We start from the raw sequence: 469,334 nt of genomic DNA on the forward strand, positions 1-469,334 counted from the left end.
ATTTATTTATTTATTTTTGGCTGCATTGGGTCTTTGTTGCTGCACACAGGCTTTTCTCTAGTTGTGGCGAGCGGGGGCTACTCTTCGTAGCGGTCCGCGGGCTTCTCATTGTGGTGGCTTCTCTTGTCGTGGAGCACAGGCTCTAGGCGCGTGGGCTTCAGTAGTTGTGGCTCATGGGCTCTGTAGTTGTGGCTCGTGGGCTCAAGAGCACAAGCTCAGCAGTTGTGACGCACGGGCTTAGCTGCTCCGCGGCACATAGGATCTTCCCGGACCAGGCCCGAACCTGTGTCCCCTGCATTGGTAGGCGGATTCTCAACCCCTGCGCCACCAGGGGAGTCTCCCAATAAAGTTTTCTGTTCTTTTTTTTAACATTTTTATTGGAGTATAATTGCTTTATAATGGTGTGTTAGTTTCTGCTCTACAACAAAGTGAATGAGTTATACATATACATATATCCCCATCCCCAATAAAGTTTTATTGGAACACTAAAAATAAAAACAGGGACAACTCAAGTTTGGACCAGAGCAGCACCTTTGATGGAGATGTTCTTTCCCAAGTCCAGAAAGCCTGGGGCAGGAACTGGGGCCATGCTGGGTGCCTTATGTTTGAGATGCCACCTGGAGAGCCCAGAGGAAACAACAGCTGTATGCTCTAGAGTCAAGAGCACAGAGATGACATTTAAAGTCATGGCAACAAGGTGTCTTGGAGTGGAAGCAGGGAGACCGAGGCCCAGCCTGAGCCTGGCATTGCAGCTGTGAAGCCAGGAAAAGGGGAGAAGCCAGGAGAGTCAGGGGTGAAGGTGGGGTCCACATGCCAACACCAGGGCTTGAGTGTGTGTGTGTGGATGGGTGGGTGGGGTGCCCAGACCCTAAGGAAGATGAAGGCCCTGGGCAACCTGACCCCCCGTTGTGGAGCAGAGGGGACAAACGACCCCTGGAGGGCTGCTTCAGTGCCCATCGTGCCCCTGCCGGAGGATCTGGCTCCTCCCACAGGGATTGGTCTTCCCAACTCAGTGGTTGGGGGTGATGACATGTGCAGCCCTCTCCCTGGGGCGGGAGCTGTCCCCAATCCTCTCTCTCCCCCTGGGGGCAGGGAACTGTCCCAGACCCTCTCCCTGGAGTGAAGAGCTGTTCCAGGATCCCCCAAGGCTCCTCCACTGGTCAAGCCTTGCCAGTGGTGCCCAGACTGGGAGGTGGGTTTGGAGGACCTGGGCAGGGCCATCAGTTCTCATCAAGGTCACCCCAACCCCTGCCTTTATCTGTTTTACTTCTCAAGTTGTTCAGAGGAACTTGTTTCTTGGACCCCCAGGGACCCCTCGTACCCTCTTTTCTCTCTCTCTTCCCATCCACACCCTTGCTAGAGCCATTTCCTGCCCCCAGCGCAGGGGTGCTCGGGGTCAGAACCCCTCCCGGGGCATTTATAAAATATGACGCCCGGCCCCACCCCAGACAGCGGGATCACGCGGGGGAGGCGTGTCCCAGACAGCGGGGTCACGGCGTGGGAAGCGTGTCCCAGACAGCGGGATCACGGCGGGGAGGCGTGTCCCAGACAGCGGGGTCACGGCGGGGGAGGCGTGTCCCAGACAGCGGGGTCACGGCGGGGGAGGCGTGTCCCAGACAGCGGGGTCACGGCGGGGGAGGCGTGTCCCAGACAGCGGGGTCACGGCGGGGGAGGCGTGTCCCAGACAGCGGGATCACGGCGGGGGAGGCGTGTCTGGGGCTTGGAAGCTCCTGGCTGGTCCCAATGCACCCACAGCCCCATCTACTTGCTCCCTGCTCACCCGGAACTCGTACCCGTCTTCCGGAGCAGGGCTCTCAAAGCCAGCCCTGGTCTAGAGCCTCACCTGGAACTTGGAAAGGCACACTTGGCAGACGGCCTGACTCAGAAACCCGGGGGTGGACCCTGACAATCTATGCTCCGATACCCCCGCGGGGGAACAATGACGCAAGCACAAGTTTGAGAACCACGGGCCTAGACCAGGGGCCAGCAAACCATGACTCAAGGGCCAAATGTGGCCCAGCTGTCCCCGCAATGAAGCGTTATGGGGACAGTCACGTCCACACACTTATGTGCGGTGTGGGGAGCGACCGGCGGAGAACCGGTGGCCACGTGGTGGCTGGCCTGCCGGTGGCAGATGGGGACCCCCCTCCACTCAGCCCACCCACTGGGGCAGGCTTTCGTCCCTGGTCGTCGCCTCCACCCTCACGGGTCTCGAGCAGCGGTCCGAGGGCCTGGCCTCTGCAGACAGACACGTGGGGACTCCATGGGGGCAGAGCAACCGCGGGTCCTGAAGGTATGGTGGGCACTGGGGAAGCAGCCCCCCACCAGTCCTCTGGGAAAAGCGCACCCCCTCTCTCCTGAGGCCCTGGCAGACACCGGGGGGCCACAGGCTCCCTCAGCTTCTCCCCCTTTAACAAAGCCATCCGAGGGGCCAGTCACTGCGGGACACCCTCACGAACACGATTCCTTCGGCCTGGGACGCACCTGTGTGTCACGTGAGGCCCCTGAGGCTCCGCGAGGCTCCTGTGGCCAGTGAGCAGGGCGGGCCTGTGGACAGCACGTGGGGGCAGCGGCAGGCACCGGCTCAGACGGCTGCAGTGGAGACTGAGGGCCGTCAGGTGGGAATGACGAGGTAAGGTGATTTTTAAGGCAAGAAAAGAAAAAGTTAACATAAAATTTTCTCTGCCGTTGGCCCCCTGCAGCACGCCCTGTGCGTCTGCATCACACACTAACTAGACACCCTCTGCCGCGAGACACGCCCAAAAGGCCGGTTCGCCTGGCGCCAGCAAAGTCACTCCTTAGGAGACAACATTCCTTTCTCAATCCCATAAGGGGTCACGATGACCCACCACTCCCCTTGCTGGACTCTGTAAAGTGTCCACATGTTACCTTGACGTATAACCCTTTGTCTCAGAAACATATACAACGGTGCCTTGACCTCTAACGGGAGGAACAGTCCTCAGAGCTTCTGAAAGACCGTCCCCCGCGTTGGAACCCTCAGGTTTTGGCTCGAATAAAATTTTCCATTTTTTCTCATTGAATACGGATGAATGTTTTTGTCAACAGGAGGCTCGAGAACAGAGCAGGGAGAAGAGCTGCACCTGGGACGCGGCGGGAGGCGCGGGAGGGAGAGGCGCCAAAGAAGCCCTCCCGATGGGGGATGGGAACCGGGAGAAGAGTGGGGAGCCTCCTCGGCTACGCCCAAATGGCCCCCCGAGCTCGGAGCCCCAGCTCGGGCCTTCCTCCCAAAGGCTGTGGCTCCACACGCCCCCCGCTGACACGCTCCTGCCTGAGCCCGGTCACTGGGGGCAGCAGCTGTTCCCACCCCGGGACTCAGCCCCGGGAGGGTGGCAGCAGGCCCCCTGGCATGCCCGCCCAGGCCGCCGGTAACTGCACACCGGACTCAGGCCTTGCCTCTCACCGCCTCGGGACACTCTGAGCTGTCACAGGGTAGCCCACTGCTCTGGGGACAAAGGGCGGTGTGGAGGACGAGGGACGGGCTAGAAGGGACCCAGGGTGACCCGGGCACCAGGCTGAGCCTTTCTGAGCCATGCAGAGGGTGGCGTCGGGCTGCAGGGCAGGCCCCTGCGGGGATGCGAGGTGTGGCTTGCAGAGAGATGCCACTCTTCCTTTCACTTGAACACTTAGGGGCCTTTGTAGGGGGATTAATTGGCCTGATTTCGTGCTGTCATGCCGCAGGGGATGGGGAGGCCTGGGGGGAAGAAGCGGGGGAAGGGGGGGACGCCGGTCAGCAGTCAGAACACAGGCACATCCATCCATTAAGGTTGCCGGCTGACATGGGTGCAGTTCAAGGCGCCCCAAAACAATGACAACGTAACTTCAAAGGTCACAGGTCACCGTAACAAATACGGTAATAATAATAAAGTTTGCGATACTGAGAGAATTACCAAAACGTGACAAAGTGAGCAAATGCTTCCGGGAAAACAGTGCCAACAGACGTGCTGACGCAAGGTAACCACAAAGCTTCAGTTTGTAAAAACACACGGTATCTGCAAAGGGCAACAAAGCAGCGTCGGCCTGCAGTGTCCACCCGCCAGGAGCTGCACTGATGTGAGTGGTCCGTGATGAGGGCGCCCCCTCTGGCCTCCTGACCCCGTTTCAGTGAGGTTTCCCTCCATTAATCTTCACACCCCTTTTGGACTAATCTGGTGTAAGCACCGTGTTTCCCTGAGTTCTGCGAGCCGCTCTAGCAAGTTAATTGAACCTGAGGAGGGGGTCACGGACACCTTGATCTACAGACGCTCAGTCAAAAGCCCAGGTGACAACCGAGCCTTGTGACTGGGGTCTGACGTGTGTGTGAGGCGGGGGGACCATTCTGCAGGGCTGATCCCTGGACGTGAGAGCTGACGGGACGTCCCAGGCACCTGCTGAGGCCCAGGGATTGCTTGCTGGAGGTGAGGGGGAAACCACCCCGCCTGGAAACTGGTACAAGGAGCCGAAAGGGACCACGTGGATGCCTTGCACGCGAAGACCGTGCCACGCGTGTGACCAGGGGCTCTGGGAAGAGTAGGCCGCTGTTGCCCTCCCACTCCCCGGAGGGTCCAGGCGCCCTGCAGGAGCCCCACCCCTGCCCCCGGTCAAGGAGGTGTGAGGCGTGGCCGGGCCCTGGGGTAGGCTGATTGGGGGGTGCTCTTGGGACGCAGCCCTGCAGGGCAGGGAGGTCCAGCCCCAGGGAGACCCCGGCCAGCCCAGGGCCTCGGGGCCAGCCTGCACGGCTGTCTGGAGTCAGAGAGAAGGTGCTTTCAAGCCCTGTATGGGTCAGTCACTGGATGCGCACTTCCTCTGGAGGAAAGTGTGATTTGGGAAGCGGGGGAGGGCAGGGCTTCTTCAGCAAAAAACATCCCCAGGGAGAACTGACAGCCGCGGGGCCCTGCCAGCTGGAGGAGAACGTCTGCCACCTTGAGGGGAAGCCAGTGGAGCACCGCAGCATCCTCTGCAGCATCCAACAGGACGGGGAGGTCTGCTGCAGTAGACCCTCCAAGGGAGAATATCCTCCGCCCCGACCGCACCCCGCACAGGAGTGAACCTGACGGGGGTCACAAGCGCAAATACAAACGCTAAAACCGTAACATTTCTAGAAGAAAACACAGAAGCATTTCTCTGTGACAAAGATTTCTTAGGAAACTCAAAGGAACTAACCATAAAATCAAAATTTTAAATTAAAAAACATCAAAATCCCAAACTACACTTCATCTCAAGGCACTGTTAAAAAATGAATAGACCACATATAATAAATAACTCAAAACGGCTAAAAGACCTAAACGTAAGACCTAAAACTATAAAACTCCTAGAAGAAAACATGGGAGAAAGCTTCATGACACTGGACTTGGCAATAATTTCTTGGATGTGACACCAAAAGCACAGGCAACGAAAGAAAGACAGACAAACGGGACTAGATTAAACTTTAAAACTTTCGTGCATCAAAGGACACAATAAACAAAGTGAAAAGCAACCTACAGAATCAAAGAAAGTATTTGCAGATCAGGTACCTGATAAGGGGTTAATAGAATATATAAAGGATTCCTACAAATCAACAAAAATCAAATAACTCACTTTAAAAATGAACAGAGGGGCTTCCCTGGTAGTGCAGTGGTTGCGAGTCCGCCTGCCGATGCAGGGGACGCGGGTTCGTGCCCCGGTCCGGGAAGATCCCACATGCCGCGGAGCGGCGGGGCCCGTGAGTCATGGCCGCTGAGCCTGCGCGTCCGGAGCCTGTGCTCCGCAACGGGAGAGGCCACAACAGTGAGAGGCCCGCGTACCGCAAAAAAAATTAAAAAATAAAAAAAAATAAAAATGAACAAAGGACTTGGATGGACATTTCTCTAGATTATATACAAATGACCAATAAGCACCTGAAAAGATGCTCAACGTGACTAATCATCAGAGAAATGCAAACAACGCCACAACGAGACGTCACCTTATACCCAATAGTGTGGCTACTATAAAAAACAACACAACAGAAAACAACAAATAGTGGCGAGAAGGCAGAGAAACTGGAAGCTTTGTGCACTGCCGGCAGGATTTTAAAATGGTGCAGGCACTATGGAAAACAGTATGGAGGGTTCTCAAAAAATTAAAACTAGAACTACCATATGGTCCATCAATCCCACTTCTGGGTATTCATCCAAAAGAATTAAAAGCAGTGTCTTGAGGACATCTTTGCACACCCAGGCTCGCAGCAGCACTATTCACAACAGCCAAGAGGTGCGAGCCACCCAAGTGTCCATGGATGGATGAACGGAAAAGCCTAATGTCCGTCCACACAATGGACTCTTACTCAGCCTTAAAAAGGAGGTAAGTTCCGGCACAGGCTGCAACACAGGTGAGTCTTGAGAACGTTACACTAAATGGGATAAGCCAGCCACAAAAAGACAAACACTGCATAAACCTACCTATGTGAGGTAAGACAGAAAGGAGAGTGGTGGGTGTTGGGAGCTGAAGGAGGAGGGGGCGTGCTCTTCAGGGGGCACAGAGTTTCAGATCCACAAGATGGAAAAGTCCTGGAGACGGGTTTCACAGCAATGTAAATACACTTAACATTTTGTAACGGTAATTGTTTCATGTTTTTACTACAATAAAATGAATAGGCAAGGATAGACTAGGATAAAATTTTCGCAAAACATATACCTGACACAGCACTTATATCCTGAATAAAGAACTCCTACAACTCAGTAATAAAAACACCAACCCCCAGGGGCTTCCCTGGTGGCGCGGTGGTTGCAAGTCCGCCTGCCGATGCGGGGGACACGGGTTCGTGTCCCGGTCTGGGAAGATCCCACGTGCCGCAGAGCGGCTGGGCCCGTGAGCCATGGCCGCTGAGCCTGCGCGTCCGGAGCCTGTGCTCCGCAACGGGAGAGGCCACAACAGTGAGAGGCCCGCGTACCGCAAAAAAAAAAAAAAAAACAACCCCCAAAACGAGGCATAAGACTTGAGCAAATACTTCACTAAGGAAGATACAGGTAAAATTTAATACAAAGAACAATTCATGAGAGGGGCTTAACCACTTTAGTTCAGTGGGGCAGACAGAATTCTAAAGACACAGGAAGGGAAGGCTCCGAGCAGCCACCACTTGGGAAAGGTTGGTCAACTCCTTATAAAGCCCAAGCACCATCCGCTCTATGACCCAGTAATCCCACCACTCCTAGGTATTTATCCAGGAGACACGGAAACATGTATCTATAAGGACTTGTTCACAGCAGATTCATTCGTTACAGGCCCAGAGTGAAAACAATCCGCGTGCCCATCAGCAGGAGAGCGGATAAATAAACCGCTGTTTTCGTACAATGGACAATAAAAGAACAAATGACTGGTTTATACAACGACACGAATGAACCTCAAAAATATTATGTTGAGCAAAAAGCAGCCTGACGGAAAGAGTACGTTCCGCTGTCGGATTCCACTTACATGAACTTCTACAACAGTCAAAACTACTGTACAGTGAAGGAAGTCAGAACGGTGCTTGCTGTGCACGTGGAAGCTTCAGTGCTGATGGAGACATTCTGTTCTCTTAGTAGAGGTGTGGCTGCATGAGTTCGTCAGCATTCGCTGAACTATGACTCAGATGCATACACTCCCTGTGTGTAAACTATGCCTCCATTTTTAGAAAAGGCAAAAATAGCCGCTGATTTAGAGCTGTATGAAAAAGGAGAGAACATAAAAAGACCGGGCAGTATCTTTTTGTTTTATGCGTTCCCAAATCGTTATTTTGTAATAAGCCTGAGCAACCAATAATATACAAACAATTAAACTTATATACCGCTCCATATTGTTTATAAAAATGCTTCCACAAAGTTGGAAGAAATTCTGCTTTCTGGTCATAATTTCTCATCAGTACTTCCAATTTTTTTCATTTATGAGGTAGTCCCTACCATTACCAGTTTGCAAGCTAACATTCAGAAAAGCTTCAAAAGCGTTGCCTTTTGCTGAGGCAGAACCTGTAGTTCCAGGAGAGAGGCGCCAGAGGGCAGTGCTGTCATTCTGATGTTTCTCCACTTGCGAGGAAAAACATGTTCCCCACACTGGAATTGGTTTCCTGAAACCCAAGTGTAAGTAGCTCATTATGAAATGTAATTTAAGCAAGAAAATATTATGTAAGAGATAACACGCCTCTCTGTAACTGCAGGTCTTCAAAAGCACAGTCTAATTTAAGATTCCTCTGAAGTCTTTGCCTATCATCTTTCAACAGTATACTACTTCTCTGAGGTTAGAAAGCCATTTTTCTCTTTTACTTGAAAAAAAAATCTTTTCCAGTTAATGTTCTAAAACTATTGTTCCAATTCAAAAGCAAATCCAGGGAATAATCCATAACATGACAGAAAGCAGAGCACTACATTCTGCAGCACTTCCTCACGTGGTATTTAATTGCACTCTCAGCCATTGTGCTCTAGTTTCTAGGGAGGCTTAACTTGCCGTCAGGGACTGGATCAGATCCATCTTTTGCATTCCTTAATGTACAGAGTAACTTCATGGTGGAGAGAGAAGATGCTTTACTCACTTGGATTCTGGCAATTTGGATAATGTCTATGCTTCTAAAAGGAAGCCTGGACTTTTCAGAGTGGGAAGCAGGTGGTCAAGAGTTACTCTGAATTCAGCCAAGTCAGAACGTATAGCCTGGAAGCAAATATCCATGACTGCACTGAATCTAGACGATATCCATTTGCCTTGGTCTCTTCTTGCGATTTTCAATACTCCTCCTGTAACTGAGCACTTTGTTGACTGAACGTGTATTCTTCTACTTTTTAAGTTCTTTTTTTAAAGTATATATTGTATCAAACAGGAACTATGTTGGGCTGCTTGTAACACAGACCAAAAGTAACAGAGTTTAAAAAGTTAATTTCCCTCTCACATAAAAGAAGTCTAGAGGTAGGCAGTCCAGGGCTAGTGGGATGGCTGGTTGACAGGAACCCAGATTCTGCCATTGTATGCGGGTGGTTTCCACTATCAAGGTCATCTCAAGGTTGAAGATGGCTGCTGAAGCACCAGCCATCAGGTCTGTGTTCCAGGAGAGCAGCAGGAAGAAATCTAAAAGGGCCCATCCCATCCTAGATGACAGAGGTCATTATCTAGAATGTATCCTTCCACATTTTTCTCTGTGCTCTTAGTCCCTTCCAGACAAGCATAAGCACAAATACACACACGCGTACATGTAACGTGGTTACTTATTTTTAGAATGAGATAATATGCACATTTCCGCACCTCTCTGTTCCCACTCGCCCTTCCTTGTGGAATCCCTTCAGGGAGCAGCTCTAATTCTCAGCTCACTCTTTAATGGCGGCGGCCAGATCTTTTTGAAAGTGCTGTATCATTTTAAAAGTTGCTGATGTGGAGGTGGAAGGGAAAAATATATATATATTGCTGGTAAAATATGAAGTGTTTTAGCTTCTTTGGAAGTCAATCTGGCAACATCTGTGAAAATTGAAAAGAGGCCTCTCCTTTAACTTTGATATGTCAGGACAGCTGTACAGTGTGAGGCAGAAGAGAAGTGGTGACTACCCGTCAACGTCAGGGAATAGCTGCAGCTGTATGATACAGCACTTTAAAAAGTCTTGCCCACCAGTCTGTGGGTATAAAACTCGCTGGTTTCTATTTCCCTTACTCCTAAGGAATTTGAGCATTTTCGTGTTTCTGGCCATTAAGATTTGCTCTTCTCTAGACCTTCTATTCATATAATCGTTGTTTTTCTGTTTGATTGTTGCTCTTTCCTGATGGGTTTTTTTTTTAAGGTTTTTGCGTAGTATATATTAGCCCTTGATCATCCACATCACAAATATTTTCCATTCTACCCGTTGACTGGTTATGGTGTCTTTTGCCATACGACGTTTTTCAGCGTTAATCAAATATGTTTGTATCTCCTTGTATAGCTTCTGGTTTTCCCATCTAGGTTAATAAGGGGCTGCCCATACCTCAAGCAGGATTCTATCCTTGGGCGTTTACTCATCCGCATACAATTTTAAGATATTTTCATCCAAATCCAAAAAGATACCTCATTGGGATTCTTACTGGAATTGTACTATATTTGCATATCAATGGCATCTTTCATGATGTAAAATCTTCCCAAGTATGCTTTTTCATCTGTTCAGATTTTGTTTGTCTCTCAATACCATCTCAGTTTTCTTCATGAGGGTATAGATGCTCCACCTTTATTCTGAAGCATATTTTTTCAGGATGTACATGGAAGGCCTTCTAGGCTCTCATCGCCACGGAAGCTAATGACTTTTGTATCCCTAGCATGTGTCCAGAAGCCTTACCAAAGGATCTTGTTGTTGCAGAGCTCACACAGCAGGCACGATACTGGACTCCTGGAAAGGCCTCTGCTTGCAGGGCTGGCCTTTGCCTGGCATCTGGGAGCTTAGACTTCAGGAGGGTTCCCGCCGTTCTCTAACTGATAAGGGTGACTCACTGAGCCTAAACCCTTTGCATAAACGCTGAGGTTTATGCCGAACTGGGAGACTGGCATCGCAGCGCATGTGCGGCAGAGGGGGTCTAGGCGACCAGCCTCCAAGACGACCGACCCCTGGGCACTGAGACTCCGAGGAGATTCCTGGCGGACAGCACTTCACACAGGCTGTCACAGCTCATTGCCGGACAAATTAACGGTGTGTGACTTCCCTGGGAGAGGACTCTTGGAAGTTTGCACCTGCTGTTTTCATGGACTTTGCCCATGTGCCTGCTTCCTTTGCTGATTTTACTTCGTATCCTTTTGCTGTCATAACTCTTAGCTGTGAGTCCTGCTGGGGAATCACCAAAACTGCAGGAGGTCTCAGGGACCCCAACACACAGATTATACATCATACCAGCAAAAAAGAGCTGTATCTATGTCTAATGTTGGATCAGTTATTCCATCTTTCTAGGTTTATTGCATTTGCTAGAACCTTCAAGTCATTTTATTTTTAATTTTTAATAAATTTATTTGTTTTTATTTTTGGCTATGTTGGGTCTTTGTTGCTGCACGTGGGCTTTCTCTAGTTGCGGCGAGCAGGGGCTTCTCTTGTTGCAGAGCACGGGCTCTAGGCGCACTGGCTTCAGTAGTTGCGGTGCACGGGCTTAGTTGCTCCGAAGCATGTGGGATCTTCCCGGACCAGGGCACGAACCCATGTCTCCTGCATTGGCAGGCGGATTCTTAACCACTGCGCCATCAGGGAAGCCCCTTCAAGTCGTTTTAAACAATAGGGACAGGAGACATCCCCGTCCAGTTCCTAATTTTAACTGAATGGTCTGAATGCTTTGCCACTGAAGAGAACACTTACTGTGGATTTGGGGCTTTCATTCCTTTTCAGGAGCACCAGCCTCCCAACAACTCGGTTTAGACCCCTGTCCCCGCAGCGTGGTGACCGTGAGCAATTGCGCCCGGGACGAGCCGGGCGCGCGCTGAGCTCCTCCGTCCACACTGCGTTTCTCCCGAAGTCCGTCGGTCCCTGATCACCGAGTGTGTTATTTCACTCACACACAAACTGCAAAGTCTGTAGTGGCGTCGCCTCCTTGCCTCACCAGGGACAAACTCACATGATGTCTTACAAAAACGGACACTTGAAAGAGGAAATCGGCCAATTAAGGTGAAAGTGCAGCAAAGATAGGAAAAGCGCTGATAACACTGGCAGTGAAATCGGAGTGGACCCTAACGCCCCTAGAAGAGAGGCTGCAGGGGACGCAGGCCCTGCGGCTGCTCTGGGGCTGGAGGTGCGCGGCCCGGGACCTGGGGCAACGGGGAGGAGGACGCCGAGGGAGCAGGGCCAGCTTTCTGGCAAGAAGGCGGTGCTGGAGGCTCGTCCCGACCTAGGAAGGACTGTGACGGTTCCGCGCCAAAAGTTACACGGTGAAAAGAGGGAAGCGCTGTTCAAACCACTGTTTTCTCACTTTAATTCTCAGTGTTTCCAATCTTTTAAATTACAGTGTACGATATGCACTAGACTATTCTTTTCATTATTCTCTGTATTTGAAGCGGACAGTGTTCCACTGTTCTGACCAAGCGTCTCACAGGACAGCTTCGCAGACTGTCTGCATTTTCGCCGCCCCGCCTGCTGTGCAAGGACTGCCCGCAACTCTCTGCTGTTTCTACTTTACTTCATTGTTTTCTTTTGACTTAGCAATGGATGCTAAACTTCATGAAGTGCCTTTTCAGCACCCATTGAACAGAACCACACACCTTTCCCCCTGTATTTATGTGGGACTTGACTGATGGTTCTTGACATGAAACTGCTCTTACGTCCCTGGAATAGGCCCTGCTTTGTCAGTTATTATATTTTTTTTAACATCACTGGATTCCGTTTGGTGATAATTTAGTTTTTTCTGTCTGTATTCCTAAGCGGGCTCTGTGTAGTGACATTAAAGTCACGCGCCAGCTTCTTCAGATGAACTGAAGGTGGCTTGAGAGAGATTAGTCAGCATTTGGGTCATCTGTTCTCTGCAGGCTGTGAGCCAAGCTGATGCCAGACCCTTTTTTAGTGGTGGAATTTTACTCCGTTTAGCCTGTTTTGCTCCCGTTCTTATTTTTTCTCTTAGTCAGACTTGTGAAGGGCTTATCTATTTTTATGAAACCAGCTTTTGGACTTATTTATCCCAATTAATTTCTATTTCCTGATTTTATATCTTTACTATATTTCTCTTCCAAGCAATTTTTAAAAAGTTTTTTAAAATATTTATTTTGGCTGCAACGGGTCTTCATTGTGGCATGCAGGATCTTTAGTTGTGGCATGCGAACTCTTAGGTGCGGCATGTGGGATCTAGTTCCCCGATCAGGGATCAAACCTAGGCCCCCTGCACTGGGAGCACAGAGTCTTACCCACTGGACCACCAGGGAAGTCCCAGCAATTGTTTTTCTTTGTCTAATTTCTTAAGAATACTTAGTTCCTTTTTCTTTTAGCCTGAGAATCATACACATTTCAGCACAGAGCATCTTTTCATTGCATTCTTGGCAGTTTGTAATTTTTCTTTTAATTCCTTCTTTTGATCCAAGAGTTATATATGTGCATCTTCTTTTTCTAATTTCCAAGCAGTTAAAATTTGGAAAGGAGGGGGACACCTTTTTATTATTTATGTCCAACTTTAATGGTTTATAACCAAAAAAATGTGGCCTTTAAATTCTCTGATTTAAAAAAAAGTGTTTCTTTGTAGTCACGTACATGATCTATTTTTGTAAACATTTCGCTAACCTAAGGGAAAGGATACTTGAAATGTGAGGGATGCTGGATTCTACATACATATTATATCAGCTTTATTGACTGTATGATTTAATTTCTGTATCCTAATTGGTCAATTAGAATGCTCAGGAGTGAACCCAGGTGTTCCAAGATCACCCATTAGCACTGTATTTGCATGAAATTCTCCCAGCGTTTCCAGAAACTTTCTCTTCAGCTCTCCATCACTACGCTGCTTGGTGCACACGTGTTCCTAACACACCATTAATTGTGCCTTTGACATTACATAACATTCCTCTTAGTTCAACACACTTGACCTTAAACTTCACCTCGTCCATGTTAACTGCACATTCTGCTTTTTGTTCTCATTTATCTGGTATCTTTGCCCTCATCTTTATTTTCAACTTCCACCACTTTAGTGTGTTCTCTTAAAACACTTAAAGCTGTGTTAGCTGTGTAGTGTAGAGCTGGGTTTTGTTTCTTTCTCAGCTCTATTTAGGTACCTGTCCTTTGGTGGGAAAATTCAGTCCACGTACTAACTAACACTTGATTCTGTTCCCTTCACCTTCATGTTTATTACTCATCACGAAGGGACTGCCTCTGACCACTCCCTCCCCAGTTTCCTGGTCTGCCCAGGTTGCAGCCACTGCATCTCTCCCCTTGCTTGTTTGTAAGTCCCCATTCAGGGCTCCCCACCTCCCACGGCCCTTGTGACCATGGCCATCACGTGAAGACTAGTGTCCAAGTACTTCCCACGCCAAGCTGTTTTCTTCCCCCATCTCCCCAACGCACTAACCATGGCCCAGGAGGCCTGTGGAACACTGACTTTTATGATCGGATCCCTACTTCTAAAAGGAAGAATGGGCAGAAGCGGAGGAAAAACAGAAGCCACGGAGAGACTGGGTCAGGAAGTTACTGGATCAGAGATGCTGGTGGCCACCAAGATGGTGACACATGATGGAATTGCAGACGTGTTTTGGAAATTAAATTCTAAGAGAAAAAATAAAATAGTTCAGTGACCACCTGTAAATTGCTCCATCCAAGACCCTTCCCTCCCCCGGATGCCTCTCCTGACCTCCAGACACCTCACGGCTTCTTATACATCTTTGCTCAACTACCCATGGGTGATTCAAGCTCAAATCCATAATCTTCCCCATTCCACCAAAACTGTTATTTTCCTGGAAAAAGTTGTCACCATTGACCCAATTATCTAAATTAAACCCTAAAGGCCACCCCAGAACACTGTTCCTCACTCAGTTATACATCAAGCCTACCTCCTTCAGGGGTCTGGAAATCCATTCTTCTCTCTCTCCCCAGCTCCACTGCCTGCCTCGGTCCTGGAAGGTCCCCTCCTCCTGCCCGAGCAGCTGTTCTCCCAGTCTTTGGTCTCATCATTTTCTGCTCCTATTCATTCCATCTATTCATCACCCCGAAGCCGGAATTATCTATAGTTCAGACGTTATCATGTCACTGCTCTGCTTAGCACCCCTCGCTGGCAGGCACTGCCTTCATTATACAACCCCACACTCACTCCATTGTCTGCTGGCATGCTCTCAGACAAAACCCCAACCTGAACCAGCCTACCTGTCAAGCAGAGTTTATTATTAGACTTCTGGATGGTGTCACGGACCCCAGGGGCAGGACTGAGGCCAGAACAAAGGATTCAAATGTCCTTCCCCTGCCCCTCCCATCCCTGCTTCTCTGGACATGATGGCTTCAGCCATCACTCAGGCAGCAGGCTGGCCTTCTCCCCACAGAAGAGAACTCCAGAGCTTCAGGCCTTCTCGTTTCAGCCACTCGAGAGTGGCCTGACGCCCTGATCTCCAATTTAAAAACCTGACGGGGGGCACAGTGGTCCAGTGAAGGCAGGTGCCCACTTCTGGATCAATATGGGGCCCACCATACAGATGGCCTGGGAGGAGAAGCAATACTCAGAAGGGGGTGTCCAGTGTCCAGAGTTCTCAGGACAGGGTCGGGGAGGTACTGCAGGGCAGACAGAAAAACAGCTGCTCCCCACCCCTTCAGTCTCCCCTCGGGCTAGTTTCCCTGCCTTTGATCCTACACCTGAGCCTTCCGGAACCTTCCAGAACCGCTCAGCCTCCCGACCGTGCAGGCATTCCAGCGTCTTCACACAGCTGCCCCTCTGGGCCCCAACCAGTTTCCTCATCAGACTCTCCACCTGCCCTCAAAGCTCAGCAGATACACCGAGTTCGGGGAGACTTCCCCCACGCCCACCTGCACCAGGCTAAGGCCCGCCCTCGACAAGAGCCCCCTGCGGCTCCGGCTGCCCCGTGACAACACAGACCGCGCTCCTCCTGAACACTGTCTCCTCACTGAACCATGAGCTCTTGCGGGCAGGAAGCCTCCTTCACTTCTACCTCCAGCGCCCTGTGCCTGGCGTCGGCAGGTATTCACCTGTCCAGAAAGCTGCCTCTTCCTAAAACTACTTACGTTGATAATCTCCTTCTGCACTTCTAAGTCAGAACTGCTGGGATTCACTAATCCACTTCACATTTAGCAAGTCGCTCTTACATCTGAGCACAGCACTTTGACATCTCCATGGCAATAAGCCCCGTGACAGGAGGTGGCTTTGCCAGCTGCCTCGAGGCACATGCACTGGCCAGCACCATCGGGTTTCCCTGCCGGAGAAGCCTGGACAGGCAGGAGCACCGTCTGGGTGTATGCCCGTGGCTTTCACCCTGCCCGTGGCCCTCCTGCTCCTCTCAACACAGGGCCACCCCTCAGCCCCTCCCCTCCTGACACTATGCTGATGCCTCCCTCCCTGTGGTGGGTTCTTTTCAAACCGTATTTGAATACCAAGTAGGTGGTGGGTTCTTTTCAAACCGTATTTGAATACCAAGTAGGTGTCAGGTATTTCAGATTCAGAAATGAATACAGATTCTACCCTGTGGTGGGTTCTTTTCAAACCGTATTTGAATACCAAGTAGGTGTCAGGTATTTCAGATTCAGAAATGAATACAGATTCTACCCTGAAGAGACATATAATGTGAAACCCCTCTCTTAGCATTTACTAAGGGGCGGGGTCATTTAACCCTAACCCCTCAAAAGGCAATCCAGAAATGCTTGTGGAATACATGAACCACTTCATTCTGGTAGCATAAGCAGATGCTTGGACCACCCAGGAAACGCGATACTTAATTCTGTCCAGAGACTTACGGACAGCTTTGCAGTACAAGGGGCACCGCTGGGGGTGTACAGAGGCAGAGGAGGAATTCACCAGGGGCAAGCAGGGGCAGAAGTCAGTCCAAGCGGAAGGAACACTGTGTGCATGGACAGAATACCCAAGTACGTGCAATGCTCAGGAAATGATGAGAAATGGCCCCGTGGCACTGGGACCCAGGCTGCAAGGTTGTGTGGTGACACGACAGCCAAAGGCGCGTCCAGGCTGGACTAGAGGCATCTGAGCACTGAGGTGACGTGCATGCCACAGGGCGGAGGACGGGAGAAGGGGCAGCAGCTAGACATCAGGCAGGAAGTTTCAGCTACAAGGCGTTCGCCTGCCATTCTGACACCATTCTGACAAAGTGTCTGTGAATCTAAAACACATTAATTAGCATTATATCAACAATGAAAATTTTCACTGAAGAAAGTATTTTCTGGAATGAATTTCACTAAATCTGTATAATTCCCTGCTCAATTTTCTAAACAGAATGTTTGGGGAGGTGTGTTCTATCTATAGTTGTATTAGTCAGAGCTTCTGTCACTGTGGGATTTCTTTGGAGCCATTTTTTCCCGTGTTAGATCTTAGAAAGATGACAGCTGTGTCCATTTTTTAGCTTTCTGTGACTGCTGTAACACACTGGGGGGCTTGACACGACAGAAGTGGAGTCTCTACAGCTCTGGAGGCCAGGAGTCTGAGAGCAAGGGGCCAGCAGGGCTCCACTCTTCCCACAGCTCTAGGGGAGGTTCCCCCGCCTCTTCCAGCCTCTGGGGGCTCCGGGTGGTCCTTGCCTCACGACCACACTGCTCCAGTCTCTGCCTCCATCTTTACACGGCCTCCTCCCTCTGGGGCCTCTGCCTCCATCTTCACACGGCCTCCTCCCTCTGGGGCCTCTGCCTCCATCTTCACACGGCCTCCTCCCTCTGGGTCCTCTGTGTGTCTGTCATAAGGATGCTGATTATGGGCTTTAGGGCCTACCCGAAATCCAGGATGATCTTCTCATCTCAGCACCCTTAACTTACCTAATCAGATCACATTTACAGAGTCCCAGGGGTTAAGATGTGGACACAGCTTTGAGGGGAGTTCAGCCCACTACACTGGTGTACTGAGAACGTTCTTCCTCTCATTTTTCAAATCCAACCCTCTTCCCTCGTGTCCCTTCCCCTCTGGAACACACCCCAGTCCGGCCACCTGCTCTCAGCACCAGTGTCTCTCCCTGGGCCTTATCTACAGTGGTCTCACCCTGTGCCCCATGCAGCAGCCAGGATGGTCTTTCTCAGAAAATCAGTTGAGGCACGATACTACTGCTCAAACCCCTCTGTGAGCCTGCCACCTCACTCAGAATAAAAGCTGGACTCTGCCCCACGGTCCCAGACCTGGCTTCTGTCTAATGTCCCCTCCTAACCATCCTTGCCCCCAGCCTCCTGGCTGGCTCTCCAAATACACCAAGCATGTGCTCCCTCCTCAGGGTCTGGGCACATTTTCCTCTGCCCAGAACACCTTTTTCCCAGATATCCCCAGATGGGATCTCTACTTGCTGTCCCCCCATCACATAGGCTTTCCCTGACTGCCGTCTACAGGACAGTGTCACTGCCCTGCACCTGCCCCTGCCCTCTACTGCAGGGTCAGCAAACCGACAACCACGGTCTGACACTTGTTTTTATAAATAAAGTTTTTCTGGAATGCAGCCCCACTCCTTTGTTTAAGTATCACCTACGACAACTTCTGAGCTACAACTGCAGAGCTGACGAGCAGCACAGACACCACGTGGCCCACAGAGCCTAGGACATTTACCACTGGGCCCCTTATAGACAGCAGGCACCTTCTGCCCCATCCCTTCAGTCCCTTCAACTGACTTCACAGCTCCTACCACTGCCTGCCTGGTTGCCCGTCCTTTGCCTATACACACTCTGAGGTCAGCTCTGTGAGGGTGTCAGTGTCCGTAAGCACCTGCCCCAGTGCCTGGGGCACAGTATGTGCTTAACAAACACCCGCTGAAGGACTGTGCAAATGAAGAAACCACAGCCGCCTCAGAGGAGAGCTCAGCGCTGGTGGGATGGGAAGACAGACTTTCCCTACCTGCCCTTTAAAACCTTTCATTTCACATCATGGATATGTATTACTTACTAAGTAACTTTTTTTTTTTTTTGCGGTACGCGGGCCTCTCACTGCCATGGCCTCTCCCACTGTGGAGCACAGGCTCCGGACGCGCAGGACCAGCGGCCATGGCTCACGGGCCCAGCTGCTCCGCGGCACGTGGGACCCTCCCGGACCGGGGCATGAACCCGTGCCCCCTGCATCGGCAGGTGGACTCTCAACCACTGCACCACCAGGGAAGCCCCTAAGTAACTTTTTAAATAAAGTTACTTACTTAGCAAGTAATACATAACTTTTTAAGAATAAACAACTGTTTAAAAGTATGTGACTAGAGAATTATGCACATGAAAAGCAAGGCACTTACCCTCTAAATTAAGGTGATGTGGAAGGAGATGCCATCAAATACACTACCTGGTTTTGCAGAAAATAATATTTACAAAGTTAATGTTATAAAGACTGGTGACTGTATGAGGGATGGGGAAAATAAGGTACAGAATGATGGAAAGAGCTCAATCTTCATCTATTATAGCAGCAATTAATGACTAAAGTGGAAATCATGAAAAAGCATAATTTACTTAATAAAGTACTTATCAAGATGGAGGCAATTCCAAAAAAAAAAACAGGTAAGAGTTAGAATGGTTTTCTTTGAGGGTGAGAACCAGAGAAATCAAAAAACTGTATTTCTTTTTTTTTTTAAACAAGCCTTTTGGTACTATTTAATTTTTTAACCATTCACAGAACTTTTATTCAAAAGCTAACAAGCAGAATGGGTGCTCATCGGCTCAGGTCTGTCCTCCTGCACTGCTAACCCCACAATGTGCTCACTCTGCAGACATGGGCTAACTACTTCCACCTGGCAAAGCAAAAAGCAAACACCAGGGTCAAAATATCCTGCTTCTTTTCACAAGGCAGGTGAAATCTTAACCTTAAAGTTGAACAAAGGATGGTGTGTTGCTAGCTTGGTAGCACCACCTCCTGCATTAAAGGTGGGAAGCGCATTCCCCAGAAACCCCCCACTGGAATGCTCCTGCTCTGGGCTGCCTCAGAAGCAGCTGAGCAAGACTGGGGCACAGGTGAAGTGGGGGCCATGTGCTCAGACGGTCGTGTCGGGCGCAGCCGCTGCTGCCGGCACACTCAGCATCCAGCGTGCTTCCTGGCTGCCGGCCCGGCACAGCCCTTGGCCAGGCCCCCAGTTTATAGAAGCTCCCCTAGACGGGGTGGTTTTCGAGTTCTCTACATGAGCTCCTGGTCATGACCCCACGTTGCTGACCAAATATGTGGGCTCTCACAAGCCTCAAGCTGTCCGCCTGTAAAGCAGCCGGCTCAGCTGGACCATTTCTCCGATCCGCCCACTGGCCCTTCCAGACCTTCACTCCAGCTCCTGTCACGCTCGTGTAAGAGCTAACTCAGATCCCATTTACTGCTGCATTTACAGTGGCTCTGCTTTTCTGGTGAAACCCTGTCTGACAAAAGTTGACTTTTAAAAAGAGTCTATATTCCTTTATAAGTTTTAGAAATTTGGATTTTTTTCAGAATGAAATACCTTTTAATCTCCTCTGACTAATAACTGTCAGAAACAAACTCAGTCTAATGCTTTTATTGTTTTAACATAGATATACTAGTGACCAGGTAACCTCTCTAATTTCCAAAATGTGGACTAAGAATTTAACTTAAGTAGAAACCTAAAATATACAAAACTGAAGTAGTTTTACCAAAATTAGGTATTTTCCTTCATGGAAAAAAAATTAGAAAATGCCACACGGTTTTGAAAAAAACACACAGCTTTCCCCTTGTGGTACACTGGGAGCCCTGGTTTCTCCTGTGCCCCAGGTTTAAATCACTGTAACAAAATAGAACACACAAGCATGTTCTAGAACCTTACATGAAAAATTAGCCACTTATATTTACCTTAGTAAATTGAAAGCAAAATACAGCTCTTTTTCCAAATGAAGTCTTCTTTCAGAATAACTTTTCCCAAAATGTTTATTAATACAGTGATCTTCTGTTTCTAGAAAAGACTAGACTTTTCCCAATCTTTCACTTGAACAGAAATACCACTCTCCAGCCACCATCCGAAGAGGAAAGGAACTGGGACTGAGAAGGTCTTTCAGACAGAGTGGACAGAGGGAGGCAGCCTGCGGGTGGAGCCTTTAACAGGCCTCCGTGGCCCCCAGGAGGGCTGGGTACAGCCTGCGTCCCGTCTAGGAACTGAGGACAATCAGTTTGTGCAGCTGGTACAGAAAGGTGTTCTTCCCTCTGCTGCCCTCCCGGTCCGCCTGCTCCATCACCAGCTTCAGATCAACCTATCGGGGCAAAAGGACCAGTCAGGCTCTGCAATGGGACTTTTCTAGACATAAAGTAAAACAAATAAAATTATACACACACATATACATAGACACATAAGATGGCAGAAACTACTCTTTTAATTTTCTAAAAATATTTACAGAACGCTTCTCTATTCTCACAACAATAAATACTATATATCTGCTATTTCATCTTTAAATTCATCCTAATAATATGGCAATCTTTACCCAGAAATCTCCCATACATTCCTTCCTATGTAACTGTGAACAGTAAACGTGAACAGAGGCATTAAAGCATGTAAGTTTTCTAAACCACACCAACCTCAGAATGAAATTCTGCTTTCAAAGTAAGCCCTGCTATTAGCTTCAAACACCCCCGTGGAGGCTGTAGGAGAGGTGGCTGGGGCACAGCTCTGTGCACATGATGGAGCTGGCTCCAGGGACTGGTCCTCAGGGCTCTAACAGGGGAAACCAGTCATGGAGCACATGGAGAGAAGAAGGAACATTCTGCAGCAGAAGTAACTTCCACACTCAGAGTGGGACAACACCATCTCCAGGGGTGGTAGCCTACCTCCACTGCCAAAGGGATGAGGAACTAGTGCCCCAGCCGGTTTATTTATAAAGACATCCTTGGCTCTAGGATTAAAGCTTCAAATTCCTCCCTGAGTTCCTTTCCTGAAATTACATTTTACTCTAAATCTTACAGACAGGAAATGTCAAGGTGCCCCATATGGGCCGTGCCCTACTTCACAACTGCTATGGACTGAATTGTGTCTTCCAAATCCCCAATGTGATGATATTTGGAGATGAGGCCTTTGCGAGGTTATTCAGGTTAGATGAGGTCATGACGGTGGGGCTCCCATGATGGGATTAGGATGGGATTAATGCCCTTATAAGAAGAGACACCAGAGAGACACCACTCTCTCTGCCATGTGAGGGCACAGTGAGAAGGTGGATGTCTCCAAGCCACTCCAACAACAACCAATGTACCCTAAAAGCTAATCCAAACATTCGTACCTGTTTTATCCAAAATTAAAGGATAATTAGCCTGAGGTCTAATTTTTCACCAAGACATTACACAGAGTATACTATCCAGAAACAGCCTGTGTGGCCTGTGACCCTGCCCCGTTAACCAAAGAACCACACACTTTGCCGCCAGGCTCCCTCTGCTCCCCGGGCATCCTCCACCAACCCTGTTGGAGCCCCTGAATCCATCAAGAGTTCTGTTCCCATCAATCCTGGTGGTAGGCTGCTCACGTGGCCACCTATTTCTCACTCACCTGATTCCACTCATATGGCTTTTCATGCCACTTAGGAACAATCTTCTCTCTTGGTTTCAATGGACAGAACAAACTAAAATTTAAAAAAAGAGAGCTTAAGTCACCTTAATTATACATTAGTAATTGAAAACACTACTGTGATTTTTAAAATGAGATTTAAATCCTATGTACTTTCCCGCAGAATTGTAACTCCAATAAGTTTCTTAAAGATCAAAATTTATGTAATTATGATCAGAGAATATTTTAACCCCCTATACATTCAAAAACAAAAAAAATGGAGCAACGTGGGTCTATGAGACTGACCCTTGTTTCCTGTTCCCCTAGTGACCAGTGGAGCTGCTCCGTTACCACACATCGCCTGGGTTACTGCGTCAAGTTCCAGGAAGTGTAAGAGGATCTTTTATACCATTTATTCTTAAGCAGCCATGACAAGTTGGAAATGTCATCAGCTTAAAAAGGCAGAGATAGAGAATTCTAGCAATAAGAATGTAAAGAAGTCTGCAAATCTTCTTGCACCACCCCTCCTAGCAACTATAAAACTAGACAAAATTGTCCAAAAAACATGCCTGAAGACTCTGGATATTAACCAAAAGCAAATTCAGAAGCATTCATTCACGAAAAACTGCTGAACTCCAGGTAACAACAGTGGAGTCTGTGGAATTCATGCCTGGGGCTACTCCCACCCACCACTCACACCCACCCCACCAGCTCAACCTGGCACCCTAGTGTTCCCAGGGTGAAAACAGGCATCTTCACTGCCAGACTGAATTTACTTGATTTGGAGCAGAGGGTAAAAACCCTCATGCCTGGCAGCACTGTCAGTAAAAATGGCAACCTCAGTAGGAAATAAATGGAGAAAGCCCACAGCTCTGGGAGCCTTCTGCCCTGGTCCTGCTTGGGGCCAGCAGCAGACCGGCTGACAATCCAGAAATGCAAGAGGGAGATCCTGGAAACGAGAGCCGCAGAGGCTAGTCGGGCTCACCACACATTCCCTAGCTGACGGAGAAGCTGCACACACACATGCAGCAGAGACCTACGAAGGCCCCTGGCCTGCCACACAGCCCTGGCCGACTAGAAGGTGGCATGCATGCACAGGAAAGCCCTGGCAAGAAATAAAAGCCAGACTTCAAAACTGCCTGAACTTTGGATGTACTACCTGACCCACACAGAGACCCACCGGCAGAGGGCAGAAGCCTTAATGACTTAGGTATTTAAGCACAACTTCTCACTAATCATTGGCTGAGCACTAAGCAATGCAGACACAAGGATGACCCCTAACAAGCCAGGCTGAAAAATAAAAAGAAGAATTAAAAAAACAGGCATTAGTGGCCTTACAACATGGTGGGGAAACTGATTCTGCAGAATTCTGCAGGGAGTAATCAAAACCCTACATTAATACACTACATTATCTAAAATGCCCAATTTTCAGCAAAAATTATGAGATATTTTGTGAAGAAACAGGAATGTGTGACCCATACTCAGGAATAAAAAAAAGAACAGCCAACAGAAGCTGACTGAGTGGACTCAGATGTGGTTTTAGCAGGTAAGACTTTAAAAAAGTCACTGCAAGTACATACAAAGAATTAAAGCAAACTGTGTTTAAAGAAATAAAGGAAAATATGATGGTAATGACTCAAAGGTAATCTCAACAAAAATTTAAAACTATACACAGAACCAAAGAGAAATTTTAGAGTTGAAAGGTACAATAACTAAAATGGAAAATTCCTTATGTAGGAGACCAAAATCTGCAGGTGTGAGATGCACAAATAAAGAATCAGTAAACTTAAGGATGGATCAATAGAAGCTAACTAATCTGAACTTAAGGACAGATCAATAGAAGCTAACTAATCTGAACAACAGAGAAAAAGGACTGAAGAAAAATGACCAGAGCCTCAGAGATCAGTGGGACAACATCAATTGTACACAAACACATGTAAAATGGGAGTCCCAAAGGAGAGGAGAGCAGGAATAGGGCAGAAAAATCATTTATAAAAATTCAAAGATGCAAATAGGTTATAAGTAAAAGGATAGGAAAAGATATGCCATGCAAACAGTAACAAAACCAAGCCAGAGTAGCTATATTAATATCAGACAAAATAGACTTTAAAACAAGAAATATTACTAGAATAAAAAGAGAGATTTCATAATGACAAAAGGGCTAATACATCAGAAAGATACAAAAATTATAAACATAAATGTGTCTAACAGAGCCCCAAAGGACATAAAAGAAAAGCTGACAGACTTGAAAAAAGAAATAACTCAATAATTAGTTCGAAATTTTAATATCCCAGTTTCAACATTACAGAACTAGAGAGAAAACCAGCAAAGACAGTGAGTCCTAGAACACCAACTCAATCCACCCAACATCTACAAAACACCCCACCCAACAACAGACGTGCATTCTTCTCAAGTGAACATGGACCATTTTCCAGGAAAGACTGTATGTCAGGCCATAAAACAAGCCTCAATAAATTTTAAAAGAAATTCTGAAAGACTGAAATCATTCCAAGTATGTATAATACCTACACAGAAATAAATTATATATCAACAACATTATAAGAAGTTGAAAAATACCAAAATATTTGAAAATTAAACAATATACTTCTAAATAACCCATCAAAGAAGAAATCACAAGGGAAACTAGAGAATATTTTACAAAGAATAAAAATCAAAATACAACAAATCAAGAAGTACGGGATGCAGCAAAAACAGTAACGGAGAGAAATGTATAGCTTTAAACGTCTGTAACAGAAAAGAAGGTCTCAAAACAATAATTAAGCTTATAAGTTATGAAGCTAGAAAAAGAGCATGCTAAACCCAAAGCAATCAGAAGTAAGGGAATAATCATTATGAGAGTGAACATCAATGAAACAGAAAAAAGATAAACACTAGGGGGAAAAAAATCAACAAAACCAAAAGTTAGTTCTTTAAAGGGGTCAACAGAATTAATAAATTTTAGCTAAGCTAAACTGACTTAAGAAGAAAGAAAATCTGAACAGACCTAAAACACAAGAAATCAGTAATTTAAAATCTCCCCACAAAGAGAAGTCCAAGCTCAAATGATTTCATTAGTAATTTCTATCAAATATTTAAAGAAATATCAATCTTATATAAACTCTTTCAGAAAATAGCAGGAAACACCTCCTAACTCATTCTATGAAGCCAGTGCTACTCTGATACCAAATTAGACAAAGATATCACAAGAAAACTTGTGATATCTTGTGAAACCAATAACCCTCATGAACACGGATGAAAAATCTTTAGCAAAAACCTATTAAAAACCTTTAACTTGTTTGCTATAAAACAAGTTTATAGGGACTTCCCTCATGGCGCAGTGGTTAAGAATCCGCCTGCCAATGCAGGGGACACGGGTTTGAGCCCTGGTCCGGGAAGATCCCATATGCTGCAGAGCAATTAGGCTCGTGTGCCACAACTACTGAGCCTGCGAGCCACAGCTACTGAGCCTGCACGCCTAGAGCTCCGCAACAAGAGAAGCCACCGCAGTGAGAAACCCGCGCACTGCAACGAAGAGTAGCCCCCGCTTGCTGCAACCAGAGAAAGTCCGCATGCAACAACAAAGACTCAACACAGCCAAAAATAAAAGTAAATTTTAAAAATAAATAAAAATAAAACAAGTTTATAAAAAGAATTACACACTATGTGGAATTCATCCCAGGAATGCAGGCTAGCTTTAACAACCAAAAAGCAATTAATGTAATATACCACACAAATCAAAGAAAAAAAACATGATTATCTCACAGACACAGAAAAGGCATTTGGCAAAATGTGACATTCTTTCCTGATGAAAACTCTCAGCAAACTAGGAATAGAAAGGAACGCCTTCAACCTGATAAAGAGCCTCTACAAAAGCCCTGCAGCTAACCTGCAGCTAACATACTTAGCAGTGAAAAACGATGCTTTCTCCCCAAAACTGGGAACAAGGCAAAGATGTATGGTCTCACCACTTCTATTCAGCTCAATACAGAGGGTTCTAGCCAGTATAATAAAACAGGAAAAAGAAATTAAGAGCGTACAGATTGGAAAGGAAGCAGTAAAACTGTCTTTATTCATAGATATGATCCTGTGTGTAGGAAATCCTAAAGAACCTACAAAAACTACTGGCACTAACAAACAGGTTTAACAAGGTCACTGGATAAAAGATCAATATATAAAAATCGAGCTTCCTTGGTGGCGCAGTGGTTGAGAGTCGCCTGCCGATGCAGGGGACACGGGTTTTTGCCCCGATCCGGGAAGATCCCACATGCCGCGGAGCGGCTGGGCCTGTGAGCCATGGCCGCTGAGCCTGCACGTCCGGAGCCTGTGCTCCGCAATGGGAGAGGCCACAACAGTGAGAGGCCCGTGTACTGCCAAAAAAAAAAAAAAAATCAATTGTTCATTTCTAGCAATGAACAATGCAAAAATAAAGAAAACAATTTAAACTCACAATAGCATCAAAAAGACTAAAATAGAAATAATTTAACAAAATACTGCACACTTGGAAACCATAAAAAGTGTTAAGAGAAATTAAAGGATATCTAACAGACATTCCAGCTCAGTGCATTGTACAATTCAACACCGTTAAGATGGCAGTTCTCCTCAAACTGATCTACTGATTCAATACAATCCCCATCACAACCCTGCAAGGTTTGTTGTAGAAATGGACGAGCCGGTCTTAAATTTTATATGGAAAGTAAAAGGATCTAAAAGAGTAAAAAAAACAACTTTGAAAAAGAAGAACAAAATATGAGGACTAACACTACCCAATTTCTATTAAAGACAGACATAAATCAACAGAACAAAATAGGAAGTTCAAAAATAAACCTTTACATTTATGGCCAATTGATTTTTGACAGGTGCCAAGGCAATTCAGAGGGGGAAAAGACAGTTCTTCAGCAAATGATGTTATAACAACTGGATGTTCATATGTGAAAAAATGAACTTAAGACTCTTACACGTCACACCATATACAAATATCATCTCAAAATGGATCAAAGACCTCAGTACCATAAGTAAATATAAGAATTAGAGGAAAACAGAGGAGAAAGAAAACTCTTCTGTGAAGTTGGGTTTAGCAAGGATTTTTCAGATATAACACCAAAAGCATAAACCATAAATTTTTTTTTTTTTTTTTGCGGTTCGCGGGCCTCTCACTGTCATGGCCTCTCCCGTTGCGGAGCACAGGCTCCGGATGCACAGGCTCAGCGGCCATGGCTCATGGGCCCAGCCACTCCGCGGCATGTGGGATTCTCCCGGACCGGGGCACGAACCCGCATCCCCTGCATCGGCAGGCGGACTCCCAACCACTGCGCCACCAGGGAAGCCTAACCATAAATTTTTTTTTAAAAAAGCTAAAGTGGACACCATCAAAATTAATAACGTGTTCTTTAGGATATGCCATTAAGAAAATGAAAAGACAAGCTATGCGATGGGGAAAATATCTGCAAATTGCATATTCAGAAGAGACTTTACTTCTACAACTCGATAAGACGACAATCAAACCAATTAAAAAACAGGGAAAAGATCTGAAGATACTTCACCAGAAAAGGTGTATGACTGGTTAATAAGGATATATAAAGATCTTTTATATCATTAGTTATTAAGGAAATGCAAATTAAAACCATAATAAGATACTACCATAACTCCATTAGATTAAGTACAACAAAAAATACACTGACAATGCCAGGTGCAGGCAAGGATGTGAAGAGACTGGAACTGTCATATGTTGCTGGTGGGAATGTAATATGCGAGTCACTTTGGAAAACAGTTTGTCCATTTCTGAAAAAATTAACATAAACTTACTATACAACCTACCAATTCTACTCCTAGATATCTACCCGAGAGAGAAGAAAATATATGTTCACTCAAAGACTTTACATGACTTTCCAGAGTAGCATTATTCATAACAGCCAAATACTGGAAACAATCCAAACATTTAATCAACTGGTGAATGGATGGATAAAGAAAATGTGGCATACACAAACAGTGGAGTATTATTCAGTTGTTAAAAAGAACAAGCATGTTACAACACGGATGAACCTCAAACATATTATGCTCAATGAAAGAAGCCAGATTTTTTTTAAAAAAACATTATGCCATTTATATAAAATTTTCAGAGAAGGCAAATCTATGGAGACCAAGAGCAGCTCAGTGGTTGCCCCGAGTGGGGGTAGGAACAGGAGTTGCTGACAAACGTAAGAACTTGTGTTTCTAAAAACAGCTTTATTGAGGTACGTACCATGAACTAATTAATTTAAGTACACAATTTAATAATTTTAGTAAATTTATAGATTTGTGTGACTATCACCACAACTGTTCTAAGGTATTCGTAAGCGAACTTTTGGGGATGACAGAACTGTTGTAAAGCCGAGTTGTGGTGATGGTTAGCACAAGTCCGCAAACTTACTAAAACCACTGAACTGCTACCCTAACCCCCACCTACCCAGAGCACAGCAAGTCAGGACACGGCCACCCTCGTCGGGGGTGGAGAGAGAGGGAATAAGGAGAGGCAAAGGAGCACCAGGTGACTGGTCCTTCCTGGCGAGAAGGCATCCTGTGCTGTTGGGAGCAGAGCTGTGTAAGAACAGGGAGCATCTGCCAACTTGGTGACCTGCCGCTCCTTCCCATATGCATTTTGGGTGATTTCTTTTGGCTTTATGAGCACTTCTTATGTTTTATAACACGGTTTCCCTCAGCTGCTGGTCACGTGGCACATTCACTGCGTGCAAACACACTGAGATGACCTGTGCACTGTATGTATGTTAAACTTCAACACAAAGTTCACGTAAAAATATTTTCAGCCTTTATCACAATGGCTAAGGCAGCTCTGTTTATCTAACACCTTTCTGAAAGGTGTCCACTGCTCCCTGTTCTCGCGCAGGACTGGATGTGCCGGGAGCCTTCTGTTTGCTCCTCCCCCATGTCTGTCCTCCCTTCTCGGCCTCCTCTGAGCTGTCCAGGCTGACCTGGGCTCACGGGCTGCACCAACGAGAGCCCCTGTCCTAGGGATTCGGATTGGGTTTGGCCAACGGAGAGCCCAGCAAGTGTCGGAGGGGGAGGGGGAAGCGCGACAGCGGGGCCCACTCCTGTAAGTTGGTCCTCTCCACACAGCCTCTCAGCCTCCACAGCCCAGGCCCCTTCCCTCCCTTTGCCCCTGAGGTGCCCACTGTGGTTTCCCTCCGACCTGCCTGTGCCATTTGAAAGGGTCTCTTTATCACATTCTCAAGCCGCCCCTACTTGCTGCCTGGCTCCTGGCAGACGATCAGGACACAGGTGGCTGGTGCCTCCGTCTGGCACCTCTAGCTGCCGCCCCGCGTCAGAGGATCAGTCTATCACGTCTCATAAACAATTCAAGGCATTCACAATCTAGACAGCTAAGAAAGAAAACTTGTCATCACACAACTCACCCTAAAAGTTTCTGCCGAGCATTATCCTGCAACTGTGTGATCCTTTCTGGCCCAAGACACATCGATCCATTTGGTCCATCACACACTAGCTTGTTAATAGCGGCTCTGAGAATATTAATCTGTAAATAAATGGCAACGTACTCATATGGTTCTTGTATAATTGAATTCCACTCCACATTTAAATAATTCATAAGCATTCAGATTTCATATTTTCATGATTATCATCAGTATTGTTTCTGGAAGAAATTATCAAAACAACACAAATAACACCAATAACCACTATCAATAATTTAAGAAGCGATAACAGAAAAAAAACAGCAAGGAAGGTTCAGACTTTTCAGTGTAAGCACACTTTTTAAACTTCTACTAAAATTTAATAGTTTAACCCATGGGGTTACACTGTTCAAAATCTACTTGTATCACATACACAGTAAGCCCTCTGTATCTGTGGATTCAACCAACCTTGGATCAAAAACATGCAGGAAAAAAAAATTCCATGAAGTTCCAAAAATCAAAACCTGAATTTGCCATACACTGGCAACTATTTACACAGGGTTTGCATTGTATTAGGTATTGTAAGTAATCCAGAGATCATCTAAAGTGTACGGGTGGTGTGCACAGGTTATATGCAAATACTACACCACTTTATATAAGGGACTTGAGCTTCTGCAGATTTTGGTATCTGAGGGGGGTCTTGGAACCAATCTCCCACAGATACCGAGGCAGGGCCATATGTTCCTCTCACTTTGTGTGTGTCTTTTCTTCCTTAATTTTTTTAGTATTTATTTATTTGGCTGCATCAGGTCTTAGTTGAGGCACGTGGGGTCTTTCGCTGCGGCACGAGCTTCTCTCTAGTTGTGGCACACGGGTTCCAGAGCACGTGGGCTTAGTAGTTGTGGCACGCAGGCTCTAGAGCACATGGGCTTAGCTGCCCCACAGCATGTGGGATCTTAGTTCACCGACCAGGGATTGAACCCACGTCCCCTGCATTGGAAGGAGGATTCTTAACCACTGGACCACCAGGGAAATCCCTTGTGTGTGTTTTTTCAATTGAGGTACAATTGGTACATGACAGTATGTTAGTTGCAGGGGTACAAAAGAATAATTCGGTGCTTGTATACACCGCACAGTAAGTCCAGTTACCACCGGTCACCATGTGCCTGACCCCTTCACCCTTTCCGCCCCTCTCAGCCCCTGCTGTCGCCCTGTGTGCAACGTTCCCACAGAAGCCTGAGGAGTGCCCCCAGAGCAACAACGTGCCATATTTTGTTCCAGCCTGTGCCATAGTGTTTAATGAACCTTCTGCTTTGAGTAATCTGAAACTTAGGAAGAGCAGTGAAGACAGAAGAGACGTTCCGTGCACCCCTCCCGGACGCAAACGCCTTCCACCCGCAGTCCATCTGTCACTACTCAGAGGCTGACCTGGGCACATCACTATTAACTGGAGTCCAGGCTCCATGTGGATTTGACCACCTTTTCCACTCACGTCCTCCTTCTATCCCCGGACCCAATCCAGGGCACCACACTGCACATGTTGTCACGTCTCCCCGGTCTCCTTTGGTCCAGGGCAGTTTCTTAGCCTTTTCCTGCTTTTTGAGACCTTGACAGTTCTGATTTCTGGTCAGGTATTTTGTGAGATGCCCCCTAGTCTGGGCCTATGTGACGCCTTTCTCATGATTAGGTTGGGGTGGTGAGTTCTGGGGAGAACCCCACAGAGGGGGGGGCCCTTCTCATCCCGTCCCGTCAGGACGTGTGCGCCATCGCCAGGACGGATCACTGGTGATGCTGGCCTTGGCCACTTAGCCGAGGCAGTGTCTGCCAGGCTCCGTGGAAGCCAGTCACTAAGTCTAGTCCACTCTCAAAGCGGGGAGGAGGGAACAGGGGAGGTGTAAGCTCCACCTCCTGGGCACTGCTGGGAATTCTCCTGAGTGGAAGATTTGTCTCCTCGTCCCCATTTGTTTATTCAATCACTTGTTTACACCCTTTGGACACTGTGAGTTATAACCCAATACCCCGTGATTTATTCTGTTGCTCTGTCCCTGCCACTGGCCTCCATGTCCCTGTGACAGGCTGCATACTTTTGTTTCTTGAGTGCTTCTTTACTTCCTGGCTCTACAAGCAGCTCCAGGCTCATCCTGTGTTTCCTCTGCCCATTTCTCCAAGGAGCCCTGGTTCCTTTTATTGGAAAATCCTATCAGAAACCGCAATCTGGGCCCTGGGTTTGTTCATGGCTACTGGGGTGTCATCATTTCTTGCGCTCAGAGAGCTAGGTTATTGGTGCGTGCGTACGAAATCACGTATACACACGTAACTTACTTGCATGCAGTAAGTTAAACATGAATTCCTACTGAACCATGTCTCTCAGTCACCCTGTCCCACAGGGTGTGTTCTAGCCTTCCTTTCTAAGTCCATCTCTAAGTTTAGTAATAAGAAACCTGGCTCCTGCGTCCATTTACTCTGTTGCTCAAGCCCAGTAGCACACAGTTTCAGAAATAACTTGCAATCCATGAGAAACAACTTTACCAAGTAGAAGACAGGAGCCTTACCATTTCCAGTCAAAAGTGTTTTCCAAAGCTCCTTTTCCCCTCACCCCCTTCAATGCAATTATCCCCCAAATCCTAGTCGGTGTTGCGGGTGTGTGTGTGTGTGTGTGTGTGTGTATTGCATATTTGGAGTTCCACTCTTTCACGGGGCACGGACTATGTTGGGTTTTTTTTAATATTTATTTTTTTACTTATTTTTTTTGGACCCAATTATTTAATCAGGTTCTTTGTAAGAAGTTTAGAACACTGCTTTGTGAGGAGAAATTCTGTCCATGAGAGCGAACACAGAGCAGACGTAGCCCTGGAGCTGAGGAGCAGCTTTGATTCTTTGCAGAATTTGAGTCCACAGCTTTCTGATCAACCTTCCGCTGCTCTGTAATCTCGTATTTCTCTCTCTCTGTGTCGAAGATCTCACCTTCCTGGTGCCTGGGCTTATGCAGTTTCTTCTTCTTGGAGTAAGCACCAGTGAGATGTTCTGGGATTTTCACACCACTGATATCAATTTTGGTGGAAGTGGCAATGACAAATTTCTGGTGTGTTCTCCGCAGAGGAACTCGATTGAGGGACAGAGGCCCGGTCACAAGTAGCAAGCCACTGCTCAGCTGCTTCAGGAAGATGACCTTCTGGCCTCTGTGGCGCCCAGTGAGGCAGATCAGAATGGTCCCAGGAGTGATGCTGGCGCGGTTTCCTCACGTGCTTACTGAAGGGTTTTTTGCGGCGACGCAAACAGCTTTCGAGGCACGTCTTCAGTAGGATGATACCTAGGCATTTTGTGAAGATTAACCACCCAGGTACCACCATTCTTGTCACCACCAACTGGTTTTGTGACAGTAGCAAGAAGCTTCACCTTCTTTTTCTTTTCAACCTTGGATTTAGCTGCTGAATACTTCCTCTCGTACGAGGCCTTTCTGGAATACACAGCCGATCGGGAATATCTGCCAATTCCTCTGACCAGGACAGGGTTTCGGCTGCAGTGGGGCTTCCCCTGCTTAACCTGCTTCACCTTTTTAACCTTGCCACCAGCATCAGCCTTCTTGGCTTCAGGTTTTTCTCCTTAGTATCTGGCTTCTCAGCCTTTTCACCCGCCATCTTGCAAGATGGGAAAAACTATTTTTTTACTTACTTATTTGGTTGCACCAGGTCTTAGCTGCAGCAGGTGGACTCCTTAGTTGCAGCACATGGGCTCCTTAGTTGTGGCAGGTGAACTCTTAGCATGCACGTGGGATCTAATTCCCTGACCAAGGATCGAACCCGGGCCCCCTGCACTGGGAGCGTGGAGTCTTAACCACTACACCAACAGGGAAGCCCCAGACTATGGGATTTTTTGTTTTTTTGTTGTTTTTTTTAACATCTTCATTGGAGTACAATTGCTTTACAATGTTGTGTTAGTTTCTGCTGTATAACAAAGTGAATCAGCTATATACATACATACAACCCTATATCCCCCGCTCTTGCGTCTCCCTCCCACCCTCCCTATCCCACCCCTCTAGGTGGTCACAAGTCACCGAGCTGATCTCCCTGTGCTGTGCAGCTGCTTCCCACTAGCCATCTATTTTACATTTGGTAGTCAGACTACGGGTTTTGACAAGCACACAGAGCCATGCATCTACCCCCGCAGCACACACACGGCAGCTCCTTCACTCTCCAGTCCCTGTGGTATCCTTTGTGGTCCATCACTCCTCTGCCCCCAGGAACCACGAATCTGTTTTCCGTCCCTATAGTCTGGCCTTTTCCAGAATGTCATATGAATAGAATCATACCATCTGCAGCCCCCGAGTCCTGGCTTCTCTCACTTAATAACATGCATTTAAAATTCGCTCACGTTGTTGCAGGAATCAACTGCTCACTCCCTTTACTGCTGAGGAGTACTCCCCTGTATACGGCTGTGCCACAGCTCGTCCATCCCCTGCTGAAGGACATCTTGAGTGCTTCCAGGTGTTAGCTATTATGAATGCTGCAATCCGTATTCACAAACAGGTCTTATGTGGATGTAAGTTTTCATATCTCTTTGATAAATACTTAAAAGTAGGACTCCTGGGTCTTACAGTCGGTGTATGTTTAACTTTGAAGAACCTTATCCTCCACAAAACACTAGCCCCGCTCTGCACTCCCACCAGCAGTAACAGTGTTCCTGTTGCTCCACATCCTTGCCAGCACTGGGTATTTTCAGTTTTTTGGATTTTAGCCATTCTAATAGGTCTGCAGAGGTACGTCACTGAGATCTTAACTTGCATTTTCCTAATGACATATGATGTGAACACCTTTTCGTTGGTTTATTGCCATCCATATTTAATTTAGTTGCTTATTTTGTTGAGTTTTACGAGTTCATTACACATTATGAACAAAAGTCCTTCCTGAGATACATATTTGCAAATATTTCCTCCCCGTGTGTAGCTTGTCTTTTCGTCCTCTTAACAGGGTCTTCTGCAGAGCAGGTTTTAATTTGATGAAGTCCAAATTATCAATTTTTTCTTTCAGATTATGCTTTATTGCATCTACAAACTCATTGCCAAACCCAAGGTCATATAGATTTTCTCCTGTATTTACTTCTAGAAGTTTTACAGCTCCATAAATCATGACTAGGTCTGTGATCTAAGGAGTACTTTTAAGCCCCAAAGCCCCTTTACATGAAAGAGCAGTCAAGTTCAATCAACAAAGCCACATGGCCCCTGGAGAAAGGACCAGAGCGCAGGCCTCACCCAGCGCCCCTCCCCCACCCCACCCCCCCCTGCACGGCTATGCCAACCTCAGCGACGCCACGGGACTTCTAGCACTCGGGAGGAGTGCTTCCAAACTAGCTGTCCTGAAAGACCAGCTTTGTTTCTCATTTTGTAAAATGCAAGAGAACTGAGTTACTACAACAATGAAATACAAAAACAAAAGCATATAAAACATAAGCCCAAATTTTTCATTATTAAATTCAAAAGCTATAAAATTACTTTGTCACCCAAGTCTCTAAATGGTCAGCCTTAACTTGTGCACTGATCTGGTCCCAGACCAGCATAGGTACTTCCGCTGCAGAGTCGAGTTTGCACCCAAGGGGCAGCCCAGCAAGCCCCCCACCGTGTGTGTGTGGAAAGGACCGAGTGGGGCAGGACTTTCCTCAGTCCCCAACGGGAACTAGCAAGGATGTCCAGCTGGTCCCGACTTGGGGTGAGGCCTGGGTAGACATGCACGGCAGTCTTGCTGCCTGCTGTTCAGTCCTACTGCCCAGGAAGGCTTACTGTGCCGGGAGGTACCTAATGAGAAATTCAGAGAGCACCACCTGTCAGGAATCTACTTTGCACAGAAAAGTAAAACAGGCAGGTCAAGGGAGAGCGAGCACCTCCAGGACCAGAGGTGTGCGCCTGCATTTTAAGCACGGCGTCAGACACAGCTCCTGTTGCTAAACGGCTGTACCAGCAAAACGAGAGCGAGCAGCAGCTCCCACTCTATGATGACCTCAGCAGCCTTACCTCTATGACATCCTCCACGCTGAACTGCACGTCAAATGTGAGCTCCATGTCATGCTCCGGCAGGAGAGGGGCCCCTGTAGTCGGATTCCACCCCAAACCACAGAGGACTCCAGTATAGCATTTGCCATCTCGATCAACTCTAAATGAAAAGTTTTGAGAAAAGTTAATATTTCAAAATTGTTAAGCCATGGGGTTTTTTGTTTTTGTTTTTTTGAATGGGCAGCCAGAGTTTATTTTATATATACAGATAGTATATATATATTTATTTACTTATTGAAGTATAGTTGATTTACAATATTGTGTTAGTTTCAGGTATACAGCACAGCAATTTGGATATATACACGTATGTATGTGTATATATCCCTCTTCAGACTCTTTTCCCTTATAGGTTATTAGAAAATATTGAGGGGCTTCCCTGGTGGCGCAGTGGTTAAGAATCCGGCTGCCAATGCAGGGGACACAGGTTCGAGCCCTGGTCCGGGAAGATCCCACGTGCTGTGGAGCAACTAAGCCCGTGCGTCACAACTACTGAGCTGGCACTCTAGAGCCCGCAAGCCACAACAACTGAGCCCGTGTGTCACAACTACTGAAGCCAGCGCTCTAGAGCCCGTGAGCCACAACTACTGAGCCTACATGCCACAACTACTGAAGCCCACGCGCCTAGAGCCCATGCTCCACAACGAGAAGCCACCGCAATGAGCAGCCCACGCACTGCAACGAAGAGTAGCCCCCGCTCGCCGCAACTAGAGAAAGCCCGTGCGCAGCAATGAAGACCCAATGCAGCCAAAAATAAATTAATTAATTTAAAAAAAAAAGCAAGCCCTGCTCACTGACACACTTCTCTTTACTAAAGCCTCTAGGAGTTCCTGTCTGATCTTGGCACGAGAAAGAGCCACCGCTGCAGTCTACCTCGTGGCACCATCGCCAGTGGGACGGGCATGGTTTCCCACTGACAACCGGTGCCAGGAGACTTGGTGTCACAACCACAGCCCATTGACAACAAGACGGCCATCAGCGCGGTGCTGATGCTGGGCCTCCACTCCACCTCCGCTTTGATCCCTTGCCCCACTTCAAGCCACACTCCCGTGTGAGGCTGCAGGTCCTTGTCAGCTCTCGGAGCTTCTTTCTACACTGAGTCTCAGCGCAGCTCCGCAAATAACCATAATGCCTCCCTCAATCACACAGAAGCTGGGGGAGGTGCGGCTGGCCTCCAGACCTGCCAAGGACACTTTTCCATCAGCGCTTTCTCTCCAAAAGGGGGGAGGGGCCCCGTTTCTCCCACTGGGTTCGCATCTTACCAAAGCCTGGGACAAGACAAGGGAGCACCCCATACCTGAGCTCCATGACTGGTGCAAACAGCATGCTGAGGAGCGCAGGAAGGCCGGGGATGTGCGGCATCAGCGAGGTCTCCCTCAGCAGCATGGTGGACCCTGCGGACAGTCACGGCCAAGGGCAGCGCTGGGCTCATCGTAATGAGTGTGCCATCTTCCCTCCCCACAACTCCTCCTTGTCCTCAGGCCTCCCTCCCTGTGTTGAGTCTGTCCCCAAAGATGTGCCCCAGCAGAGACGTGCTCCCTGGTGTCGGTCCCCACAGCACCCCAAGAGGAACCCCTTATCCTAAGGCTCAAGCTTTGACCCCGTCTGGGGACCCGTCCTGTCTGGTTACTCTCGCCTTTCCTTTCTCCTCCTTAGGCTATCGGGTTTGTCCCTGGGCCAAGCTCTTGGATTTGCTCTCCTTCGTGGCCAAGCACAGTGGAATGAATGGATGATCAAGGAATCAATCCACGCATCCCTGCACAGCGGGAAAGGTGAAGATGCTCCAGTTCTTCAACTCCCACCAGCCAATGTACTCAGGGAACAGTCTAAAACATGGCACACAGGCGTGAGGCTGTTCACTGATTACAAGACCAACTGCTCCGGGAACTGGAGTCAAGGCGAAGAAGAGAAGAGCAACACCGCAGGGACAGCAGGCCTTCACTCACCGGTGGCGTTAACCGAAAGGGAAGCTGCAACCAGCATCCTCTGGTGGAGGTCCTCGGGGCTGTCGCTGATGATGACAGAGTTGATGCTCTCCTTCTCAATCCGAACACGCCTGAAAGGAGAGCTGTCGGGAGACGGCTGCTCCTCCACCCGCGAGGCAGTGAGTGATGCCAAACCCGCGAGGAACACATTTCAAAGACAGTCCAACATGCAAACACAGGCCCAACAAGCGCAATACACCACGGCCCCGTCTGCACTGAGCCTCCTCACGCTGGAGCCCTGGGACTGGTCCTCCACCCCTTCCGCTCTTCCACCCCTCGTGTGATCCCAGCCATCCCTGGACCCACGTGCTGACGCTGCCCGAACCTCTCCCTGCGCCCCAGACCTCTGTGCCGTGGCCACCCGCCCCCTTCCCCCCTCAGCGGAGCCCAGCAGGGCGCCCTCCACTCCCGCTCCTCCCCCATCACCAGCTCTAATCAGGCACCGGCCTGTTGGGTCCACACCGAAAGCCCTCACAAAGCTGCCCGCTTCTGCACCTCCTGCCGTGGACTCGGCACGGTCCACGGTGCTCCTGCTGTGGAGCGCAGTGTGAGCAGCCTCAGAGGTCTGCGCCCACCCGAGCGTCCTTCATGCTGGAGCTCTGCACACTTTAAAGTGCTCACAGAGCACCTGGACACCTTGTGAAAATGCAGGTTCGAAAGGTCTGGGTGGGGCTGAGCCCTGCATCTCTAACAAGCTCTTGGGGACGCGTCTGCTGCTGGTCCTGGAGGAGACTTTGAGAAGCCAGGGTCTACCCTGTAGCCGAAGTGACCATTTAAAGTGCACACAGGGCTTCCCTGGTGGCGCAGTGGTTGAGAGTCTGCCTGCCAATGCAGGCGACATGGGTTCGAGCCCTGGTCTGGGAAGATCCCACATGCCGCAGAGCAACTAAGCCCATGCACCACAACTACTGAGCCTGCGCTCTAGAGCCCGTGAGCCACAACTACTGAGCCTGCGCGTCTGGAGCCTGTGCTCCGCAACAAGAGAGGCCGTGACAGTGAGAGGCCCGCGCACCGCGATGAAGAGAAAGCCCTCGCACAGAAACGAAGACCCAACATGCCCCAAAATAAATAAATAAATAAATTTATAAAAAATTAAAAAATAAAGTACACACAGTGAGGCTTCCCACGTGGCTCGTGAGGCTCTGCAGCCCCCGCACTTTCCCTCCACTTCCTCAGAGGTGACCCAAGGCCCATATGCCTGCTGCTGGGATCCTCCCCACCCAGCCCTCACCCTGCCTGCCCTGACAGCTGGACTTCTCCTGGTCTAACTCCTCTGCAGGCTTCAGGTCTCAGATTTCCCTGGAAAATCTCGACGGCCTTCCGACTGTGGACAGGGGCCCCTCTTAGATGCCTTCGTAATGTTCCATGGCCCCTAACAAGACCCTCATCAACCTATCTTGAAATAAGTGGCTTTCTCTGTCCTACCCTCTGCCCACTGGACCATAATCTGGGGGAGGACACCAACTGTGTTTGTTCACTACTGTTCTCCCCAGCTGCTCCCAGGACACAGGGGGCACTCACAGACCTGCTGAATGTATAACAATTACAGTAAGAACAGAAAAAACGAAGGCTTTGATGAAAGATACTCCAACATGTCTTATACAGAATGGCTTTCACATAAGAGAGAATGGGAACCGCAGATTTGGAGCTAGTGGAGAAGCTGGAAGGAGTCAGAAAAAGTATCACATTCCTACAGGTCAGGTATAAATAAAAGTTAGTTTCTGATGAGCTCTGTAAAAAGAGGACCAGAGAAAAAAACTTCATGGGAAACTTAAGTTAATCATACCTGAACTTGGATATTCTGGTCAGACTATGACACCTCAGTTCATAAGGGTTAAAAGGCCCATGAAGTTTTGCCTGTACACATAAAATATACAAGATGTTACCAGTAAGTAAAATGTCACTTCACATACATTTTAAAAATCCAAAAGCCAGCTCATAGTTTAAAAAAAGAAAAAAGCTACACCTTCGTCAGTCATAACATCTTTGAGATTTAATGGGAGAAAAATGCCTTAAAGGAGGTATTTTTCTGGTATGCAACTGATTCCTTCCATGGTTTCGCTAACCTTCCTCTCTCTCTATATATAAATACATACACATACTTTGGTCAAAAAAAGGAAACACTGCCAAAGACTTCAGTGAAAGTATTCTTTTCATGGCAGCAGACTATTCCAGTTAAATAAGCAGGTCTACGACCCCACAGCCAAAGGCTGGGGCAGTGTAAGAGTGAGTCCCTGTCAGCCCTCCTCCAAACGGGCCAAGTGACTAGAGCACCTCCACGGGACGAAGCTAAGCCTTGACGCTGGTTCTCAAAAGCCCACACACTGTGCTTCCCCTTGCTCTGACAGACAAGCACTGGTCGCTGTGACTGAAAATGTTGCCTGCTGTCCGACTGCCTGGTTTTTGTTGCAAATTCCTACACACCCTGGCTTCTCCTTCGCCTCTTCGGAGCAGGCCCTCAGAACTACCTGAGACGCTGCCTCCCAGGCTTCGAGTCCTCAGAAGGTCTGCCCATAAAATATGATCCTCGACTTCCAGCCTGTGCATTGTTGTCACTCAACATCGCCTTTGGAAAGGTTAGTTTTAAAAAAGAACTAGTCATGGGACTTCCCTGGTGGTCCACTGGCTAAGACTCTGCGCTCCCAGTGCAGGGGGCCCAGGTTCAAGCCTGGTCAGGGAACTAGATCCCACATGCTGCAACTAAGACCTGGAACAGCTAGCTAGCTAATTAATTAATAAATAAATAAAATTTTTTTTTTTTTGGAAGAAAGGAAGAACTAGTCAAAGCATTGCTCTATACTAAACCCTGGGTTTTGGTCTTACTAATATAGGCTCTATTGTGAGAAAAGTAACAGTTAAAAACCAGTAAAGAGGGACTTCCCTGGTGGCACAGTGGTTAAGACTCCACCTGCCAATCAGGGGACACAGGTTCGATCCCTGGTCCGGGAAGACCCCACATGCCGCGGAACAACTAAGCTCGTGCACCTCAACTACTGAGCCTGTGCTCTAGAGCCCATGAGCCACAGCTACTGTAGCCCACGTGCCACAACTACTGAAGCCCACGTGCCTAGAGCCCGTGCTCCACAACAAGAGAAGCCACAGCAATGAGAAGCCCGTGCACCACAACGAAGAGCAGCCCCCGCTCACCACAACTAGAGAAAGCCCACGCGCAGCAACGAAAACCCAACACAGCCAAAAATAAATTAATTAAAAAAAAAAACAGTAAAGAAAAAACCACCATGACTACTAGCTACAATTCAGCTTATAAATGTAGAATGATTTTTTTTTAATTTTAACTGTATTTTAAAATAACTCCTATAAATTACCTTGCAGTTTGGGTTACCCAGTTTATTGGAAGAAAAGCTCTCTAACAAAATCCGGATCAGATACTTTTTGTCGTCTTTCAAGGGGGATGGCACGGACATGTCTGTCACATATTCTGCTGATTTGGAAAAGAGACTCTTGAGAACTTCATGGCTTTGCTGAACAAAATAAGAAAAGTTCATTTTGCTAAAAGGAAAACCAGTACTAAAAGCACTTTATTCCAAGCTAATCAAAGTATTTCATAGGCATGACCTTATTCTTAGGTGATCTTTAGATTATTAAGGTATCAAAAGATAATTTTCTCAAGTACATTTTAAAATTCAAACAAAAGAAATAAAACAGAATGCATTAAAGGCTCAATTCATTAGCCTTTACTACCTTTCAGCCATCAAATAACTGAAAAGAGTGAGAAAAAGAATTTTTTGTATACAAAATGTCAGTTTCGGGCTTCCCCAGTGGCGCAGTGGTTGAGAGTCCACCTGCCGATGCAGGGGACATGGGTTCGTGCCCCGGTCCGGGATGATCCCACATGCCGCGGAGCGGCTGGGCCTGTGACCCATGGCCGCTAAGCCTGCGCGTCCGGAGCATGTGCTCCACAACGGGAGAGGCCACAACAGTGAGAGGCCCGCGTACCGCAAAAAAAAAAAAAAAAGTCAGTTTCATATTGGGAATATTACCAGGATCCCCGGAAGTGTTTTCCCACATGGAAACACAACGCAGCCAGCTCTAGAGTGACATTTTCCTGCTTGTTTGTCCCTTGCCCAACTCAGCACCTCATCCCCAGCAGAAATTACAGAAGGAAAAACAAACCACCTTCAACATGAGCCTCAATGTGGCACCTCAAACCTTCAGATCAAGAAAAATAGCTTCAGAACTGATTTTGAAAGAAACAGCTGAAAGGCATTTCGAAATGTTCAAAATACTTGAAACTAATATTTTATATGATTACTTTCCTTAGGGAGATAAATCTTGGAATCCATTTTTTTAAAAATCCCCAAACAGAGAACATTTTCAATATAATCTTCATTCCAAGAAAAAAAAAACAGCTCCATAATCAGAAACCAACAAGAACAGCACTTGACCACCATAATTTGGTCTCAAAGAAACTTGAAGACATTTACAAGGGCACCACAGACCTCAACACACTGAACACTGTCCAGCTCTTCACCCCCCAATATCCTGAGAGAGGAAAAGGGCCCCCCTTCTCTCTCACTCCCCCACCCTCTGCACACACACACTCAGACACACACACATGCTCCTAAAAGGAGGACGGAAGCGCACACCTTGGACTCATAGGGCTCCTCGGCCAGCTCGGCATAGCCCTCCTTGACGAGGACGTCTCGCACGTTGACGGCGTCCTGCAGCGCCGAGGAGAGGTAGGCGTCCACATGTAGGACGCCGTGCACCACGGAGAAGACCTTCACGAGGAGGGCGCGGCCACTGACCAGCGAGGAGAAGCGCCGGCTGGCCCTGCCGCTCCAGTGCTCGCCGCACACCCGACACCTCGCGGATGGGCGCATCTTGCAAATCTTAAACTCCAAAGCCTACGGGACAGAAGTGCACAGCTGAGCCAGTTTATAAATGTGTGAGACACTCACCCCAAATACCACTGAAAAGTGACCCTGGTGCTGGGATCCTCACCAGTGATCTCCTACAAATCCTACTGAAAACACTTTCAGGGTAAGTGAGGATTTCATAGGTAAAAAAAAACTTGTTTTTCCTTTTCGAAAACAAAAAAAGTTTAGAATAACTTTTAGAAAGTGCATGTGGGAAAGCATTAGAAATTACTGCTGAATTAAAACTACCTTTTTTTGCTAAGTGTGAAACACTCCATATATTTTAACTTGCTCCAAAAGCAGTACTAGCAAAAATATCTACAGCAATATATTTTGGGGAAAAAGCAGAAACCAAATTCGGAGAGCACGACAAAACGAATGCCAGCCCTCTGGGCCTTGGCCCTGTCCATAAGCTGAGGGGCAACCACATGGCCTCCAGAACCCTTCTAGCTTTACGCTCTCAGACCACAGGAGCGTCTCTCGACCTTACCTGAAAGGGAAGTTCAAGAAACTGACAGGGAATCTCCATTAAGACGTCCAGAGCTACGTGCGCTCTGTTTCCATAGTCTACAAAGAACACCTAGAGGATGAGGAAAGTGCCTCAGTTAGTACAGGCCCAGGCAAACACCGTGTGCCACCAACCACGGCCACGCGACCGTCCATCCCAGCTGTCGTCACAGGATTCCTAGGAACTGGGGCTTAAATCCTCACGTCACTGAGGGAAGTAACTTTTCTACTAGACCACTTTTCTAACCGTAATTAGTTTATATTTAATTTCCACTTGAGATTAGAAAAGACTTTCTATCAACTGCTATAAGTCTGTTTCATTTCCCTTTCAGTGATTTGTTACAGAAAAACATACCTCAGCAGAATTTCCAGAAACATAAAGGATTTGTGCTCTGAAGTAGCTTTCTTTATCAAAATCAGCAAAAGGAGCCAGACAAACCAAGTCCGGATGTGGGTGAACGGGCAAGGGCACCAGCTTCAGACAGCTGATTTCAGCAGTAAGCTTTTTCAGAATCTCTGAGCTTTTTTCATCAATCCTGTATCCCCAAAAGTGCCCCACTTCAACCACCTAAAAACGAGGAGGAAGAGCAGAGATGAACTCTAGAGAGGATTTCCGTCAAGAGGCACAGACTCTCAAACTGCAGCCCTGGCATTCCACCCTACTACACGTCACAAGCCAGATTCCCTGGTCCCTAAGTATTCTACGGGGGAGGCGGTGCCCGGGTTGAGTGAGGTGAGGAACGCTGTCTGGAGGCACAAGACTTGCGGGCACACAAGCACTGTAGGCTCTGGGGGGCACGTGAGAGCAGGGCTGTTCCATCCCTGACCAGACCCCAGGGGCCCCAGGCGCCCTCTGGGTGGCGAGGGCTGGGTGCGGGGTGAACGCACAGCCCCCGGGAAGAGCAGTGAGGGGACGGGAGAGTGGATGTCCTCGCCTGCTGCCGCTGCAAGAGGGCCAGGACCGCACTGCTGGAGCTCTCCGGTCTCCTGGCATCAGGTTTCTAGGGGAAGTCTCCCAGTGAAGGGTAACTACGGACTTACCAGGAAGCCCGATGCATTTTAACTGAAATTTTATTTTGAAGGAGTAAAAACTATACCCCAATGAATAATGGTGCCAATGCTAGTTTTGTGGATGTAAATTGAATTACACAAGCAAACAGCACTATGCCAATTAACATTTTTACATGTATCTTGTCGCCAAAACTGATTTTAAAATGTACTAACATTTTAAAAATTAAACTTTGACTCTAGAATGAATATTTGTGTTTACACATTTGTGTTACAGCCACGTTTCAATTCAGCAAGTGAGGGTAATTCAAGCTCACCCGGATTTGCTACAGGTAACCCTTAAACCAGGCAGGTTTGCTCTGCGAGGGTCCGCTCACCCGGATACTTTTCAACAGTAAAGACTACAGGACTGCATGGTCTGTGGCTGGGCGAATCTGAGGATGCGGTGGGACCACGGATACGGAGGGCCGACAGTGAGTTACCCATGGATTAGCCCCACACTGTTCAAGGGTCCAGTGTAGATGACTAAGGTACACAGGCTGTGGGCGAGTGTCTCTATACATCCACTATCTCATGTATACAACATGACAGCTCTAGATTAAGAAGACAGAAAAGCACTGATGATTGGACCACACCACTCTTACCTCTGTAACATCAATTGTTAAGAAGAGATCTGTCATCAGCTGGGATCTGTCTAACGTGTTGAATGAGACTTGCACAGGATCAACTGTCTGCTTCTGGAAGTCCACATTCACCCTATTTAACACATTTTAAAAGGCAATAAAAGTATTACAAAGAAAACATGTTTACATATATGAAGTTACTGCTTGAACTATTCCACTGTTTCTATAAGAAAAGAACATTTTAATAAAATACCTAAAGCCAGAGATGACGAACGAAGTCAATCTTATCTGAAATGTGAGTTTCTGATGGCTTCCTGAGTTGCCCTGGGGGAGGGTGTGTACCCCAGTAGTTACATACTACCCTTCAGGAATATATTCTAAAGGTCAAGACTGTTACGGAATATCTACTTTTTTTTTTTTTCCCCCGGAATATCTACTTTTAAGGATATAAATTCTAAATCTAGGACCCGCAATGTTTCCTAACTTGTGGTTGCAGAGGTGACTGACTCTGACTTTTAGAAAACTACAAGAATCTAAGCCTATTTAATGTTGTTAGGAAACACATACATGATTTTCTAATAACTGAAGAATTATCATTCATCCCTTGAAGCAATAATATAATAGATGCTAAAATTCCAGGAGATGAATATAAATTGATAAAAAGTTTCCTTTCCTAATAATTTTATTCTTAAATGAAGAGGAAGAATTATAAGAGATCTGATCCACCTCTCTTCCCAATTTTCCAACCCACTTATTAAACAAGAGTGACTCAGGCTAAGTTACCCAGCAAGACAGGCCTACTCCACGTTATTACAGACTGAACCCACTCAATTCCCAAACTCGCAGAATCAAACCATCCCACACTGGATGAAACTCGATGGAACATACTTCCCTACCTCAACAATTCCTCAAATCCCTGTCAAATTCCTCATGGGGTTAAAAAGATTACCAACAAGAAAAGATGCGGGAGAATTCCTACATACAGCACTGTGTGAATATGACTAAAAGGCAAAGTAATCTGTCAGAAACACTGAAGGACGATTTAATTTGGTCCAAGAGAAGCCAGCCTGCGAACTGCACAGCAGCTGCCTGGGGGCCAAGCAGACCCGTGCAGGCAGTCCGGCCCCCCCACCCTGCTCAACAGGGACGGGTGGCCTGTGCTGGCAAGCGGCGGGCTGCTCGCAACTGCACCTGCGTCTTGTCCCGCTGCTGGCTCTGCTAAAGGCAAGGGAGACTCTCCTCTGCTTAGGAAGAGAAAGGCAGTAACTGTAAGGAGGAAGAAAGGAAACTAACATTAGGGTCAATCCCTTCGATTTAAACTGAAAATGACACAAATGGTTCTACCCAATCCTCCAAACAGCCTTGTACAACAGGTATCATAGCTATTAAACAGATGAAAACACTGAGGTTCAGAGAGGTCAAGTAATGTGCCCAAGCACACACAGCTAGATGATGAAACCAGGCTACCACGCCAGTGCTTTTAGTGTGAACTTAAGCAAGGTTAAACAGTTGTTTAAAAATAATATTGAGAATGTGAAAGCAGGTGGACAGAGTTGTGCCCGCCTCCCTTCTGGAAATACCTTGTATTCCTGAGCTTGGAAACAGCCCCTCCTTGCACCTTCCCTTCAATCTCCTCTGCAGAATGAACACTGAGTTCAAGGGAAATTTTCAGCTGAGACATCTTAATGGCCATATACACTGCAGGAAGAGTTTTAAACCTCTCTGTTGGATTGCGTGAAAACTCCACAAAGGCTCTGTTCCACAAATGTAAATAAAAAAATAAGTTTATGAGGCATGTTAATTTCTCTCAAGTTTAGACAGAGATTTTCAGTAACACCTCTCTTCAAAATACCAGCAACTCTTCCTTCAATAATTAATCAAGAAGACTTATTTAAGGGAAAATTATTCACTTAAGAGAAATAAAAGTTACAATGACATACCATTAAATTAAAACCAAGTATCATTCTCATGTATTACTCAGTATAATGCAGAATAAAGATTAAGTTCAAAAGGAATTTTCGGCTAAGAAATCTTAATTCTCATCATTAGAACAAAGTGACAGATTCAGGTTTTTGTTTTCTTCTATTTTATTGTAAAATAAAAATCAGACAGAGAAAAGCACACAACTGAGTAGTTCAGTGATCTTTCTGATCTCCCTCCAAAAAACCATCCAGTTTATCACCCAGTAATGTTGAGGCATGCCCCACCTTACGACCCAACCACATCGCAGTGTCCTATTATCACATTCCTCCCTCTGGGGGAGTAAGAATCAAACATGCAGTAAGGGGACTTTCCTGGTGGCTCAGTGGTTAAGAATCTGCCTGCCAATGCAGGGGACATGGGTTCGAGCCCTGGTCCGGGAAGATTCCACATGCCGCAGAGCAACTAAGCCCGTGCACCACAACTACTGAGCCTGCGCTCTAGAGCCCGTGAGCCACAACTACTGAGCCCGTGTGCCACAACTACTGAAACCCGCGCACCTAGAGCCCATGCTCCGCAACAGGAGAGGCCACGGCAATGGGAAGCCCACACACCGCAACGAAGAGTAGCCCGCGCTCACTGCAACTAGAGAAAGTCCGCGCGCAGCAACGAAGACCCAACGCAGCCAAAAAATAAATTAATTAAAAAAAAAAAAAACGTGCAGTAAGGGTGCCTGCCAGACACTTCCTGGTAAAAAGGAAAAAGTCTTCAAGTTTACATTTGTTTGTATATGCATGTCAACACCTCCCGGAGCAAAACATCATACTCAGAAAAATAGACTTATGACTGCTTCAACTATGGTCATGGAAATGTGTGATTTGGGGTGACCTGGAAGGACCCTGAGCTGATGAAGAGCAGCCTGTCGCGTCCCATCCCGTCTCGTCCTCCAGCCTCTCTGCGGCCTCCTGTCTCCACCGCACTGTCCCCCTGCCCTCGGCTCCCTTTCAAGCCTCCTCCACTGACCCTGGGTGAGCTCACAAGTGAGCACGTGCAGTTTCCTCCTGTCCTCAGCTCCCTTTATTCACTTCCATTTCTGCCATCTTTCTCTAGAAGGAGCCCAAGTCTCTCCTTAGAAATAATTTCTTTCAAATACTCTAGAGCACATTTCCAAGACTCCCGTCTTCCCTGAGTATTTTCAACTCAACACGTGGCGAGAGCCAAACCCGCGACATTCCCCACGCCCCCCTCAGCCCCCAGCCCTGCCCTCCTGTCCACTCCCCCCGGCTGAAGTCCTGGCCCTCGTTGGCTCCTATCTCATCTTGGTCCTCCACGGGCCATCAACAGCCGAATCCAAGAGCTCTTCCCTCCCATCCGCTGCCTCCTTGGACGACCTCGGCTTGGACGACTGCCAAGTTTATGCTGGACGGCTTCGTCTCCTCTTCATCACTCCCCAATTAAGTTCTACAAAACACAGTTCTAGTCAGAACACCCAGGGCTCTCTAAATACCCACTACTGGCGTTCATACTCGTCAGCTGGCTACAAATACCATCTGAAAGACAGCGCCTGACGCCCACTCTTCAGACTCAATCTGACACAAAACCAGCTCCCGGCAAGAGGGCTCTGGCTGCGCCTGGCACACACCCTACGCTTTCCCAAACCACAGCTCTGCTCACACTGGGCTCCTGCCCCACCTGCCAGGGCTGCCTCCCCTCCAGGCCCCTCCAACTCCTCCAGAGGAAGGCCCAGGTGAATGTCACTGCTCCTACTCCGAGCCTCCCTCAGATACGATATCTTCTTCCAACCCCCCAGGCCTCTCCCAGGACACTTCACGATGGGCAAACATCTGTGGAACTGATTTTACTCTCCATGCCGACCACTAATTTGAAAATGTCTCACAGGAGGAAACGTGCGCCCACGTACGGCCTGTGCTCCAGTGCCCTTGGTCCTGCACACAGGAGGCCCTGCTGGATCCCAAGGGGGAAGACAGTCTTGACTCAGCAACTATTTTATGTCATTCTCTGCCTTTAATACTTGATGCACAGGACTGGTATCACCAGAAGAACACTGTTACATCCCCAAGTAATTGGTATGACATCGGTATTATGACTGAACACCAGAAATCTATGAGGAATCGAATAAAATATAATTAGAATACCTATATAGATAACCCTGACAGAAAGAAGAAGAAATGAACACCAAATGCAATCCAGCAGTGAGGATTAACGAAAGAGGCTGCTGCAAGCTTAGCGAGAGCCCAGACTGCACCATCCAAATCAGCACGGAGAGCACCCACGCACGCAGAGCTGCAGGCTCAGCAAGGCAGATGGACTTTCCATATTCAAGAAAGATGGTGTAGCTACGAGGATCCAATTTTTAAGTAAGTAATTTTGTATATGTGATTAAGAATTTGACTGCTGATTTATACAAGAATGTTTAAGAAAACCTGAGACACTGTACGTTTAATTAAATCTGTACCAGTTGTTAGGAGCACCTAGAAAGACTTCACTTATTAGGGTTACACACTTGCCACGTGAGGCATTTACATGCGCACAAAGAAAATCAGTATGTTAATCACAGGAATGGAACTTAAAATGTGCGAGGCAATTAATCCAAAATTTAAGCAGAACGAATATGCTCAACTTGAGTTATTGGACATTAATCAAAGAAAACTAAAAGTATTTCTTATTTACTAGATTTACAAAACTCTGTAAATTAATAAAATGTGTAGGACACGAGAAAATTTTTTCCAATTTTTTTTGCGGTTCGCGGGCCTCTCACCGCTGTGGCCTCTCCCGTTGCGGAGCACAGGCTCCGGACGCGTAGGCCCAGCGGCCATGGCTCACGGGCCCAGCCGCTCCGCGGCATGTGGGATCCTCCCGGACCGGGGCACAAACCCGCGTCCCCTGCATCGGCAGGCGGACTCCCAACCACCGCGCCACCAGGCAAGCCCCCAATTTTAAAAATTAAAAATCAATTTAAAAACCCTAATAGCCTTTTCTGTGCATAAGCATTCTCTCTTGGAAATGAAAACTCAAAGTGATACTCCAAAACACACCACTTACTCCTTATCTGCAATTAAAATAGGCCAAATGTAACTGAGTTTTGCAATATTTGTCTTCCAAAAATATTCAGAACATCTAAGTTCTAAATAACTATAAGCAGATAAACTCTCCTGCAGGCATCTCTGGCGGCTGGCAACTTACTGTGAAATCTCAGATGGACACACCCGAGTGCAGGGCACTTCCAGAGCACCAACCCTGAACCTCATCACGCCAGCCCTGAACCTCATCACACCAGCCCTGAACCTCATCACGCCAGCCCTGAACCTCATCACACCAGCCCTGAACCTCATCACGCTACTGAACCTTCTCGGCACCAGACGTCCTTTAGGAGGAACGTGGTTGAAAGAGAAGATAAACTGCTCCTGACAACAAGATAAACCACAGCTGTGCTTTAAGAGCTGTGTCCTCAGCAGCCCGTCTGACGACCCATTTCCACACGCTCCCAAGTTGAAAGAATCAGCCCCTGTAAACATAAAATCTCGTGGTTCTTTCGTAATTGCGGTGGATTACAAAAATACACTACTTACTTTGCACCATCAAACACGATGGATCTGACTTGGCCGCACTGTCTAAAGAGAGACTGCAGCTGTTTATAGTAGAGAAATCCATAGGGAGGAACGTGCTTCAGCTGTAAAACACCACACTGCATTAACAGGAGCAAACACAGAGCTCACAGTCATAGTGTTCACAAAAACAGAGCACGCTGTCTTTAAGCACAAGACGTAGACCCGACAGCAGGGTATTTAAGGACTAATGACTTCTAAATTATAATAAGTTTTAATAATACATGTTAAACAAAGGCTAATTCTTCCCCTGTTAAAAGAGTCCAAAAGTCTGATACAGAAAAGTTAAGACTTATTTTTCATTTTTACCTTAAAATAACCAAGCTGACTAAATACATCTTTTTAAAACATAGTATTTCTATATAGGCAACAGCAGGAACTTAAATGTTAAAGGGAAATGCACCACTTGGTGGAGGAGGGGGTGCGTCCTCGCCCCGCAGGCTGCACTAACAGGAAAGGAGCTGCAGCAACCCCTCCCTGTCCGAGTGCTTTCCCCCTCCCATCAGGGCAATCTGTGTTCCGAGCTCCGGCGCGAAACTGGGAGTCCCCTGCCCGGTGACCTGCTTATCTCAGAGCCCAGCACAGCTCCGTGAGAGGCAGTGGGCGGCTGAAAAGCAGGGGCTGGGGACTCAGGTCAAAGCTCAAGTCCTGGCTTGTCAGGGTTCTGCAGGCAGCAAGTTATGGAGCCACCCTAGGACCCAACAGCCACATCACTAATCAAGGGGGACAATAAGTCCTCGACTCAGAGAGCCAGTGTGAAGCTCAGAGAAGAATGAGTAAAAAGCACTCGACAAAGGCCCTCTCAGATGATAAGCGCTACGTAAACACTAGCCACACTTAGTTTTTATAACGCACACAGCAGGTAACCTTTTGGCCCCCAGAGTGCAAGGTGAACACGCTGCCTGGCTGGCAAGGTGAACAGGCTGAAGGAGGCAAGCACAGTCCACGTCTGAGGAAATGTGCGGTGGGGTCCCTCCCCTGGTGCACAGGTCAGGAGGGAGCACCACCAAGGCGTGAGAGGAAGCCAACCAGAAGGGCTTGGTCCACCATGACGGTCAGTCCAAGCAGAGGCCCAGCCACACCTCCTCGAGAGCAAAAAGGATCTAATGACTGCCCCTTCAGGTAAAACCCGCCCCAGGTACAAATTGCATCTCAGCTGCCTCTCGGCCCCAGTGTGAGCACCAGCTCCTCTCCAGTGCTCTGCAGAGACCCTCTCCCTTGTGAACTCTTACTTCTTCAGTAACAGTGTGATGGAAACAACAAGGGGAGTAAGAGCTGGCAATGCTGGCATGTTTACTTTAGGCCAGGAACTCTGCCACGTGCTCTACACCCCCTTTTTATTAGATATAGGCCGGTAATGGAACCCAGGGTCCGCTAAAAGCCCGACTGCCAAATGCTTTATTCCAGTTGCCTACCCTGAAGTGATCCTGTACTCAGGTTTAAACAAAGGGTCCACAAATGTTGATCTGATAGTCAGTGCCTGGGACTGACCATCAGATTTGCCCAAAGCTCATGTTAAACACCGATTTCCAGGCCACACTTTCTAGTTCAGATTCTGTGCCATGGGGCCTCAAATCTGAATTTCAAAATAAACACTCTCTAGGCGATTCTATTAAGCATGAATGGGGATCAGAGTTTAAATCACAGTACAAAGGTGCCAACCATATAACTCTTTACTTTGTGTAAAATGAAGTTGTCAATTAACTAAATGTTCTTAAATTTATGGAGAAGTATCTTCAATCCTTCAAAACGGGACATGAGCAGTCAAGGTTAGCCATGAATACCTAACTCTGCAAGGCTTCCTTTTTTTTTTTTTTAGGCTTTCTTTTTTAAGGCTAGGTCTGCAAAACAGGAAGCGAGACTGAGAAACTAGTGGATGCATGTGAAAAGGTCAGACAAGCCACGAAATTCACTTTAGGGGAAAAAAATCCACTTAGTACTTATAAAAATATAGAGGCAAGTGGGGAAATAAAATGTTCCGTGTTCACCACACTGGAATGAAGCTCATCTGAAAACTGAGCACCCGGCCTCCACCCCAGAGAAGGCTGCCTATCTCTCCACCTACCACAATGGTTGTCTTTGGGTCTTTGCCCGCCAGCTCCCTCACTGCCATCTCTTCGTCGGGGTGCCCAAAAGTAAAGTAATTTGGATAAAAAGCACCTGCCAATACAACCTGGAAGAGAAACTTATTTTCATGAAGTAACAGCATTATTTTATCACTTTATCTCACCAATATACTAATCTCATCCCAGAATATCATCTACAATATAAAAGATGAGCTTAATGTTAAAAAACAAAAAAACCCACTGGACCGTTAAACCAATCAAGCAGAAAGTCACAATTCTGGTTACTTCCCCATAACCAAAACACTTTCTGCATGGTCTTTCCTCCAAGGAGCCTGAGTACTTTTCAGAATGAGGTTTAGAAAACAGTGGTGAGTTGAACAAGGATACAAATGATTGTACACACAGAGCCCCGGGGGTTAGCCAACTTTTTCTACATTTTCCCTGATATACTTACTTCTATGGGTCAGGCCCTTTCCCAAATGTTTAGATAAAATTACAATTAAGACACTTAGATTTAGAGCAGCAGGCTTGCATCGAATATTCACTTCTAAAAGCATGCTGCGAGGAGTCCCTTCTTCAATAAAAATATACTATATGAAACATACACCCATGGAAGAGTCTCTCCTAAACTTCAAGTAATTTTACATCCAGAGGAACATTCCATTTCCCAGCATCCCCCAGTTTACAGGATCCACCTAGAACCCAATTCTGTATGCGTCAGCCAACACACTGACACGTACAAGAGGTACTCCTCCTCTGAGCCCCTACATCAGAAGCACTGGCCACCTTTCTAGGACACACTTCCCTCTACACAATGCCTAGATGGTTCCATCCAACAAGCTAATTTGATCATGGCCTCCAAAGTTAAAATAATTTTTCAGTGCAAGGGAAGAACCACATAATAATGTTAAGAGCATTTATACTTTCTTAAAAGGCAAAACAAAAGGATCTCTCCAGAAGCAGTAATAACATTTAGCAGTCTTTAGAAACACTACTCCAGAGATTAGAAATGGGTCTGGATCATCAACTCAGTGACATGGAAAACCTAAACTAGGTATAAGACCAGAGTTTTTCTTGGTGCCCAAACACAGTATTAACACTATGGACCTAAAATCTCCTGTGAGGCATGATTTGTATCAGAAAGGGGAACTAGGGCTTCCCTGCTGGTGCAGTGGTTGAGAATCCACCTGCCAATGCAGGGAACACCGGTTCGAGCCCTGGTCCGGGAAGATCACACATGCCGTGGAGCACAACTAAGCCCGTGCGTCACAACTACTGAGGCTGCACTCTAGAGCCCGCAAGCCACAAATACTGAGCCCATGAGCCACAACTACTGAAGCCCGTGTACCTAGAGCCCGTGCTCCGCAACAAGAGGAGCCACTGCAATGAGAAGCCCGCGCACCGCAACGAAGTGTAGCCCCCACTCACCACAACTAGAGAAAGCCAGCGTGCAGCAACGAAGACCCAACGCAGCCAAAAATTAATTCATTAATTAAATAAAATTTTTAAAAAGCCGTCAGATTTCTAATTAATAACTGTAAGCTTTCCAAATCATTAAAAAAAAAGGAGGAGGAAATAAGCACTGTCAAAACCACAAGACCTAATAAGCAGAAAGAACCAGGAAGAGACATCCAGGAAACTCCAGAGTACCTGCAGGATGAATCGCTGCTTGTATGTATACTCTTGGTCCATGACAGGCCGCCGGGAATCAACATACATGTTGAACTGTGAGATTCTAGTCTTCAATTCTTCATATAATTCAGCCACCTGAAAAAAACACATTGGGAGATGATGTCTCCAAGTGATTATATTATTCAGAATAGCGAATGCACTAGAAAAGTAGTACATAATGGGGAAAGCACGAGTATGTCTATGGGATGAAACACTGCAGCTATTAAGAACCATATTATTAGGACTTCCCCGGTGGCACAGTGGTTAAGAATCCACCTGCCAGTGCAGGGGACATGGGTTCGAGCCCTGGTCTGGGAAGATCCCACATGCTGTGGAGCAACTAAGCCCGTGCGCCACAACTACTGAGCCTGCGCTCTAGAGCCCGTGTGCCACAACTACTGAGCCCGCGCACCTAGAGCCCGAGCTCTGCAACAAGAGAAGCCACCTCAAAGAAGAGTAGCCCCCGCTCACCGCAACTAGAGAAAGCCTGCGTGCAATAACAAAGACCCAATGCAGACAAAAATAAATAAATAAAAAATAATTTTATTAAAAAAAATCTTCTGTAAGGCTGTAGTATTGATACATACAACTTCTCTAATTAAAAATCAACTAAAAATTATGCAAGTCACTTTCTCTGATCAAAATGCAATAAAAAAAATATTAACAAAAAACAAGATACCTGAAAATATTTCTTTCTACCTGTAAACTCAAATATTCTTCTAAAAACTCTGAATCGAGGAGGAAACCAACACTAAAATAAGTTACAGACAGGGAAAACAATGAGATCCCTACACGTCACAAATCAATGAGATGTGCCCCAAACTGTGCTCATAAGAAAATTCACAGCTTTAAATACCTTTAATTAGAAAGACTGAAAGTATTAAGAAATTAAATTCTCATCTCAGTAAGACTAAAAACGTAAACCAAGAGACACAGAAAAACTAAATTAATGGAAAAAATTAAAAATCAATCCTTTGAAATCCTCCACCTTTCCCCTTCCCTCAAAACACCTGCACAGTAAAACTGACAAATCAAACCAAGAGTAAGTTCTCTGAAAATAAAAATAAAACAGATTCAAAAACAAACAAACAAACAAAAAAGACAGATTGTCTTGCAAACTGTGCAGTAAAGGATTAAGTCAGCAGGCCCGGTTATCCACACCCTGGACATTCCAAAGAAAGGTTTGGCTCCTGGCCAGTCACCTCCAGGCCCTTGGAATATCCAGCCTTGTAAGAGTGACTTTGTTTACCTGAGGTCTTGGACACAACAAACAGTTCATGGTAGCAATGTGACTTCTGTATGGTGGGGACATACAGTATCAGTAACCTCTGGAGGGGCTAAAAACTAAGGAAGTTAAGGTCAGCCATGTGGGCACCCCACACTTATGTAACCAACCCTCAATAAAACCTTGGACGCCAAGGCTCGGGACAGCCTCCCTGGCTTGCAGTACTTCACGTGGGTTGTCACACATCGTGCTGCCCAGAAGACTCCACCGGGAGAGGACGGCTGCAAGCTGGCACCTGGTCTCTGTCTCTCCTGGCTCCTCCCCACCTGCCTCTTACCTTTGCTGACCTTAATCTGTGTCCTTCAGCTGTAGTCAACTGTAACCGTGAATGGAACACATAAATTCTACCAAAGCTGGAAACGAGGATGTACTTCTTGGAATACTCTCTGCTACCCTGGGTACTGCTGGTACTTGATAAACGTTTGATTAAGTCATCTTTACTTGCATTCAAAGAATTTATAGCTTACCTCTCTAATTCTCTTGATCTGAATGTAATTTAACCGTCCCCAGTCAAGTTCATCCTTTAAATACATAAAAGGGTAATATTCAATATTAACGCAACAAATTAGAGCTAATTTGGCTACTGTAATCCATATATCTCAGCTAAAAGTATACACCAAAAAGGAGATACACCAAGAAAAATAACATGGCTGACTCTGTAAAAGGTGACGTTCTCGAGTAACTCCCGTAGTTATTTTAAGGATACATCCAGGCATGGCAAATTTAAACACACAGACCTACCAACAATCTTTTGAACCTAGTCAGTTTAGAAGAAGAACAACACGCAACCACGCCCACCCCAAAAAATGAAGGCTAACAGGTTGGTTTTTTCAAGCCCATTATCTAAAACTTTGCTGAAAACAGCAGAACGAAATGCTTCGGGTTTCTTAGTTCTGAGCCAACACGCCGAGGCACATCCCACAGGTATTTAGTACTGGCAGCTAAGAGGCTCCTGACACAGGAAGGGTCACTACTGCCCAGGGGTGGGCGACAGGCAGCACGGCTGCCTCTGGGAAGTGACTACAGCTGAAGGTGAGCCCAGGAGCTGCCCTGGACTGCGGGCCCTAAGAACCGTCCACAGTGACCTCCGCTCAGGCTGAACACTGCCGGTTCACACACAGCGCTGAGGCTGAGCTAGAGAAGGCTCGGGAAGCTTCCACGACACAGGCAGCCATCCACAAAGAAACAGCTCACCGACCTTCGGATGCCGCAGCTCTCCTCTTTGTCTGCAAGTCTGCCAAGCCTAAAAACAAATGATCCAGAGTTTCAAAATAAAAAAATTCGGTTAGCGAATAAAGTAAGTCCAATTTCAACACATTCTGACCACAGAAAATTTACAAATTTAATTTTTCCAGTCTACTTCTAGAATTGGACTCCCACCCTCATCTACTTCTCCCAACACAATTTTTTTTTTTTGTCTGTGCCGCAAGGCTTACAGGATCTCAGCTCCCTGACCAGGGATGGCACCTGCGCCCCCTGCATTGGAAGCATGCAGTCCTAACCACTGGACCGCCAGGGAAGTCCCCATCTCCCAACGCACTTTGCTTACTAATGGACATCGGCAACCCTCACAGTGCTTCTGGTAGAGACGGCATGTGCTGACAAGCGGTGGCAGCCGCCTTCACAGCTCACGCTGGGAAAACTTACCCTGAACGCTTCAACAAGCGCAGCACAGTCACTCTTACTGTTGCCACAGAAATCCACTTTGTTCCTATAAACAGACAACGAACAGTGTCACTTGACACCACTAAAACACAGTGACTCTTAAAAATATGAATGTTGGGGCTCCCCTGGTGGCGCAGTGGTTGAGAGTCCGCCTGCCGATGCAGGGGACACGGGTTCGTGCCCTGGTCCAGGAAGATCCCACATGCCGCAGAGCAGCTGGGCCCGTGAGCCATGGCTGCTAGGCCTGCGCGTCCGGAGCCTGTGCTCCGCAATGGGAGAGGCCACAACAGTGAGAGGCCCGCGTACCGCAAAAAAACCCCACAACAACAACAACAACAAAAAAACAAATATGAATGTTAAATACCTATATCCATCAAGATGCTGCCTAAAAGGCATCGCAAAAAAATTCTTCAAAGAAAGAGATGCCGCTAACAAGGGAAAAAACAAAGAGAAGATAAGACTGTTGGAGTAGCCTTACATTACCCCCCATTCCCGCTTCTCGGCTCCCACACTCACCTATAATAAGACACTCGTCTAGACATCCAAACACATGTCCGAGGACTATGAGTTTACCAAGTTGCTGATTAACAGGAAGTTGGGCTAAAACTCTTCCTAAGAAGGTCAATTCACCATCATGGGGGTTTTCATCTCCTCTCGGCCCACTCACCGCAAGTGCTCCAACCTTTATAAAATAAATTAGTGCAATTAGCAAGCACTGATTTATTCACACTCTTTTCTTCCTTAAGGCAGGAGTTTAAAACAGGAAATGACCAAATTTTGGTGAATAAGGTTCTAAAAGATACCTAAGTCAACTTATGAAAGATTGACACTGAAGTTTTTTAATACGTGTTTTGATACTGAGAGCACATTTTATTCCTTTTTGATGCTGGGAGGTGGTGCTCAAGCCACCCCCACACAAGTCTCCTGAAGCCCCAGATTCAACGGCCATGGCACGCACAGCACTAAACCAACCTCCAGCCACCACGCCCCGTGGCCACTCACGGCCAAAACATCCAGACTGTGCACAGAAAACGACATCCTCAACTTGACTAAGTGTATTTTACGGACGCCCAAGCAGGTACCCAAGGTATCAGAGGCAGCCCCAGCTTTGAGGGTCCGAGGCAGAACGTCCACAGCCCCAACAGGCCGGGGCACTGGGCACTGCACGCAGCGAGAGCAGAGCGTGGGTCAGAGGAGAGTCAGAGAACGCACAGGAGCAGAGCAGGGCTTCCAGCAACAGGAAGAGGAGAGGCTAGCATGAGGGTGAAGAGCAGAACTAGAGGGGAAGTGGGGAGAAGGCTCACAGAGCCAGGGCAGGAGAGCAGAGCCCTGTGGCTGCCATCTCCTATCCAGCGCTTCTCAGCCCCACCAACAAACAGCAATCCCCCACGGGGGCGGGGTGAGAGAGTAGGAGCTTCACCTTCAGACAACTAACAAAGCTGGTCTGAACAACATATATAATATCTGGAATCAAAAATTAGTCATGACATGCTTTTCCAAGCAAATGCTGATTATTTACAACTGTCAAAATACCTTAAAGATATCCACAGTATGAAACTTCTAAACTTCACCCAAAAAATCTTAGCTTTTCCTAACACGAACAAGTATCAGATGGTCCCACCTCCTTTAGCAGAAGGATGGTGCGTTCAATGTCACTCAGGCTAGGTGGAGAAAGGGCTGTTGCCAGCAGAGCCCTCGGTTCACCCATATCAAGTAATTTCACTTTCAATATTGTGCTTCCTAATGGACAACGCTGAAAAGAACAAAACTTAAATTCAGAAACAGTAAAAACAAGTAAATCAATTAACCTATTCACATGACTAGTACTTTAGAGAGAGGAGGAGAGAAAAAGAAGAAAGGAAAACAGAGAAAGGGGTGGGAGAAGGAGAGAGAGAAATGGGAGATGAAGAGATGGGGGAAGAGAAGGAGAGAGAGAGATAAAGAAGGGAAGATGGAAAAGGGAAAGGGTGAGAAAGAAAGGAGAGGAAGCGGGGAGAGAGGGAGAGAAAGGAGAGAGAGGCAGGAGAGGAAAGACAGAAGCCAGTTCCACAGCATGAACTATAAAAGCACACAGCAGGGCTTCCCTGGTGGCGCAGTGCTTGAGAGTCCGCCTGCCGATGCAGGGGACGCGGGTTCGTGCCCCGGTCCGGGAAGATCCCACATGCAGCGGAGCGGCTGGGCCCGTGAGCCATGGCCGTTAGCCTGCGCGTCTGGAGCCTGTGCTCCGCAACGGGAGAGGCCACAGCAGTGAGAGGCCCGCGTACCGCAAAATAAATAAATAAATAAATAAACAAACACACAGCAGCAGCGTCTGTGGACAGTCCTCCTACAGGGCCAGAAACGTGACATGGGTGTGAAGTCCCTCACTGATGCTTAGTGACTAGAAGCCAGTTCTGTGATTAAAGACGAGTTTGATCAGAAGTGATTTTTCTGGGATCAAAATCATACGACACTCAAAATTATATTAAACTATTCAGCAAAACTGTCTACAAAAAACAAGCTATGTCATAAAGATGACCAAAGTTTATTACCAACATCTCAGGAATGACATGGTCGGGGATGGAGCTGTCCCAGAAATCCTTGTATATGAGTCTGTAACAGTATCCTTTAGACACTCGTCCAGCACGGCCTGCAAAGGAGAAACATTCAAACTCTGACGTTAATTACTTTAACACTAGCATAAAGATATACTTAAGAATAACCATTAAATATTAAGAAGAACTTCCGTTATCTTCTACCAAACCAGGTCAGTTTGGTAAAAACTTCAGAGTAAGTGTTAGCAGTGATCTTCTATATACAGATTAAGTGCTGACTCCTACTCAGTGATATATAGTGGAAAATCCAATGCATATTTCTAAAGAGAACCACCTTGGCCCCAAAATACAATGGCAATCTAAACATTTTAAATACCACACATCTCCTGCAAATGCATAGTTCATACTGGTAAAAATACAGAGGTCACCAAACAAAAGTAATCAAGCTGGCGAGAGAAGCCCCAGTGAAACAGATGGTTGTTACCCATCCCAACACCTCTGCAAAGGCGTCCTTCAAGACAGTGGCTTCATATGAAATGAGTGATCACACGCAAACAGCTCAAAACCAGGCCTGGACCACGGAGACCATCCTATAAACGACTGTTCTCTTGTGATGGTATTGCTTGTGCAATGGAAACTCCTTTATCCCCAAACACAATAAAATCTGAGAGACAGGAGACAGGTGGGGAGGCGGGATCCTTCACAAATGCTCAGCTTTTAAAAAACAGGGCAGCCCAGGGAGGAGCTTTCCTTCCCTACCTGTGGAGCCTGGAACCCCGTCCCCTTCTGCCCCCACCCACCTGTCCTGCCACAGGAGACTGAGTGCAGAGTCCAGACTGCTGCCTCCGCCACCATCTACCCACCGTATCTTCAAATGACAGGACTGTCTAAATGGAAAATCCCAAGGTAATGACAAAACCAAAATCAACTCCTAGAACTAATCGGTGAAATCAGCAAGTCACAGGGCACAATACCAACACACAAAAATCAATCACATTTCTATACACTAGAAATGAACATGTGAAAACCGGAATTAAAAACGCCATCACAATCACTATAATCCCTCCAAATTAAACTGAATACTTAGGTGTAAATCTAGCAAAACATATACAGGGATCTGTATGCTGAAAATAACAAAATGCTGATTAAACAAATCAAAGACGACCTAAATAAAGGGAGACACACTATGTTCAGGGATACGCAGCTTCATCAGAGCAAATATATCAATTCTCCACAAACTGATGTACAGGTTAACACAATTCCTAGCAAAATCACAGGAGGCTAAAAAAAAAAAAAAAAAAACAAAATCACAGGAGGCTTTTTTGTGTGTGAATATAGACAAGATTATTCTAAAGTCTACATGGAAAGGCAAAGTAGAATAGCTAAAACAATTCTGAAAATGAAGAATAAAGTGGGAGGAATCCATCTGTTTCGTGATAAGTCTTACTATACAGTGATCAAGACAATGTGGTATTGGTAGAGAGAAAAACACACAGATAATAGAACGTAATGAAGAATCAGAAATACACCCAGAAAAGTACACCCAAGCGATGTTTCACAAAGGTACAGAAGCCTTCAATGGGAGGAGAACAGTGGTGCAGGAACAACTGGGCATCCATAAGCAAACCTCACACCATCTACAAAAGTTAATTCAAATGGATCACAGATACAAATGCAAAACATACCTACGAAATGTCTAGAAGAAAACACAGGAGAAAAATCTTTGCAACCTAGGGCTAGGTGAAGAGCTTTACACATGACACCAGAGGCATGATCCACAAAATGAGACACTGATGAATCAGACCACACCGAAATTTAAAACTTCTTCTCTATGAAATACCCTGTTAAGAGGATTAAAAGACAAAATATAGACTGGGTGAAATATTTAGAAACCACCTATCTAATAAAGGACTCTATCTAGCATATATAATATAAAGAACTCCCAACACTCAACAATAAAAATACAAACAATCCAGTTAGAAAATGGGCCAAAGACTTGAACAGACATTTCACTGAAGAGATACAGAAGACAAATAAGCACAAGAAAAGACATTTAAGCTCATTAGCATCAAGGAGACGCAAATTAGAATTGCAATGAGACATTATTATGTACCTTTCAGAATGGCTAAAATAAAAAATAGTGGATACCAAATGCTGCCAAGGCCGTGAAAAAAACAGATCTCACACATTGCTGGTACAACTGTAAAATGGTGCAGCCACCGTGGAGATAGTTTGGGGCAGTTTCTTATAAAAGTAAACATATACTTCCCATACCACCCAGTAATTGCACTCCTGGGCTTTCATCCCAGAGAAATGCAATTTTATGTCCACACAAAAACTTGTACATCAATATTCACAGTAGCTTTATTTGTAATCGCCAAGAACTACAAACAGCTCAAATGTCCCTCAACAGGTGAATGGTACTGTTGACCTTAAAAATAAAATAGTAATTGGGACTTCCCTGGTGGTCCAGTGGTTAAGACTCCACGCTCCCAATGCAGGGGGCCTGGGTTCGATCCCTGGTCAGGGAACTAGATCCCGCGTGCCACAACTAAAAGATCCCAAGTGCCGCAACTAAAAGATGCCGAGTACCGCAACTAAGACCTGGTGCAGCCAAAAAAATAAATATTCAAAATAAATAAATAAAAACAGTAATTTTACCAGCAAAATGGGTTTATTCAGAAATAGCAGAGAATTGCAATTTGGGACAAGCAAGCTAAGGCAAAAACCATAGGCAAGTCCCATATAAAGAAGAGGAACATTATTTTACAGAGAAAAAGGAGGAAGCTGGGAGGGGTTATTTTGAACACAAGTCCACTGGAGAAAAGTGAGAGTTCAGGGTGGGGACGGTTTCTCACTGGCCGAGTTGCTGGGGCAGATGACTTCTTGTGGGAGATGCAAGGCACAGTTTTTCCTGTTGGGGCCTATAACTGATGCTTCTTTCCTGTTGCTGGTTCTTATTGGCATCTGAAGTTGACAATTCTTCCCGTAATTGAGCTCCAGTGGTACTTCAGGTGGTACCGAACAAGAGCGCCCCCTTCTGACCTCCCCCTCCATTTTAGAGAGGTTTCCCTTTACTAATTTTCAAAATACAATGGAATATTATTCAGCAATAAAAAGGAAACTTTTGACACATGCAGCAACTTGGATGGAGCTTAAGGACACTACAGCGAGTGAAGAAAGCCAATCTTAAAAGGTTACATGCGGTATGATTCCACCTAAATAATGTCCTTGAAAGGCCACAGCTATGGCTATGAAGAAGGGGTTCGAGGTCGGCAGAGAGTGGCAGGGGACAGTGTGACTAGAGATGCAGCACCAGGCAGCTCCTTCAAGGCAGCTGGAACAGTTCTGTGTCCTGACCGTGGCGGTGGCTACACATGGGATCAACTGGAGAGAAGTCTGCACAGTGTGAACCTGGGCAACTGACGAGGGTCCAGCCCTGTGCTGGCATCAGCTGCCTGGGCTGACACTGCACCGGGGTAGGAGGTGTCGCCACTGACAAGCTGAGATGCTGGGGCTAGGGTTCAAGGGACTCTATGTACTATTTTTTGCAACTTCCTGTATGGGAAAAGTTTTCTAATCATAGAAATTTTGAACATACAAAAAGACAAAGGATACAATTCCTATAATCTCAAGACTGACCCAAAAATAATCACTTTAAACATTTTTGTATATCTATTGGGTTGGCTTTTTTCCATTACACCTTACGGCAAAAACCAAACGAACTTTTTGGCCAACAATATTTCTAATCACTTCTTCTAAGCATAGTTTTATGTTCTGGGTTTTTTTGGCGGGGGTGGGGGTTGAGATGATTATAACAATACATAAGCTTTTCCCAAGGTGATGAGAAGCTCTCTATGACCATATTTCAGTGACTCCTTAATCATTCTCTTTTTTTAAAATTAATTAATTAATTAATTTTTGGGGCTGTGTTGGGTCTTCATTGCTGCACGTGGGCTTTAGTTGCGGCGAGCGGGGGCTACTCTTCACTGCAGTGCGTGGGTTTCTCATTGCGGTGTCTTCTCTTGTTGCGAAGCACGGGCTCTAGGCGTGCGGGCTTCAGTAGTTGTGGCACGTAGGCTCAGTAGTTGCGGATCACGGGCTCTAGAGCACAGGCTCAGTAGTTGTGGCGCATGAGTTTAGTTGCTCCGCGGCCTGTGGGATCAGGGCTCAAACCCATGTCCCTTGCACTGGCAGGCGGATTCTTAACCACTGCGCCACCAGGGAAGTCCCTTAATCATTCTCTCTTAATCCCTCTCCAGGCAAGCCATTTCAAGAGAGGTAACACGACAACATGGTTAAAGTTGCGGGCTGTAGCCATACGTCTGGGTCCTAGTCTCGGTCCCAGCACTTCCCAGGGTAACCCGAGCAGGCTACTCCTTCTGTGTGTCGGCTGCATCACTGAGAAGTCGGGGTGTTAACAGCGCGCTACCTCACTGGGGAAATGAGGGGTAAATGTGTAAGTACACGGAAAACACTTACACTCGTGCCTGGCCTGTGGCGAGCATTCAGTAAATGGGCCTCTATTCTGTTTTTTGATGTGGTAGCTTTATGACCCAACCCAACAGGTATTCTTGGAGCAGTCCTTCAGCTGTCCTCCCTGAAGGCTCTCTCATAAAGCACAAGCTACATCTCAGTCCATGGCGAGAAGGCTGTGCCCTGGGGCCACTCCCTGCAGGCAACTGCACGGCCACTGTGGCCAAAGCCCCCCCCCCCACCCCCCGACATCCTGGCCCCGACAAACGACTCCACACCCTCGTCTCCCCAGCAATACATCATGTGCACTCGCAGAAAAGGCTGACCCCTCCGTGGAGCCAGCTCAGCTCAGGAAAAAATCATCCCAGAAGGATGAAAACTTGGAGAGAAGTCAGAGGAAGGACTAGCAGCAATTAACAAGTGACCCGCACGGCTTCCGTAACTAGTCACTGTGAAAGATGACAGGACTCTCATCCAGTATGTGCAAAGGCTCTTACCTACTTCAGTGGACACGAGGAGGATCGTGGATTTGAACAGAGAGCCTGACAGTATGAAATGCTGTTGCTTAGAACTTAAAACCAGTTCCAATAAAGGAAATCTCTGAATAAGACTAAAGGTACAAAAAGCAAAAAATTCAAGAAGACACCCGAATGCGCCACCAACTCCTATTATTGTGCGGGAACACAAATGCCTTACCTTTTCTCTGATCACAACTGGTTTTAGAGGCCCAGCTCAATCGCAGGCTCTGGTAATTCGTATCTTCATCACAAACCAGAGTTCTAGTCAAACAGAAATCTATAACTGTCATTTAAAAAAGAGAATGTAAACACCAGGCTAGCAAAAAATAATTGTGTAACAATCACAGTGCATAGCGATAAGACAATTTATGAAACACACAGCCTTTAGAATTAGTGTACACACAGAAGCCTCTGGAAATGCACCGGCCATTCCTGACTGCCCAGGATGGGGAGGCCGGGGTCCCATTCTTTCTTCTTAAGTCCTGGGAGTCTGGGCAGAAAGAACATATGCCCTGTAAGAGCCCACACGTCATAATACGAGCCTACGCGGGCTGCAGCGACAGGCCGGCCTCACAGGGCTGCGCAGAAGCACAGGTGAAGTGGGGGACTGCCAGGTCCCAATCCCGTGTGCGTGCTGGCGGGGGGGGGGGGGGGGGGGGGCAGCCGGTCTCAGCATCTCTGTGCTGCAGTGTCCCGCTCCCAGCCCCTGGGAGGAGAGCAGGCAGCTGGTGGGGCGGTGCTGGCTCCTGTCCCCGCCCGCCCCGGCCTCGGCCTGCTCCTCAGCGCCGCTTCCCTCCTCAGCAACCTCCTGCTCACTGACTGCGCCGCCACCACCAGCCCTCCTTGCTGGCTCGCCAGGGCTCTTGAACACTCCTCCCGCCATAGCGTTTGGGGATCTCCATTCCCATAAAAACGGTGCTGGCAGCGCCGAGGCCCTCGGTTTCGAGACCCCATCTCCCACCTGTCTCAGCATCTCTTTCCCACCGCCCTACCTGACCCCCACTCAATCTCAATCGCAAGCATCTTTCCCTGGCACCAGACCGCTTTCCTCCCCTCCCACCCCCCCCCCACTCCCCGTCCTGTAACCCTACCCTTAATCCCTACAAACAGACCTGCCATCTGTGCACGTCAGGGCTGCTGCTAACTGTCCCCACCCCTCCGCCTAATGACCTTCCTTCCCTCCTGACCAAGCCACGGGCTCCCAGCCCCCACTGTGACCACTCCACACATCTGCCTTGACCCCTGGCCTCCTGTCACCCTGCTCTGCTCAGCTGACTCGACCCCAGGCCTGCTGATCACAGCTCTCCACCTACACCGCGCAGCCCAAGTGGCGCGAGAGGGAAGAAGAGAAAAAGCGGGCTGTAGGCTGACGGCGCCCTTTAAGCTCGCGGTCGCCAGCGGCCCTCGGGACTCAGGCTGCCCCGTCCATCCAACCTCCTCACACCTCCGGCACTTCCTGTCCTGCTCGCTTTCAGCTGAGGCCTGGCCTCTGGCTCACGGGGAACGCAGAGGCCATCAGAGGACCCTGCGCCCCCTCGGCAGCACCCCTCCGCCCACATCGGCCTCCTCCCCAGGATGGGAGCCAAGCCGCCCACCAGGTGCCTCGCCGCGCCCCCACGGCCGGCTCCCACGCGCCCTCTGCGCCTCCGGGCCCCGCGCCGCCTGGCACACACGTTCTCCCGGCCCGCCAGCGCTCCGGCCGCTGCCCCGGCTCTCCGCCCGCCCGTCACAGAAACCACCTCAGGAGCGCCGTCTGGCTTCACGACCCCCAGTGCCTCGGCGCCGACCCTCCGTGACCCCTCCAAGCCGGCCGCGCCTCCACAGGCTCCCCGCCTTGAACCGCCCGCTCGTGCTCCCTGGGCGGCGCGGAGCCCTGGCCCTAAGCTCCTCAAGGCCGCCACCGGGACATCCGCCGGCGTCTCAACAGCCCGGGCCAGTCTCTGCTGACTCCCGGGGGTGGGGCGCACGGCGGGGAGTCACCACGAGCCGTGAAACCGCTGCACCCGACCCCTCAGCAAGTCAAATCCCCGCAGGCTCCGCCCAGGAACGGCCGCCTCCGCCTCTGCCCCCCGGGCTCCCCTCCTAAGGCACCCGACACCCACCGGCCCTCTCCTCGGCCTCATCTCCGTCTCCCCCACCATGTCCCCCACAGGCTGTCGAGCGGACCTGACGTGCCCTCGTTCCTCCCTCACATGTCGCTGACGTCCCCGGCTCCCTCGGGAAAAGCTGGAGTCTCCGATGCCCTGGCGGCCTCCGCGCCTGGTGCCCTGGTGCCCGTGACCCCCCTGACCTCGCCCCGTCCAGCTCGCCCGGCCTCCCGGCTGTCCCGCGCTCCTTCAGGGACTTGGCACCTCCCGTCCCTTCTACAGAAACGCCCTTCCCGCAGATGCCCCCACTGGCCGCTGCCCCCGCGGCTCCGGCTGCCCCTCCCTGACCCCTGCCCCGCTCCTCCACCTCTTCCTCTGGACATGCGGCAGTCTACCTGGCGGCACGTCGCTGTTTGTCTAACTGATCGCCTGCGTGTCAACACCCGCCCCCCACGTGTCAGGAAAACGGAGCCTCGCCTGTTTGTGCACTGTCCCCGCAGCACCTGGACGGCCGCTGGCCCAGACGGAGGGCTGCCGTGGCGCCGGCTGACCTGTCCCAGCCACACTGGCCACCTTGCTGCTCCTCGCAGCTGCTCCCCACGCTGTCCCACCTCTTTCCACTCTCACTCCTCACCCAAGTCACGCCTTCCTCAGCTATCACGTCCTCACAGAGGTGTTCCCACATCGCCCCATCTAAAAGGTCATTTACCCAATTAACTGTAACCCCTTTTTTTGATTTATTTCCCTACATAACATCTACATCGACCTGAAATTGCACCTATTTCTCCCCCTGCTAACTGCCTGGCTCTCCCACCAGAAGACAACACGCCTCACTCGCCCCGTACGCCTGCCCACCACCACCAACAGTGCCCGGCAAGCGTCAGGCTCCCAAACATGAATTAACGCAACCTCACAGCGTCATCAAGGACACACACGTGGGAGACCAGACTATGAGTGGCCTCACCCCGAGGTGACGTGGTGTCTTTCTCAACGACCTGCAGCAACGGGGCAGGCTCGGGCCCCTCCCTCCAGTCACTATGTCCAGCAGGGGCAGCCCCAAAGCTCTCCTACTGCCCACGGTGCCCCGGGGACGCCCCCGATCGCTTCCTGTGTGTGTTAGTAGCTGAGCCGCAGAGGCTGCCCGGCTGAACGGACACGTGAGCTCAGAGGAGGGCGGGGGAGAGAGAAGTATAGGAGGAACTTCGGAACCCACTTTCCTACATTCTCTCCTCCAGAACAGGGGAAGAGACGGGGAAGAACAACTCCTGAGGGACACACAGGCTACAAATACTATGGTTTACTTTGTGAGGAGAACAGCAGGATCTCACCATATTTGACGTCTGGAACCGTGACAGAACTCTCCGCAATGTTGGTAGACAGAATGACCTATCAAACATCAAAAAAAGAATCTGACATGCTCACTATATACAGGAAATCATTAGGCACTGGGCTCAAATTTTGAAATTAGCCATTTTTTCTATTTTATACAGAAGTCACAGTTAGTCAAGGGTCCTGGGGGCGGGGCACGAGGAGGAGTCAGTGCAGTGCGGGCTCAGCAGCCAAACCTGCTCTGAATCCCAGCTCTGCTCTACCCCAGCGTTGGACCCTGGACTACTTAACCTCAGTTTTCTCATCTATAAAATGGAGATAATAATATCTTCCCTATTACTTGAGTTAATAAACGTGAAATGCTTAGAACTGCTCCAGGCGTGAGCCAAGTGCTCATAAATATTAGCTATTACCTGTAGCACCAGCATCCAATCACTGGACACCTACTTCGTGTCAGGCACTGCAGCACTACCATAATTTAAGTACGGACATATATTATTATAATTAACCTTCCTAACAGCTCTGCAAGGTAAATGTTATCGACTCTACTTTCCAACAGTAAAATTAAGTCTGAGAAGCGATGTGCTCAGAGGCACACACCTACAGGGGACAGAGACCCATGTCACCTGTCCAACTCCCCACGCATACTCTTAACCCCTACACCTCAATGTTAAGGTACAGCCTTTTCCTGGTGGAATCATTCCAGGGGTCCAGTGGAAGCCGCTGATGTACAGGAAACCAGGCCCATGCAACACAGAAGGTTCATAAAAGCAGCAGGCAAGAAACAGGGCAAAGACTGCTCTCCCTGACCTCAGATATGATAGCTTCAGGAGGTCTTGGAATTACCCAGGGGCACAGAGCACAACCAGGCTAAAGTTCCCAGGAAGGTCTGCAGTACATAAGAGCCCTGAGTTGCCATGCAAGGTCTAGGCTGCCCCTAGAGATGCAGAACCTTCTCACTGGAATCAAGGGGGCTGGGCTGCATGTCTGGAGTCCCTGATGATCTCAAGCAGCACTAGAAGGGTTGTGATAAGACAATCCCATCATTCACACATAAAAAAGAAAATTAAAGAAATACTCTTAAACCAGGACTAAGAATGTGGGTTCTAACCAAAACCTCCAGCGCAGTGCCAGGGACAAGAGAACAGTCCCACAGTTAGAGAACTGCTGGGGGTAAGAGGCGCTGAAATCCACTAGAAACAAGGTCCTGAGGCAGAGGAAATAAAAAACCTTAGCAAACTGACTTATAAAATACAGACAAAATGAAATAACATACTTGGCTCATCAGGCAAGTGCTTGTTTAGGTGACTAACCACCAGCTACAGAACATATCGGACAAACAGCTGGAATGTCAGCACTTCTCATTGGCAGAGTCTCTAAGGAAAATGTACCTAAGTGCTCAGAACTGCTCTCCCAGCTGTCCTACCTTTCTGTACCCAGGCACTGGACTTAAAAACACGTTATTCTGTTCTTCCAAAGTCACACTTGAATGGAGTGGATAGACCTGTAACCTAAGAAAGAAGTAAATGAAATAAAATATCCATAAAGACAAGATATACACGAAAATGAATAACTACTCATTGAGATCATTAAAATTATTTAAGCTAGAAACAATACAATGCTTTACAAGTAAAAATACAACAGTATCATTTTAAACACACCTTTTATGAACCATGTTTGTGAGAAGTTCATGCATATAGTTTATTTCACCCAGACCTAGGGAAGAAAAAAAGTGGAGGGGGAAAAAAAGATTTGTATTTATTTCTAGAAAACAACCTTTAAATTAAGATGACATCTTTTATAAATACGGCTCTACCAATTCATTTTATCTGACTTCTTTTATCCTCTTCACCTAAATATATCAGAATTACAAGTGAAAAATGCATAATGACACTGACTACCACTAACTCAAAAATATGAGAAAAACCATATTCTTTCTATGTTTTCCTTTCCACAGCAATGACTGCCTGTGAGTGCTGGCCATAGGAGATGAGTAATTTTACATTCCTCTCTTCCCCCCACTGGTTTTCCAAATGTCCTACTTTGATTATGCAAAATTTTACAACCAAAAAATAATATTTAAAAAGTCTTCGTCACAGAGATGTTTTAAATTTTTTTCATAAGGTTCATATTTGTAAATAAAGCATGATTGCAGATATAATTAGTTAAGATGAGGTCACAGTGGAGAAAAATAGGCCTTTATTCCAATAGGACTGGTGTCCTCATAAGAAGACACCCGCACAGAAAACGCCACGTGACGATCAAGGCAGAGATAGAAGTATCGCAGCCACAAGCCAAGGAGGGCCAAAGACTGACGGCCGAGGGAAGCTGGGAAGAGTCAAGGAAGGATTCTACCCAGAGCCTCAGAGGGAGCAGGACCCTGCTGACACCTTGATTTTGAACTTCTAGTCTCCAGCAGAGTGAAAGAATAAACTTCTCTTGTTCTAAGCCTTCTGGTTTATAGCACTTTGTTACAGTAGCCCAAAAAAAACTAACACAGAACCATTCCCCAAAGATCAATTAATGAAATAAATGTACTGTCAAATGAACTCACATAAACACATAAAAGAAAAACAACAAAAACTGTAAAATATCATTTATACATATTTTATTCAGGCAATGTTTAGCAGTTAGAAAGCATTTATTTCACATCAGGTGTTAAGATAGTGCTGCCCTGACTCTGCTTTGGTCCTTTCTTCCTTGATACAATATTATGCACACAGCAATCACTGACAACTATCTATTGGGACAAATGCAACTCCATACCACTGTCAGCTAATGCTTGTTTCCTGGATATAACACTAATCCGTACCAACCTAAGCAAAGCATGACCAAAGTTCTAAACTCCCATGCTGCATTCCAAAGTAAAAGGTTACTTTATTCATGCTTTTTGTTCTCCACCACAATTAGCACAAATACTCATATGTTCTACATATTACCTTCCAACAGCAAAGAATACATGAATTATTGTCATAAGGTTTCGTAAAGCTATACCACTTGATTAAAAAATCAAAATCATCATTTTGAAAAAGTACAATTTAACAAAAATTAATCTTTAAGTATCTTAAGAGATTATTTTGTCAAATACTGAAGAAAAAGGAACTCAAGGGCTACCCTGATGATTTTCATGGTATTACAATAATGATATTGTTATTAAATACGCTTTAAATACAGATCGATGACAATTACTTCGCATTTATAACCATATGTATGAAATAGCAAAATTAACATAGCCAATTTTTTCTGAAGGGGGTCAGACTGCCCTCAAGAAGTTAAACTGTTCATTATGAACGTTTTTAGCAACACAAAGGTTATAGTAAGAAGTCAAACCGAAAATCACATTTATTCACATTCCCAGAGTCTACAAAGAATAAACCCGACTACAAATACCATTTTTCACAATATGTGCGAGGCACAAACTAGTCTCCATCCAGCGCAGATTCTAGATCAGGAAGAATGACACCCACCTGGCAAAAACACCAACACACTGCTCCGCTCTGACACAAATGGGGTGCCCGACCAGGTCTTGGTCCTGTTAAAATGTGAAGTGCACAAGTATTAATCAAGGCTAAGTAGCCACTGTTTTTCCAGAATCCTCATATTATGGCTTCTGAACCTGAAAGGTTCTTACATCTAGGTCATCGAGTATAATTTTCCTTCTTCTACATAAGAACACACAGAGGCCCCAGGACGTGAGACACTGTCCAAAGCCCCAGGATCACCCAAGGGACCCCAAGCCTCTTGACTACTTTCTCCCATAAAAACTCACTATCCGAAAAAGTCTTCTCTGAAATTCAGTTACTGCAATCCAGAACCTCAAAATACAAAACATTTAGAAAAACTACTACAAACAAAACTTCAACTCTAAGGAATCCAAACTAGTATTAGAAAGCATGTTTATAGACCAAGATCTCAAACTGTCCTCTCGCCTCCCTGCTGCTAGCAACATATTTAAGTTGTGCGAAGTCAGAACTTTCATTCCTCCACAAACCCCTGAGCCCCTCCCCTGTGCCAGGCCCCCCTCCATGCAGGCAGGCACAGCAGAAAGACAGACAAGCTCCCCACTCTTTGGAGCTTACATTCTAGCTAGAGAGACAGACAAGAAACAAGGAAATCAGCCCCTTCAGTTCGGCAGTAAGACCGTGACAAGAACAAACGGGTCAGAGAGCCACGGAGCTGCAGTTACTGGTTTACCCCTCTCACCCCCTCCTCTTTCTTTGCGGTTACTGTTCCCAGGCACAGCAGGGATTGTTGTTTCTTTACTGTTCCAAGAAAAAAATAAAGATTAGAGTGGAAATCCATGAAATAGAAAAAGAAAAACAACAGAAAAACAAAAACCTAGCTCTTTGAAAAGATCAACAAATTGACAAATCTACCTAGTTTGACCAAAAGCAAAAAAGTGAGTCCATATACTACAATGAGAAATGAAAGAGAAGACATTACTACTAGTCCTAAAAAGACACAAGCTACTGAAACTGACCCAAGAAAAAACAGACAATCTGAATAGATCTATAACAAACAACAAGATTGAATTAGTAATTTTAAAACTACCCATAAAGAAAGCCCAGACCCCAATGGCTTCACAGCTGAATTCCAAAAAACATTCAAAGAAGTAATACCAATTCTTCACAAACTCTTCCGAAAAAACAGAACATTTCCCAACTCATTTTATGAGGCCAGTATTACCCTGATACCAAAACCAGACAGACATAAGAAAACTACAGACCAATACCTTAAGAGTATGAATGTAAAAATCCTCAACAAAATACTAAGTAAACCAAATCCAGCAACATATAAAAAGTATACACCATGACCAAGGGGGATTTATCCGAGGGATGCAAAGTTGATTTAACATCTAAAAAATCAACAAAGACTAAAATCACATGATTATCTCAATAGACAAAAATCATCTAACAAAATCTAACACGCTTTCATTTAAAAAACACTCAGCAGGACTTCCCTGGTGGCACAGTGGTTAAGAATCCGCCTGCCAATGCAAGGGACATGGGTTTGAGCCCTGGTCCAGGAAGACCCCAGATGCTGCGGAGGAACTAAGCCCGTGTGCCACAACTACTGAGCCTGCACTCTAGAGCCCACGAGCCACAACTACTGAAGCCTGTGCACCCAGAGCCCACGCTCCACAACAAGAAAAGCTACCACAATGAGAAGCCCGCGCACTGCAACGAAGAACAGCCCCCACTCGCTGCAACTAGAGAGAGCCCATGCACAGTAACACAGACCCAACGCAGCCAAAAATAAATAAAGTAATTAATTAATTTTAAAAAAAGAACACTCAACAAACTAGAAATAGAAGTGAACTTTCTCAACCTGATGAAGGTCATCTACAAAAAGCCCTCAGCAAACATGATAACCTAACAGAGAAAGATGGATGTTTTCCCCCTATGATCAGTAACAAGACAAGGGCATCCACACTTGACACTTCTTTTCAACAATGTACTGGAGGTTCTAGCCAGGGCAGTTAGGCAAGAAAAAGAAATACAAGGCATCCAGATTGGAAAAGAAGAAATAAAACTATCTTTATTCAGTAGACATGATCTTATATACAGAAACCCTAAGGAATCCTCCTAGAACTAATAAATGAGTTCAATGAAGTTGCAGAATATAAGATCAATAAACAAAAATCAATTGTTGGGGACCTTCAAGATGGCAGAGGAGTAAGACATGCAGATCACCTTCCTTCCACATCAAAAATACATCTACATGTGGAACACCTCTTACAGAATACCTACTGAACCCTGGCAGAAGACCTCAGACTTCCCAAAACGCAAGAAAATCCCCATGTACCTGGGTAGGGCAAAAGAAAAAAGAAAAAACAGAGACAGAAGAAACAATAGGGACAGGACCTGCACCTCTAGGAGGGAGCTGTGAAGGAGGAAAAGTTTCCACACGCTAGGAAGACGCCTCACTGGCGGAGACGGGGAGTGGCGGGGGGAAGCTTCGGAGCCACGGAGAAGAGCGCAGCAACAGGGTGCAGAGGGCAAAGCGGAGATCTCCCTGCACAGAGGATCCATGCCGACCAGCACTCAGCAGCCCAAGAGGCTTGTCTGCTCACCCGCCCAGGGGCAGATGGGGGCTGGGAGATGAGGCTCGAGCTTCGGAGGTCAGATCCCAGGGAGAGGACTGGGGTTGGCTGCGTGAACACAGCCTGAGAGGGCTAGTGTATCACAGCTAGCCAGGAGGGAGTCTGCGAAAAAGTCTGGACCTGCCTAAGAGGCAAGAGACCACTGTTGCGGGGTGCGCAAGAGAGGGGATTCCTTCCCTGTCTACCCACAGAAGGCAGAGCACCGCCTAAGCAAGCTCCAGAGATGGGCATGAGCCGCGGCTATCAGCTTGGACCCCAGAAACAGGCATGAAACGCTAACGCTGCTGCTGCTGCCACCAAAAAAGCAGTGTGAAAAGCGCAGGTCACTATCCACCCCCCAACCCCCTGCCCCGGGAGCCTGTGCAGCCTGTCACTGCCAGGGTGCCGTGATCCAGGGACAACTTCCCCGGCAGAACACACGGCGCGCCCCAAGCTGTTGCCACATCACAGCAGCCTCTGCCGCTGCAGGCTCGCCCCGCATCACAATTATGACCACCTTACCCCTCCCTCCCCCCGGCCTGAGTGAGCAATAGTCCCCTAATCAGCCGCTGCTTTAACCCCCTCCTGTCTGGGCGGGGACAGATGCCTGAGGGCAACCTACATGCAGAGGAGGGGCCGAAACCAAAGCTGAACCCCAGGAGCTGTTCGAACTAAGAAGAGAAAGGGAAATCTCTCCCAGCAGCCTCAGGAGCAGTGGATTAAATCCCCACAATCAACTTGTTGTACCTGCATCTATGGAATACCTGAATAGACAACGAATCGTCCCAAAAATGAGGCAGTGGATTTGGGAGAAACTGCAGACTTGGGGTTTGCTCTCTGCGACTGATTTGTTTCTGATTTTTGTGTTGATCTTAGTTTAGTTTTCAGCACTTGTTATCACTGGTGGGTTTGTTTACTGGTTTGGTTGCTCTCTTTTTTTCTTTTTTTTTTTATTATTTTAATAATTTTTAAACTTTTTTTTCTTTCCTTTTCTCTCCCTTTTCATCTGAGCCATGTGGCTGACAGGGTCTTGGTACTCTGGCCTGATGTCAGGCCTGAGCCTCTGAGGTGGAAGAGCCGAGTTCAGGACACTGGACCACCAGACACCTCCCAGCCCCAGGTAATATCAATTGGCGAGGGCTCTCCCGGAGATCTCCATCTCAACGCTAAGACCCAGCTCCACCCAACAGCCAGCAAGCTCCAGTGCTGGATGCCCCATGCCAGTCAACTAGCAAGACAGGAACACAACCCCACCCATTAGCAGAGAGGCTGCCTGAAGTCATACTAAGTTCACAGACCCCCCCACAAAACACCACCGGATGCAGCGCTGCCCACGAGGAAGACAAGATCCAGTCTCATCCACCAGAACATAGGCGCTAGTCCCCTCCACCAGGAAGGCTACACAACCTACTGAACCAACCTCACCTACTGGGGGCAGTCACCAAAAACAATGGGAACTACGAACCTGCAGCCTGCAAAAAGAAGACCCCAAGCACAGCAAGTTAAACAAAATGGGAAGACAGAAAAATATTCAGCAGATGAAGGAGCAAGGTAAAAACCCACCTGACCAAACAAATGAAGAGGAAATAGGCAGTCTACCTGAAAAAGAATTCAGAGTAATGACAGTAAAGATGATCCAAAATCTTGAAAACAGGATGGAGAAAATACAAGAAACGTTTAGCAAGGACACAGAAGAACTAAAGAGCAAACAATGATGAACAACAAAATCAGTGAAATTAAAAATTCTCTAGAAAGAATCAATAGCAGAATAACTGAGGCAGAAGAATGGGTAAGTGACTTGGAAGATGAAACAGTGGAAATAACTACCGCAGAGCAGAATAAAGAAAAGAGAAGGAAAAGAACTGAGGACAGTCTGAGACCTCTGGGACAACATTAAACACAACAACATTCGAATTACAGGGGTCCCAGAAGAAGAAGACAAAAAGAAAGGGTCTATGAAAATATCTGAAAAGATTATAGTTGAAAACTTCCCTAACATAGGAAAGGGAAAAGTCAATCAAGTCCAGGAAGCACAGAGTCCCATACAGGATAAATCCAAGGAGAAACACAAGACATATTAATCAAACTATCAAAAATTAAATACAAAGAAAAAATATTAAAAGCAGCAAGGGAAAAGCAACAAATAACATACAAGGGAATCCCCATAAGGTTAACAGCTGATCTTTCAGCAGAAACTCTGCAAGCCAGAAGGGACTGGCAGGACATATTTAAAGTGATGAAAGGGAAAAACCTACAACCAAGATTACTTTACCCAGCAAGGATCTCATTCACATTCGATGGAGAAATTAAAACCTTTACAGACAAGCAAAAGTTAAGAGAATTCAGCACCACCAAACCAGCTTTCCAACAAATGCTAAAGGAACTTCTCTAGGCAGGAAACACAAGAGAAGGAAAAGACCTAAAACAACAAACCCAAAACAAGTAAGAAAATGGTAATAGGAACATACATATCGATAATTACCTTAAATGTAAATGGAGTAAATGCTCCAACCAAAAGACACAGACTGGCTGAATGGATACAAAAACAAGACCTGTACATATGCTGTCTACAAGAGACCCACATCAGACCTAGGGACACATACAGACTGCAAGTGAGGGGATGGAAAAAGATATTCCATGCAAATGGAAATCAAAAGAAAGCTGGAGTAGCAATTCTCATATCAGACAAAATAGACTTTATTTTTATTTTTTTATTTTTGTGGTACGTGGGCCTCTCACTGTTGTGGCCTCTCCCGTTGTGGAGCATAGGCTCCGGACGCGCAGGCTCAGCGGTCATGGCTCATGGACCTAGCCACTCCGCGGCATGTGGGATCCTCCCGGACCGGGGCACGAACCCATGTCCCCTGCATTGGCAGGCAGACTCTCAACCACTGCGCCACCAGGGATGACCCAGACAAAATAGACTTTAAAATAAAGACTATTACAAGAGACAAAGAAGGATACTACATAAGGATCAAGGGATCAATCCAAGAAGAAGATATAACAATTGTAAATATTTATGCACCCAACATAGGAGCATCTCAATACATAAGGCAAATGCTAAGAGCCATAAAAGGGGAAATCAACAATAACACCGTAACAGTATGGGACTTTAACACCCCTCTTTCACCAACGGACAGATCATACAAAATGAAAATGAATAAGGAAACACAAGCTTTAAATGACACATTAGACAAGATGGACTTAATTGATATTTATAGGACATTCCATCCCAAAACAACAGAATACACTTTCTTCTCAAGTGCTCATCGAACATTCTCCAGGATAGATCATATCTTGGGTCACAAATCAAGCCTTGGTAAATTTAAGAAAATGGAAATCATATCAAATATCTTTTCTGACCACAATGCTATGAGACTAGATATCAGTTACAGGAAAAAAAACTATAAAAAATACAAACACATGGAGGCTGAACAATACGTTACTAAATTACCAAGAGATCACTGAAGAAGTCAAAGAGGAAATCAAAAACTACCTAGAAACAAATGACAATGAAACCACAACAACCCAAAACCTATGGTACACAGCAAGAGCAGTTCTAAGAGGGAAGTTTATAGCAATACAATCCAACCTCAAGAAACAAGAAACATCTCAAATAAACAACCTCACCTTACACCTAAAGCAATTAGACAAACAAGAACAAAAAAAAACCCCAAGTCAGCAGAAGGAAAGAAATCATAAAGATCAGATCAGAAATAAATGAAAAAGAAATGAAGGAAACAATAGCAAAGATCAATAAAACTAAAAGCTGGTTCTTTGAGAAGATAAACAAAATTGATAAACCATTAGCCAGACTCATCAAGAAAAAAAAAGAGAAGACTCAAATCAATAGAATTAGAAATGAAAAAGGAGAAGTGACAAGTGACACTGCAGAAATACAAAGGATCATGATGAGAGATTACTACAAGCACCTATATGCCAATAAAATGGACAACCTGGAAGAAATGGACAAATTCTTAGAAAAGCACAAACTTCTGAGACTGAACCAGGAAGAAATAGAAAATATAAACAGACCAATCACAAGCACTGAAATTGAAACTGTGATTAAAAATTTTCCAACAAACAAAAGCCCAGGACCAGATGGCTTCACAGATGAATTCTATCAAACATTTAGAGAAGAGCTAACACCCATCCTTCTCAAACTCTTCCAAAATATAGCAGAGGGAGGAACACTCCCAAACTCATTCTATGAGGCCACCATCACCCTGATACCAAAACCAGACAAGGATGTCACAAAGAAAGAAAACTACAACCCAATATCACTGATGAACATAGATGCAAAAATCCTCAACAAAATACTAGCAAACAGAATCCAACAGCACATTAAAAGGATCATACACCATGATCAAGTGGGGTTTATCCCAGGAATGCAAGGAGTCTTCAATATACGCAAATCAATGAGATAAACCATATTAACAGATTGAAGGAGAAAAACCATATGATCATCTCAATAGATGCAGGAAAAACTTTTGACATAATTCAACATCCATTTATGATAAAAACCCTCCAGAAAGTAGGCATACAGGGAACTTACCTCAACATAATAAAGGCCATACATGACAAACCCACAGCCAACATCATTCTCAGTGGTGAAAAACTGAAACCATTTCCTCTAAGATCAGAACAAGACAGGGTGGCCCACTCTCACCACTATTTTTCAGAACAGTTTTGGAAGTTTTAGCCACGGCAGTCACAGAAGAAAAAAGAAATAAAAGGAATCCAAATCGGAAAAGAAGAGGTAAAACTGTCACTGTTTGCAGAAGACACGATACTATACATAGAGAATCCTAAAGATGCCACCAGAAAACTACTAGAGCTCATCAATGAATTTGTAGGATACAAAATTAAGGCACAGAAATCTCCTGCATTCCTATACACTAATGATGAAAAATCTGAAGGAGAAATTAAGGAAACACTCCCATTTACCACTGCAACAGAAAGAGTAAAATACCTAGGAATAAACCTACCTGAGGAAGGTAGAAAAGACCTGTAGGCAGAAAACTATAAGACACTGATGAAAGAAATGAAAGACAATACAAACAGATGGAGAGATATCCCATGTTCTTGGATTGGAAGAGTCAACACTGTGAAAATGACTCTACTACCCAAAGCAGTCTACAGATTCAGCAATCCCTATCAATCAACCAATGGTGTTTTTCACAGAACTAGAACCAAAAATTTCACAATTTGTATGGAAACACAAAAGACGCCGAAGAGCCAAAGCAATCTTGAGAAAGAAAAATGGAGCTGGAGGAATCAGATTCCCGGACTTCAGACTATACTACAAAGCTAGAGTAATCAAGACAGTATGGAACTGGTATGGAAAACAGAAATACAGATCAATGGAACAGGATAGAAAGTCCAGAGATAAACCCACACACATATGGTCACCTTATCTTTGATAAAGGAGCCAAGAATATACAATGGAGAAAAGACAGCCTCTTCAATAAGTGGTGCTGGGAAAACTGGACAGATACATGTAAAAGAATGAAATCAGAACATTCCCTAACACCAGGGCTTCCCTGGTGGCACAGTGGTTGAGAGTCTGCCTGCCGATGCAGGGGACACAGGTTCGTGCCCCGGTCCGGGAAGATCCCACATGCTGCAGAGCAGCTGGGCCTGTGAGCCATGGCCGCTGAGCCTGCGTATCTGGAGCCTGTGCTCCACAACAGGAGGGGCCACAACAGTGAGAGGCCCGCGTACCGCAAAAAAAAAAAGAATAGGGAAATATATACAAAGACAGAGAGTTGATTAGTGGTTGCTTAGGTGCAGGGGTGACGGGAAAGACGAGGAGCAACAATTAAAGGGTTCAAGGTTTCTTTCTGAGGTGATGAAAATATTCTAAAATTGACTATGGTGATGGCTGCACATATATGTGAATATACCAGAAACTACTGAAATGTACACTTTAAATGTGTGAACTGTACAGTATGTGAATTATATCTCAATAAAGCCATTTTTAAACTGAGGGGAGAAAAAGGAAGGAGAATGGAGGGCTTAGATGGGGACAAGTACAATAAGTTCCTTGTTTGCCACAAAGGTAGCAAGTGGAAGTCGAAGAATATTTTCTTAGGTTAACATATATGATGTCATCTGCAAACAGTACAGTTTTATGACTTCTTTTCCAGTTTGGATGCCTTTTATTGCTTTTTCTTCTCTGACTGACGTGACTAGGACTTCCAAAACTACGTTGAAGGGGCTTCCCTGGTGGCACAGTGGTTAAGAGTCTGCCTGCCGATGCAGGGGACACGGATTCGTGCCCCGGTCTGGGAGGATCCCATGTGCCGCGAAGCGGCTGGGCCCGTGAGCCATGGCCACTGAGCCTGCGCATCCAGAGCCTGTGCTCTGCAACGGGAGAGGCCCCAACAGTGAGAGGCCCGCGTACCGGAAAAAAAAAAAGACAAACTACGTTGAATTAAACTGGTGAGAGTGGGCATCCTTGTCTTGCTCCTGATCTTAGAAGAAATACTTTCAGCTTTTCACCATTGACTATAATGTTAGCTGTGAGTTTGTCACATATGGCCCTTCTTATGTTGAGGTAGGTTCCCTCTATGCCCACTTCCTGGAGAGTTTTTATCATAAATGGATGTTGAATATTATCAAAAGCTTTTTCTGTGTCTATTGAGATGATCATATGATCACAGAACAAAAAATTTTTTAATTTGTATGGAAACATAAATGACCCCGAATGGCCAAAGCAATCTTGACAAAGAAAAATGGAGCTGGAGGAATCAGGCTGCCTGGCTTAAGATTATACTACAAAGCCACAGTAATCAAAACAGTATGGTACTGTCACGAAAACAGACATATACATCAATGGAACAGGATGGAAAGCCCAGAAATAAACCCACACACCTGTGGTCTAGTAATCTGTGACAAAGGAGGTAAGAATACACAATGGAGAAAAGACAGTCTTTTCAATAAGTGGAGCTGGGAAAACTGGACAGCTACATATTAAAAAATGAAATTAGAACATTCTCTAACACCAGGCACAAAAATAAACTCAAAATGGATTAAAGACCTAAATGTAAAACTGGATATTATAAAACTTCTAGAGGAAAACATAGGCAGAACACTCTTTGACATAAACTGAAGCAATATCTTTTTGGATCCATCTCCTAGAGTAATGGAAATAAAAACAAAAATAAACAAATGGGACCTAATTAAACTTAAAAGCTTTTGCACAGCAAAGGAAACCATAAATGAAATGAAAAGACAACCTACAGAGTGGGAGAAAATATTTGCAAACAATGCAACCGACAAGGGATTAATTTCCAAAATGAACAAATAGCTCATATAGCTCAATACCAAAAAAACAACCCAATCACAAAATGGGCAGAAGACCTAAAGAGACATATCTCCAGAAGAAATACAGATGGTCAATAGGCACAGGAAAAAACGCTCAACATTGCTAATTATTAGAGAAATGCAAGTCAAAACTACAATGAGGTATCACCTCATTCCGGTTAGAATGGCCATCATCAAAAAGTCTACAAATAACAAATGCTGGAAAGGGTGTGGAGAAAAGCAAACCTTCCTACACTGCTGGTGGGAATGTTAAAATTGATGAAGCCACTATGGAAAACAGTATGGAGGTGCCTCAGAAAACTAAAAATAGAATTACCACATGATCCAGCAATCCCACTCCTGAGCATGGAGAAAACTATAAGTCGAAAAGATACAATGTACCCCTATGTTCAGAGCAGCACTATTTATAATAGCTGAGACATGGAAGCAACCAACTTGTCCATGGACAGATGAATGGATAAGAAAGATGTGGTGCATGTACATATACAATGGAATACAACTCAGCCATAAAAAGAATGAAATAATGCCATTTGCAGCGGCATGGATGGACCTAGAGATTATCATACTAAGTGAAGTAAGCCAGACAGAGGAAGACAAATACCATATGATACTACTTATATGTGGAATCTTAAAAAAAAAAAAAAGATATAAATGAACTTATTCACAAAACAGAAATAGACCCACAGACATAGAAAATAAATTTATGGTTACCAAAGGGGAAAGGTTGGGGGAGGGATAAATAAGGAGTTTGGGATTAACACATACCCACTACTATGCATAAAACAGATAACCAGATCCACCAGAGGGTAGACAGCAGAAGCAAGAAGAAGTACAATCCTACAGCCTGTGGAACAAAAACCGCATTCACAGAAAGAGAGACAAGATGAAAAGGCAGAGGGCTAGGTACCAGATGAAGGAACAACTTAAAACCCCAGAAAAACGACAAAATGAAGTGGAGATAAGCAACCTTCCAGAAAAAGAATTCAGAATAATGAGAGTGAAGATGATCCAGGACCTCGGAAAAAGAATGGAGGCATTTCTTGAAGATGCAAGAAATATTTAACAAAGACCTAGAAGAATTAAAGAACAAACAAACAGAGATGAACAACACAATAACTGAAATGAAAAATACACTAGAAGGAATCAATAGCAGAATAACTGAGGCAGAAGAATGGATAAGCGACCTGGAAGACAGAATGGTGGAATTCACTGCTGCAGAACAGAGTAAAGAAAAAAGAATGAAAAGAAATGAAGACAGCCTAAGAAACCTCTGGGACAACATTAAATGCAGCAACATTCACATTATAGGGGTCCCAGAAGGAGAAGAGAGAGAGAAAGGATCAGAGAAAATATTTCAAAAGATTACAGTCGAAAACTTCCCTAACACGGGAAAGGAAATAGCCACCCAAGTCCAGGAAGTGCAGAGAGTCCCATGCCAGATAAACCCAAGGAGAAACACACCAGGACACGTAGTAATCAAACTGGCAAAAGTTGAAGACAAAGAAAAATTACTGAAAGCAGCAAGGGAAGAATGACAAATAACATACAGGGGAACTCCCATAAGGTTAACATAAGGTTAACAGCTGATTTCTCAGTAGAAACTCTACAAGCCAGAAGGGAGTGGCATGATATACTTAAAGTGATGAAAGGGAGGAACCTACAACCAAGATTACTCTACCCAGCAAGGATCTCATTCAGATTCGATGGAGAAATCAAAAGTTTACAGACAAGCAAAAGCTAAGAGAATTCAGCACCACCAAACCAGTTCTACAACAAATGCTAAAGGAACTTCTCTAAATGGGAAACACAAGAGAAGAAAAGGACCTAAAAAAACAAACCCAAAACAATTACGAAAATGGTAATAGGAACATACATATCGATAACTACCTTAAACGTGAATGGATTAAATGCTCCAACCAAAAGACACAGGCTTGCTGAATGGATACAAAAACAAGACCCATATATATGCTGTCTACAGAGACCCACTTCAGATATAGGGACACATACAGACTGAAAGTGAGGGGATGGAAAAAGATATTCCATGCAAATGGAAATCAAAAGAAAGCTGGAGTAGCAATACTCATATCAGATGAAATAGACTTTAAAATAAAGAATGTTACAAGGAAGGACACTACATAATGATCAAGGGATCAATCCAAGAAGAAGATACAACAATTATAAATATATATGCACCCAACATAGGAGCACCTCAATACATAAGGCAACTGCTAACACCTATAAAAGAGGAAACTGACAGTAACACAATAATAGTGGGGGACTTTAACACCTCACTTACACCAATGGACAGACCATCCAAACGGAAAATTAATAAGGACACACAAGCTTTAAATGACACAATAGACCAGAGAGATTTAAGTGATATTTATAGGACATTCCATCCAAAAACAGCAGATTACACTTTCTTCTCAAGTGCACACAGAACATTCTCCAGGATAGATCACATCGTGGTCACAAATCAAGCCTCAGTAACTCTAAGAAAATTGAAATCATATCAAGCATCTTTTCTGACCACAACACTATGAGATTAAGAAATCAATTACAGGGGGAAAAAAACATAAAAAACACAAACACATGGAGGCTAAACAATACGTTACTAAATTACCAAGAGATCACTGAAGAAATCAAAGAGGAAATCAAAAAATACCTAGAGACAAATGGTAATTAAAACCTGACGATCCAAAACCTACGGGATGCAGCAAAAGCAGTTCAAAGAGGGAAGTTTATAGCTATACAAGCCTACCTCAAGAAGCAAGAAAAATCTCAAATAAACAACCTAACCTTACACCTAAAGGAACTAGAGAAAGAAGAACAAACAAAACCCAAAGTTAGCAGAAGAAAGAAATCATAAAGATCAGAGCAGAAATAAATGAAATAGAAACAAAGAAAACAATAGCAAAGGTCAATAAAACTAAAAGCTGGTTCTTTGAGAAGATAAACAAAGTTGATAAACCATTAGCCAGACTCATCAAGAAAAAGACAGGGTTTCCCTGGTGGTGCAGTGGTTGAGAATCTGCCTGCCAATGCAGGGGACACGGGTTCGAGCCCTGGTCTGGGAAGATCCCACGTGCCGCGGAGCAACTTGGCCCGTGAGCCACAACTACTGAGCCTGTGCATCTGGAGCCTGTGCTCCGCAAGAAGAGAGGCCACGATAGTGAGAGGCCCGTGCATGGCGATGAAGAGCAGCCCCCACTTGCCACAATTCAAGAAAGCCCTCGCACAGAAATGAAGACTCAACACAGCCAAAAATAAATAATAAATAAATTTTTTAAAAAAAGAAAAAGATGGAGAGGACTCAAATCAATAAAATTAGAAATGAAAAAGGAGAAGTTACAACAGACACTGCAGAAATACAAAGCTTCCTAGGAGACTACTACAAGTAACTCTATGCCAATAAAATGGACAACCTGGAAGAAATGGACAAATTCTTACAAAGGTATAACCTCCAAGACTGAATCAGGAGGAAACAGAAAATATGAACAGACCAATCACAAGTAATGAAATTGAAACCGTGATTAAAAATCTCCCAACAACGGCTTCCCTGGTGGCGCAGTGGTTCAGAGTCCACCTGCCGATGCAGGGGACACAGGTTTGTGCCCCGGTGCGGGAAGATCCCACGTGCCACGGAGCGGCTGGGCCCGTGAGCCATGGCCGCTGAGCCTGCGCGTCCTGAGCCTGTGCTCCACAACGGGAAAGGCCACAACAGTGAGAGGTCCGCGTACCGCAAAAAAAAAAAATCTTCCAACAAACAAAAGCCCAGGACCAGATGGCTTCACAGGTGAATTCTATCAAACATTTAAAGAAGACCTAACACCCATCCTTCTCAAACTCTTCCAAAAAATTGCAGAGGAAGGAACACTCCCAAACTCATTCTATGAGGCCCCTTTCAGCCTGATACCAAAACCAGAGAAAGATACTACAAAAAAAGAAAATTACAGACCAATATCACTGATGAATTTAGATGCAAAAATCCTCAACAAAATACTAGCAAACAGAATCCAACAACAATTAAAAGGATCATACACCATGATCAAGTGGGATTTATCCCAGGGATGCAAGGATTCTTCAATATATGCATATCAATCAATGTGATACACCATATTCACAAATTGAAGGAGAAAAACCATATGATCATCTCAACAGATGCAGAAAAAACTTTTGACAAAATTCAACACCCATTTATGATAAAAACTCTCCAGAAAGTGGGCATAGAGGGAACCTACCTCAACATAATAAAAGCCACATATGTCAAACCCACAGCAAACATCATTCTCAATGGTGAAAAACTGAAAGCATTTCCTCTAAGATCAGGAACAAGACAAGGATGTCCACTCTCACCACTATTATTCAACATAGTTTTGGAAGTCCTAGCCACAGCAATCAGAGAATAAAAAGATATAAAAGGAATACAAATTGGAAAAGAAGTAAAACTGGCACTGTCTGCAGATGACATGACACTGTACACAGAGAGTCCTAACGATGCCACCAGAAAACTACTAGAGCTAATCAATGAATTTGGTAAAGTTGCAGGATACAAAATTAAGGCACAGAAATCTCTTGCATTCCTACACACTAACAATGAAAGATCAGAAAGAGAAATTAAGGAAATACTCTCATTTACCACTGCAACAAAAAGAGTAAAATACCTAGGAATAAACCTACCTAGGGAGACAAAAGACCTGTATGCAGAAAACTATAAGACTCTGTTGAAAGAAATTAAAGATGATACCAACAGATGGAGAGATATACTATGTTCTTGGATTGGAAGAGTCAACATTGTGGAAATGACTACACTACCCAAAGCAATCTACAGATTAAATGCAATCCCTATCAAATTACCATTGGCAATTTTTTACAGAACTAGAACAAAAAAATCTTAAAATTTGTATGGAGACACAAAAGACCCCAAATAGCCAAAGCAGTCTTGAGGGAAAAAAATGGAGCTGGAGGAATCAGAATCCCTGACTTGAGACTATACTACAAAGCTACAGTAATCAAGACAATATGGTACTGGCACAAAAGCAGAAATATAGATCAATGGAACAAGATAGAAAGCACAGAGATAAACCCACGCACCTATGGTCAACTAATCTATGACAAAGAAGGCAAGGATATACAATGGAGAAAAGACAGTCTCTTCAATAAGTGGTGCTGGGAAAACTGGACAGCCACATAAAAAAGAATGAAATTAGAACACTCCCTAATACCATACACAAAAATAAACTCAAAATGGATTAGAGACCTAAATGTAAGACTGGACACTATAAAACTCTTAGAGGAAAACATAGGAAGAACACTCTTTGACATAAATCACAGCAAGATCTTTTTTGATCCACCTCCTAGAGTAATGGAAATAAAAACAAAAATAAACAAATGGGGGCTTCCCTGGTGGTGCAGTGGTTGAGAGTCCGCCTGCCGATGCAGGGGACACGGGTTCGTGCCCCAGTCTGGGAAGATCCCACATGCCGCGAAGCAGCTGAGCCCGTGAGCCATGGCCACTGAGCCTGCGCGTCTGGAGCCTGTGCTCCGCAACGGGAGAGGCCACAGCAGTGAGAGGCCCGCGTACCGCAAAAAAAAAATAATAACAATAAATAAATAAAATAAAATAAACAAATGGGATCTTTCAAAGCTTTTGCAAAGCAAAGGAAACTACAAACAAAACGAAAAGACAACCCTCAGAATGGGGAAAAATATTGCAAACAAATCAAGGGATTAATCTCCAAAATATATAAACAGCTCATGCAGCTCAATATTAAAAAAAACTAACAACCCAATCAAAAAATGGGCAGAAGACCTAAATAGACATTTCTCCAAAGAGGACATACAGATGGCCAAGGAACACATGAAAAGCTGTTTAAAATCACTAATTATTAGAGAAATGCAAATCAAAACTACAATCAGGTACCACCTCACACCAGTTAGAATGGGCATCATCAGAAAATCTACAAACAACAAATGCCGGAGAGGGTGTGGAGAAAAGGGAATTCTCTTGCACTGTTGGTGGGAATGTAAATTGATACAGCCACTACAGAGAACAGTATGGAGGTTCCTTCAAAAACTAAAAACAGAATTACCATATGACCCAGCAATCCCACTACTGGGCATACACCCAGAGAAAACCATAATTCAAAAAGACACATGCACCCCAATGTTCACTGCAGCACTATTTACAATAGTCAGGTCACGGAAGCAACCTAAATGCCCATTGACAGACGAGTGGATAAAGATGTGGTACATATATACAATGGAATATTACTCAGCCATAAAAAGGAATGAAATTGGGTCCTTTGTAGAGACGTCGATGAATCTAGAGACTGTCGTACAGAGTGAAGTAAGTCAGAAAGAGAAAAGCATATATGGCATATTAACACATATATGTGGAACCTAGAAAAATGGTACCAATGAACTGGTCTGCAGGGCAGAAATAGAGACACAGATGTAGAGAACAAACATATGGACACCAAGGGGGGAAAGCAGCGGGGGGGCGGGGCGGGGGCGTGTGCTGAACTTGGAGATTGGGATGGACATGTGTACACTGATGTGTATGAAATGGATGACTAATAAGAACCTGCTATATAAAAAAATAAATAAAATTCAAAAAAAAATAGATAACTAACAAGGACTTACTGTATAGCACAGGGAACTATACTCAATGTTTTGTAATAACCTATAAGGGAAAAGAACCTGAAAAAGTATATATATACATACACACACACACACACACACACATATATAAAACTGAATCAATATGCTGTATACCTAAAACACAATATTGTAAATCAACTATATGTCAGTTTAAAAAAATTGGAAAAAAAAACCAAATATAAGAAGACTATGTAACATATGGGCCTTATATAAAGGTATTAAAGGTAAACACAAAAACAAAAGTATAAACATCCCTAACTACCAAGAAAAAATTCAAAACATAAAAAGAAAAGGAAGGACCATGCAATAAATATGACATATCTGAGGCTGAACACATGAGTCATACATCAGTAAGCCTGGATGGCTGAAGCCAATGAGCAAAAGAAAAAGATTTTCAAGTAGCTCACAAAGCAAAACCAACTCTATGCTATACGCAAAACTCACACTTAGACACTAAGCAATTCAGAAAATGAAAACAAATGGATGGCAAAGATTTTAGAGGTAAAGACAAACAAAAGAAAGCAAGAGTTGCAATCTTGATATATGACAAAGTAGAATTCAGACTCCACAGTATTAAGCAAGGCAAAGAAGGGCACAGTATAATGCAGAAGGCCATAGTTCACGACACTGTGACAGTTATGAGTATCTAGCAGCAAAAGACTGGAGCAGCCCTCTTCACAAAGCAGAAACCACACATGATGAAGGCAGAAACAGAAATACACTAATAAGAGGAGACTTCACACACCAGTCTCATTCCACAACCATTCCAAAGGTCAAAAAATAAATTTAGGGACCTCCCTGGCGGTCCAGTGGTTAAGACTTCGCCTTCCAATGCAGGGGGTGCTGGTTTGATCCCTGGTCGGGGAGCTGAGATCCCACATGCCTTGGGGCCAAAAAACCAAAACATAAAGCAGAAGCGGTATTGTAACAAATTCAATAAAGACTTTAAAACATGGTCCACATCAAAAAAAAATTCTAAAAAAATAAATAAATTTAAAAAGCTAACAACATAATGGATAGTGTGCAACTTATGACCATATGTCAAACTTTTCACTCTGATAATAAAAATTGTCATTTCAAGGGCATGCAGAATATTCATGACAACTGACCATGTGCTGGATCACAGGAAAAAAAACACTTCAGTTCCATGAAGCAAAAATAATACAAATAATATTTTATGATAACAATTCCATCAAACTTGACATTATTAGTAAAAAGTGCTTAAAGGCCCTTTTATCAAAAAAATTTAAATTTCTCTTGGGTCAAAGGGGAAATATAAGCCAAAATTGAGACTGTCTCAAAAATAATAACAAAAACACTATATATCAGAACATATGGGATACAATCACAGAAGTCACCAAATAAAAATTCATGGATTAAATACTTCTATCAATTAAATACTTCTATCAATTAAATACTTCTATCAATCACAGAAGTCACCAAATAAAAATTCATGGATTAAATACTTCTATCAATAAAATAAAAGGATGAAACTAAAATAACAATCAATTTAATAGTTAAAAAACAGTAACAAAGTAAACCAAAAAAGTGGAAGGAAGGAAATTATGGCAAATAATCAATTAAAATAGAGTTCTTTAAAATGTTTTAAATAGGCAACTAATAAACAAATGAACCTAGGTGTAAAATAAACTGATTACCAAACAGAATTATTATTTAAAGTAATATTTGAGAACAGCTCTCTCTGACTGTATATCCAGTGGGATATATTCTAAGAACAAAAGGAACAGCAAAGCAGTTTTATACTTCACTCACAGGTTTAGTTTTAGAAGGACTATCACTATTTACTTGTTAAACTATTTTTTATTATATTATGGGGGAAAACAAATAAGTAAATAATGTTTTAGCAACCAAAAGTTTTGGTGTTTAAGAAAAGCACTAAAAATGTAATCAAGCAGGACCCTATGGGGCCTTCCCAGGACAGAAACCACCCCCCACACACACCATGTCCTCCACCTTCCTCTTATTTGTAGAAAAACTTTAGCCTCCTAGGCCTTCCGAGAGTTCCAAAGAGCAAATTTAATCAGAGAAGTGAAAAAATGCAGAAACAAAGGAAAACAGTCAAGCAAGACAAAATAATAATAGTTTAGCCATTAAACAAAGTCAAGGACCTTTAGTTCCTCCTCAAGGGCAATAGGTACTATTCTGAGCCACATCCTTTGAGCTGTTTTGCAGATACTGAAACCCCCACCAGGTGGAAAAAGTTAACTGCATGGTGACCACAAGCCTGTAGACCCCAGACCAGTTGGAACCAGAAGGCTGAGGATGTTGACTCGCGATTACCTCATCAACAACCAATCAGACGAGCGTCCACGAGCTGATCAGGCACCCCACAACCCTCCCTCACCCTGTCTTTAAAAGCCTTTAAAGGCTTTCAAGGAGTTCGGGCTTTTTGAGCGTGAGCTGCCTGTACTCCGTGCTTGGCACCTGCAATAAACCCTGCACTCTCCTTCACCACAGCCAGCGTCAGCAGGCTGGCTTTACTGCACGTGGGTGAGCAGACCCGAGTTTGGTTCAGCAGCAAACATATAGAAGAAAAGCTAAGAAAAGAACAACATTAAATTTGAGTTTAAATATCATTTCATGTATGACAGTTAAAATAAATTACTAACAACAAAAAACAAAAAATGGGCAGAAATAGACATTTCCAAATAGACATTTTTCCAAAGAAGACATACAGATGGGCAACAGGCACATGAAAAAATGTTCAACATTGCTAATTATTAGAGAAATGCAAGTCAAAACTACAATGAGGTACCACCTCACACCAGTCAGAATGGCCATCATTAAAAAGTCTACAAATAACAAATGCTGGAGAGGGTGTGGAGAAAAGGGAACCCTCTTACACTGTTAATGGGAATGTAAGTTGATGCAGCCACTATGGAGAAGAGTATGGAGGTTCCTTCAATAACTAAAAATAGAATTACCATATGATAGAGCAATCCCACTCCTGGGCATATATCCAGACAAAACTATAACTCAAAAAGATACATGCACCCCTATGTTCACAGCAGACTACTCAAATAGCCAAGACATGGAAACAACCTAAATGTCCACTGACAGATGAACAGATAAAGAAGATGTGGTACATATATATACAATGAAATATTACTCCAGTGGAATATAACCTATAATTGAGAAGAATCTGAAAAAGAATATATATATATATACACGAATCCCTTTGCTGTACACCTGGAACTAACACAACATTGTAAATCAACTATACTTCAATAAAATAAATAAATAATACATTTCCAGCTACAGCCACTGAAAAGACTTAGAAGCAATGACAGACACCCCAGTAGCAATGAGCACATTTAGAATCCAAATCCTGTTTTCTAAAAACATTCCTCACTACAAGAATCAGTTCCTTGGAGAAATGATTCTTGGTCTAGTGCAGGGAAAGAACAAGATGAATGGCTTGGAACACCTTGTGCCAGAAAGCAAATAAATGCCCCAAAACTAAGGAAGTCACGTCAAATAATACAGGAGCCAACTTACCAAAGGCTCCCACTGGCCAAATTTTGGACAACTGACTGTTAAAAAAATAAAACTGATTAACTTTGACACTTTAAATAAATAAAATCCATGAGTCTCAAGAGAATGAGAAGACAAACCACAGACCAAGAGGAAGCATTTGCAAAACACGTATATGATAAAAAGACCTGTTATCCTAAATATATATATAATGCTTTTAGAACTCAGCAATAAGAATATGAACAATCTAAGTAAAAAATGGGCAAAAGCCCTGAAAAGACACATCACCAAATAAGACACACAGATGCCAAATAAACCTATGAAAAGATGCTCCACAACATATGTCATCAGGGAAATGCAAATTAAAACAAGATACCACTGCATACCTATTAGAACTGTCAGAACACTGACAGCACCAAAGGCTGGCGAGGATGTGGAGCAACAGGAACTCTTGTTCATTGCTGGTGGGAATGCAAAACGGTGCAGCCACTTCGGAGCACAATTTCGCAGTTTCTTACAAAACTAAACATACTCTTACCATATGATCTAACAAATGCACTCGTTGGTATTTACTCAAATGAAATGAAAACTTACATCCACACAAAAACCTGCACTTGGATGTTTACAGTGGCTTTATTCACAATTGCCAAAACTTGAAAGCAACCAAGATGTCCTTCAGTAGGTGAACAGGTAAACAGACTGTGGTGCATCCAGATGACGAAATATGATTCAGCACTAAAAAGCCCTGAAAGGACATGGAGGAACTTTAACCGCTTATTTCTAAGTGAAAGAAGCCAATCTGAAAGCTGCAATATGTACGATTCCAACTCTATGACATTCTGGAAAAGGCAAAACCATGGAGACAGTAAAAGGTCAGTGATTGCCAGAGGTTATGGAGGAGGAAGGGATGAACAGGTCAAGCACAGAGGATTTCTAGGAATCTTTAGGGTTAAGAGTGAACCCTAAACTATAGTCTCTGAGTGATAATGATGTGTCAATTGTAACAAATGTGCTACTCTGGTAGGAGACTTGATAGGAGGGGAGGCTGTGCATCTGTAGGAGAGGGGGTACACAGGAACTGTTTGTACTTTCTGCTCAATTTTGCCTTGAACCTAAAACTGCTCTAAAAAATAAAATCTATTTAAAACAAAAAAAAAATCCATAAGTCCACTGTGACATGAAAAGAGAGAAAGATAAGGAGAAAAGAGGCAAGGTAATAAAAGGAAAATTCCTCTTTATAGAACAATCTCAGAGAATAATAAGAACAAGTGATAAAATCAGAACCTCACTATTGTACCAATGACTCAGGAGAGAGCATCAGTGGATACTACTGGATGAAAGGTTGCTGGGCAACACCCAAGCCACCACCATTCAGACTCCCTGAGTCCACTGAGCCTCAAGCAAGATCAATGAAAAGACTGCCACACCTATTCACAGCAGTCAAACCACAGGACAAAGACAAGGAAGGAGGCTGAAAGTTAACCAGGCAAAGGCAGATTTACCGACAAGGAACAGCTGAACCAAAAGGTAACCTCTCACCATAATAAGAGAAGCCAGAATATTATGGGAAAATATCACAAAATATTGAAAGACAATAAAAATGGGTATATTTAATATATGTAAATTATACCTCAATAAAGTTACTTAAGAAATTAGAAAAGGTAAAAAAAGGAAAGTCTAAGATGAAACTGATGAATAAAATGATATATATCTGAGTAAAGCTAAACACACTGATCATATTAAAAAAAACAAAAAAATTGTGGGAGCTTAAAAACAGAGCTGCATGTAACTTGGATTTTCCAACTCATGTGTCAAGCACTACTCAAGGCCCCAGACACATGGAGGTCCTGGCACATCCCTGACCCCGGCACTGGAGAAACGGGGGAGTCAGAATCCGAACACACAAAAGTGAAATGTCTGGCAGGAAATCTATTCTGAAGGCGCAGAATACAGGCACCTCACTGCAAGGTACTGTTCACCAGGAATGTAAGACAATGAATACCTTGAGGAGGAACTAAAGACAGTGGATACCTTGACACTTTCTGTATGTTTACATTACACAACTAACAACTAAAAGAAGAGAAATACCATGTCTGTGTGTGTCTAGGGCCTATAAGAGAACAGCTTTCCCAGCAACCGAGTGCTGGTTACTATGAGGAGGTGGAATCTATATTCTGTTTGTTGTCCCAATATATAAATGGCATTTATGAGCTGTAGCAAAATGAGCACAGTAAAAGGTCTTAATATGGCATAATATTTTGAAAATTAAGACTCTAACTACCACTTGGAATCTAAAATTGTCCTTAAGGGAAAATAAATATGTTCTAGGTTTCAAAGAGCCAGCTAAATGAAAAAACGTCTGGATTACAATGGGAGACTGCTTAGAATCGGGAATATATCTTTACAGTAAATGGAAACAAAGGCAAAGAAAGGCTTTCAACAGTTTCTCCTAATGTGGTCGTTTGAGTTTTACCTTAGGACTGTGAGTGGCTTGACTGACATGACTTCCTTTTTTTTTTTTAAGATTTTTATTAGCTTTTGGTTTTATCTTTCTACTTTTTAATTAATTAATTAGCTTTTGCCTGTGTTGGGTCTTCGTTGCTGCACGTGGGCTTTCTCTAGTTGCAGTGAGCAGGGGCTACTCTTCGTTGCGGTGCACAGGCTTCTCATTGCAATGGCTTCTCTTGCTGCAGAGCATGGGCTCTAGGCACCCGGGCTTCAGTAGTTGTGGCACATGGGCTCAGTAGTTGTGGCTTGCAGGCTTTAGAGCACAGGCTCAGTAGTTGTGGCACACGGGCTTAGTTGCTCCGCGCCATGTGAGATCTTCCTGGACCAGGGCTCGAACCCATGTCCCCTGCACTGGCAGGCAGATTCCCAACCACCGCGCCACCAGGGAAGCCCTGACATGACTTCTGCGTGTCTGGAAAAACTATTCTATCTTCAGGCTGCAGTTTCTAGCTTTAAACACAGTCAGTCCTAAACTGTTCTTAGCATGATTTTAACTACTTTAAAATAGAAGTTTCCAGTAAAAAAATTTGCAAGATACTGACATTATTTTAAAATATACACAGTGACTACTGAAACAGTATCTACAGTTACTATTATAAAAACAGTAAAAAGCTTCAGAAAGAATAAAGATTTCTTAATTCTCAGATACATTCAAGTACACTGCCACGTAGAGCACCTCTTACCCACTCTCCTTCATGTCCAAGTCATCAAACATCTGAATGAGGGAGACAGCGACTTCATAGATGTCCTTGGTTATCACTGGCTCCTCCAAGAGGTGAGGAGAAAGCTAGAAAGAGGAAGAGGAAAAGCCAAAACAGGATCACCAAGGAAACTCGTGTTGGATGGGTGACCCGCGAGTTTACCACCGTAACAAATACCCCGAACCAACATGGCATCGTTTGCAGCCAGTATCTGGTGAATGCTAAGCGTCAAGCCCTTCTCAAGGCCCCGACACTCACAGCACACACGTCGCAGGAGCAACGGAGGAGTCAGGGTCCACACGTACAGAAGTGAGACCTCTGGTGGGAAATCTATTCCGAAAACAAAGAAAAAGTTGCTCCCAATGCCGGTGGAGCCAGGAAGAGCTTCTGGTCAGAGGCAGTGCTCATGCCCTTGACCTCAGAGCGCCTGAGGGCTGCAACAGCATCATGTGGAAAGTAGCCCTAAAAATCACAAGTACTGGGAGAAGGCAACAGCCCGTCTGTATCTGCCAATTTACAGTAATAATATAACCATGTCATATTATAGCTACCAAGCTTTTTGAGGGGGTCCCTAGACTACTTTTAATTGTGTATTAAAACAAAGCCACATGGAGGCCAGTTCCTTTAAACTTGCCCTTCAGGTGCTTCTCTGGAACACTGGGCTTCAACCACATCCACAGACTCCCTGGTGGGGTTAGAATTACCAGTCTGAGCTGAGAGTGTTCATAGGACCAAGGCCATCACTGCATATCTCTCCAGAATATCCAGCATTAGGTTATGTCATTGTTGCCATAAAATCTATTTCATAGCCATACTGAGTTTTTTCACCAAGAATATTTTTGTTTATTTTGTTTATTTAATAATTTTACTTATCAAGTACTGTATGAAAGACACAACATTTGATTTTGTGAAAAACAGATCAGAAGACTTCAGGAGAAACTCCTTTTCCAAGGAGTTTTACTTAGAGTAAATTAAGTCAGCTTACTTAATTTTTTACTTAGAGTAAATTAAGTCAGCTAGTATTCAAATAATCCATGTTTCATTAAAATTACAATTCTACTAATATAAATATGACAAATTGACTCTTATTTAATCAATAATTTTGAATAAGCATTCTTGACGTTCAACCTTTAAATAATTTGCTACTTTACCCAAACAATAACCAGTATTTACCATAACACAACCAGACAAAAAAGAAATAGAAGGAAAGGTATACTTTTCACAAACTCCAACAGTAGATCCAAATCCATCTAGAATTGTTTTCCTACAAACAGGTTGTGGGAAAAGCATGACATCAGTTCACAAGTGATTTCACTGAGTTCTAGAATCCAAGCCTAGAGAATATTTTTTGAACACACTGCTAAGATACCAAACATAGCCCTGCTTTCTCCAAGCCAGCCTTGACACAGGTGACAAAGGACATACACTAGTCACAGCCCACCCATCGACCTGTTGAACCCATCCCCTTCTGTTTGCGGAGAGGAAACCAGGAGGAGGCACGACAGACAAGCCTCCGCATTCCCGGAGAGCACGGTGTGGGCAGGCAGTGGAGTGAAGTGCACTGCAGAGGGCATGCTCAGTCAGGAGCGGGACTGTGGAGGGAAGCGCTGCTATTCACAGAGGCGGGGCCAGGGTGGCTCCAGTCAGCCCACCCACCGGTGCCCAGTGTTCAGCGACCATGGTGTTTCTGTTCCAAGCTGAGGCCCTGGAGCCCTGCCTGTCTGCCTCCATCCCAGTCGGCCTCGCCCAGGCCAACCAGCCTGTCCGGGAAGCAACCCGTCCTACACCATCCTCCCAATTCCCCTTCAAATGGATTACAGCAAAATCAAGCAGAATTACAGAACGGTGATGCTCTAGGGTGGTGGAGTGTGCTCCGAAAAGAACCCACGGGGAGGCCTGGGGAGTGGGCCATGCGCTGCTGCTGGACCAGGCTGCAGATCACGGGGGGCCACAATTTATCCCAGTTCGCGATTACATTTTATGTCCTTTCCTACGGGCAGGTTTTGTGAGGGTTTTTTGGCAATTAAAAAAAAAGTTGAAAATGAAGCATGAAAAGGGCTCTTCAAAGGACACTGAAAGTAACAGCCAGAGTTGGTAACAGAAAGACCAGGAGGGCATCATGGGACCCAGGGGAATGGTGAGTTTCAAGAAAATCAAAGTGGCCAACAGGGTCAAATATTAGCGAGAGCTCAGGGGGTGTAGGGCCGAGTGCTCTGGACCTCACGAGGTGGCTACCTGTGACACTGTGGGGTGCAGTCCTGGCTGAGAGGTGGCAGTGAGTGGGGGGAGGGGGGAGAAGCGGGCACTGGGAGTTCAGAGTCTGGCAAAAGCTATGAGAAACAGTGCACCTAACGTGGGTGTCTCTTAAGATGAAAGAGACTCAGTGCCGTTTAAATGTGGACAAGATGCTAGGAAAGACACAGAGAGGAGGGCAGTGAATCAGACGAGGCCCCTAAGGAGGTGGGAAGGTATGAGACAACCACAGGGTGGAGAGGCCGCTGCTCTGGAGGAGGAGGACCTTCTCCCTCGCAACACGAGACAGCGTGCTGAGTAATCACATGACAGCACGACTAATCACGGTAATAAAACTGATTTTAACAAAGGCCCTCTGACTCCAAAAATTATAATAGAATCTACATAAAGCACCTTTTCTGTAAGGCTTAAAATTAATACAGAGTTAAATCTTGAGTATCGGTTCACTGAAACCCTAAGTGACACCGATCAGGACATACGGTAAACAGCGCTGGGGCCAGATGTCCTCTAGCAGGTGAACACAATGCACCCATCTGTTGCCAGGGCCTACACGGGCTCAGGGCACGTGCCCAGGCCAGACCCCACTCCTCAGCATATCCACAAGGAATCAAACACAAAATACACATCAACAGAAGTCAATCAGACATTGGCCAGGTGAAAAGACTAGTAAAGCATTATTACTCTCATATTCCAAAATGGGTCAGACAAGGCACAATGGTTAAATGTTATAAATACGGGCCCTCTCCCCTCCACCTTGAATACGGGCTGCACTTAGAGAGACTTGTTTCCTACCACGGAGTCCAGTAAGAAAAGGAAAGAATGTGTCTCCTTACTCTGTTCATAACCTTGGGGGGGGTATACATACACACACACACATACATATATATGGAAAAAGAAAAGGAGGGCAGAGTAACGTTACAAGGGAGAAACCTGGTAACCACAACCGGGGCCAGGAGATAAGGCCTGTCACCAGCGATGAGCCGTGCTGCTGGTCATTATGTGATGAAACAACTTCACCCCGGTGCTCTTCCTCCCCCAAATTCACAGCCCCGGTCTAATCATGAGAAAAACACCAGAAAAATTCCAGTAATGGGGCATCCTACAAAATACCTGGCCAGTTCTCCTAAAAATCATCAAGGTCATCAAAAATAAGAGAAGTCTGAGAAACTGTCACAGCCCAGGGGAACCTAAGGAGACATGACAGCTAAACACAATGTGGGATCCTAGAGCAGAAAAAGACAAGAAACACTGGAGATTAGTTAAATAAAGAATAATCTTTACTACATGCACCCCAACGTTCATAGCAGCACTATTCACAATAGCCAAGGCACAGAAGCAACCTAAATGTCCATCGACAGATGAATGGGTAAAGAAGATGCGGTACATATACACAATGGAACACTACTCAGCCATAGAAAAGAATGAAATAATGCCATTTGCAGCAACATGGATGGACCTAGAGATTATCATACTAAGTGAAGTAAGTCAGACAGAGAAAGACAAATACCATATGGTATCTCTTACATGTGGAATCTAAAATATGATACAAATGAACTTATTTGCAAAAAGACTCAGAGACATAGAAAACAAACTTCTGGTTATGAAAGGGGAAAACGGGTGGGGGAGAGATAAATTAGGAGTTTGGGATTAGCAGATACCAACTACTACATATAAAATACATAAACAGTTAAGGTCCTACTGTATAGCACAGGGAACTATATTCAAGACCCTGTAATAAACCATAATGGAAAAGAATATGAAAAAGAATATATATACACACACAATATATATATAACCGAATCACTTTGCACACCAGAAACTAACACAACATTGTAAATCAACCATACTTCAATTTTAAAAAAAGAATAATATTTATATTCACATAAAAGAATGTTATGTAGCTCTAAAAAGGGAGTGAAGAAACTATATGACATGTAAAAAATGTGAAAAGGTAAGTGAAAAAAAAAACAAGATGCACATAGAATGCTATCATTCTGTAAAAAAGAGAAACAATACATCCATATTTGCTTGTAAATATGGAAAGATCCAGAGAAATTAATGACAATAATTTAGTGGGGGAACTGGGCAGACAATGGACAGGAGTAGGAAGGAGATATTTTATACCTACATATACTCTTCGATCTTCAAATCCTATAAATGTATTACCCACGTGAAAACAACTGTAAATCAACTGCAACTTTTCATAAGAATATGTTATCACACACTGTTCCGACAATGCAATCCTCCTTCAGTTTAGAGCAATACAACTTACATTAGAAAATTTAATTTAACAGAAATAAAATTACCTCCTACCCTCAGCTGAATCTGCAATTTTGTAGCTGACCAAAAGCTGACATTTTTTTCTTCAACATCAATAAAGTACAAAAGCAGTTTGAATAAATTTCACCGGGACACACAGAGTGCTTATCATGCTCACGTTTATGACAACAAACCCCGGAGCTTCCTTCCTCTTATTCTTCTCCAGCCCCATCCCACACCATCTCTCTGCTCCAATTTTAAGCTCCAAAAGAGCCTTTCAATTGTAGCTAATAAATGCAGGTGTGATCAAATACAAAAGTACATTCACTGTGAAAGAAACAATGCATTCCAACATACCCTGCTATGATGAACGTGCTCCAAATCATTAAGATAATACTCCTCAACTGCATAGGGCTTTCCTTCTACTTCAAAAATATAAGCAGGGTTCACCTTGTTCTGAACAGGAACAGCAAAGTAATCTGCAAACTCTTTACAGTTGATGGTGGCTGACATCAGGACTACCTACAGAGTAAGAAAAACCATTAAAACAGACAAAATGATGATGATAATAATAACTGAAATGAAATACTTTTACAATTCTAGGCTTGTCTTCTGTTTTAATAATTTTCAAAACTTTAACTGAATACTTCAATTTGATCTCCAGTGTAATTCAAATTATTACAGTTTAAAGAATGCTCAGAGATGCCAACTTTTAAATTTCTCATCAATTGCTTTATCAAGTGAGAAACTACATTTCTCCAATTATGCTAAATTACAACCATTAACGTAAAAGGACACTTTGCATCAGAAAGCTAACTTAAGGGCTTCCCTGATGGTGCAGTGGTTAAGAATCCACCTGCCAATGCAGGGGACACAGGTTCGAGCCCTGGTCCGGAAGATCCCACATGCCGTGGAGCAACTAAACCCGTGCGCCACAACTACTGAGCCTGCGCTCTAGAGCCCGTGAGCCACAGCTACTGAGCCCACATGCCACAACTACTGAAGCCTGCGCACCTAGAGCCCGTGCTCCACAGCAAGAGAAGCCACTGCAATGAGAAGCCCATGCACCGCAACAAAGAGTAGCCCCCGCTCGCCACAACTAGAGAAAGCCCGCGTGCAGCAACGAAGACCCAACGCAGCCGAAAATAAAATAAATAAAATAATTTATTAAAAAAAAAAAAAGCTACAGCTAAAAAAAAAAAAAGAAAGCTAACTTAAGACAGAATAAGCTACTAGATGTTATGCTCCAGAAAAATGAGGGCGTAAAAAGCACCAAAGAGAGGGCTTCCCTGGTGGTGCAGTGATTAAGAATCTGCTTGCCAATGTAGGGGACACGGGTTCGAGCCCTGGTCCGGGAAGATCCCACATGCCGCAGAGCAACGAATCCCATGTGCCACAACAGAGCCTGCGCTCTGGAGCCTGCAAGCCACAACTACTGAGCCCACGAGCCACAACTACTGAGCCCACGTGCCACAACTACTGAAGCCCACATGCCTAGAGCCTGTGCTCCGCAACGAGAAGCCACTGCAATGAGAAGACGGCACACCGCAACAAAGAGTAACCCCTGCTCGCTGGAACTAGAAAAAGCCCACGCGCAGCAACGAAGACCCAACGCAGACAAAAATAAATAAATAAAATAAATTTATTAAAAATATAAAAAAGCTCTTTTAAAAAAAAGGCATGAAAGAGGAAGAAAAGGGGCCCATAAAACCTTGACTCTAAGCCGAGAAACTGGAGAAGCCCCAGGACGGCCGCTGTGCAGCAGCCCAGGGGAACCAGTCCAGACCAAGTGGGACAGCAGAGGCCCAGGGACTCACCACAGGTTTCAGTTTTGCCAAAAAGCAAATATGGGATGACATCCTTAAGAAACTCAGCCATGAATACCAGAGGCAGCATCCACAGCCCATCAGCTGTGCCCTGGAGAAGGTGGCAGCGTTACAAAGGGTCTGTGCCATCCACCAGTCTCCAAAATGCTAAGCAGGAGGTAAACACAGCTATCTGCTGACCACTGACTACCTACTACGTTTCTGAAGTGTAAATCTTAGCAGAAAAGTAAAAACTTTACACAGGTATTATTAATACACTTACTGGGTAAACAAAATGTCTGCATTTTCCCAGCTAATGTTAGATACAAGAGGTCAAAGTCCTGCTGACCAGAACTCACTGAGACAAGATGCTTGTGGTTAGAAGGCAGGCTCTGAGAAACCACTTGGGGTGTAAGAGTGGCCCCCAAGGGGCACACCCATTGCAGCAGATGTTCTCTAAACCACCTACCAAGGAACAGTGAGGCTAAGGAACTGCAAGGCTTTTGTTCTACTGAGGCAGCAGGCGACGAAAGGTCAAATCTGGACTGCTCAAAGCTACGAGGTTCCGTGCTGCCACCAACTTCCCTGTCGTGCGCCCTCCCCCAAGCAGCTCTCAGCCTCTCCTCCAGACAGACCATTCAACAGCCTGCCCAAGACACCTGCTTGTCCAGGGTGGCCTGGGCTGAGTCTGGTCAGCCAGCGGTGACAGCAGGGTCAGCAGGCTGGGGGATGGCACAAAGCCAGGGACCTCTAAAGGTTTGGGTGGGGAGCGGAGGGGGGGACTGGAAGGCCCATCTGCCTGTGCTCCTGCATCTAAGTCTCTGACAGCCACTCTCTTTCTAAAAAGTAAGAAAAAAGGAATTTTGGGGCTTCCCTCGTGGCGCAGTGGTTAAGAATCCGCCTGCCAATGCAGGGGACACAGGTTCGAGCCCTGGTCCGGGAAGATCCCACATGCCGTGAAGCAACTAAACCCATGTGCCACAACTACTGAGCCTGTGCTCTAGAGCCTGCAAGTCACAACTACTGAGCCCGTGAACCACAACTACTGAAGCCCATGCACCTAGAGCCCGTGCTCCACAACAAGAGAAGCCACTGCAATGAGAAGCCCGCGCACCACAACGAAGAATAGCCCCTGCTCACCACAACTAGAGAAAGCCCACGTGCAGCAACAAAGACCCAACGCAGGCAAAAATAAATAAATTTATTAAAAAAAAAAAAAGAAAGGTCCAGATTCTGGGGACTTCCTTGGCAGTCCAGTGGTTAAGACTCCACATTTCCTATGCAGGGGGCATGGGTTCAATCCCTGGTCAGGAAACTGAGATCCCACATGCCCCAAGGCACAGCCAAAAAACAAAAAAAAAGAAAGGTCCAGACTTGTTGAACAAACTTCAATGTCATCTTTAAGATTCAGAAAAAGGAATGAAATAGCCAAATTCTCTCATTCATTTTATAGTCATCTCAAGCAATAAGACAACTTATTGCAAATTTCAGGTTCCATTTAGTCAGCACCCACCAGGTGAGACTGTGAGCCTCCTCAGGGTGATGTCCCCACCTTGGGGCAGGGTGGGAACATCTCCCTGAACGGACAGAGAGACGAAACACTTGAAGACAAAATATGTTACGATTTAGAGGGCATCTGCTTTCCAGTAACAGCAAATCCTTCCACAGTTCCTTTATATAATGAATGACATGCACCCAATCACTGCTGCTTCTGAAAGACTCCTACTTAGCATGGCTGGGTTGACCTATGTCTAAACTGCATAATAATTATAAACCTTTTGCTATTTTGGCCTAGTTCACTTCTTTGTCCTTTTTGCTCAAACAGAATGTAAGCAATGTTTACCATTTTTGCCACGGACTTCCAGTTAGCTCCTAACTCAAGTCTCCTATAATAACAGTGCATATCACTATTCTCAAACTTCAATGTGACTCCGTGCTACTTTTAAAACAGAGATTACAGATATAGTCACATACCTTCAGATTATGGTACCTATTCAACCAAAAGCAGTGCTCTAATACCCAGCATTTCATTAGCGTCAACTATCATCAGATCATTTTCTGCAGCCTGGAGAATATTTCACAATTTAATGCAACATAATAACCAAAGAGTACTCCATAGTCTGATCATACGACAGCTCCCTTTAGCCAGCTTCCTAGCAAGATCTGGAGGACTACACAAGACAATGAACAACTAGTTTCTATTAAAATAAAGAGAAACAAAACTAAACAATAAATCTTAACCCTAAATGTTTCAGTTACTCACGAAATCAACTTTACCTTCACAAAACGTGAATTTGTTCTTAGAAGTTTGCGGACGACCAACAACAGGAAATCCATTTCTTCAGTTCGCTCGTGCACCTGCAAAATAGAAAGGGGGCACCCCCAACGTGGGAAGGCACATGTCACCGCTGAGTGACTGGAGGGCAAGGGTTCAACGGTGCGCCTAGGGGCCTGGGGACTAAGTCTCTGCGCTAAACGCCGTTCCTCAGGAAACTATCACTCCTGGTTAAGAGGAAGCAAAGAACGGTGGCCCACAAACCAGAGAGCACACGAGGGGCGTGTGCGTCACTGTCGCCCCCAGCGCCCGTGCTTCTCTGTAGGGCCCTACTGGCATCTGGACAGAGGAATGTTTACCGCTCTCAGCCCTGCCCACTGCGACAACACAAAGCATCCCACCACCGAGAAGCAGCAGACCAGCCTCCCTCTGCCACTCCCGGCCCACAGCACCCCTCTGCATGGGCATATTTACGCTACTACTTCAGCAAGGGAGTGCAGGGCGGTGGCTATGCCCCGGCAGCAGTGCCCCCTGCCTGGCAGGCTGGAGCTCACAGGGTGGGCTCCGGAAGAGCTGGCTCAGTCAGAACAGGTAGCGCAGGGCTGGGTGAAGAGCTGAGGGCAATCGGAAGCCCCGCAGTAGCACCCGGGGAAATGGGGCTGCGGGGTCCCCCGGGGGCCTGCTGCTCAGGCAGCGCCCTCCAGGCCGGGTCCCCGAGGGCCTGTCCCGAACCAGCCAACACCCAGGGCTAAGTCACGTGTGGCCGTTTCTCTACACTTAGTCGGGCTCCCCAAGGCACAAGGGGACAGCAGATTCTACTCTGGGACATTCCTCTGCCCAAGTGGAGAGATTAGCTGAGTCTGAAAGAGGGCCTCCCTTCTCCTCCAGGCGAAAGGCTCCATTGTTTGTTCTCTAGCCGGCTCCTTCCCGGCTGCACTTCCCACTGAAGCAGGTATGGACAAAAGTAGTACAGAGAAAAGAAAAAAACAGCAGCTGAAAAGTATTTAACCTTCTGGCCTAACGGCTGGAAACCCTAACAGATACCTTATTAATCTAACTCTCATTTCATTCTATCACCAAACCCCAGAGCACTTCCTCAATGCAAACATCCTGCCTCGCGTACTTAACAAAGAAAAATAAAGGCTGTGCTCAGGCCCCAAAGTGACCTCTCCTTAGCGCTGAGACTCCCCTGGCCTCCACACCACCACTACAGCCTCCAGAGCTCTGACTTCACACAACCCGGCTTCTCCCAGTTGCTGGAGGCCGGGCTGCCTCCCCCTCCGGCCCTGAGGACCCCACTCACCCCTATATCCCAGGATGCCCACAGTCCTCTCCCTGCCCCAGGCCCTTCTCCGTTGCCCATAATTACACATATCTCAGTAGATATGTGTCTCCCCAGCAGAGTGGCTAAGAGCGGAAACTACAACTCCGGCATCTTTATAACCTCAGCACCTAATGAGGCAGGTACTCAAAAAATGTTTACTAAACGAATGATTCACCTGAAGCTAGTTTATTCTTTTTCAAGAGCTAAGAACTTAAGGACATGATCATTCCATTTTCAACTGCCTGGCCACCTTCAACTTCGTAGATTTCTTTTGGAATTCAAATCATCCTGCACAATAGGAACAATATTCTTTGTAAAACTGAAACTTCAGGTCTATCCAACCCATTAATTCTTTAAGCAAATAGTTATTGGAACACCTACGAGGCGCTGGGGACACGGTGGTAGAGTAGGAAGCTGCTCGTGTCACCAAGTGGCGAGGCAGTCCCTGTAGGACAAGCTCCTGCACAGCGTAGCTGACCTGTGCTCAGCTACCATCACACAGCTTCAGGAAAGAATGCACCCAGTAACGCAGTGTGCACGGGCATGTCCACGCCACTCACGCGTGTGTGTGCAAAGATACCTCCTAACACAGTCAGAAAGTTGCTGGATCTACAGAAATGAATGGAGGCATGAGAAGTAGAGCTCTGGAGTGAACTACCCCGCAACACCATGCTATCTGGAGGCCTCAGTAAAAGGCTCAACAACAAACGGTAGCTACTGTGGACTGTGTAATACCACCTTTGGGCATACTGCCTAAGTTTGAATTTCATCACTACCTAAAGACACTCAAAACTGCCAAAAGTCATAAAGAAAAATTATGAACCATACTGCACATCACACTGTATTGCAAAGAATAACAACATATTTTCCACCTTTTACTCTCCCAAACAACAGTAATTTAAAACCAAGTAAAGGTACACAAGCTAGTAAATGCACCCATTCAGCTTTACCTGCAGTATCGATGGAAGAAATTTTCACATATTAAGGTATGGGGAAGTCATTCTGGCTTATACATGACATGCTTGGACTTTATGCTAATTAGAACAGCCTTGTTTTGTGGCCTGTCACACAGGCATCGTGCATCTGCTTTAACCATTAACGACGAGAATGCACTGAAACATAAAAATGGAGTAACTATGGTTCAGGCATCCAAAATGGAGCCGGGTGGCCCTTGTGGATGTGGTTTCAGACACGCTCCTCCATCACTTGGAAGCTGAACTTTCTGAACTGCATCAGACTCAAGGACACCTCCAGCCATTCTCAAAACAGTATCCGCCGGCAGCTGCCGACTGCAACCTTATTATGGTCTCAAGGTCTCCGCTTGTAACTATGCAACCATTCCAGACCCCAACGGATCCCTGCTTAACTAGCACCCTTATTTCTCTCCAGCTCCGATCCTAATTCTCAACAAACAACTTATATTTTTCAGTTTTTGCCTTTATAAGCCCCCCATTTTGTAGTCCAGCAGAACCCAATTCAAGTGCTTCTTTAATCTGTGTGTCCCAGGCTATAGTCCTCAGTTTGGCTCAAATAACACTCTTTTGTATTCCTATTATAGATTGTTTACTGATTATTTCCATTGGCAGTATGTTTTGGTATTATACTGATCACACAACATATCAAGAGAATGGAGAGACCTTTCCCTAAAGGGCTGCTCAGGGGGTTTCATTCCAGCCTCCATCAGGTACTCCAGCCCCACCTCACAGTCTCCCACAAATCCTATTTACTTGCTGATGTTTCTAACGCCACAAGAAATAAGTAAAGCTTCTCAAGGCATAATTACTGATGAGGTTTAAAACTCAAGAGTTTGGGGTAGAGGCATTTCCAAAGCTCCTGGGAAAACTGTTTGAACACAGCATCTCCCCACCTCAAAAAACTCTATAAACAAAATTGGGAATTCCCTGGTGGTCCAGCGGTTAGGACTCGGCATTCTCACTGCAGAGGGCGCAGGTTCAATCCCTGGTCAGGGAACTAAGATCCCACAAGCCGCGTGGCGCGGCCTAAACAGAACAGAATAGAATCAAATCAAAATCGATTAAATATTCCATCCTTACTGAGGAAAGTCGAGAAAGCTAAGACTGGCACAAAGACAGTGTTCACAATACTTTATTAGAGATTTTGTTAGAAAAATGAATAGATCAATATCATCTATTTACTTTATTCATTTTCTTAAAAGATATTATTATCCTTGTTTTACTAGATGGAAAGTATCTGTAAGGCACTAAAAATACCTACAGACAATTAAAGTTCTTAATTGTCTGATGTGGCTAACACTCTAAACCAGGGTCAGCAGCCTTTCCCTGTAAAAGGCCAGAGGGCAAATACTTCCAGCTTCACGGAACATACGGTCCTGTTCCAACTATTCATCTCTTCTGTAGAACACCAGCAATCATAAACAAAGAGCAAAACTGTGTGCCAATAAAACTTTACTTACAAAAACAGGGGCCAACTCTGGCCTGAGGGCTGTAGTCTGCCAACCCCTGCTCTAAACAAGGATTCACAGTCCTCAACCTCCCCACCTGCATTTTGGAAGTAAGAGCAAAGGATAAAAACAGAAAATCAACATTCTAAGTAGAATAAGCAGATACAGACCCAAATTACTTTTTGACACTTTACAAGTAACTTGCACTGTGTTCTCTTATCAAATAGGAATATGAACATAAGAGCAGAGCACTTACTTCATCGATGAAGACATGTGTGAATTCCATCAAACTCTTGGCACTAACTATTTTCTGAAGCAGCACTCCGGTTGTCATATAAATTAACTTGGTGTCTTCTGTCGCTATTTTCTCCAACCCTACCTAAAATTGGGGAAGGAAAAAAGAAAGGAGAAATTTTTCAGTTTAAATGGTTCACATTTAATTACCAAAAAATGCTATGCTCATTTCATAATGAAGGTAAGAAAGGGGAAAAAAAGTACTGTATATCACAAAAAATATAGGGTCTAAATTAAAACGGAAATTCTCAAGTTGATTTTTCTTCTTCTTCTTCTTCTTTGGTGATGGGTGGAGAGATTGGCCTATCTAGTCGTACTTCCCGTATCATTTTTATGTTAAAATGATTGTGTATGAAGACATCTTCAACATAAAGATATAATTGAAAGATAAAATTATATAAAAGCCATTCTCAAGTCTGAGCATTCTCACTTCTTTTCTATTCAACTGAGAAAGAAACTAAAGTTATCAATATTTTCAAGAACTTCAGAGATTCACTGTTTCTAAAATTATGCCATAATTCTGCTCTATAAGCAACCGATTTCATTTTCTTTTCCAGCAGAAAATAATCACACCTTATCATCAACTTATATAAAATTAAAAATTAACAAAGAGGGACTTCCCTGGCGGTCCAGTGGTTAAGACTCTGCGCTTGCAACACAGGGGGCATGGGTTCAATCCCTGGTCAAGGAACTAAGATCCCACATGCCATGTGGCATGGCCAAAAAGTAAATTAAAAAATAAAATTAACAGAGAGAGACGGCTCCCTCTCTCAGTCTCACCTGATAGCCCACCAAACCACCCAAAGTCCAGGCGCGCTCTTTACTGATCCACCTGGCGATGCTGCTGGCCCCGATCTTCCGTGGCTGGGTGACCACAATGTTGCAGTAGGTAGAGCGTTGGATGTAATGATCCAAGATATACTGCGGGAGCTGAGTACTTTTACCACTACCGGTGGCACCGTGTATAATTACCACAGAATTACTTTCTATCAAAGAAATGACCTAGAATTAAAACAAAAAACAAACCTTCAAAATTGCCACAAATTTAACAATGATGTAATAAAGTATTACCTATGAACCAAAAGCTTTATCTCAAGAAGACTTTCAGAATTTATTTTCTTTTCATCCTTAAAAGTTAAATTATTACCTAACCACCTAAACATCACAAACGAGAGAAAGAAGGTTACTAATGGCTGCTGAATTTGAAACCAATTTGAACACTGTGAACAATAACTAATGGCCACAGTAATTCAGGCCAAGTTCACTGATCCCTATGTCTCAATTTCTTCGTCTGTAAATATGAAAACACCAAAATGAATTTCTATAGCTCTTGCTAAGTCTAAATTTCTATTATTTTAAAATTTTGTAATGAACTTCCGTGTAATTCTACTGAGAAACATGAAAACACAGCTGTTATTACACTCAAGTGGCTTTAAATTCTCATTTGAAACTCTTCAGACACACTTTAAAACAATGAACTTCTAGTGCGCCACGTACAGACTGCATGGAGCGGCCCGAGAACGCCAGCCCGATCTCTCCCCACCGCTCCCCGCCTCCACCCTAGATATGTGTAAGCTCTTATCACTCTAGCAATTGCCATGGTCAGGGAATACAAATTAATTTGAATACTGGCCTCTTAAAAATTAATAAAAGTATATCTACTCTACAAAAGCTGCATGATTCGATCTAAAGCAAAATAAAAATTAAATTTAGAACATTTACAATTTATTCCTATCTATAACCACTTCTTCCGCTAGTATAGTTAAGGTTTCAATACGCTTACTTTTACCCATGTTTAATAACATGTAACTAATTAAAAGTGTAATCATCCTGCTGCTATATTGCCCAACATTGTTCTTAAAATTACATATCAATGACTGATCAATCACCAGGCAAACAAACGAGGCAGAGTGTAAAGGAAACCCAGTGGAATGCTAGAGAAGACTGTGCTGAGGGCATTATTTGCTTTCTAAAAAGTCTGGGCAGCCGGTATTGCGAGAAGCAGCTCTCCTGGGGCCCAGCAGGTGTTTACTCACACTTATTTCAGAGCAGGGACGGCTAGGTGAATAATTAAATATGAGGAGATGAGCTCAGGGGAAGGCTGAACAAGTGAAGCACCGCCAAAAGGAAGGCCATCCACACGCTTATTACACAAAACCACCTCCCCAGGGTGCCTGCCCAGCACCTCGTCACTTTCAGACCAGAAACCAAGTGCTGGGTCGCTGGCATTTAGTCAAACAACAAAATTACATTATGACAAAAATAATTTTACCTCTTCCTTACATCGATTTATAGGCAAATCAGGATATTTGTAAGTTGTCTCTGGGATGCACATCACACTGCTTGATTTAGCTAAAGGTGGCCTTGGACCTGGATTCAGACAAAACAAATACAATGCTATTTCTTATGTGAAAAAAGACAAGGTAAACAACCTAGTGTTTTATCTATATACACAGCAAGCTGTACACACACACAAATACATATTCTACAGGCTAACACTGTGAGCAGGGTAATTAGGAAATTTCCTTAGCACCCACTGCGAACAACTTATACAAGCTGAGCACCATCTTACCCTCCATCACAGCAATCAGTGTTGTAGGCTCAGCACTACCTTCTAAGATAAAAGATCTGCAGAGCACAGTACTCATCACTTGAAAATGGCACAAAAATGTTTAGCTTAAAGAACAAACTTTTATTTGGAATTTCACACCAATTTGTTAAGTGTTCATTCCTTGCTACTAAATCCATAGTAGACAACCAAACACCATAAGGACACCTTAGGGACAAGCACCCTGGAAGGGACAACGCTACTCTGACAAAGACACACCTTGGGGCGCTTCCCTGGTGGTACAGTGGTTGACAGTCCGCCTGCCAATGCAGGGGACACGGGTTCGATCCCTGGTCCGGGAAGATCCTACATGCCGTGGAGCAACTAAGCCCGTGTGTCACAACTACTGAGCCTGCGCTCTAGAGCCCGTGAGACACGACTACTGAGCCCACGTGCCACAACTACTGAAGCCCGCGTGCCTACAGCCCGTGCTCCACAATGAGAAAAGCCACCACAATGAGAAGCCCGTGCACTGCAATGAAGAGTAGCCCCTGCTCGCTGCAACTAAAGAAGGCCTGTTAAGCAGCAAATAAGACCCAACACAGCCAAAAATAAATAAATTAAATTAAATTAATTTATTATTTAAAAAAAAAGAAAGAAAGACACACCCTGGGGAGCTCTGCCCAGCTCCGCTATTGAACGTCCTCCTGTAAATACACGCACTATACTCCGGGGATGCCACAAATTCTTGATAAATCATCAAGATTCACAGGATACACACTTCTATTGGGAAATAAGTTTTACTTCCAAAGTAAATAAACTTTGAAAGCTTCCCTGTCCCCCCCAAACTCAGCACTGAGCTGGCTCCCTCCCCAGGTCTCCCCTCAACGCCCCCCTCCCTGTTCCTCCCAGCCCTTCGCTTCTCTGGCCCAACCTCTCCCTCTGTTCTGCCGTCACCCTTCCCACTTGACACACGTGTCCATGCTTTGTTTTTGCTCCCCTACATTTTCTCCTACACATACGCTTAGTTTCAAAATCGGTCTAACTATATAATGAAAATAGGGCTATTTTCCTATAGTTGAATCAAGATGTGCAGTACTTGTTCTGAATTTTAAGAACAGAGGAGCCAGTTCTGTTCTCTCGCAAAGCAAAAACAGCTTCTTTGTGGAAACAGAGTTCCTTCTAGGGCATCGCGGCACTGACTTCGGAGGAAAGTTCTCTAAGTCCTGCCCTCAACAGCTTTCTAACTTCTAGTCACCTCACTACTGACCGCCAAACTCCACAAAGTGTGCACTTCTGTCCACTCTCACATCTCACTCTCCTTCCGTTGCTCCGCTTAGCTTTTAAGAAACACAATCACTGACGCTGTCCTGTGTTCCCACTGGTATACTTGCGCTCAATCTCACCCCTTCCAGAAGCACTCTCAGCTAAAAAGCCCTTTAATTTAACCACACTACCTTCAAAACATGTAGCAAAACTCAATGTGTAAACAGTTCCTAACTTACAAATGGTTCCAAGATTTTATTAAATTATGTAGAATTCTAAATGATGGCTGGGTACCCAGGCCAGTCTACAAATGCAAGAACTGAGATGATATATGCATAAATAGGGAAAAAATAGAGACCTTCCCATTTTTGGTGTTGGTAGGCTTATCAATCAATAATAGGCCTTTTTAACACAAAGGGAAGGGATGAGACTCCATGCGGCCCAACGAACGAGGAGAGACAGAGGGAGGAGCTCCTGAGCTGCTACATCGCTGGGAGATGCAGTGACAGGGAGTGGGACACAGGGTGAGAGGGACAAGGCCTGCATGGGGAAGAGAGGTGACACAGACTCTTTAGAAAGACAGAAAGGTAGCAGCTGTATTTTTTGCTCAGAACCTGCAGCCGTGGCTCACGGTGCTGCTGAACGAGCCATCACTTTGACAACACTGATGTGACTTACATTCCTTGATTACATGCATTTTGAAGGTTGCTGCTTAAAGACAGAAATGCTACAAGAAAAAAATTGCATAAGTCCTAACTGTATTGTCTAAACCACAGCCCTCTCTCTATTTAACAAGAAACACAGGCTGACATTTTTAGGTCACTGGCTGCAGCCGACCTGAGCGCAAATCAAGTCCAGCCTCCACATCCACCGCCAGAGGGAAGACCACAAGCAAAAGACATGTTCACGGCTGTGCAGCTCTTTCACCTGTGCAGCAGCAACCAAATCAAAGGAGGGGGCCAGGAAAATATTACAGGTAAGTTCTCAGAGAAGACAGGTAACAACGCAAATCAACAAACCACATACAGCGAAGTGTAATCCAAAAGTGATATCAGAAATACCTCAACCTCAAATTTTATTTTCCTGTTATCTCTTTATCTGAGGTTATTAACATTAAAATATCTCACATGAACTGGAAAAAACTGGAAACCATGAAAATTGCTAGTTTCTCAAATACAAAAAATCTAACCAAAAAAATTCAGCAGTCAGGGTTCCAAACAGTATATAATGGATTTTAACTGGAGAACATAATAACGTTTCTTATCATAAAATCTAGACACTGTACACTACAGAAAATAAGTTTAATTACTACATTGCTGATTTAAGTATAAAATTAAATCTTCAAAATAATTACATATCACTTTTTCCAAGTATGGGTTGGTATTCCAAACACAAAATTAAACTTAATTTGAATATTTCCCTTTTCAGTTATTAAAAACTCCAGACAGGCCATTCTCTTAAACTCAAAAGAAAAGCTATCAAAGGGATGGAAACCACCACCAAAAATATCACCAAATTAAAAGGGAGGTAGCACTGTGGCCTTTAATCACAACTAAGGACACCATGCCAGGACAAATTCAAAACTGCTATATGAAAACAACAGAAACCCCGCAGGAGTCCACAGCCTGGAACCAAGGTCAAGCTGTTCAGAAATGCTATTAAATCTCAATTTTTAAAAAATGATTTACTTTAAACTATATACAATGATTCTAATGTAATTCACAGAAATTCACTGAATGTGCATTCTTGGATTTCTACTCAGAAATGATTTTTTAAAACAGTTATATAGATGAAATAACACCTGTATCACGCCAAAAGCAAAGGTATTTTTTAAATTATTATTATTTTTTAATTTATTATTTATTTATTTATTTTGGCTGTGTTGGGTCTTTGTTGCAGTACATGGGCTTCTCACTGTGGTGGCTTCTCTTGTTGCAGAGCACGGGCTCTAGACACACGGGCTTCAGTAGTTGTGGCATGCAGGCTCAGTAGTTGTGACTTGCGGGCTCCAGAGCGCAGGCTCAGTAGTTCGGCTCACGGGCTTAGTTGCTACATGGCATGTGGGATCTTCCCAGACCAGGGCTCGAATCCATGTCCCCTGCTGGCAGGTTGATTCTTAACCACTGCACCACCAGGGAAGTCCCAGCAAAGGTATTTTGAATCAAAGTATTTTAAACTGGATATAACAAAATTTTCACGTTGAAACCTTGGGGCTGGACTGGAATTAGAGGTACCAGTGCATCCTCACAGTTTTAATGTAAACAGACAGAATAGGGATAGAAATAGCTGTGTACACACACACACACACACACACACACACACACACACACACACACACACACGAGAACCTCATCTCCTTCCCATAGGCACTGCCGCACTTCAAAGCGTGGAGCAGCACCTCCTGCTTCCTGCGGCCCCTCTCCTCCCTCACATCCCCATCCATGCATCACCTGGTCCTGTCCGGCCATCCCACGACCAGCTCCCCACTCCATGCCATCACCCCAGTCATCAGTCACCATCCAGTCTCACCTGGACTTCTCCTCATGTCCATGCTGGTCCCCACCAGTCCAGTCTCTCCAATATGATCAGAGTGGTCTTCTCAAAACACTGATCTCATCCCTTGACGTTCCCCCACCCACACACACTCATGCCAAGGTAAACCTAGAACTTTCAACAGCTTCCCCTTGCTCTGAGTATTAAGACTAAAATTCTTGGGCTTCCCTGGTGGCGCAGTGGTTGAGAGTCCGCCTGCCAATGCGGGAGACACGGGTTCGTGCCCCGGTCCGGGAAGATCCCACATGCCGTGGAGCGGCTGGGCCCGTGAGCCATGGCCGCTGAGCCGCGTCCGGAGCCTGTGCTACGCAGCGGGAGAGGCCACAGCAGTGAGAGGCCCGCGTACCGCAAAAACAAAAAAACAAACAAACAAAAAAGCCTAAAATTCTTAGTCATGGCCCCAGGCCCTATCGCCAGTTGTGCCTCTATCTCACCAGCGTCATCCAACACAACCTCACTCGTCTTCTACTGCTCCTGTGACACGTGATCCCAACCTTAGTAGCTTAAAACGACACACATTTACAGTATTCTCTTGCAGCTCTGAACGTCAGAGGTCCAAAAGCAGTCTGGGCTAAGGTCCAGAGGCCTGCACAGCTGGTTCCTTCTGGAGGCTCTGTGGGGAAGAACCCATTCCCCACCTCTTCAGCTTCAAGAAGCCGCCTGCACTCCCTAGCTCACCGCCCCCTCCTTGTATCACTCCGGCTTCTGTCCTTACATCTACGACTGACTCTGCTTACAGCCCTGCGATTACACCAGACCCACCCCCAGTCCCTCCACCTCAAGCTCCTCAACTTAATCTGTAAAGTTCCTTTTACCATGTGATGTAGCACAGTCACCACATGTTCTGAAGAGGAGGGTGAGGATCTCTGTGGAGGGCTATTATTCAGTCTCCAACTGACCCTGCCCACCCACACCCCAGGCTTTCTCCTATTACAGGCCCTCTGTATACATTTTCCCCTCCCCCGAGCCCCAAACTGTCTAGGTAACTTCTATAACTTATTAATTCTTCAGCTCCAAGCTCAATTGTTACTTTCCTGATACCCCAGCTAAAGGCAGAAACCCTTGTCCTAAGTCCCCAGAGAGTTTATCTTTCAGAGGATTTACCTCCAAAAGCATTTATTTGTGTAACTACACGATTAAATGATAATCTCTGTAAGAGGAGGGACCAGGTCTTTTTAACTTATATTCTCATTGCTTCACACCGTCCCTGGCACACACCTTGATAAACATTGGTCGTTGAGTCAATCCTCCAAGTGCAGTCAAAGCTATATGACAGCCTAGTGAAAAGCTCCAAATATATTGAGATGCCATGGACAGAGAAAGCAAATAGCAGTTTCAAATATGAATCCAAATCAAAAGTTATAAGAGCAGACACTTGCACTTGCAGGCACTCATTTGTCATCTAGCCATCTCCACACAGCGGCAATCCCTATGGCAGGCTCCAGGACCCACAGTGGTGTGCTCGGGGTTTGTATATGTGAGTGCAACAAGAAGGATCACATCACCAAGAGTCTTCTGAAAACTAACACACTTCCCCAAAAGGAAATATTAAATGACAGATGTCTTTCCACAGTAACACACAGCTATTTCAGGCTTCTATCAAAGTCCACACACTCCCCTACACCGATAAAAATCACCAGGCCTCTGTTCACTGACATTTAAGAGACTTCTAAGGCTTCCCATAAATAAGCAACAGTGCAATAAATGTTCTTACATGTACTACGCTGTACTTTTCTTAGAATAAGTAAATATTGAATCAAAGGACACACTATCTCTTTGAACTATCACTTCTGGTAATAATGTACTGGGTTGTTCACACAAATATTCCTCCTGAGGACAACTAAAGATGCTAGACAAAATATACAAACATCATGTTTAAAAAACCGAAAGCTTGGCAAGAGAGAGAGGAAACACCAGGCCAAAGTCTATAATAAGGCAAAGACACAGAGAGGAAGACAAAGAACTCAAAGCTGCTTCTGCCTTAGGTGAAAGATGAACAATGAGAAATTAGTCTGCATATAGTAGAGTGACCAAAAAAATGAAAAATACAAAACTGCATGAGAGAGTGGAGCATAGATAATGGCTCAGAATTTTCCAGAATTGATGAAAGATACCAATATTTTATATTGTCAAGAAACCCAAATAAAGACCAAGAAGAATAAGGATTAGTATACTTTTATGTATGGACTATATTTCATAATTTTCAAAAAGGCTGGAAAATATTACTCTAACCCCAACTTCTGTCCCTAAGTCCGAGCATAAGTACACAGAGTAGAAAGAAAGGAGGCAGAACTTCCTGACTGAATTGGTAGGAAGCTTGTGACGGATAACCTTTTATAAAGCAAAAAAATCAAAAACTTACTTCTGTCATATGAATACGGTCTAATGCTAATAAGACAATCAGCTCACTAAAAGAAAGTGCATACTCACAGAAAGTAACTAGCTTAACCTAAAGTCTGAACAGTTGTATCCTTGTATCTCCTCCTTGGGAGGAGGAGAGGTTAAGAAGGACCTTTACCTTTTATTGTATACATTTATGTACTATTTAAAATTTTGTTTTAATATGATTATTATTTTTAAAACTATAATAATTTTAATAACAATAAAATAATTTTATAATAATATAATATATTATTGTATTGTTATTATTAAAATTATAATAACAATTTTAAGTAATTCTAATTAATAGTAAGGTCAGGGACCGTTATTAGTCTTCCAAAGGACAGACTATTTAGACACTGTACTTAAGAGAGGAAAACATGAGCAGCTCACAACATATCATCACACACTCACAATTTATAATCTGTCATATACTCCTCCCCCCAAAATCCTGAATTAACAAGCAATACGGATTCTTTATTGATCAAAATACACTTCTTAAACACTTTTAAGAAGTTAATGTTTTAGGGTTTCCCTGGTGGCGCAGTGGTTGAGAGTCTGCCTGCTGATGCAGGGGACGCGGGTTCGTGCCCCGGTCCGGGAAGATCCCACATGCCCCGGAGCGGCTGGGCCCGTGAGCCATGGCCGCTGAGCCTGCGCGTCCGGAGCCTGTGCTCCGCAACGGGAGAGGCCACAGCAGTGAGAGGCCCGCGTACCGCAAAAAAAAAAAAGAAGTTAATGTTTTAACATGTGAACAACTCACATACCATATTTTATGATATTTAAAGATACTCGTTTACCTGGCCCACTGGCTGAATGATCACTGCCATACGTATCAAACTCTTGTGCTTCAAGTTTTCTGTATTTGTTAATATACTCCGTCTCTGAGCTCTTCTGGCTCAGTGGCCTGCAAAGAATATCAGAAGTTAGTACACTGTTCACAGAAAGCCAAGGAATTCCCACATGCTAGGAGAATGCTTGAATAGTTACTTTTACATTAAGTCCTATAAAAAAACTGCAAATCGTCAATAAACAAACGAAAATACACTCAAATTCACAGTCAGTCACCAAATAGATGCAAATTAAAACAATGAGAAACCTTTTCCACCCTTTGAATTGGCAAGAAGTACAACTATGCTTAGGTTACGAGGAGAGGGAGGCAGATGGGTACAAGTGGTTACTCTGCAGAGCACTGTGACCTGTCCTATTAACCTCAGAACACATCTCCTGCCAGCTGACACTTCTCTCCTCAGTATCTTCCCCAAGGGCAGTATTCACAGCACCTGTAGACAAGGAAGCACATGCAAAGACATGTATGGGAGCTGTAGGGGTTCAGAATAAGCCTCCCCAAAATGTGTCACTTTTGCATGAGGATTATTTTGAACTAAAGGCAGTCAAGACGCTACAGGTTCAGGAGAGCACAGAAGCAAAACATCCTCTGACATAAATCGTAGCAATGCGTTTTCTTAGGTCAGTCTCCCAAGGCAGTAGAAATAAAAGCAAAAATAAACAAAGGGACCTAATCAAACTTACAACCTTTTGCACAGCAAAGGAAACCATAAAAAAAAAAAAGACAACCTACAGAATGGGAGAAAATATTTGCAAATGATGCGACAGACAAGGGCTTAATTTCCAAACTATACAAATGGGTCACACAGCTCAGTATCAAAAAAAAACAACCCAATCAAAAAATGGGCAGAAGACCTGAGTAGACATTTCTCCACAGAAGATATCCAGGTGGCCAAGAGGCACATGAAAAGATGCTCAACATTGCTAATTATTAGAGAAATGCAAATCAAAAGTGCAATGAGGTATCACCTCACACTAGTCAGAATGGCCATCATCGAAAAATCTACAAATAATAAAATGCTGGAGAGGGTGTGGAGAAGAGAACCTTCCTACACTGTTGGTGGAAACATAAAGTGGCTGTTTTCCAAAACGCAGCCACTATGGAGAACAGTATGGAGGTTCTTTAAAAAACTAAAAATAGAGCTACCATATGGTCCAGCAGGAAAGGGGACTCCAAATACTCAAAACGGGGGCAGTGCACACCTTACATTTTTCTTTTCTCCATTCTCTCACAAGCCAGGTGCGGCCGGAGCATCAAACTCTGAGGGAGGGAAACTCCCTCTATAAGAGGGTGGGGCCAACTCTCACTGCCTTTTTTCTTTCTCTGCCCTCCCACTGCTTGGCCTGGGAGACAGACATCACTGCAGGAAGTGCCTGGCAGAGCAGGGCAACAAAGCCCCTGTCTTCTGGCCAGAGGACCAGAAAAGGGAGGCCCTGGGCTGGGAAAGCACCAGGGAGATTGCAGACACCTGAGAACCTTTAGGAACTGCTGGGTGCACCCCTGGGCTGGCAGGCGTGCCCTGACCCCAAACAGCCCATCACAGACTTTGAGAACTGAGCTACAGGACGGCCACTAGATGGCACAGTGCAAGACAGATCCAGACAGCCCTGCAAAGGCTCTGAAAACCAGAGGGACCACTGCCCAAAGGAAGCTGGCTGGAACTTGCAGCCTGAACACAGCTGGTCAGCTGCAATCCCCACAGGATTTAAGCAAGACCCAGAGTCCCATAATATAACATAATATTCAAAATACCCAGGATACGCCACACGGTTACTGGGCGTACTAGGAATCAGGAAAATCTCCTGGGTGGAACAATGACTACTTACTTTGAATAATGATTATCCAATTTGGGGACCCCTACACCTCAAACCAATCTCAAATCAATTTCAAACCAACTCAACACCCAGGAGTACTTATTTTTTTAAGCCTAAAAAGCTGACCTTCTTCTGTATGTTATAACTTTGAAGTAAAGAAGGGCTTAAACAAGAACACAAAAAAGGAAAAGTCAAAAAAGGAAAATAACAAACTAAACTAAACTATAATGTAAAACTTATGAACAACGTCTATAAAGGTTACAGAGCAAGAACAGTGGTCTCTCTCGAGTGAACATTTGCAGCACAGAACGCAGACGCACACTAAGAATTCTCTTAAGTCAATAAGATGTGGACAACCCAATAGAATAGGATTTTTAACATGAAAAAGTACATCTTAGTGTGTTTCAATCAGAGTATTTTAAAGAGGGAATTAATATTGGGAAAAGGAATTTAACATCACAGTTTCTCAAATATTAACTGCATCTTAATAGCCAAAAAGAACCAACCAATAATTCAGAACTCTGAATTCAGTAGCAAAGGAATTAAAAACAGAAAGATATCAGTCCTCTCACAATGAAAAATCTTCCTTTAATTGCAATCAAATGCTGCTGAGAACTGTATAAGGCCCCCTGACCATAAATATATACAAGTTGTATATAAACAACCTGGCTCCTTAGCCTGCCCTTCGAGATTCCAAAATTTTGTCTTTTTAGACTTAAGTACTTCCTTACACATCTTAAACTTCTACACACACACACACACACACACACACACACACACACACACACAATGAATGATACGATCCTATCTCACTTCAAGTCATAAAACTTTTTGCTGTTCAGCTAAGAAGATGAAGCCTAGAAAACCATGACAAAGACCAAAAAGAAATTAACCTAACTGCGTCATAGTTTAAGCTTTATGTCTTCCACACAAAATAGCCTAATGAGGTTGCAATCCATTAGAAATAATTCATTTATTCAACTTACTAAAATGTGTGACGAATAAAATCCAACATTAATCTGGTTATACTCCCAACAAACAGGAAGGATTAATGCAAAGGTACTTCCTTACCTTGATCTACAAATATTTCTGTTCTCTATCTACATGGTAGTAGGGGAACTACTGTAATCAGAGAATGCCATTTGGGCATAACAATCTCCGGAGACAGGACAGAAAAAATAAAATGTATAATAATGCAAGTAGCACACACTAAGTACTAGGAAAATTGGCTTACCCGAGGAAGATCAAAGGAAAACGCACTGAATGTGAGCCGAGGTGTAAGGAAAGCTCCGTGAAGGCCAGACTCAATCTCAATAGCCAGCTAGGCGCTAACAGGCCAAGCTGAGGAGGGAGCTGGCCGCATGAAGCGCGTTGTGTGGCTTCCTCGCTGGTCTTTAAACCTCTGCTCAAAGGACAGCCCCTACCCAGAAAGGCCTTCCCTGACCTCCACAGTGAACTGAGGAGACCTCGAGTGTATCATGACCACTGCACTAGGTGATTTGGGTCCTCGGGTTCATCTTTCCACTAGAACACGGGCTCCATGAGGACAGAGAATAGGTCTGTCTGGTCCACTGCTGCATCCCCAGTCCCTAACCTGCATCTAGGACATGGCACAGTCAAAACTATCTGCTGAGCTAATGAGAGCTGCAAATAAGTGGAGGACAGACAGAACCTAGTTGTAAAGGACTATTAGTTTAACAGTAAAGAGAAATAAAACCGGAATTCAAAGGAACAGGGCGTGGGGGCCAAGGGAAAAACGTTTTTCCCTCAGACAGAAGAAAAAATTAGTTGGTATCGAAACTGAGCCCTGAAAAAGAGTTACAGTATAGGGACTTCCCTGGGGGAACAGTAGTTTAAAATCTGCCTGCCAGTGCAGGGGACACGGGTTCGATCCTTGGTCCGGAAAGATCTCACATGCGGCGGAGCAACTAAGCCCGTGCGCCACAACTACTGAGCCCGTGTGCCACAACTACTGAGCCTGCGCTCTAGAGCTTGCGAGCCACAACTACTGAGCCCGTGCACCACAACTACTGAGCCTGCGCACCACAACTACTGAGCCCACGCACCACAACTACGGAGCCCGCACGCCACAACTGCTGAAGCCCACGCGCCCTAGAGCCTGCGTGCCGCAACTACTGAAGCCTGCAAGCCTAGAGGCCATGCTCCACAACAAGAGAATCCACCGCAATGAGAAGCCCGCGCACCACAATGAAGAGTAGCCCCCGCTCACCGCGACTAGAGAAATCTCTCGCGCAGCAACGAAGACCCAACACAGGCAAAAATAAATAAGAGAATTACAGTGTAGGTACATGGAAAAGAAAAACGAGCGACTCAGAAGAGAGTCAGTGTGACCAAAGCTGAAATGCCAGAGGGAGCACGGCCTGTGTGGGGCAGTCAGGCTTGGCTGACACGACAGACAGACTCAGGTAGAGCAAGAGAGCAAGCCGGAGAAGAAGGGACAGGCAAGACTAAAGAGGGCCTGGAACAGAAAGTCGGTTTATGCTCCACATCCAATACATTTTTGATATTTTTGTCACCATTTCAGAGGCAAAAAATTTAAAAATTAAAGCAATGACAACGAGTCTATTCAAAGGGAGAAGCAGCCTGACTCATCATAACTATAGTAGAAAATCAGATAGGACAGTTCTGTCATGATAAACTTTACTCCCTTCCCTTTCACAGTACTATACACAATGCAATATGAAAACCTTCTAGTTACAGATAATGAATCCTGACATCTGGGTTTTTCTAACATATAAGTAACAGGAGCTGGAGGATGACCACACACATCACTCTTTATCATGCATGACATGCAGGTCTGATGTAAACGAGGTCTATTCTTCATAGTTCATTTGAAGGAGAAAGCAACAGAAGGAACAAATATTATAAAAGGAAAAGCCACTACACAGTCATTTAACACAGAACTACAGAGTAACGAACCTGTCCATGCTTAAACCAAAGACACAAACCTCTCTGGAATAGAAAACTAGCACAATAAAGACCAATTACACATCAGTACTCGCCCAAACTGTGAGTATAAGTTTCACTTTCAGCTACAAAAGAAAACACGAAAATGATTTTCTATAATGAACTATAAGATTTTGTTGTGAACTTGATATGTTGTCATGTCTCTATTTTTTTCTGACCTTAATCTATTATTGTCTTATCACCATGTTTTTAGAGATTATAAAGTATATTTTAAAGTTATCTACTTATGTGTATATAATGTCCTCGAGCATTACAACTTGTTTAAATATACAAATTTAAATACTATTTAGAAAAACAAAATGTGTACAGAATATAACATTTACTAAATATTTCACACGACTGATATCAGCATTCTTTGCCTACTTTGCTCAATTGTAACGAGGTTTCTCAGAATGTATATTGTGCAAATAGTCAAGTCTGATCTATTTTTCCTGCTTTCATTAGAGGGGACAGTGACCTGGCTTCTAAACCGCCTGAAAGTTAAGCTGAGGAATAAAAGCAACACGGTTATTTTTAGAGCTCTACAGGCATAAAAATACAGCACTGAACTGTGGCCCGCAGCTACGCACAGCAAAGCACCACATCGCGCGACAGTCTTCACTCGAGCTGGCAGCGCATCTGTGGTGCTTCAGACGACCTTTCTCCGTTTCTTTATCAAAGATGTGTCTAAATGCATTTAGGACCAGAATCTGTAGCTGCCGGCATCTCTTTCAAATACACTGAGCTACATTCAAAAGGCAAACCATTATATAATTTGTAAAGATTAAATAGTAAGTTATTTTTGTCATTTCTTCTAGCTTACTTACAAGGTGAATTAATGAGCATTCTCTCCAAATGAAGACATCACAACCTCATTCCTAACACAGAAGGTTAGTTATTTCAAATACAGTTTCGGTGGGTAAAGGAGGAGAATCATTCTTTCAACAGGGGACACATCCAGGAGAAGGAGATATGCCTGAGTGAAGCACACCTTCATCACCAATTCAAGTAAACTCCTCAGCAACATCACCACATCGGATCCATCAACTTCACAGGTAATCTTTAAACCTTTTCTGTACAAAACATAAGTCAAAAGTATGTTTGCAGATAGCACTTTCCTATATGTTCATATTTTAAAGCCTCCTAAGAACTTTTAATAGCAAGTGTTAGTGGTATTTTCAGAAAATTGTTCAGTCTGTAGATTATCTGACTGCATTTCATTTCTCCTTAGCTACATAAAAGTATTTTCAAAGCCTGGTTTTTGGCACTGACCTAGTTAGAAATTAAGACTTTAATCCATTCTAATCTTATTTTGACCTGTATATCTAACCAGTGAAAAATTCATGCACTTTTCTGGCAAAGTTACTGTAAAGAAACAAATATTTGCTCATCAGAACCATAATATTTTATGCAAATAAACAAGTGAGAATATTTCCATAGGCTAAAAATGCCACTTTTTGGCTGGATGAAATGGCCAAAACACAATTCCTACAAATCCACACGCTACCCTGACTCAGAAGTAGTGACAAAGACTCTGCTTCGGGAATTAAAATGGCATCTAAAGGAACGAGAGAGATTAATACAAGAGATCGAAAGTGAGCAAAAAGTGAAAAGAACAGGTGTGGATTACAATTGGCTGAGAAACTATCAGAATCCCCACGCAACCATCCCAGCTACTGAACAAAGACAACTTGAAGTTCTTTGCTCACAGGTTCAACCTTGTCAAACTGGAGCTATTCTCAGCAGGTAAAAATACTACGTTCCCTTCTTGTGATATTTGCTGTCAAGTTTAAGCTCCTCACATCTTTAGATTGGAAATCGTATTATATCATATAAATTTTTTAATCATGTGTATCAACTACCCAGCAACCAAAATCCCTAAGGATGGGCCGGACACACACACACACACACACAAAAAAAACCACTGTTGGTATTTCACTGGCTAGGAAATGTTTTAAAGTCTCTTTTGAAATTTCTTTACTAGAAGTATAATTTTAAAGCAATGTGCAGTTTACTCAAAAGGTGGGTAACTACTATATGGTCACATTATCTAAGCTGAATTTTGGAGACAAAGGGATACGACAAAAGAGATTTTCTGAATTGAATACTGATAACTGCTTTGCCTCTAGATTTCGAGAAGTTCTGGCAGAAAACGATGTACTGCCATGGGAAATTGTCTACATCTTCAAGCAAGTTCTGAAGGACTTCCTAAGTAGTACTGACAAAGGCAGTCAGCAAGAAGGCGTGGAAGAGCCACAGAGCGCAGCCTGTCCTGTTCGCTCCATGATCCCAGGAGAAAGCTCCAAGAGTCCAGACAAGGATGAAATACCCACTATTTCAAGTTACGTAGACAAAAACACAAAGAACAGGTTCCCAACATTCTCACATACGATATGGAACCTACCATATTATTACCCATCAAGTTAAATTACTTGTAAACAGAGGAGTTTTTGACAGTCTTAGTATCGGAACCCTTAATATTAAGAAAAAAGAGAAAGTGATGTGACTTAATGCTACTCTTTGTCGCAAGATCAGAAGTTAAAATTCCTGTCGATGTAGCCTATGTTTTAAATAGTGTTCCTTTTTTAACCACTCTAAAAATGCAATGTTTTCATTGAACAGTATGCTTTTAACTAAAATGTTTCCTAAATATTTTCAAAAAATGTTTGAAGTATTTTCTTATACCTCAAACACATCCCAACAGGAACTAAGGCATTTTATTTTGAAATATGAAATATGAAATTTGTATGAAAGTACCAAGTATGAAATTCGATAAATTAACTTTGACATTAACCTTGCTTTTATTCTAAAAAGAACTATGTATAGAATAAAATAAACGATTGATGTGAATCTTATCTTTACAATATAACAATGAATCAGTCATTCTCTGCGGGGGAGGGGGAAGACGGCAGTGAGGGAAAAAATAATGTGCAGTTTGAAAACAAAGCAGTGCTTCATCCCAACACTGAGATTCGTTTTAATCTCAACCAGCATTAAGGAAAAGTATTTAAAAAAACAGCTCTATATTACATGAGCAAAAAAGAAATGGACTAGTTTAACAACATTAGTAACAGCTACTCAAAGAAAAACAGTCAATGCCAATCTATAATCTAAACCAATATTATGTTCATTTAAAATAGTAAAATATTTAACATAAAATTCAACCTCTCAGAATTTCATTAAAGTAGGGAACGATTCATTAGTCAGATTTATTTCTATGATTAAGTGCTAGAATCTATACCATTCTTAAAAGTAAATCCAAGGAACCTAATGTCCATAACTTCATATTTGGAGATTTATTCGAGTGAGTTTTTTTCCATTAAAAAGAAAATAAAGGGGCTTCCCTGGTGGCGCAGTGGTTGAGAGTCCACCTGCCGATGCAGGGGACACGGGTTCGTGTCCTGGTCCGGGAGGATCCCACATGCCGCGGAGCGGCTGGGCCCGTGAGCCATGGCCGCTGAGCCTGCGCGTCCGGAGCCTGTGCTCCGCTGCAGGAGAGGCCACAACAGTGAGAGGCCTGCATACCGCAAAAAAAAAAAAAAAAAGCTTACAGTGACTGAAGAAGCTATAGACGTTAGGTCATCCCACTAGTCCAGGATGAAGACGAACCCCACACCACTCTAAGTCACCCACGATGCAGTGAGTCAACTGTACAACCAGACTTTTAAAGGGACTGGAAAAATACAAAAGGGACTTTAGTATTCTGAGTTTCTACCTCTCACATTTGTTTTTGGCAATAACCTAATAACCATGTTTCCTATGTCAGTACTGGTGTGTATAACTGAAATCTATGGTTGTTTCTAAAAAATTGACAAATCAGGTAGAAATTATAACACAAATAACTTCCTGAATGTTAATAGATCCACACTTTTATACACTGGGCTACTTATAGTACCTAAAATTGGCAAAAGAATGTGCGTTAAAAATATGAAGTGGGTGCAGATGGGGGAGAGGACTACTAGGAAAGCTTCAGGTGTGCTTTACAAAGAGAAAGTACTGGCACAGGAGCTAGAAGTTTTAAGTAGGGAGTAGCAAGGAATAAATACACTAACCCACGTAAAAGGATTCTGATGACCTGACATATAGTAAGCTCTGAAAAGGAGGCATTATTAACCAGCCGAATCCATTTAATAACATGAAAGTCATTCTGCTACATGCCAGGCACTGTGCTAACCACTGTATGTATGTACATCTCATTTAATCCTAAACTTGAAAGTAGGTGATGTTATTCCCATCTGACAGATGAGCAAACAGCCTCACACCTGCTCAATGCCTTCGCCCAATATCACAAGAGATACTGAATGGCAGGGCTAGGATTCACATCAGCCTGGCAGGCCCCTACACCACCTCCAGCCCCAACTTACGTCTGAGCTCCAAATGCATACAGGCAATTGCCTACTTGACACCTCCTCTGGGAGACCTACAGGCAACTTAAATCAACATGCTCAAAACCAAATCACAGAGGTTTGTTTCCTAAAAGGATAAATAAAATTCAAGAAAGGAACAGAGGAATCAAAACAACACACTTTACACAAACGAAAAGCATAACTCTTCGAACACCTCAACTAGTGTTTTCCAGTCATTTCTCAGGAAATGACAACCCTACCTATCCATCCAATTCTACAAGCCAGAAATCTCAGAATCATTCTGGGCCCCCAACAATGGTGGAGGACCCCAAAACACATCACAAACAGCAAGACTTGGGGCAAGTGATAAGTGCTTTAGAGGAGGAGAAAAAGTTCACAAAGACTAGAGAGACTGCCAAAGAAGGTGGGGGAGGACTTCTGTAGTTATGGAGGTCACAGGAGACTTCTTGAAGGAGCAGAGCCCCGAATGATGAAAGGAGCCTGTCATGGGAAGAAACAGGGCAGGAATGGAAGAGGGCAGGCACTCCAGGCACAAGACAGACAGGTGTGGAAGCCCCAGTGTGGAAAGGAGTGTGGTGTCTTCAAGACATAGAAAAATGCCAATGTGTCCAGAATGCAGTGAAAGACAGCAGGAGGTGAGTCAGGTGCCAGATGGAGGAACACTCGGTAAGCCACGATCAGAGTCTACATCTTGTTCTAATAGCCATCTACCCCACAGAAAGTCGCACATGTGCTCCTCAAACCTTACGTGTGAATGTTTACTCAAGGATTCCTTCATTCAGGGCTCCCTGGTGGCGCAGTGGTTGAGAGTCTGCCTGCCGATGCAGGGGACGCGGGTTCATGCCCCAGTCCGGGAGGATCCCACATGCCGCGGAGCGGCTGGGCCCATGAGCCATGGCCGTTGAGCCTGCGCGTCCGGAGCCTGTGCTCCGCAACGGGAGAGGCTGCAGCAGTGAGAGGCCCGCATACCGCAAAAAAAAAAAAAAAAACAAGGATTCCTTCATTCAAGAAATATCAACTGGGCATCTACCTCACGCCAGGTATTCTTCTAGGTGCTAAAATAAATTATTAGGGGCAAAGACAGGAAGCCAGGAGACCAAAAATAGAAGGCTTTTGTAATAATCCAGGCAAGAGATGATGGTGGTTTATTCAGACCAGGGTGGTGATCGTATACACAGTGAGACACTCTTATTCTAGAAATACTTTACGGTACAGTTGCCAGGATATGCTGATTTTTATTGGACTGATTGTACACATACACACACACACACTCACTCACGCACACCCCTACCTTAGGGAAATCAGCTCTGGTCAGAGGAATAACTCAGATTTCAGGATTCACTCAAGGTAGGAGCAAATGAGGAAGCAACTCTCATTATTTCTAGAATAAGGACCGAGCACATTGTAAGCAATCAATAATTGGGACCTACGAAGGCAGTTCATTCATCCAAACAGACATCTGAGTTCCCACTATATGCCAGGTACTGTGCTAAGAGGTGGAGATTCAGTGAAAATCTGCACCCTCAAGAAGTTCTCATGTGGGGAAAACAACGCATAAAATAATTCCTTGGGACTTCCCTGGTGGCACAGCAGTTAAGAATCCGCCTGCCAGTGCAGGGGACACAGGTTCAAGCCCTGGTCCAGGAAGATCCCACATGCTGCGGAGCAACTAAGCCCGTGTGCCACAACTACTGAGCCCGTGCGCCACAACTACTGAAGCCTTCACACCTAGAGCCTGTGCTCCACAACAAGAAGGCACCGCAATGAGAAGCCCGCACACCACAATGAAGAGCAGCCCCCGCTCGCCGCAACTAGAGGAAGCCCGCGTGCAGCAACGAAGACCCAATGCAGCCAAAAAATAAAAAGTAAAAATAAATAAATTAAATAGATAAATAAATAAATAATTCCTTCGAAGTACTAAGAGATGCACATACAGGGCACTAAGCAAGCAGTTGTTTAAAACAGGCTCGCTCGCTTGGTTTTCCTCGGACCCTGCTAGCGGTTCCTTCTCGGTCTCCTTTGCATTCTTTCTCACCAACCTCTAAACATTCAGGTGCTCCAGGCTTGGGTCCTTAGGCCTCCCCTCTCTCTGCACTCACCCACCAGGCTCCATCACCCAGAGCCTGGGTGGTCTCGTCTCACTGGCCTCAGAGCCTTAAACTCCCAAACATCCAGCTCCATAACCAGACTTCTTTCCTCGATTCATGCACTTACTGTTATCTAACAGGATTTTCAGAGTTAGCATGTTCAAAATCAAACACCTCGTATTCCCCCAAAACCAGCTCTTCCTGCGGTCTGGCCTTTCTCAGTGGATGGCAACACCTTCCAAATGCTCAGCCGGAAACCTTGGTGTCACCCGTGACTGCTTCCCCATTCCTATTCTATACCTGATCCAGCTACAAAGTTCCCGCCTCTTAGTAATATACCCTGAATTCCACCATCGCTTGCCACCTCCACTGCTACTGTCCTGGTCTAAACCATCGTCCTCTCTCTTGCTTGGATGATGTATTAGTAAGGGTTCTCCAGAGAAACAGAACCAACAGGACATCTGTATATACAGAGATTAGTTTTAAGCTATTAGCTCACACAACTGTAGAGGTGCAAGTCCAAAATCTGCTGGAGACCCAGGTCAGCCGCAGTCTGGGTCTAAAGGGAGTTTGCTGGCAGAATTCCTTCTTGCTCAGGGGAATCAGTCTTTGTTCTATTCAGGCCATAAACTAATTGCATGAGGCTCACCCACATTATGGAGGTTAACCTGCTTTACTCAAAATCCGCCTATTTAAATGTTAATTCTATCCAAAAAATATCTTCACTGAAAGACCCAGAGTAATGTTTGACCAAATATCTGGGCACCGTGGTGCAACCAAGTTTACACACAAAGTTGATACCTGACCTCCCTGTTTCTGCCCTCGGCCCCCTTCATTCATTCAACTGGCAGTGACCCTGTTAGAGCGGAGACCACACGCGGCAGCTATGCCCAAAATCTCCAAGCGCCCTCCAGTGGGCTCCCCGATGTCAAAGATGAAGCAGCAGGCTGCTCACTGAGACTGAACAAGGAACTCTTGACCTGGCATCCTGCTGCCTCTCTGACTTCATGTCCTCCCTCCCTCTCAATCCCTCTACTCCAGCTGCACGTGGTAGATACAGAATAGACACTCAAATAGTTTTTCAATTAATGGGAAAATTACCTAATAGACTAAATCTGTTAAACAGACAAAGGTTTTTAAAAAACATGGACTTCTGTGGGTGAACAGAAAACAGAACTCCTTGGAGGGTAACACAAGCAAATACTACCATCTAGGGAAGGCCTAAATACTGAAAGACAAGGCAAAAAGGAAAAAGTCACATGCTTTGGAGTCAAATACACCCATTGTACAACATAACAGATACATGGTCTGGGATAAGTTTCTCAACTTACCTGATCTTTGACTTCCTCAGCTATAAGATGGGACTTGCCTCGTCTGTCAGAAAGAGTGAGATTGCTTGCACTGCCTGTGTCACCTGACACAATGCCCAACGCAGTAGGCATTCAGCTTATAGTAAGACATTTCAAGAAGGAAACGTGAAATTAACAAAAAAGGAAACTGGGTAACAGCATCACCAGATGCTTTTGAAAAGCGATTTGAAAGCTTTATGTAGTGGAGTTTCTCTGTGACAAAGTACATTTTAAGGTACTGGAGAGTCAAAGATGTCAAAGTGAGAATTAAGCAAGACCGTCATGAGCCCAGGAGTTCGCGTGAGTTAGGAAGACAGAGGGAAGTCCACACACAAAGAAAGCAACACTGGGCAGAAGGGCAATGGGAGTGCAGCGAGGCTGCCAGCCACAGTCTGAGGACCATGCCCTGCGTTCCAAAGGAAAGCTGGCACAGACAACCCTGGAGGAAAACACAACGGCCTAACACAGCCACTAAGTTTCTCTTTTTCATATGCCAAGGTGAAGAAACAGGAATGTAAAAATAAAAGCAAGCACACCCCAGGACTTCCCTGGTGGCGCAGTGATTAAGAATCTGCCTTCCAATGCTGGGGACACGGGTTCAATCCCTGGTCGGGAAACTAAGATCCCACATGCCACAGGGCAACGAAACCCGCGCACCACAACTAGAGAGAAGCCTGCAACAAAGACCCAGCACAGCCAAAAGAAAAAGAAAAAAGGGAAAGCATACCCCACAATCAGCACAAAGGAGCGAAAATACAATAACATGTGGAAAACAAGACGGGAGGAAATTCATAGGATCACTGAATATATCATTTGCAAACCATTCAACTACCCCTACTCACTTTACCACCCTTCCCAACTCCTGGTCCTGGCTCACTTCTCACCACAGGAACTCAAGCAGGGTTTTCTTTCAGAAAGAAACTCACACTGTGACTCTGTACTCACCACACAGACACAGGTCCATCTCACAGAGCAATTCTTATTTGAACTACCATGATACAGTCTGGTATCTTCTATTGCTCTTTCTGGTCACAACTCATATGACTCATTAAGCTGATTTAACAGCACCCACAGACTGGACTCCGGGGACTCAACGCAAGCTAATCTTCCCACCTGAGTGACTGTCCCTCTCAAATACCTTTTCACTATGCGATACCCTATACCTATAAAGCCTGCCTTCCCCTACATCGAATGTTTTCTCACCAACATCAAAACTCTCCTTCAGGGCTTCCCTGGTGGCACAGTGGTTAAGAATCCGCCTGCCAATGCAGGGGACACAGGTTTGAGCCCTGGTCTAGGAAGATCCCACATGCTGTAGAGCAACTAAGCCCGTGCACCACAACTACTGAGCCTGTGCTCTAGAACCCGCGAGCCACAACTACTGAGCCCACGTGCCACAACTACTGAAGCCCGCGCACCTAGAGCCCATGCTCCGCAACAAGAAAAGCCACCGCGATGAGAAGCCTGCACACTGCAATGAAGAGTAGCCCCCATTCGCCGCAACTAGAGCAGCCCACATGTAGCAATGAGGACCCAACGCAGCCAAAAATAAATTAATTAAATAAATAAATTTATTTTTTAAAAAAACTCTCCTTCACTGGGAAGACATCACTCAACAAGCCTCTGAGCAGCCGTTGTCTGCCAGGCACTGGAGCTGCCACAGCTTCACGGTCAGCTTATCTAAGTCTGAGTCCCAGCTCTACCACTGTATTAGTCTCCTGCTGCTGCCACAGGTCACCACAAGTTCAGCAGATTAAAACAACACAAGTTCATTATCTCTCAGTTTCTGTAAATCACAAGTCCAGGTGGACCAACTGGGTCCTCTGTCTAGGGTCCCACAAGGCCAAAATCAAGGTGCTGGCAGGGCTGCACTCCCTAAGCTGGAGGCTCATTCAGGTCGTTGGCCAAATTCAGCTCCTTGAAGTTGTAGAACTGAGGTCCCCATTTCCTTGCTGGCTGTCAGCCAGGATCCAGTCTTTGCTCTTAGCTGCCCACATTCCTTCTCAAGCTTTCCATGTGGCCCCTCTAACAATGACCAGTCAAGTCCCTCTCAGGTTTCAAATCCCTGACTCTACCCAGAAAAGGTCTCTGCTTTTAAGAGCTCATTTGATTAGATAATCCAGGTAATCTCCCTATTTTAGGATCTGTAACCTTAATTACATCTGCAAAATCCCTTTTGCCACGTTACATAAAATGCTCACAGGTTCCAGTGGATATCTTTTGGGGGTGGGGGAGGAAGTCATTCTACCTACCTTGACCATTTATTCCTGGAAACCAGGCAAGTCACTTTACCACCCAAGTGTGTTTCCTCATCTATAAAATCAAGGTAATGCCAGCAACCTCAAGGGGTTGTTTTGAGGATTAAATAATATAGCTATATTTAACTGAGTGCCTACTCTTTGCTAGAGACTCTGGCATTAGATGAGCATTAAGGGTCCAGGAAGTTAAAAGGACATTTAAATCCATGCTTGGCGTTTCTGACAAGGTCAATAATAGCTTACTTCAGTACCACAGTGAGTCATTTAAAAGCAATACTGTTCTGCCCATTAAGTCTACGGAGCAAGCAGGGGAGTGGGGGCAGGGGGCGGATCTAAGGGATCATTCCCCAGAGTTAATTAAAGGAAACAAAGTGTGTGAAAACGTAAACAAAACAGCCACTCTAAAGCTGTACCAGAGTCTCTCTGTCCCCTCCCTGCCTCCAAGAAACAGATTTACCAACGATCCCAAGTTGCACTTGACTTTACAAAGGCTCAAAACAACCCATGAGACCTTGACTCAGACTCTTGGGTCCATCCACTAGATCAAATGGGGGCAATGCACAATGGTAACTTAAAAAAAATTAAAATCAAAACCATCTTCTCAACGGTAAAGGCTGTTGAACTCGGGGGGAAGAGGCCAAGCAGTGATGCAGATACCCCAAGCAGGGGATACTTCCACAGTGACCTTCTTTAAAGAGGGAGCAGGTGTTTCTACTCACCAGGTCTAGGTCTCCTACAAATATAGGCATCCTCTTGCCTTATTTCCACTAAAATCATGTGAACAGATTAACTGACAGCACCCAAGTCAAGGAATAATGGGAGGAGAAGCACTCATAAAACTGAACAAAGATCCAGCATTAGTGCTCCTTGGTATTTACCCAAATGCGCCGAAACTTCTGAGCCCACAAAAACCTGCGCAAGAATGTTTACAGCAGCTTTATTTATAACTGCCAAAACTTGGAAGCCACCGAGATATTCTTCAGTGGTGATCGGGCCGTGGTGCATCCAGACAATGGAATATTATTCAGCACTAAAAAGAAATGAGCTACCAAGCCCTAAAAACACATGGAGGAGGGCTTCCCTGGTGGCGCAGTGGTTGAGAGTCCGCCTGCCGATGCGGGGGACATGGGTTCGTGCCCCGGTCCGGGAGGGTCCCACATGCCACGGAGCGGCTGGGCCCGTGAGCCATGGCCGCTGAGCCTGCGCGTCCGGAGCCTGTGCTCTGCGGCGGGAGGGGCCGCAGCAGTGAGAGGCCCGTGTACAGCAAGGAAAAAAAAAGGACGAACCCTCGTCTTATCGACGGATTTAGTTAATAATAATAAACATACCACAGTAAAGCTAGATGCTGACAATGAGAGAAACTGTTTGGGGAGCAGGAGGTACATGGGGCTCTACTTTCTGTTCAATTTCTCCATAAACTTAAATTGCTCTAAAAAGTAAATAAATAAAGCCTACCAATAAAAAGTTTTTAAACTGAACCAAACTCTGGAGCGGCTCCACTTCTGGTAGGGAGAAGTCCACCTGGCCCAGGCCACGGGGTGGGGCTTGCCTGGTGGCCAGCTCACTCTGGGACGGCCAGACATCTCACCAGAGCGGCCGAGGCCAGCGACATGGTCATGCGGGGTCGGGGAGGCCTAGGTCCTCGTTGCCCAGGCCCGCACCTGCGCCCGCCCCCGTCTCTCCCCCCCAGCCTCCTTACCTCCCGGGCGGCACCAGCCTGGCCTGGGCCTGGGCCGGAGCCGGGGCCTCATGGCCCACGTCCCTGCGCTGCACCTCATCCCGGGCCACCTCGGCCGGGAGAGCGGGCGGCGAGCCCAGCAGCTCCACATCGGTCACCATCTTGCCGATGGTGAACCAGTCATTGATCTGGTCGAGGGTGAGCTTGCGCAGCATGCTCACAGGCCGGCGTCCGCGCCTCTTCAACCTCGGGTCAGAGAAGCGGGAACACGTCGCACCACGACGCAGCGCCCGCAAGACGCAGCGCCCGCACGACGCAGCGTCGGCAGGCCCGCGGCCCCGCCCCGCCGCAAGCCCTCCAATCAGAGCGCTCCACACGCGCCACGCGCCCCCACGCGCCACCCTGACCTTGTGCCACCGGCCCCGCCCCGCCCCGCCCCGCTGCGCCGTGTGAAGCCTGTCGGAAGCGCTTGCCCGTCAGCGACGCCGAAGTCCGGTTGCTGGGGGTCGGCCACCAGGTACCGAAGTTGGCAAAACGAGTCCCTCAGGGCCCTTCGGCCGTCTGGGGGCGCGGCCCAGCATCAGCGAACCCGGGATGTGCAAGAACAAGGCCTCCAGTCTCTCTCCAATCTCCCGCTTTGAGGGCTACTCCATCTGAGGCTTGGTGGGCGCTCTGGGCCAACACGGGACAGACGTTTATTGAGCACCAGCTGTGTGCCTGGCCCAGCGCAGGGTCGTGGTAATAGACCTCAGCATGGAGAAGATGGAAGGCAAACCAGAGCCTGCTAACCTGGGACACCTTGCACCTAATTTGGGGAAGGGAGCAAGGAAGTCGGGGAAGGCTTCTTGGAGAAAATGACACCTAAGTGGAAACCTGCAGAAGAACCAGGAACAAGCCCGGCGAAAGAGGACTCGGAGGGGGAGGTAGTCCGCTGATGAAGGCCTGAAGGCAGGTGGCCCTGCTGGCTGAATTGAGGATCTGCAAGAAGTTCAGTGGGGCGAGATCTTGACTAAACTGAGTTCATCTTCCTTCCTTCCTTCCTTCCTTCCTAAATCCGCGTGTCAGGGGCGGTGTCCTCCCCACAGCTAGACAGAACAGGTGGTGAGAGGTTCGCATTTGGAAGTCGTCAGCAAATGGATGGTGGTTAAAACCACCCTGGGAGCAGCTGAAATGGTCCAGGCCAGAGCGAGTGAAAGTAGACAAACTAGGAAGCAGCCTGAAAGAAGGGTCAGAGAGGAAAAATCCAGTAAAGATATACAAAGGAAGAAAGGCAACAGGGAGAATCGGAAGAGTGACGTTACTGCCTGCCCACCTTCACACCGTCAGTGCCCAGTGCAGTGTGGGCTCACAGGAAAGAGCCCTGTGAAGAAATAGGTGGGAGGAATCCAGAGCATGGCACTGGTCAACAGTGTGAGGGCCAATCAGTTAAACAAACACTGGAAAATGCCCAAGAGTGGCAGATAGGAGGTCAGCCTGAGAACAGTGCAGAGAGAAGTCAGACTAGGCCGGGTTGAGCTATTGGTTTCTTACAAAAAACAAACCCAGCATGGTACTGAGCTAGAAGCCCCAGGCCCTATCCTGGCCACACCACTAATGTATTACGAGCTTTGGGCCTCGTATTTTGACTGTTCCAAATAGTACAGGCTTCAAAAGTCCCCCTCACACACACATTTTTTGGCAAGGAAAAAAGAACATATTTTTCAATAAGTAAGAAAATGTGATCATAAAGTCATTTAGACTCTCAGTATGTCATTCAGCATTGGTTGGAAAATACTGCAACTTCATCCATTTTGTGAAGGCTAGCACATGTTCTGAATTTCACAAGATAGGCCAAAACCACTTCAAACAACTCTGCCAATCCCATTTGTGTTTCCTAGTACGTTACTGTTCCCACACTACCTTCCTTTGTTGATGTTACAGTGAGTGTGTTTCTAAGCGGAAGTTGCTCTTTTTCTGAAGAAAGTGCCTTTCACGCAGATGTTTTCTGAAGGGCTTTTTCTGTTCGTTGATCCTTTTGGCTTACTACCTCCTTCGGTCCTCCTGAGGTTTGAGTTTTTAACTGCAGTTGAAGGACACCGTCTTGATGCTTCTTCAGTTTTGAAATGTGTTGTCATTTAACTGCCACTTTCCAGACGAAACACTGGTTAACATTCGGTGTCGTGACAGAGTAAATGGCTTTGAGCCCCTTCATTTCATGAGTAGTTCTTGGTTCTCTTTAGTCATCTAGCCCAGCTCATCTGGCATTCCTGCCCAAAGTCCAGAGTTAAAAAGAGGCAGCTTCATAGTTCCGTATAGGCATGTAGACATCTAGGCCAGAGCAAAGGGGAAGGCCACGGAGCGGGCCTTGGTGGAAGTTTCACATACTTGCAACCCCAGAGCAGTTGGAGCTGCAGGCCCAAAGGGAAAACAGCTGAGAGCAATTCCAAGTGATGGTGATGCTGTGAAGTGGGAGGAGCTTTACCCAAAATACCTTCATATCTTCAGTGACCTTCCCAGCCACAAAATACAGCATTTTGCATTTTGAATTAATCTGCTGGGATGACCCTTTCTTTAAACATTGTTTTCTTTGAACATGTGTTTTTCATGGGCTACGTTAGATTAACAACTGAGGACATTAAAATTCTGTTGCTCTCAAGTCGAGTTTGAAGTTTAAAAGATTTGTCTTGAACTAGCTTTACAATGATGATGCTCTTCCTTAAGTTCTTCCTAAGTGCTTATTGTCCTCTGTGGTTTTCTAGCTCATTATAAGTCTAAAACATTCTTTTTCTAAGACAGTGTTTCTCAAACCTTGTCCTTGTCTCAGGACCCACTTACATGCTTAAAAATTGTTGAAGAGGGCTTCCCTGGTGGCGCAGTGCTTGAGAGTCCACCTGCCGATGCAGGGGACATGGGTTCGTGCCCCGGTCCGGGAAGATCCCACATGCCACGGAGCGGCTGGGCCCGTGAGCCATGGCCGCTGAGCCTGCGCATCCAGAGCCTGTGCTCCGAAACGGGAGAGGCCACAGCAGGGAGAGGCCCGCGTACCGCAAAAAAAAAAAAAAAAAAAATTGTTGAAGACCCTACAGAGCTTTTGTTTACATGGGTTCTATCTGCTTTATTTAGGGATTACAACTGAGAAATGTTTTATTTACTTCTTAAATTCATTTTAAAATGATAATAAGACCAGTTGATGTTAAAGGGAATCATTATGAAAAGTCACTATATTTACCCCCAAATTTTGGTGTTTGAGAAGAGTAAAAGACGCTTACATTTTCACAGACCTCTTAATGTCTGCCGTAATGGAAGATAGCTGGATTCTCCTGTTTTTGTACTCATTCTGTTGTGGCATCACAAGCCACACAGCCTCTGGGAAACTCCACCATACACTTGTGAGAGAACTCTAGTGAAAAAGACGAGTAACATCTTACCATTATTACAAACAATAGTTTCGGCCCTCGGGGGCCTTGGGTACCCCGAGACCACACTTTGAGCATCACTACCCTAAGTTTTCCAAGTTTTGCATGCAGCTTCATTTGATCCTAAGCTTTCACTTCGAAGTAGGACCAAGTCTGTTGCTCTTCCTTTCACCCTCCCCATCCTTCCTTCTGAGCTCACTTTCCTTCTGCGTGAATAATGAACGTTGATTTTTTTTTTTTTAATCTGCAGGCCTACTGGTGATTATTCCCTCAGTTCTTAGTTGGCCCAAAATGTCATTTTGCCTTCTGTTCTGAATGCTAATTTCCTCACGCGTGGAATTCTAGATTGGCAGTTATACTAAGACACCAGTTACACCTATGATAGACTTTCTTGCTGTTGCTTTCTCTTTTGTCTGTGTTCCTGAATGGTTTCTTCTAACCCAGCCTCCAATTCAGTAATTCTTCAACTGTCTAATCTGTTGCTAAATCAATCCAACTTCTATTGGGCTCTTTTTCAAGTCAGCTAAGTGGCTTTCTTTTGTTTAACTTTTTACAGTTTCCAGTTTTCTGCTGAGATTTTCAGTCTTGTTTTTTAATTTCTTGCACATATTAAGCATATTTTTATTTATTTTTTAATATTTATTTATTTTGGCTGCACGGGTCTTAGTTGTGGGATCTTCGTTGTGGCATGTTTAGTTGCGGCATGCAGGATCTTTTAGTTGTGGCAATGCGAACCCTTAGTTGTGGCATGTGGACTCTTAGTTGTGGTATGCACGTGGGATCTAGTTCCAGGACCAGGGATCGAACCTCGGCCCCCTGCATTGGGAGCACAGAGTCTTACCCACTGAACCACCAGGAGGTCCCAAGCATGGTTATTTTTAAAGCCTGCGTCTTTTAGGTCCAGTGTCTTGCACCCCTGTGAAGTCTTTAGATTGTCTGTTGAGTAGAATTACGATGCACAGAATTGATGCATAAAAATATGCAGAGCGAAACATGTTAACACAGAAATGGCAAGAAAATCAGAGACGGGAGAGGCAAGTTTTCTGCGTTTAGCACAAGTAAAGATTCCATTTTTCGGGTAGACCGACTCGTCAGTTTTGTCCAAGACCTTCTCAGTTTCAGCACTGAAAGTCCCACTCCCAGGCAAATACGCAAATACGAATGGTTAAGTCACGTGATTGTCACACACACACACACACACACACACACACACACGCACGCACGCACGCACGCACGCACGCGCGCGCGCGCGCGTCCCCTCCCCCAACCCTCCAGGCGGCCGAACCCGGGCGGCCGCTGGGGGCGCTGGCGTGCGCAGGCGCGGCCGGCGGAGGCGCGCTCGTCTAGGGCGACGCCGCTCCTTCCGCCTTCCCGGCAGGCCCCGCGCGGCGCCTGCGCGCTCAGTGACCTTTCCGAGTCGTCAGCTTTGAGTTAGGGCTGGCTGAGGCGCTAGTCTTTCGCCGAGGTGAGAGCGGGGCTGGGGTCGGCGCTCGGCGCGGGGTAGCCGGTACGGTGAGGGGCCGGATCGCGGGCGGCGAGGACCTGGGGCCCGGAGTGGCCTCCGCAGCGGGTGGGAGCCTCCCCGGTCCCACCGCGGCCACACCTCCATCCCCGCTGACCTTGAGGTCCAACTCTTCTACCTGCCCACGCGCACTTTTTACTTGGGTCCCCCAAACTGTAAAGGGAGGTCGTCCTGGGGTTAGCCGTTATTAGTCGAGGCCGCGCTACGCCTTTTCCTTTGGCCGTGAGAGGTTCAACCACCTAACCGAGCTTACAGGGCAGGTTAGTGATGCAGTCAGGATCCAAGCCGAGAGCTCCTTCCCCACGTTTACTCTCTTCTCTCCTTTACACCTCAAGTTTCCTTGCAAGCACACTGTTCTCGGAGCTACACTGTACGTATGACAGGGCTTTGGGAGAGGGGGAAACGGGGACCAAAACGGGATCGGAGGTTATTGCAATTGTACGGACCTCAGCCTGTGAAGCCCGGTCTGAGGCTCAACGGGTCAGACGTTTCCTGTTTCCAGTGTAAGGTCAGGTGATAGTTTGCTGTTAATGTAACATACCAACCACTTTGCAGACTTAAACGGACACAACCGACACCCACTTGGCCTTTGAATAGGATGGGTCTTTGAAGGAATGGGCACTAATAAAACTCACACAGCTGGGAGACGATGCTAGATAGAGTGAACTCAGGCAGAAGAAGTAGGGGGCCTCATTTTGTAAACATTGGGAACATGTCGCTTGTCCAGCCAGATATGTCAGCCTTGGGCCAAAGGCGGGGTGAGAGGTAAGCATTTGCCGTGTACCTACCCTGAAGCACTCTTGGGTAATTCTAGGTGAGGAGACAATACCAGGGGTCTGGGCCCCGAGCAAAATATGGAGATAACAGAAGTTTCTTTGGCCCCTTCTTACCTCCTTTACACCCTCCTAGTTTGCTTTGCTCTTTTCCTTCTAGATCCTCTTCTGGCCTTGCTCTAAGGCCCCTACCTGACCTGGGCCTTGCCCTCAGCTTCTTAAGGCCTTCCTCGTAGAATCTCAGGAGCTTAGTACTGTTGTAGTCAGCTGGGCATCTGCAGAAATTCTTTCTGCTCTTGCTGCGATCATTTACTGAGTTTTTATTCCACACCAGGCAGTAGGTTGGGGTCCTTTACTTTGAGAGCCCAGTGGGGCAGGTGGAGCTATCCCTGTTTCACAGAAAGGGAAACCTCTGAAATGACAGCTTCAAGACATTGCCAGGATCGAGGGCAAAACAGGCTGAACTGGTGTAGGAACCTAGGATTCGCAGGCTTCCGACCCCATCGGTCTTCCTTCCCAGTCAGTGCTGGGCACAGGGAGGAGAGGAATTTGCTCAGTGCCTCTGAACTCCTCCTGTCCAGGGCTTCCAGAGGCTTCCTCCACATCCTGTTTGGATCTTCTCGTCTGCCTTTTCAGGGCAGGGCTGTGGGTTTCTTGGAACGTTATGCTCTGGCAGAGCATCCCGGTACTGCCTGAAGACAGGAAGTGTGAGGGCAGACACGTCTGCAAGGGGTTCCAGGAGGAGGACACAGCCACGTCTTCCTGGGTCACTCGGGGCTGGCTACCCTTCAGGCCTGGGTCTCAGCCTGGGTATGTTCTCTCTTTGGAAGAGCTGGAAGCCAGTCCTCAGAGCAGATTCTCAGTAATGAGGAGCAGATCCAGCTGGGTGACTTACAGATTCAGCTGTGTGGTCTCAGGCAACTGTGTCCAGCCAGATATGTCCAAGTAGTGCAGGAGATAAGCAAGTAAAGCACTTCGTGAATGCTGTTAAATTTGCATGACATTCTGAGAATAAAAGCTGCGCTCTTTGCTGTGGCCTGCAAGGCCCTGTATGACCTGGCCATCTTCTGTCCACTAGCCCAGCCATGACACTTCATGTAACAAGCACTTGCTGTAGGACAGCAGATACTGCAATTGGCACAGAGCAACTCCTCCATCTTCGTAACAGCCCTCTGAGGCGGGTGCTGTTTTAGAGATGAGGAAACCGAGGCAGTTTAAGTTAGCTGGAAAGTGACAGAGCCAGGATTTGAATCTGAGTGACCACAGTGGCCTTCTCGCTGTTCCTCCCACTCCGAGCATGTTCTGACCTTGGGTCTTGGCCCGTGAGCTGCCTCTACCAAGGACACTGTTCTCCCAGATGCTCTGGCTCTTTAGAGAACTGAAAGTTCTCTCCAAAAAAAGTGAGGTGATGGATGTGTTAATCACCTAGACAGGGCAAGTCCCTACACATCGTGCACATGTATCAAGTCACCACCATGGTGTACACCATAAATGACTTACAGTTTTATATGTCAGTTATGCCTCAATACAGCTGAGATTCAAACAAAACAAAAGAAGGACTGAGATACAGCTGATGAACGTGAGCCCAAGCCTGGGTGTTAGTGTCACAGGGAAATCACCATGCCTTGACCATGTTCTTTCCCAGCTTTGAACGCCAACAGTTCTTAACATGGTGATGCAGGTATGCTAGTTTCTTCAAAAGTGTGTAATTCTTGGCATAATTTGGGGGCATTCGTGGACGATAGCCTTCGGAGAGGGGGACCATTGATGACAGTGCGGGACAGCACGGGCTGGGAGAGCTCTGAGGCTGGAGGAATGTGAAGTGAGGAGTGCCCGGATGGCCAAGGTCAGGGGATGGTGAGAGGTGAGTGGAGCTTGGAAAGCTGTTGAGAGCAGGAGTCCCCATGTAGATGTTGGAATGGCTTCGGGTAGCAGGTCTGGCATAGGGGCTGCTCCCTGTTGAATAGTTTGGGAAATAGGGTCAAACTTAATAAATGGAAACCTCTTACCAGTTAGGTTTAAAACAATAGTCATGGTAATATTTATCACTGTGTTCCTTTTCAGATGCTTCAAAGCCTTATTAAGAATGTTTGGGTCCCCATGAAGCCCTACTATACCCAAGTTTACCAGGAGATTTGGGCAGGAATGGGGCTGATGGCTTTTATCGTTTATAAAATCAGGAGTGCTGGTAAGTTTCTTTGTGTTTGATTCATTGGAGGTCAAGAAGAAAATTACTTTCAAGAGGAATCACAATTCATATTGTAAAGAAACTGTGGTTCTTAACTAGGAGTGAACATCCGAACCCCTGGTGGTCCTTTGTTAAAATGTGGGGAGTGTAAGAGCTATGTCAGCGATAAGAAATTTGAACAAGACCTTGATATCGGAATTGTTAATTTTCTTAGGTGTGGCAATGGTATTTAGAATGCATAGGAGATATCCTGTTTTCAGAGATGCAGGTTAAAATATTTAGGGATGAAGTGTCATGGTATGCAGTGTATTACTGTACCTTTTCCATTGATCTGAATGTTTAAATATTTTCTTAATAAAAATAGGGGCAGAGTAACCATTTGGTTCTCAGTGAAGCAGAGATGAGGCCCAACTGTGTATGAATGAGTGATTGGTTAAAAAGAGGAAAGAAAGGAGAAACTTTAAACTGCAAGACTGGAGGTTAGGATCTGGTAGAGAGTGAAGAGTCCTGCAGATTCTGAAGGGCTATTTAACTGTTGAGAGAACATCTGTGGTAGAATTTTTACCACTTCTTGGCTTTGAGACACTATAGGAATTCCTATTTTCTGAAAGCTTCATTTAATAGCTTTGCCTAAGCTCTGAACTTTTCAGCCAAATGATGATTTCGACAGTGAGTCGACTAAAGGCATTTTTGTAAAGCATTGACATGACCAATTTTTCTTTCCATTTATTTTAGATAAAAGAAGTAAAGCCTTGAAAGGTAAGATTTCTGCTTCTTAAAATGGATGGGGAATGAAAAAACCCCATCGTACCTTTTTGGGACAAGGTATATCCCTGTTGTGAATTGAAGCTGCTGCGTGGTTCACTAAGCACGCAGAGGCAGTAGGAGCACTTCAGAACGTGGAGAGCGCTGGCCTGCTGGAAGCGGACTCTGAAGTTCCGCCCCCTACAGTCTGTGTGTTAAAAACCGTTGCTCACCCCTTGGGCCAAGTACAGCTTCCAGGAGTGAAATGAACTGATCGGAGCTAGCTGGTGTCACCAGTAGGCAGGAGGAGTTAGCTGTGCCAGTGGGCTGCCCTGTAGAGCGTGTTTTGAAAGCAAGAACCACATAAATTTGTGCCCTAGTGCTGGGCGTTCCTTCACTTCGCTTCCAAAGGACAGTGAAACTCTAGGCATCTGATTCCTGTGCAAACTTAGGACTGGCCCTTGACCTTGGGGAGAAGACATTTCCATGCCGCTTGCTCTTTGCGCCTGCACGTGAGCTGCATGCCCCTGTTGATTCCACAGACCCTCCATGTACATCCGTATAGAAATAACCCTCCATGTGCTCCATCATGTTGAAAGTTGTCCTTTGCATCTTCTGGCTTGTCAGTACATACCTATATAATGAACCACAGTCTGCTTGTTCCTTTCCTCCTAAATTGTATCTGTGTCGTGCTTCTCTTTGAAAAGCTTCCAGTCCTGAGCCTGCTCGTGGTCATCATTAACAAGCTCTCCTTGGATGGGACGTCGGTCTGGCTGTGTTGTGGGAACGTGGGACATCGGGTTGACTTGCAGCAGTGCCGCTGCCCTTGGGCATGAATAAACGTACCTGTGAGACCCATGCTGCCTGCGCCCATGTCCCTCCCTTCGACCCGCCCCCGCCACACTCCGAGTAGGTCTGCGTGCGCCAGGTGCAGCCAGAGTCTCGCCGAGCTGCCCTGTCCTTAGGAAATCCAAGGGGCCGATGAGTGAACACCTCGGTTAGCACAGGGGTGGAGGGCAGATCTAGGCTTCACACTCTGAAGGTCAGTAAATGGTAAGCAGATGATTCTGCTACTTAACTCCTATGACCTCCCTGAGCCTCTGTTTTCTCATCTGGAAAATGGAGATAATGTGTAAGTTCTAACTTAGAGTTACTGTGGAGTGCAGTAAGAGAAAGTATGCAAGAGCATTATTTAAACTGTACAATGCCTTTTTAAAAAAAATTTTATTGGAGTATACGTGATTTACAATGTTATGTTAGTTTCAGGTGTACAGCAAAGTTATGTAAAATGCTTTAGAAATAGGCAATATTAGATCACATCGTGGATGGAATTATAAGCTCTAGAAAATTTTATCCAGAAATCACTTCTAAGGCAAGGTACATCAATTTTTGTTTTTAATCAATTGATCCTTCTTGTAGTTTGGCTAATATCAAGTGAATGCTGCATAATGTTTTTCTCCATTTAAGGCGATGACCAAAACCCCTAAAATTGCATTTAAAACATAGATTCTAAAGCAGTAAGCGTAGGGGTGGAATTGAGTCCAGTTTGAAATCTGGTGCTTTGCAGGTGACGGGGGTCTGCCTGTGGAATAGAAATGGTGGCCCAGGTCTTGGTCCTGGTCTCTCGCCATGGTTGGTGCCTGACAAATGGCTGCCACTTTTGGGTGGAGTCTCTGAGCCTTGGTTTCTTCTGTTGTAAAATGGGGATAAAACCCACTTATCAGGCTCACTGCCTCACGGTTGTTGGCTCAACGGGGAACTGGCGTGAAAGCGTCGTACAGCCCCAGTGAGAGCTGGCATTGGAGCTGGGAGCAGGGTTCCATTCTAAAGCAGGGATCACATTTTCTCCGATAAGCTTTTGTTCTCTTCTCCCTCCAGAGGATGAGTCAGCACTGTGGATCAGAAAGTCCTAATCTTAAAAATTACTCACGTGGGCCATCTTTTCTGAGACAGGCATCACCTGGAGGGCGGTCAGCAAGGACTAGCGGGGCCCAGCATTTCTGCTTCCATTGGTGTGGCAAGGGGCCTGAGAACTTGTATCTCTCACAGGTTCCCGGGACGTGCTGACGCCCAGGGACCACACTTTGAGAACCACTGATCTGTACAAAGAACGTCCCGTCCCCTCCCACCCCGAGCCCTTACATCCACTACATCAGCATCCACCCATGTTCCCCCTGGTGCTGTGCCTCTTAGCACACTGAGTCCTAAGAACCGAATGAGGTAGGGCTGCAGTCCCATTTTACATAGGAGGAAACTGAGGCTGAGAGAGGGCAGTGAAGTGCCAGAGGCCAGCTAGCCGATGCTGGGACCGGGACTTGCGCTCCGGGAGGCTGAGCTCTTATCCGGAGAAGGAGAAGGTGAGGCCTGGGCAGCCAGCCCCTGGAGTCAGCAGAGGAGCTGGTGTGCAAACCCTGGGAGTGTGTCCCTCTCTACCGCTTGTGGGTTCCTTGAGTTATCATCAGTAAATAAAAACCCATCATGGACCAGTTGCCCGTGCAGAATGGGGTGAGGGGCTCTTGGGATTTATGTTGTGAGGGGAACTTGGCTGAGGTGGAGTATATCCTATGAAAGGTGGACCCTGTGGCCTGTGAGAGCGGCCGGTTGGAGGATGTTGAGGAGAGACGTGCTCTACCCCCATCCCCACCCCTGGAGATTGTGCCCAGCGTCAACCATGCCTTAAAGAGTGGAACAAAACTGTCTTCCTGCTGCACCAAGTGGTTTCCCGTCCCTAGTTCCTAAGTGGAGACAGCGTGTTTTGTCGCAGAAAGGAGTTTTGTTGCTGCCCAGAACCCACTTGACGTTTGCACACAAGCCGGTCATGTCCCGAGGTGGCCTGCAGGTGGAGCCAGTGCACGCCGCCAGCCTGTCGTCACCAGGCTTCCTGTGGGCGCTGAGTACAGATGTGGGAGCTGTGCTGGGCACGGGGGGCACCCTGTTCAGAGCAGCGCTTGGGCAGTGCCGGCAAAAGAGAGACGTCTGTCTACAGAAGCAGAGAGGGCCTCGAACTCACCCGTGGGCAGGAGCAGCCAGTTTCCAGGTGGAGCTCCACGGAGGCCCTTTATCCTGAGGTCCACACATCGCGCCCATCCGTGCTTCGTCAGTGTTCTTCAGAGTGGCCTGTGGAGGACCCTAAAGGCAGAGGGAGGAGAACATGGTCCCAGCATCTGAAGGGGTAACTTTCAACAATGTGTTTCAGCCACCAGGGAGCCTCTGGAGGGGGCATGTGTTTCTTGCTTGTCATTGTATTAATATATCCCAGGGGTGCGTGTGCCCCAGTCGAGCTGTGTGGCACCTGTAAGATGATTGATTTGGGACTTCCCTGGTGGCGCAGTGGTTGAGAGTCCGCCTGCCAATGCAGGGGACATGGGTTCGAGCCCTGGTCCGGGAAGATACCACATGCCACGGAGCAGCTAAGCCCGTGCGCCACAACTACTGAGCCTGTGCTCTAGAGCCCACAAGCCACAACTACTGAAGCCTGCGCGCCTAGAGCCCATGCTCTGCAACAAGAGAGGCCACCGCAATGAGAGGCCCACGCACCGCAACTAGAGAAGGCCTGTGTGCGGCAACAAAGACCCAACACAGCCAAAAATAAATAATAAATCAAATTAATTTTTTAAAAAAATTTCAGGGCTTCCCTGGTGACACAGTGGTTGAGAGTCTGCCTGCCGATGCAGGGGACACAGGTTCGTGCCCCGGTCCGGGAAGATCCCACATGCCACGGAGCGGCTAGGCCCGTGAGCCATGGCCGCTGAGCCTGCGTGTCCAGAGCCTGTACTCCACAACGGGAGAGGCCACAACAGTGAGAGGCCTGCGTACCACCAAAAAAAAAAAAAAATTCAGAAATAAAAAGCAGAGGACTTTCTAAAAAAGAATAAAATAGCGGATTTATGTAAAGGACACTAATTCATCTCTTTCCACCTGGTATCTCACATAGGACCAGGCATTTGTAGTAGGCACTCAGTGAAAGCAGAAGCTTGTTCTTTGAGAAGATAAATAAGATGGACACTCTAGCTAGACTGATGAAGAAAAAATAAAGGAAGAAGAAAAAAGTAATATCAGGAATGAGGGAGGTGCCGTTACTACAGATTCTACAGATATTAAAAGGATAAGGGAATATCACAAAGAGCTTGAAACCAGAAAATTCTGCAGGGTGTATGAAATGGACAAGTTCCTTGTGAGACACCACTGAAGCTGGCTCAAGAAGAATGGAGAACCCGAATAGCCCTAAATCAAAGAAATTTAATCTGTAGTTGAAAACTTGCTCAGAAAACTCCAGGCTCAGATGGCTTCCCTGATGAGTTACACCAGATATTGAAGAATGAAATAATACCAATTATACACAAATTCTTCCTTAATAGAACAGGGGGAAACACTCCCCAGCTCATTCTGTGAGAGCAGCACCAGCATGATTCAAAAGTAGAACGACATTAAGAGAAAACTACAGACCAATATTCCTCTTGAACGTAGATGCCAAAGTTTTAAACAAAATTTTAGCAAATTGAATCCAATCAAAAGTAAAAAGTCATGACCAAGGAAGGGTTGGGTTAACATTCAAAAATCAATGAGATGTGGATTTTAATCAATGGCAACATTCAATAGAGAGAATAGAGAGAAATTGAGATGTTTAAGAAACCCTGAATAGGATCAGGTTACGCTGGCAGGTTCCCCAAGAGAAAGAATCTGGCAAACAGCAGAGAACCTACTGATTCTTAAGAACAAAGACTAGATAATGACATAATCCTCAGCTGACTGACTGATAATCTATCTACAGCATTGTTTTCTCCAGGGAGCAGGGATTACTGGCGTATTTTTTGATATACAGGATGACCTATATTTGTAAATGCACATATTAATGCTGAAGCTAAAATAGTAGTAGTGGGGGAGGGATGGAGTGGGAGGTTGGGGTTGGCAGATGTAAGCTTTTATATGTAGAATAGATAAACAACAAGGTCCTACTATGTAGCACAGAGAACTATATTCAATATCCTATGGTAAATCACAATGGAAAAAAAATTTTTTAATGTGTATATACATACATATATGTATGTATGTATAATTGAATCACCTTGCTGTACAGCAGTAACTAACACAACATTGAAAATCAGCTGTATTTCAATAAGAAAAAATAGTAGTAGTTGTTTCTTAGGGCAGTGTGCTGTTATGTGTAGCAGAAATAAGGTGTTCTTTGCTTAACTAAAAAAAAAAAAAATCAATGTAGCTTACCATATTACTCCAATAACAAGGAAAAACAATAGCATCTCAATAGATGCCAAAAAAAAAAAAGCATTAGACAAAATTAAACATCCATTTGTGTAAAGTTTCTCAGCAAAGTAGGGATGGAACGGGACGTCCACAATATAAGTGCATCTAGGACTTCCCTGGTGGCGCAGTGGTTAAGAATCCATCTGCCAATGCAGGAGACATGGCTTTGAGCCCTGGTCCAGGAAGATCCCATATGCTGTGGAGCAGCTAAGCCCATGCACCACAACTACTGAGCCTGCGCTCTAGAGCCCGTCAGCCACAACTGCTGAGCCCATCTGCTGCAACTACTGAAGCCCATGCGCCTAGAGCCCATACGCTGCAACAAAGAGGAGCCACCACAATAGGAAGCCCGTGCACCACAACGAAGAGTACCCCCCTCACTACAACTAGTGAAAGCCCACGCGCAGCAGCAAAGACCCAACGCAGCCAAAAATGAATAAATAAATAAATTTATTTAAAATATACATATAGGGCTTCCCTTGTGGCGCAGTGGTTGAGAGTCTGCCTGCCGATGCAGGGGACACAGGTTTGTGTCCCGGTCCAGGAAGATCCCACATGCTGCGGAGCAACTAAGCCCGTGTGCCACAACTGCTGAGCCTGCACTCTAGAGCCCGTGAGCCACAGCTACTGAGTCTGCGCGCCACAACTACTGAAGCCCACGCACCTAGAGCCCGTGCTCTGCCACCTCAATGAGAAGCTTGCGTACCACAATGAAGAGTAGCTTCTGCCTGCCGCAACTAGAGAAAGCCCACACACAGCAAGAAAGACCCAATACAGCCAAAAATAAATAAAATAAATTTTTAAAAAAATTGTTTGTTTACATCTCCTTTCTGATGTTTCATTGTTAGTGTAAAGAAATACAACCAATTTCTGTATGTTAAACTTGTATCCTGCAACCTTGCTGAATTCATTTATCAGTTATGGTAGTGTTTGTATGGAGTCTTCAGGGTTTTCTATATAGTGTTCTGTCATCTGCATATAATGACAATTTTACCTCTTCCCTGCCAATTTGACTACTTTTTTTTTTTGCTTGTCTGATTGCTATGGCTAAGATTTCCAATACTGTGTTGAAGAAAAGTGGTGAAAGTGGGCATCCTTTGTCTTATTCCAGATTTTAGGGGGAAGGATTATCAGTATTTCACCATTGAGTATTATATTGGCTGTGGGTTTGTCATAAATAGCTTTTATTATTTGAGATATATTCCCTCTATTCCACTTTTTAAGGGTTTTTATCATGAATAGATGTTGAATTTTATCAGATTTTTTTCTGCATCTATTGTGATGATCATGTGGTTTTTATCTTTTCTTTTGTTGATGTGGTGTATCACATTGATTGATTTGCGTATGTTGAACCATCCTTGTGCCCCTGGGATGAATCCAACTTGGTCATGGTGTATGATCTTTTTTATGTATTGTTGGATTCAGTTTCCTAATTTTTTTAAATATAAATTTATTTATTTATTTATTTTTGGCTGCATTGGGTCTTCATTGCTGCACATGGGCTTTCTCTAGTTGCGTTGAGCGGGGGCTACCCTTCGTTGTGGTGCACAAGCCTCTCATTGCGGTGGCTTCTCCTGCAGAGCGCAGGCTCTAGGTGCGCAGACTTCAGTAGTTGTGGCACATGGGCTCAGTAGTTGTGGCTCGCGGGCTCTAGAGCGCAGGCTCAGTAGTTGTGTTGCATGGGCTTAGTTGTCCGTGGCATGTGGGATCTTCCCGGACCAGGGCTCAAACCCATGTCCCCTGCATTGGCAGGCAGGTTCCTAACCACTGTGCCACCAGGGAAGTCCAGTTTGCTAATATTTTGTTGAGAATTTTTGCATATATATTATCAAAGATATTGGCCAGTAATTTTCTTTTTTGGTGGTGTCTTTGTCTGGGTTTGCTGTCAGGGTGATGGTAGCTTCATATAATGTCTTTGGGAGTGTTCCCTCTTCAGTCTTTTGGAAGAGTTTGAGAAGAATTGGTATGAATTCATCTTTGTATGTTTGGTAGAATTCGCTTGTGAAGCCATCTGGTCCTGGACTTTTGTTTGTAGGGAGGTGTTTTTTGTTTTGTTTTCATTTATTTTATTTATTTATTTTTGGCTGCATTGGGTCTTCATTGCTGTGCGGGGGCTACTCTTTGTTGCGGTGTGTGGGCTTCTCATTGTGGTGGCTTCTCTTGTGGGGCACGGGCTCTAGAGTGCAGGCTCAGTAGTTGTGGCTCACAGGCTCAGTAGTTGTGGCACACGGGCTCTAGAGTGCAGGCTCAGTAGTTGTGGCGCACGGGCTCTAGAGTGCAGGCTCAGTAGTTGTGGCGCATGAACTTAGTTGCTCTGCGGCATGTGGGATCTTCCCGGACCAGGGCTCAAACCCGTGTCCCCTGCGTTGGCAGGCGGATTCTTAACCACTGAGCCACCAGGGAAGCCCCCTGTAAGGAGTTTTTTTATTACAGGTTTTATTTCACATCTAGTGATCGGTCTTTTCAAGTTGTCTGTTTCTACTGTATTCAGTTTTGGTGGGCTGTATGTTTCTAGAAAGTTGTACATTTCTTCTAGGTTGTCGAATTTGTTGGCACATGATAATTCATAGTGCTCTCTTCCGGTGTTTTGTGCTTCTGCAGTATCAGTTGTGACCTCTCCTCTTGCACTTCTTGTTTTGTTTATTTGGGTTTTCTCTTTTCTTCATGGTGAGCCTTTGCCCAGCATTCTCCAGCTCTCCCTGAGCCAAGGGACAGCGCAGGAAGCCCCAAGATGGAATCCACACCTCCTGCTCTCACCATGTTTTGCATACGCCCTTCTGGTGTTACTAAGCTCTTTTATTTTTTTTAATTGAAGTGTAGTTAATTTATAATGTGTTAGTTTCAAGTGTATAGCACAGTGATTCAGTTATATATGCATATATCTCTCTCTATATATATATTCTTTTTCAGATTCTATTCCATTATGGGTTATAATCACTAAGCTCTTTTAATCATTACGCATCTCCCTTGGTAGATGAATTTCTTAAAAGAATTACAAGGACGTTTTCCTTCCCATCTTGAAGGGTCTATGGAGGACTCAGGTGGGGTGGCTGCTGTCACTGCTGCCGCAGACCCCTGGGATCTGCTCATGGCCCTGAGTGCCCTCCCGGCTTTGCTGGCCTCCCCCATTGCAGCCCCTGCAAAGTTGCTTTTGGGGACTGGCCCAGGGAGGAGCCAGGAGTGCCGCGAGTTCACGTCCCCCGGGGCGGCCCTCCCCTGTGGAACCCCCGGATTGGCTTCTTCCTCTTGCAGAGTGTTACAAAGCCTGCTCCTCTCTGCCCTCGCAGTCTCCCCTGGGGCTACTTCCCCAAGAAGCCACCCGCACCCGCGTCCTCTCCCGGGAGTCAGCTTCTGACCACCCATCCTGAGCCTCCAGACACCTTTCAAATGAACGTGACAGGAATCCCAGGGGTGCCCAGTACACGGCCCTGCATACAGGTACCTCGGCATGGCGGCCATGCCTCTGCGCTCTCCCCTGACCTTCATATCACCTTCCTTCAGGTGACTTGATACCCCAGCCTGTGGCTTGGGAACATCACAGCGGACCTGCCAGTGTCCTGAAGCATCCAGGAGACTGGCGGGGGCCCAGCGCCTCCCCCACCCCACAAAGGGACTCCTGTGGGGAGCACAGGAGCCGCCTGTCCTGGAGGCTGGGGTTCTACCTCCTGCGAACAATGGCCGGACTCAGTGCAGACGCTGCCACTGAAGTGCGGGCATTCTGTCTTTTGAAAAGGGCAGAGAGGAGCCTTGTGTTTGCATCTCCTCTCTGGCCTCAAAACCCAGTGGCTTTTCCAGTGAAAGCAGCACTGTGGCCTCCCATGCCCTCACCCGGGGAGCCGGAGCAGCTCCAAAGTCCATCCCGTGTGCTGAGGCGCCGCTGGCCTCAGAGCCTCTGCCAGCCTTCGAAGTGGGGTCCCTGGGTCCCCATCCCTGCCAAGAAGCCCTTTCCACAGGTGAGCTGCGCCCTGAGCTCCAGGCACTGCCTAGAGGTCTCCGCACCCCACCTTCAGGAAGGAAGCAGGGCTCTGCCCTCACTCCGCAGATCCCGGCCCTCGAGCCCCAGCACCCTGGAGACAGTGGTCCAGGAGAGGTGATTCAAGTGCACTGGACAGGGCCGCAGCCCCCTTCCAAAAGGAAGCAGGTGCAGAATGATTGAAAATAAGGCCTCTCTGAAATGGCTTCAGCCACAGCGGTGGCTCTCAAAGTGGGGTCCCGGGGCCACTGCAGCGGCAGCAGCATCTGGGAACCGGTAGGAAATGCAGGTCCTCAGGCCTCACCCAGACCTGCGGCATCACACACTCGGGGAGGCAGCGGCCTGTGCTTTAAGGAGCCCTCAAGGAGCTTCTGATTACACAAATTCAAGACCCTTGGAAGAGCCTGCCTCTGAAGGAAGCCTGGAGCAGAGGCTCCAGCAAGGTCATCAGCCACCTGCAGTTCTGCCCAGCCAGTGAGTCAGACGTGAGCACAGCAGGTTTTCCTACCACAGGGCCCAGTGCCCAGGTGTCACCGGGGAAGAGCTGCGTATCTGAACACTTGCTTCCCTTCCCTCCCCGCGATCCCTGACCAAGGCTGGGGGCCCCACCGCACCAGTGTCTGGGGGCCACAGTTAGTCTTGTGGCCCTAAGCTCAATTTCTGGTGACCTGGAGGGTGGCCTTGGGCCCAGTGTCATCTCCCCTCCAGCCCCCTGGTGCACCCAGGTAGCAGGCTGAGCTGGCCCGCTGCCTCCCAGCCACTGTTTGAGCACAAGGCTGGGCATCAGAGGTCCTGCCGTCCTGCCTGGCTCTGTCCCCTCGCTCCAGGAGACGGACTGTCTTCCAGTCCCCGGTTTGCAGTCAAATACAGGTATAACACAGATGGAGCTAGTGTCACTACTGGCCAGGACCTCCCCTGGGCCCTTCCCACCCACACTGTCCCTCTGTTCACCAGGCCCCTCCCACAGGTGGGCCACCTGCACCCGACACCTACAGCCAGGTGCTGGCATCCCAGCTTGTGAGCCAATGCGAGCTGACCTACATTTACCTGAAGGCGGCCATTGGACCGTACAGAGCCACCCTCGGGACAGCCCAACTCCACTCTTGCCCCTCCTGTAAACCAAGGCAGACCAGAAGGAGACCAGGCTCCAGTGTCCACAGACGTCCATCCCAAGATGCTCTCACTTGGCTTGTCTTCACGTCGGCCTGGACAGGACAGGATCCCTGGGGAACCCAAGGAAAGCATTGGGGCTCCTGGGCCTCCTGGAAGCAGAACTGGATCTGGGAGAAGGAAGGTCTCGGCATCCCTTAGGCCTCCCCCTGCTAGCATTTCTTCTCCCTGGTGCCTGTTCTGCCCAGTCCTCTCCTCCTCCTGGTCTTGGCCCGAGGATGAGGTCATGATGCTGTGTGGGGCCCATGTGACATTTTGCTGCATTACCCTCCTCTCTGGGGCATCTCCCCTCCTCTCTTCCTGGTCCAGATACCTGAGGGGGACATCTGACTGGCCCAGCCCATCTTTCTGCACCAGGCTACAGGGCATGGCCAGCCTGTGCGTGAGCTGCCTTCAGGTCAGGTGTCCACCTGATCCAATCGGTGTGACAAGCAGAGACTGGCAGCCGGCTTTCCTTCACGACAGCTCTGACCATCACCTCTCACTCCATTGACTGGGCTTTGAAATTCTTGATTGTAAAAGCCCCCAAGTTCGTGAAGTTATATTTAACCTTTAAAGATTGATGTGTCGAGTATGTCAACCCAGTGATCCTGACCTAGAAGTCCAGGTTTGGTGGCAGTGCTGTGGGTGTGTGCTGGGTCCTGGTGCCAGGGGCCTGTCTGGACACCTGCATGCCCCCTTCTCCGGCTAGGAGCCCAAGTCCACTCGTGTTCTCTCCAGGTGGGAACTGAACAGACCAGAGGAAGACACGTGTTTGCAGAGCCTCTGGTTTCTCTGCCCAGACAGCGAGGACTCACTGGTCACCGCCACTCTTCTTCAGGGAAGACTGAGGCTGGCCCTCAGGACCAGGGTTCTCAGGGTGAACCTGGGGTCCGGGTGATGGCCACGACCAGCCTCTCTGACCGCCACGGGGAGTGGTTAACAAACCCCTGGGCTGGCGGAGGGACGCCTTTCTTCCAGGAAATTAGTTCAGGAGAGCTTGGTGGCCTGGATCAGGTCTCCTGTTAAAGAGTAACTTACACCCCATATTACATTTGAGTCCCGGGAGTAAATATCCAGGGGAAGTGTTTATTTTAACGGGTGAACAAAGCATCCTTTGTGGGCCAGCTCTGCCAGCGCCAGGATCTCCTTTGATAGGAACTGGCTGGCACAGCCCCTGGGAACATGCAGCCTTGTGGTTGACCAGTTAACCACTTTCCAGGTGGGTTTATCCACTCTGGTCTTTGCTTTCCCAAGCACGGGATTGCTGGGGCTGTCAGCACCCCCTCCAGACCCTCCACGTCAGAGTGGGATGGGATCTCTCTCCCTCGTCTGGAGTGAAGGCGCCACGTGCCTTCAGAGGGGGCCGTCCAAACCTGAACGTCTAGGTCAGGGTTGCTGGGCTGACACCCCATGCACCACAGCTCTGGGGTCTCGCGGTGTCTCCCAGACCCTCCTGGAAGCAGCTCCACAGATCGGCTGGCTCTAAACCCTCCCCACTGGCTGCACCCCTGTGTCTCCCAGGAAGGAGCTTTGCTAAAATACACTTTTTCTGGGCCCCAGCCTGGATGACTCGATTAAATTGCTGGGGGTGAGAGTCTGGCACTTGTACTTAAAAAAAATAGCTAAAAGATAAAAACCTCCTTTGTCTGATTCAAAACAATGTCGGGAGAAGGGGAACTGGGTAGAGTATAAATAAAACAAGCTGGGCATGAGTTGATGGTTGATACCGGGATATGAAAGTTCAGTATAAATCCTGTCTACTTCTGTAAAAAGTTCGATGTAAAATATTAACAATGTTCCACATAATGAAAGTTTTTAGAAAATGCTCCCCAAGAGATTCTGCTCTGCAGCCAAACTGAGAGCTCCAGAAGTGAACCCCACGGGGTTTACTGGGAGGAAGGCTGCTTGGGCGAGATACAGACTCAGAAAGCAGAGGTGCTACTAACCCCAATGCAGCAGCCTGTGGTCAGCTCGCTCCGTTCCTCCTGAACACCGGGCTCTGTCTGATCCAGGTAACGGCGTGTGGGATGGAATCTGAGGGTCTCCACTGTAAGTCAGGAAGCCTGAAGGGCCAGAGGTAGCTGGTCCAAGTCATACAGCCAGGAGAGCAGCAGGGCCTGGGGTGCACAGAACCTGCAGACCAAGCCCAGGGACGCTCCTCCCTGGGACTCTTGTGGGAAGGCCCCGACTGACAGCCTGCTGGCAGCGATGCCCCTGAGCTGCTGGGCACAAGTGGCCTTGTGAATAAGCCAGTGGCTTCTAAGGGGACAGGCACAACGTGGTCAGGTGGGGCACAGCCCTGGGAAACCAGGCCGAAAATGCTGCGTGGGTGCTGGCACCATGGACACACCCCGGCCGCACCCACCCCACCCCTCGGGATTGCCTTGGCCTCTTTCAGCCAAATGCCTGGGAAGTGGGTCAGCTGAGGCAGGCGCATGTAGGGAGCGTGGGGCAAGGTCCATCTCCCGGCAGGTGCTCCTAAGTCTGGGAAGGTTTGGTGACTTCCCGCCACAGGTGGGCAGGCCAGCAGTGAGTCAGGAGGAAGCAGCGCGTTGAGGAGGCTGGAGGCCACTTCCCTGCGTCCTTCCACCTCTTCAGGAAGCCCGCCCCAATCGGCACCTTGGCCGGCTCGGCCTTTGTGGGAAGCACTGCAGGTCACACCCTGGGCCCGCCCGGGTGGCCTGGTCTTTCCGGCACGTGCCTCACCCTGACATAAGTCCTGGGGAATGAGCACCTGGCAGAGTACATCCAGAGCTGGTGTCCTGGGGATGTGGGGGACAGACGTGGGCAGTACCTGCCCCTGCCCCTGGGCCCGCCTGGCATGGCAGTGGGCCCAGGCCATGTGTCCTGGAGGACAGGGCCCACTCGGTCATCACTCAGCCCTGAGCACCCCGGCCACAGAGTCTCAGGGGAGTCGGGCCCCGGAAGGGAGAGCGAGTGTGTGGCCGGGCGGGGCCTGCAGAATTCTTCGGCTTCCAGCGGAGGGCCAGCTTCCTGCCTGATCCATCCGGAATCGCTGAGACTCCCAGAGGCCCTGATTGATTTCCTCCCTCGGGCATCTGGACTCTGCCCTTGGGGTCCCCTTCACCTGCCACTCCTTTGTGCTCCACACTCAGCAGTCCCACCTGCCCCTCTCCCAGTCCCTGCCAGGCCCAACCCTCAAACAGCTGGAGGTGACGCTGGGCAAGTCACCCAACCTCTCTGAGCCTCAACTTCCTCATCCATAAAATGGGCATGCTGACTCCTGTGGGGGCCATTGCTGTAGCCTTGGGTCCTCCGCAGCAGACGCAGGTCATAAGGAAGATCTGTGCACACTGACAGGATCTCCAAGATTTAGTCTGCTCAAGGGAAAAGCAGTTTACAGCATGATACGTACAGAGCGACACCCTTTGAGTTTAAACACACACACAGGCACAACACTCAAACTACGTGTTTATATAGACACGAGCTTGTGTATCAGTAAGAATCTGGCAAAGTAGGCGCCGAAACAAAACGGGATATACCGGGAGTCGGGGGCACAATAAAGGGGCTTGATCAAGATGGATTTGGATTTTATTGGTAACACTGTGATTTATATGAGACTGTGTTCAAGAATTAGCTGTGTGTGGGACTTCCCTGGTGGCACAGTGGTTAAGAATCCACCTGCCAACGCAGGAGACACGGGTTCGAGCCCTGGTCCGGGAAGGTCCCATATGCTGCAGAGCAACTAAGCCCGTGCACCACAACTACTGAGCCTGCGTGCCACAACTACTGAAGCCCGTGCACCTAGAGCCCGTGCTCTGCAACAAGAGAAGCCCCTGCAATAATAAGCCCGCGCACCGCAACGAAGAGTAGCCTGCGCTCGCTGCAACTAGAGAAAGCCTGTGCGCAGCAACAGAGAACCAACACAGCCAAAAATAAATTAATTAATTAATTACTTTTTTTAAAAAAAGAATGTGTGATTTCAAATAAATAAAAATGTAAATTGCACCCTCCTTGCAAGGGCAAGAAGAATTACACCCTGAGAGCCTAACGCAGCCCTGCCCTCCTGCCTGGCTTCTCTCACCTTCTTGGCACCTCTGTTCCGGGAACCGTCCCCCAGCCAGGTCGGTTATTCACTCAACAAGCAGGTGCTGCTGCCTCTATGCTGGCCTCAGCCTGGACTCTGGGTCAGAGGCGGTTCCAAGGTGGGCCTGACCTGACCTGGAGAGGCTCCCAGCCCCGAGGGACACTGCAGGCAGACTTGATGCCCAGCTCGGCTTCCACATGTGTCTCCTAAATGTTTGGAGGTGCCAGAAAACCCAGCAATAGTATTTTTCAGGTCAAACACACACGAATAAACATTTACTTCCAAAAAGAAAGTTTGTCAGACCAAGATAGATTAGCCAAACAGTAAAACACGCAGCAGAACTAAAGGAGGCTGGATAACCTGCACCCCAACACCAATGAAGTCACAGGAAACAGGTGACTTGGAGGCTTTTTCACGCCCCTGCAACCCCCCTGCAAGGTGTTCTGAACTTGAGACCCTCCTAGCGGACCCCTTAGGCACCAGCGTTGATTGCAGCGCCCACCGGCATTCTGCACTTGGCCCTGCCCCTTCTCAGCACCCGCCCCTTTCTGATATCCTTTCGCATTCACTACTCTCAGCCCAAACCAGGCCCAGGCGTCTCTAAGCCAAGTGTACCCATGAGCTACCTGTCCCCGGGGCACAGTTGGCAAACACAGAAGGCCTGCTCTGGGCGAGATCCTGGGGACGCAGCATCCAGACACAAGCCCAGCTTCCCAGGTCACCCCAGGGGCTCTGGGAGGTTCCCCAGATCTGGCCACCCTCACCCCCGAAGTTTCACACCTAGACCTGGGGAAAATGTGTTTTGGGGTCGGTGGAATGCAGTCCCCAGGAGGGCGCCAAGAAAAACAAGTTCCAAGGTTGGCCTCCCAGGAGGTCACACCTGCTGCCTGGTCACCGCTGGGCTCTGGGAGCCCCTGCTCCCCGAAGATGGGCGGCAGCATCGTGTCTATAGCATCAGGGCCTGGAGAGCCGAGTGTGGGCGGGGAGCTGGGAGACGGGGGAAGGGCTTGGAATGGTTCTAATCAAATTCAGCCACTTAGTACTGTGTGGCTTTGGACGTGTGAACATCGTCCCCCAAGCCTCAGTTTCCGTATCTGTAAAATGGAGTTGTGACGGCCACATCAGCAACTCACGGTGAGACTTCATGAGAATGAATTAGGTGATCTGTGTTCCTCAGGACATGATGCTCTGGTTTGGGCTAAGGGGCTCGTCACTAAAATCAGGGCCACAGAAATGCACAGCACAGAGTTCCTCTGCAGGACCCCTGTCTTCCGTGCTCCCCAGAGGAGCCTCATGCACGCAGCCCAGCCTAGGTCTTCAGGTGCCTGCGCGTGGCTGAAAGGGGTCACCCCGCGCCCGCCAGCTCTCAGTGGCCTCCCCTAAGCCCGGGAAGCACCAGGGTATCAGAGCAGCCCAGCCCCAGATCCGGCAGCAGGAAGCAGCTGGAGAAGCAAGATGGGCAGTCACCCTGTGGGCTGTGGCCACCAGCGGCCGGAGGACTGTGCCAGCATCTGCTCCCAGTCCCCACGCCTGCCCTCACCTCCCAGGACTGTGCAGAAAATACCCTCATTTTTGGTCAGCTTTAGGTTGGGAGGCCGGGGTGCAGACCCTGTCTGTCTGCCAGCAGCCTTACCCAGCTGTGTCCCAAAGGACGGTGACTAAATCTTTTTTGTCATCCTGCTGCTGATACTGATGAATTGCGACAGTCTGCGTCACCTCCCCATCCATGAACCATGAACCAAGCTAATAGCACCACCCACTCAGTGCTCACAGGTCTTTATCGTGAGCTTGGATCGCTTCCGTAATCAAAAAATAACAACAGGGCACTTTAAAAACAATAAGGTAATAATCCCCCAGCCCAGCCAGCCAGGGCAGCATCAGTGAGATCGCGTGGGGAGGGGCTTCCTGAGCTCCCGGCCATTCGGTGTCCAGACATCCCACACCAGCAGCCTGACCACCCACGATGGGCACTGGTGTTATTACCACGATCACGGTCACAGCGGCCGCGCCTCGAGGAAGCCGCAGGATGGTTCAGCTCCCACTGCCCCAGCCTTTCATTAGCGGCTGTGCCAGTGCCCTCTGTCCACGTCCAGAGCGTTTCTGCCCCTTTGTCACCAGCTGAGGCTGTGCAGGTGCTGCCTTCTACCAGGAAGGACAGACAGACCCTGCCCCCAGACCTGCTCTTGGTGGGGGCCCTCGGGCAGCCCTCGCGGTCCGTACCCCACGAAGCCAACTCCTGACTCCCAACCCAGACCCAAGGCCTCAGTGTCCCCCATGTACTTAGAAAAGCTTGCAGGGCTGGGACCAGGGTCAAGCGAGTGAAGTGCCCAGGGCCCATCGCTGAAGGGGAGCTCATTCTAAGGGCCCACGACACTGCCCGACGCTGCCCAGCCCCTCCAGTGCCCCTCCCCTGCCCTGTCCCAGCCCTGGGAGCTTAGACCTTTGAAGTGGCTTTACCAAAGGGCCTCAGAGGCCAGAGCCACTTCCACTGGATGAGGATTTTTAAATAAATAAAATGTTTTGGGTTTTGTTTTTTTTCTTTTTGCGGTACACAGGCTTCTCACGGTTGTGGCCTCTCCCGTTGCGGAGCACAGGGTCCGGAGGCACAGGCTCAGCGGCCATGGCTCACGGGCCCAACCGCTCCATGGCATGTGGGATCTTCCCGGACTGGGGAACGAACCCGTGTCCCCTGCATCGGCAGGCGGACTCTCAACCACTGCGCCACCAGGGAAGCCCTATTTATTTTTTAATTGAAGTATAGTTGATTTACAATGTTGTGTTAGCTTCAGGTGTACAGCAAAGTGATTCAGTTATATACGTATGTAGGTATGTGTATATATATAGATAGATAGATAGATATAGATAGATAGCTATAGATATTCTTTTGAGATTCTTTTCCCTTATAGATTATTACAAAATATTGAGTATAGTCCCTTGGGTAAAATTTTTAAATGCCAAACCCAACTTACAAACACTGATACAGTTTAAAGTTTACATTTCCCAGTGTCACCTCTCACTCACCCTGAACCCCCTGAATTAACCTCATTGGAGCAGGTGCCAAAGGCTCACAGCTGAGGGTGGCTCCAGGCGGGCGCGGCCCCCATCCCCGCTCTGTGCCCGCGCTTCCCAGCAGCCTGGAGGCGGCGCTCAGCCTGTGGTCCTCAGAGCCAGGGCCCAACGCAGCCTGCGGGGACAGAGCAGGTGCGGAGGGGGACAGAGGCCGCTGGAGCTCGGGCGTCACCCGGCAGTGACGTCACTCTTGCTCTGTCGGCCTCTCAGGGAGGCAGTCCCGGTACTAACCCACTTCCTCCTCCGGCTCCATGATTCACCGGCACTCGGGCCATCATCGCACCTGACTCACCTTCAGCATCAACAGAGTGTGGCCGGAAGATGACCGACTCCGCGGGGACCCAGGGGCAGGAGGGGAACGTGGGGTGGAGGCGGGGCGGCTGGCAGGAGCTGCAGGTGCTTCTCTGTTGCGGCCTCAGAGAGAAACCCTGCTTCCTGCAGGGGGCAGCAGCCCTTCGCGTCCGCACGGCACTTTACAGTTTACACAGCTCCGTCTCCCATTCTCTTAGGGAGGCGGAAGCTGAATTACCTTTTGGCTGATGGGGAAACAGAGGTCGCAGGGGACCTTGACTGCCCAGGGAGGGACACAGCAGAATGGCAGGCCGGCCTCGGGGCCACACGCAGTGCCTTCCCGCTGCATCGGGCAGAAGCTGGAATCGGTGGGTCCTGGGGCAGTGCCGGGAGGATGAGCTGGGAGGGGCTGCAGCGCTGGCTGGTCTTTGGAAAGATAGTCATGAGCCCCACCCCTGCCTCTTCGCAGGCCTTCAATCTAACCTGCCTGGGAAAGGTTAGAGGTCAGAGGCAGCTCCAGAGGGGGCAGCCCCTCTGGGTGGGGGTTGGGCAGAGGTGTGGGAGGCGCCACATCTCTAGCACACGCACTGGGTGCTGTGTGTGTGGCTCACCCAGCCCAGCAGCCCCGGAGGGAAGCTGTCGCCAGCGGTGCACAGAAGCCATGCTGGTGGCCGGCCCCGTGAATCACAGCGCCCGCCCAGAGGCCTTGTGGCCCGTACATGTGCCTCCCGGGGCTGGGGGCCCAGGAGGCATCCGGGAAGCCAGAGAGGAGGGAGGCCCGGCAGGCGTTCCTCCCAGGCTGGGCGCGCCGAGCCCAACCTTCAGAAGAAGGAAGACGTGAGGCCGGCCAACTCCAGTCCTGCCCCGACTGGCTGTAGCGTCTATTTTTACATCCCCACTTCCCGCTTCTTTTCCTGTTCTCAGGAAAAGCTGATGGAGCTCCATGGGGCCTAGGGTTTCTCCCTGGAGCCAGAGGCAGCTGGGCAGCACCTCTGACCTGATCCAGATCCCTGAAGGGACTCTCCTCCTGCAGGTGGCCTTGGGGACACCTCTCCTGGCGAGGGCCTCGCAGGGTGGGGGACCCAGGGATGCTGTAGGAACCAGCCTCGTGCCCAGAGGGGGTGGCACCTGAGAGGCTCTGGAGCAGCCATTGCCCACTTGTCTGGTCTGTCCACCCTCGCCATCCTCTCACCCCCAGTCTCATTCTCCCAGCTCCATCCTGCTGTGACCCCGGCCTAAGTGCAAACAGAGGAAGAACCAGGAAGGAAGGAAAGAGTGGGCAGGAGAAACTGGGAAGGAAGCTGCTCACCTTTCCTTACAAAGAACAAGCTGCACATGAATTCTTGGAACCTGGCTCTGGACCCACAGCGGGGCCCCGGGCAAAGCAGCTAACTCTCCAGGCCCCGGTGTCCTCACCTGTGAAACGGGTCCGCGGCTGCAGGGGTGATGAGTGACACTTGGGCTCGCTCCGAGGCACAGCCACGGCAGGAAGGCCACGTTAGTTCTTAGGCCACCAGCACTCAGAATCCAGCTCTGGGCAGCTCAGGCCAAAAGGAGACAGTCAGGAAGGAGGTGAGGCGTCTCCCAGGTCAAGAAGGAGCGCGACCAGCGAGCCTGCAGCGCTGACCTTGGGGGGCCTTCAAGAGGCACAGCAGGCTCAGTGCCCCCCAAATTGTTTTTATTTCTTCTCAAATCGGAAGGAAAAGAAATGAGCTTTTAGGTTGAAGAAAGTATTTCCACATATAATATGCATATACTCGTCTTTATGCCAACATGTTTGGAAAATGTCATTTTTAATATTCTTTTATGGATGAGGAAGGGCCCCTGCCGCCAGGTGTGGCCCTCAGGGCTCCTCTGTGGGCCAATCAGAGCCAGATTTCCAGGAAGGAAATTCTGATTGGTCAGCTTGAGTCAGGGGCCCACGCCGAGACCAGCAACTGAGGCCAGTAGGCAGGGTGACCAGGCCCAGACTTGGCCACTGGGCACCCCATGTAAGGGGCTTTCTTGGAGAAGGGAAGTGGCTGGGAGCCCCACGGTGTGGGTCTACGCTGATCATTGGGTCCCCTCCAGGGGCTGCTGTTAGATTCTCCTGTTTCAGGGCTGGGCACCATCCTTTGTTCGGCCTCCGTGCACTCAGAGACGGACATCCACCAGGGACGCTGACAGCTGCCTCCTGAGTGCAGGGGACTTCGGGCCGCAGGCAGGGCTGGAGGCCTCACCACCAGCTTTGGATCTGCTGCCCTCAGAGCAGCCCAGCAGAGACCACTGTGGCCATGACCACTTTCAAGGTCAGCATTGCCAGTCCTGACCTTGGCCAGGGGAAGCCTCAGGGACACTCCTGAGTGCCTGTAGTTTGCGGGAGGGGCCCCCAGGGTGGGCGTCCACCAGGCTCCCCTGATCGGTGGGGTGGAGAGGGACTCTGGGCCAAAGGAATTTGGGATGCGGTACAGTATGGTCCATCCTTGCTGGCCATGGTGGACTTCTTTGGTCCCCTCCGGTCCCAGTGATAAAAAAGACTTGGATTTAAAGCCGATCTGGCCTTAGACCAACAGTGGGACTCTGAGAGCTCTTTCCTCTCTGAGCCTTGTTTTCCTCTTTTGTAAAGAAACTCAACTGCAGGGAGCAGACCTCATAGCATTGCAGGGGCAGCAGGGACAGGAGAAGGGTCAGGAGAACTCCAGAGACAGGACAGATTCTCAGCTAACATTTTCCACCCCTCACTCTGTGCTCTTGCTGGGTCCTTTAGGGCAACTTGGGAATTTTAAATGGAAATGTTAGCCCAGGCCCCCAGCCAGCTGGTCTGCACTGTCCAGAGGCCCTGACAGGCAGCAGAGGGCAGGGAACGCCCAGGAGGAAAGTTCTGGTAGGCCGCCCCTCTCGGCCTTCGGCCAGGCCCAATCGGGACCAGCCCTTCCCTGCCATCCTTTTGTTCGGCCCCTCCCCCCAGCCTCTGAGCATGCAGTCTTCCTGGGGCTTTGCAGTTTCCAGGCGTCCTATGCCCTCTGCCGGGGTACCCTTGTCCTCGTGGTCAGCCTGGCTCACCCAGAGCAGACACAGGATGAGAAGCCTTCCCTCCCTACCCCAGGGAGCCCCTTGCCCCGCTGCACCTGGGCGTGCACCCAGGCCCCATGCCGTGCCCTGACCACTTGCCAGGTGCCAGGATTATGTCACCTCCATCCTCCGAGCACCCTGAGGCAGTGCCCTGATTCTTGTCCCCGTTTTATAGATGCAGAGACTGAGGCTCTGGTAATCGAGGCTCTTGTATGTCTGTCTGTCTATGTCTGTCGAGGCTCTTGTGTGTCTATGTCTATGTCTATCGAGGCTCTTGTGTGTCTATGTCTGTCTCTGTTGCCTCTACACATGCGTCATCCTTACCACAGCACCTCATAAAGAGCGGCCTCCCCGCTGGTCTCTTAAAGGCTCTGGGGCTGGGACAGGGCTGGTTCACCTCAGCCGTCTGGGAAGTGTCAGGTATGCAGGGGAGGGCTGACAGGGCCTCTGCCAGGCCTCCCCTCACAGGCTGCCCCCCGTGGCACTGAACTGGAGAGGACTGCGTGGGGCGCGTCATTTCCCTGCCCGGTGTGGCGCGCCCAACTCTGGTCCTCACAGGCCTGCATGTGGGTGTCAGCAGGGTCCGAGGGCCCCACCCAGGCCAGCGGCCTCCCTGTGCTCCCTCCTGCCCCAGGGCCCAAGCGCTGCCATTGGCTGCACACCCAAAGCATCCCACCAAGCTGGGCGTGGGCAGTGTGGGGAATGGGAGACGGCTCCCCAGACGTCTGGAAAACCTCGGCTCCCTCTGCCACATGGCACTGGAGATAACAGCCTGTTTGTTTGGGGAGATGCAGGCCCCTGACCCTGCATGGGGCCCAGTGGACAGGGTGGCATCCTTGGCCTTTGTTTTCGCTGGATGCCTGTCCCAGGGAGCAGCCGGCCACGCCCCTCTCCGGGGCAAGGACGCCGCTCCCCTCCTCGGGCGGGTCCACGCGCCCAGACTTTCTTCTAAACGTTTCTGACTTCTTGTTGTTTACATTCAGCGCTTTCATCCCTCCGGGACGTATCTGTGAAGCACACCCTGCCTACACAAGAGTCTGTCCCCCGACCGCACAATCCCTGCAGCCACCTCTTTGTGAGTCAAGTTAAGATTTCAAGTCTGTTCCTAAAGCAACAGGGACCAGTAAACGACTCGAATCCAAGGAGCCGGCCCAAGGGTGGACGGGGCCACAGCAAGGACGAAGCAGGGCGACCGGCCGGGCAGCCACTGCCCTGGTCCAGGGGGCATGGCAGCAGCAGGGGTGCAAAGGAGAGGGCAGACGTGGAGGGGACTTGGAGGGTCTGCTCCCCGCGAGGCCCCAGCTGCCCTCCCCCCTGAGCACCACCCCGCTTCTGGGCAGCAGGGTCTGGCTTCCCCGGCAGAGCCAAGAACAGGGCCGGGAGTCCTGCAGCAAGACAGAGGCGGGGCCACTAGGCCCCTGGGGGTCCTGCCTGAGTCCTTAATTTCCTGGATTCCAGGAAGGCTCCCAGGGGGACAGTGGGCAAGCCCCTAACAGGGTGTGCCCATCCTGCCTTTCCAGGCAGCTCTTCCGGTGCCACGGGAGCCCCGCACCCGGCCAGCCGGAGGCTCTGGGAGTATCTGGCCATCTGGAGCCGGGGCTGGCTGGCAGGAAGGCCCCGAAGCCCCACAGGGTGGTGGGGAGATGACGCCCAGCGACCAGGGTCACAGAGCAGAGCCCCACAGGGAGGCCCGCGGCTACTTGGGCAAAACAGGCAGTAGTGGGGACTGCCCTGGCAGTCCAGTGGTTAAGACCGCCTTCCAGTGCAAGGAATGCGGGTTCCATCCCTGGTCGGGAAACTAAGATCCCACATGCCCCGGGGCAACTGAGCCTCTGCGCCACAACCAGTGAGCCCGTGTGCCTCAACTAGAGAGCCCACACACTGCAACTACTGAGCCCGCATGCTCTGAAGCCCGTGTGCCACAACTAGAGAGAAGCCCACGCGCTGCAACAAAAGATCCCACGTTCTGAAATTAAGACCCGACGCAGCCAAAAATAAATAGATAAATATTTTTAAAAAAACAAAACAAAAACAGGCAGTGGCTGTGGCATAGAAGTGTGCAGGCTCTGGCCTGCCCCTCAGTGTACCTGGCCCCTGTGGCCCTTCTGCGTCTGAGAACTTCTGACACACTGGCCTCCAAGTCCCTTCCAGTTGACAAGCTGGGAGTGTCCGAGGTCGTGCCCATCCGGGTGCTGACCGTGTGGTCACCCCTGAGCAAACCCGTGCTGACTGGCCCCCCCGATACTGGCGCTGCAGCAGGGGACAGGGGACGGGCCAGCTCGAGGGGAATTGCAGCGCAGGGGAAGGTGGGAGATTCTGAGGTTTCAGCCTCAGGTTTCTGGGGAGGAGTGGGGCAGGGCTCAGGCGGCAGAGATGCAGGAGGGCAGGAAGGCAGAGGGTCCCTTGAAGGAGACCGGGTCAGCCACCACCCTCCTCCCAAGCAGGCCTCTCTCAACCGGGCTCCCCCTCCAGCCAGCTGCTCCGGCAACGGCAACGCCCCGAGCAGCAGAAAGGCAGCGCCCACCACCCCCACCCCCGCCTGCAGCTCACGATGGGAGGCCCCGTGCCTCCCAGGGCCGTTCCCAGGAGAGGGCGGGGGAGGCGGGTCTCAGTGGCAGTCAGGGAGGCAGGGTGCAGGGGAAGGAGGATGGGGGAGGACGCGTGGCTTCGGTACCTGGCGGTGACTCCCGAAAGCCGGCTCAGGTCAGGGGGAACCCTGAGTGGGCGCCCCAGCTTGGAGTCCGCCCGGGATGGGGAGTTCACTCCCATGCCAGGCAGCGGCTGCTCCTCCCAGGGGTGACGAGAGGTGGGTGTTGAAGCCTGGGCCCCACCCTGGGCTGGAAGGGTGCGGGGCTGTTGATCTCAGCGGCTTGTCGCTCGGGGAGCCTAGAGCCAATAGGGGCCTGGCTTCTGGGGGGTCTGCCCTGAGCGGTGCTGCTCCGGCCACTCTGCCAGCCTCAGAACTGCACGGGGGGGTGAGGCCACCACGCAGCCGCAGGGCCAGCAGATGTTCTAGAACCTACTTCACAGCCGCCAAAAGGCAGGTCCCACGGTTGCCTTCCATGGAGGCCGAGAGGCCAATGCGGTTAACGGACTCCTCTGTATTCCAGCTTTATCAGCGAATGGCAGCTAAGAGTGATTTTACACGAAATAGTGTGTCAGAGGTAATTGTTCCTGGGCACAGCTCCCAAATTCCAACCTGAAATCAAAGGCCAAACGTGCCCGTTAATGATTAAACCTCTAGAATGGGCATCGAGGCGCTGAGCAACAGGGAGAGGCTCCTGGCGGCGGCCCAGCGGCTGGCCCTGCCACGCCGGGGAGGGGCAACACTTCTCCTCCGAGGGAAAGCTAAACATTGTCTAATCCGGCACCCGGGAAGGCAAACAGGCTTCCCATTGTCTGTCAGGAAGCAGGTCACGGTCACGGCCCAGGTTGCACCCACCTGAGGTCAGGATGAAGCCCAGGGGGGCCGGAGCATCCTGGTACCAGGTGGGCGGCAAGGGGGCGTGGGGGGTGGGAGCCCTTGCCTCTACTGCCTTCCTCTGCACCGAAGGACGTTCTCGAGATAGGTCTTGCATCGCACAAAGGGCTTAAAACACATAGAATGAACGGGTCTACGTGAGCACCAGCGTAAGAAAACCCATACCTGGAGACAGAAAGCAAATGTGGGCTGTTCTCCCAGGTGGCCAAGAGTTTTGGATTTACACTCTGGGCTCTCCTCCCAGCTCTGCCACGTTCTAGCAGTCCTGTGATGTCTCTAAGCCTCAGTTTCCTCCTCTGTAAAATGGGGACACGGTGCCTGACCTCACGTCATCCTGAGGCTTAATGAGATGCATGTAAAACTCTCAGCACCGTCACCTTGGCACAGGGTGAGTATCCAGTGCACAGCACTTATTTTCTTAAACCACACTTATGACCACAACAGGATTCTGGTCCTTTGCAGGATCCTCCCCCAACCTCAGCCTCCCATCTGTCAGTATGTGTTCGCAGGTTGATGCTGGACGGTGTTCAGGTTCACTGTTTGGGGCCGACTGAGGAGGGATGGGGGAATGCCGGGGGGGGCGGGACCAGTGACCTTGCCTCCCCGAGGCTGGGTCAGAAGTGAATGTGAACGAATAGATATATATTTTTCAACTTATTTTATTGAAGTATAGTTGATTTACAATGTCGCGTTAGTTTCTGCTCAAAGCGATTCAGTTATACATCTATATACATTCTTTTTCATATTCTTTTCCATTATGGTTTATCACACCATATTGAATATAGTTCCCTGTGCTGTACAGTAGGACCTTGTTGTTTATCCATTCTGTATATAATAGCTTGCATCTGCTAATCCCAAACTCCCAGTCCGTCCCTCTCCCTTGACAACCACAGGTCTGTTATCTCTGTCTGTGAGTCTGTTTCTGTTTCATAGATAAGTTCATTTGTGTTATATTTTAGATTCCCCATATAAGTGGTATCATAGGGTATTTGTCTTTCTCTGTCTGTCTGACTTCACTTAGCAGGATAATCTCTAGGTCCATCCATGTTGCTGCAAATGGCATTATTTCATTCTTTTTAATGGCTGAGAAATATTCCACTGTATATGTATACTACATCTTCTTTACCCAATGAGTACATATTTTTACATATAACAGCTTTATTGATAGATGTCACCCAGCATAAAACGCGCCCTTTTAAAGTGTGTGATTCTGCGGGAGTTTGTCCATTGGCAAGGTTGTGCAACCACCACTGCTGTCTACTTGCATCACTGTCATCGCCCCACAAAGAAACCCTGTACTCACTGGCAGTCTATTTCTCCTGTTTCTCCCTCCCCACCAGCCCTGAGCATCCACAGCTCTACTGTCTCTCTCTATGCATTTGCCTATTCTGGACATTCCACATAAACGGAATCACACAATATGTGTTTTGTGTGTGTCTGGCTTCTTTCACTCAGCATAGTGCGTTCAGTGGTAAAGCCTGTCTCAGTACTTCATTCCTTTTTTTTTTTTTAATTTTATATATTTATTTTTGGCTGTGTTGGGTCTTCGTTGCTGCACGCGGGCTTTCTCTAGTTGCGGCGAGTGGGGGCTACTCTTCGTTGTGGTGCGCGGGCTTCTCATTGCGGTGGCTTCTCTTGTTGTGGAACACGGGCTCTAGGCAGACAGGCTTCAGTAGGTGTGGCTTGTGGGCTCTAGAGCGCAGGCTCAGTAGTTGTGGCACATGGGCTTAGTTGCTCCGTGGCATGTGAGATCTTCCCAGACCAGGGCTCGAACCCGTGTCCCCTGCATTGGCAGGCAGATTCTTAACCACTGCGCCACCAGGGAAGTCCCCATTCCTTTTTATAATTGAATAATATTCCATTGTGGGAATGGACTGCATATTATTTAACCATTCGTCAGCTGCTGGATGTTTGAGTTGTTTTCCCCTTTTTGACTATCGTGAGTCATGCTGCTATGAACATTTATGTACAGGTTTTTGTATGAACATGTTTTCTTTTTTTTTGGCTGTGCTGCGCGACATGCGGGATTTTAGTTCCCCGACCAGGGATCGAACCCGTGCCCCTGCAGTGGAAGCGACGAGTCCTAACCACTGGACTGCCAGGGAAGTCCCGTGGACACGTTATCATTTCTCTTAGGTATATACCTAGCAGCGGAATTGCTAGGCTATATGGTAGAAAGAATGTTATTTAAAGTTACCAAAAAAACAATAGAAGAATAAAAGTAGCTATGTAAATATGAAAAATAGGAGGGTCATGTGCAGCGGACCCTTGAACAACATGGGTTTGAACTGCATGAGTCCACTTATACGCAGGTTTTTGTTTTTTTTTTCTCACTCAATACATACCGTAGCACTACCCAACCCGAGGTTGGTTGAATCCTCGGATGTGGAACCTCAGATCAGAAGGCCACCTGTAAAGTTATACTGAGACTTTTGACTGCACAGGAGCTCGGCACCCCTAACTCTCGCATTGTTCAAGGGTCAACTGTAATGTTCTTGAATTTCCACCTCTCACACTGAGGAGTCCATAGTGTCTGAAATTTGGCAAGTCAGAGATGAGAGGTAGATGTGGTGTGTACAGCTGCAGGGGCCGCTGTGAGCCTCACTGAGCCCCATGGGATCAAGGAGCAGACTGGGGGAGGGTGGCTGGGCACTGTGTGGCTTCGCATCATACGCACCTCTGTGTATTTCATTTGTGACTGTCAGTGTGTTGCTTGCAACAAAAAGACACTTTGTTAATTGGAACATGTTTGGAGTCACAGACCATTTGGAACTGAAAATGTAAGTTAGCAAGAAAACCGGTTCCGTTTACCATTTGTCAGGAACACAGCAGGAGAGGAGGCAGGCTCCAGCAGTTGGCTTTGCCTCAAGACACCATCTGCCTCCCTCCCACTTCCCGCACTAGTCCTGGGTTCATCCCTAGAGCCATGAGGTTAGGAGGGGGTGTCCTTGCCTCTCCCAGTGGAGAGCCCTCCAAACCCTCAAAGGCGCCTCTTCTGCTCCCCTGAGGCTTGTCTTCTACAGGCTGAGCTTCACCCACCTCCTCAGCTGTTTTATGAACAGGCTCTGTGATCCTTTCCTGGCCTGGAGCCTTGGGGCACTCAGGGTGTGCAGGGAGGTCTGCTGGCCTTTGTTGGGAACATGGTAACTGCCCACCCACCCACCCATCCACCCATCCATCCACCTACCCATCCACCCACCCATCCACCCACTCACATATCCATCCATCCATCCACCCATCCACCCATCCATCCACCCACCCATCCATCTACCCACCCATCCACCCACTCACATATCCATCCACCCACCCATCCATCCACCCACTCACATATCCATCCACCCATCCACCCACCCATCCACCCACCCATCCCTCCACCCACCCATCCATCCACCCACCCATCCACCCACTCACATATCCATCCACCCACCCACCCATCCACCCATCCATCCACCTACCCATCCACCCACCCATCCACCCACTCACATATCCATCCATCCATCCATCCATCCACCCACCCATCCATCCACCCACCCATCCATCCACCCACTCACATATCCACCTACCCATCCACCCACCCATCCACCCACTCACATATCCATCCATCCATCCATCCATTCACCCACCCATCCATCCACCCACCCATCCATCCACCCACTCACATATCCACCCACCCATCCACCCACCCATCCACCCACCCATCCCTCCACCCACCCATCCATCCACCCACCCATCCACCCACTCACATATCCATCCACCCACCCATCCATCCACCCACCTACCCAGCGTGGGCAGACCCCAAGCCAATTGTGAGGAAAGTGTGCCAGCAGATTCTGCCTGGTGGAGACATCCTTCTCACCCAGCTATGGTTCCAGAAACCTCCATTTACCCTTGAAAAACATCAGGACTTCCCAGCTGTAGGGGGCTGGGGGTGAGTGAGACTTGGCTCTTCCTCTTGGAGACCCCACCCTGCTCTGGGAGAAAGGACCCTCGTCAGCTTCCTGGCCCCTCAGGACTGCAAGTCACAAGCCGTAGGAAGACTCCATCCTAGGTCTTGTAGCAAAAGATCCTTGTAGCCGAGTTGGGCCGTGTTGCTGGTGGCCATTGTGGAAGCCACCTAGCCACGGCACATCTGATTGGCCTCTGGAAGCCTGGCCTTAGGGACACTGATGACACCGTTGCTGGGAGGTTGTGGGCTGTGTCTGGGAGGGGGTGACAGAGTATGATTCTCAGAGGTGAGAAGTTAAACTGGGTCCACATCTGGGAGGGGGTACTTTTGAGGAGGGCCTGGAGGATGGGCAGGTTTAGAGAGCTGAGCCAGGGCGGTCAGCAGGGAGTGGGAGGGTCTGGGTAGAGGCTCTGGCCGGGCGGGATGTCTCCAGAGGACCCCCCCCCCCCCGCCAGGGCGGGGACCTGGGAAAGGCGAAAGCCAAAGCTCTTCTTTTTTTTTTTTTAATAAATTTATTTATTTATTTTTTGGCTGTGTTGGGTCTTCGTTGCTGCGCGCGGACTTTCTCTAGTTGCGGCGAGCAGGAGCTACTCTTCGTTGCGGTGCGCGGGTTTCTCATTGCAGTGGCTTCTCTTGTTGCAGAGCACCAGCTCTAGGCACGTGTGCTTCAGTAGTTGTGGCATGCAGGCTTTAGTAGTTGTGGCACGTGGGCTTCAGTAGTTGTGGCTCGCGGGCTCTAGAGCGCAGGCTCAGTAGTTGTCGGGCACGGGCTTAGTTGCTCCGCGGCATGTGGGATCTTCCGGGACCAGGGCTCAAACCCGTATCCCCTGTATGGCAGGCAGATTCTTAACCACTGTGCCACCAGGGAAGTCCCCAAAGCTCTTCTTATCGTCCACGTTGTCATTGTCACCACGTCTAGGACATAGGATCGGAGGGGAGGGCCCAGCGCCAGGGGGAAAGAGCAGCAGGACCACCGAGCAAGACGTAAGCCCCCAACCAGAAGGAAGCGTGGCAGGCAAGAGGGGCCCACAGGTCTCGGAAAGCAGGCCCCGCCCCTCCCGTTGAAGCCTCGCCCACTATCGAGGCCACGCCCCCAGTCCCTGTCGGAGCATCCTAGGACCTCTGCAGACCCCAGGGCGCACCCGCCTCGCTGGCCACCCTCCCCCCGTGCCCTCCGTGGCATTCCGCCCCCATCCTTTGCGTGCTCATCCTCACACGGGTTCCTTACACTGTGGTGTGGGGATGTCAGGGTGTGACGACCAGGACAACAGAAGGTCCAGGGATGAAGAGGGTCATGGGCCTACCCTCCTGCCAGTCCCAGGGCAGGAGGACACAACCTGGGCAGGTGGGCTGCTTGGAGCCCTTCATCTGGACCCCCTCTTTGGAACAGGAAGCACTGTCCCCAGACATGGGACAAGAACACCAACCATAGCCATCAGAGAGGCTACCGTGGCAGACCTGCACACACCTGGGGATTATTGCTCCAGTAACCAGGGGTGCTACTTGTCCAGAAGCCATGCCCAGGGAGGATGGTCCTGGGACCCAGCTAGCAGGCGATCAGAGTCAGCGACAGGTATGGGAAGGTGTACTTGGTCCAGCTGGCAGCAAGACAACACAGAGTGCAGATCACAGGGCAGAGGGTAACCAGGGCATGGGACCCAGAACAAGGCCTGATGGACAGAAGACCCCTCCAGGTTGGGAGGGCTGTAAGAGGGTTCTGCCTCTGAGCTACAGAGCAGGGACTTACCTGGTCAGCCCCCTCCAGCCTCAAAGCTGGCTCGGCCCCTGGGGCTGGGTTAGAGCTAGGGGTGGAGGCAGGGCAAGAAGAGCCAGTCATGTGGCTCCAGCTATCTTGGGGCACGAAGTTAAGCCTGACCTGAGACTCCACCTGCAGGGGTCAGAGGCCCAGTTCTGTGCCCCATCTGCCATTCTGACCAAAGCCACACTGTTTCCGCTGAGGTCGTCTGAGGCCCAGGCCTGGAAGGGGTTGAACGGTGGAGCCTCAGGAGCTCTGGTTGCTAAGAGACAGTTGGAGGGAAAGCTGGTCCCAGGATGCGGCCCCAGCAGCAAAACCTCTTGGGAGGGGCTTCCCTGGTGGCACAGTGGTTAAGAATCTGCCTACCAATGCAAGGGACACGGGTTCGAGGCCTGGTCTGGGAAGACCCCACATGCTGCGGAGCAACTAAGCCCGTGCGCCACAACTACTGAGCCTGAGTTCTAGAGCCCACGAGCCACAACTACTGAGCCCACGTGCCACAACTACTGAAGCCCAAGCTCCTAGAGCCCGTGCTCCGCAGCAAGAGAAGCCACGACAATGAGAAGTCTGAGCACCGCAACGAAGAGTAGCCCCTGCTCGCCACAACTAGAGAAACCCCCATGCAGCAATGAAGACCCAACGCAGCCAAAAAAAGCCACCAAAAAACAAAAACCTCTTGGGAATATCCTACAGTGCCCCAATATTATCGCTGGACACACCATCTCACACCCAGCCACACTCACAGATGCCCTCACGCTTGCACACCCAGGGTTAGGAAAGCCGTGTTCGGCCCAGCAGCTCAGTGCAGTCTGGGTGGCCTGGCCACATATGGACAAGGCTCACAGCCACCACCACCTCCTGCCTGGGGAACACCCCATTCCTCCCTCTTAAGGGCAGTCCAGACACTAGAGGCAGAGATGGAGGCCCTTGAATGCCAGGTACAGGAAGTCGGACTTCATCCTACAGGCAAGCGGGAGTGAGGGTGGCCTGGTCAGATCCGGGTTTCATCAGGCTGCTGTGGACACTCGGGAAGAACGTGGTTGGGGACAGGATGCCCAGCGAGTGGTACTGCTGTGTGTGAAGAGGTGAAGTAGGGGCCTGAGCTGGGTGGGGCCTGGCAGGCTGCAGCAGTGGGGCTGGGGGCTGGGGAAAGTCAAGGCCTCTGGCATTCTCCCTGGGATGCCTGGGGACGGCTCCCACCTCCAGGGGTCTTTGGGGCCCCCGTCGTGGAGACCCAGCAGAGGCAGTGCTACTCAGCTTTCCAGAAGCCCTTCGTAGGTGTGGCTTGCTCCACTCCCATCCCAGCTGCCCAGGCTGCCGTGGACACCCAGACAGACACCTGAGCTCCTGTCAGGGCAGGTGCAGAACGACACAGCAGTGTCCCCAGGATGCTCGTTGGCCTGAAACTGACCTGTAACTGCAGCTCCTGGAGCCTTCCGGAACCCAGATCTCTACCTGAGATCAAACCAAAGACTTAGTTTAAGGTCCCTCGCTTGGCTCGCAGCCTCCCAACACTGACCCACTTCACTGTGTCCTTGGGCCTCCCCCTGACCTCCTTGGGCCTTGGCTTTCCCACCTGCAAAATGAGAGGGGGCTGAGATGTCTCCCTCACCCTCACTCCCACCCCACGCACTTCTGGGTGCCAGGCCCCTGCAGACTGATGGGGCCACGGAGGGGTGCAGACACACTGGAGGGACAGACAGGTACTAGGAAGGTGACACTCATGACGCATGAAATGGAGAAGGGGGGAGGGGGGAGGAGTTCAGGGTGGGGACGTCAAGGTGCTCCTGAAGGCTGGAAGAGGGGAGAGCCCTGCCCCTCCCTCCTCAGCCCAGCGCCCAGCACCGGCTCCTGCCCACAGGCCTGTCGATGAACAGATAAGCTGTCATTAGTAGCAGCTACCAGTAACCACCAATAGGTGTGAAGCCTACTGAGTTACAGAGGCCTGAGTCATCCAGCAGCGCACACCTGGGCCTTAAAGTAACTCTAAGATATCGTCATTCAGAAATGAGGAGACGGACGAGTGGTGCAGTCACTCACTGTCAGTGAGTGGCCATGTAGGGTGGCTGTGAGCCTAGACGGGGGAGGCGTGCAGCCCTGGGGGCCAGAGTCGGCAGGGTGCTGAGGACCCCTCCCTGTAGCCCTGGGCAGCCGGTCCGGAGAGCCTTTGGAGTGAAGCCCAGGTCCACCACCCCGGGATCCAGGAGCCTAGGGCCCAGTCCACACCCTTCCCTCTGGCCTGCCCTGAGTTTTGGAACAGGAAGTGGGAAAAAGGGTCACCCTCCTCCCCGCATCCCACCCCCCCAAGGCTGTGTCTGGGGGCTGTTAGGATTTCAAGAGATAAAGCCTACTAAGTGCTTAGCCCGATGCCTGGCGGAGACAAGGTGAGAAGGGAGTGGACCAGAGGAGGATTCTAACCAGAAAAGATGGAAGCCAGGGCACCCTGGGGTCCAGTGACAGCAGCAGCAAAGGCGGTGGGAAGGGGCAGGTGAGGGAGTGACAAAGGGGATGCCGGAGCGGGGTGGGACCAGCCCCCAGAGGAGCTAGAATGGAGGGCCCAGGGGATCAGGAGCCAGGCCTCCTTCAACACGTGCCCGCCCCCACCCCAGGTCAGCAGCAGATCACTTCTGTGCTGAGCTCTGAAGGGGACACCACGTGCCCACCCCCCCGCCCCCCGCCCCCAGGTCAGCAGCAGATCACTTCTGTGCTGAGCTCTGAAGGGGACACCATGTGCCCGCCCCAACCCCCCGCCCCCAGCACCAGATCAGCAGCAGATCACTTCTGTGCTGAGCTCTGAAGGGGGCACCAAGGAGGGCTGGGGAGCATCACCACCTCCCAGACCACCCACCACTGTTGTTTGCCCACAAGGCCAGACCCCAGAGCAGCACACTGTGCCCGGCTAGGACCCAGCTCAGTCAGTGGCCCCTGGGCAGGAGGGTGCAGGGCTTGGGGGGCCAGGGGTCCCAACTGGCTGGTGAGAGAGATGAAAGTCCCTCTGAGATGAGAAATCTGGGTCCAACATGTAACCCGATGGATTCCTTTTTGGCCTAACAGGCCCAGAGCCAGTACCTGCAGGCCCAGGCGTGACTGCCACCCTCCAGCCCCACCTCCCACGCAGCCCTGCCTGGCACCCCGTTCAGCTGGGCCCTGGGCAGAGGTGCTTTGCTGTTGGAACTGCAGGCACAGGCGCTGCTGCCTGCAGGTGTGGGAGCTCGTGGGCTCCAGGCCCTCTCCTGCGGGTGTGAACTTGAGTGGCAGGTTATCGATCCTCTCTGGCCTCAGTTTACTCATCCGTCAAATGGGGATGTGGTAGCAGCTCTCACTTACCAGGGGCGGGAAGTGGCGAGGATAAAAATGTGTGTAGAAACGCCCTCGGGGAGCTGACGGAAGGCAGACTCATGCAGCCATGAAACCATGTCAGAGTTACCTGACCAGTCCCCTCAACCTCTGGGGAGGTCACGAGGCAGCAGGAGGTGCTGGGAAGCTTCCAGCAGGCAGGGTTCTGGAACACAGGCCATGGGAGCGCTTTACCTCTCCTCCTAGTTCCTAGTTCCCCCTCTTCTACAGGGCAGGGTGGGTCCGGGCCCCTCCTCTGAGCCCTGCGGTGTTAATGTGGGCCTTTGGGACAGAATGGCTGGAGCTGCTCACTGTTAGGCGTGGCCTGTCACTCTCAGCGGAGAAGGGCACCTGCACAGTCCCTATCCTGGGGCCCCTGCTGCCTGGGGGTATGGGGGGGGCGAGTCCCTCTGCAGCCCCTCCCCAGCTTGGAAGCACCGAGAAGCACCCCTGTCCTTTTTGAGGTACTGTCCCCAGGCTGCTTCCTCTCAGGATGAGGGAGATGGGCATTGCCCTGCCCCGCCGCCGAGGCTCTGGAAGCCCCTGGAAAGAGCTGCGAGCCCTGGTGACACTCGGCCTGTAGCCCAGCCTCCCCAGAGCCTAATCCCAGGAACAATACAGGCTCCCAGCAGGAGGCTTTGTCAGGGCTGGCGCTCCCCACCCAACATCTCCAGTCTGGACAAGCACCCAGCCGGGGGCATGTGAACTGTTAGAGCCAGAGGCTCAGGTTCAAGTCCCCACCCAGCAGCTGTGCAGCCTCGGGGAAGTTGCTCGACCTCTCCTGCTCAGCTCACCCACCTACAAAGTGGGAGTCACGTGGTAAGAGCTTTCTCTGAGAATCATAGTTTTACCAAGTTGGCAAGTGCCTGCAAAGGAGCCTGGCCCTTAGGGCTAAAAATCTAAATTTCAGAGGAGGGGCAGGGCTGAGAATGGCCAAGGGGCTGCTCAGACAGGCTGGGTGGGCAGTGGGTCACAGCTGCCGCTTTCCAGAATTCCACAGCACAAGCGCCTGGCAACAAGCCCGCAAGGGCAGCAGCAGGATGTGATGCAGAGCCCAAGGGTCCAGCAGTGGTTCTGAAGGTGGAGAGCAGCGGGAGATGAGCTGGCAGGTCCGAGGAAGCTGCAAAGGGATGCCACAGGAAGGAAGCCCGTCCATCCACTCATTCATTCATTTATTCACTGATTCACTCACTTTTTTGTTCATTCAATGTGTTTATTGAGCACCTCTTATGTGCTGGGCGGTGTTCTAGGTGCTGGGGAGATTTCTTCCCCACCTTCTCCATGTATGAATCATCTGTTCCAGAGGTGAGAGGCAGGCTTTAAACAGTATGTACAAGGCCAGCTGGAGTGCAGGGAAAGGGTGTACCAGGCGTGGGGGGAGGGGTCAGGGGTGGTCTCACTGATGAGACAGAGCAAGGAAAGCATGTCTAGGACCAGCTTTATGGACCAGCACAGGGTCCCAACCCAGGACTTATGCTCTGCCCGCTGTCTTGAGAGTCTTGATAATTTTACCTTTGGATGTGTGTTTCCCTGCCTCTTGACTGCCCACTCCTCTGCTGGCTGGCGCCCCGGACCCCATCAGAGCCACACACACAGACCAGACCAGCAGCTGCTGCCATCTTCTGCCCCCCCTGGGAACCTGGGCACAGGGAGGGTCAGGGGCTGTCACACACGGCCCCCGGCATCTCAGGGTAGGACATGGAGGTGGCTGTCCCTGCCCCATGCTGGCCAGCTACACAGCATGTTCTGTAGGAGATCTGGCAGCCCCTTGGGGGTCACCCATGGTAAGGGGCGATCGCTTTTCTAGTAGGGGTTACTCAGCAGCCTGTGATTTGTGCATGCGCAAGTGTGGGACCCTGCGTACCCGTCAGGGTCTGCAAGTCCATGGCAAGCATCCCTTTGCCCCAGGGACTGCAACATTAAATAACAAATTAAAAAGACCTTGACAGGTCAAGAGAGAGCCTCTCTCTTGGAAGAAATGAAAACCTTTTATATTTTGGTACTTTTAATGATACCTTTTTTTCCACTGCTCTTTGAATGAGGATTCCCACATTTTCATTTCTGCACTGGACCCCACAAATTACAGAGTCAGCTTTGGTCATGTGGAATCTGGGAGGACTTCCCAAGCGGAGGGAAAAGCAGCTACAAAGGCCCTGAGGCAGGAGTGTGGTTAGCACAATCGAGCAAGGCGGCCAGTGTGGCTGGATTAGAGTTAGCGAGGGGACAGTTGCTGGGCATGAGGTGAGAGAGGGCACGGGAGGTGGCAGTGTGTCAACACAGTAGTAGGCTTTTGCTGGGTGAGATGAAGAGCCAGTGAGAGTTCAGAGAGAGGAGTGAAATGATCTTATTCATTTTAAGAGGATCATGCTGGGTGCTAGGTTGAAAATGGGCTCAAAGGTGGGTGGTGGGTGGTAAGCGGGCAGCAAAAGCAGAAACAGGGGGACCACTTTGGAGGCTTTTGTAGTGATCCGAGCAAGGGATGATGCCCCCTTGGCCTGGAGTGGTTGCACGTGGAGGTGGCGAGACCTGGTAAGATTCTGAAGATGTTCTCAACGTAGAGCTGAAAGAATTTCCTGGTAGACTGGATATGGGGTATGGGTCAAAGAGGACTCAAGGACCACTCTGAGGTTATGGCCTGAGCGATTGGAAAGATGGGGGTGCCCTCAACTGACATGAGAAAGTCTGTGGGAGAAGTGCGGTGGGGAACGAATCAGTTTCCGATCACTGCTAGAACACATTACTGCAAAGGGAACCAATCCGTTTCCGATCACTGCTAGAACACATTACTGCAAAGGGAACCAATCAGTTTCCGATCACTGCTAGAACACATTACTGCAAACTTGGGGGTTTAAAGCAGCGCATTTTTTATCTTACAGTTCTGGAGCCCAGACGTTTGAAATCAGTTTCACTGGCCTAAAGGCAAGGTGTCAGCAGGGCCAGTTCCTTCTGAAAAACTGTGTCCTTGTCTTTTCTAGCTTCTGGGGGCCACCTGCTTTATTTGCTTCATGACCCCTTCCTCACATCACTCCAACCACTTGCTTCTGCTGTCACATCTCCTACTTCCTCCTCTGACCATATCCCCTCCCTTTTTTGTGTTTTTTTTGGCCACTCCTGGCGGCATGTGGGATCTTAGTTCCCTGACCAGGGATAGTGTCCCCTGCATTGGAAGTGCAGAGTCTTAACCAATGGACCACCAGGGAAGTCCCTCCCCTCGCTTTTATAAGGACACACGTGATGGCATTTAGGACTCACTCAATACAGGATCATCTCCTCATCTCAAGAGCCTTAACTTAATCATACCTGCAAGTCCTTTTTGCCATATAAGGTAACATCCACAGGTTCCGGGGATTAGGAAGTATTTGTATTTTGGGAGCCATTGTTCAGCCTAGCACAGGGAGTTAGAAACCAGACATTCAGTTTTGGATCTATTAAGCCAAGATGTTTATTAGATACGCAAGGAGAGATGCTGAGAAGCTGGTTAGACAGAGGAATATCGAATTTAGAGGAGAGGGCCAGGCTGGAGTCACGAGTGTGCAAATAGCATTTAAAGCCGTGAAACTGGATAAGATCATCTTGGGATCATCATTTCATCAAGTTGAAGAAATCTCCCAAAAGACAGAGATAGAAATGAGGAGAGAAATTTTAATAAGAAAATTAAAAAACTAAACCAGCGGGTCCAACATCTGAATGTCAGGAATTCCACAAAGAAAAAAAAAAAAACAGAGAAAACAGAAGAAATGAAATTATCAAAGAAAAATGTTAAGAAAAACTCCCAGAATGGAAGGATATAAGTATCCACATGAAAAAAAATCCCACCAAGTTACCAGCGTAATTAATAGATAAAAATTCACATCAGTGCACTTCATCTTGAAATTTCAAACCAATGAGGATAAAGATAAAACTTCCAAAGAGGGGAATTCCCTGGCGGTCCAGTGGTTAGGACTCTGGGCTTCCACTGCAGGGGGCCTGGGCTCGATCCCTGGTTAGGGAAATAAGATCCCACAAGCTGCGTGGCACGACCAAAAAACGGGGGAAAAGAAAGACTTCCAAAGAGAAAAAAGAAGGTCATTTTCAAAGGAGAGGTAGCAGAATCTCTTCCACAAAAATACTGGAAGCAAGATAACAATGGAATTGACACCTTCAAAATTCTGATAGTGATGATTTCCAACCTGAAGTTCTATACCCAGCCAAACTATCAGTTAATTGTGAGAGCAGAATAAAGACACTTTCAGAATGCAAAGTCTTAGAAAATTCACCTCCTATGCACCCTGTCTCAATAAGCTACTGGTAGATGTGCTTTGCCATGAAGAAGATGCAAACTCAAGAAAGAGGATGACAAAGGATACAGGAAACAGATGCCCATGCAGGAGAAAGGTCAAGGGACAACAGCCATGGGCAGACTTGAGAGCAACCCATCCATATAACTCCTAGAAGAACAAAAAATTATAGAGGAAAGGAGATGTAATCATAACTGAAATATTTTTGCTCTAATTATATATAAATGTTCCTTTAAAATCTTGCCTTCTGTAAAGTCATTCACTGAAAAATAACAGGGCTTACAGAGAAAAGAGGGTTAGACACTTAAAACCTGTGGAACATCTTTAAGAAGTTGAGTTTATTGAGGTATAATTTGTACACAGTAAAATTTTTTCTTTTGAAGTGTATCATTTGATGAGGTTTTGAACATGTAAACAGTCATGTAACCATCACCACTATCAAGATATAGAACATCTCCATCATCCCCAAAAGTTGCCTCAGACCCTACTGCAGTCATTTCCCCTTAATCTTTCAGGAACTACTTATCTAATTACTGTCCTTATGATATTTCTGTCCCTATGACTTTCCAGAATGTCATAGAATCATACAGTATGTAATCTTTTGTGTCTGAATCCATTCACTTAGCATAATGCTATTTTAGTTGTGTCTATTTTACTGTGTATATCACTTAGTTTGTCCCTTTTTATTGCTGGAGTCGTATTCCACCGTATAGAGGTACCACATTAACCATTTGAATAGAGGTTGGGTTATTTCCAGTTTGGGGTTACTATGACTAAAGCTGCCTGTATGCAGGTCTTTGTGTGAACTTATATCTTCATTTCTCAAGGGTAAATGACTAGAAGTGGGACTGCTTCTCATTTTATAAATACGCACACACGAAAATACCAAACTGAGAGCCCAGAAATAAACTCACACACCTATGGTCAATTAATCTATGACAAAGGAGCCAAGAAAATACAATGGAGAAAAGACAGTCTCTTCAACAAGTGGTGCTGGGAAAACCGGACAGCTACATGGAAATCAATATTAGAACACTCCCTAACACCAGATACAAAAATAAACTCCAAATGGTTTAAAGACCTAATATAAGACTTGACACCATCAAACTCCTAGAACAGATCATAGGCAAAACATTCTTGGATATAAATTGTAGGAATATTTTGTTAGATCATTTTCCCAAGGCAAAAGAAATAAAAGCAAAAATAAACAAATGGGACTTAATCAAACTTATTATCTTTTGCATGACAAAGGACACCATCAACAAAACAAAAGGCAACCTATGGAACAGGAGAAAATACTGTAAATGATGTGACTGACAAGGGGTTAATATCCAAAATATATAAACAGCTCATAAAACTCAATACCAAGAAAACAAACAACCCAATCAAAACATGGGCAGAAGACCTAAATAAATGTTTCTCCAAAGAAGACATAGAGATGGGCAACAGGCATATGAAAAGATGCTCGATATCACTAATAATTAGAGAAATGCAAATCAAAACCACAATGAGGTATCACCTCACACCGGTCAGAATGGCCATCACCAAAAAGTCTACAAATAATAAATGCTGGAAAAGGAAACTCTCCTACCCTGTTGGTGGGAATGTAAATTGGTGCAGCCACTATGGAGAACAGTATGAAGGTTCCTTAAAAAACTAAAAATAGAGTTACCATACGATCCTGCAATCCCACTCCTGGGCATATACACGGAAAAGATGAAAACTCTAATTCAAAAAGATACATGTACCCCAGTGTTCATAGCAGCACTATTTACAGTAGCTAAGACATGGAAGCAACCCAAGTGCCCATCAACAGATGAATGGATAAAGAAGATGTGGGGACTTCCCAGGTGGCACAGTGGTTGAGAATCTGCCTGCCAATGCAGGGGACACGGGTTCGAGCCCTGGTCTGGGAAGATCCCACATGCCGCGGAGCAACTGGGCCCGTGAGCCACAACTACTGAGCCTGCGTGTCTGGAGCCTGTGCTCCGCAACAAGAGAGGCCACAATAGTGAGAGGCCCACGCATCACGATGAAGAGTGGCCCCCGCTCACCGCAACTAAAGAAAGTCCTCGCACAGAAATGAAGACCCAATACAGCTAAAAAGAAAGAAAGAAAGAAAGAAAGAAGATGTGGTATATATATACAATGGAATATTACTTAACCATGAAAAAGAATGAAATAATGCCATTTGCAGCAACATAAATGGACCTAGAGATTATCATACTAAGTGAAGTAAGTCAGACAAAGACAAATATCATATGATATCACTTACATGTAGAATCTAAAATATAATACAAATGAATCTATATACAAAACAGAAATAGACTCACAGACATAGAAAGAAAAAACTCATGGTTATCAAAAAGGAAAGGGAGAGGGGGAGGGATAAATTAGAAGTATGGGATTAACAGATACAAACTACTCTATATAAAATAGATAAGCAACAAGGATTCACTGTATAGCACAGGGAATTATATTCAATATATTATAATAACCTACACTGGAAAATAACCTGACATATATATATTATACTGAATCACTTTGCTGTACAACCGAAACTCACACAATATTGTAAATCAATTATACTTCAATTTCAAAAAATAAAAGAAAATTTCAGGGCTTCCCTGGTGGCGCAGTGGTTGAGAGTCCACCTGCCGATGCAGGGGACATGGGTTCGTGCCCCGGTCCGGGAAGATCCCACATGCCGTGGAGCGGCTGGGCCTGTGGGCCATGACCGCTGAGCCTGCAAGTCCAGAGTGGGTGCTCCGCAACGGGAGAGGCCACAACAGTGAGAGGCCCGAGTACCTCAAAAAAAAAAAAAAAAGAAAGAAAATGTCAAACTTTTTCAAAGGGGCTGAACTGTTTTGCATTCCTAGCAGCCGTGTATGAGAGTTCTAGGTGCCCCACCTCCTTGTCAACACTAAATATTGTCAGTCTTATTCATTTTATCCTTTATAGCAGGTGTGTGATGGTATCTCATTGATGACGACCAATGATGATCTTTTCATGTGCTTATATGTGATGTATATTTCTGCTGAAGTGTCTCTTCAAAATCTTTTTTTTTTAATAAATAAGTTATTTGTTTATTTATTCTTTGGCTACATTGGGTCATCGTTGCTGCATGCGGGCTTCCTCTAGCGCTGAGCCAGGGCTACTCTTCATTGTGGTGTGCGGGCCTCTCATTGGGGTGGCTTCTTTTGGTGTGGAGCATGGGCTCTAGGTGCACGGGCTTCAGTAGTTGTGGCACACGGGCTCAGTTGTTGTGGCTCACAGTCTCTAGAGCGCAGGCTCAGAAGTTATGGCTCATGGGCTTAGTTGCTCCGCGCCATGTGGGATCTTCCCGGACCAGGGCTCGAACCCGTGTCCCCTGCATTGGCAGGCGGATTCTTAACCATTGCACCATCAGGGAAGTTCCTCTTCAAAATCTTTTGCTCATTTTTTTATTGGGTTGTTTGTCTTATTATTGAGTCATAAGAATTCTTTATATATTCTGGATACACTTCCTTTATTAAGTTTATATTTTTGCATAGCTCTATAACCAGAGCCCTAATAAGACCAACAATGATACTAATAAAGATACTAACACAGTCATTTCTCCACTGGCATTAGCACCTAAAATCACAGCTAGACTCTCCTTTGCAGCCTTAGGCTTTAGGCTTCTGCTTCCTCCTTGGAGATGTTGACCCTTGAAGATGTTCACCTCTAAAAGAGACTGGTTTCATCAACAATAAAAATACAATCTAGAGGTAGCTTTCTCTATCCATCAAAGACAAAATGTTTTAATATGAGAGCACACCTTTGCATCTTCTTCATCTGCACGCTCAGCTTCCCCAGACAGACTGAACACAAAGGGGAGTGAAGTGGTCCTACACTACATTATTCTTGCTCTAAAGGAAGACTTTCTGTGGGATTTTTCAGCTTACCTAATTTTTTAAGGCCTTCATATATTGCTAAGGCCCTCTTTTAATTGTTGTAATCCTTGTCCTTGCTGACTTCAAAAACATTAATACACTGGGAAAAACTGCATAAGAACTACCCAGCTTCCGGGTTGTACTTATGCCTTGCCCCTGCCTACCAATCACCTGTGAGCTAATATGCATAAATAAAACACGTGTCAGGGACTTCCCTGGTGGCGCAGGGGTTAAGAATCCACCTGCCAATGCAGGGGACACAGGTTCAATCCCTGGTCTGGGAGTTTCCCACATGCTGTGGAGCAACTAAGCCCGTGAGCCACAACTACTGAGCCTGCATGCCACAACTACTGAAGCCCGCGCGCCTAGAGCCCGTGCTCCACAGCAAGAGAAGCCACCGCAATGAGAGGCCCGCACACCACAAGGAAGAGTAGCCCACTCGCCACAACTAGAGAAAGGCTGCATGCAGCAACAAAGACCCAACGCAACCAAAAATAAATAAAATTCTTTAAAAAAAAAACCAATAACAAAAAAAAAAAAACAATGCAGGGGAAGTGGGTTCGATCCCTGGTCTGGGAAGATCCCACATGCCGCGGAGCAACTAAGCCCGTGAGCCACAACTACTGAGCCTGTGCTCTAGAGCCCACGAGGCACAACTACTGAGCCCACGTGCCACAACTACTGAAGCCCGTGCTCCTAGAGCCGGTACTCCGCAACAAGAAGCCACCGCAATGAGAAGGCCGCGCAACGCAACGAAGAGTAGCCCCCGCTCGCCACAACTGGAGAAAGCCTGGGCACAGGAAGGAAGACCCAACGCTGCCAAAAATAAATTAAAAATTAAATCTTAAAAAAAAAAAAATCAGGGCTTCCCTGGTGGTGCAGTGGTTGAGAGTCCGCCTGACGATTCAGGGGACATGGGTTTGTGCCCCGGTCCGGGAAGATCCCACATGCCGCGGAGCGGCTGGGCCCGTGAGCCATGGCCACTGAGCCTGCGCATCCGGAGCCTGTGCTCCGCAACGGGAGAGGCCACAACAGTGAGAGGCCCGCGTACCACAAAAAAAAAAACCAAATCCGTGGATTATTTTGATAAGAATATGAATTAATTTTAAACATAAAGTGAGGTATTTTGTCCAAACAGAACTATTTTTGCACATTTGCATTTTTGAATTGGAATTTGAATCAGAACTTTCTGACTCTAATCACTATATTACAAGTAGAGAGCATTAGAAGCCGATTGGGGAGGTGACAAGCAAGTGATAAGCTGTGACCTGTAGCTCTGCGTGTGTGTGTGTGTGTGTGTGTGTGTGTGTCGTGTAAATCCCCCTTCTGGGCCAGCGGGACCCACCTGTCAAGACCAATGTTCTCCAGCAAGGCTCCCACATGGCCTTGACGTGCTCTGCGCACCTCATTCAGCTGAACCGCCCTCCTTGCTCAGCCAGGCAGGCTAAGGGGTTGGCAATTACCCTTCTGGCTCACTAGGAGGCAAGCCCAGTGTCCTCCTCATTCACTTGAAGGAGTTTCCGGAACTTGTCCAGAGTTGTCTCAGGCATCCCGGGACAAATGGCAGCAGTCAGTCACGTTCTCTCCACATACCAAGAGGGCCAACCCTGCTGCCAGATGCCTTCTTTGGGGTTGGCAAAAAGGACAGGTCACCCTGTTCCGGATTGTGCTGTATTGTGTCTGTGCAGAGGAAACTGCGAGGGGGACGAGAGGGGGGGAGTAGACACTGCTCTTTAGCTGGTGGGGGCTTTTTAAGGTCAGGCTGGCATACCCAGGCACCCAAGGCTGCAGATCAGTGGGTGAGCACAGTGGTTCTGAGAGCAGGGACCCTCCTGCTCTGGCAGCAGTATCTCACCCAGTTCAGGGTAACAGCAAATGCCCGTTTGGCATTCACTGTGTGCCACACTTATCATTGTATGTAATCCAGACAAAAATCCTTGAGGAAGGCACTGTTATTATCCCCATTCTGCAGATGAGCAAACTGACGCACAGAAAGTTTGCATAACTTACCCCAAATTACACAGCCAGACCTAAATAGCAGGTGGTCTAGCTCCACAGTCCAAAGGCAGAGCTCCTATGTGAAAGCTAATTTGGTTAACTTCTTGCTACAAAATAACAAAGTAGTTATTGTGAAATGGATTCTAAGCTCATAAAACAACATAAAGTGTGTATAGAGTGCAGGATTTAGCATTAGAACTATGTTTGAATCTCCGCTACTCTCCAGGGGAGGCCCATCTCCAGGGACTGCATCCACAGGTTCCTGGTACTCAGAACCCAGTGGGTTGGCCCAGTGAAGTGCCCTAGTGGGAGGTCAGGGGGCCTTGGACAGGCTGTCACTTGACCGAACGTCACTGCTCTCAAGGACGCAGGCATCCCCTTGGTGACTCTCTTTTTTCATTTGCTGGTGACCTCCCCTCCTGCTTCCCTCCAGCCCTACGGGTGGTAACTGTCCCCCCTGTGCTGGTCCTGGAGGCTTACACTCTCCCTCTGGTTCCCTCACCCCCGCGGCCCTGCCCCTTCGGTAAGCAGTCCCCCTTTGTAAGTAACCCTCCTGGAATTTCCCTAATTTGCGGAAGCCATCTGTTTTCCCACAGGACCCTGATTGATGTGAGAGCGTCATGGATAATGGGGGAAACTGGAAGCACCTGAAGTGTGTGTGGGCGGGGGGAGAGGAGGGAGGGCTGATTAGGGGACCCTGCACAGCGGCTGGGCGGGAGGGGCTGCATCCCGCGGAAATGATGTTCCGGGAGTGGGGAAGGGAATGCTGAGGGTAGGACGGTTGGGTAAGAACAAAAGACTGGGGACTAAATTGCCCAAATTGCATTCTGTCATGACCTCTAACAAGCTGCCTGCGGGCAGGGAGATGCAACCTGGTAGCCTCAAGTCCAGCACGGAGGACACAGTCAAGGTCAGAAATGAATGAAGGAATGACTGTCTGGGCCCAGCACTGGCTTCTCTCCTTCCCACAGGGGCCCTAGGCGGATCCCAGGAGGAGAGCAGAATGCGGTTCAGGCCTCAGACCAGGACGAGGGGTCTGTGATGTGTGTGTGGTGTGTGGTATAGTGGTGTAGTGGGGTGTGTGTGTGTGTGTGTGTGCGTGCGTGTGCGTGTGTGTGTCTGGCTTAGCCAAGGCGCCCCGAAGACCCTCTCCGGGCGAGAAGGCCCCGCCCACCTGGGCGGAGCCTGCGGCGCCGGGAGCCCCGGAGGCTGCGTCCGATTGGAAGAGCGCGCCTGGACCCGCGGCCGCGGGGCGGACTCCGACTCTGTCAGGTTAGAGCCCCAGCCACCGTAGGTCCCCGCCCCGTGACCCTGCACAAGTGGCGAACACCTGCCTCACGAGGTCCCCGCGGGGATGAGCAGAGGCTTCTGTGTACCGAGCACTGGCCGCGTCCTGGGCATGTGGACCCCTCCCCCAGCGCTGAACCGCCGACCCCGGGGCGGTGACCGGGCACCTCTGCACCCGTGGCAGCAGCGGCGGCCTGTGTGGGAGTGAACGCAGCTCCCCAGCTGCCGAGCCCCCGCCCTGAGGTTCGTCTGCCTGGGGGTCTGCTGTGCGTTTCCTGAGGTGGAGGCGGCGGTGGGGTGCGCGTTAGGCGCCACTCGGTGCTGGGCGTGGAGGACCCCGCGGCGGACACACCCCCTCAGGGCCCGCCCAGCAGAGCAAAACACGGGAAGCAGATCGCTGTGTTCCTGTCAAGTTCTCTTCTCACCTTGATCAAAAATATTACTATTTTAATGTCCCTGAGGACCGAACGGAACCACGATTGGTTCGCAGCCAGGGTTTGTGGAATCAGGCTTCCCTTGGAACTGTGGGGGCGGGACACGAGGCTTCGTCCAGACTGTCCCCACCCCCGCACGAAGGGGACACAGGGGTTGTGGGGTGGCGGGCTGCCTTCAGGCGGAGTGGGAGGGGTAGGAGTTCACCTGGGGCTGGTGGAGGTGGGAAATGAGCCTGGGGGGTGAAACCATGCACCTCAGGTTGGGACTCGAACACACGCGCCCAGGACTCCAACGCAGCCAAAACCCGCAGTCTTCCAACTGAGATCACACACCTGGTTTCAGGACTTAATCGAGCTCAGGTGCTTGACATCTCATCGCAGAAAGAATTCAGTGAGAGGCAAGGTGATAGGTAAGAAGTGGATTTATTTAGACAGAAACACACTTCAGAGAGTGTGGGCCATCTCAGAAAGTGAGAAAGGCACCAGAGTACGGGGTCGCCAGTTTTTATAGTGGTGGGTAATTTCATAGGCTAATGAGTGGGAGGAGTATTCCAGCTATTTTAGGAAGGGGCGGGGATTTCCAGGAATTGGACCACCGCCCACTTTTTGATTCTTCTGGTCAGTTCAGTCTTGGAACCGTCATGGCCCCCGTGGGCTTGTCATTTAGCTTGCTGATGTGAGCATATACTGAGGCTCAAGGTCTAGTGGAAAAAGTCGACTTGCCCACCATCTTGGAGCCATTTGGTTCTAATCAGTTTGTGTCGTGTCCTCGGGCTATGTCATTCTTTCAAAGGTTGTGCCCTGCCTCCTTCCCTCCTGTTTCAGGGAGAGAAGGCCCAAACCCGCAGGGGTTTAACAACCCCCTGCCCCCTGAAGGGAGCCACTGAGAGGGTCCCACTGGGGCAGTCGGCAGGTATGATTTCCACATCAGAAACACCCCCCTGGCCGAAAAGAGTTTAATGGAGACGAGAGGTGAGGGTGTCCTGTTGCAGTGGGGCAGGGGGAGAAAAGGGATGGGGTAGGCAGCAGTCAGGGATGGTGGGCAGAGAAGGGGAGAGGCCGGGCCATGCCTGACGCCTGCCTGGAGTGCTGGATGAAAGGCTGGGTGGGGAGCGGGTTCAGCCTGGTCAGAGGCAGGGGAGTCCTGAAATGTGGCCCTTCGGGGACCACGTGGCCAAGCAGGACGTCAGCACTGGACCCACTAGCTCCTGCTTGCTAAGTATGCCGGAGGCTCTGTGGGCACCAGACAGCCTCGCTTGAACCCCAGCCCCCAGCACTGGGCAGAAGGCTGGGGGCCGTCCCAGGTCCTTCCTTCTCAAGCCCCACCCCTTAAAAGCACATTCCACATGGGACCCCTTCCCTGCATCCACCACCTACACCTCAGTCCCCCTAAGGGGCCTCCTTCCCCCACTCTTGCCACACGCCAGCCAGCCTCCCCATGGTGGCCACTGGGCATTGGAAAACACACATCTGGTCTCTCTACCTGCCCAGAATAAAATGCAGGCTCCTGGCCCACAAACCCAAACCTGACGTCACCTCCCTCCATTCTCCCCTGCTGTGCCTGCTGAGCCCCCAGGGCTGCCCCCAGAGCTGCCCTCAGCTCATTCCTTTCTTACCTGTTCTCCCTCCTCCTTCACGTACCCCTCCTCAGGAGCCCCAGAAGGTGCCTCCTCAGTATTCAAGTCCCATCTCAAATGTCACCTTCTCCTGGCAAAAGCAGTTATCTCTGTCACATTGATCTGGTTTACTGCGTTTGTTGTATATGCTTACCAGCATTTGAAGAGTTATTTTATTTGCTTGCGTTCTTGTTTATCATCTTCTCCCTGACCAGACTATAAGCTCCGTGAGAACAGGGACCATGTTTGTCTTACTCAAGGTTGTGTTGCCGGGGCCTGGACCCGTGCTGGGCACACTGGAGAAAGCCAGTGAACACTTATTACCTAAATGAGCCCACTGGCCCCTGGGGGAGATAGGTACGTCTCCAGACCTAAGGTAGCAGGATGTGACGAGAGAGCCAGGTCTAAGCAGTCTGGAGGAAGGTGGTAGAGGTGAGTTCTTCTGGGGGGAATCTGGAAAAACCTTGAAGAAGAGGAAGGATTTGAATTGTGACAGGAGCAGGTAGCACTTCTTGAGGAAATTGCAGAAGCATTTCTGTAGGCATAGGGTCCTGGACGAGGGGAGGGCCCAGCCTCTGGATGGCTGGGGTATAAGATCCAGGTGTGCAGGAATTCCCTGGCAGTCCAGTGGCTAGGACTCGACGCTTTCACTGCCGGGGCCCAAGTCCGATCCCTAGTTGGGGAACTAAGATCCCACAAGCTGAGTGGCCAAAAAAAAAAAAAAAAAAAAAAAATTCCAGACGTGGGGTGCTGGGAGCATAGGAGATTAACCTGAAAAGGTAGAAGGTAGACTGGGCCAGGCTATGAAGTGTCTTGTTAGGGACTGAATTGTGTCCCCCCGAGATTCATATGTTGAGGTCCTAACCCCTAACACACCTCTGAATGTGACTGTATTTGGAGATAGGGCCTTTAAAGAGGTAATCAAGATTCAATGGAGGGCTTCCCTGGTGACGCAGTGGTTAAGAATCCGCCTACCAACAATGCAGGGGACACGGGTTCGATCCCTGGTCCAGAAGATCCCACATGCTGCAAAGCAACTAAGCCCGTGTGCCACAACTACTGAGCCTGTGCTTTAAAGTCCGTGAGCCACAACTACTGAAGTCCGCATGCCTAGAGCCCGTACTCCGCAAGGAGAGTAGCCACCGCAATGAGAAGCCTGCGCACTGCAACGGAGAGTAGCCCCCGCTCGCCGCCGCAAGTAGAGAAGCCTGTGCACAGCAACAAAGACCCAACGCAGCCAAAAAAAAAAAAAAAAAAAGATTCAATGGAGGCCATATGGATAGGCCCTAATCCAGTAGACTGATATCCTTATAAAAACAGGGTGAGACACCAGGGATGCGTGCACAAGAGAAAAGACCATGTGAAGAGCTGGCGAGAGGGCAGCCATCTGCAAGCCAAGGAGACAGGCCTCAGAAGAACCCAACCTTGCCAACACCTTGAGCTACGACTTCCAGCCTCCAGAACTGTGAGAAAATAAATTTCTGTTGTTTAAGCCGCTCATGCTGTGATCTTTTGTTATGGCAGCCCTAGCAAACTAATACAGGTCTTAAGATTGAAATTTTAAAATTTTAAATAGTACTTTATTCACCTGGTTCAAAAATCAAACAGGAAAGGTAATAGTGACCAGGTGATCAGGTCAACCACAACAGTGAAATGGCAGGTTGATAGTATGCACCTTTGATATGATGTGATGAAAATGGCATTTTACCTCTGTGACCTTCCTCCCCAAATCCCATAAACTCAATCTAATCATGAGGAAAATAGCAGCTAAATCTCAAGTGAGAAATATTCTACAAAGTACCTAACCAGTATTCCTCATTAATTGTCAAGGTCATAAAAAATAAGGAAGGTCTGGGGAAGTGTCACAGCCAAGAGGAGCCGAAGGTGACATCACTAAGTGTAATGTGGTGTCCTGGATGGGATCCTGGAACAAAGGACATTGGGTAAAACTAAGGGAATTTACCCAATGAATAAAGTATGGACTTAGTTAATAAAAATGTATCAATATTGGTTCATTAGTTTTAATGAATGTACCACACTAATATAAGATGTTAATAGTAGGGAAAATAGGGTGGAGGCTGGGGGAAGGAAGATGGGAACTCTGTATTATCTTTGCAAGTCTTCTGTAAATCTAAAACTGCTATAAAGTTTACTTTTAAAAAGCAATAGTGGGGCTTCCCTGGTGGCGCAGTGGTTGAGAGTCCGCCTGCCGATGCAGGGGACACAGGTTCACGCCCCGGTCCGGGAAGATCCCACATGCCGCGGAGCGGCTGGGCCCGTGAGCCATGGCCGCTGAGCCTGCGCGTCCGGAGCCTGTGCCCCGCAACGGGAGAGGCCACAACAGTGAGAGGACCACGTACCGCAAAAAAAAAAAAAAAAAAAAAAAGCAATAGTGAAAATTTGGGACTTCCCTGGTGATCCAGTGGGTAAAACTCCGCGCTCCCAATGCAGGGGGCCCGGGGTTCGATCCCTGGTTGGGGAACTAGATTCCACATGCAAGCCACAACCAAGGAGTCCGCATGCCTCAAATAAAAGACCCCGCATGCCACAACTAAGACCAGGCGCAGCCAAAATAAACATAAAATAAATAATAAATAAATAAATATTTTAAAAAAGTAATAGTGAAAATTCTTACTCTGATTTCTGTCCCTAATCCACCCAGTTCCCATTCCCATCTGCAATCATTACTTTATTAGTGTTCCTGATCATTCAAGAATTCCTTTATGCAAATATGAATCTATACTGATTTTCTCCCCAAATGGGTTTTTTATTTGCTTTAAAGAGTAATCATTTTTTTAAATATAAAATAGTTCAAACATACAAAGTAGAGAGAAAAGGACAATGTATCCCATGTACCCATCACACAGATTCAACAATTACCAAGAATTGGCCGAGCACGCATAAGCTATCCCACCTGCCTCGCTCTCCTTTGCTGAACTGTTTTGCTAGTATTCCTCTCTGAACAACCCAAACATCTTCTTAGACCACCCTAAAAACCACATCCCAGCATCAACAGTGACTCCTGAAGGGCCTCTTGTGAACTTTAATCTGGGTGATGTGGAGACACAGAGGGCTTTGCAGGGTCGGGGTGTTTGTGTGTGACCTAATTATGTCCATGTGTGGGATGGTCCAGGCGTGGAGGTCAGAGAAGGGAGGCCAATTATGTACGACCTTGGTCTGGGTACCAGGTGATGGGGCCTGATGCTTGGAGCTTGCAGCAGGATGGAGAGGAGTGGCAGCAGCTGGAGAGCCTCTGTGGCGGGCCGGTGACCAGCCTGTCTTCAGAAGGTGCCTGCCTGGAGGACAGAGAGTACCTTGGTGTGAGAGCAGGGCAGCTGCCACTGTCTGTGCCCACAGGTCCTACAGGCAAGAGTGGGAATCCAATGGCCAAGCCTCCCCTTCTCAGGAGAGTGAGCTCATTTTGACCACCTCATCCCAGGTGGCGCTTCTCTGCCGTGCCCTGGCAAAGCCTGTCCCTTGCCTGGCTTAGTGGGCCGGTACCCACTCCTTCACGACTTGTGACCATAGCATGTCAGGGCTGAAAGACCCTCAGAGATCCGGAATCTAACCCCTTCCTGGTTAGAGATGGGGAAACTGACACCCAGAGAAGAGATGCAAGTTGCTTAGGGCCACACAGGGAGTCAGAAGTAGAGCTGGAATTGGAACCCAGGTCTCTGACTTTCAACCTAGGATCTCCCGTTACCTAGAGCTTCCTCTTCTCTCCAAACCCTGCTCCCAGGAGAGATGTGTCATTAGCCATCGAGGCCCAGTGTGTATAAATTTTAAAATCCCTGCATAATCCCTCTCTCAGGGGATTACCTGGGATCCATGTATATACTAAGCCTGCTTGCTAATGATAGCGTAACTACAGAAAACTACTATTTATGGAGCAGCTCCCATGGGCCACAAACTGCTAAATCTCCCTAAATATGAGGCAGGTGTTATGATTCCTGTAATTTCCCATTACAGAGATGGGCAAATTGAGATACAGAGAGAAGATGTAGCTTGTCTAAGATCATACTGTGAGGGTGTGGCCGAGGCAGTGTCTGTCTAACTGGAAAGTCCTACACTCTCAACCACTAACCCCCTTGGCCAAGAGGAGTATGGTGTTGCTCTCTGGCCTCTTTGTCCCTCAGCCCCACCCAGCAGCCTCAGGCCCCTCAAAGGAGCAGACAGGCTAGGGATGGACTCTGACCACCACCTGCTGTCACCTCTAAGTAGCTGAGCCCTTCCCAAGGTGGGTTTGGGGCCATAAACAGACCCCTATGCTCCGGATGCTCAAGGAAGTTTTAGAGCTGCCTGTGGAGTGCATCAGTTACCATCTCATCTCTCTCAGGGTTCCAGTGAGTGGTACAGTGTGGAGGGCACAGAAAGGATGCCTGCCCATTGGCCGGCCTTCACTGAGAGTCTGCTCAGCCCCTGCCCTGGCCTCTGTTACTCGGGCGCTCAGACCTGAGTGGGTGGCGTCACGGGAGAGAGGGCTGTAAAGAGAGACCCGGACCCTGGAGAGACGGACTGGGCGCTGCCCGGAGACGTCTGAGCATCGAAGGATGCTGGTACAGGTGCGCACAGGCATTCTAGGCCGGGGGTATCGCCTGTGTGAAGGGCCAAGGCTGAAGAGCGGTCACGTGCCCGGGAAGATCGGCTGGCCGTAGGGAAAGGGCAGCGGGAGTCGCAGAACACGCGGGGAGGTAGTGGTGTCGGGGAACAGGTGCCCAGGGACCGAGCGCCACGCCGGTTCGTGGGTTCATCTTGAGCAATGCGGAGCCGGGTCACTTGCATGGTTTGGGGCGCACCTACACCCTTCCAATTCGGCCCCTGACCTGCAGCCCCACCGGGCGCCGGGAGCCGGGGGTCAGGACGCGGTCAAAGGCGGGCGCGCGCGCCGTCGCCACGGGATGCGCCCCGCCCCCTCTGGCCTCCCTGAGTTGGGGTTCGAGTCTCGGCCCTACCGTGACCCGCTGCGGTGCCCCGGCCGGACCCTTCCTTCTTTGGACCTCGGTTTTCCCATGCCCGACGTCTCCGAGGGTCCGGGATCTTGGCCCCGCACGGCCTGGAGGCCACAGGCCGTCACGCCGGGCGGGGCAGCGGTCCAGCTTCCGCAGCACTCCCGCCCCTCCCCCGCCCGCCCGCGGGAGCGCGGACGCGCTCGTACCTGGCCGCGGCCGGGAGCGAGGTTGGGCGGGCGGGGCAGAGATGCCCCACCCCCGGACCCGCCCCCAGCACAGTCGGGCCAATCGGAGGGGGCGGCTGGCCCCGTGTGGGGCGACGCGCTGGGGGCAGGGCCTGCGGGGGCTGAGGGGAGTCCGCGGGCTGGCGGCGGGAGGCGGTCGGGCGGAGGTGGTGGCGACGACGACCGGTCCTGAGACAGCGACGCAGCGAGCCGGCGGCCACGACAGGGCCGGCCAGGCTCCGCAGCCCGCTGCAGCCGCCGCCTCGCCGTGAGGGCCCGAGAGCGCGGCGGCGGGCGCGCGGCCTGTGAAGGCGGCCGGAGCGGCGGGCGCGGCGCGGCGCGACGCCGAGCGTCCTGTCAGGCGGCGGAGGGCGCCGCGGACCCGCGCCGCGATGATGCCGGTGGGTGCGGGCGGCGGCGGTTTCCTCCGCGGGCGGCTGGCCAAGCCTCCTTCCTCCCGCGGCTCCCGGCCCTCGGTGCCCGCGCGAGCCCGGCGGGCCGGGCGGGCGGGGAAGGAAGTGGCCTGGCGGGCGCGCCCGGCCCCGGCGCCCCCCGGGCGGGCAGGTGGGGCGGCGCCGGCTGTCAGCGAGGGCTGAGCCGGCGTCCGGGGGTCCTTGGTTCGGGGGTCGCTTCGGGGTCCGGGTGCGGGGGCCGGCGTGGTCGGGGGTAGGTCCGGGCGGGGGGCCCGGGCCGGCGCCCCCTCCCTTGGCCGCGGTGCGGCCCTTCCTGCCGAGCCTCCCCGGCCGCACTGCCCGGGAGGGGAAGCCGGAGGTGAAATTGGAGCCGGTCGGTTTTCCCCGTGCGTCCCGGCGGGGGGTCGGACGGGGAGGCAGGGGTGTCGTTTGGCGCTCGCCCCGTTTCGGGGTCTCGAGGCGCCTCTGCCCCCCGCCTGAAATGGGCCGGTGTCGTATTTGGTGTCGGCAGTGTGGGCACCCCCGTGTGGTGTTCCCACGCTAGAAACCCACATTTCTCCGTAGCCCTTTCCTGATTCTGGAATCCTGTTGTATTATATTTAGGAATTTACTTTACATTCCTTACTTAGGAATGGATTTAGAGAGCCGTTTTAGGAATTCCCTTTCACCGTGCCTTCGAGATTTGTACATTTTGCGTTAACTGGCCTGTTGTCAGTGTGCTTTGAAGGTTGAACTAGGTTCGTTTGTGGTGGTGCCGCCTTTGTCCTGCCCTCAAGGTTGCGTTGTACTAGGAAGAAGACAGTGCTTATTAAATTTGCCATTCTCCTACCTGACCTTTTCCTTTACCTGTAATCTAAATAGCAGTGGGTGCTGAATTATAATTTTTTCATCTGGCTTTTTGTGAAGTAAATGTCATGTGAAAAAAATGAAGGGCTGGTGGTACCCTGTTGGATGTATTGGTTTTCTGAGTGCCTGTATATTAAGTAAAATTCTCAAACACATTTATAGTAAAGTAACAACAAAATCGTTCTTTTAGCCTACAATTTCTACATTGAAAATCACATTTCAGAAGGAAAGTACCGTTTCTCTGCATTTTCTGCTTGAATACTGTTATTCTGCTATGCCTGCACCCAAGGACATTTAGATCAGAATTTTTTTTCCCTGATCTTTCAAGTCATTTCCTGTCTCTTGATAATCTCTTCTCCCCTTTTTGAACTGATTCCAACACACCGTGTTTGCAGAGTCTTAAGGTTTGACCTAGTTGATCCTTAGATCCTTCTTTGGCATCAGAGCTTGTTGTATTTTTAAACGTTTGGTTTTAAATGAGTGATTGTCTTGTAATGGAAGGAGAACTGGATGAGCCTCAGAAGAACCAGAATCAAGTACTGGTTCTGCTACTTTTTAGCAATGTGACCTTGAACAAGTCAAGGTCTCCAAGCCTGGAATTACCTCTAAAGCAGGGATAAAAACATCCCAATATCTGAGGGCTGTCCTGAGGATCAAAAAGGATGATGTGTCCAATAGTGCTTGTCAAACAGAATGCCCTGCAAATATTTTTTATGGTTAATATGGCTCTGAATTGTCAATTTCTAATTTTAACATCTGCAAGATAAGGCGTTTGGAAACAGTTCCCTCCCTATTTCTCACTGGCTAGATTTGGAAAAGGCACTATGGTGTTTTGGAATTTTGAAACCACTTTTAGTTAAATCCTGTAACAGTTGATGCCATAGTAATATTGAAGGATATCTATAAAATTTTGACTGGTTTCATCATTGTATGATGTTTCATTTTAAATACCCTGTTAAGAAATTTGGCTTACATTTTCCATATGGTACACTCAGACATTTTACTTCTATTCCTCACATAGTTAGAATTTCTAGTCTGAACCTTACCAGGTTCCCTTTTTACGACGTTTGCTTAGCTGGCAATTGGGAAATTTCTTTATGATACTCATAATAATCAAATGTTGTTTTTAAAAAACAGGCCTACTATTTAAAACACACTGCTTTTATTTTTAAATGCCTTCTAGAAACAGATGGTATTTCTCTTAGTCCCTCTTTTGTGGTCTTTACTTTGTATTTCCTTCTTGTTCCCTAAAAGTACGACTTTTAGGATTGAGTCCTTCCTCTATAAATGTAGTTGGCGTTGGTTGTAAATTTAATAGAAGTTTTAAGAACACGCCATTCTTACTTGATACTATCTTAAACTATGTATCCAAGGTATAAATGAGATTTTTTCTTTATTATATATTTGGTGTTCATCATCATCGTCATGAATCATCAAAGGAGGGTTAGATCGCATTTTGCATAGTTTGTATAGAGTAGCACTACCCAATAGGAATGTAATGAGTGACACAAATGGGACTTAAGTTTTTCTAGTAATTGGTATTATTATTATTATTATTTGCGGTACGCGGGCCTCTCACTGCTGAGGCCTCTCCCGTTGCGGAGCACAGGCTCCGGACGCGCAGGCTCAACGGCCATGGCTCACGGGCCCAGCCGCTCCGTGGCATGTGGGATCTTCCCAGACCGGGGCACGAACCCGCGTCCCCTGCATCGGCAGGCGGACTCTCAACCACTGCGCCACCAGGGAAGCCCTTGGTATTATTTTTAATAGTATCTTTTATTAACTCAGTATATCAAAAATATTATCATTTTAACATGTAATCAGTATGAAAAATTTACTAATGGATATTTTACTTTTTTTTGGTACTAAGTCATTGAAAGCCAGTGTGAATCCAGTAAAGTTTTACATATATAGCACACCTCATTTCAGATTAGGACATTTCAAGTGCTCAGTAGCTACATGTAGCTGGTGGCTACTCTATTGAACAACACAGGTTTAGAGTATATTCTACTTATTTGAGAGTCTGTAATAACTTTTAATTGATCAGATGGCTTACTGCAGCACCCAGTCTCTCAGCTGTTGGAAATAAGTATCTGGCTGTGTTCTCATCTGACACAATAATGTCTTTGTAGAAATGTTCAATTTGCCTGTTACACAAAGTTTCATGATTGTCTACTTTTAAACAAAGCTGTATTTTGGAATTTTCCCTTATTAAAATATTATGGCATTTTAGTATTTGTGGTCATTCACCTTTTTTCAGTGGGTGACATTTTAAAACTGTTTTCCCAAGGAAAAAAGAGGGCTATACTTTAAAGATTACTCGTTGGCTGGTCCCTAAAGTCTAGACCTGAAATCATTTAGGCCATACCTAAACAGATTTGATAGAAATAAGAATTTTTTTAAAAACTAAATTTATTTATTTATTTTTGTCTGCGTTGGGTCTTTGTTGCTGCACGCGGGCTTTCTCTAGTTGAGGCGAGCGGGAGCTACTCTTCATTATGGTGTGCAGGCTTCTCATTGCGGTGGCCTTTCACTGCATGCGGAGCATGGGCTCTAGGCGTTCAGGCTTCAGTAGTTGTGGCATGTGGGCTCAGTAGTTGTGGCTCACAGGCTCTAGAACACAGGCTCAGTAGTTGTGGCGCACAGGCTTAGTTGCTCCGCGGCATGTGGGATCTTCCCGGACCAGGGCTCAAACCTGTGTCCCCTGCATTGGCAGGCGGATTCTTAACCACTGTGCCACCAGGGAAGTCCTGCTTAATCATTAAGTCATTTGATAGGCTTGAATTTACAGGCTAACTCAGTAAACAAAACACAGGACTAGAGAAGATTTTTTTTTTAACTGGTTTCTTTAAGACAAAATTACGAACATAATATTACCATTTAAAATAATAAAACTATTTCTAGCCTTTGGAGTGCCCAAAAAATTCACAAAAGGAAAAGCAGAGCTTCGCTCATACAAAGATGTGTATATAAAAGATTTTATTGGGCTTCTCTGGTGGCGCAGTGGTTGAGAGTCCACCTGCCGTTGCAGGGGACACGGGTTTGTGCCCCGGTCCGGGAAGATCCCACAGGCCTTGGAGCGGCTGGGCCCGTGAGCCATGGCCGCTGAGCCTGCACGTCCGGAGCCTGTGCTCCGCAACGGGAGAGGCCACAACAGTGAAAGGCCCACGTACCGCAAAAAAAAAAAAAAAAAAGATTTTATTAGTACAGTTTTATTGAAATAAAGACTAGTCTATAGGGATAACTCTTCTGAAGACTACAGTATTAAGTACAGCAACAAAGTTTTTTTTTTGTTGTTGTTGTTGTTGTTGTTTTTTTAGCGGCACTTGGGCCTCTCACTGTTGGGGCCTCTCCCGTTGCGGAGCACAGGCTCAGCGGCCATGGCTCACGAGCCCAGCCGCTCCGCAGCCTGTGGGATTTTCCCGGACCGGGGCACGAACCCGTGTCCCCTACATCGGCAGGCGGACTCTCAACCACTGCGCCACCAGGGAAGCCCAAGCAACAAAGTTTTGCAGCTATTTAACTTCCTACAATTCAGTTTAGTTATAGTGAGCAGTCAGTGTATGGTGTTTGTCATTATGCGCTAAAGCACTGCATCTTATAGGCTTTGTGGTGGTGTCTCTATTTTTATGGAGAACTGAGGCTCAGGAAGTAAAACTTGGCTAAGGTCCCCCAGATAGTAAGTGGTAAAACAAGGTTTGAAAACAAACTGTCTGACTGAAAAGCCTTTGCTCCTAGCCGTTGTACCAGTCACTTACTTGCTATGTAGTCAAGGCATTTTGCTAGAGGTGCTGGTAAGTTGAATTGGGCTAAATATTTTCCCCTGATGCTTAGCTCAAATGGAGCTTAATATTTAAAAGATTCTCATGGTGAATCTTTTTGATAAAAGGCGATAGTTTTCGCCATCTTGAGTTTGGGGACAACTCTGTTTTTTTGGTTTTTTGTTTGTTTGTTTTTGCGATACGCGGGCCTCTCACTGTTGTGGCCTCTCCCGTTGCGGAACACAGGCTCCGGACACGCAGGCTCAGCAGCCATGGCTCACGGGCCCAGCCGCTCTGCAGCATGTGGAATCTTCCCGGACCGGGGCACAAACCCGCGTCCCCTGCATCGGCAGGCAGACTCCCAACCACTGCGCCACCGGGGAAGCCCGACAAGTCTATTTTAAATGTAAATGTGTTAAATGTCTCTTTTTTCCTCAGCGTCCTACTTTGAAAAGTTTATGCCAGCATATATGCCTAAGAGTTACTTAGAATTTTTAGCATGATAGAAACTTAAAATATCACCAGGTTACTGTATTGAAGTTATATAACTGGTTGTCAACATGCAGTTTTGTGTGTTTGCACAGATGGGCAGTAACTTCCCAGCAAATTTTGGTGGGATTTTGATGCCTTGAAGTGCTGTTGCCATAGTTATTTCACAAACTATGGTTCTAGGGCTGAACAGAGGAATGGTGGTAATCAGGTTCTATTGTGACACTTTCTTGGCTCCATTGCTTTGTTTTATTTCACTGCAAAGATAGCCGTATGACTGTTGTTCACACTAATTGGTAAGCAAAAGCTGCTGTTACTAGATTTTGTAAAATAAAAATCTTTGCATGGTGACATCATACAGAACAATAAAAGACTGGAAAATGAGGTAGTTTTGATTAAAATTAATAAGAGACATTCGAAATGTTAGTGTCTAATTCAGAACAGGGTCTTGCTAGGAGTATTGTTAAGTGTGTCTAGAGAAAATGTTAACTGAAGTTTCGGCAGCATCATGATTTATAACATATGTTGTGATTGCAGTCATAGTAGGTCAAGCAAATGCAAAGGCCCTGTGGTAGGAGTGTGCCCAACATTCTGGAGAAACAAAAGGAGGCCTTTGTGGCTGGAGCAGAGTATGTGGGGGGGCGGGGCGCGAGAGTGGAGAAGATGAAGTCAGGAAGGTAATGGTGGTGAGCGGATGAGTTAGGATCTTAAAGGGCCTTTTAAGGGCCTTATAGAGGACGTGGAGAGAAATTTCTTTTGGAAGAAATGAAACACAGTGGTTTACTTATTGTATCATAAGTAGCTCTGAATAGCAGGCATTGCCCAGGTGACTTCACTGTAGCAGAGTATGGGCCCTGGTGTCAGTTGGCTGAAGTGTGGATTCTGACATCACCGTTTATTGGCTCTCTGACCCTGGGTAAAGTTACTTGATTCCTCAGTTCTTTGTCTTTAAACTGAGGATAATAATAATAGTAACCTTAGGGTTGTTAGGAGGATCAGATGGATTATTACAGCAAAAGGTGCCTGTTGTGTGGTAAATGCAAATGTTAGTTATATGTAATAAGTTTCATTTCCTCTGGAAAGCTTTCCCATCTTTGCCTTGGCCAAATACACCAGTAGAGGCCTTCAACCTGGTGTGCCTTTTTTTTTTTTGAAGATATAATTCACATACCATAAAATTTACCTTTTAAGGTGCACAATTTAGTGGTTTTCAGTGTATTTACAAGATTGTACAACCTTTGCCACTATTTGATTCCAGAACATTTTGCCTGGTCTACCTTTGCAATACTTGTAGTGCAGTCTTAAACATTTGTTTGTGTGACTGGTAAATGTCTTTCTTGTCCTAGACTGTAATTTTCATGGCAGCAGGAGCTGTCTCTTTTTATTTGCTATTTACCACCAGTGCCTGTCCCAGTGACTGGCCACATAGTTGGTGTTTGGTGACGATGTTTTGAATGAAAGAAGGTATGATGTGGAAAGTAGTGTCAGACCCCATTGTGAAGAGGTGTGTGTGTGTTCTAATGGGGTTCGCACTTGATCCCGTGGGTGATCAGAAACCACCAAATGTTTTTAAGAAGTGGAATGATGCAGTCAAATTTGTATGGTAGAGGGAGAATTCTGGAGCCAAGGCCGGGGGATGGACTGTGGAGGAAGGGAAATTAAAAAGAAACAGGAAGAACAGTTAGGAGACCAGCTGGTGCAGGTCAGACTTGACATGAAGGTCAAGGGAAAGAGCCAGTCAATAGGAGGTAAAATAGATCTGATGGAGTGAGAGGGTGTGTGAGAGTGTGCGTACATGTGAGTGTGTGTACTGACGTGTAAGTGTGTGTGATTAACAGGAAGGAAGTACAGTGGCTGGAGTTGAGGATAACAGGTTTATTGCTTCAGCAGCCGGGCTTGTCTTTCCTGTAACCAAGATAGAGAACACGTGAGAAGGAATAGGTTTAGAGGGCTGTAAGGGGATGAATGAGGTTTATTCTGGGTGTGTTGAGCTTGAGATGCCTGCTATATCCTGCCTGAAAAATGTTACTCTTAAATCTTAAGGTAAAATAAACATATTGAGTTAAAAAAATCATTTGCCCTATATTAAGTGATTTTTAATGTTGTGTTTTTGGTGTTCTAGATTACTGCCTGGGCATTTGTGGCATGCCACACACATGTGTCATCCCTTGTACTTGTCATTTTGCCTGATCAGCCCCACCCAGAGCCCCCGCTAGACCCAGCTTCATGGGACAGTGGCTGGCCTGGGCCTCCTCCATCTTTGTGGAGTATATATGCACACTTTTTATAGCAGTGTAATCTGTGTCTCTGTATTGATAGTTTGTATTTTGCTTTTTGCTCTATTGCATGCTTATAGTTCTATCTCATGGCAGTCTTGAAAATAACATCAGTAAATAATTAAACTCAAAAAAAAATTAAACTCAAATGATCAAAATATAGACAGATTTTTGTGTTAGAATAGGAATGAGAAGTGAGATTTTGTCAAAATGTGAAGAACGATGAAGTAAAGTGTGATGATTTCAGGATTAACAGAAAAAAAAAACCCAACAATACGAACAGAGTATTTATGATAGAAATACAGATGTAAAACAGGGGGCATAGTGATTATCAGCTCAAACTCTGAAGCTAAGACTGTCTGGTTTCAAAGTCTAGCTTTGCCACTTACCAGCTCTGTGACCTTGGACAAATTATTTAACCTCTTTGTGTCTTATTTTCCTCTTTAAAAATGGGTTTTAATAGCAGTGTATTTCAAAACGTGGTTGTGAGGATTGTCAACTGCTTAGTGCATTCTGTTGATAACATCTGCTCCTCTTAGTTTTCTCTAGCAACCATAAGGCCTCATGGCAGAGAGGATTCAGTCAGCAAAGGACCATAAGTGAACTTTACGCCACCTAGGTAGAATACCTGTGTTCTCTCTGCCAGGAGAACTAGGTGTTAATTGCAAAATCTATCAAGTTGATAGGACAGAGCCGGATGGTTTGTGTTTCTTAGAAATGAAGGTTTACCTTCTCTTTCCAGTACCCTCTGTTATCCAGACCACAGCTCAAAACCAGCTCAGATTCACTTCACTCAGTGTTTTGTCAGCAGAAAAGCTCACCCCCTGCTCTCTGGTCTCTACCTAATTGGCACGTTCCAGGCCACCCTGTATAAAATGTCCCTCCCTGATTGTACTTCATTTTTCTTTATAGTACTTATGTCCACCTAGCAGATATTTGTGGAGGCTCCATGAAAGTGGGGCTTCATTTTCTTTTCCCACTGCAGGATCCCCAGTGCTTAGGATACTGCCTGCCTCTGGTCGGCATTCAGTAAGTACTTGTTTACTGAATGACCTCAGCAGGCATTTAGGGCACATCCCTTATATGCTGGGTCTGTGCCAGGGCTGGCACAGTCCCTGCTCTCAGTGAGCTCACGGTGGGGAACAATCATGTAAATAAAAAGTGCCATTCTGAAAGATAAAGACTGTGCGCCTGGCAGAGTACAAGCTATGTACGGCAGGGCACAGTGGTGAGAGGAGTCTTCTCAGCCTTGGGATGTCGGGGGAATTTTCACAGAGGAGGTGACATTTGAATGGAGTTGAGAAGGATGAGGAAGAAGGGATTTTAGGTAGAGGCCTTAATGTTTGCAGGGCATTGAGATCTGAATTGGTGTAGTATATTGAGGGAAGTTGCTTGGAGCTTAAGGCCAGATGAAGCAAGGGGGCTAGAAAGGAGGTCAGTAGAGGTCAGATTCTGAGGGCCATGTGTGACCTGCATGAAAGTTTGAACTTGATCCTGAGAAAGATATGAAACTGTTGAAGTTGGTTGTTTTTTTTTAAACTGCGGTAAAATATACATAACAAAATTTACCATTTTAACCATTTTTAAGTGTACAGTTCTGCGGAATTAAGCACATTCACATTGTTCAGTAGCCATCGCCACCATTCATCTTCAGAACTTTTTCATCTCTAACTGAAACTACCGTTGCAGGATTTTAAGGAGAGTTGTAAATGCTCTAATTTATGTTAAAGTTGGCATTAAGTGTCTGGAATCAATGAGAAGAGTCTACCAGGATAGTCAAGGCAGAAAAGGGTCTCCGAGCAGTCAAAGTAGTTGTCAAAGAATCATGCGTTGAAGCTAACTTGGAGGTGATCCTCCTCAGCCCTCACTTATCATTGATTCGTAGGTGTTAGTTCTAATTTACCTGGCTTCTAAATCTTTAGAAGCTGCATCCAAGGTTGCTGGAGGGGTGTAGCTGTGGGCAGACATGCTGCTGGAAACCGTAGAAAGAAACAGCTTTAAGAAAACCTGAGGTTGTGGTCTGAGGGTGGGCACCCTGACCTCAGTCAACACCAAAGATAGCACAATGACAGATTACAGACTACACACAGGGTGGTGGTTAAAGGTCCTCATGATGACTGAGTCATCAAGAAAAGACTAAATAATATCAGTAATGTAGACAGCAGCTGGACACATTTTAGATGAGCTCTGTCCAGTAGGAACATAATGTGAGCCAAAAATGCAATTTTAAATTTTCTGGTAGCCACATAAAAAAGTGAAATTAATTTTAATAATATATTTTATTTAACTCACTATATCCAAAAATTATTTAAACATGCATTTAATATTAAAACATGATGGGTGAGGTGTTTTACATTCATTTTTTTCATACTAAGCCTCTCAAATTCCAGGACACATTGTATACATACAGCACACCTGATTTTGGACTAGCCACATTTCAAGTTCTCAGTAGCCATGTGTGCCTAGTGGCCATATCAAATGGACAGCACAGTTTCAGATTTTGGCTCAGACAAAGGGGTTAGATGCTCAGCTATTCAGAGAATGCTATCATTCATAAGAATTAATTCCTCAAGGATTATACATGGCTGGTGTTTTGTTTTATTTATTTTTTTAATTAATTATTTATTTTTGGCCGCGTTGGGTCTTCATTGCTGTGCGCGGGCTTTCTCTAGTTGCAGCAAGCAGGGGGCTACTCTTCGTTGTGGTGGCTTCTCTTGTGGAGCACGGGCTCTAGGCGTGCGGGCTTCAGTAGTGTGGCACGTGGGCTCAGTAGTTGTGGCTCGTGGGCTCCAGAGCGCAAGCTCAGTAGTTGTGGTTCATGGGCCCAGCCGCTCCGCAGCATGTGGGATCTTCCCAGATCACTGCTCAAACCTGTGTCTCCTGCATTGGCAGGCAGATTCTTAACCACTGTGCCACCAGCGAAGTCCCTGGGTTTTATTATAGTAGTTTTCATTTACTAATTTTTGCTTTTATTTTCGAAAAACTATTGAGGGACAGTGTAATGCAGTAGTTAAAGAGCACGGATTTGGGGGTAGACTGTCTGGGCTTGAATTTCAACTATTTAATTTCCTACCTATGTGATCTCGGGTGAGTTAATCTCTCTGTGTCTTAGTGTCCTCATCTGTAAAATGGAGGTCATAGTAGTACCTACCTCGCTGGTTTTGTAAGTATTAAATGAGTTATATATAAAGAACCTATAACAGTGCCTGGTCTATTATAATAAGCACTATAGATGTGTGCTTTTATCCTCCAAATGTTGAGCATCTCCAAAATGTTAAATGATCTTGATTCAGTACATTTAAAAAACATTTTTGCTTTGGAGACTGCTTAATTTAGATAGGTATTTAACAAGTTTTCACAGGTGAAAAATTGTAATTTTGTGAGGATATATTCTAATTGATGTCTTTGGGTAACTAATTTTATTGTTTGCTGGGACATTAAGGGTGCTTAACAACCACAGAAATAGTGTAATTAATAATTAAAGGATTTAGGATTCTAATTAGGAAAAATTTGAGAGGATGATTTTATCAACATTTAACTACTAGTACTGTTACAGTTAAACTACTCTCTCTCAGAAACACTTCATCAGCCCTAGTATGTCTGGGAAGACTACCTAGTTCAGTTTTCCTTCAGTATATTCTAACACTGAATTATTTTGAGAGTTTCACCTTCTACTGTCATTTGTAAATAGAGTAGAAAAGGATAGCAAAAGTAAACCCAAAATATAAAAAGAACACTGTGGAAGACATTTAAGAGGAGGTCCTTTATCACCTTCTAGAGTGAAGCATGGCTGGAAACATAACCAAATTAGGGTATGGTTATTTAAATGTCAAGTTTTTGGCACAGAAGAAGGCAGTGCCTAATGGGGTTTATTTAATCATGGCTGTTTTCATCTGTCATTGATTGGTGGTCTGTGGAACAGTTAAGCAGACTCTCTGCTTAGAGCATAATCTCCATACACAAAAATAAACTCAAAATGGATTAAAGACCTAAATGTAAGACCAGATACTATAAAACTCTTAGAGGAAAACATAGGCAGAACACCCTCTAACATAAATCGCAGAAAAATCTTTTTTGGTCCACCTCCTGGAGTAATGAAAATAAAAACAGAAATAAACAAATGGGGCTTAATTAAACTTAGAAGCTTTTGCACAGTAAAGGAAACCATCAGCACAACGAAAAGAAAACGCACATAATGGGAGAAAATATTTGCAAACGAAGCGACTGACAAGGGATTAATCTCCAAAATATACAAACAGCTCATGTTTAATATCAAAAAACAACCCAATCAAAAAATAGGCGCCCTGGTGGCGCAGTGGTCCATCTAAATGTCCATCGACAGAGGAATGGATAAAGAAGATGTGGTACATATATACAATGGAGTATTAGCCATAAACAAAGAACGAAATAATGCCATTTGCAGCAACATGGATGGACCTAGAGATTGTAATAGTGAGTGAAGTAAGTCAGACAGAGAAAGACAAATATCATATGATAGCGCTTCCATGTGGAATTTAAAGAAATGGTACAGGGCTTCCCTGGTGGCGCAGTGGTCAAGAAGCTGCCTGCCAATGCAGGGGACATGGGTTCGGGCCCTGGTCCGGGAAGATCCCACATGCCGCGGAGAAACTAAGCCCATGCCCCATGACTACTGAGCCTGTGCTCGAGAGCCTGCGAACCATGACTCCTGAGCCTGTGTGCCACAACTACTGAAGCCCGTGCACCTAGAACTCTGCAACAAGAGAAGCCACCGCAAAGAGAAGCACGCACACCACAACGAAGAGTAAGTATTCCCTGCTCGCCTCAGCTTGAGAAAGCCCACGCACGGCAATGAAGACCCAACACAACCAAAAAATAAGTAAATAAATTTATAATTTAAAGAAAAGAGACACATTAGAAAAAAAAGAAATATGGTACAAATGAACCTGTTTACAAAACAGCAGTTGAGTCACAGATGTAGAAAACAAACTTGTGGTTACCAAGGGGGAAAGGAAGGAGGAGGGATAAATCGGGAGATTCGGAATGACATATACACACTACTATATATAGAACAGATAATTAATAAGAACCTACTGAATAGCATGGGGAACTCTATTCAATACTCTGTAATGACCTATATGGGAATAGAATCTAAAAAAAGTGGATATATGTTTATGTATAACTGACTCACTTTGCTGTACAGCAGAAACTAACACAACATTGTAAATCAACTATACTCCAATTAAAAAATGAATAAAAATTTAAAAAAAAAAACAAAAGAACATAATCTACTTACCCCCTGGCTCCCGCACGCATTCTCCACTCCCCTTCAAGGCTAACTCCTTTAGTCTCAGCCTACGTGTTGCTTCCTTTGGGAAGTCTTCCCTGGTGCTGGCATCTGGATCAGGCTGTCCTTCTGTGGGGTCTCATGGCACTCTGTAGTTTCCCACTGTAGTTTCCTGGTGTCTCTTCTCTGTCTCAGCTCAAGGTTCAGTGACTGGGGCGATGTTGACAGTCTGTGTCCTGAGCCTGGCCCAGGGCCATGTCGGGCTCAGTAAAATTTTCCTAAATGAATGAGTGATCCTGTAAGTGTGTCCAGTTTATGTTATATACATTGTAATACTTTGCTTTACATTATGGGTTTTGGTTTTTTGTGTCTATTATACTGCAGTGTCTTGTCATAAACACGGGAGGATAATTATCTCCTTATATGGTTATTTGCCTCTAGAATCGAACAAATCCTCAAATATCATGGTTAACGGAGAATACCTCATGGTCCAGTTGGTTTCTGGTGGGAGTCCTTTTGGAGAGTTGCTGATAATCAGATACTAAGGCTCATATGGGGTAACTGGGAGGGAAAATGGGATATTTTTATAGTAGCAGTAGCAGCTGCTTATGCTTTTTTTTTTTTTTGATGTGGACCATTTTTAAAGTCTTTACTGAATTTGTTACAATATTGCTTCTGTTTTATGTTTTTTTGTTTGTTTGGTTTTTGGCCCTGAGGCATGTGGGATCTTAGCTCCCCAACCAGAGATCGACCTCACCCCCTGCATCAGAAGGCAAAGTCTTAACCACTGGACCGTCAGGGAAGTCCCCTGCTTATACTTTTTTTTTTTTGCGGTACGAGGGCCTCTCACTGTTGTGGTCTCTCCCTTTGCGGAGCACAGGCTCCCGGACGCGCAGGCTCAGCGGCCATGGCTCACGGGCGCAGCCACTCCGCGGCATGTTGGGATCCTCCCAGACCGGGGCATGAACCCGTGTCCCCTGCATCGGCAGGCAGACTCTCAACCGCTGCGCCACCAGGGAAGCCCCCCTGCTTATACTTTTGATAGTCAAGTCAAAGTAGCTAAGTTCCATGACTAAATTTAATGGAAAATTATCTTTTGTTTTTGTTTTGCCAGTTTTTTTTGTTACGCAAAATTAAGAGATTAAATTAAGAGATTAAAATCTCTTAATCTGAAGCTTTATGGTTAATCATACAATAGAAGAGCCCATTTCTATCAGTTGATGAGGTTTTGGCTAATATTCAGAGAAGTCTGGTGCTAGAGGTTACGAAGGTCAAAATTCTGCACCACCATGGAGTCAGGCAGGACGAGACTATAAACTCAGGGTTAGTAGTCTTTTGGAGGCTCAAGTAGACATTTAAATTGTTGCAGAATTTCACTGCCTTCGTATCTTGCCATCCCCCTCCTCAAGTAGTACCTAGCAAAATCTACTTTAAGTGCCTTGCACTTTGGTTTTGAAATTTTTAGTTTCTTGTGGGTTGAAGACTTATTAGTTTGTCATAAAACCATGGATTACGATCTCTATTACTACAGAGTGAGGAGGGGTACAGGATGAATAACTGCTAAGATTGTTTCTAGTGCTAACTTTTTATGATGTTGTATTAGAGCTGAATAGAGGGATCTCCATGTGAAAGCCCTCTGTTAGGGAAGCTCCTGGGGAAGCAGGTGGGTCTGAGCTGGCATTACAGGTGAATTCTGAGATGGAGAGAGGCCAAGTGACCCAGACCGAGAATGGCGTTAGAGCTATACTTTCAACAGATATGTTTGTGCCTCCATGATATGCCAGGGCACTGTGAAAGATATGAATGGCATAGGAGGGAAGGTAAACGAGGTACAAAAAAAGTGACATTCATCAGATATTTACACAACAAATATTTATTAACTCTTATTATATGCCAACACAATGCTAGGCATTGGAGACTTAAAGACACTGATTCCCTGTCTTCAAGGGGTTTGTAGTCTAGTTGACAGAAACTTTCAAAACAAGTACCTTGTGGGACCGAGTGTCTGAGAACACAGACTTTGGAATCAGGTAGGCCTGGGTCCAGCCTTGGCCCTGCCACTTACTCTGTGACCTTAAACAAGTCACATACCTGTTGGAGTTTATCTCCTCATCTGAAAGTAACAGTGTCTCTCAATAAATAATGGTGTGGCCATAGGGAGAAATAATATATAGCCTAAAAAAAAGGAGTAGAACTGTGTGAATTCTTATGGAAAAATGCCCCAAATGTAGTGTTGGCTGAAAAACCCGTTTTCTACTTAATGTGATCTCACTGTAAAAAAGAAGAAAAGAGTTTTGTGGTGGAGAGAAAGGTCTAAAAGGATATATACCAGCTGTTTAAAAGTGTGAGTCATTAGGGGGACTGTCTGTTTTTTATTACATCTGTTGTTAGACTCTAAAAAAAAATTACGTGGGTGTTAATTTGCCACCTAAAAAATAATAAGGATAATAGAAAAAAAAGAAAAAGCCCCAAAGAAAAACAAAAACCTCTTCCCAGGATTTCTGGCGGGATTGAACAATATTATGCATTGGAGAATGCTCAGCATGAGGTCTAGCACATAGTGTCAATCAGTAAATGGGTGCCATTACTTTTATTGCTGTTCACAGCAGCTGAGGAGGAAGATGGGTGCTGGACTGCAGAACCCTTGAAAGTTGAAGTTAGGTTCTGTGGTTTGAATTTCCAAGGTCAGTTGACTCCTTGGATGTAGGATCTTGGTTGTCCTGTGGGTGTCCTCGGTTATCCCACGGGGCCCAGATCTGGTGACTAGGGTCGTTGTGGTCCATGAGCTTTTTCTGGCCTTGGCTGAAAGAGAGAGACCCACAGCTGGGTGAGGTGTGCCAAACCTACATGCCAAGCCCCTCCCCCCTCCCCTCATTCTCTTTTGAGGATAGAAACACTGTCTGCCTCATCTTGAAGGGAGGGAGAGAGGTGGCCTGCCAAGCTGTGCTGTCTGTCCTAAAAGAGACCTGGGACTCTGATGGGCCTTGTAGCTTTTGGAGTCATCCCCGAGTTTAGATTCGGACCTTGAGTGACGTATCAAGACTCTCTTGGGGGCTTCCCTGGTGGCACAGTGGTTGAGAATCTGCCTGCCAATGCAGGGGACACGGGTCCGAGCCCTGGTCTGGGAAGATCCCACATGCCGCGGAGCAACTAGGCCCGTGAGCCACAACTACTGAGCCTGCGCGTCTGGAGCCTGTGCTCCGCAACAAGAGAGGCCGCAATAGTGAGAGACCCGCGCATCGCGATGAAGAGTGGCCCTCGCTTGCTGCAACTCGAGAAAGTCCTTGCACAGAAACGAAGACCCAACACAGCCAAAAATAAATAATAAAAAAATAATAAGTAAATTAAAAAAAAATTCTCTTGACCCTGCTTCTTCATCTGTAAAATGGGGATGATGCTCCTACCTCTTTCACTTGCATGTCATAAATGGTTCTTTTCCTTGTTTCTGTTGGATTAAGGGTGGAAAAGAATTTTTTTGAGGTATGATTGATGAGTCATTTTATAAGGCTTACTTTTAAAAAATATTTATTGCTGCAGTGGGGTGGCTTCTCTTGTTGCAAAGCACGGGCTCTAGCCGCACAGGCTTTAGCCGCACGGGCTTCAGTAGTTGTGGCACTCGGGCTCAGTAGTTGTGGTGCACGGGCTTACTAGCTCCACGGCATCCCGGACCAGGGCTCAAACCCATGTCCCCTGCATTGGCAGGCGGATTCTTAACCACAGCACCACCAGGGAGGTCAGGGCTTACTTTTCATCTGCCGGTGAAGTAGATAGTTGGAATGAATATTCATGGAAAAAAAAAATCTATTCTGTAGTTTTCATTTTCTCTTTAGTCCTGATTTTTAAAATATTTGTTGCTTTGTGGTACTCATCTCTTGCGAGTGTTTTCTTGCAGATGAAACAATGTAGTTTTCCATAGGTGTGATTTATACTGGGTGCCCATACATCCAGGTGTGCAAGAGAACATCTTGGTTTTTGCCTGTTGTCCTGGCATTCTGTTTTGTTAGCTTTTTTTCTCCACTCAAAGTGACCATGTTTGGTTCTTAATTATATGGTCACCTAGTTATATCCCAATTGAACGCCTTTTTAACAAATAGTGTCACTTAGCTTACATTTTTCAGGATCCCATTGATAGTCATGGAGTCATTTTCAAAATTTATTATAGGTCTGTTTTCTGATCAGCTACCTTTTATAATTTGCACTTGATAATGTGTTCCTCTGTCAATTTTGTTTCATGGTTCTCTTTTGTAATTTAATTTCAATTCATTTCTATAATTTTTAGTTCTGGCGTTTTTCTAACTTTTGCAGTGCCCAGGGTTGTTGCCAGGTATTTAAATAAACAAGAAAGGAAGGAAATTAGATTTGAGAGAATATTGTATGTCAGGCTTCTTGCTGGACATTTCACAGACCTTCTCATTCAATATTAAGTAAACAGTGTAACTAAATAAACTGCTGAAAGGGAGGCAGCCTGCTGGGCTGAGAATTGAGAGACCTGATTTCAGTCTTGGTTTTGTTACTAATAAGATTTATTAACCTTGACAAATTATTTCCTTCTCTGGGCTTCTGCTTGCTCATCTGTAAAATGGGGAAAGAGTGGTGGTTAGGTAAGTCTCCTTTCTGGCTCTAAGATTTGATGACTGATCTTTATGATAGCTTAAATTTGAAACTCTCAGCATATCCCTTTTAATTGCATTGAATGCTTTTATGAATGGATTAAGAAGCAAGTGGTTATTTACTCTAAAATAACTCAAATTACCAAAAAAATTTTTTATCCTTTCTTTTTCCCCAAACAACTTTACTGACTATTGAAAAAAAATTGAGGCACCTGTGTACTGTCCTCTCAAATTTGCAGCTTAAAATGTATGCTTTTTGTAGGACTGGTATGACTGTTACCTCAGGAAACACAACATTTTATTTTTGTGTTAAAACGTGGATCCTTGTGAGATCACTCTGAGTGCTGAGCCAACAATAATACGTTAACTGTTTTTGTGACCTGAGGGGGAAGAAAACTATTTTGTGGCAGTGTAGGGAGATGATAAGACCAAAGGAAAGGTGATCTGTCAACCTGAGCCCCATTTCCTCTCTTCTTCTGGATGGAGACAGTTGGAGCTTTCAACTTGGTACAGAGCTGGGACTTCCATGTGTTTGCGGAACAGAGTTGCTGAGGCCCTTGACCCTGTGGGGTGGAGGGAAAGGGAGGTAGGTCTCCGTAACAGGATGATCCTGCTTCTCACGTCTTGTGAAATGCTGGCCCTGAGGCGGGTTTTCTTGCTGACCTTTTCTCCCTACTTCCCTCCCACTTTTGCTTTTGGTTTTGTTTTGCTTTTATGCTCTCTGTGCCTGTTTGCAGGTAGAGGACTAGTCAAGGCCTGGGAGGCAGTGTGGCACAGGTTTTCGGGAGCCAGGCAGACTTGTGTGTTCACATCTGAACTCAGCTACCCAGGAACTGCTGTGCCTTGGATGAGCGCTGAACCTTTTTTATACCTCAGGTTTCTCATTTGTAAAATGATAGCAACTTTAGTAGTTGAGTTGATTTTGGTTGCAAGTACTTTCTAAAATCTTAGAAAAGGGACTTCCCTGGCGGTCCAGTGGTTAAGACTGCGCTTCCAGTGCAGGGGGTGTGGGTTCGATCCCTGGTCAGGGAACTAAGATCCCACATGCCGTGAGGTGTGGCCAAAAAATTAAAAAAAAAAATCTTAGAAGGGGCTTTATTGGAAGGATGCTGGAGGGAGAGCTGAACAATGGAATCTTCAGGTGGAGCAGGAACTGGGACGACTCTGGGGACCTTGGCATCAGGGGTGGTGGGCCCCCTCTCTACGGCACAGCCTCTTTCTCAGCATCCACTCCATCAGCAGATCAGAGCTACCTTCACAGTCTAGCCAGCTTCTGTTCTGCACTGCCTCCGGGATTCTCTCTCTCCTGGATTCCTGGGTTCGTCTTCTAAGGGCCTTCCTGTTTCTGTGCTTCTTCACCCTCAGTCTGTTCTCAACAAAGCAGCCGAGTGAGTCTGTAAATCATGATGGTAAAACATGCCACTTCTTAGCTGAACTCTAAGGACTTCCAAGCTCCCTCTGAGCAGAAGCCTAATTAGTAGTTTACCTCTCATCACCTACTCTTCTCCCCTTGATTTCTCTGCTCCAGCCAAGCTGACTCCTTGTTGATTCTGAATCGTACCAGGCATTCCTTCTGCCTCAGGGCCTTTGCACTTGTTCCCTCTGCCTGAGTGCTCTTCTGTCAGGCTGTCTGCAGGCTCATTCTCTCACCTCCTTCCCAGAGGCCTTTTCTAACCACCTCACTTAAAATTAAAATTGCCTTGTTCCCAATCTCCTTTGCCTGCTTTGCTTTTCTCCATAGTATACATCACCACCCACCATACGATACATGTTCTACCTACTTATTTTGTCTCTTTCCTCAAACTATAATGAAAACTCCACAAGCAGACACAAGAACACTGTCTGCTTTGTCAGTGCTGAATCTCCAGCGCCTGGCACACAGTAGGCACTCAGTGGATATCTGTGGGACGAAGAACATTTTTCATCACGTATCTTCCTTAGTTTGAGTCAGCAATGGCAAGAGGGATGGGCATGTAAAATAAGCCTGACCCCTGAAAACTTGCCAAGTGTGCGTCCCAGAGAAGAGGGGAGAGAATTGTCATCTGAAAGCCATCCCAGTTGGGGTCTCTGAGGTTGCCGTGAGGACTGAATTGGTGTATGATTGCCTAGTAGGGGCTAAGAAAATGTTCATTCTTTTCTCTTTCTGAAAACATATAACTTCCTGACAATATTAATACTCAGAAATTCAGTCAGATCTCCATAACAGAGCTTTTTGTTTGGAAAGGTAAAAATTTGGATGTGTGATATAATAAGAAAACTTATATGCAGCCTCATGTTGTAATGAGTGATGGAATACATAATTCTCTCTTCAAAAGGAATGGTTTTGAAGTTTTGCAAATTGTACACAGGTTTTTATAAAGGTTCTTCTGGTATCTGAGCAGATCCAAATCTCAGGACCCAGGTCAGGTCAAGAAAGAGGTGAAGACGTGGAGTGGGAAGGCATCAGTTTTTAGTTTAGTCTTTGTTAGTAGGAATTTTTTCCCAGAGGCAGTCTAGGCTGTGGAGTACATTCATCTTTGGATTTTATAATGAGTCTCTACTAATTTACTGTTTTGTATTCATACTTACAGTGTTTTGCTTTTCAAAGGAATGTGTACATTATATATTTGAAGTGAGTTCTTCCATTATAAAAAAAATAGTTTACGTTTCTGATAACTTTTGAATAGAGATTGTTTCTTACTGTTTCATAGGGATGAAGAACTTGAATAGTTGTGTTGTTTTTTGTTTTGTTTTTAAAGGTGTTCACAGCTTTGTTCCTGAGCTATTCAAGTAGAAACTTAAGCTTTGGAGTCAGACACTCTTGGGTCAGACACTCTGGCACTTCTTAGTCACGTGACCTTGGGCAGTCCTTCGGTCTGTATGCAGTGACACGATCATCCTAGCACCTAGCTCCGTAGACCTGTTGGGAGAGTTCAGAGATATAATATGGGTAAACAGAAGGCCTGTCTGTGAACATAGTAAGCACTGAAATAATAGCTATTTTTATTATTAATAAATTGGAAAAGTCCTTTGAAGTTAAGTATCTTGTTATAAACTTCATTCGATTTTAAGCACCTAAGGTATGTCAGAACTAGCATAATTTGAAAAAAACAATTGTAGCTCTGTATGTGTCCTACTTCCAACAAGCAATTTTCCTAAGCATAACATACCAACAAGGCATTTATTATGAAAACTTATTTAAAAACCTTGAGGTTTCTCTTTTTAAAGTTGATGACGAAATTTAGGCAAGTCTTTTTTTTTTTAACAGTGGGTTTTATATGGAGATTAGTAAATTAATGTTTAGTTTTCCTTTTCATAGTGATTTCTAGATCCTGGTTACAGTTGTTATTGAACAGTGCTAACACCAAACTTTTTCTTCCGTGGAACTCACCTAATTAGGTGAAACTTTATCCACCATATCACTCTGCTGTAACAACAGTGGTCTGTCTTGTTTCATTAGGACATCTTATCATGGTTCATGTCATTAGTGCCTGAATTTAGATTCCATGAGGCCTAAGGGACACCTATTGAAGTATTTTTCCTTTGTAAATGGCATAGATAATCTCCAGGCACTGGGACTTTTGTTTTCTACACTTGAGTTTTGCTTATTTTTCTAGAGAAATATTTTGAGAATGGTAACTCAGAGCATTATAGGCAAATTCAAAGTAGCATCATGGTTTTTAAGAGCTGGCTCAAACCTGAAAGACAAAATGGACGGAGTCATTTGTAAAGAGATAGGAGGGCTATTGGACTTACTTTTCCTTCATAAATTTTATTCTGATTTTGTACAGATGATGGTATTTGCTATGGTGTCTATACGCGTGATTATATTAAAATGTTCTTCAGAGACATTACTAATTATCCTTGTTTTGAGCTTTGTTTTCTGCTGGCAAAAGGATTAGTACTCAACTTTTGGTATTAGCAGACATGAAAAAACAGGATTTGTACAATTATAAATCTTTATTACTAGAGAAAAGAAAAATATATACAAGGAAATGATATTTATTTATTTATTTATGGTTGCATTGGGTCTTTGTTGATGCACACGGGCTTTCTCTAGTTGTGGCAAGTGGGGGCCACTCTGTTGTGGTGTGCCAGCTTCTCATTGCGGTGGCTTCTCGTTGTGGAGCACGGGCTCTAGGCATGTGGGCTTCAGTAGTTGTGGCACGTGAGCTCAGTAGTTATGGCTTGTGGGCTCCAGAGCACAAGCCCAGTGGTTGTGGCGCACGGGCTTAGTTGCTCCGCGGCATGTGGGATCTTCCCGGACCAGGGCTCGAACCCGTGTCCCCTGCATTGGCAGACGGATTCTTAACCACTGCGCCACCAGGGAAGTCCCATAATATTTATTTAAAGTTGTTTCCATTGGGAAAAATATTTTACTGATTATGTAGGTTGAATAATTGGTATAGCTAGATATTTTTTAAATACAGCTTTATTGACATGTATTTCACATAACATTCACTCCTTTGAAGTATGCAGTTTAGTGGTTTTAACATATTCACAGACTTGTGTAACTGTTACCACTATCTAATTTTAGAACATTTTCATCACCCCAAGAAGAAACTGTACCCATTAGCAGTCACTTCCTATTCCTCCTTCCCCTTATTCCCTGGCAACCACTAATCTACTTCCTGTCTCTATGGATTTGCCTATTCTGGACATCTCATGTAAATGGAATCACACAACATGTGACCTTTTGTATCTGGCATCTTTCACTTGGCAGTGTTTCTAAGGTTGATCCATGTTTGTAGCATTCACTTCATTCCTTTTTATGATCAAGTAATATTCCATTGTATAGATAGATATACGACATTTGTTTATCCGTTCATCAGTTTGGGCTGTTTCCACTTTTTGGCTGTTATGAGTAATGGTGCTATAAACTTTTTTGTTCAAGTTTTTGTGTAGACATATGTTTTTAATTTTCTTGGGTATATACCTAGGAGTAGATAAATATTTTTAAAAAAATACCTACAGGAATATATTTTCTTGAATTTTACAAAGAAATATGTAGAAAGAGGAAGCCTTATTCTGAAAATTGTTGGTACACCTAATTTAAAATTTTGTAAGGTCAAGAAAATTTAATTAGAACATCTATTAGTGAGATCATCTTTATAGTTGAATAATTAGAAAAAATGCATGATTCTTTGTTCTGGTTCCCTTGTATGATTAACTTTGCATTTTAGATAGCTTCAACTGTAGACACTGGATAAAATTTGGTTAGTTGAGAAGTTATCTAATAATGGGGAGTATACTGTAAGTAGAAGGTATTTATTAAAATTCTGCTGTTTTGCTTTTTTTCTTTTGAAGTGGTTTAGAGTAGTGGTTCAGACCATAGCTTTGGAGTCGGTCAGACCAGGGTTAAATCCAATCCTACTCTGGCATTTATTAGCTCAGTGACCTTGGACAAGTTATTTAACCTCTCCAAGCCTCCTTTCCCTAATCTGTAAAATGAAGGTTGGTATTTATCTCACGAAGTTGGTGTGCGAATTGAGAATGTGTGAAGTGTGTATCACAGTGCCTAGTAATAAGCACTGATAAATGTTGATGGGAGTGCTTTTCCCCCAGTGTAGTGATTTTTTCATTTAATCCTGGGGGGTTTCATGAGGCCCTGAGAGCAGTTTCTTCCAAACTTCTTGGACCATGACCCACACCAAGAAACACCTTTTACAACGTGACCCAGTCTTACACACAATCCTGTATCTCTCTATATGGATATATGTAGTCAGAATTTCAGGAGACAGGACTCAACCTTTACCACATGTAGTGTATTGTTTTATTTTTTATTTTAACTTAATAGACTCTGCTTTTTAGAGCAGTTTTAGGTTTACAGAAAGATTGAACCCCAACAGTTTTCCCTATTATTAACATTTTGCTTTAATGGGGTACCTTTGTTATAATTAATGAACTAATGTTCATACATTATTATTAACTAAAGTCCATAGTTTACATGAGGGTTCACTCTTTCTGTTGTACAGTTCTGTGAGTTTTGACAAATGTGGAGTGTCATTTATCTACCAATATGGTATCATACAGAGTAGTTTCACTGCCCTAAAAAATTCTTTTCCTTCCACTTACTCATCCTTCTTTCCACCCTCAGCTCCTGGCAACCACTGATCATTTTACTGTCTCCACAGTTTTTTCTTTTCCAGAATGTCATATAGTTGGAATCATACAGTATGTAGTCTTTTCAGACTGGTTTCTTTCACTTAGCCATGTGCATTTATGTTTCCTCCATGTCTTTTTGTGACTTGATAGCTCATTTCTTTTTATCACTGCATGATATTCCATTTTCTGGATGCACCACAGTTTATTTATCCATTCACCTACCGAAGGATATCTTGGTGACTTCCAAGTTTTGGCAGTTATGAATAAAAAGCTACTATAAACATTCGTGTGTAGGTTTTTGTGTAGATATAAATTTTCAGTTCATTTGGGTAAATACCAAGAATCTTAATTGCTGGATCTCATGGTGAGAATATGTTTAGTTTCGTAAGAAACTGCCAGACTGTCTTCCAAAGTGGGTGTGCCATTTCACATTTCCACCAGCAGGTTCCTATTGCTCCACGTCTTTGTCAGCATTTGGTATTGTCAATGTTCTGGATTTTGGACATTCTGTTAGGTGTGTAGTGGTTTCTCATTGTTGTTTTAATTTGCAATTCCCTAATGACCTCTGATGAACGTCTCTTCACATGCTGATTTGCCATCTGTGTATCTTCTTTGATGAGGTATATGGATCTTTTGTTCATTTTTTGATTGGGTTCTTTGTTTTCTTATTGAGTTTTAAGAGTTCTGTGTATATTTAGGATACAGATTCTTTATCAGATATGTGTTTTATAAATATTTTCTCCCAGGCTGGTCTTTTCGTTCTTTTTTTAAATTTATTTATTTATTTATGTATGTGTGTATGTATGTATGGCTGCGTGGGCTTTCTCTAGTTGTGTTGAGCTCGGGCTACTCTTCGTTGCAGTGCACGGGCTTCTCATTGCAGTGGCTTCTCTTGTTGCAGAGCACGGGCTCTAGGTATGAGGCCTTCGGTAGTTGTGGCTCGCAGGCTCTACAGCGCCGGCTCAGTAGTGTGGTGCACAGGCTTAGTTGCTCCACGGCATGTGGGATCTTCCCGGACCAGGGATCAAACCTGTGTCCCCTGCATAGGCAGGCAGATTCTTAACCACTGAGCCACCAGGGAAGTCCCTTTTCATTCTCTTAATACTGTTTTTTTTTGATGTGTGTTTTGTTTTAATTTTTATTTTATATTATAGTTGATTTACAGTGTTGTGTTAGAATACTATTTTATATTGTTCTTCTCCATTAAAAAACAAAACTGGCCCTGAGGGCACTAATTGATTATACAGCACATTAGTAGGTCACAACCTGTGGTTTGAAAATCAGTTCTGCTTCCATAATGTTCACATGGACAATGTCAGTAAAGCAACCATCATTCTGAGCAGTGATTCTCAACATTGATGAACAAGGGTGTCAGAGTTGATACTGCCCTGTTCCTATTTTAGAGGATTCTTTAAGTTATAATGAATAGATTATATTTGGTCAGCTGCATCACCTCCACACATGGTATGGAGTAATAGCATATCTAGACATTACAAGAAGCTTCGTGAGTTTTGTATTTCTACAAGGTTTTAGACAGGTTTCCTCAAAATGCATATGCTTTTAAATACTGGAGGGATTAAGTAAGTAAGGTGAAGGGAAGCTGAGATGTATATTTTGTATTCCCAGGAATAGCGTGTGACCAGATTTCACCAATTCAAGCTGGTGAGAGGAAATTTTTATATGATGGAATATATACTTTTAAAATATTAAATTATTAAAGCAAAGGGACTTCCCTGGTGGTGCAGTGGTTAAGAATCCGCCTGCCAGGGCTTCCCTGGTGGCGCAGTGGCTGAGAGTCCGCCTGCCGATTCAGGGGACACGGGTTCGTGCCTTGGTCCGGGAAGATCCCACATGCCACGGAGCGGCTGGGCCCGTGAGCCATGGCTGCTGAGCCTGCGCGACCGGAGCCTGTGCTCCGCAACGGGAGAGGCCACAACAGTGAGAGGCCCAGGTATCGCAAAAAAAAAAAAAGGCAAAAAACAGTGACTTGAACTAATTGATATGGTTATTGAGGATCTAATTTAATGGTCATTTAACTGTATTAGTCTCTTATGAGTAGATGCTACTTAAATATTTAAATGTATCTGTCCTCTCAAGAGTCTTAAATATTTACTTCTTGCTTATTTAGAAAAAAATTCTTCATTGATCTTGAAAGGCTAGTTCTAGTTCTTTGCCAAAATAACACGAATTCCAATTATGAAAATTGAGTGTAATATCTTACCAAACTCTTTGTTCATTTTCTTTGGAGTTAATTCGTTTCCCCAAAATTTGCAGGAGTAAGGATGGGACTCCCCCCCACCCCCCCGACACCCTGCAGTGCCACCTTGTGGAAGGAGGGAAAACTTTAACAAGGGATTTCTGTGATGTCTAGTTTTGAGTAAAATCTGCCAAATATCATATGCGTGTGTATAGGCTTCTGACTTTTACGCTAACATTTAAAAATTTTTTTTAATTCATTTTTTGGCTGCCTTGGGTCTCATTGCTGCATGCAGGCCTTCTCTAGTTGCGGCGAGCGGGAGCTACTCTTCGTTGCGGTGCGTGGGCTTCTCATTGCGGTGGCTTCTCTTGTTGTGGAGCACGGTCTCTAGGCACGCGGGCTTCAGTAGTTGTGACACGCAGGCTCAGTAGCTGTGGCTCGCAGGCTCTAGAGCGCAGGCTCAGTAGTTATGGTGCACGGGCTTAGTTGCCCCGCACCATATGGGATCTTCCCAGACCAGGGCTCGAACCTGTGTCCCCTGCATTGGCAGGCGGATTCTTAACCACTGCGCCACCAGGGAAGTCCCCAACACTAACATTTTTAAAAGATTTTTATCTTTCTCCTCTCTGATGTGGAGTAACTCAGTGATAAGGGGGGTAAAATATTGTTTGTTTGTTTGTTTTCCTATGGAGACCTTGAAGATAAGAAGGCAGACACCTACCCTTTGTGACTCAACCTATTTTAAAAAGAAATTTTTTATATACTTGGGGGAGTTTACTGAGTGCCTACTATGTACCAGGCTTTACTCCAGGCACTAGTGATAGGGCAGTGAACTAACTAAAATCCCTGCTCTCAGGGAGCTTATGTTCTAGTGGGAGGAGACAGAGGATAAACAAGTAAATAAATATACAACATAGATCAGGTGGTGATGAAAACGAAGAAGAAAAAAAGCAGAGTGAGATAGAGGAGTGCTGTTTTAGATAGGTTGGTTAGGTGAGCAAATGTTTTAAAGGCTCTCCTATGTAGATGACTTACATTAGTGGTAGATTCCCAGTGATTTTCTTTATGTAGCTCAAATGTTCTTGAGAGTGAGGAGAAGTTGACCTCTTAATCTGATATGGTTATGCAGTTAGCTGCCTGCTAGGCTGCTTCCATCTTTTATTTACTGAGCACACATATTTTACTCAGGCACTGAGTTAGAGAACACAGGTCCTGCCCTCAGTGGCCTTATGGCCATTCTAGGTTTTTTTAAAACAACTTTAAATAAAAATATGTGCAGCTTGAGACCCACTTAGATGATTTCAAGAGCAGGTGATGGGTCACAGCTCACTCCTGTGAGTCACAAACACTGTTCCAGTAGAGGATGTAATCATGAAAACCATTGATAATTTAGTGTAAGAATGTTATGCCAGAAATAGCCACAGTCTGTTATAGGAGAGCAAAAGAGGAGGCCCTGACTCACATTGGGTCAGGATGGGTGGACAGTTGCGTCAGGAGATACTTCCAAGAGGAGGTGGACGTTTGCGGATGATGGAGAAGGACAGACAGGCGGGCAGGGTCTGATAACGTGACTTGTCTGGGCAGAGGGAACAGTTTGAAGAAAGGCATATAAGGCATTTTATCATCACGTGCCATTCTGGTTACAGCACATAGTATAAATCTTTGTGTGTTTTTCTAACTGTAGTTAACCAAATCTTTTATTTTCAACATATTAATCTTTTAGGAAGAATAAAACATTAACTTCTTTACTTTGTTTTCTTTGTCTTCTTAATCCTTAACCCTATTGGGTTTCATCTCCATACATACTATTAAGAAAGAAAAAAAATAACACTACCCATTAGATTGTGACATGCTATCAGTTGTAAGATATATTGTGATTTCAAAGATATTAAAAAAAGTGCATCTAGGATTAATACTTATGATATTTATGTTGGAGATTCTTCAGTTTCTTTTAATTTAAGAAATACTTGCTAGAATAATGGTAGCAGTCCCATGCCTTTTCAGCTCCAATTTTAGGGGTTGCTCTAGGGAAGTATGTACCATCCAGGTCAATGCCAGCTTAATTTATCTCGAGAGCTTTTAAATCTGTGATGATTATAATGATATTAGCTTTGATTGAGTAGTAGAGATTAGGGGAAATGGATTTTGCTAAGATTAGGAAAGATAGGGTTTACTAAAGACTATAAAATAGAATTAAAAACTGAAGTAATGTGTAGTGACTTTCGGATAAATTATGTGCGAGTTCTTAGCTTTCAAAAAATAAATATTCAAACTCACAACTCTGCCATTCTGCCCCTCCTCCCCTTCCCCCATCATGTTGAACTTATTCACTAGCTGAAAAGTCTTGGTAATTCAAAAGTGTCCCTGAAGAGTGTCACGCCATGGTTCATTCTGACAGCAGGTTCCTAAAGAATTCTGCTTTCCGAGCAGAGAAGCACAAGCCATGCCTTTACGGGTGCCACTGTGTGCCCATGGTGGGTGATGAGCATGCGAGACTGGTTCTGGCCAGAGGCCCGGCTTCCAGAAGCAGATGGTTGTGTAAACCTTCACTAGCTCACAGTATGGAGAACAAATCATGGATCCTGTAGTAGACACAAGCGGTACAGGATGAGGAATGAAAAGGCTGAAACACCGCAGAAAACAGGACCCACTCCTGGTTATTAGTGAAATGTAGTTACAGCACTTAAAGAGAAGATAATTTTTAAAAATATTCTCACTGATTTGAAATTTTGATTTATAAACTGTGGTTTGGGAAAATATATTATTAGATCTTAAAAAGCATAGGCTATGAGGGGACTTCCCGGGTGGTCCAGTGGCTAAGACTCTGCACTCCCAATGCAGGGGGCCCGGATTTGATCCCTGGTCAGGGAACTAGATTCCACATGCCACAATGCAGATCCCGCGTGCTGTAACTAAGACCCGGCGCAGCCAAACAAACAAATAAATAAATAACTAAATTTAAAGCATAGGCTGTGAAATCACATGGGACAATATTTACCATTAGAAGAATAAAATAAATATGAGTAAACAAGAATAAAAATATATTCCAAGGGCTTACCTGGTGGTGCAGTGGTTGAGTATCCGCCTGCCAGTGCAGGGGACATGGGTTCAAGCCCTGGTCCGGAAAGATCCCGCATGCCACAGAGCAGGTAAGCCCGTGGGCCACAACTACTGAGCCTGCGCTCTAGAGCCCACGAGCCACAACAACTGAAGCCCGCGTGTCTAGAGCCCGTGCTCCACAACAAGAGAAGCCACCGCAATGAGAAGCCCGCACACCGCAACAGTAGCCCCTGCTCGCTGCAACTAGAGAAAGCCTGTGCACAGCAACAAAGACCCAATGCAGCCAAAAATAAATAAGTAAATAAATTTATTTAAAAAAAATTCCACTTGTTCTGATGAAACTGGTATAGCATTAAGGCCCTTCAGTTCTGGACTTGTTTGCACTGGATCCAGGAATTACCAATTTTATTCCAAATTCTATAGATTCCAGGCCATTTATGTTAGTATTTAAAAGACCCCAACTTTTTGTTTTTTTTTTTTTTTTTTGCGGTACGCGGGCTTCTCACTGCCGTGGCCTCTCCCGTTGCGGAGTACAGGCTCCGGACGCGCAGGCTCAGCGGCCATGGCTCACGGGCCCAGCCGCTCCGCGGCATGTGGGATCCTCCCGGACCGGGGCACGAACCCATGTCCCCTGCATCGGCAGGCGGACTCTCAACCACTGCGCCCCAAGGAAGCCCAAAAGACCCCAACTTTTAAAGATAAATTCCTCTGTGGGTTAGTGAGCAGAAATAACTGTTTTATTTCTTATAAAAGAGAAATGTGTTTATAACATCCTAGAAGAACTGAAGGAAAAGTGCTTGTTCAACAGACTGGGTGTATCTTACTTAGATCATGAGTAGTGTTTCCTCAGTTCTGTGGTATGGTGGAGGTTTTATATTTTGTCTGCCATTCGTGGAGTCGACCAGATTTCACAGTGCCTCCCATACGTCAGATACTGATGAGGCAACGGGAACAAAAGATTCAAAAGTGAATTGCTTGGAGGCACGTAGAGCCTAGGGTGATGTAATGAAGATGTGTGTGAAGAGCTACTGGATCACAAAGGAAGGAACATGTAGCCTCCTTGGTGAGAGGAGGTGGTGAAGGGAGGTTTTGCAGAGGTGTAGCGTATGAGCTGAGTTTCAGAGGGTGAATAGGAGTTTACAGGCGAACAGTAAGGGCACTGGGGCAGGGGGACAGCGGCCTGGGAGAGCTTGGACTTGAGGGAGCAAGGTTCATTGTGGGAAGGCACTAGGGCTGGAAGGCTAGGAAGGTTGTGAGGAATCTTTTACCCGTGATAGGAGTTTGCAGTTTATCCTGTAGTCTAGGCTTTCTCGGAGGGCATTCTGTGGAAATCCAAGCCCCATAAGAGTCTCTGGGGGAGAAAAGTTAGAGATTCACATGAACATTACAATGTTAGACTCTTGAGTGCTCAGTAAAGAAACCAGTTTCCTGTTTATAAACTCGAATAAATGTTTTGGGAAGGATTGCTATTAGGCAGCGCAGGGCTCCTGAATATTTTAAGCAAGGGAATGACTTCAGCTGATTTACATTTAGGAAATTAACTGGCAACAGTGAAGGGGGGTAGGTTGGAGTAAGGGGAGATTGGTGGCAAGAGAACAGTTCATAACTATTACTAGTTTTGGTAATAAAATCTGGCTGTCAGTATAGAGATGTTTAATCTCAAAATTTAGGAATTTAGGGCACTTCTAAGAAAAAAATATTTTAACAATGAACTAAAATACTTAGTTGACAGCCGAGATTTTGAGAGGAGAATTTTGGGACAAATGCAGATTTTGTTTCTGACTTTGATCAAAGATTAAACAGGGCTTCCCTGGTGGCGCAGTGGCTGAGAGTCCGCCTGCCGATTCAGGGGACACGGGTTCGTGCCCCGGTCCGGGAAGATCCCACATGCCACGGAGCGGTTAGGCCCATGAGCCATGGCTGCTGAGCCTGTGCATCCGGAGCCTGTGCTCCACAATGAGAGAGGCTACAACAGTGAGAGGCCCGTGTACCGCAAAAAAAAAAAAAAAAAAAAAAAAAAAAAAGATTAAAGAAAATCTTTGGTTTAAATTTTACTTTAGGAGTAATGTTTTTTAAAAATCCCTTGTGATACAATCTCTTGAGTTCTTAGATCAAAGTGGTAGGGTTTTTAAAAGTTTTTTTAAAATAATGCTGGACAATTTTTATTTTTTAATTTTTCAAATACATTATAATATACCTTCATTTAAGGACCATTTTCATTTCTTTTACTGTGATATATTATTTCTTCAGTCAATTTTTTAAAATAAATTGGATTTTTGGTCTTTCTGGTACCAGTTTTTAGGAGCCTTTTATATATTGAGAAGATTGGCTTTTTATATGTGATATTAGTTACAAATATTTTTCCCCAGTTAGTCTTTTTTGCTTTGTAAAAGATCCCTGTGTTTTATTACCTGAATATATCTTTTTCTGTGGTGTCTGGTTTTTGAGTCATAGGTAGAAAGGGCTCTGTACTCCAAGGTTATAAAAAGGAATTTATCCAGTTTTAGTCTGGAATCTTTACAATTTTGTGATTTATATTTAAATATTTGATCTATTAGGAACTTATGCTTGTGTATGATATGCAATATGAATCATTTTTTTCCAGATGGGTATTTTAATTGCTCAGGCATCATTCATTATATATAGTCTTTTCCTTCCTCAGTTTTGAGATACCTGCTTCATCATTTACCATTTTCTGTTTCTGGACTTTATAATTTGTCCCGTTGATCTATTTATGTGCTGTTGCCATACTGTTTTGAGGCTTTATAATATCTAGTAGTGCTAGTTTCCTTCTAATACTCCTCTTTTGGCATTTTCCTGACTTGTCTTATATTTCAATTTTTCTACATGAACTTTAGGATCAGCTTAACCTGCCCCGTAAGCATTCTGGCAGGGCGGAGTGGCAGTGGGGGACTGGGGTGGTGGGGGGATCACTTTTAATTTACAGATTAATCTCTTTATTGATGGATGACTCTAAGTTGTAGCTTTAATTTAATCTTTCTCTTACAGATGATATTAACCGTGTTCTTGAGCAACAATGAACAGATTTTAACAGAAGTTCCCATAACACCAGAAACAACATGTCGGGATGTTGTAGAATTTTGCAAGGAACCTGGAGAAGGCAGTTGCCATTTAGCTGAAGTGTGGAGAGGAAATGGTATGTATTAGGCTCTATAAAGATGACTAAGTACATGAAATCCAGTGTTTATTGAATACAGAATGTTGTTTCCGGTTCTTTGTTATCTGAGGTAATAAGGAATTGAGTAAAGTAAAAACTATTTTATCGCATGAGGATAGGATGTTATAAATGCTGTTTGCAAAGAAGTGTGTTCTGTGATTTGACCCTCACCGTAGCCATGTGGAAGAAGCTGGGAAAGCAGATCCGGTTCTTGTGTGAAGGCTTTCTGACATCACTACTGACCAAACGAGAGTTCTCTGTCCACTGAGACCTTACAGTGTTTTGTTTGTTGCATGTCAGGTTGTTCATCTGCTTTTCTTCTCCCTACGATAACTTCACGAAGACAAAAACACTATCGTGTTCCCCTGTGTACAAAGCCTTTTAAATAGTAAGTGCTTCATAAATATTTGTTTATTAAGTTGAGAAGAGTTAATACTGGCTCTTACATTTAAGGATTTGTCAGCTAGCTGGGCAGAGATGATCAGTGTAGGTAATATAATTACCGAATACAGAAAATTCTGCAAAATAATGTGGATTCTCGTGGAGATGTGGAGTTGAACTGGGATAGGATACACCAGGCGAGGGGAGCAGTGTGAGGGAAGGACAAGAGAAGAGCATGGGGAAGGCGTGCTCCTCAGACAGCACTGAGAGGAGGGGCCCAGGAGGGTGGGAACTAGACTGGCAAGGCCACCTGCTCTGGCAGCGTGTGGAAGGAGGTAGCTGTGTGCATGGATGGGTCTGAGTCAGGAAGCAAGAGAGTGGTCAGTTGGAACATGCTGTGTATGAGGTGGGTGTCCAGATGGATGTGTTTAAAGGACACTTAGGGATAATCAGTGAATTCTTACACTTTTTAAAAATAATTTTTTAATTGAGGTATAATTGACATACAACATTTTATTAGTTTGAAATGTACTATATAATTATTTGATATTTGTGTATATTGTGAAATGATCACCACAGTAAGTCTAGTTAGCATCCATTTCTGCACACAGTTACAGAATATTTTTTCTTGTGATGAGAACTTTTAAGGTCTACTCTTTTAGCAACTTCAAATATGCAGTATGTTTTTTTTTTAAATTCATTTTTGGTGGCATTGGGTCTACGTTGCTGTGCACAGGCTTTCTCTAGTTGCAGCGAGTGGGGGCTACTTTTCATTGTGGTGCGTGGGCTTCTCATTGCGGTGGCTTCTCTTGTTGCAGAACATGGGCTGTAGGTGCGTGGGCTTCAGTAGTTGTGGCACACGGGCTCATTAGTTGTGGCTCACAGGTTCTAGAGCACAGGCTCAGTAGTTGTTGCTCCGCAGCATGTAGGATCTTCCCGGACCAGGAATCGAACCCATGTCCCCTGCATTGGCAGGCAGATTCTTAACCACTGCGCCACCAGGGAAGTCCCTGCAGTATGTATTGTTAACTCTGGTCACCGTGATGTACATTACATCCCCAGTAAGAGTTCTTTATATATTGTAGATACAAGTCCCTTATTAGGTGTATGATTTGTAAATATTTTCTTCCAAAGTCTTGTGCTTTTAATGTTATCCTTCAGATTCAGAGTAAAAACTTTAAGGACACATTGAGAGAAACTTGACTTTGATAAATGGTGGACTATTTACTAAAGTAGAAGTAAGAGGCCAGGTCCTCAGTTATCAGTCTGATATCAGCTACAGGAAAAGGGGTGTTAAGTAATTGCAGTTTTTAGAGGACTAATGTTAGAGGCTGGTCATTCCATCATTGTTTGCTCTCCTCTAGCCTCTTAGCACTCTTGCTTTTTGTGGCTTGCTGTCACTTCTTATTCCTTATCTGCCCCTTATATTAGTCTGGGAGAGCCCCAGTGGTCCCTGGCCGCTTGAGTCACTCATTTGTTGCAGTCCTTGGCTCCAGGGCCATCTGAAATCATAACCTGTGGTCTAGCCTCATCAGGAATGAGGCCTACCTCCTCGGAGCACAGAGGGTCACAGCCACTGCTCCCACTGTCTAGAGCAGTCCCTAGCACCCACGCACCTTTGCCTCTAATCCCTTCCTTGAATCTCAGAGTGTGTTAAGGGTCCCTCCCCTTTGCTCCAGTACTGTCATTGTATTTATCAAAACATAATATGGTAGCTTTCATCTCTCTCTGTCTTATTGGACTAAAATTCCTGAAGGCAGGAACTTGTTTGTTCACCATCATACCGCCAGTGCCCAGCCTGTTTCTCATAATAGGCCCTGAGTAAACACTTAAATCATTGAGTAAATTGGAGCAGCAAAGCGAGGTCTTGAAGAGATGGTGGTGGATGAGATTCAAAGGAAGGGGAAAAAGCACAGCCTTTCTCAGTCTTTTTTACCCCAGAGGAACCCTTAAGGTAATATTCAGATTTTGGAGAACGCTTTGCATAAAAATGATTGCATCCATAACACATGGTATACTCATGTCATCAGTATTCAGAAATATGATACTCCAATGTAATTGTCAGTGCTTTTGAGAAGAGAATATTTCTCTGTGGATCTGTGTATTACTTTGCTCAGGCCGCCATAACAAAGTAACACAAACTGGGTGGCTTAAATAAGAGAAATTTATCTTTTCACAATTCTGGAGGCTAGAGGTCTGAGATCAAGGTGTCAGCAAGGTTGGTTTCTCCTGAGGCCTCTCTCCTTGGCTTGTAGACAGCAGTCTTCTCCCTGTGTCCTTACATGGCCTTCCGTCTGTATCTGTGTCCTAATCTCTTCTTAAAGGGACACCAGTCATTTAGATTAGGGTGCACCCTAATGACCTCATTTTAACTTATTACCTCTTTAAAGATCCTGTCTTCAAATAAGGTCACATTCTGAGGTACTAGGGGTTAGGACTTCAGCATATGAATTTGTGTGTGAAGGGACACAACCCAGCCTGTAACAATCTGTTAACTTGGCCAGCTTATTATCCTGATCTTTTTGTGGTTCCCTTCCTCGAGTATGTCAGCTCTAATGCAAATCAGGAGTGTAGGTAGGACCTTCAGTTTTTCTTTTTGTGAAATTTCCTACTTGATTTTTTTTTTGCCTTATCCAAGAATGGCTGAAAGTCTTATCATAGATTTCTCCATTACATAAGATGCTAATGAGGTATAGTATGCTATTAATTCTACATGATACATGTGGGGTAGTTTTGTTTTCGCTTTAAAACAGAAATACGTTTTAGTTAACCCTTCTTATTTAAAAAAGGTAGTGAAGCTTAGCTTGCTTTTCTTGAAGTTAGTCTTTAAAATTTTTTTATTTATAAAGGGAAACATTTTTTTCAATAACTGGCTTTAAGGCAAAATTGGAGTTTTAACTTTATAAAGTTATGCTCAGACTTGGTAGATTTAAGTGGAGATTGTAAACTGATTTTAATTAATGTGAAAAAAATTTGTAAGCCAAAGCAATATGAATAAAAATATGGCCTAAGACAATTTTATGTAAAACCAAGGGACACGATTAGGCTTAAACATGGACCTCACAGCTATAAAACTACAATATACAAGTTCCTAAAAATCTTTTTTATAGGCCTATATCCATAAAAAGTGTTACTTTCAAAACTAAAAATATGGAATGATATTACTTCATTAGTGTTCAGTTTGTGCTTGCTTTTCGTTGTACAAATACTCAGTTCAGAGTTGAACTAAGCACACACAGACTTCATTTTCAACTGAGATGAGATGATTTATGTCCTTGCCCTTGATGTTGGCTGAATAGGCAAAGCTTGCCTGCACATGTAGGAAGATGAAACGGCAGCAGCACAATGTGCGCTGCATTTCTATGAATGGTGGGGTTTTCTTCCTTACGGAAGTCTGGCACTTATCTAGGACTGAACAGTAAATCACACCTTGAATGTATGACAAGGCTGCAGCTTGCACAGCTCTTTCTCTTGACTCAGTGTCGGGTTCTCAGGCTGAGCAGGAGGAGCCTCTCGCCCAGACATACTCCTGTGTTGAAAGGAGCCAAAATATGGTTCGGTTTTGTCCTGCTCCTCTCCCACGCCAGGCCGTTTGCTGTGAGCCTTGGAACTTGCCGATATCCTTTCTCTCTTTCAAGCACAAGCAGCAGTGGGAACATTTCAAGATTTGCTTTTAATTGAGATAAAATTCACATAGCATAAAAATCCCCATTTTAGTGTACAACTTCGTGGTTTTTAGGACATTCTCAGTGTTGTGCAACTATCTCCAAACTCTGTACCTCCCCATTCCTTCCTCCCCCAGGCAACCACTGTATTACTTTCTGGCTCTGTGTTTGACTATTTTAGGCATCTCATATAAATTGTATCATACAATATGTGACTTTTTAAAAAAATTATTTATTTATTTTTAATGTGTGACTTTTTGATCTAGCTTTTTTCTCTTAGCATGTTTTCAGGATTCATCCATGTTGTAGCATGTATCAATACTTAATTTCTTTTTTTGGCTGCAAATATCCATTGTATGATACACAACAGTTTATTTATCCTTTCATCAGTTAATGGACACTTGGGTTGTTTCCACTTTTTGGCTACTATGAATATTGCTGCTGTGAACATTCACGTACAAGTGTTTGTGTGGGCTAGCTGTATTGCCAGCAAGTGCGTTGTCAAGCCTTTATACCTCTGATTGCCACCTGTAACATTTTAATGAATAACAAGATTCAGCCAATTTGTTAATGTGTTTCTTTGAAAGAGTGGGAGGCATACTGCTTCATGATAAATATACTAAAGGACATTTTTTTCACTGTTCCCCATTTAATGTTGCAAAATTGCTTTTATGTTTACTTCTTTGTTTATATGTTACCTAAATTATTTCCCCTTCATGGTCTTGCTTTCACTTCATTAAAGTTAAAATTCAGTGCTTGTAATATCCTTGAATTCTAATATATGTGTACATTTATTTTAAATTATTTTTATTCATTTTTTACTTTTGGTACGAGTCATTTTGTTTCTGAGAAAAGTAAGATTTTTTGTTTGTTTGTTTTTTTCCTAGAGCGTCCCATACCCTTTGATTATATGATGTATGAACATCTTCAGAAGTGGGGGCCACGAAGGGAAGAAGTGAAATTTTTTCTTCGACATGAAGATTCCCCAACCGAGAGCAGTGAACAAGGTAGATAAGTGCTTTTTTCCCCCATTTGCTAATTTTTGCCATAAAAGTTAATTTAAACATTAAATTAATTAAAATTAATTTAAGAATTAACAGGAGTAAATATTAAATTATTCACATGACTTTCCCCCCTTCACTTACAAGTGGTGAGAGGGAGAGTTGGTATCTCACAGGTTTTTTGACCTCTGTTATTGCAGTTTATGATTATTTCACACTTTCAGCCTCCTCCTCAGGATCCTAAGTTAGTCACGTAATGCACTGAAACACGTAAGGGGACCTGCTGTTGAAAGGGATTGCTTTTGATAAATATCACATGGATGAAATCTCTAGATTTTAAGAATAAATGAAACCATGAAAGGATCATAAAAATTCTGGGAAATATATATATATATATTTATATAGTATCTATATATGTGTATATATACACATATATGTATATGGAGAGAGAAAGAAAAACAGAAAAATAAGAACAAGACCTAAGTGGGGAGTTCTCTGGTGGCCTAGTGGTTAGGATTCCAGGCTTTCACTGCCACAGCCTGGGTTCAGTCCCTGGTTGGGGAACTGAGATCCTGCAAGCTGCACGGTGTGGCCAAAAAAAAAAAAAAAAAGGAACAAGGCCTAAGTGTAACTAACTCTAAACCATAATAGAAAAGACAAACCGAATTATTAAAATAAAAAACCAAAAAAAACCCTCTTTGCATGGCAGTAACCACATTAAAGCAAGGTCAAAAGACAAATTATAAACTGGGAAACAGCATGTATAGCTCATATTGCAAAGGGCTAATTTCCTTTACGTAAAATGATAAGAAGAAAAACAGTAAAAAAAAAAAAAACAGACAAAATATACAAACCCGATGTTCACAGAAAAGGAAATATTCATGACCCAGAAATATATGCAAAGAAGTTCAGCCTTACTCCTAATAAAAGAAATGTAGGAAAAACACTGAGATACTGTAGTTCACCTGTCACGTGGCCAAGATTAGAACATTTAATAACACAGTGTTGGCAAGAATGCTGAAAAACAGGCAGTCTTCCACATTGTTGGCAGCTTCTGTAGAGGGCAGTTTGGTGGTATCTGTTAAGCTTACAAAAGCATGAAACCTTTCACCCAGCAATCTCACTTTTGAGAATTTATCCTGAAGCTGTGTCTGCACACATACAAAATGACATATACATAGTGTAAGTCATGGGCACTGCTGGTAGGAGCAGCCTTCAATGCCTCCAGGGGCGTCGGCTGAAGAAACCGGAGTACATCTGCTCTGTGCCCTGTCCCAAACCACTTCCTGCACTTGTCACTTGAATAAGCACAGTGTACACACATGCTGCCTCCTGTGTAACAGAGATGAAAGAGTAATCACGTATTCTGTGTTGGCTTGTGTGTATGAAATACCTTTGGAACGATAAGTAAGAAACTGGCAACATGGCTAGCCTGGGGGGAAGGCTGCTGGGTAGGGGAAGGAGGGAGGGAAAATTGGTCATTTATATCTTTTGGTTCCTTTTGAATTTTTTAAAAAAATTTATTTTATTTATTTTTGGCTGTGTGGGTCTTCGTTGTGGCCCGCGGGCTTCTCATTGAGGTGGCTTCTCTTGTTGCACAGCATGGGCTCTAGGCACGCGGACTTCAGTAGTTGTGGTGTGCAGGCTCAATAGTTGTGGCTCGTGGGCTGTAGAGCGCAGGCTTAGTAGTCGTGGTGCACGGGCCTAGTTGCTCTGCGGCATGTGGGACCTTCCTGGACCAGGGCTCGAACCCATGTCCCCTGCATTGGCAGGCAGATTCTCAACCACTGCACCACCAGAGAAGCCTGTTTCCTTTTGAATTTTGAATGATAGGAATATACTACTTTTTAAAAAAAATTTTATTGGAGTATAGTACATTTACAATGTTGTGTTAGTTTCAGGTATACAGCAAAATGAATCTATTATACATATACATATATCCACTCTTTTTTAGATTCTTTTCTCAAATAGGCCATTACAGAGTACTGAGTAGAGTTCCCTGTGCTGTACAGTAGATCCTTATTAGTTATCTGTTTTATATATAGCAGTGTGTATATGTCAATACCAATTTCCCATAAACTACTTATTTTTTAATTAAAATTTAAAATAAGGGAATCTTTTTTTTGGAAAGCATATACACTGTACAGTTAAGAAAGAAACCTTTGTTATTTAACGGTGATTATGGATTACTTCTGGTATTTAAAAAAAAACAATGAAAGGACATCCTTTTGTAAAAAGAAGATTCCTTTATTACAAGTTATCCCTCTTTATTTATTTTTTGCTGAGCCACATGGCTTATGGGATCTGAGTTCCCCGACCAGGGATTGAACCCACGTCTTCTGCATTGGAAGCACAGAGTCTTAAGCACTGGACCGCCAGGGTAGTCCCTAGCTGTATTTTTTTTTAATACCTATTTATTTTTTTGGCTACTTCAGGTCTTTGTTGCAGCGCATGGGTTCCTCGTTGTAGTGCGCGGGCTTCTCTCTAGTGGTATGCAGGTTTTTCTGTGTCTGGTTGTGGTGCACGGGCTCCAGGGCGCATGGGCTCTGTAGTTTGTGGCATGCGGGCTCTCTCGTTGAGGTGCGCAAGCTCAGTAGTTGTGGCGCGTGGGCTTAGTTGCCCCATGGTGTGTGGGATCTTAGTTCCTTGACCAGGGATCGAACCTGCGTCCCTTGCATTAGAAGGCGGATTCTTTACCCCTGGACCACCAAGGAAGTCCCTGTATTTTTAATTAAAGGATATTTTGCCCCTAGGATGAGCTACTGTCTGCTTTAAAATCATCTTCCCATAGCTGTAAATATCATGCTGTTTTTCACAATGCATCATTACTTCTGTTTTTTTTGTTTGTTTTTTTTTTTTGCGGTACGCGGGCCTCTCACTGTTGTGGCCTCTCCCACCACAGAGCACAGGCTCCGGATGCGCAGGCTCAGCGGCCATGGCTCATGGGCCCAGCTGCTCCATGGCACGTGGGATCCTCCCGGACCGGGGCACGAACCTGCGTCCCCTGCGTCGGCAGGCGGACCCCCAACCACTGCACCACCAGGGAAGCCCTACTTCTCGTTTTTATTCCACTGGGTGCTGGCCATCTGGAGTCAGGAGACCAAGACTCCAGGCCTAGCTCTTCATCCATTTCTACCTTAGAAAAGGGCCCTGCCTCTCTGGACGGACTCCTCCTGAGGAGGATTAGACTAGCTGGCAGTTAAAGTGCTGTTCTAGTGCTAAGAACTTACTTTAACTCTCTACCTGAGTGCTCCAAATATTTATACCCTATAGTTAAATGAGAAGTTTTATATTTTACTTTAATCATTATAATATATGTACATAACCCTTACTGTCCCAGGATGGTGGAATGGGGGGAAGGTCTTATATTGTTCTCACTCTGTAAAGTCTGGAAGCGTTAGGGATACTTGAGAGAACTGTCTAGAGTTACAAGGAATGGGACAGCACTGACCTTCCAGTTGACCTTCATTGTCACACCGGATGCTGCTCAGTCTCGTTGTGCTGACGTGGCAAGTACACCTGAGACAGTGGAAGAGCTGGATGCTGAGCTGTTTGAGGTTAGGGAGACAATGCGTCCCAGGGGGATGGGGCTCGAGACGAGGGCCTTGAAGAGGGAGTCGGACCTGGAGGGGAGAGTAGAGAGCTGCTGCACTGAAGGCAGGAGACCAGGATGAAGGAGGCTCCGAGGGGAGTGGTGCCAGGGAGTACACCTTTCTCGACCCGGGCTGGTATGGAGGATTGGTCAGGATTGGAAGAACCAAATTCATCACACGACTCTCATCACTTTTCACGACTTTCAGCAAAGTCCCTGCTTCCCTATTTAATACTCCTCAGCTTAGCTTTGATGGCATTTGTAATGGGACCCTGCTCATCTCCTCAACCTCACTGTCTCTTCTTTCTCTCTTCCACCATATTCTTAGTTGCATATTCATTCCCTGTCGTGCCCTAACTCAGAATTCCATCTTCCTCCAGCTGTGATGCTCCACCCTCTTCCCTTTTTCCTCTGCCTGTGCTTCTGCATGTTCTGCCTCTCTCTCAGAGCTCAAGAAGAAAGGTGGCAGGTAGAACAGCTCTCATTGGGTGCTGTGTTCCGTTTTATTTCTGTTCACTGAACTTCTCCTCCAGCTTTTTTTTTTTTTTTTTTTTTTTTTTTTTTTTTTTTGCGGTACCCGGGCCTCTCACTGTTGTGGCCTCTCCCATTGCGGAGCACAGGCTCCGGACGTGCAGGCTCAGCGGCCATGGCTCACAGGCCCAGCCGCTCCGCGGCATGTGGGATCTTCCCGGACTGGGGAACGAACCTGTGTCCCCTGCATCGGCAGGCGGACTCTCAACCACTGCGCCACCAGGGAAGCCCTCCAGCTTATATTCTAAGCAGCCAGAGGTGAAGATCCAAGACTCATGTTTCCTCTCTGCTCCCCACAGAGCTGAGGACAAGCCAGTTGTCAGTGATATATATTGTTTAAAAGGAGTTACATTTGAGTATTTATTGCCTGTAGAACTATAAGATATAACAAGAAGTAAAGGACAACCCTGACTTAAAACAGTAGGAATTCTCTATATGGAAGCTAGAGGAGAGTGTGGAGGACATTTCCTTCAATCACCTTGTATACCTGGGGGAACAGAAGCTTAATGTGTAAAGTAACTCGGTGCAGGTCATGTGCAGAGTGTAAGCTAGAATCCGGGGGCTGGTGTGATGGAGTTTGGAGCGAGGCCTCCTGGGTTCAGCACCGGCCCTGCTGCTTACTCAGTTTGGACCTTGGGCACGTGACTTCCATCCCTGTGGCTCCGTTTCCTTACGTGCGGGTGCATTGGCTTGTGGTGGCAGTTAATGAGGCGTCCTGGCGCAGTGCTCACTAAGTGTCAGCTCTTACTATTACTTTCTGACTCCAGAATGCAAGACCATCAAGTTTCTTCTTTACCATCAAAGATTAAGTGGCACTTGATATAATTCCAATGTTGCGTGTTCTATAGTATTCTAATTTGATGGCTTGCTGTTTGCAAGAGGCAGCAATGATAGAATATTAAATTAACCCGAGTACCTTATTTCTTAAAAGTACTAATAACTAAGAATTTAATTTACCCTGTAAACTGATAGATGCTGTAGTCTAGGATGTGTGTATGCCTAATTTCTGCTAATAGGAAATATAATAGCTGTGATGAAATGGCTATTGTATATTCGACTGTGTTCAGTGGCATACTCTGTCATTCCCATTTGTTTAACCTCATTTTTCATTATCACCTCCCTAAAGGCCCTTTACTGGATATAGTATTCTTACTTGCCCCTGTCTTCCCCCTATCAGATGTACTGTATATCTGTTTATGTACCCAGTAGCTTTGCTTTATACATAAGAAGAGTAAGATTTTTTTTTTAATAAATTTATTTATTTATTTTTGGCTGCGTAGGGTCTTCGTTGCTGTGCACAGGCTTTCTCTAGTTGCGGCGAGCAGGGGCTACTCTTCGTTGCAGTGCACAGGCTTCTCATTGCAGTGGCTTCTCTTGTTGCGGAGCACGGGCTCTAGGCACATGGGCTTCAGTAGTTGTGGCACGCGGGCTCAGTAGTTGGGGCTCGCGGACTCTAGAGCGCAGGCCCAGTAGCTGTGGCGCACGGGCTTAGTTGCTCCGCCGCATGTGGGATCTTCCCGGAGCAGGGCTCAAACCCGTGTCCCCTGCATTGGCAGCTGGATTTGTAACCACTGTGCCACCAGGGAAGTCCAAGCTTTAATTTTTAATAACAATTAATTGTGGTAAAACAACAGAGAAGAAACTCTGAAGTCTGGCTGTGAGCAAAGAGGCACCACTGGAAGGTGTGCTTCTTCTTGGACCCTCCCCTGCGGTCAGGGGTGCTGCAGCTCCCACCCAGCCTCCAGTCTGGGGCACAGAGTCACTCTCTGCACGGGGTGCAGCTGGTCGGAGGCTCAGAGCTGACCGGGAGGTAGCCTGTTCCAGCCAGCATTTCATCCAGGACCCAAGAGGGCTCCAGGAACCGGAAGGCGAAGGCCCAGGTCTGAGGACCGTGTCCTCAGGTCACAGAGCAGAGGAGGCCCAGGCAGTGCCAGGAGTCAAGGTGAGGTTGGCAGGGGACAGGCCGCCCAGGAGGGGTGCCCCTGTGAGGCCCGAGAGCACCCCTCAGAAGAAGACCTGCCCATGGTCCCCATCTGTCACCCCTGCCCACACTCCTGTCGGCGGCCCGATCCCAGTCATCAGGCCCCTGGTCCAGATGAGTGAGCTCTGCAAGCCTGAGGCAGACCTTCAGGCCCCAGTCCAGGCCCAGGGCCCAGTGGAGGTGCAGCTGTTCGGGACTGAGGGGGAGGAGGCTGCATCCCCCTCCTCCTCCTCCTCCCTAGTCCGTGCCCGCCCCCCAACCCAGGCCGAGTCCTTGTCCCAGGAGGCACTTGGTGTGCTGATGGCTGACCTGGTGGGGTTCCTGCTCCTCAAGTATCGCGCCAAGGAGCTGACCTCCGAGGCGGAGTTGCTGAGTATGATCCTCCGGGACCATTGGGACCACTTCCCCGTGGTCTTCAGCCATGCCTGCGAGTGCATGCAGCTGTCTGTGGCATGGACGTGAAGGAGGTGGACCCCAGCAAGCACACCTATGTCCTGGTCCCCACCCTGGGCCTCACCTGGGATGCCATGTTGATCGATGCGCAGAGCATGTCCAAGGTTGGCCTCCTGGTGATGCTTCTGGCCGTGATCCTCCTGCAGGGTGAATGTGCCTCTGAGGAGGAGGTCTGGGAAGCACTGAGCGTCATGGGGGTGTATGCAGGAAGCAGCACTGCATCTATGGGGAGCCCAGGGAGCTGCTCACCAAAGTGTGGGTGCAGGAGGGCTACCTGGAGTACCAGCAGGTGCCCCACAGCAACCCGGCCCACTACGAGTTCCTGTGGGGTCCCCGGGGCCAACATGGAGACCAGCAAGTGGCAGGTCCTGGAGTATCTGCTCAGGGTCCATCGATGGGATCCCAGGTCCTTCCCATCCCTGTCTGCAGAGGCTGTGAGCATTGAGGAAGAGGGGCCCTGAGCCAGAGCAGCAGCCAGGCTCCTTCCAGGCCCACGTCCAGCAGCTTTTCTTGCAGGGCAAGAAGGGAGGCTGATCCTCCACTGTGAGTTTGAAGAGGGAGCAGCCAGCCTTCTAAGTAGTGAGGGTCTGGGAGAGTTAGGGGAACACGGTGTATAGCATCTTTGGGTTCCTGTTGTGTATGATGACATGGAATATCATCTCTATTTTCTTTAGGAATTCTTCAAATATTGTTCCTTTTAAAAGAAGGCTTAATAAGCTTTGGTATCTAAGTTTGTGAATGGCATTGATCACACACGTATTTGTGCTAATTCAGTTCAACGACAAGAGTTTCGCTATTTTGTAAAACAGATTGTAAGATTCCCATATTATTTTGTGATCCTGAACAAGATAACATGGCATTGGAATATGAATCTCTTGGAAATGAGAAAGAACTTTAGAATAAAATTGATGAGGTCAAGAAAAAGAGAAATAAAAGTAAAAGTTAATTCTAAAAAATATATACACACACACACACACACACACACACATAAACGTAAAATTTACCATCTTGACCATTTTCTAAGTGTTAGAAACTTTTTGATATAAAGCAATTTCAAAATTCTGAAATAGAATATTAGAAAAAATTTTCATTTAAACAACTTTATGTATACAGGTTGATTATAAGACATTTTTTCAACTGTACTAATTTTTGAGTTGTCCAGCCTGGTATTTTATGCTTGTGTTCAATAAATATTTGAATAAGTGAAGAAATGATAAAATATCGCTTTTCTAGTATGTCTTTTAGTAAGTTTGGCCTTCATTTCTCTAGGTGGCCATCAGACCCAAGAGCAAAGAACTCAGAGAAATGTAATAAATGTACCTGGAGAAAAACGCACTGAAAATGGGGTAAGTAATAGTGAATTAAATTGAAAAATTTTAATTGCTTTTTATAGGTACTAATGAATTGGGGTTATAATTTATTTTTAAAGAATTAATTTTGGGGTAGTGCTAACCGAAAACAATAAAACAGCCAATTATTTTACCAGCAAAACAAGTTTATTTGGGAACAGTGAAGAATTGCAATTCAGGACCCGCAGCTCTGGACAACCACATCCCAGTCCTCTAAAGCAAAAGGAAACTCTTTTTTAGAGGAGAAGGGGAAGTTGGGAGGGGCCGCTGTCAACAAAAAGTCTGTTGGAGGAACCTGGGAGTTTGAAGTATGGTGGCTTTACATTGGCTGAATTGTTGTCAGGCAAAGAGGAGATTGTTCTTCCTGCTGCTGGTGGCAGTAGAATGGTGTTACTTCCTCTGGGGATGCACAGTACATCTCTTCCTGTTGGGATCTGCACCAGTGTCTAGTGGTATGTGTGTGAGCGCTCCCCATTGTGGCTTCCCAACTCCATTTTCCTGAGGTTGCCCTTTATTTTCACAGAAGTTGTCATTTCTGTTGAATATTTCAAACATTTTTATGAAGTTATAAAGTGGCAGTCACTTGAGTGGTAATGGTTTTATCAGCCCATACCATGGCCCATGCACTGGATGGTCTCAAGCAGAGCAGTGCTCTCCATGCCCGTTACATGTTGCCGCCCACAGCATGTCCTGGAGCAGCAGCTGCATGTGTGCCTCTGTGCTCGTGACAATGGCCTGTCTCCAGGAAGCAAATGGTCTAGCCTCTAGACTAAGAGATGGACAGGCAGACTTGCTTTGTATCTTCAGTGTTGATGTCTTGATCCTTCTGTCAGGTCTTAAAAGACAAAGTGGCTGGTGGGTTGAAGTCTTCATAGGTGCCTCCAGGAAAGAGAACTTCCTTTATCATATGGTGTAGAGTTGGAGCATAGGCCTAACATTGATATAGGTGAGGAATTTTGTCTAAGTAGAAGCGTTCTTCTTTTTTCAATATTTATTTATTTTATCTGGTTGCATTGGGTCTTCGTTGCAGCAGGTGGGCTCCTTTGTGACTTGCAGGCTCCTTTGTTGTGGCACATGGGCTCCTTAGCTGTGGCATGCGTGTGGAATCTAGTTTCCTGACCAGGGATTGAACCTGGCCCCCTGCATTGGGAGCACTGAGTCTTATCCACTGCGCCACCAGGGAAGTCCTAAAGGGTTCTTTTTAAGAAATACATGTTAAAAGAATGAGCAGAAATGAATGAATGAGGGTGAATGAATGAGAGAAGGAAGAATGAGAAATTTTCACCATGGTCTTTTCTGGAAGTTTTAGTAATAAGTTTTCCAAATAATTTTCAGGCTGGAGAATTAGTTTCTTTTTCTGGCTCTGCCACTAACTAGGTGTGTAGCCTTGGGCGGGTCACCCCCTGGCATGTGCTTGGCACAGCTATACACTGGAAAAAGCACCGGCCTGGAGTGCGGAGGGCCCACGCTCAGACACGGCTTCAGAACTTTCTAACAAGCTAAGTCTGAGCAAGTTACTTTGCCTCTGTACTTTCCAACTCGCTATTATTGATTTCCGATTTTATTTGTTTTATTGGCTACCATTGTGACTTTAAATGATATACTTAAGTCTCTATTTCTTTGTATGATAAACTTTAAACCATGTCTCTGGACCTCCCTTCTTGTAAGATGAGAGTATTAGCACCCTCTCCCTTTTCTCCGTCTCCCCTTCCCTCCTGTCCTACCTTCCAGCTTTTTCAGCTGTACTTTTCTTTTTTTTTTTTTTTTTTTTTTTTTTTTTTGCGGTACGTGGGCCTCTCACTGCTGTGGCCTCTCCCGTTGCGGAGCACAGGCTCCGGACGCGCAGGCCCAGCGGCCATGGCTCACAGGCCCAGCCGCTCCGCGGCATGTGGGATCCTCCCGGACCCGTGTCCCCTGCATTGGTAGGCAGACTCCCAACCACTGCGCCACCAGGGAGGCCCTTTTTTTTTTTTTTTTAATTTATTTATTTTTGGCTGTGTTGGGTCTTTGTTGCTGTGCGCGGGCTTTCTCTAGTTGCAGCAAGTGGGGGCTACTCTTTGTTGCAGTGCGCGGGCTTCTCATTGTGGTGGCTTCTCTTGTTGCGGAGCATGGGCTCTAGGCGTGCAGGCTTCAGTAGTTGTGGCACGTGGGCTCAGTAGTTGTGGCTCGCGGGCTCTAGAGAGCAGGCTCAGTAGTTGTGGTGCACGGGCTTAGTTGCTCCACGGCATGTGGGATCTTTCCAGGCCAGGCATCGAACCCATGTCCCCTGCATTGGCAGACGGATTCTTAACCACTGCGCCACCAGGGAAGCCCTCAGCTGTACTTTTATGTTGTCAATGTTGATAATATTTGTGTACTTTTATCTAAGTATAGTTAAGACTTTATACTTTGTTTATACATTGGTTATAAAGTTGAAAACTATTTAATGGTGTTTATTATTTTAGATTTTTCAGATATTAGCCACTGCAGAGCTAAATGGTATACTAGATTATATTTTCTTCTTTTTAGTTCCAATGTACTAATCCTTGTGCCACTTAAGGAGAACTATTCCTAATGTCAAGATTAAGGATTCTCCTTCCTTACCCTTCAATTTCTAAAGATCATTCCACAAATCCTCTTCTTATTCCTGCCTTCTGATATACTTGTCCACTCCAAATCTAGAGCCTTTGTGGGGTTCCGTCAGGCATATGTGCTTCAGAAAGTCATAAGAAATAAAGGCCCAGGCCCCACTGGCAGAACTTTTGATTCAGTAAGTTTGGAATGGGCCTGGAAAACTCCCTATATGACTCTGTTGCCCTACCAGGTTTGGGAACCTCCAGGTTACATGTACCCACTGTCGGAAGCATTCAGAACTTACCTGTACAACAGAATTTTGAAGATCCTTTTGAGTTCTAAGATTTCCTGACCTGAGCTTTAGGGAAGGTGAAGTAAATACATTGAGTAGGCTTTGTGTATTGAGGCGGGGTATGTGTGTATATGATAAAGGGAAGGGACTCAGGAGGAAAGGATTCCCTTCCAATAATGTAATAAGGTGAGTTTTGATGTTTTGATGTGATGGGTCTGTGATCTTTTCCAGGATGAAGTTGTTTCTTGTTAACATGGAAATGATGTTTACATTTCAAGAGCAACAAAACTGAAACCTGAAACCAAAATTAAAAATGTGTTTGTAGGGCTTCCCTGGTGGCGCAGTGGTTGAGAGTCCGCCTGCCAATGCAGGGGACATGGGTTCGTGCCCCGGTCCAGGAAGATCCCACATGCCGCGGAGCAGCTGGGCCCGTGAGCCATGGCCGCTGAGCCTGCGCGTCTGGAGCCTGTGCTCCGCAATGGGAGAGGCCACAGCAGTGAGAGGCCTGCGTACCGCCAAAAAAAAAAAAAAAATGTGTTTGTAGCCTTTACATGAGCTTATAATTAGAGGAAGGTAGAGAGCTAGCGAGGAGGTATAACTCTGGCCTAGAAGCATGACATCTAAGATGTTACTGTGTTTTATGGCACACACACCTGCCTTTTCAGCCTAATAATATATTACCTTTGTGAAGTACTTTATTGTCTACAAAGCACTTTTACATGCATTTTTTTTTTTTTTTTTTTTTTTTTTGGGTGGTACGCGGGCCTCTCACTGCTGTGGCCTCTCCCGTTGCGGAGCACAGGCTCCGGACGCGCAGGCCCAGCGGCCACGGCTCACGGGCCCAGCCACTCCGCGGCATGTGGGATCCTCCCGGACCAGGGCACGAACCCATGTCCCCTGCACCGGCAGGCGGACTCTCAACCACTTGCGCCACCAGGGAAGCCCTACGTGCATTTTTAAAGTTAATAAGATGTTAAAAATGTCCTTCTCCAAAAATGTTTTTGTGTATATCCTGGATATAGAATGGTGGCACAGTGAACCTTCTGTCTGTGGGCTACAGCAACCAGGAACAGATCCAGCAGCCTGTGGGTTGGAAGAGAAAGACAGGCTGCTGATTTGGTGTGATTCATGCCCATTAGCAGCTGCTGAGGCAGGAGGCTGCGAAAGTTCTGCTCTCCTAAAATTGCAGGTCATGAAGTCAGGTTGTCTAAGAAATAAAGGCCCACGGGCCTCCCTGGTGGTGCAGTGGTTAAGAGTCCGCCTACCTATGCAGGAGACACGGGTTCGAGCCCTGGTCCATGAAGATTCCACATGCCATGGAGCAACTAGGCCCATGCGCCACAACTACTCAGCCCACGTGCCACAACTGATGAAGCCCGTGCACCTAGAACCCGTGCACCGCAATGAAGAGTAGCCCCCACTCGCCACAACTAGAGAAGCCCGCGCACGGCAGCAAAGATCCAACACAGCCAAAAGTAGATAAATAAATAAATTTATGTATTTAAAAAAAAAAGAAAGGCCCAGATCCCATTGGCGGAACTTTTGATTCAGTAAGTGTGAGGTGGGCCTGGAAGACTCCCCATATGACTGTTGCCCTGCCAGTTTGGGAACCTCCAGGTTATATGCACACACTGTCGTAAGTATTTGGAACTTACTTTTCCAACAGAACTTTGAAGATCTTGTTTAACTTTATGGTATAAAGGCAAATTGATTTATTCTCATTGTGTATGCCTGTATCAGGGGTCCCAAGACCACCCCCGGTGTCGGTGATTTGCTTGGAGGACTCACAGCGCTCAGCATTATGGTTGTGCTCACGGCTGCAACCTCCTCCAGTCAGAGGACACAGAGCAAGAGCAACAGAGGGAAGAGGGGCACGGGGTGACATCTGAGGAAACCAGGCTCCCAAGAGTCCGCTCCCAGTGGAGTCACACAGAATGCACTTAATTCTTCCAACCGCTAATCATGACACGTGTGAAATGTCTGCCGGGGAAGCTCGTCAGAGCCCCGAGCCCTGGGGTTTTATTGGGAGCTGCTCATGTGGGCAGCCTCTGTCTAGCAAGCACCAAAACTCCAGACTCCCAGAAGGAAAGCAAGCATTTTACTTAGGTGTCCTGAAAGTATCTATACTTCTTTGCTGTTTTCTCAGCCAGTCAGGCTAAATCTGAGTCCGTTTGTGCTCTCTTCCTCTACATCCACTAAGTTGCCAAGGCCAGTTGATCCTACCCCCACCCCCCATATTTTCTTCTAAGAGCTTTATAGTTGTAGCTCTTATATTTAGGTCTGTGGTCCATTTTGAGTTAATTTTTGTGTATGGTATGAAGTAGGGGGGCCAAGTTTATTCTTTTGCATGTAAATATCCAATTACCCCAGCACCATTTGGTGCAAAGACTATCCTTTCCCCATTGAATTGTCTTGGCACCTTTGTCAAATCAATCGACTGTATATGTGTTTGTTTGTTTCTGGAAGCATTTATTATTAATATGGTCACTTAGTCTCCTTGTTTTCCATATGGTACCCAGGACTCAGCTGGGACTGTCATCTCCCAGGCCAGATAACGTTTCAATTGTCTAGAGAATAAACTTCTAGACTTCCGCCAGGGTAAGAGAGAGGCAGTCACCTAGATCATAGAGTTGGGGAGGAGATCTAGGGATTTGAGTGCTTCTTAAATATCTTTCACTCAGTTTGCTTTATTTTAGGTGCCTTACATTTCATCCCCCTTTCCAGAGGTACATAGTTTTGCCAATTCCTGAGCCCTTTGAAGGTTCTGTGATATAACTGGTTTCTTCATCCAGTTTCACCTCTTCTCTCTTGAGGTTTGTCTCAGATCTACTAGGTCAGTTACTTCTCATCCATTCTCTCTCCAGCTTCCAAACATTCTTGTTGTCTCCATTCCTGTTTTTGTGGTTTTATATTATTTGATGTCAAAAATCCCTTTACTATCATATAGTGGTTTTGAGATTTAATGAAATTAGGATTAAATAATTCTGTGTTTTGAGCAGAAGAACTAAGTGTACATTTCTGTTAATTTCTCCTGTTGGGATTTGTTGAACTTACTGATTCTGAGGATTGGCATCTATCAACATAGCTGGAAAGTTCTCTACTGTTATCTCTACAGGTATATCTTCTTCCACATTCCTTCTTTTTTCTTCTCTGGAACTTTGATTAGACATGTTATATCTTTCATTTTATCCTTAATTACTCTTTTATATTTTCACTTTCTTTGTCTCTTTGTACTGTGTTCTGGATAATGTCTTAAGATACATTTTTCAGTTAATGAATTCTGTCTTTCACTATGTTTATTTGGATGTTAGTACATATAATATGCTTTTAGTGTTACTTGTTATGAAAAGACAAGGCACAGTGTGGGAGAAAATACTTGCAAATACTATACCTAATAAGGAACTATATTCAAAATATAAAAAGAAATCTCAAATCTCATTAAGAAAATAAAACAGTTTTAGAAGAAGCAGGCAGAATATTTGAATAGATGCTTCACTAAAGAAGGTATGTGAATGTCAAGTAAGCACGTGTAAACATGTTCCACATCATTAGTTTTTAGGAAAATACAAATTAAAACCACAGTGAGATACTACCACGCATCCATCAGAATGTCTAAAACTAAAAAGACTGGTGATAGCAAGTGCTGGCAGAGGTGTGGAGAGCCTGCGAGACACACACGGCTGCTGAGAATCTAAGTGGTGTGGTCTGGAACACAGTTGGACAGTTTCTTTAAAACTTGAACATAAATCTGTTATACGATACAGCAGTTCTAAGTATTTACACGAGAAAGGAAAGCAGATGTCCATATAAACTTGTACATGAATGTTATAGCAGTTTGATTTGTGGTAGCCAAAAATCTAGAAAAACCCTAATGTCTGTTAACAGGTGAATGGACAAAAAAACTGTTATATCCATACAATGAAATATTCCTGAGCAATAAAAAAGAATGAACCGGGCTTCCCTGGTGGCGCAGTGGTTAAGAATCCGCCTGCCAATGCAGCGGACATGGGTTCAAGCCCTGGTCTGGGAAGATCCCACATGCCGTGGAGCAGCTAAGCCCGTGTGCCACAACTACTGAGCCTGTGCTCTAGAGCCTGCAAGCCACAACAACTGAGCCCATGCACCACAACTACTGAACCTGTGCTCTAGAACCTGTGAGCCACAACTACTGAGCCTGCGCTCTAGAGCCTGCAAGCCACAACAACTGAGCCCATGCACCACAACTACTGAACCTGTGCTCTAGAACCTGTGAGCCACAACTACTGAGCCCACGTGCCACGACTACTGAAGCCCGTGTGCCTAGAGCCCGTGCTCCGCAACAAGAGAAGCTACCGCAATGAGAAGCCCGCGCACTGTAACAAAAGAGTAGCCCTCACTCACTGCAACTAGAGAAAGCCTGCGCACAGCAACAAAGACCCAACAACACAGCCAAAAATAAATAAATAAATAAATTTTTTAAAAAAGAAAAGAATGAACCACTGCTGCATGCTGCACCATGGATGGATCTCAAATCATTACGCTGTAAGAAAGAAGCCAGACAAAAGAGTACACACTGTATAGTTCCATTTATATAAAATTCGAGAAAACGTAAACTAATTTCTAGTAAGAGAAAGTAGATCAGCAGTTGCCTGTGCACCTGGGACCTTGGAAGGGGTTGGAGGGAGGTGGGAGGGAGGGATTACAAAGGAGCACAAGGAGGTTTTAAGGGTGATGGGTTTGTCCATTTTCTTCATTGTGGTGATAGTTTCATGGTGTGCATGTTTGTCAGAACGTGTCAAATTGTGCACTTTGGATATGTACAGTTTATTATATGTCAACTACAGTAAAGTGGATTTAAACAGTCATTAAAAATTTTTCAGTTTAGAGGTTTTAATTGGTTCTTTTCCACCTCTTCTTGGTTACTCTTTGGTCATATTTTAAGCTTCTCTTACTTCTTTAAACACACTAAACATAGTCATTTCATATTCTGCAACTAATAATTTCAGTTTCTGCATATGTCGCTTCTACTGGCTTTAAGTCATGGTTTTATGATCTTTGTGTGCTTTGATTTTTGACAATGAGCTTCTCATTTTCCTTGGAACTTGACCTGTGAGGTTTTTGTTTGTTTGTTTGTTTTTGCGGTACGCGGGCCTCTCACTGTTGTGGCCTCTCCCGTTGCGGAGCACAGGCTCCGGACGCGCAGGCTCAGCGGCCATGGCTCATGGGCCCAGCCGCTCCGCGGCATGTGGGATCTTCCCAGACCGGGGCACGAACCCGTGTCCCCTGCATTGGCAGGCAGACTCTCAATCGCTGCGCCACCAGGGAAGCCTGACCTGTGAGTATTTTTAAGGTCTGGATGAAGGTGGGATTTTCCCAGGTGGTTTGCATTTGCTTTGGTCAGTAACTGGGCATGCAGATAGACTCACTCTGTGGTCCCCTTTGTGGGTCTTGAAGCTTGCATGAGGGCTGTCAAGTCTTCATAGATTCTTAGCGGGGTCGTCCCCCTCCACTCAGACTGCGATGGAGAGAGGGCAGATTTCTCCTGCTCCCATCTGTGGGTTTGAGGCTGTTTCTCATTCACTGTCACACTGAATCGGGGTCCTGGATGTATATGGGCATCTCCTATTGGACTCTCCACCCTGGGTTGGTCTCGTCTTTCTCTCTCTTTTTTTTTTTTAAATCTGAAATGTGTTTATTGGGATGGTTTCCTGTTCTTCTTGATTCAGGGTGCTTTTAGTGCTGCTTCTGTCTGGAGGAGCATCCTTCTGTAAGCCTTGCTCTTCCTCTTGTAGGCTGGCAGAGGACAGTAGAGCAGCCGCCACACAAAACTACTGTCTGTGCATGGCTAGAGACGGTGATTTTATAGCATCCTGGGCATTTCACATCCATGAAGTAGGAACTGGGGCTCTGCACCAGGCGCTTCTTCTTGTGTTCCTCTTCTCTCCTGGAAAGGGATGAAGGAGATCCATTCCAAGAGGCGTGTTCTCTTGGGGAGGTCGTCACTACCGGAAAACCATATTTCTCTCTTAGTGCCAGGCTTCAGCAGCTCCAGAGGGCAAGTCTCCAGGTGGGCATAAGGTGGCTTTGATATTTCCTCAATGCCCAGAGCTTCTGCTGTCTCTTTATTTTGGCCCCTGTAGCTTCCTTCCTGCTGTGTCAGCTCAGTGATGCTTTTAAAAATAGGTTTTTATGTTTTTTTATTTTTTTTTTGTGGTATGCGGGCCTCTCACTGTTGTGGCCTCTCCTGTTGCGGAGGACAGGCTCCAGACACGCAGGCTTAGCGGCCATGGCTTACGGGCCCAGCCGCTCTGTGGCATGTGGGATCTTCCCGGACCGGGGCATGAACCCGTGTCCCCTGCATCGGCAGGCAGACTGTCAACCACTGCGCCACCAGGGAAGCCCGGCTTTTATGTTTTATCTTGCCTTTTAATTGTTGCTATCAGGAGAGTAGCTCAGCGTGTTTTGTGGACCACATTCTGAGAGATGGAGCAGTTACCATAATGCTCAGCTTGTAGCACTCATGCGGGGTGTAGTTGGTTTCTCTTATTGGTGTTCATGCTCTTTGATAGCCCTGTTCTCCTGTTGATCTTTCTAGCCCCAACTGCGCCTAGCCACTTGCCTTGGGTATAAATGTGGTTAAACCACACTGAATTGGTATCAGTGAATTTTAATCATATGAGTGATTCACATATAGGATAAAATAGCATATTGTAGTAGTATTGCAGGGGGTGGGAGCCAGTATATGCTTTAGATATCTGATTGACTCTTATTAATTTGTAAGACTTAGTAATTTTTGGAATATGAAATACACCAGTCCCAGAGCACAATGAGATGTTAGGTTCAATTTTACAGAATATTTTATGTGATAAAAATAAACCTACATGCTTATAATGTACCTTGATATCATTATCACCTACTTTTTTGTTTGCTAAATAAGCAAGTAAAAATACTCTCCAAACCTGAAAGTTTATAACCTTGGAGAGAGGTAGGAAAAAAGAGGAATGATTTAATGTTCTAGAATATCTTGTGAGTATAAACAGATTTTATCCTAATTATTTTGTCAGTTTTGTTTTAGGGATGTTTGTCATGTTTGAAGTGGCATTGTTCTTGAGAATCCAGTTATACTTTAAAAAACTAGTTATAATTTTAAACCAATATCTTGTGATGATTAAATCACAAGATGGGATACTGGCTGTTAGGTCTAATTCTTCTTTATTTCTTACTTTTTAAATTGAGAAATAAATGCACAGAAGAATGTGTAAAACATGTATGGTTTAAAGAATTACTTAGCAGACACTCAGGTAACTACCACCCAGGCTTGGAGGTCCTCTTTTATTCTTTTTAAAGCAATTCTATCCAATTTATTTGTTTATTTATTTATTATTACAGTAAGTTGATTTACAATGCTGTGTTAGTTTCAGGTGTTCAGCAAAGTAATTCAGTTATACACACACATATATATTCTTTTTCATATTCTTTTCCATCACAGGTTATTATAAGATATTGAGACTTCCCTGGCGGTCCATTGGTTAAGACTCGGTTCTTTCACTGCCGAGGGCCCAGGTTCAATCCCTGGTCGGGGAACCAAGATCCCACAAGCTGCACGGCACGGCCAAAAAAAAGATGTTGAATGTAGTTCCCTGTATCCAATTTATTTATTTTTTTGTGGTACGCGGGCCTCTCACTGTTGTGGCCTCTCCCGTTGCGGAGACAGGCTCCGGATGCGCAGGCTCAGCGGCCATGGCTCACGGGCCCAGCCGCTCCGCGGCATGTGGGATCTTCCCGGACCGGGGCACGAACCCGTGTCCCCTGCATCGGCAGGCGGACTCTCAACCACTGCGCCACCAGGGGAGCCCTACACATTTATTTTTTACGTTGTTTATCCTTAAACATTTGACATCCCAGTTTACTCAAATAAATTTAATAGAAGCAGTCAACAATTAGGAGGAAAAGTTCTTATGAGAAAGTAAACTTATTTATCTTCTCTTAGCTTCTAGGGAACCTATTTAAAAATCCTGATGTGTGTGCATTTTGACACTAGAGAAAATGATTATGCAGATAAACATACATTCCAGTCTGAGTTTGTTTTGTTCCCTGCAGATTGGAAATCCACGTGTCGAACTTACCCTCTCAGAACTCCAAGATATGGCAGCTAGGCAACAACAGCAAATTGAAAACCAGCAGCAAATGTTGGTTGCCAAGGTAAGTTATTAAAGCAGCGGTGGGGAAATGTTCAACAAGTGTGTCCTTCGGCATTACTTTAGATTACCTGGCTAACCCCTGCAAGTAGGACCATGCCGCCACAGTGTTAAACACAATATCTTAATTATCTCTTCTGTAATCATAAATGCATACTATAGCTTCTTGAAGTTGGGAAAGTATCAGAACAAGAGCATCTGACCCTTGACTTGCACACACAACCCCCCGGGACAGGAAACAGTTGGCCTTACCCAATTGTAGATAAAATTTGGAAAGAAAGGATGCTTTCCATTGTCCCCTCCTTTTCCCTCTGGATGTGTTCTCGGCTGATGTAGTTGGCATTAGTGTTCTAGAGGAGGCCAATGACCTGTGATAAGACACTGGCCGTGGGCCCCCAAGACAGTGGCTTCCCTTTATCCCACCCTACAAGGAATTTGTTTGGTTTATTTTGGTGCACGGCATCATCAGCACTCATTATTTACACTGAGTACTGGATTTGTTGTTGAAACTCTGTCGTAGCATTTGAAACTGTTGCCGACCCGCAGTGAGGCCAAACAGACCAAAACAGAAATGTTGGAGTTTGGAAAAGAGAAAGGTTTATTGCAGGGCCAAGTGAGGAAAACGGGTGGCTCATGCTCAAAAAATTTGAATTCCTTGGTGGTTCTCAGGGAAGCATTTTTATAGGCAAAATTTAGGGGAGGGCTGCAGGGTGTGTGGCTTTCTTCTGATTCGTTGGTGGTGAGGAAACAGGCTGGTGTTCCGGAGTCTGTGCTCAGCGTGGAGTTAGCATCCTCCACCTGGGTGGGGGCCTTAGTTCCTGCAGAAGAGCTCAAGGGTATATCGTTCTGTGTGTCCCTGGAGGAGGAGCCAGGACCCTGTTGTTTCCTGACTGTTCCTCCTTTGTTCCTGCATTCTCTTACTTCCCTGGTTAGTAACTGAATCTGCCTTTTAGGGCTCAGGGAAGGCATAGGAATCTGAAGCCTTTTCCCTACAAACCAGAAATGGGGGCGCAGAAAAGGCTTATGTACCTGGGACGGCCCCACAGGATCCTGCTTGCTTTCAAAACTTTTCTAAATAATGGTTTAGTCTTGGACTAAACAATCAGACCTATCACCCATGCCTGCTGAAAATGATTTCATGTTCTAATGATCGTAAATGTTCTGAAACTGCTGTAGAGAGAACATGTTAACGCCACTACCTAGGTTTTTCATGCTTGCTCTGTAGAGAGATTTTCTTAAGAACCAAATGTCCAGTTCAATTTTTTATCATTTATTGAAAGACCATGTGATTCTGTACACTTTTATGTAAATAATAGTTTAAGTTGGACTTGTTTTTAAAAGTTGTCTTACAAAGTTTATTGGATTTACAAGAATAAAGAACAATTAAAAGTAATTGGAAAGTATTTTCATTCCATTTCTAAGATGAAATGTACGTGGTATTATGTCATTATAAAATTTTTAATTCTACTTTTTATTTTCTTTCCAAATATTGATCCAAGAGTATTGCTATTTTAAAAAAACCTTAGATATTTTCAGCAGTGTAATTCACAAGTTAATGCTGATCTTTCCATATTGAAGCACATATTCCCTTCCCTTAGTGTGCAGTGTGTAACGCCTACACAGTCACACTTAAGCCTCTTCTTAAGTATGTTTTATGCATACAGATGGGACCATGGATAATGCTGACTGTTACCCTTAAGGTGTGCTTTCACATGAGTAGGGAAAAAAACTATTGAAGAGTATCGCATATATTTTTACTGTAGGACTGTCCTGTTCTTGTCTGACTATAAAATGTTTGATTACTTTTGAAGGAACTAATCCTAAAGAAAACAAACCCTTCCTCAAAAGTTCCTGTCACTTAGCAGATTAGAGGTTCATCTCCTTACTGCTCACCTTATCTCTTTTCAATATAAAATTCTCTGCTACTCAGTGCTCATTTCCTTTAGGAGGTTAATATGAGGGACCCTTGAAAGCCGCTTTGTAGCAGCAGGAAACCTGGTACTGGCGGCAGGAAGCTTAGGCTGCTGGGGCTTCACACACAGGATGGAGGTGGAAGCGTGGCTGGCATTTCTGTAGCATTCATTAAGATAGGAGATACTGAGGGATCCACTTAAATTTTTTTAGTGTACAAAAGTTACTGTATGTTTCAGTTTTCAAAGTTAGCTATTTTCCTCTCTCAATAGGAACAGCGTTTACATTTTCTAAAGCAACAGGAGCGCCGTCAGCAGCAGTCTATTTCTGAAAATGAAAAGCTTCAGAAATTGAAAGAAAGAGTTGAAGCCCAGGAAAATAAACTGAAGAAGATCCGTGCCATGAGAGGACAAGTAGACTACAGCAAAATCATGAATGGCAATCTGTGTACGTGCCGCGGCCCACTGGCACCCTGACACTCAGCAGGCGTAGATGACGTGAGACAGAGGCCAGCTTCCAGATGCTCTCAGTCACAAGCTGATGTCAGATCTTGCTGTAGAAAAGCACTAAAGCTTTGCTCTGTCATCTGCATCTAACTGGATGGATTGGTTAGATTAAGAGATTTTAGAAAATCTTCTGCAGCTTTAGCAATGTGGTAGAGAGATCCTTTTGTTACCTTGGTTGTAGCCACCCTTTGGACTGGGGCTAGGGTACTCTTTTTTTTTTTTTTTTTTTTTTTTTTTTGCTGTGTTGGGTGTTCGTTTGTGTGTGAGGGCTTTCTCTAGTTGTGGCAAGGGGGGGGCCACTCTTCATCGCAGTGCACGGGCCTCTCACTATCGCGGTCTCTCTTGATGCGGAGCAGGCTCAGCGCAAGCTCAGTAGTTGTGGCGCACGGGCTTAGTTGCTCCGCGGCATGTGGGATCTTCCCAGACCAGGGCTCGAACCCGTGTCCCCTGCATTAGCAGGCGGATTCTCAACCACTGCGCCACCAGGGAAGCCCGGGGCTAGGGTACTCTTAAGACTCAACTCATCATGAGGGTCTGTTTTAATTGAACAGCATAAATTTTATCTGTGTATTAAGATAAAGCATACAAATGCTCACTTTTTATTTGTGTGCGTGGATTGTTACTTCATCAGTCAGTTCTGTCAGTACCTACTTTATGTTACAGAATAAGCAAGATAGATTTGGATGGTCCTGCCCTCACAGAGCCTTGGTCTCTTTGGTGCCTTGAGATTCCTAAGTGGCTTGACCAAGATAGCTTTTGGACAGATTGCCCTGATTTAAAAATATTCAATAATTAGTGCAAATTAATTGTTTGTCATATGAGCGGTCACATTATGTGTTCCAAAGGCTTGTTGAAGTGTGTTTTGGATTATGGATATTACAACTTTCTCTCCAAGGTCTGGCACTAGATGATGCTAAAGTTGAGTTAAATGGATAGAAATGAAGAAATCACAAAATAAAAATAGCAAAATACTGTGAAAAAAAGAATATCAACTAAATTATGGTTTTTTTTTCCCCTAATTGGTGGGAAATTATAGCTGCCGAAATAGAAAGGTTCAGTGCCATGTTCCAGGAAAAGAAGCAAGAAGTACAGACTGCAATTTTAAGAGTTGATCAGCTCAGTCAGCAATTGGAAGATTTAAAGAAGGGAAAACTGAATGGGTTCCAGTCTTACAATGGCAAGCTGACAGGACCAGCAGCAGTGGAGCTGAAAAGACTGTACCAAGAGCTACAGGTAACTCACCTGGGTCCGAGGAATGATTCTATTAAAACTTCCTTATCTTTTGAGTTTTCTTTCAGTGTGGAAACCTCAGGAACTGGAAACGAATTAATGGATTCTAATTTAATAGTAGGCACAAAATGTATTCAGTACAAAATAATTTTTTAAACAGCTTTGAGACATAATTCACATAGCATACGATTCACCCATTTAAAGCATACAATTAAGTGGTTTTCAGTATCTTCACAGAGTTCTGTATACGCCACCACAGTTGATTTTAGAATATCTTCATCACCCCCAAAAGACACCTTTTAGCCATCACCCCACAGCCCCCTATCCCTCTAGCCCTAAGCAACCATGACTCTGCTTTCCATCGCTATGGATTTGCCTATTCCAGAAATTTCATATGAATGGAATCATGCAGTTGTAGTTCTTTGTGACTTGCTTCTTTCACTTAGCATGTTTTCGGTACAGCAATTTCGGTATGAATTTAATTGGCAATATGATGAACTGGTAAAGAATTAAGCTTTAGATAATACTTAAGGCCTCTGTGTAAACTGTGTTTTGACAAGATAGATGCTTATTTGTTAAATCCTTGTCTTAGTCAGCTTGGGCTGCCTTAAAGCAACAGACATTTATGTCTCACAGTTCTGGAGGCTGGAAGTCCAAGATCAGTTCATGGTGAGGGTCCACTTCCTGGCTGCCTTCTTGTTGTGTCCGCACATGCTCTGATCTCTCTTCCTCCTCCTATAAGGACACTAACCCCATCATGAAGGCCCCACCCTCACGACCTTATCTAAGCCTAATTACCTCCCAAGGGCCCCATCTCCAAATACTATCACATTGGGGATTAGGGCTTCCACATATGAATTTTGGGAGGACACAATCATAACAACCCTCAAGATTCCCATTTCTCAGAAACTGTCATTCAGCAGGTGATTTTTTAAAAATATTTATTTATTTATTTAGGCTGAGCCAGGTCTTAGTTGCGGCACGCAGGATCTTTAGTTGCGGCATGCAGACTCTTGGTTATGGCATGCGGGATTTAGTTCCCTGACCAGGGATTGAACCTGGGCCCCCTGCACTGGGAGTGCAGAGTCGTACCCACTGGACCACCAGGGAAGTCCCCAGCAGGTGATTTTTCAAGCCAGATACAAGTTTTGCAGTTATATTAGTACTTGCTAGAAAAAGTATTATATCATTTTACGAAATGCAGATTTTTAATTACAGAGAGTAAACTCACTTGTTGCCATTAAGTTCTGTAATGTAAATGCATAGAAACAAAGTGTTATAAAAATTTATTACTTTTTATATTTTTAAGCAGTTGTTAAAAGTGCAGGGTTTTTCTTTTTTTTTAACATCTTTATTGGAGTATAATTGCTTTACATTGTTGTGTTTCTGCTATATAACAAAGTGAATTAGCTATACGTATACATATATCCTCATATCCCCTCCCTCATGCAAGTGCAGGGTTTTTTAAGGATTTATTTTTGGTAAAGTGTGAAGACTGTAGTACATTTATTTATATATATTTCCAATTTTTTGACTGCAATCTAGGTTATAGAGTACATGTTACCTCCTGTCTATACACATATGCCAGTATGTATGTGCTAGTACATGTGTGCATCTGAAGGAGTTTAGCAAGACAAGACTTAACCTTCTATGTGCAGTGCACTCTGATGTTTTCTATTCTCTATTTCATTTTTTAAAAGTGCTCCCATTAAAATGATATAAGAACATTCTGTTTGGTGATTTGGCCATCCTTGGGTTTCCTGCTGCCACATTCAACGGACTGTGTGGGGCAGAACAGATACCCCTCCTTATGTCACTGAACCCACCCACCCCCGTTCCCTAGGACCACAGGCATGGTGTCCCACAGTCATTACTGGTACTAGTCATTCCGTACGCTTTGAAGAAGACACATTTGCAGATATTTGCTCTTTTTTTGTTCCGTAAGAAATATGTTCCGGCTTCATCTGTGCTGTACCTGAAAATATTTAGCATACAGGGGACGATGCCTGTATGTAAATACACATAAGAACTCAATGTTGCTTTTTTCTTCTTGTTTTAATCCCCCTAACAATGAGAACTTGACTATTTAGTTAATACAAATCATGAATGTTGTGTTTTCTATTTTGCAGATTCGTAATCAGCTCAACCAGGAGCAGAATTCAAAGCTCCAGCAGCAGAAGGAGCTCTTGAATAAGCGCAACATGGAGGTGGCCGTGATGGACAAGCGGATCAACGAACTGCGTGAACGTCTTTATGGGAAAAAAATTCAGGCATGTGAAAAAGAAAATATTTCTGTGAGATAAACTACTGAAAATGGTTCATCCTCAAAGTGTACATTTCACTGTAATGCCATTCTGCTCCCCCCATTTGCCATAGCTGATAAACATAAATTGGCCATAAACCATAAAAAGTGACAGTAGAAGAAAGTTCATGTTCCCAAAGACACAGTTGTTTCCTGGTGTATGTATGGATCAAAACCGCCCGGTGCGCAGCTCCTCACCATTCATTCTCCCCAGGCAGCTCTGTCTCCTTTGCACTGGGGGGCAGCTTTGGCGCTGGAGTTGCAGCAACCATTTTAAGCTGCGCCATGTGCATAAATTCCTTGACCTTGTGTAGCCTTGTGTCCTTGCTGTGAACTGAGAATTGCTATAAGGATTCTGAGAAATAACCCATGTGGAAAGACTTTGTAAACTCTTGAGAAAAGTGCTATATAAGGAGTTATTGCTTTTTAAAAATCTTTATTTGGTATTTTGAATTTCAAAGGTAGTAAATACTCATTGGAAGAAAGTTAAAACAGTGCAGAAATATTTAAAGGAAAATGTGGAAGTCCCTTCCATCCTTCTCATTCTCCAGGGATGATAGTTATTAACGGTTCCAGTCTTTTGCTTAATATAGAGAGAAAGGTATTCAATTTTTAATTGAAAATGGAATTGTAGGAATTATATCATTCACACTGTTCTGTACCTAGTCTTTTTTTTTTTTTTTTTGGAACTGCAATATGGGTATCTTTCCAGGTCATTATTACCTCATTCCTTTTGTAACTTCTGTGTAAAATTCCATGTTCCAGGGCCTGTGGTCACGTTACCCAGCCCTGTTGTTAGGCAGGGTGCCCCTGAGTCTTGCTGTTGCTGTCAGTGCTTCATGAGCGTATGCATCGCTGGGAGTTCGTGGGAGGATAAGGGACTGCTGTGTGTGGTGTCTCTGGCTGGATGTAGCACTTGACCTTTCGTTCCACCAGTGGTGCTCAGTGTTTGAGGGGAGCAGTGCCTGAGTGGAGAGCTGATTGGCACTTTGCCCTCAGGAGTGGAAATGGAGCAGGCAGCCAGGTAGCTGGGACAGTGCTCCCAGAGTTCCTCTCTCCACACTCCAAAACCAGTGCTTTCACGTTGACAGGTGTCCTCTTGTCAGCTCCTGCTGCTCTGAAGGTAGCTCTCAGGAGGCGAGGTGCAGGCTTCAGCAGCTTCGCCTGGTGGGATGGGTTAGGAGGACACGAGAGGCAGAAGGGTACTGCCACTTCTGTGGGCATCGTGATCAGTGGTCTCAGGTGAAAAGTCTCTTATTTACAAATCCACACTTTTTTTTTTTTTAACCAGAGTGCTTAAAGGTCAATGGTTGATCTGTATGATGCCATGATTTCAGATAATGATTTCCTTGTTCTCTCAATTAACAACACACAGAGCATGGGAGAGGACGTGTGCCCCTGCTCCATGCTTGCTTACATTACAGTCTTAGTGGTGGGTCAGGGGTCTCCGGAGAACAGAATCAGTTCTGTGTGTACCTGTGTGTAGAGACTGATCAGTCGACTGACTGTAAGGAACTGCCTCATGTGGTTGTGGAGGCAGGCACACCCCAAATCTGCAGGGCTGGCTGGCAGCCTGAAACCCAGGGAGTTGTCTGAAACCCAGGGAGTTGTGGATGTTGCAGCGTGAGTCTGAAGGCAGTCTAGAGGTGGAATTTCCTCTTCCTCTGAGGACCTCAGTCTTTCTCTGTAAGCCCTTCAACTGATTGGATGCAGCCCACCCACATTATGGAGGGCAATCTGCTTTACTCAAAGTCTGTTGATTTAAATGTTAAAAATACCGTTACAGCAACATCTAGACATGTTTGACCAAATATCTGGGTATCACAGCCTAGCCAAGTTGATAGGTAAAATTAACCGTCACAGATGGCTACATAAATATTACTTCTTATTCCATCTGATACTTCAAGGGATCTCCCTGAAGAAGTTGGTGCTTCTGCAGAGATGTGTCTCCAACCCAAAGGTTTTAGGCACCTTTGAACAATTGTCAAAATCATCAACGCTTTCTCCAAAATGACACATGCTCATGCATGCAGAATTTTGCAAACAGTTGTAGGATGGGTATGGCTCTCTCAGAGCCTGTCTGGGGAACTCTAAGGGTCAGTGTTTCTCTAGTCAGATCCCTGTTTTGCAGGCTTTTTTTGTTGGGCAGTGTCACGTGACCAGTGTCATTGGCTGTGGCCCGGTGTCCTTGCTGAGAACAGCAGAGCTGCCTTTAGGGAACTGGTCAGAGTCTCACCTGGTTCCAGACCCTATTACTTTGTCCTGCGTGGCTCATTCAGTCCTTACAACAACGCTTATCCCGAATTTTCGGACATGGGCACAGAGGCTCAGAGATGTTCCATCACTTGCCCAAGGCAGCCCAGCGAGTAAGTGGCAGAGCAGGATTTGAAGCCAGGCTCAGAGCCCAGGCTTGACGATGCCTCTGTGCCCACCCAGGGAAGGGAGTGCATCCCCAGGTGACAGGGTTATGTACACAGAGGGGTCCTGAGGGGTTGCTCTGTTACACACTCGGCTCCTGGTTTTATAACTCACAAACAGGTAGGTGTTATCACAGAGCATCACTCATGTGGGACTGTGGGCTCAGGCCCTTTTTTGAAGTCTTGCCCTTTCTAGGTACTGATCTTCTAGGGTCATGGAGCTTCCTACGTATGAACTGTTGAGTGATTGGCTCAAATCTGAGCAGTCGGTCATACTAGGCTTACAGTTAAAAGAACTTAACTGAGGATAATCTTGACTCTGATTTCTTCCCATTTTATAGCTGAGCCGTGTGAATGGCACGTCGTCGCCACAGTCACCCCTGAGCACGCCTGGCAGGGTCGCTGCGGTGGGGCCTTACATCCAGGTTCCCAGCACTGGCAGCTATCCTGCCCCCGGAGACCCCATAAAGCCTCAGTCTCTCACTATCGCCTCAAGTGCTGCCCACGGAAGATCCAAATCCGGTGAGTGGCCTGGGTCCTCTTTCGAGGGGAGAGTGAGCAGGAAGAGGGACTGTGGGGGTGACAGTAGCCTCAGAGAAGACCCCCACGTTGCACCCAGCCTCTGTGATGTGTCCTCCAAGGCACTTTGTCCTCTAGGGCAGCATTTGGGGAGCTGTGTGCCACCACAGTAATGATGATCCTAAAACAAGAACAGGTTCTCTTTTTTGGACTCAGTGTCCTTACTGTGTGGCTTCTCAAAACACAAATTAGTTAAGACCTGAGCCTCTCCTGCCACAGGTTTTGTTTGCCTGTGAGGGTGCTCGCTGGCGGCAGGGGACGCGTCACTGTAGCCTGGGCTGCTGCTCGTCCTCACGCTGCGGCCCAGGCAGAGGGCTGCCTCCACATCAGCAGAGCCTGTAGCTGCTCTGCCTTCCCTACCCAGCATGGTCTCTGTCCACCAGAGCGTCCACAAGCCACCCCTTTGGCTCTTGGCCACCCTGAATCGTGCGGTGTGACTGGACTCGGGCCCCAGCGCCGAGCCGGTGCGTAGCCGTCCCGAGGACATGGAGCCCCTGTGGCGCCCCCAGCTTCCTAGCCGAGTGCAGGCCCAGGTCTCCACGGAGACTCTGCACTGTGTGCTCCGAGGAAGACGGCTGTGCTTTAAACTGATGCATGAGATGCCAGGGCTCCTTGGCAGTGAGACTTTGTATATGACAGGGCTGCCATGCTGGCCCATCACACACGGAATCACAGAGCACAGGTGACATGCCTGACAGCAGTAGTGCTGACTGGGTCAGGGCTACGTTTTGAGGACGTTTTTCCAGGTTTGGTGGTAGATTTGTGCTGGTCTTTCATTTGGTCGCTTTGAGTTCTCTTGCCTGGCACCTGGTCTGAGCAGCAACACCACTGCTGCCCCCGCTGGAGGACCGGGGGCTTGCTCCGACCCAGGTGGGAGGAGGCGTCCCCAGTCCTCGTGGGCCACGTGCCCGGCTCAGATCTCTTCGTGGCTGTGTCTCAGAAGCCACGTGGAGTGCGTGGTCGGCATGAAACTCTAATTGCAGCTTTCTTTGATAAGCTGTTATTTATAGTTTGAACCACCCGATGGTGGGAGTATATATTCAGCTATTGCCGATGGCAGATAATTAGCGCAGCCGGCTCCTTCTCTGCTTAAATATCTCAAACCTGCCCCGAGCTGAGGATGGCTCGAGTTTCCCCTCTTCTCTGTGGGTGTGTGCTAGGCCGCCTCACAGAGGCTGCCGGGAGAAGACCCCTCGCAGGGCCGGGAGACCGTGTCCTCTGGAGGTTCGGCAGTAGCCTCGCTCCTTCTCTGTGCTGTGGGGTGAGTGGGCGCAGGAAACCTGTGTCACCCCCACGGTGGGGGGCAGTATCGGCCCAGATGTAGAGCCGGGGTGAGAAAATCTCCCAGGGGAGACTAACTGTGCTGTCGGCTGTCTTTCTGGTTCCCGTGTCACACAGATGGCCGTGGTAAACCCAGAGTGACCAGCTCGTGGGCAGTGTCAGACCTCGACGTCGGGCCTGACTGTGGCTCGTCACAGCGCCCCACAAGCCCGTTTGCGAACCGTATGTTGGCCGGCAGGTCCGGTGGGAAGCTCTGGTGACAGTGCCGAATCAGCCGTGGCTGTTCTTCCAAACTGACGAAGGCCTGCTCCTCGCATTCAGGCGTGAGGCAGAAGCCATGTACATGTTGATCGGTCCCCACCTTCAACCGGTGTGCGATTTGGGCTGGGTCGGAACACCAGATCCTCCTCAGGAAGGGTCTGACAGGTGCTGGCCCAGCAAGGGTTTTTTGGTTTTGTTTTTACAAAATTAAGATGATTTTCTGAGTTTATTATGAGGGTTTTAGTTTTATCTTCAGTACAGGAATCTCCCATCATACTTAGATGATTTTGTCCCTTTATAATAATAATAAATGGTCTTCCTTCTGTACCTCCTGCCTCATCCTGAAGAAAGAAAATTCCTAGTCCCTGTCCAGTCCCTTTGTGCCTGATCTCTGCGAACTCTGCCATGGCTGTGGGATCTGAGGAGCAGCTGGGGGCCGCATTTTATGTGATCCTGAGAGAGGTCAGGGACTCCAGCCCCCACGGCCAGCCCCATCCTCCCTCCTGAGTCAGCAGCAGGCTCTGTCCATCTTCCCCTCAGCCCGGAGTTTGCACCTTGGTGCATCCTTGGTGAACCTGTGCATCTCTGGCCCACACACCCCCCGGTCTGATACGACCAAGGGGGTGTGAAAGCACACACACTTCTGGCCCGGAAGAGGCTGATGGGCCACACAGAGCAAAGCGATGGTTTGGACTAAGGCCTGGGAATGCCTCACCAGGGCCCTAGCAGCGGCCTGGAGCCTGCAGTGGTTTCCAGCCATGGAGGAACTGAGCCGGAGGAGCAGTGGACACATGGGCTGGCCGTGCTGCTGCCAGAGATAGATTGACTTAGGAGCTGTCGCTGCTCGGGCACTCAAAGGCCCTCTCATCCTCACTGCGCTGGCGCTGCCTTGTATGGCTGTGTGCAGAGTGGATTTGAGAGTTTGCTCTTCCTGTTTTGTGAGTCGCACGTTTGGGCTCAAGCACAATTGCTGTAAGGGAGGGTGATTTCCCTGCTGCTCTGCTGTTGCCCCACCTGCCCGTGCTGGCAGACGGGAGGAGAGGCGAGGGTGTGCTTCTCTTACAGGAGGGCCCAGAACAGTGCCCCTGGCTGCTTTCCCTCCCATACGGCTGATGGCTGGGAGGGTTCCCACTCCGGTCCAGCCCTGTACCGCTGCGGAGAGAAGCAGGGGCCTGAGGCGGGCTGAGATCTAACCCTGTGGGCTCACTGTGAGTGGGCCTGTGTTACCAGGGAATGCTTCTGCACCCTTTCTCAGTTTGGAAGATGCTATGTTAAAAAACATACCTTTTCAGTGGCTGTCCTGAAAATGCTGGGTTGACTGGCTTTCTAATCACTGCAACAGAATAATAGCCTGCTACTCCAATCACTGGGAGCTTGTACTGTCCTCCTGTGATCATGAATTATTTTAAGAGGGTGGAAATTTCTAACAGATTAAAGTCAAATCTTTCTTTTAATACTAGAAGCAGTACAGGTCAAACCTGTTATGAAGTTAAAAGATTTTGTCTTTTTTTATATTGCTGTCTGTATTTGTAAATAGTGTTTGAACACCAAGTGCCGACGCTTATGTTATTCATTGGTGTCGATGTAATGGCTTTGACCTGTATTTCAGTGGGCGCTAAGAATGTTTCTGCAATCCTCTGGCCCCTCTCCCGGGCTGGAGCAGCCCTGTGCTTGGTCATGGAGTCTCTGCACACGTGACCGCACGTGGGCACTGGTGAGGCGGTGCCGGCAGAGGCCGACCTTGGTCGTCCTGCCGCGCAGCAGCCGGTGTGTGTGTGGGGGGCACCTCCTGGTCATGGAGCTCCGTCAGAGCGTGACGTTCCAGAAGGTGATTTTTGCTTCTGGCAGGGGGTTGTTATTATGTTGGTTCAACTAATTTCAAGAAAAATTTTACTTAAATTCTGTGTTCTTTTCAAGCCAATGATGGAAACTGGCCAACATTAAAACAAAATTCTAGCTCTTTGGTGAAACCGACGCAGATCGCCAGTGTGGACTGGAAGGACCCGAACGTGGAGGGGCCGCTCAAGCAGGGGGCCGTCTCGAGCCAGCCTACGCCCTTGTCAGCCTTGGGAGCCCCGGAGAAGCTGGTAGGCCGTTTGTCTTTGTCACAAAACACAAACAAGCTCCTGACTGACTACATCCTTATTTAGCCTTCGTCTTTATCTAAGTGGTAGGAGGTGTCACGAGGCAAATTAATCCTGTTGGTGTCCAAATCATACCCAAGTCTGAAGGAGTTCATGGACCCTGAGCACGAGAGTGGGGTACAGGTGTGAGGCCTTTGGTCAGGGTCGTTCACCCTGCTGTTCACCCCCACGGCGTGCCCCGTGCCTGGTCACAAGCCTGTTTGAAGGATTACAAGTCCTGCTTTGTGCTCTTGTGACCGTGGATGGAAACGTGCTTGACTTTTCAAAGGATGACTTTGTCTTTCTTTTTAACACCTAAATTTAGGGCATCGAGATTGGTAAAGTGCCACCTCCCATCCCTGGTGTCGGCAAGCAGCTGCCCCCAAGCTATGGGACGTACCCAAGCCCTGCGCCCGCGGGCCCAGGCTCGACAAACTCCCTGGAGAGGAGGAAGGAGGGCAGCTTGCCCAGGCCCAGCGCAGGCCTGCCCAGTCGGCAGAAACCTGCACCGCTGCCCCCTGCGGCTGGCCCCCACCAGCCAGGGTCCTCCCAGCAGATTCAGCAGAGGATTTCTGTGCCACCAAGTCCCACGTACCCACCGGCGGGGCTGCCTGCCTTTCCAGCTGGCGACGGCAAACCTGAACTCCCACTGACTGTGGCCATTAGGCCCTTTCTGGCTGATAAAGGGTCAAGGCCACAATCCCCCAGGAAAGGACCACAGACAGTGAATTCAAGTTCCATATACTCCATGTACCTCCAGCAAGCCACGCCACCTAAGAAGTACCAGCCAGCGGCGCACAGCACCTTAAATAAGTCGGTTAAAGCAGGTACGGTGGGTTTGCACTCGCCATCTCTCGGGGTGAGGAAGTCATACTTGAGAACCTTACTTCTGGGCCACGTGCTGTTTAGGATTAAACTTGATGCTTACATAAAGTGCGGCCTTGGGTATCTGTGTGAGGTGGGGGTAAAAGATGACATGCATGGAGCAGTTCTGCAGGTGGACCACCGCTCTCTGACTTCCTGTCTGAGCACCCGCCTGCCCACATTTCTCAGGAAATCCAGGTCTCGGAAGGCTGGCACTTTGGAATTTCCTCTTTTCCTCCTGCTTCGTAGTAACTCGTACAGGACCTATCGTAGTGGGAGCTCTGCCTGGATCTGATCCCCCTGGCCTCCTAGCAGTAGCTGAGCCAGGCCCCTAGGGGGTGATGCGAGGGGGGACGGTTTTGCTGCTTTGGGATCCTTTCCCAGAGCCCACAGGGGAGAAAAGCCCTGGTTTGGGTGCGGGAACATCAGCGCCGGGCCTCCTGGGGAGGCAGGTGTGAGCACAGAGCCCAGTTCCCCACATACGGAGGCTGACAGTGATTCCTCCCTGTGCGGCAGGATCCTGGGCATCTGGGCTGGGCTGGGGCCTCTTCAGACGTTCTTGGGCGTGGCTGCAGAACATTTCTAGAATCTAGTTTGAGAATCCCTAGGCAGGCCAGGCCACCCTGTGCCCAGGGATCTCCCAGGTGGATACACCAGCACTGGCCTGTGGCAGGCCCTGGCCCACGGGGGAAAGGCTTGCCGGGGCCACCGGATGAGCCTTCCTTTCTGGGGTGGCCTGCGTTTTACATCATTTGGTTTGGTCCCAGGTCACGTGGGTTCTTCTTGGCCAGGAAACAGTGAACACCTGTTTAGGGCAGGAAGGCAGGTTTGCAACCTTTTGTTCTTTTTCATTTGAGAAAGACCCAGTTCTGTAAAAACTGATAAACTAGAGACACTCCACCTTCCAGAAGGAGTTGGTGGGGTTCTGTGAGCAGCAGCTTCCTTTGGGATTTAATATGGGGACTTAGCATCCTCAGTGGCAGATTACAGTCTCTGTAGGAGCCCATCTCTGTGTCGTCAAAGGTGCCTGGTGAGCAGGCCCCAGACGCCACAGGCTGCTGAGGTGGGTGTCCTCTGTGTCTCCCCAGTGTACGGTAAACCTGTTCTGCCCTCCGGCTCCACATCCCCGTCGCCGCTACCGTTTCTTCATGGGTCGCTGGCCACAAGCGCCTCGCATCCCCTGCCGCCTTCAGAAAGTGCTGAGAAGGAGCCAGAGCAGGACAGCCCTGCCGCCCCCGGAGACGGGGCCGCCGTGGAGAGCCTGCCGCGGCCGCTCAGCCCCACCAAGCTCACGCCCATTGTGCACTCGCCGTTGCGCTACCAGAGCGATGCTGACCTGGAGGCCCTGCGCAGGAAGCTGGCCAACGCGCCCCGGCCCCTGAAGAAGCGCGGCTCCATCACGGAGCCAGAGGGCCCCGGCGGGCCCAACATCCAGAAGCTGCTGTATCAGCGCTTCAACACCCTGGCTGGGGGCATGGAGGGCACCCCCTTCTACCAGCCCAGCCCCTCGCGGGACTTCCTGGGCTCCTTAGCCGACGTGGACAATGGCAACACTGCTGCCAACGGGAACCTGGGCGAGGCCGGCCCCACCCTGCCCACGGCCCCGCTCCCGGCCGAGCCTGCCCCCACCTCGGATGCCAATGACAACCGGCTCCCTTCCCCCGAACCAGAGGGGCCCATCTGTCCCCTGAACACCCACCAAACGGCTGAGCCTGCCGAGGACGACAACAACAACGTGGCCGCGGCCCCGCCCACTGAGCCGCCGCTCCCCCCATCGCTTCCCCCCGCCGCGCCCCCGCCGGCGGCCCCTACGGTGGGTGCCACCCCGGACCGGGGCCATGGCTCCCTAGTCACCCAGCCAGTGCCTGTGGAGGGCGTGCCTGCGTCGGGGCTGCTGGGAGCAGTGGGGCTCATCCGGGGCACGAGGGGCGGTGGCCTCTTACCAGAGAGCCAGCCTGGGGGCCCGAGGCGGCCCTGAGGAAGGGCAGCCATGTGGGGATCAGAAGGGCAGGCAGCAAGGGGAAGGAGAACCTTCTAGACAGAGCCCTGGAGGGAGGGCAGTGCTGCAGGAGCAGAGGCAGGTGGGAGCCCCTCACGGCTGGCAGGGCGGAAGCAGTTGGGCTCGGCTGTGACCCCCCCCCCCCACTTGCTGCCTCTCTCGGGTGCCCGTGGCGCAGCCCGGCCCCTGAGGCAGAGACACCCTCCGGAGCCAGGCTGGGCTGGCCCGAGAGCGGGCTGGCCCCGGGGTGCCCGGCACCACTCGGGGCTGCGGGAGAAGCTCTGCCTTGGGCTTTCGGCCCTCCCCTCTGCCCCCCGGGCCTGCTTCCATGGGGTCACCCTGAAATCCAAAGCTTCCTCCCGATAGAGCAAACGGACCAACCTGAAGAAGCCCAACTCGGAGAGGACGGGGCACGGGCTGAGGGTCCGCTTCAACCCGCTGGCGCTTCTCCTTGACGCCTCCCTGGAGGGGGAGTTCGACCTGGTGCAGAGGATCATCTACGAGGTGAGTGGGCGGGCGGCCGCAGCCCTGGTGGCCCCGGGCAGGGCTGGGGCTCACGCGCCCTTTGTCCTAGGTGGAGGACCCCAGCAAGCCCAACGACGAGGGCATCACCCCGCTGCACAACGCCGTCTGTGCCGGGCACCACCAGATTGTGAAGTTCCTGCTGGATTTCGGGGTCAACGTGAATGCCGCCGACAGCGACGGCTGGTGAGGGCCCCGGGGCGCTGGGGTGGTGGGGAGAAGGGAAGAGGACGAGGGTGGCAACTTGGTCCCAGGCCTGCGTATCCTCCTGGTCTTCGTTCTCGCGGGCGTTTTGTTAAAGGCTCGGCCATGATCACGCTCTACGCGTGGCTGACCGCTGACTGTAGGCTGAGCCTCTGCTGATCCATACGTTTTTAAGCGGCCAGAAAGCCTGTGTGGAGGGGAGCCTTGCAGGCCGGCCGCTGCGCCGCAGGCCCTGTGCCCCGTGGGTCTCATCGTGAGCTTCAGGCAGCAGTCTGCACTGCTGCGTTTGAACAGCTGTTTTTTGTATATTGTGATACAACACAGCCGTCACTGTCGCAGCCATTGTAAGGGACACATCATTGGTGTGAGGGACATTCGTGCTGTTGCACTGTGAACACCCAGCTTCCAGGCCGGTGTTCAGTCCACTCCCCGCCCGCCCTTTTCAGAAACGTGTGTGTGGCCCAAAACTGTTAGTAGAAGTGAGGCCACTACACAGCCAGCAGCACAGCAGCTCGCGGGGCACTGAGCACACAGCCCTGGGGGCCGCCTGGGACCCGGCCGGGCGTGAGCACCTCCTCTGTCCCTCCAGGACGCCGCTGCACTGCGCTGCTTCCTGCAACAGCGTCCACCTCTGCAAACAGCTGGTGGAGAGCGGCGCCGCCATCTTTGCCTCCACCATCAGCGACGTTGAGACTGCTGCGGACAAGTGCGAAGAGGCGGAGGAAGGCTACCCCCAGTGCTCCCAGTTCTTACACGGTGCGGGGCGGGCGGCCGGGGGTCCCCAAGGGAGAGGCCTATGAGGGCTGAGGTGTCCCACGGTGGGTCTCCCATCCTGTCCTGTGGGGGAGGGAAGCTCCCTTCTCCATTAGGCAGCGCTGGGTTTTCCAAGGGCTAAACAGTCACAGGCCATCCACGCTACACCCGATGGGAGAACCTGTGGGCCCAGCCTACCTTAGACCCTGGGGACAAAGTGACAAATGAAACAGGCAATGCCCTCCAGGCCCAGCTCCCAGGACAGAGGCCTTGTGGCGGGGCGGGGGGGGGGGGGGGGGGGAGGGGGCGGCCGGCCTTCCTGGGGACCCGCAGGCGAGTCCTGGGTGTGCGCTCACTGGGTTGCAGTGGCTCCGTCGCTCTGGTGGTGAGTGCTTCCCACTGTCCAAGAGCAAGTCCCGCGGCTTCTTTAGTCGTCGACTTTTGGGAGTTTGTTCTGCGTGTGGGCTGTAAGTTTCACCTTAAGAAACGCCTTTTAGAACAACCCTGCTTTGCTTCTGGACACAAAGGTTCCGCCACGGTCCTCTTGCTGGGACGTGGAAGGGACTGTTGGCTTTAAGCGGAGGGTGGCAGCTGGCCTGGCTTCTGACCGCTCCACTGCGGCCCCCGCCGGGCTGCCCAAGGACAGCAGCGTGTCCCTTCTGGTCCTGCTGTGGGGCTCTCTCTGCAGCCCGCCCTCCATGGAGACCTGACCGTTTGCTCTCCCGTCCCAGGGGTGCAGGAGAAGTTGGGCGTGATGAACAAAGGCGTGGTGTATGCTCTGTGGGCTTACGAGGCCCAGAACAGTGACGAGCTGTCCTTCCACGAAGGGGATGCCCTCACCATCCTGAGGCGCAAGGACGAAAGCGAGACGGACTGGTGGTGGGCTCGCTTTGGGGACCGGGAGGGCTATGTGCCCAAAACCCTGCTGGGGGTAAGCACTCTGCGCTGCACCGGGGGCCCCGTGCCGGAGCCAGCTGTCCCCTCTACCTGCCCGTGGGCGTAACCTGGGCTCCAATCCTGCGGGCGGGAGACTGCCTTTCTCCAAGCCTCGTGGGAACCGTGGGGGGGGCATCTGCCGGAGCCCCCCGACGGGGGCTGCTCAGAGTGCTCTGCTCGTGGGGTCGGTAATGCGGTGGGGGACAGGCGACTGCAGGCTGCTTCTCTGCGTTGCACTGATGCTTCCTCAGACCCTTGGCAGGGCCGTGCCTTTGCTCTCGTGCTCCGTGCCCGGTGGGGCTGGCAGATGCTTTCGTGACACAGTCACTGGACACCGTGGGCCTGCCAGGCACCTTTAGGGGCCTTACAGACAGTGTCAGTGTCGAGTGCCCTGAGAGGAAGAGGAATGGGGTATCCTGGGAGTTGGAAGTTCTCCGTAGGAGGGTGACAAGCTGAACTTCGGCCTGAAGGAGCTGGTGTGCGGACTTCTGAGGGCAGCCTGGCCTCTGGAAGGGGTTCCTGCCCAGTGGGTCGTCCCCTTGTCCTAACTCCTGTCCCTTGCTTCCCAGTTGTACCCACGGATCAAACCCCGACAGCGAACACTGGCCTGAACTTCCCTTGGGAGCACCGCACGGGCTTTCCAGCGACGAGGAGCCACTGAAGAGATGATTCTGCCATTTCCCTGGGAAGCTGAAGCTAGAAATGGCTTTACTGGTGCTCCCTTTATCAGACAGCGTCCACAATGTGAAAGCCCGGCAGGTTCTAGGTGAGGCCCTTTCTCTGGTCTGCCCGCAGCTGGGAGAGAGACATTCGCCTCCAGGAAGACCGACTTTTGCCAGTTACTGTAAATCCAAATAAATACCCAGCTTTCTAAACAACTGTCCCTGTTGCCAGTAAGAAGCCCTGTCATTAACCCCTGGTCGGTTGCCAAGGAAGATGAATGCTGTCACACACACGGGCCCCAAGGCCATCGTTCCTCATTCCCGGTGTCACCCCAGCCCCAACAATGAAAACTTGCAGCTGCCGTGAGGTGCGTCCCCTCGCTAGAGCCCTGCCCTCCCGTTTACTAGAAATCACAGAAACCCGGGCACCTTTTTCGTCCTCACCACATGCGTTTCTTCATCACCAAACGAGGCCCTGTGTGGAGACTTCTGTCCAGCAGTGGTGCCTGGTGTGTGGGCTCCACTTCCTGTTCCAGGCCTCGGTCTAGGTCACCGACAGGCCGTGGATGCGAGGGACCTTAAAATCAAGTGACACGTGGGCAGGAGTCTCAGCACAGCACTGCCTTCTCTGCAGCCTTGTGCTGCCCCGGTGTGGTCCCCACCCCTCCCAGCGTGGACGTGCAGCCCACGGGCCAGGAGGCGGTGGACGCAGGGACGCCTGCAAAGTCACGGGGGCAGCTATGGGGGTGGGAGGGCAGGGGCCCCAGCTCCCCGGTCCCAGCCATGACACCATAACCTGCCTGGTTCCAGACTTGAAGCAAGTAAGGCGCTTCCCTGAAGCGTCAACTGTACGTACAGGCTTTTATATACCAAAACTATTTTTTGACTAAACCACTCGAAACTGTCAGAACCACGTTGGAAATGTTTTTTTCTCTCATTAAAATCCAGGCCCTGAGCTTATTTTCCATGCGTGAGTCTTGTGTGTAATTTACGTACAGACACGTGTAGGTCCTTGTTGTAGAGTCACCTACCTTTAAGCACTGACTGTGCACAGTGTGCTGATGGGAAGCGAGCACCCTGCATGGCAGTCTCTGCGGATGCCGTGTAAACGTGCACACGGTAAACTGCTGTCTCTCCCCGGAGGCTGTGAGCGAGTCTTGTGTCCTGGAGCCAGAACTGAGCTGAGCATGAAGCTCAGGTTGTCTGGACACAGCGAGGTGAGGCCTGATCCGTATTTTCAAAATAGGTTTTAATCGTAAGCTTTATATACAAATTGTTGTTGTACAATTATTTTAATAAAGGGAAATAGTGAAAAGTACAAAACACAAATCTTGTTCCTTTCCCTGTGAAGTAGCAAAGGTTTGTTCATAGCCCCAGATGAGTGACACGTGAACGGGCAGTCTGTGAGATGCGCTCCAGTACAAATCAGGCCAGGTCACCACTGCCCAGATCACTTCTGTGGAAGAATTAATGGAACGAACATCAAGGGGCCAGAACTATCTAGTAAACTTGGGCACTCATAAAAACATGGTATAGATTATGCTAAAAAGATTTAGCAGTAGTGTAGCTCAGTCTCTCCCACCCCCAGTTAGGCATCGATGAGACAAATTCTAAAGCACGAGGTGTTCTGAGCATTAATCAACTGTGTACATATTGCACTAGGTAAGCTCCGAGTACTTGAGTTGCGTTTCCAGCACTTGTAGGGTTAGTTGCGCCTGTGCGTGCTCGGCGAGCAGGTGCTGCTGCCCCTAGCGGACTGTCCAGCCCACGTGGCGTTACTGGTCCCGAGATTCGTAGAGAAGCTTGGCAGCCTGCAAGGTGACCAGAGATAAATGCGTGTGCCTGGCTGAATCCAGTGGGGGCACCCCGGGTAGGCAGGCGGCGGGCCTCCCTCTGGGAAAGGTGGGCAGTGCTCTGAGCAGAAGGGCCAGGCCCACGGTACCTTGTGCATGGCCACCAGCCATGCTGTCGCCTGCCTTCTGCTGCCGTTTGCGTCCTCCCCGGCCGTCAGCTTCAGCTGCGTCACGCCCTCTGCCCCTGGCGCCCTGTACTGCAGGGTCATGCCTGTGGCCCGCGCGTTGCCTCCTGGAGTGCGGAGACAAGGTAAGGATGCCCGAGGGGATGCTGAGCGCCCAGGGTGCCGCCGGCCCTGATGTGCTGCCGGGGTGCCTCCTCCCCAGCCCTGGTGCTGGTCTCAGACGGAGGCAGCCTGGTGGCGGGGCCTGGGCTAGGGGCTGCCCAGCGTTTGAGCCCAAGCTCACAGGCCCGGCACCACGTGGCCAAGAACCCAGGGAGAGGCACGGTGCCGTTGGGAAGGCTGCCCAGGCTGCACCCTGCCTGTCACGCTGGCCTCACCCCCACCCTACTCTGGAGAGCCAGGGTCAAAGCGGAGGGCACAAGTGCCACCAACACCCCACTCTAGTACATGAGCTCCTGAAGAGATGCCATGTGGGGTCGGCCTGCTGGGACACTGCCCGCCTTTGGGCTGTGACACCATGGACGACGACGGGACCCCAGCACCTGCTCTGAGAACCAACGGCTGGAGGAACAGACGGCCTTTCTGTCACGACTGCAGTCAGAAAAGTGGCAAGGAGACCAAGCCTCACAGTGGAGTTTGCCTACCTACAGCTGTTCTACTTTGTGACTTGGGAGGAAAACTCCATTGTGAGCCGTTACCCAGCTCAGAAGATCCCTTCCATCAGACGCAGGTCTCAGAGTCAAACGCAGGCCGGTGGGGGAGCAGGTGCTGGGGGGGAGAGGCCCGGCCCACCGGGAGGTCGATCCGGCTGGAAGTGCCCCGCCACCCAAGGCCTGGGACGCCCCTCATGACCTTTCATAAGCCACGGTTCGACCCTGGGTGTCAAGCGGCTTGTCCCCGCCTGGGCTCCTTGCAGGAGTGCCCCCCGCCCCCGGGCTCTGGGGCAGGCAGGCTGTGCTCTGCCCACCCCCCGCTCCCATAGGTAGACTTCTACTGGCCCAGGCCACGTTTCCATGGCTCCTACGACCGCTGTCGCATTTTGAGTCTGTGGCCGGCAGAGCTGCATGCAAGTACCTGGGCCTCGACAGAAAGTGCGCAACGCTGCTGTGGCCACCGCCCCCGCCCACTCGGGAACACATTTTTCTGGACATTTAACGGTTCCGGAAGCCTGGTTAGAGCAGGGCTCACTGTCCTCCCAGCACCGCCACAAGGGGCCGCATAGCGCCACCTGCCCCCGGCCCCGCCCACACGTGGGAAGGACACGGAGGGAGGCCCCGGCCTGGGTGGGGGGTGGCCCCCCGCTTCTCCGGACCGTGACTTCCGCACCTTCGACTCACGGCCCAGCACAGGTGCCGCCACGCACAGCCTGTGCTCGGGGACAGGGGGCAAACGCTGAGCCGGCCCGCTCCCCTCGCCACCTGCGGGCCCAGGAGCGCAGGGAGGCTCCTACGAGAGAACACGGGAGCGAGCGCGCTGCGGAGGGACGGGAGCGCGCTGGGGAGGGCCGCCGCCCGCGCCCCCCTCGCGTGGCCCGCTCAGGCCCCAGTGGATGCCCAGGGGAGGATGCCCAGGGGACGTTAGGAAACACTGCGTAGGGCTCCCCTTGGGAGTGCAGAACTGAGCAAATGAGATAGATTGCTTCATTCATGCTTTGTCTGCCCGTCTTAGACCCAACTGTCCTTCAAATCAACCAAAAGAAGGGAATGTGTGTTTCACAGAGAGCCTCGGCGTGGACCCCAGCACACAGCAGGGTCTGAAGGAGGCGCAGCCCGGCGCGGGGGCAGGGAGAGCGGCGGGGAGCGGGGAGCTGACCTTCAGAGACGGGCTGGCTCCCCGGGAGGCTGGTATAAGTGTGCATGTCTTTTTCTACGTCAAGAAGGTAGGCCGGCAGGAGAGAAGAACAAGCAAGAGCCGATCAGAAAACAGAAAGCAAGACGGACTAAGTCACGTGGGTCTCTTCAGCGCACTGCGCCCAACGCGGAACACCAACTCCACTTCCGTGGAAGGACAGCTGCTGAAGTGCGAAAGTTTAGGTGGAAAGATCCAGAATAGGCTAAGCGCTCCGCAAGCTCCAGGAGGAGGGTCGTCCCCGCAGACCCTGGGGGTCGTGGTGCTGGGCGGGCAACGATCCAGGCATCAGGGAATCGGACCGATGCCAGCTGCCGCCGGAGCCTTACCCCTGACCCGAGTCCGACAGGAAGTGAAACGTACAGAAGGGTAGTCCCCGCTTGTTTACACGTTCAGCCCCATTCTCCTGGCGAGCTCCTACAGCCACTCACTGAACACAAGCCCCCACCACGGCTGAGCGCGACGGCCCACAGACCTCGAGGGTCACCCAGGCCGGTGCCACACGGCGCTCACCTCCAGGAGGGAAGCCTTCCGTGAGCATCTGCACGGCGGCAATGCGCGTGACCTCGACCTCGTGGCGACTGTCCCCGTCCAGAAGCAGGTACCTGCAGCAAACGAAGGGTGTCCACACCACGTCACTTCAGGCTCGGAGCGACAGAGCGTCAGTGCCGCGCAGCACCCGCTTTTACCTCTGGTTGCTGGAAAGACGACAGACCATCATGTCCGGCTTCTCCGAGTTTCCAAAAGTTACCAGGAAGGTGGCTCCTGGGGATGAAAACCAGACATGAGGACCCGGCAGCTCCCTTCTCGCCTCCCCTTCCAGGCCAGCCCACCAGGGGACACGCACAGAGGACAAAAGGAAAGCAAGACAGGTGGCAGCTCTGTTCTGTGGGGCCCTCGGCTGAGGCGGAAAGGCCGTGACGGGGTTGGGGTTCAACAGTGGAAATAAAAGGTGCTGCCTGGGGCTCCCAGGGGACTTACCTCCCAAGGGCCTGGCTCACAGGGCGCCGACCCTCCCCCAGTGCTCAGGGGCCACTGGGCAGCACCACCTGCCCTGCTGCCAGGAGGTGGAAGGGGCCTGCAGGCCGGGGGGGCTAGGCTGCCAAGGCCTGGGAGGGGACAGCAGGCACGGGGAAGGGCAGCAGGCACGGGGAGGGGGCAGCAGGCATGGGGAAGGGCAGCAGGCAGGGGGAGGGGGCAGCAGGCACGGGGAAGGGCAGCAGGCAGAGGGAGGGGGCAGCAGGCACAGGGAGGGGACAGCAGGCACTGGGAGGAGGCAGCAGGCAGGGGGAGGGGGCAGCAGGCAGGGGGAAGGGGCAGCAGGCACGGGGAGGGGGCAGCAGGCACGGGGAAGGGCAACAGGCAGAGGGAGGGGGCAGCAGGCACAGGGAGGGGACAGCAGGCACTGGGAGGAGGCAGCAGGCAGGGGGAGGGGGCAGCAGGCACGGGGAGGGGGCAGCAGGCACGGGGAGGGGCAGCAGGCACAGGGAGAGAGCTGCCCTCTCGCCACCACCATGTCCCAGGACGGCGGGGGCCGCACCTGGAGTCCCAACCATTGGTCCCAAGCCTGCAGCAGGCACCCTGCAGAGACAGAGGCCAGGCACGGCGTCACAGCATCGCAGCCACCACACGACAGACACGAGGCCCCAGGTGCTCACCACTCAGGAGCAGCTTGAGCTGCTTGTCGTAGAACTCGGCCTCCCGGTGGGACACCAGGGCGCACTCAGCGCACTGCCGCACGGGGTCCACGAAGCACATGCGCCGCAGCGCCACCTTCTGGCTGCAGCACTTGTCGCAGAAGCACTTCCCACACCGGCGACAGTGGTGCTGCAGACGCGGGGCAGGCAGTGAGAACCCCCGGAGACCCACGCCACCGGCATCCACGACCAGATGCCTCGAGGGTCCCAACGGTTTCCCAGCGGCCGGAACCCTGCCTGCTGACCAGGCTGCCACTGTCCCCGAGGCTCCGCGACAGACAGCACCCACTCCCACCCCCCACGCCCCCTCCCGCCCCACCGCAGCTCACCTTCCTGGTGAGAAAGTCAAACTTGGTGTCGCACTGCATGCACCTCGGGCACTAGGAGAGAAGGTGACGGCGTCAGGACCCGGCTGCCAAGGCCACGTGGTCAGCTCCTCAGGGAGCCCCGTCCTGTCACCGGAACCCAGGATCGGCTGTGAGATGATGCGATGCCACAGCAGAAAGTGATCTACACCGGGTCCCCGCGCGGAGAAGCGCAGTGGGTCTGCTGAGCTGGGGCAGCGTCTAGCTAGCAAGGGTGCTACCAGCCCCAAATGCCCGGGGCTCAGCGGGGAGGCTGGGGACAGTGCTCCAGGGACAGGCCGAGGTCCAGGGCCCGAAACGGCCACATTATCACCAAACCAACCAACCACGCAGAGGACCTCAGACCTCTTATCTGACAAAGCGAGGGTTTCTTCCCATCCTGGCACCAAGTGCGAACAGACTGTCCCCGCACCGCCAAGGCTCAGCCTCCACGGTGGAAAAGCTGCTCCTGGACACATGTGCCACCTCACCCCAATGACACGGTGACAGTAAAATGCCACTGTCAGGGAGCCAGACACCCTGACCACCACGCGACCCGAACCCGGCCAGTCCCCAGTCAGTCCTGGCCAACACGGCCTGACCCCAGTGTCCTGCCCTTCGTCCTCACTGCCTGGCTTCAATCTGGGCAGCCAGAACCCACTTGCCGCCCAGGCTTTGTTCCCCATCCTCCCCGTTCTGCCAACGCAGTGCTTGACCTTGACCCCTGCTCTGCACCCCTCCCGCCCCCAGGCCTGCGCCTGCAGCCGGGTCTGTTGCTCTGAGGAAAGGCACAGCAGGTGCCAGGGCCCACCATGGGGCCGGGACCCTGAGGAAGCTTATGGAAGGAGCCTGGCATCCACACGCAGTGTGCCCTTCTCCGTGGGAGGGCAGGCATCCAGGCCGGCCCCGAGCCCACCCAGCTCTACGTGGCCACGGCCCCACCCTGGGCTGGTGTCTAAGCGTTCTGAGATCCTGTGATTGATGTTTCCTTATTTTCTCTTTGCTCTTACGCTGCTTTCTGGGCTGGGACACAGGGCCTGGCCCACCTTGGCTCTCCAGAACCATCCACAGAGTCCCTGTCGGCTTCAGGCATGAGCTGGCTAATCACAGCGCAGCTGCTTCCACCAGTCCCTGCCATTGCCTCTCGCTGTCAGTTCTGGAATGTTCCGTGTGTTTGGCCCTTGGGCCTCCACCCATGGCAGGGCATCTGTGTGCCACGCTCTCCTGTGACCTCACACATCTGCCAGCCACAGAATCCACTGGATGTGGGGAAAGCCGGCTGGACCACCAGCGTCAGGCCAGGCTCCAGTGCGAGAGCTGCCTCCCGAGTCCATGCGCGTCCTGCACCCACGGCTGGGACACGGAGCCCAGGGCTGCCCCACCCTCGCCGGGAGGCTCGCATCTACACAACTGAGAGACCAATTTCTAAACTAAGACCACAGCAGAATTTAACATTTGCTCCCGGGGCTTCCTTGGTGGTGCAGTGGCTAAGAATCCACCTGCCAATGCAGGGGATGAGGGTTTGAGCCCTGGTCTAGGAAGATCCCACATGCTGCGGAGCAACTAAGCCCGTGTGCCACAAATACTGAGCCTGTGCTCCAGAGCCCGTGAGCCACAACTACTGACTGCACGTGTCACAACTACTGAGCCCGTGCACCACAACTACTGAGCTCACGTGCCACAACTACTGAGCTCACATGCCACAACTACTGAGTCTGAGCTCTAGAGCCCATGAGCCACAACTACTGAGCCCACATGCCACAACTACTGAGCCCACACGCCACAACTACTGAGCCCACACGCCACAACTACTGAGCCTGCATGCCACAACTACTGAAGCCTGCGTGCCTAGAGCCCGTGCTCTGCAACAAGAAGCCACCATAATGAGAAGCCTACGCACTGCAACGAAGAGCAGCCCTTGCTCGCCGCAACTAGAGAAAGACCGCACGCAGCAACGAAGATCCAACGCAGCCAAAAATAAATAAATAAAATAAATTTTTTAAATAAATAAAATTCACTCCCTTAAAAACATTAGTGATCTAGAAGTTTTGTATTAATCTAAATAACCAACGAGGTTATTCAGAAAACTTACAGGCTTTAAATAAAGTAAGTTTCCTGTGGATTATATAAAAGAAGCTTTTAAAGTTATCAAGAGAACAATTTGGTATGAAAACAGAAGTAAATAAGGAAATAAAGCAACTGGTGAAGATATGAGAGTAAAATTACCACCAAAGAACTCACACCTTGTCTGATAAACCAGCTGCATCGAAAGGAAACGAAAAGCCCAGGCCGAGCCCCGTGCACTTGACCTGGACCCAGAGGCTCTGGGGTTCTGGGAAACCACTGTCTGGGGAGACGGAGTCCAGAAACCAGGTGTGAGCAACCCACCTGCACCATGTGTGACAAAAGCTGCCTGGGTTCCAGCCTCCCGGACTATGTCGCACCCAGGCCTGTGTCACCGCGGCATCACTAGGGTGGGCTGGGGCTGGCATCACAGACAGGCACACTTGTAAGGGAGAACCGGGACCCACAGGAGCTCAGTGAAGGCCCTGCGTGTGAGGTGCAGGTTAAGGCACAAACACACACAGCACATGCAGACAGGCACAGAGACACAGACACACATGCAGATGCTGCCTGATCCTCCGCGGGCTGCCCCAGGCCGCTCCCCACCCGCCAGGACGGGCGGTAGGACCAGCAGGGCCGTCCTCGTCCTCGAGTGAAACAGTGTCAACGGTGGGGCCTCCAGCCCACCACCGGGGCCCCTGCGCTCACCCCCAGGACTCCTGCCCCGCAGTTGGGAGGAAGCCGGTGGTAAGGGTGGCCTCCACAGTGTCCCCTGGGCGCCCACGAGAGGACAGGGGAGCCGGGGGGGTGGCACACACAGCCTCTAGTGAAACACCCGACACCGAGGCACTCCCGGCTGCAGCCCCAGGGTCAGAGCCCAGCGGCCTCAACCCCTCGCAGGGCCAGGAAAGCAACAGCTGACTCATGCCCACCCTGCCAACGCAGGAGAGTTCAGACGAGGTTGGAGGTGTGCTTTCTGGTGGGGAAGTGAGGGGATTACGAGCAATCAAAGGAGAAACCAGAAACGGCCACAGGAAGCCGGGCCCAGATGGAAGACTTCAGGGCAGAAGGGGCCTTCGGGGATCGTGGGGTCCACCCCGGCACGCAGCCGAGGGCAGAGGCTGGGCCACAGGGCTGCTTGGAGACCTGCGGTCTCTGCCGACCTGCTGTCCAACTCCAGCACAGGGAGCCCTGGGGGTGCCCAGGGCAGCGCATCAGGACGGCCGACAGGGCATCTTCCCTCAAGGTAGAATAGTCGGAAGAGAGAGTTTGGAGAGTTTAAAGGAGCGTTTAAAAAGAAGTTACTATAAAAAGGACAGGGCTTCCCTGGTGGCGCAGTGGTTGGGAGTCCCCCTGCCGATGCAGGGGACACGGGTTCGTGCCCCGGTCCGGGAGGGTCCTGCATGCCGTGGAGCGGCTGGGCCCGTGGGCCATGGCCGCTGGGCCTGCGCATCTGGGGCCTGTGCTCCGCAACGGGAGAGGCCACAGTGGTGAGAGGCCCGCGTACCGCAAAAAAAAAAAAAGGACAGAGTTTGGGACAGATGCCCACCCTCCCTCTGAGGCTGGAGCGGCAAAGGACAGTCACGCCTCCTCCCACACTGTCCTTGGCGGTGCTAGGAGAGACAACACCTGCCCGGCTGTGCCTGGCTTGCACGCTAGACCGCTTCTCAGGCTACAAGGGGACTTCCCTCGTGGTCCAGTGGGTAAGACCCTGGGCTCCCATCACAGGGGGCCCAGGTTCGATCCCTGGTCGGGGAACTAGATCCCACGTGCATACCGCAACTCAGACCCGGCACAGCCGAAACAAACAAGCGAATAAATAAATAAATATTTTTTTTAAAAAAGCTTCCTCTTCCCAGAGCCCGTGCTCCATAACAAGAGAAGCCACCGCAATGAGAAGCCCGCGCACCACAACGAAGAGTAGCCCCTGCTCGCCGCAACTAGAGAAAGCCCACATGCAGCAACGAACACCCAACACAGCCAAAAATAATTAAATTAAAAAGAAAAAGCTTCCTCAAAAATAAATCATAAAAATAAGTTACAAAATTACATGTATTACTGTATCTTTGTTGAAAGACAACCGTTTTTAAAGAGTAAAAGCATAACTCCTACAAATATAAAGTGAACCCACGTCAAAGATTTAACTCACGGACTTCCCTGGTGACGCAGTGGTTAAGAATCCGCCTGCCAATGCAGGGGACACGGGTTCGAGCCCTGGTCCGGGAAGATCCCACATGCCGCAGAGCAGCTAAGCCCGTGTGCCACAACTACTGAGCCTGCGCTCTAGAGCCCGCAAGCCACAGCTACTGAAGCCCGCGTGCCTAGAGCCCGTGCTCCGCAACAAGAGAAGCCACTGCAATGAGAAGCCCACGCACTGCAACGAAGAGTAGCCCCTGCTCGCTGCAACTAGAGAAAGTCCGTGCACAGCAACGAAGACCCAACGCAGCCAAAAATCAATAAATTAATTAAAATAAATTTTAAAAAAAAGATTTAACTCATTAACTAATGAGGGAACCAATAGGATGTTAGAAACCAGCTCAAGGGACGAAGAGCAGACACACAGCAGCCCCGGGAACGAGACGAATTTGACAACAGATGCTTTCACGGGGGTGGGTGGGGCGCCTGAGGGAAGGAGCGGCAGGGACAGAACACCTCCAAGGACAAAGCCCAGAGCCATCAAACAGGGAGCAGCAGGTGCAGACACCACATCCCAGGAAGGAGAGGCTGCCACTGTCCATGTCCCGCAGGACGGCCAGGAACCCGCCTTCTCCCAACACTGGCAGCAGCGCCCCGCTGGCCCGAGCAGCCGTGGGCAGCTCTCCTGGCTCCTGACCATGGGGACCCGCCTGGGATCCCGGAGGCCACAAGACCAGAGACCGGGGACGCCGCCCACAGTGCTCTGGGAACGCATCCTGCAAAGGGCCCCCTCCCCTCTTGCCCCAGAGAAGACTAACAGACACCCCTGTCCACCCACCACAAGCCACACGCGGACTGCAGATGGGACTGGCTGACACATCCATCGGAACAAAGCGCCCACGAACTGGACTTGGTAAAACCTTCGTTCATCTCTCCTTCCTTCAGGGCCTTGAACTCTGACCCACCCCGTAGCCTGAGACAGGCTGTCCTGGGGTGATGCACCCCCTGATCCTCTGTCAGATCACACCACCTGCCCCTCCCACCCCACTCTCTCCTAGCCTGGGCTGCCCCTCCCATGGAGCAAGCCCCTGCCACCTGCCTTTGGAGAGCTCACAGGGCCCTGGGCCGGACCTCCCCCCACAGTGACCCTGGGGACACAAATCTCTCCTCACCTTGTTTTTGTTTGACACACTTGTGCTCTCTCCTCCCCGGTTCTGCATCTGCAGAGCATCTGACGTCAGTGACAGTGCAGAGCCATCGTCATCACTGGCTAAACCCAGCGCCCAGGACAGGAAGAAAAGGGATGCAAAACTGCATGGATTCTAACGATAAAATTCAGTATTTTGGGCTACTTGTAGCAAGTCCTTATGGCTGTGTGCCCAGAGAGCCCACCCCTAAGGCCACTCTCCTGGTCATCGGACACTCGGACGGCAGCCACACGAGGCCCAAGCTATTCCCAGGCCCTCCCTGTCCCGCCACTGCCTCCCCACCTCACAAGCTCCCAGGGGCACAGAGACACCAGGAAAGCAAGTCTCAGTTACTTCTGGGTCAGGAACCCCTCTGAGAAGCTGAGAGCTACAGATGTACCCACATCCCCACGTTTTCCAACATCTGTAAGGGATGCCCCTGTGGGCCCCAGCTACCAAGCTGGCACAGGGTCAGGCACTGAGTAAAGAGTTGATAGGGCTTCCCTGGTGGTGCAGTGGTTAAGAACCTGCCTGCCAGTGCAGGGGACACGGGTTTGAGCCCTGGTCCAGGAAGATCCCACATGCTGTGGAGCAGCTAAGCCCACAAGCCACAACTACTGAGCCCACACGCCTAGAGTCCGCGCACCACAATGAAGACCCAATGCAACCAAAATTAATTAATTAATTAATTAAAAAAAAAATGAATCCCACTTTGATAATGGCAACACAACGAGAAAACCACATGTAAATAAACTTCAAAAAAAAAAAAAAAGAGTTGATAGATGGGCAACCGGTTGGCCGCTGATGGACCCAGCAGAAGACAGCCGGGACGAAGAACACAGGACGGCTGCACACAACCGTGACACTCATCCACCCACAGCTGAGTGCGGGGGCGGGTGAAGCTGAGGACAGCATGTCGCCCCCTGCCATGCTCCACCTATGCCCCCCACCGCCTGTCCCAAACCACAAGTAAACCTACTTCTCAGCACCGGTAGATCCACACTTGGGTCCCCTCCCCACACACCAGGGTCGTGGGTCCAGAAGCACTGGGCAGGCCGAGTGCCGCCAGGCCGCGCGAGCAGCAGGGCAGAGGCCCCGCAACCAAGGCCAGCCTTCGTCCCGACGCTCCCAGCCCCAACTGCCCCACTCCCAGTTTCTTTTCCTCCCGACACTTCCTTTGGTCCCTTCTGGACTCTAGGACATTCCCCAGCACATTTCAACACGCACTTCCTCAAAGTCAGAGGAGAAACTGTCCACGGTCACTTGGCGCTTCCTCCCCGCTCTGAGCTCCCTCCGCCTCTAGGGCCTTCTTTGGCTGCTCAGATGGCAAACTGGGGGCGTGTTTCTGGAAGGCACCCCGCCATCCTTCTAACACAAGAACGAAACTTCTGTTACAGGAAGGAGTGCCACGCTGATCCCAGCACTCCCACCCACACTGATCGCTTTCCCGAGAGCCCCCAGACAGGCAGGCAGGGCCCCAGACGCACCTCAACACCAGACCCGCAAAGAAAGACAACACATGCAGTACAACCTGCGAAACAATCATTCCAGCAAAGAGCAAGGGGCCCTGAAGAGTGCTGGCAGGGGGGACCCAGAGGTTAACTGAAGAGCAGCTCACGGGCTGCAGGGGAAAACTGCACATCGTCCAGAGGGGTGTTCTCCCGCACATACGGTCCCTAAGGAGGTGGACATATCCCTGCTGTGAGCATTTCATGGGGGAATCAATCAGGGGAAAAAATGTCTAAAGAGGGTCCTCGGAGGACAAAAGTGGAAAAAGACTGACACTCTGACCTGGCCTCGAGGACACGCTTGGTGCCCACTCAGTGAAGTGGAGATGCTGCGGACACAGTATGTCCCTGTCCCGGCTCCCCTCCCCCGGCGTGGAACAGACCAACTCGCCTCTAGCTCCTGCCCTCACCTGCCTCCTTCCAGGTCAGGCTGTGCGGTTCTGACTTCTCTTTGAACCTTGATAACACCTGCCCGGCTCCCTCACTGATGCAGTTAAAAGAGCTCCGGAACATGCATTCACTTAGGAGAACGAGAGTCGTGATATTACCTTTTTTCTCTTTAATCACCTTTTAACAGCACTAACCAAGGAGACCACACGAGAAAAGGTATGTTCTGTGATTTCAAACACTGCAAACGCCAGGAAGAAAAATGCAGAAGAGAAAGAGCACAGACAGGGCGACCAGAAACCCAAGAGGAAGGGAGGACGTGGCCTGGGCCAGCTCAGTGACCCGCCTGCGCGCCAACATCTCGCCCTCTGTGCACTGGCCTGCAGGGACTCGGTGACCAGGAGATGGGAGGAAAGGGCAGCCCTGGCAGGACGGCGCTGAGACCTCCCCGCGGCTGGCCCAACCGCCCCTCCGAGCTCTGGGCGCTTCACCGCCAGTGCCCTGAAAACACCTGATCGCATCCCCTCACTTCGCCCCCCCTGCAAAAAAACGTGCCGCCTGCAACCGTCATTCTACGGGGAGGAAGGAAAAGTGGTCAATCGGAACGCTGGAAGGAGATGCAACTTAAAGCATTTTCAAAAATCGTGCTACTGGGCTTCCCTGGTGGCGCAGTGGCTGAGAGTCCGCCTGCCGATGCAGGGGACACGGGTTCGTGCCCCGGTCCGGGAAGATCCCACATGCCGCGGAGCGGCTGGGCCCGTGAGCCATGGCCGCTGAGCCTGCGCGTCCGGAGCCTGTGCTCCGCGACGGGAGAGGCCACAACAGTGAGAGGCCCGCGTAAAAAAAATAAATCGTGCTACTTTTATGTCTCTGGGACGTCTGTGATTTACAGGAATGCGGTAAGTTTTTCCGCCTGGCTTAGCATAGCTGAGAATAACCGGCTTATGGGATCCAGTCCAAACCCTGTGGCACAGCACAGCACAAAAAGGCCTTCAGAGGTTCCGCCCCCACCCCACCCACGGGAGAGCTCACGCCCCACCCCGCCCCTCACCTCTGGGCGCAGGTGCAGCTCCCCAGGCAGGACGCCCTCCACACGCCCCACCTGGACACGCGTACTCACCCCCAAGACTCCCTCAGACACCACCGCCAGGCAATCCACACAGCGAGAGTCCCCTGCACAGAGCGCTGATTATAAATAAACAAACACGAGACTCCTCTCCTCCCTCGCGGGAGGGAGTCGCAACTGTATCAAAGGTTCCAGCCCAGCAGCTCGACCTATGGATGTGGCGGAATCCACAGATGACCTCGCAGCTGGGCAAAGCCCGGGTCGTATCAGGAAGGGAGATATGTGAGGGGTCACAGAAACCTCGGGGGGCAGTTTCTTAAGAGCGGGGTAGACTGGGCGCCCCGCGAAAGGGAACCAGGCCAGGCAGAGTACCCGTGGCCCGGGAAGGGTGGAGCCCGGGGGCTCCGCTAGGGCGCGGGGCAGGCGTCCCGAGGGCGGCCGGGTTTGGGGGTGGGGAGGACACAGGGGCCGGAGTAGGCAGTTCCGGGGCCGGGGTGCGCGGGGAGCGGAGAGCGGGTCGGGCTGCGGAGGGGCGTCGGGGAGGTGGGGCGGGCCCGGGGAGCCGACGCGGGACGCGGACGCCGGGAGGCTCGGGGGCACGGGAGGGGACAGGGGGAGCGGATCCGGTCCCGGGGCTGACGGGCGTCCGCGACCTACCTCCTTGTCCGGGACCCACTGCGGCTCCTCCAGGCCGAACGGGCTGCCGAAGGCGCGGTGCTCTGGCACCATACGCAGGCCGCTGGGGGAGCGCACCAGCTTCTTGGCGTCGCGGCGCGCGGCCACCTCGGAGGACATGACGCCGCCCCAGCGCTCGCCCGCCGCCCGCAACCGGACCCTAGCCCCCCGGGAGCCCCGCCCCGCCCCGCCCAGCCAGCGCGACTGACAGCGCCTCCGCCCAATAGCCACGCCAATCACAGAGCGCAGACCAATCGGCGCCAGATGTCCGTCCCATCGCTGCGCTCTCCAATTGGCGCAAGGGTACCTCCCCTGCCACCCTGCGGTCGGCCACCAATAGGCAGTGAGGGCCGGCCCGAGCACGCTCCGCCCCCTCAGGGCTATTGAGACTTTGGATTGGCCAATTAGTCGGCAACGTGGGCGCCGCTTCCTCTCTGATTGGCGTATCCGGCGCGAGGCGCCCGGCGCTCATTGGAAGAGTAGGCTGCGAAGGGTAGGATGGCGCGAAGAAGCCTGTGGAGCGCGGGCTAGGTAAGTGCGAGGAGTAGTGGTTGCTGTGGTCCGGGGCGGGATGGAGGCAGGGGTGGCCTTGGGCACCGAGAGCGCAGCTCGGCGCCCGCGCGGCCCTCCTCCTGGGGCTTTGGGGGGACGGGGTCGCGCGTCATCGATGCCCCAAGCCGCGCTTCGCACCCGCGGGCGGGCGGGCAGAAGGCACAGCCGAGCGAGGGGCCGAGCGAGTCCCGGTGGCGGGAGGGAGCCCGGTGCCGGGGCCGCGCGGGCTGGCTAGCGGGGCTGGGACCGGAGGGCCCCTGTCCTGGGGCCGTCAGCCCGCACAGCTGCAGGGCCAGTTTGGGCTGTGGCAGCAGTCTAGGGGCCGTGGGGTGGGGCGGGAGAGGGTTGGGGGTGGACAACCTCGGAGATGCAGCGCCCGATGGGAAGAGCAGATGTGCGTAGGTGGCAGGGTGCGTCTGCAGGGCGCCCTGGTCCATCGGACGGCCAAGGCGGGGTCTGCCGGACACCCAGGTCTGGGGGAGTGGGGAGTGCTCAAAGCCTCAGGGGCTGAAGAGAGAAGAGATGCCCAGGGCAGAAGACGATCCTGAGAAGCGACGGGGGCCAGAAGTCCAGGCTGGCCAGTTCTGGAGAAACCACAGAGGTGGCCCAGCCGTGGGAGGACCTGTATGGCCACCCAAGGTCCCAGGTGAAAGCGTCCTCCCAGCAGCCCAGGATGAAGGAGTGCTCGTTGGCGCCCTTTGTGGGAGGGGGAGCCGGAAAAGATGCCCATCCTTGAGAGTGGGCTGCTCCCAACAGGGCTGGACACCCCAGGGCAGGTCAGCCTCTGGATGACTGAGTTCTGCAGAGTATGGAGACCAAATGATTCCCTTTGGATTTGTTAACAGGTGGGCTGTGTAAACTCAGGGTCGGCCTAATTTGGGTCGGGGCTTAGAACACACAGCCTGGACCTGCATCGCAGGCCAGCCACTTGCTGGCTGCATGACCTTAAGCTTGTCGTTTAACCACTCTGTGCTTCTATTTTCTCACCAGCAAAACAGGGGTTATAATATTGCTCGTGTGATGTCTGAGTTCATACCTGTCACGTGCTTGGAAGAGACTAAGTGTTTGATAAAAGTCAGCCCTCGACCTTCCATTACCTTTGGTGATTTTAGGGCAACATCAGTGGAGCTGTATGTAGTTTGCCTGAATTTAGCTCCGAACTTGGCCAGAGAAAGAATTAACAGTTTCAGTGTGTGGGGATTGGGTCCTCCCACCCCGACCAACCCTCCGGGTCCTTTGGGTGGCTGTCTGGTTGAGCGGGAGAGGCCCTGAACACGTTTATTTTAGTGCATTAGTTTTTTGTTTTTTTTATTTATTTATTTTCATTTCTATATTTATTTATTTTTTTTAACATCTTTATTGGAGTATAATTGCTTTACAATGGTTAGTTTCAGCTTCACAACAAAATGAATCAGTTATATATATACATATATTCCCATATCTCTTCCCGCTTGCGTCTCCCTCCCTCCCACCCTCCCTATCCCACCCCTCCAGGCGGTCACAAAGCACCGAGCTGATCTCCCTGTGCTATGCGGCTGCTTCCCACTAGCTATCTACCTTACGTTTGTTAGTGTATATATGTCCATGCCTCTTTATCGCTTTGTCACCGTTTACCCTTCCCCCTCCCCATAGCCTTAAGTCCATTCTCTAGTAAGTCTGTGTCTTTATTCCTGTTTCACCCCTAGGTTTTTCATGACATTTTTTTTTTTAATTCCATATATATGTGTTAGCATACGGTATTTGTCTCTCTCTTTCTGACTTACTTCACTCTGTATGACAGACTCTAGGTCTATCCACCTCATTACAAATAGCTCAATTTCGTCTCTTTTTATGGCTGAGTAATATTCCATTGTATATATGTGCCACATCTTCTTTATCCATTCATCCGATGATGGACACTTAGGTTGTTTCCATCTCTGGGCTATTGTAAATAGAGCTGCAATGAACATTTTGGTACATGACTCTTTTTGAATTATGGTTTTCTCAGGGTATATGCCCAGTAGTGGGATTGCTGGGTCATATGGTAGTTCTATTTGTAGCTTTTTAAGGAACCTCCATACTGTTCTCCACAGTGGCTGTATCAATTTACATTCCCACCAACAGTGTAAGAGGGTTCCCTTTTCTCCACACCCTCTTCAGCATTTATTGTTTCTAGATTTTTTGATGATGGCCATTCTGACTGGTGTGAGATGATATCTCATTGTAGTTTTGATTTGCATTTCTCTAATGATTAGTGATGTTGAGCATCCTTTCATGTGTTTGTTGGCACTCTGTATATCTTCTTTGGAGAAATGTCTATTTAGGTCTTCTGCCCATTTTTGGATTGGGTTGTTGTTTTTCTGTTATTAAGCTGCATGAGCTGCTTGTAAATTTTGGAGATTAATCCTTTGTCAGTTGCTTCATTTGCAAATATTTTCTCCCATTCTGAGGGTTGTCTTTTGGTCTTCTTTATGGTTTCCTTTGCTGCGCAAAAGCTTTTAAGTTTCATTAGGTCCCATTTGTTTACTTTTGTTTTTATTTCCATTTCTCTAGGAGGTGGGTCAAAAAGGACCTTGCTGTGATTTATGTCATAGAGTGTCCTGCCCATGTTTTCCTCTAAGAGTTTGATAGTTTCTGGCCTTACATTTAGGTCTTTAATCCACCTTGAGCTTATCTTTGTGTATGGTGTTAGGGAGTGATCTAATCTCATACTTTTACATGTAGCTGTCCAGTTTTCCCAGCACCACTTATTGAATAGGCTGTCCTTTCTCCACTGTACATTTCTGCCTCCTTTGTCAAAGATAAGGTGACCATATGTGCGTGGGTTTATCTCTGGGCTTTCTATCCTGTTCCATTGATCTATCTTTCTGTTTTTGTGCCAGTACCATACCGTCTTGATAACTGTAGCTTTGTAGTATAGTCTGAAGTCAGGGAGCCTGACTCCTCCAGTTCCTTCTTTCGTTCTCAAGATTGCTTTGGCTATTCGGGGTCTTTTGTGTTTCCATACAAATTGCAAAATTTTTTGTTCTAGTTCTGTGAAAAATGCCAGTGGTAGTTTGATAGGGATTGCATTGAATCTATAGATTGCTTTGGGTAGTAGAGTCATTTTCACAATGTTGATTCTTCCAATCCAAGAACATGGTATATCTCTCCATCTATTTGTATCATCTTTAATTTCTTTCATCAGTGTCTTATAATTTTCTGCATACAGATCTTTTGTCTCCTTAGGTAGGTTTATTCCTAGATATTTTATTCTTTTTGTTGCAATGGTAAATGGGAGTGTTTTCTTGATTTCACTTTCAGATTTTTCATCATTAGTATATAGGAATGCCAGAGATTTCTGTGCATTAATTTTGTATCCTGCCACTTTACCAAATTCATAGCTCTAGTAGTTTTCTGGTAGCATCTTTAGGGTTCTCTATGTATAGGATCATGTCATCTGCAAACAGTGACAGCTTTACTTCTTCTTTTCCGATTTGGATTCCTTTTATTTCCTTTTCTTCTCTGATTGCTGTGGCTAAAACTTCCAAAACTATGTTGAATAAGAGTGGTGAGAGTGGGCAACCTTGTCTTGTTCCTGATCTTAGTGGAAATGCTTTCAGTTTTTCACCATTGAGGATGATGTTTGCTGTGGGCTTGTCATATATGGCCTTTATTATGTTGAGGAAAGTTCCCTCTATGCCTACTTTCTGCAGAGTTTTTATCATAAATGGGTGTTGAATTTTGTCAAAAGCTTTCTCTGCATCTATTGAGATGATCATATGGTTTTTCTCCTTCAGTTTGTTAATATGGTTTATCACATTGATAGATTTGCGTATATTGAAGAATCCTTGCATTCCTGGAATAAACCCCACTTGATCATAGTGTATGATCCTTTTAATGTGCTGTTGGATTCTGTTTGCTAGTATTTTGTTGAGGATTTTTGCATCTATGTTCATCAGTGATATTGGCCTGTAGTTTTCTTTCTTTGTGACATCCTTGTCTGGTTTTGGTATCAAGGTGATGGTGGCCTCGTAGAAGGAATTTGGGAGTGTTCCTCCCTCTGCTATATTTTGGAAGAGTTTGAGAAGGATAGGTGTTAGCTCTTCTCTAAATGTTTGATAGAATTCGCCTGTGAAGCCATCTGGTCCTGGGCTTTTCTTTGTTGGAAGATTTTTAATCACAGTTTCAATTTCAGTGCTTGTGATTGGTCTGTTCATATTTTCTATTTCTTCCTGATTCAGTCTTGGCAGGTTGTGCATTTCTAAGAATTTGTCCATTTCTTCCAGATTGTCCATTTTATTGGCATAGAGTTGCTTGTAGTAATCTCTCATGATCTCTTTTATTTCTGCAGTGTCAGTTGTTACCTCTCCTTTTTCATTTCTAATTCTATTGATTTGAGTCTTCTCCCTTTTTTTCTTGATCAGTCTGGCTAGTGGTTTATCTATTTTGTTTATCTTCTCAAAGAACCAGCTTTTAGTTTTATTGATCTTTGCTATTGTTTCCTTCATTTCTTTTTCATTTATTTCTGATCTGATTTTTATGATTTCTTTCCTTCTGCTAGCTTTGGGGTTTTTTTGTTCTTCTTTCTCTAATTGCTTGAGGTGCAAGGTTAGGTTGTTTATTCGAGATGTTTCCTGCTTCTTAAGGTGGGCTTGTATTGCTATAAACTTCCCCCTTAGAACTGCTTTCGCTGCATCCCACAGGTTTTGGGTCGTTGTGTCTCCATTGTCATTTGTTTCTAGGTATTTTTTGATTTCCTCTTTGATTTCTTCAGTGATCACTTCATTATTAAGTAGTGTATTGTTTAGCCTCCATGTGTTTGTAATTTTTACAGATCTTTTCCTGTAATTGATATCTAGTCTCATGGCGTTGTGGTCAGAAGAGATACTTGATACAATTTCAATTTTCTTAAATTTACCAAGGCTTGATTTGTGACCCAAGATATGATCTATCCTGGAGGATGTTCCATGAGCACTTGAGAAAAATGTGTATTCTGTTGTTTTTGGATGGAATGTCCTATAAATATCAATTAACTCCATCTCGTTTAATGTATCATTTAAAGCTTGTGTTTCCTTATTTATTTTCATTTTGGATGATCTGTCCATTGGTGAAAGTGGGGTGTTAAAGTCCCCTACTATGAATGTGTTACTGTCAATTTCCCCTTTTATGGTTGTCAGTATTTGCCTTATGTATTGAGGTGCTCCTATGCTGGGTGCATAAATATTTACAATTGTTATATCTTCCTCTTGGATCGATCCCTTGATCATTATGTAGTGTCCTTCTTTGTCTCTTCTAATAGTCTTTGTTTTAAAGTCTATTTTGTCTGATATGAGAATTGCTACTCCAGCTTTCTTTTGGTTTCCATTTGCATGAAATACCTTTTTCCATCCCCTTACTTTCAGTCTGTATGTGTCTCTAGGTCTGAAGTGGGTCTCTTGTAGACAGCAAATATATGGGTCTTGTTTTTGTATCCATTCAGCCAATCTGTGTCTTTTGGTGGGAGCTTTTAGTCCATTTACATTTAAGGTAATTATTGATATGTGTGTTCCTATTCCCATTTTCTTAATTGTTTTGGGTTCGTTATTGTAGGTCCTTTCCTTCTTTTGTGTTTCTTGCCTAGAGAAGTTCCTTTAGCAGTTGTTGTAGAGCTGGTTTGGTGGTGCTGAACTCTCTCAGCTTTTGCTTGTCTGTAAAGGTTTTAATTTCTCCATCAAATCTGAATGAGATCCTTGCTGGGTAGAGTAATCTTGGTTGCAGGTTTTCTCCTTCAACACTTTCAATATGTCCTGCCACTCCCTTCTGGCTTGCAGAGTTTCTGCTGAAAGATCAGCTGTTAACCTTATGGGGATTCCCTTGTGTGTTATTTGTTGTTTTTCCCTTGCTGCTTTTAATATGTTTTCTTTGTATTTAATTTTTGACAGTTTGATTAATATGTGTCTTGGCGTATTTCTCTTTGGATTTATCCTGTATGGGACTCTCTGTGCTTCCTGGACTTGATTAACTATTTCCTTTCCCATATTAGGGAAGTTTTCAACTATAATCTCTTCAAATATTTTCTCAGTCCCTTTCTTTTTCTCTTCTTCTTCTGGAACCCCTATAATTCGAATGTTGGTGTGTTTAATGTTGTCCCAGAGGTCTCTGAGACTGTCCTCAGTTCTTTTCATTCTTTTTCTTTATTCTGCTCTGCAGTAGTTATTTCCACTATTTTATCTTCCAGGTCACTTATCCGTTCTTCTGCCTCAGTTATTCTGCTATTGATCCCATCTAGAGTACTTTTAATTTCATTTATTGTGTTGTTCATCGTTGCTTGTTTCATCTTTAGTTCTTCTAGGTCCTTGTTAACTGATTCTTGCAATTTGTCCATTCTATTGTCCATTCTATCTCCAAGATTTCGGATCAACCTTACTATCATTATTCTGAATTCTTTTTCAGGTAGACTGCCTATTTCCTCTTCATTTGTTAGGTCTGGTGGGTTTTTATCTTGCTCCTTCATCTGCTGTGTGTTTTTCTGTCTTTTCATATTGCTTATCTTACTGTGTTTGGGGTCTCCTTTTTGCAGGCTGAAGGTTCGTAGTTCCTGTTGTTTTTTGTGTCTGTCCCCAGTGGCTAAGGTTGGTTCAGTGGGTTGTGTAGGCTTCCTGGTGGAGGGGACTAGTGCCTGTGTTCTGGTGGATGAGGCTGGATCTTGTCTTTCTGGTGGGCAGGTCCACGTCTGGTGGTGTGTTTTGGGGTGTCTGTAGACTTATTATGATTTTGGGCAGCCTCTCTGCTAATGGGTGGGGTTGTGTTCCTGTCTTGCTAGTTGTTTGGCATGGGATGTCCAGCCCTGTAGCTTGCTGGTCGTTGAGTGAAGCTGCGTGCTGGCGTTGAGATGGAGATCTCTGGGAGATTTTCGCCGTTTGATATTATGTGCAGCTGGGAGGCCTCTTGTGGACCAGCGTCCTGAAGTTGGCTCTCCCACCTCAGAGGCACAGCACTGACTCCTGGCTGCAGCACCAAGAGCCTTTCATCCACAGGGCTCCTTAATTTGGGATGATTGGTTGTCTATTCAGGTATTCCACAGATGCAGGGTACATCAAGTTGATTGTGGAGCTTTAATCCGCTGCTTCTGAGGCTGCTGGGAGAGATTTCCCTTTCTCTTCTTTGTTCTCACAGTTCCCGGGGGCTCAGCTTTGGATTTGGCCCCGCCTGTGCCTGTGCGTGTAGGTCGCCGGAGGGCGTCTGTTCTTTGCTCAGACAGGACGGGGTTAAAGGAGCCGCTGATTCGGAGGCTCTGGCTCACCCAGGCCGGGGGGTAGGGAGGGTCACGGAGTGCGGGGCAGGCCTGCAGCGGCAGAGGCCGGCATGACGTTGCAGCCTGAGGCGCGCCGTGCGTTCTCCCGGGGGAGCCGTCCCTGGATCCCGGGACCCCGGCAGTGGCGGGCTGCACAGGCTCCCCGGAAGGGCGTGTGGCTAGTGACCTGTGTTCGCACACAGGCCTCCTGGCGGCGGCAGCAGCGGCCGTAGCGTCCCATGTCCGTCTCTGGGCTCCGCACTCTTAGCCGCGGCTCGCGCCCGTCCCTGGAGCTCTCTCAAGCAGCGTTCTTAATCCCCTCTCCTCGTGCACCAGGAAACAAAGAGGGACGTAAAAGTCTCTTGCCTCTTCGGCAGGTCCAGACCCCTCCCCGGACTCCCTCCCGGCCAGCCGCGGCGCACCAACGCCCTGCAGGCTGTGTTTACGCCGCCAACCTCAGTCCTCTCCCGGCGCTCCGACAAAAGCCGGAGCCTCAGCTCCCAGTCCCGCCCGCCCCGGCGGGCGAGCAGACAAGCCTCTCGCTGGTGAGTGCCGGTCGGCCCGATCCTCTGCACTGGAATCTGTCCGCTTTGCCCACCGCACCCCTGTTGCTGTGCTCTCCTCCGCGGCTCCCAAGCTCCCCCACTCCGCCTCCCGAAGTCTCTACCCGCGAAGGGGCTTCCTAGTGTGTGGACACTTTTCCTCCTTCACAGCTCTCTCCCGCTGGTGCAGGACCCGTCCCTATCCTTTTGTCTCTGTTTAGTTTTTTCTTTTGCCCTAACCAGGTACGTGGGGGGTTCCTTGCCTTTTGGGAGGTCTGAGGTCTTCTGCCAGCGTTCAGTAGGTGCTCCGTAGGAGTTGTTCCACGCGTAGATGTATTTTTGGTGTATCTGTGGAGAGGAAGGTGATCTCCGCGTCTTACTCTTCCGCCATCTTCCCGGAAGTCCTCAGTGCATTAGTTTTGAAAGAAGATCTTCCCTCATTCTCCCCTTGAGCCCTTAGTTTGAGTCAACAAAAGCTGCCGGAAACCCGAGTGTTGCCCCCAGGGTGGAGGTGGGCCCATCTGCCGCGGCCCCGCCTTCCTGTCCCAGCGTGTGTTGGCGGCGTGGGGTCCTCAGGCCCCCTCAGAGCCCCAGAGCCCCAGAGATGCAGGAAAGCGATTCCACCTGGGAAGGCTCGGGGACGTAACTGGAGTTTCCTCAAAGCCTTGTGCTGGGCCCTAAGAGTTGATGCACCTTCACACAGCAAACAGCGCCCGCTGTCAGCTGTGCCCCTGAGACGGTACCTGCACTCGGATGCTCCTGGAAGGCCCCGCTCCGTCCAGGCCCACCCCGTGCCTGCTACTGGGTGCTGCCTGGGCACATGCTTGTCCCCGGTTGGAGAAGCACAGGCCTGGAGGGTGGCTGGCTCACCCGGGCCCTGCTCTTGGTCCGGCCCCTGGGCCAGTGTCGGGTACCCAGCGGGTGCTCCGCCAGTGGGCACTCTGCTTCTGGGGGCCCCACCCCCATCACGGAAGCTTGAGGCCCTTCGGCTGGTGGCCACCCACTGGTTTTCCCGCCCCGTGTCCAGCTGCTCGTCAGGATCCGAGCCGTATATACAGGCACCTCCCGGCTGTGTCCCCACGCAGGCTCCCTCCCCCCCGTCATTCAGAATCCAGACCCCAGCCCACTCCCGCTTCAGGGCCCACGCCGGGGCGGGGGGGGGGGGGGGCGCTTTCCACACGTCCAGGGGAAGAACACACGCACTTCCTCTAGAATTTACAAACCCAGGTTGGTATTCTGTCCAGATGTCTGATGCCCGGGCGTCTCCCACACGGCCTCAGGGTGCACTCCTAGCTACTCAACATCCCCCAGCCGCCTTGCAGCTGGTACCGGGGCCCTGCACTCAGGCCGCCCTTCTGCTCTGATGTGCAGTCCTGAGGGCCTCGGTGTCTCCCCTCAGCCTCAGCAGTGTCTACTGTCAGCCCTGCCCCGAGCAGCTGGCCTGGGAGCCCCCTGCCCCCTACGCCAGCAGAACGTGGGAGCAGCCTGCTGGCCCGGAGACCCCCTGCCCGGGCTGTGGGCCCCAGAGCCTCGTGCTGCCCCCTCCCAGAAGCTGCCTCCAGAGGCTCCCTGAGCAGACCGCAGATGAGGGGGTGTACACGGCCTGGTTCTTTAAGCTTCCGGAGCAACCTGACACCATCCAGAGGCCCGGGCCTTGCTGCTGCTGCTGGACGCTGAGCCTGGCCTCTGCTGAGTGGCCACGGCCTTAGTGTTGCTGCCCTGCTGCATCCCCGGCTGTGCCGTCTTGGGTGGACACGCCACTGGCTGCCCCTCCTGCCAGCGGGGAGGGCAGGCTGCAGGCCGGGCCAGACTCGGTGTCCGCTGTTCTCTGCTGGGGCAGCTCGGTGGTCACAGCGGTTCCGACCTCCTGGGCGTCCTCTGAGATCCACCACACGTGGCCTTTTCTGTTCTTTCCAGATCGCCGTGGAGACACACTTAAGGGAACTCACACCGGAGAACGCAAAGCAGGCTCCACTCGGGTGAGCCCGGCGCGCACGGGCCTCTGACTGTATCCGCCGCCGTCACCCCAGAGAGGTGGGTCAGGGCAGGGCGCCCCTGGCCTGGGGGGCGTGGGGCTGGGACACAAGCCGGTTTCTCCCACCTTCTGCGGGGGATGAAGTGGGCTGACCTTCAGAATGTGAGGCGGGGGGTGGCTCTTCAGATGCATCTGTGTGTGGATTGAATCCTAGGTTCTGAGTTACCGAACAATTGCCCGGACAGAAGCGCCGCCTTGGACGTCTCTCAGTGCTGTCCCTGTCCCTGGTGCAGTGAAGCCTCTCCAGGCTCCGGGCTGATGGTGTGGCCCTGTCACAAAGGGAACCGCGCACCTGGGCTCCGCCACTCTGCTGCACTCAGCTCCCGGGCTGCTCGAGGGGACGACAAGCGCGTCAGAATTGTGTCCCTGGGAATCCGTCCATCTCTGTGGTCACCCCATTGAAAAAATGGACGTGGATCAGTTGGACCTGAATCCTAGAATTATTGCTGCAGTTAAGAAAGGTGCGTTTGCTGATGTTTATATAAAGTGATTGTGTAAAAGCATGAACGCACAGATATACACACCTCATGTAGAACAGGCTTACCAGGTTGCCTGTCCGAGCCTCGGGGACCCTCTGGTTACTGATCCCAAGACAGCTGGTCCTGATCAACGCCCTGATGCTGGAATGTGCCGCAGGTTTTTCAGTTGTGTGTGTTTTTAACTGAAAGGACTTCTTTTAAGTTAATTTCATTTTCATCAAAGCAGTACACACACAGTGTCTGAAAAGTGAAACGGAACTACTTACCACTTAGGAGTCTTTTAGCAGCATTTTGTATTTATATCTGGGTTGCTGGCGAGTGTGCTTGTGTTGCTGTGTTTGATTTGTCTGTGTTATGAGTCCTCACAGGCCTCCTGTTTTGGGGGTGAGGGCAGGCCGGTGCCCGTGTGCCCCTACTTCCTCCACACCTCCCCCCCACAGTTGGAACACAGTTTGGGTCCCATTAGCCATCAGGGTTGTGACTAGGGACATAATGGCTGCCACTGAACCCAGGGTTATGACTGTTTCCTTTCTTGTACCGTCTCTGGTTTTTCCCCCCAGAGTTAGTGGTTGCCTCCTTTTTTCATGCACTGCATCTCCTCTGTACTTCTGATTATTCCCACGTCGCAGTAGGTCTGTCAGGCAGCAGTGGCTCTTTTCTAAATGCTCAAAGGGTTGGCCAGCCCACCGAGTCTGCTGGCATCTGGGCGCGTCCATCCCCAGGCTGCACTGGCCCCTCCGCAGCCCGGCCGGTGCCCCACACCCGCCCTCTGTTCTCCCTGCCTCCCGGGGTGTCTGTGAGGGACGCTTCGACATCAGGTGCTTGTGAGCAGGTGACAGGGGCCCTGAGTGAGCGCAGGGCTCGGCAGCAGGGTGCCCCCCTGCTCCTCCATCCTGAGAGCACAGCAGTAGTTTTGTTTTCCTCTTTCATTCAGTCTTTGTCTTTTAACTGAAGCACTCAGTGCATATGTATTTAAGGTAATTCCTGATAAATGTAGGTTTAACCCTCCCTTATTATGCTGCGCTGTTTGTCCTATTTTTTGTGTTGTTTTTCTTTTATGCTTTCTTCTGGATTGGTTGGATCTATTTTGAGCGTATTTTTTTCTTTCTACTCGTTTGAAAGTAATATGCTTATCTAAGCTCAAAATTGTTCATTTTCCTCATGAAACACCAGCTCCCTTGGGCCGTTCACCCTGTAACCCAGCCCTCCGCGGTACTGCCACCAGCATGCTGACTCTTCTTTTGTCTGTTCACCCCACTGGCCATCCCGTGGCCTGGGTGTTCCTTTGGATCCCTTCCTGCGGCTTCTCCCTCGTGCATGGTTCCCCCGACTCGGCCTGGGCCCTTCCCAGGCTGTGCACACACAGACCTGTCTTGGGAGATGTGTCCGGGCGGGCATGGGACCAGGCGGAGGCCGCTGCTCCCGGCACCAGGGAGAGGCCCAAGCATCCGGCTTCTGCAGCCAAGACGTGGGCCTCCCCAGGCCCCTTCCCTCCCGTCCCGTCACGGTCGCCCTCTATCTGGGGGTCCCTGCAACTTCAGGGAGCAGGTGGACTGGCCCCTGCCCACCAGGTCCCCAGAACTGGAGGATACCTGTTGTCCCTGCTGTGTCTGACCTTGTCTTGTAATTGATTCTATACCTTCAGCCAAACTGAGGTCAGTAAAGGAGGTTCTGCATCTTTCTGGACCAGACCTGCAGAGACTGACCCGCCTCTCCGGCCCCGACGTGCAGCGCTTACTGAAGGCGGCCTCCTCACACCTGCAAGGAAGCAGCGTCTGCACAGGTGCCCGGTGCCCTTGGGTCTGGCTGGAGGAGTGGGGCGTGGGGCTGAGCCCAGAGGCCACGGCGCTGCAGCCCGAGGGGCCTCCTGGCCCGGGGGCGGCTGTGCGGGACTGGGCTCACCTGTTGTTTCCCCGCACCCAGCGCTCCACCTGCTCCAGCAGGAGGAGCAGTTCCCTGAGCAGCACGAGCGCCTGAGCCTGGGCTGCCCCGTGCTGGACGGGCTCCTCCGCGGCGGGCTGCCCCTGGACGGCATCACCGAGCTGGCCGGACGCAGCTCCGCCGGGAAGACCCAGCTGGCACTGCAGCTCTGCCTGGCCGTGCAGCTCCCACGGCGACACGGAGGCCTAGGGGCCGGTGAGTGCGGCCACTTCGGGGGGCGGGCAGGGGTCCTGACCTGTCACCTCGCGGGCACCTGCCCTCAAGACCAGAGGCTGCCCCTGGGGGCCGTTTTCCAGGGTTCCCGTCTCTGTCTTCACAACCGCTCTGCGATTCCTGCCTCAGGAGAGGGAGGTGGGCCAGGGACCCCTCAGTGGGAGGGAAAGTGCAGAGCCCCGGGGCCTGGCCGAGGGGGGACAGAGCCGGCCTGGGGTGACTCCGAGAGACATGTCCCCTGCAGAGGCTTGGCCCGCAGCCACTGTGACCGCATTAAATGTGGGGCCTGAGGCACATTTTCCTGAGAAAGTGATTTCCCAAATCAGGTCTGAAAGGCCCAATTTTGAAAAGAATGGCCAGGCGGCTCTGCACTTCAGAAAACGTGGAGCTCCCCCCCGCCAACCCTCAAACACTGGGCCGCCTCGCCGCCAGCTTCTCGAAGCCCCTCTGTGGGCGGGCACCCCACTCATCTGTCCCAGTGAGACGCCCAATAGGGTGTGGGGCGAGGAGCTTCGAGGGCCGTGCGACTGGGTTTGGCTGTGACCCTTCTGTCCAGGCCTCTCCCAAGATGCGGAGAACACGGGTGCCGCGGTGTTGTGACGAGGGTCTCGGCCACGTCGGGGGCTCCCCAGGCAGCCCTGCCCCCGGGAATGGGCTGGAACGTGCCAGGGAAGGTTAGGGAGGCCTCAAGGGTCAGGAGCTCACCACTGACACGGTCAGACGGTGCTTCTCCCTCCATCCTGCATCTCTTTTCCAAGTTTGAAAGTCTGTTGAAACAGAATCGGGTCAAAATGAAAGTTACACACTCACAAATAGGGCATGCGGACGTGGTGTCAGTGCTTCTGGCTCTTCTCTGGGTCCCCTCCCCGGGGCGGTGCCGTGACCGGTACAGCGAGAGGAACGGTAGGTTTAGCTGTGGCCCTGAGAGTCCTGGTGGGGCTCAGCCAGCGCACCGCCAGATCACAGGCCTTTCTTATTTATTTATTTATTTATTTTTGGCTGCGTTGGGTCTTCGTTGCTGCACGCAGGCTTTCTGCAGTTGTGGTGAGCGGGGGCTGCTCTTCACTGAGGTGCGCAGGCTTCTCATTGCGGTGGCCTCTCTTGTTGAGCATGGGCTCTAGGCGTGCGGGCTTCAGTAGTTGTGGCGCAGGGGCTCAGTAGTTGTGGTTCGCGGGTTCTAGAGCTCAGGCTCAGTAGTTGTGGTGCACCGGCTCAGTAGTTGTGGTTTGCGGGCTCTAGAGCCCAGGCTCAGTAGTTGTGGCGCACGGGCTCAGTAGTTGTGGTTCGCGGGCTCTAGAGCACAGGCTCAGTAGTTGTGGCGCACGGGCAATTAGTTGCTCCGCGGCACGTGGGATCTTCCTGGACCAGGGCTCAAACCTGTGTCCCCTGCATTGGCAGACGGATTCCTAACCACTGTGCCACCAGGGAAGTCCTGAGGCCTTTCCTCTTTCTTTAACTCAGTGGTTTTTAGCATTTTCACAAAGTTGTGCGCCCACCACTACTATCTAGTTCCAGAACATCTCATCACCCCAAAAAGAAGCCCCATCCCTATGAGCAGTCACTCCGCACTCTCCCCTCCCCCAGCCCCTGGCAACCACCCATCCGCTTCCTGTCTCTATGGATTCGCCTGTTCTGCACATTTCAAATAAACAGGATCATGCACATGTGCCCTTTCACCCAGGGTTCACCCACGCTGGAGCACGTGTTGGTGCTTCCTTCCTTTGCAGGGCTGAATAATGTCCCTTCACGTGTACAGACCACAACTTAGCGACCCTTTCATCCGCTGACAGTCATGTGGGTTGTTCACACCTCTTGTTCGTGCGTGGCTTCGGGTGGACACCTAGGAGTGGGATTGCTGGGTCGTATGGTAGCTGCGTGTTCCGCTCTTTGAGGAACTGCCAGACTGTTCTCAGCAGTGGCTACACCGTTTCACTTCCCATCAACGACGCAGGAGGTTCCAGTCCCTCCACGTCTGAGCCGACGCTTGTCCCCCTCTGACGCCAGCGTGGGTGGCTTCTCACCGTGGCGCCGACCGCACCCCCGGTGGCCGGTGACGTTGGCCGTCTCTTCACGTGCTGCTGCTCATTTGTGTGTTTTTGGAGAAATGTCTGTTCCAATCTCTTGCCCATTTAAAAGCCTGGGTTATTTGCCTGTGGAGCTGTAGGAGATCTTTATATAATCTGGACACTAAACTCATCAGATAAACAATTTGCAGTATTTTCTCTATTCGGTTGTCTTCTCCCTCTCTTGTTGGTGTCCTTTAAAGCAGTTTTTCACTTTGATGATGTCCAATTTGTTTCTTGCTTGTGCTTCTGATGTCATGTCTGAGGACCCACTGCCTAACCCAAGGTCATAAGGTTTACCCGTGTTTTCTTCTAAGAGTTTTGTGGTTTGGGCTCTCATATTTGATCCATTGTGATTTAGTTTTCCTATATGGTATGAGGTAAGGGTCTAATTTCATCCTTTTGCACGTGGGTGTCTCTGTCCCAGCGCCATTTGTTAAAAATACTCTTTCCCCACTGAATTGTCCTGGGGCCTTTGTTGAGAATCGGTGGCCCCTGGTTCTTTTCAGCGCAGGACTCCGGGGGTATCTTCTGGTGGGGATTCCAGGCCCCTGGTGATGCATCGCCTGTGTTTTGTTTACTGGCTTTTCCAGGCGCAGCAAAGACAGTTACCACCAGGTAGCCCAGAACCATAGGAGGAGCCTTGACAGTGGAATTGAGGGAACATCCGCCCAACAGGGCCTGGGAGGGGCATCTCCCTGTGTCTGCAGGAGGGGGCGTTTCCGAAAGCCGGGAGCCCCTACAGTTCCCCTCGCTCCCACTCGGACAGCCCAGGGTAGGCAGACCCACAGGGTGAAGTTCCGGCAGCGAGGGGCCTGCGCTGGGAGGTGGGCGCCGGCCGGCCCCCATGATGGGTCAGAGGGGCAGACCCACGAGAGGCAGTGCAGGAAGGAGAGGGTCGTTGGCCTTTGGCGGGGCGGCCTCAGGCCACCCCCAGCTGCTCACCGCCCTGCGGCTTCCCAGGGGCCATTTACGTGTGCACAGAGGACGCCTTCCCCAGCCAGCGTCTGCAGCAGCTCATCGCTCAGCAGCAGCGCCTGCGGATAGATGTCCCAGGGGACGTGCTCAGGAAAATCAAGTTTGGCCACCAGATCTTCATCGAGCACGCAGCCGACGTGGTAAGCGTCTGAGGGGAAGCCGGCCGTGCGGGCGGGCCACGTGCATGACCCGCGAGGTCAGGCCCCGGTGCCCACCTGCGGCGAGTCGCCTGCTGGGGGCCGTGTGCTCCGCTCAGGCTGGCACTACTCGTTACCTGGACTCAGGCTGAACTGAGCGTCCAGTGTGTTTCTGGCAGCCTAACCCCAAGGGAAGAACGGGCAAGGGAGGGCACCGGACACGCCACCTCCTGCCCCCTAGAGGAGGCCCCGGCAGGGCACAGAGGTGCCCGCGGCCCAGAGGACGGGACCCGCCGTCCAGGCCACTGGCCCGGCAGCAGCCGTGGTGTAGGGTTGTACCTCTGCCTCTGAAGGAGGGGAAAGCCCCCTTGTCGAGCCCCCCCCCCCCGATTGCTGAGCACGCCTGGCAGGGCCGCTGGGGCGACACCACACCTGGAAGCCATCCCCGGGTCACGCGCCCTCCCCGTGGGCAGACAGCGGTGGGAACACAGAGGGCAGTGGCCCCTGGGGAGGGGGCAGGGGCAGGCAAGCGGCCGGGGAGCAGCCAGCTGAGGTCATTGTTTGGGGCTGAATAACGAAGCAAAGGCTTCAGGAGGGAGATGGGAGACGGAGTACAGACCAGTGCCCCGAACACAAGTGTGCAGAGCCACCCACCCGGGCCCTTCCCCCATTTAAGAACTGCTATGAAAAGAATTTCCGGTAAAGGATGAGCTGTATAAACTTTTAATTTTAAAAAATTTTACCGTAAAATACATGATCACACATAGCACGGGGAAGTGGCACGATGAGCGGTGGCACGCGAGCCCGGGCTGGTTCAGGGCACGGGCGGCCCGCGGTGGACCGGCGGCAGGTGGCCGTCCCCTAGGGGCCCAGCGCGGCCGTGGCTTTGCAGGTGAGTGCGCGCTGGCGGCGGGCAGCGCGGTTATTAGCGTGACGGTGCTCAGGGCGTGGACACAGGAGAAGACGAGGTCAGTGCTACAGGCTCCGGCTCCAGGCCCTCCAGCCTCGCGACCGTCCCCTGGCTGTCACAGGGCCCTCTGGACGCACACAAGCAGCACAATCCTCATCCTTCCGGTGCATCCTCACTGAGAAACGCAGCAGTGGGTCAGGGCCAGGCCGACCGAGACCCCAGCGGGGGGTGGGGGCACATTCCTAAGTTCTGTTCCGGGAGCAGCTCTGGTAGAGGAGGCCCCCAGCCCCTCGCTGGTGTCTGCCCAGCAACTGGGGGGCCCTGCCGGGGGGAGGCGGGAGGTGCGGACCAGGGCCTGATGCTGCTGCACAAACAGAGCCTCGGGGTCCCAGGCCTCCTCCCGGGGGACGGGGTCTCCAAGCTAGGCCCCTCTCGAAGTGCCGACGCTGCAGCAGGCGGGTGCAGCCCTGCCCCCGCCCCCGGCCCCCCGGTGCCCCAGCGCCGCCTGAGGTGGCGGGAAGGGGTGCAGGACTCACGTTAAGGCTGGCGTCCTCCAGGCCGCTGCTGCTGCTGTCATTTTCCACAGAGAGGGGCTCTGCTGGAGACACCCTGGAGAGTTAACAAGCACAGAGTCGAATTTCATCCCAGACACCCAACAGCTCTCAGGAGTGCCTGACGGGATGGCCAGTGTGTGGCCACTGGGCACCAGGGCCGAGTCCAGGCCGGCAGGGCCAGGCGGCCCCAAGGGACAGGGCTGCCCCGAGCACAGTGCGTAGGGCCTTGGGGGGCAGGTGGGGCTGGCCTGGAGGCACCTGAGGCCCCACGCCGGGCCGGTGGCGTCCTAGCACACAGCCTGGGCGCGGCCCGGGGGGCTTCACGTGGGAGGCAACGCTGGTGGCAGGACAGACTCGGGTCCCCGCACACCTGCTTCCTCCCTCCACTGGGTGGGGCTGGGCAGTCCTGGTGACCGTGGTGGTCCGGGTGGTCGGTGCCCAGCACGGGGCCACTGAAGGGGAGGGGCCCGGCCACCGTGATGGCCCAGGACGGGGCGTGGTGAGGGGCCCCCCCCGCGGGGGTGGTGACGGCCACCTCCCCTCGGCTTCCAGGACACCCTGCTGGAGTGCGTGCGTAAGAAGGTGCCTGTGCTGCTGTCGCGGGGTATGGCCCGCCTGGTGGTCATCGACTCCGTGGCAGCCCCGTTCCGCTGTGAGTTCGACCAGGCGGCCTCGGCCCTCAGGGCCCGGCATCTGCAGGCGCTGGGGGCCGAGCTGCGCCGGCTGAGCTGCACCTTCCGGAGCCCCGTGCTGTGCATCAACCAGGTGGGCCCCCCTCCACCCCTGGGGAGGGCGAGGCCGGGGGGGCCGGGTCCTCACCGCCGCTGACCCCGATCTGGACCCTCCAGGTGACGGAATCCACAGAGGAGCGGGGTGTGGCAGCCGGGCCGCCGGGGTGAGTGGGGCGCCCCGAGGGCAGGGGTGGCGGGGCCCGCAGATCCACACACAGCACAGGACAGTCGGGCTGTTTTCTGTCTCAGTGTCGGGGGAGAGCGGGCTTCTCCGGCCCTGGGCATAACCTGGTCCAACCAGCTCCTGGTGAGGCTGATGGCCGACCGGCTGCGCCCTGAGGAGGCCGCCTCCGCCGCGCCCCGCCGCACCCTGAGGGTGCTCTCCGCCCCCCACCTGCCGCCTTCGTCCTGTTCCTACACGGTCACCGCCGAGGGTGTGCGGGGGACACCTGGGACTGAGTCCTGCTGACGTGTGGCCCTCCCTCTGGTTAGGGTCCCCTCAGGTACCAGGGGCTGCAGGAAGCGCCCAGAATCCACAGCCTGCCCCCACCCCCACCGGCTGCTGCAGCGTCTCTACAATAAGCAGCAGCTTCCCCCCACCCCGGGCCCACGTTAGCTCCCGCCCGGATGCAGGCCCCTGGGCCCCGGCCAGACAGGGCCTCCACCTTGACCCCCACAGGCTCCGCGTCCCCTTCCCAAAGCTCCCAACACCCACGCCTCGGGCCACAGCGGGGCCGAGGTCAGACGAGTGCCCACTGGCCCTCCTCACCCCGTGGTTGGGCTGTCGGCTCCTGGCCGCCAGCACACCCCCTGGCCCCGGTCTGGCACAGGGTGGAGAACACACGGCAGGCCAGGCCGCAGGGTCCGGGAGAGGCATCGGGGCGGGGAGAGGTGCCTTGTGTGCTGCCCCTGCCACCAGCCCCCCAGCCCGCAGCGAGCGCTAGCAGCCTCGGCGCCGGCTTGGCCCATCTGCCGGGAAATCCGTTCTGGGCAGACGAGAACTATTCTAAAGGGAGAGCACATCCCGCTGTGCCCTCAGTGCCTCCAAGGCTGGCCACAGTGGCCGGGACCGTCAGCCCTGGCCTGGGGGCGCATCCACTCTGGCAGGGCGCTCCTGCACTGTGCAGAGAACTCGGGACCTCCCATCAGCCGGGGTCCTGCTGCATCGGGCCAGAAACTCCAGAATCTGAGCATCTGGTCGTGGCAGCACAAGGCCCCACGGTCACCAAGGGACGTGACTGCCCAGTTCCGGCAGGGCTGCGCCGCCTTCACCCCCATCATCACCCTGCCTCTGCCCCCTCCCCGCTGCTGCCCGGCACAGAGCAGCCCCGGCCGGACAGACGTGCCGGGAAGGCACTTGCAGCCCCTGGACCCTCACCAGCGCTTGCTCTTTGCCAGGCACTGTCCTCAGGACTCATACACGTGACGTCTGTCCTCACAGCCTGGGGCAGCCCTGTCACTGCACTTTCAGCGCCGTGGCCACCCTCCCACAGCTCCAGGAGCTAGACACTGGTCCCAAGCTCCCACGGGCTCACTGGGGCGGGGCGGTAAACCCGTCACGGGGCACACGCTTTGTGCCCGTCATTCTAGGACCGGATGATCCAGTTACAACTTTCATCATGTTTTCAAAGTAGTCTGTGACCCTAAAAAGATTGGGTGCCTAACGTTAAACAGGAAAGGGTTCTTTTAGGGTTGGAGTTTTACAAGAGAGCCTTTCCACAAAAGTACAGGGGCTTTACAACAGGAAATAAAACACTTTATTTTTGTAAGTAAATATAAACAGTTCCAAATGATTTCCTAGGCGAGTCACACCAACAGTGAGAAAAGAAAACTACTGCTCCAAGACAGAAGGTATGTTTCGCGGCCAACCCCCTGCAGAGGTGCGGACCAGCACAAGCGCACCCACATTCGGCCTCTGGGCAGCCGCACCCGCCCACCAGGCAGACAGGCCGCCCTGGGGGTGCTCACCCACCAGGGGCCATAGAACTTGGCAGTGGGGTTTTCTCTCTGTGTCTCAGGAACACCAAGCCCCAAAGCAGTGTCCACCCTACCTCCCTGGCCTCTCAGCCAATCCCATCCCCCAGAGCACACCCCAGGGACAATCGGACGGTCCTCACAGGCCTGTGACCCCCGAGGGGTAGCTGCACACCACTGTATACACCATCTGAGTCCTCCTGTCGTGGTGAACTCAGTGGAAGCCGCACAGGTCTTTACGCATCAGCCCGATTGCACGGAGGAGACGTGTGCAGGACGATGCTCGCTTAGCTCACTTGAACTTCACCTTTGGTTGGTGCTGTCCAGTGCTGCTTTAGTTTCCGGATATCCCATGATTACACAGTACAACGTCTAAACATACCAAAAGTTGGCCTCGTACAGATGTAACATGCCTTCCCCAGAACATTCTATGAAGTTATAACAATGAGTGCTACAAACTAAACTCTGAATTCTTAGCAGTACTTATACTTTACTGTAAAGACAATAACTAATTACATGATACTCCTAGCAGCCTCCTGACCAAACAAATAATAGGGACTTTTTTTAAGTTTCAGAAAATAACTACCTGAATCCCTGCAGCACCAGAAGTGCCTGCTCCGCCTGGGGAGGGGCGCAAGGGTCAGGAGGCCCAGCTCTCCACGACCTCAGCCCTCAGACGCTCACGCAGACCCTCAGCTCCTCCACTGCCAGTCCGTCCTCTGACCAGGGGAGTCTAACTTGATAGACACAGCACAGTGTAGAAATGGGTGCTGGCCCCCTAGGGTCCCCTCACCAGGAAAGGAAGAGGGAGGGCTGGACCACCCCCACTGCTCTCTCCGGGAATGTTAAAATCCTGACTACCAGACTGCAAGTAGGTTACAACCTGGCTTCTCTCTATTTTGATACAAGTTCAAAAATCAGACACTGCCGAGTCCCAGGTAGCATCCCCTCTGAGACACGAAGGCTTTTACAACCCAGTTTCAGGAAGGCCCTCGAGCCTCTCTTACCCCGAATGCTGTCTCCATGTGGCCTTACAAAGGCCACCATAACCCTCGGGGAACCAGGGCCAGAGGGCTCAAAGCCAGACAAGGTTCAACTAAGGCCCCTGCAAAGAAGGTCTCTTTTCACCAACTGGAAGCTTAAAATTAAATCCTGTTCTTAGCCTCATGTTTATTCTTTCTAAATGCCCTTTGTTTTTCCAGAGACAACTGTCACTAAGGGAAACCGAGTGGGTTTCAGATGTCCTGTACCAGATCTGTGGCTGGGAGGAAACTTCAATGTAGTGGGAGGAGGAGCCAGGACAGCTTGGTCCCCTCCTGGTTCTGATGTGACACAGACACATCACCCCCACTGCACCTAAACGTGAACCTGAAAGGGCCACAGTGCCCACGTGGGGACACAGCTCTGCTCTTTTTTCCAGTGGTTTCTTACAACCCATCATATTTTTTTAAACACCTCTAGAGAGCATTTTGAAAGTTCCTGATCCATCGGAAACTGCAAAACCTAAGGAGTCAGGAGCTGAGGAAAGGAGCGTGGCCAGAGGAGACAGGCTGCAGGAGACCGGTCAGCCTCGAGGGCCCCCAACACCGGGCCAGGGTGTCTGCCTCTGGGGGGGGGCACAGCAGCTCTCACCAACACAAGCACCAGTGCCCTGAAGTGATCCACTACTGAATTATAGAAACTTTTAAACAAAACTTAAGTTAAAGTCTAGCCTTGCTGTACCGAAACCCCAGGACGCTGCTGCCTCTAGCCCTCAGTCCGAGGTCCACAGTGGGGGTGAAGGACACGTGCAGTCCAAGGGCACCCCACAGTGAGCACCCCCTAGTCCCCACAGGGAGCCCAGGGAGCACGTAGCACCCCAGCCCAGTGCAGTTGTTGAGGAAAAGGTGGCTGGAAGCGCCTTTGCTCAGTGACACCACCCATATGATAACATTAAGGTAAACTAGAAACTAACCCTGACAACATTTCACAAGGACGCTCACAGCTTTCCAGATCCTTTCAAACCTCCTCAGCAGGGATGTGCCCTTGTACAGTTGGCATCATCTGGAATTACACCTTCTTAGCCTACCAGCTAGTCTCATGGATTCCCTTAAGGAGTAATGTCTCAGGGTTGGTTTGAAAATGTATTTGTCAGGCCTTCCCTGGTGGTGCAGTGGTTAAGAATCCGCCTGCCAGTGCAGGGGGCACGGGTTCAATCCCTGGTCCGGGAACTGAGCCTGTGCTCTAGAGCCCGTGACCCACAACTACTGAGCCTGTGAGCCACAACTACTGAAGCCTGCACACCTAGGGCCCGTGCTCTGCAACAAGAGAAGCCCCCGCAATAAGAAGCCTGCACACCGCAACAAAGAGTAGCCCCCGCTCACCACAACTAGAGAAAAGCCCGTGCACGGCAACAAAGACCCAATGCAGCCAAAAATAAATTAAAAAAATAAAATAAGATGCATCTGTCAGAACCCACCCTGTGTTACTTAACGCTACAAAGAAAAGCTTTTTAAAAGGAACACATGCATCTCCGTGTGCTAGTGTACAGAGGCCTGGAGGAGGGAAAAGGGCTCCAAAGGGGCTGAGATGCAGACCAGGAGGGGGTGCAGGCCTCCCCGCAGCTACCCCATCTCCCCCGCTCCCTAATCCCAGCATCGCTGCCACAGGTCACTGGACTCCTAGTCTCAAAGGATGTAGTTTAAGGTTCCAGTCTTAATGAACAGCCTTAACACAGTATTACAATTGCAAGCAGGTTTCGGTGCTGGGGCTGGTGTCCATGAGCAGCGGCCGACCCCGAGTGCGCTGAGCCAGCTCCATACCTGGCCGGGTCCCGCCGCCGGGCTTTGGCAGCTCTCGGGCACTAGGGCTGCAGACCGCCTAACAGAATTCGGGGCAAACCTCCAGCAGGTGGTGGAGGTCACCATCCAGCCAAGGAGGCGACCCCAGGGCCGCCCTGCAGGGGGGAGGGGCCTGGCCAAGCTTTGAGGGTCTCAGCGCTCATTAGCCTTGGGGGTTAATCTAGCTCTGCCTCGACCCGTGGGGGCCAGGTCGGCGTGGCTGGCACTGAGAGCTCTGGAGTCTGCCAGACAATTATTTCGTTCCTGCGTGAAAAAACAAATGGAAAAATTATTCTTAACCAGTACCTCACATGACGCCAGCTTCCAGTGGTCTCGGCACTAACAATAGCTTCCCAACTCACATCAACACACGAGAGTCCTGATGCTCAGATGTGTGTGTGCAAAACACAAGAAAGGGGAGCAAAAGGACTGTGTTAGCTCCAGACCTTTTAAAAACAAAAGTAGTTTCTTCTATCGTCATCGTCAGGAGTGCATCCTCCCAGCACCCTGCAGCTTTTAAACTAGAGGCCCGATGACAGCATCCTGGGAACAGCCACCCCCCGCAGCATGCTGGGGGTGAGGGGGAAGGCCAGCACTCCTGCCGGCCCGTCACCATCCCTGTGCGTCAAATAGTTTACCGGTGGGACTGAGTTGACTGGGAGAGCTGCTGCACCAACAGGTGTGGGGACCAGGACACCTGGTCCTGGTGGACAGCAGCCAGGCCACAGAAGGGGCCAGAGGCCTGGGCGCACCCAACAGTCACACATGGAAAATAAAAAGGCCATTTGTAATGGAGAACAGGATGCCAACAGTTTTAAGTGCAAAGGTGACCGGTCTGTGCGAGAGACTTGGACAGGTGACAAAGTGCTAAAGACTATTTGTCAAAGTGACTGTACTTAGTGAAGTTCTGAATAGTTTTAAAACACTGAACAGCTTAGCTAGACATTATATTAGTTATAAACTACTAGAAGCTAAAATCATACAAATAATACAAATTAACAACTGGCCAAGTTTTGATATTACTTCATCAGAATATTTAATTTTTAATTGTCAATCAACGTATTTGTAAAGATCATTAATTCGTACACTGAGAATGTTCACAACATTCCCATAATTCAGATGGTTAAGTTCATGCCGACTATGAAAGTGTCATTTATGGTGTCTATGTGTCCTGAATCAGGAACACTAAAATGCCCACAGGCTCTGCTGAAAGGGTAGCAGCGGTGGGGAAAGGCCAGCCAACATGTAAAGGGTGTAAGTGGGGCAGTCCCCACAGGCTCTGCTCAAAGGGCAGCAGTGGTGAGGAAGGTCCAGCCAACATGTAAAGCGTGTAAGTGGGGCAGGGCTCCTTACTTGGAAATGGTCTGCGGCCGCCGTGCCACCCACGTTAAGGACAGTCAGAGAACTGGCACGCTTCATGCTGCACCCAGGACGGCGGACATGCAAGGACAAACCGTCAGCACATCAGTCAACCAGGAGCAGAGAGCACAGCAAAGCCACCCCTCCAAAGCTTCTGTCACCATGGGGGCCGGGGACCATCCCTAACGGAGAGGAGACCTTTATCTCACCCAGACTGGGATACCCACTGGGATACACGTACAACCCAGATCTACTCTATTGCACCCAGCAGAAAAAAGCGAAGTTCCTCTGCGTCTTTCTCAGCAAAAAGTTTATCTTTGAGCCCCATAAAGCCAGTGTCGCTGCAGTTTCACTTGTTAAAACCTGGCTCCTATAGGAGCAGAGGGGCTCTGCCAATGCCACCCGCTGACTTCGGCGTGGGAGCCCGAGGAGCCTCCTGAGATGAGTTTCAGGAAGGGATCCTCAACGACTCCCGTAAACCTCGCCCCCAAGTGATCGCGTCAGAGAGAGACCCTCAAGGGACTTCCCTGGTGGCACAGTGGGTAAGACTCTGCGCTCCCAATGTAGGGGACCCGGGTTCCATCCCTGGTCGGAGAACTAGATCCCACATGCATGCCGCAACTAAGGAGCCCACCGGCCACAACTAAGACCCGGCGCAACCAAATAAATAAATATTAAAAAAAGAGAGAGAGACCGTCAAAGCTCAGTATTAAGATCAAATGCATAAATATATTTTGTAGATTTTTCTATATTAAAACTAGGCAAAAATAATTTTTTATTAGTAAAATAAACTCTAAGGCTAGTATTTCTCTGCTCAGAAACCAAAATTTAAAACATATTTCATGGCTTTTCATTTACAAAAAGCATACTGATTTTTATATATATATATATAAAATTTACTTTTTTCTCCCGTTTAACACCTTTAAGATACTTAATAAAATATCTTACAAATTACCTATAATCTAAACTTATAGACAGTCGTAAAATTACTGTAATTGCTTACTGCCACCACGGATGACCTCAAACAAAGCCACCTTCTCTTTTAAAGCTAAAAGAACCAATATGAAGGGTTATTTTTAAATGTTTATAATAGGATCAGTAATTCTGAATTTGAACTACTGTGAAACCAACAGTGACCACTATTATTTACAAGCTGAGGGCATGGCTGCAAGGGTGAAGCACAGGTGTGAAGGCTGAGCACAACCAGACACAGACACACACGCGCGCGCGCGCACCAGCTGCAGGGACCAAAGGTCCACGTGATGGACGCATGGCCGCCAGCGCCACAGGCACAGTGCCAGGCAAACAGCAGGCGCTTACTGAGCTCTCAGTAAACAAACTACACTAAAAGCAAAACCTTAACTGGCTCATCCCCAAGTATTACAGAACTCACTCCCCAAACTTCCCACCTAGGACAAGACAAAAACATCCCAATGAACCCCACACAAGTGTTGCCAGAGCTCTGGACAGGTTTTCCTCTATTCAGAACCACTAAAGGACAAAGGATAAAATCAAACCAAATCACCAGTGAATTATATTCTGCCATATTTAATTATTCTGTTACTTAATTGGCCAGCTACCTTTTCCTAAGAAAGGTACACAAACTTTGTCCTCAAACCTCCTTTTCTTTACAAGGTGAAGTGAAAGAACAACTTGCCCCATCAGTGACTCTTCAGAATCGCACCCACACTCTCACTGAAGCCCGCGGTGCCCAGACCATCCAGCAGTCCAGTGCTTCCCTGGAGCTGTGCCCACTGCAGGCTGCAGACCCTGCTCCCGGGGCACCCACTTCAGTGATTCTCACAACGTGGCCCACCCAGCAGCGCTGGCGCTACCCGGGAACTTGCTAGAAAGGCAAATTCGCCCCGCCCCCCCCACCCCACCCCAGCCCCACTGCATCAGAAACGCAGGGGTGGGCCTTGCGGTCTGTTTTAGGAACCCTCCAGGAGACGCTGAGGCATGCTCCAGTTTGAGAGCCACTGGTCTAGTTAATAAAGATCGCTGCTCTTACCTGGAAAGATTACTTTGTTTCATGCATTTGACGGGATAAACTTTCTAAATTATTTAGTTTTTCAAAACGTTTAGTAAGATATCAACCCAAATAACATCACATGGGAAAACTGTTAAGATATGCAAGTGTGTGGGTCTACTTTTCATCAGGTCAGGCTGGCAAAGCGTTCTTAGCGCCGTGAACATCCGTACTGGGGAGCGTCCACACATGCGGCGTCACGGGAAAGACAGAAAGACGTGAAGAAGGAGAAACTGTGAGCTCTGCCGTGTCCAGGACTCGGTGCCAGAGTTGGACGCTGCCCTAACGAGCTCTGAGACATCCAGAACCCCAGGCCACAGTGCGTCTGCCCTGGCAGAACCGGCCGACGGCCTGCACGGCACAGCGCGCGTGACGCACCCTCACTTGACGCATGAGACACGCCGAAGGGTCAGGACGGGGACTCAGCGGGCGCAGCGATCTGCTCAGCCCCTCCCCACGCTGTGAGAGGCCAGACAGCACCCTATCACCTTAGCTCTGGAAACCGAACAAGGGCACTTTAGGCCCACTTCCCTAAGGCAGCGCGCACATGCCTCCTCCCAGGCGGGGCCGACGCCCCACGCGCCCGCTGAAGCCCCCAGTGGCTTCCAACACCGCAGCTTCTGGCGATTCCACACCGGATGTGGGCGGAGCGCGGGAAACTCCCTCTGCAGATCGTAGGCATTTCTGAGAAGAGGGCAATGGCAGCATATAAACATCCAACTGCTCCTCTTGCCTCCAAAGCCATCGGGAAGCAAGTCCCTCGCCAGCAGAGATGTGGGGGCAGAGCTAAGGGCAAGCCCAGCCCCTCTCCCCACAGGTGCGGGTGAGGCGCGGGGCAGAGAGCCGGGCTGGGCGACCCCAGGGGTCTCGGGAGTCAGGCCCCAACTGATGACAAGAGGAATGACACGGGACATGCCTTACAGACAGCAAAGCGCACAACTGTAAACGCACCTGCCTTTATACTCCCGTACGTTACCCAAAGGAACTCGGTCTCAGTCCTGAGACATTAGAATTCTTACAGAACTTAAAGTGAAATACTTTAAAACAGAGTCATACTAAGATAAGAATCAACCTTTACAAAATAGGCACCATTTTAGGGAGGCTGAGTTTCACGAACAGCTGACAGTACAATACAGTGCTTCTGTGAGAAACGCATCCAAAAACAGGAAGCCGTTTACACCAGAAATAACCCAGAAACCAGGGCAATTTGTTAGCACTAACAGGGAAGGACAAAGAACCCTTCCTCTGACGAACCTTATGAAAAGCAAGGAATATCTTAGAATCAAATTCCTTTGATAACTTAAAAGTTATTGTTCAAAAGACCCTAAAAGACTCATGACTGAAGAGACCCTTTTCTAAACACATGCAAAACCTAAGGTTTTTTAAATCTCCTAAAGAAACTCATTATAACAAAAGTCTTGAAATTGTCATCCTTCTATTTAAACCATTTTTCTTCCTATAGTAACACCTGTATGATGAGATTGAATATAGTCATAGCTGGCATTTGATTTTAAAAGATTAAAACTAACTTTAAAGGATTTAAGCTAATGCTGGTTTTAAAATGAATAATGCATACTTAGAGAAAACAAGTTAATATGCTCAATATTTTAATATTAAATTCTTACTTTCCACTGCTAAGGCTTTCTTTGAACATGTAACAAAATCAAAGAATTCCGTAAATTTCTAAGCTTCAGCTCTTTTAGCCTCTAAGCAGGAAATTTCACAATTTTTTCTCAACCTAACCTGGGCAGAAGTCGGATTGCAGCTACTAACCCTCTGCACTCCTACCGTGTGGGAAGCAGGCGGGAACGCAGCTCTGAGGTCTACGGGCGGGCGAGAAGGGCGGGCGGGCGGGGGCGGCGATAGTTACCCAGGGTCCTTTGGCTCACTGTCTCGTGAACCTCCTCCCTTCAGCTTCCTAACCAGCTTCTCACTGCTGCGTCTAATTGAAGCCCGGAGTTTGCTAAAGGAACCACTGCGTTTTAAAGATCCAGTGCCATCCTGAAAAAAACGTGAACAAATGTGAAGCGCCACACGGCTCTCCCTCCCAACCCGCAAGAGACAAAGCTAAATGAAAACAAGAATTCACATCGTGTTGACCTGCTGGTCTGTGACGTGCTGGTAATGTGATTCCTACAGAAATTATCAATTCGCCATGTATGTAAATACACTTTAAATAGAAATCTATCCATTTTAAATTTCATGAAAGCTAATCCAATGAATATGAAAACCTTTGAACATGAAAAAGCTCAAACAAAAGTAGTAAAATCCCCAAAGGAAAATTAATTATATTACTGTTTTGAAACAAAAGATACACAGAAAGACTCAAGGAAATTAAGGCAGCTTCTAGGAAGATCACCAAAATCAAACTCCACGTTTAATAAATAAGGAAGCATCTGGTCCATGAAACAGTACAGGACCTAAAACATTTAGGTCTGACATAGGCAACTTCCTTTTAACAATTTCATCTACATGCAATAGATATACTGTTTCTTCATTAAGTTTTATAGGACAGTTTTATTAAATGTTGATTATAGATGTAGTGGGAAAATTAAACAATACGTTCATTCTATACAAATAACTAAAAATCCTTAGATGCCTTGTAGGAAGCAAGTGAAAGAGTGCCCAGCTTTCGTATAACTGATTCAGACATTAATAAGTGAAACACTTGGCAGCATCTGGATATGAAAATCAAATACACAGAGTGAAAAAAATGTGTATAGAACAACTTTTATTCTCAGAATGAATCATTTAGTAAGATTAACAGTAGCCCCACCACTTCTAGAAGCTACGGCAATGCTGCATTCCATGGAAAGAATGAGAAGGTCTACCAAGCAGACAGACACCAAGACACAGGTCAGTTGGAGTGAGTTTATTAGAAGTTAGAAAGACACAAATACACAAATCACTGAACACTTAAAGATTAGTAGAGAAAAGCAGAATTGCCAAAATTTCACACAAAGACTACACAGCAAATTCTACTTGAGCACGATCCTAAGGGGAGCGCCCAGAGCCCAGGGTGGTCCCACCAGGTCTCCAAACGCGACAGGAGCAGCACATGCCCTACTCTGACAGCCTAGGTAGTGTCACAGTCACCATCATGCCATTGCAGTAACACCTGGGGGATACTACTAACTACCTCTTATCAAAGTGAACAGCTAATTGCTCTTAGTTTTCAAACTCATGTATTACACAGTAAATGGTTTTATTAACACAGTTTATATTACTAAGTACATATCTGGCAAAGCTACATGTATACAGAGATAAGGAACCCCCCAAAAGGACAGCAGCACCAAAGGAATGGCCAGTCACAGAGAGGTGTAGCTCTGACAAGAATCCTAGGGGATTGCTAAACACAGCAGTCAGCACTGGAGAGAGAAGAAAAGCTGGAGGAGATGCCGCCCATCATGCAGGAGACAGTGAGTGTCACACAGGGCAGCTAGGCCTGTTAGACAGAAACGGAGAGAGAAAGCCCAGTGAAACTCATGAGAAAAGAGCCAGTTTCCACGCAACACAGCTTGGCTTACAGTATTTCTAGGTCACAAAGTCTAAGCAGCATTTTTACCGCTTTAGTATTTGGAATTACCTTCTGTCTGCTCCTGTCAGCCCCGTATGAAACAGGTACTGGACCTTATGTTACATTTCACATAATCTAGACTAAAATCACTCCTAATCCTCAATAAAATAAAATTCAACATTTTTAGAGCACGGACTGGCACCGTGCTAGAAATCTCCTTGATACTTACAATAAAAAGGTTTTCAAGTTACTGTACATAAGGAGATTCTGAAACAAAAACCATCGACAGTGACCAAAAGAAAGATTGCTATGCACAGGAAGAGTGCATTCATTAAAGATTTAACTTTATCAGAAATCCTCTTGCATAGAACTAAACTATAAAGTTCTCTCTGAAATCAGAAAGGACTTTCTCTGAAGAACACTAACATTTTAGACATTTCAGAAATGTTAAGAAACACTGATTTTAAAGTTTATAGCACATTTTAAACATGCAGTTGATAATCCAAAATAAAATTAACTAGAAAAAGGATTTCCGAAGCAGCAACGCATCCTGGGTCCTGGCAGATTGGAAGCCCCAGACCGCGGGGACCTGAGCCCGCCCGCGCTGACTCACCATGCGACGCTGAGCAAGTCATTTAACCAGCCCGAGCTTCATCTTTCTCATCTTTAAAATGGAAAAATAAAACTTGTTACCAACTCCCCACCAATGCTGGGAGGACAAGAAAACACAAGTTCTTGCTGCTCTTTAGAAATAGAATGCTAAAATGTTAATATAATTCTATAAATGGTACAACTCCTTGTGTTCATTTCAAATTCAGTGCTACTCTTTAGTAGCACTATTTGTAATATTCCTGTACTAGACACTCCACAGAATATGGAAGAGTAATTTCACTCAGATTCCAAGAGCATTTCATACACTTATCCACACACACTCACTCTCCCCCCGCCACCCCCGCAAGGCAGGCTGGGCTGGGCTGGGCTGGGCTGGGCTGGGGGAGCAGCACCTGGAGGGGAAGTGGGGCGCTGGAGCAGGTAGGTCTGCCTGTCCTCCTTGCTCTCACCAGCTGGGAACCTGGCCCCTGAGAACCAGCAGGAAGGACAGCACAAACCCACCCAAACAAGGTGGATTTCTACTCAAAACAGACTAGAGGGTTGGGAGGTTTCACTGTATTCCAGCACTTTCAGAAGAGTCTAGGTCGTTATACTGCCAAGAAAGAATATTTGCATCAAAACACTGGGTTTCTGAACAAAAGTTAACAGTATAATGTATTGGTGAAGAATTATGTGGCAGTAATTATCATCTACGGATTTCAGGTGATTTGGTGTTTTTAAATTCTTCTTTGGTTTATTCTAGTTGTCTTCCTAGTTTAATTTTTATTTTTCAAAAATAACATTATTTCTAATTAACAGCTACCTCATTCCCAGTAATCTTGGGAAAGAGTTTAGCGTATTAAAAGCTTTTAGAAACATTAACATGGGGAGCAGTATGAAAAGGATGGGGACATGGGGGTGGGGCTACTTCAGGAGGACCCCAGTAGAGAACTGGCGCTCTGAAAACAGAAAGGCCAGCACAGGTGAAGCTCAGGTTCCGCTCAGAATGTAAGACGTGTGATGTTTCCTGGTGGCCTAGTGGGACCACTGCAAAGGCAATTCCTTAATTAGAGTGCAGCCCCAAGGCTCCTGCGTGGCCCAGTGGGGACCTGGGTCCCGGTGACTGACACATGTGCGTCTCACAGTTAACGTGAAGTCAATTTTACCCAGGAAGGGTCACTATGCACAGAGCATCTGCATCTTTAGAAGCAGGACCGTAAGAGACTTATCTCGACAGTGACTTTTAGATCTGAACAGTTTACACAAAGATAACATTTGATGAAGTTACATTTTCAAGTACTTCAATTATGATCTCTATGGTACCTAGAAAAAGAACAGAACTGTACTTCCCTAAACAAATTATCTACCATGTCAAGAATCTCATCCAGAAACTTCACGTGAATTAGAATATGTCCAGGAGCCTTACGTTTCTTATATCTTAATAGCATACAATTCAGTTCTCTGCTGATCCAGACTTGCAGTATCTGCGGGGAGTCACTATCATATAACCTAGTTTGTCTCGTCTTTGACCACACTGCCCTTTGTGGTCCATGTTATTTCTGAGTGTTGAGAAGGCCTGCGCCTGGTGGCCTGTGAGAATGTTTGTGAAAACCCAAGTGAGGGCTGTGTGCGTCTTCCCCAACAGAGCAGCTCAGCACCTTCCCTACAGCAGTGGTTTCCAAACTTTATAAGGAGCGCTGAAATCCTTTTTGAAAAAAATTAAAATCTAATGTAGAACCCCAATATAAAATAAAACCTAAACAGCATTTTCTCATTATAAACGGGTAACAAGTTCTTATGATTAAAGTAAACAAGAACAATGAGGCTGCCTTAGAGAACCTGTGATCTGAACGTGAAGTTACAGACAGGTCCAGCCTCAGTGCCCACCTCAACTCCCAATTTATTTTTATCTTTTATCTTGACTGCATAACAAAGAAAATCTTGATGCACACAGGAAAGTGGCTGCAAATAGCAACAATGCTTAATCTGCTTGCCCTGTAATCCCAGGGAAATCTGCACTCATGCAGAGACAGCATTAAACATTTCATCCTCACACCTGGACAGAGATAATGTGAGGACAGCAGTGCGTGAGCCTCTAAACCAAGGTGAGCCTGAAATGGGCTCCTCTGCTTGCACACAGTTACACCTCAATAAAGCTGGGTCTGAAGAGCACCTAAGGGTAGAGGAATGGATGAAGAAGATGTGGCGCATACATACACTGGAATGTTACTCAGCCAGAAAAAGAAACGAAATTGAGCTATTTGTAGTGAGATGGATGGACCCAGAGTCCGCCATACAGAGTGAATTAAGTCAGAAAGAGAAAAAACAAATACCGTATGCTAACACATATATATGGAATCTGAAAAAAAAAAATGGTTCTAATGAACGTAGGGGCAGGACAGGAATAAAGACGCAGACACAGAGAATGGACTTGAGGACATGCGGAGGGAGAAGGGTAAGCTGAGATGAAGTGAGAGAGTGGCATGGACTTATACACACTACCAAATGTAAAACAGACAGCTAGTGGGAAGCAGCTGCAAAGCACAGGGAGATCAGCTCGGTGCTTTGTGACCCCCTAGAGGGGTGGGATAGGGAGGAGATACGGGATACGTGTGTATGTATAGCTGACTCACTTTGTTATACAGCAGAAACTAACACAACGTTGTAAAGCAATTAGACTCCAAAAGAGATGCTGAAAAAACCAAACACCACCTAAGGGTGCATACTGCCTTTCCTGCCTCTTTTTAAAACATAAATGCATGCTTTGAAAATAAAACTCAAGTCAAGTGTTGGAAGAGCGGCACTAACTTCTCAGAGCCTCAGAGCTCCCAAAGGAAACCAGTCTGAGAGCCAAGGCCTCCCGTTTGGGGGCGGTGCTGGTCTGAGCGGTGGCCTCAGGCGCCAGCTCTCGACTGTCCCTCCCTGGTTAACCCAAGCAGTTCTCTATTTACTTACTGCTTCACATAAGCCCCATCTGAGGGAGGGTTCCTTCTGCGAGGGTTCCTTCTGCTGCTCAAAGTGAATTTAGGAACCGCTGCACTGGATGACCTGCAATCTAGATTCTTTCAGTCAACTGAATCCAGCCCAGGCGAAGCGCCCTGGGGTGGATTCTGTCAAAGATGCAGTCGCTAGTGTCTAAAAGTCAAGTAAAAAGGTATCCAGCACCCAGCGTGTGCGTGTGTGTCCTGAGTGACAGCATGTCCACAGTGAGAGAGGAAATGTGCGGTGAAGGGCAGAGAGCAGGAACGGCGGGGGGGGGGGGGGGGTGCCCACCTCTGCCCACCGCACCGTGACGCCCGCCCGCCCGCCCCTCCACAGAGGAATGAAAGCAGCTCTCCCTCACCCCCGAGTCTCAGTCTTGAAGACAGTAATAGAACTCTGAGATGTCAATAATTTTATTTTCACGTGATTTCATAAAAAGATTGACCTAGAAATACTGTCTCAAGAGAAAGCTCCTCCAGAACTTCATTCTAAATGATCAAACCCTGCCCTCTGGCTCCTGAAGACCAGTGAAAGGAGGGGCCCTCTACACAAAGCACGCAGACAACAGCCACCACGGGGAGAGTACAGTACACAGTGCGGGCTGGACGCGGACATGAGTAGGGCAGCGCCGCCCTCATTTCACTTTGGGCGACTGCCCGACAGGGTGAGTGGTCAAAGCAGATGCTGATTGGTTGTCTTGGCACAGGGAAACCAAAGCAAGGGAGCTGCCAGGTAAAGACAGTCGAAAGAGATGCTCTCCCTTAAAGCTTGGCCAACAACATTCTGTATAAAATGTCAACTAGAGTGCTGACCCTTACCAAATTGCTACAGCTGTAGAAAATCCCAAAGAATAAATAGATTCAAAAAGATAGACTATAAGAAAGCCCCAAACTACCATTTGGAAAAACATCTGCACAATTACAACTAATCAAATTGCATTACGTGACTTCAAAAAAATCAACACTGCAACTGGATGCATTAAACCTAACCCTGCATTCAACCCTCCCCCATAAAAGCAGAATTCCAAAGACACCAGCTCAATGTACAAAAAAATTACCCACGTGTTACAAAAATTCACTAGAAAGAAAACGTCCGAAAGGCAATACTGGAGAAACAGCGGTGGTAAGAATTTCCACAGAGGCAGAGGCAGAGCCTGGCCACAGAGGCGACGTGTTTCTAACAGAGGCACATGCTCGGGACGCAAAAGCCTCCGGCAGGTAACCATGGAAAGCAATGAGCCGCTGGGCCCTCCGTGGACTGAGCTGGGACATGGAGAGCAGCCATCCTAACATTCTCACTCCTGACCTGTTCTCTTCTACAGAAGAGTTCTGTCTGAATCACCCTTTTCCTTGGAAGTATTTAAATTAATTCTAACAAAATCTACAGCAGCCTCGTCAGTGAAATTAGGAGCACTGAAGTTAGCAATGAAAATGGGTAAGTTAAAAAAGCGAGTTAGTGATCTGCCACACTAATCCTATTATTAAAATAAAACCAAATTATGGATTATGCTTTAAAAACCAGGACACTCAATCAGCATTGAAGTGCTCAAGGTTAAGCCAAACAGCTTTCATGGATTCCTAAAAAGAAGAAAATTACTACTTCAAACAAATAACAGACTTCAGTGTTAGCAGAGGAACTTACAAAAAGCTTAATTCGTATTTAATTTGAGAAAAGTAGGCTGTCTAGCAGTTAAGCCAGGAGATGCCAAAAAGCACTCCCGGTGGGAGACGGCCCAGGCTGCTGCCCGGGGCCTCGCAGCACGGGCTGAGCACGCGCTGTGTACTGTACTTACCCCGTTCCACTCTACGCTCATACTCACTTCCTCCCCTCCGTCAGGGCCGCTCTCGTACTTGACCACATCCACGCTGAGGCTCTCGCGGCTTCTCCGCTTCTCCATGTTCTCAGGGTCATTCAGCACTTCAGCTACTCTCTGTTTGTGAGCATTGTCAAGACCCTGCGAGCCAGGCAGGGGGAAAAGGGTGTGATCCATCAGCACTTAAGTTTTAGTGGGAATTTCTAAGATAACTAAATGTATATTAGGGGAAAAAAAGTTCTTAAACATTGGAGGGAAAATCAGAACAGTGATTCTCAGGAATGTACACCTAACACTTGTGCATTTCACCGTATGTAAATTTTACCTCAAATGTTAAAAAATTATAAACAAATACTGAGCTCCAGGTTATGATGTGCACGCTGAAGTATTTAAAAGGAAGTGTACTGAGGTATACAACTTTGAAAGGCATCGGAAAAAAAAAAGGACTGAAGGATGGATAGATGGGAGAGATGCTCGTGACTGAATCTAGGAGGCGGTACACGGGTATAAAATCCTCTCAACTGTACTCTATGTTTGGAAGTTTCATGGTGAGACGCTGGGAAACTGCCCAGTTTTTGACACTTTAACATTAAGTGCCTGGTGTTCCATGCCTCCAAAATAAGTACATGGTTGAAAACTCACGGATTCCTTTGTTCTCAGTATAACATTTTTAAAAATTAGCCACTAGGGCTTCCCTGGTGGCGCAGTGGTTGAGAGTCTGCCTGCCGATGCAGGGGACACGGGTTCGTGCCCCGGTCCGGGAAGACCCCACATGCCGCGGAGCGGCTGGGCCCGTGAGCCATGGCCGCTGAGCCTGTGCGTCCAGAGCCTGTGCTCCGCAACGGGAGAGGCCACAACAGTGAGAGGCCCGCGTACCACAAAAAAAAAAATTAGCCACTTATTTAACAAAAGGCATTTTAACAGCAAACTTTCCTACTCCACAGAGCGATGAGCAGCGGCAAGCACTCGCCTACTTTCTCAACAATCACCCCACGCACATCTGAGTGGAAACATAACTGGATTAACACCCAGCAGCAAACGTTCTCCATGTGCATTTCAGCACCATCTGATGACCAGGTGCAGCATGTCTTATGTTCTAAATGGAATCTCAACCCGAACAGCTCATGCAAATACTGCCCCTTCGCTGACCCTGAGGGTTTCCTCCTCAGGGGGGCACAATACCCAAACAGACCATGTGCTGCGGTGACCTCCACAGTGAAGCGGACCGTGGCCCTCCCAGGCGCAGGAGGGGCTGTTCTCAACACACCACTAGCAACATCCCTTTCTCTAAACATCTGCAGCTCAGGACTCTAGACACCACTGGCTGGATAAACACTATCTGGCACTGGTTTACAGCAAAGCCTGGTCATGAAGGAGCACCACGGACCACCAGTCGAGCCAGAATCCCACGCTGCCTACACCCAGGGCGCCCTCCCCTGAACAGTAGCCCCTCAGAGTCAAAAGACCTGGGAAGGACGACAGGACTCAAGAAAGGGGCTCCTGCAGGGCACAAGCTAGGAGAGCACCACTGACAACACCTATGCTGGGCCTTCTCTAATCCCTCTGCACAGAATCTCTCGAAGGAAAAACTTCTAAGGTACCTATGGGTAACTTTAATCCCAGCCAAAAGGTGGCTTTAAACCAACAACTGCATAATAGGCTACACACACACCATTCAGGGGAAAAAGCCACACCTGTCCCTCCAGCACTAAAAATAGAAAACAAAACCTGCCATCTTTATATGCATAGACATACACAGCAATACATTAACTCCTTACTCTAAAACTGGTAATTAAGGGGCAAGAACTAAGCCTTTTTCCTGAATGTTCTTTACAACTGTATTTCAGCATAACTAAAATACCTCAGTTGATGAAGCAAAGTGCTTCGGTAGTCCTTCTTATTGCCAAATAGTATTCCATCGCATGGATATACCACCTCGTGTATCCATCCATCCACCGACGAACCTGTGTCTGCGTGTTGGTTCAGCCTACTGAGAGTAACGCTGCCACGAACGTATATGCACAGGAGCAGTCAACCATCATCACTTACGGAGGCCATATTTGCTAATTCACCTACTGACCAAAACGTATTTGTAATCCTAAAATCAACACTCGCAGTGCTTTCATGGTCATTCACAGACACACGAAGTGGAGAAAACTTCGAGTCACCTGACACGCACATCCCCAGCTAAGATCGAACAAGGTGACACTCTGCTTTCTTGTTTCAGCTTGTAATGTGAACAAGCATCCTCCCTCCCCGAGTCTAAATCATCTGGTGCCATGTTTTCCGCATTTCAGTCAGTGATTTCACTGTTTAAAACGGTGAAAAAGTGTCCTCTGGTGTTCCTAAGCGCAAGAAGGCTGGGGTGTGCCCTATGGAGAAAGATAAGCTCTCTTCAGGCACAAGTTACAGTGCTGCTGGCCATGAATCCGATGCTAATGAATCAACAACATATACTAAATAAGGTGTCTTTAAACAGAAACACACCTAAAACAAGGTTATGTATTGATCGAAGTAAATGTGACCAGAGGCTCCCAGGAACATAACTCTGTATCTCCCTAGGAACAATGGTTCAGTATTTGCTAATTCAGTGTTCAAAGCAACTTTATAGAACATAAGTACCATGAATAACGAGAACCGGCTGTATTTCTTTTGAGTACCTGTGTTCCATTCTCTCCAGTGTATACCTAGGAGTGGACTTGCAGGGTCAGATAGGAACTCTATGCTTCTCTTTTGGATGAACCTCCAAGCTGTTCTCTACAGAAGCTGCACCATTCTGCGTCCCACCAGCAGTGCACAAGGGTTCCAGTCTCTACACCGCCTCCTCGACACTTGCTATTTCTGTTTTGGTTTTGAACTCCAGCCATCCCAGTGGGTGTGTGGTGGCGCCTCACTGTGGCTCTCCTTTGCATCCCCTGATGGCTCTTGACGCTGAGCGTCCTTCCATGTGCTTGTTGGCAGCTGTATAGCGTCTTCAGAGAAACGTCTACTCAGGTCCTGTGCTCGTTTTCTAATTAGGTGGTCCTTTTGTCTTTATACATTCTGGACACTAGACCTCCTCAGAGATGTGATTTGCAAATATGTCCACCCATTCTGTGAGTCTTTTCATTTTCTTGATAGTGTGCTTGAACGCACAAATGTTTGTAATTTTGGTGAATCTGACTTTTGCTTTTGTTGCTCGTGCTTTTGGTGTCATATTTACCATATATTTACATTATATCGTCGCTTGAACAATATAAGTTTATTTGTACAAACTAGAACAGTAAACATTTTCTATTTCTAAATCAAGGTTTCAGTAAGTCTCATAAAAGAGAATCATTAAACTCAAAGTTAAAAACGGAAGGCTAGGGCTTCCCTGGTGGCGCAGTGGTTGAGAGTCCGCCTGCCGATGCAGGGGACACGGGTTTGTGCCCCGGTCTGGGAAGATCCCAAATGCCGCAGAGCAGCTGGGCCTGTGAGCCATGGCCGCTGAGCCTGCGCATCTGGAGCCTGTGCTCCGCAACGGGAAAGGCCACAACAGTGAGAGGCCCGCGTACAATCAATCAATCAATCAATCAATCAATAAATACGGAAGGCTAAGTTAAAAACAGAAGGTTTTTGACTGACCTGTTTACGTGACCTCATGGCTGCTTCTTCCAATGTTTCTGCAGCTTCAAATTTGCCTTGACGTCTGTAAAGTGCCCCAAGGTTTTTTAAAGTAGTTGTAACAGTTGGACTGTAAGAAAGCATATGATATACAAAACTATAAAATATAAGTTTTAGAGCAACCACTATCAACAGCACATAATCTAAAGGACAAACAGACTTATGTTTGGCTAAAATTATTTAAATTTCTATGGTACTTTTTTTTAACTGTAAAACTCTAAAAGGCTCTTCCATGTCAAGCATCCCCTGCCTACTGCACTGAGCCCTGTGGCTGATGGGACATGCCCCTGTATTCTCTCCAGTCTGTGGCTGCTCCCACAGACCACCGGGCAGTCTCAACAAAAATGTCTATTCTGGGTCTGTCCAGTGACCATCAGGCTTCTCCCCCCATCGGGGGCAGAGCTGACTGTGCCAGGTAGTAAAGAGGACACATGTTTTAATGCTGCTATCTACCTTCTCCCCTCCCTCTACAAGTAGAGGGGAAGCAAAGTGAATCCAAAACTCATCACCAATGAGATCTGAGTCACAGAATGACGGCTGTGTGTGCGAAAGGATGAACAAACAGTGTGCACACAGACAGTGCTTCTGCACTCCTCACAGAGCACTCTTACTAAGAAACGAGAAATAAGTCTAGTTCATTTTAGTACAGACATACTTCAAGAGATTCTTTTCTTACTGATGATAGGCGCTTTAGAAATAAAGAAGCTATACTCCATGTCTTTGAGACAATTTACAGAGTATTGGGAGAAACAAAGCACATGCAATTCAGAAGTTATGCTAAGTGCTATGGGGAACCCAAAGAAGGAGTACTTGTTCCAAACTAGGGGTTCAGAGAGTTTTTCTGAAATAGAAGACTGGTAAACTAAGTCTTAAAGGGTGAGCAAAAGTTAAAATAGGAAAAAGACTGCAGGAAAGGTGTTGCAGTCAGAAGAGGAAACGGGCATCTGCACAGGCTCATGGGCTGCTGGTGAAGGAGCTCACACAACCCTCCGCAGACACGGAGGCCCTGAGGGCTGCGGGAGACTGGGGTGTGCACCTGGACACACCTGCAAAGTGCTGGCTTTTGCGCGTCTGCTGGCCTGTTTCCCGTGAGTTTGCTCTATGGCGACCTCAAATGTTGTGTCTATATTTAGTCATCTCTTCTCCTGCGATTTGGTACTTAGCCTTAGACACAGCATTAATGTACAGAACCAATATTTTACCCACGTGACCCATATTACGGTGGGTTTTGTGTACATGAATTACCTCATTTACGAAGTTATGGAATTTGTATTGGAATTTGTGGAAAATCAGGGACTGTGCAACCACACCACTTTAAGCAACTTACACACTCGGTCATTTACAAGCTACCTTTGAAGCATTAGCACCTTCCACAGCTGTGTCTTTGTTTTTCAGTTAAGCAGACGTACCTGTCAACTTTGCAGGCTTTGTACCAGCCACCATACTCTCCAAAAGAAGTCCCATCCTTTTGCTTTCCCTAAATTATAGGAAATAATTTCAAGTGAATAATTATCTTAAGCAATATATTCAATTTAGAATCTCTCGAAATAGTATGTCCTTACTTTGCATTCTTCTCTTTCCTCAGCATGCATCCAAATGGGTTTATTTTCATCTAGGGAAGAAAAAATAACATACTATAAACTGAAGCATAACAGAGCCCACAAAGTGGAATTTGTCAAGTTTCAGCAACTGCAAGGTTTCTGTTTAGTTTTCCGTATGATCCTTCTCAGATATTACTTTTCACATCATGGACAGACAAGGTTTCACAATGGAGAATAAAGACTATGAAGACAGAACCAGACCACAAGAAACCAGTAGGAAATGGCCATTCACATGCAGCTCTGTGAACAGAAGACATGGAATCAAAGGTACCAACCTAGACAGGGTAGGCAACGACCAAAAACACGGACAAATGCTAGGGTCCCTATAAGGAAACTTTTAATGCTAGAACCCTCACGTAACACTTGGGACTACTTAGAATTTGAACAGCTAACATTAAACAAAAGTCTAAGAAATAGTAGTAAGATGTTGGGAGCAAAAATGGAAAAACTACAAATCAATATTCCTTTAAAATTTTCTTCACTTTTGAGAACACTGACACATACCACTCATCCAAAGCTTCCAACTAATGCACCCACATCATGGAGGATAAGCAGTCTTAAAAGTGAAGGTTATGGGCTTTCCTGGTGGCGCAGTAGTTAAGAATCTGCCTGCCAGTGCAAGGGACACGGGTTTGAGCCCTGGCCCGGGAAGATCCCACACGCTGCGGAGCAACTAAGCCCGTGTGCCACAACTACTGAGGCTGCGCTCTAGAGCCCGCGAGCCACAACTGCTGAGCCCGTGTGCCACAACTACTGAAGCCCGCACACCTAGAGCCTGTGCTCCGCAACAAGAGAAGCCACAACGAGAAGCCTGCGCACTGCAACAAAGAGTAGCCCCCGCTCACCGCAACCAGAGAAAGCCCAAGCACAGCAAAGAAGACCCAACGCAGCCAAAAATAAAAACAAATAAATAAATATTTTTTAAAAGTGAAGGTTATGAAAATACTTTTATGACATGAAAAATGCTTAAGCTACAAGTATAAAAGAAAATAAGCAGTATGCATGATTATATATAAAGTGTGGTTTCAATTTTGCAAATCAATTGGCAAAAAAGGAAGGAAAGACACAAAAGATTAAGACATATTTGGGTGATGAAATTATAGGTGATTTTCATGATCCCGTCTCTTCACTTATTTTTGAGGTTTCTGGAGAATAAGACCTGTGCCCCCACCCAATCCAACCACTCATAAGCTACCCATCCTGGGCGAGTCGCTTAGCCTGCAGTGTCCTCGCTCCTAAAATGGAGTAACGTGTGACCCATTTCACAGGACTGTTGAGAAAATTAAATAAGATTACATATTTAAACTGTTTTTAACTAAAAGACTAGTATGTGGTTAACTATTCTTAGGATTATTGGGCATGTCATAGGAGAAGAATGAAACTAGTTTTAAATACTGGCTTTAAAAGAATGAATATTTGTATAGCAAAGGAAACCACAAACAAAATGAAAAGACAACTTACGGAATGGGAGAAAATATTTGCAAATGATGCAACTGACAAGGGCTTAATTTCCAAAATATACAAACAGCTCCCACAACTCAACAACAAAAAAACAACTCAATCAAAAAATGGGCAGAAGGGGGCTTCCCTGGTGGCGCAGTGGTTCAGAGTCCGCCTGCCGATGCGGGGGACACGGGTTCGTGCCCCGGTCCGGGAGGATCCCACATGCCGCGGAGCAGCTGGGCCCGTGAGCCATGGGCACTGGGCCTGTGCGTCCGGAGCCTGTGCTCCGCAGCGGGAGAGGCCACAGCAGTGAGAGGCCCGCGTACCGCAAAAAAAAAAAAAAAAAAAAGGCAGAAGACCTAAATAGACATTTCTCCAAAGAAGACATACATATGGCTAACAGTCACAAGAAAAGATGCTCAACATAACTAATTATTACAGAAATGCAAATCAAAACTACAATGAGGTTATCACCTCACATCAGTCAGAATGGTCATCATTAAAAAGTCTACAAATAACAAATGCTGGAGAAGGTATAGAAAAAGGGACCCTCCTACACTGTTGGTGGGAATGTAAATTGGTGCAGCCACTATAGAAAACAGTATGGAGGTTCCTCAGAAAACTAAAAATAGAATTACCGTTTGATCCAGCAATCCCACTCCTGGGCATATATCCAGACAAAACTGTAATTCAAAAAGATACAATGCACCCCTATGTTCATAGCAGCACTATTCACAATAGCCAAGACATGGAAACAACCTAAAAGTCCATCGACAGATGAATGGATAAAGAAGATGTAGTATATATATACAATGGAATACTACTCAGCCATAAAAAAAGAACGAAATAATGCCATCTGCAGCAACATGGATGCAACTAGGGCTTACCATACTAAGTGAAGTAAGTCAGAAAAAGACAAATACTATATGATACCACTCATATGTGGAATCTAAAATATGACTCAAAGGAACCTATCTATGAAACAGAAACAGACTCACAGACATAGAGAACAGACTGGTGGTTGCCAAAGGGAAGGGGGGTGGGGGAGGAGTGGAGTGGGAGTTTGGGGTTAGCAGACGCAAGCTATTATATACAGAATGAATAAACAACAAGGGCCTCCTGTACAGCACAGGGAACTATAAGTATCCTATGATAAACCATAATGCAAAAGAATATAAAAAAAAAAGAATGTACATATATAACTGAATCACTTTGTTGTACAGCAGTAATTAACAACATTGTAAATCAACTATACTTCAATTAACAATGGTGAGACTAGCCAGGGAAGTTTTGAAAAGGAAGAGTACTTACAGACTTTGTCACATCACATATCTAACTTCACCCCCACCCCGCCTCACTGCAAAACCACAGCAGCCAAGAAGATGTGCAACTGGTACAAGAATCAATACCTGCATAAATGGAGAGGAATGGTCCACCATTACCACTACCACTACCACCAGCAACAAAACCCTTGACTTGATAAAGAATTTAGAATATGACCTTACGAATGAGTGGGGGGAATGGAAGGATTATTCAGTTAGTGGTGCTCGTACAATTGTTTAAATACTTGAAAAATAATTGTATATCACAATTATTTAAAAAAAAAAGTGAACAGTATTTAAAGCTTAATAACACTGTTATTTACTGCAGTTTTAGCTTTATGTACTAACCTAACCCTATTGTTAGAACAGACAAGAATCCACCAGTTAAGAGAACTAGATTTCCTGACAACAAACCAGGTCATGGGTTTCAATGCTGCACTGTAGTCAAGAAGGCCCTGTGACCTGAAAGCCACGCCCCGACAGCAAACCAGGACACATGTGCATCTTGCCCAAAGAAAAAATGCCTTTCTGTCCTACGTTTTAACATTTGTGTGGAGGATAAATCTGAGTACAGAAAAACTGCTTTTAACTAGAACCCAATTAACTGGACTTCATGCTACTATTTTTAGTAGAAAGAAGCTAGCAAATCGCAAGGAAACAAGTCTTCCCCAAGAGTAAAATTTTTTGAAAGAAGCACTAAGGAGATGGCCTGGAATCAACACAAAACCAGCAAGGCCTCTACAGTTAGACGAGGACATGAAAGTGCCCTGTGAACTGTACAAGTCCAGGGAGGTGGACTGTTATCCAATCCTGGCCCAACTGCAAACAGAATCCATTTTCAAAATGATGAGCCTGAGGCATCACGATCTTCTGATAGGAAGAGATTTACTGCTCCACTTGTTAACAGACGAAAACTAATACACTTTTCAAAGATTTTTCAAAAGTAGTTTCTAGAAACTCTCTATAGAAGAAAGTATTTATTAATCAAAACCTTTTTCCCCACGAATTCTAAGGTTTCCCACACACTAGTAACAACTGTTCACATTCTGAAATCCTTATGTAATAGGCAGTAAAGGGGGGAAGATGCCTTATGTAACACACAAATATTGTTTTACTGAGCAATCAAAATCTTATAAAATATTAATATTAAGCACCTACAATACTTTAAGGGATACAAAGGAGACAGGCCTTAGCTCCTTAAGGCTGTCAAACAACCCAGCAGGCCTGGGATGGGTCGAGAATCTGCATTTCTGACAGGTCCCAGGTGGTGCTGAAATTGCTGGTTCCTGCCGGCACTTTGAGAATCACTGTATTACAGAGCAATTCTAGAAAGCACTAATGACTCCAGGAAGGCTTTCTGGAGTCAGTGCATCTAGGTTGTGCCTAAAGCACGTGTGGACTCCGGTGAGGGTAGCGTGGCCCATCACCCTGACCACAGGCTGCATGACTCCATTATCGGTAATGCCAGGGCAGGTACGCAGGGTTCACCACGGTCACTGGATGATGAATGATGAGCCGAAGGGCACTCACTCAGACCGGGTCACATCCTCTCCAATAAGCGCTCCGTGGAAAATCATTTCTAAAATTCAAATTAAATTCTACCTTGAAAATACTGTGATGACTTGTGTATTACCAAGTTCAAGCTGGGAATCACTATTTTTTTTTATCCTTTTGCTTCACGGAAATCACTATGTTTAATGCATCCTACAACTGCATCTGCTTAGAAACAAAAGTACATTTCTTACCATCTACAGAACCAAACTCCCTTTCATGTGCGCGAGTGAGAATCTCTTTGTACAGCGTTTCTGCTTGCTTGAATTTTCCTTGCTTCAGATAGCAGGATGCCTTAAAATAAAACAAAGTCCTTACTATTCTTCATAGTAAGTGAAGCATACGTGCTTATTTATAGGTTAGGCTATGAAACAGAGTTCAGATTTCAGGAAGAAAGTCATCTGGCTCTATCGATAGAGTTGTACCTCTGTCAACGTACCAGGTTATTTTTCGTTTTGGCCACGTTGGGGTCATCAGGCCCCAGTTTGGTTTGGTAGATCTCGAGGGCTCTTTGATAATAATATTCTACTTCTTCGTACTTGCCCTGGTTCTGGCACAGTAAGGCCAAGTTATTTAACTGCTTGGCAACATCGGGGTGATCCTTTCCCAAAACCTGGGAATAAAAAATAGTGTATTAGAAACACTTATTATTTGTTTCACATGGTACCATCCGATCCATTCTCCACCCTATCATGAGAAGGCGCGTTCTAAACATAAATACGACTGTGCCTTGTTTCCAGGCTTATGATGTTTAAATGGCTCCCCATGCAATAATAAAAATAACTTAACCAGAATTTGTTGAACTCCTTATTCTTGCGGGGAGGGGACTATGCTGATTTCCTTCACGTGCTTTAGTGTCTTTAATTCTTATAATAATCCTACATGGTAGGCAATACTATGCACAGTTTGAAGATGAGGAAACTGGGTTTTATAAAGGCTGTTTAATATGGCCACCCAGTCCTTGAAGTGCCTGAACTTACACCTGGCCCTTCTGAGTCTAACTACATTACACTTATCCCTGCACAGAACAGCCTTCAAAGGAAACTTCCAATTCTTCAATTCACATCCTACGTATCCCTTCACATTCAGACCCAGATTCTCTGAGCATCCCAAACCACTTCCCTCACATTTCAAACTTCACCTCAGGGCTCTTCGAACTTGAACTTACTGTCCCAGACGCCCAACACTCTTCTCCCAGCACTGCCCTGCTCCCCACCCTCCACTAAATAACTCATCTTTCAGGTCTCTTTTCAGGTCCCCTGAGAGAGGACCTCCTTATATCCAATTTAAGGGAGCCCTCAGCCCATCCCCACCCAGTTTACTCACAAGCACATCACCTGGTTTTTTTCTTTCTTTGCAAGTATCACTACCCAAAACTGTCTTATCTATTTAGTCCTTTATCGCCTAGACTCTCACCCGTTACGACGTAAGCCTCAGTATGCAAATGCCTTGTCTCAATGTCTGGATGTAATGTCCTCTCAGCATCTAGGACGGTGCTGGCACACAGGTGGACGACCAAACACTACACTGCTTCCTCAGGACCTGAGCCAGCCACCCAGTCTCTCACCTTGTGCCTTTACCTACACAGTCCCCAATGAGGCAGGCTGCCTCTCCATCCCCTCTGCATTCCCTTCCTCTCCCTGCCTGGGAAGCTCTGACCTCGGTTCTCGAGACTCAGCTCCAACGCTGGCCGTTTGTGGGAGGCCATGCCCAGCACAGTCCCAGCCCTGTACCTGGAGAAGCCCTTGCTCTATGTGCTCCCTGAGCTCTAGGCTAGAAGCCAAAGCACCTGCATTCCCAAGGTCTGCTTGCTGCACTGTGTCCCCAGGGAAAGGACTGTGTCTAATTTGAAATCGCCAACTCTAACCAAGCAGGGAGCCCCCAAGTCCTCAATAAATGTCTGCTACATGACTGAACGAAAGAGCAAATATATATGAATGAATCTGACAGATCATCACCTATAGTTCATAATCCTCAATTTGATATATTTGTGATTCTCCCTGATTTTAACCCCAGCCCACTCAAAATCTCAGTGGATAAATAAAAAATAAAATAAAAACTATTTTAGGGCTTCCCTGGTGGCGCAGTGGTTGGGAGTCCGCCTGCCGATGCAGGGGACACGGTTTCAATCCCTGGTCCGGGAAGATCTCACATGCCAGTCCGGGAGGATCCCGCATGCCGCGGAGCAGCTGGGCCTGTGCGTCCGGAGCCTGTGCTCCGCAGCAAAAGAGGCCACAGCAGTGAGAGGCCCGCGTACCGCAAAAAAATAAATAAATAAATAAAATAAATAAATAAAGACTATTTTATTTTGTAAATATTATGCAGACGGCAACATGGACAAAACTTTACCTGCATAATGTGATAATTAGCCCCTTTTCATCTTCCCTTTCCCAAGTCCTTGCCATATAACTCAAAATTAAATGACTGATTGCTCAGTATCAATGGTAAATAATGACACAAAAAGTCAAATTAAAATATCATGGCATTGGACTTCCTGGTGGCACAGCGGTTGGGAATCCGCCTGCCAATGCAGGGGACACGGGTTCGATCCCTGGTCCGGGAAGATCTCACATGCCACAGAGCAACTAAGTCCATGCGCCATAACTACTGAGCCTGCGCTCTACAGCCCGCTAGCCACAGCTATTGAGCCCACATGCTGCAACTACTGAAGCCCGCGCGCCAACAGCCTGTGCTCCGCAACAAGAGAAGCCACCACAACGAGAAGCCTGCACACCGCAATGAAGAGTAGCCCCTGCTCGCCGCAACTAGAGAAAGCCCACACGCAGCAACAAGACTTAACGCAGCCAAAAACAAACAAATAAATAAACAAACCTATATGTCATAAAATAACCTTTAAAAAAAAAAAGTCACGGCATGGACCTGCCAAGTCTCTAACATCTGAATACACGGTCATCCAGAGCACTGCTGAAATTAACAAGTTACATTTAAAAAAAATACCTAATTACTATAAACTGTATTAGCTGACATTACACATCCATGACTGACTTAATCTCCAGCTCTGAGTTACTCTTTAGTTCTCAAAAACAATTATTCATTTTCTTCAGTTTCATAAGCATATTTGTTGACCTCATTTTTAAAATTTTAATGTTTTTCTTCTTGACAGGCACGTGCCCCACCGTCAATGAAATGCCCCCGTGCCTTCCACCTACAGGCCTGAGAAATTCCTTCTTCAGTTGAATCATTTCTAGGCCTCAGGCTGGGAGGGCATGCAGACTCAAGGCTCCACCCTCTGCATACCCACTCCTCCTAAACTCCCATGTGTATGGGCCCATCTGGCTGCGTTTGGGGCTGCCCACCTGACTGAAGGGCTTATTTTCAGTAAATGGTCAGTAATGATATATCACAGTGGTCCTATCTCAAAGCTTAAAAGTGAGTTATTAAAAAAAAAAAAGTGAGTTATTTAAAAGCATAAAACATAGCATCTCAAGGAGAACCGTCCTTAGTCGCACCTTTTCTCTGATCTCCAGAGCTCTTTTACACAGCGGCTCAGCTTCTTTGTACTTTCCTCTTTTGCCGTAAAGCACTGCGAGGTTATTCAGAGTTGCTGCCACCTACCAACACAGGGAACCGTGAAGAACAGTAAACGACAGCAGTGGAGGGGATGTGAGACATCACACACTCATCACGCCCAGTATGTGCAGGGAAGAGCTCTCAGCTGGATGAAGGAACATGACTCCACTTAAAGGCGAAAGAGCAATCTCACTGTCTGCAGACAGACTGCATAAAGGAACACTGCAGAATATTAAAATTAACAAATCAACATCAACAGGATCTTGATTTTTTTAATTTCACTGAAAGCCACAAAGCCAACCAAAATAGATCTATATGCAAATCTGACCAGATTTTAATAAAGAGACAATACAAAATCTTTATGAAAAAATTTACAGAAGTACATGCAACTTGATTTAGGATCAAAAAACACAGTACGTGATCCATTTGAGGTGGGGTGATAAACAACTGAAGTGCACACTGACACCTGCTAAATGGGAGTCACCAGCACTGAGGCTCATCACTTGTACTAAGTGAGGGAAGTCCTACCTGTGCCATCCAGTGAAAAGGCAGCTCTTAAATCTTCCCTGTTGAGTTTAATATTAAAATGAGATGGGTATAAAAATACATTAGGGAAAATAATATATAAAAAGAATGAAAGGACCAGTATACAAACCGCAGGATGGTCTCTGCCCAAAGTTTTCTCGCGGATGGCCAAGGCATCGTTCAGTAGACTAGCTGCATCTTTGTATTTATTCTGGTCTCTAAATTGAAAAACATACAGTTAAGTGTTATAGACAGAGCTTACTACATCTCTGTAAAATGTAATTTTGGAACTAAAGAAATAGAAGTTAAGCTTCAGTTATTAAAAAATAGACGCTAGCTATTAAAACTGTTAAAAACACTCCTAATGTAGGAGAAAAAGACTCCATCAATAAATGTACTGGCAAGGTGAGCTGGGAGTCGGGCCTGATTAGCTTTTGAACCTGGCCCTCCCATCCAGATCACTGGGACAATACTACCCCCATAACCCCGCACACAGTAAGCGAGGCCATCCAGAACGGTGAGGCAGACGGAACAGATCCCAGGGTCTGCACCCAGTTCTGCCAGCTACCGGCTGCGTGGCTCTGGCATGTCACATGGGCTCCACAGTCGCAGTCGGCCCACCTAAAAAGGAAGGACGTGACTCACAGAGCTGCTCTAAGAAGCTAATGATTCGCCACGTGCCATGGAAAAGCCTGTGAAACAGAAGCCCAGGACGCACCCCGCAGTGTCTGCTGGAGCAGGGCGGGGCGAAGGGTCCTGCTGACAGTGGGGAGACAGAAGCACCTCCAGCCCAGCCCCCCTGGTTTAAGTGCTACCTGATGATGGGGCTGCAAACCAGTTACTTACTTTGTGAGACTGAGTACACATACTTCCCAACTGAGTAAGAACGGCTGCCCAGCAAGGCTTTGCCCTGCAGAAGCCAGACTGTCCTGCAGAACACTGGAAGGGCTAATAAGCCTTCCAGATCCTCCGAAGCACACTAATTCTGGCCAAGTATATAGGTTTTGGACTTCCCTGGTGGCGCAGTGGTTAAGAATCCGCCTGCCAACGCAGGGCACACAGGTTCGAGCCCTGGTCCGGGAAGATCCCACATGCCAAGGAGCAACTAAGCCCCTGGGCCACAACTACTGAGCCTGCGTGCCATAGCTACTGAAGCCCACGTGCCTAGAGCCCGTGCTCCGCAACAAGAGAAGCCACTGCAATGACATGCCCACGCACCACAACGAAGAGTAGCCCCTGCTCGCCAAAACTAGAGAAAGTCTGCGTGCAGCGACGAAGACCCAACACAGCCAAAAAATAAATGAATAAACATATATTAAAAAAAAGGTAACAGAACATTCACAGAAGGACACAAATGACTAAACACACACAATCACAGAATACAAATTAATACACAATGCTGCACTTCTCCATTAATAAAGAATAAGAGACAAGCAGCCCAGCCCCAGGCTGGTGATGGAGGAGGAGGAGTGTGAACTGGCACCACCTTCCCGAAAGCAGCTGGGCAACATGTACCAAGAAGCGTATCATGTTTTGTTTTGTTTTTTTAATTTCTTTATTTAACTTATTTATTTTTGGCTGTGTTGGGTCTTCATTGCTGCACGCAGGCTTTCTCTAGTTGTGGCGAGCAGGGGCTACTCTTCGTTGCGGTGCACGGGCTCTAGGTGCGTGGGCTTCAGTAGTTGGGGCACATGGGCTCAAGAGTTGCGGCTCACGGACTCTAGAGCGCAGGTTCAGTAGTTGTGGCACCCAGGCTTAGTTGCTCTGCTGCATGTGGGATCTTCTCAGACCAGGGATCGAACCCATGTCCCCTGCATTGGCAGGCGGATTGTCAACCACTGCGCCACCAGGGAAGCCCGCGTATCATGCTTATACTCTAACCCGCTTTAGGAATTGACACTAAAACAAAATACAAAATCCTGAGCAAAACTTGAGCAAAAGATGTTCATCAGTAGATTAATGCCCCCCCACAAAAAGCTTAAAATTAAATGTCCCTTAACAGAAAAATGTTGAAATAGAGTTATGGTACAGCTCTAGAACACAACATTAAATATGAATATATACATAGCTGCTAACTTTTTTCAAATGTTCTGCTGACATGAGTAAACTCTCACGCTATAGTGCGAAGGAAAAACACAAGACTGAGGAGAGGCCACCGAAGTCCCAGCACCCAGCACAATGACATCTGTGTGACCACGCACCCTAAGTACAACAAATTCCAGTGGCATTCTACGCACATTTTTTATTTAACTCATTTACAATAAAAATATCTACCATCAGCCAGAAACTCTCATGTTCTTCGTAGGCATGTAAATTTTTTAAAGATCTTTCTGGAATGAAATTTAGCATAATCTACCAAGATTTTAAATGCAACCTGTGACTAGGGAATTCTTACAATAATGCGTAACAGTAAAAATCTGCAAACCTAAATGTCCATCAGCAGGAACCTGTCAAAAAATGTCAGGACTACCTGTAAAACAGAGTGCTATGCGGCATGGAAAAGGCTGTGCTCTCTCGAAGCCGAGCCGCGGCAGTGGCATGGCAGTGCTCAGTTTCCTTCCGGTGCTCTTTAAGGCCATCACCTCTCTCTCTGGACAGTTTACTCCTCTTCTCTTCATGGAGCCCTCCCCCTCCTTTCCCACTCCCTGCTCAGGTTCCCAGCTCCATCCCCGCCAGCCCCATGCTGCTGCCTCCTGCCGGGCTGCCCTGCCTCCAGGCTCCGGCCCCCTCAGGTCCTGTGCACTCCCCACAGCCACTCTTCTAAGACCTGGCACCTGCAGAGTGCCCAGTCCTTTCAGCCCCATCTCTTACTACTGCCAAACAGGATGCAGGAGTCTGCCCCAAACACACCCTTCAAGGCCGCAGAAAGCGCTCGCACCCCTCCATTAGGCCTTCCCTAATCCTCTCAGCTGGAAGGCATCTTTCTGTTCCATGAACACTTCTGGGCTACTTTCTTTCTTTATTGGCCATACCAAGCGGCTTATGGGATCATAGTTCCCCAACCACGGATTGAACCCGGGCCCCAGCAGTGAAAGCGCAGAGTCCTAACTCCTGGACCGCCAGGGAATTCCCACTTCTCTGTTATTTTATTCACAACAGTCTCCCTGCTTCTATAATTACATATGAACATAGCCAGCCTATTCTCTAAACAAGGTTCTCAGTTCCTTTAGAAACAGGTTTAGATGATGCTGTTTGACTATTTCACAGTGCCAGGTAACACCATGTCTCACATCCCCTGCAACCCTTCAGAGGCTCAGAAAAGCTAAGGGCTCTGGACAACATCCTCTGTCTAGGGGCCACTTAGCAGAGATACAGACTGAACTCTCCTGACTTCAAATTCCACGTTCTGGTTTCTCCTTGAGAACAGGTATCATGTATCCATCTTTAGGGTCTCACAGAAACCAGCCCAAAGTCTTACATACATCTGGATCAAAACTGTTGGCTAAACTGAAACAACCAAACCAACAAAGAAAAAATGGAGCAGTTCCCTGAAACCCACCACACTGGAGTGGCCACAGCAAACCAGTCCTGCATGTGAGTAACACCCCGACCTGCTCGATTTCAGGTCAGTTCGGCTAAAAGACAGAAGCAGACAAAGGGCTCCCACATACCACTGCCCAGTCAGTGCCTAGGCAAACTATCTAATTCCATTCAGGAAGTTCACCAAAGGCTTCTGAGTTAGCAAACATTTTCAAGTGACTCAAGGTGGAGACAAGAAGACAACCTGGTCCTCAACTTCAAGGAGCCAGGATCCCGGGAGAAGAGATGACAAAATTCAAATCACCCGGAGGCCAAGTACAGGGCAAGCGCTGCGAGAGAGGCAGGGACAGGGTTAAGGGGCACAACTTGGGAAGGGGCACGTGGAGCCCTGGATTCAGAAAGGAGAGAGAGCTGACAAGGCCTCAGAAAGGCAGGGGATATGGGCAGGCAGGGTGGGCAGAAGGAGCCTGGTATACCAAGTATTGTGGGGAAAAAAGTCAAAAGAGCTTAGCCTGGCCAGAGCGAAGGGTGCTGTGGGCTAGTCCTGGACGGCTGCCTGGGAGCCCCAGGCAGCGTCTGTTCTTCAGGGTCATGCTCTTGCCAGAGAGCTTGCTAAATGTTTGAACTTAACCCCTGGCTGTGTGAAGACAAATGGACGATAAGGCTGGAAAAGTAGCTCATAACAGTTTACAGAAACGTATTTTTAGGACAAGCTCGTTAAAAACGTTGTCTCTAGGTAAAATTAAGAGAATAAAATGAGGACTACTAGCCTGTACACCAAGGCCAAGATGTTCAGCATGGTGGCCACGTCCGGGTGGTCATGGCCAGAGGTCTTCTCCAGGTCCTCCAGGGCCTGCTTGCAGAGGGGCACGGCGACCTCGTAGCGCCCCTGCGAGGCGTACTGGATGACCAGGTTGTGCAGGGTGCGCAGCCGCGCGGGGATCTCGTAGCCACCCTGCTGGGCGGCCGCCGCTGCACTGCTCTGCTGCTGCTGCACTACACAGAGAAGGGCTCACTTCAGGCAATAGAGAAAATCACCCGATGACACCAGCTGATTAGCACTCCCCACTCTGGCTCTGGTCCAGGTCAGCACGTGGTCCCCACTGTACCAAACCTGTCCAGCATTCCCCGCGCAGGCAAGGCAACACCAGCAACTTGTCGGGGATGCCGCACGCGCCCCAACAGTGTGGTGAGACTGCTCTTGGCCCCAGGAAAACTCTTTTGCCCTTTCATTCCGTGAGAATCCACAGATCGCGTCGGAACTGCTGGTGCGTGCCCCTGTTTACAAGGGCTGGCTCAACACGTTACTCTATCCCAGCGAGAAAACGACTCGCAATTCTCTGGGGAACCACGAGGCAGCCTGAGTGTGCAAGGGCTGCTGTGAGGCAGGCTGCAGGCACGCCACCGCCTGCTAATGACAGCAATTACACCCCAAGAGGACCCGCCACCTCCGTCTGCATGCAGCCATTTAACCACCACTCCCAACTTACTTCCTTGACCAGGGTCGTCGTCGTCATTTGGGAAGAGGTCATCCAGAGGTTCTTTGGTGGAATCAGTGTCTTTGTCCTCCTATAAAACCAACCCAGGACAATATTAGTCTTACAAATACTATAAATCCTGCACTGGAAATCTTTGATACAAATTTCATTTAAACTAAAAATAGAAAAGATGGTTTGTTTTTCAGATGTCAGTTCAGTAAAGAGTAATAAAAGGCCTGCTAGACTGAACTCAAAGTACTTGTCCGGGCAGGAGTGGCAGAACAGATCACGATGGCATCTCTGTGCCTTAGTCGTCACCCGTGCCCTACAGAAGTTTAAAGAGCAGGGAAGCCCTTACTTGAAATAAATTTTATTTGGAAACCAAACGATTAAAATGGCAAATCTCTGAACACCGCAGAACTGGCAGGCTGGACACTCCCCTCCCCACCCAGCATCTCCACCACAGGACCCCTAAGAGCAGTGTGACAGCCTATGACTCGTGTTCCCCACAGATGAGCCCTCAGGTAAAAAGAGTGAGTACGCGCTGGAGAGAACAGACAGCAGCTCGACCAGGAGAACTCAGCGGCGCCCTGGCACAGACGGACACCATCTGCCTCTGGAAGGGGCCCGAGAGGCACCTGTCACCTTTATAACATTCCCATCTGGGACACACAATCCAAACACACTCATGAGGAAACACCAGACAAACCCGAACGGAGGAACAATCTATGAAGTTAACTGGCCTGTATTCTTCAAGAACATCAATGTCACGAAAGACAAAGACAGGCTTTCTTCTTTCTGTGAAAGGACCTGTTCCAGATGAAAGATGACTAAAGGGACGGGACCACTATGTCCAACATGTGGTCCTGAACTGGATCCTGGAATGAGTGAAAAACGTCATCGAGGACTCTGCTGAGATAACCAACAAAAAATGGAATCTGGGCTGCAGAGGACAGAGGAGGCACTGCGCCTGTGTTCAATCTCCTGAATCTGACCCCAGCCCTGGGTCTCACAGGAGAACTCCTCATGCTAAGGAAATGCACCAGCAGCGGTAGGAGGAACGGGGCAGAAAAATTATCATGCGAACCCCCTAAAAGGGGAGGCAGGGTTAGCTCATTGTATCTCTTCTCCAAGCTAGACATGTTTTCCAAATAAAATGTTTTAAATGTCTCTGATTCTATGAGACTAGCTTTCCCCTGCTCAATGTTATCCAGTTTTCCAGGTGAATCCACTTCTCTATTCTTATTCCCACAGCAACCTACAGGAGTTATAGCTTTTAAATCAAAACATTCAGTTGCTCCTGACCTAGAGATGCAAGGGAGAAATACAGTATGCCTCGTAAAACAGGGTGCTGTGGACTAATTGTGCCCAAAATCATGTTGAAGCCCTAACCCCCAGTGTGATGGTATTTGGAGGAAATTAGGTTAGATAAAATCACAAGGGTGAGGCCCTCACGATGGGATTAGTACCCTAATAACAAGAAGAGACATCAGAGAGCTAGTTCTCCCTCCCCCCACACCCACACCCTGCCATGTGCAAACATAGTAAGAAAACAGCTATCTGCAAGCTGGGAAAAGGGTCCTCACCAGAAACCAGCCATGCTGGCACCCTGATATCTGACTTCCAGCCTCCAGATTTATGAGAAAGTAAATGATCTGCTCTTTAAGCCACCCAGTCTATGGTATCTGGTTATGGTAGCCAAGCTAAGACACAGGGCAAGTGTAGGTCTGCTGGTACAATACACAAAACCACTCCTGCAGTCTTAGGATGAGGGCTCAGACTGGAGACACAAATGTGGACCTCAACGGTATACAGATTATGTAGCGAACATGCCTAGAGCTATGTAGGCATTAAAAAACATTAGCTCAAAATACCATGTGAAATCCAGGATTGGAGTCGAGAGCAGAAAAGGGACACTAATGGAAGGACTGGTGAAATCCAAATAAAGGCTGTAGTTCCGTTAATAGTGACGTAGCAATAGCAACGTTAATTTCTTACTTTTAACAAACGTACCGCTAGGGACTGAATGTCTGTCCTCCCCACCCCCTCATCCCTATGTTGAAGCCCTAATGGTCAGTGTGATGGTGTCTGGAGGTGGGGCCTCTGGGAGGCAGTGTGGATTAGATGCGGTCATGAGGATGGGGCCACCATGACAACATTAGTTACACAAAGAGCAAGAGACTCTAGGTGTGTGTGTCTCTCTCTCTCTTTGCACAAATGCACCAAGGAGGCCACACGAGGACACACCAGGAAGAAGGCCCTCACCAAGAAACCGACCAAGCTGTCACCGTGATCTCAGACTTGCAGCTTCCAGAACCAGGAGAAATTAACTGTCTATTGTTTAAGCCATGCAGCCTACGGTACTCTGGAGACAGACAGCGCCCCAAGTTAACTCAGACACGTTATGCGGCAATACAAGATGTTAACACTAGGGGAACCTGGGTGAAGGGCATGTGGGAATTCTCTTTACAGTATCACGTCAAGAGACCTAGGGTCTCTTGCTCTTTGTGTAACTAATGTCGTCATGGTGGCCCCATCCTTATGACTGCATCTAACCCACACTACCTCCCAGAGGCCCCACCTCTGACTTTTCTGTGAATCTAAAATTATTCCAAAATAAAGAAGGTTACTTTAAAAAAAAAACTTAACTGAATCAGAAATAAACAGTAAATGAAAAACGGTAATCGAGATTGGGATGAACATCCAGAGAGAGCCAACAGAAGAAGGAAAAGACCACGATCCTTGGGGAACCCTAACATCCAGGAACCGCAGGAGGCCAAGGAGGCACGAGCGAGGGCGCAGGAGAACCAATGGCGTCCTGGGAGCAGGGCAGAGGGCTGCAAAGAGAAAGTGAGGATCCACTACAAACTACAGAGGCAGTCCCGAGTCTGGATTCAGGCGACTGGATCAGGGCACTGTTAAAGGAAAAGCATTCCAGCAGTGGGATGTGCATGGAAGCCAGACCGCAAAGGGTGAGGATGCTCAGGAGATCTCAAGCTGCAACAGGCCTCGCTGAAGGCAATGGCACCTCTTTGCATTTATTTTATATTTACAAAGTATTTTTTGAACTGACCATCGTTCAAAAAAAACACATACGAAGAAACTACTCCAGAGAGAACTTATATGACTTGCCCAGGGACTCAGTCCCAAGACCCTTAATCCTTGGTCTTGTTTAAACACAATCGCTGGAGGAAACAGGAAAACACTGCCGGCTTTACTGAAACAATCTACCGATGATAACGTGGTAACTGTCAATACTGCATTCCTACAGAACCACTTACTGATGGAGAAATGTCATCATCGTATTTTTTTAGCTGATTCATGAATTCCAGATGCTTCTTTTCTTCCTCCAGTTGAGCCACAGACTGCTCACTCTTCTGCAATTTCTGCTGCGTGTTGGCCAATTCATCCCGCAGCCACTGATTCTCCTGGCACAGACGACGAACCTGTGCACGCAGCTTCTGCTTCTCCGACTCGACGGCATTCAGGTGATTTGACAGAGCCATCATAACCTAGACAGACAGAAACGCTGACAACACTGCAGTACTCAGCCCAACAAACGCCACCTCCCGTCTCCGCAAGCGTCCTGGGGTTGTAGCTCTACCTGACACCTGCAGACACGTGCTCCAAAGTACATACAAGTACATTTTGCCATTTACTTCTATTTCCACCCTTTCTTTAGTCACAGGCTACATTCAGGGCATGATCAAGAATATCACATGCTCAGAACGTCTATGAAAAATGCATTTCTTTTTTCTGTTTAGAAAGTATCTCGAATGGACTAGCAATGGACAGGCAGCTACTGTACTGATGAAGCTGTGTTCTTTTACTTTTTATCTAGATGGCGCAAACAGAATTTCTCAGAGACCCTTTGCCACGGGTGAGAGCACGTGCACACACCTGCACACGTGTTCAGAGTGCAGGTCACTCTGTGAGGGGCTGGTGGTGGAGCTGGGGCGGGGCACACAGACAAGACTTCTTCGCCACTGCAGGGGAAGGGACGAAGGCTCTGTGTTGTGGCCAGTACCAAGAGTCAGGACGCCCTGACGCACTCATAAGCGGAGGTCCCTACTGGGCTCTGCCTGGGGTGCACTGATGGGTCTCAGGGACCGGCCTGCCTGGGAGGATAAGGGCTGGAAGAGTTGGGGAGGAAAGCCGGCTTCGGTCTGTTCTCTCTGCAGACCGTGCACCTGCCCCTCCCTCTTTATTATCCTCCTAGGTCTAAAACCTGACACTCTAGAAGGTGGGGCTCTTTCCTCCTCCTCCTTTTAACCCCAATATCTGCCAAACTAAAAAAGGAGGTTCACCTCTATATCGCTTTTCAACACAACTTGCAAAATAAGAGATTCACAATAACCAAAGTCCTACAATTAGAATCTGTAACATGCTTAGGATGGAGAATTCTAAAATCAGGGTATGGCCGTCACTTTGGTACAGAATGATTTCCTCTGTGAAAGCAGGAACTGGTAACCCAGCAGCCCCACTTCTGCCTCATTCATTCGCTATACAAGACGAAAGCTAAGAAAGAAGAAGCCAATTTTTAGTGTATTTAATTTTACCTAAAATATGTTGGCAAAGCTGAAAGTTATGGTGGGGGGCGGGGGCACACCTAAATGTTTCCAATTTTTTCATCTCTATGTCTAGCAGGATAGAAACAAAGGTTTAGTCAAGTGCCTAAGACAATCTTGTCTTGGGGTACTGCAGAGACTATGAGCTGTTGGCCAACATTCACCCTTCTTCCTCAGGCTTAAGAACCTGGAACTCTAAGGGGCAAGACAACATTCCCCAGTGTCCCTCACAACTAGGTATGCCCACGGAACCAAGTTCTGGCCAATGAGGTGTAAGCAGAGTGCCACGCACACTTCAAGGAGGTAAAGGGAGGAGGCACACCCTTCCTGCCCCTTCGCAGTCCTAGGGTGGGGTCACGTGGCTGCAGCTGGGACTGTCTTAGCCCACGAGATAGGCTGACTGGGGTGCAGTGCAGCAGGTGGCAGGGTCCTGGGTACCCGACACCCATGCAGCTATAGCACCCATCTGGGACAGCCCACCTCAGTATGTGCTTTTACATGTAACTATGATATTTACGCCACTGTTTTTGTTTTTTGATATATGCAGCCAAATCAAATCCTAACCGACACAGAGTTACCTATTTTCGCTCTACTTTTTAAAATGCAGACATGCCCAAATCATCATTTGTATAACATACATAACCCACATATAAGCTGATTTCTATTGTTCTATAAGTATCTGCCCTCTAGTTTAGTTAAACCTCGTATGTCAAACAAAGTCTCCCCTTTTCCAGACTGTCAACTTCACGTTCATATCTGAGACTTGTACCTGTGCCTCGCTCAGGCCAAGCTCCAACATTTCCAGTGACTTTCGGATCATGTTTGATTTCTCTTCCACCAGATTACTTTCGTCATCTTTCTTCAAACACTTCAGTGTCTCCAGTAAACTTTGTAAAATGGAATTGTGCTCATTCTTCAGAGCCTCCAGGCCCTGAATTACTTGCTTTGTCTTAGAAATAATTTCATCCTGTGTAAGCTTCTCCAACTTGTCTTCCTTTATGTACACCATTGTGGACATGTTGTCATACATTCTAGGATGGAAAAAGAAAAAAAAGATAGAAATCTCATTAGAGGCTTAATTTATGTTACATCTTTAATGAAATACATGTGTGAAGACTTTTGAATTAACATTTTTATAGGTGAATAATAAATAGGTGTATTGTGATTTATTACCTGGAAATACTACATTCTGTACTGTTTGTCCTTTGCAGACCAAATTAATTACTTTTCTGGCTTATGTCTGAATTTTTTTTTACGGAAGAAATGACAGTAACTGAAATTAATGCCAGAGATGAAAACCAGCAAAACATCCAAATGGCATTTCTAAAACACACAGCAGGGCTTCCCTGGTGGCACAGTGGTTAGGAATCCGCCTGCTAATTCAGGGGACATGGGTTCGAGCCCTGGTCCGGGAAGATTCCACATGCCGCCGAACAACTTAGCCCACGTGCGACGGCTACTGAAGCCCGCGCGCCTAGAACCCGTGCTCCGCAACGAGAAGCCACCACAATGAGAAGCCCGCGCACCACAACAAAGAGTAGCCCCCACTCGCCGCAACTAGAGAAAAGTCCACATGCAGCAACAAAGACCCAATGCAGCCAAAAATGAAATCAATAAAATTTTAAAATAAATAAAACACATAGCCTCTGTGAACAAAATCTTCTGTGAATGTTTGCAAGCTTTTTTTTCCTTAATGAAATGCAGAAGGGACAGTAAATTCTCGGTCACATATTTACCAGACAAAGCCTTGAGAAGGGGTCACAGCTGGAGAAGGAGAAACCAGCAAAGGAGCACGGGAACAATCAGAGCAGCAAGAAAACCACACCTGACTGAAGCCTGGTGACAAAAGAGTGACACAGCAGGATGACCAGTGCTGTAAAGACTCCAGGAGGGGGCTTCCCTGGTGGCACAGTGGTTAAGAATCCGCCTGCCAATACAGGGGACACAGGTTTGAGCCCTGGTCTGGGAAGATCCCACATGCCGCGGAGCAACTAAGCCTGTGCACCACAACTACTGAGCCCGCGTGCCACAACTACTGAAGCCCATACACCTAGAGCCCATGCTCCACAACAAGAGAAGCCACCACAATGAGAAGCCCCCACACCACAACGAAGAGTAGCCCCGGCTCGCTGCAACTAGAGAAAGCCCGCGCGCAGCATCGAAGACCCAAGGCAGCCATAGATTAATTTTTAAAAACATATTAAAAAAAAAAAAAAGACTCCAGGAGGGTGAGGGCTGAGCATGCCTACTGGGTCAGACTAGCCAAGAGGTCACCAGCACGAAATCATATGGTGTCTGGGACTGGTTTTAAAATACTACAGTGAGAAGGTAAAGGAAAGGGGAAAGGAGCACATAAAACAATGTCAGCAAAATGGTGATGATGGCTAATACGAAGCAATAGTTCTTTTTACTATCCTCTCTAGTTTCATGTCTGTTTTTAAACCCCATAATTTTTTTTTTAAGGCCACAAACAGTGATTAGGAAAGCCTGTTCAGGAGAGTGATAGGGACAGAAGTCATATTAAATCACCTGAGAGTGATTTCCTTCAGAGCACTTACGACTACCCAAAATCTTTGTTTTCACATATTATCTTATATTCCCTGAAATATGAATTCTATTTAAAAGGCAAGACTTTACCTTATACCCACAGTGAATGCACACTACGTAGGACAGTTCCCGGCCCTCACAGACCATCTGGTGAATGGATGGACTGATAGATGCTGGGGGAAGGGAAGCACTGGTTGGTTGTTTGTTTTGTTTTGTTTTGGGGTGGGGGGGGCACGCCGCGTGGCTTGTGGGATCTTAGTTCCCTGACCACGGGTTGAACCTGGGCTACGGCAGTGAAAGCGCCGAATCCTAACCACTAGACCACCAGGGAACTCTGGGGAAGCAGTGTTGAAGCAGTGAATACAGACCACACATTCCAGGATTTGGGAGTGAAGGCTGCAAGTAGCTGATAACAGGGTCACATCTGCCCTTATACCCCCAGTTTCATACTGGAAAACTGATTTTTTTGCATAACACAAAGACTAAACTTTGGAAATTTAGAAGCTGTCTGTAGGACTATTCAGAAATCCACCTCCGTAACACAAAGAGCCCAGAAAACAACAAAAGAACAGAGGCGACTCCTCTACCTGACGGTGTAGGATGATTAGATTTGTTACATACTTATTTAACTCATAGCTCTCCAACTGCACTGCAAACTCCAGTAGAGCAGGGACCTCATTTGTCTTGTTCAGCACTATATTCCCAGCCTGCCACACGGTAAACGCTAAATGTATGTTTGCTGAATGAAGGAAGGAAACATTTTAGAACCAGCTTCCAATGAACAGGACTCAATACCACTAGGTTAAGGTGTGGATCTGAGCACTGCCTAAGGTTCGCTTCCCAGAACTGGTGTCCCTAGAGAAAGAAAACAAACCCAATATGAAGAGCTCCTTCTCCACTTTTGGCAGCAACACATTTATGTATTATTTCCTAACGATGCAACGTTTATTCTCTTCTTCCCCAACCTAGACCATAAAAGTGTTTTACTACAACACACTCTGAGCGAGGCCTTGGCTTACACAGGGTGACAAGGGCCTCACCCTCAGGGACATGCAGGTAAGGAGAAGATAAGTAAATGAACAAATCCACCCAGAGCTAAAGACACTTTACAGGTGACAGGACTTACGGTGGGAGCATGGGGGGTGAGGGGGCAGCAGCTCTTCCACTGGAGAGGGGAAGCCAGCTACTCAAGAGAAACGACCCCCGACCGCCACCCCCAGGAGAGCCGTTCTTAGCAAATGAGCACATCTTCTCTAGGCGAAGTGCGGGGCGCTGCTGGCAACGGGCGAGGCAGAGATGTACACGCTCCTGCTGCCTGTGAGCAGCTGCACCACGCTGCAGGTCGCTGTGCGCTAGGCACACTCACGGTGATAAGACTGGAGACGCACAGGAGTGAGGCCACAGCACACCTGCGTTCTGAAGGCAAGAGCCGGGGTGAGGGGGCCACGGCAGCAGTCAGGAGAGAGAGGAGGGCATCAGTGGCCACGCCATGGAGCCATCCATCAAGACCCACAGCACTTACTTCCCAGCCCTCTGCTGGCCCAAGGTTTGATGCTTCTGCTCAGAAAGCCAAACACCTCGCCAGCAACTTCTCAGTCTTTCCCAGCAACGTTAAACCCAAAGGGACGCAGAGGAGAGTCTGTAGACCTAGTAATAAATGGCAGCGACTTCACTGCTCAAATCACCTCCGGAAAACCAAGGCTCTTGGGGCATGAATGGGCAGTAAGTCATAGCTCTGCAGGTTAAATTCTGTCCAGCTATAAAGATGGTCAGTGTCACACCTCTACAGGTTACAGCAGTGGCTGAAACGGGAAGAGAGGGCACTTTTGTTGACGTAAAAGAGAAAGGGGGACAGTGTTTATACAAAAGTAGGAAAACCACAAAAGGCAGGACTTAGGTAAAAAAGAAAACAAAATGAGAAAGACTTACCACTTTAATTGAGGGAACGCCTCAATTAAGTAAATACATTTAGAGAAACCCAATTTTAATTCCTTAAGGAATATGTAACAAAACTGGCCCCAGGGTACTGCTCACACACTCTTGCAATGGCTCTAACCATATACACAAGAGTAATGAATATAAATGTTATCTGGATGCATGCATGTATACACACACACACACCCCGAAAAAGAGTCGCTTAAGGCAGTTTTCTTTTAAACTTACTCTTAAAAGAAAATGAGAATCCAAATGCTTTTGGGGGGCACTTAGAAATGAGATGACAGGTGCTGTGGACAGGACGGAGCCTGGCTCCACCACCAGCCATCACCTCAGCATGGGCGAAGTCCCCAAACCTCCTGGGGTCTCAGTGGTTAGCAGACCTCCCTCACCAGGCTTTTATCAACATGGGCGAGTGTAGATGGGGCACTAAGCACAGGGCTGACAGACACATAGGAACCGCTCAGTAATCAATGCAATCTCCCACCCGAGAGATAAGGAATCAGGAACTTCCCTAATAAATGACTGCTCAAGGTCTGCAGACACACTTCCTATAACTCACTACTCTGTAAGATAGTTCCTTGTTAGACTGTTCCAGTATTTAGTTAGAAAGTTATTCCTTTTGCTGAGTTGATATCTTCCTCCTTGTAACTTCTACCCACTGAGCCAACTTCTTCCCTCTAAAATAAACACAAAATACATTTACTATCGCATCCACAAGATAACGTTTCAAATATTGTGTGACAGGCATAGGACTCTGCAAATCTTCCATCTCCCTGGCTCACACCTCACACTACTCCTCTGGCACGCCTCAATCGTGACAGTTTCTGCATCTCCCATCCAAGTCACCATCACATGGATTCAACTGTGCACGCTGCTTCTTCAGAGGGAAGCACACAATGGCACATATATTTATACTGCTCCATAGCTCTCTTATTTCTAAGCTAAGCCATTATAACCACAGGTGGGTTATATAAAAAACAGCGCTAAGACAACTGGCTATTTGCGGCGGGGGCGGGGGGGGGTGGGATGCATTCCTACCCTCACTATACACTAAAATAAATTCCATATTGCATAAAGAATTAAAGGTTAAAAAACCCATGAGAAACTAGAATAAAATTTAGGCAAAGATCTATAAGCATACAGGTGAAGGTAAAGAGCATTCTATGAATAAAATGGCAGAGAACTAAAAGAAAAGACTAATAAGAGTTTATTTAAAGTAAGAGGGCTTCCCTGGTGGCACAGTGGTTGGGAATCCGCCTGCCAATGCAAGGGACACGGGTTCAAGCCCTGGTCCAGGAAGATCCCACATGCTGTGGAGCAACAAAGCCCATGCGCCACAACTACTAAGCCTGAGCTCTAGAGCCCGCTAGCCACAACTACTGAGCCTGTGTGCCACAACTACTGAAGCCCAAGCGCCTAGAGCCTGTGCTCCGCAACGAGAAGCCACCGCAAATAGAGAAAGCCCACGCGCAGCAATGAAGACCCAACACAGCCAAAAATAAATATAAATTTAATTTTTTAAAAAAAGGTATGTTTAAAATAAGAAACTGCTAGGGAGTTCCCTGGTGACCTAGTGGTTAGGATTCTGGGCCTTCACTCTCGTGGCCCGGGTTCAATCCCTGGTCGGGGAACTGAGATCCCACAAGCCCCAGGACGCTGCCAAAAAAAAAAAACCTCCTACTAAAGTTTGATCTGGAAACAACCTTTCTGAGGAAACACTATTTTGCAGCCCATCACAGTAGAGAGCTGAGAGGGTTAAGGCAGAGGTCACGCTGATTTCTAATGTCAGCCATCCCAGTTTGTCAGCCCTCAGTCTCCCTCCACCCCTGCTGCTGAGTGCGCCTCCAGGCGGCTCCGCTGAGGCATCAGCCAGCACAGCCCTGGCAGGCGCACAACAAATAGACACGCTAGTTATTCTGTTGCTCAAACTGTTCCAGCTCTGGCCATGGGAGCTCTTTCCGTTTCTTTTGTGCCCCACTGACATGCCCATCCTTTTATTTTTCGAGCACTTTCTGGCACTACAAGACATTCCAGGCCCATCTTGTATTCTCCCTAGCCCAGCCCTAGAATCAGCCATTAGTCCAAAACTGGGCTCAGGGGTCTCCCTCCCAAAACCCATAAACCGGGCTTCCCTGGTGCCGCAGTGGTTGAGAGTCTGCCTGCCAGTGCAGGGGACACAGGTTTGAGCCCTGGTCCAGGAAGATCCCACACGCCGTGGAGCAACTAAGCCCGTGCGCCACAACTACTAAGCTTGCACACCACAACTACTGAGCCCACGAACTGCAGCTACTGAAGCCTACACGCTCTAGGGCCCGTGTGACGCAACTACTGAGCCCACACGCCTAGAGCCTGTGCTCCGCAACGAGAAGCCACTGCAACGAGAAGCCCGCACACCACAACAAAGAGTAACCCCCGCTCGCCACAGCTAGGGAAAGCCCGTGCATAGCAACAAAGACCCAACACAGCCAACAATTAAAAAAAGAAATAAAAAAAAGAAATGTGGGGAATAAAAGTAGCAGCTCTGTATGCAGAGTGAATAACAGCCAAGACAGAAATGTGAGTTATTCTGACAGTTCTTGAGTGCGAAATGAAGTTCCTATAAACACAGCAGAGAGTGGCACAGAAAAATAAGATGGAGGGAAGAACACGGAGGTCTTTACCTAGCAAAGATTGGTAGCAGAAAATCACATTTGAGATGTTTTTCCAAGAGATATCTGAGCTGATCCAGTGGGAAACTCTGGCAGCCAGCCAGACCCATCCCTGCACACAAGCCCTGATGAGCACCAGACACGGGGAAGGTGCTGACGCAGAGGGCAGCAGTGAGGAGACGCAGGTCAAGAGTCTCTAATGGGTCTGTAGAAAACAACCCAAGTTGTACTCAGGGAAATATTCAGTGCCATGATCTGAATGTCTGTATCCCCCCAAAGTCATATGTTGAAACCTAGCCCCTAAGGTGATGGTATCTGGAGGTAGGGCTTCTGGGAAGGCCATGAGAGTGGAGCCCTCATGAATGGGATTAGTGCTCTTATAAAAAAGACCCCAGAGACCTCCCTCACCCCTTCCCCCAGTGAGGACACAGGGAGACACCATCTATGAAACAAAAGCAGGCTCTCACCAGACACCGAATCTCCTGTCACCATGACCTTGGACTTCCCAGCCTTCAGAACTATGAGAAATAAATTTCTGTTGTTTGTAAGCCACCCAGTTTATGGTATTTTGTTACAGCAGCCTGAATGGACTAAGACATTCAGTATCCTGGAACCCAAGATTACAGTGTGTTGTAGGTAAAACAACATAAGTGTCAAAACTTAAAAAATTAAATGAATGAGCCATCAATTCCACTCCTGGGTATATACCCAAGAAAACTGAAAACATGTTTATGTAAAAACTTACACATGAATGGTCCAAAAATCAAAATGCTGGACAAATGTAAAACTTGTACACAAATATTTTGGCATTAATCATAATACTAAAAATGTGGGACTAACCCAAATGTCCATCAACTAATGAATGGATAAACAAAATGGGGTATATCTAGACAGTGGAATATTATTTGGCAATAAAAAGGAATGAGATACTGATACATGCTACAACATAGCTAACGGTGTGCTAACTGAAGGAAGCCAGACACAAAAGGCCACATGTTGCATAATTCCATTTATATGAAGTGTCCATGGAGACAGAAGGTAGATTAGTAGTTGCCAAAGGGACAGGAGTATGGGGAGTAACAGCTAACGGGTACAGGATTTCTTTTTGGGGTGATGAAAATGTTCTGGAAACAGATGGTTGCAAAACCCTGTGAATTTTTTCATACATGAATCATATCTCAGTAAAATACAACCAGAATTTTTTTTAATTAAATGATACAGATCAAAGAAAAACACAAAACCCCACTTTGGGACCTAATCTATTTTAGCTTTGTCAAGGAGTCACAGAAAGCTTCATTTCTCAACCTTTTTATCCTATGCTCCCCTTTTGATAAAAAAAATCTCAAGCCCTTCTCAAGGTATTTAAAAATGTCTAAATACACAATACGTTACCTATTGCAACTAAAAAGGTAATCAATGGTAATATTAGAAGTAAAAATATACATACTTTTTGGTTCTGAAATTTCAGAACAATAATTATACAGTGTAGAGTCAAAGGGAAATACAATTCGAGAATTTCCAGGGGATGGTTCATTTTTGTTTTGGTGGGGGCAGGAGAGGGTAAGCAGGGAGGTGTGTCACTCCCCCAGTTTATATAACAAAGTTAAGGTTCATATTTGAGCAAAATCCAAAAAGGTCTCCTGCAGGGTCTCAATCTTGTTCAAACCATGACATTTTGGATAAAAATGCAAATGTCACACCCCTTTGTAGTTTGTATTACAATAGTGAGTTTGTTTTCTAAATATAATACCATATTATAATAATAAATATATTTTATCCAGCTCTACACGGCCTGCCCTTACCCACTGAGAATCACTATAATCTACTCGAGGGAGAATGTGCTGTATCAGGTACCTCCTGACCAGAAATTTCATCTCTGGGCTATGAACTGACAGAGACAACTGAGAGATACAACTCCAGAGCCTGCCAATGGAAACTACTGACTGCATCATTTTCTGCTAGAACCATGGTATCTCCTCTCATCTAACTTTATCTAATCCTTTTATTTCCTCTTCTAAACTTGGGTCACAAGAATGAACTTGAATGAACAAAAATCCTGCTGGCCTAAAAATCAGAAAAATCTATAAAGTGAAATGTTTTAAAATTAAAGACTCCATAATTACAGTATCTATTCTGAATTTGTTTCCACCCTAAAACTATAAACCACTGGATAAAACAAAAGCTTGTATTTGCCTCTTGGGTGAGTCTACTGTAGATGCCCTTGCAGAATTAGAAATAAAGGCAGAACTCCAGGTACTTTTCCCCACAGCCCTGCTCAGGAAGTTGCGGCTGAGTGTGGTTCTGTTTTGCACTGGGCCACCTCTGCGTACAGAGATCCTCTAACTCTATGATAACCTAAACCACACCACCTGTGGAAAGAACTTTACAAGAAGGCCAGGTCCCCCACCAGCTGGTGAAGTGCCTACCTCTCCCCGAGCAACGCTCCAGGCCAGGGCCAGGAGTGCACTGAGGTCTTTTAATCTGCTGTGGGACCACAGGTCCATCTCTCCGCATACAAATTTTAAGTATGAGAAGCTACAGGGAAGGGTACTACATGAAAATATGGGAGAACATGCGTTTTCCTGAAACAAGGATGAGTGAGCCCAAATGATGCAGATGTCTCTATTACAAGTCCTTGGTTGAGCAAGCAAAAAGGAAAAACAGCTTCACCAGACGTGACTAAGAGAATACATAAGAGGGTGGTTATGGGTGACTGGGGCAAAAGAATATAGAGTATTCATTCTGTGGTTTAAAAAAAACCATTTTTATTTCAAAATGAAAAATGTCACCAGATTAACATAATACCATAGGACGAAGTTCACGTATTTAAATGCTAATCAATAACACATACATGAAATAATTTTCTTTCCTAAAGAAAGGAAATTAAAAAAAATTTTTTAGGGGCTTCCCTGGTGGCGCAGTGGTTGGGAGTCCACCTGCCGATGCAGGGGACACGGGTTCGTGCCCCGGTCCGGGAGGATCCCACATGCCGCGGAGCGGCTGGGCCCGTGAGCCATGGCCGCTGAGCCTGCGCGTCTGGAGCCTGTGCTCCGCAGCGGGAGAGGCCACAACAGTGAGAGGCCCGCGTACCGCAAAAAAAAAAAAAAGGCACAGCCAAAAAAGTTAAGCCCCAGATTGGGAAAAAGTATTTCTAACATATGGCAAAAGACATGTACCCAAATACATAAAGAACTCCTACAATCAATAACAAAAAGACAACCCAATTTTTTTAATGGGCAAAAGACTTTAACAGACACTTCACAACAGCAGGTATACAAAAGGCCAATAAGTATGTGAATAAGTGCTCATCATCATTAGTCATCAGGGAAATGCTCACTAAACCCATCACAAGATGCTACGGCCTTGCAGTCGCTAAGATGAAGCAGACAACACCAAAAGCTGGAGAGAACATGGAGCAGCTGGAACACACACACTGCTGGCGGGAGTGTAAAATGCACAACCACTTGAGAAAACTGGCAGTGTCTTTACAAGTTAATCCTACATCTAACCTATGAACAATGCCACTCCTAGGTATTTATGCAAAAGAAATGAAAATGTGGGACTTCCCTGGCGGTCCAGTATTTATGATCCCATGCTTCCACTGCAGGGGGGGAAAGGGGGCACAGGTTCTATTCCTGGTTGGGGAACTAAGATCCTGCATGCCTCGGGATGAGGCCAAAAAAAGATGTATGTCCACACAGTCCTGTACAAGAATGAGTGCTCCCCACCCCAGATGCGCAACAAAAGGAGAATGGCTAGACTGTGGTAGATCCATACAAAAGAACAATACTCAGGAAGAGAAAGAAGGAAATCACTGACCCATGCTATTGTATGTGTTGAATTTTTTTAAATTTATTTATTTATTATTTTTGGCTGCATTGGGTGTTCACTGCTGCATGCCGGCTTTCTCTAGTTGTGGTAAGCGGGGGCTACTCTTCGTTGCGGTGCGCGGGCTTCTCATTGCAGTGGCTTCTCCTGTTGTGGAACACGGGCTCTCGGCATGCAGGCTTCAGTAGTTGTGGCATGTGGGCTCAGTAGTTGTGGCGCACGGGCTTAACTGCTCTGCGGGCATGTGGGATCTTCCCAGACCAGGGATCGAACCTGTGCCACCTGCATTGGCAGGCAGATTCTTAACCACTGCGCCACCAGGGAAGTCCTGCATGTGCTGAATTTTAAATGGTTACGCTGAGTTACAGAAGATGGATGCGAAAATACATATATTGTTTAATCTCATTTGCATGAAATTCTAGAATAGACGGAACTAACCTATGGTTATGGAAGTAAGTCAGTATTGCTGGTAGGGGAGTGCAGGCCACCTCTAGGAGCTACGGGAGGCAGCCCTCAGCTGACAGCCAGCCAGCAAGAAAACCAGGACATCAGTCCTACAACCAAAAGAACTGAATTCTGCCACAACCGCAAGAGCTTGCAAGAGCATCCTGAGCTCTGGAAGAGCTCAACACACAACTGTAGCCACGTGAGCCCTGAGCAGAGGATCCAGCCAAGCCATGCCTGGACCCCTCATCCACGGAAACTGTGAGATAACAAACATTACTGTTCTAAACCACTAAATTTGCAGTAATTTGTTATATGGTAAATAGAAAACTAACATAAATGTCACACAAAAAAAGCTTTAGAACTTAATGATGTTTTAGTTAAAAAAAAGTAGAAATTATGGATGAATCTTGAGAACATTATGCTAAGTAAAATTAGCCAGTCACAAAAAGACAAATACTGTATGACTCCAGTTATCTGAGGTATCTAAAGTAGTTAAATCTATAGAAACAGGAATTAGAATGGTGGTTGCCAGGGGCTAAGGGGATGGGGGGAAATAGGGAGTTGTTATTTAATGGATACAGTTTTAGTTTTGGAAGATGAAAAAGTTCCAGAGATCTACTGCACAACAATGTAAATATATTTAAGACTACCGAAATACACTCTTAAAAATGTTTAAGATGGTAAATTTGGGGGTTTTTAAAACCACAATCTAAAAAGAATAGAAATTAACATTTTCCCCATTTGGTCAATAATACAAATAATTTTTAGACAGAATAAGTGAATTTAAGAGAAAACACACCACCATATTCACCGTAAGAATGAAGATTCAGTCAGCTTTTACTGACCACGGAGCCTGTGCCAGCTTCTCTGAAGGCCACAAGTACTACAACACCAACATGGTGACCCGAAACACTATACTTTAGACAGCAACCCCAAGGAGTGACCATGACCACCTGCATCACCTGGGCTTTTGAAACTGAAGAAATGGGGCAAGGGCATCCCAGGTGAAGGCAACTGGAAGACTGAGCTTAGCATTACTGGGATTCATGATAGCAAGGTGGTTCAAAGCTTGAAGTGTACAAGCAAAAAGCCTTGAATTAGAAGGCTTTAAACCAGCTGTATACCTCTGGTTTACATAACTTACCCTCTCTAATCCTCAGTTTCCTCAACAGCAGGATAGAGGCGATTGCTGTACCAATTTTACCTGGTACAGTGCTAAATTCACTATTATCAGTTTTATCGTAGAAGTTTAATAACTTCAAAGAGGCTGGAGCATAAATTTCCACATCATGCCATCGAAGTCAGGGAACAATCTAAGGTTTGAGTTGAGTTAGGCATTTCCCTGGCGGTCCAGTGGTTAAGACTTCGCCTTCCAATGCAGGGGGTGCGTGTTCGATCCCTGGTCAGGGAGCTAAGATCCCACATGCCTCATGGCCAAAAACCCAAAACATAAAAAACAGAAGCAATATTGTAACAAGCTCAGTAAAGACTTTAAAAATGGTCCACATCAAAAACAAAAAACAAAAAATCTTTAAAAAAAGAAAAAAAAAGTTGAGGTGAGTGGGATATTTTAGAACCAAGGAAATAATTTCTACTTTACACATGCACTTAGCTTAAATTGTTTGTTCTAGTGATATTCACTTATATCTGCTTTATTAAGTATCAACGACATACCAAGCATATTTAAAAGCATAGATTGAGACTGCTTTCATCTGCCTCCAAAAATCAGTTAAAAATAAAAACATAATTCATTTTTGATCTAAGAGTATGTTAACCAGCAGGCTACAGGGCAGAATGACACAAGGATGCCTTGGGAGAAAAAAAAAGCAGGTCATCTCTGAATTAGCCCTCCAGTCTTGGGAAGCAATATTCTCAGGAAAAGTTTAAAAGGTCACAAATAGCCCTCCAGAACCAAACCCAATAGACTTTTCTGTCCAAATCTTTCCTTACCTCTTAGCCAATTTGATACTGCCCTCCTCTTCTTCCCTGTGTCCCAGGGCTTTCCTACCCTTAGGGCCACTCCGCAATCTCTACCAAGTGCCAGAAGCTCTCACATCTTTATCTCCAGCCTAAATCTTGTCTTGAGCTCCAGGCCTGAATCTCCAACAGACCACTAATCCACTTGGCCGCCCCACGAGCATCATGGATTTAACCTACCCAAACCCAAACTCACCATCTCCTCCTCCCATTTTCCCCATCGTGGTGGGTGTCACCTGCCAGTGAGTCACCCAAGTTAGAGACAGGGAAGTGACTCTAAATGTATTCCTTCACATTATGTGCCAAGCACTGACACTGAATACACCAGATAAAAATCCCCACCCTGCCCTTGTGGAGACTGAATGTAAGTGGAGACGACAGATAAACTATATAAGAAAATAATTAAGTAGGGAATTCCCCGGCAGTCCAGTGGTTAGGACTCCGAGCTCTCACTGCAGAGGGCCTGGGTTCAATCCCTGGTCGGGGAACTAAAATCCCACAATCCTCGAAATGTGGCCCCCCCCAAAAAAAGAATATAATATTGTACAGAGAGTGAGAAGTAGTAAGGAGTGTGTGGAGAAGTGAGGACATACTGATATCCTGAAGAGCAGACTCGGAATGCGACTGGGCGGACTTGAATGAGGGCAAGAGTAGGAAGACAAGGGGAAAAGATGGGGTGGGGTGCTTACAGGACACTGGCAAGAACTTCAGCAGAGGAGTGACATGATCCCACCTAGGTTTTAGCAGTTGGCTTGGGTTTGAAAACTGCCTATAGTCTCCTTCTGCCTACAGCCCCACCCTTCCCCCACTCCACTCAGGTCCCAAGTCAGGACCACCCTCCCTAGACACACTGTATATCGCCTTTCCTGATCTCATCCTTCCATTCTCACCCATTCCCAATCTGCAGCGCCACCACTCCCAGTCCCACCCCACTTTTCTTCAAGTCTCCCAGCCAGAATCACCTCCTCAGAGCACTCGGCACAGCATTCAATCTCATCTGTGGTACCAGACTGTGAGCTCCTCCAGGACAGCGACTGTCCCCGTATCCCCGACTACTCAGCACAGCACCTGCCATTCAGCTGGTTCAATAAACATTTAAGACCTTGCTTTCACATCTTAATAGGCTAACCATTTTTATCCTATACCACGAAATGGACACTTAAAACTTCCCTGTACTTTTTGATCAGTACTTTTGTACTGATCACTTCTTTGTTAATAAAGTTCTGGTTCATTATCATATTTCACTTAGGTTTCCAGGTTATACGAATCCTACACTTTAACTTCTGACTTTTCCACTTCTAATTTTCTTTTTGTACAATTACATTTTGCAATAGTTTATAGCCCTACATGGAAAGCTACACATTGACTTACCTATCTTTCAACATTATGAAACATGCTTAAGGTATAATTTTTTAAAAGAATATATAATTTAAGTAACTGCAGCTGAGTTTTTACTTACTATGCAATATTTAGGATACTATGTGCCTCTCTCCCCGGTGGCATTTCCTCCCTCCTCCTTGCTGCGATTCCCACGCATGTCTTTCTTCCTTTATTATGTACTGTCTACAGTACTGTTAGAAGACACTGCCAAGCTAGGTGAACCTGCAAGGCTGCCATGAGGTTACCACCCCAGGTCCTCCACGCCCCTCAGTGACAACAGGGCTGCCAGGCTCCACTGCAACATGAGGCTGCATTCTTAGATGACTTGGAGAAACTGGCTCTTAAGAGAGGGTCCTCCCCCACGACATATAATCCCACACAATCTGAAATTTTTAATGTTTAATATCACTGTACTCTTAGAGGTACTTAGGAAACAGAACAATGAATCAAATTTCCCACCTTAACTAAGGCTTGTTGCCAGTCCATAAAGGAGGGTCATCCTAAATAAGAGTATGAGATCTAAGGAGGTTGTTCCAATTTCTAATGGGACTATTCACTGAACTATTACAATGTATTCTGAGCTAATGATTCTGATCAGTGGCTTAGTCATGCTCTACAAAAAAAAACCTTTGCATTTAACTAATGCAAAGGCTCAAAGAACCAACTGCCCCTTCACACAGCAGTTTAAATGGTGTATCACAAATTTTCTGCTCTCACACTTCTAAAGAACATTATTTTTGCAAGTTCTCCTTAACAAACGCTTAATATGTAAACTCTGAATGTGCTGTTTAACAAAACAGTAAAAAGCAGCAACAGTACAAAAATCTCTAACACCGAATTGCCTGGATCTACAAACCTTAAGTTATAAAACCATCCAATTCACCAGGCATTCGCTTTTTTAATATTTTATTTTAAATTTTTAAGGAAAGAGGTACATCAAATTTGACAACCGAGTAGATATTCCAGGACCGGAATGCTACAAGTTTAGTGGGAGCAACTCCAGCCTAGGCGAACACTGGGGATGAGGCGTTTCGGGTCTGGCCGCTAGAAGAAAGAGGCCGCGGGGCAGGCGAGGTCCAGCCGGACTCTCGGGAAGGAGCCCGCACGCTTCCGACCCGCCGACCGACCGCGAGCATGACAGGCGCGCCCGCCCTGGGCGGTGCCGCGGGAGAGGGCGGGGGCCGGAAGGAAGGGGAAGGACTCGGACAAAGCAAGCCGGGCCGGCCGCCCCCTCCCCGCGCGCCGCGTCCAGCCTCCCGTCCCCAGCCGCGCGGCTCCCGGGGCCACAGCTGTTCCCAGGGCGGCCGCCCCCGCCCGCAGCGGGGCCAAGCCTGCGACGCTGGGCCGGGCGGGGGGCCGGGAGGGGCCGGAGCCAGATGCGCACGCGGAGGAGACCCGAACCTGAAGGGGCCGTGACGGGGATGGGCCGGGGTCCTGGGCGGCGGCCGGGGCCGGTGGAGAAAGGGGACGGACCTGCTGGAGGCTCGAGGGCCGGAGAGGAGCCGGGAGGAGCCGGGGGCGGGAAGGGACACGGGTGCGGCCGGAGGACCCGGGCCCGCCGCCGACTCACCGTGCTGCTCCCGCGGGGCCGCGCGCTCGCGCTGTCAGCACCGGGAGGCCGCGGGCGCGTGCGCCGAGCGGGACCGCCGGGGCTGTCGCCTCGCCGCCTCAGGTGCGGCGCCGCGGTCACAAGCGAGGGGCGCCGGCGCGGCCGCCCCGCAGCATCCTCGGCCGCCCACGCGCGCTGTGTCCCGCGGCTCCTCCTCGCAGCCGCCGCCCAGCCAGCTCCGGCTCCGCTGCTCCCGCTCCGCTGCTCCCGCCGCCGAAAATGGCGTCTCCGCGTCCCTCCCCCGGCTCGGCGTCCCCGCCCCACAATGCCGCGCGCCACCGTGACGTCACCCTGCCCCGCCGCCTATGGGCGGGGCAGCTCGGGAACCTGGGGCCAGGCGGAGCGGGCCTCCTGGAGCCAGACGCGGTCCCAGGCTGGCTGTCGCGGGCCACACTGGGGGCGGTGAGGGGGTACTACCCACCTCCGTGGGCGGCCCCGCGCGGGCAGGGCCAGAAGGTGGCCTGAGGAGGGCGCTGGCCCAGCGCTGCCGGTCAGCACCGCGTCCTGGCCCTTCCCTCCCGGGCGCGGCCGTCTCCTCCTCTCATGTATCAGGAATAATATTTATTCACATAATATTTATGTGCTCGTTTAAATCTTTCCAGAACCCACGAGGGGGGCTTTCACCAGCCCCTCCAAAGGAAAGGGTCCTGAGGCGCTAGCCTAAGCCAGGAGGCCTTTCTCCAGGACAATCTGGAGTCTTCGGTCGAGACCCTGACCCCCCAGTCCCCACGCCTTGCCTATCTCGTTCCCTCGCCCCTGGGCCATCGGATCTTCAAGGATCTGAGTCCACGGGCTCTTTCCAAGCCCTCCCCTCAGCCACAAAGGCCTCGCAGGAACAGCACCTCAGGCTCATAAGCGGGGTGGGATGCTTAACCCCTAATGCCCGGCAAGAGCAGAGGTGCTGTCGCCCCCCCACCCACGGGCAGCCATCACCAGGGCACACCCCTGGGCGCAGTGCCACGACCTCCAGCCCAACCCAAAGGGCAGTACTTCCAGGTCAGAGGGTGCTTCTGGGCCGCATCCTGCTGCATCGGGGCTCTGCAGGCCTGACTCAGCAGCCAGCTGCGAGGATGCCTGCTGATTCAGTGGGCAAGACTCGGCTTGCTTTGCCTGCCACCAGCTTGGGAGACCACCCCCCAGGTGTCTGAGGATGCCCCAAGTGGCATTACTAACCAGGAGGGGTTCCTGTGCCAGTCCCCCCCACACTTGCTTTTAAACTGCTGTGTTTTTCAGATGCTACCACCCCAGCACCAGCAGCCGTTTTAACCCTGCGATGACCCAGTCACCTGGGAAATAAATGCTCCTAGATTTTCAGAGGGTGGTCCAGTTACTTTGCTTTCATTTGTAAATGCAAAGTTGAGCTAAAAGTGGGAAAGATCCTTGGTGACACAGCAATTACTGGGCAGAGAGAGAGAGAGAGAGAGAGAGAGAGAGAGGCAGTTAATCAGAGTCAAACAACCCCTCCACATTCCCTTAGTGATTGGGCCGCACTGCAGCTTGGATGTCACCTGCTCCCCAGCCACCACCCTGGGGCTGGGCATGGCAGGCAGCTGTAACTGAAGTGCTCTGGAGAGGGGAGGAGTGGGCTGAGCTCTGGGCTCAGAGACTGTTCCTTCCACTCACTCATCACACCAGCAAGTAAGGAACCTGAGATGCTTATGCCCTCTTCCGATGGGTGGCCAAGATTCTACCCCTTTGCTATCGCTTTAGTCCATCCCCTCTGCTGCCGCTCTGTTCAGGCTCTATTATCTTGGTCTTTTATTCTCTCGACAAATATCTGGTGAACTGCCGTGGTCACCATGATAAAAGCCAAGATGCACCGGTAAACAGAATAGATAAGATGCCTGCTCTTTCTGGTGCAGTGCTCGGCAGAGAATTGAAGTAAGATGATGCGGCAGGCAGAGGCAAGGTGGTGGGGTGAGCTGAGACCTAAATAATAGGAAGCAGCCAACTGCAAAGCCGGCGGGGATGGCGGTGGGGGAGGGGGTGGGGGACACTCCAGGCAAAAGTCCTCAGGCGGCAATGAATCTGAAGTGATGAGGGAAACAGAGAAAAGGCCAATCATCCACCACAATCAGGGACCCTCCTGGAAGCACTGGATGCACCATCATTCTCAGGGCGGTGGGCTGGAGCGCCTGTCCTCACCCAGGGTCTCACGCTGAGACTAATAAGCGTCTGTCCTCCCTGAGAACCCCTGAGCAGCCTCAGTCTCTTCCAGTCCTCTGAATCTCATTGGAGCTCCCAAGAGGAGCACTGCTCTCTCGTTTTACAGATGTTGCAGCTGAGGTCCTGCTAGTTGCGAGGTTTGCTTGCTGCTTCCCGAAGAGGGGTTAGCTTGGCTTTAGGAATCAAATGGAAGCCCCTGGGCCCCTGGCACTGGCGGGGCCAGGAGTTGATGCCTTTGTGGTGGGGAACCCTCATCAGGGCTACTCAGGGGCCGCAAATTCATTCGTTATCTGACCTTCCCCAGAAACCTAGAGGCAGCAAACACGCTTGCACATCCCTGTAGCCAACAGCCTGCTGGGCCAGCCAGGGTCCTGGAGGGGTGGGGCTGTGCCTGGGGGGCAGCAGGGATCTTTGGCCAGAGCTGGGCCCTGCACCCGACCCCTTAGGGCAGGACTAGGGGTTCCTCCCACAGACACGAGAGGCATGAGAGACGTGAGCGGCCTCCCTCCTCACTCCCATGTATGTCTCTTCCATTTGGAAAGGCAGCCCATGTGGCTTGAGCCGCTGCCTCCTCGTTCTCTCTGCCTGTCCCTGTCTCTCCATCCTCCCGCCGTGTTCTCTGCCCTCATCTATTTCTGTCTGCTTCCCACCTTTCACTCCCCTGTTCCAAAACCTGAGAAATCAACAGGCAGCCTATAGGTCGAAACAGAGGTTAGGGCTGCAGTACAGCATACAGGGACCAGATGAAGCTGTGACTGAGGTCCCTGGTCGAGGAACAGCGGAAACAACCACAAGCCAACCTCCTGCAGTTCGCAGGCACCAGGGCATAGGAGATAAGCTAGGAGGGTGGCCCACGCTCATTCCACTCCCAGTATTTATTGAGAACCAATACCGTCTGGTGCGAGGCTGGGCAATAGGAGAATGAGGGGCACCTGCACAGGTGAGCCCAGGACAGGAGCTCAGACAGGAGGCTGGGCCAGGTGCGGCAGGGATTAGGGGACCCCATGCAAGAGGGACATTCACTTGGCAGGTGGGAAGGACCCAGCAGATGACGGTCCCAGTGGAGGAAGCGCCCAACCAACCACAGGATCCTGTCTCCAGTGGAGAATGGGGCGGGATGCCACCACGGTTATAAAGCATCCATCTTCTTACTGTAAATGTCTGTGGACGTCTGTGTCCAGGCGCAGCCCTTTGCGGGAGACTGGGATCTGGGGATTTCCCTTTGATCCTGCAAGGTCTGCATTCGGGGAGCGGGGGCCGGCCCCAGTCTGTGAGTGCCTGAGAGGGAGGGCAGGCAGGGAGAAGGAAGGGAAGGAAGCCTGCTTGCTCATGGCAGTGGGGAGGGGCCAGGAAGCGGTACTTGGGTGGCGTCCTCAGTCCGGAGGGGCGACCCATCTGGGCGGCCCAGGCCAGAGAGGAGCCTGCACACCCGCAGAGGCACAGGGAGGGGGGAGGGTAAACAGAGGCTCTACAGCCAGGACCCCCCAATTCCCTGCTGGCCCCATTGCACGCCCCGCACCTCACCCAGCGCCCACAGCCCACACTCCTCTCTCGGGTCCACACCCCTCCCCGCCCCCTGCCCTAGCCTGGGCGTCACACCCAGCCTGGACCCCCCCCCACAGTCGGGCACAGAGGAGCCTGGGCATCATCGGGTCTTCTCCAGGCTCGGGAACAAGTGGCCAGCGCAACCGCTGGGAGGGGCAGCCTGGCATCCAGACCTGGGCCGGTCACACCCTCTCTGATCTCTGGCTTCGATGCTGAAAATGGCATTTATCAGATTTCCAGGTGCTTTTCCTTTAAAGAGCTCGAGCTGTTAGCATTAATTAAGCTCCGGGAACTGCTCCCTCAGACAAAAGGGAAACAGCAGCACCTTGGGTGGGGAGGAGGTGGGCGAGGGAGGGGTAGCTGCAGGGAGAAGCCCTGCCCCCTGCTTCAGCCTCCCTCGTACGCATTTTTTTTTTTCTGATGCAGAGGAATTGAAGCCTGGGTCCTGCTGGGGAATTTTGACCCCAGGGCCCCCAGCATTCCTGAATGCTGAATGGACTTCATCAGTTGCTTGTTTTTTAGGGAAAACTTACACAACGTAAAATGCACGCATCTTAAGGAGACCATCTGATGGGTTCTGATAAATGCTCATACCTGCGTAACTGAGCGCCCCGTCAGTAAATGGAAAGCTCCCATCACCCCCCAGAATTCCCTCAAGTGCCTTGTCAGGCAACCCCCATCCACTGCTGTGTACTGTCGTTTCCTTGGGTTCACTGTAGACTCGTGTTGCGTGCTCTAGCACTCCACATGCACGGAACCACACAGGAGCCACCTTTGTGTGGTACCTTTCACACAACTAGCAGATTCGCACTCATCCGTGTGGTTGCATGTGTGTTTGCCCCTGTTGATGGGAACTTGGGCTGCTTCCATTCTGGTCAGCATGAATAAAGCTGATCTAAACTTTCTCATACAGATCTTTGGGGAACCTGTATTTTCATTTCTCCAGTGAATACCTAGGAATGGAACTGCTAGGCTATAGGGCAGGGGTATGTTTAGTTTTATAAGAAACTTCCAGACCTGTTTCCTACGTGACTGACTATTTTACACCCCACTAGTGTTGTATGAGCATTCCACACGTGGCAATTCGCTATACCAGAATCCTTGAAGAGACGGTCTGGAACAAAGGACAGCCAGTACCGCCCAGGGGCGCCACACTTGGATTATGGGGGAGGGTGGTGCTGGCTGAGCAGAGGTGGTTGCTGGAAGGCCTCAAGCCTCCTGCAGGGAAGGGACAGAGTTCCTCAGTGACAGCCCAGCCGCCAGGTGCAAAGTCCCATCACAAGACATCCTGTAGGCCAATGATTCTGCTGTTCAAAAGCAACGATTAAAACACTGGAATATGCGTTCCAAATGTGCAGGAACTGGAGGTGTGGTGAGGAGGGGACACCAGCTGTCATCTCTGGGGAGAAGGCAGGGAAGGGTCAGGGTAGGTGGCCTTACGACCGCCCCCCCGCAGAGCCAGCTTACAGTTTCCAAAGATGGCAGCTTCGGTACGTCCCTCCCATTCTTCTTACACAGTGACTTTGACACTCCTCCCAACAAAAGGGGGAGTCTGCCCCCTCCCTTTGAATCTGGGCAGGCCTGTGATACAGTGGAAGTGACACCGTGTGACACTACACTACGAGCAGCTAGGTCTTAAGAGATGATTCTGCCTCTACCCGGCTCTCCTGGGAAGCTCCCTCTTGGCACCCGGCTGCCATGCTGCTGGGAGGCCCAAGCAGCCTCATGGGGAGACCACGCAGAGAAGCCTGTGTAGACAGTCAGCTGACAGCCAGCATCACCGTCAGACATGTGCCAGCCCCCAGCCCTGGTGTCACCCCAGCCTCTGAGACATGGAGGAGCACAGATGAGCCACCCCGGGTGTGCCCAGGCCAGACCCTTGACCCACCCTTGACCCCATGAGCACAGAACACTCTGTCACGCCGCTGAGCTTTGAGGTGGTTTGTTCCCTGACGTTATGTCGGTTCCCCCAACGTGGCCCCATTCCTCTAGTGCTCATGGCCCTTTGGGAGGCCCTGACACCTGGGGACGGAGGGGCACAAATTAAGAGTGCAGCCCCCGCAGGACCCTCCCTCCCCACAGCTGAGGTGAGGTCATCCTCGCGGCACACCCATCCTGATACACGTGCAGCACGAGGTTGGCACAGAAAGCGTTAAAGGGGGAGGGAAGGAGGGAAAGAGGAGAAACTGAGTTCAGTCCTGAACTATGGCCTGTGAGGAGCCACACTGTCCTGCAGTCAGGAGAGCAGGACCCAGCCCCCTTCCACTCCGGCGCCGGCTCAGTCTATCCACCTGTCAAGGGGGCATAAACACGCTGTCTGTCTGGCCCCAGAACCGTGTGAGGAGCTGATGGGTGAGAAAGGGGCTCATGAGTGCCAATCCCATGTTCCACCCCAATCCCTACGGGGCAGCTGACCGACGGCAGAGCCTGGGGGCATCTCCACCCCCAGGGGAAGGGGCTCAGCCAGAGTCTCCCACGGCGACCACAACATGGGGCGAGATCCCTCTGCTCCTCTCTCCTTCTGGGGGGTGTCTACAGCAGTGCCCAGAGCTTGAAGGGCTGCAGGAGGTTCCAAGGCCTGGGCTGCTGTCCCCGCTTGCCCTGTGCCCCCAGCCCCCAAAGTCACAGGTGGATTCATGGCCTCCACTGACCGTGTCGTGTTCTCTCGCCTCCCTGCCCCTGTCCACCTGTCTCCACATTCTACGGCCCAGCGCAACTGGCCTCCTCCAGGCAGTCCTCCGGTCCTTCTCTCTCTCAGGGACTCTGCTGCTTCAGCTCTGCACTCCCCACGCAGGTGTGCCCTGGAGGCAGGTCGCCAGGCCCTTCCAGGGGGAGATTCTCTTGACCCTCCCCATAAGGCCCTGCTTGTGCAGAATGCTGACGGCCCAGAAGCCCACATCTTGGCCACCCCCCCTTTTCACCTGAGACAGCTGCAATCCCGGGGGTGGCGGTGGACTTGCTCAAGGACACAAATCTGGGGCTCCTCAGACAGCCAGATGGGTAGCTTATTCGTTTTTGGACAAAAATAGCCACGCAGGTGCCCAGTCTGTCCTGGAATCAGCACAGGCTGCAGCCCCCCTCCACCCACAGGAGTCTGTCTGGGGACTTCAAGCTCTGGATGCCTGATGGCGCCGGCCTCGTGCGTGCGCCCAGACGCGCCCCCCGGACTCAGCCTCCTCCCGTCCTCTCCACGGCATCAGCCTCGTCCGGTAAGACCAGGCTGTCTCCAAGCTGTTATGGGCACTCTGGGAGCACAGACCCCACCTCGATCTCTTTCCAGCCCCTCCTCCTTCCCACACACCCCAGGCCTAACTCAGGTTCTTGGACACAGTGATTCTGTCAGTGGGGCTGAATGCATGAACAAGTGAATGAACGAATGAACAAACGAGGAAACAGTCAACACCCCAGGTGCTGATTTCACATGCCCCAGGTGGGAATACTAGTCGGCTTCGCCCTTCCCCTGCTCCACCTGCGGGTGCCCCTGGACTTCTGGATCCCACCATCAGGCAGGGGGCTCTGTGTCCTGTGGCTTTCTTCCCTCTGCCTCTGTTCGGGGTGTGATCAGGCCTCAGCTTGGCTCTCTTTGTAGGAGCAGAAATGGCTGCACCAGTTCCAGACATCACATCTTTGAACCTCACAGTTCAGAAGGAAAGAGACCCTCACCTTCCACCCATCAGCAATGCCCTGGGCTTCACTGGGATTCCACCTCCCAGGTCCCAAGCCCCCCAGGACCCACCCCTAGCCAGGAGAACACCTCACACTGCTTGGCTTTGCCTGTGGCGGCTGCCCTGGGAACATGCTGCCGCAGGATGGGGGATGGGGACTGGAGGCTGGGGGCAGCTGGTCCCCTCTACGGGGGCTCTCTGAGCTCACGTAGGCCCGTCTCCCCGGGGTGGGGGTGGCGTGCAGTGGGGAATCTCCAAGCAGACCTTCTGCACGCAAGCCATTGGCTCAGCCGGTCAGGCTTGTTGACCCTCCCAGGCCCCATGAACCACCCTCCAGACTGACTTCCCCCTTTCCTCCCCCAAACCCCCGGCTGCCAGACAAGCCTGTCTGTATACAAAGTGCAATTGTGAGCACTGGTCACGCTCGTTTTCCCTCTTAGTAGACTTCTTGGTCCCCATGTGATCTGGTGCATTCACAGTCACCTTTGGGAGAAGAGGGTCAATTATTTTCTCCTACCAGAATCACCCGCATGTTGGCCCAGCTGGGACCACGTGACTTGAGAAAGGGAGCTGGGGGCGGAGGCTGGCCAAAGCTGGGCTTAGAGGGTCTCCCCCAGGAGCAGAAGCAACACACTCCCACCCTGCCAGGACGTCTGTTGCGCTGGTCACCTGTGCAGAGAGAAAGGCCAGGCCTGAGGAAACCTGCGAGCACGGCAGACCCAGGCCGCCCACACCCAGGGAGGGCTCTCAGCCCTGCCTGCGTTCGGTGCCCTGGGATGGGCCTCTGACGGTGTCAGGCCCCACTCAGCTCCGCGGGACAGAGCGGAGAGGGGGACAGGCGCTGAACAAGGATATGTGCAAGTGGATACATCACGGCCACAGGCTAAAAAGGAAAACACCCGGCCTTCAGAAGATCCGGGGTGAGCCCGCCTGGGCTGGGCTGACCTGGTCCATCTATGCTGCACCCTTGGCCTCTACCTTCGTTCAGCACCCGTGACCCCCATCTGTAGAGAAGCTTGGCAACCACAGACCACCCTTATCCCATGTGCTGGCACACCCTTTCCCCAAGAGCCAGCCAGGGCAGGGAGTACCATCCCACCCTGCAGCTGGAGACACTGAAGCTCGAGTGTGGAAACTGGCTGCGAGGCCTCAACTCAGGTCTAGTCCTTGGACCCAAGCCGAGTGCCCACTTGGGTGCTGCAGTAAGTAAGACCGAAGCCTTTACCCACATTCTCGCCTCTGGAGAATAGATTCAGGAAGAGGCTTTTATCTGGACATTTTCATCTATCGGTTCATTGTAGAATTTTCATTGTAGAACTCTATCAGTTCATTGTAGAATCTGCTGATCCATCAGACATAACTCTCGTTCTCCTCTTCCAGGGCTGCACACCGACCCAATCTCACCCAAAGTGCCATGCGTCCCTCCTGCCGTTCTCCTCGCTAACCCTAAGTCTGGAGCCCGTCAGCGTGTGACTCCCATGGCTGCCGGAACAAGAGACCACAAACCTGGGCCTTAAAACAACAGAAGTGTGTTCTCTGGAGGCCGGAACTGGAAGCCAAGGTGTGGGCAGGGCTGGTTCCCTCTGGAGGCTGTCGCAGGCCTCTCTCCAGCCTCTGATGTCTCCCGAGGTCCTTGGCTTGAAGACACATCACTTCAACTTTTGTGTCTGTCTGTGCGTGGCCTTCCCCTTTGGGTGTCTCTGTCTCAAGTATCCCTCTCCTTTCTAAGGACACTTGTCAAGGGATTGAGGGCCCACCCTAAATCCAGGATGATCTCATCCTGACATCCTTATCTTAATTACTTCTGCAAAGCCTCTGCTTCCAAATCAGGTCACAATTCCAGGTACAAAGGGTTAGCATGTGGACACATCTTTGGGGGGCCACCAGGACGGTCAGGCTCTTCACAGAACCAGGAAGCTAACATGAGCCACAATGTTACTTAAAGTTGTCCAGTAGCCACAGTAAAAAAGATGAAAAGAAGCAGGGGAAATTTACTTTAATAAGATATATACAGGGACTGCCCTGGTGGCACAGTGGATAGGAATCCACTGGCCAATGCAGGGGACATGGGTTCGAGCCCTGGTCCAGGAAGGTCCCACATGCCGCGGAGCAACTAAGGCCATGTGCCACAACTACTGAGCCTGCGCTCTAGAGCCCTCGAGCCACAACTACTGAAGGCCGCGCTCCTAGAGCCCGTGCTCTGCAACAAGAGAAGCCACTGCAATGAGAAGCCCACGCACTGCAACGAAGAGTAGCCCCCACTTCCCTCCACCAGAGGGAAGCCCCTCTTTTCTTTTTAAGGCTGTTTAATATATCTTACTGAACCCAATATATCTAAATTTTATTTCAGCATGTACCTATATAAGAAATGATGAGGTAGTTTGCATTCCTTTTCTCACACTAAGTCTTTGGAACCTGGGGTGGAGCTTATGCTTACAGATCGCTCAGCTCAGACAGGCCGCATCTCCAGTGCTTGCTACCATGTGGCCGTGGCTGCAGTGCTTCTTGCCAGACATCCTGGGAAAAGCCGGAGTGGCCGTGCCTGGCTTGGAGCATCTTCTGGATCCCCTCCCCGCTCAGTCAGGTACTGACTCACCTGGATGGCCCACCTGTCCTCCTGGGGACACAGCCTTTTGCATCCCCTCCTCAGTTCTCAGCCCTGTCCTGCCCCACCTGCTGCCCAGCCCACACTCACACATTCCAAGCTCCCCTCTGGGACCAAAGAAGGAAGAACATGCCTTACGGCACCTCCCAGGCCAGCACTGACAGGACTTGCTGCGACAATGGAAATGCTGCACATCTGTGACGCCCAATACAGTGGCCACGAGCCACACGTGGCTACTGGGCATCTGACAGGGGCTAGTGCAACAGAGGGACTGAGTTTTTAACTTCCCTTTATGTTTATTGAAATGTAAATAGCCACACGTGGCTAGTGGCTCCTGTACTGGACAGGCCACTTCTCACCACCTTCCTGGCTGCCCCTCTGGTCAGAGCCACCCGAGTCCCGGCAGTAGCCTACGTGGGGTAGCCCCCTGCAGAGTGACGAGGCCATGGCCTCCCTTGCACAGAGTCCTCGGTGGCTCCCCGGAGCACTCAGGGGAAAAGCCAGGGTCTGTGTGGTGGCCTGCCAGGCCCTGGCCTATCTCCTCCCACCCTCCTCCTCCATGGTTCCCGCTGTGCCACCACGCTGGCCGTCCTGCTGCTCTTGGCTCTGCCGGGCACACTGCAGCCCCAGGGCCTTAGTCACTCTTGCCCAGATCTGGGTCAGGTGCCCTTGCCATCTGCTCCTTCCCAAACTCCCTAGTCTGCTTGCTATTTTCCCACAGCACTGAGCATCTGCTATGATTTACTCTTTACTGCATACATGTCTGCCCCCTCTAGGATTTCTGCCAGTTTTGTTCACGGACGACCCCCCAGCGCTGCAGCAGTGACTGCAAGCCTCCGCGCATTGCTGACCTAACAGGACACCCGGGAACATGGGCTCCGCAGCATCCATCCTCCCTGCCAGCATCTGATAGGCCAGGGGGCGGGCCCAGGACCTAGCCAGGCCAATCAGAGCAGATCTGATTCCAAATTGCCCCTGGATTGCAGGGGCCTGTGCTGGCCTGACCCGCCTGTCCCTGTGCTCCGAGGGGCCCCAGAACCCTCCTAGGGCCGTTCTGAGGATGCTAGGAAGCCACCTGAATAATGCTGCAGGAGCCGTGCCTGGCAGGCAATAACCCTTGCTCACTATTACTGTTGTTATTATTATTGTTCGGTACAGGGGTCCAGGGCGCTACAAGTGCAATCATTAGCACACTTGTGTCCAAGGCCTACTCTGCACCAGGCAGCATGGCGAGTACCGGGCGGGGCGGGGGCGCGACGACAGGGATGAAGGTCACCTCCCCGGGCCGGGCAGTCATGTCCCTTGGTGACCTCTGGGCCCCATGTCTGCATGACCAGATGTTCTGATTCTGGAGTCTGTGGCCAGATGCAGCAGGACCCTGGCTGACGGGAGGGCTTGCTTTCTACGTAAAAGGCCCCCAGCCATGGCAAGGGAGCTGGGTCTGTGCCGGTGGCCCTGCCAGGTGTCTTGCTACATCCCTACCAGAATGGGTGCTCCCCAGGCCAGGGCCATGCTTGACATATGACCACTGTGGCCAGGCCTGGGGAGGCACCAAGGACACATTAGGATGCTGTGCTTTCTTTTTTATAATTTATTTACTTTTGGCTGTGTTGGGTCTTCATTGCTATGTGCAGGCTTTCTCTAGTTGCGGCGAGCGGGGGCTACACTTCATTGCGGTGCACAGGCTTCTCACTGCGGTGGCTTCTCTTGTTGTGGAGCACGGGCTCCAGGCACGTGGGCTTCAGTAGTTGTGGCACGTGGGCTCAGTTGTTGTGGCTTGAGAGTTCTAGAGCGCAGGCTCAATAGTTGTGGCGCACGGGCTTAAGTTTCTCTGCGGCATGTGGGATCTTCCTGGACCAAGGCTTGAACCCGTGTCCCCTGCATTGGCAGGCGGATTCTTCACCACTGCTCCACCAGGGAAGTCCCTGCTTTCTTTTTAAAATAAAAAGCTCGTTTGCCTACTTGTTTTCCTGGCAGATGGGCCAAATCTTCACAAGCCAGTGCCCACAGCTGTTTGCTCATTCGTCTGGCTGTGGCTGGCAGACCCCGGGTGTGTGTGCCTGCGTGTGCACAGAGACAAACAAGCAAGCAAGCAGCGCCTCTCAAGGGCCTCTCCACCACAGCTCTGGCTTCCTTTGTGTTAATCTTCCCACTCTGCACCACACTGTGGATCCATCTGGACGGTAAACTCAAGTCTTCAGGTGCGTGTGCTGGGGTGAGGGGAAGGGGGGATGGGCCTGGGGGAGCTTAGAGCCCCCCGTTACCTGGATAGAAACCACCTCGAGACACCTACCGACCTCGTCCATCCATCTCATCCCCTCCTCCGGCAGCTCTTCCGGTACTTTTTCCACTCAAGGACCGACTTGGACTCAGTGAAGAGAATCATCACGGCAAATCAACAGCCAAGCAGCTCCAAACGCAGCCTGAACATTTCTGGAAGATTGATCAACGCATTTTCAATGGCACGAAAAGAAAGAAATGACTTTCCTGGAAGACCAGTGAGGTGAGCTGAGTGTCTGAGCAGGGGCACTGCCCAGCAACGAGGGTGGCTGTCCTCACCATGTGGGCACAGGGCACTGGGGCCACAAGGTGGGCAGGGCGGCCCGTGCGGGCTGCTCCAGCCCCAGGGCTGAGAGCAGGGCCTGGCGCGCAGCAGGTGCTTCTGAGCATTTGTTGAGTGAGTGAATGAATGAATGATGAGCAAGGACCCTGCTGTCTTCACAGGCCCCAGACGGAACGCCACCACGTGCCCTTTGCTAGTGGGCGCACCATTCTCGGTCTACAGTGCATTCGAGGCCCAAGGGCTCAGATGCCAGAGCTGAGATGGCAAACAAAACCGTCTTCACTGGCTACAACGTGGATGAGCCCTAAGGATGTCACGCTAAGGGAAGTAAGCCAATCGCAAAAGGTCAAATACGGATGAGGCCCCCCAGGGCAGTCAGACTCACAGACTGCTGGGGGCCAGGGGCTGGGGGTGGAGGCGGAGAGTTAGTGTTTCATGCAGACAGAGTTTCGGATGGAAAAGTCCTGGAGACGGATGGTGGTGACGTGAATGTACTTTATGCCACTGAACTGTTCACTCAAAAAATGGTTAATGTTACGTGTATTTTACCACACATACTCACACAAAATTACTCTTCATTCCGTTTGGCCTCTGGGCCTTGTGGTATCTCTGAGGTGAGGCTCGTCCACTCCGAGAGGAGGGCACCCCGCACAGCGATCAGGCTTCCTAAGAGAGATGCCATAGAGGTGCGCCTCCCAGCAAGGGGTAGCGGGCACGTCCAGAGTCACCAGCAGCCCAGCCTGACCCAACTCGCCTCTGCTCAGGTACAAGGGCTGCTTCCACGGAAGGTAAGTGAGTGACAGGCCCTCTCTGGGCCTGGCCTGTAAACCCTTTGCTGCTCCTCCAGCCTCCCTCCTTTCCTGCAGGCACGGGGGGGCAGTGCCCTGGGCCACTCGCCAGCCATGGACACGGCAAAGCTCCGTTCAGGTGGGCAAGTCTCCTGAGCAAAGCTGAGGGGCAGGCCCCCTGGGAGGTTTTTCTGGGGAGCCAAGTCTTGTAACACAAGCAAGTCTGCCAGCCAATCGGGGGGTAGGCTGCGCCTGAGGCCCCTGACGTCAGGACACGGACCGGGAGTGGGAGGTGCCTTCCTCGGCGAGCAGATGCAAGGTGTGGAGGGGACAGTGCCCTGGAAGGGCTCGCGCAGTTGTCTGTGCATCCCCACTTGAAGTCCCGTGTTTTAACATTTGCCTATCCACTTTGCCGTGCACTTGAAACTAACACAGTGTTGTTTATCAACGGTACTCCAACATAAAACAGAAAGTTAAAAAATAAAAAGATAAAATTTGCCTATCAACTTTACGATGCTATTTCTTTGTGATACCAGCAAGAAAATGTTAATTAACTAGCACTTAGATATAACTGCAGTACATTTTAAGTAGAGATGCTTCTGCAATTAAAGGAATGTAATTAAAATCTATGGTTAACCTGGAATATAAACATGCAAATCAGATCAGGTGATTCCATTAAATATTCTTCATGGGTTCTTCATCACGTGACTAATTTTTTCTCCTACCTTACATCCTGCTAGTCTGTAAGCGCTGCAGCGGAAGCAACAAGTCCTCACCATCACAGCCCCTGTGCCTGGCACGGACAGGCACTCAGTATCTGTGGGATGAACGAACTCTCCCACTCACCCACAGCCTTCATGGGTGGGCAGCGTGCAGCTGGCCAAGAGCAGGCGGCGTACGCCCGGGGCCCATGGGAAGCGCTGGGCTTTCCCAGCTGTGGCAGATGCGACGCCATGATGCAAAAACCTTGGGAAGAAAGGGAGGCGCCAGAGCATGTATTCAGAAGGCCTGGAAGTTGTTAAAAGGCAATTACTTTGAAATAAGAATAACATGGGTGCAATGGAGTCTGAGAGGGAATCTAACAGGACTGAGGCCTCCCCTGTGGGCTTGGCCACACCCCAGAGGAGGAGAAAGCACGGCTGGCGCCAAAACCCCAGCTCTCACCGGCCCCCCAGTCAGGCGGCCTTGCTGAACAAGAACGCACAGCCTCCCCTTTGGGAAACTGATTCCCCGTAAAGGAAGGCTGTTCCTTTGCTGTCTGCTCCTCCCTGCACCGTCCCAACTTTCTAACCAGAGGCATTCTTAAATTTCTAACTTAAAAATTGTCAACAGAATATGCTTATCTGTTGTTCTGTTTTCAGAATCAGAAAAAAAGCAATGCTAGTAGGGGAAGAAAAATCAACACGCACAAAACTTTATCACACGATTTCCCATGAGTTCTCTGACTTCCCCACTCATCAGTAGTGTAAAATAGTCTTCGCAAACGTGCAGAAGAGGCCTGTTGTGCAGGCGCCCCCGTGGCTGTGTGCCCTGCGCCGTGGAAGTGGCCTGAAGGGCTGGCTGGAAAAGGGCCCGCCAAGCCTGCGTCCTTGGGGGAGGGACAGAGGGTCAGAACACAGCAGAGCTTCTTGGCAGCCGACGCTGCGATGCTTCCTCCAGAGCCCGTGTGAGGCTGCCGGCCACAGGAGTGGTGAGCGGGCTCATTCGGGAGAGGCAATCCCCGAAGACCCCGTGTGCCAACATCTACCTACAGGCATCCTGCTTAAACTCCCGCTGGTGCAGATGCTCAGCTCCCACTCATGACGGGCTGGCTTCCAGTCACCCCTCCCCCACAGAGGCCTTGAGGCGCTTGGGAACCAGACCCTTTGAATGTTATTAGTCACTAATCTCCCCATTTGTGAGGAGCCTGTTAAGTGCCGGACACTATCTGCGACAGGCACGTGGAATGCGCCCAGGGGTTCTGTCAGGTGTCATCGCGGCCAAGGAAGCCGAGGCCAGGAGATGGGCTTGGGTAGACCGGTCTGCTCTGGAAGGCTCCTCTGTGCAGGTCTGTCATAAAGACGCTCCCCTGGACCTCCCAGAGGCAGACTTTCCAATATGCTACTAGGGCTAAACAGGGAAAGAGGGCTTCCCTGGTGGCATGGCGGTTAAGAATCCACCTGCCAGTGCAGGGGACACAGGTTTAAGCCCTGGTCTGGGAAGATCCCACATGCTGCAGAGCAACTACTGAGCCTGCACTCTAGAGCCCACGAGCCACAACTACTGAGCCCGTGTGCCGCAGTTACTGAAGTCTGCGCACCTAGAGCCCGTGCTCCGCAACAAGAGAAGCCATCGCAATGAGAAGCCCACGCACTGCAACGAAGAGTAGCCCTGCTCGCCGCAACTAGAGAAAGCCGGCGTGCAGCAACGAAGACCCAAAGCAGCCAAAAATAAATAAATAAAATAAATAAATTTATTTTTTTTAAAAAAGGGAGGGCTTCCCTGGTGGTGCAGTGGTTAAGAATCCGCCTGCCAACGCAGGGGACACAGGCTTGATCCCTGGTCCAGGAAGATCCCGCATGCCGCGGAGCAACTAAGCCTGTGAGCCACAACAACTGAGCCTGTGCTCTAGAGCCCAGGAGCCACAACTACTGAGCCCACATGCCACAACTACTGAAGCCTGCGTGCCTAGAGCCCATGCTCCACAACAAGAGAAGCCACCGCAATGAGAAGCCCGCACACTGCAAAAAAGAGTAACCCCTGCTCACCGCAACTAGAGAAAGCCCGCGTGCAGCAATGAAGACCCAATGCAGCCAGAAATAATAAATAAATAAAGTAAATACATTAAAAAAAAAAGAGCTAGAAGGACTTCCCCGGTGATCCAGTGGTAAAGAATCCTCCTTACAATGCAGGGAACGTGGGTTCGATCCCTGGTCTGGGAACTAAGATCCCACATGCCGTGGGGCAACTGAGCTCTCGAGCCTCAACTAGAGCCTGCATGTTGCAAACTACAGCGCCCACGTGCTCTGGAACCCATGCGCCATAACTAGAGAGAGAAAACCCGCATGCCACAACATGTGCCGCATCTAAGACCCGATGCAGCCAAAAATAAAATAATTAATTTAAAAAAAAAAAGAATTAAAAGCTAGAGAACAGTTCATGCCTCCGGGCTCACTCATATGGAACCGGGGCCCAACTTGGTCCCCTAACTCTGCTGGCATTCCTTTGCAGATGCAAACAGTGTCACATGTGCTGGTGACAGGTTGTGTTTAGCAGAGGCAGTGGCGTGACGCGTGAGATGGGGTTATTTCTGTGAAGCCTCGTGTCCCACGCTGCTTGGTGCATGCACTCCACTCCCTGGGGACCTCCATGGACACCTGGGTTAACAGCCCACGGAGCTGATGGACCGCACAGGGTTCGCCAGGAACCACGGCGCTCAGTGGCGCCCAGCGCTCGGCTTTCCTCTTCAGCATCACCCTCGTCCATCCGCGTGGCCCTTAAGGGCCTGGGGTGGGGTGGGGGTGGGATGATGTGCTTCCTCTGGTCTCTGGAATTTCTCCTTGGAAATCATCTTCGGGGGCAGCAGATTATAAGCCACTGAAAAAATCCAGCCTTTCGACTCTACTGTCACATCCCGTTTTGGAATAAAAACTGCTTGCCAAGTGGCTTTTGGTAAAATCCAGATGTCTCATCTGTCCTCAGAGGACACCTTGTGCCCTGACTCTGAAGGCCACTTCCCCGCTGCTGAGGCAGGTCCCCCCACCCCTTCCCCGCCACGGCTCCAGGACACAGTACAAAGTGAGCCTCATCATTTTACAACCACGTAATCCTATTTCAAACAATGCTGATTTTATAAGAATTGAAGCAGAGGGACACGAGCCACAGCAAGCTGTCCCGGAAAACCTTGGAAACAGGCTCTGCCTCCCTGGAATAAATGGAGAGAAGTCCCCTGGGGCCTGTTGGAGGAGCCGCACCTGCTTCCGGGTCTGTGTCCGGACGCCTCCCAGGACAGCTGCGCTTCATCAGGGCCTGGACCCGGGGCCCTCCAATAACCAGGGCTCACTGGTCAGGTGAGGCTGTGGTAACACTCCAAAACATTCCTATCAGTAGAGTCAAATTTTTCAAGTGAAATTTTATTAATATCTTTATATTGTTCTCTTTCAAACTGGTATAATTCAAAAACACAGAAAACAGGCGCACAGTGCTTGGGTTTTATTTAACATCACTTCCATGACCAAGAGCCAGCTTGGAATCCACAGTCAGGACGGAGCCACGTGGGCCACAGCGCACCAGGACCCGCGTCCTCCCAGCCTGCCCTGCACACACAGCTCTTAGAGCCCTCGTAAAACGAGCTCCTGTAAGCAGCTGCTTCTCGTGGAAACTTAGACGCTGGGCGGGTGGGTCAGGGTGGGCTCCTAATTGCTGGTCTTCTTTCGTTTCAGTCTAAGCTTGTTCCAAATCCTCTCCAGGGCCACTTTTCCCATGAAGAAGGTGATGGCAAAATTACGCTTGTACCAGTCCCTGAAGAAGAACAGCACAAGCACACGTGACCCACGCTCAGGCATCCGACTGTCTCCTCTTCCACCCTTCCCCACCATCTCTGCCATTCCCCGCCCTCTTTAAAGCTAGACTGCCCGTAAAAGCCTGCCTGCCTTCCACCCGGATTTTCATCAGGCTGATGTGCCCAGGGCACCCCGACCCGCTTTTCCCACTCCTGGAGGCTGCTGCAGCCTTCCTCAGTTTTTGCTAGAAGACACAGAAAGAGCTCTCGGAAGCCTTGGGGCCCCCAGAGCCCAGCGGCATTCTCTCGGAGACACAACTGTAGAGCGATGGGGGCATAACCTCTCAGAGAAGGACTGGGGGCTCTGCAAGAACTCAGTGGGGACCCTCCAGGCTTTGGCACCTTAATTGCAGAAGAAGCACATGACAAAAGCACTCCATCTTGAGAAGCTAACTTATCGCAGGTGCCAACATCATCAAGTTTCATATCTTCTTTTTCTTGATGATCTGAACTTTTGGGTAACTTGTGTCTCGAAAGGGATATTCCAGAACTTCTCATACAAATACTGGGATGGAGTTACACGCTGTCATAGGCTCACTTGCCTGTGAATTACTCTACAGAACATGTCAGAACTTGCAAATTCACCACATTGTCAGCAGCTGAATGGGCAAAACTTGGCAAGTTTCCACAACGGAAAGCACACATTCCAGACTCTCAGTGCTGAGCCCTTGGAAGCTGAAATGCCAGCAAGTGCCAGTGCTTTGGGTCCAAATGAGCTAATGAGGGACATGGAACTGCTATTCCAGACTGGACTCAAACGGCTGACTGGATCTCAGCATAGAAGAATGGAGAATAACCAAGGGCTTGAGTGAAGCAGTAGCAAGAGGCAAAAATGCCCGTTTCCTGGAGCCTTTGCACAGCTGGACAGAAAACCCCTCTCCACACGAGAACGATCCTTACGTTTCTATCCACTTCAATGATGCTATAAATGGGAAGCAATGCCCTAAATAAATAAAAAAGGCTTCCAGAAAAAAGAAACCTGGTATCCCACCGAGATTAAAGTTCTTAGGTTACTAGGGAAAAGCCAGATTCCACTCCACCGATACAGACAACCTGAACTGGGAGAGTGGAAAAGACAAACTAAGCTGTCCCCACTTCCGTAAGGAAAGCAGGGGCAGGAGGTGGTGCGGGCACAGAGGGGGAGCGCGCAGGCTCCACCGCTGTCCGACCCTCTCTCTACTCTGAGTGCCACACGGAAAACATCAAGCTTACCGGAGGGGAAGCAAGATGCAAACATGCCGTGTCCACGCCAGAAATCAAAGGTCCAGGGAAATCTAACTAATACTGGCTTGACTGAATAACTCAGCTAGTTCAGAGTGACACATGACAGCATTAGCAACAGACTCTGGACGCTGCAGGACTGGGCTTTATGCCAGACTGTCACTCAAGAGCTCCTCCAGACTCGACGATCACCCCACTGTCTAGACCCTGCCCCACCCGCCCATCCGGCGTGGCCATTGCCCTATGAACGTCACAGCAAAACTCAAACGCCACGTCCTGTCGTCACACCTAGGAATACACATCACTATGTATTGTCAAAACCTTTTTTAAAAACACCTAACCACAATACCATCATTGTATCTGATAAAATGAACAATAACTTATCTATACAACCTAATACACAGTCACTGTTTGGTTTTCTTTGACTGATTGTCAAAAATACCTTCTTATAGGTGGTTTGTCCGTATTAGGATTGTCTGCACACTGCATGAAGCCTCTTTTATCCTATAACATTAGCTCCCCCATGTAGAACCCACTGTCTACGCACTAGGGGTGCAAGCTGCTTTAGGGCTGCCATGCAAATAACTTTAAGCTGTCCTTTTTTTTTTTTTAATCCTAGTTACTGGTTGAAACCGGATCGTCTGTCTTGCAGAATTTCCAACATCTGGGACTGTATCTTCAGGCTACGATTTAAGCACAGTCTGTGACCTGCTCTCTCCACCCCCCCAACACACCCTTTTATCTTGTTCCTGTAACCTGGTATTAGACCTGGAGGCCTGCCAGAGTGCAGTCCCCTTGTTTGGTGAGGACACCTCACAGAAGTGCAGGCAGGCCGCTGCCCCACTCCGCACAGTGCAAAGAGGAACCAGGGGTTCAGGTGCGATCAGCCCGACCCGTCCATTATGAAGTGCCCATCAGCCCTGCTGCCGAGCGGTTAGCAGCTGCGGGGTGATCAGGCCCAGATCTAACTCCAGCACTCCTGCGTCAGCTGTCATTCTTCTACCAAGAAAAATGCTCCTTCGTTTGGCTACCCTGGAATCCAGTCGGTGCAGGAAAGGCAGGAGAGGTGACTGTTCTTTGGAGGCGCTCCTTCACTAATGGATTTTCAGAACCATGGGTTGGCTGCCTAGCAATACCCCGCGGTGCCTGTGAGCCACTCAGTGTCATTATGATCGCAAAGATGTTAGTGTATTTGATAGATTTTTAATCCACAGCCGTCATCATTTTCTTTGTGTGGCTGCAATGGCTTCGCCTCTGGCCTACGGGAGCCCCGCGAGTCGCCTTCTGTGCTGTTCTCACACGACCCCACTGGGCTCCGAGCTTCCTCTCTTTCAAACACAAGATGTCTCGACTCCTCTCGTGCTGCTCCTGCCTCAGACTGTGCTTCTCCATGGAGTCCAGGCTCCTTTCAGCGAGAAGTGCTGTGAACCCACTGTCTAGGCACTAGGGGTGCAAGCTGCTTTAGGGCTGCCATGCAAGTAACTTGAAGCTGTCATTTTTATTTAAAAGTGCAAACACTAAGCTGATAGCAACTTCTACCTTTAATATAAACACAAATGTTAAATTCAGATAGACAATATGGTTGTGATATTCAAACTTTCAGGAAAAATGTAGACACCCACCTGTTGTAATACATGTGCTTCTGAAAATTTTTACTTAAAAATTCCTTGTAAAAGTCAGCCATTTCTTCTGCATTCAATGTTGCTTTTTTACCTGAAAATTAATTTCAACTTAAACATTAAGACTTAAGGGGAAGGGTTCTCCAAACAATTATTAGAGTTAACAAATGAGTTCAGCAGGGTTGCAGGATACAAGATCAATATACAAATATCAACTGTATTTCTATACACTTGCAATAAACAATCTGAAAACAAAATTAAGAAAACAATTTCATTTACAACAGCATCAAAAAGAATGAAAGACAGGATAAATTTAAGACAGGAAGTATAAGACTTACACACTAAAAACTACAAAACATAGAAGTGAAGGACCTAAATAAATGGAAAGACATCCCATGTTCACGGTTTCAAAGACCTAATACCATTAAGGTGGCAACACTCTCCCATAATGACATATAGATTCAACACAAACCCTACCAAAACCCCAGCTGGCTTTTTTTTTTCCCCCCCCAGAAACTGACAGGGAATTCCCTGGTGGTCCAGTGGTTAGGACTCTGTGCTCTCATTGCCGAAGGCCCAGGTTCAATCCCTGGTTGGGGAACTAATATCCACAAGCTGCATGGTGCGGCCAAAAAAACCCAAAAAACAAACAAAAAAGAAATTGGTAAGTGGATCCTAAAATTTATATAAAAATGCAAGGAAACCCAGTAGCCAAAGCAACCTTGGAAAAGGAAATCAGAGTTGGAGGATTCACACTTCTTATATTCAAAACTTACTACAAAGCTACAGTAATCAAGACAGTGTGATACCAGCAGAAGAACAGGCTTACAGATCAATAGAACAAAGCTAAACCCAAACATTTATGGGCAAGTGATTTTCGACAAGGGTACCAAGACAACTCAATGGGGACAAACAGTCTTTTCAACAAACGATGCTTAGGACAACTGGATATCTACATGTAAAAAAAAAAAACCAGCTGAATCCCATCTCACACCATAAACAAAAATAATCTAAAGACCTAAATGTAAGAGATAAAACTATACAATTCTTGGAAGAAAACACGTGCAAATCTTCATCACCTTGAATCAAGCAATGCATTTTAGATATGGCACCTAAAGCACAGGCAAACAAAGAAAAAAATAGATAAATTGGATTCATCCCAAAAAATTTTTTTTAAATTTTATCTATTTTATTTATTTATTTTTGGCTGTGTTGGGTCTTCACTGCTGCGCACAGGCTTTCTCTAGTTATGGCGAGTGGGGGCTACTCTTTGTTGTGGTGCGTGGGCTTCTCATTGCACTGGCTTCTCTTGTTGCAGAGCACAGGCTCTAGGCGCACAGGCTTCAGTAGTTGTGGCACATGGGCTCAGTAGTTGTGGCCCACAGGCTTAGTTGCTCCGTGGCATGTGGGATCTTCCTGGACCAGGGATTGAACCCATGTCCTCTGGGTTGGCAGGCAGATTCTTAACCACTGCACCACGAGGAAAGTCCAGATTTCATCAAAATTTAAACTTTTTGTGCTTCAAAGAGCACTAGTGAAAAAGTGAAAAGACAACCTATAGAATGGGAGAAAATATTTGCAAATCATCCTTCTAGTACCGGTCTAATATCCGGAGTATGTAAAGACCTCTTACAACTCAACGATAAAAAGAGAAATAACCCGATTAAATCCTTTAAAATAACCCAATTTTAAAGGATTTGAATAAACATTTCTCCAAAGGAGATATAAAAATGGTAAATAATGGGCTTCCCTCGTGGTGCAGTGGTTGAGAGTCCCCCTGCCAAGCAGGGGACACGGGTTCGTGCCCTGGTCTGGGAAGCTCGCACATGCCGCAGAGCGGCTGGGCCCATGAGCCATGGCCGCTGAGCCTGCGCATCCGGAGCCTGTGCTCCGCAACGGGAGAGGCCACAACAGTGAGAGGCCCGCATACCGCAAAAAAAATAATAAAAGTGTGAATTTTGGGGCTTCCCTGGTGGTGCAGTTGTTGAGAGTCCACCTGCCAATGCAGGGTATGCGGGTTCATGCCCCGGTCCAGGAAGATCCCACATGCCGCGGAGCGGCTAGGTCCGTGAGCCGTGGCCGCTGAGCCTGCGCGTCCGGAGCCTGTGCTCCGCGACGGGAGAGGCCACAACAGTGAGAGGCCCGCGTACCGCAAAAAAAAAAAAAAAGTGTGAATTTTACGGTACGTGAATTATATCTCAGTAAAGAAAAAGAGATTTAAGGGGGAAAAATACCTTCCTCTACCATTGGACCCTAATGGTTACAGTGTAACTAGTTTTCTTCACAATTGATATATACATAGGTGTGGGATGTGTTTCAGCACACACAGGCCAATGCTTTCTGAAGTTTCTGGGTGGAGACTGTGAGCTACCAGTATATCAGCATAAGGAAAACGACGTTCCTAAGTAGAACGCAGCCCGGGGCAGACAGCAGCCTAACCATGCCACTCCGCATCAGTGCGCACACACTGAACCCGGTAACACACTAGGTGCTGGTGGGGACTGGCGACACACACGGACTGACCTGGTAGCCTCTGTGGTAGGAGATGCCAACCGTGACGCCCACCCTCAGGGCTGCCCCTGCCCTCCACACTCTCACTAGACTTGAAAGGCCACACAGGACAGGAACCACAGCCTGCCAAGCGGGCAGTAGGGCCCCTGTGACTCGGGATGGTACAGCAGGCCAGGGGCCAGCCTCAGGACACCCTGCAGCGGCTCAGGGGCGAAGGAATGAGACCGCAGGGAGAGAGCCCTCTGGCTTAGAAGCCCCAAGCTCCAAACAGGCATCGCACCCAGGGTCCCTGCACTTGCAGAGCACCCCCATCCAGAGAGGTCCCCGCTCTGGCTCCCCCCGGGGTTAGTCCACTCTCCAGGACTCCAGACAGAGGCCATGTTTCCTGGCTGCAAAGCTGATGCTGACACTTCAACCACACCAGGAATTTGGGGAGACACAGACAGAGCTGGGAAGGTAACCCCAGGGCACATTTTTACAGAAACAGGAGGGAAAGTGGCCAACCCTGAACTCACACAGCACAAAGGCAAACGCAGACCGCACAGTACAAGCGTGGCTGTCCCCCACGAAGACAGAAGGGCCACCTCCCAGCCAGCCTGAGCAGGGCCCCACGAGTCACCTGGACCCCCAGCGCCTGAGTGAAGAGCAGTCGATTCCATGTGTCCTCACTCCTCTGACTCGGCCTCCTGCTGGCCCTCGAGACCTCCACCTGGAAGACCCTCTCCCAACCTCCCCCTATGCCCCCGCTCTGCGAAACCGCCGCTCCTCCCCTCCCCCCGGCTTCTTTCTCCCCCGCGGTCGACACCCCGGGAGTGCAGAGTGCGTTCACCGAGCTGCTTGTCTGCTGGTCACCCTCCCGGCCCACGCAAGGAGGTCTGCTCCACAAAGGCGAGGCCGTGGCTCTGTCTCGTCCCCAGCTGGTCCCCAGGACTAGCATGGGATGTGGCAGGTGTTCAATAAATACCTGGAATCAATCAAGGGGTGGATGCCGATCGGGGAAAGAGAGGGACGACCAGCTGGCTGCGGCGGGGAGGGAAGCCGAAGGCTCCCAGGGAAGGTGACAGCCAGCTAGGACTCCACAGGGCGGAGAAGGGGAGCAGCATGGGCAGAGCAAATGAAGGGTGTGGAGAGGCAGAGACGCGGCTGAACAGAGCGAGGGAGGAGAGGGGCAGGCAGGGCTGGAGCGCGGTGCGGGCGCCACAAACGGAGCTCTCGCTTCAGGGAGCGGGGCCAGCATGCTGGCCCCAGAGCACGGCGTCTCCTAAGCTGCAAGCAGGTTCCACCGGTCCTCCAGCCGGCCTCCCCTGCCTCTCACACTGACGAGAGGAGCTGAGCAGGTGGGCCGTGTCCTCCTGGCCCCGCAGGCAGCGGTTCCACGAGCCGGGCTTCCGTCCCTCGCCGGCCCTGCAGCCGGGCTGTGGCTTCTCCGGGCTCCAGGACGCAGATCACAACAGCACACCTCATAAGGCTGCTCTGAGACAAACCGAGTCGCAGTCAGGGCGGCAGGTGGGACGGGCCTGGCACAGAGGGGCGCACTCGTCACCGCCGCTGGCAGAACAGCAGGCGCCCCAGGGTTCTAAGGACAGGTCGGGGTGCCACCTTCAGCTACTGGTCTAGTTTGGTGTCCTGCCCAAACGTTCCCAGGTGGCGCTCAGCGTAAAGCAGACGCACCATAAATGTCTGCTAAGTAATTCAGGTTCCACACCTGTCAGCACTGCAGTGTGACACTGAGCTTTAGTAATACTAAGAACGATAGGCAGGACAATCTAATCTATTACGCGTTTACCGAAAGCCGAGTGGGTGCTTCTTAAATACCAGCTGACTTAAAGTAGATCCATCCTGATAGCACCCACTCCAGCTGCATGAACACTTCAGCAGTGAAACAAACGAGGCAAGAGCCCTCCCACAGCACTGCCTGCTTACACGAGATTTGATCGGGGGCGGGCAGCGCTGACGTCATGGCATTCTACTTCTCGCACTTGAAATTAAGTCAACAATGTTCCTAGACTGCTGCAGAATATTCCGGTGAGCATCCAGTGCGCAGTGGGCCACCTCAGCCTCATGTAACCTGAAGTGGCCGGGTATTGAGATACTTTCCACTGTTTGGCAGTGAGAAACAATGCTGCAAGAACAGAGTGAATCTTCCCATGTTTTCCCACAGGATGAATTCTTAGATACTCAGTGGCCATAATTTCCCTGCTTCTTGGCCTATGCGTACTTCATGCAACTAAATCCTTCTGGAAAAGGAGCTGGGAACACATCTTGAGTTCAGTAAGCATAAAACAAGGCCTAGGTGCTGTTTTAATACACACTGTGAAATTTAGTTTGAGGAGTTTTTTTCTTGTAGTCACATTATTCATCTGCAGGTGTTTTGCTATTTCTACAAAGTTGTTAAGGCTTTTCATAAAGTCCACACGCCTCTTCATCTCTGCCACAAACGCCTCCCGCCACCTGCCATTCACGTTTAATGTGATTCCTGGACGTGGACCCCTTTGCCTGGCCCTCGGGTTTGCTGGGCACTGTCTGTGGAGCAGCCTCACTCCTTCAACAGAACCCCGCCTGGGCAGAGCCTCAGTCTGGCTACTTCCTTGGACCTGGGAGGTATAAACTGAGAGGTGGAAAAAGCCTGTTTACAGCAAAAGAAGGCTGAAGCAGTGGGGCAGAGAGGAGGTGAAACGAGAGGAGGGAGATGTCCTGGGTTCCCTCTAGTGCCGGCGTCTGAGTACAGGCCGTGCCTGGGCCCGGCTCTCCCCTGGTCCTGGGTCTGAGCCACTTCGTGTCCCCTCAGCAAACTCTCCTTTCCAGGAGGACAGATCAAAGGGAGTCCTGACTAATCCAGACATTGTCAGTTTTCACGTTCCTGAATCTTTCTACCTTTACTGTCAAGCTCAGGGAATCATCACTCCTCCAGATAATGGAGGGTCACTTTTATCGTTAGACTTTCTACAACTAGGAGCGATGTACTTAACTTTTTACTCCATAAACAACTGATTTTTAATAATTAACTTTTTCATCCGTTTGGAATACATTTGTATTACAGGGAGCATGAATCTAAATTTATCCTTTTGGGCCTAAAATAATTAGTTTCTCCAACATCATTTATTAAATGTAACTCCTCTTTCCTGGGTTCTGCGAGACCCCTGCACTCAGGTTTTACACATGCGTGCTCTGGCCCACGGGGGTGACACACCTGTCCCCCCGCCCCCAGTTCCATCACTGCAGCCTGGTAACTGTTTAAACAGCTGACAGAGCGGGCACCTCCCTTCATGAGTCCTTTCCTCAAGATACTCTTTCCTGTTTTCTTACCAAACTAATCTGAAATCTAATTAAGGCCCGTCTTTCAACACTCAGTAACGCCATCAGTAGGAACCCATGATACTCACAGAAGACAGTGGCCCGTGGGCCTCCCTGGGAACCCACTCTCCAGGTCAGGACCTAGGCCCCTCCACTTGCTCACTCTGTGACTTTGGTCAAACAACTTGCCCTCGGGATCCTCATCTACAAAATGGTAAAAGTAACAGCACCTACTTCATTGGTTCACCATGGGAAATGAAACAGAACATATGTGCAAAGGGCACAGTCCTGAGGTCGGGGCTCTCATTCTGTGCTTCGTGATGAGAGCCTGTCCTCGTCTCGATGCCCCGGCCCCTGGCCTAAGGACGGTGCTACCTAAGAAAGTCTTCCCCTCACCCCACACTTGCCTGCTCAGCGGCCAGCCAATTGGAGGAGGATTCAATGGGAGTGTGTAAATGGGAGATAAAATGTCTTGGTTGTACCTGTTTGTGGTTTAGCTTTGTATTTAAAAAAAAAAAAGGAAGTAAACTTGAAAATTGTCTGTCACCATAAAAATAAAATTAAAATATTTACTGCCCCCCCCCAAAACAAACAAAAAACAAACAAAAACTGATAGGACATAGCACCTTTTCCTGCTCACTCCTGCCCTCCCAGACCCTCAGCGGGCCCGTGCAGCAGACAGCACACGACTGGGCCCAGCATGGGGCTAACTCCATCCTCCCCAGACCTCTATGCTAATGAGCCCAGGCAAGGCTACCACGAGCAGGTAGAGTCACAGTGCTTTAGCCCAACAAAGACCTGGCTTTGGGGGTCAACGATTTCAGATTTTCCATCAGAATGTTCTGACAGTAGACACCTGTTTAACCAACAGAACAAAATCTTATTCAGGCCAAACATCAACAGTGAGAGAAAATGATTAAAGGTTATTCTGAGCACTAGATTCTCCATCCAAAAGAAAGGACAGCACGGTAGGCAGAGGGAACTGAATGCAGTCTGCATCCCTGACACATGAAGCGCGCAGCCTGGGGAACAAGACACGAAACAGGTAAAACAAGTAAAACAGGCAGGGGCCGGGCAGGCCTCCAATCCAGAAGGAGGAGCACGGCTGTCACTCTGTCGTCACAGGAAATCGAAAAACCTAAGCTGAGTGGCAACTGTCAGAACTGCATTTGGGGTAGAACAGACTGGCTACACTGCAAAGAATGGATTTTAGGCATGAGTTGCTAAACTACAGCCTGTAGGCCAAGTCTGGCCTACCAGCTGATTTTGTAACTACAGTTTTATTGGGACAAGTTCACGCCCATTAATTTACGTATTTTCTATGGCTGCTTTCACAGAACAACAGCAGAGCTGACCAGTTGAAGGAGAGACCCATATGGCCCAGAGAGACTAAACTATTTACTATCTAGCCCTTTACAGAAAGTCTAATGACCCCTGATTTAAAGACTGGGGGCCAGGGAACCAATTAGGAAGATACTGCAATAGGCAGAGAATTAAAGCCATGTTTAAAGGACAGGGAGTAGGGACTGCCCTGGTGGCGCAGTGGTTAAGAATCTGCCTGCCAATGCAGAGAACACGGGTTCAAGCCCTGGGCCGGGAAGATCCCACATGCCACCGAGCAACTAAGCCCATGCGCCACAACTACTGAGCCTGCGTTCTAAATCCCGCAAGCCACAACTAGAGGAAACCTGTGCACAGCAACAAAGACCCAACGCAGCCAAAAATAAATAAATAAAAATAAATTTATTTTTTAAAAAAAAAGGACAGGGAGTAGCAAAGGTGCTGAGAAACACCTAAAAGGTAAATCTGGTGGAGAGATGAAGGATGAAGGGGTCGGGAGGGGCTTCCAGGATGACTCTGCAGTTTCCGGCTCATGGCCAGTGGGACCATGAACTGCCATCAGGAAGCAGGGAAGAGAAGCCAGGGCAGAAGAGACAGAGGCTGCTGAAGCCATGGGACCTCGGATATAAGCCCAAAGGTCAGAAAGAGGTCATCGATCAGAATGACCCAAAATGACGAGAGGGCTGACCTCACCCAAAGACAGGAGAGGGAGCGGGAGGAGGACAGACGTGCGTCCCACCGAGGACACGGCCTCAGAGCGCCTGCCCCTGGAGCCATGGCCTGCCCCCTGAGCTTCTCTACTTCATTCAACATCCTTTCTTTTTCATTTCTTTTTTTTGGGCTGTGCCGAGAGGCACATGGGATCTAGTTCCCTGACCAGGGGTGGAACCTGCGCCCCATGCAGTGGGAGTGTGGGTCTTAACCGCTGGAGGGCCAGGGAGGCCCTAATACTCTTTCTTCACACCTTCTCGTATAGTTACTCAAACAAAACCAGTGTTGGCAGAAAAAGAACTCACTCACCTGATTCAGCTGTCAGTTCCAGGCCTTTGGCTTTTAGTCTTGAGTCAATAAATTTTTCTTTTTCCTAAAATAAGACAGCTATCAGAATTCCCTTTCTTCATCTTTCCGTTTTTCCTTGGCTAGGACACAGCTCTCAGTGTTCTGGAGAAATCTGGATGTGGATTTCCTGAGAAGTGGCCCATCTCAAAGCCTGTTTTAAACCATCTGAGCTTAGTTAAAAGTTTCATGCTTGAAATAGGATTTGAAAATGAGATATTTAATAACCTTTGGGAGGCACTGTTTGTTTATAAATCCACAGAATAAGATAAATGCAACTTGACTTAGCCTGCCCAAAGGGATAAACATGTGTCGCCTAAGTCTTTCTTCTGGATTACAATATTTATACTCCTTTCTCGTAGTTTCTTTATGAGTATGCTATTAAGAATCCTGAATTCTCAGGAAAAATGACAACACATCCCAGACACCCATAATTTCATAAACACACACACACAAGCGTATATACATGTGGAACCTGCAGTTCTGGTTCTGGCTCTGCTACTCTCTTTACTTCCTTGAACGTCTCAAGATCTGTGATTCTGTGAATGATCAATATTTCTTCTTTACAGTTACATACTGATTTTAAAATTCTACGCATATATACACACATACGTATGTATGGCGCGGAGGCAATGAGATGCTGCCAAATAACTGAAAGGCAAAGCAGATGCTAAAGATTTAGCACCCCCAAGTGGCCAACTGTATTATTTCTCATTCTGACCCGAAACCTAAACTTACCTTAAGAAAAGTCAAATTCTGGTTTGCCCAGAACTGTTGGTTCCATTCTTGTGTTTCTTGTCTTAATTCTCTTAACTTTTGTTCCAATGGTGATTCATTTTCAGGGATGTAGAAGTGAACAGGTCGAAGGTTTGAATATTTATCTGGGGGTCCTATCCAATCATGGCAAGATTTTCTTGGAGGGCAGAATCTTGAGACCTTTAACAAAACGCGTGGCGTTACTATACAACTTAACGAATCTCTAGTATTATGAAATGAACAGTCCAGATTTATTAAAGACCCTTGTCAGCTTCCTCTTTTTAGGACTATGTGCCAGGGAATATCCAAATTAAAAGAACTATAATAAATAGCATTCACATTAATACTACACCAAACATGTTCAGCAATGGTGCTGGAATAATTCAACATCCCAAGGCGGAAAAAGAATGTCAACCTGTGCTTTGTATCATATACAAAAATTAACGCAAAATGGATCAAAGACCTAAAATGTAAAATCTAAAACTATAAAACTTCTAAAACAGTAAAAATTCTACAAGCTTGGATTAGGCGAAGATTTCTTACATACAACACCAAAAGCACAATCCACAAAATAAGAAATAGATGAACTGGACTACACCAAAGTTAAACTCTTCTGTTCTCCTAAAGACACTATTAAGAAAATGAAAAGACAAGCCACAGACTGGGAGAAAATACATGCAAATCTGTAAAAGGACTTGTTTCTAGAATATATATAGACTTTTCAAAACTCCATAATAAGAAAACACACAACCCAATATAAAACTGGGCAAAATATTTAAATAAAAGTTTCCGAAGAAGATATATAGATGACAAATAAAAGCACATAAAAATTGCTCAACATCGGGCTTTCCTGGTGGCCCAGTGGTTGGGGGTCCGTCTGTCGATGCAGGGGATGCAGGTTCATGTCCCGATCCGGGAAGATCCCACATGCTGCGGAGCAGCTGGGCCTGTGAACCATGGCCGCTGAGCCTGCGCGTCCGGAGCCTGTGCTCCGCAACGGGAGAGGCCACAACAGTGAGAGGCCCGCGTACCAAAAAAAAAAAAAAAAAAAAAAGCTCAACATCATTAGTCATTAGAGAATGCAAATCAAAACCACAATGAGATATCACTACACACCTATTAATATGGCTAAAAAAAAATCTGCCAAAACAAGTGCTGTCAAGGACATAAAACAATCGAGTTCTTAAATATTCCTCATGGCAATGCAAAATGATACAACCACTTGGGAAAAAAGTCAGCAGTCCATTATAAAATTAAACACACACCTAACATACAATCCAGCAGCCCCTTCCCAGGTTATTTATCCAAGATGCATGAGTACACATGTTTGCACAAAAACCTGGATATGACTGTTTAAAGTGGCTTTATGTATAACTGCCAAAATCTGGAATTAGCTGAAATACCCTTCCACTGATGAACAGAAAAACACAGCACGGCATATACATGTGACGGACACTACTCGACAACAGAGGAGACTACAGGTAACACAGATGAATCTCAAAGGCACTATGCGGATTGAAGAGGCCACACCAAAGAGGTTGCACACTGGATGGTTCTATTCCCAAGACATCCTGGAAAAGACACGTGCTGGGGTAGGGGAAGGGGGTGACTACAAAGGAATTTTCTGGGGTGGTGAAAGTGATTGATACCTTGAATTGTGGCGTACATGTCTGCCAGGAGTGAATTTTACTATATATGAACTGGACTTCAATAAACCTGATATTAAAATAAAGAGATCAGCTGAGTAATTAAAAGACTATCCATTTGTCTGTTAAAAGATCAATGTAACCACAGTCCATGGGGGGAAATAACATTCAGTTTGGAAATCTCTTATACCCTATTTTTTAAAAAGAAAGCTCTACCTATAATGGAAAATGTATAACTAAATCACTTTGCTGTACACCCGAAGGTAACACAACACTGTAAATTAACTGTCCTCCGATTTTAAAAAAGCAAAAGCTCTACTGAGCACGACGTCTACCTCCGGAACATCGGAGTGCCTCCCGCCAGTCCTCCCTCCAGAAACAACCAGAAAACTACTCAGCAGCACAGAGGAGTGAGCCACTGACAGGTGGAACACGGACAGATCTCAAAACAACATACAGAGCGAAAGAGCCAGGCACCGAAGAGGACGTTCTATGTGATTCCACTTATGTGACATTCTAGAAAAAGTAATCAGATCAATGGTAGCCCAGAGTGAGGGGTGGAGGGGATTGGAGTGATGTTCTAGATCTTATTGGGGTGGTGATGCACAGATTTACACATTTGTCACAACTCATCAAACTCGAAATGGGTGCACTCATTTTACTATATATAAATTACACCCCAATAAAGTCAATTAAAAGAGTGGTAAAACTTACAAAGATACAAAATTACTATATTGAACACAACAGTTCTGCATTTAGAAGGCCCTTCGTTTAGGATACTTCAGTACTTCACTATCACCACTATAAGCTGCAACTTCCAAGGAACTAAAAATAGAGATGCAGGGTTTGCAAAGTTTAAGATAAAGCAGCTCTTTTTCTATCAGTAAGCAGCTTACTTATAATTTCACTTGAAAAATGTAGCTTTAATAGCTAATCATTTCACAAATTAATGCAGATAACCAGGTGCAGCTGCGTGTTTTGCAATGGCTCACGTGGCAGGAGCACCATGGGAGGAAAGGAGAGGCCAAGCAGAAGCTCAACTTGGTGTACAGTCCTCAGCGTTCCTCTCCCTGGTGTGGGTCTGACCATCTTCTGGTCCCTGGACTCAACCCTGGACAATTAGAGTAAAGAACCAAGTGGAGACTGAGAAAGGAAACCAAGTCACTCTTCAGGAAACACAGTCAGTTAGTTTTCGCTTTGACGGCTGCCACTCAGCACCACCAACCTACACGGAACATCCCAAGAACCTGGCATTAACTGAAGGAGACTGCTAGATGCAGCACCACCCGTCGGCCCTCTCCTTGTCTTGGATGCTATGACCTTCCTAAGTCTTCTAAATTCCCAGGCAGTTTAAAAATAGGAAGAATTTAAAACATGACAAGGATAGCAGCGGGTTTGGTCGGGAAGTGGGTTACAAAGCTCGGTGTGGCCACCTAGCGAGGATAGTTCAGACCACAGAACACCTGAGGAGGTTTCATCAGCTCTGCCATCACCGCTCAGAGCTCAGCAGGTCACGTTATATTACAAGATATGCAGGGCCATCCGCTCACGCAAAAAGCTTCTCCTTACACCCGAGGACACAGAGTTTCTGAGTTATAACACATTATAGCTCTGACTTTAGGACAACACTGGCATTTATAATATTTTATTAAAAATCTGTGGCATGTTCAGCTCAGCATTAGAATGCTTACTATTTGGGGACTTCGCTGGTGGTCCAGTGGTTAAGACTCCACGCTCCCAGTGCAGGGGGCCTGGGTTCGATCCCAGGTTCAATCCCTGGAACTAAGATCCCACATACCTCAACTAAGCGCCACAACCAGAGGAGCCTGAGGGCCGCAACAAAGATTCAGCGCAGCCAAAAATAAATAAATAATTCTTTTAAAAAAAGGAATGCTTACTATTTAGAAAATTATTTTGAGTCTAGAATAAGTGAATGAGCAGGAAATGTTGAAAAGTACATATGATTCCCTCAGACTCTCAAAACACTTCTAGAAAAGTATCTTTTAAACAAAATTTCAAAATTTTAAGGACCCTTGACAGATTAGGTAAAAGCAAACAGCATTTTTTTTTTTTTTTTTTGCGGTACGCAGGCCTCTCACTGTTGTGGCCTCTCCCGCTGCAGAGCACAGGCTCCGGATGCGCAGGCTCAGCGGCCACGGCTCACGGGCCCAGCCGCTCCGCGGCATGTGGGATCTTCCCAGACCGGGGCACGAACCCGTGTCCCTTGCATCGGCAGGCGGACTCTCAACCACTGCGCCACCAGGGAAGCCCAGAATACAGCATTTGACTGGGGAGAAAAAAAGGCTGATAGAGGCCTTCCCTGGTGGCGCAGTGGTTAAGAATCCACCTGCCAATACAGGGGACACGGGTTCAACCCTGGTCCGGGAAGATCCCACGTATCGTGGAGCAACTAGCCCGTGAGCCACAACTACTGAGCCTGGGCTCTAGAGCCTGTGAGCCACAACTACCGAGCCCACGAGCCACAACTACTGAAGCCCGCACGCCTAGAGCCCATGCTCCGCAACGAGAAGCCACCGCAATGAGAAGCCCGTGCACCGCAACGAAGAGTAGCCCCTGCTCACCGCAACTAGAGAAAAGCCTGCGCGCAGCAACAAAGACCCAACGCAGCCAAAAAAAAAAAAAAAATTGATAGAAAATGTCCAATCACTAAAAAGAACCTATGTAGTAATGAGTTAAAGATTTGGTGACAAGTAGAATATGCCCTAAAATTCACTCAAATTTACACATCAGTAATGGAGCTTAAGAAGCTGGAGGAGGTCCCAGGGGAATGCAAGGAAGGGTCCTTCAGGCCTGTTCTGGGGGGACATGACCACTCTGAGGGGGTGGAGAGGAAGAGCCATTCTCTGAGGCTGTGGCGGTATGGGGGCTGCAGGGACAGAGGAACGGGAGAAGGCCTGGGGACAGTGTTGAGGAACCAGTGGATGGAGCCGCCCCCCGGGCAGTGGTGTGCCCTTAAATGTTTAATGGCTGGGGGACGCATGTGGTTATAACTTCACTGATATCAGGATGTGCAGCACACACTTTACAAATAATAATAAAACATACGATACCTTTCCTCATAAATTTTACATAGCCGATTGATTCTCACAAACCGCTTTCATTAATTTTTAACAACTTTAGTGATATATAATTCACATACTACAGGGACTTCCCTGGTGGCGCAGTAGCTAAGACTCCGCGCTCCCAATGCAGGGGTCTGGGTTTGATCCCTGGTCAGGGAACTAGATCCCACATGCCGCAACTAAGACCCTACACAGCCAAATAAATAAATATTTTTTTAAAAAACAGTATTACTATAAAATTAACCCTTTTAATGTATACAATTCAGTGTTTTTAGCATGTTCACAGAGCTGGGCAACTATTATTACTAATTCCGGAACATTTTCATCACCCCCGAAAGAAACCCCGTACCCAAGAGCAGTCACTCCCCATTCTTCCCCTCCCCCAGTCCCTGGCAACCACGACTCCATGGATTTGCCTGTTCTATATATTTCATGTAAATGAAATCATACAACGTGTTCTTTTGTGACTGGCTTCTTTCACCGAACATGTTTTCCAGGTTCATCCAAGCTGTAGTATGTGTTGCCAATACTTCACTTCTTTTTATGGCTGAGTGACAGTCCATAGTGTGGATATAAACACATTTTGTTTATCCATTTATCAGCTGAGAACATTCGGGTTGTTTCCACTTTTTGGCTATCATAAATAATGTTGCTATGAACGTTTGTGTACAGATTTTTGTGTGGACATATGTTTTCAATTCTCTTGGGTGTATATATAGGAGTAGCATTGCTGGGTCATATGGTGACTCTGTTTAACACTTTGAGGAACTGCCGAACTGTTTTCCGAAGTGGCTGCATCATTTTACATTCCCACCAACACCTGCTATTGTCCATGTTTTAAAATGACAGCCATCCTAGCGGGTACGAAGTGGTATCTCATTGCAGTTCCTTCACTGATTTTTGCTAAATTTGGTATTAATAGCCAAACCCTGGTTGCAGGTGACTAATTAGTAAGCATATAATACTTAGGACACAAAGGTGATTTGATATTAAGAAGTAGGGTGGGGGCTTCCCTGGTGGCACAGGGGTTGAGAATCCGCCTGCCAATGCAGGGGACACGGGTTCGAGCCCTGGTCAGGGAAGATCCCACATGCCACGGAACAACTAAGCCTGCCTGCCACAACTACTGAGCCTGTGCTCTAGAGTCCGTGAGCCACAACTACTGAGCCGGCGTGCCACAACTACTGAAGCCCGCACGCCTAGAGCCCGTACTCCTCGACAAGAGAAGCCACCGCAATGAGAAGCCCGCACACTGCAACAAAGAGTAGCCCCCGCTCGCTGCAACTAGAAAAAGCCCGCGTGCAGCAATGAAGACCCAACGCAGCCAAAAATAAATTAATTAATTAAAAAAAAAAAAGTAGGGTGAACAAGACCTACTGACCTCATCTATTTGTCAAGGACACAAATGATTTTTTTTTGTAATTAATTAATTAAGGGTGAACAAGACCTACTGACCTCACCTCTTTGTCAAGGACACAAATGACTTTCTTTTGTTATTTATTTATTTTTGGCTGCGTTGGGTCTCCATTGCTGCACGCTGGCTTTCTCTAGTTGTGGCAAGCGGGGGCTACTCTTTGTTGCGGTGCGTGGGCTTCTCATTGCGGTGGCTTCTCTTGTTGAGGAGCACGGGCTCTAGGCATATGGGCTCTAGAGTGCACGCTCACTAGCTGTGGTACACAGGCTTAGTTGCTCCGCAGCATGTGGGATCTTCCCAGACCAGGGCTTGAATCCGTGTCCCCTGTACTGGCAGGCGGACTCTTAACCATTGCGCCACCAGGGAAGTCCACAAATGATTTCTTTGATGAAATGGATAACAGCTTTCAAATACTGGAAGAATATTTTCTCAATTTGGTTTATTCACAATATGATGTCAACCGACGAGATACACTACTTTTTTTTTTTTTTTTTTTTTAGTATTTATTTATTTATTTGGCTGTGCCGGGTCTTAGTTGTGGCACACGGGATCTAGTTCCCTGACCAGGGAGCGAACCCGGGCCCCTGCATTGTGAGCATGGAGTCTTAACCACTTGACCACCAGGAAGTCCCAAGATATACTTCTTACTTAATTTAATCCACATTACAGTTGACCCTCAAACAACTTAGGGGTCGGGGTGCCGACCCTCCATACAGTCAAAAATCTGCATACAACTTTACAGTCGGCCCTCCATATCAGAGGTGCCACATCTGCAGACTGAACCAACCTGAGAGTATATAGTACTACAGAAAAAAATCTGAGCGTAAGTGGATCTGCGAAGTTCAAACACGCATTGTTCAAGGGTCAAGTGTACTAACATTTCATCCTTCACTTTCCTAAGTCTGCACCATCAACAAAACAGTAAGTCAAGCCCTGATTTGGAAAATTTGCCAATTTCCATAGTGCAATGACTTCCACCATGGACAACTTCAAGCTAGCAACGTGATGTTACTGAACAAGGAGTTGGGAAAAGATGTGCAGAAATACCATTATATGTTATTTCTGCCATATAGGTATGGTAGAAATAGATGCAAATAACCTCAGAAGCAGAGATAGTTATAATCCAACCTTTAGTAAAGGAGGCAAACTCTTCCTCTCCTCTCTGAGAGTCTCTAAACGGGCCTGAGAGTCAAACTAACATAAAACAGATTAACAAAAGAAAACAATATAGATTTTTTAATGTACACATGGGAGCACCCATAGGAAAATGAAGACCCCAAAAAGCAGATAGGCCCAACTGCCTATATACCAGGCTGAACAAAAAGTTCCCACTGTGGAAGAGGGACTAAAATCTATGGGGAGACTAAAGGAAGGTAAGAGTTATTTTACCAAGACCCGTTTGCACAGACCTCTTTCGCTCTCTGGTGATAAGAACACATTTTGTTCCTGATTTACGAAAGGCAGCTTTCACGCGGGAGGTTTATCTCCTGCCTAAAGGAAGAAAAGGGGGCGGTCACAGTGCCCTTCTTGCACCTGCTGTCTTTCAAGTGCTTTTAGCTCAAAATAATCTTTATGCCAAAGTGGCCTATTTCGGGGTGGCTTATTTTGTTACCGTTTAGTACTATTTATTTATTTTTATTTTAAAAAAGATTTATTTGGCTGTGCTGGCTCTTAGTTGCACTGTGAGAGATCTAGTTAGCTGACCAGGGATCGAACCTGGGCTCCCTGCATTGGGAGCGCGTTGCCTTAGCCACTGGACCACCAGGGAAGTCCCTTCAGTACTCTTTAGAGAGCTAAAATTTACACCATTAGTTTAAATGCCTAAAAATGTTTTTAATTTTCCTAAAGATATTTATGAGGATATAGAAGAAACTTAATAGAACGTCCAAAATTATCAACATAATAAAGTTTGTTTCCTGTAGTTATTGTTGTCTAGAACAAGCAAATATAAGTGTGTGTGTATTAGAAAACTAGTAAGGAAAAGAAATTTTTTAAAATATTTTCTAAAATACTCTGTGTGCAGTTTTTGCCGTAAGAATTCTAATTAGCCTCATTTCTGAGCAATGAATATTAGCAGGCTCTGCTGCTTCCAATACTTTATTTTACTTTTTCTTTTATTACCTTCAGACTTCTGGAGAAGAAGCTGCTAGAACTAAAACCTTCTCCGTGCTTCATGCTAGCTTATTTCATGATTGATGCAAACATTTTTATTAAGATGAATTTTTCTCACAGCTGCAGAAGATGCAAGAGCCTACAGCTGATGAAAGTTAAAGGGAGTCAAGTACTATCTTTTGAGAAGCCTTCTTCTCTGTGGCCCAGGGAATAAGCTTACAGATTTCCAGGCCCAAGCAGCACTTAACTCTGGCACCCTCCCACCAGGCCCTTGAAGGGTTCAAACAGCTGCACCTGCAGCGGCTCCGACTACCTCCTGTGCCAGCTGCCCCGGGCCTCAGGCTTCCGCGGCAGGCTGAAGGCTCCACTTCAATTCTGCAGTCAGCTAGTGTGTGCAGCTCCAAGTGCCTCCAGAGGCCTGCCCTACACCCACCGATTCTCCAGACTGCAGCCAGAGCAATTGCTCCAAATCATTCAACCTAACCGTGCTACTTCTTTCCTTAAAAACCGTCAGTGACTACTCATTACCCTCAGGATAAAGTCTAAAATCCTCACTGTGGTCTAGCAGGCCAGGCCTGCCCCATCTCTGCTTCCCCGTCCACCCACCGGAACTTCCTTTAATAACAGGACAGCTGATTTCTGACCGTCCTCGGGAACTCTACTTATGTCCTCCCTGAATCCCTCTCATCTCGTCCCCTTCACTGGCTTCAGGCTCCATGGCGCATCTCCAGGGCATCCTGAGCCCCCTGGTGACGTGAGGAAACACATGTTTCCCCCACTAGATTGCAAGCCCATGGGGGCAGAAACTGCATCTCTCTGGTTGTAACAAGCACTTGTTGGAGGAATGTTCTTCCCAGTTGTTAAAAATCTTTCCTGTTCACTTTCTCTACGCTTATGCAGAGAAATCCCTTCATCTTCAAAAAGCTTGATTTACGTGAACGATTTGGTGGAGAAACATCTAGCAAAGATTTTTTTAAATATTTATTTATTTAATTTATTTATTTTGGGCTGTGTCGGGTCTTAGCTGCAGCATGTGGTATCTTTCGTTGTGGCGCACGGGTTCCAGAGCGCGTGGGCTCAGTAACTGTGGCAGGAGGGCTTAGTTGCCCGGTGGCATGCGGGATCTTAGTTCCCCAACCACAGATCGAACACGTGCCCCCTGAATTGGCAGGTGGATTCTCAACCACTGGACCACCAGGGAAGTCCCTAGCAAAGTTTAACTCGATATGGCAATCACTGATAACTAGCACCAGAATGTTGAGAAGTTCTGAGGGAGCCAGAAGCCATCACCGCCAAGAGTGTTCCTTATGTAACTGCTAGTTCTTGACGAGTTTCTAGGTCTTCCAGTAAACTCTCAAAGGCTGTATAATCAGAGAAGCAGAAGCACATTGAGTGGCTGAGTGTTCTGGAGTACGACTTACACGTGGTGGAAGAACAGGGAGGCACTGTTGCAGATGGACACGTCAGAGCTGCAGGGGAAGTGGAAAGCCAGGCTGACCGGCTGCTGGAGAGGGACAGAGGGAGACGGAGAGAAGCCTAGGCATAGCTGTCACCTCTGAGTGGCCAGTTCACACTCCACACCGGTCTACTACACCCTACTGACCAGTTCAGCATGGCTATTTCATTTCTTCTTGCAGACTCAAACATCTTTATCTTTGACCATTTTTACTTTTGTCTAGTTCTTCTAAAGAGTGTCTCTCTTGTTGTCACTGGGAAGCAAAGCTGAGCCGTAAGAGGCACAGCCAGAGTGGAAAGTTCTAAATGAAGGGCCAGCAAGTCCCCAAGAAGGGACTGAACTCATCCTTCGTGTGTGAAAGTGATAGGGCCCCACTAGCAGAAAGGCATCCTGATCTGCTACCTAAGACCTGAAACTATGCTCCTCGCCAGCAGGGTTGAAATATACTGACTTGATACTAGACTGACTTAAAAATCCTTTTTAGAAAGTAAAGGCAGGGGCTTCCCTGGTGGCGCAGTGGTTGAGAGTCCGCCTGCCGATGCAGGGGACACGGGTTCGTGCCCCGGTCCGGGAGGATCCCACATGCCGCGGAGCGGCTGGGCCTGTGAGCCATGGCCGCTGAGCCTGCGCGTCCGGAGCCTGTGCTCCGCAACGGGAGAGGCCACAACAGTGAGAGGCCCGCGTACCGCAAAAAAAAAAAAAAAAATGGCAGGACCGTAACACATAGATCTTTAATGTTTTATCCATCATTCTAAGAATAATATATGGTTACCACATTTTCCTTTTCTTTAAAAAAGCTTTTAAGAAAAAAAAAGAAGAAGAAAAAAAAGCTTTTAAGAAAAAAACCCTACTTTTCTGCAAGTATTTCTGGACTTTTCCCACACAGCCTTTGCATCTGTTGTATTCAGATATTCTTAGAAATTGAAGGTGATTCACACAAAGGGATCCAGTGAGTGGAGACAGAAACGGAGCCAGCCTGGGTCCCCTGCTGTGAACTTCTGTTGCAAGATGGGGTTCCTTCCCCTCCTCCAAGCTGGGGAGGCTGCACAACACCCCTTGGAGACGTCAGCTCTGCCAGCAGCAAGGAGACAAAGGGGCAGGTTCCACCCTAACTGCACCTGTTTACCTGCCTTACTATCTCCCAGAACTGTACCCCATCTATTCTTACAGGCTCCCTATCAAGAAATGCTAAAGAAGCCACCCCAGCTGCCCATGCGTACCAAGGCAAGCTCAGAGGAGCCGGGGTATTCAGTTACCTTCCCACACGCATCTTTTAGTTATTGCTTACAAACTACTTTACAGTTCATATGTGAACTCTGTGAACCAACTCCTTCAATCATCCTCAGTTTTCCGCTATAATTTGAGAGACTGCATCTTCAATTATGGCAGAAGTAGTCCTTCTACTCTCCCCTATAAACATACATTCTGTCTTTGTTCACCCAAGAACTGCTATTTAAAAGGGAGAAGAAGGGGCTTGGGGGAGGAAAAGAAAGAATCCCTTTGAGGTTTGAATAATTACCATAATTTATGGTTCTTACAGCAAAAGCATACAGTGCACAGCTTCCTGAGGCCTGGAGGGGCAGGGATGTGCGTGGGAAGGCGTGGCAGACCTGACAGCTCCGCGGAGGGCCACACATGTTCTTACGGGTCACACTGAGTTTTCATTACTGGGGGGTGGGGTGGTGATGAACCTTCCAGTTTTTTCTCTGTAACTGTAAACTGCCAGGCTGGGCAGCCCCACACCAGGCCTCTCCTTGTTCAGCTCTGCAGGCCCAGCCTGGCTCTCCATCCCTTCTGCCTTGCAGCAGGCTCCAGAGCTCTGCCAGCACACTCCCACCCTGGGGCCTGTCCTTCTAGAAGCCGGGATTTGGAGTGGGAGACCTTTTTATCCAGCGCCTTCCTTCCCAGAAGTGCCTGTGCACAACACAGAGCTCCTCTCTGAGCTGAAGTTTCACTGCCAGACACTGGGGAAACCAACGGGCAACAGTGAACGGAACAAGTGTGGGCCAGATTCAGCGTTCTCGGCGTGTTTCCTGATCTAGAGTCCTAACCCTCCTGGGATGGGAACTGAAAGCCTTTCCCTTCTGGAGGGTTGGCGCCCCCAGCCTGTCATTCTAGACGGATGCTAGACAAAGCAGCACACTGAATTCAGCAGTACACAAAAGGGCCATCGCATCAGGACCAAGCTGGGTTTATACTGGAGTGCAAGGTTGGTTTAACATCAGAAAATCAATAACCAATGAAGCAGTCTTCTCAGAAATAAAAAAGTCAAATCCACATGAGGTCAAGGCTGTAGAGTGCAGCTGTCTGTTTACAGGAAACACACAGGTCAGAGGACCACGTTAAATTACACCACAGGAACGCAATCAGCAAAATCCAGACTCTGAGAAACTCCAAAGGACAGACTCCCCTCAGCAGCCCCAGATAAACTGCTTTAAAAAAAGGAAGGGGACCAGAATCACAACTAACTGCTGAACAATCATCGACAGGAAGACACTGGAACTCACCAAAAAAGATACCCCACATCCAAAGACAAAGGAGAAGCTGCAATGAGACGGTAGGAGGGGCACAATCACAACAGAATTAAATCCCATAACCGCTGGGTGGGCGGCTCACAAACTGGAGAACACTTATACCACAGGAGTCCACCCACTGGAGTGAAGGTTCTGAGCCCCACGGCAGGCTTCCCAACCTGGGGTTCCAGCAATGGGACGAGGAATTCCTAGAGAATCAGACTTCGAAGGCTAGTGGGATTTGACTGCAGGACTTCAACAGGACAGGGGGAAACAGAGATTCCACTCCTGGAGGGCACACACAAAGTAGTGCGCGCGACGGGACCCAGGGGAAGGAGCAGCGACCCCACAGGAGACTGAACCAGACCTACCTGCTAGTGTTGGAGGGTCTCCTGCAGAGGCAGGGGGTGGCTGTGGCTCACCGTGGGGACAAGGACACTGGCAGCAGCAGTTCTGGGAAGTACTCATTGGCATGAGCCCTCCTGGAGTCCACCATTAGCCCCACCAAAGAGCCCAGGTAGGCTCCAGTGCTGGGTCGCCTCAGGCCAAACAACCAACAGGGAGGGAACCCAGCCCTATCAGCAGACAAGCGGTTTAAAGTGTTCCTGAGCTCCGCCCACCAGAGCAACAGCCAGCTCTACCCACCACCAGTCCCTCCCATCAGGAAGCTTGCACAAGCCTCTTAGATAGCCTCATCCACCAGAGGGCAGACAGCAGAAGCAAGAAGAACTACAATCCTGCAGCCTGTGGAAGGAAAACCACATCACAGAAAGATAGACAAAATGAAAAGGCAGAGGACTTTGTACCAGATGAGGGAACAAGATAAAACCCCAGAAAAAACAACTAAATGAAGTGGAGATAGGCAACCTTCCAAAAAGAATTCAGAATAATGATAGTGAAGATGATCCAGGACCTCGTAAAACGAATAGAGGCAAAGACCGAAAAGATGCAAGAAATGTTTAACAAAGACCTAGAAGAATTAAAGAACAAACACCTAGAAGAAGTAACAAACGAACAGAGATAAACAATACAATAACTGAAATGAAAAATACACCAGAAGGAATCAATAGCAGAATAACTGAGGCAGAAGAACGGATAAGTGACCTGGAAGACAGAATGGTGGAATTCACTGCTGCGGAACAGAATAAAGAAAAAAGAACGAAAAGACATGAAGACAGCCTAAGAGACCTCTGGGACAACATTAAACACAACAATATTCGGATTATAGGGGTCCCAGAAGGAGAAGAGAGAGAGAAAGGACCCGAGAAAATATTTGAAGAGATTATAGTCGAAAACTTCCCTAACATGGGAAAGGAAATAGCCAGCCAAGTCCAGGAAGCGCAGAGAGTCCCAGGCAGAATAAACCCAAGGAGAAACATGCTGACACACATAGTAATCAAGCTGACAAAAATTAAAGACAAAGAAAAATTATTGAAAGCAACAAGGGAAAAACGACAAATAACATACAAGGGAACTCCCATAAGGTTAACAGCTGATTTCTCAGCAGAAACTCTACAAGCCAGAAGGGAGTGGCATGATATATTTAAAGTGATGAAAGGGAAGAACCTACAACCACGATTACTCTACCCGGCAAGGATCTCATTCAGATTCAATGGAAAAATCAAAAGCTTTACAGACAAGCAAAAGCTAAGAGAATTCAGCACCACCAAACCAGCTCTACAACAAATGCTAAAGGAACTTCTCTAAGTGGGAAACACAAGAGAAGAAAAGGACCTACAAAAACAAACCCATAACAATTAAGAAAATGATAATAGGAACATACATATCGATAATTACCTTAAACGTGAATGGATTAAATGCTCCCACCAAAAGACACAGGCTCACTGAATGGATACAAAAACAAGACCCATATATATGCTGTCTACAAGACACCCACTTCAGACCTACAGACACATACAGACTGAAAGTGAGGGGATGGAAAAAGATATTCCATGCCAACGGAAATCAAAAGAAAGCTGGAGTAGCTATACTCATATCAGATAAAATAGACTTTAAACTAAAGAATGTTACAAGAGACAAGGAAGGACACTACATAATGATCAAGGGATCAATCCAAGAAGAAGATATAACAATTATAAATATATATGCACCCAACATAGGAGCACCTCAATACATAAGGCAACTGCTAACAGCTACAAAAGAGGAAATCAACAGTAGCACAATCATAGTGGGGAACTTTAACACCTCACTTACACCAATGAACAGATCATCCAAACGGAAAATTAATAAGGACACACAAGCTTTAAATGACACAATAGACCAGAGAGATTTAATTGATATTTATAGGACATTCCATCCAAAAACAGCAGATTACACTTTCTTCTCAAGTGCACACAGAACATTCTCCAGGATAGATCACATCTTGGGTCACAAATCAAGCCTCAGTAAATTTAAGAACATTGAAATCATATCAAGCACCTTTTCCGACCACAATGCTATGAGATTAGAAATCAATTACAGGGAAAAAAAGGTAAAAAACACAAACACATGGAGGCTAGACAATACGTTACTAAATAACCAACAGATCACTGAAGAAATCAAAGAGAAAATTAAAAAATACCTACAAATTACAACAAAAACACGATGATCTAAAACCTATGGGATGCAGCAAAAGCAGTTTTAACAGGGAAGTTTATAGCAATACAAGCCTACCTCCAAAAAAAAGAAAAATCTCAAATAAACAATCTAATCTTACACCTAAAGGAACTAGAGAAAGAAGAACAAACAAAACCCAAAGTTAGTAGAAGGAAAGAAATCATAAAGATCAGAGCAGAAATAAATGAGATAGAAACAAAGAAAACAATAGCAAAGTTCAATAAAACTAAAAGCTGGTTCTTTGAGAAGATAAACAAAATTGATAAATCTTTAGCCAGACTCATCAAGAAAAAGAGGGAGAGGACTCAAATCAATAAAATTAGAAATGAAAAAGGAGAAGTTAGGGCTTCCCTGGTGGCACAGTGGTTAAGAATCTGCCTGCCAATGCAGGGGACACGGGTTCGAGCCCCGGTCTCGGAGGATCCCACGTGCCGCAGAGCGGCTGGGCCTGTGAGCCATGGCCACTGAGCCTGCATGTCCGGAGCCTGTGCTCCGCAACGGGAGAGGCCACAGCAGTGAGAGGCCCACGTACCGCAAAAAAAAAAAAAAAAAAAAAAAAAAATCTTCCAACAAACAAAAATCCAGGACCAGATGGCTTCACAGGTGAATTCTATCAAACATTTAGAGAAGAGCTAACACCCATCCTTCTCAAACTCTTCCAAAAAATTGCAGAGGAAGGAACACTCCCAAACTCATTTTGTGAGGCCACCATCACCCTGATACCAAAACCAGACAAAGATACTACAAAAAAAAGAAAATTACAGACCAATATCACTGATGAATATAGATGCAAAAATCCTCAACAAAATACTAGCAAACAGAATTCAACAACACATTAAAAGGATCATACACCATGATCAAGTAGGATTTATCCCAGGGATGCAAGGATTCTTCAATATACGCAAATCAATCAATGTGATACACCATATTAACAAATTGAAGAATAAAAACCATATGATCATCTCAATAGATGCGGAAAAAGCTTTTGACACAATTCAACACCTATTTATGATAAAAACTCCCCAGAAACTGGGCATAGAGGGAACCTATCTCAACATAATAAAGGCCATATATGACAAACCCACAGCAAACATCACTCTCAATGGTGAAAAACTGAAAGCATTTCCTCTAAGATCAGGAACAATACAAGGATGTTCACTCTCGCCACTCTTATTCAACATAGTTTTGGAAGGCCTAGCCACGGCAATCAGAGAAGAAAAAGAAATAAAAGGAATACAAATTGGAAAAGAAGAAGTAAAACTGTCACTGTTTGCAGATGACACGACACTATACATAGAGAATCCTAAAGATGCCACCAGAAAACTACTAGAGCTCATCAATGAATTTGGTAAAGTTGCAGGATACAAAATTAATGCACAGAAATCTCTTGCATTCCTGTACACTAACAATGAAAGATCAGAAAGAGAAATTAAAGAAATAATCCCATTCACCATTGCAACAAAAAGAATAAAATACCTAGGAATAAACCTACCTAAGGAGGTAAAAGACCTGTACTCAGAAAACTATAAGACACTGATGAAAGAAATCAAAGATGACACAAAGAGATGGAGAGATATACGATGTTCTTGGATTGGAAGAATCAATATTGTGAAAATGACTATACTACCCAAAGCAATCTACAAATTCAATGCAATCCCTATCAAATTACCAGTGGCATTTTTTACAGAACTAGAACAAAAAAATCTTAAAATTTGCAGAGAGACACAAAAGACCCCGAATAGCCAATGCAGTCTTGAGGGAAAAAAACGGAGCTGGAGGAATCAGACTCCCTGACTTCAGACTATACTACAAAGCTACAGTAATCAAGACAATACGGTACTGGCACAAAAACAGAAACATAGATCAATGGAATAAGATAGAAAGCCCAGAGATAAACCCACGCACCTATGGTCAACTAATCTATGACAAAGGAGGCAGGTATATACAGTGGGGAAAAGATAGTCTCTTCAATAAGTGGTGCTGGGAAAACTGGACAGCTACATGTAGAAGAATGAAATTAGAACACTCCCTAACACCATACACAAAAATAAAGTTAAAATGGATTAGAGACCTAAATGTAAGACCAGACACTATAAAACTCTTAGAGGAAAACATAGGAAGGACACTCTTTGACACAAATCACAGCAAGATCTTTTTTTTTTTTTTTTTTGCAGTTCGTGGGCCTCTCACTGTTGTGGCCTCTCCCGTTGCGGAGCACAGGCTCCGGACGCGCAGGCTCAGCGGCCATGGCTCACGGGCCCAGCCGCTCCGCGGCATGTGGGGTCTTCCCAGACCGGGGCACAAACCCGTGTCCCCTGCATCGGCAGGCGGACTCTCAACCACTGCGCCACCAGGGAAGCCCCAGCAAGATCTTTTTTGATCCACCTCCTAGAGTAACAGAAATAAAAACAAAAATAAACAAATGGGACTTAATGAAACTTAAAACCTTTTGCAAAGCAAAGGAAACTACAAACAAGTCAAAAAGACAACCCTCAGAATGGGAGAAAATATTCGCAAACGAATCAATGGACAAAGGATTAATGTCCAAAATATATAAACAGCTCATGCAGCTCAATTTTTTTTGCGGTATGCGGGCCTCTCAGTGTTGTGGCCTCTCCCGTTGCGGAGCACAGGCTCTGGACGCGCAGGCTCAGCAGCCATGGCTCACAGGCCCAGCCACTCCACGGCATGTGGGATCTTCCCGGACCAGGGCACGAACCCGTGTCCCCTGCATCGGCAGGTGGACTCTCAACCACTGCGCCGCCAGGGAAGCCCCGCAGCTCAATATTAAAGAAACAAACAACCCAATCCAAAAATGGGTAGAAGACCTAAACAGACATTTCTCCAAAGAAGACATACAGGTGGTCAAGAAGCACATGAAAATCTGCTCAACGTCACTAATTATTAGAGAAGTGCAAATCAAAACTACAATGAGGTATCACCTCACACCAGTTAGAATGAGCATCATCAGAAAATCTACAAACAACAAATGCTGGAGAGGGTGTGGAGAAAAGGGAACCCTCTTGCCCTGTTGGTAGGAATGTAAATTGATACAGCCACTATGGAGAACAGTATGGAGGTTCCTTAAAAAACTAAAAATAGAATTACCATATGACCCAGCAATCCCACTACTGGGCATATACCCAGAGAAAACCATAATTCAAAAAGAGTCATGTACCAAAATGTTCATTGCAGCTCTATTTACAATAGCCTGGAGATGGAAACAACCTAAGTGCCCATGAATGGATAAAGAAGATGTGGCACATATATACAATGGAATATTACTCAGCCATAAAAAGAAACGAAATTGAGCTATTTGTAATGAGGTGGATAGACCTAGAGTCTGTCATACAGAGTGAAGTAAGTCAGAAAGAGAAAAACAAATACCGTATGCTAACACATATGTATGGAATTTAAGGAAAAAAATGTCATGAAGAACCTAGGGGTAAGACAGGAATAAAGACACAGACCTACTGGAGAATGGACTTGAGGATATGGGGAGGGGGAAGGGGCAGCTGTGACAGGGCGAGAGAGAGGCATGGACATATATACACTAACAAACGTAAGGTAGATAGCTAGTAGGAAGCAGCCTCATGGCACAGGGATACGGGCTCGGTGCTTTGTGACCGCCTGGAGGGGTGGGATAGGGAGGGTGGGAGGGAGGGAGACGCAAGAGGGAAGAGATATGGGAACATATGTATATGTATAACTGATTCACTTTGTTATAAAGCAGAAACTAACACACCATTGTAAAGCAATTATACCCCAGTAAAGATGTTAAAAAAAAAAAAAGACACATGCACCCCAATGTTCACTGCAGCACTATTTACAACAACCAGGACATGGAAGCAACCTAAATGCCCATCGACAGATGAATGGATAAAGAAGATGTGGTATATATATTCAATGGAGTATTACTCAGCCATAAAAAGGAACAAAACTGGGTCATTTGTAGAGATGTGGATGGATCTAGAGACTGTCATACAGAGTGAAGTAATTCAGAAAGAGAAAAACAAATACCGTATATTAACACTTATATGTGGAACCTAGAAAAATGGTATAGAATAACCAGTCTGCAGGGCAGAAATAGACACAGATGTAGAGAACAAACGTATGGACACCAAGGGGGGAAGTGGAGGGGTGGTGGTGGTGGTGGTGGTGGTGATGGGATGAATTGGGAGATTGGGATTGACATATATACACTAATATGTATAAAATAGATACCTAATAAGAACCTGCTGTATAAAAAAATAAATAAAATTCAAAAATTCAAAAAAAAGGAAGGGGATAGAGTCAAACCCTATAGATTGAAAGAAAACTAAAAGAATATGAATCGATCCCAATGTGTAGGCCTTATCTGGATGCTGACACAAGCAAACTGTGAAAGAACACGTTCATGACATTTCTAAGACAACTGAAGGAATTTGAACGTTGGAAATTTGCTGGGATTAAGCAATTATAATATTTTTAGGTGTGACAATGGTATTATGTTTTATATATATATACACACACACACACACACATATGTATATATATTTAAGTCTGTATCTTTTTAAGATACATACTGAAATACTTACAAACGAAATATGTCTGCTATTTGGCACAAAATTATCTGGGAAGGGGGACTGGATGGGGCTAAGGATGAAATAAACAGCCATGAGTGGATAACTGCAGAAGCAGGGTACTGGATACACAACAATTCTTTATGTTCTTCTATCTTTGTACATGTTTTAAATTTCCCATAAGTAACAAAAAAAGAAAATCAATAAATCAAAGTAATTCTCCACATTAACAGAACAAGGGGAAATCATATAATTGTTTCAATAGGTGAAGGAAAAGCATTTGGTAGCGTTAGAACACTGGACTGAGTGGGAAAACATTGATTTCAATCCTGACTCTGCTCTGTGATTAGCAGGCAAGTCACTTTACATCTCTGGGTCCCAATTTCCTCACCTTTATGATAAAAGAGTTAAATTGCATGGTTTTTAAGTCCTCCCACCGCAGCTTTGTTTTCCAACTATTTATTGAAAGCCTTTTAAATACTAGAAATAGCCATGTTAACCTTAAAATTCAGTGACTGGCTCTCTCACCAGTTTCTCATCTATCCTGAGTTTCAACTTCTTCCTATGAGGTTTATTCCAAATCTAAACTTGGGGATTTTGGAGCTCATTCTCCTTAATGAAAATGTAAGCAAAACGTGACACCAGTGGTTCCATTATCTGTTGTTACTTGCAAATATTATCTCTCTATGCTGAGGGCCTGTTTCTCTGTTTTGTTCATCTAAAATTTACTAGAAGAAAAATTTTAATTCATTATCCTTTGGATAAAGGAACTATAACATGTATATTCCTTATGTGCAAGCATTATGATCTTGAAATTGTTTAATCTTACTGTAAAAGTAAGTAATTATTGAAAAGTAATTATTCAATCTCATCTGTAAAATGGGGATGATAAAAGCACCTACTGGACAGAATTTGAGGCTTAAATAAGGTAAAATATGTAAAGTTTTCAGAACAGTGCATGCAAGTGCTTGATAAACGTTTACTATCAGTATAAACGTGAATGGAATTCAGGACTATAAGCAAATATTAATGCATATAATGTAACCATGGTTCCCGAACTTGTGAACTTATTGGACTTGCCCTTAAGAATCCTGATGTTTGGGGCTTCCCTGGTGGCACAGTGGTTAAGAACCTGCCTGCCAACGCAGGGGACACGGGTTGGAGCCCTGGTCCGGGAAGATCTCACATGCCGCGGAGCAACTAAGCCCGTGCGCCACAACTACTCAGCCTGCGCTCCAGAGCCCGCGAGCCCCAACTACTGAAGCCCACGCGCCTAGAGCCCGTGCTCCGCAACAAGAGAAGTCACCACAATGAGAAGCCCGCGCACTGCAACCAAGAGTAGCCCCCGCTCGCCGTAACTAGAGAAAGCCTGCGCACAGCAATGAAGACCCAATGTAGCCATAAATAAATAAATTAAAAAAAAAAAAAGAATCCTGATGTTTGGACTTCCCTGGTGGCACAGTGGTTAAGAATTTGCCTGCCAATGCAGGGGTTCGATCCCTGGTCCAGGAAGATCCCACATGCCGCGGAGAGGTGCGCCACAACTACTGAGCTTATGCTCTAGAGCCCTCGAGCCACAACTACTGAATCCCACACACCTAGAGCCCGTGCTCCACAAAAAGGGAAGCCACCGCAACAAGAAGCTCACACACCACAACAAAGAGTAGCCCCCACTCACTGCAACTAGAGGAAGCCCACGTGCAGCAATGAAGACCCAACACAACCAAAAATAAATAAATAAATAAATATTTTTTTTTTAAAAAAAGAGAGAGAATCCTTATGTTTTATCTCAACAGAGCTGGGGGGAAAACAACTAGACAAATCAAGAAAATAAGTAAATATCCTGATGCCCAGGCTGCATCCCAGACCAATCACATCAAAATCTCTGGGGGTGGGCCCCGGTATTTCCTAGTCTTCCAGATCATTCCAAATGTGCAGGCAAAGGTGTAAACCAATGACGTAAACAACAAAGGTAAGGAATAAGCAGGTACGAAGCAGCTAGAGAACTCCTGATTTGACAGCTCAGTTTAAGCTGGGTTTGTAAGGAAAAGTGGTGCTTAACTCTAAGTTCTATAATGTTTTTCTATTAAAAACCGGTAGCCAGGGACTTCCCTGGTGGCACAGTGGTTAAGAATCCACCTGCCAATGCAGTGGACACGGGTTCGAGCCCTGGTCTGGGAAGATTCCACATGCTGCAGAACAACTAAGTCTGTGTGCCACAACTACTGAGCCTGTGTGCCACAATTACTGAAGCCCGCTCGCCTAGAGCCCATGCTCCACAATAAGAGAAGCCACCACAATGAGAAGCTCACGCACCGCAACAAAGAGTAGCCCCCTCTCACCGCAACTAGAGAAAGCCCACGCACAGCAACAAAGACCCAACACAGCCAGAAATAAATAAATAAATTTATTTTTAAAAAAACAGTAGCCAGGGAATTCCCTGGCCGTTCAGTGGTTAGGACTCTGCGCTTTCACTGGTGAGGGCCCAGGTTTAATCCCTGGTCAGGGAACTAATATCCCGCAAGCTGCACGGCATGGCCAAAAAATAAATAAGTAAATAATAATAATAATAAACTGGTAGCCAGAGATTAGAGAGGGAAATAAATTGTGTAGGTCCTAAAAGCAGGTCTCCTTAACGCAAGTGAAGAACAAAGAATGAGAAAATACATAGGGTGAACTAGAAATACAGGATTAAAATACATCTCTTTAGATAAAGAAAACAAAAGGTTTAGGACCTGTGACTTTTAAGAAGACCTTAAAAAATATTTAAAATCACAGCCTGAAAGACAACAATCTGTCTCTGCTGCAGGAATTTAATTACCTGGAGAACGGGCTGTGTGCTCAGGAAGCACACAAAGATGGGGCCAAATACATAGGAAACACAAATTGCCCTGAGGAAAGAACTGTTCTTCAACGTCCCATCCAAAACCTAGCGTAATGGGGAACACATTCTAAAAAACAACAACAAGGGCTTCCCTGGTGGCGCAGTGGTTGAGAGTCCGCCTGCCGATGCAGGGGACGTGGGTTCGTGCCCCGGTCCGGGAGGATCCCACATGCCGCGGAGCGGCTGGGCCCGTGAGCCATGGCCGCTGGGCCTGCGCGTCCGGAGCCTGTGCTTCGCAGCGGGAGAGGCCACAACAGTGAGAGGCCCGTGTACCACAAAATAAATAAATAAATAATAAAATAAAAAACAACACAAGTCGTAAGGCTAGAACGGGGAAGGTCTGACTCATGGGTCAGCTGCTCCACTTTCAGCCTCGTCGGCATCATCGCCTTCACAGGTGTAGGCAGTCCAACAGCTACGCAGCACTGGCTCCTTGTCACTTGGACTGCAAAAGGCAGAGGTCTCATCCCGAGGATCAGACTCACAGTAAGACTTACTTTAACAAAAGGCTGTATGTCGACAGAGAAAGCCCTGTGTGGGTGCTGTTCTTTTTTCCAGCACTTGTTCACAAAAGAAGCTGGGCGAAGTCCTCACCGTGGGGGCAGCTGTTGGCTGATGTTGTTTGCCCTCCCAGAGCATTTTCAGATACCTGTTGAGTATCTTTCTGCCCAAAGACTGAGATGCTGGCGGGTTTCTATGTTCTAGGAACAGAAGTCAGGGCTGCGGCCACGGTATGAGGGAACTGAGCCAGAGGCTTGGGGTCTAGGCGCCCAGTTGCCCTGGTAACTCCCTGTTTACACTGTAAACCAGACAGAACTTCAAAGCTGCATTTATAAAAGCATGCTAATAGCAACAGACCAAAATAAATGAAAATTTACAGGCAGGCACGTTTTGGAATTCTTAATAAGCTTTTTATCCTTCTTTAATTATCGTTTAAAGGATGCTTGCCAGCCTGGCTCCTTAGCCTGCTGGCAAATGAAACGTTAGTTTTTGTATGCTTTTTTTTTTTTTTGGTGGGGGGCGGGGGCAGGCTGCACAGCGCGGCATGCGGAACTTCCCCGACCAGGGATAGAACTCGCATCCTCTGCAATGGAAGCGCGGAGTCTTACGCACTGGACCGCCAGGGAGGTCCAGTATTTTTAGGCTTCGTTTAAATATTCTATCTGCAGTCCATTCCACACCGTTAGTCCAAATTTTCATGTGACAGTTGGAATGAAGGCCTATGGCTCCCTCAAACAAAACATCCTGCCCCAAAGCAGTGCAATTTATAAAAACTGCTCGCCACCCCTTGCTGCTAAAGATATTCATCTTTGTGCATCTTTGGTCAGTAACACGCATATATGCACACACAGTTTCCAAACCAGAAAAAGCGTTCAACGTGAAGTCCTACAAGATATGACGATAGTTTGTCATCACTTGACGAAAAGCACTAATAATTTGAACGAGGGGCCAAGCGCGCGCGAACACACACGCTGTGCTTATCAACAACTCTTTAAATGTAAAGACTAATTACCCTCGACAAGAAATAAGGTACGTATAAACTTCCTAGCTGACTCTGCTCTACTCAACAGAAGTTCTGTCAACAGCTCCGGGGTGGCGGCGACGCACGACACTTGGGGGCTCCGGGGCCTTCCCACTCTCCACCCGCCCGTCCCCCCACGCCGCGTACGCTGCTCCGCGCCAGGCCCGTGCCGGCTCGGGGACCCTGCTCCCGGGTAGCTCAGCCGAGGCCGCCAGTGCGGCAACGCAGGTGAGCGCCCACATGTGTCCCTGAGGGGCGCGGCTCGGGTCTGTCGCCCCTCGCGGTCACTCCCGGCCCAACCTTTCCGGGAACCACGCTCACCCGGCTCGGCGCGGCATCCCTGCGCTCACCGCCGCGCTCGGGGACGGGCTGGCAGCCGCCGCCGGAGAAGGCGCGGCAGAGAGGAAGGAGGAACCTCCTCGGGGGTCGCAAGGCCGCCATGGCTGCCGTCCGGCGGCTACCGCACGCACAGCGGAGTCGCGACGGTGCGAGGGGCTGCCTTACGGCACGGTCGCAAAGTCCGCGGGAGGGGACTACTTGGCCGACCATGAACTAGCCCGGCATGTGACAGGCTGCGTGGGCGGCCGAACGGCGCGAGCGCGCCCGGGTGGCAGCTCCTCGGGCGCGGGCATTCCAGGGCATTGCGGTAGGCGGCTAGCGGCGAGCTCAGCAAAGGTCGAGGTGCAGCGCGGACGCCGGAGGACGTTTTCCCAGGGCGGGGTGTGTTCGGCCCGGGGACGGGGCTGCCGGTCCCGGCGACTGCAGGACTGAGGGGCTTTGGCGGCGAAGCGTGCGATGGCGCGGGCTGCGCAGGTGAGCGAGGGCGGAGGCCTCCGCAGGAGGGAGGGGTTGCGCGCGCGGCCTCCCTCGGCGCGGGCTGCCAGCGGACGACCCCTGTCCCGGGGCGCCACCCCCGCCCCGGGTCAGACGCGGCCGGGCCTGGTTTCGGAGCCGGGCTCCCCGCAGCCGGCCGGGCCCGAGTTCCCTCTCTTCTCACCGGCTCCCCTGGCCCGGCAGAGCGCGGCCGTCCCCTCCCCCCACGGGCCATTGTGAGGTCAGGCCGGCGGACGCGTCGTGGGGCCGGGCGAGACGCCCGGAGCGGCCGCTGCGGCCGGTAGCTGCCGCTGCCACCGCCGGCCCCTTCACTGGCTGCCCCGTTCAGACCTAGCCGGGACGGGGAGAGAGATGCAGCTCCGGTGCCGCACCCCGTAAAGGGTCGATCTTCCATCTGGACACTTCACCCACGGGAAGCCAAGACCAAACCAGCTTAGACCGCTGCTGGGTAAAGTGCCGGGAGGGCCGGGCGAGAGAGGAGGAAACAGCAGAGGCAGCCTGCTCTTCTGGGCTTCCAGAGGCGTGTTCTGGGCTCGGCCACCCACAGGGGATTAGTTTCGGTTGAGCATCCATCCCCCTCCCGTGAAAGAGCGTAAAAAAAAAAAAAAAAAAAAATGCGTTAAGCCCTTCTGGACCCTTAAGGGGAGGCTGGTGAATGAATTAGTCATAGTTGTCTCATTCTCGTGGGGTGTGGCTTGGAGGAGGAGAGGAGCATGATAGGGCCCAGGGGGTACTAGGCCTCCGAAGCCCAAGGTGGTGTCTTTAACGGAACCCCAGTCGCCTTCCCTGTGGAATTTTATCCCTGTGCAGGGAGGATTTGTGAGGCATGAAAAGGGCGGGGCGAGAAACAGGGTATCTTTACACAAGTGCTTAAAGGGTGGAGAGGAAGTAGAAGCGGGGACTTTTGGGAGTGTCTGCGAACCCCTGGTGTTTGTTTCACTGGCTCAGCTCCTTTTGTTTAGTTCCTTTTCCTGAAACTAGGCATAGCACTTTGGCCTGGTGGGGTTGCTTCAGTGAACCCACGTCGTCTGGAAGGTTAGGAGAGCTGCTGTTTCACATTCTGCAGAGGGGCCCTGCTCTTGCCAAAAACCAGGTTCCAGTGTTAGGACCTAAGGTACTTGTGCTTTTTCCAAGCTGATGGTTCAGCCTCGTGGCATACTTACGAAGGCATATGCCGTTTTCTTTGATGACTGAGGAAACTGAATTTCCCAGGTCCGGAGCTCTGGCTCATATTCCCCACTGCAGTAACCCCGATCTCAATCACTGTCACGTTTAGGTTGTTTTCAGGAGAGGGAGTTGATTAGTCACTCTAATTTCTGTACTTGAGCTTGACTGTTCTTGGGATCGCAATAACAAGCCGTATTTCTTAAGCATATCTTTGTAGAATGAATTAATATATGATTACCATTCTGCAGGCTTTGTGGTGTAATAAGTTATCGTGTTTGTCATCTTTTAGTGCTTGTGAAACTGAACACAACAAAAGTATGGAGATGGGAAACCAACATCCTTCTATTACTAGGCTTCAGGAAATCCAAAAGGAGGTGAAAAGCATAGAACAGCAAGTAATTGGTTTCAGCGGTCTGTCAGACGACAAGAATTACAAGAAACTGGAGAGGATTCTAACAAGACAACTTTTTGAAATAGACTCGGTAGATACTGAAGGAAAAGGAGATATTCAGCAAGCTAGGAAGAGGGCAGCACAAGAGACAGAGCGTCTTCTCAAAGAGTTGGAGCAGAATGCAAACCACCCACACAGGATCGAAATAGAGAACATTTTTAAAGAAGCCCAGTCCCTAGTGAAAGAGAAGATTGTGCCATTTTATAGTGGAGGCAACTGTGTAACTGATGAGTTTGAAGAAGGCATCCAGGATGTCATTTTGAGGCTGACACATGTTAAAACTGGAGGCAAGATCTCCTTGCGGAAAGCACGGTATTACACTTTAACCAAAATCTGTGCAGTGCAAGAGATTATCGAGGACTGCGTGAAAAAGCAGCCTTCCCTGCCGCTTTCTGAGGACGCGCATCCCTCAGTTGCCAAAATTAACTCTGTGCTGTGTGACGTGAACAAGACCAGAGGCACTCTGATTGCCCTTCTTATGGGAGTGAACAGTGATGAGACTTGCAGGCACTTATCTTGTGTGCTCTCGGGGCTGATGGCCGATCTGGATGCTTTAGACGTGTGCGGCCGCACAGAAATCAGAAATTACCGGAAGGAGGTCGTGGAAGATATCAACCAGTTATTGAAGTACTTGGATTTAGAAGAGGAAGCAGATAGCACTCGTGCGTTTGACCTGGGGCAGAATCATTCCATTTTAAAAATAGAACAGGTCCTCAAGAGAATGAGAGAAATAAAAAACGAACTTCTTCAAGCACAGAATCCTTCAGAATGGTACCTGAGCTCCAAAACAGAGCTGCAGGGTTTGATTGGACAGTTGGATGAGGTAAGCCTTGAAAAAAACCCCTGCATCCGGGAAGCCAGGAGAAGAGCGGTGATCGAAGTTCAGACCCTCATCACTTACATCGACTTGAAGGAAGCCCTCGAGAAGAGAAAGCTGTTTGTTTGTGAGGAGCACCCCTCACACAAAGCGGTCTGGAGCGTCCTGGGAAACTTGTCAGACATCCAGGGGGAAGTTCTCTCATTTGATGGCAGTCGAAATGATAAGAACTACATCCGGCTGGAGGAGCTGCTCACCAAGCAGCTGCTTGCCCTGGACGCCGTTGACCCACAGGGAGAGGAGAAGTGTAAGGCTGCCCGGAAGCAGGCAGTGAAGCTTGCACAGAATATTCTCAGCTATCTCGACTTGAAATCCGATGAATGGGAGTACTGAAACGCCAGAGAGCCCACGGTCGATCGTTCTTCTTTTGCACTTTATATATATGTCTGTGTATTTATAGAGAGCGTTCAGTTTGTTGAGCCTGGATGTGATTTATACGTGCATATGTCAATCTCAGTATTTATGATTTAAGCAAATTCAGTATCTCTGCTGCTTTTGATGTTGAAAAACAAATATTACGACATACTAACTTTTCCATTTGGATCACTATGTTGTGGTGTGGTTTTCTGTTGTTTTTTTTTTGAAATCAGAAAATGGAATAGGGGCAGCTTTTAAAAGTTTTAATAGGTTCAAGCATTAAAATGCAGATATTTCAGAATCTAGAATAGACATAAGCTTACATAATAAATACCAGGACAGTTATGAGGAAGGGGGAAATTTTTGGTTAAATAGAAGTAAGGTCCAAGCACAAACGCAGTACAATGAAATGTTTTATTATGCTAAATAAAGCAGAAGGATTTTTTTCATTTATAAAACCCAGTTGGTTCCACCCAATCTAATAGGGTGGGAGTCTTTTTGTTTTTTTGGATGGTGGGTTTTTTCATAAACATTTTTTGTTTGAAATACAGTGTATTTTCTCCTGTACTCTGCATTTAGAGGGGGAGTCTTATTTTTGTGTATGACATAATAAAATTATGAAAATGAATAGCAAAAACACCTTTGAGACTGCATTGAAGAAGGGATAAAACACCAGCTGATACCTTCAAGTTGTTTTTGTTTGTAAAATCTAAACTTAGAATTTCCCTTAGAAATTACTAAGGATGGGAACATTTAAATGAAGTTAATGGACCTTGAAAAAAAAAGGAAACACCCACACCCATGGTAAGATAATGAAAAGAAGTGGAAATTACCAATTATCAGGTTATGCTAAAATAAGCAAAAATGTCTGCATGTAGCACGTAATGGGCTTCTTCTGTCATTCAAGGCGGCATAAGGGACAAACTTGTTAAACATTCCCGATGCTGTTTTACAGTGTGTGAGAGCAGAAACTGTCAGCAGCCCTGCAGGACCAGCTCTTTGAAGCTTGTTCAGAGGAAGCGAGCATCAGCTCCCTGCGCCTGCAGACGTCGCACTCCGGGCACCTGCTGCATTCCTTAGCTCATGTTATTGGCACATGGATGCCTCTCTAGTGCCTGAAAGGGCCAGTAAAGTCTGTCAGTGCAGGAAATTTTTTTTTTCTGCTAAAGGGTACACATATTTCTGTACATACTTTTTGAGGATCCAAGATTACCAGTTGCCTGTTAATGTGAACAAAAGAATTTCCCAGAGTTCTGAAGTGCCTTGATAACTTGCTGCCCCAGTATTATAACTAACAGACTACTCTGTAGTCAGCTCTCACAAAATAATCGTATTAGAGTACATCTTTTGAGCTCTATAGTAATTTGTTCTTTTCTTTCAGAGATTAATTTGATAACTTTGGAAACAGCTAAAAATAAGATGGATAAAGGAATAGCCCTAAATACCTAAAAGATTATAAACGTGTAGCCCTAAAAAATTTTCATTTTGTCTCAGTACTGCCCAATAATTAAAAGCCCTTGATATGTCTTTCCTACTAGAAATGTTATAGATTCATCGGACAGTGGGGTCAAAGGGCAATCGGAGGTCTTTGGGCCGTGAGCCTTCCACCTGCACGTCCAGCGGGCTTTCAGTGCAGCTTATTGGTAGCTCATGCCGACCAAAGTCGTTTCAGGATTGCTCTTCTGTATCATAATTTTAGGGTGCTCTTAAAATCTTGAGTTTTTAAGTTCGAGCACTGTTGCCGTTATATCACTGGGCAATCAAGGCTGTACTCTGACTCACTTCAGACGTACACACATCCTGCACCAGGCCCCACTGCTTCACGTTAATTTCAGATTTGAAAGTTAAATGTTAGCCTGTCCTTTCAGAGTATCCATTGTTGTTTGAAAGCAGTTATTCCTCTAGCATTCATTTCCAGCAGTGTTTTCCATAACTCGCAGAGATGGCTCAAACTGTTAATCTTTGCGCATCGGGGGTGAGCATAGGATGGTGAGCCCATCCACGGTCACGCTGGATTTCTCACGGGGATTATTTTGGTCATTGAAATAATCAGATCAGCCTTGAGTGCTGAGGAGTGATGCTCCCTGTCTTCAGTCTGTTCTAGTTCCTTGTACCTGATGATTCGGTTCCCAAGATGAGCCCTAGCGATACTGGCTTTAGTTGCTACTGTCCCTCGTCGGGAGGCGTGTGTGTTAATGTGGCCTGCTGCATGTATTTTGGGTTCATCACTTTGTATTGTATTTTTATGATCTCACTTGAAGAGAATCTGTACTGGAAGTAAAACCTGCCCCCTAAAAATGTTTGGCCTTGGGTCTGCATTAAACTGTATAATCCATGTTCATGAAAAATTGGCTGGGAATGTTTGCTTTCTTTACCTTCCACTCAGTCAGCATTGCTTTCAGGTCATTCTTTATCCAAACAGATTAATCAGCCTACTGTGAAGTAGTTAAGAAAATAAATATAATGACTATGTCTACTAAGTACAATTTAATGCTTTATTTTGCTAAACTGCCTGGGTATAATATATTTGACATAATTTAGTATATTTGAAAAGTTTAACCAGTTTTTCTCATTTGTTTTGCTTGGCCAGTTTTTAATCTGGTTTTGGAGGGTCTAAGCTTATCCTGTTCACACAGGTTTTTTTAAGCAAAGCTTTTTAGCTTTTAACTCATGCAGTGTTTTTCTCAAGAATAATTGGAGAACAATTTGCCACACTGATTTTGATGTATAATTCAGGTGTGTCATTCCAGCGTGTTGGTTCTCGTCCCTGCCCCATGAACTGTGTGACTACTGAATACCGTGTCTTAAATAATTCAGCATTATTTTGAGGTAGACATACTAGTATACCCTTAATTATTGATGAAATAAAAGATCTCTTAGCTTCTCTTTGCGGTGGAGAAAGGACGTGAGTCTGAGGTGTGAGTCCTGTCGTCATGTTTTCACCTTTGGGTACTGTCTGACTTGGGTGCCCCTGAGCAGGCCAGGCCCGGGAGAAGGGCTCCTTGGCTCCAGTCAGGGGCAGCGATGTGAGGGGGCCGCAGCGCAGAGCACAGACGGGGATCCAGTGGCGGGTGAAGGGGTAACTGTGCCCCCGTAAACAACCCAGGAAGTGGGGGGGGGCAGGGAACCTGGAGCAGATGTGGCCTCACGTGCTGCTTCCCTGGGGAGGGTGCCCGCGGGCCAAGCGCACAGGAGCTGCCCTTACTCTCAGGAGGGGAAACTCGAGGCGTTCTGGAAAGGTCCTCTCCCCGGAGGAAAGGTTTGAGGTAAGGTGTTGTGCTGTTGAAACTCATCTTAACGGAGATGTTTTTCTGGCCACTTGAGAGTCTCGTGCTCTGCCACCTGAGCTAGTCGGGCGGCCGTGTATCTCTGACCATCTAGTCCTTCCAGCATTCCCAAAATGCTCTGCTCTGCCTCGGGCTCCCTCACCCACCTCGCAGCTCACCCTCGTTTTGGCAGTTGTCTGTCACAAACCCATTACAACCCATTACCTGGTGGCAGCAACTGGTTTTGCCTTTTCCCCGCCTGCTCCTACAGGCCCTCTTTTGTCTTCTCTGCCTGCGTGTTCCAGTGATCCAAGTGGAGAAGCAGCGCGGCCAGCCCCGCCGTGCAGGTGTGTGATGCGTAATAGGCCAGCCGCCAGGAGAAACAAATCATACAGGTTAAAAAGACAGGAAATTTGACATTTTTAATTCTCTGCCACCCACCAAGGTGCGCTCTGCCCCGTTAGGCTTGGGTTATTTACACACGTTAGAAACTGTTCTCAAGGACTTCCCTGGTGGCGCAGCGGTTAAGAATCCGCCTGCCAATGCAGGGGACACGGGTTTGAGCCCTGGTCCGCGAAGATCCCACATGCCGCGGAGCCACTAAGCCCGTGCGCCACAGCTACTGAAGCCCACGCACCTGGAGCCCGTGCTCTGCAACAAGAGAAGCCACTGCAATGAGAAGCCCACGCACCACAAGGAAGAGTAGCCCCCGCTCACTAACTAGAGAAAGCCTGCGCACAGCAACAAAGACCTAATGTGGCCAAGAATCAATAAATAAATTTTTTTAAAAAACTGTTCTCAAGCTCTTGCTGAGTGCTCAGGTTGGGAAATGGCCATCCTAGTGTGTCTCAGCCAGCGTGGAGGTGGTGAAGGACACGCTTGTCCCGCATCCGTCTCGGGCATAAACTCCAGGATGTCAGGAGAGCAGGGCAGGTCCTCCCTGAGCGCTGGAGAGAGACCGTGAGTGCCATAGGCCAGGGAGGCTGAGGGACAGGGCTCAGGGACCCCCCGAGGCCGGTCAGGAACAAGACAGGAGAAACCCCAGCGCAGGGCAGCGATGTCGCACAGGGGCTGCGCAGCACAGCGCTGGCAAACTTGGTTCTTACTTCCAGCGCGCAGAAGCGCTAACTGGAGGGCGAGCGAGGCCCGCCTCAGGGCCCGGATGCAGGTCAGCGGGTGCCCGGCTGTCAGAGTGTGTCTGATGCGGGGCGGGGGGTGTCCTACGTTGCTTCCGCTATCATTTAAACATTTTTCAAGCCATCGTTGAGTGAACGTTCCTGCGCGCCAGGCCCTGGGCGAAACGCCTCATGTGCGTGTTAAACTCTGCGAACCATTCCACGGCAGGTTTTGGTAAGTGTATTTCACAGATTTGGGCTCTACAGCAATCACTTGCCCAAGGCACTGCCCGAGGCCGCATGGCGAACGGGGAGGACAGGACAGCCCAGTAGGGTACATGCAAGCACAGGGTTTACCTGGAGGGTCCCACCCCAGGGGCTCTGATTTCATCAGCATGGGTGCAGGCTGGACGGTGGGAAGGCGTCCGGAGCACTCAGGGTCGGAGAACTCGGCCAGTTAAAGTGTAGTTGGCATTTCCCCCGCTTAGGAGTCACAGACCTTCGGAGCTCCAGGCACCCGTGACTCGCAGCTGAAGAAACACCGGAGAAACACCAAACCGGTCACGGCAAGTGGCTGACGTCGTCTGTATACTAACCCTTTGAACTCCTGAACCATTTCCCTGCAGCCTCCACCTGGCCCTCACACCCACGTGATTGTCCCGCCGCATCCTCCGGCAGACGCAGGATGTGGAGTTGGGTGGAGGGGCGAGCCACCATTGGTGGGCTCTGTCACCTCCGCCCCACCCCTGAGACGGCGGGCGTGGCCTGGTACTGGCCCCCTCCCCTGCCGCATCCCTCGGGGCCCACGGGCTGGTCACTCCCACGCCAGGCTGCGGTGCCTTCCTAGGCAGAACCTTCTCCTCATCCTTGAAGCCTCTGTCCCAGGCAGCAGGAGGCGCTCGGATACCCTTTGGCTGAACTTCTCTTTAGAAACAGTGTCCTGGCACATAATACATATTCCCCAAAAAACTTGCTGCATAAGTAAATGGAAAACCTCAGCCCTTCACGTGGCTTCATAAAGTGTTTAGAATCAGGGAGATTCCCTGGCGGCCAAGTGGCTAGGACTTGGCACCTTCACTGCTGACGACACGGGTTCAGTCCCCGGTCGGGGAACTAAGATCCGTGTGGCGCGGCCAAATAGTTAATTAAATAAAATCAGCGGCCCTTTTGCTCATCTGGATCCAAAGAAGCTTGGTCTACAGCACCTGCAGCCGAAATCCTGCTATCCCCATCAGGAGGTCACCTCACGCCCACCTCGCCCGCTGGGTGGGATCGGCAGCGGCCGTGCCCAAGACCCGTGTGGCAGGAAAGCCAGCCAGGCTGGCACGTCGCCACCCTCACGTCTGACTGACTGCACTCGGCCGAGCAGCCGGCTGGGTGAGAAGCCCAAGGGACACGTCAGCCCCCACATAAGGGGCCCTCAGGGGCACGCACTGCGGCCTCCTCCCTTGGTCACCTCGTCTTGCCGGCCAGGCTGGCGGACGAGTCCAGGGGAGCGGGTGCGCATGTGCCCTGAGCTCCTGTGCAGGGGACTCTGAGGACGCTCTAGGGGCACACCCTTTACACGGAGACCCCCGGGGTGGGAGGGCCTCCCAGGTGAGTGGGCATCGGAAGTAGAGGCCCAGAGTCTGGTGCCAGGCGTACCCGAGGGCCTGGGAGCACCTCGGCAGGGAGCAGGGGTCAGAGCACGGGTGCCGGGGGCCCTGGTGAGCCAGGGGAGGATTTGGGTCTTTGGAGACGAGGAGTTTTGTTGAAGGCTCACCCCGGTGGCAGACGTAGGGACTGAACTGGGAGCAATGGGGCCAGGGCAGCAGGGCCCGGAGGGAGGGAGGGACCCAGGGGGAGGGTTTACAAGGACGGTGAGGGTGGCACCAGGGGATGGGGGCTCCCAGGGGTCTGGCCTAACAGCAGGAGGGTCTACTCAAGGGGACAGGGTCACACAAGCAGTGCAAGAACCCCCTGGATCTAGCTGAATAACAAAATGAGCTGGTTATTAAAGGTGCAAAGAGGGACCTCCCTGGCGGTCCAGTGGTTAGGACTCCACGCGCTCACTGCCGAGTGCCTGAGTTCAATCCCTGGTCGGGGAACTAAGATCCCACAAGCTGCACGGTGCGGCAAAAAAAAAGAAAGAAAGAAAGAAAGATGGATGCAGATAATTTAACAGGCAGGCACAGAAGCCAGCCATGTCCCATGGGCCTGGCTCCTGAGCCTGAGGTCTCGTCGGCACCGTCCACAGCCTCATCATGCTGCCCTCCCCCACAGGCCAGCTTAGGCAGGCCCAGGCCACTCTCAGGGTCCCATATGCCTTATTTTCTCTGGGAGGCCCAGGTTCCATCTTTTCAGAAAAAGGCATCTTTTGACACTCATCCCCGACCCAGCCACTCAAAAGAAAGGCAGGTGTCCCAGGGCCAACTTGGACCAACAGGGTTATCGGGGTGGCCCAGGAGGTAGGGGCCACGCGAGGGCCAGGGGAAGAGTGTGAGGGCAGACCAACAGCTGTGCAAAGGCCCTGAGGTGCAGCAGCTCCTGTGGTTGTAGCCAGGTGAGAAGTCAGGTGAGAGTCTGCAGGGCTGGATCCCACAGGGCCTTGCTGGCTATGGGGGGAGCCATGTGTGCCTGGCAAGGCAGGATTGCATCCTAGACCAGAGGCTCCCCAAAAACAAGAGAGCCAGGTTCAGGTAGCCTTCTGGGACTGGGTGCTTCTGGGGAGACCCTGCCAGGCCCAGCCCACAGCAGCTCCACCAAGCCAGGCCCCGTGACTTTTGCCATGGATGGCCGTCCAGGTGCTAGGCCTGTGCTTGGGCCAGCTTGAGAGAGCGCCCCTTGCGGGGGGGGGGGGGGTCCCTCCAAATGAGATCCCTAGGGGCCGGTGTGAGACCCACTGTGCGCGGGGCCTGCCCGGCTGGGTGGAAAAGGATGACCTAGATAGACCCTCCGCACGGCCCGGCCCGCACCGCGGCGCACCTGCTCCCACGTTGGGCCCCTGACCTTGGAGGGCGGTGTTCCCCTCCGCGGCCCGCCCTCCGGTCTTGTTTTGCTGTGCGGCCGCCAGGCGGCGCCCGAGGCCCAGTTTCACGGAGCCCAGGACCCGCCCGGGTGGAGGGAGCAGCAGGCAGCGGGCAGGGGCGCCGGCCGCGCAGCTGCCCTCGGGATGCTGGACAGGTGGCCGCGGCGCCGCTTGGCTGCGGCTTCTGTCCCCGAGCTGTGCGTGGTGCTCGTGCTGGGTTCCATGACCCGTCACGCCGCGACCACGCGCTCTGATGGGTCCTTGTGGAGGCCTGTGGATCTCGCTTCTGACTCACCCCTCCGAGTTGGGGGTCCAGCAGGACCGTCTCAGGCCGGGTCGGCCCACCTGCCCACAGCTCATGTGGCATCGCGCCATCAGGGTGGAGCTGGGTGGCCTGGCAGGCAAGGCAGCCCTGCAGTCCGCCCCCATCTCTACGCAGGCTGGTCCCTCCCTCCTGGGCAGTTGAGCTCAACCTTCACGTCCAAGCCAAATGCCACATCCTGCCCCCTGCCCCGTGTGCTGACCCTCCGGGCCCCAAGGCGCTCTGGCCTGGGACAGATACCGCCCCCCCCCTCCGCCAAACTGGCTGATCCCAGCCGCATCCTCTGTTCCCGGGCCCCACGGGAGCTCCTGTGTTTTGAGGTCTAGGGCAGGAGGGCCGAGGAAGTCAGTGGAAACCGAAGAGAAGGGAGGAACTGGAAATCAGTAGCAGGTGGGCGGGCCCGGGCGGGGAGTCTGGGCCCTCGGAGTCAGGAAACACTGCTGTGGGCAGTGGGAAAGGAGGGCTGGTCCTCACCCTGCCTGGGCCTCCCCCGGTGCTCCCGGGGCTCAAGGAGCCCTGTCCTTCTCCAGGCCTCCGTTCCCCCCTGCAGGCCTCCCAGGGCCTGTGTTGGCAGCAACCAGGGCAGCTCAGGTGACGTGCGCCAGGCAAAGGCCTCTGCCCCCATGTGAAGCAGGCCTCTGGCCCCATGCCACCTGCAGCAGCAAGGCGGGGCAGGTGTGAGGGCGACCGCAGCAGCTCCAGCCATGGGGCCTGGTGGGTGGCCCAGGGTGCAGGGGTCCCTCCCGGCCTCCAGCCTGGCCTGTGCCCAAGGCAAGCCTCTGTGCCACTGTCACCTCAGCGCCAGGAGCAAGATCCTTTCCCCCGCCCCCCGCCCCTGATGTCAGACGCCTCCTGCCCTTTCTCCCTCAGGACCCCCAGCATGCTCCCAGCTCCGGCCCACCCACTCGCCCCTCCACGAAGCCCCCTCTCCCCCTGCTGCCCCTCCACCACGCCCCCGCCTAAGGAAGCTTTTGGGGGCCTCTCAAGAGCCCCTCTCCTCTGCCCTGAGGCAGCTTTAACTTTCGAGCACTTCCTGAGCGCCTCACACAGCTTCACGCGCTGCTGGCCGCTGGGCTGGGGAGGCTGCAAGGGGCGCAGAGGTAGGATCCCCACCGGAGAGCCTCGGCCTCCTGGGCCCGAAGGCCTTTGTGCTGAAAGGCCCCCGCTGCTAACAGCTCAGGACCTTTCCCCGGGCCCTTGGGATTCTAACAGACAAAGCGCTCATCCCAAGGACGCGGGTGCCCACGGGGCCGGGGCCACCGCCACCGCGGGGCGCAGGTCGGAAGGACGCAGGCCCTCCTGTTGGCGAGGAGCCAGCGCCTGCACAGACAGCGGGCGGGCGTGAGGACCCCTGGCGTCAGACTGGGAGGGGGGAGCTCACAGGGCCCAGCTGCGACCCTGAAGGGCGGCCTGGGAGTCCCCCCGGCCCCTCCCACCTGGCCCTCCCCAGGGAACTCGGCTCCCTTGCTCCCTCCCCGCCCTCACTGGGGTCCTTGCCGGCTGGGCTTCCGGGACCCTAGGGTCAGCCCCCTCACCGACGCCTTGACGTCAGCTGACGTCGGGAGGGAGTCGGGCGGAGCTCCGGCCATGGCGGCTGCCCACCAGGGCCTTCCTGGGCCCCTGCCTGTGCAGCGGGCGGTGAAAGCCACTTCATCGCGGGGCTGAGTCCAGCGAGGCACACACGGGGCCCGGGGTGGGCACGGCAGCCGCCGTGGTGTGTGGAGGAAGCCCAGCGGGGCCCAGAGGCAGCCCGAGACAACGCGCTGCTGCTCGGCTCAGTCTGCCCCATTAGGCCCAAAGAGCCCCTCCCCTCCCCGCTCCTTGAGCAGGGCAGCCAGGCTAGAGGAGGCCCCTCGCCAAGGCCGCTGAGGCCCAGCTCCGGGCTTCGCAGCCCCTCGGAGTCCGGGGGCGTCTTGGAGCCGAAGCTCTGCACTGCAGCCCACCTCCCACCGTGAGGCGGAGCTCCTGCAGCTTCACCTTCACCGAGTGCCTCGTGTGGCTGCGCGTGTGTGCTGTGAGTGTGTGCACAGGCTGTGTGTGTGACGAAGTGGAACAGACGCTCTGCCACGGCTCCCTCCGTTCCCCGGCAGCCTGCGGGTGGGCAAGGGGCCCGGGGGTAGAGGAGGGCTCGGAGACTGGGAGCAGCCCCTGAGTGGCGATGGGGCCTGGCCGGGCTGGGGAGGGACGCCTGGCAGCTAGCTCGAGGTGTCCTGGGAACAGGGCCCAGAAGGAAGCCTGCACAGCAGCAACGGCGGCGCCATAGCAACGCTGCACAGAGCGCTGGCCTACTTACACCCCGCCCCCGCCCTGCTAGCTCTCTGTTCCAGGGAGGCGGTGAGGGGCTCCTGCAGGCTGCGCCCCAGCCTTTGGGGGCTCAGTGTCCTGGAAGCCTCAGGCCTCCTCCCCAGCCACAGAGACTCAGTTTCCTCATCCACTATTGGGGGTGATGGGAGGACAGAAATGTCCAGCACCCAGTCTGTGCTCAGTTGCGTAAGTTTCCTCCCTGTCTCCTGCTGGGCTCTGGCCCCAGTGGTTGCAAAAAGGCTTTGGGAGTTTCCGGACCAGGAATCTCAGAGCTCTCTGTGCTGCTGGAGTGACTGCAAGCCGCGAAGTTCTCAGACCCCAACCAAACAACTCAGGCCAAGTCCCCCAAGTCAGAACAGCATCTGGGTGAGAGGGGGGCCCAGGAGCCCTGGGGACGGAACCCGGAGCTGGTGCCCTCCACACGCTCAGACACCCTCTCAGCCTTTGTGCTCAGTGTGGACAGGACGCAGGGCCAGATCCTACTCATGGCTGGTGGGGGAGGTGGGGAGGGCTGTCACTCTTTGAAGGAGACCCCCTGGGCCTGACATAGCCCTGCTGACAGTACCAGGTCTCCTGCGCATGCCTCCTGGACCCGGCCTGACACTTAGGGCCATCTGCCCTGTTGCCTCCGCCTGCAGGAAGCCCGCCCGGCCTGGGGCCCTGGTGCACTCAGAGCCTCGGGGATGGGGGCAGGTGTCTCCGATGCCCAGTGGGGCTCAGCAGGCCACAGAGGAGATCTAGGGCATCCATGGGACAGCCCAAGGGGCGCTCTGGGTGACCTGTGCTGGCCGGGCACTATCTGTGATGTCGACATGCCCTGCCACCACCGGCCACCCTGAGCCATCTGACCCAGCAAGGCCTCACCCAGGGGTCATCTCTGGTGCAGGGGAGGTGCCCTGAAGAGGGAGGGCCGCGGGCCAGCAAAGCAGTGAGGATGCTTGTGGAGCCCTGGGCCCCACAGGGGGCGGATGTCACCCGACACCACTGATCTCATTGAAAACCAGATGTCTTCCTGACCTCACCTGGGGAGCTGGCCAGGCTGAGAGGCTGCTCTGTGACCTCAGGCCCGGCCAACTGCTGGGCCTTGGTTTCCCCACAGGGACAGACATGCAGCTGTGGGTGTCCCGAGCACCTGCTTGGATGGACTAGCTCCCTGCTCAGCCCTGGAGCCTGGGGACCACGGTGACTGGCTGTCCCAATCCCCCCTCCAGACTGGGAGCCCCAGCCATCACCTGTCCATTCACTCCTTCCTCCTCCGGATGCTCTTCTGCGTCCCCAGGGCCAGTGCCCAGTGGCCATGTGTGGAATGAATGAAGTAGAGATGAATGAATGAGCCTCGGAGGGGGGCAGCTCGTGCACCGGTGTGTGCGGGGGGGTTCGGTGGCCGTCTGTGCGTGCCTTCCTCCGGGCACCAGCTGCAGCCGCCCTGCCCTCCCCTCCCCCACTTCAGCCCCCCTAATTTATGCCATGGGGGGGCCAGCCCCTCACTGGTCCCCTGCCGGGCAGCCGCTTTGTCCCCAGGCAGATTCCCAACGGCCGCCTTGGGAAGAAAGGGCCCTTCTCTGGGCTGTGATGAGGTCACCAGGAGGGGCCCTGTGCTCACAAAGGCCGAGGCCCCCCAACCCGCCCTGCTGGCAGCTGCCTCTTTGTCCTCAGCTTTGGCCTAGAAGAGACCCCGAGGGGCCCCTGCTCGGCCTTGGAGAGGCCCAGGCTGCCTCCCTGGGAAGTGGACGGAGTGGGGGAGGGGAGGGGAGCGGCCTCCTCCCCTGGCTTTGCTCCTGATAAGTGGCAGCACCTGTTGAGGTGCAGACTCCACCCCAGACGCCTTGCTGGGCCCAGGCAGCTCTTGGGGGGGGTGGGGCGCGGGTCTTGGCCTGGTGTGGGAGGGTCTGTGTCCAGCTGTCTGTCTGGGTCACAGGACAGGCAGGCAAGCTTCAAGGATGAGGGCTGCAGGAGGGGGAGGGGAACCATGAGGCCGGCATAAGGAAGCACCCTGGGGTGGGCTTGGGCACGGGGGGGGGGGGCTCTGAAACTACTATCTCCCTGGATCCCACGACGCCTGGCACGTGCACCTGTGCATTCATCTCTGTGCATGTGTGTGTGGTGGGGTGAGGGGCTTGCAGGCCTGGGCACGTCCCCATGCGGGAAACCGCCTAAGCCCAGCCAGGGAGCTCCTGGGCGTACCGTGTTCCACAGGGGGTGGGGGGGCTGAGGCTCAGAGAGGGCAAGTCTTTTGCCCCAAACCACCCAGCCCCCAGCCGGTGGGGCTGGGAGAAACTCTCACCCTTCTGCCAAGCGTCCACAGTGAGGATGAGTCAGATTGCACTGGGCACCTCCTCGGGCAGGGGCCGGGGGGCCGGCCCGGTGGGGGTCAGCAAAGACAGGGTAGCAGAGAACAGAGACAAAAGCTGGGCAAGTGCAGAGACGGTGCCTGGTGGACTCCGATGCCGTAACTGTGGCCGCAGAGCTTGGACACGGTCGGGCCCGCTAGGACTGTGCAGTCCATCTGGGGCCCCGGCACTGTGCAGTGGGAGACAGGCCTGGGTGGGCTCCTGGGACGTCTGCCTCTCGGGGCTGCAGGGGACCTGGCGGCTCAGCCGCCCTGGTGGAGGGGGCCCTGGGCCGCTGGAAGCGGGAACTGCGAGGGCCAAGGCCCGATGGACGGACCAGGAGCTTGGTCCCACCCATCAGAGGGGTGGGAAGGGCCGCCGAGCCCCCGCCACTGGGCACCAGCTGGCGGCCCTGGGCCCTGAGATCCTTAGCAGTCTCTCCACGGAGGAAGGAAGTGGAGCCCAAAGGGAGCCGACCTACCCCTTGTCTTGTCCCAGACAAACAGAGGCCGCGCTGGACACCGGGGCCAGCCGCCGGGGGCCTGGGGCCCTGCCGGGCGTGGCCACCAGCAGAGCCAGCCCCGGCCGGGTGTGGCCAAAAGCGGAGGTGCCGAGGCTAAGGGCTGGGGGGGCGGAGGCCCCCCAAACCCTCTGAGCTCTGCCCGGGACCCCGTGAGAGCCTGCACTTGAGCCTTGGGGGGACCGGCCAGGAAGCACGGGGCAGAGGAGACAGAGGCCCAGAGGAGGTGGCTGGCACGGAGGGCTGGGTCAGCCTGAGCTGCAGAAGCCCACGCTGGCCACCCTCCCCACTGGGTGCCCGGCTAGTGGGCCTGGATGTCGGAGGCCCCGCGGGGCCGGGCAGCGTATGCCTCACGTCCTGGGGGACAGCAGAGCTGGGGGTGGGGGTGGCCTGGGCCCCCCGTCCTCCTCCCGTCTCTGTCCCAGTTGCCTGGTGCCCGGAATGTCCATTGTGGCCGTAGCTTAGCAACAAGCCTCTGTCTGTCGCCCCCGCAGCCCCCGCCCCACAGGCGGCCACCCGCATTCCTCGGCAGGGCCCTCGCCTCCGCAGGCCCCGGGCCTTGCTCACCCGAGTGTGTCCAGCGGCTCAGAGCCTTCCCATCGGCGTGCCCAGCAGCCTGGATCCTGCGGAGCCGTGTGTCCGCTGCTGGCCCTGTCGGTGCTCCCTGACACCACGGAAAGAGGCTGTGTTCAGACCTCGTCCCATCCCCTGGTTCACTCGCCCGCTTAGATTCATTTTCTCGGCAAATGTAATGACAGTGACAGAAGGCAGCCGAGTGTCCGTCTGGGATAGGTGCGGAGACAGACTAGGGAGGGACAGCGGGGGTCCAGGGGTGCATACGTGGGTCCAGCACTCCTGGAGCTGGACTGTTAAACGGGTCCATCCTCGTATGGGAATTACACTGCAATCGAATGAATCCCTTAGCTACCTTCTGGGGGCATGGCATGAGGTCAGGCCTATTGGTGGCAGCAGGGTGGACAAAGGGGGTACAGGGCTACAGGGAGGGTCTGGAAGCCAACACAGGGTGGCTGTCTGGAGCTGGAGAGGCCAGAAGAGCGGCCGTCTCCTGGAGCGGGCAGCACCCCCTCCGAGGCAGGAGGTGAGGACGTCCTGCAGCCCTCCCCCTCCCACCCTGCAAGGCTGGGAGCTGCTCCCAAGGCCCAGGCTCCACCACAGCAAGCTGGCTCCTGGGTCTGCGGCCACTGGATCCACGCTGAGGGGAGCAGAGAGTGGACGGCTCACCGTTGCCCCTGCCGGGGACCAACCCTCTGTGTCTCTCTCCTGCCCCACAGCGCGTGAGCTGCTGCCCCTGCCCCCAGTGCTGGAGAACCCGAGGGACACACCACCGCCCTCGATGTAGGAGGAGCCTGGTGGCCCTGGGAGGGGAGGCTGGGACTAGTGACCCTGGGCACTGATCTGGTTGACCTCCTCCAGGGCTGGGGAGTCAAGAGCAAAGAAATGGTTAAGTGGCCTGGAGCATTTCTCCTTTAAAACAAAACAAAACAGAACAAAACTCTATCATGGAAAACGGCAAAGAAAGGTGAAAGTAGAGAGAATCCCAAAGGCTTCCTGGTCCCAGGGGACCAGGGTTTCGGATCTCCCTCCCCCTCACCCCACCCAGGTTATTTTGAGGCCGATGGCAGCCACCGTATCATTTCATAGTATCATTAGCACACCTAAAAACGCTGTCATCCCTAAACCCATGAAACATCCACTCGGCCTTCAAATGGCCCAGCTGAACCAAAAGAAGCGTCCGCACTGCATTGCCTTGTTGTCCCCCTGCTGCTGTCAATCTGGGAGCCCAGGGGCCTCTGCGATGGAGCCACTGGGAGACACAGTGATCCCAGAAGGGCCTGGGGCGTCGGCACAAACAATCCAACCAAAGGGAGGGAAAACTAAGCTCATGTTGACAACAGCGCAGCCTCGGAAAGAGCCAGGAAGCTGGTGCTGGAAGCTTCCATAGTTGTTACCGCGCTGCTTAGGTTCATCAAGGCGCGAAAGAAAAGAGCAGTTTGAGGGATTCCAGTTCCTCTGGCAGGCCAAGGGGCTGCACTCCACGTTGGGCCCAAGTGGGGAGCAGGATGTCAGAGCCTGAAGGCTGGAGAGACCTGAGCCTCCTGCATCCTTGGAGAGGGGGGCTGCGCACTCCCCACCATCACCTTTACCCAGGACAGAAGGAAAGAGAGCCCAGGAAGGAGTCAGGGCAGGAGGGTGGGGGCACCCTCAGAGCTTTCTCACATCACCTGGCCCTGGGCAGGGGCTGATGGGCCCCGGGGAGTGAGGGAAGTGGCAGCGTGGGCAGGAAGGGTGGAAGTGGCCTGCCAGGCAGGGGACATGAATGGAGCGGGGTCAGCAAGGGAAGCGGGGGAGGGAAGGAAGGGGCCAGCCACTAACAGACTCCCCGCCCCGTCCCGATCCCCTCCGCTCCTTCTAAGAATGTGCCCGCACCCGGCCTGCCCTCCTCTTTGAAGGGACAGATGTCGGGGAGAAAGCTGATTATCCTCAAAGGCTGGAGGCTGTGACCGGAGCTCTTGGGGAGCGTGACCCAATTCTGAGCTATTCTCAGCCTGGTGGGAGTGGAGTTATTCCCTCCCGCCAACGCTGCTGCTTCGGAGGCAGGCTGACTTTGAAATGCCCTCATCCTGCGGCCGGGCCCACACACACACACACACACACACACACACACACACACACACACACACACACACACACACACACACGCATGCACGCACACACACACACACAGAAATGCCCTCATCCTGCGGCTGGGCCCAGACAGACAGACAGACAGACACACACACACGGAAATGCCCTCATCCTGTGGCCGGGCCCGGACAGACACACACACACACACACACACACACACACACGGAAATGTCCTCATCCTGCGGCCGGGCCCAGACACACACACACACACCCCCACAGAGGAGGGCAAGAAAGGCTGGCGAGCCTGGCTGTCTCAACCCCGCTGGCTGAGGACCTGCAAGCCCCAGCCCCCATGCCCTGTGCCAGCAGCCCTGCAGCTCCTCCCCTAAAATCACAGGGTCTCTCTCTCCACCAGGATCTGAGGTTAGGCCATGTGACCAAAGGCTTGAAAAGCGCCTGCATGACCAGGCTCGCCCCTACTGCGCCTGAGCCACAGGACGTGATAAGAGTCACAGTCCCAGGAGGAAAGGGTGGAGCAGAGCAGAGTTTACATCAGCTCAGCCCCCACACATGGACGAGCCTGGCAGAGGTCAGCCAAGAGCAGTCAAGCTACAGACCCAGCAGAGGAGCTGGCTGCTGCTTTAAGACTCTGCGTATTGGGGGCAGGGGGGTGATTTGTTATGCAGCACGTCTGTGGTGACAGCTAACTAGTACACCTACCGCAAAAATTGTGGAGGTCAGTTGAGTGCCATCTGCCTGTGCACAGCCCAATGTTCTCAATTTTTAGTTTTATTATACAACTAACTATAAGCACAGTGACTGGATGACCTGGATTTTCCCGAAAAGTCTCAATGTCAAGTCTTCTGATGAACTATTCAAGTGCCCCTGAAGGTTCAAAAAGCTATTCAAGTGTCACAAAGTGCAGAGGACATTCCTCAGATTCATAAGTGGCCCCCAAATTCCGGCCTTGGAATCTGAAAGAAGGCCAGGGGTCTTCCTGGAAAGGGCGGTGTTTCCCACTAGCGCTAATAATCATTGAGACATTCTGTGGACACGGACAGTCCAAACGTTGACACGACACTTAATCTCACGGCAGCAGCTTCCCCCACCCCCATCCCCCCACTAGGCAGGCACTGTGTTCACCTCTGCACGAAGGAGGGAGGGACTCGTCAACGTGGCGCCAGAGGGAGGATGTGACCCCGGCAGACCCGGCGCCTGAGCCCTTAAGTGCATCCTCCCGAGGGCAGAGCAGGGTCTGGTTATCCCTGTTGAGGACAGGCTGACTGCCGGGCCCAGTCCAGACTCCGTGTTTCCCCGTGACCACCGAGGCCACGTCCTGGCGAGGCCTTCCTGTCTCACCCCACCCCCTTCCGTGCTTTGCTCCAGCCGTGCACATCCCACCTGCAGTCTTTGCCTCCCGGGAGCCCTCGAGGGCAGGCCAGGCTGCCCTGAAGGTCTGGGTCCCCGGCACCAGCGGGCCGCTGGCAGATGCTCGACCCCCATTTGCTGCATGAGAGCGCCCGAGGTTGGTGAAGAGGACCGACCTAAGGATTGGGCCCCCATCTGCACGCTCCCTCCTCCAGCAGGGCCAACCCAGGGACACTCTCACCTGAGCCCCACTAGGAGGCAGGAACACCCCCAGGCTGGCACGCGAGCCCGAGAGCCCCCGGGCAGAGCAGAGCACTGGGTCCCGTGACTGGCCTGTACTCAGAGCAGCCTTGCACACGGCGGGCACTACCAGCCTGGGGCTCCAAAGCAGCCTCTCCTGCGCTTTCCCTTTCATCCTCCTGGGCCTGCAGGAAGCTGTCCTGCCTGGGGCCTCCTGCTGCCCCCTGGGGAGGCCTCCAGCTCACCCACCTCCAATTTCCACCAGCCCCTCCACACCCTGCAGACCGTCGCCTCTTCCAAGGAGCCTTCCATGACTGCAGCAGCAAGTCTCCTTTGACCTCCCTAGACAACCACATGGGTGGGAGAGTGTCAGATATGGGAGGTCCTGGGTGGGTGGGTGGAGGAGGCCTGGATCTGCCTCATCTCTGCTGGGCCTGTTTCTCTCCCTGTGCAGTGGGCTGGGATGGGGTAGGAGCTGCATCATCTCCCTGGGCCAGGGTCCCACGCAGCCCACCCTCCCTCCAGCACGCAGACTAGAGGCCGGAGAGCCGGCAGCCCTGGGAGAACAGAGGCCATGGAGGCAGAGGGAAGGGGACGGGAAGGGGGGCCTTCCTGCAGACCTAAGGGTTGAGGGGGGCAGGTGTGGGGAAGCCCATCCCCTGACTTGTCCTCATGCAGATGACCTTCCTTGTCGCCCTCTGCTAGACAGGGTACAGCCTCCAGGGGCCTGGCATCCCTTGAACCAACCAACACCCATCCAACAACCGCCCCGAACCCCCAGCCCACACTGCCCCCGGTTGGGTGCAGGGCACGAGCCCCTCCAAGGCAGGTGACGGTGAAGCACAGGGAGGACAGGAGCAGCTCACATTGGGGCTGCGGGGGCAAAGCCCGGGGGGCTTCCGGGGGGAGGCAGCTGGAGACAGCCCAGAGGCAGGCCCTGATCCTGGCCCGAAGGTGGGATCCTGGCCCAGGGCCCTCAGGGCAGGTGAGTGAGTCTGAGTGGCCATCTGCTTCCCGGGCTCAGACCTGGGAGCGGGGGCTGCAGCGGAGGGAGTTGATGTGTCACGTCTCAGCCACTCAGACCAGGGCTGGGCAGGCGCAGGAATTTCCGAGGAAAAACTGAAGGCCAGAGGTGGGAGTCTGGGGCTGGACGGGGACTTTCCGGGTGAATCCTCGTCCTGTGACCAGCCCTAGGCTCCTGCCTCGAGGAGGTGACCAAGTGACCTGCTGATCGGTCACTCACCACGGACCCTGGCCCTGACCCTCCGGGCGTCAAGCTCCCCATGTGCGGTTTGTGAGGCCGCTTGGCTTCTGCTGTCTGCCTGAAGGGGCTCCCAGGCTAGGGGCAGCCCTACAGGGCTGATCACCAGCATGGGATGTGTGGGAGCAGAAGACGTGGTTGAGCAAGACGCTCTTGCCTCGGTGTGTGGGGGTGGGAAGCTCTGAGAGACACTTGAGGGGCTTTGAAGGATGCGCAGGAGTTCACTGCTGGCTTGCGGCCAGGTGGGGCTCCAGGCTGAGGCCCCCGGCATGGGATAGAGGCCCAGTGGAGCCCTGGGGGCTCGTGTGCAGGGCCTGGCAGACAGTCAAGGGGCTGGAGGGCCCCATACTTGAGAGCAGCTCTGTGCGTGCAACTGCAAGTGTGGACAGGGATCCAGGCCTCCTGACCCCTACCCTGGTGGCCCTCCGCCCTTCATCCATCCTGGGCTTTCCCTTCCACCTCACACGGACCCAAGTGCAGGCTCCAGTGACTCACCCAGGGCCATAGTCTAGCCTGCCAGCCGAAGCCCTGGAGAACAGGCAGAGCCAGGCCTGCAGAGGAGGCCTATGCCCTACATCAGACACCTCACAGGCCTTTCCTGAAGGCCAAGGAAAGCCCAGGTCCCTCCTCTGTCCCCAGACTAGGCATTTGGTCAGAGGTCAGGACAGGTCCTTGAAGGGGGGACATGACCCCTGGAGTAGGGCAAGGGCTTCTAGGGACACTAGGGTCTCTGAGGGGACACAGGTCTTACCAGAAGACAGAAGGCGCCCCTGGCCCTGTGATGCTGCCAGCAGGAGACTGGTCCTCTTGTAGGCCCACCTAACTTGGTATCCCTCCAAGGACCCCCAAAGCCTGGGTGGTGGCCTGGGGCCAGGACAGCAGGCCTGGGAGGTCCTTCTTGAGTTCTGGGCCCTTCCGGCAACAAGAGGGGCAACCCAGGTGCCCAGGCCGGGCTGCAGACGGAAGGCCCAGCCGGACATGGACGGAAGGAAACACACACACGCGCGCGCGCACACACACACACACACAGCCAGAGACTCTCTCCCCCCCCCCCCCGCCCCCACCCTTCCCAGGAACAAGTGGCCCTTTCTGCAGCTGGGTGGGGGTGGCCACACACTTGTCCCTTTGTCCACCATGTCCCAGGCCATTGTCCTGGAGTCCAGAGCCCCTGTGGTGTCTGCCCTGGGAGAGGAAGGAGCAGGGGCCGGGGGGCCACGTGCAGGGAGGTCCAGCCTGGATGCTGGTGTGGGGAGTGGAGGTCTGGCCTCGTGGGGCACCAGGGTGGGCCAGTCAGCACAGCAGGGGCAACAGTGTTTTATTTCTCTGCCAGGGGTGGTCGGGGACCAGCCTCAGGCCAGCCCGGTACCCTGGGGCTCTCGCGCCGACCTGGGGTCACCGAGTCTCCTGACGGCTGGCTGAGGCCAAGGGCAGGCACCCAGGCCCTTCGAGCAGCAGGGCGGGAGGGATGCCAGCCGTGCACCAGAGCTGGAGAGCAGGCCAGGGCAGGGTTGGCGTCGCCCCCTCCATCCTGGGTGCACGCCCCCATCCCCACATCCCTGCGGCTCCTGTGAGCGGCAGGGGCACCGAGTGGCTCTGACCCGACTGGCCAGCCACCGGAAGCACGTTCCCGCCCTGCCCAGCTCTTCCCTACATGACGCTGCGTGTTCGCACGCATCGACACGAGAGGGCTCTGGCTGGGCCAGGGCCGCAGAGGTACTTCCCGGAGGCAGAAGCGAATCAGCGGGGCTGCCCCGGCCCTTCGCCAGCGGGAATCTGGGGACATGCCCACGCGGCCTGTGCACTGCCCAGAGGGGTGGGGTCAGAGCTGAGGCCACACAGCGGGGTCGCCTCAGATGCCGGGCAGCTGGACCATGGGGGTCCCTGGCCCTCCTCCTCCGGGTCTTTGCAACCCCCGTTTCCTCCCTCCTCGTTTGGGGCCACCTGGGAAGGGTCAGACCTGCACCCCGCCACCTGCACTCTCGGGCCTCAACATCCAGGAGAGCCTACGGCAGTGGAGACGGTGAGTGGCAACAAAGAGCAGCAGGACGGGGACGCTGACCACGGCGGTGACGTGGGCGGGAGGCCTCCCTCCCCGGGGGCCGGATGCTGTTCCACCGTGGCAGCCCCACTCAGCCGCCCGGGAGGCCCCCGGCCCCGCCCCACCCCGCGTCCGTCAGTTTCTAAACACAGGCCCCGGCTGGCACCCGCCGACCATATAAGGCAGCCTCTGGCCGAGCTTCGCCTCCCCGTCCGGCCCCGCGGTGCTCCCAGCTCCCTGGAGCTCCTGCAGGCGGCTCACTAGCCCGGGGTCTTGGTGGCAAAGGTCAGGTAGCCGGTGTGGCCCACGGTCTCCTTCATGGGCATGCCGCTGCGGAAGGGGCCGGCGTCGGGGCCCGGACTGGCCCCCAGGTCGGGCGCGGGCAGGCTGATGGTGCGCACGTTGTAGACCTGGGGCAACACCTCCAGGGTGCTGAGCTCCGAGAAGCCGCAGGCCGCCAGCGCCTGGCACGTGCGCTGCACCTGCTCGATGCACGGGGAGAAGGAGCAGAAGCGCCCGCCTGCGCAGGAGGAGGACACGGGGTCAGAGGGCAGGGGCCGCCCCCAGAGCCCCGCCCGCCTGGCAGCCTCCTCTGGCCCGGGCGTCTGCGGCCTGGGACTGCAGGGCAGAGGCAATGCACCCCCAGTCCCTTCGGGAGTGGGCGCTGCGAGACCCCACTGTGAGAGCTGAGGAGGGTGGACGCCCCGACCCCTGCCCTGGGGTCCGAGGCCATGAAGCCCCCACCAAGCCCTCTGGCCACGAAGAGCTGCGGCCCCAGCGGCCCCAGAGTAGGGGAGCCGGGCCGGGGCCGGGGGCAAAAGCTCTTCTGCAGCCACAGGGCAGGGCCCTGCCCAAACAAAGCCCTCTCACGCGCCGCCACGGGCCCAGCCCACCACCCTGATCTCCCTGGGCTTCCAGAGGGCACCGCCACCCCTGATTCCCACCAGGCAGCTGAGGGTCGGGGCCAGCGCGGAGCCTTGGCACGGCAGCCGCCAGAGTGCTGGGCCTGAACAGCTTCAACCACACAGAGCAGCCTCGGGGGCGGGGGCTGCGGCTGTCACAGGAAATTACAGGCTGTCGCCCACTCCTGGGAACACGAGGTGCCCACTCTGAGCGGAGCCCCACGGACCAAGGGTGAGGGAGAGGGGGCGGGAGCCGCAGCCCCTTCCTGCCGCCTCCCACCAGGGCTCGCCCACACATCCAGCAGGCTGGCTAGGGGAAGGGACGTGGCCCAGGCCAGCCCCTAGAGATCCCTGAGGCCTGGTCACCTCAGCCACACGTGGGACACAGACCCCCAGGTGGTCAGCTGGGAGGCCTGGGCTTGGAGGCAGAGCGTGAGGTTGACGTGAACCCAGAGGGCACAGGGTCACCCCCAAGAGGGGACGCAACCCCTGTGCACACAGCCGAGGAACTGGGGCCTGAGCCTGCTCGTCAGCCAGAGGCCCCGAGAGCCCGCGGCCGCACCTCGCCGGGCCAAGCTGGAGAAACGCCAGACCCACGAGGAAGTCGGGAGCCTCTGGGCCAGAACAAGCAGATCCAGAGAACGGGGCTTAGCGGGGCGGAGGGGACGGGACAACACACAGCATGGCTCCCTCGGCAGGAGGGAGCCCAGGGCAGGGACTGCCTGGGCTCAGCCACGGCTGCGCGACCGGCTGCGGCCTTGGGGTCCGAGGCCTGGGCCCGCTGGTGTCCCTGGAGCAGCGAGGACCTGCAGGTGTCCAGGGGGCAAAGCCGGAGCGGGCAGAGGTGTGGGGAAGCCAGCGCTGCCCCTCTCCCCAGCCCCAGGCCACCTCAGCAGAGACCAGGACACAGGAGTCCAGGGCTGAGCTTGAGCCAGCAGGCAGGGGCCCCGCTGGGACCCTATGGCCGCCTTGGCGTCTGTCTTTCCGAGGGGCAGGCCTTCCCTGGGGCGCCCTGGCCTGCCTCTCCCGCCCCCTCGTGCTGCACTGCTCAGCGGGCAGGAGGACGGCCCGGCTGCCTGAGCCAACAACTTCTCCAGAAAAGGGAAAAACCCAGGGCCTCGCCAGCACTTTCCTGGCTCGGAGCCGACCTTCCAGCCTCTGCACCCAGCATCTTCCCTAAAAGGGGCGCATTAGCCTGGCTGTGGCGGCGGGTGGGGAAGGGAGACTCTGCAGGCACTGGCTGGGGTGAGGGGCTGCCCTCTGACCTCTGGCAAGCCCAGGGGTGCAGGGCCCGCCTCTCACTCAGGCAGGGATGCCACATTCCCCAGGGACTCGAGACACCTCCCACCTTGGGGTGGGAGTGGGGCCAGGCCAAGGGGCAGGAGCCCAGGTGGAGGCCCACCCTCCCCAGTCCTGACCCCTCTCACCCTCACCCTCTCCCTGGGCGACCTCCCCATGACTCCCCCGCTGCCCTGACCCACCCCCGCTCAGGCCGAAAGTGGCCCCGGCCTGGCCACACCCCTCCCAGACCCCCCCCCGCTCACCTTCAACCTTCAGGGCGTCCCAGGCATGGCCCACGGCCTCCCAAGGCGAGGGGATGTCCAGGAAGACAGCGTCCGCCTCGCGGCTCACGCCGAAGCCGCTGCGGCACACGTCCTGGGTGCGCACGGTCACCCATCGGCCCACGCCATGCTCCTGGAACTCCTCCCGAGCCTTCTCCGCCCGCTGCTGGTGGAACTCCACCGTGTGCAGGTGGCCCGTGGGTGCGATGGTGCGGATGATGGCGTGCGACACGGAGCCGCTGCCGGTGCCTAGCGGGACGGGACGGGTGTCAGACGGGAAACGAGCCCACCCGCACTATGAGGGACCCATCAAGGGCCCACGAGGTCAGCCGACCCCGGGTTACCAGCAGGCACCAGTCTGGAGCTCCCTGAGGGGTCCTGGGACACGGAGGCTGCATGTGTGGCAGGGGGAGAGGAGGGAGCTGACTGATCATCGATGTCCGCCATGGGTCCAGAGGGGAGGGTGGCAGCCCTGACCACCCCCGGCTCTGGAGAGACTCTGCTGCACAGACCTGGAGCCCCGAAGACGGGTCCCGAGAGGGGCCGGGACTGGCCCGTGGCCCTGCAGGCTCTGTGCAGAGCAGATCAAGGGGACTGGAATCGTCCCATGTGGTGGCTGGGCCCAAGCTCCCCGAGGGACTCAGGTCAGTCCATCTTCCTGCTCCCCCCCGATCCGCTCCCACCACACGGGATGCAGCTCTGCCCTCACCTTGCGCGACCAGAGACACGGTGACCAATGTGCCCCCCACGTCATCGTCTCTGTTTTCCCCCAGCCTCACGGGCCACTCCTCAGCTTCCTTCACGGCTGCCCCTCTGCCAGCCTTCCTGTCCTGCAGTGTCCAGCCGGGCCTGCGTCCTCCGGTCACCCCCCGTGACCTTCCCCCACCTCGCTGCTCCAGGCGCCAGGCCTCACGAAGACGCCCGGGCGCCCACTGCACACCGATCACCTCCCCCGCGACCGCAAACAGCGCCCAGCATTTACAGGTGCAGAGCTGGACCCGATCCAGCCCAAATCCACTCCCTGCCAAGCCTCCCGAACCAGCTGGTGACATGACTGCCCAGCCAGACGCCTCGGAGGAGCCCTCCCCTTCCCCACAGGTAACTCCTGCACCTCCTCCCCCATCTCTCTGGGAGCCCTTCTCCCCACCTGCCTGCCGTGCCCGCCCGGGCCCCGCTTCCGGCTCCCCGTGACAGCCCCTGACCCCCGCCTTCAGTCCACCTCAACACAGCCGCGGATTCTCTCTCCCCGCGGTCAGACCAGGCCTCTGCCCTTTCCACGCACGGCGGAGTCGGACTCCTCGTGACTCCCGAGCAGCACCCCCTTCCTCCCTGACCTCATCCCTGCTCCTGCCACGCTGGTCTCCTTGACGGCCCCTCGCGCAGGGTCTCTGCAAGACTCTCCCTGGGGTGACCCTCCCCTTTGGCTCTTGGTACCACCTTCCCATCACATTCAACCACATACAACTCACTGCTCCCTCCTCAGAGAGGTCCTCCCTGACACCCCTAGCTGGAGGGACCCCTCTCTGAGTCACCCTCAAACACGCAGCCCTGTTCCCCAAGCCCCCCAGCAATCAACAACACCGTAACGGTCACAGTGGGCTTCCTGTCTGTCCCCTTTGAGAAGCAGAAACTTGGTCTGTCTGGTCACGGCTGTAGCCACGGTTCCTAGAAGGGAAGCTGGCGCATCAGAGGAGCCCAGAAGCACGCTCGCCGACAGCACTTTTCAGCCGAGTGGAGCGAGGCCCTGGCTGCGGATGCACAGGGGGAAGCAGGGGATGAGCTGGCCCTGAATCCCGTCCACCCCCCAGCTGCCCTGGTGCCTAGCAGTCAGCCTCTGCCCAGGCCCCACCCACTCTCTGACCCGCTCACTGCCCAGGCTCTGCATCTGACTCTCCCCATTTCAAAGTGCTTGGCTGGGCAAAAAGAACCATCCAATTGTCCACATGGAGAAACTGAGGCCCTCCATGTGGACAAAGAGAGGGATGCAGATGGCTTGAAGCCTCCAAATGTTGGCAGCAGCGCTACGGGGAACTCTTCGTGACTCTGGAACCCAGATGCCCGGCCCACGAAAAACATGCTGGAAACCTAGGCACACCTGGGCCTGGGCTGCTCTTGGCTAGGGTGCATGCTTCAATCCCCAGCACCTGCGCGCGTGTGTACGCGGGCGCACACATGTGCAGAGGCTGGGAACAGCTGCCTTCAGGCACTTCCATCTGCACTCTAGGCTCTGGGCTCAGGGACAATGGTGCTGGCCTGGGATGAGCACGGGGCTGGCTCCTCACCCACAGTGAGCACCCTGAAGCAGCCCTGGCCTCCCTCCAGGAAGGGGCACTCTCAGCCCTGGGCCCGGGGCTCCCATTCGCAGCAGTCAGGGACGGCCAGGCCAGGCACCCTCTGCCCTCGGTCAGCGCCGAGCAGCGCTCACACCCCCTACCCCACCTAGACAAGTAGGATCCCCCCTGGGCACCAGCTCCTCCAGCGGGCTAGCCTTGGTCCAGTCCCATCAACTCTCACACAGAGTACAGCACCAGTCTCCTAACCGGCTTCCTTGCTTCTGCCCTCACTCCCTGCGGTCAGCACCCCCAGAAAGACCCTGTTAAAACAGAAGTTGAGTAATAATGCCTGTGTTCAGGAAGGGCAGGCTGGAGGCTGGCTGGACAGTGGGTCTGACCTCCACCTTCATGAACTGAGGCAACCTGAAGAACTCACCCGATTCACAGACCACAGAGCCTGGCCGAAGCTCCAGCATCATGGTGAGCAGGGCAATGTCGGTGGAGTAGAGGATCTGGGTGCGGTGTGGCAGGTTCAGTGTCCAGAGCTCAGGTGTGGGGTGCAGCACGTACACCCAGCCACCTCGGCCGCAGGTCACCTTGGAGCCGAAGGGGCGGCCAATGAGGTCTACTGAATGCCGAAGGACGCCGTGCCGGGTCTGGGTCTGGGCCCCACGCTGCACACGCACTGCCACCATCGCACCATGGCCCAGTGACAGGATGGCTGTGTCACCCTCTTTGATCAGCTCCTCATACGCCACGAAGCTCATGGTGTTGCTGTCTGGCAGGTGCCAGGGACCTGGGAGGTGTGTCGGCATGAACATGTAAGGGGGCCAGGAGGCAGGATATGCACCTGGGGTCCAGAGAGAAGGCTGTGAGGCCCAGATCCTGAGCAATGGGGGTGGAGTAGCTGGCTCAGTCCCTGGCACTGTCCATTAGGACAGCCCAATAGGGCTGCACCCTGGCCTGACATTTGAAGCCCTTCTTGGTGTGGTCTTAAGAAAAAAGCCATCAGCCCAAATCACCGATGGAGAAACTGAGGCCCTACACTGACAGAGGAGGGGCCCAAGGATTCCCACAAAGTAAGGGCCTGACCCTCTCTCTTATCACCCTTCTCCAGGAGCTTGGTTCCTATTCTCCAGCTGTAGGATGAGAGAGCGACTACCTAGGGAAGAGCTGCAAATGGCCCGTGAGGTCACCTCCACGCCAGGCAGAACGCCCCCTCTCCCCAGTTTCCCCTATGGCGGGCTCCTGGGCAGACAAGTGGCAGGGGGATGCAGATGTAAGGGCTCGCAAGCAGAGGTTGGGGACGTGCAGGGGGCAGTAAACAGAAACACTGGCCTGGCCTGTGTAGAGGCAGGGGGCGGCTCAGGCCAGGCTGGCACAGGGCTGGGGGCGGCCATGAGAGGCTGCAGGGAAGTGCAGGGCGACCCCCACCCGCGCACTGCCACCCTGGCCCTGCGGAGTCTCACCGGCGACGCTCGTCGGGCTCCGACTCCCGGAGGGTCTGCACGTGGCCCCGCGCCACTGCCACAGCACTTCCGGCTCCGGCCTGGTGCGCGGCGCCCGCCGATGACGTCATGGAGTACCGCCCCTCGCGCGCGGGCTCCCGGGAACCACGGGCCGTCCCTCTCGGCCACCGGAGCGCGCCTCGTGCTCGGACTCTCTGCTTTATATCTACTTGTGCAAAAAACAAACTGAAAGCCCCACTGTCCCGCCGCCGAGCTGCTGCAGTCCTTCCAGACTCTTCCTACGGGCGCTGTTGATAAAGGCTGGGAACAGGGCAGGGCCCCGTTCCGCAGGCTTTTGACAGCCCCGGAGTCCCCGGAAGGGCCGCCCAGGCGAGCTGCGCAGTCCCCTACGAGGACACTTTGCCATGGACATTTTGTCACTGCAAACCGCTCTGGGAACACCTGTGACGGGCCCCAGGATAAATTCCAGAAAATGGAATCGCCGATGAGAGGGTCGACCCAGAAGGCTTTGGCTAGGGTCAACCAGAGGAGCAGGAGATGGTGGCCTGGAAGGGTCTGCAGAAGTGGCCTTAGCCCAGGCCTTGCCTCTTCTTGGCCTGCCTCCTCTTCAGGGGCACAGTCTCCGGAGTGCAGGAGCTGCTTCAAGGAGGGAGGGGGTCCTGTGTCCCCTCCTGGAACCCAAGGTGCAATGAGCACTGGGTGAACTGTGCTCCCTTTGGGGTCGGTCAGTGAGGACAGGGCCAGTGGCCTGAGCAGGGGACAGGGGGAGGGGCAGCTGGAGGACGGGGGCAGAAAAGGGAAGCAGCAGCTCTGCTCTGTCTCAGCAGAGCTGATTCAGAACCGGTTCCTCTGGAGAGTGTGTGCGGGGGAGGGGGACAGGGGACATGGACTATTTTCCTCCAGCACACAGGTCCCTGTGGGCCAGGGCTTATCCTGTTAGCCTGGGGGACTGGAGAGGGATAGAGACCCCAGCCCACCCAGCCACCCTGAGGCCTGAGCCCTAACCCAGGGTCAGCTAGCAATGACTCTAGGCCACACTTACCAGGCCCAGGCTGCTCCATCCTGGGCAAATGGGAGTAGCCAGGCCCTTCAGAGCCAGTCCCTTCCCAGAGCCCTGCCAACCTGTGAGGCACTCTGAACTCTCCCTCCTCTGGGGCCAGGACTGGCGAGGGTGTCTGTGGACCACAGTGCCCATGATGGAGACCCAGGTGCCTAGCTTCAGCCCCTCCATGCCCCTGCCCTGACTGGGCCTGGGTCTTGGAGCCCCAGAGGATGAAGGTGAGGGGCCTTTGGTGGCCTCCCATTCTCTGTGGGTTCTTGTCCCTGTGGGGCCAGTGCTCTGGCCACCAGCTGCCTGTGTGGCTGTATCACTGTCCCCTTGCCTCTTGCTCTGGACACCGAGACAACCCAGCTCCATCCACGGCTCACCAACCTTTGTTCCAGGTGACTTTGCACCAGCCTGAATCACCCCCTAATTGCTCTCCTGGGAGATCTCAACTTTCCACTTCTCATGGGGGTTCCTTTTCCCCAGGCTTGCAGCTGCTCAGCGGCTGAGTGCCTACTAAGAGCCTAAATTAGGACTCCCAACTTCCCACTCGCCTCTCTGTGACTGGCTGGCCAGCTCCTCCATTGCCCCCTCCTCCAAGCAGCCTTCCCAGGGCTGTCCATCTGAGCCTGCCCCACCAGCCTAAGTCCTCAAGCACCAACTGATTAGCCAGGTCAGGTGGGTACTTTGCCCAGGGCAGAGTTTATATATTATATATTGGGCCCCCCCCTAAAAAGAACTGATACTGTATGAGCCCAGCTAAGTGTCATCACATTGAGTCTTCCCCACAATCCTGTGAGAGAGGGACCACCACCTTACAGATGGGGAAACTGAGCCTCAGGGAGGTCAAGTAACTTGCGTAAGATCACACAGCCAACGTGGCCAAAGTGGGATTGGGATTTAAAGCCAGTAAACTTGGCTTCAGAGAACTAGTGGCAGATTTGAAGAAAGCTGGAAACTGGCAGGAAGTAGGCCCTGGAGGAAAGGGAGACCCTGAGGATGCCCACAGGGGGAGGCTGCTCTGCTCTCATCTCAGGCAGGGATCAGGTGACCCAAGGTCTCCTCTTCCCTGACCAGCTCAGTCTCCTGCGCCAGCATGCTCTGTGACCACAAGGCAGCCTCCGCTCCTTTTCTGATCCTAACTAACTTCCCCTTTGGGTTTTGCGGAGCTCAGGGACAGGGCACCAGGAGGAAGCAATGCCCACCCTGGCTGCACCCTGAGCACAGACTCTGAGGATGGCCTCGCATCCCCTGCTTGGATCCTGGCCCTGCCCTCCTACCTGGCTCACCTCCACCTGCCCAGCTCTGTGCCTGCCCTGCTGAGCAAGGTCATGTTCTGGGGATGAAAGGCCAGGGACTCCTTTGAGGCTCCCCACCCCCTCCAGGGCCAGGTGGTTAATGTATAACCAGGTGCGATTTCCAAGAAACCTGGACCATAAATGGGTCTGGTGATGTCACCCAGCTTCTTGCCCGGACGCGGCCAGACCGGCTCCTGTGGGCCCTAAGGAGAGTGGAGGGTCCACAGACGAGGCCAAGTGTAGCTGGGGGCAGTGTTCTTCCTGCTGAGGTGGAGGCCCCCTTCCTGCTCCCCTGCTTGAGACCACCCAGGCTCCCAAGCGGCTCCTGCCTGGTGGGGGGCCTCACCCTGACTTTTGGGTCTAAAGGCCTCAAAGGCCTCTCCCCACTTCCCCCATCACAGCTGCTGACCATGTGCACCATCAGACTGAGTCCAGCCCAGGTTTGGCCAGCCGGGGGTCCTCAGGGTGGGCCCCAGTTCAGGTTAGCACAGGGCCCATCACTCCAGGACTGCTGAGGGACTGCCAGACCTCCAACCCGGTCCCCCATCACGCACCTTCTGATCTTCCCTTTGCTCATCTGCAAAGATGAGGACAAAACACTCATCTCCAAAGGCTGAGGATTGCTGGAGCCCCAGGCAGGAGCATCCCTAGGGCCTGACCCTGAGCAAGACCCCAAGCCTCTGGACTTCACCTCTCCAGTGTGGACCTTGCTTGTGGAGAGAAAGGGGAGCAGGGGTCCTTTCCTGCCCCCATTCTCCCAAGTTGGTCAGGCCCTTGGTGGCCTGAGGGTAGGGTAGGGGGGCCTTCTGGGAAGCTGCAGAGGCTACAAAGAGGAAGCCCTGAGTACCACCCCTCCACCCGCTGGGGTCTGAAAGCCAAATAGGCCTCCAGGAGCAGCAGCTCTGTTTCTAGAAACAGAAACGTGAGCCCATCAGGCCTTTGGGGTGGAGACTTGGGAAAGGCAGCTGCAGATATTTCTAAAATTAGGGGAAGGGGCTGCAGGGGGCACAGAACGCAGGAATTTCAGGCTTAAGGGACACCTGCTGTCTGGCCAGTCCAGACCCATTTGCCTTTTTGCCTTGGCTTGTTTCATGGGTCTAAAAAATGCTGACTGCGAGCAGGTCAAAACACGCCAAGGTGAGCAAGAGAAGAGGCAGGAGTCTCTCTGCAGTAACGTCGGGGGACAGAGCACAGAGGCAGAGGCAAAGGGACCTGCTCGCCCTTTGCTCCAGTGCCCATTCCTCAGAGGCACCAGATATGCTGGAATGCCCGCTCTGCCCCAGCCTCTGCAGGACCCATCTCCTCCCATCTCTGGATGATATTTTGTTCACTTAGCTGCTTGCTCACAGCCAGTCTTCCCGCAGCAGCAGCAGTGTTCACCTTGCTGCCCACAGAGCACACTGTGCAGTCCTGGAGGGATTTTGTTAAATATACACATAGATAAGGCTCTTCCCCCTTCCTTGCTTCATTCACAAAGCAAAGTATGATGGACATCAACCACACAAGCTCCAATTCACGCTTTTTAATAGCTGTATAATATTCCACACTAGGGAGATGCCTTCCCTACCCCCGGCCAGTCCCCAGTGATGGGCATCGAGTTATATCCGGGTTTGTTTGTGTTTGTTTCTCCTACTACACATCTCTTGGTCTATCTGCAAAGAGAAATGAGACTGGACTCCTAGAAGAGAGTCCATTCTCTCTTATAGAGAGAATGAGGCTCTATAGGCTTGACTCCTAGAAGTGTGATTGCTGGGTCATGGAGGATGAACATTTTAAATTTTAATAGATACTGCCAAATTACTTTCCTAAAAAGATGTAGCAATTCACAGTTGCAGGCAGCGTGTGCATGCCTGTCTCCCCACATTCCAACCCACAGCCAACACTGGCTGGTATCAATCTTCTTTTTTTGCCAGTCTGGTTGTGCTGGGGCTAGTGGAAGGCATAGTCGTTATTTTAACTTACGTGATTCTGATTTTTAGTCTTTTTTTTTCTTTTTTTTTAAATCTCACATGTGCTTATTGTTTGTTAGCATTTCCTCCAGTCTTTGCCAAAAGTCTCTGAGGACTGCCTTTGGGGGTGGGGTGGGGAGGTGAACCTGTCCCCTGCAGAGAGGGCACAGGCCTGGGGTCTGGGGACTCTGAGACTGTGCACTCCCCAGCAGAGCCAGAGTATTTCCGCATCAACCAGGAGGGGCTGGGCCCGGGGGTCTCTGGCTCAGACGCCCAAAAGCCCGGAGACTTGCCCAAGGTCAAGGCACCAAGGGTGCCGCCGGGCTGGGCCGCAGCCAGGCTGCGCCTCCGGAGCGCCTTCGCTCTGCACCAAGACCGCCCGGGAGATGCCTGCGGGCACCTTGGAGAAGGTCGGCGGCTCGGGGCCAGCTCGGACGGGGCAGGAGAAGGAGGGGCGGCGGGGGTTTGGCAGTACCTGCTGTGGAAGCCCTGGACGCCCTCGCCTGGCCCCTCGCCGCGACCACCGCGGGGACTGGCAAGACGAGGGAGGGCAGGAGCCATGGTGCAGACAAGCCCGAGCGTCCTCAAGTGCCTGGTGGCCCTCCTGCCTCGGTTTCCCGCTAGGAGGCAGGCGGGGGGGGGGGGTGGGGATCCAGAATGTCCAAGGGCCTGAGGTTCCGGCTTCGGGATCCTGGGCGGGCGTGGGGTAGGGTAGGCGGGCTGCGCGGGGTTCCGGCGAGGGGATAGTCGGGGTGGGCTGCCTGGGGCGGGGGGCTCTGGGGGGCTGCGGGCGGCGGACAAAGCGACGTCACAATCCCGTAGCGCGGCCCAATGGAATGAATGGGCTATAAATAGCGGCCAATGGGAGGCCCGCGTCGCGCCCCTTAAGAGCCGCGGGAGCGCGGAGCGGCCGCTGTTCGCCTGCGCCGCGCCCTGAGCTGCCGACCGACCGAGAACCCCCGCCCCCGCCCGGCTGCTCAGTGAGTGGGCCCGAGGGCGGGGGTGTGGGGGTGGGTCGTGGGGCACCGGGGCAGGGGCGCTGCGCATGGAGGGGGCTCGGGGGCCGCGGCGTCGCGCGCTCCCGGCACGCAGGGGCCCGCCGCCTGGAGCGGGCGCCAGGCCGGGGGTCCTGGGCGATGTGGTAGCCCCCTGCGCGCAGTGCCGACCCCGCTGACCTTGGCCGCGCCCCGGGCGACCGGTGCCCGGGTCCCTGGGTGGTTAGCAGGTCCCCAGGAGGCCCGGAGCCTCGGGTGCCCGCTGACCCCCGCGTCTCCCCGCAGCCCGCCGCCGCCATGCCCTTCTCCAACAGCCACAACACGCTGAAGCTGCGCTTCCCGGCCGAGGACGAGTACCCCGACCTCAGTGGCCACAACAATCACATGGCCAAGGTACTGACCCCCGAGCTGTACGCCGAGCTGCGCGCTAAGAGCACGCCGAGCGGCTTCACGCTGGACGACGTCATCCAGACTGGCGTGGACAACCCAGGTACGCGCACACCAGTCCCGGGGTCAGGGTGCCAGCGCCGTATCCGCGGGACAACCCGCGGCTAGGGCCCAGAGCCCCCCCCCCATGCCAGTCCCCCTCGGGCCAAAGTCCGGGCGCCCTCTTCCCGCGCACAGCCGCGGGGTCCTCGGCGGCTCGCTGAGGCCTGGCAGTGACGTCACTGTCCCCACTCCGCGGCCCCCCCACAGGCCACCCCTATATTATGACCGTGGGCTGCGTGGCTGGCGACGAGGAGTCGTACGACGTGTTCAAGGAGCTCTTTGACCCCATCATTGAGGATCGGCACGGCGGCTATAAGCCCACAGACGAGCACAAGACCGACCTCAACCCCGACAACCTGCAGGTGCCCGGCGGCCCGGGGCGGCGGGTCGGCCTGGGGAGGGGTCTCCCGGAGCTCACCTCTGCTTGGCCCCCAGGGCGGCGACGACCTGGACCCCAACTACGTGCTGAGCTCGCGGGTGCGCACGGGCCGCAGCATCCGCGGCTTCTGCCTCCCCCCGCACTGCAGCCGCGGGGAGCGCCGCGCCATCGAGAAGCTTGCCATCGAAGGTAAGGGTCGGGCCGGCCGGGCCACGGTCCCGGTCCCGGTCCCGGCCCCTGCCGGCTTGTTTACTAGTCACCCGAGCCGCTGCCGACGCCGCGCTCTTATCTGCGCTCTGGCTCCGGTTTCCCGGAGGGACCGAGGCCCAGCCCCGCGCTTACAGCGTCCTGGGGCCCGGCGAGGGTCGGCTTGGGCCGGGTCACCGGCTCGGCCCGCCGCCCAGACCGGGAGGACTGGACTCCAGCCAAGCCGAGCGGGCATGGGGAGGTGGGGCGGATCCGTGTCGCTAGGGGTGGTGGCGGTGTGGGACAGGAGCCCACCCGTTCGTCCTCCTGAGCGCGCCCCTCCGCAGCCCTGTCGAGCCTGGACGGTGACCTGGCGGGGAGGTACTATGCGCTCAAAAGCATGACCGAAGCGGAACAGCAGCAGCTCATCGACGACCACTTCCTTTTCGATAAGCCTGTGTCGCCCCTGCTGCTGGCCTCAGGCATGGCCCGCGACTGGCCGGATGCCCGCGGCATCTGGTGCGTACTCCCCAACCCCCCTCCCGCGGGTCCCCACTCCCCCACTTCGTCCTCTCCCTGGCGAGGCCGAGGAGGAAGAGGGAGGGGCCGCGCTCCTGGGATGGGTTTGGTGCCACCCAGGCCTCCTTGCAGGTGACCTCACCTCGAAGGTAAGTGAAGAACCCCGGCTAGTAGAGGCCTCAGCCTCTCAGGATCTTAGAGGTGGGGGGAGCAGGCGTGTTGGCTTTCCTCCTCCACCCCCCTCTGGGGAGCTGGAGCTTCTTGTTTTCTCTCCTTTCCCACCCGCTTCCCCGCGGGGAGTCAGTCAGGTGCTGGGTGACGCAGACGCTTCCTCGAGTGGGCGGTGGGGGAGGAGGGCTTACAAGCTCCTGTTCACACTGTGCGTGTATCCTGGGGCTTCCGCGCCCAGCTACAGCGCATCCCCCTGTAGGGGGGCTGTGCTGGCTGCCTCTGCCCCTTATCCCCTTGGTGGGGACCACACAGTACCTGATGGGCAAGCTGGGGAAGCAGCTCAGGCCTCTCTTTCTGTCCCCTCTCTGAGCTGTCCTGGCCTCCATCCGTGCCCCCAGGCTGTTGACGGGGCTGGAGTCCGGGCAGCGGCCCCCACTCCTGGGTACAGCTGGGATGAGCACCCCAGGGACCTGGGAAGTGCCTCTGCTCTGGGGACCCCCTAGAGTTTTTTTTCTGGATGTGCCCTGAGACCACAGTCCAGGGAGGAGGCTTGACTGTGCCCCTCCCCCAGGCACAATGACAATAAGACCTTCCTGGTGTGGATCAATGAGGAGGACCACCTGCGGGTCATCTCCATGCAGAAGGGAGGCAAGATGAAGGAGGTGTTCACCCGCTTCTGCAATGGCCTCACCCAGGTCAGGCCTGGCCCCCGCCACCTGGGCTGGCACAGTGGGGGCTGGGTGCCAGGGAGGGGGCAGGGCCAGGCCCCCCCGGTTCAGGCAGAGATGTAGGTGCCCCATTAACCTCCTGGGGAGTCCAGGTCTCAGTTGCCTCAGGGTCCTGCCGGGGGGCTCCCGGGTCTCAGCTGGTCCCCTGGGGCATGTCTCAGCCAGGCCTCCGCTCTCACACCTCCACCTCCAGATTGAAACGCTCTTCAAGTCTAAGAACTACGAATTCATGTGGAACCCTCACCTGGGCTACATCCTCACCTGCCCGTCTAACCTGGGCACAGGGCTGCGGGCAGGGGTGCACATCAAGTTGCCCCACCTGGGCAAGCACGAGAAGTTCCCGGAGGTGCTCAAGCGGCTGCGGCTTCAGAAGCGAGGCACAGGTGAGTGGGGTGGGGCGCCTGCAGGCACCCCTCTCTGCCGGAGCAGCCCACCCTCCCCCACCCAGGCCTGCTGACCTGGCTGTCTCCCCAGGCGGTGTGGACACGGCTGCCGTGGGCGGGATCTTTGACGTCTCCAACGCAGACCGCTTGGGCTTCTCGGAGGTGGAGCTGGTGCAGATGGTGGTGGACGGCGTGAAGCTGCTCATTGAGATGGAGCAGCGGCTGGAGCAGGGCAAGGCCATCGATGACCTTGTGCCTGCCCAGAAGTGAAGCCCTGGCCTGCATCTGCCGCCATCTCCAGCCCTGCTGCTTCCTAACTTATTGTCCGGGCAGTGCCCACCATGCACCCCTGAGGCTCGCCGTTTGGCGGCTGAGCCCTTAGCCTTGCTGTAGAGACTTCCGTCGCCCTTGGTAGAGTTAACTTCTGTGATGGCTGATGCTGAAATAAACTAGGGTTTTGGCCTGCCCCAAGTCTGAGTGGTGCCTCCCCTTTCCAGGGGCAGCCCAGGGCTCAGCAGCCAGGCTCTGAGGCCTGAGTCTTGGGTCTGCCCTTTGTGCTTCACTGTAAGCTGGGACAGTAAGTAATCAGGAGGCAGGCACCCTGCTGTACCCACCTAGTCCTGTTCCCTGAGCCCCTCCGCCATCCTGTCTACTTGGCTTCCCTGCAGGCCTGGGGTGGGCTGGTGGGGGAGGGACAAGAAGGGGGAGGAGCTCCAGGGCGGCAGAGCCCCAGCCTGAGCATCCAAAGGATTTTGGGCCCTGGGGCGTGGAGTCTGGCACTTTGCTGAGCCCCATCCTGTAGCCTGGGGGAGCTGTGGACGCTGGGGGGAGGGCAGGAGCCCAGAAACTTGATACCTTTTCCCCCCAAACCCTCTTCCTCTTCTTCTTGCAGGCAGCTGCTCCCTCGCCCACCCCAACACCTACTCCAGCTCCTAAATAATGTCTCTCCTCCCCTTCCTTCCCTCCCAGCCTCCCATTAGGCTGGACTGTCCCCTCGCCTGCTCCTAGCCTAGCCCTCCAGCCCCTTCCAGGAAGCCCCAGGGCCCCGTCAGTCCCCCTCCTCCCTGCAGCCTCCTCTCCAGAACCCTCAGGTGCCCCAGTCCCTGGGCCCCCCATGGCAGGCCCCCACCAGAGGGTCCCCAAGCAGGAGGGAGGTTGGGGCTGTTTGGGACATGGCTTTCTGGTCTGTTTTCCAGCCACCTCCTGGCTGCTGCTGTCCCCATCTGGTCTCACTCGGGGGTCCCCACCATGGGTGGGCACCCTAGGTGGGACGGGTGAGCCAGCCGGGGTCCTGGGCCCGTCCTCCTTCGCCAGCTCCTCAGCTCTGCGGACAGTCTGTGCTGCCCCCTGCTGGCCAGGGCCGCCTCTGTCCTTCCTTTCCTCAACCCCATCGGGGTCTGCGATGCCCAGCTCCCCATGCATCAGCCACACAGTCCTCCTGAGGTTATCCTGCACCTGGGAGAAGCCAGGCATGGCCTCCACGCCCTGGACTGGGCAGTCTTGCCCACTAAGGATTGGGGGCGCTCACGTCCCAGGGGCAGCTTGTCAACCCGGACCCCGAGGCCCAGGACAAGCAGGTTGGTGGGGCGGCAGTGGAGGAGGAGGTGCGCCCTGGCATCTGCCTCGGTGGCCAGGCTTGGTCTGAGGGGCCCATCCAGGCAGTGTCCAGGCTGGGGAGGGCTCTCAGGAGCCTTTGCCAGGGAAGGGGGCATGGGCCCAGAGGTTGGGTGAGTGAACACCTGGATAGGCTGGGCATAAGAGGGGGCAGGCCCCCAGGTGCAGAAGACTGGCAGAGAAGGGGTCTCTGCACCCACTCTTGGGGCCCCTGACTGGCCTGGGGGCCAGAGGCCAGTTCTGGGCTGGCCCTGTTGCCATGAAGTTCCAGGTCAGGGGCACACACCAGGCAGGGGGCCCCTTTTCTCGGCTTCCTCCTCCAGCCACTGTCCCCCTCCCGCCAGTGTGGGCTGGGCCAGGCCATACAGTGCTTCGTAGAGTCTGGAGACGCAGGGTAAAAAGGGCTGTGACGGGCACAGGAGGTGTGCCCCTCCTGTGAAGGCGTCGCCCTGCAGAGAGGGGAGGCTGAGGGCAGCTCAGGAGAGAGCGGGAACAGTGGGAGGCCTCCCCCAGCTGGTCCAGGGGCTGCCCAGTCCGGCTGTGTCGCTACCATCCGAGGGGTCAGCAGGGTTCCTGGCCTGTCTGCCTGCGCCCACCCCGGGGCCCTTGCCCGTGCTCCCTCCAGCTGAAGGACCTCCTGCTTGCTCAGGCCCCCTCACCACCGCCTGGACTGAGCCCGGGGGCGCAGGCTCAGGAATGACTGTCCCGAAGCCACCCTCCCATGTGCACGGGTACCTGAGGTCCCTGGTCAGGCAGGCATGTCACTTCCTGATAAAGAGAACGTTCCAGCACTTCCCTTTCACCACCTGCGCAGGCCCCTCAGGGCTTGGCGCAGGGAAGCCAACTCCCTCTGAGAGGCCTAAGCCTCGCCCTCTTGCCCTCGCCTGCAGCTGGGGTGGGGCACACACAGCACCTGGGCTCTCGGAAACCTGGTCGATCGAGCAGGGCGGGCACAGCTCCCTGGGACCCTGGGGGGAAGCGTCTTCCACAGGCTCAGAGCTACGCCATCTCAAACCCACTGCTGCTTCCCTAGGCCGCTCGTTTTCCTCTCCACCGTTTTCCCTTTGCCTCACTTTTACTTCTCACTTTCTCATTTATTTTACCTGGCTGTCCTGAATGCACGCTTGTAAGCTGTAAGCTGCATTAATTCTTTTTTAGGACAAGACAGAGCTGACTATACACTCAGCAAGGGCACCTCTGCTCAGCAGTCCATGGACCCTTCAGCCACAATCCCTACAACCTCTCCCCCTTTCCTCTGGATTCAAGAGACCTCTAAACAGGGTGGTTTTAATTTTCCTGAAACCACGGTCAAACACGGAAGGTCTAAGAAATGCCCCACCACATGACGATACACACTATTTGCTCCGATCAGCACCAGTGAGAGCATCACACCTGTGTCGCAGCCAGGGCCCAGCCGGCTGGCGGGAGGATGGGGGGCGGTCCCTGGGTACTGCCGGGTGCTCAGCACTATCACCAGCCTCCAACCTCTAGATGACAGCAGTATCACCCACCCCGACTGCCACAATGGAAAGAAAATGTCTCTAGGCATTGCCAAATGTCCCCGGGAGGGGGGGGGGGGGCAAATTGGCCCTCAGCTGCTTCGAGAACCATTGCCCTACAGAGATAACGAAGAGATGCAGTCACTTAGAACAGGGAACAGCTGGTCAGGCCTCCAACAATAAAGGGTTGTTAAAAAACCAGGCCACCTCCCTCCCTCGACGTGGCGCCGCGCGGACCTCGACAGCAACGTGGAGAGCTCAGTGAGACGGTGACATGATTAGAAAAAGCAGAAGTGTAAAAGCAGGTTATAAAACAGCTTGTACTCTTGGGATCCCACACAGAACACGTATGGAAAAATCCTGAACAGCAGCAGTCAGCTGTGGGTGGTGGGGTAACAGGTGATTTCCTTCTTTATACTTTATTTTCCAAATTTCCTACAGCGAACACATATTACTTATATAAATAGCTGAAACAAATTCTTTTTTTGAGTGGTTTAAAAAAAAACACTCGAATGTGTCCCAGTTGGTGGGAGACCACTGAGGGCTGCAGGGCTTCACCGCCACCACCCCCATTTGCTCTGGGTGAGCCTCTCCCCACCCCTGGGGTGGAAACTGAACTGGCTCAGGCGTCAGCACCAGTGAGCCCACCCAGTTCCAAGTCCTGGGCTCTTTTCACTGCTCTGACTTTTCAGAACATCTTAGACCTCCAGTGTGCAGGACCTGCTGCTCTTATCGGTAGCTGAACTGGTGGCAGTTGCCTGGAAGGTCCTTCATCCCGCATTTCTACTTGGAGCTGCGTGGTGCCTCTACACCAAAGCCCCATAAAGCACCCTTGGGGGCACGCATGTACTCACTTCACAGGTAACAAAGAAAACGATCTTTTCATTGGCAAGAAGTCATCTTGCTGCCTGTGAGGTTTCCAATGAACAGGGGACAGAATTTCAGCTTGGAGAAGCAAGGCTTTTTGACCCTGCTGAGGGTTGAGGCTTTTCACGTGTTAACTGGATGACAAAAATCCCAGTTCCCAAGTCTGGCTAGAGGCTTTCTGCAGGGATCCATTCCCAGCATCTGGACTCTCTCTACCTTTCTCCCCAAATCTGTGAAGATGTTCTGCTTGGTTTCAGAAGTTCTAACTTTCACACCTTTCCCAGAGTTGGGGTCTTGCCCAAATCTAAGGCTCAACCTAAATAATTAAGCTTAACACCCAGAAAAGTTAAGAGTACTCCTTCCATTCCCTCCTGCTGCCGATAAATCTCTGTGCACTCTCCCCTTCTGCCTTCGTAGCAAAACCCTGGCTTTGAGCCTGGCGTGCAACTGCCCAGCTAGAGGAGCACATTTCCAAGACGCTCTTGCAGCATCCGTGGCTGCAGGGAAAATGCTTCAGAGGCCCACCTCAGACAAGGGGCACCCAAGCCCGGAGGGTGGAACACCCTCGAGTGTTTAACCTGGTGCACACGTGTGACAGCCAGTATCACTCCTGACCTGGCAATGGGGACTGGGGCGGGGTCCTGCCTGGCTACACACTCATCCCACTGCAATGTCAGGCCTGGCTTGGTGCCTGCTGGTCCAGGAATTTAGTTGGAACTGAGACCAATGGCTCTAGAAACAGCCTGGCTTTGGGCCCCTCCCAGCCAGCATGCACTCAGTCAGGATGGGACACACGTGACCAGAGACTGACGGCAGTGGCACCAACACCCCCAGACTTGTTCCCATCTGCCATCTCGGTCCAACCCGGGGCTCCCTTCTGCACGTCTGCACTCTGCCTGCTATGCACCTTGCTAGTCCCACTCAGTATTCTCCTTATTTCAACCCCTTTGTCGACTGATACCAAGTTGGGCGTCATGCTCCCTCTTAAGGGTCACATCTCTTGGGGAGCCCAGACACCCCTGAGCGGAAGTGTGGGAGAGCACTTCTCTCGTGGGGTTCACAGGCGGACTTTGTCAATCCCTGAGCAGAGGTAGCGGGCGAGCACGTTTCTCAGCGGGCTTACGAATCTCTCTTAGGAAGTGTCGTGGCCGCACACCTTCCCTCCTATCCTGGATTCCTCTTATATCCTCCTCTCCTGACTTCTTGGACTGTCTATTGGTCCTTGAGCCTCCTTCGAGGCCCCTGGCTCTATTTGTTTCTCTTTCTTTTGTTTCAGTGATAAAGTTAATCTGTTTAGTTGGCTCAGGGCCTAGGTCTTCTCCCTCCATCTCTGAAGGATTGAGGCCCTGGGACTCTTGTTCCTTTCCTTGACTAATCCAAGGGGCATCCTCAGGCTAACCAACCTGGCAAATTTCAGGTTGGCTGGTGGCTCTCAGGGACCCCACTGTTGACACTGGGAGAATGCCAGGACAAATGACTACCATCTGGCCAGGATCAATCAGACCCCCGTCATGTCAAGACATCCCAATAAGAAATGGGGGCAACTACAAGCATCCCGAAGGACTCTCTGCTAGGATGCACATTAGCTAATTGGGGAAAACTTAGGATGGTTTAAGAAAAAAAGAAATTAATTTTCTTTTGCAATACTGCATGGCCCCAGTACGAACTAGGGGACCAAGAGATCTGGCAAAAAAATTGGGTCATTAAATTATAATCCATCTTGCAGCTGGACTTATTTTGCAAAAGGAAAGGGGCTTCCCTGGTGGCGCAGTGGTTAAGAATCTGCCTGCCAGTGCAGGGAACACAGGGAAGATTCCACATGCTGCGGAGCAACTAAGCCCGTGCGCCACAACTACTGAGCCTGCGCTCTAGAGCCTGCAAGCCGCAAGTACTGAAGCCCGTGCGCCTAGAGCCCAAGCTCCGCAACAAGACAAGCCACTGCAATGAGAAGCCCGCGCGCTGCAACGAAGAGTAGCCCCCGCTCACCACAACTAGAGAAAAGCCCGCACGCAGCAACGAAGACCCAACGCAGCCAAAAATAATAAATAAAATAAAAATTTATTAAAAAAAAAAAAAAGAAAAGGTAACTGGAGGGGAAGTCCCATCCATCCAAATGTTCATGACCCTATTCCATTATCCAGGTCTAAAGAACTGCCGGGTGTGCCTGGCTCACACCCCTTTCCAAGTGCCTTCTTCCCCCACAGGAGCCCGATGTTTTAGATGACCCCTTATGAGTCCATTTCCCTGGGGTCCACAACCAGGAGCTCCTACCTCCCCCAATTCCGAGGGGCCACAGTCCTCCAGACCACTTACCCCTATTGCCCCGTCTGGGGAGCTGGAGACCCCAGACCCCCATAAATCAGCTCATGGATTTGGCGTTTGGAATTTAACAATACAGATAGGGTTGAAGAGATAAAAAGGATTCAGGGATAACAGCAAAAAGCACAGTTACTGGCAGAGGCCCTAACCCCTGCACCATCTCAGGGTTTCCCACCCTTGCAAAGACCCATGGTGAGGACAGGATCCAGGAAGCCTAGATCAGAGCCACTGTCTCACTGAGAAAGGATCTGTTTTAAGTGTGGATAACAGGGCCACTGGAAGAACGAATGCTCCCTGTATGGGAAAAGTCCACCAGGACCCTGCACAATAGATCAAGAGGGCCACTGGAAGCGGACTGCCCCCAGTCCTGAAGGGGACTCGGGGCTCTCAAACCAATGATGGCTGAGAGGACCAAAGACTGACAGGGCTGGGGACCCAGGACCCTTCCCAACTCCCCAGTGACACATGGTCACTTCCCTGGAGGAGCTTTGGGTAACCCTTGACGTGGCAGGTAGGAAAGGTATTTTCTTATTAGATATGGAGACTGCCTACTCTGTGCTGATTTCCCTGGACCCCTGTCCTCCTAATCCTCTAAGGTAACGGGGATTGATGGAAAGCCCCAAACCAAGTGCTGCCCATGCCTGAGTGCCCCATTCCCTTGTTGGGAAATGGACTTGCTCACTAAATTCCAGGCATCCACCAAGAAAAACAATTACTCTTGGCCAGGGGAGCATGCTTCAGTCCCAAGTGAGAGGAGGTCTCCATTCCACCCCATCTAAGTTTTAAAACTATGGGCTGTTAAACTGGTTCACAGTGCTAGAACTAAAGGGTGCTTTCTTCTGCATTCCCCCGCTCCCAGTCTCCCAATATCACTTTTCCTTTGAGTGGGCAAATCCGGACACTGTAATGCCATGAATGCCTCCACTGTGTGTGCTTATAAAATTCAAGCCGAGGGTGCCTACAGAATAGGAATGGAATGAGTGAAAAAATTGGGCTAAAAATCGTCCAGCTATCTGTAACAATGGGATCACGTGAGGTTACAGGAAAGCCTCCTCAAAGGCCGGACTGAGGGCCATAATTTAAAAATTTCTTAAACCCAGGGAGGATCCCCCAAATTGTGTGTAAATAGATTACCAAAATGTGAGGCCACTGGTCTGACTAAACTAATCATACCTGATAGGAATTTGGGGGGAGGGCTTCTCCCCTAAGCTAAATAAGGAAAAGTAAAACATTCCAACATAGGTGAATGGGTATATCAGTCCTTCAGTATCACTGAGGTAGCCACCCAATTCTTTAAAAGAGCAAACAAAAAACTGTCCTTGTCTTACAAATCAAGTCTTTACAGGAACAGAGGTGTGGCTCCAAAAATAATCCAAAGCCCATCCATCCTTTTACCACTCCCCAAACCTTCCCTATTTATGTTAAGAGTTTTGTAAGTATTAAACAAAGGGGAAACCTAGGAGGAACTTGCCTATGCCTGTGAGATGCAAATGTCCTACCAGCAACTCTTGTCTCTGCCATCTTTTTTTTTAAGGAGTTTTTTTTTTTTTTTTGCGGTACGCGGGCCTCTCACTGTTGTGGCCTCTCCCGTTGCGGAGCACAGGCTCGGGACACGCAGGCTCGGCGGCCATGGCTCACGGGCCCAGCCGCTCCGCGGCATGTGGGATCTTCCCAGACAGGGGCACGAACCCGCGTCCCCTGCCTCGGCAGGCGGACTCTCAACCACTGCGCCACCAGGGAAACCCCAAGGAGTTTTTGATGTAGACCATTTTTAAAGTCTTTATTGAATTTGTTACAATATCGCTTCTGTTTCTTATGTTTTCATGTTTTGGCCGCAAGGCATATGGGATCCTAGCTCCCCGACCAGGGATCGAACCCACACCCCCTGCGTTGGAAGGCAAAGTCATAACCACTGGACCACCAGGGAAGTCCCTCTGCCATCTTTTTAAAATGCAAATTTTGAAAAGGGGCATAAATAATTTGGAACTTGCCAAGGACAAATAAAAATCTTAAACACCTTCCATAAATATTAGTAGAAAGGGTTTAGCCATCTAGATAAGTGAGCTTGATTTGTTCCATCTGCCAGAAACCCAATTTTAATCCAACCTCTTCTGTAGACTGATGGATTTTACATTGCTGTACCTGACTCATGGCTGAAATTTTGGAATGGGAACTACGAGTTTGTGTGTTCATTTGTATCTATATGTGTGTTGTAGATGTATGGTATTGCCAAAAATTAATTCATAAAAGAGCTCTATTGAATTGACTTAAAGGAAATTAAGCATATATATAAATGCTCAGAAATAGAAAATAATCTGGCCAGAATGAATTTCAGGTTCATGTCATCTGGAAAATATTTAGTACTAAACTGATATCTGGTATTGAAGGTGGCTTAAGCTTGTTGGTTTAATATAGACATGTCTTTGGTGTCATCAATGTTAAGTATAATACTTCTGTTGAACCTAGGTTTACTAGACCTTACATCTATTGCAAATTTGTCAGCAAGAAAAATAACTCAATGTGGAAAAAACAAAATTTAAGTTATGTGTTTTCAGTAAAAGGTGTGAGGAATGAAAAGAATACTGAAAAGTTATGCACGATCAGGGTTTTCTAAGATTGGATTGAATTTAGTTGGGTAAATGGATGTTGTTGGGAGCAAGCTAAGGTAAGACTTGGATTTGGTTTTTCTTTCTGTTAAGAGAACAAAGTTTTCTTGGAATGTTGTTTTTGGTAACAGATTGTCTTTAAGTGGTCTGTATTTGTTTTTGAGATCTCTTGTAACTTTGGTTAAGAAATTAGTATTGTCTCACAGAGACCGATGATCTTGCTTGATCAAGTGTTTTAATTAAAACTTTTTGACAAACTTCCCAAGTTCAAATTTTAGTCGAAGCTCTTCTGACCTTCAGCTAGCTTTGGGCGGCTTTAGAGGGCTCCTGAGGCATCGCGGAGAGAAATATTTAACTAGGATTAGTTATTTTATTTTCAAAAAAATATTGATTGATTTGGCTGCGTCGGGTCTTAGTTGAGGTACGTGGGATCTTTCGTTGTAGCGCAGGCTTCTTTCTAGTTGTGTTGGGTGGGTTCCAGGGTGCACAGGCTCAGTAGGTGCGATGCGCAGGCTTAGTTGCCCCGCGGCATGTGGGATCTTAGTTCCCGACCAGGGATCGAGCCCACGTCCCTTGCGTTGGAAGGCAGATTCTTAACCGCTGGATTACCAGGGAAGTCCCAAACTAGTATTATTTAGTATGCTAAATTACATAGAAAGCATTATCGCACGAGCCATAAAGCTACTTAAAAATATACTGTATGGATGAATGTTATTAATATAGACATTCTAAAAATTGTATAAAGTTTCTAAAATTTGGGTATGTCCTGGTATAAGGCTATGGAGTTCTAGTTGTTACCTTAAAATGTTATGTCACAACAATAACCAAGCTTCTTTATCAATTACACTGTAATCAGATGTTTAACTATGCCTTTTAAGTCTTTTGTTGTTGCTGTTGTTAATATTTATTTATTTATTTGGTTGAGCCGGGTCTTTGTTGTGTCAGGTGGGCTCCTTAGTTGCGGCATGTGTGTGGGATGTAGCTCCCTGACCAGGGATCGAACGTGGGCCCCCTGCACTGGGAGCACGGAGTCTTAACCACTGTGTCACCAGGGAAGTCCCTCCTTTCAAGTCTTTTGTCGTTTATAGACAGTTATTGTACTCTGATGCTGTTACAAAAGTGCTTCATCTTCAAAAAGATTCATAGAAAGGCTGGGGAAGCAGTTACAACAGTTCCACATCAAGATGATGGCTATGCGAGGATTCCAGCCCATACCAACTCAAAGCAAGAAGCTTCCCCCTGTCCCCCCACCCCTGGGACCCCCTAGATCAGGCATCTAGAGATTTTTACTCCCTGACAGGCAGGGTCAATGACCCTGCTCAGCCCTGAAGCAGCTACAGAAGGCAGACCATTGCCCCTCTGCTTCCCATAAGATTATGGGAGTAAAATCTCTGAGGGGGGAATGAGACAGGAAGGGGGCCAGACACAACCTTTAAAAGAATGACACAGCCCAAGGACACGACGTAAACCGATTAGAACCAAATTGCTCCAAGATGGCGGAAGAGTCAATTTCCACTAGACCCTGAGCTTCAGTATACACTCACTGAAACACATCAGGAAGGTAAATGACACACCTACAGGTGCCATGACAGTTCCATAGAGGTAAAAAAGTGGGCAGTGGCCCAATTCCTGGAAATCCCCATCCCCTCCTAAAATAGCTGGAATACTCCTCCCACTCGTTGACCTGTGAAATTACCCACCACTATAAAAACAGATGGCCCGGTACCCTGGTGCCTCTTTCACCTTTCGAGATGGCCCACACTCTATCTATGGAGTACTTATCTCCCTGAATAAACCTCTCCTCTCTTTTAAACAAACAAGCACAGCCAGGAAGGACCTCAGCCCTCACCCGTCCTTCTCCTTCTCCTTGTCCCCTTCGTGCAATGGTTTCACTGTGAATCTCCAGGGAACACTGGCTGTGGGGTCAGGCTTTGGGTTTTTCCCCATTCATCCCACCTCACCCAAACTGGGCTGCTCCTGTTTCTGGTACGTGTGGTCTGTGTTAATATCGATACATGCCCAGGTTACTACAGAAGTACACCATTTAGCAAATAAACAAAACTATCAAATTTTCACTGGAGTGAAAAGTCTAGTTTTGTCAATACTTTTGACCCACCAACTGCCCAACACATCAAGTAGCGTTACAATTTCAAAAAAAAATAAAGGTGCTCCGTATTCATGCATACTTGAAATCGTCGACTCTGCTTGACAGGGGCCACCTGGGCTGTGCACCAGCAGTCACGGTACCACTGCCTGTCTTGGAGAGGCGATGCTGTGAGCAGAGGTCGGGGCCAGAGGTCCCGCCTCCTCCTCCTTCCTCGAGACCAGAAAGGAGGATCCAGATGCTGATGGCTTTCTTCTATTCCCCAGCATCAAAGACATAGGATAACATGCCTTTGCTTTTCCAGCCCCGTTCCAGTGTTTTGGTTCAATTCATTAATGCTGTGATACTGGGAAACTCAACCCAGCAAAACGTGCCCTACACACCGAGCGAGGTCAAGACAAGAGGATGTCCTGCACAGCCTTTCAGGGTAACAGGAACTCCCACCCTCTACCCACAGGCTAAGTCGGTATGTGACAAGCCATGAGACAAGCCCATGCCAAGCCTCCAGAGCTCAAAGAAGGAGTGGAGAGGACCAGAGACACAAAGAGAAGACAGGTAGGCTGAGGGTGAGAACACTGAAGACTGGGGGCAGCAGGTGACAGCTGAGCTGGGTGCTGAAGGACAAGCAGAGACTGGCCTGGGGACCCGAGCCAAGAGGGGACCAGCAGAGCAGCCCCCAGGCTGCACAGTGCATTCAGGGAATGGGGTGCGTCTGGGGCTGGAGGAGCAGCCCACAGCTCTGGTGTTGGGACATGGCTCTCAGGGGCACCCTCTACCAAAGGACTCCTGCTGCCACGCTAAGGAACACGACCGCATATGCTCCTACCTCCCAGCTTATCTCCATGCAGAACACGCCCGCTTTGAGAAAGTATTCACACCTCCCCACGCCTGCTGGCAGCTCCCTCCTGAGAGAGGAAGGGCAAGTCAGTGCAGACCTCGCTCTGGAAAGAGCTGGTGAGCCAGGTGCCCCACACTAGGATGCTTCCTCTCTGGTCCCCGGGACCTGGCTTCCCAGGGCAGCAGGGTCTCATTTGGTCTGGCAGAACTCTCCCCTGAAGCCTGCCACGTCACTGCCTAAGGAAGTGTTGGCCCTAAGTCCCCTTAACAGAACAGAGGTGCATTGTCTGAGACGTGCTTTATTGGGATGGCGACAAGAAAGCCTGTCCAGGAGCACGCCAGGCCCACCGCTGCCCTTACACGTCCCGAGCTGGAGATGGGATGGGCCCTCCGTGCCTGCCTTTGTACACGCTACGCCCTCCTCTTCCACTGAGCAGACTTGGGGGGCTTCAGGCCATACCTGTCATCTCTACGTGCCTCCTCCACCCAGACTGGGCTTCCTGCTCGGCCCCGAGCCCTGGTGTTCCTTCATGCAGCGCTGGCCATACCAGGTTTCAAGGCTGTGTCTGTGTACCTCTTCCTGTGAGAACGTGCTTCTAGAGGACACAGGTTTTGCCTTATTTTTGGATCCCCAGAGCTCAGCACAGGGCCCTCCAGAGTAGCTGTCCCACCTTAAACCCCCCCAAGTATGAATGTCAATGAAGGAATATATGAACATAAAAACAATGATAGAAAGTCTTCACATCTTGTCCTGAAACATCTGAAAAGAACTGGGGCAGTTTAACTTAGAGAAGCAAAATTCAGGGAGGGAATACAATTTTTATCTTCAAATACTTGAGCCTTGACTAGTTAAAGGCTAGTCAAGGAGAGTAGGAGAGACTCCCAGAGTGGTGCAGGAAGCTGCTGTGCATCCGGAAAATGCAGAACCAGCCCGAACTCCTCGCAGCCCTCTGGCACTGGAGGCGCCCAGCAGAAACCAGAGAAGTTCCTGATGAGCAACTGCAGACTTCCCTTCTGTGTGAGGGACGATTCTGGCTTAAAATAACACTCAGAGATGGCTTAAGTGGGTGGGATGTAGAGGGAGCAGGAACGTACAAATGGCACAGGGGAAGAGACGCGGTATGATCGGTCGTCTCTTTTCTTGGTGACACCCCCAGGAAGGCCTCTACTTATCACCATAACTAGAAACCACAAGAATGAATATCCAGGGAGCTGGGAGAGGATGTGAGAACCTCAGAATGTGCAACCACTCAGTCCCATCACACAAACCACCACAAAAAAACAAATCAGCAAGGCGACCAAACCAACGCCGATGGCATCAGAAGTGCCCAACACAGCCCCCAGTCTCCCCTGCCCCCACCCCGAGAGATCCAGGTCGTCTTGGCAAGCGTGGTCTGGCCTCCACCCCAAGGTGACCCTGCTCTGTGGGAGGCTCCTGCTCATGACAAAGCAGTCAGAGCGGGGGCCACTGTTAACACACAAGCGAATCTGACGGACCACCTGACTGAACACAGCTCACATGCACTGCCGACCCTCAGGTCACTACTCTTTCAGCAGTCTGAAATCCAAACGCTACACTGACCGAGCGATTCTCTGTCGCGTGGGACAGAGTACGGCGCTAAGCCAAGCACTTCAACTTGCAGTTTCACATCTGATGGCAAATGTCAGGCGATGCGGGGCCTCCTCCTCTACGTCCCCAGGAACTTGCACGGTCTGAGCCCCACTTGAGCTGAATGACACCATGTGGGCATCTGTTATCCAGGCAGCTGGGTGAAGAGAATATTGCACCAGTCACCTGGACTGTGGGCTCCATTCTCATCCCACCTCTGGGTCTCGTCTGTAAAACAGGAGAGGCTCGGAGAGCTGCTGGACACCAAGTAGGATGGGCCTTGTACAGACCAAACATGGCTTCCCACAGCTGCTGCCCGTTTCAGCCTGGGCCGTGGGGGAGAGGCAGCTACAGGGGAGACTCACGAACAGCCCTCTCGCGCTTTCCAGATCTCTCCTGCGTGCGCTCCATCATCACCCTGATCGTCATGGCTCAATGAATACTTATTTTGTGCTGTGTACCAGGCACTCCTCTAGGTACTTGGGTTACATGAAAAAAAAAGGGCTTACATTCTAATAAGGGCAGGAGATGAGAGACAGAATAAATCTGTAAATGACGCTGAGGGTCAGGGCGGCCGGAGCAGCAGGCCTGGAGAGGCCAGGGCAGGCCTCGGTGGAGGCGGCGCCATCGGCTTCCTGTCTGCACGCTCACACCAGGCCTGCTGCTTCTCCCTGTCCTCTGGGGACACTGGCAAAGGCTTGGGGCCAGGAAGGTGGTGGCACAGGCCTGTCAACTTTCCTAACAGCGGGTTCTGAGCCCAGAACTCTACGCTTTAGACACGGGGGGAATGTCCTTATGAAGTCTATGCTGGCAGGGCAGTGTCCCCTCCTGAGAGCCAGAGTGTGCTGTTCAAGGACTTCTGTGCCTTGGGCAAGCCGGGAAGAAAGAGAAGAGGACTGGCTGGTGTTCTTCTTTAAAAAGACCTGTGCCTGTGTGCGCTGCTGTCTTCCAGACACCTGCCAGGCGCCCTGCTCTGTACTGGCCGTCTGGTGGACCCTGCCAACAACCCAGAGTGAGATACTCTTACGACATGCTGACTTTCTGAGGAGGAAACCTGAGGTTCAGAAGCTGGAATCTGGACACCAGGCTGCCCAGGTCAAGGGCGTACATCTCTAGGCCACGCTGCCCAGTTCACTTTTAAACAGGGCTCTGAGTCTGTCTGGAGGGAATCCCGAGGTCCTGCTTCGGAATCCGCCCTGCCCCGGCCTTCCTGGCCGCGCAGACCCTGCTGCAGCAATTAGCTGGGACAGGCTCAGCGCCCCCGCTGTGGCCAGGGGCTCCCCTACTGGCAGAGGACTTTCTTATTTTGAGTTCACAAAGGCCTCCTCGCAATGCCCACCCTGCTATCTGTTCTGGGCCCCAAAGCCACCCGAGAGTCTGGCCCAAACACAAAGAAAGGTCTCAGACTCTCCCACCACAACCCATTTTCCACACACATCACAACTCCTCCTCACCAGGTGAGCTCCCTTCCCTGGGGACATAAGTCTGGCCCAGATGTCCTGCTTGTGTTTTTTTTTTTTTCCTGCCATTGCCACACAGCTTGTGAGATCTTGATTCCCCAACCAGGGATTGAACCCGGGTCCTCGGCAGTGAGAGTGTGGAGTCCTAACCACTGGACCGCCAGGGAAGTCCCACTTTCTGACTTCTGAGGGTTGTGATGCTGCTCTGTCACATATCCCCCAATCTCACCAGTGGCTGGGCAGCCACACTGGGATGCCACCGCACCACGCAGCGAGCACTGCTTGTGAGGAAGCGTCACCTCTGGCTGGGTTCTGGTCTCTCCACGTGGCAAACCAAGACCAACTCACGAAGCTGCTGGATTCTGGCCTCCTCGATGACTGGCAAGGACACCCGGGGTCTGCGCTCGGGAACAGTCACACCTGGACTCACCTGTGCACTGTCAGGACACCTGCAAGGCATGTCACCCTCTTTACATCGCTCCCTTCAAAAGCAACCATTTCCCTCCCCATTCAAAAGTGGCTGCTGAGCTGTCTAAAGGATCCCACGGCAAATTAGTAATAAAAAACAAAAAACAGCCCCAACAACAAAAACCAAAAAAAGCGAAGTTTGGACCCTCTGATCCAAGCCCTCCCTCATTTCTGCTGCCGCTCTTGCCTGGGCCAGACCAGAAGACACAGCACTTCACAGACACGCCTCCCACGTCCCTGTGACTCCCTGGTGCTGCTCACGGAAGCCGCAATTGCTCCATGGATCCCACGGTCACCAAGCATCACTCACTGAGCAAGAACTGCTGGGAGAGGGTATTCTAGGGACAGTTTCCATGGCAACGGTAACTCGTTCATACCGCACACGGAGGGAGATTTTTCTTTTAAACATCATCGTTCTCTAGACTTTTGGAGAAACATATGCTGTGGAAGTGATCACAGTTGTGCTTCTGAAAGCTAGTCATGTTTCTTAACAGTTTTCTGCACGGGTCTTCACTTTTAGAAACGGAAGGACAGCCTGAGAACAAGGCACGTCATTAAGAAACGTTGTCTTGGTTCCTTTGATCTGCCTGATCTAGATGAAAGTCGACCTAACTGGAAGATAAGCCTTATATTCAAGAGTAAGACAACACTCTGATTGTCAGGTAAATAAAACCAGTAGTACTGCCTCGCCAGGTACCTTACCTCACTTCTGAGGGATTCCAGGGAAGTAAATGAGGAAAAAAGTGTGGCTTTGTCTCAAGTAATCAAAGTACTCTAGAATATTCCCTTTCAAAATTCACCATACGGGACTTCCCTGGTGGTCCAGTGGTTAAGAATCTGCCTTCCAATGCAGGGAACGTGGGTTCGATCCCTGGTTGAGGAACTAAGATCCCACATGCCATGGGGCAACTAAGCCCACGTGCCACAACTACTGAGCCCGTGTGCCTCAAAGAGAGAGCCCACGTGCTCTGGAGCCTGCACGCCACAACTACTGAGCCCGTGAGCTCTGAAGCCCGCGGGCCACACTAGAGAGCCCGCGCTCTGGAGCATGTGTGCAGCTAGAGAGCCCGGGTGCCACAACTACTGAGCCTGTGTGGTTTGAAGCCCGCGTGCCCCAAGTGGAGAGAAGCCCACGTGCTGCAAAGAGCCTGTGTGCTGCAACAAAAGATCCCGCGTGCTGCAGCTAAGACCCAACGCAGCCAAATAAATAAAGTAAAAAAAAATTCACTGTATGAAGAATAAAAATGCCATATCCTGAGGACGTAGTATCTCAAGGAAGGATGTGGGCCCCTCAGTAATGGATGAGATCTCAAGTTTTAACCTCAGTAAAGGTAACACTACCTATGCTGCCACTAAACTGAAACCTTCATCAATAGAGTCTTTTACATACAACCAGTTCAGATGACTTCTGCAGATGAATACTGGTACTACAAACACACACAATTTCTCATTGGATCAGTAACTATTAAGATGCAGATATGGCTTATGAAAAATAAGCAATCAAAAATAATATGAACATTTGTGTCTGTATAAAGAGTGGCCATTTCATTAGGGCACGCGGTAAACTGATTTCTCCTAAAGGAGTTTAACTTCTAGTATTCCATTTGTCCTTGAAAACAATTTAAAACATGTCCAAGGCAACAGGATCAGAAGAAACTCGGCTGCAGCCACACCTTTGCTTGGCAGAGCTCCGCTTCACACCCGCAGCTCCTGCAGGGCCATCTTGCACAGGAAGCCCTGCACACTGTGCTCTCGGAAAAGTGCATGCTGAAAGGGGATGGGTCTGGAGGAGAAAGGAGAATGCCTCAAGTGAAAACATGAGGGGACTTGTTTTTTTTTCCTGTAATCACAAAGGTTTGAAAGTACCAGTAAGGTGAAAATGACCGGCTCTATTGTTAGGTCAAAGGGCACTGACCCCTCCATCCTTCCCTGACCCTGGCTGGGGACCACAGGCCTGGCGCTCCTCCCACCACAAGGCTCTCCCGCCAGGCCCACCTCTTCTCCCCGGCCTCCCCAGGCACTGTCTCTGGGGCTCAGCACTGGTCCTCTCCTCTGCTCTGATGAGCTTCTCTCACTTGCCGAGGGTTCCCGGGGTCTCTCTCCCCAGTCTCCACCTATGTGTAAAGGTACCTCAAACTCGATGTGTCCAAACCTGTTCTCCCACCCCCAAACTTTCCCACAACCTGTCCTGTTTCGTGGGCAGCAACCCTCTCCTTTCTGCTGCTCTGGCCGAAAACCAGGACAGTCATCCTTGGCTTCTTCTCACTCACCCATTTCTAATCCAGGAGTAAACGCAGTTGACTCTTATTTCAAAACATACCCAGAATCCAACCAGTCTCACCAGGGCAGCATCACCTCTTACCTAATTAGGGCCGACAGCCTCCAAATGGCGTTTCTGGCTTCTCCTCACGCCCTGGGATGAATTTGCAACACAGCTGCCAGAACATGGGTTTGAAAGCCTGAGGCCACTCTTCTTCTTCTGTTTGAACCCCCCAGCTGCTCCCATCTCAGAGTAAAAACACATCTGCATCACCTCTGTGGCCCAGTTGGCACCCTGACCAAATGCCCTCCACTCTGCTCCAGCTCGCTGCTGCGCTCCGGCCTCGGCCAGATACTCTTCCGGGAGACGTGCGCGGATGCCTCCCTCGCAGCCAGGCCGCTGCTCAAGCACCCCATCCCCACCCGAGCCCCAGGACCTCTGGAATGCCTGACCCTGCCCTGTGACGTTTTTCATGCCATTTACCACTTTGTTCTATACTAGATACTGTACTATTGTTTACTGACTGCTCTCCTATTAGGACATATGCTTTAAGAGGCTAAGGATGTATCCCAAATACCCAAAACAGTGCTCTGCCCGTGGTAGACAGTAAGTATTTGTGATTGAGTGACCAGACTTTCATACTTGGACCACCACCGACAAACCCAGAACCCAAACAGCACACCAATTAATGTGATAATATCCCCGTGAGATTAAAGCATCAAACTGACTGATGAGTTTATTACCCTCTTTATGTAACCATGTAGGTGTTGGGAAACGGCTGTGAGTCTAATTCATGTACTGAATCACAAAAAACAAGAGAGGAAAATTACATACTTCATGGAGAACAAACCCAGAACTGCCAAGGCCTGGCGTTTCTCCACACGGGGGCGCGCCGGGGCTCCCGAGGCTGAGGCTGACGGCCACTCCCGACTCCCATCCTGCTCAGGTCACCAGGGGGGCCATCTTCTCCCTTTATTGCCTTTGGGGAAAAAAGATGCTAGAAATCACAAAACGTTGGGATCCACGCTAAGGAAAGAGTGGCCCGGCCTTCGCACACTTTCCATTTGCTTTTGTTCAACTTGGTGGTGGAGGCAAAAACACATACTTTTAAGTCACTGCCTTAATCTGAATCTTAAATACAGTATTAGGAGACAATGCAAGATTTTACTCAGAAAAAGTGAATTTTTAATTATCTTGTGAATCTACTTAGAAAAACACACACAAGCAATGTTCACAACTATAAATTTAAACCTTTTGCACTAAAAAAAAACACGAAACAACAAACACAAAACCACAGGCATGAACTGTAAACCTGCATTAATTACCAACTAGTCTTAAAGTTAATTCTTAGT

General features: G+C 49.1%; 11 protein-coding genes, 2 long non-coding RNA genes and 3 pseudogenes across 76 annotated transcripts; 7 read left to right on the forward strand and 9 right to left on the reverse strand.

Moving 5' to 3' along the window:
• Positions 1–19,003: 19,003 nt before the first annotated feature.
• On the reverse strand, positions 19,004–133,388 carry TDRD9 (tudor domain containing 9). Its single transcript, XM_033850552.2, has 36 exons — positions 133,180–133,388; positions 116,589–116,695; positions 109,315–109,412; positions 107,823–108,044; positions 107,005–107,127; positions 103,005–103,085; positions 99,280–99,444; positions 94,393–94,496; positions 71,100–71,164; positions 69,294–69,348; positions 69,059–69,143; positions 67,632–67,689; positions 64,395–64,499; positions 59,220–59,317; positions 58,310–58,441; positions 57,205–57,370; positions 57,053–57,116; positions 56,671–56,734; positions 56,222–56,266; positions 55,491–55,544; positions 53,718–53,834; positions 52,067–52,174; positions 49,966–50,066; positions 46,036–46,209; positions 44,477–44,588; positions 43,180–43,392; positions 42,808–42,897; positions 42,045–42,305; positions 40,764–40,919; positions 39,224–39,294; positions 37,399–37,508; positions 36,750–36,846; positions 35,417–35,555; positions 29,419–29,537; positions 22,016–22,088; positions 19,004–20,735 (listed from the first exon to the last, which is right to left on the reverse strand). Exons 1-36 carry the CDS (start codon positions 133,371–133,373, stop codon positions 20,634–20,636), a joined length of 4,128 nt encoding a protein of 1,375 aa, XP_033706443.1. The 5' UTR covers positions 133,374–133,388; the 3' UTR covers positions 19,004–20,633.
• LOC109552806 (large ribosomal subunit protein eL6 pseudogene) lies at positions 32,185–33,065 on the reverse strand (annotated as a pseudogene).
• On the forward strand, positions 122,867–124,275 carry RD3L (RD3 like). Its single transcript, XM_004315747.3, has 2 exons — positions 122,867–123,165; positions 123,549–124,275. Exons 1-2 carry the CDS (start codon positions 122,867–122,869, stop codon positions 123,844–123,846), a joined length of 597 nt encoding a protein of 198 aa, XP_004315795.1. The 3' UTR covers positions 123,847–124,275.
• A 4,495-nt stretch (positions 133,389–137,883) lies between the features above and the next one.
• ATP5MJ (ATP synthase membrane subunit j) lies at positions 137,884–154,119 on the forward strand. 4 transcript variants are annotated; one of them, XM_073800004.1, is made up of 5 exons: positions 137,884–138,018; positions 140,364–140,529; positions 140,913–141,036; positions 141,772–141,795; positions 150,330–154,119. In XM_073800004.1, exons 2-5 carry the CDS (start codon positions 140,518–140,520, stop codon positions 150,395–150,397), a joined length of 228 nt encoding a protein of 75 aa, XP_073656105.1. In that variant the 5' UTR covers positions 137,884–138,018; positions 140,364–140,517; the 3' UTR covers positions 150,398–154,119. The 4 variants fall into 4 exon arrangements, with proteins under 4 accessions (XP_073656105.1, XP_073656108.1, XP_073656107.1 ...); XM_073800007.1 differs by lacking the exon at positions 150,330–154,119 and adding an exon at positions 142,488–142,639; XM_073800005.1 differs by lacking the exon at positions 137,884–138,018 and adding an exon at positions 138,044–138,060.
• Positions 142,988–165,708, reverse strand: LOC109552811 (uncharacterized). Of its 2 annotated transcripts, XR_012329816.1 has the most exons (4): positions 165,301–165,708; positions 159,577–164,876; positions 144,791–144,909; positions 142,988–143,672 (listed from the first exon to the last, which is right to left on the reverse strand). It is a non-coding gene; the product is annotated as an uncharacterized lncRNA (long non-coding RNA). The 2 variants fall into 2 exon arrangements; XR_004524981.2 differs by lacking the exons at positions 159,577–164,876; positions 165,301–165,708 and adding an exon at positions 154,114–154,240.
• A 25,706-nt stretch (positions 165,709–191,414) lies between these two features.
• Positions 191,415–193,955, reverse strand: LOC117311000 (uncharacterized). Its single transcript, XR_004524982.2, has 2 exons — positions 193,624–193,955; positions 191,415–191,967 (listed from the first exon to the last, which is right to left on the reverse strand). It is a non-coding gene; the product is annotated as an uncharacterized lncRNA (long non-coding RNA).
• A 76-nt stretch (positions 193,956–194,031) lies between these two features.
• On the forward strand, positions 194,032–269,509 carry PPP1R13B (protein phosphatase 1 regulatory subunit 13B). Of its 3 annotated transcripts, none has more exons than XM_033850553.2 (18): positions 194,032–194,245; positions 225,856–226,003; positions 230,958–231,077; positions 238,898–238,974; positions 249,902–250,003; positions 252,183–252,357; positions 253,453–253,649; positions 255,776–255,916; positions 258,707–258,887; positions 260,343–260,447; positions 262,404–262,573; positions 262,935–263,436; positions 264,562–265,286; positions 265,839–265,976; positions 266,047–266,180; positions 266,788–266,954; positions 267,683–267,882; positions 268,457–269,509. In XM_033850553.2, exons 1-18 carry the CDS (start codon positions 194,237–194,239, stop codon positions 268,496–268,498), a joined length of 3,333 nt encoding a protein of 1,110 aa, XP_033706444.1. In that variant the 5' UTR covers positions 194,032–194,236; the 3' UTR covers positions 268,499–269,509. The 3 variants fall into 3 exon arrangements, with proteins under 3 accessions (XP_033706444.1, XP_033706445.1, XP_033706446.1); XM_033850555.2 differs by lacking the exon at positions 194,032–194,245 and adding an exon at positions 226,325–226,412 and having other exon boundaries at positions 225,866–226,003; XM_033850554.2 differs by lacking the exon at positions 260,343–260,447 and having other exon boundaries at positions 194,035–194,245.
• On the forward strand, positions 231,084–238,877 carry LOC117311001 (melanoma-associated antigen 10-like; annotated as a pseudogene).
• Positions 244,932–249,907, reverse strand: LOC141277613 (small ribosomal subunit protein eS27-like; annotated as a pseudogene).
• A 268-nt stretch (positions 269,510–269,777) lies between the features above and the next one.
• On the reverse strand, positions 269,778–283,615 carry ZFYVE21 (zinc finger FYVE-type containing 21). Of its 8 annotated transcripts, XM_033850565.2 has the most exons (9): positions 283,422–283,548; positions 282,819–282,973; positions 274,402–274,452; positions 274,034–274,202; positions 273,065–273,140; positions 272,889–272,980; positions 272,340–272,393; positions 270,492–270,634; positions 269,778–270,360 (listed from the first exon to the last, which is right to left on the reverse strand). In XM_033850565.2, the coding sequence occupies exons 3-9, from the start codon at positions 274,438–274,440 to the stop codon at positions 270,325–270,327; spliced, it is 609 nt and encodes a 202-aa protein (XP_033706456.1). In that variant the 5' UTR covers positions 274,441–274,452; positions 282,819–282,973; positions 283,422–283,548; the 3' UTR covers positions 269,778–270,324. The 8 variants fall into 8 exon arrangements, 6 of the variants coding, with proteins under 6 accessions (XP_033706456.1, XP_033706453.1, XP_033706455.1 ...); XM_033850562.2 differs by lacking the exon at positions 282,819–282,973 and having other exon boundaries at positions 283,422–283,615; XM_033850564.2 differs by lacking the exon at positions 282,819–282,973 and having other exon boundaries at positions 274,402–274,524; positions 283,422–283,560.
• On the forward strand, positions 283,595–303,588 carry XRCC3 (X-ray repair cross complementing 3). Of its 3 annotated transcripts, none has more exons than XM_073799148.1 (10): positions 283,595–283,970; positions 291,603–291,770; positions 293,685–293,801; positions 293,957–294,263; positions 295,927–296,064; positions 296,205–296,417; positions 299,462–299,616; positions 301,630–301,842; positions 301,926–301,972; positions 302,058–303,588. In XM_073799148.1, the coding sequence occupies exons 4-10, from the start codon at positions 294,209–294,211 to the stop codon at positions 302,275–302,277; spliced, it is 1,041 nt and encodes a 346-aa protein (XP_073655249.1). In that variant the 5' UTR covers positions 283,595–283,970; positions 291,603–291,770; positions 293,685–293,801; positions 293,957–294,208; the 3' UTR covers positions 302,278–303,588. The 3 variants fall into 3 exon arrangements, with proteins under 3 accessions (XP_073655249.1, XP_033706452.1, XP_073655250.1); XM_073799149.1 differs by lacking the exon at positions 283,595–283,970 and adding an exon at positions 284,392–284,637; XM_033850561.2 differs by lacking the exon at positions 291,603–291,770.
• Positions 300,321–358,655, reverse strand: KLC1 (kinesin light chain 1). 32 transcript variants are annotated; one of them, XR_002179700.3, is made up of 16 exons: positions 358,372–358,648; positions 342,806–343,067; positions 340,750–340,980; positions 337,481–337,559; positions 336,761–336,986; positions 332,641–332,728; positions 331,925–332,026; positions 328,894–329,067; positions 328,649–328,748; positions 324,100–324,149; positions 323,947–324,014; positions 322,499–322,607; positions 318,872–319,033; positions 311,778–311,990; positions 301,060–301,132; positions 300,321–300,698 (listed from the first exon to the last, which is right to left on the reverse strand). XR_002179700.3 is itself a non-coding variant. In XM_019951657.3 (16 exons), exons 2-16 carry the CDS (start codon positions 343,064–343,066, stop codon positions 300,696–300,698), a joined length of 1,857 nt encoding a protein of 618 aa, XP_019807216.1. In that variant the 5' UTR covers position 343,067; positions 358,372–358,647; the 3' UTR covers positions 300,321–300,695. The 32 variants fall into 32 exon arrangements, 31 of the variants coding, with proteins under 31 accessions (XP_019807216.1, XP_073655171.1, XP_019807273.1 ...); XM_019951657.3 differs by having other exon boundaries at positions 311,860–311,990; positions 358,372–358,647; XM_019951642.3 differs by lacking the exons at positions 300,321–300,698; positions 301,060–301,132 and adding exons at positions 303,543–306,865; positions 307,955–308,021 and having other exon boundaries at positions 311,860–311,990; positions 318,899–319,033; positions 358,372–358,651.
• An 11,312-nt stretch (positions 358,656–369,967) lies between these two features.
• On the reverse strand, positions 369,968–412,437 carry COA8 (cytochrome c oxidase assembly factor 8). 10 transcript variants are annotated; one of them, XR_012329242.1, is made up of 8 exons: positions 412,210–412,437; positions 388,063–388,260; positions 387,289–387,352; positions 385,017–385,131; positions 382,949–383,150; positions 382,253–382,597; positions 379,126–379,216; positions 369,968–375,821 (listed from the first exon to the last, which is right to left on the reverse strand). XR_012329242.1 is itself a non-coding variant. In XM_019951798.3 (6 exons), exons 1-6 carry the CDS (start codon positions 412,435–412,437, stop codon positions 382,564–382,566), a joined length of 792 nt encoding a protein of 263 aa, XP_019807357.2. In that variant the 3' UTR covers positions 382,417–382,563. The 10 variants fall into 10 exon arrangements, 5 of the variants coding, with proteins under 5 accessions (XP_019807369.1, XP_019807365.1, XP_019807381.1 ...); XR_012329240.1 differs by lacking the exon at positions 369,968–375,821 and adding an exon at positions 375,839–376,242; XR_012329241.1 differs by lacking the exon at positions 369,968–375,821 and adding an exon at positions 375,839–379,042.
• A 130-nt stretch (positions 412,438–412,567) lies between these two features.
• On the forward strand, positions 412,568–416,366 carry BAG5 (BAG cochaperone 5). Of its 3 annotated transcripts, none has more exons than XM_019951762.3 (2): positions 412,568–412,701; positions 414,179–416,366. In XM_019951762.3, exon 2 carries the CDS (start codon positions 414,207–414,209, stop codon positions 415,548–415,550), a length of 1,344 nt encoding a protein of 447 aa, XP_019807321.1. In that variant the 5' UTR covers positions 412,568–412,701; positions 414,179–414,206; the 3' UTR covers positions 415,551–416,366. The 3 variants fall into 3 exon arrangements, with proteins under 3 accessions (XP_019807321.1, XP_004321797.1, XP_019807331.1); XM_004321749.4 differs by lacking the exon at positions 412,568–412,701 and adding an exon at positions 413,037–413,170; XM_019951772.2 differs by lacking the exon at positions 412,568–412,701 and adding an exon at positions 413,209–413,836.
• On the reverse strand, positions 415,772–442,847 carry TRMT61A (tRNA methyltransferase 61A). Of its 7 annotated transcripts, none has more exons than XM_073799176.1 (5): positions 442,198–442,847; positions 441,165–441,578; positions 438,438–438,704; positions 420,313–420,485; positions 415,772–419,132 (listed from the first exon to the last, which is right to left on the reverse strand). In XM_073799176.1, the coding sequence occupies exons 2-4, from the start codon at positions 441,547–441,549 to the stop codon at positions 420,346–420,348; spliced, it is 792 nt and encodes a 263-aa protein (XP_073655277.1). In that variant the 5' UTR covers positions 441,550–441,578; positions 442,198–442,847; the 3' UTR covers positions 415,772–419,132; positions 420,313–420,345. The 7 variants fall into 7 exon arrangements, with proteins under 7 accessions (XP_073655277.1, XP_033706459.1, XP_073655259.1 ...); XM_033850568.2 differs by having other exon boundaries at positions 415,772–419,491; XM_073799158.1 differs by lacking the exons at positions 415,772–419,132; positions 420,313–420,485; positions 442,198–442,847 and adding exons at positions 435,252–436,511; positions 439,165–440,203; positions 440,996–441,048 and having other exon boundaries at positions 441,165–441,303.
• A 4,493-nt stretch (positions 442,848–447,340) lies between these two features.
• Positions 447,341–450,810, forward strand: CKB (creatine kinase B). The gene is made up of 8 exons (XM_033850566.2): positions 447,341–447,469; positions 447,770–447,974; positions 448,181–448,335; positions 448,409–448,541; positions 448,886–449,057; positions 449,800–449,923; positions 450,150–450,339; positions 450,431–450,810. Exons 2-8 carry the CDS (start codon positions 447,782–447,784, stop codon positions 450,607–450,609), a joined length of 1,146 nt encoding a protein of 381 aa, XP_033706457.1. The 5' UTR covers positions 447,341–447,469; positions 447,770–447,781; the 3' UTR covers positions 450,610–450,810.
• Positions 450,811–469,334: the final 18,524 nt, after the last annotated feature.

The sequence above is a fragment of the Tursiops truncatus genome, chromosome 2, assembly GCF_011762595.2.
Source record: "Tursiops truncatus isolate mTurTru1 chromosome 2, mTurTru1.mat.Y, whole genome shotgun sequence".
Classification (NCBI taxonomy): domain Eukaryota; kingdom Metazoa; phylum Chordata; class Mammalia; order Artiodactyla; family Delphinidae; genus Tursiops; species Tursiops truncatus.

Coding starts and splice junctions, on each gene's coding strand:
- ZFYVE21 (XM_033850562.2), bottom strand. CDS start 283,559: ATGTCCTCCGAGGTGGCCGCGCGCCGCGACGCCAAGAAGCTGGTGCGC. Junction 273,141..274,033: donor GCTCAAGCTGCTCCTGAGTG/GTGAGCACCTGG, acceptor TTTCATCCCCAG/GAGCCACCTTCCTGGTAACT. Junction 272,394..272,888: donor GGAAGGCTTCCCTCCTGGAG/GTGAGCGCCGTG, acceptor TTCTTGACGTAG/AAAAAGACATGCACACTTAT.
- ATP5MJ (XM_073800004.1), top strand. Junction 141,037..141,771: donor TTATAAAATCAGGAGTGCTG/GTAAGTTTCTTT, acceptor CATTTATTTTAG/ATAAAAGAAGTAAAGCCTTG. Junction 141,796..150,329: donor AAGAAGTAAAGCCTTGAAAG/GTAAGATTTCTG, acceptor CTGCCCTCGCAG/TCTCCCCTGGGGCTACTTCC.
- COA8 (XM_019951798.3), bottom strand. CDS start 412,437: ATGGTCGGCCAAGTAGTCCCCTCCCGCGGACTTTGCGACCGTGCCGTA. Junction 387,353..388,062: donor AGAATTTGACTTTTCTTAAG/GTAAGTTTAGGT, acceptor GTCTTATTTTAG/GAAAAAGAAAAATTTATTGA. Junction 382,598..382,948: donor GCTCAGCTCCTCTCGTCAGT/GTGAGAGGCAGG, acceptor GATTGATTCCAG/GTATTTATTGAACACCTGCC.
- KLC1 (XM_019951604.3), bottom strand. CDS start 343,066: ATGTATGACAACATGTCCACAATGGTGTACATAAAGGAAGACAAGTTG. Junction 329,068..331,924: donor CTCTGGAGATCAGAGAAAAG/GTGCGACTAAGG, acceptor TTTTATTCCCAG/GTTTTGGGAAAGGATCACCC. Junction 322,608..323,946: donor AAAGCCTGCAAAGTTGACAG/GTACGTCTGCTT, acceptor GCTTTCTTACAG/TCCAACTGTTACAACTACTT.
- TDRD9 (XM_033850552.2), bottom strand. CDS start 133,373: ATGCTGCGCAAGCTCACCCTCGACCAGATCAATGACTGGTTCACCATC. Junction 64,500..67,631: donor GGTTCCAGACGTCAAATATG/GTGAGATCCTGC, acceptor TTTAAATGACAG/TTATAGATTTCTGTTTGACT. Junction 40,920..42,044: donor AGGAGCCCTATGAGTCCAAG/GTGTGCGCTTCC, acceptor TATTTTGTTCAG/CAAAGCCATGAAGTTCTCAA.
- BAG5 (XM_019951762.3), top strand. CDS start 414,207: ATGGAGATGGGAAACCAACATCCTTCTATTACTAGGCTTCAGGAAATC.
- XRCC3 (XM_073799148.1), top strand. CDS start 294,209: ATGGACGTGGATCAGTTGGACCTGAATCCTAGAATTATTGCTGCAGTT. Junction 294,264..295,926: donor TATTGCTGCAGTTAAGAAAG/GTGCGTTTGCTG, acceptor CTATACCTTCAG/CCAAACTGAGGTCAGTAAAG. Junction 296,418..299,461: donor ACACGGAGGCCTAGGGGCCG/GTGAGTGCGGCC, acceptor GCGGCTTCCCAG/GGGCCATTTACGTGTGCACA.
- CKB (XM_033850566.2), top strand. CDS start 447,782: ATGCCCTTCTCCAACAGCCACAACACGCTGAAGCTGCGCTTCCCGGCC. Junction 447,975..448,180: donor GACTGGCGTGGACAACCCAG/GTACGCGCACAC, acceptor GCCCCCCCACAG/GCCACCCCTATATTATGACC. Junction 450,340..450,430: donor GCTTCAGAAGCGAGGCACAG/GTGAGTGGGGTG, acceptor CTGTCTCCCCAG/GCGGTGTGGACACGGCTGCC.
- TRMT61A (XM_019951841.3), bottom strand. CDS start 441,549: ATGTTCATGCCGACACACCTCCCAGGTCCCTGGCACCTGCCAGACAGC. Junction 438,705..441,164: donor CTCTGTGGTCTGTGAATCGG/GTGAGTTCTTCA, acceptor CCGTCCCGCTAG/GCACCGGCAGCGGCTCCGTG. Junction 436,512..438,437: donor GGACGCCCTGAAGGTTGAAG/GTGAGCGGGGGG, acceptor CCTCCTGCGCAG/GCGGGCGCTTCTGCTCCTTC.
- RD3L (XM_004315747.3), top strand. CDS start 122,867: ATGCCACTTTTTGGCTGGATGAAATGGCCAAAACACAATTCCTACAAA. Junction 123,166..123,548: donor ACTGGAGCTATTCTCAGCAG/GTAAAAATACTA, acceptor CTTTGCCTCTAG/ATTTCGAGAAGTTCTGGCAG.
- PPP1R13B (XM_033850553.2), top strand. Junction 252,358..253,452: donor AATCATGAATGGCAATCTGT/GTACGTGCCGCG, acceptor GGGAAATTATAG/CTGCCGAAATAGAAAGGTTC. Junction 260,448..262,403: donor CACAAGCCCGTTTGCGAACC/GTATGTTGGCCG, acceptor GTTCTTTTCAAG/CCAATGATGGAAACTGGCCA.